At 42.8% G+C, this 556008-nt stretch overlaps 4 protein-coding genes and 1 long non-coding RNA gene across 20 annotated transcripts; 2 read left to right on the forward strand and 3 right to left on the reverse strand.

Moving 5' to 3' along the window:
- Positions 1–465: 465 nt before the first annotated feature.
- DKK1 (dickkopf WNT signaling pathway inhibitor 1) lies at positions 466–2267 on the reverse strand. Its single transcript, XM_040562951.1, is given in 5 exon segments — positions 466–1336; positions 1436–1546; positions 1637–1793; positions 1890–1976; positions 1978–2267. Coding segments are annotated over 5 exon segments (705 nt in total). The 5' UTR covers positions 2077–2267; the 3' UTR covers positions 466–1085.
- Positions 2268–3212: 945 nt separating this feature from the next.
- PRKG1 (protein kinase cGMP-dependent 1) lies at positions 3213–469303 on the reverse strand. 15 transcript variants are annotated; one of them, XM_040562956.1, is made up of 20 exons: positions 439211–439424; positions 435956–435963; positions 415349–415352; positions 412230–412396; positions 310849–310962; positions 210315–210420; positions 171855–171918; positions 139929–140006; positions 135077–135171; positions 93189–93254; positions 81496–81570; positions 39966–40062; positions 25209–25348; positions 19556–19645; positions 16950–17091; positions 14205–14368; positions 12946–13068; positions 12785–12847; positions 11671–11737; positions 3213–7373 (listed from the first exon to the last, which is right to left on the reverse strand). In XM_040562956.1, exons 4-20 carry the CDS (start codon positions 412351–412353, stop codon positions 7275–7277), a joined length of 1707 nt encoding a protein of 568 aa, XP_040418890.1. In that variant the 5' UTR covers positions 412354–412396; positions 415349–415352; positions 435956–435963; positions 439211–439424; the 3' UTR covers positions 3213–7274. The 15 variants fall into 15 exon arrangements, with proteins under 15 accessions (XP_040418890.1, XP_040418887.1, XP_040418886.1 ...); XM_040562953.1 differs by lacking the exons at positions 415349–415352; positions 435956–435963; positions 439211–439424 and adding an exon at positions 468850–469303; XM_040562952.1 differs by lacking the exons at positions 415349–415352; positions 435956–435963; positions 439211–439424 and adding an exon at positions 440461–440855.
- On the forward strand, positions 177401–196273 carry LOC121072839. The gene is made up of 3 exons (XR_005821409.1): positions 177401–177695; positions 177923–178003; positions 196153–196273. It is a non-coding gene; the product is annotated as an uncharacterized LOC121072839 (long non-coding RNA).
- Positions 469304–499675: 30372 nt separating the features above from the next.
- On the forward strand, positions 499676–519977 carry A1CF (APOBEC1 complementation factor). 2 transcript variants are annotated; one of them, XM_040563841.1, is made up of 11 exons: positions 499676–499825; positions 502191–502325; positions 503074–503204; positions 504706–504944; positions 508087–508251; positions 511362–511459; positions 512352–512622; positions 513846–514054; positions 516624–516760; positions 517423–517556; positions 519826–519977. In XM_040563841.1, the coding sequence occupies exons 1-11, from the start codon at positions 499727–499729 to the stop codon at positions 519975–519977; spliced, it is 1770 nt and encodes a 589-aa protein (XP_040419775.1). In that variant the 5' UTR covers positions 499676–499726. The 2 variants fall into 2 exon arrangements, with proteins under 2 accessions (XP_040419775.1, XP_040419776.1); XM_040563842.1 differs by having other exon boundaries at positions 513870–514054.
- A 9417-nt stretch (positions 519978–529394) lies between these two features.
- Positions 529395–552183, reverse strand: LOC121073188 (putative neutral ceramidase C). Its single transcript, XM_040563941.1, has 21 exons — positions 551972–552183; positions 550167–550331; positions 548206–548300; positions 547773–547922; positions 547038–547214; positions 546469–546596; positions 545815–545892; positions 544404–544524; positions 542843–542968; positions 542372–542458; positions 540660–540764; positions 540457–540538; positions 539901–540016; positions 538429–538523; positions 537687–537726; positions 536876–536971; positions 535893–535988; positions 535108–535257; positions 534185–534244; positions 533347–533435; positions 529395–529796 (listed from the first exon to the last, which is right to left on the reverse strand). Exons 2-21 carry the CDS (start codon positions 550318–550320, stop codon positions 529619–529621), a joined length of 2223 nt encoding a protein of 740 aa, XP_040419875.1. The 5' UTR covers positions 550321–550331; positions 551972–552183; the 3' UTR covers positions 529395–529618.
- Positions 552184–556008: the final 3825 nt, after the last annotated feature.

Here is a 556008-nt window from a genome sequence, read left to right on the forward strand (position 1 = left end):
TGGTGTGGTTTAAAGAGCATCAGTGAGGGGTGAGAGAGCTGCAGTTTGGTTCATGTTCCGCAATCCCATGCACCAGCACAGTCCCAGAGGTCCCCAAATCAGCAGTGTTAACGCTCCAGGTGCTAGCATTGGTGCTCAGGCTGCACATAACAGACCAAAGGAATGCAGCAGGCCTGGAGCTCGTGTGCACACAGGGTGCAGTGCCCCTGAAGCCCCTCTTGCACCCCATCTTGGGCACCACTTTGCCACCCAGTCCAGGCCTGGGGAAAAAGCAGTGCCACGCATTGGGGCTGCGCAGGGGAGACTCGGGCACGGCTGCGCATCCCCAGCAGCTCCCTTGGCTGCCACCATCAACAGGATGGTGGCGTTAAGGGCTAGAGGGGTTGGTGAAAATTCACGCTTGCAGCTTTCCCTCCCACCAAACCATCCCCAAAGGAAGACAACTCATAGCCACAGGCTGCGAGGTGAAGCAAAAAAAAAAAGTTTTTATTGTGCCTAGAGCAGAGAGACCGCACAGCTTGGTGCACAGATGGAGATGCTGAGCTCCTGCTCAGCTCGCTGCGGTCGGGGCATGCGCCCCCGGTTGGCGCCAGCGATGCCTCCTTCACTCCCTCCTCGCCCCATGTGAAAACCAGGCAGGAGGCGTCCGCCCCGCTCCCCCCCACCCTCAGGGTTTCTCCCCCCCAGGCTCGGCGTGGGGCCGCCTCTCCCCTCCCGCAGGCAGCTCAGGCGCGCTTTGAAGAACTCGTTTATTGGCTCACAAACAGGCGGTCGCATCCGTCGAACTCAATTTAAGACCCAGTGTGTACAAAGTCACAGTCATGGCTTGAAGAGCACAAGGCAGCACCCTCGGAATAATCGTTAAAAGTCCCGGCGTATGTACAGCTAAGTGCCACCTCGAGTATTCACAACACAGTAACGTACTGCAATTAGTCACTTAAAAGTAGTTCCCTAGAGAAACAACCTTCCGCTCCGGCTGCGGGTGCAGGAGGGGAGCCCCCCACAAGCGGGGCCGGAGTCTGTCCCGTCCGTCTATTCCATCTGTCCGTCCATCCCATCCATCCGTCCCGTCGTGGGGGGGATGCTCAGTGCCGCTGGCAGGTGTGCAGGCGGGAGGCGTCGGGGGGGCCGTGGTCTCGCTGCAGGCGGCACGCCAGCCCCTCGGCGCACTGGCAGCGCTGGAAGATCTCCAGCCCGTGGGCGCCTTTCCGCCGGTGCCTGGTGCACACCTGCCCCTCCCGCAGCACCGGCTTGCAGATCTTGGACCAGAAGTGGCGGGCGCAGCACAGCCCGGCCGCGCAGTCCGACGAGCGCAGGCAGAAGTCCCCCTCCTCACCTGCGGGGCCAAGCGGGGGTCAGGGCGCTGAGTGCCGTCGGGGGGCTCCGGGGCCCCTCGGGACGCCCCCCTCCCCCCGGTGCTCCCCCTTCCTCTTACCTTTGCGGGCGGGCAGCCAGGCGGGCGCGGGCGTCCGTCGGGGCAGCGCCTCGGCGCCGGTCTCGTCCAGCTCGGCGGCGCCGGGAGGGGGCTCGGGGGGCGTGCAGAGCCCTGCGGGAGGCAGCGCGGTCAGCCGCGGGGTTCGCTCCCCCCTCCCCTTCCCCTCCTGCCCGCCGCCCCCCGGACCCCGCCGCCCCTCACCGTTGCTGCAGGCCGTGCCCGGGCAGCACATGGCGTCGCGCAGGCAGCGCTTGCGGCGTCTCCGGCAGGCGAGGCAGAGCGGGGCGCCCCCGCCGCGGGCCGCCCCCCCGCAGAACTCGTCGGGGCCGCAGTCCTCGTCCTCGGCGCACGGGAAGGGCTGCGGGCGGCACAGCGGGCTCAGCGGGGACCCCCCAGTAAGAGCGGGGCTGCCGCCGGTGCGGGGTTCCCCCCCCATCCCCGTCCCGGCTCCTACCTGCCGGGTGGCGGCCGGCGGAGGTTTGTTGCTGCCGTCGAAGGGCGCGGCGGCGGCGGCGGGGGCGGCGCTGGCGGCCGCCCCCCCCCTTGATGGCGTTGGAGCTGAGGGCGCCGCCGGGCGCCGCCGCCCGCCCCGCCGGGGCCGCGCAGCTCAGCGCCGCCAGCAGCGCCACCAGCGCCCGCATCGTCCCGTGCCGTGCCGTCGGTGCCGTGCCGCGCCGCGCCGTGCCGTCGGTGCCGTCCCGTCGGTGCTGCGGCTCCCGCGGCCCCCGAGCAGCGCTACCTGCCCGCCCCGCCGCCGCCTTTATACCCCGGGGGCTGCCTCCTGCGCCCGCCCCTCGGGGAGGCGGCCGCGGCGGCCGCGGATGGGATTTCAAAGGGCCCCGGGGGGCTGTGCCGATTCCCCCCCCCCCCCGCCCCGCCGCCCCGAGCGCTTCGTCATTGGCCGCCGGCCCGGGAGGGGGATTTCGCAACGACGGGGGCAGCTCCGCGCCCCCCCCCGAGCACCCCCCTCAGTTCCCCCCTCAGACCCCACCGCCAGATGCGGCCGCGGCTCCGCTGTCTGCAGCCTCCCCCCCCGCCCCGTCCCGTCCCCATCCCCGTGCCTGGGAGCCGCCGTGGGGAGCGGAGCCCCCCCTCAGCCCCCTCACCCCGCTCCTTTGGTCTCCCAGCCCCGCGCCTGCCCCCCCCCCTCCCCCCCCCCCCCCGGCCCAGCTCCCTTCCTGGCGCCAGCGCAGCTCTGCAGGAAGCTGCAGAGAGCCGGGATGGGGGGAAGAGGAGCCCGCCCCGTCGGGCCCCCCCCCGTGCACTCGCCTGACCCCAGCCCGGAGAAGCGGGGCCGGGGGGGGCGGGGGGGTCGTCTCTGGGCTCCCTTTGATGCGCGGAGATCAAAGGGGGGAGCCCAAGGGGGACCCCTCCGACCCCCCCAGCTCCCTCGCACTCCCCCGTCGGGGCGCCCCGCACCGAGGCGCCCCCTGGCGGCCCCTCCAGCGCCTCTGCGTGGAGGTCGGGGTTAATTGGAGAGGCTTAATTGGCTTGTCGGATCGGGCCGGTACCTGCGTCAGGTACGGCCCCAAAGCCCCAGCACAAGCGAATGTGTCCGTGTCCTGCCCCCCCCCCCCCCCGCCCCCCCGCCAATTTGCCGTCGCATCTCGGCTCCTCGGCAGAAAACCCGGAGGGGGATACGAGCCCAGCAGCGGGCTGTAGGCGTCGTGCAACGTTTTGTTTGGCTCCCCCCTCCTGCGTGTCATCGTAAACCTGAGCAAAAAGTCCGACTGAGCAGCAAAACTCTCCCAACTGAAGAAAGACAGCAACGCGCTGCTCAAAAGTAATTATTTTTATTTCAACTCTATAAAGTATACAACAGGCACTCGGCAATTACAGCTGCAGGGAAAATACAGAGCAAAACAAAAGCAGTTAAGTTCATGAAAAAAAGTTCTTAAATCTACATCAAAAGAGTGCAACTGGTCGACGACCATCGGATGACAGACAATTTTCTGATGAACAAGAAAACTCTTTTATGTAGAATCCATTGTAAGAAGAAAACCGGAGAAATCAGATTACAAAAAATAAAGGACCAGTGTAAAAACAGCGTAAATCGGACTCAGGACGACAGGCAACTCCACACAAAATTTCCCTTTTGCCCGTAGAGCCTGAGGCTGGCCAAGTCCCGGCGTGATGCCCGACGGCTCAGAGAAATGGCATCGCTCCCAGGCCAGCTGTGGGGCAGTGCCGGGGCCTTGCCTCCGTGATGGGCTGCATGGGGGGCTGACGGAAAGCACGGATCCTGCTCGGTCGAGGGGCTCAAACGAGCTACTGCGGTGTTTCTTGGGGGGCACCCGGTCTCGCCTCAGAGACGCGAGTTGCGCACGGTGGCAATTCACCTTTAGCCGCTCATCGCTTTTTGGGGCGGAACATTTGTCGTGGGTTTTATAAAAGACGGTACGCTGGAGCCGGACTGCACTATGGGCTGGATCTGCACAGCTTAGCAAAACAGGAATACCTGTATACAGACTGATAGGATGTCATATATTAATTTGACCCGCACATACATTTATACATTTCACAGAAATGACTCTGTATCTCATTAACAGATACACAGCTCTGGTACATTTAACAGAAATAAGAGAACGACTTCATCATTTCTGTAATTCATCAATATTATATAACAAAGGCTTATAAATTGTTAGCAGAAAGAACTGTAAAACGCAGCAAGCTAAGAAAGGACAACATTTTGAGGTGTGTTTGTCTTCGTCATGCAGCATAACACCAAATTTGTATTTTTTATAGGATGCCATGGATTTAAGGCACTTGCAACAATGCCAGATAGCTAGTCATGTTCTAAACCTATGGGACAGATGAGTAACAGTACAGTCGACATAAAGTTTAATAATACTGACAATTATGACATTAATTCAAGTCTACTTCGATCTAAAAACATTACATTACAAATAAGAAAATGAAGTAATAATGCCATGGAACTCTAAATAAAAAGTTATATGTGTACCACAAAATATCAACACGAAAATACCTATTTACATAAATATTTGCTTGTGGTCCTGTTGTTAAATAAGAGTTTGCTATGGATAATGCAGCACTGTAAGAAGCTACAGATCTTCTGTATCTTATGACACCAATCCTAATACGCTTGTTTTAAATACGGCAGCTGATTTCCCCCTGCGCAAATACACCGTTGTCCAATATATTAAAAAAGGAGACAAAGAAAAGACAGTAAGTGGAAACACAGAGGCAATCAGTTGTTGTGAATATATATATATATATATATATTATGCAACTCAAATATATTACTTATAAATGAAGGAGTCTATAATATACATATGCTAAGTATGTCGTTTAAAGAATGCTTAGTAAAAGTGATGAAAGTTGAGTGAGGTGTTTGATACCGAAACAAATTTATATTCAGTACAGTGCATGCCACACGATGCAGGTCTTGCGGTGCATGGCACAAGGAAAAACGGATAGGAAGAAAGAAAATAACTCATCAGCCCATTTTAAAACATTCTTCCCATAACGTTTCTGGGTTGCCCCCAAGGGGTCGTGATGCTCCTGGCAACCCTTTGCTCGACAGACAGCTGAATCTCAGCTACTCACTGTGACTGTATTGAGACAAACTCCTCTGTATGTACTTCTGTAGAAAGCCAACAAATGCAACAAGGTTTGTCCTCCAAGGTAGCCACAGCATCGAGTGAAAAAACAGGGGGACGTGAATAACAAACTCAGCTTTCATGCAGCAGGCGCATGACTGCTTGTTTGCTCGGATGACTGGTGACTGTTTTAGCCCTAGTGTTCAGCGTTTGCTTTCAGTCCTTTGGATTGAAAACTAAGTATTTGCTCTGCACGAGTGATTCCTGGTAGGCATAGTTACTGTCTTTTCCCTACAGTTTTCAAGGCAAACAAATTTTAATATGATGCTGCATGGGACGGATGAGCAGCGGAAATAACCTGATGTTATTGTGCGGATGATGTTGCATCGCCTTTCTGCATAACTATGGAGAAAATTCAGCAGAATAGACTGGGTTTGAAGGGGTCTGCGGTGACTGAGCTCTTTAGGTTGCTGGCAAGCAGCAGACATTGTTGATGCTGTCAAAGAAGTGGAGGAAACATCTTTTTTGTATGTTCTGTTAAGACTATGGAAGTCACTTCCATTAGGAACACAGAAAAGATTTAGCATTGGAGAAATAATTTTTTACCGTTAAAGCATATGTTTTCTGCACACTATGCAAAAATGGTCAGCAAAAGTTGATCTTTTGACTTCCAGGATATGTAACCGCTCTTGACAACTCTGAGATGAAATGGGGCAGCATTTGCTAATTTGGGGGCAGGGTCTGTTAGAAAGCTGACGTTTCTTGTTGGTATGACAGGATAAACGTTTAGACCTGTGTACAATGCAACGAGTAGGCATACAGGACAGTATTGCCTTCTTACATCTGTATAAACCAGAAGAGACTTCGCTAGAGCAAAGGAAAAGCAGTGGAAGTCAGGGGAAGAAAAGCATACATGCACCAACATCCTTCTCCCTGTCTTTTTTTTCATACAAGCTGACCCAGCTCTGGCCATCCCCATGCCTTAAATGTGGTCACCGGGGTCTTGGTACGCTGGCGATAAGGTAGACCGATAACTCTTACAAAACAAACCCACATGAAATATCAGATTTCCGCTAAATTCCACTGACTTTTCTGTAGAGCTCCTTCCAACTTAGTTTGCTGAGACGTTAGGATTACATTTTTATAGGCAATATTAAAAACAGAGCCAGCAAACTGGCCCTCCATCACATTTTATATTGTTTTAATTAGCTTTGTAATAAACATGGAAGAGATGCAGACACAGAGATGTAAACTCATCTGTTCTAAGAGCATGATGGAGAATGATGCCTCTTGCTACATATTTCTGAAATGGTGGTTGACTGAATAGGTATATTCACAGATGAAGGATGTACGTAGCACCTATAAAGTACATTACGGGTCTTATATTTTCCCTTTGGATTCTAAAAAGGTAAAAGTTAAGCTTAGTTTTATGTCTAATAGCTAATCAGTAAGACCAGTTGGCTGCTGTCGCTTTATTACAGGACCATTATTTGAGCACTATTTTATAGGTAAAATGGGTAATTTTATGATTTCTTTCCATGCTTTTATGTTTTTGTACCAAAGGAAAGGAAAAAAGGAAACGTTGTGTTACGTTATGTTCTCAGCTGTATGAGAGAAGCGACCCATATCTGCCTTAACAGGATCTAGAGCAGTTGTGCTTTTGTTTTACCAGATTAAATAAAAATTCTCCAAAAGAAAGAGGAAAAGTAACATTCATTCTTGTCATGAACACTGCTTGGAAAGAAAACGGACAAATTTTACCACTGCTTTGACATGAACTCTTTGATCAGTACCGTTGCTGTCCTCCTTTGTTCCTACACTGGCCAACAGCAGAAGACCTACCTAGTTTGGAGTGTGGGAGAAGCCCAGATCCTGTACTGTATTTACCTACAGCACTTAATAAATTACTATTGATCCTACTGATAAAGCCAGTACCTTGCAGCTAGAATGAAGTGTGTCTTACACTACGTATCTTTCGACTTTTGTAATTAGAGCGTAGCAAGATCATTGCAGTGATAGAAAACATGTTTCTTTACTGGTGAAAGGCTTTGCGTCAGGACCACCATGTCAACTGCTATATTAAGTTTGAACATAAAACATGAAGAGCACTATTGTCATCTAAGCAATAAGTCCTAATGCCACTGTAGTTACTGTAGCAGCATCAATCAAGGCATCATGGTGACCCCGAGCACGAATCCTCCCCAGTTCTTTCGGTTTCGCTGGCAGCCATGTCCCAGGAAGCTGTCTTCAGCAAGGCAGAAGCAGGTAAGAGAAATACATTAAAAATCTATGTCCCATCCTGAGTTGTCATCAGGGGGTGGTTCATCATTGTCCTCAGGGAAGCTGTCAAAATTGCTTGTGTCTGTTGGAGATGCAACCTGTGGAAAGGACAGAGTGACAAGACGGGGACCATCATCAGAGCTGTTTTTTGGACCTCTACAGACCTCTTGACCTCACAATGATGATCATGCCAGAGCATTCAGTGGGCTTTTTTTTTTTTTTGGTTCTTTTTTTTTCTCTAGTCCCGGGGATATAGCTATGGTGCTGGTCAGAAAATGCTAACTGCAGCAAGCAAGGTGTGACAGTAGAGAAGTTTTGCATTCAACAACTTTTTGCTGAATCCCAGGAGGACTTTCCACAAAATCCCCACTGGTTTCGTACTGTCTCTAATGACCCAGGCCCTCTAGCACTCTGCCTCAAGGGGAATTTTTCCACCCATTGGAATAAAGTTGGCAAAAAAGACTTGAAAAAGCCCCTGTGTTCCAGGAGCACCTTTCTTCCCCAAAGCCGATTTCCAATTTATGGCTTCAGGATCCTGAATCTGAGGTTGTCAGCTGGGCCTCTGGTGCCTTCTAGCTTCCTGACAAGTATTCCTCTGCCTACAGAGCCACCAGACAAACCGATATTCCTAGGATGTTTCTGAATTTCCAATGATCAATTTTGACACAAACGACTTTGTTCTAAGCTACAGTGCAACCAACCATGACCACTTACAAGGAAGCAGAGAGCCTGAGTTTCAGCTAAGGTTTGTGAAGGCCAAGTAGAATTACTTTTTAGGAAATGTCATTTAAAAGCTACTGTAACTAGATGGTTTCTATTTTTTTTTTTTTGCTTCATGAAGATAATTGAAACTTTCTTATAATGAGACGTTGGTACATCCAATGCAATTGAAATAAATGAAACAATACAAAAAGAGACCAGCAGTTCCCTACAGGCCAAAATAATCAGGGTTATACTGAAGGAGTACGTTGAGCTGTAAAGTAGCCAGTGCAGACCGGAGAGGACAGCACTTGCTGTAGCAGTGCTGCGTAGGAAATGCTTGCCATATTTTTTTCCCAACCTACAGTCCAGGAGACATATTTGATGCTGGATAACTGCTCAGCTGCATCAGAATTTACCCGCGGCTGATAATGTCTTGGGGAAGAATCAAACTCCTTGCATACTCAACTCACTGTGAAAAAAACCAAAACACTTTATACTGGATTGGTAATTTTTTTATTTTTTTTGAGTTACCTGTGTCTGCTTACTTTGTTGAGTTGGAGAACCTTCATCTTTAGGGTCCTCAACCTTGGTGGGCTCTGAGTTTGCTTTCCTTCACGGCCCTTGTGCTGGACCCTGTCTCTCTCTTTCTCTCAGCCCACCCCTATGTGAGTTCTCCCTTTGGGAGAAGAACTGAGGGATGTATGCACAAGATAACAGCCACCAAAGCAGAAGAGATGCAGCTGGTGTGGCCATTCACAACTTACGCGCATTACCTGTAGCTTCTTGCAAAAATCCCTCAGCAGTGATGCAGAATGCGTAAGTGGACTGCATGGGGTGAAAGCATCTGTGGAGCTCCCCTGGGTTCCTCTGCAGATGTCTACACTGAGAGCATCTGGCAGAGCTGGCACAGTCATTTGAACTAGGTGAAACTTTATGGGAATTAAGTCCTGTTTTGGGAGATGGGTTCTATTTTGCCTTCATCTGACAAAATAAAAAGGCAGAGTATATCCAAGACAATTGTAGAGTGTTTTTTTTTTCTTAGAAGAAATATGATCTAGAGAGAAAGGCTGCATGAGTTGTCACTCTGCTAACTGACATTATGCGTTGCTAATGCTGTTGGGCATGACTCTCCAGAGCTTCGTGTCACCCGTATGTGGCCTGCGGTCCTTCATGATCAGAGAAATGGGAACAAAAGTCTTTCTCAATGCCCTCTCCAGCCAAGAAGGGATACTCCAGATATATCTCTTGTCCATCCCAGAGGGTAAAGCGCGAACATTGGTATCATCTGCCTGGTCACTTGCCAGCCTAAGAGCTTGTGATGAATTATGGTGAACAGATCTGCATGTCTTTCTCAAAAACAAGAGCCATGATGCAAGACAGCACATCTTTGGAAGAGTCAAGAAGGAGTAACTTTTCAGGACAGCTTCCATCACAGATTTTTAATCTGTGGTATCAAAGCTCAGCTGCTCCCCGAAGCAATGTTCTAGCAGCAGATCTGCCCTAAGATCCTGTGGAGCGAGGGCTAAGGAGTAGGTTTTGATTGTCGCAGTGGTAGTACACAACTGCTGATGAGTGTTAAAGAGCTGTGAAAGGCCTATTTCTGAAAACAAAACAAAAGCTAGTCTCTATGTTTAGCCCTTCTGGCTCCTTTCCAGCTAGGGAGGAGAGGTACAATGACTGAAGGAAAAACTAATTTCTTCCCCTAGAGCTACATAGTTTTGGTCACTTTGCAGATATGGCCATTACTGAGAGTTGGGTCTTCTGCCAAAGCAACTGAGCTCGTTGAGGAAAACAAGGCTGAGCAGGACAGACAGCTTCAGGGTTGAAAAACTGTCAGCGAGGTTCACTAGTTAATGGAGGCACATTTTGTAGAGGATATCAAGAGTATGTCCAGAAAAGATATTCGTCCTAAGAATTCTAGGAAAGAAGAGTTGTGTTGCTTTGGGACTGGGGCAGTGTATGGCTGTCAGCACTGATAAGTTGCCCTGGAAGAATGGTTGAGTCTTCTGAAGAGGGAAGGATGCTCCTGTCTTATTTTGGACAGCCCTGATGGTGGTCAAAGGGATCACCAAAGGGATGGTGGTGTGCTGGCAGCAGATCACTTTTGGGACCATTGCAGACATGTCCCTGGTAGGATGGCACCAGACCCAGGAATATACATCCCAATGATGCCAAGAAAGACCCTTTCCTGATACCGTGTTGGACCTTTGTGAAAAAGCTGAAGAAGTGTGACCTGTGCAAAACAGGCTAGAGAATGGCCTCTGGGCAATGCCAAAAAGAGTAGAAACAATTTCTGGTGGTAGAGCAATGTCATGGAGAAATTCATGCCTGTAGAGAGCAGATATTATTGAAGTCACTGCTGTGGGTTGTTCTATCTGAGGGTTAGACATGCAGGGCTGATACATATATTGGGTAAAAGCAGTATTGCAAATGCTCTTGCTAACTAAAAAATCCACTAAAAAAAACAGAAAAAAATATTTGGGCATTTTCATCTACACTGGCATCCTGCACAGAGCATAGGCAAACCAGGAATTGAAACTGGACATAAAGGAGTAAACTTGATTTCACTGACTTGAAATATGGTGAACAAGTTAACAGTTATTGGAAAATTAATAGCTATTAAAATCAGCTTAACAGAAAAAAAAACCACGCAATTTTGATTTATAAAATATTTACAAGCTGTTTGGTGATCCTGCTTTAGGCAAACATTTACAAAGTCCTGATTTCTCCTGCTGCCTGTCACTGACTTCTGTAGTCCACAGGGCAAAAGGGGGACACAAAACCTCCTTGCTCTTTCATAGCCGTTAAGAAAACTTTGGGATGGCAGATTCAGCCCCCGAGCTGTGCCTGCTGTTGCTGCAGGAGGTACAGGACCACAGACAGACTGAGCAAAGGGGTGCAATTAAATACGATTGCTAATGTCATTCTCTCACTGATCCATTGGGAGAGGCACGGAGAGAAAGGGATTAAATTGAAACAAGGAGGGGAGGCTGCCGAACAGAAGGGGCCAAGGTAATTTCTATCAGCTAATCCTGTTTGGTTTCTCTTTGCAGCAGGCTTTGTGGGTAAAGAGCTCACAAAGACATCAAAGGAAGAGCTTTGCTGCAAAGGAAAATGAGTAGAGCTGTCCCTCCGAGTCTGCTCCCAGTTAAACATAAACTAGTCAGTAACAGGGCTTTTCATGTAAGACACGGATGCAGGAAAAAAGGGTAAAAAGCACAAAAGAAAAGACAGAAGGAAAGGTTAATGCAAAAGAAAGGGAGATGGCATACAAATCCCACTTGCCCATCAAAAACAGGAATAAAGGAGAAAGAAAGAGGACACATCTGAGAAAAGGGGTGAAAGTAGCAGCTCTCTGCTGGAATGTGAAAAGTACATGAAGAAAAAAATGCAGCAGGTGAAAAAGAGAAGAAAACATAATAGTGAGTGATTCTGCCTGGGCAGCAAAGAGCATTTCATCACAGTCATGCCCTAAATGACTTCCACTGGAAGAGAATGCCAGGAGACGAAGTATAGGTGAAAATGTCCTTAAATGGACTTTTATATAGGGTTTTGCTCAATTTTATTCTCTGACCAGCATATTCAGATGAAATAAAGCACATGCTAACTATAGTGTATTAGTGCCTGAAACTCACAAAATTCGTGTTAAAGAGACAATTGCTTGGGAAAGAGAAATGAAGTAGTAAAACTTACACTTGGTATTATAGGAGGTGTCAGTGTCCCTTTTCGTAACCCTTCCCAGTTAAAGCCTTCAAACCATCTAGAAAGGAGAGAATAATAAAGCATGTTGGGAAGTTAGACATATGGCTAAAATATCACAAAATGAAATTTAAATTGCTTAAACAGTGGGTTTTAACTCCTGCAGACATGTTCTTCAAATGGTCTAATTAGCCTTAATTATTTTTCCTGTCATGTTTATATACGCTTTCTTGGCTGAAAATGGATTGTGTGTCACAACCCAGTGGTGATACCATGGCAAGTACAAATTACAAATGCTCAGAAGAAAACTGTTCCTCACTGCAGGTGTCCTGGCATCTGCTCTTTCCTTCCTATATGGCCAGTCCGTGCCATATGAGACCCCTAATGTCCTTGCTTTGTATGAGATTGGATGCTCCAGCCTGCACAGGGATGCTTTCTTCCTGGTTTGGGCACCTCAGGTTTTCTTGGGCTAAGGCAGCTCAGGCAGAAGGGTGAGCCCTGAGCTGAGCTCACCCTCAAAATGTCCCTCCAATGCATTTGTATTGCTTTGGGGATTGGAGCAGAGAAGGACGAGCACAGATGGAAGAGGTAACCTGCCTCTGCGGTGGTCCCTAACTTGTTTTTTTTCCTCTCAAGCAGTGTGGAAACTCTTCAGTAAATTTCTGTAGCAAAACAGAGCTTATGTAACATCACTTAAGAACTCTCTCCCATCGGATCAAAAGGTTTGATGAATTAACATTATGGGTAGAGAGAAAGTTTGCTGGGGGTGGAGGGGAGAGAAATGGAGGAAAACCTTGGAAAATGATTCTGCAAACCAGAGAAATCCAAGCAGGCAGTGGCTGAGTTGGATTGTTTCCAAATGCTCTTCTGCATTCGAGTAATTACAGTGTAATGGTCAACATGCAATGTGTTTTGGTCATAGGCAAGGCTAGAAACGATACCAAAACACAGGAAAAAAACATCCGATGCAAACTCAATTACAATTTAAAGCATACTTGAAGGGAAAGGCCAAAGGAGTTTAAGAAAAGTGAGTCTGGCAGAAAATGGAAGTGTTTGAAATGCATGTTTCTGTGGGTTCAAATGATGGATGGCTGGGGAATACACTTACTTGTGCTTTTGGATATCTTTCACTCCGTTTTTCAAGTTCCCTAATCTTTCTGATGGATTGTCCCTATAAAATGAATAACAAATTAGGTTACTTTCTTAATCCTTCTGAACAACTCATTTCTTTACAAATAAGAGAAAGGTGATTATATTTTATGCATTTACCTGCATAGCTTTTTAATTAAATTAGCAGCATTTTTGGCAATCTTCTTTGGAAATTCAATCATGTCAATTCCCCTTAATATGATATTATAGGTCTTCATGGGGTCTGGGCCTGAGAAAGGGGGACTTCAGAGGGGAGAGAAAAAAAATGTTAAATGTTTGTCTTTAAAATAGCATTAAAGATTGATAAAAACCAAAACAACAACAACAACCACCAAGCAAAACAGAGTACTCTACTGTGAAATGAGGAAAGGTAGGTGACAAATAGGAATGGTTTGCTTTGTATGATCTTAACCAATTCTCAGCCAAGGTGCTTTAATAGTGTCGGAATTTAAGTGATGTTGGCTGGAAGGAAGTACCTAAGAGCAAAGTAATGTTTTCTGGAGCAGCACATGCCAAATCTTGTTTCCATGAAGACCCAAGTCCCAGCAGCCTGGGGAACAAGGGTCCTAGATTTGCTCACTGGCTTATTCTCAATTTGATGTTGTGACATGCTTTCAGTGGGGATTAAGGCTTCCATTGGTTTAACAGAACAGGGACAAGTTCACTGAAGAACAGCAGTATGTGAACAAAGAGCCCCTAAAGGCAGATGCTACAATTTGCTTGCTTTGGGCTGAACTACCAGGCATGTGCTCCTGCAAGGTGGCAAGACGTGAGGTCCCAAAGACAAAACAGGCTTCCACTGTCTTGGGTCCATCCCCAGAGCTGCTATGCAGCTTTAGGTGATGGATCTTTTTCAAGCTCTTTGTATCTTTGGTGGATGAGGTGAGGAAGTGCAAGGAAGCCAAAACTGTCAAAATATGCAGTAATGTATGCATTCAACTTTTGCATCTAAACTAAATAAGGGAAAGGGTGGATATAGGGTCTCAGGCTCTCATAGTGTCAACTCTACCTCCTCCTTTTCAGATGTGCAGCATCCCACTACTGTATCTCCTCGGCTGAATTACAAACCCTTTCCCTGCCATGTTCAGCTCATTCTCAGTTTACAGGAGCCTGGGGACAAAAATGAGGGTGGAGTTCTGGTGACATGTCACAGCATTTCCTAAAAAGCCTGTTCATATCTTGCCATTTGAGAGATCTGCATGGAAACTGTGATTTAAAATGGAAAACTAATTATTAGGTTCAGCAGCACAGTGTTGAGGCTTCACTGTGCCATTACAGCACATGCCTGCTCTGAATCCTTCCCGTCATCTAATCAGTGTGACAATGGCAGAAATATTTGGATCTCTTTTCGGCAGCTGCGCCAGCTCCGATGCCCATACCTGCCAGTCAGGAGTTCATACATTAGGATTCCCAGTGACCAGTAGTCTGCTGAAATGTCGTGACCTTTGTTCAGGATGATCTCGGGGGCTACGTACTCTGGAGTTCCACAAAAAGTCCATGTTTTCTTTCCAAATCCTATTTTCTTTGCGAAGCCAAAATCAACCTGTGAAAGGAGGAGAATAGCATCAGGGCAGAGCAAGAGAGGGAATTTCAGCCATGCACTCAGTTCCTCTTGAAGTGAAGCAATGCAGAAAGAAGATTTCCTTATGGGAATATTATTGCAACAAAAACATCACGGATTGTTCAAGAACCAGACAACTGCAGTGATCTTTTTGCTGATTTACCCTTCATAATGCAAAAAAGAAGATTCTTGTGAGAGAAGAAGAACAAATGCCAACACTGAGCATTTCTTGGAACATGTAACTTCACATCATTTGCAGATCAAGTTGTTTTGTTGTTGTTGTTTTAAAGTCCTAGCTTTTACCTGAGCAAGAGCTATTCAGGCTAAATACAGACCATGGCAGCATCTGCTGAGAAGTTCAGATTTCTATTCCAATCCAAAGAGTGTTGTAATAACAATTTATTTGAAAATGATGCAACATGCTGGTGGGATCACAAGCCTCAATGTACCCTTATAGCAGTGCCCTTGTGGCACACCAGAGCATGCTACAGGCAGTTGTGGAAAATGAGACTACACAGGGAACCAAAGCTATTCTTTGGGACCTGAGCAGAGCTTAGGCTAATAGGCTTAGTGTATTTTTAGCTCTGCCCTCCCCTGCCTCGGTGCTGTGCTTGCCCAGAGCTGTGGTCTGTAGCACACTCTGCTGTCCCTTGATGGCTGTGAAATGCTCCTACACCTTCCTGCACTAGTCAGGGACAAAACATCAGTATTGCCATCCTGAATGGTCACAAACCCACAAGAAGGATCTGTCGTGCTGTGGGATCTGTGATACTTCCTGTGCTACCAAAGATGGGTCCAAGGAGATCAAAATGTCTAAGGAGCTGGGGGCTGGTGATGGGAACAGCAGACCCCGGTCCAGATCCTACTCGGGTGGAGAGAAGGACAGTCTGGCACCTAATCTACCTCCATCATCTGACACCTTGCTGGAACCCTCAGCTTCAGTGAAATGCTGTAGAGGATTTATTCTTCTGTTATTCATTAAACTTAGTATCATGGTGACACATGATGGCTACCACAAGGCTGTAAAGGCCCATAATGGTGATGGTCTGACTTACCACTCCCAAAGACTGACATCCTCTCCCTGACTGACTGACTCCCAGGTTTCCCTTCTCAAAGGCAGGGAAGAGTCCCCCATCCAGGAGGCAGAGATGTTGCCCCATTGTGAGCCTCATGGATGGAATCAGCCCCTCTTGGACACAGCTCTTTTAGGGTTGTGTCATCCCATCCTTCACTGATGGTTCCCCAAGTGCCCAGATCCCCATTAGTTAGAAAGAGGGGTTCCCCAAAAGGGGTGGGACAGCACCTCCTACCAAGGACAGTCTTTCTTTTCTTCTCCCCTCTCCATGGGTTCACAGAGACTTTTTCAGTCTTCAGACTTTCTGAGTGTACTTTATTTGCAGGACACCTCTACATTGATTTTTGATTCAAAAAAACAATATACATGAACAGTTCAATACAGTGAAATCCATCAGCAACGCTTTAATGTGGGGAGTGGAGATCTAACACAGGTGCTCCCATCCTGGTTTGAGGAGGTGGATGTTGTAGAAGGACAGCACTGAGAAGCACCATGACACTCTGGGAAGAGCAGGTTCAGGGAGAGCCTCCAAGAGTCACTTCAGAGGAGTTAGCACAGATCAGTCAGGTTTGTCATCAGTGCTAAAGCACAAGTGGCTTTAGCCACTTAAAAGTGTCTGCTACTACCCAGAACGGCAGTACACAGGACATGGATACAGTTTGATTATGCACATTTTGCCTGATAGATAATGAAAAGAATACAAAGCTGAAGGACAAAGAGCATGCAGGGACTCCTACAGAAATGGTGCTAATGATGCAATATGTGAATTGCTCCAATGAACAAATGTAACCTCTTCCATGAAAAGTTATAGCTTGCAGACATTATAATGCTATCAAAAGTAAAGACAAACCAAATTCCAATCCCCTTGCTAAAGCAAGAAGCTGAATCAGCTAGAGTTCAGCAACAGAGTCTGACGATCCAGAGCAATTAAAAATAATAATTTTGTGCCATGACAAGGTCATGGTTAACATTTCCATTAAGAATGATGCTTTTTTTTTTGCTTATACAAAGGAACTTATTCAGAAACAATAGTTTGCAAAAAAAATTTCACCTGACACCTATAAAGCTCACAAATGCAAGTCCTCTCCATCTCCTAACGATATCTTTTTGTCTTTCAGTAGCTCCAAAACAACTAGATGGATTTCTCCAGATGTTCTTCTCTAAATGCTTCCAGACTGCAGCCCTGAATTTCAAATGTTAGCCAGAATTAGCATTTTCCAGCACAGCTACAGCCTCACTCTGCTGGAGGCTGGGAAAACATCCCAGTGATGAGTGACGATATTCTGGCCCTGATCGTATCTCAACATTTACTGATGGCCACCATCAGAGACTGGACCTTGGGTTGGGTGGACTTTTTTTCTGACCCTCTATGGCTAATTCCATCTTCTCTACCCATAACACTAGTTGTCCAGTACTAGAAGACAGGAATGGCGTCTTTAATTTAAATTTTATTTTTTTTTGGCAAAACCAGACATGGCAGGCACTTACCAGTTTGGCATAACCTCGATGATCCAGAATGAGGTTTTCTGGCTTGAGGTCCCTATAAATTATTCCTTTGGAATGCAAATATGCAAAAGCTTCGACTACGCATGCCGTGTAAAACCTGGTTGTCGAATCCTCAAATGAACCTCTGTGTAAAACAAGAAAGAGAAAGATGATAAAGTGATTTCTAGGTACAGGACTGAGCTGTTTCTACAGGTCATTATCACCATCATGGACATAAAGTAAGGGCTTGATTTTTGCAAGAGGTGAGCTATTCTAGCTGTAGTTAACCTATATTTATTCTACCTAGAGCAATTCTTTATATTTAGAATTTCTTTTTCTTAATAGCCTAAAACCGTATTGTAAGCCGATCCAATCTCTTCCCTTTCTGGACTTCATCTTACTGTTAAAATATCCATACGGTCCAGTAGAATCACCCAGTACCTGGAAAATGACTGCTGCTAAACTGACTTTTTCAGATAAATTTACATGTATTTCTATTTTTTAAGTTAGCTTCTTTGCCTTCAATTGACATTCATATCAAACGTTTAAATCTAAAATACTCTAATTTTTGTTTTATATTTACATCTTTTAGAATTGAAATTTATAAGTAAGTTTCTTCTATGTAAAAGGTGATTTCTTTATTATAATCTTTGACTTTTAGGTGCTGAAAGGATTTTGAACTGTGAAGATCAAGAACTCCCATACTCATGTTCATAACTGCGACAAAAGACAGAAAAAATGCATTTGCTGGGACTTGAAGTGTTAATCGTAAATTCAGCATTAAGTGTGCTTTTTGATCCTCATTTGAGTACAAGTTTGCAAGCAGTTTTCAGAAGCAAAGTATATTCCGCTGCCTGCCTCGAGCTTCTGGCTGGAGCAGATGGAGCTCAGAAGCGCATCTAAGCTAGGTGGCAGCAGAACCACAATTTAAAGCTGAGAGAATTGAAGATGGAATTTTCAGGCTCTGACAAAGATGAAGGATACATTCTAACACCTGCTAACTTTGCTACTCTTCTCCTTTTAATGGTCCGGAGAAGGCATGGTTATGGGAGAAGGAAGAATTATAAAAATTCAGTATGGATAATTAATTAAAAATAATTTCATACATGTTTTTTGATCAATCTTTCCAATGCATTTCTTTCACTTTCCAAATCTAATTAAATCATGTTTCAATTATGATTCTATTGCATATTTATATGTGATTGCTCGCACACTTCCCTGCCCCGCCGTTGTGTTGTGTGTACGAACCATGTACACCCGCACAACCCACATTCCACCTGCCTCCTGCCTACACACACAGAACAAAAACAAAACACTGCAAGGTCAAATCCTCCAAAGACAGGAAATACCAGGACCACATTTGCTTGTGCATTACGATGTGGTATTTAATTACATGCTTTCAGACTATTTTTTCCATGGCACTTCTGTGCCCCAATCACATAATGCTAAGCTATAGGTTCAGTGCATGATCCTGTGTCCCACGTTGATGAATGGCCCTTACTTAATATAGCTGGACCCAACCCCCGCAAAGAATTATTGATTTCCTCCTGAGATTTCCTCTGGTCTTCATTGCTATTATACCTGACTGCTTCATAAGCATTAAGAAATGTTAATAGATATGGTTTTTTATGGTTTATGGCTTATTGCAATGTCTCTGTGACAGATGTGGAGGCTGCTATTCATAGTCGGGGGGGCAGAATTTCATACACTGAAATGAAAAATGCAGGTCTTTCGACAGGATGGGAAATACTGATTTCTCTAAAGTCTTTCAAGGACTTTGCATTTTTTGTTTCTAAATTGCACTTTCCCATGGATTTTATTCGCAAATGTGATATCTGATTAATGCCACTAATTTTTTTAAGTCCACAGTTAAGGCCACGTCAGCAATGCATAAAGGTGCTATGCTGGAAGGACTGTATCTCTCAACCATATCTTGCAAGTCTACAGTGAGAGTGAAATCACCACTGCACCTACTGCAACCCCTGGTTGCACCCTGCAGGGTCACTGTCTGCCTTCATACATGGTGCCCAAAGTCTCTGACACCCTTATGACAGTCCCCCATTTTCCTATCAAGGGTCTGAACCTCCAGACAGGCTCCCAAACATGAGAAACAGTTGCATGGGCACTGAGGATGCAGCTGCAATCTCTGTGATCAGAAAAGGCCAACATTAAAATAAACCATCAACTATTCAGGGGTATGGAGTACTTCTGGTATGAACACAATACCCTTCAGATATGAAGACACTTATCATGAATACAATTTATCACATGATTATCATCATTACCACCACTACTTTCTGTATCTTTTCCAGGTTTGTAGAGATGTCATGAGAAAGTAGCTTGAGCTAAGTCTCCATTTATATAAAGCCTTGTACATGTTGGAAATAACCTAAATCAGTCCTAAGGGTATTCCCAGTTATAATTGGATTCCCTTTGTCTCTAGTCAACTGCATAGGAACAGAAATATTAAATTATTTCCTCATCTTCTGGGGATCTTAAATTAAACATAACATGGTAAGACAGATTTTGCACATGAAAAAGACCCTTGGTTATCTGAAGGCGTGTTAAAAAATATTCAACTTTTATGACAATAACTTTTTAAAACTCACCTGTCCCTGAGAATTGTCCACAGCTCTCCACCTAGACAAGCTTCCATCAGCATGTACAGGTACTTGCTGTCCTTGAATGTCCTGTAGAGCCTAGCATTGGAAAACAAGAAAATAGTATAACATTGACAGTAAAAGTCAAGGTGCCAATTGTTCCCACTTGTCACAGACCGTGTGCTTCATCCCAGGAAGTACCACAAGACTGGGGGGATCTTACAGAGCTAGTGCTGAATTTATGGAGATCATTTCAACCTCTCATCAGTCCTTTGTATCGCATAGGAAATAATTCAGCAGAAAAAGATGGGAATTTGAGTCATAGAATCACAGAATCATTAAGGTCGGAAAAGACCTCCAAGATCATCTGGTCCAACCATCCCCCTACCACCAATGTCACCCACTAAATCATGTCCCTAAGCACCATGTCAAACCTTTCCTTAAACACCCCAAGGGACAGTGACTCCACCACCTCCCTGGGCAACCCGTCCCAATGCCTAATCACTCTCTCTGAGAAGAAATGTCTCCGCATTTCCAACCTGAACCTCCCCTGGTGCAACTTGAGGCCATTCTTTCTAGTCCTATCGCGAGTTACCTGTGAGAAGAGACTGACCCCCAGCTCCCCACACCTCCCTTTCAGGTAGCTGCAGAGAGCAATAAGGTCTCCCCTGAGCCTCCTCTTCTCCAGACCAAACAACCCCAGTGCCCTCAGCCGCTCTTCACAGGACTTGTGTGCCAGGCCCTGCACCAGCTTTGTAGCCCTTCTCTGGACACGCTCCAGGGCCTCGATGTCCTTGTACTGAGGAGCCCAAAACTGAACACAGTACTCGAGGTGGGGCCTCACCAGAGCAGAGTACAGGAGGACGATCACCTCCCTGGTCCTGCTGGCTGCACTAGTCCTGATACAAGCCAGGATGCTGTTGGCCTTCTTGGCCACCTGGACACTCTGCTGGCTCATGTTCAGGCGAGCATCGACCAACACCCCCAGGTCCTTTTCCTCTGCACAGCTTTCCAGCCACCCTGCCCCAAGCCTGTAGTGTTGCATGGGGTTGTTGTGGCCAAAATGCAGGAACCAGCACTTAGCCGTGCTGAACATCATCCCCTTGGCCTCTGCCCATCGACCCATCCTGTCCAGGTCCCTCTGCAGGGCCTTCCTACCCTCTGGCAGATTGACACTTCCCCCCAACTTGGTGTCATCTGCCAACTTACTGAGGGTGCACTCAATTCCCTCATCCAAGTCATCAGTAAAGATATTAAAGAGGATGGGCCCCAATAGTGATCCCTGGGGAACACTGCTTGTGACCAGTTGGCAGCTGGATTTCACTCAATTAATGAAGTGTATCACAGCAAAAGAAGCAATTACAATTGCTCTGAGTACTAAATATAAAGTCTGACACTTCTAATGGCATAACCTGACACTTGGCTTTCCAGATTTGCTTGAAAAATAAGTTTTCCTACCATTTTAATAATGTCTGTATCATCTTATTCTTCATGCTACGGATACAGCTGTAGATCTGCAGTATTCCTTTTTCCATTTCAAGGAAGTGCTGCCCAATTTGTGATTCATTTCAGAACTTAAAAACACTGATTTAGTCAAGTTTAAAGAGAACCTGCTGACATTTAGGTATCTAAATGCACCCTTCCTCTTTATCCCAGGGACTGAATGTGGAGGAAAATTTGGCTAAAGAGATAGATGGGCCAGGATTTATGAACCCATATTCCTTCTCAATGTGATACATTAAACAAATGCAACTATGAAACTACAGAAATAAACATAGGGAATTCAATGTCAGCTACTTCATTTGATTTTAATATTGAACCAATTTTTCCCCCCAAAGCTCTGAGGTGGGCAGCAGTATCTCAAAGACTTGCAGGAAGACAGGCGAAGAGGGGAGGGGAAGAAATTTGCTTGTCAGGGAAAGGAAACCCATCAGGCACCTTAAGACTAGGCCATATGATAGACCAGGGGGTTAAAAAAAAATATTTAAAAAGGCAGGATTTGGTTCATTTTTCAGGCATTCTGTTAAATATTAAGGTAAAGGGCAAAACTTGGGTCTGGTATGCCTCTACATCATGATGCTAGACAGAATTTGTTTCCTGCGTGTGTTTGCATAGCACAGCACACAGCTTAGCAGCAGCTACCTGATATATTTTTAACATGTTTAACAGAAAAAATTCCAGCAACTGCAGCTGTGATGTGGGCAGGACATTGGGTACTTGCTGATTGTCCTGCTGAAGCTAGGAAAGGTTCTGTTACTGCTGTCTGAATCAATCTTACTTTTCCTTGCTTTCACATGCATTAGAGGTCATAAGATTAAAAAAAATAAAAAAAATCACAGAATATGCTCAGTGCTTATCTACCTGTGAAGTATTCTGTAGCTAGAATGTACTGTATGTGGCCACAATGAAATTTAATGGAAAAAAACAAACTTGTGTTTTAGTTTCCCTTACTATAATATTACCTATGTTGACATTTAAAACCTCAGTTATGCATCTCAGAAAAGTTGGATCAAACTAATTGGCCACTTCATATGTTTAAAATTTATGGATTTAAGAAAAAAATATCATATTTCTTGCCAGTTGGACAAAAGAAAATTTATACTACAATACCATCATTTCATCTACATTAAGGTTCACAGAAAACCTACATCTTCAAGAACCCCAAATATGAATAATTAAATATTTTTGATTGCCTGTTAATTTAAATGCTACTGAAATAAAGCACTACTTTCTCTACTTAAGGCAACCCTGCTGGAAGTTTACTTTCCAGAACATCTTATAGGCAACAAATCTGGCCAATCAAATATTGTTTATCAACTTTAACAGAAGTGCAAAGTTTATACATGAGATGTACAGCATGAAGTATGAAAACTACAGTATTTCAGTAGATCAAGCAGTTATAAATTTGAAATGTCACAATATTGGAATTCATTCCTTTCTTCATTTTCTTACTCATCTAAATATTTGCAGATCCGCTGCAGACATCCGTGGCTCAACACTTGCTTGCTCCTTTACCAAATCCACACATAGCATTTTGTTCTGTAAAGTTGTTAGTTTATCTATGAGTAAATTTTATTGAGTGATATTTGGCTTCTTTTTTTTTTTTTTTCTTGGCTTAATGCATTTTAAAAACCTAACTGAAACACTTTTCCAAGATTTTTCGCAAACAGTTTCATGAAGAATTAGGAAAACAATTCTATTCTTCAGGAATTCTGTCTTTCCCATTCTGTTATCCCAGAGGTTGTCCTTGGTTCAAGATCATTTTAAACCTACCTTTAACCTAACATCTCAAAACACAATTAGTCTACCAAAATGGCAACATCTCTGCCTGTAGTACCCAGAAAAAATTTTCTCAGCTACAGGCCTGGCCCAAAAAAGGGTATAACAGGCTACGAATAAATTTAGGACAGAAAGTAGAAGACAACTCCAAATCCCCGTGGAGCTGCAAAAGGAGAAGTGAGAGGGAAAAGCGGGCATGGGGTTTGATAAGCCAGTGAAGATTTTCTATTTTCCAGCAGCTGCAATAAGAAAAGGTTGGGCTTTGTGGTTTAGAAAGTCCCTCCCCAGTGCAGGATGTCTAAGGGGTACTAAAAGTGTTTAGGGGAGGCTTGTTACTGTAAAGGACAGGAAATATTGCATGATATGGAAAGAAAAAAAGGGATTCAGTTTGGCCCTACATCTGAACTGCCTGCTTTGTCAATAGTGGACAGGTCATTTTACATGCGTATGCAAGTAATAGTGTAACATAATTATATAATACCATATAAACATATATAGTGATGTTATAGCTAGAGACAGACACAGAAAAACAAGAATATATGACCAGACATAGCAGCAGCAAATAACTCAGCCTGACTGAAGTCCTCTACACTGGCGTGCTGTGAAGGCTGCACTGAATCAAAAATTGAGTTTTGATGGAAACTGCCAGGCCATAAAGCACTGGAAAAAGTTCTTCCTTCATCCTGTCTTCTTGTCACCTTTTCCATTTTGGGCTCACTTTGGAACAAGAAGAAGACCGGGATCATTTCAAAGTTCATCTTATCACTGTTTCTCAGCATTCAAAGCATTTACCTGCTTTGGCAAAGGGGTCGGACCCGATGATCTCTCAAGGTCCCTTTCAACCCCTACAATCCTGTGTGATTCTGCCCTAGACCTATGACCACTGCATCCTTTTTCCCCACTTGCCTATTGAAAGAACAAAAAACTTAGAAATAAGGAACTTCGGTGTATTTCTTTTATTAGCTATGAATATCAGTGGCTCCATAAGCAAATGTCTGTAGGCTCAGGCTTTTTATTTAGGAGTGGGTATTCTGGAAATGGTGTTAAGATGTCCCTCTGGTCGGCTGGCTCTGCGTTTCACCTTTCTTTACACCAACATACTAAGCCAGCTCAGGCTTCAGAAAATAGATCTATAGGCTGAAATATCCTGCAAGGTATATTTGGCTCTAGCCTAGGTAACGGGGGCATGTTTGTGAATCGAGTATTACAGTGTGAAGGAAATTGCAGCCGGGTACAATGTCAGCGTGCAGTTGTCACCAATGAATCACAGGTGAAGCCTGGGCTCCTGGGGAATCCCAGGGATCAGCCAGGCTTTTGGCCAACACTTGCAGTGGTTCTGCCTGTGAAGGAAATACCCCCTTAGCAGCTGATGGGTTGCCGTCCCTGCCACACACTTGTCCTTCCATTTTGTCACAGTGGTTTGGTTTCTCTCCTGGGTTAGCATGCCGCTCTCCAACACTTTTTGGGAGAGGGGTTGATCTCTTCCAGCAAAAGCCAAGGGCTTCAGCCCATCTCTTTGGGGGTGGGATGAAGCATCCTTGGCTTAGACATGAGGTCTGTCTTTTAGATAGCTCCAGACTGGGGAAATGCATTACCCTGTCAGAGGTCCTGACCGCTCAGCACTCTGATCCTGACCTAAAACATATAAAAGGACTGTTTCTCCTTCCTGCAGACAGATACCCTTAAACTTGAAGCATCAGAAAACTTCAATATTAGGGTCAGAACAAACAAAAATGACTAACACCTGGTTTTGTTCCCTGAAGAATTGCATCTGCTTAAGTTTCTGGAAGCATACAATTTCAGTGCGTTTGCTCAAGATGAGTCAAGGGACAATGAATCAAGTCTACTTAATATACCTTAAATATGCAATGGATACAACCGGTTAGTCGCATAACAGCACATGATCTCCAAAGATGAAACCCTGCCTTCTAGCTTCCTTTTGTGAGATGGAAAATTCAGAAGAAAGAGGAAAATTCCTATTGAGCAGGGGCAACACTAAGTCATCGTGTGTATGTCTACGTGGAGCATCACACGCTGGCATCAGCAAATCTGCCCATGATCTGGGATGGCAATGTGTTTGCTCCAGGAGCCACAAAGCCATGTTAGCATGGCACAGGGACCAAGCAAATCAGTTAAGACATGGATTTAGTTTAGGCTTGGGAAGAAATCCCCGATTCCCTATGGGCAGAATAATTTCATATTTTCCTGGAAAAAAAAGAAAACAAACTTATTCTATATGCTGTATTTGCAGTCACTTGCAGGGAAGCTATGGCTGAAGTGTTTTTTTAATGATGAATGGATAAAACCTATGTGGTTTTATTAAATGCTGAGACTGGCTGTCCTTTGCTCCATCACGGCAGTGTGTGGGACAGAGGGACAGTACCTCACGATGAAGTCCGAGTGAGCGCTCTGCATGATCTGCTTCTCTGAGCGGATGTGCTCCTGCTGTCTCGTATCCACTATGTGACGTTTCTTCAGGATTTTCATCGCAAACGTTTTTGACTCTTCACTTTTCAACTGGACCTTGGGTAAAGTAGGCAAATGCAGTGGTTAGAAGCAAGGCGCATCCCCTCACTAAGCTGTGACAGCCTAACTGCATGGGCTCACCACCTATCCTTCAGAAAAGTTGAAAAACAAATTTCCTTCATGAAAAGCACAATGCACTTGAACAAGAGCTTGGTTGTAGAGCCTGAACATTCCCGCCACATGTTTTCTGCAGTCACACACAGGTCACCTCCTGCACAATCCAACATTTCACCAATGGAAACTCTTCTTTTGCCCCAAATTTATGTTCTCTCCTTACCTCTTCAGCCATCAGCTTCATTTGAATATGAAGCAGATTTTAACCCATTGCTACACCAGGTACTGCTGTTTGCTACAAGGGTATGCCGTTAAATTGAAAAGCCATTTCCAAAACTCATTGTTGAAGGGAAAACCTAACTGTCAGCATTATTTTCAAGTCAGAAAATGCTGCTAGCTAATGTACAACTTCCATAAAGCCTTCTATAACTAGTAACACATGTACCGCCTCTGGCAGGGAAATGCAGTCCTTGGATGTTTTTAAGGGATGAGTGGAGCTGGCTTTTTAACACCACTGCTTTGTCACGTCTTTACTTTTAACCTTAAGCCTCAGCAACCTATTTTTAGCCTGATTTCCCAAGATGAGTTTGAAGGGAGTTGTTTGCTTGCTTGCCAATGTTACTGTGGTGACTTCTGAACCCTGAACCATTCCCAGCTAGCTCTAAGCAACAGGTACAAATCCCAAAGAAAGCTACAACTGAACTATGCTTTCCATCTTGGTCATCCAAGATGACCCTATTAGTCACCACCAAATGAGAAAGCAGCCTAATCACTGGCCTACCAGGCCTCTTAGTTTGCTAAATTCCTTCATCAGCTGCTCACCATAATATTGCCAGTTAAGTGCTTGGGAAAAACATTACGCTTACAGTAAGAAGTGCCACTTGGTGACTTCTATTTTGGTTTTCTTGCAGGAATTTGGCCTCAGCCAGCAGACAACATCTTGTCTGTCATGAGCTTCATCAGGAATTCAGCTTGCCTTTTAAGTTAGGAGACCACATTCATGCAATGGCATTTTATTTAATATAATGTCTATCTTTATATTTTTTTTAATAACAGAAATATGAGATGTGACACCTTCAAAACTTCTCCCAGGCTGTCCCTACAACCATAGCCTTGAACAGTTTCCTCTGTATTTGTGTGGTAATGGTTCAGGTTACAGGGAAAATACAAGGAGGGATGGCATCTACAGCAGCCAGTCTTTGTCAGAAATCAGACTGGTACCCAGATGTACACCAAGGCACCTACAGCTTAAGGAGATCAGATCCAAAAAGCTGATTCTCAGATGGTAAAGAGACACATCACACAGATTCCCAACACAACTAGAAGTGATTAAGAAATATACGCTAATAAAGGAGAATCCACCTTCTATGGCCTAATATTTTCATTATAAATTCTTCATTAATGCTGTTTCAGTGGTTTCATCTACAATGGCCCAAAATGCAGACATTATAGCTCACATCACCACCATAAATCTTGTCTCTGCCTGCTAGAGAACAGAAGCTGCAGAAGTTTGTGATGTGTAATTTGTATGACATGGTTTAGGACTAATGAATTTAATAAAGTCAGGAAAATATGAAGATGGAATGAACTTCCTGATTGCTCTTATGTTTCTCAAAACACCTGTGGACATCTCAATTTTGCCACCATTTTGCTATTGCTTTCAGAGAAGTACCTTCCTGTTCCATGATCTGATTTTAGGTTTACAATCACTGCTTGGTGCAATATTGGTGTGCTCAAGTACATATATTAACATATATGCATGTATGTATATATGTATGCATGTATTTATCTGCCTGTTTTAAAACCACTTGGGGTTTCTGTCATCATATTGGTGGCTTTTCATTTTCCCTGCAGCCACAAGCATTTCCAATCCCACATGAAACTTCTTTTTCCAAAGGCACTATTCCGCATCTCACACTGAGACCCATAATTATTATCTTTGCATGAAGCCTGTGCTCACCATTTAATCTTCATGGAGACAGGGTACAAAGACCTAAACAATCCACATAAAACAAAGAAAAACATTTTTCCTCGTCTCTGAGGTTATTTATTGAGCTCCCTGGTTATTTATTGAACTGGAGCTGCACGATGCTGCTCTGCTACATGTTTTGACCACAGCTCAAAGCAGAATGAAATTCTGCATTTACTCCAGACTGAAAGTGATAAAAATGTGTTTGGTTTGGGGTTAGAGCTTTTTTTTTTTCTTTCTTTTCTTTCATTTTGAATAAATAAATGGCATATGGACTTTAATTCAACTGTTTGAACTAAATTATTTGACATTATCCAATGTAAATCAAACCAGGCTGTTTCAGGGGAATGGGGAGATTAGGGCAGTGACACAGGGGATGAAGCAATGATGAAGGTAAGGAAAAACCTGGGGTGACCAAAATTTACTAAATCTTGCAAAAAAAAAACCAAAACACTAAGCTTTAGTATGATTAAGAAATATACTTCTGGAGAATTTATCCCTCCTCCTTTGGATGGCAATCCAGATTGCTGGACTTCTCATCAGCCTCACCCATCCAGTGAAGTGTAATCAGCTGCCATGCAAATTATTTCAAACAAAAGTCTGTGCAAAGCCATATCACATGTTACAGATCAGATTTGTTTTCTTTTAGTGTGTATTTTTTATTGTTAGGTTGTTCAGAAACAAACAATAAATGAACAAGCGAGCCAAGAAAGTAGATCTGCTAGCAATCTTGAAGACTAGTCGGTCAGTTTGAACAAGAAACCTTTTCGATAAAATGATATTTAGCACTTCTAAACTTAGTCAAAACACAAATCCATATTTCTCTTTCTAACGTTAATCTTTACTAGATGTCAGTGTTAAACATGACAACTGGGCGGAGTCTCAGATCACTGAATTCCAAAATTATAAAGTGAAATAAGAATAAATCCAAATTTGTCCACTTATGCTGTAACATTTTGATAACAGGTATTCTGACTACTTGTCAAATTTTTGTGTTTTTCATTAGAAAAGTTCTCTTTTTTTTTTTTTTTTAATTATTGTTTTTTTCATGGATGCCTGGGCTTTGAGGAAGTAATCTGCTTTCCTATACTTACCTGTACACCTTCAAAAGAAGTACAGGAAAAGAAATTACTATAAGGAAGCAAAAGGCAGCATTTTTATTTGGCATTTGATAATGTTATCACTGCCACAAATGTTTAAATATGGAACAAACAAGCAGCTACAATTAGCTAATGTGAGACTTTGACCTTATGCCACAGGAGAATTTATATAAATTTTCCATTCCCTCTCCTAATGTGCTTCATAATGCAGAGGATTTGCAAGAAGTTGAGAGCATGGGGGGATTAATTTGTATTAAATGTGCTGATGCACTGAAACATACTGCTGAAGTACAAAAATCTAAGGCTTAAATTTTGGATCACTTTTCTTCCTATGTTTTTCTCTGAGCTGGTTGTCCACCTGGACAATGAATCCCGCAAACTTCTCCTTCTCCAACATGCCTTAGTCCTCCCCTTGGTTTGGAGTTTCTGCTGTCACTGCCAAATGATGGACTGTGATGACTATTTTTTTATGATGTAAAGCTGGCCATCTCCAGATCATTTCTACTATTCCTATAAACAGTAATTTTTAACGTTAAGCTCATGGTAGTTTATAGAAAAAAGAACAAGTCTAATTCCAATCTAATTACAAAAGTTGAAAAAAAATCCGAGAGTCACCTGCACTTTTTACTTTAAAATACAGGATTAATGTTGGGATGCTGAGAATGGGCTGCTAAGAACACCCTGTCCTCCAAATATAATGAAAAAAAAAAAGCACATGAAGCCACAAAACCACAAAGATTTTGTCTCTCAGCTCAGAGGGAGGTGGATATGCTGGGCAGGAAGCTCAGCCTTCCAAACAAACCCACCACAAAAATCTCCTAAATGCTTTAGAGGAATGGAAAAGGCAGGCAGTTTGCAAAGGAGCCATCTTTGCTATACAGCCCAGGAGATCAGCTTTGACACAATTTGAAGCAACATCTTAAATTTCAAAGGCCCCAGGACTATTGATTTGGTGGAGACGTGCTGGAGCCTTGGGTTTCAATCATTTTTCTCCAAGAGGATTGACACAGGGTAACCAGCAGCCTCCAACTCTCTCAGTTTTTTGCAAGTAAAAAGCATTTCTAGTCCCTTCCCTCCTTCTTTTCTAATTCCTCTCCTTGCTTTGTCCTTACATAGTCATTGCCCTTTCACCAGTGCAAAATTATCTCTTTTGGAGATGTAGAGCACTGAGAGTAAGAGCAAACAGCATGGCCAGTGTAAATGTCCATGTTCACTGAAAATAATAATGTTGCATATTTTACTGAAAGGCCCACTGGCAGGGAAAAAACTACAAATTAAATCTGTAACACTGAGTACAGTGTTATACTTCCCCTTCTCCCTGCTTTCACAGATATGCTTCAGCCTTCCATTATGCGGCCACCTCGTCATTGTGCTCCAGCACATGGTCCATGTTTGCAGTTCTGCCTCTCGCACGGGCTAAACTGAATTCAAAGCAGGCTGAACAGTAAACCTCCACCAATTGCAGACCACAGGCCCGTACCATCTTTGTTAGTGCAAAAATCCTCCAAAAAGTGAATCCTGATAAACCTATAGGTGCTACTGATCAGGCTCCATCCTGGTTGGGCTCCCTCCTGGTCAGTCTGTGTAAGCTCTTGCCCTCTGTTAGAAATGACACTCTGTGGGAGGGTCTAATCCTTTTCATTTGTGGAACAATAGTACATTTTCTTGTCAAAAGGTAAAAGAAAATCAGTCGGGAGCATGGTGAAATAAAGCCCAAATACCACCCTAAACGGTGATGTACAAAACCAGTGGTAAGAGAAGTAAAATGCTTTACATCAGGTCATTCTGCAGGACTGTTGCCCAGGAAGTGAGCTGCATCCCAGTGACAAAAAATAACAGCAGAAACCTTGTTTATAACTAAGTGAGGCAACTGCAGAAGCAAAATTTAATGGTGGCAGCCACATGCCACCTGGGAAGCACTGTCCACACTGAGTCATCGCCTCATCCCCTCCTCTTTGTCTGTGCTTCAGTATGATGCCCCATACCCAGGTCAGCAGGTACTTTTTTGGCAGCCTGTGTCATGACGACAAAGCCACCCCTGAGTTAACCCAAACAGATGGGTCGCTATCTGCAAATACATTCAACTAAAGTCCTTTAAGAGGACATGAGGAAAAGTCAGGGAAACAGGCTTAATTTTGCTGTTAATAATTTACATTCACAGGACTACATTTAACTTCTCAGCATTCAGAAAATAATGCTGCTTCAGTAAAGAAACTTAAAAAAATCCATTATGAAGTGGGTAAAGATGCCTTGGTGGTGAGTTCAGTAGAAGAGGAAAGCTACAAGATTAGGACAAGATGCAAACACAGGGGAGAAGAGGACAGGAAAAGTAGTGGAGAAGGAGATGAAGAGGGAGAAGGAGAATGACAAGGACAAGAGAAGAAGTCCCTTCTCTCTTCCTCTTCTGAGTCCTTGTTCCTTAGCCCTTAGCTGGCTTCTCCTGTGCTCCCCGTGCTTACAGAAAAATGTCGCAACCACTCCAAAAATGTTGCTTTGCTTTATGATGTACAAACTTCTGCAACTTCCAAAACACACAGTGCGTTCAAAGCCTGGTCTGTTAACACAGCTATCATTCACATACAAATAAACATGGCTTTTACCTTAGTGCTTTTTCAGTTTTTTTTGGGAAAATGGATATTTATAAGACAAAATTGTGCATTTGTTGTGCAATTGTGATTGTGCATTTTCTCTAAGAAGCTGACCCAGATAATATTTTCCTCTACGATACTCTGTGTAGACCCTTAAAGCCATGAAAGACATGAAAGAGCAACAGACCCATGGGCATGGAAGCAGGCCTGGACACATTTTGTATTTATAGTTTATCCTTCCTACATTTTGGCAGCTAAAATAGAGGTTACGATTTGAATGGCATTTGCCACTGAAAAATGCCCAGATTTCTCCTAACGGATGGAACGAGCATATTTGAACATGAATTCTTGCAGCTTCTGGACACTACGCTCACAAAAACTTTGCTCATAAGCTTCAGAGTTTTCTACTAATCTTCAGGGTAGCTGGCCTGGCTCCTAGCTAAATGAGAACACACAGTGAGCAGAGTTTGTGCAAGTAAAAAACATTTATTTTACTCTGGAGATGTGGCTTTTTCCTAAACACTCAGTGATAGTGATCCTTTAGGAGCTGGCCAGAACCTTTTCTTGAAGTCTTGTGTACACTGCTGACAGACAAGTTTCTTGTTGCTAATGTCTCCTGCTGAACACCCACTGTGGGCATGGCGATACCTCTATAACAACAAAGATGGTAGTTTAGACACCTTCCTAAAGGGCTTCTGCTAGCTGACTTATGTGTGCTTTATTTGGAAATAATGAAGAAATCAGGGCTATCATGAAACATGAATATCTTTGTATCACGTTAAATAACAACTAGCTCAATGCAGCGCTTGGGAACTGAAGTGCAAATGCTTTTGCTTGCTGGGTATGCACAGGGTCCTTTATTTTCCACAGCTTCCCAACTAGACGCATTTGAAGCAACAAAAATAGCAGCAGCTGTTGCTGAGCGCAGCACTTGGGCTGCAGACAGGCTAACGAGAAGGCAAGCTGAGATCTCCTAATCCCAACAGCTGAACTGCTGCACGAACAAAGCAGCAGCGTTTCCCCCCAGCAAAAGAGTACAGCATGTTTTTAGTACTAAATATACTTCTGTTCTCCCAGGATGAAACAGACTTCCCCAGAATGGTATTTGTTGCCTTACAACTTGCTTTTTTTGCCAGCATTTGTTTTTATTAGGCAAGGGGGGAGATATCTTGCTCATATTTATTCCTCAAAGTATTTCAGATGTCTCCATTAAGGTTTTAAAGATACTTTGCTCATCTCCTTAAGGCCAGATTCAGCTGCTCTCCTCACCTAAGGCTTAGAGAGAAATTGTAGCTTGCATCTCCAAATCATAATAAGCAAGCTACCCAGTGCTTCTTACTCTATCCTTTCCACCTCGTGCTCAACATCACATGAACAAGTTTTTGATCAAGGCTGTTGGGAGAAGAGGAAGAATGCAGCTTATGGGGCCCACGTGTGAATAGGGTTGGCGATCAGGCTGGATGAGACTGGGTCGAGACTAAAAAAAAAGATCTTAAGAAGAAAAAAAAATGTAGAATAAAAATTATGTTTCTGGGATACACTGTAGGCTGAAATTTTGAAGGCTGAATCCAAGAATAAAATAAATGGGCATTAGAGTGGAAACTGTCTGTGCTGTCCTCATTTTCTTTGAAAAAAGTCTAGATTCATCTGGTTGGGGAAGAACTAAACATCATGTCCTATCATACAGCACAATCAGAGTGCTATGGGACTCCATGGGAAAATACATTGCAGAATTATACTCCATGAGTACACATAAATATGTACTAAAAATTCAAGTTCCTGAGAAAACCTCAGCTATTTAACAATTTAAGTTACTTAATCAAATTCTGACTTTTGCTAAAAATACATAATTCTACGTTTTGATCCCTGTACTGAAAATTGCTATTCAATGCTTGACAGCACGAACAACTAAGTTTTTTATAAGCAAGGACATTGGGAAATGCATTAAAATTCACGCCTTTCTCTAAACCTCAGAAGTAAATATTTTTTTTTCAAAAATGTCTAGAAGGAAAAGGCTAAAAACCAGTGAGGAATGTAAACTGTTTCATGCATAAAATCATTCCAGTAAAAAGTAAATACCAGAAGAAGGGTTATATAGTTAAAATATGTTAAACCGAATGGAAAAACTCACTACTGTGGTTTCCTGAAAATATGAGATGGACATAAAGTCTCAAACCTCCAACCCCAGCCCCACTCCTGAGTTTGGCTTTGTCCATAATACAGCACCTATTTTTACATCTTACTCCTACCTCCAACGTGAGCCCAAGCCTCCAGCTTGACAACTCATATCCTGATCAGGACTCCAACAATATTTGATGTGCTACAAACAGTGTCTCATCTTTCCAAACCATGACAACATCCTTTCCATTAGCAGACAAGTCCCAAGAATATATTTCAATCGACAAAGGAACACCTGCCAAAGATGTATTCAATCACATCGAGAATTAAAAATCAAAGGAAAAATAAAGAAAAAAGCCCTATCTGACAGTATCACTCAAATGTTTCAAATTAAGCATCCTGCATATAGTCAAGAAGGGCAGAAGAAAAAAAAAAAAAAGGCCAAACCTTCATAAGTAGCATTTTGCTCAGCTCCACAGCTGTAGTTTCATTATTGTCTGGATGTGGGATTTACTAAGGTACCTGATCTTCCAATCCTTCACTAAAACCAATTTTCTTGCCTTGACTGTACCCAAAGTACACAATCTTTCAGAAAGATGGAGACCAAAGGATTCTTAACAATTAAAAATAAGAAACATTTCAAAGATTTTTAAGAGAAGACTGATCTTTGTAGTGAAAAGCTTCATAATAGCTGTAACAAAACGATAGCTATGCAACTGGAAATTTCCACTGATAAATGTCTGAGTTATGCATCTGTCACTCTATTGGAAGACAATTACAGGTTTTTTTGCCTTGCCATCTAATTAATTCACTAATGTTTTCATTTACAAAAAAAGGCTAGAGGCTATAATAAATTTGATTGCACTTCATCATCTGTGGCTAGATTTTTCTTAAAACATAAATAAAAATGAAAAATGCCATACTGCTCACTTTAAAAGGTCTTGCATAGTCCCAGTAAAATGTGGCAGAAACTAAGTTTTTATGTGTATGTCCTGATTAATCTCCATATTGTAAAGGAGTTTAGTTTTTAGTGGCCATCATCAAGCTGAAAGGAGGTTACAAGGAGGACTTCAAAGGGGTTTGTCTAGTATATAACACCATTACATACTTTCATTAATGGTTTGGATAATGAAACAGGAAGAATATTATTAACTTTGCACATACTAAAATCGAGATAGAACGGGCTATGAGTGCTTTTGAGAAGAGCAAGGGAATTAAATTTGATTTTTACAAATTGAAATGATGGCTTGAAATAAAAGGGATGCAATTCAGTGACGGCAAAGGCACTTAGCTGCACTTGTCCTGCTCTACCTGACCATGGGAAGGTACAGGTTGGACTAACGTACCTAGTCCGGGGCACTGCTAAAAGAGGGGAGAACCAACTGGGAACTGAGAAAATATAATGACCACCGACGTAGAAAGCATGAATTACATGTCAAGCTCACAAGAAGAACATTTGTTTTTTCTAAAGGGGAGTATTTCAGGTTTATGTGATAATGGTCTTCAAATATATACAACTCTACTGCATGAGAAGGGAAGAAAGTGTCCCCAAGTCCACTTGAAACAAGAACAACAAATGACAGGCTGGGAGGTGTTAAATATCAGGAAAACTTTTCTTGCAGTGAGGAACAGGTAGGCACTGGAATAAGTTGCCTCGGGAGCCTTCTGCCCTGCAGACTTTCAATGACAAATCAGGGAAAAGTGGTCAGAAGTGGTTAAGTGTATTTGATTCTGCTGTGAAGTGTATTTGATTCTGCTGTGGGGCAACGGTGATCGATCTCTTTAGGTCCCTTCCATCTCAAGATATAATGAACATATGGTTGAAATATGTGCTCTAAGTGCCACTGACTTCCGCAAAACTGCCAAACATTGAAACATACGATTAAATATTTTGTCAAGTCAGGGCTAAAAGTTGGGCCTGTCCTTAATCTGCCTGTTCATACTGTTGCTCCCAGGATCCCCAAACCATGTGTTACCAAAGCAGTGCAGAAGGCACAGCTCCCTCCAAGCTCACCTACGTGCACAGGTAGTGTATAAGTCTGTAGGTTTTCACCAGCATATCTGCCCTGAGAAGTGAGAAATATGTAGCTGAAACTAAGCCTCAATGGTGTGGGGTGGATGGGGTGTGGGGGAAACATTATTTTTGCAATTTTATAATAACAGGAGAGATTTAAAATCTCCTTCTCCCTTCTTTGAGTGATTGTTCAAAGTGATAACTGCATGTCAGTATAACCAAGGCATGTGTTCAGGCCTGGACCTGATTTTTAGTCTACCTGTACTCAGCCATCATCTACATGAACTGATTCATAGCAATAATGACTCTAACCTTGTATGTTCAGATACTCTGATACATTTATTTCAGAGCTGTCTAAAATAATCTTGATTTAAATCCGGAACACGTGACCTGGGGCAGATGATTAGAAACATAGGACTTAAATTAAAAGGAAATTAAAGAACAAAGACAAGAGCAATAAGTTCAGGAGAGATGATTTATGAAGGCTGAGAACACCTGACCTACATGTCTGTCCTTTGCAAAGTAGTGCTTTGCAGGACACAAACCCAAGACGATAGATTCATTCACTGTTGTAATGTGTTACTGAGGCACCCGGATCCCAACACAGAAGATGCTCAGCTGACACAGTCCTGACAAGCTGAGCAGCAAAAAATAGTGGATGCATCTGTTAATCTGTGCTATTAAACACAAGAAGTCCAGTCCTATTATTTCCCTTCTCCCACGCTAATGGAGGTGTCCACAAGCCGGATGAGAGGCACAGGAAGAGATGTCCCGGGGCTGCTTGCACCGCCTTGGCAGCTCTCCGAAATGCAGAAGGGTTGCCCTAGGAATGTGGCACCAGCCGGCCCTGGGCAGACTATGGGCTCTCGAACCCACTGTTTGTTTTTTTTTTTAAACACTGAGTGTCACACAGCTCGTGCTGTACGCACACAAATGTCTCTGTTTGCTCTATCATAGGTCACTTGTTTCGATGATCCTGCTACAGAAACTTCACTGTCAGTGTTTAGAAGCAGTGCTACGATGATTCTTTTCCATGGATGGCACATGGAAAAACTCCTTATTGCCTATTTTCATGGCAATTTAATATATTCACAGCTAACTGCAATGCAAACAGTGTGGAAAGACGGGAGACTCGGCAGACTGTGTTTTGACTGACATGCAAGGACGCGATGTGGTTTCTGCCTGACGAGAAATGCCGCTCCTGTTCAGTGACAGAGCTGGTCCCCAGGGCAAGCAGCACGGGACAGCTCAGCTGCTCTGCCCCCTCAACAGCAGCCTGGATAAAAGCTGACTGCAGACAAAGTCCAGCTGGGGATAAAGGAGCAGAACAGCGGCCACAAGGACAAGACACATTGTAAGAGGCATCAGGTAGCCATTAAAAATCTGGGCCAACTACGTACAACAGCAGCGCAAATCTGTTGGAAATTTCTCTTGACATACGGAAAATAAAACTACTTAGAAAAGGTCCCACATGTGCTAACCAGGACTTCTCACCACAGGGGATAAGCTTTCTATTACAGGAACAAAACCAAGACAAAAAGATATTTCCACATGTTATCTCCATACAATTGAAAATTACTTAAATAGCAGGCTCTCTGGCCTGAAGGACATGTACTACCATATAAATTCATTGATGGGATGAACGCTGAAAACAGCCAGCATTCATGGACGTGCCTGGAACAGCGAAGTATATTTACACAAGCCACACCAGAACATTAAAAAATGCATGCAAATGGGAACGTTATTTGCCTTTGGCCAGCAAGACCCAAACTCGGACCCAGACATTCCAGTTTCCAACCAGACACCGCCAGCGGCCCTCTGGAAGGGTATACAGATGCCCTGGGGGGCTTGCCCACAGCAGCTGGGGTTAAGCTATAAAAATCCTCTTCATTGCAATGGACTTTATTTATTTGATCAATTTTACTCTTGGAAAGTGTAAAAATTGCAGTGTTTTTCAGGAACAAATTCCAGCACTGCTGTGCATTAGCAAGATGCAGTAATACATGGAAGGAATAAAAGAGTCAAGTCCTCCGACACATTTTGCATTAGTTCATTTCTGGCTGTAAATCGTAAAACATGTTTTTTGTACAGAAGACAGAAACAAGAGGTAGCAATTCTCGGCTCAGCTTTGATGAAAATATTCTCTTGTTTTAATAACATAATGACCTCATTTTTCCAGTACTCAGCAATGAAATGGCAATTCGTAAAGGTACTTAGTTTTTTAAAGCTGAGAGAGTATTAACATAGTTTGCCTTGGTGATAAAAGAAAAATAATGAAATCATGAGTGCTAAGCTAAACTTTTAAATATTTTTACCCTTCTGTGTGTAATTCAGTATTAATTAAGAACTGCTACAGTCTCTTTAGCAGACATATATGACTATTTAGTGATGTAATACATCTTTATTTCCTACTTAACTAAAAATCTTAGGAATGTAAATCTGAAATATAAGGTTTTCTTGAGACACTTAGCTCTGCTGGCGAGTCTGAAGAGCTAAATGCAAATTGTTATCATGCTCACTTTAGGAGCAGTACCTGAAGAAGTCCTTTGGTATGTTATACCTTCACATTTTCCTGCAATTTTCCTCTCTTCCCCATCTCACTTCTCTTGATTACTGAAACACCTTTCCCAAAGGAAAATGCTTCTAGTCTTGTCCCCTCCTCCTTCATGTGGCAGGATCATTCACCCAGGCACAATGCAGGGAATAACTGTAATCACACCACACAAGCAACTTCAGTGTCACCAACAGGCAACAGGAAATTAATATGGGAAGTGGTTTAAGCTGATGAGAAAGCAGAAGGCTCTTTGTCTGATTCACCAGTGTACTTATAATTTACCCAGAAAATGACCTTAACTAGCATTCCCCTGCTTAGGAGAGCAAGGGCAATGGGAGTTAAACTCATCCTTGAAAAAAACCCTAAACAGTGACCGAAATGTTACTCCCATTACTAGCCTTTTGTAGGCTTTGTAGATGGAACCAGGGCTTCTCGAAGGCTTCTGAGTTTTGGAACTCTGCAAAGATTTAAATATTTCTACCTGATTCTGATTTGATATGTTAAAGTGACAGCATGTTCATTCCTGCTCTTCTTCACACCTGACCAGATGTCATGCTTCTATAATATTTAGTTTTTCTCAACATCTTATAGCTTCCAAATTAACTTTGAACACAGCCAGAAGTAGAGGACTCATGACCATCACCCATAACACACTACAGTTTTTTTTCACATCTGTGCATTTTTAGGGTACCTGAAGCAACCCCCCATGAAGACAAACTCATCCACCTTCCCAGGAACAACGTGAGGTATTCGAAGCTTGAAAATATACCCCCCAAAAACCCTACAACCCCACCCACTCATCCAATCAACCAAAAAAAATCTTAGAAATGAAAATAAACCTAGCAAGCTCCTTCCAAGATTCAAAACAAGCCCCCAAATGGTAGGTCCCTCACTTCAGGTTAGCTCGGGCTGATACCCAGTGATGTTATCAACTTAGGAAGCAAATCTCCTGAACTTTATAATGGTGAAAGACCTTCATAAGTGAGGTTGAGCACCACCCGAATTAAACTCCTGTTCTAAAGTCTCCTCTGCAGAACATGACTGTAGAAGGAGCGGGGAAAGGACATCCTTCCCAGGCTGCACGTGAGCTCCGGTGACTATCTTCCAAAACAACTGTTGCTAATATTAAATAAATAAAAACAAAAACCTAGGAACGGATCAAAGTTCTCATTGATGTCCTCTGTTTTTCACAGTTTTACATAAATCCAAATAGGAAAAGTTAGAAACAAATCATATGGAAGAATGACTTCCACTTTTAATACTGATTTTATCCATTACATCACAAATAATTACCAAACTACTTATTTTGCCAGTTTTCCAGTTCCCAGCAATAAATGGATAATGTAAAAAAGTCATTTGGGGCTCTCATATGGTTACAGAGTAAGGATTTCCTGTAAATTTTGTGGTGGCAGCAGTAAACGTTCACTTTTCTGCTCCTAACTTAGAGGAGTTCCTAACATACTGTACTGGTGTTCAGTATCAGAAACTCCTCCTTGGTCAGCATGTTGATGTAAACTAAGCTCCTTCTTTCTATTACAAGTTTTTGTATTTACATGATATTACAAATGGTCACAAAACAGCTGCTGATCCATGCTCCTCCTGCTCAGGTTTTGTTTTAATAAAGACTACGTAGTTGTAAATCTAAGCAGAGCAAAAAGCAAGCCCTGTTTTTGCTTTTTCACTAAAATTCACAGAATCTTTAGTGAAATACTGTTTTTCTGTGAATTGTTATTATAATTGAATCTACAGTTTCCGTGATAATCAAGTAGATCTACCTCTAGATCTGAATTAGAAACTGCTTAGAGGAGACATCGCACCATTATTCCAGTTTTGGCTAAGTAAGATTTTAAGATTTTTTTGCTCTTTCAATCTTATCACTTACTCATCAGCTGTGCAACTATTCAGGTTCTTGCTAAAAGACAATCAATGTTATAAACAGTATTGCTTCAATGTATGACCATATAGAGAGAAACGACACGCGCTCCTCTGTCCTCAACCTAGTATATATTTTTCAGTTACTGCAAAGTATTTATTCATTCGTTTTTATTTACCCAGAAATGTCATGCAGCTTTCTTCCACCATTAGAAAATATATAATCCTATCACATACTTCTCTTCTGGGAATTCTATTGTAATACTGAAGAAAAATAAAAAGACTCGTAACACAGTAGTGGTTCCCGGACATCATACAAAGTTCAAAGAAGAAAAGGTTACCTACCAGCTCAACTCGTCCAAACCCTCCAACTCCAAGGGTGTCAATGATGTTGAAATCAGACAGTTTCAGGTTAGCGAAGAAGGCAGCTTCGGCTTCATATCTGGATTTTTTTATGCGAAAAAATGGAAATTTCTTAGAGGTGCAAACATGAGTACTGCGCAATACTGTACCCGCATGGCATGAGTGTGGAACAGCGTTTACCTGCTTAATTTCCATCTTATCTCTTAGAGTTTGCTTTTATTCACACTCATTGTTTCACTGGTCCCAATTGTAGCATAACTCCAATTTGCAGTTTTCAAAGTGAGAAAAGCAAACATACCTACTGCATGCCTACAATGCAAATGTCTGGTACTGTAATTCAGCTCCAGCTACCCAACAAACGCTACATTTTGACATTTCTATTGATCTTCTTGTGAAGAGAGGGTGGTTTTTTTGGTCTTTAAGTATTTTTGGAAGATAAAGTCTCTCATACAAGTTTCTCTTATCCACAGGCTGGCAGTAGTTTCTATAAATGTTTATTGAAAGTGGCAAGATCATTAAGGTCCCTGGAGAGAAATCACAGCCAGGTTTTATGAAATCAGATCCGATAAGCTGAGGGCTGGTGTGCAAATGCCTGAAATGAATGACTTCAGTCACATATTAGCATTCCTATAAGGATATCTTCACTTCTTTTCCTTCTATAAACTCAACTTGGAGTAGAAATTCCAGCCCAGGAGGTCCCAAAATCCAGATGCTCCCTCTTTAGCCCATGTGCAACTGGCTTGTAACAGAAGTTCACAAAGCCCTTAACTAGGGATGCATGCAAATCCAACACATGCAAGCCTGCCAAAATAAGCTTCCCATGACTATCCTCATGAATATGATTCCTCTAAAATAGCTCCTTGTCAAGGTTTATGGTATTTTTAGAAAGGCTCGGAAGGGAAATGGATGAACAGGATCCACCCACTCAATAAAGTTTGACATTCAGCTGCTGGAGAAGGCCCTGTGCATGAGCAACCTTTGGCTGTTGGTGACACAGACTTGTATGGGAAAAGAGCGTTGACGAATCATGAAGAGAGGCATGGAGGGTGGAAAGGGGGAACTGGCTTGGAAGCACAGTTTTTGGTATTTAACTTCAGCCATATTATCTTGCAATTAATAGATAGACCATAATCCACTATTTCACCCCAGTTCTTAATTTGAGCATGATAACGGTAGAGTAGAGATAAAATATCATAGTGTTAGCTACAATCATATATACATATCTGCCTATCTTTCTAATGTATCTTATCTGTCATGCCTGTTTCTAATCTAATTCAGTAATGGGATGACATTGATTTACTGACTTACTCCCCTCAAAACAAATTCTTTATTCTATTTAAAACTGAAATGACATTGGAGGAGAAAGAAAAAAAATTGTGGTGAAAGAGAAAAACCAAGAGGTGTCACAAAAGGTGAAAGGTCACATCATAAACCCCTAAATATAATGCAATAAAGTGCAATCTTATATTGGGGATACTGTCAACAAATCAGATAAGCTCTGCTTTATTATTTATACTGTCACCAGATCCTCTCAGTGACCTTGCTCCTGTGACCACAGCAGCCTGACTGCATCCGATTTTGGAAACTAATCAGCACCGAGCCTGCTTTGAACTTGGGATAACCTTGTGTGACACAGCTGCTTATTGATCACTTTATACTAATCATGAAGTGCATATTAAACCTGGAGCTGAAAGGAGCTCTGGTAAGAGAAAGCCATATTTATATGTTCCCTTCTATATCACCAAAGACACATCATTTTAGGGGTGACAGTGCGATGAGATGGGTCTAATTTTCATGATAAATGTATAGACAGCATATGAGTTATCTTCTGTTTTCCTGACCAGTTAAATACCTCTAATGATTTATAATTGCTAGAAAGATGAAATCCAAGCATGAGAAAATTTCCTTTCAGCAGTGAAACAACTGAGGCAAAACTGCTACTCAAAAAGCCCTGCATTAAATTTGCCCAAGGCTTGGGAGACTCCCTTGGTGGAAGGAGGCAGGAAAGAAGATGCCAGCCAGAGGGATCACTTGCTCTCAGAGAGGCAGGGAAATAGCTACCCTGCCTCCGCTGGGCAAGCAGCGAGATTTCTCAGTGCTGAGCAAGGAGGGGACGGGAGATGCCAAACAACAGTGTCTCAGAAGGACCAGGGTCTCCAAAAACATACAGCAAAGTCGGAGGAAAATTGTCCTGAATAATGGTGCAGTCCTACCAAAATGATGCACAGTTCACGTCATGTGACATGGGAGGACAAAACTAAGTCGAAGACGCCCCTGTGCTGGCAAGGCAAGCAGGATGTTTGTCCCAGCCCCTGGAAGATCCACCAATTCTCCTGAAAATGCCTTGGTTTGATGGGAACAAGGATCTTCTGCTCCAGACACAACTTCCTCATCATTTTGTGTGCTGAGTTGCAGAAGCTGAAAGCTCTGCTAATGGCCTTTCAAGTAAAAAAATGTGATAATTTATTATTTTGTTTAAAAAATGTACTTATAGTGTTACTGTTATTGTTTTTTGAAATTCCTCAGTTAATTCTTTCTGACAGATAAGACTGCTTATATGCAGTCAGTACATACAAGAGCAATGAAGCCTATGAAACAAACTAGATGCAGCTTTCTAGGCATCCTAGAAACAAAAGAAATTAAAAAAATATATAGTGAAACAAAAATGTGTAAAATCAAGCATGCAAGCCCTTCACATGCTTACTAACAACAGGCACATCTGAATTCCGTTTTATTCCCAGCTACAAAGGTCTAAGTCCACCTTCAAATCAAATTCCTACAAACTAAGAAACAGCCCTGCAAAGTTAAGAATAAATCTCATCAGTCATTTAAATAAAAATACCCAAGTGCAGATATTTCCAAGGCATCTCATAGATCAGAAATCAGGGTGTAATCCTCACCCTAAAATTAAGAATATGAATTCAGCTTTCGTCTTTTAACTTTGTTAATTTGAGCATGTCTAAACTCTCTAAACAAAAACTACTAGGGTTCTGCAGTTTGTGCCCTAAAAAGTTCTAGGGATAAGCATGTGGGATGTCTTAATTTTATCACCTCCAAAACAAAGGGGAGCCTTTTGATACACTGGGAACATAGTGCAAAGAAATACAGAAGTAATTTAAAAATCATGGTGTGTCAATTGGAATATGTTCAGCTCTGGACCAGGTTTAAGAAATCTGAGATACTGTGGAGGATTCTTGGGATATTCCTTGGCAATATAACAGAGATGGCATGAATGGTAGAGACGGTTTGACAACACTTGTGCAAGCTGATGTGGAAATAACTCAGTACTCTGTGTGAAAAATATCTGTGTGTCAGGTCAGGGCATATTTATTCTGGGTACCACTTTGCAGATGCCACAGTCTCTTCCCATCTGATACTCAGGAGACTAATGAGAAAGGCAGTTATATTCTAAATACGCAGCCATATAGTCGTGCTCTGAAATTTGACAGATTAAAAATATGACTTTTTGACCTCTGCAAGAGTTGGTGATTGAAAATATTTGTATTTTAAGTTCATAATTTAATAGACAAGAGGTGTATTAGGAAGATGTCTCGGGCAAGCTCTGAGGTGTGAACACTGATCAGCATCACATCTGCATTCAGTGATGTTCTGGAGCTATGCAGATGCCAGGCTCAACCTTTCTATACTGAGATTTCTGGGATTTTCTGACCCTAATTGGAATAGACGTTATTCGGAAAGAGCCCTTCATGGGATATTTTGGTACTGGTTCTTTTTAAACCAGATATCAAAGGCCCGAATGCCTGGAAAATCACAGCTGGAAACACACAAAAATAACAAATAGATAAAATTTGTCAAAACATAACAAATCCAAGCAACAAGGAACAACAAAAAGTTTGTGTTTCATAGTGTCCTTGCTAAGTGCCTATTCTGCTTCTTTAATAAAGAGCTTTTAAAACGAAGGCTGCGATTTTCAGAGGAGCTTGGGGGAGGCAACACAGCAACTCCCAGTGCACTAATGGGGCTTTTTTGTTTAATATAAACTGGGTTTTGTAACCTGCCCTATAAAACCAGCTCAACCAGAGCTGACAGTTCACTCCTGTAGCTAACAGGAGAGGTAGCTTCTCCACTTGGGACTTCAGAAAACAATACGGAGGAGGAAATGTTCACATACAGGTCAAACATGAGCGTGCTGCACAATCTCCCAATCTCTCCTCCAAGGTTTATTGCAAATCTGAATGACAGAGATATCTACCGAAATCTCATTCAAACGACTGTCTGTATTGGTCACACGAGTATCGGTGTCCTCCTATGGAAGAGTTGGGGTGTGGGATCACCGTTTCCTTCTCTCCCTCCAAATAAAATAAATACCCTTAAAGAGTCACTATTAAAGGACTTGGTTTTGTATCACCTTCAGCATGGACAGGCGTCACATGCAAGAAAACAGATTTCTCAGGGGGATCATGAATAAATACCATCGTCCACATGTCCTGTTGCTTTGAAAAAGCAGTGCTGGGGCCACAGCCAAAGCATTTGGGCAATGCCTGTTATGCAGAACAGGAGAGGAAAACATGTGGCTTTCTGCACTGCTGGAAATTTCCAACCATTTAAATAAGCAATTGCTTCACAGGACAACTATTACTCCAAAACACATTTCAAGCTTTTTTTTTTCCCCAAACTATAAATACAAAAATTCAGAATAATCTTAACTAGGCAGCTAAAAAGAATAAATGAGAAAATGATGGGAGCAAAGGTTTGTAATTACCCAACTGCTCAGCTTTACTAAACTAGCTCATGATTCCTATCACATGAGCTAAATGTGTTGGGAAACATTAGACATCTGTTACCAAACACTCATCATGATACAAAACTTGGCTTCTCTCCAGCTGCACGCTGCCAACTAGATGTAAATTGTAACCAAATGGGAACCAACCATCAGCTCCCTGATAAGAGCGGACGGAACAATTTGGGCTGGATAAAACCCAGGATTTTGGAGCCTTCCTCAGTGACAGGCACTTGCTCATTTAACAGCTATTTTGGTGGCTTTATATTCAGTTTTGTTGGCTGTCCCAGTCACTATAGCACCCATCGTAAAGGCAATGCACTTCTGCAACAGAAGTGATGAATCTCTGCAAAGACTAGAATAACCTGAGTTGCAATGGTTGGATGGTGATGATCAGATCCTGTCTGCAAGAAAATATGTCCAATGAGCCTAAGACCCACAAGTGGGGTGGGGAAAAAAATATCACAAAAGCAAACTGTATTTTTGTGCCCACTAAATCAGTTTTATCTCATTATATCTCCCTATGATTCTTACAATAAAGCTAATGTCTTTCTAGCATTCTGCTTCAGCTAATGCTACACTTGAAAAATGAGTTTGTGATAAATGAAAGACAAAATTACCTCAAATCTTCGCTGTTGTCATTATTTTTTTCTATAGATCTGAATATACATATTTTAGCCGTGGCAAAATGACCGACCTGGGACTACCTGTGGCACCCAACTGCTGTTTGGCTGACTGGTACCTGAAGTCACAGAGAAACTTCTGGATGGGTTAATGCTAGTAAGAGAGATGCAATCCCAACCATGAATGAAGAGTGGCAGAAGATAATGATCAGATTCGTGTAACAAGGAGGCTTCAAATCTGAAAGCGATGTGAGGGAGAGCAGATGTGGCAAATGGTGCTGCAGCTTCCATGCCTTCCCTTCCGCGCTGGCCAGCCCTCTTCCCCTCCTGTTAAGATTACTCCAGAAAGCTCAGGTTTGGGTATTTCTGAGTGATTTTGGAGAACAGGAGATCTGTGAATGGTTATATGAGTGAAAGTGAAATAAAAAGCGCCTTGTGTCATTTCCATGAGATCCTTACCTTCAACTACGCCCTGTTTGTGTGGGGCTCAGAAGAGTTAGCCACATTCAGGCCACAGACAGAAGCATGGTACAGCGACACTGTATTTTACACAACCAGCAAGATCCAGAGCCTGGAAATGCCTGAAAGCAAATTCTTGAGAGGCATTGAGAGCAAATCTGTATTTCTTCATGGTGTACTGCCACTCATCCTCTCAGAGGTCCCACCCCTGTGCAAAACACTTCTGTTCTAGCTTCTGCTTAACATACTCGTCCATTGGAGTCAGTGCATAATTTGGGTGGGGAGATGTCCCTTGACAAACCATTACTGGAAACCAAACCCAGAAAACAAGTGTACGAACCCAAAACCCTGTTGAGAAGATTGCAATATGCTCTCAGAGCACACTCAGCTCTCCACAGGCTTACACTGGCTGAAAGGAAAATGCTCACCCCAAAACTGCAGTCAGGCAACAAGAGCAGAGAATAAATATTTTCTAAGCACTGTCCCTCTGTGTGGCAATGCCTATGTTTTGTGTTTCTTCCTCCAGGTATCAAATGTCTGTGCTCTCATGACACACAAATGCACATTTTTTACTTTCAAACATCCCTTTCAGATACATGCTGTGATCAGTAAGAACAAAAATATCAAGAAAAAGACCAGCTCTTTACCTATTTTACTGTCAATCACATAACATTACAGAATTCATTTCAAGCTCCATCACATTATTGCAATTTATTAGCTCGTTCACAAATACAGAATTACAAAATCGTACCAGGACATCTCCATGGATAGTGAAAGCAGGAAGACGCTGATCAAAGACACCAAGCTGTTGGATAAAAGTACTGGCACAAGAAGACTGTGATTTGTCCCATCGGCAGTAACATTGCCCATCCAGCCCAGAGCTGTATTAGCCAGGGGCACTGACATGCCATTGCCCTAAATCCAAAAGGGATTTTTTGCCCTTTACCAGAGACACAGGGTTGAGGCAGATTAGTATGTCCATAAATATTTTCTGCATGGTATTTGCTAACCTAATGTTAGCTCATTCCTGGGAGGGATGGGTGTTATCCACAGATCTTGACTTGTTAGAGTAAGGATTTTTTTGCAGATGAGGATTTGCTGCCCTCCATGGAGGAAGAACAAGGAGGAAAACATCACATTGATTTTCTACTCCTTCATTTTTTCTAATTGCTAACAACACTGAAAAAGTTAAAAAGTGTATATCTATCTACCTACAGATACATGTAGAGGTATATCTACCTACTGATGTGTGTAGATAGATGGATACACACCTTTCACTTTTTCAATGTTGTTTGCAATTAGAAAACATGGAAGACTGGCAGACTGAAGATCAATATGATGATTTCCTTCTTGCTCTTCCTCATTGGAGGGCAGCAAATCCTTGTCAGCAAGTCATCTGTAAATAGATATAAGGAGAAAGTATGATAAATGATAACATAGCTTCTCCTTATTTCAGGTCTCCCTCTTCCAGAACGTCTGTCTGAGGTCAGCAGTGCAGTAGCTTTAATTCCTGACTTAGCTGCTACCACTTCCTTCTATGTCTTATACATTCAACTGAAAATCCAAATCAGAGAGATTTCATTTGGATTTTTAAAAAGCAATGTGCTCAGGGAGACTATGCAATTGAAAGCTGCAGCTGCATGGACAATTGCATTGAAAAGAAAGGGTTGTCTTTCTTTTCAAGTTCATGCTGTCAGGGCTGTGAATTTCTCTTTAACCTACCAGCACTTGAACTTACAGTGTACTTGCCTTTAATGACTTTCAAATCAGGAGAAATAGCATACCTCCTGGTTTAGATTTTCTTACAGAAAGCGAATATTTGAGTTGCAGCTAAAACAGACATTAAAGCTATGGCATCTCTAACTTCCTCTGGAAGGGGAAGGAGATCTGAAATTAAAAACATAAAGTTAAAAAACTAACAAAGAAATGATCTTCCCTATTTAAAAGTAAATTACTTTTCAATTAGAACTCCGCAATGTGATCATGGTATTATGCTGTTATATTAAGCTGTGCTCATTGTGAGTTGTTTCAACAGTTAAGCAAATAAGATTTGTTTGAATTATGGGGCTTTGCAGACTTTCTATTGCATGGAGACCAATTTCATTGAGAAATGTAATTGAATGCATTCAAGTACAGTCAGTTAAAACAGTTCATAAAGACTTTCTCATCATCCAGGCTCTTAAAAAGTCTAATACTGTTGAATTCCTAAATGTGACAAAAGGTTGGTAATACCTTATTAAACAAATTATGCCTATTAGGTTCCGTCTAGCACAAGTAAGAGCACTGCAGTGGGACCTTATCTGAACATAGGACATGCAAGGAAGAAAAAAAGCCCCAAAACCCAAATTTCACAGTTTTCCTTATGTTTGCTGTAGGAACTTGTCCTCTTGTAGCTTGGGGAAATGCATCACTCCCTTCAAAATGCATGACTGTTCCCCTGTCTATGCTCACAATCAACTTGATCAGAAAAACCCACACCTCTCTCAGATTTAAGCAGATGCAAGAATCTTGTATGAACGTGAGTGTATTTTGATTGCCTTTATCCTGTTACTACACTAGCACACAATACTAGTCACTCATATGCCAGAAAGAAGTACAAATTTTCGTGTATGAACTGAACATGATTTTTTCCCTTCTTGATGAAACAGTTTGCATGAGCAGAGTTTCTGTATCATTGATTTTCATGATTTTTTTTTTCTGTTAAGCAGAAAAACAAGGCTAACTGGATATTTCTTACTGTGAAATACCTGCTAATAAAAATTCATGGCAAATCACTGATTGCAGTATAAAGCCATGAATTAAAGTGGTTGCATACAGCTAGTGGTTCTCCAAACATTCTTTCCTCACTGCCTGGATCACGGCCATGAGAAATCTGAATGCTCTCTGAATCTGTCTGGGGGCTGCAGACCAGCGAGAAAACTCACGGTGTGTTTTCAGCAGAATAAATCCTTTGCTTTTAGCTGGGATACAAACCACCAGCTCAAAGGGAGGTGATAATCCTGTACAGGTATGAAGTAGAGTTCTTTCAATAGAGCACAAGATTATCAGGTTGGTTTTTAGGGAATTAGGTCCTTGTTTTTCACTGAAACTGAGAGGAAGGTGAAAAAAAAAAAAGAAAAAAAAAGTTTTGGGAATCTGAGTTTTGCAAGTGAAGTAACCAACATGCCCACGTCACTACCAGCCTACCTGCCTGAATGTGCAGAGCCTTTGAACACCTAACGTGCGTAGACAGTGACAAGCAGAGCAGCAATAAGCAAGCAGCATTGCAGTGCCCAAACTGCACCCACCCAACTTACCTGGACTGCTCTGCAAACGCTCTGCTGAACCTAGGCGGTCCCGGGTCCTTGCAACACTACATCAGCCTGGGCCCTACTTCATGACTGTATTAAATATATAGTTCTACTGACACATCACTAAAATGTGCATTTTATTTTCTAGATCCACATGTTCCTCCTTTTTTCTCTAATGAAACAGCCTGATGCTTCTAACAAGACTCTCATTTGGTGTCCCACTTAGGAAAATCCCACTTTCAGCTCTGGTTAAAATAATATTTCCACTTTTGAAATATGCCTAATGCTGAGAATATCCTCAAATAGTTCAAACATGATACATGACAGTATAGACTTACTTACAAAAACAAGACTTTACTCGATTTTAATTAAAAGGGGTGGAGGGAGGATGTGGAATATTCCTTCCTCTGGTGGTGTTTCCTGCTCTGTACAGTATTAAAAGATATTGCGCAAGGAGGGGGACCTTTTTTTTTTTTTCTTCCTTTTTTCTTTTTTTAGCTCTGGATGGTGAAAGCTGATTGAAGAGATGCAAATGTTAGAACCTTCAAATGATTTCAATCAAAATTGGACTTGCTATCATGCAGGTGCTAGCTGGAGACCAAAGAAACAGCCTTGTTGCCAGTGCATCTCTATCTTGGCTTGGCAGTGAGGGACTGAACCCCAAACAGTTGCTGACAGCGCTATTGTCTACAGTAGGATGGATTAACGTTGGGTGGAAATCTCATTGCTGACAGTGGAATAGTGAAATGTGGGTAACCTTTTCCAGCTCCAAGATGCTGCTACCCCAGGCAGCAACAACAACACCTGGAATTTAATGGAAAACAAAATTCCAAGGGAAAGCAAATCATTTTTCATTGCGCCTCGAACACTGCACTCTGACATGCCAAATGAAATTATTGGCATCTCAATTTCATTTGAATGAAATCAAATCAATACAGATTGAAATGTCATTTAAGAATGTTATCCATCAACATTTTTTTTTCCCAAATGAACTCTTGCTGAAATCATGTCTATCTGTACAGCATTTCCTTGCTGACAATTCAACACTTTCATTAAGAAAAATCCCCACCAGTTTTCCTTGTGCAATGGGCATCGTCACAGTTGCTGGGTGGGAGAAATACTGGTTTAATATCTACACATACCCCATTGTCATCACATTTCCATGCAGCGGGTATGCGGTACATTTTTTTTTTTGTTTTATTTATTTATTTATTTGAGTTTTACTGTGTTATAAAGATCTTCAAGTGAAATATTACACCCACTGGACAAAAGGTAGCTATATATGCTTTAGCTCACTGCACTGCACTGCACTGCACTGAGTTTCACTTCCCAGCCACCCCATCCCAACTCTCAAGAAAGCTGCTGCTGGCTTTTTTCCACGGCTGTGCTCATTACAGCAGAAGAGTGGAGTTAGGATCAGATTGCAAAGAAACGTTTATTGTGCTCCAAGACACATACATTGCAAAGAGAAAGCTCTTCTGTCTGGCTGATGAGAATAAACGGAGAGCACAATGCACTTCAGTTGGCTTTCTTTATCTTTGCTATTGCAGCGCCCTGCAGTATTATGCCTTAATGGCCTTCTTGGCACATTTCTCTTCTCACATGCTAATGCTAGTACAAATAAGCAACCTTTTTGAATAAAATATTAGATTTATGTTGTTGGGTTGAAGCACAACATCTAACATCCCTCTGCAGACTGACACAGCTTGAGTCAAATGCAGTTCATTGAGGAATTGCCAGGGACTTTTCACCTACAACATACTAATTCTGAGTTTCTTCTTTCTAAATCATGGTTTAGTACTGAGATAGAATTCAGACTGATATCCTCAAATTCACCAACTAAATCAGCTATAGGTTGGGTGTAATGAGTGGTAGTGAATTATATTCTAGCACTCAAACCCTAGTTTTTACAGTAATACAAGGTAAGTGCAAAACAAACTTCTCATGACTGCATGCTTGCTTGTCCCTGATGATAACTGCCCATTGAATATAGAAGAAGAGAAAGTATTACAGTAAGGAAAGAGACAAGTCACTAACTTCCCTCTAATCTCTTCACAAGTTCTGAATTTAGGTGTTTGTATCTGTGGACAGAAGATGGCATGAAGTTGCTTTTTTTTTTTTTTCACTCTTCTTCTTTATTTTTGAGAAAATACTTTGCGTATCACAGAATCACAGAATCACCTAGGTTGGAAGAGACCTCCAAGATCACCTAGTCCAACCTCTGACCTAACACTAACAAGTCCTCCACTAAACCATATCACTAAGCTCTACATCTGAACGTCTTTTCAAGACCTCCAGGGATGGTGACTCAACCACTTCCCTGGGCAGCCCATTCCAATGCCTAACAACCCTTTCGGTAAAGAAGTTCTTCCTAATATCCAACCTAAACCTCCCCTGGGGCAACTTTAGCCCATTCCCCTCCCTCCCAAAAAAAATGAAGCACTCACACAACCCCTGAGAATCGGCAAGAGCTGTTTATTGCCGGGACATCTTGCAGGCAAGCCTGCGGGATGTCCGTGGTGTTTGGTGGCTCCAAGCTGATGCTTGCGATGGAGCCTGAGCAACGAGCAGGGGGCTCGCCAGGCACTCCTGCGATGCTGTTGGTGCTCTCGGATGGCAGAGCACAAAGACATGCCGCAGTAGTCCCAGGCCTGTTCTGGCAGAGGTGGATACACTTCCATCTGTTCCTCCACATCTGGTGGATCCAGCTCCATGGGCTCCACGGTGTTGGGCAGAAGGCTAAGCCAGTCCTTGCCCGGGACTGCCCAAATGGGATGCCTTCCATCCGGAATGTTCTCAGGCCAGGGTGCCGAACCAGGGGGTCGTCCAGTCCCATGCCTCGGTCCCACGCCACTGTCGGCTTGATTTTCATGCATGGGTCCGACGCTGCCCTCTGGTTTACGGCCATTACTGGGTCCCGCACTGTGCTCCGGACTATGGGCACGCCTCTGCTCCCCGCGGCTGTCTGCCTGATGCTCCCGCCTTCGCCCCACGTCACTGTTGCTCCTATGGTAAGGCCCAGGCCCCCTGGCGCTGGGTGTGTGAGGGGCCGGCCTGTTCCCCGCATCGTTGCGGTCCCAATGGTACCGCCTGTATGTGTCTGTGGGCTGGGCGCCAGAGGTCCCTTGGGCACTGGTGTCTCTTGTGCCACCGGCGCTATCCCTCCGCCCACGACACATCTCCTTCTGCTCAGGTGCATTCCTTCTTGTTGCTTCACCAGACGGCATCGCCGTCCTCGCACACCAAGGAGGCCTGCTGCTCGCCTTGCTCTTCTAGTCTTCCTCCTGCCGCACAGGCTGGCAGTCAGAGGGCCTAGATGCTCAGCGAGTGCTGGGCCAGCTGCAGGGGGCCTGTTTTATAGGGCCCGCAGCAAAGGCGGGGCAGTGGTGGCCACTGTGACCTCAGCAAGCCTCTGCGATGGAGTGGCCCACACGTGGCCAAAGGCGGCTGTGTTGGGAGCGGCCTGGAAGATGCCCTCACGTGGACAACGAGGAGGGTTGGGGGGCTGAGGGCCCCTTTTCTGGGGCTGGCTTCCCCAGGCCATTTGGCTTGCCAGAGAGAAAGGCTGCCCCTTGGCCACAGGGACTGCCCTGCACCTCCCATCCTGTGTCCTGGGTTTATTTTTAACGCTGTTTTTTAGGTAATTTCATTCTATTCTTTATGGAAAAGAACAGAAGGTGCATCTTCAGCCCTAATTCCCATGTGCGCTTTGTGCTCCGAGTGAAGAATTTTTTCCTCACGTCACATCTCCTCTAAATCTCCCCTCCATTTGTTCAAAGCCATTATTCCTGGTTCCATGGCTACACTCCCTGATAGAGGCCCTCTCCAGCTTTCTTCTAGGCCACTTTTATGGGTACAGTTAGGTGGCAAAACAGCAGAACCTAGCAAATTGCAGCCTCATCTACCTTGTTCCACACATTCCATATGAAGTTTTCCAGCTCAGGCTCTAGCCTTTCATCAGTGTAACATAGAATCATTAAGGTTGGAAAAGACCTTCGAGACCATCTGGTCCAACCATCACCCTGCTACTAATGTCACCCTCTAAAGGATGTCCCTACGCACCAGGTCCAACCTTTCCTTGAACACCCCCAGGGACAGTGACGCCACCACTTTCCTGGGCAACCCATTCCAATGCCTGACTGCTCTTTCTGAAAAGAAATGTCTCCTACTTGTTTTAATTGTTGCACAGCAGTGCTTACACTGAGTCAAGGACTTTCCAGCTTCTCACAATGCCCTGCCAGCGAGGAGGTTGGGGGTGCAGCAGGAGCTGGGAGGGGACAGAAGCAGGACAGCTGACCCCAACTGGCCAAAGGGCAAAAAGAGCAAAGGACCAAAGCTATTTTAAGGCAACTTGTCAGAGTCAACGTGGAAGAGCCATGGCCAACTTACAATGTTAGAAAGTGCTTCCTAGGAAAGCGAGATGTGATCTCAAGGAAAATTCAGTCTAATTACAGCTTCACGTTGCTCAAATCACAGTTAATTCTGCTTGTTGCTCTTCTGCTTTACAAAATCTCATGATCTGGTAAGTGTATTGCAAACTGCTAATTTGTTCCCATGGATCCCAAATCTGCTCATCTAACCACGTAAACACTTAATGGCCCTTTTGCCTCCACCCTTAATGTAGGACTATGTTGCTTGCATAAGTAAATGCTCACCATGGCAACAGCAATACTCATTAAAAAGAGTTGATTGTTCTATTCTTTCTCTAGATTATTCTAATGTGGAGAACAAATCAATATACTGATGCTAGACATATTTATATATCCAGCTCACTATGTTTGCTATTTATTGCACATTTGTTAAAGTCCCATGGGTTTCAAACAACAGTGAACTCTATATTTTGCCCAGCGACCTGTATGAACTTGCTTCTTGTTTTCAAATGTCCCTAACTTTCTAGGAAAAAAGTTTCCTAAATGGTTTCCAGGTTGATGACTGCTCAGAAGTAGTCTACTTTGAGCGAACTTGTGTCTTCTCCAAGGGCTGCCCAGAGCCATTTTTGCAATGTTTCCTGTATAACCTCTTCCAAGTTGTCAAGCAGACCCATGTGTGACAGGACCTGGAGACGCTGCTGCAGCAGATGGGTGAACTCTGTTTTTCTTGACAGAGTTCAGTGGCTCCCCCAATGTGCCCACAGATCACCAAAGAAGAGCTGTTCATTGCACTGGGGTCACCAGACCAGACCTCCAAAAGTGTTACTACAAAACCATCATTTGGCAAATGTCAAATGCTGGCACTGCTGAAGTTGTTGCATCCGGAATGTTTCATCCTAATTTACTTTGAAAAAAAGGTGACATATAAGGAGAAGGCGGGGAGGAGGGGAATATTACATAGGATCCTACCGAAAAAGTGGGAGCAGGCAGGAAGCAGATTTTTCCTTACAAAGCAAGTACGTGTGCACACAAAGCAAGATTTTTCACTCTGCTTGTTTTTTTCTGGCAGACAGATGAAACTGTGGGAAGAGATCAGTGAAACTGGGTCCCGTTTAACCAGCTCTGTCCTGATACTATCCTGTGCTTAACCTCTTTTAATTTGACTTATTTGCTAGGACTTTTCATCCATGTTGTATCACTTTCAAAAGCAAAATCCGTGTCTTGGGCCCTGCCAGATACATAGGCAGGCACTGGGGTCCTTCAGGGCAGGTCACTTGTATGCATTGTGCCCTGTGAATCTGGAAAACACCCTGCAACATCACAAGGAGTGTATCCTTGAGCCTCTCTCCTCTTCCAAGACGGTCCATGGCACAGAAATGGGATTGCACTTGCTGCCAGTTCAATCCCTCTCAACACAGAACCCCGTCTGTAAGAGGTCTGCTCATCCTGAAGGACACAAATACCCGCTTTCTTCAAAAAGTGGCATACGTATGTCCTACCACTGAGTGACTGCAATAGGACATGCTGCCACATGTTCACTGTCACCACACTCCAAAACTTGCAATGAAGTATGGATTTGGTCCTAAGAGCATGAGACTCCTGTTATTGGAAGATGGATCTTCCTGTCGAGATGAAACTCCAACACTACTTTACCAGGAAGATAGTGAGAAGCCAGGGAGAAACCCTAGGTTTGAAGAAAAGTAAAAGAGCTGCCACCAGCCACAGGCTGAACTTGTGAATACAGGCGCTCAGTTTGCACAAGTCTAAAAGCCAGTTCCTTTTCTACTTCGTCCCAAAGCAGCCACCTCTGCAAACCGCTTCTTCTCACTGACGTTAACTCTGCAACTCTGCCAGACAAAAAAGGATCAGCCTCCTAGCAGAAGAAGGACTTGTCAACAGGACCCCTGGGGTTGGTCTGAACTGGGAGGTGGCAGAGGGTGAACTGAACGACTAGCCATCAGAAACCCTACCCAGAGCACAAGAATCCGACATGATGAGAAGCAACCAGGCAGACAATGCTCCGGTTGCACCATAGGGACACAGAAGTCAAACACAGGAAAGGAGAGGAGGAAGAAAATGCTCAGGACTCCTGAGCACATCTGCCAGACTACTGACATGCAGCAACAGACTGCTGGGGAGGTAACTTGCAATGGAAAAATGCTGCTATGATGATGCTATTGATGAGAACTGCCCTAAAGAAAAGTGTGGAGCCAGACTCTGTAGTGCAGATTGAAGTGAACAACAGAAGAGTGTAATAACTTCCTCCTAGGAAATAACTTCCTTCCTAGGAAAGAGGAACTTCCTCAAACTTGTGATTTGATGCTGAACAATATGCAAGGTCCAGTTCAAAGTACTACCACTGAAGAGCCTCCCTATAGGGGGAACCATGATGTACTGAGGTTTAACATGGCTGAAGGTCTGAAAAGAGGTTTGAAATAAAAGCACGACTCTTGCACTTAAAAAAAAAAAAAAGGGTAATTCAAAGAGCAGTTAAAAGTTCATTGGGAGAATTAAATCTTAGCAGCAGAACGTAACTGGCTGGAAGCATATAGCAAACATACATCAACAATGGACATATGGAAAGTCAGAAGGAAGCTGGTGTGGCTGAACAGCAGGATAAGATAGTATACTAAAAGCAAGAAGGCATCCTTCAAATATGAAGAGGTTTCATATTTGAAAAGAAAAAAGAAGAAAAAAAAGAAAATGAAGAATCAAACCCTGTCCAGTTAAAAGGAAAAACACCATAAGGAAGGACATTATACATATGTATATATACACATATGAAGTAACAACTTCAAAAGGCTTAAAAACAAATAATACATCCTTCTCAATCACAGCAACAGCAAGAAGCCTGACGGTAGGCTGTAGGGTCTCCAGAGGATCATGCTCTAGAAAGAGCACACTGAGAAGAACAAAGCCATGTGAGGAAACACTCAGTGCACTTTTTACCCCTCAGTTCAGCATGGAAGATCTTGGGGAGATCCTGCTACCGCAATCTTCCTTCCCAGGGGAATCACCAGAGTAACCGCCATCAATTGAAGTGTCAGTAGGGGACCCGAGTCGACTAAATGAATATTAACACATCTCCAGCCCCAGATGGTGTTCACTCAGCACTTCTGAATGAACTCAAGGTGAACTACTAACTGTGGTTTGTAACTAGCTCTGCTTGCTGAGGGATGGAAGCGGCTTTTTGATGTGATCCAGAGTGCTGTACACAACTAAGCCCAACATCTGTACTAACAGAATTAGTTGACACATGGATAAATCTGACTTCTTTGGGGAAGAGCCAACTTGCTTCACAAGTCTACTGGAGTTCTTTGAAGAAGTAGACATGCACATGGGCAGGAGAGAACTGGTCGATATAGTTGGCTTGGATTTCCAGAAGGCATTTGACAAGGTTTGAAAGGCTGTTAGAAAAATTAAGCTGCCATGAGATAAGAGGAAAGGTCTTTGCATTGATTAAAAAAAGGTTAAAAATAGGAAACAGCAGATAGTAGTAAGTGGCTGGTTTTCCTAATGGAAGGAGGCCAAGAGTTCTTCAAATCTCTCCTGTTCAACATCTTTATAGACTATCTGTAAAAGGGAGGAATGAGTAAAACGACAACATTGGTTGAGGATATTGAATCACTAAAGATAGCAAAGAAAAGCACAAGGTGAGAAAATGCAGAAGGACTTAAAGATACCAAGGGACAAAGAAATATATTCACTTGAAATTCTGAAGAAACGTGGTGATGAATGTCAAGAAAAAAAATCCTAATCTTGCACATGCAGCAATGGGCTGATTTGGCCATCTTTATCCCCTCTCCCATCTCAAAAACTATAGAGTACAACTGGGAAAAGTACCAAGAGGTGTAACAGTGTGGATCACAGGATTGATTTCTGTTGCAGGAATAAGACAACTCAGGAGATGAGAAAGCTCTAGAACTTGCACGGCATATATAAAGTGGCTAAGCAGAATCAAGGGGGAAAAATCATTGAGAGCTACTAAATATATAGAACAGCACCCACACGCAGGAAGTTCCTTAGTCCCAAATCATTTGGAGACTAGTGGATTACCCATTAATATCCCAAGCATCTCCTTGGGTCTTTTTCCTAGATGCCTGGTGTTGGGCACAGTCAGAGACAGGATACAGAGTTAGCACCATCTTTTGTCTGACCCAGTGAGGCCATTTGTATATTGGCACTTCCAATGTATCTGTATATAAACAGATGGGAATAGATTGAGAAACTCAGCCCCTTCTTGCAATGTATAAAAGCAATGAAAAAAAAAAAAAAAAAGAGTTGTGTTCCACAGTGCCTGGCGCCTGATCTGGAAGTCTGTTTTTGTTCTACAAGGGGAGAGATGAGCTGTTCAATCTTACAACTTGTCTTGACTAGATAAAAGGAAGTTTTTATCAGATAGTATTTAACATATGGTGGCTCACATGAGGAAAAAACATAGTTTTCTTTTATTCACTGCTGCAAATCCTAAATTCACCACATGAGAAATCTGCCAAGTGCTCTGTCAACATTTCAATATTATCATGTACTAATTAGAGAAAAGAAAAGAAATCCAAACCAAACAAACCACCCCAAACCCCACGTTTTTCTAATGCAGATTATTCCCTGGCTTGAAAAATGATGCAAGCTATCTCATTTTGGGAATATCAGGAAGCTGGAAGGATCTAAACTCCTCAACTCCCAGCAGCTCAACATCTCATTTGACTTTTTTGCAATTGGGGAAAGTATTTCCTAATACACTTCCCAAGTACTCAACTCATTTTAGAGAGGGGCACAAGATGTGCCAGGAGTTGAACATGACTTGCATTGATTGCTGAGTGCTCCCCAAAACACACTTCCAAGCCAGAATCACATACTACAACACTGAAATGTCACTGGTTGCACGTCATCTACTAGGTTCAGTGCCCCAAAACTGGAAAATTCAATTCAGTAGAAGTAATGATGGGTGTATCAGCACACATGGGCAGAAGACCTAAAGAAGACCAAGCGGTTGTTGTTGAGAAATGCTGATGATAATTCAGGGGACAAAGAACCAAAAGCAATGAGTTTCCTGGAAGCTTCTTAACACTCTCATATGGGCTCCCATCCATTTTCCAGCCTTGACAACTTCTGAAAGGCACTTTCCCTTGCTTCCACTGGAGGGCAGAAATATCCCATGTTTCCACAGGCAACCCTTCAGCTCATTGCCACAGACCCATATGCTTAAAAAAACTCTAGCAAGGCCTTGTCTTCAGGAGACTTTCTTTTACACTTACAGACTTCAACTTGTCTTCTATGTTTATCAGCAGCTTATTTTTTTCAAAACAATGTTGTTATTTAAAAAAAAAACACATGACAACTACAATATTCCCAGTTTACCCTAGTGTCTCATATAGCACAGCAATAGCCCCCAGAGCCCCTCTGCTTGCTGTATGTGCAACACTCCAATGTCCCCTAAACTCCCTAAACACCTTTCCCATAGGTAACAAATATATTGGAAGTACGTATGTACGTGCTGAATGGCAGGTTAACATCCCTACCGCTTCCTCAGGAGTCAGTAAAAATATTTTAAAAGGCTTGCAGTGCTGATCTGGAGAGCTATGGCTTGCAGCATCTGTATCTAAATTAGTGAAAACTATAATCAAGAGCAGAATTAGCAGACACAGGAACAAATTTGATATGCTCTCTTCCACAAAGGAAAAAGGGTCACATTAGTGTTACTGAAAGGGTTATGGATAAGGCTGATCTCCTTGACAGAGTTTATTTGGTTTCCGAAAAACATCTCAGAAGGTTCCCCAGGCAAAGGCAATTAAAGACACTAAGCTGCCAGGAGATACAAGGAAAGGTCTCCTCATGGAGAACTAACTGCTTCAGAGCATGGAGGTCAGTCACCTGTGATCCTTCAGGGCACTGTGTTGGAACCTGTGCCATTTGATGGATTTAAAACTGAACTGGATAAAGGTTCAACAGTGGAATGACGTGGTTTTCTGTTGACATTAAGCTACCCAGAGTAGCAGAAAAAACAGGGTGAGCCATGAATAGCTGCAGAAGAACCTTAGGATATTCAGTGACTTGCCAATAAAATGTTAGATGAAATGAAACAGAGATGAACTTATATATATAGAAAAAATAACCCAAACTATACACGTGGTAAGATGGGCTCCGAGATGATTGTCCAGTCCTATGAAAACAATGGTTCAGTCGTCAGGGATGGTCAAAAAGACAAACTGAATGTCAGGGACTACTAGGAAAGGAGCACAGAACAGCATGCCTTTATGCAAACATACAGTACCTGGTACCTCCATGCCCCTCTGTTCCACCCTGGTACAGATACAGCAGCAAGATTTACTTAGCATATGCAAGTATCTAAATGCTTAATACCTGGGCATTAATATCTGAGCAGTATCTGGGTAATGCTGAGCATGGTCTGCTGTAAGGAACCCTTCCCCAAATTAAACTTTTTAAGTTTTACAGACTAATTCTTTCACAATAGAAAATAGAAATGTCAACATTTTCTTGCTGTTTGCTACAATGACCCTGTGTTAGTACATTAAACAAGAAGTAATTCTGCAGGTTAAACTTTTTCCACTCTTTCTCTGCCAGTTACATTTCAATCTGTGGATGGAAAATGTGAGAGAGCAGGACAGTGCCAGCTACATCTCTGCCTTGGCTTTTCTTTTTTGACTTCTGGTTAATTTGCTTAATCTTTCCATATCTGTTTCCTTATTTGTAAATGAAGGCACACTGAGAGACTTATTTACAAAGAGATCATCTGTGGGATGTCTGGGATCAGATCAAAAGCCCATTTTGCACACTACATGCTCTGGAGAACAACTGTGAGGATGCTCAGGGAGAATCACAGAATCACAGAATTGTAGGGGTTGGAAGGGACCTCGAAAGATCATCGGGTCCAACCCCCGTGCCAAAGCAGGTTCCTTAGTGCAGGCTGCCCAGGTAGGCGTCCAGACAGGCCTTGAATGTTTCCAGAGAAGGAGACTCCACAACCTCCCTGGGCAGCTCATTCCAGTGCTCCATCACCCCCACCGTGAAGAAGTTCTCTCGCATGTTGGTGCGGAACTTCCTGTGCTCAATTTTGTGGCCATAACCCCTTATCCTGTCCCCACAAACCACTGAAAAGAGGTTGGCCAAATCCCTCTGTCTCCCACACTTCAGGTATTTAAAAACACTGATAAGATCCCCTCTCAGTCTTCTGTTCTCCAGGCTGAACAGACCCAGGTCTCTCAGCCTTTCTTCATAGGGAAGATGCTCCAGGCCCTGTATCATCTTTGTGGCCCTTCTCTGGACTCTTTCCAGGAGATCTCTGTCTTTTTTGTACTGGGGAGCCCTGAACTGGACACAGTACTCCAGGTGAGGCCTGACCAGGGCAGAGTAGAGGGGGGGATCATTTCCCTTGACCTGCTGGCCACACTCCTTTTAATGCATGCCAGGATCCCACTGGCCCTCTTGGCCACCAGGGCACACTGCTGGCTCATGGTCAACCTGTCGTCCACCAGGACCCCCAGGTCCTTCTCCTCAGAGCTCCTCTCTAGCAGGTCGCCCCCCAGCCTGTACTGATACGTGCGGTTGTTCCTTCCCAGGTGCAGGACTCTACACTTGCTCTTATTAAACCTCATTTGGTTTCTTCCTGCCCATCTCTCCAGCCGGTCCAGGTCTCGCTGAACAGCAGCACAGCCTTCTGGTGTGTCAGCCACTCCTTCCAGCTTTGTGTCATCAGCATACTTGCTGAGGGCAGACACTATTCCCTCATCAAGGTCATCGATGAAGATGTTGAACAAGACCGGACCCAGCACCGACCCCTGGGGAACACCGCTGGTCACAGGTCTCAAGCCAGACTCTGTGCTGCTGATCACCACCCTCTGAGCTTGGCCAGACAGCCAGTTCTCAACCCACCTTACTGTCCACTCCTCTATCCCACATTTTCTCAGCTTTGCTAGCAGGATGTCGTGGGAGACAGTACCAGAAAGCCTTGCTAAAGTCAAGGTAGACGACATCCACTGCTCTCCCCCTATCTACCCAGATGGTGATGCCATCATAAAAGGCAACGAGGTTGGTCGAGCACGACTTCCCCTTGGTAAATCCATGCTGACTACTCCTCATAACATTCTTCTCTTCCAATTGCTTGGAGATGGCATCCGGAACAAGCTGTTCCAACACCTTTCCAGGGACAGAGGTGAGACTGACTGGCCCGTAGTTTCCCAGATCCTCCTTCTTGCCCTTCTTGAAGACTGGAGTGACATTGGCTATCCTCCAGTCTTCAGGCACCTCTCCTGTTCTCCAGGACCTTTCAAAGATGATAGAGAGCAGTTTGGCGATCACCTCTGCCAAATCCCTTAGTACATGTGGATGCATCCCATCGGGGCCCATGGATTTGTGTGCATTCATTCCACTCAGACGCTCCCGAACCGCTCTCTCGTCAACCAGGGGGGAGCCCTCCATTTCCCAGACCCTTTCTTCTCCCTCCAGGGTCGAGGAGTCCCGGAGGGGGAGTCCTTGAAGCAAAGACTGAAGCAAAGAAAGCTTTCAGTATCTCCGCCTTCTCAGAGTCTCCTGTTACCAGGACACCCCCCTCGTTCAGCAAGGGACCCACATTATCCCTAGTCTTCCTTTTACTGTTTACATACTTAAAAAAAAACCTTCTTATTATCTTTTATCTCTTTTGCAAGCCTCATCTCTAGATGGGCTTTAGCCTTCTTCATTGCGTCCCTGCAGGCCCTGACAACACTTCTATACTCCTCCCAAGACGACAGGCCCTTTTTCCACATTTCATAGACCTTCCTCTTCCTTTTGATCTTGTCGATGAGCTCCTTGCTCATCCACGCATGTTTTCTGTCCCCCTTCCCCGATTTCCTACTCTTAGGGATGCACCGATCCTGAGCTTCGAAGAAGTGCTGTTTAAATGTTGCCCAGCTCTCACAAGCAGGGCAAGCACATAGTGCTAGTTCAATGAATACTCTCACAGCCTCAGCTGAGGCTCTATGGTTTCACAGGAGCTACTGTAAATGTGTTACATGAGGAAGTAGCAGAGTTTTGACAGCAAGATGATCCTTGTAATCATCATCCTCATGAGAAGCTCCATAACAAGGGCTTCAGGAGCAGGAAATATAGCTTACCATCCCCTGGCCCCAGTAAGAAGAGGACTGTTCCACCATTTATATTTTTGTAATAAATCCAAGATTTTTCATTAAACTCTTAAGTATCTTTGTGGTACAGAGATGCTTCTTCCAACAGAAAACTAAGCAGTTGCAAAGGAATAATCCTCTCTATTCTGTGATCTGATACAAAGCCTAGATCAAAGAAAGGATTTTTTGCATTGCAAACACTTCTCCAATATCACCCACTTGTCACTCTATACACAAAATCTTTCCAAAGTTGCATTTGTTTCTGCTCTCAAAGAGAAGCATGCACTTTTTTTTTAAATGATTTTTTCTCTCACTCTTTCAGCATCTTTAATGAACAGCAAAGTTCTAACTGCTATTCACTAAGAAGATGGAGAGGCCCAATAACACTTATTTCTTAATGTAGTAAAAATAATACTTAGCTAAAAGGTAAATACTGACTCCTGGGGAAGAATTATACAGCCAAACACTTGGTTTCTGATAAAGACCGTCTTCCTGCATTTCCACTCCAGTAATGGCTATGCTGTCACTTGAAACTCCCCAAAGAGACTTAATGCCTTCTTCTTTTCCTGGAATTAGCAGTGGTGGTTTTGAATTAGCTTCCCTTGCCACGACACAGAATTGATAATGATTTAGAAAAGGGCTGAACTCAGCTACATGCCAAAGAAGCGTAATTGTGAGATTTTACTGTATGGCACTTCAGCGTCAAATGCCACCAACTCCTGATTAATAATGGGCAACCCAGGGAAAGTCAGAAGCCTTTCTAAATGCTACAAGGGAATTAGGAATGTATGCATCCAGCAGGGGGACCAAAAAAAGAGAAGCTTCTTAAACAGACAGCACTGTTTCATCTTACTTACTATGCCACAAAAATACATGTGGGTTTTCTTTTTATTTATTTATTTATTTTTTCTAGTAGAGTGGGTTTCAATCCTTTGTAGCCAAGACCTGCAAGTGCCCTCTTCACAGCAGCTGTGGTATTTCCAGAGCTGCTGGGGCTTCAGACTGGCAAAACCTCTCCACTGGGTTCACAGAGAGAAGAACAAGCCTATTTAGCTAAAAAGCTGTGAAAAAAGGCTTTTGTCCCCTTGTTTTCAACCTGACAGGAATCCACTGGTGTTAACCAAGTGGCTGCAGGCGTGCTGCCCTGTGTTGAGCAGCTACACTGAAATATGCTGCCCTCTGCCTCTGCTGCATATTTTCCTTCCCTGCTATTTGTTTCCTGCTTAGCTGCTCTGATACTCTACCTTACTCCCATTTTTCTCTTGATTTCTCTACCCACAGTGCAGCAGGACCTCCTGTTTTTCCATTAATCTGCAGCACTACGCAGACTGCCCTCCCCAAAAGCAGCGAAATGTCAGCCAGAGATACTCCTTTGTGATAACAGACATTTAGGACCTAAAAATATTGCCTTTCTAACGCTAGGTCTATGCACCTCTCATATTTTTTCAATCTTGGAGGCAAAGGAAGTGGAGGTAGTCACATCTTCTTGAACAGATATGATTCCAAATTAATCTCATTCCTTTGTCCTGTTAGCTTCGTTCTTTATCAATGCTGACACCACTGGGCTACAGCAGCTTCAGCTTGTCCTTTCTGTGACATTTTTAATTTAATCCTTAGTTTTTAAAGCAGTTCCTTCCTACGGTTGAATTGAGAGGTACGAGATTTGTCAAAAATGCCTGCCTTCTTGGGGAGGCTACACAATTTGGAGTGGCTTCCTTCAGCCTGTTTTTGTCTGATTCTGATGTTTTGGATACTCCCTAGGATCAGTAATTGATGTAGGCATCTAGTTAGGACAACTCCAGATATAAGTCGCACGGTGGGAACCAAAAAGGTTAAAGACACCAGAAGAGATGCAGCTCTTTCTGCCTGTGCCCAGGTTTGGGAAGGAGCGAGGAATTCCTGGGCTCTGGTGACCCACACTCCGATGTGTGTAGGAGGCATTAGCAATGAACTGGAGGGATCACGTTTCCCCTGTAAACCAAAAGTTTGAGTGTCCAGTAGCTCAAACGATCAGGTAGCACGCAGCAGGAGATGACTGTGAATTCAAGGTCAGAGGTTTGAGACCATTGCAGCATTCCTTCTTCGGCTCTTCCTACAGGGGCTGGAGCAGAGATCCTGTGGTTATTACAAGGGACTGACCTCAAAGAGGCTGCCTGCCACTAGGAGTCCTGCTCTCATTTCAGGAATTCTCAGAAGGATGAGCCTAAATCTGATGCCTGGTTCCTCAAAGTCTTCTATACAGACAACCTCATTGCATGATTATCTGTTCTTTGCTGCTCACAAAGCTGAGCTATGACACTACAAGTAGCACAGTGGTAGGTTAGGTTTACCAGTCTTGCCAGCTGAAAGTCTTCTACACCTAGCAGTGGAGACCCTCCAAGATCCCCAGGAATACCATACCGCATGGCAGATACCAGCGAGCTACCCTTCCCCAACTTCTTGAGCCCGAAAAGCTCATCACAAGTCAAAAGACCCCTCCGGTCCTGTTAAGTTCACTTGTTGCCCTGGCAGTTTTGAGAAGGGTCAACTTACTTTCCAGAGCCAACCCTGTTTTTTAATTGAATGGACTACATCCTTAGTAAACCTTTATGAAGCGGTCAAAGTCATTCGAACCTGTATTCCACTGGAGAAGTCCAAAGCCTTTCAGTGGAGGTGGAAGAGACCACCTTCTGGAGAGCACTGGGTTCTCCCATGAGTCTCAGTATTCTTCCACCATGGGGATGTGGAAGGACCAGAGAGACAAGGCTGCTCTACATAATTGCTTACCTTAATGAATGTCTACAAAACATAAATCTCCGAAACTACCTCTAGAGCAGAAATAAAGGGAATCTAGTGCTATTTTATTTATTTTCTTCTGTTGGAACAACTGAGAGACACTTAGATATTTCAGAGGGCAGAGCACCACAATAATGAGGACAGAAAAAAAGTAATGCCAAGGAGAAGGGGATAATGAAGTTCTCTCATTGAAAAAATAAAAAAGAGAAAAAAAGTTTGGAACTGCAAAGGAATTTCTTGCCCAACAGATAGCCTATATAAATTCAGGGGTAACACTGAGTGTAAAGAGATAACTGAAAAGAAAGATGAACTTCTTGGCATGGATAAAAAGCTATTTATAGATGCTGTGTTATGAGATGAAATGCTTACCCCTCCCCTTTTGAACACTACATAGAAAGATAATTTTGAATCACTTTACTTCAAAAACAAAGCAAGCAGGAAGCATAGGGAAAAACATTTCAAGGAGCTCTGAAAAAAGACGTTGAGATGCCCCTGGAATCTGTAACATGGGATGATGGAGATAATGCAACAATGTCAACTTCTGATGCAGTTCCTTGCTTTAGTAGATCTTAAATCTTGTTCTTCTGATCGTTAAACCAAGGGAAATAGAAAAGCAACTTGTCCAGGGTTGTTCATGGTACTGTTCAGCAGTACTGAAAACTTCAAGGTTTTTAGCTACTCTATTGCTTCTGAACCAACAGACCCAAACAGTGGTAGCAAGGGAAGCCAAGCAAGTTCATCTAATACAACCTACCCCAAATCAGCAATACCAACCCAAACCGGCTTCAAAGAAGGCAGCAGTGAGAAGAAAAGGTATCTATCAAGAGAAGGGTTATTTCAGTGTGATTGCCACATCAATCCACACAGAAGTTCAGGTTCTGGAAAGAGCCTATAAGAGCAGATGATCTCAAACAGGCCTGCTTGACCTCAGAAATAAGCATTTGTAAGAAAAACAATAGTATAGTGATGATAATACTAAGTATCCCAAAGGGTGTCCTGGCTTCAGCTGATTCTGTGAGGAATATCTCATTATCTGTTGATAGCCAGTTCTAGATACTCAGGAACACAGCTGTGAACATCCATCTCAATGCATATGAACATTAAACCAAACAAATGACGTGTTTCAGGAACTGCTTGTAAGTCTTACCAGTATTAGCCCTACCAAACCCACTGTTTCAAAGACCTTTTCTGTGGATATCTGTATGTGTGTGTATACTCTGTATATGTGCAAAGTTTGGCAAAGCCACTGTGTTTTAAATCCAGACCAGTTGAAAGATGCCATTTTATTTATTTATTTTAAATCATAGCCTTATGCAATCTGTATTCTAAGTATTACATTCATATGCTTCCAAGTCAGTTTGAAACACTAGCATCTCCTAAAGAATTTATATACCCACTGTGCCGCTGCAAGGAATGTCCTTAGGAGGTTTTCCTAATTATTTCCTACTAATTACTTCAGCTAATTATCTCAGCTAATCTATTACCTTGATTCACTGGCAGATACCGAAGCAGTGGATGCTAAATGGTATCGTGATATATGAAGTACAATGTATTTTCCTTTGCATACATTTCCTTTCCATACATTGTACATTATGCCAGGTTTCCAACTCATGAGCTATAAATAATTATACCAAATGGAGAGGTTTTTTTTTGTTGTTTTTTTAAACAGTGGAAGACTAAACTGAAATAGCCATGAAAGAAGGTACTAAAAATTGTTATCTCCTCATCAGAAAACGTAAACCTAACTTTTAAGCACTGGACACAGATTTTCAAACCATAAAAGCATAAAACCACCCAAGCAAAATATTTCAGGAAGGAGGACCTTCTCTCTACTCTACTTCCATGAAGAAACTCAATTACCATCAACTTTCTTGCATTTAACTTGCCCTGATTTTCCTTTCCAAGTTTATTTGGTTCTCTGCTTGTTTGTGCTTGGTGTATAATGCTGGCAATTCCGCACAGAAAAGGAGCTATGGTTCTGAAGACCTCTCTTCATCTCTTTATTCTCTGTTGTTGCACCAGCCCAGGTTCCCATAGAAACTGAGAGTAAAGAGTGAAAGCATAAAATACAAATGAACAGGTTTAAGCTGGCAGTGTTATGTTTTATTAGACATATAAATATGAAAAACAGGCACTGGGTACGAGTGCTGTTGCAACAGAAAAGCCAGATAATGCTCAGCCTATCAAATAAATAGAGGGAATATAAATTTTAAAGACTGGAGTCATTGAGTGCTGACTATTAACAGGCTGATAACTGCTTTCTGAAATCGAATCGTCTTCTAGAGCAGACCATCGTGGCCCTGAAGCACATTCACAGCATTCACTTTGGGAACAAGCAAAATACCTTCTCCTCAACGGCGGGCCTGATCCTCAGTTCTCCAGGTGCTCCAAATAGTAACTGAGTTTCCTACATTTACACTGGAGATTTGAGTTGTGGGAACAGGGCAACAAGCACTAATTTCATGGATGTTTATGACCTTGTAAGGTGGATTTTATCATTTTAAATTAATACCGGTGTATAGATTCAAGTTCCCTGAAAAACTGCTTCTGATTATGCATTGTGTTTTAATTATCTGATATATATCTGCTCCTTTTTTTATAAGAAACTCCAAGAGTCCTGCAAAAGTTCATCCAGGACATAAAAGCCAAAGTACTGATTTTGGCTTCTGTACAACAGAAGATACTAAAACCACTCCTGCTGGCCTTGCAGGGGCTGCAGGCAGAGCACAGTGCAGGGACATGGTGCAGGGACATGGATGCTTCACAGGGTGAGCAGGGACAGGTTTTGCAGAACTGGCTCAAAAATGATGTGCAGCCAAAGGAAACTCCAACTCACCCTGTTCGTTGGGTGATACCAATGGAACACATAGCACAAAGCATAGCCAAAAACCTCACTGTCACCCAGAAGCGACCTCCTAGCTTGCAAATGCTTATGTAAGCTGAGCCGCAGCCGAGTCCTGCTCCTCCAGGCCCGATAGATCCATGTGAAAGGCAGCTCAGGCAGGACACAGCTGCAGCCATCAGCCCGAGTCCAGCCAGTAAAGCCTTCTGCATGCTGCCACCCCGGCTGCATTTACACTTACCAAAAATATTAATGTCTTTGGCAATGATGCCTGGAGAACTGGCTCCAGCCCCTGGTCCCAAACCCATTGTAAAAATGGCTTTCTGAACATAGAACAGTCCAGATGCTTTCTTCATGGTTTTGAAGAGGTGAATGTATTTTGAATGCATTCCTAGATTTTTATTTGAACAGAACTAGCTTCAAAAATCTAGATAAAGGGGCTTATTAAAGATGCAGGACTTCAGGAAAATTAGCAATTTGATAGTCCCTGTGAACTGCCAGTATGATACCAGGATTTTTCATGTAATAAACAAGATATTTGAAAGTGAGAGACAACATTATAAACCAGTTCAAGCTTTGAATAAATTTTAAAACTCAGTGATAATGAGTGTAGGCATTTTTCTAAATATGCTTTCCAGCAAAAACATAAAAATTGCACCTGTATACAAGTATTCCATTAGCATTTCTCTCCTTCAACCAAAATAAATACCTCGGATAAAAGTTTACTTCAATGTCATAAATGCCCAGGTAACCAAGTTTCTTTGACTGACAGCCAAAGGAGGTCAGCATTCAGATTCCTCCAATGCTAAGCTTAGGTTAGAGGGGAACCTAGGTTGCTTTTTTACTATAGCCTTCACTTACAGACTTGAAGGGCCTTTCATCTCAAAATGCCCCCATGGTAGCTGAAAGTTTCCCTCGAGGAATGTCTCTGCCTTGTTCCTGAGCACCCTCCTCTTGCTGTCTCCTAAAGGGCGATGCTCAGCCTGTGCTGAGCACCAGCTCTAGAAGTAATGATACCTTCTTCTAGAAATGTTCATCTTCTAAACACTTCATATACTAAGAACTTGTGGGAAACTAAGAAAACTTTAAAATAGCTCACACGACTATAATTTTTTTTTTCAACCCAAAATGTGACATCCAGAAATCATGAAGTTGAAAGGGGAGCTCACTATTTGTAGCTCCTGTTGATTTCTTGAATGATATGGCCTCTGGCACACCTAGAACTCAGCTTTCTTATGTTAGTCTCCTCAGTTAAATGGCACAGGAGATGCTGCTGCTCAAACAAACATTTGAGACTTTTTTCCCCCACCCATGTTCAAAGCAATACTGCAAAATGCTTGAAGCTATCCAATGAGACTCACTATAAAGGGCCCCTTCACTCAAGTGACACCCTTGTACATGCCCTCATTTGAAACCATCACCAACCTTCAACATTAGGAAAGTGAAGGTACAGGACTATTTGCTTCCAGCCTTTACACCTTCTATTTCTCTCCTGAAAAGTCTGAATATTTTCTCCATTTCCAGGAGCAATAGACAGTAGCTGTTCTGGACAACAAGGTAATGATAAAAGTCTGCTTTAAAGAAAAACAGAACAAAACACATAGAGAAACAAGAGACGATACTCATACTTTTGCTTCTGCATTTAAAAAGTTGACCTAAAGTAAGTTTTTGGTAACTAGAGTTTTATTTTAGTTGACTGGAAGAAAAGCATTTGATGATATTTAACTTTAGAGGGGACTTTGTGAAGTGCTGAGCACAGTCCAGGACCACAGAAGGCTGTTCCTGGCACTCAGTCTTGGAGGATTTTACCCTTGCAAAGGCTGCAACAATAAAAGACAAAAGCAATTCCTGTTTTTTTTTTTTTTTTTTTTTTTTTTTTAAATGTCAGCTTCAATATTTAGCAAGGGTGTTTTTGAAACAGCAGTAATTTCATGCAGGACTTTCTTTCCTGAGATGTGAACTTTGGAGCTTTATCTTCTTGTTTCAACTACCTTTTGCAAGCAGGAGGTAATGCCTTTACTAAGCACATGCTCAATGCTTAACAAACATTTTTATGTCCAAACCTGACCCAGATACAAAATATAACAATTCAATTTTTGCATACGTATTAAAATGGCTTATTTGTAAGCAGTCAGGTTGATAATAGGATCATAAAACATCTTTGAAATTTTGAAAAGATAAACTTAAGACCTTCATTTCCCTAAGTGTATGCAATTGGAAAGCAAGCTAAGAAGCTGGAGAAATTTAAAGAGATGGCTCATTTTTCAAAGCATTCAAGTAGTTAGCTTTTCTGCAAAACCAGCATCTGTTGGGACTGACTGGCAACTTTCCTACATGTTAAAAGAGTAACAGCCAGTTACTGGCTTACTGCCAGGACATTTCTTATTACCAGCTCCTAAAAGAATTTCGAGTTATAAGAATATATTTTGCCATCAAAGATGAATGATATCCTTTTGGCACAGAAAGTCTCTACGTGAAATAAGGAATAGCTATCCATTAAAATCTCAAAGTGTGAGAAATACATCTTCATTAGAAAGCATCTTCTTAAAGCATGAAGGATTAGGCGATGCACCAAGTGCAGCAAATCTCATGATTTAATTTGAGACTACGGTTGGTACAAGGAGCTGCAAGTGCACCTGCAGTTCTGATGGCTGTGGGTGAAGGTACAGCACAGCCATTTGTAGGAGATAATCAACAACCAAGCAAATCTCCTCCCTTGCTCGGGAGCAGAGCTGTGATTGCAATTCCACAAATGCTTTTTGAGCACAATTTGTCGAGATTGTATCAGACTAATCCTTCGTTTTGCTATCAACAAATTACGTTGTTTGATGTGTTCAGTAGAGCGACCTGAAATCACACCTGAAAATGAAGTAACAAAGCCTATCAAATATTAAAAACAGAGTGTAAAAATGCTTGCGTGTGATAGTACACTGAGCAGATAGAGCTAGGAACGCTTAATTCCCATTACTGAAATGAATTTTAAATACAGCTGTGTTCTTGTAAGTTATATCAGAAATTTAATCACAATAGTCCTATTATAAACTTCCAGGTAGTTTTACATTCATGTCCAAAATAATGGGGAAGATCAGACTTTTATCTTCTCTCTCAGGGTTTACAGACACTCAGCTTTCTCACATATTCTAAAACTTCATTTTATCTATATTTTTGATGTTTTACCTTGCTATACATATGAAAAAGCTGTGGGATCATTTAAATCATAAGAACAGTTTTTCCTCTTTTTTTTCTTGAGGAGCTGATTTACAGACTTAGAGCTCAGCACTTCCCAAATCATTTAATGGAGTCAGGCACTGAGAAAATATAGCAAATGCAACAGAGGGCAAATCAATGTAAGTGGAGTGTGGCATAGTCAGGATAAATAAGTGTACTGCCCAGCTGTATGGCTTGGGATGGCCTAAGTGCTGGAAGCAAGCAAACGGAAAGAAAACTAGAAAAATCCATCAGCATTGCTGGAAGCATCCTTCTTTTTTTTTTTTTTTTTGTAAGTAAGCCTCATTTACTTGGTGTTACAGATTAAGTTACTGTAGTAGCAGGTTGTCACCTTCCCATTGCACCAAAAGGAGGGAGTGTGGAGTCGTGTGCGTCCCGCAGCTGTCTGTCGGCAGCGATGAAGGCAGGGACTCATCTCGGCAGCATAAATTGCTCTTCCTCTACAAAGCCTCTTGGCCTGCCCTTGGTTTAAGTGCTTAACATTTGGCAAAATTCAGGTACATCAAAATAAGAGAGTCTTGCAGCTGAGTTTTGGCAGCCTGCAACATAGGCACCACATTGCCAGTATTGCCATGGGCCAGTATTGCTCATAATCATGAGATAAGGATGAGATATGAGTAAAAATCCTGAGTTTAATGTGGACTACATTTAGACTGTAAGCTATCTCTGGAAATTAATTTGAACCTTCAGGAAAACCAATTATGCATACTTTGCAGGGAAAAGGGAAGTAAAAAGAAGAAAAAAAGGTTTGTTTTGGTGTCTCAGCTGCTGGTGGAGTGGAGGCATCAGCAGTAACTTTGGAGTTAAGCCTGTATTGCTTTTTTCACTTACAGGAGGATTAAATTTCTTCCATTTCACAGTTCGGTGATTGAATTTCATCTTTGAATTTGACACAATTACTGTTCAGGGGTCAATTGAATTTGCTATGCAGTTTTTGGGTACCACGCTTACTAACTTTCTCAGGGAAAACAATTCATATTCACTCATCTTTGAAATATGGACCTCCACCCTCTGCTCTTTCCCCTCTCCCTGCTTTTTAAATAACTGCATAGAGCAAATTTTCAAACCTTTATAGCCATTCCCTGCATATCTCTGCCTGAAAAGTTTCTCAGGTACACAGGAAGAACTTCATCTGGCAACACCTTGACCTGCTCTGGCAAGGAAAGTCAGCAGAGGGGAGATGGTGCTCCTCCACGTCTCCCCTGGTGTTGCCCTCCCTGGAGCCCAAACCTCTTCCTCCTAGAGTTCCTCTGGGTGCCAGCACCAACCACATCCTTGCCTTTCAGGTCTCACTGGCACTACGTTTCTCTCTTTTCTGTCCTTTACCAACATTTCCCCCTAAAAGTGAGGTCAGACCAACTCCTGGTGGACCTCATAAGAGTTGGTCAGGTACAGCCAAGGACAACTGCTCTAGCAGGTGCTGGAAAAGCCACAAATAATCCCACAACTATTCCTAACAGTTCCAAAAATCAGTAGGTCTCTACGGAAGAAGCATAAGTGAGTTTTATTTACAATATATTTGACTCTGTTGAAGCACAACATTTACATCCCTCTGATGAAAGTGGGGCAGAAATAGTCCGTCTGCCAGTGCTGTAATACTCACAGACCTATGTAGGTAATGTTGGGGACAGCTCAAAAACATACTGGGCACCAGATGGACAGAAACTGTGCACAAAGGCTTTCATGTTACCGTTGCCACTCCATTCCTCTCGGATGGCAAAGCTTGCCAAAATTTCTGCTTAAAGCTACCAAGACTGTGCTATACAAATGGCAGTGTTAGGATTAGTAAAGTATTCTGAGAGGTTCCAGAATAAAGTACTCAGATAAATGCCAGAAGAAAGGCTAATATTTCTAATACGCAGACCTCCTTTTCCATCAAGTGCTACCAAGTACAACTCAAGCTGCTGTGCACATAGATGCATTCACAGCACTATTTTTCTGTTTCCTCTGGAATGAGACTCATAATCTTCAGAAAGCTTTCTGCTGCATTTTTATTTCATCATCTCTCAGCTAGTATTGGGCTCTAATTTATAAAACAAATGCAGTAAAATATTATCATAGCAGCCTGCTTCAAAAGCACTTTTTTTTGCTAGCGCTTCCATCTGCCATCTGACACAGCCCATTATCATATCGAAAGGTCAAGTTAGCAAGAGAAAAGCGTATAGATTATTACCTAAATAAAAATGACCTGTTTTTAAAAGCTAATCTAATATATCCCTTGTGAGCGACACAGTGCATTACACAGTGCATTTTCTCAAGAGGAAAGCAGCCATAAAGTCTACCCAGCACAGATCTCTGCATGAGTAATGCAAGACTGCAAGTAAATGTCAATTCACCATCAAAAAAAATAAAGTAACCATGTAGCAGTCTCTACTACCTTTACTTAGGACTATCACCTTGGATGTTATCTTGATGTGCTCTTACCTTTTAAAATCATTTCTGAGAACTTATTTTCTAAGTAAACACCTATTCGTTACAGCAATTGGGAATATCTGATAGCTAGACTTGGATACAAACTAACATTGGCTTCAGTATGAAATTACAAATTATTTAAGGCCCAACTCTGCTATACACAAAATTCTCCAGCAGAAAGAAAAAAGTCTCAAATGGCAGAGTCCAAAGAATGCTATTTGAAGTCAGTTACATTCTCGGTGTGGGTTTTTTTTTTTTCCTTTTCTCAAAATAGCACGAGTTATTTTAATTGTTTACACAGCCTAAAAGAAATGACTGTGAGTTCTGCTTTATATAGAATTAGTGATCTTTTTCTCCCTTTTTGCATGCCCCAAAAGCTTCCCCCACCACCACTCTGGCACTGCAGATAGCCAAGGCGAAAGCTAGTTCCCATATGGTCACTAATTCAGAAAACAATCGACACAGAGGGAGACAGAGCCAATTATTATAACCCTCATGCTGTCCAACTTTTGTAATGCTGTAAGCCAGAAAATATTTTCTCTTGCAGAAGAATAACTAATCTAATCATACAATAGTTCACTGACACCGGGGGTCAGTGAATTATTTCAGCAAAAGTTTTTAAAAGCTGTGGCCCAACAGAAAGTTGGATCTTAATTAAATCATTCTCTTTAATTGGTGTCTCCCGATTTGGAACTTCTAACTGGAATTTCACTTTTAGCAGGGGTTAAAAAACCTTCTTGGCTTACCTTTCTAAAAAAAGAGAAGATAAAGAAATAAAAAGAATCCTGTCCTAACACACAGTGTTGTTTATCACTCATAAAACCCACAGACTGGCTCTACTGTCAGTAACACCCTGCACCAAGGGGCTTGCAGACCAGCATCTGCATGCACAGCTTTCCCATCTTACCAGAACAGGAGGCTGCAAGCAGGGTTCTGCCATGGCACTTTTTTTGGAACTGAGTACCATTAGGGCCAACTCCAGCCTCACTACATGCATGCAGAGGATGGCCACAACTTGTATCCTGGTACCCATAAACCTCCGAAGGGCCAATGCCTACACTACAGGAGCACCAGCATGTGTGACCAGATCTCTGCCACCACCTTCAGACGAGCACTGTGATGACAAAAGCAATGAAGAACAGTCTTCATGCCCAAGGTGCATTAAAATGTATTTTGCCCCAGACAAGGAGTCCACTTCTGAAGCAACTGTTGGTGCAACTGAAGCTTACTGTTCCCTCTAACATCAAGAGCATGAGAACTGGGCTCCTTTCAGGTGAGTCCAAAGGAACCAGACCGGAAGTACTCCAAAGGAAAATGCCACTGAAATGCATACAGTCTATACATCAGGTCCTTGCCACCAACATTTTTTTCCCTACAAATCCACTGCTATTAATCTGTGCTATTTACTAATACAGACCTAGCGCAATAAGCACCCAACTCCCAGAGACAATTTCAACTGTAAAAATGGCTCCCAAAGAAAACCTCAAAAAGCAAAAGAAAAGGCTGCATAGGAAGGAGACACAGAGAGCCAGCAGAGGCCCTCCAAGAAATACCACCGAGGAGGAACACAGGATACTTGAAAATACTTTCTCCTTTTAACATGTTGGCAAGAGAGAAATGAGACAGACCAGGGGATACGAGGATTTCATCTGGCAGAGCACAGTACTTGGACACAGCACGGGGAAAGCCCTGAACAGCAGAGGGCACCTGGACTCCAGCTACCAGGCACTGCGAGACACCAGGAGCAGGCTGCCCTCCAGCCAGGCACATAAGCACCTGCCGAGCCAAGAAGTTTTCCTAAACTGGCATCGTAGAAAATACTAGTGCAAAAATGTATTGCTGTACATATTGCCATTTTGGCAGCTGCAAATGAAAGGAAATGAGACAGGGCATCAACCTGCTTTGTTTGCTCAAACTGTAAAACTGTATCTGTATCATTCTCATTAGAATAAAGTCAATTTTACTTTTCAAGCCGGGATGAAAGGGGAATAATATCTAGAAAGTATGAATACAAAATTGGAAAAATATTAACAACAACCCTCTGCACCAAAACTAAGTCAATAAAGTGTTAGGATGCCTTGTTATGAACATATGTAGTGAAAGATGAGGGGTAAAATGACATAAGGGATGACCCCGACCAGTAGAATAAAAGGTTTGGATGGAGCTCTTTATTAAAAAACAGAACAAGTTAAAATGAAGGGTGTTTGGGGTCAGAACTGCTAAGAAAGGAAAAAGAATTGTATACCTACATAAAGGTCCCTGACTCCTCAAGTCCCATGAAAAGGAGACAATTTTGGCTGTGAGTATCAAGATGCATACCCCCAGGGCTGCAACGCAACTAGAATGAAAGAAAGCAAAAAGTGCAATCAAAATAGCCCATGTCTGTGGAGAGCCTGGAGCAATATCATGAAGGCACCAGTGTCTGGACTTAAATAGGGTATTAATTTCAAGCCCCGCTGCCACAGGAGATCAACATCAGCAGATAATTCTGGATGTGACAGGAGAAAAGGAGCACGGGGACCCTGGTCATCAGAGCGGATTCGCTCTGCTTGGCTGGGTGAAGCCAGGACGCTGCCAGCTTCCCCAGCGTGGTGGTGAGGGACACCTTGTTGTTGCCATCTCTGTGCCATGGGCTAGGGCGCTGCCTTCCTACAGCCTTGTCACAGAAAGGTGGGACTAAACTAGTGGGGACCTCATCTGATGACGTTGTTAGTGGTTAAAGGACCGTGCAGTGATTAACCTCAAGAGTTTTTTGGATAGGGAAGACCAGCAGAAGGGATTTCTGTGCCTGGAGCGAGTAGTGTTTGTTGAACCCTCACCTCACTTGGCACCAATAACTGCAGTAGAAACCACCTGCTTCCTCTTGGATTTATGAGAGTTGCAATAGTGGCTCTATCTGGAAGGAATCTACACTTAGATGGGTCTTCTTCTTATTTAGGTGTCTTCGTCATGCCCCAAACACCAACACCACAGGCAGAGTGTGCTGGACCTGGGCCTGACCCTGGGACACGAGTGCTGTTCTTTTGAAAGTCCTGCTTTCTCAGAACACGAACCAAGTTAAAAGTTTGCTTCTTTCCTTCACCTTCGCACTGGCAGGAATGTAACTAATATTCATTAGTTGATGAATTTATTAACTTATCTGAATACATCTGAGGAGTAGAATATTAATTATGTAGTTTCACTGATGATTTCTGACCTAATCGAGAGACTGAGCACAAAGAATGCACTTAAGGAGTAATGCCACTTCCAAGCTTGCAATAAACAGGAAAAAGTCTCTCCAAAATATAAAACTAGGAAGATATTACTTGTAAACAAGTAAATCAAATCTGGTGCTGGAGTAAGCTTATGTTATAAAGATGATCTCTGTAATTGTGAGGATAAAAATGGGTTCTTCCATTTGGATGAAGGCCAGAATTTTTATACTCACCAGAATTTAAGAAAACTCACAAAATGGTATCAAAGACAACTCAGTTCGAGTACATTAGCAACTGAATTCCACTGCCTTCAGCAGCTCAGGTGCAGACTGGCTTTCCTAGACAGGAAGGTCAAAACCCTTGAAGAAAACAACTGTCTCCGAGGTCTGCTTGGCAGGAACTGCTGGGCACCTTCCCACTGGAGCACTGGGACAGCCTTGTGTGGGGCATCCTGGCTGCCTGTGCCGGCCAAGAGCCAGGCGTTCAGGACACAATCCAAAGGTGTCCACGCAGAACAAGGAGACGCCTACATCTGTCATTGCCACTATGCGGATGCCTAAAAGCCGGGGTTGAGAACAGATAAAAGCCTTAGATCCCCACTATGACCTCTCGTTTATTGATGCAGTGAGCCCCTCTGCTCAGCTGAAGTATTTTTTAATGGTGCTATGAATTTTCTTTTCCTTCAAGAACCAAGCAGATACTTTAAATCATGCCCATGGGCAAGAAGTGGTACCTCCATTGTCCACAGCAGTTTGATTGCTAGAACATTTTCCCAGGTCCTAGGAGCAACCTAGCCATATCTCAGGGCTTAGCTGGGAAAACACCAGGTTGCCAAGAGATAAACTCAACAAAAACTTGTTCAGTCCTTTCAGAGCTGGAGGATTTTTGGATGCATGGAAAGCTTTTCTTCCCTGCAACTTCTGCCTAACCATCTCTCAGATGCATCTTGCACTGGGACCATCACCTCTGTGGCAGCAGAATTCTAGTCATGTTCTAACACAGATATTAAACAAACAAACAAACAAACAAACAAAACAAAACAAAACAAAAAACTTAGTGCCACCAATTTTGTACTATTTCTGCAATGAACACCTGCCTACGGCCCAAGTTCTGCTTTAGGAACATGAAACCTCTATTGGATGTGGCCTAAAATTGTGCTTCTGCTGAGCAGGAACCTCTAAATTAATAGGAATTTAATAATCATCTTGATATGGATAGGTGTTTAAGAAAATGTATTTGCTGCCATTCTGCAGCATATTTTGTAGCCATTTTTCATATTTGTTAATTGACAGGAATAAATAAAATATTACACTGTTTGCATTTCAGCCCTGAATGTGACCACCACACCAAGGAAAAGCAGGCTTTGACACACTGTAATGCAGTCTTAGAATGATGTCCTCTGCATTTACTCTGCATGACCATGCCTGACGAATGTCTGACCTCTGTGTGGATCATCTTGGTCCACCTGACACATGGTGAGATAAGGGCACACAGAAAATTCCTCTCCATCCAAAGGCCTTATGTCACCTGTCATGCAAGCACTGAAAATGAGATGCTAGCTATAAGGATGCAAAAGTAGGAATTTCTTTTGTGATTTGAGTACCTGAATGCGCTTTATGTCCCAAGCTCTTCCACTTTGCAAACTGCTCTTCGGAAAAGATAAGCCCTTGAAGGACAATTAGCTGAAGCTAATTAACACAGCTTGAAAAGTAATCCAGGTTAAAATTTCTGCCAAGTAGACTCTTCTCCCAGAGGAGTTTTATCTTGCGAGATACAGAAACAATAACTCTTGAGTGATAGATCTTTCTGAAGCAGCTTACTATACATCTCACTTTACTCTCAACGTAACTTTGTCATTTTTTCCTATTCTTGTTCATCTTTTTGCAGGAATACTCTTGCTTTCAAAGAGCCAAGCAAACATGAATACGGCATTCAACTAATAAATGCCATATATTTTGAAAGCATATTCCTTTTAAAATGTTTCTCAAGACAGACAGCACTGATCCCTTCTGCTTTTTCAAAGACAAAATGTCAATATGTAAAGGTCAATAATGTCATTGTCACCTACAGTCTCAAGTGACAGGATTCAAGCACTGGCTTCTAAGATGGCAGGACAAGCTGCTTTCAAAAGTTGCTATCATCACTTCTTCCTTTTGGGAAACAATTCTTCTATCACCAGCACTCCTTTGCTTTGCCCTTCCATTTGGATGAAATAGCATTGGAAAAGAACAAGCATCAAGAAGATAAAATCTCAAAAATGCTAAGGTCAACACAGGCCCGCTGGTTACCAAAAATGAAGAGTTTATTCAAAATAGGTGCAAAATTAGTCCTCCTGAAGACATGTTGTAAAGTGCACAACAGATCCTGAAAGCCTTCCCCTAAAAGTCACTAAACCAACCTGAAAAACTCTACAATACAATCTGCACACCCAAACATTGCCTGTGATAATAAATTGCTATGTGATACTCTCTATTAATAATACAGCTTAAAATTGTAAATGTGAGAAGACAAATGATGAAATGGGAAATGACAGGTTCTATTTGAAAATTTTGTTTGGTGCTAATGGATTCTGGTATAACCTTAATATAAGCTCCTGTGATAAAAACATCATCTTATTACTAAAAAAAAAAAAAAAAAAAATCCACGGTTTCATTAGCAATGTTTTCTTACTTTTTATTCAGATGGAAATTAAAATATTCCAAATAGTAGCACTAACAATAAAATCTAAAAATATAAAATCACATGCCTGGGATACTTGGGACCAACTCTCTGAAGCTGCTTAGGTTACTTTTTCACCGCCTTGTAAAATGCTTTGTATAAGCTGTTGCTGGCATTAAAATGTCATGTTTTTAGCTGGTACTAATAGATAATTTATATAATAATGTACACTATATTTATCTGTAATACCCAATAGCTATTTATCGACTATTATACTGTCCCATTTGACTTTGTATTCTGTGTTCTAATTACCTACTTTCTGGGAAGGTAAAAGAGGCTGATAACCTCCTGTCTTACTTAATTAAGGGAAGAATTTTAGGGAACTTGAGCATTGGAAAAAAAAATCTTACATGTTTAATTAGGGGCAGGGAAATATTACTCAAAACAAAAATGCAACTCTAGGGTGCCTTCTAGTACCTTAAAACAAATTAAAACAAGATTAAAAATGTATTTCAAGTATCACTCAAAGATGGTAATAAAAGAAAAAAAATCTTAATTTGCAGGTACTTTGGAATATTAGTAAATTTCTTGGGATGCATATTTATTTTTTAAAACAGTTATTTTTAATTGAATAACTATTTAGGTTGTCTCATTTTCTCTCCACTGAAGTGCCAAATACCCTTATTACACACTATTTCAAGCCTCTCTGGTTTGAAGAGAAGTTTCTATATGTAACTTAAGAGCAAGCTTAAATTTATAGTTCTGCAGAACACTGATTAACAGGCACACTTTCTGAGTGTTTGACTTGGAGTAAACACCCAACCCTTTTGTTAATGTGGTTAAAAAAAAGGAAGTAAAAAAAAATGTATTTTTTTTTTATACAGCAACTTCATTTTTTTAAAAAAACTACCTTTGCTTTTGAATCATATTGGTTTATATTCACTATCATTTTCATCAGAATATGTTCTTTTTAATAAGCTTTACTGTTGGTATAGAATAAAGTGTTGACATACCGAAGTCTTTCTACTAAAAAAAATTGTATATCAAGAGTGAATTATCAGTTGGGATTTTTTGAAATACTTTAAAATCACAATACATTAAAGCTCATTTCTGAAACGAATATAGCTAGAACTTTAGACAAATATATTGCTTCACATCAAAATAACTGTAATATTCATTCAAAAATGACAAACTTGATTTCTTACTCTGTCTCAGAACAGGATTTGACTTTGGGAAAACATTTCAGAAAGATCAGAGCTCTCTAAAGAAACAAATCTTATTAAACAGAGCTTTTCAAGACCTGTAATTTCTTACCTCAAACTATTGCATGATGATGATGATGATAATAATAATTATTATTAATAATAATTATCATCGTCAATAAATTGATTGTGATAATATTAATAATTATAATTATTATCATAATTTACTGATGCCATTAATTCACTGATAATATTAATAATTATAATTATTAATAATAATTAATTTTCTTTATTTTCTTAAGGTCTGAGACTTCTTTGGACTCCAATACCGTGATTAAGACAGACATTGGGACCACCTGGCTCTGGGCACCAACCTGAGGAGAGCCATCTCCTTCTGGCCCTCCCATACTCATGGAGAGCACAAGGGAAATCCAGAGTAAGCACCTAATTCTCTACTTTTTAATCTGTTTTACACTATTATGTTGAGAAAATAGTGTGTTTTTTTTTTTTAAGTTACCATGCTTCACTATCAATAAAACCATTGCAGCAAGAAAAATAAGGTTAAGATTTTATGCTGAACACAAGGAGATGGCACTTACTTTGCTTTTGCTTCTGCATCTTCATAGGCTTTGTTGGACACATCATCTAGGCCGCCAATCAGATGTTTGAAGGAGCTGTAAAAACAAAGGTGCATTTTTAAGAGAAAAAGGGTCCAACTGTGAGGAAGCCAAGCAAGCCGACGTGGCTCTTCAGCAGCAACCTGGGGATGTCCCTTGATGCTCCTGGATAATAACCAGGAAGATCCAAAACTTATTTATCCAGCTTTTAGAGACTGAACCCAACCTCTAACAAGTTTCACAGTAAATCTGGCACTGTCATTTTGACTGGTAAGTCCCATGATGGTGAGGTGCCACCACCATTTCCCTGTCTTCCAACCAGAAACCCCTAAAATCCCTCAGTTTTCAAAGTGAAGGATAATCTTTATTTCTGTATCTTAGCTTTCTCACTGCTAAAGAAACAGCAACCAAGAACACAGTAAGGAGAAATAAAAAGAGGGGGAAAAAAAAAAACAGACAAGGAAAAGAAACTGAGGGCAGAAAGACAAGCAAATTATCATGAGCCAAATTGTTTAATGACATTTAAGAGGAGTTTTGGCTTGAATTGGGTTAAACGTTGAGTAAGACGGTGAAATGTTAGGAGTGCCTGATACAATCAGAGCTGAGCTGTCTTCTGTACAAGCCCAGAGTAGCTTGAGAAGTCCCCTAACACCATTCTCTGTCTCAGGGGAGATGCAAAGGGCATAAACAGATTGGAAAAAGAAAATCTTTTTATATCATGAGTGACTCAAACAAATGGACCCAATGACCTTATAATCAACTAACAAGCATCACTCCAGAGAAAAAAGCATTAAAATTGTGACTATTATGCCTATGTTAGTGATACTAAACAGTATCAGAAACCAAATAAGGAATAACAATTTGAATATTTAAATAATATTTGTAATAATTATTTTCAGTTATTAGCAACTGAAAATATTACAGGTGAAAAGTATACTTCCCTCCTACACATTTCTATTATTCCCAGGATGTCTGTCACAAATAGGGTTGTTTTTTGTTTTTTGTTCTTTTAAGAAAGAAAAAGCCATTTGCAAAATGAGGATAGAGATAGATTAATTTGAAAGGATGAACTGCTGCAAATGACAGTCTCTTGACTGATCTCAGCCCTAAGGTCACAGCTTGAAAAATGAGAGCCCTGCAGTTCCTCCCTCTTCTATATGGTCATGACCCTTTTGAGGCGCTGAACAGAGATGAAGAAAACAGAACGGCTATTAAATCAAAAAGTTGAAAAAAAATTAATTGAAAGGTTGAAAAAAATAGAAAAACAACAACATTTAGGGCCATACTTACAAATAACAATAGAATACTTAATGTGGGTCCTCCTTCAATAAAGACTTTTAGGATGAATGAGAATTAATGCTGTTCAGCAGATGAGGAGCATACAGAGAAACTTAGTAATTCAGTTGGTTTGCATTTTTTCCCCTAAAGCACTTGGTTTATGATCACATGACATTATACAGGATAAAGAGCCATGAATGGGCAGATTAAAAACCTATTAGCCAAAAAGCTTTAAACCTCAGTTGCTAGTGAAAATACAGCAATGAAGAGAAATGAAATATTTTCATCCAACTGAGGCATTTGGCTTTAGAAGGTATAGACAGAAAACTTAATATCCTGTGACATCACATTCCCTTTGGCCTTGAGAACGATTAAACAGTTTGGACTGTGCTTTGCTGAACAATGTTAAACACGTTGCAAGTTCTTAAGTGGGTACTTAAGTGTCCTGCTGCCTCAGGAGACATCTGACCTTAAGCGAGGTACCGCAGTGCGTGCACTACTAGCAGAGGATACGACTTCCAGGAGAATTAAATGAGGCTTAATTATTACCTGCTCTTTGCTTACGAGTAGCTGGAAAAAGCCATATTCTACCCATTATTGTAATAAATACGAAGTAAGAGGTAAAAGTCGGGAAATCTATTTCTATTGTTCATATCTAGAGTTACTTGCTATAATGGGTCTTTCCACCATGGCCCTTTGCATAATTACAGCCATCACCGCTCTGGAAATATCCTCTGCCCACACAATTCCCTCATTTTTCCACTTTGTTTAATTTGTAATATTTTAAATTATACAATCTAGGAAATCACTTACGCAGCATGGGGAAGCAACAGGAACTCATTAATAAAGAGAAGAAGGCAAAGACCCCTTTGCTCTTCCATGGAAATTGTGTTAGGAATTTTTTAACAAGGCACGAGCTCAGCAGGCTGTAAGCTTCATTATTAAGATGTGTTAATAACCAGAGGATCTTCTCAATGCAAAATTTTTCCCTCAGCAGTGAAAACATGAAAAATTTAGCTCCACGGTTTGACACATCAAGGTTTGTCTTCCCAGCAATGAGTATGTGCTACGGGATGAAACCAAACCCTTGAAAGATGGCAGTGAAAGCAGAGATGTATATATTAGTGCACCACAAACAGATATTTAGGCAATTGAGCAAGACAGTGTAATACTGTAATCCTCCTGGCACACTACAAGACATGAGCTAAGGCTTAAAATGCAATTTTAAGTAGCAAGGCTAGGGTTGCTTTAATGTGGTTAGGAAAATGTGGTAGGGTTAGACATTCCTTTTTCTTTTTCGGCAATGTGAATAAATCTTTGTATAGTGAAACATTACATAGACAAACAAGAAAAAGTCACAGAAAGGAGCAACAACAGTTTGCCTAAGTTCCTTAATTTTTTATTTAATTATCTTAAGCCAGACTTAGGACTGGGCAGGATGTTTAAGTTCACTGGAGTCACTCTTTTATTGTCTATCTCAGAGCTGTTTGTCTATCACCTTGGTCATAACTTCCCCCAGAATTTCATCAGAGAACTGCTCAGTTTTTCTCTGCATAGCCCTCTCTTTCCATTTCTTTCATTCTCTCCTCATAAGCAATTTTCTCCATGGATAAATCTCACCCCAACTGGGAAAAATAGTAAAGCAGAAGAAATGAAAATCTCCAATGAAAGGAGATTCAGGTCAGCTTGTACGGGGTCAGTCGTGCCAGGATAAACTTTTTTTATGTTATTTTTCTCTGACTTCCATTGCCAAAAGGGTTGTTACAGCAACCTTTCAAGACACCTTATAGCTAGCTATCCCATCACAAACCAAAAAAAGGCTTTCAAATAAGGACACAAAATGTAAAAGACAAGATGAAAATTGGAAAATCCCCCAAATATTTAAAATGTTCTCTTAAAAACAAACAAACAAAAAAACAACAACACAGCAACTACCCAGAAATAGGTATGTACAACTGAAGAAGACAAACAGAAAAACAACATTTAGCACTCAATATCCGCAAATAGCAGGCAATTTTGAAGCACTACTAGCCTCCATCAGGAGCAGCTGTGCCTTGAGTTTTAGTGGCTCAGCTCGTCTCTAATATTTGCATCAGGCAATTTGTACTCCCAGCAACTACAACATTTACACCTGGTAAATCTTCGCGCTATGGGAAAATATTGTTATAAACATAAACAAATTGTATGGAGGAAAAAAATCACATATAAATAAAAGATGAATCTGAATCATCAACTGCAGTGTACATATTCTTACAGTTCAGAAGAACACAAACTCTTTTAAACGCTTTTCTAGGTTCAATAGGTAGATGTGAAAAAAAAAGTTTAAAAAACTGCACAAACTTCTCTCAGAGTGCCAACAATGATCAAAATTTTACGAACATGTTTTGAAAATTTTCTTCCTGTTTTATCTCCATACAAAGTAGCTGCAAGTAAAGCATGCCTGTATGTGTCTATTCAAATTAATTTCCAAAACAGACATTGAAGGTTCTCCCACTTGTGCCCACACAGTTTTTAGCAGAAGATGTCTTAGGCAAAATTTCTGAGCGGTCCAGTCCATCAAATTCCATGTATTGGAATTATTAACTTTTCCACAATCAGTCCATCCTACTTCTACACCAGATCTAATAACCCTTCCACGGAGTGTGAAAATTCACTAAGTCAAACCATGACAGGGCTAGGGCCAAGCTTGAAATACCTTGGGGTCAGCCACATTGTACATCTCCCACTGTTACTTTCTTCCTAGAGGATTAATTACTGCAGTACCACAATGGGAAATACTTAAATAGCAACTGGTTGTTTTATTTTACATAGGCTTTTAGCAAGTCATAAACACAGAAAGTCTATGAATTCTTTAAAAAGAAGCGTTCTTGGAAATAAAAACCAGTAAAAGATATCTGATGATGAAAAACCATTATAAAATATTAATACATTTACCTAGATCATACATTCCGTTAGAAGGAAGCTACTTCTGCAAAAAGCTTCCTAGTTCCCCAAGCAGAGAAAGCTTCTACAAATGGTCAGATGACTTTGCTGCATAGTCTGACAACTACCATGAATTACATGTTAATTTGGAAGTTTTCAAGCTGATTTCCCAATCCCCCTAGTTGGGTCTACGCTTCACTGAGGGCAGGAAAAGCATCTCTGTCACTCCAGATAGGCGGTCTAAATCACCCGGGTTTACCGCTGAGCCTCAGCATGGAGAACATCGCAGCCTAGCCACCATGCAGGTCCCTTAGCAAGGCTGTCATCCCCTTCTGGTCAGCCTTGTCACCTTCCGACCTGTTTCCCCTGTTGGGTTAATGGAACCGTGGAACCTCTTCCTCCATGACAGCATGCATGGACGTGTTGAAACTTGAAAATTTTTCCTACCTATTACAAAGCTTGTTTCTTTGAAATACACCTGAACATGTAGCACTTCCCCTCCTTTTTTTTTTTTTGTATGGCAAGAAGACAACTCAACATTATAGCAAGTAATGGATTTGCTTTCATCTTTCTTGGAAACAAACTAGGGTGGACAAAATTAATAGAGCTCTCAGAGCAGCCTGTACAGAGCTTGTACTAATGCTGCCACCTCGCCTGGAAATCCCATCTTTGAAGCTCACTTCATTTGCTATGGATTTTCTAAATATTGGTAGAATATGGATCTCAAACCAACTAGTCAACTCTCTTCAGCCATTCCCCAAAACAAATTCCCAGATTATAAATTAATTCCCTATAAATCATTTCCTAAATGTGTCACCTTCCTATGATGAAAATTTCTAAGAACTGAAGCCCGCTAGATGGAAGGAACCTTAGGTGTCCTTGTCCAGTTGATTTACCCAAAGAGCCCCTTTCATTTCTCACTGTTCCATTTTTAGCAGAGAACCACAGTAATGGACCAACTTTTTAAACTTTCTCTTTAAACTTAATTGATGACTTTCCAGTATTAGCAGTCATTATTTTTCCCTTTTCTCTGAAAATTTACAGTCATTTCTACTGATACAAGTCCACAAAATCTTTTCACATTTATGCTATTCAGATCTGACCACATCCATTTCCAAACACATCCAGGACTCCCTTCAATACTAGCATTCAACATCTTCTTCAAAGTGATTTTGACCCAAACCAGATAGCCATACTCGACACCTCTTCCCTACAAGGTTCCAGTCTATTGAATCCCCAAGAAATGAGTCCCCTTTATTAATTTTTCTCCAGCTGTGCTTCATGCTGTTTTTCCCCTATCATGTTTCTGTCATCTCTGTGCAAATTTTGGACCTGACACACAACACATACATTTCTGTTTTCAAGGTAAGACCATGATTCCCTCTGCTCAGGAGGCAACAGTTTTCCTTCCCTTGCTCCTCGCACAATTCCTCATTTTGCAACAGATTCCACGCAGAACTTCCCATGACAGATGCAAAGCCTCCCTTCTTTGTACAGTCACAGCCTGGATTTCCTCACAGATTGCAGGTCTTGGCTTTTTTAATGCTTTTTTTCCCCTCATGTAGGTCATATTTCCCCTCTCTTCATGATCACAGAATCACAGAATCACCTAGGTTGGAAGAGACCTCCAAGATCACCTAGTCCAACCTCTGACCTAACACTAACAAGTCCTCCACTAAACCATATCACTAAGCTCTACATCTGAACGTCTTTTCAAGACCTCCAGGGATGGTGACTCAACCACTTCCCTGGGCAGCCCATTCCAATGCCTAACAACCCTTTCAGTAAAGAAGTTCTTCCTAATATCCAACCTAAACCTCCCCTGGGGCAACTTTAGCCCATTCCTCCCCCCCCCCCCCCAAAAAAAAAAGAAGAAGCATTCACACAACCCCTGAGCATCGGCAAGAGCTGTTTATTGCCGGGACATCTTGCAGGCAAGCCTGCAGGACATCCGTGGTGTTTGGTGGCTCCAAGCTAATGCTTGCGATGGAGCCTGAGCAATGAGTAGGGGGCTCGCCGGGCACTCCTGCGATGCTGTTGGTGCTCTCGGATGGCAGAGCACAAAGACATGCTGCAGTAGTCCCAGGCCTGTCCCGGCAGAGGCGGATCCACTTCCATCCGTTCCTCCACATCTGGTGGATCCAGCTCCATGGGCTCCACAGTGTTGGGCAGAAGGCTAAGCCAGTCCTTGCCTGGGACTGCCCAAATGGGATGCCTTCCGTCCGGAATGTTCTCAGGCCAGGGTGCCGAACCAGGGGGTTGTCCAGTCCCACGCCTCGGTCCCACGCCACTGTCGGCTTGATTTTCATGCATGGGTCTGACGCTGCCCTCTCATTTACGGCCATTACTGGGTCCCGCACTGTGCTCCAGACTATGGGCACGCCTCTGCTCCCCGCGGCTGTCTGCCTGATGCTCCCGCCTTCGCCCCACGTCACCGTTGCTCCTATGGTAAGGCCCAGGCCCCCTGGCGCTGGGTGTGTGAGGGGACGGCCTGTTCCCCGCATCGTTGCGGTCCCAATGGTACCGCCTGTATGTGTCCGTGGGCTGGGCGCCAGAGGTCCCTTGGGCACTGGTGTCTCTTGTGCCACCGGCGCTATCCCTCCGCCCACGACACATCTCCTTCTGCTCAGGTGCATTCCTTCTTGGTGCTTCACCGGACTGCATCCCTGTCCTCGCACACCAAGGAGGCCTGCTGCTCGCCTTGCTCTTCTAGTCTTCCTCCTGCCGCACAAGCTGGCAGTCAGAGGGCCTAGATGCTCAGCGAGTGCTGGGCCAGCTGCAGGGGGCCTGTTTTATAGGGCCCGCAGCAAAGGCGGGGCAGTGGTGGCCACTGTGACCTCAGCAAGCCTCTGCGATGGAGTGGCCCACACGTGGCCAAAGGCGGCTGTGTTGGGAGCGGCCTGGAAGATGCCCTCACGTGGACAACGAGGAGGGTTGGGGGGCTGAGGGCCCCTTTTCTGGGGCTGGCTTCCCCGGGCCATTTGGCTTGCCAGAGAGAAAGGCTGCCCCTTGACCACAGGGACTGCCCTGCACCTCCCATCCTGTGTCCTGGGTTTATTTTTGACACTGTTTTTTAGGTAATTTCATTCTATTCTTTACGGAAAAGAACAGAAGCAAGGTGCATCTTCAGCCCTAGAGTTGTTGTCTCTATAGACAAATCTGCAATACACTGATGTCTGAGCTGGTATCTGTAATGGTTCTAGGTATAATTCTATGTACATTTACTTCTCCATGTCTTCAAAATCAACCCAAACTTCAGAATCAGATTCTCATTTTTCCTCCACCATCAACTCTACCATGGCATATACTGTCCTTATAGAGCCTCCAGCTCACACACTGATCTCCAATAACTTCCATTCCCTGAATATATATACTCCATATATACTTCCCCTTTTGCTAATATCTTATTTGCTAATAACTAATGCTATTACATTTTCTTACTTCTTATTGCCTTAAAAGCACGTGCCAAAACTTCCTATTTGCTGCCCTAAGTTTACTGACTCTCATCATTTGTTGGCTTCTTATGTCGAGGCCAAAATGGTATCAATGGATTGAGCTAAAATACTCATTTAACAAAATTACCTCCCACATTCACATTTCCTTTATGCCACACATACTACTTTCAGAAAATACGATGTAGAATCTATGTGAAATAGTTCACTGATATCTAGCTTGAAATAACGAATTTCAAGTTCAGCTTTGACCCTGTATCTTCATTGTTGGCTTCAGATCATTGCTAAAGGACAAGTTCCTTAAGGTTGTTCACAAGCAATTTATATTCACTCACACAGGAGTGAAACGCAGCATAATCTGACATAAAGCTTTAGCGAAGTCAGCTGAAACTTCTGTTACAGCTTGGTTGGAACTGGATGATCAACTTCATCTCACCTCCTGTGTGGTGGAAACTGCTGATGAAGCCAGAGAGCACCAAGGACCAAATCCTGGTCGAAGTCATTATTCTGGTAAAGGAAGGAACTGAAAAAAGCAATTGCAAAACAGACAGAACGTCTGTGTTGTCTGTCAAAATAAAATTTCCTTCACAGAAGCAAATCTGCAGGAATGAATATAGTTTCAGGGCAAGGATGGGTAGGAATGGCTTAAAATCTGTGCGACACATCAAACATTTGCTACACTGCAGGGTCTTTTTATTTGTTAGATTGTGACTGCTCATTTCTACATCAGAAAAGGATGCTGAAAATTCATTGTTTAAAAACATTTCTACACAAACATGCAAGAAATAGCTATACTACTTTTTGGGTGGTTTGGGGGTGTATTTGTGACCATAATGGCCTTATTGTTTCACATGGAAATTAAAAAGAAAGGCAGCACTGACATCGTGAGAGTTTGGTAACTGAAGACCCGTCACAAAGTACCATTTGGCTTTCCTCATGGTCTTTTTAAACCCCCAGAGCTACACTCCTGTAGCATTTTAATACACATTTTTTCAAATTTCAGAAATGATTTTAGGCAACCATTTCATCTTTTTTAAGCTTAAGCAATATCCAATCTCACAGCCAACTCTCCCAGAGCTTACTGGTGGCCTGGCTCACTCCTATGAAGGAAGTTTCCTGCCTTATTATCCTCAAAACCCTCCAGCAACTAGAATTGCCCTACAATTACTCATAATACTGCCAAATGCAGAGATCGGACTTCCATCTCTTGGGAATAACTTGGTGTGATAGCAAGGTGTGACTCTCAAAATTTAACTGTTCACTGGATGGGAGCAAGACAGCCTTATTACAGTGCGGCTCACCAGATCCATTTGACCATTAAGGAAACAATATTATTGCATAACTTGTTCTTGGGAATTGCCAAATCAATTTTGCTGAAATGTTTCATATTTGGATTGATACACAGAGCATGAAAATTGCTGCTTCAGTGGTTACATCTGATTAAGCAAGAGCTTGTCTTGTAATAGAAAATATTAAAAAACCTTAGTGACAAGCATCACTCCTCATTCTGCTCAGAACAGCTTTCGACTGTCAGTACAGCTGGCTTCTGTTTCTATTGCTGCCTTGCATATAGCTCAGTGCTAACCTTTATGTTGACCACCATGGCAAACCAAGTGTTTTAATAACTCAGTGTATCCAGATATACAGAAATGCTATTCTCCTCACTAACTGAACAGTGTCTACACAATTTTCCAAATTTACAGAAGTCTTCTTATTAAATTTTTTCCATTTTAAAATTAGCTTCTACAGTTATCCACATACCCATAAAACAATAATCTAAGAGAAAAGCTATGACAAGAAAGTCAGAACTGGTCAGGACAGAGGACAGCCATCCTTGAACTATAAATAGTGCTATAAATAGCATTACTTTTCTTGCTCTCTATATAGGATTCTTATAAATAGCGTTACTCTGCTACTGATTGCCGAGCATTACTAGAATCTCTGGTACAGATTAACTACAGTTTCATCAGTTAAATATAACTTGTTCTTCCTTACTATTTCAAGGGCATTATATTCAGAGAAAAAGGCCCATTAGACAAGCAAACAAACAGTCTGAAAAACGATCTGGAAGGAATTGCTCGTTCTTTATTTATTTTTAAAATCTTATGGTACAAACCAAAAATGTCCCTCACAGAAGTGTTCAGAAAAAAATGCAGAAATGACTCTTTGCTTTATATTTCTCTGAATTAATGCTTACTAAAATATTCAATTGTGTTGATTCTTCTTGCCCCACAGAATGATAAGGGATATTATGTATTTTAGCTGCCAGGCTACCTTGCACGTATATGCAAAAGAAAGCTACTCAACTGACAGTCCTGAAGTTCACCAGCTGTTTTTGACAGCAACCCCATATATTTTTTTAATTGATCACATATTAACTAACATTAAGGATACCTAGGATTTTTGAAGTATTCTTCCTCAGTTCTGCTACTACAGAATACTGGATTTTTAGAAACGAAGGTCTGGAGAAAGTCTCAAAAGATAACTGAACACAAAACTCCTGTATTAAACCAGGACTGACTGTATTTAGATCACCCCTACACGAGGCAGTAGACATCTCCTATTAATGTCATCAGACTACAAGAATGAATCAGAGGTCACTCCTGACTCAGCAGCCAAACTTTGACTGTGTCTTGTGTCAATTCTATATACCTGACAAGAAGTTCAAGAACAGATCAAGCATTTATATTTACATCGATACTCCTACAGCTGAGACTCCCTAGAGCCAATGGTAGCTCCTACATATTTAATAAATCCAATAGATTTATTTTCTTTCTGAACACTTGCAAACCTCTTGTTTTCCTATGGCAAGGAGCTCCATGAGCCATCCCTGTGTGAAGAGCCATCTCCTTTTGGCCTTTACCTCCCTCCTACAGGTATCTTTGGGTTCTCACTCTGGAGGAGGCAGTGAAAAATCAATCCCATTCCTCCTAAAAATCCCTCTGGTGATTTCACAGATCTGTACTACATTCTCTTTTATCACCTCTTTCCCAAATAAAGTCTCAACCTACTTACCTGCTAACAGAAGCCATTCCCTCCTTTAATTATACTTTTTACCCTCCTCCAAACAATTTTTGGGTCTAACATACCATTTTGAAGGTAGCAAGAACAACATGCAGCATGCAAAATCCAGGCAAATCATAGACGTACTTTTAATTATTTTTTTTTCTTAATGATTCCTAACAACAGATTTTTATTTTATTTTACTTAGGTCACAGCTGAACTCCGAGCTGATCTTTTTTTTTTTTTGTGGCACTGTCCATTACAAAATCAGTCTTCCCTATGCAGTAATAAGACACACAGCTAACACTCACTTTCCAGTGTGAGGCGTCTCCATATCTTGTGATGTCCATTCCTGTGCCTCACCACCCTCACAACTGGAAAACCATACCAGGAGTCACACTAGATTTTCAAGGTAATGCTATTTTTTTTTTATCCCACTTCCAGCAGTCATAGGAAGCTGTCTACTTTGCAGCGCTGTTTACTGGACTGCAGGCATTTTTTGTCTAGATTAAAAATCACTAATTCTTCCAAGTTTTCCATGTAAAATAGGAAAGACATTATTTTGCTCTTCTGATCTACCACCTCTGAAGCTACAGAGCTTCAAGCAGAGCTGGGTCCTTTGGACAGGGAGTCTCCAACCCCACATGGAAAAGAATAACAACATGTTTCTCTAACATTTGCCAGAGGATTTATTTCTTTCATGACATTTTGCTAATGCGAACTCAATCTGTGTACCACCATAACGCCCGGATCTGTTTCCACAGTAATACTCTTTCCCCATTTATTTCTATTTTGTCTTTCTGCACATCTTAATTTTCTGCATTTGTCATCACTGAATTTTATCTTATTGATTTAGGTGGATGTTCTCTCTGCTTCATCAAGGACACATGTAATACAATGTATTTCTCAAAATTAAATGACAACTCTACAGAAAATTTTCTAGGGCTCTAGTTAAAAAAAATGTAAATGGTGTAAACTGGAGATACACAACGCCACAAGACAGTAAAATTATGTACTTACTCTCTGTCTATGACCAGACAAGTTACTGCTTCAGCTGCGATGACATTGGCAGTTCTGACATCCTCCCTGAAAGAAAAACACATTATATTTACAAATATATTTCATTCTTAAAGCACTTCAAGAATAAAATTCTGGGTTTCACAACTTTTTCAATATATTGATTTGGACAGATGTTCATCATCTGTACAGGCCTCAAGTATGTGAGAGCTAAAAACCACACATGGGAAGAAAACCAGAAATAGGTTCCCCTTGTAAATAGGACATCAAACCATTTATTGGCCCATGCTTTTTTCCTAGGCAAAATCTTTTATCTTATGGTGTATGTAAATGGTTATTATCAAAATATCAGCCATTTGCATAGATTTATTTGCGAACGTTTAGACTTCTGCTATGTCCTTCTTCCCCAAAACCTACATTTTATCTACCCGGGCCACGGTCCAGAGGGAAATATCTCAACACTGAAATGCGAAGCATGCAGTCAAGTAGGACATTAGAGCAGGCTACAGGACTCACCAGGCATTTGCCCTCTGAGCACAGAGGTTGGGACTAAACTTATCAAAGGGGGTCAGATTAGAAAGGGGCTATTGAAAGGTCTCAGCATAAATCTCCTCTCTCAACCATTTTCCAGGTAGCTTCAGCACTAGCTCAGCAAAGCCATTTAAAGGCACTGCCATGGCTGCTGCTTTTCACCAGCTTCTCAGAAACATCGTGCTTAGAAATGGGTTCTGTGCACCTCTCTTCTGCATCTTCATTATCAATTATTTTGTGTTTTCCCTCCTCCTGCCACACACAGCTTGGCCATGGTCAGCCCCAACTAAAAAATATGAAGTTATTTCATTTTAATCAGACCAGTTTAGTGCTTCATCATGGTTTAAATGTCATTGCACTTTTTTGTGTTAGCAAACCAAATCCACAAGACTCAGAGTCACTGCTTTATTCAAAACCACTCAAAATTTTACCATCTATGAACTGTAAATGGATTACAGGCAAAATAGATCCAGTTCTTTTAAACTCATCTAATTCATTTAGACTGGAAAACCACTGCTCCTTTCCACTGAAGTAGAAAATGAGAATTAAAAATGCTGTTGGAAATAGCTGTTCCCCTGTTTAAAGACTGGAGGTATTAAAGCAGTAACATGGTGAAAAGAAGTTTGGTACATGCACACTCACACAGGAAAAGGCACTCTCTCTTTAATTGTTAATTAAACTTACTTTAAGTACTTTCAAGCTATCTTTAATTTACTATCCTTAAACTATCTTCAAAGCATAGCAAGCAGAAATACAATTGAAGTAAACATTAATGCTCAATCCTACATCCAAATACTTTCTTTGAGCTTATTTTCAATTAGAGTACATTAATACTAATTTACCCATGCCAATAAACAAAATTATAGTAATTTAAAACAAGTAGAAAAAAGTAGCCTAACAGTGTGATACAAATATTTCTATTAACTTCTAAAAATTTGGTAAACATAGAAAGGATAAGGTATTATAATATTTAATATTCCATTAAGTTGCTGTAGCCAACTTTTGCACATATATTATTACTTTACTAAAAAAGTATGCAAGGTTTTTGGTTGTCATTAATTCCAGTTAAAACTTAACATACTTGTCTTACTATGCAGGATGCCTTTCTGTCACAAAGAGCTTACCATTATAGAATTATTTTCAGATTATAGACAAGTAAAATACAGGTGTTACTGCTTCAGTTCAAATGTTTTAAATAAACTTTAATGTTAAAGATTAAAATACACAAATAACTGTTATGGTTTCCACTATCTTGTACTTAATGCATGTGTTTAAGCAGCATGAAATTAGTGTAGAACGAAGGCTCTTTCCCAAAGGACATTTTATTTAGCTCAAACATGAGCCACAGGGATGGTAAGGGTTTCTATTACGCAGAAAGTCACACCATTCTGAGGCTTCCTTATGTTCAGCACACACAGAATTAACTGATAAGTCACGGAAAATACCATTTTTTTTATGAATTATGTGGTGCAAAACCACCTCCCCATAAGTTTGCATGTCCAAAACAGCCCTAAAATGCCCACCTCCACAGCACTTCTCATGGAAAAAATGAAACTGTAACAAAGAAATGTGGGGAGAAAGCATTAATCCAAAGGGGATGCTCTGAGGTGCTCCCTCTGTGCAGTCACTGGGGAGCTGGCTACCAAACCCAACGCTGCCACCACTGAAGGACCCTGGTCCTGCACACAGAAGCTTTCTGCTCCTGCCACCGGGGCACGCCTGTCCCAGCGGAAAGGCAGAGGTGCCACCTGCACAACACCAAACTGAGCAAAAGGACCATCAGACCGACTGCCACCAGCCAACTTGGATTTCTGAGGGTCCAGCACCGCTCATGGCAGCGGCTACACGTCACTGCCGCAGTGCAGGCTCCCTCTTATCACCTGCTCCGGAGAAAATCGATTTCACAAAACCGAGGCGGGTCAGGAAAGTGCTGGGTCCCATGATTTTCTGCTTTGCTGAGCAGCCTTATGTTTCCCCAGTCTAAATCGATTTTACGTGGTTTTATAAACCTTGCGAGCTCCCATATTAGGGGGGTTTACTCATCATGCAGGATTAAAAATCTAATCATCTTCTTAGAAACAGAAGGATGAAGCAGAAGGAAAGTCAACGTATTTTCAACTCTACATGAACATTAATCTTTTACATGCATCAGCTGTGAAATACAAGACAGTTTTAAACACTGCCTACTCTTACTGTTACTCTTACCCTTACAAATTACAAACATTCCTAGAGACATGCAACTCCTCTATGAATTAACCTCAACGACCTTTGCAGCAAAACAAATGGTCAGAACACATTTAAAGGTTATATTGCAAAAGGTGGCCGCCAGCTGCAGCAGATGGCATTATATGCAACAAGTAATTATTTGAAGTGAATGGCATTAAATGCAACAAGCAATTATTAGAAAGCATTGCTTGCGAGCACTGACTCAGATATTTTCTCAGCTTCATCACAGGAGTACTCATCACTGCTCCCAGAGAAAAAGCGCTCTTCATCAGAGCAATTGCCTTCACTCTCTGAATAATCCATTGCTGATGTTTGCCTTCACCATTTTCTCCCAGGAAAACGCCTGCTTTCTTCCAGCCAGTTACTATATTTTATCTTCCGGGTGAGCTCTGATATTTTAAAGCCCCTCCAGCTTCAAGCTTCTCGACTTGGAAAAAGGTCGCAGCTGCTCAGGGGGTTTCTAGTGTGCATTGTTGGGAAATTCAAGCTGAGCGTATTCGGGAGCAACCACAAAGAGGTGCAGGCAGCGCACAGGCAGGCACAGATCCCAACAGCGCTACCAAAAGCCCTGGCAGGATACTCTGTACCACCCCGCTTCAGTAGGCACTCCTTAACCCCACAGTGGGATTAGGTGGTAATCGAGCACATCGTGCACCACAGCAGATCATGCAACACAGCAAATCTTGTGCTTATTTTTGTTGAGGCTAACCAGTTTCATAAAAATTAAAAATCTTTTTCCCCCCAAAGATCAAAGGAATCCTCCCTCCTGCCTTCTGAAATTGTAAAAGGGGGAAAAAATACAAGTGCATTATTTAGAAGAAGAAATACGTACACGTATTCCCTGGTTATAATTTGTCACCATGTGTATCTCCAGAAGATTCAACAGCTTTGATTCTGATAAGCCTTCAGCAACTTAAGAGCTATGATGTTGTTTCCAGGAAAGCCTTCTGATAAGAACGTGTTGATACACTGCATTTATAAAGCTGTGTTGGAAAATACAAATACGGAAAACAAGGGAGCTTTGATCAGAGACTACATATGAGGCCCTATGACAGCCTCTGTTATCTGGTTCTACCTACTTTGATCATAAAAATTGAACTTAGATTTTAAAATCTTTGAGATGATTGCTATCTTTTGCTTCCTACGTCCTACATCAGAGTCCTGTCCCAACTCTCATACCTCCTGCCACACACCACCACTCAAGAATGCCAATACAATCCTTGAAATGAATGGAAACTACATTTTAGAGGGTTTAATTCAGCAGTATGTTATTACATTGGCTTGAACCTTGCAGTTCCAAGCTTAGGAATCCCTGCTCTTCGCTATTTCCAGAAGATGGACATGATGCTGCAAGCAGAGCCCCCTGCCTGCCCAGCTTTGGGACCAACCCCCCCAGACGCAGCCGCCCCGCACAGAAGAGGATTTGTTAGGAGGCGCGAGCACGCTGACACTGGAAGTATCAAGTTTACAGCTGAGCCTCTTCTGCTCTTCCCCTGACTGGCATTTTGTCAGTCAATATTAATTTCAAGGTAAAACAGAGGAGAGACATTTTAAGGTGTGTGGGTAGGCAAAGCCCTCTCCTTAAAGGACAGAGCTAGGGCTTGCTTTTCAGAAGATCACCAAATTTGGGTACTTTTCAGAATACCCAGTGAGGGCAGTTTTTACCTCCAATGTGAAAGTTAGGGTGTAATCAGAAAATACACAACAAAATAATACGGGGACATTAGAGATGCTGGTTTATGAGCTTATTACTCTTAAATTCAAGTTGTTAATCAGTTTCTGCCATAATATTTTTTTCCTTTCACCTACTTCAGACATGTCTTGTCCTAAAACCTTAAATCAAGCTTATTAAAAATACCATAACAAGGTCAAGCGTGCCTTGTGGGGAAGCGGCAAAGTGCATTTAAGAGCTTGAATATGAGCAAACTGGGGACCTGAGAATAGCTTCCCTGAAGCAAATTTTTAAAAACCACCAGGGAAGACCTAATTTTTTCTTTCATCTTTTCTTTGAAAGCCCTCTTTAACACCACTTTCAAACTCATTTCAGTGATCTGAAGACTCTTTCCAGAAGTCCCGCAGGACTTGAGCTCCCTACCGCAGACCTCTCCCGGTCACCAGCAGCTTCCCAAGGGAACCACGCAGGGCCAGATGCTGAGCCATCAATGCTTGGTGGGCAGCTAAGGTCCTTTAGTTACTTTGCCGAATAAAAATGGGATGCTGTTGTTAGTTTTAGAGAAAAATTAAAAATAATTACATTTGCACATATTGCTATAGCCAATAGCTTTTCGGCAGTCTACGAGCCCATTTAGATCGACAGTCCATGGTTCTTCCTAGGAAATACAGCCTGAGCAAGAGCAATGTCACCCTTAGGTGGTTCCATCTAAAGGATTAAGGCTAACCTTGGAAATGAGGTGATAACTTCACAAACATTAGCAGCAAAAAGGCAGGTTGATTTTACAGTACCCTCCGTTGTTACAGTTTATGCCACTCTGCACCCTCTTTCCTATTTTTTCTCGGTAGCCACCTCTGAAACAAAGTCATTGCAGCTCTACAGAACTGTGATACGGCGCATCACAACTAATGGTATAAGCCATGGTCTTAATTAGTTACATGGATTTATTGCCTGATCCCAAATCAGAAAAAGGCTCCTTGTAGACTGGGGTTTGGTTTCCCAACACTTCGGCTTTCTGAGGATGTGGCAGACATTTGCCATTGGTTTGGACAATAAAAATATTTTACTGGAACCAATAAATGTAATGTGACCTATTAAACATCTAAAACTTGTAGTGTCAGATATTTTCACAAATACCTAAAAAAGAAAGCAGATCCTTGTAAGAAAACCTTGGCATGATTTTTCCCCCTTAATGGCTATGTCTATACAAAACACTTGCCTTACATTTACAAGCATAAATCAGATAGTAACCAAATAAAGAAACTCCACTACAAAACCTAATAAAACATACAGCCTGAAAAAGCTTCACTTGAAAAGAGTTATGCTATGAAAATCCCCATTTTTGCAACAAGAAAAGGCATTAAAGCCTCGCCTTTTATAAAAGGAATGAAATACAATAGCCAAGAGGATTTGCTTCAAGGTACCAAAGTTTGAAGGCATGTATCAAGGCATATGCACGCCACCATACATACAGTACACATTTTTGTGTAATTTAGATTATATATCTACTGAGAAAAGAAAGCACTTCTTACAGATCAACGTCTCAGTTCAGCCAACGTAGTTTAAGAATACTATTTACGGGTCTTTTATTTCATAGAAGTTATTGAATAAAAGCTCCCCAAATAGGCTAGAGAACGTACCAGCCCTTTTTAATAATTTGTTTTGTTAACTTGCCTTGGATTCCTGTTTCTAAAACCTATTTATTCTCCCAGTGGCTCCCACAGAAAAGAGAGAGTCCTTTCTGGTAACTTATTCTGATATTTACAGATTTGAGGACTCAGTGACGGTGAACAGGTTACTCAAGACTCTGCTGGCCCCAAAAATTCTGTTCTGTCTTTACTGCACTGACACTTCCAAAAGCACATAAAACTCCTCATAATGGCTGCTGTGATTATACCAAGTTGTAACTCAAAACTGTCCCAACAACTAACAATGTGCTGGAATAATTTCAGGATGGTGTGCGAGGTCTGACAATTATTTTCTGGCTCATATTAATGGTGGATGTTATTTCATGAGAATTAAAATGCTTGAAGGACCTGTCCTTCTTTTTACCTTCATGAATGATATAAAAATCAAGTCCAGTTTACATAAAATGCCATTTATTTTGGTATTAAAGCAAATGTTATCATTATAAGAAATAATCTGATTTTTGTAATCACATTTGTTTGGAGAAGCAGCTACTGTACAAAAACTGCACTGCACTGAACTGTTCCCCTGACTGCTGTGCCACTACCTACACTCCAGCCTTGAGCAAGCCATTTCACTACCCTATACCTGATTACTATATGAAAATGAGAAAAATTAATTTATTTTGTGAACACTTGGTTCTACAGGCAGAAGAAACTTTTGGAGACATGGCTGCTCTTACTGGAATTACAGATCTGGTATACTAAAGCTGCTAAATATAGCAAGTGTTACATTATCATTACCTTTGCCCATATGAATAGCTACAATGCAGATAAATATAGCCAAAAATAGTATTAATTAAAGCAGAGGCACTATGAAAGGCACCACCCATGTGAAACACCTTCCTTTCCAGCCTGCCTGATTACCTTGGGAGGGAAAGCTGGTAGGTGTCTTCTAATCATCACCACCTGCCTTAAACTGCAATTACTTCCTGCATCCTCTGCAATATAATTTGCACGAGGTAGTTCAATAGTTGCAATTAATTCAAGCTAGTTCCTAGGAAGCTCATCAATACCATGCTGTACCTAACTGCCTCCCATCAGTGAGCCCTGCGATCCCAGGGCTCTGAAGCAGAGCTGATGTGGATCTTGCATTGCTGAGCTTCTTCAGCCCCAAGGAAGCTGCTCCTGCCACTTGGAAAACAAATGAGAAAATGCAGAGGGCAAGTATTAACGACACAGAGATCTTCTGCAGCATTTTTAAAAGTTGGTTTGAAATTGGCCCCTGCTAGACTCCTTTGCATTTATATACACTATTTAAAGCTGCCAACAATTCAGGAAACCAAGAAGGGATTTTGTCAGCTGCAAACTATTCCAAGAAGAGAAGGGTATGCGTGCCTCGTGATCTGAAAGCAGAAAAAAAAGTTCTCGCTACCATTTGATTACCAAGAAGCTGGCATAAATCTAGCAGTACCTACTATTTTGACAGTCAGCATGAGCATTTTCCCCTTGCTGAGAGGCATAATCAGGTTCTTCTGCTAACTTCTCTCTGCAAAGTAATCTTCGCTGCAACAATATGAAAAAGTTAGGAATCGCATGGGTCACAGCATTAAAAACGAGTTATCGTTTTCAGTATATTCTCACTGTATTTAATCTATAATTGATAATTGCTAAGTACTCAGGAAATAATCTATGACCTCTGCCATGACTAATTTAACATACGTGCACTTTTCCTGAGCAGTAAGTTACTATTTTGTCATTATTGCTGAAAACAGCTACATTAAAATTAAATCAAACTGTGATCTGAGAGTTAAAGCACTGAGTTGTATCTATTACACATTAACAAAATCGACTCTGAGCTTACGTAATGTCATTTAAAAACATGTAAGAGCTTTGCATGATCACAATTAAACCTCAGGAGCAGCTAAGGTATATGATAATATTTCCAAGCGTTTTTTACAAGTGGGTAAACCAATGAACCACAGCCTAAACGAGGCGCATTAGATTATAGAGCCAGCGATTAGCCTCAGCAGTAACAAAACCGGCAGCTGGCTTCTCTTCAGGAATTGACCATGCTGCATCATTTTGGCCTAACGTACTTACAGGGTTGGCATGTTCATAAAACCACGGGCTTGTCATTGCTGCAGAGGCAGGGATCATATTATCCTTAACTGTGCCGCTTGGACAACGGGCCAGCATCACTATTTGTTTGCCGTCCTTCCAGCTCAAGCCCCACGTTAACACAGGATATTCTTCAATAAAATTACCGGGGAAAAACTGCATCTAAACTCCTCCTTACAGGTGGAGGTCTTTAAATAGCTGTGTTTTTTTTTTTTCTTTTTTTTTTCTCCCTTCAATGACTTCTCCCTCCTATGACTGTTACATTCCTTTTCTTGCTCAGCTTCTTTGTACATTCAGAGCACTGGGATAAATGCTCTTTGTCATGCTGGTGCAATAAGTGATGTTATTTGTATATTGAAACCATGTCTCAGAGCAAGGATACCTGGCCTGTCTTCAGTAAATAAGGGACTCCTTCAGTTGAGAATATATTTTAAAAGATTTATTGTGAATTCACTTTTTTTTTTTTTTTTTTGAAACGGACTATACCAGTAGATACCAGTGGAACCATACCAGAGGATCTGGGTACCTCTGCCCCGGTGACTGTGCCCATTTTGCCTTCATCCCAATGCTACTGCAGGTCCACCCACCTCTTCTTCACTTCTGCAGGCCAAATTCACTGCATCCACTGTCACCCCACAGATCCTTTGACTTTCTTCCACAGTACCCGACTGTTCTCACTGATGTCAAATTTATATTCACAAAGTACAGTTTCCCATTGCCCTGCATACACCAAAGGTCTTTTAATGGCCCTAAGCAGCCTCACCTGGAACCTCCACCCCACAACTTACCCCCATGGTCCAGGAGCCCCATTGCAGCTTAGCCTGGGACCCTCAGCTGTAGGTACAGCTGTCTCACCTCATCTCTGGCCCTATTTCTAGGCTAGACCTTGGATTTACAACGTAGATAGCTTGTGTCCAGCCCCATCTCTCCATGCCTGATGCTGTAACCTTGTTTGCAGCCCTGCCTCTGTCTCTTCTCCTGCTGCTGCTGGCAGCAACCCGGGTGGACCCTGGACCTCAGCCATCTCCTCCCTGTGTCCGGGAGTGTGGGAGCACCCTGATGCCAGCACCCAGCTCAGCATTTACTTCCACTCCGAAGGAGCTTGGCTAATTACAGCAAACCCTTTCTCCTATTTGCTGCAGGGAGTGTCACACCAGTAAGGGGAACAAAAGCACCATGGGCAATAGCAGAAAGGCTCCAAATGCTTCATCTTGAACTAGAACAAGAAAATTAATATCCCGAATGCCAACAGTTAACGATGCGAAGGACCACACTGGCGCCTGCTGATGTGAGTGCATCGGATGCGGCCAAGCAGGAAGGGAGCTCGGAGACACTCGCTGCTGCTTTTTCTTCAGGAGCCTTTTCACGTCTCATTAAGCAATGTTTCACAGATAGCTTCCAGACTAGCTAGCAGGGCTCCTGCGAGAAATCAGTATCCTCCAAAAACTTCTCAAAGCTTCCCACTGATGCAATTAGCTCTTTTGAGACCCTACCAGTCTGCGCTTCCCATGCAGCTTGCGCTTTCATGTTAGCTCTGCTCAGTGTTGCAACACGGGGAGACCTGAGCCAACCTTCAGCAGGCTGCAGCAGGTGCTGGCTGCACGCAGAGCAGTTACAGGGACTGTCAGCCTGCAGAGTTAGAGGGACTCCGTCAGCCCACTGTGCTGCACACTGCCAGGCTCTGCTCCCCTGTGGCAGCATAACTCCCGCAGAGCCAGATCGAGCAGCCCCTGCTGCATCCCAGGCTGCAGCACTGACGAGCAGGTGGGGCTGTGGTTTGGTCTGCCTACTCAATTCCTTGTTCTGTTGTTATTTTATGATGGTAATAGCATAGGAGGGAAAATTATGGGCAAAGTTTATCATCAGTAAAGACACGAAGCCGTTCATTTCCTCCAGTCTTATTTCCTCACTTGTGCGCACGCAGTGATAGAGCAGATATTATAGTTTGCCCAAGAGTGCAGCTCTGTGATCACTTTAAACCGATCTACGATAAATCAAATGTTTTGCAGGCTTAGTTTTCGCTTAGGTCAGTGTGACTTGCTCCATAGCCACTAGTGCTAGAGGAGGGGAGCAGTGGCCAGGAAGGAACAGGGAAGCTTGGGGTCAGCCGCTTTGGCACCAAGACTGTACTGCGCTCACTTCAGGTGACCGCATAGCCTCATCCGAAACCACCTGTGCTGGCCTACATGCAGCCGAGCCTTCAGCCCCATCTTGTCCGTCAAAACTGTCAAGTTGGGACTGGAAATCCACCCTTCTTTCAGATGCTCCCTGCTGATTTCATCTTTTAAGCAACCACTGACTAATTGCAAAACCTGCCAAGCTTTGCAAAGGCTGCATTTCTAATATTACATAGCACAGTACAACTGCTTATGGCATGCATCAACCACAGCAAAAAGCAAGTGACACACTTTGCCTGTGAAAGACATTGTCACAAAATAAAATTTCTTATTTTTCACCTGTTAGAAAGCATTCATTGAACAAATAATTCTACTAGTAACAAAAAGGAAGAGATGGTATGCTTTGAAAAGTGTTGCTCATGAAAGCTTGAATATGCCATTAATATTCTTATTAAAACTCCATTAATATACTTATTAAAACACAAAACAAACATCAAAAAAAAACAAAGCCAGTTACGTAGTTTCTGGAGGGCAGCATAGTAGAGTCTTAGAAAACAAAGTGAAAAATCTGAAAAATCGATTTGCTGCAGCCTGAAAAGAAACCAAAAACTTTGAACAAGCCAAACGAGATTTCACGCTCCACCTACACCCAGCCTAGGTGAGCAGAGGGAGATTTGTTTCAAGGCAGTATTTACAATTTTCTTTTAGTAACAACGACAACAGAGGAATCACAACTTAAAACAAATATAACCCCTAAGTCGCTGATACACTAGGCAGTCCCATCTGATTTATAACCATGACTTTTTCACAGATTAAAAGTCACTCCAGAATTTAGTCAGTGGAAAGATGTGCTGTCTCCTTGCATGGTGATACAGAGCATTTCATTGCTCTTCGAAGCGAGGCAGCTGTGCAGCACCCATCTTCATTTGCATGACATTTTACATTTATGTAGTTAATGCTAATTACTGCGGAGGTGGATGTATTTATTTTTCTAAATCTATTTCAGTAGGAAATGATCAGCCATGTCTGAAAGCTGAATTGCACTAGAAGTACACATGGTGCTTTGTAGCTGGTAACGACTGTCTCCACTTGTCCGAGTGAATTCAGGTTCAAATCCTCTAAAACCAGAGGACATGACAACTAAGCACTCACCAATGCCCATAAAAAATAATGGTTTTGACTTCCTTACATCTTGTATTAAGAATAATGGTTTTGGCTTTCTTACATCTTGTATTAGTCCAGGTGTGGCTGCCTTTGCATTCAGGAGATATCCTGTCTCCAGCTGTGTTGTTTTATTCTTTTTCCACGTGTGTAGAAAGCTGTATTGTAACAACATCTACTTCGTAAGTTAACTTACATTCTAGTTTTCATAGTTGCTTAGTTAAAGTGGGAGAAATTGGACCACTGCCTTCGATTATTTTACTTTATCATTCATTTTCATGTAAAAGGTTTTGTATAGCATATCATGATTTATTTATTTTTTGTATCTTACAGTCTTCTAGCAGAAATGTTCCACGATTTTCTAGGATAAAACATTTAATTTAACTTTGGGTTCACTTTCTCTCTCTTCACTGTATTAAGGCATGGTAATGCAATGGTTCTTTGCTGTCAAGAAAAGCAGATATATGCATTTTTATTGACTCCATTAGTATATAGAACCGGATCTCAAACTGAGACTCAGTTGCTTTTGATTTCTGGGTCTGTGGAGCTGGGACTGAACAGAGACTTCCAGCAGAGCTGATTTCCCTGAATTCTGGAGCTGGAATGCAACAGTACCATCTCCTTGGGACCCTCACTTCTGGCTCTGGGACATCCCCTGGATCTGGTGGGAATTTCCTGAATGTCATGGAAGCTCAGTTATTTTAATGGACAGCAAAGTCAACATTCCTGCCATTTCAGATATGTCATATAGTACCGTTCACAAACTTCCAAATTTAAATCAAAATCAGTTTTGCCAGTATAGCCATTGAACATGCTTTCAGAACTCATTTCTCTCATGGTCAGGTGCTTTTTTCTGTTTCTCAGTCTAAATTTACTCAGATCAAGCTTAAACATAATTGGACCAAAATACAGTTTGCAAGTAAAAACAAGTATTTTGTTGATATATTCACACAGAAAGCCCAAAAAGCTTCTCAGATTTTATTTCGCTGACCTAAATGAATCTAGGTGTCCTATGTCTTTGTCTTAGGTTCCCTTAGTCTCTGGCCCTTCTCTGTACCTATACCAGTGTGAGTTCATTTTCCATGAGCTTATGTGTCCTCAGTGGTTTGGAATACTCTAGATTAGATCTCACTGGGGTTTTGTACAACAGTACAACATCGTCCTTTCCCCTCTGAATAAACCTCTTCTGATGTCACCTAGAACAGTACTTGCCATTTCACTGCTTCATCAAACTGGTGGCTCACATGCAATTTTTGCAGTCAAGACTGGGATTCAATCCCTTTCTCCATGCCCATAAGTTCTTGAGTTGTAGTCAAACTCGTGTATGCTAGTCTTTAAGCACATCGACTCTTCAGACATACATGACCCAGTTCATTCAGTACGACACCTTGATCTTTGCCGTCTGTGAACGGTGCCTCCTGAATTAAGAGTATCAGCCTAATGCCGACATTGTTAAATGACGGTAATTAAGCAGAATTAGTTGTAAGACCTTGCTTAATGAACTCTACTGGATCCTACTCCAGCATGGTGAGGACTCTTCATACTACCTGGTTCATACTCATTCTACAGTTCTTTCACTAATCTCCATCTCATCCTGTTTAATTTCTGCATCTGCTGCCGCATAAAACCCTGTATTCATACCCAGATGGATTATATCTGCTGTGGTTCCCTTGTCCTGCACTTTCACCTTGGCCTGCAGGCAGAGCCTGGCCAGCTGTGACAACCACCTCAAGTCTACTGTCTACACTAAATTTAGTAAATAAATAAATAAATAGATAAATTACAAATTGACAAAAACAAACCAAAACCTCATAGTTAATAGGTCCAATTCCACTTCAATCACAAGATTGTTTCATGAAGAAAAAAGTTGGCTTTGCTTTGAGGAGCAGATTGGACCAGTTTAACTCCAGATCTGAGCTGTTCTATGCTTCTGTGATAAAAGCAAAACATACAGTATTTTGGAAAACATTGACTTAAGCATTATATCAAACTTCTGGTTTATAGTTTAATTAGATCAGAAAAAATAAAATTTCTAATAATTAATTGAATTCCACCAGTAACACTGTTGAAAATAAAGCCTAATCTTGGGGAAAAACAACAACAACAACAACAACAAAAAACCTACCAACCAACCAACCAACAAAACCCTAATCTTCAGCCAATGAAGATTATTGCTCTTAAGCAATGCCATGCACATAGGATGTGACATAGCCCTACCACAAGATTATGTGGATCTCATTTTCAATAAATTATTTCCTTAGTAAATCCCAATAAAAACAAGGAGTCACAGGGCAAGCATCTCAAATACTTTTGATTCTCCATAAGCCTGCTCTATATACCAGCTGTAAAAATAGTATCAAAATAAACTGTAATACATTCTTATAAAAGGATTAATCCTTCATATTTATTATTTGAGAATATCACAACCACTATAAGTATACTATGCTGATAAAAATGCCTTTTTCTTAACAACTTTAAATTAAGTTTTACAACTGATGCTTCTAAGAGAGTTATAAATAGTGGCTGTGAACAGCTCTTCTCTGCCATTGTGAAAATCCTACCCAAGTAACTAAACTGATGTGAAAAGAAACAAATTAGTTTCTGGCCCCGGTGGGGGTGCCATTTATTTGACCTACAGGAAATTATGTTGCTGGGAGTAAGATAAAAGTGTTAAGAGAGCAATTAGGGTTGTCGCCTATCATATTCCCAGGAGGAAAGTGATGGATCCTCATTCCTGGCCTCCTGTCCTAGATGACATCTTGGTGATGAATATTGCTATTGCTTTAACGGGCAACGAAAGCAGCTGGAGCTCCTTCCCTCCATACCCCGACACAGAGGCAGAACCCTGCAGTGGCTCCCTCCATGCCTTTTTTCTGACATTTTCCACCAAAACAGGTTGAGGGACTCCGACAACTTGCATAAAATACATTTGACAGCTTAGGCATTTTATCATGGTGACGGTCTCGTGCCTCGACAGCACTTTGTTATACCAGCTCTTCTCAACACGGTGGTGGGACAAACTGCGGAGCTGCTCTTGTTCTGGATGAACATATACCACCCTGATAAGATGGATTTTATTGCTTCAGGGGCTAGTTTTATATGACATACACTGAAGAACACCTGAGTATCAAGGTGGAAGATTCAGCAGCGAGTGCCAGGGAATGCACAATAAAAATCTAAGCAATTACCCTATGTCTTACAGCCATAGTTTAAAACCATTATACTCTTTCAAGATACTTTTCACTTTTTTTGTAATTTAGATCAGACATGCAGGTATTTAAAAGCAAATTGTGATGAATTCCAACATCATGTCTGAAGACTAGAACATTTAATATGGGAAATACTAGAACTACTTGCATCAGTGAGTATGAGCAGGTGCAAATTTATGCTCCCCTTCCTTCCCACCTCCAGCACGCAGAGGCACTGCCTTGCAGGACTGCTGCTTCTCAGCCCCTCCATCCACAGACTATTTCTTGGACGGTCTCCACCTGCATCTGGGGCAAAATCCTCTGCATGCCACAGTCCCATGCAACAGCCCTAACACATTATATGGCTTTAAATAAACCAAGTGAAGACTTCCCCCTTCAGGTGGGGCAGACTTGCCCCAGTATATACAGCATTTGTAATTCAAATCTGAACCTGAAAGGACAGATGGGTCTGAAATGAAGCCATAAGACTTGGAGAGCTGAGGGACTTGTCCACGGATGCAACCAAGGCGAGTCCAAGCTCCTCCTCTGATGTGGTAAAGTGCCTCTATGGATCAGTGTTAAACCATCTCCAGTGCTAAAATGGGACACCTCTTATTTAAATTTGATTACAAATGCAAAGTTTTAAAAATAGGGTTCGATGAAGAAGAAACGTGAGTCTAAGCTTAAATAAAACGATTGAGAACATCAAAGCAGGTTAGAATCTCACCATTTTAAATTCTTTTAACACTAACCTGCATTTTACTTCAATATATATGAAGAAAACCGTACCTATCCAGAGCTGGAAAGGGATAAAGTTCAAGCAGTATCAGGTTTTATGCCCAAATTCTATCTGAAGCAAACTGCTGGGGGTTTGCTTATGGTTTGTTGTCATATCTAGTTGCATAAATCCCACTGTTTCAGTAATAGCAGCTACAGAACAAGAAAAAGAAATCTTTTCTATAAGTATTCAGTAACAGAAGGATTACCTAGGCTTTCTTCACTACAATCATTATTTAGCTCAAATGCCAGTAAACCACTGCTGAGCAGAGCAGAATTTTAAATAGGCTACGCTTGTAATTTATGGGTATCATTTTTCCTAACTCTCATAGAACTTTACAAAACAACTAGGACAAGGATTACATAGTACTTTTTTACTACATTGAAGCCTACGTCGTCTCCTATAACCTATAAATGCAAACCCTGCACTAAATCATTTTTTATTCTATTTTATTTTTAATTTTTGAATCTACCTCCAACTTTCGTTTTACCTGCAGCAATGAGAGGCGTGGCAAGCCTAGAAACCTTACTTATAGAAGTGAAGTCAATGGTGAAATTATATAGAATACTTTTGAATACAGTAATCTAAGACTCATTCAGGGCCTGCAGAAGTAATCTGGAAGCCCAGAGTTACATTTCTTTACACATATTCTTACTACTGTATTAATACATACTAATATATTAATATTCAATATGGATTTTGCTTGGCAGTACTAGTGCCACTAGGTGTTCTCGAGATATCAGAGTCTCCATGGGAATGCAATTTCTGCTCAATTAGTTTTCTGAAGATGTGAAATTCTGATTCATTCCTTGCAAACCTGATCTGAATCCCTTGGTATCCTTTTAACACACTCATTAAAGTCACATGTTAGCTAAATGCATAGGAAAGCTAAGTATTAGCAGCATTCTGCTAAAGATGCAAGACAACGTACCACATATTCTGATAAATAGCACTTATCAAGACTCACAAATAACAGCTAACAAAAGCCACGCAAACAAAATTTCCTTTGCCCTTTCTAATGACTGCATCTGGGCTGGTCAATTAGATACGAGTCAGTCGCAACGTAGAAACCAAAGTCTCATTTTTCAAAAAGCAGGTAGCATCACAGAATGTAGCAGATGAACTTGGGAAGCCTGCCTATAAACCCACAAGAAGTGCTATCCTCTCATCAGCTGTTCACCCAGGTGTTAACACTTGAAAGCGCAAAACATCAATTACTAAACCACAGGAGCATGCAGCCAGGCTGAGATGTTTTGAAAAAAAAAAAAAAAAAAAACACCTCTCTTTATTAATTTTAATCAGCTTTTCTTACTGCTTCAGGGAAACAGAGGGATTATTGGCAGCATTGGGGCATACAGAATACTTGAGAGTCAAGTACTTGTAGGCTATTATCTGATGCAGGCTCTGCTCTGCCTTTTTAGCAGAGAAACTCATACAGAGCCTCTACATTCTGCTGTCCCTTGGGGAATCCATCTGGTTAGGAAGGGAAATCCAATAAAGGCAGAACAGCTGCGAGAATGCATTTAGGAGATACACTACAGATAGCTGAAATCATTCATTGTACAGTCTTTTAAGGGTGAAGAGGAAAAAGAGATAAATATCTCCTTTATCCTGTGCTACTGACTCGTGTGTGGAACATTATCTGGTTTAAAACATTGTAATTGCACCGATTTCGTCACAGCTGGATTCGCTGACATCTCGCCGAGCATCCCACGGTACACGCCAATGACGATCACTTTGCTAATTCAATCTGAAGTGTCGATTGAACACAGTGTGTGAGGAGGTGCAGGTGGCCAAGGGACCATAGCATGTCTTCTTCAGGAAGTCCAACCAAATCATTCCAGCAGTCTTAAAAGCCTACCTGAGGACCACACGAAGGCACATGGCAAAACTTCCTTTCCAACTCCAGTCTTTTTGCAACCATAGCTTTTGGGATGAAGCTATGGTAATTCAGTTGTAGCCGAAGATGGAGATATCATTTCTTTGGCAACAGTGCCCTTGGCATTAAGTTGGTTGATTCCTTCCCAAGCCTCCTCCTTTCCTATCCTCTGTCTTCAGGATTTGTATCAACTGCTTGAATTTTTAAGTAGACTTCCTTTATCAGGACTGCATGAGTCTGTGCTGCATTCAGCACAGCTTCTGCAACAAAGTTTACTTGCACATTTACAATTACCAAGTCTTAAAAGTTCCACAAATGACACTTGTAGGGTGTTTTATGTGTGCAGACATGATTGAAGAGTCCCTTAACCTGCTGCTGTATCGCAGCAGTTATAAAGACTTCTCCCATTTGCGCTTGCATTGTTTATTTATTTTTTATTTTTTTAACCCTCTTTCCACTCTTTGTCTTTTTTTTTTAATCCCCTTTTCAATCTTCATTGGCTTTACTTCCATTTCATTGCAGTTTTTCTCTGCTCTTCTGCTACTGCATAGAGCCACTGCGGGGAAAACACAACTTCTTGCAGTTATCTCCCAGACCCCCAAAATCCTTCTGTTCTGGCAGGGGGACTGAACTAGGATGACTTTTCAAGGTCCCTTCCAATCCCTAACGTTCTGTGATTATCGATTTCTCCCACTGCAAAGCAAGCAGGACAGAGGCCACAGTGCTCACCCATTGCACTCACAGCACTGACAGCCAAAACACAAGGGACATGAGGGGTACTACAGGGGAGCCAGTCTCAGATTTATGTGCATGTTTGGGGCTGAACCCTTTTTTCTTGTGTGATCCATATTGCTCATACAACACTGTTCAGCCTTGCAGCTGGCAGAGAGTAAGGCAAAGATGCAGTTCCACAAATCAACCACATCTTGGTAGTTAATAAGCAGGAAGCTAATACCTACTTATTTGCCACATCTACTTAATGACTTAAACCAGTTATTCCTGTAATTTACTCCGAATCAGTCATGAAGCAGTGTCTCACTAGCAAGTCATTAATAATGGTGCCTATGTGAAACAACTCAGAAGTTTGCTTTGAAAGAAAAGCTGCCCTTCAGGTACCCTACCACATGCATTACACTGCTATTCTAAACAACCAACAAGAGTGTTTTTAAGGTATATTAAATGCTAATTATCACATTCAAGGACAATTATATTTGGGGCGAATCAGAAGAGTTCTACAAACTGGAGCCGTGCACACCTGCTTTGCACAAGGTTCCCCTCTACCATCATTGATCAGATAAGGTAAATCTAGACAAAGTCAAAAGACGAAGAAACTTGCTCGTATAAAGAGGAAACCAGTTACCAGTGTACAGGTTTCCTCAACATATGTGTGTTGCAGTTGTACAGAGCAGGTGTCAAATTTTAGTAAGTTTTGAAGAATATAAGCTGCATAAGTATAAGCTGTTGAGTTACAAGTATTGAGTTATATAAGTTGAACAGTATAAGCTGTGTAAGTATATAACAATATAAGCTAAGAAGACTTTCTACATATCTGCACATGCATATTATTGTTGCTTTTCTAATTCTTCTAACATTTTAAATTTGAAAAAATGGTCTTTGGAAGTATTTTTAAAGGGAAATAAAAAGTAGCAAACCACAAAATTTTGAAAAGGTTGCTTGCAGAAAAGTAATTTGCAGAATAGCAGCAACAGAATTTGGCATACAGAGCCACAAGAGATGGTGTGTGACCCATTTTCTTCATGAAGCACTCTACAGCTGCACTTCAGCATGTTATTTAATAAGTCACTAGAGATAAATACAAACAGGGAATAGAAAAAAAAAATCACACTCTTTCAAATAATTACCTCACGTTGGGATATACTGACATTTTAACCTTGTTAAAGAATCAAAGATTTTGGTGGGAACAAAGTCTTGTTATTAGTGAACCAATTAATTTTCAAAACATATTAATGAGCAGAATTTCATCCAGTTAAATAGCATGAATAAAATCTGATATCAAAGTCTAGCTAATGAAAACAGATGCTCTTCTGATTAACTTGTACTGAATTAAACAATCAGATTAAGAACTTGGGGGTTCTGTTTAGTTTTAGCTTAAGCTATATAACTCAAGGAAGTCTGGTGAAATATTTTATTTGAATAAAATTAGAAGAATTTGTTCCATGTCTGTTTCTTTACAGCTTATTCAGACCAAACTGTCACCAGAACAGACCAACCGCTTAAAAATACAGGACCTACTGAAGCAGAAAAGAGGCAGAAGTCTTGCACCTCTCTCATTCTGGCTTCAACACCAGTAGGAAATGCAAAAAATAGCTTTCAATTTTTCAAATGAAAATTGGAAAAGCAATGCAAAAGCTACTTATCTCATTCTCTGCAACCAAAAGATGACTGGGACAGTCACTTGGACTGCAACCTACAGACAAGCAGCACAATACCTCTACAGATCAAAACTGAAAGCACCAGTGACCGTCTCTGTATGTTCTCCTTGACCTGGGGAAGAAAACACGTTGCTTTGTGATCTGCATATGTAATGAAAGCTCGTTTCCAATGAATCCGTATTTTGTTCTAGGAATGAGTGTAGGAATCTAATTGTAATTTATTTTTTTTTTCCTTTCAAAATTGTACAAAGCTATCATGAAGGCTTAAAACCCAGCACTGCATAGAGAAATGAAGACAAGGAAAAGACAAGGAAGGGACAACCACATTGGATAAGCAGCATTTCCTCAGACTTGGAGAAAACTCAGATCCTTCAGCCTTGTCTGTGCATGTATGCACCATGCATACGTCCTGAGTGAAGCCCACATGCAGGCTCACATTATTCTGGAAGGTGAGAAACCTATGTTCATGACCTATCTTTTGTTAGTCCCTACAGCCTCCAGACACAGTCAGTGAGGGGACTAATTTCAGAAGAGATGGCCTAACCTGCAAAGCGTTATTGCCTGAAAGGTCCTGATCCACTGCAGACAGTGTCATATAAAGGCCATAAACCACAACAGATTAAGACAGAAGGGAACACTTGCAAAGAATCAGGGCAGTAATTGGCAAAAGCCTGCAATGCTACTAGTGAACAAATTTTACTAAAGATTATCCAAGCCTAGAATCAAACCTGCCATCTTTATTCTAAGCTGCATGCTCATTAATAACGTGCCTCCTATTAGCTGTGCTGCTCATTCTGATTTTGTGGTTGGAGTACTACAAGAGACCATGGCTCCTGTTGCCCTCTGAACACCAGAAATCCTATTATTCTCATAATTTCACAAAGCTTATCATATGTTCATAATATGGGAATGAGATTAAATTTATGTTGATGACCATGATAAATTCCAGCATAGCGGATGACTTCATGTGTAAAATGATCCAATAAACCATGCCTACGGAGATGAATACTTACCATCTGTTGGGATAGTTTTAACACCTCACACTATGAAGTTAGATCTGCTGTTTGTGAAAAATAACCTCCAAGACATGAGTGCTTTTTTATTCTTGCTAAATCTGAAATGTACAGGTTTGCCTATGTGTCACAGCAGTGCTGTGCAGAAAACCCAGCTGACTTTGAACATCCTAAATGAGTCAAGGGACCGTAAAATTTCACTCCGCTGGCCCAGGGCTCTTAAGGACACAAATCCAGCCCCCTGGATTCCCATACGGCTGCTAGCACATACGTTGACTAATTCCCTGAACATGGTGGTTTTCTCTTTTTGGAAGAGCAATGTTTTTCGAATAAACATGACTGCTTTCCCCTTGTGTTTTAGAAACGAGAGGGAACTTAATCATATATATTCAAATACTCTTTTTGGTTAGAAAAGCGAAGGACAAAAGCTAATATTGGAAAGCGTGGCATTAAAGTGCACATAATTTGAAACGCTACAGACAGTTGAGCATACAAATACTGCCAACAGCACTGTCACCAAAATCGCTGGAACTTCACACACAAACTTAGAACTTCTTCAGCTGCTGAATAAAAGGGGGTGTCAGCAACAGAACATGGTAAAATAGCTGGGTCTAGGGGTCTGAACTAAAGCCTGCTTTCTGTGGTTGACTCATCTCCCTTGGGTACTGACAATATCACAGAACGGGTTGGGTTGGAATAGACCATAAAGATCATCTAATTCCAACCCCTGCCATGGGCAGGGTCCCCTGCCCCCAGCGCAGGCTGCCCCCAGCCCCATCCAGCCTGGCCTTGGGCACTGCCAGGGGTGGGGCACCCACAGCTCCTTGGGGCAGCCTGGGACAGGGCCTCACCACTCTCAGAGGGAAGAATTTCTTCCTCCTATCTCATCTAGCCCTACCCTCTTTTAGTTTAAAGCCATTCCCCCTTGTCCTATCCCTACACCCCCTGACACACAGTCCCTCCCCAGCTTTCCTGCAGCCCCCTTTAGGCACGGGCAGGCCGCTGTGAGGTCTCCTGGGGCCTTCTCTTCTCCGGACCGAACACCCCCAGCTCCCTCAGCCTGGCTTCAGGGCAGAGGGGCTCCAGCCCTTTGACCATCCTTGTGCACCCCTCTGGACTTGTTCTAATACATCCATGTCCTTGTGCTGGGGCCCCAAAGCTGAACACAGGCTCCAGGTGGAGTCTCACAGGAGCAGAGCAGAGAGGGTAGGGACAGTCCCCTCCCTCGCCCTGCTGCCCACACTGCTGTTGGTGCAGCCCAGGATGCGGTTGGCTTTCTGGGCTGCAAGCGCTCATTGCCAGCTTGTGTCCAGCTTCTCGACAACCACCAACCCCAGGTCCTTCTCCTCAGAGCTGCTCTCCATCCATTTTCCACCCAGCCTGGATTTGGGCTTGGGATGTTATCTTGAGGTCAATATTATGGCCTTGGAGAGAAAATGAAGAAACACAAATTGGGAACTGTTCTAATGCTTTTCTTGAATGCTGGGAGGAACAGTTATGGTGTCTCACCACTAAATAAAAGCTCCTGACAATTAAAATACTTTCTTTCCACACTTCCACTATCCTTAATCTGGCATCTCTATATGGGAAATTATCTTCTACTTCCATAAAAGGAAGAAAAAAAAAGAGCAAAAAGAGGGCTATAAGGTCAACTAAAGTACTTCAGTTTTAAAAGCATAAAACATTTTATAAATTAGCTTGCATTCCTCTGAGATGCCCTGGCTTAGAAAGGCAGTATCTTTATCTGTAAAAAGAGACTTTGCTCAAGGACACATTCTGGGGTTAGTTTAAAACCTAAATCTTTTTGTAATATTTTTGTAGCATCAGAGCAATAAGCCAACAGCACAAAAGCCTCAGACTTTCCCAGTGATCAAAATACTTTCAACTCCCTTAGGAAGAGGGATCTCTCAAAAAATGCCAAGTTATTTACATCTTTCTCAGAGTCTACAGGATCCTACCTAGAAAGGCCACAGGATGCAACATTTAAGATTCAAACATATAATGTGATGCATATTGATCAACTCCTTGGCTCTCGTGGGCTCTCCTGAAACCCATGCAGATTAGATATATTCCCCTTTTCATTACAATAAAAGACTGGGCTCAGTAGCTTTTTGAAGCAAATAGCTACAATAATCCCTGTTAAATGCCAGCCTGTTTGTTTAAATTAGATCTGTTGGTATTCTTTCCCAGGCAGTTTTTTGAAGGCAGAAGCTACAGGTTGCCATTTAGAAAGTGCAGATTGGACTTGCTGAAGAATTTCAGAAAAACTTCATTCAGAGAGTTGTACAGTTCTGCAATAGATTAGCTGGTGACTGACTCTCCATCCTTGGGGGTTTTCAAGATTAGGCTCAAAAAGGCAATGATGAATTTGATCTAGCACTTGCAACAGCCCCACCTGAAACAGGTGGCCAGATCAGAGACCTTCCTTTCAGCCAACATTCATATGTTTGTTTGTTTGGTTTGTTTGTTTGTTTAGTTGGTTGTTTTTACTCTATCTCTAGGTACCAGTTCCTGTATGCAACTTCTTCTTTTCCCCAATAAATTCAACTACTTAAGAGCCAAGTAATACAATGGTTACTCTCTGGATTAAAATGAACTTTTACTTTGGCACTAACAACTTTCAAAAAACATGGTGCGAACTCCAGGTTACCTAAACAACAGGAACCAGATGCCTTTTTATGCCAGCCTCCCGGTTTTCCTTAAGGCAGATATATTCAGACAAATCTTGAAGACAGTACTAAGAGAATTTTAGATGAGGACTGTAGATGCAAGATAGGAAAGAATATCACAGCTAGAGTCATCTTTACTTTAAAAGCACTACATTAACCTATGGTAATATAAGATATTGGAAATACCCAGATTCAAAACAAAGTAATATTGAGTTTCGAATCCATTCCATTTCTTTTTGAAAAGTCTCAGCCATTACCGGAGGAAATTTCAAAATGTCCAGGGGTCAAGATATTAAAATCACAGGGAAGCCTTCACCAGCAGATAGAACATATTACCTCGCAGTGACCTGCAGGTGATGGAACGAAGATCTACTCCACAGCTTTTGCATAAAAGCTTGTGCATACTTTCTGCAAAATCCTTTTTGGCTATTTATGGACTGATGCACAGACTATACTCTTTTTAACCTCCAAATACATCCATCAAGCTTTGCCTTGCTTAATTACTGTCTTTTCAGCGCAGAGAGAAGATGCTCTTGACCACTTCGCAATTAAGTGTGTAGAGGAGGTGGCTCTAGGAGCTGTATGTCTTCAGTCTGTCAGCTCCTTGGCAAAGAATTGTATATGTTTATTTCTTTCTGACTTAATTTCAGTTGTTTTTTAACCTGTGTCACATGTGACCCTATCTAGTCAAGTGTAGAAGATGAAAAATAATTTTGAAAATTACTATGGAGGACCAAAAGAAGTTCATCTCCATACCTGACATCACCATCCCTATTGCAGCATGTTGCAAAAGTCATTCAGGCACTGCAGAAGAAATATTCAAGAATTAAAAATATGGGTATCCTCACAGTAGTGCCTTTTGCTGAATTTTAGCTAGATTATTATTGGGCTTTTGCTGATGGTACTGATTCTTCACTCAGAGTTGACTTGGGCCGGTGACAACACTGAAGTTACCTAAGAGAATAGATAACTTAATTTGGAAGAAATACTAATACTCATCATCCCTCTTTCTGTATTTAACACTTAGCCCCTCTTGCCAAGTTTATATCCTTATCAGTGGCTTATGGTCTCTGTTTGAAAGCAAAAAAAAAAAAAAGAAAAAAAAAGTCAGACTTATGTTATCGCACAGTTCCAGACAAATTCTTTGTGAAGTTCCCAAACCTCTTTTACCTTAAATTACACTATAGAATGGGAAAATAAAATAGCACCTAGGATAAATGATGATTAACCTCTTTTAATAGTCATTATCATCTTTATAAGATCATGGCAAAAAATATTTGAAAGTGTTCCAACTTCTTCCCAGTTCTATAATTGAAAACATTTTTTCCACTTAATTGTAACATGATTGAGGAAATAATGAAATTTAGCAAGTGCCTTAAAGATAGGCATTTTATAGCTTTAGACTTAACAAATCAAGAACTTGATTTTAAAAAGCCCAGAGGCTGAGGAAAAGAAAAAAAAAGAATTTTACAGTAATATAAAAATTATATGAATTTAAATCTCTGCCAGCCCCTTTAGCTGCCACAGGGAAATTGCTTCATTAGGGAAGTTCTGCCATATAAACGTTTAACATTTGCTTCAGCCTGAACAAACCTAGACAAAAAAATGAAACAGATGTTGACCACAGCCTCAGTACCTCATCGATGTGGAGGAGAGTTGAGGTGAGGGCAAAATACTGGGGACAGCCGCATCCCCACCCGGCCAGTAGAGCTGAACAGCAGGAAGCTCTCATATACCTCCCTAGCTCTCCACAACGCTTCAAGGACCAGTTTTATTCCAGTCTTCTCTCTCACTGCTTTTTGTAGCAATTTTGTATAGGAACAGGAATCATGAAGGTATCTTGATGGGTTAGAAGAGACCAGGTGAGAATTTTTGCATTCACAACAGCAAAGGAGTAGTGCAGAGCTGTGGTGGGAGGTGGGACAGCAAGCAAGGAGAATTGCATCTTTTCCATTTTCTTTTAGAAAAGAGAAGAGCAGTGAGATATTGGGCAGAGAAAGGAGACACAAGCTTGACGAACGACTGTCAAGGAATGAAAAGACAGCTGTAGGACTGTTGTTTACTTAGAGAGATGGCAGAACGGGGAAGACAATCATAATTAAGGAAATCAGCCTGGCTGCAGGATTTGTGCCAGGGTAGTTTGGCAGCACAAGAGCAAATGGGTTTGCGGATAAAGACCTTGTGCTTAGAGGGCAAATAGAGAGAGGAGTCTTGGAGCCTTAAACCTGAAGAGCATCACCTGCTGCAGGGCTGAGGGGACAGGGCTGTGGGTATGAAAGGAGAAATCCTGGTGATCACAAATCGGGGCGGACAGGCTCACAGCCAGCCAGAAGACTACTAACGGAGCTGATCCAGTAATGATGCTTTAATAGGGCAAATAACTCAGTACTGGAAAAGGCAGCATGGTCCAGTCCGTCATGAAAAGGTCCAGAAACAAAGGGTTAATCTCAATGCTGAGGCTGGGCTCCTTTTTCACTTTTATTGACTGGGCAGCCTGACACACTGAAGAAAGCTAAGGCTTCCATAGCCACTGAAGTTCTCTCTTTAGAAACAAAAACAGGTCTATTTTATTTGAACAGATTACTTGTATCCACTTGTTAAATTATTTGGCATAGCACAGAAGGATTATTCCTGAGACAAGCATTAACATTTCTAAAATACTGTGTAAAGACTGAGGTCCACAGAAGTGCACACTATCCCCTTAAATTTCCTTTACTGTCATCAAATATTTCCTTAAAAGTCATTAACTAAGAACACGATTCCTAAATTCTTACTTCAATCAAAACGACACAACCAGCATCTGAAGAGGCATGCATAAGCTGAAGATAGGTTGGAATTTTAACTTCTTTTGTACCTGAACTACTTTGAATATCACAAAAAAGCAATTGCTTTTGCCACTCTCAATTTTCAGGTGTAATATCATTTTCCTTCTTCACACTTCATTGGAGCACGCATTAAGGCAGCCTTCAGTGCACAGGGTATTTTTCCCCATCTGGGTAGATACCCCTTGGGAACAACAACAACAAAAAGGTAAGATAAAAAACATCGTTTATCAGGCCACTATGGAGTGCCACAATAATAAAACATCCTTTAAGTCCTGTTTGCAAGGCTTTGCAGCATCCTAGCTATGAAGGTTAGGGGAGAGCTTGGCAGCACAGCTCCCATTCCAGCCATGGAGTCAGACCAGTTCATGCACTGTCCCACACAACTGGCACACTTACAGTTCATTCCTGGGTTAAATTCAACTTTAAAATGGAAACCCCAAACCCTAGGTGAAGTTTTTAAGGGTCATTGGTTCATCCTAGCAAAATATTAGTAGGTCATTGATGACCTACAATAAGGACCATTTCTAAATAATGCTGCAGATAACGTGAATCTTTTGTGTTAAGTAGCTAGATACCTTAGGCAGATATTTACATCAACGCTGTATATAAATAATAAACTCTTAATAGGAAAAACATTTCTAAAAACCCACTTTCTACTATTTATTATGAAAGCCAAACATAAAGGTAACACGAGCTTTGCACATGAAGTCCCAATGCTGTAATAGGAGCACCATAGCATCTTTCAAAAGCTATGCTCAGATTTCATGTTTGCCTAAAATAAAACCTGACTTTGTTCAGGGATAACACAATCTGTTTATTTTTAAATGTTAAGGATGATATCTGCAGTTGGTGTCCATGATCCCACTAGCTATACCGGTTCCAGCTTCCCTTGTGGAGCCTGGCACTGAACTGGGACAAGCCAAAACCGATGTATTTGCTTTAATGTGATGAATACTTCAAAGCTTAACTGTATAACTCACAGTAACAGCCAAGGACACTTGCTTCATGTTTGGAGGCTGCAACTGAAAACAGAGCTGGTAGAGCTCGATTTTGCATCACCAACGTGAACAGTCTCACTGCAGTCTTGAATGGGGAAAAGATCTATTCCAAGACTTAAAAACAATGCTAGTGACAGGAATTAATTTCAAAGCAGTGGTCTGGTAGACAGATAACTGTCAGGAAATAGAAATATATATGATCTAAGAATAGTATACGGTCTAGAAAACTCCTTGTACATACGGAAGGAGAAAAGCAAACCTTAAGAAACCAGGTCCAGCAGTCTTGCAGCCATCACCCAACCTCGACATGCATCTGCTCTGACAATAAAGCTATTTTCAGAGATGGTGGGCACCGCAACTCACCTCTTGGCCCCTTTGGAGAGATTTCAAAGCTGCCAGCCCAGGTAACATTTCCTGTGATGGGCTCATGCCTGCATTAGGAATGCATTTGAAATCACTGGTTTACGGGACATACTTCCCATCGCTAGTACAGCCAGCACTTGTGGGCCATATCCAGTGGTTAGACCCACTCAGACTGAAAAGCTCTCCTCTCCATAACACAGCTGTGAAAAGCTAAAAGCCAGCTTTTAACTGAAAAAGGTGGATGTAATGAACAGAGGCTCATCCCCATGTTGCTATCAAGCTCATATTACATGTTCAGCGATTCTTTGCCGATGGCAAGGCAGATATGTTTTTCAGGGTGACGTACCATGAGCTACAAAGGTAATTAGTCTACTCAGAAATCGTTAAATGCATCCGCAGAAATGATTCTTTCTTCAGTTTATTAGCTAGATGGGTCCACACGATCTGAATGGTTTTTCTGCCACAGGACACAATACCTACAGAATTCCACACTGGGTTTTCCACAGCTGTGTTCAGCTGTTTACCCACCACCCTCCCCTACAATGAGCCATGCTAGGCGCTCTCTTCAACAGCAAATATCTCCAGCACATAAAACTGTAAATGTCTAATGCGCTCTGGGAAAAGGAGCTGCTTCTTTCACAAAGACAAGCCACAAACGAAAGAGGATTTCTTATTGCATGGCTTGATAAATATTTTTGTGTATTACAGCAGAGTGAGTAAGCCTTCACAGCCCACTCAAATATTTGCTTTGGTCCCCACTTCTTGGGAAGATTTGGTTTGCGTTTGTGCTTTCCGAGTTCGCCAACTCTCCTGCTTGCTTGCAGTCGCTTCCCGTCCCATAGGCATCTGTGTCTGCCTAGCGCCTTTGCAGCCTGAGTGCCTCTGGGGATGCATTAGTGGTGCCACCGGCTGGCAGGCAGTTGCTGAAAAATAAACAGGTTCAGCAGCCTGAGGAATAATAGCAGGGCCATGGGTGGGGATGCAGAAGGATATAAATACAGCTAAACACCAGGAGGAAACAGCTTTGTTTGCTTCATTAAGTTTTACATGAGAAGTGCCAGGGCAAGCTCAGGTCTGGACAGCGATTAAATTCCCCTGCTCCCAGGGCAAACGGGAGATCATCCCTGCTGGAGGGCATGTGGTCCCAAACCTTGCTCTGTGTTCTCATCCAGGAAAAAGAAGCAAAGAGACTGGCTTGTGAAAAGTTCAATTATTTGCAGAAATGCTCAGGCAACTGCTCATGGGATGAGCTGTAACTTTGTGTGAGGGCATCCGATTCTCCTGTCTAGACTTCAGCAATACAACTGTCAAGTCTTTAGGGAACAAACGATGCTATATCTCTATAGCTCTGCCAGAGAGAGAGGTTTTAGCTCATCACCTCAGACAAAACAAGGAAACAAACCCCCCAAAATCCACAATTGCATACTCCAGGCTCAAGCAGATTCTTAAACTGCATGCCATGAAAGAGGGCATTGCTCTTTTGATGTCTTATTACCAATTTCAATGAGCATTACTTGAAAAGGGTGATCTTAAAATGGTCTTTTAATATAGTAGAGTTCCTAACAAAATAGAATTAAATAGGCATTCATGCAGACAAATAGCCAGCTCCAGTCTCATAAATATTTCATCCTTAATTTTGAGCGTGTCCATGGCAGTTAACTACGTTACATAACGGTTGGACGGACGTAACATGAAATCTGGAGAATAGATGTTCATCACTAGGCTTCCTACTGGTAGTACTTACATGCAGCCACTCAGAGAGTTGTTTTTTTTTTTTTTTTTTTTTTAATCCCAAAGGAAATAAAGCTGACCTCCATTAGGCTGCTGAAAGTGGGGGGACCCTGTGTGGCCCAGCTGTCTGCATGTCATGGATAGACGGCAGCTCCGGAGGGGACAGACCACAGATGAGTTCTGGCACAGGATTAATCACTCCTTGGAAGGGCCACTGCATCCCTGTAAATTATAGGAACGTCTACCGACTATTGACCCCTAAGCAAAACGTTGGTGGCATGTGCAGCACGTTGAAAACATCTATAAATTGAAATGGACACAGATTATTTCATGGTGTTGCAGGGCTATGCAATCCATCTGACTTTACTTAAGTGCTAATCTAGTTTTAGTGTTCCTACATTTTATTTCTCTTCTTAACTCACAGCCAAGTGTTTTGCTGTTAGCAAACCCAAGGTCATTTGCATTCCTAGTTCGTTGTATGTAGGAGATAACCTGTAGCCAGTATCCGATGCTGAAAAATGTCAGGGCTGTGATCCTGACCTGCCAGAGAGTTCAGAAAGGGAACTGGTTGTTCAAGGATGACACACACACTACAGAAAAGTCATTTTAAAAATAGCAAGTCTGTAATGGTGTAGATTTGCTTTCCCCACAATGCTGAGCAACCTGGGTAACATAAGTTACATTGAAAAGTGATTGTTGTTCATAATTTTAAATATGCAAATAAGATTAAGAAAATAATTATATGCACTACATACAAACTTGCACCAACTTGCTCTTACACAGGTGGGGGCTTAAAATTACTGTACTGTATATGTATAGTATATGTATGTATATTATATATAGTATATTTAGCCATATTTACTATATGGCTAAATCTGGATCATGTTAGAATCACCAGTTTAAATGGCCAGTATTTGAATTATTTGACATTCAGAATGGAAGTCATGAAAATACATTACTCTACAGTTTAGAGGTAGAATTATTTTAATATGCTACAACAAGGAACATTCTATTATTTTGCATCACAAGGCTTAAATATTAAATATCACATATCCTGATGATGCCTTATAATGATCACAAAATGACTAGACACAGCATCCCAATATCAGGCTATTATGCATCCTTGCAGAAAGACAGCCAATTTTCTATGCATGACAATTTTATAAATGACAGTTATTTTAAAGGGAGTTACAAGCCTGACACAAAAGGCCAAATCTGGCCCCATTACAAAGAGAAGAGAAACCACATTGCGTTGTGCTGTACCTGAGCTTGTCCATAAATTAAGCCCCTTTCACTGTAAAGCAGCCATCGCAGGAAGAGGCAAAATCAGGCATTGTTTTGTGAATGCCATTGGGCGCGCTGATGCTCAAAGATGTACGTTTAAAGATGTGCAAGGCTGCTTAAATGATTCAGGAGCTGGACAAAGACAAAATATGCAGCATGAAAGCTTTGCTCTTTTTTCCCCCCTGTGATTACATATTGTGGTAAAGCTGCCCTGAGGGTTGGCTAACATGAATTAACTTGTCTGCATCGCAGGCAGGTGCACAGAGCAGCCGACAGGCTGAGAGTTCATGCACAGCTCACCCTGCAGTTACTCCGACTTGTGCTTCTGCATCCCCAGCAGAGATGTATCTATTTATTTTAAGGGACCTGGGAGAGAATTATAAAGCTGTGCTGCATTGTTCAGTTTCACTTAATGCTTATAAATCTGAACAGAGCTAGCAGGAGTATTTTGGTGGAAATATTTTCCCAACAAAACATGATTTCCTCTGGAGGTCTTCTACAGGCATTTTTAATTCCCTCCCTATTAACACGTTTGTTTGCAATTATGGCTTTTTTCCCCCAACTAGAAACATCTGTCATAAACCAGCATTTCGGCATTTTGACAAATGCATGACCATTTTGACATTTTAGGATAAAATGTTCTGACTTCAAATACCAACACTTTAAAAACAATAATAAAAAAATTACCACAATTTGTTGTGGGACAGAAATTAGCGCTTTTCTCTCTTTTGCATAGCACAGGTACTGTTTGCAAAAAACACACTAGTGCCATAAGCCAAGGGGAAGAGCTTGGAGGACTCAGTCAGCACTAGAAGAAGCCTTCCATCCTTCCAGGCTACTTCAAATTCTCTAAACAAGAAAAGTAAATTGCAGTCTCAGGTTCATGCTCTTTTAATAAGCAAGAATCACCAGATCTGATCCCTGCAATCATTTCTATCACTAACCAGTATCACTCTTCAAGAGGACACACCCCCAAACAGTGCTGTTTTAGAACTTTAATAAGAACGTGTATTTTATATATGAATGGTGCTCTAGCAGCTTAGATATCTAACAAAAAGTAACAACACAATACCTCTATGGTATTTCCTGTGCATTACCTATTTCAGCAACAGGGTTTTTATTCATACTCTGAAATAATGCTAAGTTATAAAGGCATCAGAAGAAAATTCAAGAACAGGCACCGCAGTAAGTGTAAGCAAATACATTCATAACAATAAAACCCTTGTAATTCTGCTTTCCTCCATCTGGCAAAATCTTGCTGCCCAATGTTATATATATTTTAACCTCAGCAGGAAGAAGAGTGTATTTGCTCCGTAGGACCGTATTCTCAAAGGAAAACAAATACACAGTTTCAGTTCCCAGGGTATGATTCAGTTGTAAAAAAGCCAGAACTATTAATAATCTGTGCTCTTATAAACTAATGATTGTTATCTTTAAGACTCAGAACAACCTGATTATTAACTTCATTTGAGTCATGACTCTGGCTCTGAGCATGACTTCCCTTGTAGAAATTGAAGCAACTTTATTTATATATTTTACGTTAAAAGAAGAGTAGTAAAACAGGCATTTTGAATTTATAGCCAATTATCTCCTAATGGCTATTTTTTCCAAAAGAATATTCCTGTTTGATAGACTAAATAAAAAGCCAGATATTTGTTTTCTTTCTCTTAGACAATGCAAAAAAAACCAACCAACCAACAAAAAACAAAACAACAAAAAAAAAGCACAGATTTTATGTTCAGGGCTTCTACTGATATGATTGTCTTTATTCCTTCAGTTACGGATGTATTTTCATGATTATGTATTTTATGTAAACAGGCTTCTGCAATGCAAAGTAGCTACTCAAAACGCAGCACAAGGCAGGCAATTGATAAGGCACAAAAGACTCCAATTCTGGTGTTCACTGATCTTGCTTAAGTATATAATCATTTGTTTTTCCTTCTTAATGCACTGTTTACTGTCGTTCAACTGAAATGGTTTTTGTTCAGCATTATTACAAAATAAAGCTGCAACTGATTTCCAAGTCAATTGCCCTGAAATTCTAGAAATGTGAAAGCAAGATATTTGACAATGGAAAATCAAGCAGCTGAAACCCCCCCGATTCATAATCTCATCGCTTAAATCCAACCCTACTCAAGCTTTTTAAGTGATCATTTAAGCAAAGACATTGAAAAAGCCTGTACGGGTATGATTTTTAGCTAATTACTTTGCTTTTTCTGCTTGAAAGTGTGGATGTATGAGCACAAACAGTGGTCTGCAGAACATCTCTTGCTGCCATGCACAGCTTTAGCAAGTATCACACAACCAGGAAGGAGATGTCTGAAATCTGGACAAGTAGCTATGTACTTCAAAACATCTTCTCTGATACAGCTAGGAGAAGACATAGACAGACCATCATTGCTCTCGAGATAGTTTTGTTTGGGAAAAGTATTTGGCATAGGAAGTCAGGTAAGAGACACATTTAGATAACACGATAGAAGTCATCTTAAAACCAAAGAGTACAAAATGTGGTACCAAAAATTGTATGTACTACTCTCCTTCTTCTAACTCACATGAATTAAAACCAAAGAGTACAAAATGTGGTACCAAAAATTGTATGTACTACTCTCCTTCTTCTAACTCACATGAATTAGATGATTTTGTAATTCCTCTCCTTGCTGTATTGCTTTGGTCCTAAAGAAAGCCTTTGTCTATGCAAGCCTGGGAGAGTAACTCTTGGACACCTAGCCACTGGAAGCAAATCTAAAAAGCTGCACAGCTTTCAGGCAGAAATGAGAAAGGCCACCATTACCTGCTTCACTAAGGAGTTAGCAGCTTTCTGTATCACTAGAACATGAATTAGTAAGAAGAAACAAACAAACAAAAAACACAAACAAAACCCCCACAAATTATTGACTGAATAGGTGTTTGTAAAAATGCAGAACAATACTGCAGATACCTCTAGTTCCAAAGAACTTAATATAAAAATTGTACTTCTTGTTAAAGTGGGAGTGAGGTCCAGAGATCTTAGTAACTTGTTTAAGATGCTAGAAAATGTAAACATAGTACAGAAAAACTATTTGTCTTAATACTAAATGACAGACTGTTGAGCTCTCTGCAAATCAAGAAGCCAACTGCACATCTAAGAACTGGGAGGCATCTCATGAGAGGAGCAGATGGCCTGTTCAAAAAAAGAGCCCCTCTGCAAATGGCATTTCTTCTCATCTTGCATACTTAAACTGTGGATCTAGTTGCCACAGAAGGCCGCGGATTTTAAAAATACTTGCATGAGTTTGAAAGTAAATTGAAAATCCATCAAGGACTATAGATTAAAGCCACCAGCTCTGGTTCAGAACATTCTTGCAGGTTTTGGCTACTCTTACAGATAGGCCTAGATGGACCTTTGGTTTCACCCTGGTGTAATCAACTCTATATTCCTATTTAAGACAGCAAAAATCAATAATATCAATTAATTCCTGTTTGAAAAGCATAATGCAGCCTTCATCTCTGTAGCCACAACACACCGCTCGCAGGCAGGGTGCCGTTAAAGCCAATACATCTTGTCCCTGCTTCCCTTTATCCCTTCATTTCTCAATATGCTACTTGTCGAAGATGACATGGATTTAAAAGGAACACACTTATTTTTGCCAGGTGACAAAGCAAGGCTACGTTTTTGTAGCCGTGAGTTCAAGCCTGTGTAACAACAACCGGCGCAAACCTGCCTGCTCTCTTTAAAGGCTTTGGATGAATCCCTTAATTGGGAGCCTCGTCCCTGCCGGACCTTCCACGAGCATTATGAGCTCCTGGCAACCAGCTGAAGACACTGGCAGCACGCTCCTGCGCAAGCCAGCATAATACTGGCTGGCATTTTATGAAGAATGCAAAGTGTGAAGCATCTGTATCTGTAGAAAGCAGAGAGACTACTACATCAGCAACCAATACTTGCTTGCAATAAAGTAATTAAACAGATTGCAGAGGCCCTGATGAAGATTTCATAATTTACTTTGCAACAGCAGTTATCTTTTTGGGTATCAATCAATGAAATAACTTCATCTGTGCCAGAGCAATTCCCTGCCTGAGGACCTTGAAACCAGGACACCCGAACACCAGCAGCCAGCCTGGAAATGGCACGGCGACATTTTAATAGCGTTTAATTAACGTCGTGGTGTGCACTTAGGAGATCAATCAGACCACCCAGCCACCTCTCCAGACTCGAGCAGAGGCCAGATGCCTGCAGGACAAACGTGAGCCCCACAGGGAAGCATATGGTGATGTTTTTGAGGTGTCCCTTTGCCTCCTCACTTCCAGCTGTCTGGGCTTTCAAGCTCTTGCCCTCCAAAACCTCCAGTGGGGTTTCATTTCAGGGTTTGGCCAGCAGCTTTCTGAATCCTTTAAAAGCTTCTGGCATTCCCTGTGCTGCAAGGTGATGGGTTAAACTGCTTGGTGTCGTACTGCCTGAAACAGGACTCCCCTCTGATTGTTTTCAAGCCATTATCTGAGCGCTTTATTCAACACCCCCAATTTCCTCTGCCATCAAAACCCATCAGTCATCGCTCCCCTCTATCTGCTCCCAGGCCTCCCATGGCATTATGGGCACGGATCTATCTTATTAGGGGAAGACGACAGGAAATAAGGCCATAATGGCTGAAATACGTTTTAAGATTGCCCAACGCTTGTAATGAATGTAAAAAGCAGCTGATGTAATGGATGAAATAACTTCCTGCTGGTCCTTAGAGACTCTATGTCGGATCCACAATCAGTGAACTATGCGCACAGCATTGCAGGGGCTGGATGTGAGAAGGGCTGTGAAATGCCTGGGATTAAAAGAAAGTCTCGTTATTTATCAATAAAGGTGATAAACTGTGCTTCCCAACTTGCTACTTCTGATAAGTTGACAGAGTTTCAGTTCTGTTGCCCTACAATACACACAGCCTCCTTTTATGCAAGCAGCCACCTCTGGGAGCTTATATAGATCATATGGAGAGGGGTAAAGAAAACTGATTTAGCTGTAAACACTAAAAACCAAGAACTCAGAAAGCAGGACAGCACAGAGCTGGTACACAGCAGATCAAATGCCTCCGGAAAAACCAAAAAGATTGGTACTTCCCCTTGGAGAAGCAGAAATTAAACTGTTGTCCTGTAACACCAACCTACAATGAGACTTCTCTCTGCCACCTACAAACTTGCACGATCGCTGAGGAATGCCACAGACATTTCTAGTCTCCATTCCCTGCTCCTTTTCTGAGAAAATTCAAGGCCATGAGGCTAATAGGTCAGCGGATAGTAAGATTTTAGTAGAAGCAAACGTGAGCAACGTGTCCAACCAAGATGAAACACGACTCTTGTGTTCCACTGGGAAGTTCAGTCAAGGACGTTGAAACGGTTTTTCTAAACACAACTGGTCAGGCACAGTGAGGGCTGAGAGCAATGACAGGGCATTTAGTAAATTAGAACTTGTTAGATATGTCCCAACAGGTGATTTGTAGCAAGGAGAAGTTTGTGCATGTCAAATGAAGGGGTAAAATAAGAAACATTTGACAGCAAAGGATTATGAAATATACTGTTTACTGTGAGAGTGAGGATTGGTTTTTGAACGGGAGCATCCATTTTACCATAAATAAATAAATAAAAATTATAAAATGTAACAAAACTAAAAATAATAAAAAAATAAAAGACACTCCAGCCTATACTTTTCAGGCAAAGACTGGTTCTGTCTCTTTGAACAAACTGAGCAAGGAATGCCCACCGGAGGGAATCCTTGACAAGCAATCAAGTACTTGGGTTGTGTAAATTGCAGTTGCTAATTCTGACCATAGGCTACTTTTAAACATCACTGTGCACAGTGCCTGCATCAGTAAAGGAGCAGGGCTCACGTATGAGCAGTGGCTCAGCCCCGGTGCCTGCCCAGACACAGGTGGGGCTCCATCCTCCTGCCGCAGAAAGCTCAGGATTTAGGACCTCACTTAGCCTTGGTGCACAAACATGCACAGAAGGTCGCAGGCAGGTTGAAGAGGCGCTATGTCTGTACCTGCACTCACAGTCTGCTGCTGCCACGAAGGCACGAGGATGATGAGTACTGCTTTCCCTTCTGAGATGGGAACCAGCGGGGAGGGAGTGGATGTTGTCTTTAGGATATGGATCCCCTTTTTTCTCACAGTGGCAACTTTGCACTAACCACAGTTTATGAGGAGCACCAGGCAAATCAGCCTTGCAAGCTAAGGACGGCAAAAAATTACCAGGCTCTACTCAGGACCTTGCCTTGCCTGTAGTTACACTTGCCACAATTTTGTGTAAGTCCCCATAGTTATTTCCTGATGGGCTCTGGCATTCACCATAAAAGACTGCCAAGGTTGCTGTGAATTGCATGGGACACTGAGTGTGGGGTCTTGCAATACAGAAAAGAGTATTTGAAGTAGACAGCATACAACATCCAAATTAGCTATTTTCTAACTGCTGAGAATCAGTCTTATTCCCTTATCACTTGAACCAAGTAAATAAATCCTTGTAGTCCTTTAAAAGCTATTCATGAGCAAAAGGGGAAAAGTGTTTCCGGAAAAACAGAAAAGAAACAGGTAAGAAGATAGAAAGTGAAGAAAGAAGATAGCAGGGTGGCAAGGCAGTCACTTAAACAGGCTTCCAGGCTTTGGCATTTAAGTTGTTGATTAAAACCAAATTATTGTGTTCTTATCTGGAAAAGGATTAGCGTAAAGGTCAGTTGAGCAGTAGCAATGGTATAACTACACAGGAAAAACTTAGCGTTAGTGCAGGGAGAAGACCAGGAACATTAGTGGAACCCCAGCACCCCTTGCAGTGTTTATACAGATTTAATAAAAATGATTTATTTGTAGGCTTGTTTGTAAACCCAGTCACAGCAAGAGAAAACAGCAATATTTTCAAAAAATAAATGAATCAGTTGCACTGTCAATACTCTAATGCCCTACTAATGTCTCATTCTCTTCTTAACTGCCAGCTACTAGACGTTTCAACAAGTTTTTGGGATTATATTTAGTTCCTGTATTAATTTAGGGAAAAGTAAAGGTCCAAGATTGCCAACTGATTTAAAGATGCATTAATATCTCCATGTCCACTACTGCTTTGTCCCTCACACCATCTTGATTCTTCCTGTCATAGTTTCTTCCACATGCACATAAAAAATAAACTAGTGCAAGCTGCTGTGACAGATTTTAATGGGAAATATGGTATAAAGTTTTTGGCTGGTCAGCAAGGAAATTTTCTTTTGGCACTACTATACACACAGATCATATGTTGTTTCACATATCATGTGAATTGCCAGCACACAAAACATACCACAGAGATTTTGGGGACAGTAGTTTCTAACAGTAGGACTGTAATTAAACAGGAGCCTTCAAGAGCTGGAGACACAAATGGGAAACAGCACAAATTCTCTTGAAAGGAAGATGTGCTGTTATGTCCTGAGAGACTGGTATTTCTGTACTCATTTTCCAACCATCATCAAGGTAACAAAAAATTCATATATCTGTTACAGCGAAGGAGCTCAAATGTCACTACAATTTGTCACCATGGCAGAGCACCTTGTCCATGACCTGAAGACCGGCATTCCTTCTTCACCCTATGCACCACCAGCATTAAAATAATAAAATAAAAAAAAAATCTACACTTTATTCTTTACAAACAAGGAAGAAGAGAGGACACCCTTTGGCTGGGGCTGTCTCAGCTGGGAGCTTCTTCTCCAGGTCTCATTCACAACCTCCAGTGACTGCCAGAGGCAGGAAGACTTTCCAAATTCTCACCACTTTTCAATACAGTATGCCTTCACATAATTAAAACCAGTTGCCAAGGCACTCTCATCTCCTCCAACAGGCTGTCACCCTGCTACGGAGGTGCATGTGGTCAAGTGGTTCACTTTGGCTTAACTGAAGTCGCAAAAACCTCTCTACAAGGCAAATGCACGTTTGAGGGGCTTTATAAATCCACATGATTGAAGATGATAAACTCTACGTGAAAAACAAATCATTTCATTACTTTCAAAGATACGTCACAAGGACAAACGAGCAAACTAAGCTAATTTCAAAATTCAGCTTTGTTTTAATAAACCTCTTTTGCCTAACAAGCATCTGCCTCAGCCACATTGAGCTGGCTATCTCTTGTGGTAACCACATTAAAAACAAACCTTTCAAAAACAACAGACTAGAAATACAGCAGAAAAGCACTGAAACAAGCTGCCATTTTCATCTCAGAATTTGAAAAACATCTCTGATAGAAGTGTTTAATATATTTGTGTAAGTTTAAAATCAAAACATGGCCTCTATCCCTCCTGTTACTTTTTTCAGTACTATGTGATTTCAGCATTTTTATTAATGTCAATGTAAGTATATGTTTATATATATGGTGAGCCCCATCTCAGCTTCAGCCAGGCACACTCACCCAAATTCTTCTGTTCTTGCCACCAGAGGCTTCAGGCCACAGTCTTTCGAGGTCCCCTCCTATAAAAGCCAAAGCGCTCACCAGAAAATCCCAGCTGTTGGACCTCAGAGTTGGATGCACTTGTCTCTAGCACTACTCAAAGTGTTATGAACCAAAGTGTTAGTATTTCTTTCAAAATCCCTCTTCTGTTCACCAAGACGGGCTCCCACACTGCCTCTCCAAAACATCAACCGCCTGTCATGTGCCATCACTATTTTGTCCTCTGGCCTGCAGCTCCTCCTGGATACCCAAATCAGGTGAAACCCCCGGCAGCCCAAATCACAGCTCTATTCAAATATACTATGTAATGTAATAGTACAGAAGCAATGGCTCAAACTGCTCCTTTTTTGGGTTGGCCAATGGGAAACCATTTCTGAAGGAGAAAGAGCCTTTTCATATGATCCCCCATATTTGCTTCTCTGTCCTCTTTTCTTCTTCCATCATTCTCCCTATGACTGTCCCCTGCAGACTAAGACGTTTTCCATCGATGCAGCACGACATGCTCTTGCTCAAGAATTCAGCTGCGACATCATCAAAGCAGCACAATTATTAGCCAGTTTTAGTAAAACATACATTAGCCACAAAGTTGCATCGAGTTTTTCTCCATTGCCTATTTGAATGAATTCTGTTATTTCCCTGTTGATATAAATAATTATCTTAAATGGCACTACGTTTTTTTTTCCAATTAAGAAAACATCCCAAAAAGTAACTAATTGCAAGTATACGTAAATGATGTGTTATTATACTGTAAATTATACATCTGCAATCTCAGATTCAATTAGCAATTAGCCAGGAAGGTAAGAGAGCAGTGTAATAGTTGGGAGCCATGAGTATTACTGTAAGATGATGTGGCTGATAATTTTGTGACTTGTTTTGTTCCTGCTGGCGTGGAATGGGATACTGTGGAGTAAAGTCTGCCATCTGGTGCAAGTGAGAAAAACAGAATAATGTATATCATCAGCAGGTTTTTATGTCAGTATAAACATTTCTATCAGAGACTAGAAGATATTTGTTATCCATCCTCCTACAGTGCAGCGATATGCAGAATCAGCACTGCAGCTATTACTTTATACTGGCCAGAAAGAAATGTCTTGAAGCTGTTACCATATCCTACACATATGAAATCATAACACCTGACCAAATAGCATGTAATGAAGCTGTTGCTGAACAGATTCCAGCAAAATTTTGAAAACTGAACCAAAGAAGAAGTGAAGAAAATATACTTAAGTTTCTTGAGTTTATCCTGAACTCTCAATCTTAACTGTATTTTACACATGCGGCAGAAGGCTTACGAAGTTGCTGAACAGTGATGTCTACACAGTCCTGAAAGTTACTAATTTACAAGTAATTTACTGAGTTGCTGGGTGCTTTACATCACAATGTTTTCACACCATTCATTTTAAATCGAGCTACAGAATTACTGAACTTACTAGCAAACTGGATGTACAGTACTTGAGATATGCTGTCTCCATATCAAAACCTATAACAAAATTAAGTTTTCCTTCCAAATTGAGAATATACTATCAATTATTAAGTTTCAGTTTAGTCTCAAAAGATAAACTTATTATGTATTGAATATTTAAATACATGCAGACAAGTATTCCTTGTAAATTATCTAATTTCAGACTGTGCCAGTCAGCCAAAAAAATTAATTTGAAATGCTGAGAAATTCTCACAGTTGTGTTGCATGTTACTAGAAATATTCAGGGAGGCAAGCTATGAAAATCCTTTTATTTGCCATATCTGGTCTTCAAAAGATGGTTTGTTTGGCACACTATTGCCTGTTCTCACTATTGGATTGACTGTCTCAAGATATTTGGTTCTTCTTTTAACATACCAGCACTGAGAGTCAAGTTTCTGTGAGACTCTTGACAAACAAAAATAAGTGTTTCTAGCTTATATATTTGTGGGTGAAATTTTAAAAATATAGTTCATCTCCACCTTAGCATTAAGAAAGTAACCAAAATAAGGACATTTATTTGATAAGCATATTATTTTAAAATTAATGTATAGATTTTCAGAGGCATGACAAGTTTTGTATGGGACAGGTAGTCCTGGCTGCCAGAAGGAACGGAAAAATTGGGCATCAAACATTCTGGCTTCCTTTTGGAAGAAGAGAGATTTATGAGGGAGCAAACACATGATACATTATCACAGCATCAATGAGAAGACCAATAGCTTTCATGCAGAGCTAAGTACTCAGAGTGGGATGAAGTGTTTGTCCATTAAGATTAACGGGTGCCCCACATTCCTGCATAAAGCACGCAATTTCCTATTCCCATTCTTATTCTTCCCATAGAAATAAAGTATATTTTTATAATCTATTGAATATGGATTTTTAGTTGCTATTCTTTTAGTTGCCCCAAGTCATCCCCAAAGGAAATTGCTTATGTAAAAGAGGTCACTCTCATACAATTACCACCTCCATCAACATCATATATACACAACAACACAATTTAAAAACCAGCTCCACTGCCCTGACTTCAGCTGTCTATCCCATGCAGAAGACCATGATGATCTCCTTTTGCCATACCTGAGAAATATGCCCGAGTTGCAAAACATCAAACATTTCAGATCTTCAAACATATGACAGTGCCAAGATATAATATATATATATTATAATATATATGACAGTGCCAAGATATTTTCTTATGTCTACAAACAAGGGAAAATCTACATTTGGTCACTCCATTGCAGAACAAGTCCTATTTCCCCATTAAGGAACAGCCGCATTGCAACATGCAACACTAAGTGACAAAGCACAACTCCAAAAGCATAAAACCACTTCCAATGTAATTCTTGCCTATTTCCAAATTGTAAGAGCCCTCTGAGGATCACAGAAGTCCTCGAAAAATTATCTCAGCATAAAAGCTACATCATAAGGAGCACTTACCCTTGAAGTGCTTTTTCTCCAAACCAATCTCCTTTCCCTAAAGTACGGAGAAAGACCGGATCTTCACTGGGGGAGTCTTCACGAGTAACGTTCACCTGTTGAAAAGCCAAAACCCCCAGAATTTAGAAAACCTTTAATTAATGAATACAGCCCATTTGTTCAGAAAGGGATTAGTCATCTCCCAGATCTCTCAAGAAGGGTTCCAGTCCATATCCCCTCTGCAAACCATATAAGTCACCAGTACTGCACTTTTCCCTCAGCCATCAGCAACCAGTTACTAATTCTCCATAAACTAATCTCAAGCCATCCAAGAAAATGAATTATTCATTATATACAAATGAGTTATTTTCCACCAAAAAGCTTACTACTCTTGGAAAAATATAATACTTGTGTTTTTCGAAGGCTCTAAACATGGAGTTGGCTGCACAAGCACAGTCAGTGCCCATATGGAGTCAACAGCTCAAATAGGTTCCAAATATTTTATGTGTATAAGACAGACACATGGCACAGGCTTTTGTTAGCTTTGTTCCACATGATTTCTTGCATTGCTAAGTTCACTTAAGGGAGAGGAAAAAAAGAAAATCTACATTTACTCATAATTTAAATGAAACCTTTTGGATCATTATAGGCTGAAGGATGGCTCCTTTCATTTTCATTATGTCCTGAATTCGTTGAGGAGGTAATTCTAGCCAGAGCAAAAATAAAGTATTTTCATCACAGTTTGAAGAAAAAATAAAAGCAAGATGGTATTTTGATTTTTGCAATAAAAGAGAAAAGCAATTACTGCTGATGGAATGGAGACTTCTACATGGAATGTAAAACAATAGGAGGTATAACCTAGTGTAAGCCCAAGTTTAAGATGGAAACACTGCAACAACAGGTAGATGACTACACATCTCTGAGTGATGATGTCCCATCTCTGGGGATCCTTTTCATTTTCTGAAAAGATTTCAGAAGGAAAATAGTAATTGATCATCTGAACACCCTTCTACTTTGTATTATCTTTGTAAGTGGCTCTGGTTCCCCAAGCCAGTATGGGATATAAATGCCAGCAGCCGTGTAATGACAAAGCCCTGGGACACACTGCTGGGAGCTGAGGACAGCATGACATAGTCTGCTCATTACCAAGACTTTACGAAAGATGAGTGCTATTGATGTAATGGCCCTCTATGAGAAATATTTTCTGCTTTTCAGCTAGCCCTTATCAGAGGCAACTCATACTTCTTACAGTATGCAAAAGTGGGTGAAATACTGCCCCCCGCAATCAGAGAATGGTGGGGACCACCTCTCCTAACATTAACCATCTATCAATCTGGTTGTCCAGGCTCCGTCCCTTGCCAGTGGAAAGCGACAGGAATTTCCAAAGCCAGAGCTGTCCAAAATTTAAGTGGAATGAGCAACCCTCTGGAGGGTTTACAAGGGAAAATCCCTCATCTCTCTTCTGCATTTCAGGCTCTCTGTTTGGTATAATCAGAGCTTTTGCATATGCAAATTCACAAAGCCCAAATCTAGGACAACAGACACTTCCTTTCTGATTTAGAGACATTTCAGTTTAATTTTACTATTAAGTTTACAGTTCTGCCCTGCACTTTCTCTGGTTTCTTGCGCGGATGGTAAAACAGTGGGTTTGAGTCATTAGTGAGCACTGTGTCTCCAACACACGATGTTAAACATCTGCAGTGACTCATCAAGCATCAGATGAGGGTAGGAAAAGTGTAACAGACGAGCCAGGAAGATTTGTAGCTGATGAAAAACAAACTTGGACAAACAAAGGGAACTTTAACGCATATTTAAGCTCTTTCTCCATGACCTCCACTGATCCTCAGAAATGAATGCTAAGGGATTACGGGAGTAATTTTGACACAGCTCAGAGCGATGACACATCTGAACAGCCCAGCACCAGTGAAGAACCTGCATGATATGGTATTAAATTGGTGCCATACCATTGCTTTTAAGGGGGAAATGGTGCACGACGGCACAGCATGACACATGCAGTGTCTTGGTAAAAGGAGGACACTGAATGGGCACAGAGCAGCAGCAAGTAGCAACCAAAAGGGATCAAACTTTCCATCTGATGTGTTAGTCAACAGATTTCCGCTCACAGGTTGTTTTGAACAGATTTTGATTTCTATTCACCTGGAATGGAGGAAATACGTTAACAAATAGCAGTGAATTGTAAGGCCACGTTCACCATTTTTGCAGCATTAAAAGCACCTTCGCTGCTGCTGCATTCACTGTCCCAATTCTGCAAGAAGCTGTCTGTTGACCACAGGCAGACTCAGATAAGGGAATGTATATGGGGTAAATTGGTAGCCACATGCCCCCAAACAATTAAGTGACTAAGATCCAACTAAGAGGAGCTGGATCAAGTAGCATATGGAATTGAGGGAGAAAAAGGGGAAAAGGGTTTTGCCACTAAGAGAACTATCCACAAAGCACAGAGTGAAAGAAAAAAACAAAGCAATAATCTTTTAAAGCATTTCTGAGAGAAGTGCTGAGCTCAGAAATTTAAAAATCTCGCTTCTCTTGACTGTCACTGCAGAAGCTCTGACAAAAGGCAGGACAGAGTTTTTAAAAGTAGCTTTCACTGCTCATACACAATGCTGCTGACTGCAGAAAGTACACGTGAGGTCCTAAGTACATGAGCTGGAAGCAGGATTTCTTCTGTTTTACTAAGCCACCTGGGCCAGGTTTCAGCATGGGGCATGGGACATTATGTGCCCTGCTTCAGAAAGTCCCAGGCAGCATACACTGATATGTTTATTCCATATCTCATTGCTATTTATTCCATGTTTCACTGCTAAGGCTCTATTTCTGCTAGCCTGGGACATATCCTTAGCGTGGGGTAGTTCTGATATCACTGTACAGCTATGTCCCAACACAGGCATTAAAATTAAACACCCTCCCACTCCGTCCTTCATCAGTCACAGATATCTCTTCTGCAATTCAGTGAGGTTGCAAGAGAAAACTGGGCAGAATTTAATCGTCCCAGTGAAAATTCCTGTCAAGCCACCAAGATCCAGCTGAGGATCTGGGAATTCCTCAACAAGCCCGTGTGCATTGTTTTGTTTGAACTCCCTTTTTCTGGCCATCAGCTGCCACAGTAAGATAAAGGTGCAAAGGCCATGGAGATAATGCCAAGGAGCTTCTCAGGAGGGATTACAGAGCTCTGGAGGAATGGTCAAGGACATGGGGGGCAGGTGGTTCTCTCCTCCGTCCTGTTGGCTTGAGGAGCGGATGAACCATGCAGGTCAACAACTGTTTGTCCAGCAGCTGTCAACAGCAGGGATTTGGTTTCTACAACCATGGGACTCTGATGATTGAGGAGTGCTAGGAAGGGATGGAGCCACAAGACCAAGTGGGTCAAAAGCACCCTCACCAACAGGCTGGTCAACGTGGCAAGTGGGCTTTTAAAACTTGGTGAGGAAGGGAGGTGCATCCTCCCATGAAAACAGTCTGAATAGAAAGGATTTGAAGTGCACATCATGGTTGTCCATATTCTAGAAAAAGATGAAATCCTACTTCTGAGTGGAGCAAATCAAAAGAGCACAAGGCAATACCGTCAAATTCCTACCTCTACTGTCAATGATTGGCTTCATTTCAGAAACCTGTCCATTATTACCTTTTTCATCTGAAAAAGACACTTTTTTCTTCTGATAAAGACTGCCTCCCAGCAATAGAGAGTGGAAGATGATGGTGAAAATCTAGTTTGAGTATCCGAGAGCTGACAGCTCAGGATTCAACCCAGCTGTGTACAACACCCACATTCCTCCTGTGTGGATGCCATGTTTATTTGTGGTTTTTTTTGCTAACTTTAATTATGCATGGACTACATTATCTGCCTTGGTGCAAATATCAAATCCATGAACCAGGAGGCTTGGGTTGGCTTAATTTCAAGCACATTTGTCTATCTGTGTTTACTTTTCATGGATCACATCTGATCTGCAGTGGGAAACCACCATGTATTCCCTTGAATGTCAATATCCTGCTACATGGAAAGAAGCCAAATGTTTCTCAAGTGTAATAGTATTAGGCCAGCTAAAACAAACCAAAAAAGAAAAAAAAAGTCAAATGGAATGAAAAAAAATGGATCCATAAAATCCCACCAGGATTTTACAGGAAAAGACGTCAAAAAGCATATTTTCCCCTGTGAGCAGTAGAGCAGAAACTTAGACCATTTTTCTTCCCCAAAGAGAAATCTGAGACTTCTCTGAGTTCCTATTATTTAATTTGGAAAAGCTACAAAGTGATAGTCATGGGAATGAAGTCTGGAAATCAGCCTTTTAAGAGGGATACTTGGTAAAGACTAGTTGAGTATTGCAGGGTATCCTATAAAAAAAATTTGGCTACAAGGATGCTGGGGTAAAGAAGCATGCAGGGACTCAGAGTAAGTGTCTGCAATTAAATAAAAAGGCAAAAATGAAAAGAAAGCTCTGACACAGCTTAGAAAACTGCGATTTAGTCAGAAGGAAAAAGCAGGGAGATGCATGTAGCGTGCAGGAACACCTTGGGATGGCACAGGACTACCCAATGCAGATAACCCATCAAAGGAGAAAGGACAGAGCTTTTTTGGTCATGTACCGAGAGACTTAACTGTCTTCAAGCCCCAGAATGTTCACTGTGAGCACACGTGTAAAACAGCATAAGATCTACTTTTTTTTTTTCTTTTTTTTTTTTCCCTTCAGGCCACTCTTCCCTACTGATACAATGCCAAGAAGTTTAATTAAATGTCAAGTGTTGTAACATTTGTGCCCTGGGGAGGGGAGAGAGAAAGCACTGGCTGGCACTGAATTTCGAGTGCATATCATTACCATCGCCACCATCACATTTCCTTAGAAGAGTGTCAACTTACCTTTCCTTTGCTGATTATAAAGAAAGTGTCCCCTCGAGCACCTTGTCGGATAATATACTCTCCACTTTCATAGTGTGTCTGCAAAAAAAAAATTAAAAAATAAATAAAAAATATGACCAAACATAATCAGATAATGTTATTCAGTTGATAATTTGGCAGTTTTGCAAGATAGTGCTTAGGGAAACATAACCCTGGTCCAATTTTATCCAAGTCTGACACTGGTTGTGATTTAAGAATTGTCCTATGTCAAGGAATATAATAATTAAAAAGAAACCATTTCTGGCTTGCCCATTTTTCTTATTAGTGTGCTAGTGCCAGCTTTTGCCCAGATGAATTATCCTCACAGCCTAAATCCACTTATACTAAGTAAACCTGACACAGGCATTTTTGACAGAGAATACAGTACATGAACTGAACTGCAATAGTATATTTGTTGTAAAAATAGTTCCCTACCTAAACCACCAAAAAGCCTGGTATTTTTTCAGCACTGCCAGCAAGGGTTTTATTGAATAAATAATATTTGCTCTCCCCCTGTTATTATAGTAGTTTAATCTGTCTTTTTTGTCTTATTTTATGGAATATTTATTGCTAAATTTCTGTCATACCTTGTCAGAGCTCGCATCTAAACTTAATAGGATAGCTTCATCCCTTGTATTACCCCATCAAAATCAATATGCATTTATACTTCACCAAAAAATAAGCCAATATGTTCTAAATAAAGACTCCACACAAATATTTAACCCTCCCACCCCCAAACTAGCAGATTCTTCCGAGGTGCTCTGCACCCCGTGAATTCAACAAACATCCTTTCAACAGCAAGCAGAGGCGAGCGAAAGACCAAGCATCCTCCCCAAACCTCCTGCTGGTAAAACAAAAGCTGTTGTTTTAATCAAGCCTCTGCAGAGAACACAGACATGGCTGCAGGCGTCAGGTCTCCCATGTCCCAGCACTGATTTGTGACAAAGCCTGCCCCAGAATGCCACACATGCCGAGCCCTGGTGTGGATGTTGTTTGAAAGCTACAATGTGCACAGAGCTCCAGAAAAGACCACCAGATCTTTTAATCCTAAAGTATGTATAAACAACAGCAAGCATGGATTTGAGCTAAGAAAGAGGAATTAATCAGAATCCAAGGATTTGGTTAAAGATTTAGATTTCTTTTTTTTTTTCTTCTTTTTTTTTCCCCAAAGGTACTTTAATTGACCTGTATTTATCCACCTTCTTGGTGCCACTTAAAGGCTGACAGCAGACTCCAACAAGAAACTAAACACATCAAGGCACATGGTGAAGTAGCTATTGCATCCGAGAAAAACAACTCTTTGCTTTAGGAGCACTGGACATATGGCAGTACTAATGAAAAATAACTGTTCTAAGAAAATAAGTTTAAGTGAACTATAACATGCAATTAATTAGGCTAGTTGTTAAAAATACATATACTTGGGCCGTGGGTGCATATGAAATGCACAATACTAAATACACAATACTGAAAGAAATTATGGGTAAAGAAAGACAATGTCAAAGGAGGATGTTAGTAATCAATATCCTTAGACTCTCCAAAAGACTTGTAGATGAAAAAAGGCCACTATCTGAATCACAAATGCTGAGTAACATCATGTCAGTCTTCAGAAATGGTGTGGGAAGGCTGACAGGTAGGTTGCCCTGGGAGAAAAGGCTCCCTATGAAAGCCTGGGAGGAGACGTGGGCCTCTGTGGACACAAATCCAGTTCTGTTTCTTCCGTGGGGGGTTTCTGCAGAGTGCATTTTGAAGATGCACATTTCTGACCACCTGGGTTGAGACTCCTTGGAAGGGTCTGATTTTATAAGGTATTGAGATCACGTCCTCTTAAGTTGCATCTCATACGCACCCAAAATTCTATAATCATTGCTAACGCTCAAAAATACTGGTCAAAAAACTTCCAGTTTTACTATTGGCAACCTATATCCATTAGGCAGATTAAACTGCTTCTGCTCACACTACTTTTGTTCAATTTTACCTTGACCTACTTTTTAAAATTATTTTTATTTTTATTTTTATTTTACTATTATTATTTTTATTTTTATTTTACTATTTTTTTTTATTTTACTATTTTTTATTATATGATGCTGCTTTATAGCCTACTCTCAGCTTCTGGCCATTTAACACACCAACATGACAAAGCCCTCTTCCTCAGGCCAGCCCGGTGTCTTGGTCTCAATCAGCAGGATGAGCTGTACCAGCTGCTTAGCGCTGACAGCCGCAGTCCTGCAGCCATCTCCGGATCCTCACGAGTCCTCCCAACCCTCCCATTCAGGCTTCCACAAAGGGAGTGGAAAGAGAATAAAGTTAGAGCCTGGAAGGACCCAAAGCTGTCTCTGGCTTTAGCATCTCTTGCCTACCATATATATATATATATATATTTTTTTTTTTCCCCTGGGCTGTAGACTCATTCAAATTAAATACTGCAAGCCCTTCTCCCCACAATTCAAATCATATTCCTCCAGCCCTTTGATCAGTTTCCAGTCAGGCAGGGCTTTCCATTCGCTTGACCCTCCCATGCCCTTCCTTTGGTCCACATCTTCATCTTTACATATTCCAAGCCTATCTCTCTCATGGCTAAATCCACCGTGCTCTTTTTGCTCGAATCATCCAGTCTCCAACAGTGCTCTGACTTGTCCTCTTAAATCCTCCTTCTCTAACACAAACCCACTCATCCGCGTGCTTTACCCTTCTAACCAAATTATTTCTGTGCGTTTAGACTGAAAGCACTATGTGAAGTAAGCAAAGCACGTCAGTGCTCACTTATGACACATGCAAACAGAAGTAATTACAAGCCTCTTGCTTTTAGCTAGCCACATTAAAGGTACCAACATGGTCTCAGGTACATATGGTACCACTATACATCCTCTGAAGAACGCATTTTGGCAAGTATGCTCTACAAATCCATAGCATAGCTGATTCATGTTTTAGGAACACAAACTCCAATTCACATACAGAAAACGAGTTCAAGAACAATGGGAGAACAGCAGGAATTCTGACAGCTTGACACTGGTGTGGTGGCACATACAAAGTAATAACATTTAAGTTAAAATCACAAAAAGGGAAGTCAATAAATGCTCCTTTACCAGCCTTAGACTGAGCCCATCGCTATTTCTGGACCTGCCTCTGCAAGATTAAATGTAATGGCTGAGATCCAGCAAGCTGCTAAAAGCCAGGCTCTACTGAAGGGGATCCTTCTGATGGAGATAACCATCAGTCGACATCTTAAACTCTAGCTCCAATATCCAGTATACAACTGGTTAAAGAATTTCTAAATTGCTTTTAAAATAGGCAATGAATATTTCTAACCACCTTTGCAATCAGCAAATAAGTAAACAGAAATGCACCTAGTGAAACACCCCGTATTTAGGTTTAGAGCTCAATTTTTTTGATTGACTTTTCCCCCAGGAGAAGGGACCCTGGACTGAGCCAAGAGCTCTGCCCTGAATACTGTATTTTCAAAGGCAATAAACAGTGCAGTGATGAAAGCTAACTTACTGTCTTTTTCAGTGAAACCTAAGTGTCACGTAGGTTTTTGAGTATACTTCTAAAGACACAGAAGCTGCTCTATTCTAGTGTTTTTTTCTTTTCAGCAGAGAAACAGAGCTGAAGGTCCAGCATGTAGATGGAATGGAAAAAGTCCAAAGAGAAGCAGGCAGGCTGCAGAAACACAGCTTGACAAAGCCAAGACAACCAGGTAGAAAAGCTAATAGTTTCAAGGTCTTGTGTGTAGGTGAATAAAAGGGTTCTAAGTCATTGAGGTCCCAGCTTGGCATCAAAATCTGTGCGAGTCAGCGCTCAAGAAACAGCAAGGACAAAGCAGAGAAATTACTGTTGGGAACAGTCGCCTACCAGCAAGCCACAAACGTGTACTTTATAAGCTCTGGCGAATGGGGATAAAGACTCACTTCAATGAATTATAAATGCTGCAAAACCTGGAGCATTTGTCATGCTAACCAGGCTGTTGTTTTACAAAATAACACCAGGCCCTTGAGGTATTTCACAACGGGGCAAGAGCTGCTTTATCCCTCTTGAACAAGAGGTGGCAACCGCCTGATCAAACCCTTCAATGCAGAAAGCCCCGAAACATGGCTAATCCTGCTGTAAAGCCTCTGCACTGAGGGAATACCATGGTGCCAAGTGAAGGGACGGAGCTGAGGCTAATCCCCACATGGCGTGGAGGTGCCTGCAGCAAACATCGAGTGCTGGGACGCACATGGAGATGCCAGCACTGAATTTCTCCCCAAGGGAGAAGGATCCGCTCCACTCACATGAAGAAGCCTCCAGCCTTCCTCAGACTTCATTTTCTATGTAATCAAACCTTTCCCAGTCTACACCAGTAAGGGGGGACAACGTTCTCCTCCGCAAAGCACAGAGGTCCGTGGGGAGCCTGCTCTGCAGAGTGCCAGCCAAATGAACGGCCCAAGCACGCGTGCCTGCATCGGGGACCAGTTCTGTGCTCTAACAGATGGCTTCTTCCTCAGAAAAGAAGTGATAAAACATTTGTGCCTTGGGGTTTCTGCTTTTTGGGAAGCGCAACACATCCATACTTCAAGATTAAAGGTTTCCGTAAGAAAACAGAAAGCTCAGATTCTTCGTTAATGCTTACAGCTTTGATTTTACTTTCTGTCCCATACTTCATGTAATTCTTATGAACATTTAAATACTCTTGTTCTTCAGTGATGAGAGAGGAGCTATGGACACAGGGCTTCCATGTTTTCAGGGTTCTTGAGTCTAGCAGAACTTGGAGCTCAAAGCCACTGGATTATATATACAGAAACAGTGCGTGAGGAAAGGAAAAAGCTAAGCTAAAAAAAGAGAAAGCTCTTATTAGCTTTCTCAGGGAACAAAGAACTGGTCCTAAACAAAAACATTTTAATAGGAAATAAACCTGAAATACATATAAGCAAGAGAAATAGTCATGTACATACTACATACGCTCATTTTTCCACTGAATTTACTTCATGTGTACCTAGGCAGGCCTGGCAGGAGCTGGACAAAGAGAAAACAGGACTAGAGAGCCAGCCCAATGAGCGTTTCGAAGTCACAGGAGCATTTCTCGACTGCCCTCAGCCAGCGCAGTGTCAGCGGAGCCCTGCCAGCATTTCAGAGCAGCCCACTTTTGAACCTCTCAACCTTTATTACCCTTTTTTTTCCTTGGCAATTCTGCATAATACCAAATTGTTAATTCCTGAATCCTTGCTCGGATAACGGTCAGCTTCTCGTCTCTTGTATAATATCAAAAGCTTTCAGGATCAGGAACATGATGACCCCTCATCCCTTTTTAAAAACAAATAACAACAACAACAAAAAAACTGGGAATTCATCAAAAATCTGTGATTAATACAAGAGATATTTTTTAGACCTTAAGAAGCTAAACTGGCTAAACTGAGTTTTTTTTTCTTATTTAGTTGGTTTGTTATAACTAACACAGAAAGCCTCTGTAACAAGGAGACCTGTGCAATCATCTGTTTGTCTGTACATTTGTTTCCTCACCAAAAACTAACACAGACTTTTCTCCTCTCATAGTTCAAAGGGATCATTGAATTCATCTAAATAATATCAGAAAGGGTAAGATCTCACCTGCAGGAGCCATAGCCTGTCTGGGCAACCCTTTACCTTCACGCTCTTGTGTCACAGAGCACCAGGTAGCACTAGGCAGGCTGGAAAGCACAGGTTTAAACAGCACTTTTCCTGCATTAGACACCCAATTTGTGACTTCTGAGCCAAATGAAAGAGCAGTTTTAAAAGGGTTTTGGGCTAGCCCATGCATCGGTGACTGCAGTTTCACTCTTATGAGGTTTAACTAGGAAGATACAGCTAAATAAACGGAGTTGGCTCTACTTACACCTATAAGTGGTAGGCTTCAGCTACCAGCAAGACTGACTGAACATTTAAGGTGTATTACAAGCAATGCAGACAGTGCAGACAGAGCAGCTGACTTGTATTTATCTTGATTTTAGGAACAGCAAGAATTTTATCATCTGAATCAGGATTGAGTAGTGAACACCAATCCTTAAGCTCTCCATTACCATCAATGCTACCAGCACTCCCACTACTCCTGGGATTAATATTTACAGCAAAATCCTCAGCGCATCTGGGATACTAAATTTACACTATCAGAATGCAACCACAAACATCAGATTTCTCAAAAAATTGTTCCTCAAAGATACGTGAAAGCTACTTGGTGCCTCCAAGTGAGATGCAGGTACAGTGAATACCCCACGTACACTGAACACATTGAAGTCTAGGTCAACAGTCAGAGTTTCACATCAACTCTTGCGGTAATTCCACACTGCCATTTCTCCAAAGAAAGAGAGAAGATGGAAATAAATGTTATTAAATAAATAAAGAAATATATCCCTAAACAAGGACAGTTTCTATGCAACAACACTACATATCAGAGACAGACCTTAATCCATGTCATGCAGTACTCTGTGTCTAAATGGCCTTCATGTCCGTTAGGTTAAAATCAACCTCAGCATCCAAAGAAGTTTGAATATTTTGTAAGATATCTTTTCCAACCTAAATTAACACAAGTTCTGGAAGCCATCCTTTTCTTTAAAGTCTCCTTTGTGTGGCCGACCAGCAAAGCAGATCCCCAGTTTGCCTGGTAATCACAGCTTTTATAAAAATCTTTTTTTTTTTTTTTTTTTTTTTACCTTTTTTCTGCTGTCAGTTTGCCTTAAAGCCTAGCAGAAATCCCAGCACCAAGGGGACAAATATTTAATTAGTGGGCTTCATCAGGTGAGACACTGGTCAGCCCCTCCGATGTCCTCTATGTACCCCAAAGAACTCATATGTGAGCGGAACAGCCCGCGGTCGAGGCAGGCTGTGCTGGGAAAAAGGAAACATCCTGCCTCACGAAGCCCTCCATCCCTTGCAGAATACCTGCAGCCCAGCCCTGACTGGGGAAACACCCCTATAATTAAACCTCTCTTGAGAAGCAAATGGACTTTTCTGAGACCAGCCTTGAACACTGACAAAACTAGGAACAGCAAGGTATTAGTCCCATAACTGCCTTTTTGTTTTCTCCTAGTGTCACTGAGCTCTCTGTGTGTGAAACCACAAGTCCTCACCGAGCAAAACCTCCACTGAAACAAGACCGAAGGGGAAGAGCTTGTCTGACCAGCTACAAAAAGCTCTCAGCAATCACCCAATGCCACCCCTCTCAGAAAAGTTATTTGTGCACTTAATTTCCTTTGCTAGCTGCTAAGCAAATGTAGCATCAAACACTGCATTTCTTTCTCCTTGTTTTTGTCCTTCTTTCTAATATAGTATCATGGCTGGAACAAGACGAGGAAGTCTGAAATATGAATTTCTGCACCTTGTCCTTTCCAGAGGGGTTTCTATCACAGCGCTGCATTGTGCATGGAAACGACTCACAGCTCATAAACTCAAAATGTTGCACTAATCGTAGGGAAAAAAATCACCTTTCTTACTTCCCAGATCTTGTCACCCTCAGCGCAGAGAAAGCCCGGGCTTTGCAACTTCAGACAGCTGGGGGAAGGCTTTGGTCCACCAGCCTTATTTTGGCAACCACCAACTTCATTCAAAGCTTCTGTTCCTGACCACCACCAAAACCTATGGAGCTTTTAAAGACTGCCAAGTATTGACACAGGCTGTGAGGAGAAACCTCGACACTAGAGACCAACCCAATAGTTAAGCTTCAGAAAACCTCATTTTTCTCCAACTGGATGCCTTTGACTTCTGTGTTTACACTGAGAACATTTGAAAGAGGTGGAAAATAGATTTAATGTTTGGAATGCTACGTAACCCACGTCGGCTGTGGCGCGGAGATGCCAAAATCCTCTAAAAGGTCACGTAAGGGGAACAGAAACACAAAGGTAGCTTTAAGACGACGAGCTTCACCCTCTGCAGCCAAACGCTCTATTAACAAGCCACAGGTTTGCACTGCATAAACCAGTGAGGATAACACAGGCTTGATGACAGTTCTGAATGTACAATCCATCTCCCCCAGGGTGTATTTTTTAAATACTTCTAAATATGTTATTTTGCTGGCTGTTCAAAAAATATTCACAGAACCTCAGCAAAACTCCAAACATAAGCAGCTTTCAGAATACTTTTGTTTCTGTTCTGGACTTTCTGCTTTAATTTTTTTTCCAAGTCTAAAATGACCACAGCAACACTAGCAAAATAAAATTTTAAAAAGTTTATTTGCTAGAAAACGTGGCAAAACCAATTTCAGGGTAATATTGGTCTGCTGTATTGAATTCTTTAGGAATCATAAAACTTTTTTTTTCCTGCCTTTAGTATGAGTCCCACTCTCACGAAACATCTAAAAACGCTGCTCCCTGAGGGAGCTGAAGGGCAAAATTGTCCTTCTGTAGTCCTCTGCTTGCTGAGCCTGAGAATCCCGGCGCAGCCAGTGGGCCTGGTTTCTGACACTCCCTCCAAACAACAGCTTAGCACAATATTACGTCTAACAAATGAAGAATTAAAATATGGAAAGGGCATATGGCTGATGGGAATCGAGGGTTGTTAACTCATGCCTTTTAATTCAACTTCATCACGGAGCATGGGGCTGGAAAAGCAGACGAGGGAGGCAAACACCCCAGAGGGTGCTGCTTGCTCATGCCAACTCTGCCTGCCCTCACCTGTCAGGGACAAGGGGCACAGACCGACCTGCAGTGGCACATCCCAGCAGAGATTAGGATGTTATTAGCACGCTTCTGCCTTCCCAAACGGTTGTGAACTTCAGCAGGAAACCTGCCGATGAAACTGCAGCAGCCTGTGTTTGCAGTCTCCCTTACTGATTCAGCTGGCTCTAACTGAGCTGCACTATCCTCCAGGAAATTTTCCTCTCTCTCAAAAAAGCACTACAAACTTACTTTTCCTTCTTAAAGAAATCAAACCAGCTTCTTGAATTCAAATCAGGAATCTGTGTGCGTGTGTATGTAAGTTGAAACTGCTTTGTAATAATCGCAGGAGACTGTCACCTTGGTAAAAGCCTTGTGGTAGACTTTTTATTTGTGCCGCACTGATTCGCTGTGACTTTGCAATGGACTCTGTCAGTGATGAGAAAATGTGCTCCTCGGCACATTTTGCACAGCCTGGGCATCTTCATCAGTAGTGGTGTCCCCTGCAGCTTACATTTTGCTTCTGATTCCCCTCCGTCAACTCCCCGATCAACAACAGGTGTAGTGCACCGAATGGGACTATTGGTGTGTGGACGTCCGGGTCCAGCATACTGGAATAATACAAATCGCTGCACACGGTTGGTTTGTCTGTCCTCTTCTGCAGTTGTCTTAGCATCCTCCTGAGATAGGAGGTAAGAACCTGGTAACAACTCATTTCATTTCCAGAAAAAGGCAAAAGGCAAATGCTGCAAAATAACGAGCTGCAATCCAAAACAAATAGCAGCTGATATGCCAAGAGAAACCTTTTCCTTAGACTGAGAAATAGGTTGGTGGCTCACCTCCTAATACCAAGATATAAATTCATGATTTGAGAACAACATACTGATTTCTCCAGATGAAAGGAATATAGCATGGAGTACGGCAGCAGTCCAAGAGGCACACTCAACAATTGTTTTGTTAAAGCAAACAAGTACAGCCTACAATGATTCCACTGGGTACAAAACAAAATGAATAAAACATCAGTCCTACAACAGTCCTCTGCTGCTCCTGAAATGTAAAGATGTGATAAATGTTCTTAATTTGAAGTTCTTTGGTTAAAAGATTGTTTTAATTTCCTGTTTCTCTTGGAGTTTGGCACTACTGTTCTGTAAATTTGAATTTCACCATGTTACATGGAGAGCTAGCAGGGAGGGGACCATGCCACACAGGGATGGAGCTGGGGCTGGTATCCTCCTTTGCTTCCTTTTCTCCGGCATTCCCCCATTTCCACTGTCCCACAGACATGCAAGACATCCAGGAACTGAGCTGGAGACAGCCCTCTCCCATACTACCTGCCAGGCAGTACCCATCAACATTGTTGTGGGCGAGGCAAGGTAGGTAGTAGAAATAAGGCAATAAAAATGTAAATTGCACAGGTTAGACAGAAACTCAGGCAACTCGACATACTTGGTTTAGAGCAAAAGATAATTTTCAAACTGCAATTTCTAACTCTGATCAGAGCGCTGACTTTCTTGGCTGAAACTGCCAGCCCTGAAACACAAGTTGAGTTTTTACCATGAATTCAAAACTTTTGCATTGTCCTGTAAATATGACTTTACAGTTGTGGTCATTTAGGAGCTTGCTAAGCTTCTCACATGAAAAGAAGAAGTCCTTGCTCTTTCCAGGACCCAGGGTGCACAGCTGATCAATTCTGTTTCCATTTACACAACAGAAGTCAGACTTACAACACCAGAACAGCCAGCCTTAACAGCTCTATTCATGGTAATGAATAACAGGTAAAGAGAACCACTCGTAATTTGTGTGCCATATGTACTTGAGATTTATTTGGTCTCTCACTGAAAAAAAACATGCCTCATTGAAAAAGTCCCCTAAATGAAGCAATACTAAGGAAAATGGGTATGAAGAAGGGTTAAACTTCAGTGGTATCATCTTCTTCAACCAGCCGGCTACGTAGGCTCCCTCTTTCCTGCTCCTTCAAATCAGCAGAGTCCTCTGGTAAAAGGAGGGTCCTCTGTCTCCCCCCCTGTAACTGTAAGATTCGCTGAACTCTGCGTACTGCAACCTTCTGCTCTGCCTTGACTATAAACATTTCTTGGGCGAAGGCAAGTCCTGCTGTCACTGTCAAGTTTCTTTCCCAGCCCACCATCAAAACAAATGGTCTTGAGCAACCTGGAGCGTGTTTAGGGACTCTTTTAATGCCCGTTGTATCGGCTGAACAGCAGATGCTGTCTTGAGCAGACGAAGATTTGTTGAGCTTCAAAGATCGTACACAGCCACCTCTAAGGCTAAAGGATGTCACAAAGTATCAGCTATCGGGACGTCTACAGATGGCAAGCCGGGATGATGTGGGCTCTGGGAGTCCATTAGGGTTTGTATCGATGCCCTGAGACTGAGTTTTGATTCCTAAATTCACTGTGCACTTTTAAGGGAAAAAGTGGAGGAAAGAGCATCTCAAAAATGCATTATTTAGTTAAATGAATTATCGCTAAATAAATTTCCTGCCTTAATTTGCTCTAAAAGTAGACACAAAGCATTAGAAACCACATTTTAATTCTTGTTCCATCCACGTTGTCACTGTAATGCAGTCTGACAACCAATGTTGGAGAGCCATCAGGTTTCCTAAGCCTGGGAGGCAAACGCCTCTCGGCTCCTGAGGCGCTGAGGCAAACATCTGTTTCTGTGTTTCTGCCCAGAAAACACATTAAGGCACAAACTGCTGTCACCTGCTGGTGCAGGAGCCACCACTGTCCTGACCCCGGAGCCTGACCCTGTCCCTGCTGCCCCCTGAGGTCACCGACAGCCTCCACGAGTAGGAGCAGACAGGGCACCGAGTCAAGAGATGCCCAAGCTGCTGCCTGCAGCCCAACACCTTTTTATAGAGGACATGTCTAGGAGTACAGTAGAAGCCCAGAAACGCTCCTTTCTGGAGGTATAGCATCTACCTGCCTACATACATAGCAAGGACTGATGTGGAAATAAAAGATGAGAAAGAGGAGACGAAGTAGGTGGCAGCGGGCCAAAAGGAGGATTGGAAACTGTGATGCTCTTGGAGAAAGACCACATGTAAAGATGCTCAAAGGATGAGAAAGGAAGGACGAGGGATCAGAGAAGGAAGCTCAGCCCTGCCACCACACGGGTATTTGGTACCGCAGGAGGCCACCAGAAGAGATCAACTGCAGAAGTGCTGCCAGTGGGGGACAGCTTCATTTCCTCAAGTGCAGAGAAACAGGAAAAGAGAAATAAAAGTACATTAACAGTCAGGACGATCTTCTGAGAAGAAACAGGAATTTCAGAAGGAGGAGAAATGGAGGAAAGAGAGGATGCCGAATAGGCTGGAAAGTTCAAAGAGATGCAGATGGGGATGAAGAGGGAAAAAGGTCAAGAGAAATGCCAAAGGAGAGAACTCAAGGCAAGGTAGCTCAGGGATTAAGAGAACACACAGGTGGTACATGTGGGCGAGAGCAGCACGTGGGGACAGGTGAAGACAACTGGGAGAGAAGCCTTATAAAAGAGGCTTGCTCCAGAAAACACGAGAGGAGCTGATACAGACAATATGATTTATTCCCAAGAGAAATGACGGTGATAATGAAAGACAGCAAACCAGCTGCGTGAAAGTTGCTAGTGATGTTAGGCCACAGATCCGTCACTGAACTGGGATAGAAAAACCAATACTTCGCCTGTTGGCTGTAACAACCAATTCGCAGATAATGAACGGGAAATGCAGGGAATTAACTGCGTGAGAAGTAATCAGAGAAAGGATACCTAGGCAACAGAGTGGAATTAATCAGTTACTCTGACTAAAAATCAGTGAACAGTTAAATCAAGTCAAATTTAAGTTAAAAATATTATATAGCAAGTCAATTGCATGGGTTGATACCGACTCCAGAGGGAATAAAAAAATTAAACTGCCCATTGGAAATCGTAAGCTTTAACATGACGAGAAGAGTACTTCAATGCCTATGACAGGTCACACACATTTAATTTTGTATTCCACTTTTGTAGAATTCAAATCTCTATTTGAACAACTCATGTCCCATAACACTTGCACCACAAACCTGTCGCCACAGCCCAAAGTGCTTCCCAGCGCTGAGACGGCAGCGCCCTCCTGCTTCCCTGGTGGCAAGGGAGGGAGCTTTGCTCTGCTTTTAAACACCGAGACCAAAAGGTCCCCCTCGCCCGTATGACAGCATGTTGACCCTGTCAGCTTTGTTTTGAGGAAATGCAGCCAGCAACCAACTGCTCTTACAATGCTGTGTCACTGCACCGCAATGTTTCTCCAAAATTGCAAGCAACTTTTTATAAGGATATGGGGTTTTAATTAAATTTAAATTAAATGCAAGAAAAGTAGCCCCTCTTCTCCTCCTCCTTTCTTGAGTAGCTCTGTTTCTATCCTCTCACTGAAAGAATGTCTATGGAACCATAATTTTCCTCCACAAATCTCCAAATCAGTTCCACAACCATTAAAATAGCAATGAATTCCTTGCAAAAATGAAATTGGAAGAAAACTATGCAAGTCAACATATTTCATATCTTTTTCTTCATTTGCAACCATTTTTTTAATGCTTATTCAGACAAGTTATTTGTATTGTCATGAGGATCGAAACTAATTTTCTGATCTGTCATGAGGAATAAAAGAGCATAGCAATTGAATATACTCAGCCACTTTTGAAGTAACCTCCAATGAAGCACGTTTTCTTTTTGTAATCTGAAGCAAAGAAGAGAGTCTACTTTCCATATCCAAATGTGCCTCTTTAAATTGTCCTCAGGAACTGAATTTATTGACAGCAAAATCATGAAAAGCATTTGATTTTTACTGAAACAGGCAATTTTGCCCATCGAGTTCACCAGTTTCTCCTAGTTTGGCAGATTCTTTAGGGTTTTTGGTATGTGACAATCAGCTCTGACTTAATGTGCGAGCCCTACAGCACCAAATTAAGTACTACCTAGTGCAGATTTTGCTCCCTTCTTTACCTCTGTGGATTTTGTCTGTTGATAGAAAATATTATCCTTTTACCTAGATTTCTCTCATTAACTGTACAAAGAGAAGACTGCAGTTTTATCAGCCTGCACACATACAAATTTCAGGCTCCACTCCCAATTTGCCAACAATTGCTCTGGATTACAATGAATTTTAGAAGTGAATTACATTGGCGTAAGCAAGATAAAGCACCTAAAATATACTCATTAAAACAATGATGGGTAAACTTTCACTCTGAATGTGCACTGAAACATGAAAAACAGAATGCTCTATTATTTTATATAGGAAAAAACAACTTTTATCAATGGAAAGAGAACAATATAAATAATTCCAAAAGTGACAAGGCTTAGGCTTAGACAAGGAAGGCTTAGGTAATTCTAGCCAGGTCATTTTGAATTTTGCTACAAAGCTGTTATGCAAAAAGTTTTACCAGACCTTTCCACTGCCTATGATTTATTCCAGACATTTGTCCAACTAGTAATGAAACATGAAACTAAAGTCACATTAATAATTCAAAACACGATAAAAACTTTAGATTACCAAAAGATAAAGCATACAAAGAATTAACCCTACAATAGCAACATCTTCATCTGGGTCTCATGTAATGACTAGTCATATTATTATTTGACTGAATACATCTATTGTGTGCTTTAAAGCATTTTTTGGAGTATATCTTACTAATAGTCCTAAAAGAAAAGCAGAACAGCACTGGGAAATATAATCTAGGTCAGATTTTTGGCACAAGACACAGCACTGCTAGTGGAGAGCTGACTATTTCCTCACCAGGCAGGGACAGCACACTGATCCAGAGACTACTTCACTAGATTTTGAACTCCAAAGCATGACAAACTGTTATCTTTTGTGGCTTTCTCTGCCAGGAATTTGGAAAATTATGACTTGGGACTATCGCAACAGAGACAGGATTGTCCATCATGATGCTTAATAAACCCCACACCTCCACAGCCAAGGAAAACCTCCACCCCAGTCCAAGATCACAGCCTAAGAGTGCGTGCTGGTAAAACCAGGCTCATTGTTCATGTTTCCCAGTCCCACACAGCAGGCAGGGACGGGAAGAGCAGAGTACATCTGTTCCACCGACACCCTGATTTAGGACATCAGCATTTTCCTCTGCAGCACTACCATAAATTTTCCCAGCAATGAGCTATTTTTGTACTCATCTTCCCTCTGAATTACCAATACAGTGAGTTATTTTTGTTTTTTATATTATTTCTGAGATACTCAGGACTCTTATTTTTCAGCATGAACTGTTAACTTTGATTGGAGGAAGGGTATCTGAAGGACACGGGTCTCCAGCAAAAGTTCCCTTCATGCATTTTTTCCATGCCCTTCAGATGATGAACCAAAGGCAGACTAAATGGCCATTCCCAAGGAGCCCGCAGCTGAGCAGGGAGTTGACTTTCAGCCTTTCCCATTTGTATCTGTGCCTTCCCAACGTACACCTGGCTTTTTACAGGGACTTCCCCCCTTTTGGGGGATGCCCGGACAGGGGGAGAGCTGTGCTGGGATCAGGTGACCTCCTGACGCCGCAGCTGTCCATTTGGACCCAACTGTGGGAAATCCAAGTATGAAAGCTGAAGCAGCCCGTCTGTGTTACGGCCCCCAAGCATATGGAGTCATGACAGTCGCTAATATTTCATTTCTAATGCTAGGCATCTGTTATCAAAGCTGCACGGTGCAGCTGAAGAGTCAAATGACCTGAACAAGGGGATCAAAGTGCTCTTTAGTGCATACAGCAGGAGCCTTTGGGGAGATGCTAACCCGACCCAGCGTGCTCTGACCCACCACCTCCCATCTGGCATGTAAGCCTGAGGACGATGAGCACTTACACTCTGCGAAGGTGGCTTTCCTTATTGTCTTCAACGTGTCCCTGAGGTTTGAATACAAGTAATCTGCTGTAAAAGTCATTTTCAGAAAAACAGCCAACCTCATCTTCCTGCCACACTGGCAAGTTAGGTCCAAGTATTTGTAGTATTTCCTCTTGACAGAAAGCAATGAAGGAACACCCTCGCTCACATTTGGTGTCACGAGGAAAACCTGTAAATGCCACCCAGTGTTCTTGGTGTACATTTATGGAAAGACCAGGCTTTGCCTTCACCTTTCCAAACCCGTCAGCAGCAAGGGAGAAAAAGCAACTGAGGAGAGGGGAGCACAGGATTGAATTATGCCCGTCCCAATGCCTTCAGCCACATCACCCTTTGGATGTGGCCACACAAGCAATTCAGGCTGCCTAAGGAGTGTTTAGGTTGCTTACAATTGTACCAGAGTACCCAAACCCTGACCTTTCTCCACGGTTAAGATCAAATTAAATACTGTCTTTTCAGCAACAGGTAAGTGGAAACATCACGCAACCAACAATGAGAGCAGATCTCTTATGGGGACCAGCTTAAGGCTTAAATTTCACAACTTCTGGTAGTTTCTTGTGACAATGCTTTGAGATGACAAGTCTCATTCCTGTTCTACTGTTACAGGATCCAAACCAATACACCCCAAAACTTGTGTATGACACTCAAGTACAGTCCTGTGTTCCTATTTCCATAATCCCCAAAGATTCCAAATGAAAGGTTAAAACTCTCAGCTGTGCTCAACTCTCTGAAAGCTTTACGGATTAAGAACACATTTTTTGAGTTTCAGACCTTTTCAGGGTCAGTATGAACCATTCGCATCAGCTCATCCTCAGAAACACACAAAACCAAAATCAAACCCCTTTTCATCTAACCCAACAACCCGTTACTGAACCAAAAAACTTCTCCTCCAGCAGAAAGACGTCCCATTTCCTTTGAAAGGCTGCATGGGAGGATGATTTAGCCATTACCGAGCAATCTGTTCCAGTGGATGATAAACTCACTGTTAAGAGGAAAATCTGTTTTATTGACTTTTGCTTACTTCAACATCCAGGTTCTGTACTTGCTAGCAATTTTCTAGAGGAACAGGCTACCCAGTAACAGTTCGGGGTGAGCTGAACAGCTTTTCTAACTCAGGGAAGACTCTGAGTTTGCTGTATCAGGACTGCTATTGCAAGCGGATGAAGACACACCCAAGGGTCCCTGTGGTGCCCAAAGGGGTTGCTCAGGGAGCGCTGACACTGTACATGCATTTCAGTTTTCCTCCTGGCTACTCCAGCACTCCTGCCCTCTATGCTGGAGGGTGAGAGAGGGCTTTGGTGAGCAAGGGCTGGCGTGCAGAGCTTAGGAGATGGCTTTGTTGGAGAGCAGAGCAAGAATGATTCAATTTGCAGGCAGCCCTGTGGCACCCAGCACTGGCTGTGGCACTCTCTCCCCTCGCAAGCCCCAGCTCTGACCCCTGAGGAGGCAGGGAGTGTCACTTTGGGAAGCTTTGCTAGAAATTCTCTATTAAGAAGGACAGAAACAAGTTTTATTATTTACATTTTTAATACATCTCAAATGCTGTTTTGCTGCATTCTGCACAGTATGGAAATAAGGCCATTTAAATTTTACCACATCAGTAACTCCATTTCTAATGCCTTTCTCCCTTCCTCCAGCAGCTTACTCTTGTGGTTATCTATTAAGATATCCAATGCCTACTATTTCATGGATTAAGGACGAAATGGATTTCTGCTATCATAAAGACACTTTTCAATTACTATTATTACAACTGTGAGATACTGCAAATACCGCACCGATAGCGGGAAATAAGAAGTTAGTTCAAATATAACCCTGAGACCTTAATTGCATGCTTAATAATATACAGGCACAAAAATGAATGCTACTCAAAAGAGCACCGCTTCCCAGGGAAAATAAACTCCCTGAAAAAGAAACACCTGCCAGCTGGGGTGCACTTTGAGAAGCCACCACAGTCTATGGAAAGGAGGAATGTCCCCATGGTAATGTTTGCTCTTTTGCTTAGCACTAAGTGGTGATCCAACGAACAGCTCCATCGCTGGAGGCTCTGCAGCTGGTCCCAGCTCGATATCCCAGCGCAGAGCAGGGAGTCATGGTTCAAAGTCCAGCCCAGAACCATGCCTTTGGTGGTCGTAGGTGTCTCCATGGCCACGTTTACTGTCCTCTGGATTTTCCTAGTTAATGCCTGGCATGACTTGCTCAAGACTACAGCCTGCAAGCCAGCCTTGTTCAAAATGCCAGTAGGTGTCACTGTGGGCAATGGTATAGAAGCCAGGGGGGAAATGTTTGAATCAAGGGGAAAACACCCATCAAGTTAATTAAAGTTTAATATAATTGCTAATTATATTTTTCTGCTATTATAGATAAAGTGCATACAACACACTTTCTACAGATAACAGGAACTTTATTAGAAACAACTTACTTTTTCTGCTTCGTACCATTTGAGGGTGGAGATTGGAAATCATGTAACATTTGCAAATCAGTATACAGTTGGATTTGTTTCTTAGGTTCCTGAAAACAAAAATGAAGCAAGTCTGGCAAGCTCATTGCCACCAAAATGAGCCTACGTGTATATATGTATGTAACTAGTGATATGGGGGGTGAAGTAGGGACTTCTGGAAACTGCTATTAGGATATACTCACAGAAGGTCATTTCACCAGACCAGAAATGGGGACATGCACTCTCCCTGCAGGCTTCCCATCACAGCAAGCTGAAGCCGCCCAGCCTGCTTCTCCCTGCGCCTGCACAAAGCCACGGCACTGAGCAAGCACCTCATCAACGTGGAGACTGCTATGTGCATCTTTAGGTGGCTGAGAGTGCTCGGGCTGTTAGAGCAGCTGCTATTAGACTCCGATACCAGCCCCACAGGTGCTCCTTGCAAACCAAGGGGCTGATGCCTCCAAGGGGCTGATGCAGGAGGCAACCGAGACTGTTACAGGTGTTTGTGTGCTTTTTTTTTTCTCATGTTATTCCTTAAGATGTGTAGTGTAATACATCAAAGCTGAGGGTAATGCTTGTGTAATTCATCAAAGCTCTATATATAGTGTTAAGAGAATCAGTAGTGAAAGCACTATTTCATTAAAAGGGGAGAATGTGCTGTATGAAGCTGTACTCTGCCCATCAAGCTGGAGCGAGATGATGCTATACCTTGCTGCTGATAATAACATCACTGTGAACCAGTTCACTTTTAGAAGAGTACTATTCACCAAATGCCTGTTTAGCAACTGGAAAGAAAACACATCAAGTGCAGGAGCGTAAGGAAACTGAATGAAGCTGCTTGGCACGAGAAGTGAAGGTCAGACACCAACCCATTGGCCCTGACCCATTTGCAGGTAAAAAGCAAAATATAAAATGCCTAGAAAAACAGAGTCCATATGCACTCTGCCTATATGAAACAAAATGCTAAATATCAACCCTGCTGTTGCAATTCTGTTTTTTGAAGTGCTCCTTTCCACCAAAAATACAGTTTCTGGCTTTTTGGCTGATGCAAAGCACGCACAGTCTAAAGACATTGGCAGGATAGTGTCTGCTCTCAAGTACATAACCCTATCAGTCTTACAATGACTATGGCAGGTAGCTAGAATTTTCTCCTTTCTTTCAAGCTTACTTCATGACAGTAAGTAGATAATGTTTACCCATTCCTTCCAATCTCTTCACACAAACAAATCCACTGTGGGTTTCGATAGCCAGGCACGCTGCAATGCTTCTTACAAACTGCAGTAACCTAACAGATATGGGAAAATGAAGCACATGGTTGGATCACACAGGAAACATTTACTTGATCTTATGAGTTTCATTGTGACCTCCCTGTTGTCCCACACGCTATGAAAAATTCAAATCCATTGGCATGCCTAAAGTCTGCAAATCTGCTCATGCAAATGATAAGGTTCACTTAAATCTGTTTTTCATATCTATGAAATGCTGGAAATCATCTAAGATTAACAACGATTCTTTTTCTGTTTTTCTTTTATGGCTGTGATGGACAGGCTAAAGAATCCATTTACAGATAATACAAAAATATTCCAGATAGGCCAGAGCTGGTTTTAATGCAACCTGTCAAAGAGCAACCATGTATGCCCATGAAGCTGCATAACCCTGATGTGGTGATGCCAAGTGTAGCAGCTTTATAAATGAGCAACTTATCAGGGAGTTATCACAAAGAGGATTTAATCTCCACTCAGTCCATTGTTACCAAAAAAACCCCACACCACCTGAAATTTGAAGCAGCATTTCACTGATTTCTTTTCTGATCTCCTGGAAACTGTTCCATGATTTTACCATTGCCATGTGCCCTGATGGCAACCACATCCCAGCTGAAGTGGTTTTTTTCTACCCACTGACCTAGGTGAGAGGGAGGGATGCTTAATGCAGGGGGACAGTGTAAAAACCAGGAAAGGATGACACTTCTCCAGGGGCAGCTGGAAGCAATGCTCCTTTGCACAAGGAAGGCACAAAAAAAATGCAATAAAACATGTCACTTGAAAATTCAGACTGAAAATGGGAGTCCCCATTTGTTTTCAGGTTCTTGCCATTCCTATGATGCAATTTCACAACTCTATCATCTCTATTGACCTCTGCAGGCATTCAAGGAGTAAGACATTTAGAGATTTTTAAGGCTGTGCTTGGGGTGCCTCTGCCAGAGCTGCACCCTCAGGAGGGGAAGCAGCACAACCTTGGGTTATTATTTCTACGGAAGGAAAGAAATATGTGAATGGCTCCAATCTGGTGCTATTTTGGAGAATCCACATGTTTCCATTGCCGCTTTCATCCCCCACCTCCCAGCCAGACCTCTCCACTTTCCCTCTGGAGACCTCCAGCACTGGCTTTTCTGCCTTCACTGCTGGATGCTGTTCAATAGCCAAGAGAGCTAACATTTGATGCTAATGAGCGATCTATAGCTTCTCTAGGTGGGAGGCACATCCCAGCAGTTCTGCTATTTGCTGTTCTTGATCTGTTTAAATACTCAACTCCCTGCAAAGGCAGTAACACTAGTGCAGAAACTGCTCTGCAACAGCCCAGCAAGCCACTGTGCTGTATGAACAGTTAATGAAATCTCTTTTAAAAATCCTGCCCTTCTGAATGTCTTTCGGGATTCTTGCATAGATTTACAGTTGCTTTACATATGCACGTATCCACACGTGTTGGTGGGCCATAGGAGATGTAGTTCTCCAGCCAGGGCACCTCAGAAACTTTCACCTGACTTCAGCACATTTTATAATTTTCACTGGGGGGAAATAAAAAATAAAAATAAATAATTAAAAAAAAAACAATAACAACAACACAAAACAGATCCTGTGTTTGTGGCTTATGAAATAAGCCCAGAGAAAAGTGCAGCAGTACTTCTGACAGCAAATTAAGAAATAATAAATCCCTGCTGTCTGTGGAGTAATCCAGCTCCCCACGGAAAGCCTCCAGAAAAGATTCCTCCCAAGCAGTTGGGATTTTCAGTGTAAACGCAAGCTGTTTCTTGAGAGATTTTAAAATTAATTTCATAAAAAACAGTTTAAAGAGATAGCGTATTTCCTCAATTGTAAAGGAGGTTTGGCAGATGCCCTCTGTGGCTGCAAGGTTTGCATTGCTCACTGACTGTATCCACCACAAACACTCAGCAGGTCACAGAATCATTAAGGTCGGAAAAGACCTCCAAGATCATCTGGTCCAACCATCCCCCTACCACCAATGTCACCCACTAAACCATGTCCCTAAGCACCATGTCCAACCTTTCCTTAAACACCCTCAGGGACGGTGACTCCACCACCTCCCTGGGCAACCCATCCCAATGCCTAATCACTCTCTCTGAGAAGAAATGTCTCCTCATTTCCAGCCTGAACCTCCCCTGGTGCAACTTGAGGCCATTCCCTCTAGTCCTATCACTAGTTACCTGTGAGAAGAGGCCGACCCCCAGCTCTCCACAGCTTCCTTTCAGGTAGCTGCAGAGAGCAATGAGGTCTCCCCTGAGCCTCCTCTTCTCCAGACCAAACACCCCCAGTTCCCTCAGCTGCTCCTCACAGGACTTGTGTGCCAGGCCCTGCACCAGCTTCGTAGCCCTTCTCTGGACACATTCCAGGGCCTTGATGGCCTTCTTATACTGAGGAGCCCAAAGCTGAACACAGTACTCGAGGTGCAGCCTCACCAGAGCAGAGTACGTGGGGTCCCATCATGAGAAGAACTGAAGCTGTTAAACACGTAGAGCAGATGCAAGGCAGGGCTGCCTGCAAACAAAGACACTTGTCCTGAGCATTTTCAGGTCAGAAGTCATTTCCAAAGCAGTGAAGTGGCCTCACACATGTTTGCTATAGGGGTTTATTGGTGAAAATGGGGCTTCAATGGTAGTTACCAGACATTTTGCAGAGAAAGAGCAAGGTGACCACCACCATGCTGACCCACATGGTCAGCAGCAGAAACCACAGAAATGACAAGGGTCTGCAAAACTGCAAGGGAAGTGGCTAACTTTTTAATAGCTAGGGATGGATTTAGCTGAGACCATGGTAGGGAACAGAGTGCCTCAGGGACAAGAGAGTACTCGCGCTAAGCTGGAGGCAGAGCCCTGAACACGTCCATGTCTGGTGGTGAGCTGATGCTCATGAGAGCTCGCAGCCCCCTTGCAGCCCCGCTGGCAGACCTGCCACCTGCGCAGACCTGAGAGCCCTCAGCGGTGAACAGAGGGGGATGTACAAGCTGTAGAGAATTTTAAAAATCGCCCTTACCACGTTTTGCCAAGGCTTGCCAAGGTGGAAACATGAAGCTATTTCTAAAGAAAACATTCCTACAATAAACAGAAAAAGTGTGATGTATTTTGGAGATACAGAGAGAAGTTACTTACTTTCAGAACTAAAGAATCACCCTAGTTGTACAAGGAAATATTCACTCCCAGGAACTGAAGTGTTTCTTCACAGACTGTGATTTTAGTTTTTCCATTGGTGCCATTTAGTCCCTGCACTTCACATCGAGCAGAGGCCATGATTACGCCACCCACTTCAGCCTGCTGAAGCTGAAAGGAGAGGGAGGTCCTGTCCCATCCTCTGCTTGCCTGTGACACTTAAACCACTAGTTCTCACTGATGGTAAGAGGTCACATCACAGCACAACTAACACAAGCTGAATTAGAAAAACTGGCATTCAGAGAGGCTTCTCTGCACAAAGCCTCCTGTTTGTATCAAAGTCTCAGGATTTTGCCTGATAAGTCCAGACAAGTCTAAGCTGAGGTCTGCAGGGTGCCAAGCTAAGAAGCTCTTGCATAGGTGATGTGTTTTGTTTCTTTCAAGGTACATAATACACAACCCATTCAAAGTCTTGGCCCTATGGATGCAGAATTTTTACATTCATTATGATTACAATATGTAAATTTTGCAAAGGACAGAGATGCTAGCATCTCCTCATGGGTTTATGAATGAAACTATCTTTATGCTAAAGCCTACATAGATAACCACAGAAAGTTTTGCCCAGTTACAACCCTCGATGCTATTTTTCTAAAGAAGTCCATGTACTCTGTTGGTATAGATGGCCCCAGTGTTTCCTGGTGCTGACAGTGTTACACACTTCTAGAAAAGCAATACAATTGAGAAAAAGGAGCCAATCAGTCAGGGACTCGATTACAATTTCCCAGCACCTTTATTTTAACCAGCAGTACTCTATTTTCCTCAACCACAGTCATATGAACCAGATAAATATTTAGTCCTCTTTATCTTGGGTATTCACACGAGTTTCCATTTCATGACACGTGCTGCTCCCTCCCCTCCGATTTTCCATCCCTGTTATTCATGCAAGACACTATTTGGTTGATATTTGTTAACACAGGATCAGCACTATCTGGCCCAAAGGCAGCTTTCCATTCGATTCCCACCAAACAAGAGAAATGCAGTGGGATGTGCCTGAGGTGGCAGATCTGGCACAAGGAGAGAAAAAATAGTGCCCTGTATCAGTGTCACCTCATTTAGCCCTTCTGGGTTTCATTTCCACTAGGAAGAGTGGCCATGGAAACCGTCAAAATAAGTCACATGCGTTTTTTTTATCAGGATGATAGATTAATGGCTTATTCAGTTTGTTTGTAAAATTTTATTTTAACAGACAACTTGTTCTGTATGGCTTCAATTTGCTTTCACATGGAAGAGCAGTCTTAAATACAAATAAAAGCTTATGCTCTAGTTAGACTGAGCCATTCAGCTGATAAAGCTTTGAGTGTTTTTAAGAACTCATTTGTTACTCGCCCTCACCAGTCTTGATCTGAGACCACTTTCAGGCTGGAGGGTTTTACTGGGTTGGGTGGAAAGGGCATGGCCATAAAACTACCCTGCCTCACCCTCAGACCTTCAGAGATGTTTCTCTGAATTGTGTTTGGGAAATACAGGAAGGGGCCAGGTGGCATCAGTTCAAGGATTTTCCTTGCTCAGTATCCTCTCCCCAGCAGCAACCACAAGTCTGTGGTTTGAGAAGAGTAAAAGCAGGGCAAATATTTAAGGAACTTCTCCCATATGGTCTCAGCACCTAACTGCTTATGCACAGAGGGTCTCCAGTTGGCAGTCTCCAGGTCTCTTCTTCAACCCACAGAACTTTTCTCCACCTGCATCACTCTAGGTTTTGCAGATAATCTCAACTGCTGCATGAAGGAACGCCTCCTTCATTTCTACCGCTGCAGAACAACTCAGCAATCAGGATGGTAATTATAACATCCACATGGATGATGAGGTTCCCAACATATCTGTGGGGACAGGAATATTTAAACAACTCCTTTCCTCCACTGTGATAACTAAGCATGAGCTTATTTATAATTGCCTTTAAATGGTCAGTGCCCACAACAGACTGCAGAAAACCAGAAGAAAAAAAAAAAAGCTTAAGCTTTTTAATCAAAATGAAACCTTTTATTTCAATGCAAGTATTCTAACAATTTTTAAAGTAAGCTTTACTGTACAGACATGTCATTACATAGAGAAAAACATGATTATTTTTCTGTTTCTCCCTAGTATCTTTAAAAATTATATTTAGGTAATTCATCTGCATTTTGTACTGCGATAATAAAGATGATCTATTTTCCAGTTAGATTAGCACTCTATTTTTATTTTTTTTTAATGCTGAAAGAAAATGTTTCTAGTTCTTTAAACAGCCACAATTTGCAGAGGAAGATACAGCGTACATACACTAAATATACACACATTTTGCTGATCAAAACATGCTGCTAGGCATCAGCTCCATAAGTGTCAGTCAAAGGCCCTATTCAGGAGCAAATATTCCATAGGCTGAAAGGCCAGAAAAAGTTTGTCACGTACATAAAAGAAAGATGCTATTCTACTCCATTACTCTGGACATTGCAACTGACTATTTTGTTGTACTCCTGCACATAATTTTTGCCAAATACATTTTATTTTCTAGTTTTTATTTTTTTTTCAGTAGACTCAAAATGCTTGTTTTCTGGAGCAGTTGTGCAAACAAAGCTACATGTTCTTGAATCTCATTTGAAAAGTTAACAAACACAAATCTAGTATCAGAAACTGAAATTTGAATCAATCATGACTGAATCTGTTTTGTTTCCCCCACAAGCAGGGCTTCAACTGTATCCCATAACTCTTTTGGTAAATACACTTCAATAGAGTGCGAGCTTTAATTAGAAAAGATAAAGAAATCTTTCCTAACAGAAACTTTTTACTCTTCCTTGTTTATTTCTAATTCCCCTTAAATCTAGTTTGTGTCTTTAAATTAGAGCACTATTTATCTGCTGCCGATTACCTAGGCATAACCTACTGTCATGCCCTCCATTTGGAAAACTGCTGGCTCCTGCAGGATGGACGAGGATTACATTGACCTGAGGACAATTCTCAGTCCTATTTATTAGAAGTACTAGTCATATTGAAAACTGATTAATTTTGTGTATTTCTCCTATTCTGTTCACTGTTGCCATGTGATTCTGCATAAAAGAAGTGCACACAGCCTCCGTTAATTAAATGTAGGCATCATAAGAATTTCTGATCTGTATTAATTTCACAAAGTGGAGAAAGAAGGATGGTTGGCATCTTTAGTGTGGAGACCACCAAAACATGGCAAGTCTGAGCAAGCCAGCTTTTGAAGCTGAACTAGGCACTGAAACTTTCTCCAACATCACCACTTTTCTTCAGGCCCTGCAGTGGAAGCAGCCAGCACCACTAGCTACAGAAATAAATTTTGTTTTTCTTTTATCATTCATGCTTTACTCGGTTCATTCATTCTTTTAATTGGGAAAAAGAAAAAAAAAAGAGTGGCAAGGAATTCTCATCAAATAAATTTACAGCGGCATTAATTAAATGGCTGAAGACAGTTGCTGCAATCCATGCTTTCAGCACTTTCAGATCACCCTCCCAAAACGTGCTCTGCAGGCAATCAGCGAGCTGCAGGAACACGGAGCTCAGGCTCAGCATAATCTGCCTGCGGTATTTAATACATTTCTCTACGCTTCTAATGCTCAAATAGTTTGGCAGCTTCTTTTGTCCATGACCATACATGCTTCGGGATCAATGAGAAGCTAAATCACAGCCTCCTTGGTTTAGAGAAAGTACATTACTGGCACTTGGGACTCCATAACACATCAAATTAAGATTCTGAAATATCAACATTTCTAGTGAAAGTTTCCAAAATGCACACTGGGAGACACGGGGAACCGCAGTCCCAGGGCCATAACACACTCGTAAGCCAAACTGGGCAGCAACAGCACAGAAAACCCGAGCCTTGTGAATGGAGTGTTGGCATCCTTGACTTGGGGGAAGCTGGGTATATTTCAGAGTACATACTACTGCAATACTTTATCTATGGCATAGTTATCTATTGCTCTAGATACATAATACATAGGAAAAATCAATTTTATGTAGTTTAGGTATGACATTACACCCAAAATAACACAGCAGTTTGGTAACCAAATGAGAACGGCACTTGTTGCTTTCTGTTGATCACCCCGCTCAGATTCATACCAATCATCTGATGGGGATTAGCATGCTAAATCTGAAACAGCAAAGGAACATCAAGTACACAGGATTAAGAAAGCTCCAGTCAGAAACACCAGTGAAACCTTATTTCAGCCCCTTTATGTGCGTTTTTAACTACAAAACTTTAAAGTCATAAGATAATTTCTCCAGGCTCTATGCACTCCTGGCCCTTTCCCCTACCTTGAAAGCCATATGTGACTCAACAGAGCCAAGACAGATATTCAGGCAGATAACAAGGCCATCCCTGACATACAGGCAAAGCAATCTCACTCTTTGAAATAGGATTAGTGGTTTAACTTAGGAAAAAAATTAGAAAAATCACCTGCAGGCCGGCAGCTGCAATGAATAATTTTAGATCAAATGGATAAGTCATCAAAATCATAAGCTACTGGAAACGGTTTCAAAAGAGACACGGTCAAGCAACCTTAATTATAAGTATTGTTAGCTGTAATACTGATTTTAGATACAAGTCTTTCAAGGATATAAGCTTTACATTTGAATGACACAGAGGATATACTTGAAAGAGGAAACAGGCTACAAGAAAGATTTCATTTCCATCTTGAGGTTGGTTCACATTTTTTTTGCCCCAAGGCAGATGGCAGAGCCCAGATTTTCTGACTGCCCATGCCCACTTCGAGCTCATCCTTATCCTTGGCCTAATGGGAACAAAGACACCGGACCAACTTTTCTTCCCCCAGCCCGACATGTCACAGACACCTTCTCCAGGTCAGCTGTCCTTCTCCCTGCCGGCAAGTTCCCTTTTCTCAGTATCCACTCTCCGTCCACTTTGCAGAGAGCCTATACGTTTACCACGAGGAATAACGTACCACGAGATTATACCAGAGTCTGGGTGTTCTGGGATTTGGTGCTTTCTTCTTTCCCCCTCTTCTCTAAAATCATAAATTAACTTTTCTCTCTCGCGCTGATAGTGCAATAGTTCCTTGCATTCTGATCCACTTCTTACAGACTCACAGCCCTCCATTCTTAAGAATTTTATTTAATGAATGGAGCTAATCTGTAAATAAATATAAAAGCAACTTTGGTACCTTCCAAATAACCACTGGGTACAGCACTGGATGCATACCGTCCACGTAACAGTATCAGTGCCGTGACACACAGGGCTTTTTCAAATGCCTTGTCCTTACAGGTAGGAGTTTCTCTGCTCCCACTAGAAAAAGAGGTGAGAGGTATGACACCTGAAGATGGGGAAGGAGCTCTTCCCTCTCCTCCCACATTTCCCACAAAACACACCCAGGCAGCTACATCTCCACAGCGCCTTGGAGTTCGAAGGCTGGGGGACAGGACAGGACCCAACACAGCAGCTCACTCGCATTAAGTTCATTCTATGGCTGTTTGAACACATTTTAGTTTCCTAAAATTGTTAACTTACTCCTTTCTGTTATAGGCTGCCTGCAGAATGCTAAGGCAACATATTCTTAGGAAGGAACTGTTTACTTACAAAAATATGTTCATTTTCTCCCCAGTATATAACTGATACATATTCATCAGTGCCTGATGAAATAAAGACTTCCTCTGAACTCCAAGAAGAATCAGTATGTCTCTATTCAGAAAAGAACCATAAATTGTTTCAAAGCCTTCAAAAAGTGAGGAAATAAAGATGAGGCTTTTGCCTGTTCAAAGAGATTTTGGATTTATAACAGATTTAATCACCTACCATAAATATTTCAATTTGCAAACAAGTTTCCCTCTACCATCCAATAAAACTATAGTTTTTATTCACGAAACTTCTGAATAATGTGCAAGAAGGCACTTTTAAAAACTGTATTCCAAAGGTGACTTGTGTTCAACCAGGGCAAGGATATTTATGCAACTGATTCAGGTATTTATACATCTGAGAAACACAGCACTCATGGGTAATGCACAAGCTGCATCGAAGCAACTGTTCTTTTCTAACTACACTAATACACCAATATTTAAACAAACATGACAATTTTCCTTACAAAATGAACAGTGAAACTACTTTGCCATCAGTTCAACGTTGTTAGGTAGCAGGGCTGTGAGTATGCGATACCAGAGGAAAATGTTATGGAGGAACAGATTTTTTTATTTATTTTAATATGAAGGAGCAACCCAGGGAATGATGGTTAAGGCACTGGAGATAGGTCACAAAGTTTTTTTTTCAACAGAACTAAAATATGAAAAAGGAGGCACTAAGGAAGAAACGTAAGGAAAACATAGGGGATAATACTAAAAGCATCAGTATTAAACTTTTCCTGTACACTAGGGCTACATGTTACCTCTCACATCCTGGTAAACAGCAAAGACAGTTAAGCCCTTCCAAAAAAGTTGTTTCTCATGCAGAATTACTGACAAATTCGTGTCCTTCATGCCCTGCACAGTACGAACACTATTAACCCTTGCTTCCTCACTTCTCCCAAACAGCTTCCCCTGCCAGTAGCTCAGTTAGAGGCTGAGCTGACCCCAAACAAGCGCACTTGTGTTGACTCAACACCCCAGTAACTTATATCTTTCTTCTCTACCTACCCAGTAATTTGGATCAATCTCCTAGGAACTTTGCATCACTAATGCTTCCTCCCACGCATCAAACTTGTTTTAGGCAAGCAATTACAAGTGATTTGAGGGGACTGTCCTAAAGGCAGAAGACAGAGTGATTGCATAAACCACCTCCTTAAGACTACCACAGCCCTAATAAAATAAGTATCCAGTCTTGAGCTGCAAAAATATATTAGTCGTTGACTCGTGCATTATGTTTGGCAAGCACAAGGATAAACTACGCAATAAAATCACAGGCCAGGCAGAGCTGTTCCAACAGAGATGGCATTAAAACCAAACTAAATCAACCTCTGCACTGAAAGAGCAGCTCTGCTTTCCACAGTGAAACACACTGCAGTGGTTACAGGATATTTTGAGAATTGTTAATTATGTAACATATAGCTGACCATTAACAAGCATCAGTGTCATGTGAAGGGATATTAATATAATGAAGAGTGGAATGGAAGGAGACAGAGGCAGGCTTTGGGCACTCGCAGCAGTGTGCCAGGGTCTAGTTGTGACACCCAGATCCTCCTCAGGGCTGTAGGTGTAACCTAAAGCCACGGTCAGACGCATGCCAACTGTGGCCATCTGGATCCAGAGAAACTGCCAGCCCCAGAACAAGGCCTGGAAGTACGGTCAATTATGGCCTTAGAAGCCTATTTCACATGAATAAAAACAAAAACAAACAAAAAAACCACACAAAATATGGGTAGCTTGGGTTTGGATCTGCTGAAGTTGAGCTCCATAAACCTGCTTTGAATCTCACACAGTATAAATCACGAGCAATCACAGCGATGTGAGTGATCATCCACAAGTTAGAACCCACTGCAAGAGAAAAGGAAATTCCCTAGTGTTCTGTTAATTCTCATTCAAGTTATCTTTGCGAAGAAACTTGTTTTAGTATTTCCATCAATTCCAGAAATGAAATTATGTTATCAAATATTGACCTTTTTTCCTACCATCTTTTTAATGCCATTCCCTGGTTTGATTTTGATAATGGCCAATTAAAACAGCTTATTTTTTTTTTTTTTTGCGCTTCTGGGTTTTAGTTAACACTTTTTAGAAATTATTTAAAGAATGTAGGACAGAAGTATTGCATTATTCACAGAAGTGTATCAAAAGAAAAACTGCATGAAATTTTGACATTAAGAAAGATTTTTCCCTGCCTCAAACTGTGCCAAATGAGTCACTTTTATTCAACCAGCAACACAAAGGATAAAATAAAGTTATTGCTGCCTAGTTTCAATATGTTGGGTACTGCTAAACAAGATGCACATTGTGACAGTACGGTGATTTTATAGTTTATGTAAAATATGATGTTAAATCAAAGAAAAAACACAGAGTAACGAGGACAAATCCAAGTCAGAAACTGGAATTAATTTGTTTTGGGAGCCATATCCAGCAGTCACCCAGTACAGAGTGGGAATGATCTTACAGTGTAGTTGTAGCAGCCACCCTAAGTTTAGCTGTCCTCCTGCAGCTGCTGGTAAGAAATAAAGACCCTACAAAAGTAGCAAAGCTATGCTCTCGTAGCATTGTAGTAGCATGATTTTATCACTATACAGCTTGCCTCTTCTCCATTTTTCTAGTCACTTCTTGACTTTAGCTTCTTTTTGATACTAGTTCTCTCAAAAAACACAAGGAAAAGAAGATTGCAGACAATTACCTTGGTAGCATTGCAAGTTTAAAATCAACAAGAGTGGTGTTAAGACAACCTACAGATGATTACTGCTTTCATGCCTAATTTCTTCATTGATATTTGTTCTGATCTGCCTCCCCCCCCCAACGTCCATTCTCCCTTGAAGCTTTTTCTTAACTCTTGACAAGGCGCTTTATGTTGGTTACTTGATGCAGGCAAATTAAACTACCTGTTTCTGGTTAGGCATGTGGTTTGGAGACAGGCAAATTTAATTCATAGCATACTGAGTTAATACAGCTCTCTAAATCTGAAGACTTCTCTGGCAGTAAAGGAAATAAAGCTTATCTATGAATATGCAATTACTCTGCATGACAGACGTGTGAATTTATCTGTATACAAAGTAGTCAAAGAAATAACAAAGTCATATCAATGCTCTGAAAATCAACTTAAACGTCAGCAGCTTCATTTCTTAAAATCAGTGGCAGAGGCGGTACTTACTACAGAGAAACATTTTCTTATAAGCAGTTATTAGGACTGTCTCTTGATGGCAAGGCATGTATTTTAATAAGAAAAACAAAAAAAAACAAAACAAAACAAAAACTAACAAGGAATGAAATAAAATACTTCTGTACACAAATTTCCTGCAGTTAAATCACAAAGGGCTACATTTTGAAAGGCTTTAACAGTTTCTGTAGTATTTAATAACATGCAATTCTTCAGGTGCAGAATATAACACCACGTGAATAAACTATGCGGACAAACTGCCTGCAACGCAACTCATATTTTGTATCCATTTTACACACTTGCTTACAGGGCAAGGTTTTTTTGTTTGGCTTTTTTTTTTTTTTTTAATTAAAAGCCTGAAACTAATGAAATAATAGTTACAGCCAGGTAGGCAAGGCACAACTGTGGACAATCAAATATCTTGACATATTTTATATTTACCCATCTCTGCTGTAATTCCCCTGAGAGTAGCTTTTCCATAACATCTACTTTAGGGCATGATATGGCCCTCTAACATAAGTTCCCCGTTACATTTGAAAGGAACTGCCATTTCCACGTACCCCCTTCTACACCACTGACCCAGGACAGAAGGTTTCCCCTCTGCACAACACAGGAACTACTTCTTCGATCCCCAGTTGGACAGAAATCCAATTAAAGATATGTAAGCCCTGTTCAGAAATGGATTCATTTTTCACACAACTCTTCTCATCGTCCTGACATGCTGGAGCAGTCAACCATAATTGGGAGCAAAATTGTGAAGCTGTTCTTTCGGAAAAGAGCCTTGATATTGCTACCAGAAGGCTCACAAACTCTGAACTCATTAGCTCTCAAAATTAAAAGCACTTACCTCTTCAAGGACATCTGCAAGCTTACTAAGTATCTCCTCAGGAAGGCTCTGGAATGTGGGAACGCTGCAATACAAGAGAAACTTCCATTAATGGATACTGCTGTGTATTTCTTAAACCCAGCTGTAGTTCTTACATAACTTTCACACATATTTAGCCCTCATCACTTGGGGCTGAACAAGTGTTGACCAGAAAACCAGCATATATAATGGCAAACCAATCTTTGCCTTCCAGCCAAGAGGTATTTTAAAGTGTTCACTTATTACAATGGGAGACCACTTGCAGTAAACATCTGGAGAACCACTTGTAAATCTAGTAATCAACTATGAATAAATTAAGGATTTACTGGAATTAATCTGTGCTGCAAACCTGTTCAGTCACATATATGACTGTACTAAATTTTCCTGCTTGAGCTCCATTACACCAGAAATACAAAAAACAAACAAACAACAACAAGAGATCATTTCTAACCAACGATACATAAAAGATTGAGTGAAACTACATACAGACATAAACGCAGGGTAAGGGTAAGGGAATTGTAACAAACCGGAATCGAACAGCTGTTATAATTATCAAAGACCTCATGGGAGAGTTTTACATCCAAGGCTTGTTTGTTTTCTTTTGCCAAAATGCCAACTTTTCCACTTTTTTTTTTTTGGTAGTATTTCCCTTGCCAAAGATCTCCCACACATGCACGGACTTGCTGGTCAAGATGGGAGTGGTGCACCTATAGTCCACAGAATTTTAATTCTGTCTGGGGGAAGATGAGGGATATGAAGCTGTCTCCAAATCTCCTGCAAGTACCCTGACCTTATCTGAGGTCAGGGTGCACCTCCACGACCTTACAGTCTCGACCCAGAGGTCCCTGCCAGCCTCAGCTACTCTGCGACACCTTGCTCTCTCATTTGCCGTTTTTCATAGAAGCTTGATGTTCACCAGCATTCCCATGTGATGCCAAACAAAACACATGAGCACAATGTATGTTTCAGAGGCAGGAAGGCAGTGCTGTACCTGCTTTAATTAAAAACGCTTGTCATCGGCAGCCTAATTAGCAATGCATCTACATGAGCTATTAGCTCAAACATACCACCGAGCTGATACAGCTCTTTTGAGCCTGTTTCCAAGAACAGCTCGCTCAGGATTTGCTTTATCATGCTCCATTACAAGGCATAAACATAATCTTATGCTGCTAATATTAAATTTAGATCCCCAGTGTGTTGCTCTAGTTTCAGGAACGCTGATGATCAGGTGCAAAGCTAGGAGGGAGCTGGCTGCTGGGGGGAGTTTCCTGCAGAGAGGCAAATATAACCCTAAATAAATCAGATTTTGCCTTTCATGCAAGTTTTCACGTTATTTTTGATCACATGCAAGTTATTTGCCATGATTTGTAGAGCTAAAACCCCAAACCCACTAGGTTTTTTGCAACCCAGAACTTGCTGGAGAACAGGTCCTGTCATTTGACTGTGGGGCAATTAGACCACTTAAGTTTCAGGAGCCTGGAACAGTTTCTGAATACACAATTTGATGACTGGTAGTGCACCCGGAAAAAACCCAGCCAAAAAAAAACAAAGGGAGGACTGAAGACCTCGCAGAGGGCATGCTAGCAAATAGTATTGTGCTTGAGGCCAAGCTTTCCTGTTACATGAAGTGCCCAGTGAACTTAATTTGTGAGCACAGTTTAAGCAGAATTTGCTTTTATTAACTTAAATATATGCTACTCTGTAATGGAATTAAGAAGGACTTCTAAACCTTCTATTTCTTTAAAAAAAAAATGCAACTTTAACTGAACATGTAAATTAGTAACAGGACAGAACCAGCCAGCTACGTGCAGAAAACTGTGATTGTTCTGGCTCTCAGCTTTTTTCTTCTTAGGAAGCACTCCTTTTCAATGGAAATACCTGGCTCCACAATGCAACATGAACACAAAACAAACAAAAAGGAGTTATATGTTGTCTGGGCCTGAGCATAAGATGAAAGCTCATGACACCAACACTTGCGTTCCGACAAGAGGAATTAACTAGTGGGAGAAGGTAACTCTCCCAGACACCTAGGCAAGTTCTGCTGTGGCTGCACCACAACACTCCTGAAAGGGTGGACAATTCACTGCAGTATTTTTATTTATTGTTTTGCAAATTATGTCCTGTGAGTCTGTGCAACCCATAGGAGGGTAGCAGAACACATTCATTATAGCCCAAGCACATGAGAAACATGGGAACAGCAGGTAACCTCTGAATGAATTGAAATTTTATTATTGAAAACTTGTGATATTAAATAAACAAGTAAAATTGCCTAGGAGAAACGCTTATAACTTAAAAACAGCAATAGAGAAAGTCAACTTGTTGACACAACAAGCTCCAACTAAGGCACATCACAGATGTAGTATCCTTCTCAACAGCTAGAGGTAGCAGTACAGCCAAATTGTACTGGGGTTTCATCATAAGAAGTCTTACAAGACTGCCCATCACTTCAATACCTAAATAAATAAATAAATAAATAAATAAACAAATAGAGCTGCCTACCCCCAAAACAAATAAACAAAAACAGAAAGACCACCTGTACTGAACAAATGTCTTTTGAAAAAGCACAGGGAAAACATTCATCGACCTGTTAAAAAAAGTGTTATAAATTTCTGCAAACAGAACTGATGATAACAATGATAAAAACAAGATTTGAAAACACACTCAAGTGTGTAACAGTACTGAACACTTGGCTTGATTCTCCAGTTCAAATATATGTAAACACACACACACACACATCCCCTCCATAACAAGATTAAACAGAGTCTTAAAATAGATCCTTACTTGCCTGTCCTATGAAGATTTGCATATGAAGATCAATATTTTGGAGACTATTTCCATGCAGGTAACTGCACTCACATGAAAATGGAGCCTCAACTCTAAAGGGAGAGCTTTGTGGAAAGCATCTGAGCAGCAAATTGCTGCGAGTTGGAAAACATACACTGGGAAGACAAACAGGAGCAGAAGGAACCAAAGAAAGAAATCTTTGAAGATTTTGCAGCAGTACAGGTAAGAACAGTTAGATTCTGTTTTCTACTATTTTGTGAAACTGAAATCTGAAAACACGCAAACCAGATAATTTAGCATTTCAATTCAGATGTATTCATTATTTACAATGGAAGAAGTCATAGCAAACAAGGCTCTATCTCATCATGAAATCATTTACCCTGTGCACAAGTCTTAAAAAAAAACAGGACTACATAAACGCAGACTTTCTCTGACAAGTTCTTTTCTCCCCAGTCCTTAAAAACCTTAGGTAATGAAGGCTTCAAAACATCCATGTAATCCATTCTAGATCATAACAATTGCTACAGCTAGAAAAAACATTTTGGTATCTAATGCTCATATCTCTCAGCACAGGGCACTTCATCTTACCTGCAATCCACATGAAGCAGTTTATTCTACTTCTCTCCATAACCACCACCCACATAGACAAGGAACTTCACCTTTTGTACACTAACACCTTATTTAACCTTTCCTTCCAAGTTGTGTTTCCCACAAGTCTGATGATCCAGTCCTGGGGACTTCCTCCAGCTGTCTCTTATTCCAAACACTGAGCAGCAATTGCTCTACCTGCACTGAATACTTTATTGTGCAACTGACTGGAAAGGGAAAATCTGCATTCAGACCCACCCAGGCAGAAGTGTGAATGAACACCCCTTCTTGTTCATCGTGGGTGAATACCTTGATTGGTCACTCCTAGGACAGAGAGAGGGTGACCAGGGTTTTCTCTGCTGCCTGATCCTTTAAACATATTTTGTGAAAAAATGGTGATTAATTGCAGAAGAAGCTCCAGCTCTACTATAAATCCTCCTGTGAAACAAACAGCTGACTGGTGATCAACACTGCAACACTTAATGCCTGTAACACTGATCAGTTTAAAAAAAAAAAAAACGCACAGAAACCCCACCTATGTACTGTGATTAATGGCATAAGGCTCTATATGGAACAGAGAGGCTTTCACAACTGAAATTCTACTCACCTGTAGTCTCCCCCTGCTCCTCTAAGTCTTTTATTGTGATATGGGTGCTCAACGATATTTCTACTATTTATGCCTGTTTTATATGACCTGTCTGCAAAAGTACAGTCCAAAACCCACCTGAAGAGTGACCTCCAGGCCATCCTACAAAGCTGCTTAATAGCACACGATGAGGAAAAACAGATCCCTAACCAGCGTTTTCCGCCTGGTTAGTGGCTTCATGGTTCAAGTCTGCATAAGAAAATTGAATTTTACAGCAAATGGCAATAAACGTCATGTTTTTAAATCAATCGACAAACACCACAATGCTTTATCACTTCCTGTTCCAAACCTTGTTAGATTTTTCCTTTGACCACGAAACACAGAATTGAACTAGCTGCACCTGTGGAGGAGCTGCTTAGGCTGGCAAGAAGATGTGGCTTTTTGTTGGCTATATCCCACGCTATGGAAGTATTTTGTACTATTTTTGCTATTGTACTATGTTTGCTACTGTGTACTTGATGACCATCCATACACCTTGTGAGGGCACTGTGGGGAATTGCTTGCTGTCAGTAGGAACTGCAGAGCAGCTTTTCCTGCTGGCTCTGGAAGCTAACGTTTTCACAGGGAGCTCAACATGTTAAACAGAGGATGCCAAAATAGGGAAAAACAGCTGTGCAAAAGTGTCCATGTGGTTATTGTGCAAGGTGGTTATTTTCTTCCACTACTTTAAAATCTATTCCCATCCTGGTAAGCAAGTTGCAAGCTGAGTTTCAGATCATGAACAAAACCATCTCGCTGGGGCATTCGAGGATGCCACGTGGATTATTGGGTGTCGGAAGTGCCTGGTGATGTCTGAGCACTGTGATCACCTGGTGACTGGATGGTGTATCAGCCTCTTGGAGAAAATACAACACTTTGGATGAGGCGGTAGTAAAGGAAGTCTCCTTTGAAAAGTGAGAACTGTTAGCGTGTGCCTGGACTCCATACAGCTGTGAAATGCTTTTGTGATACAGGCCAAGGCACCGAGTGATACAGTAGCATATTCATTATGTATCTGCAAACTGTTGCATCGAGATAAAATTTCTCTTTCCCATCGGAAAAGAATTACTATTTGGAGGATAAACTATTTCTTTACATGTAATACCGATCACATGGAATGGAAAAGAAGAGGCAGAAAATAAGTTCAGAAAAGGTGTATTTACTTCTCTAGAAACTCAGTATTTACCTATTATAAACGTAATTGGTAAGTCAAGGGTAGCTTTCCTGAAGCAATTTCCTGCACATTTTGCTTAGCTTAAAGAATATTAGAGGAAAAAAAAGAAAGGGAAATGGAGAACGACATTCACTCACACTTGCATTAATTACACTTACACGTCTGGCCTTGAAATTGGTGCAAGTAACACAACTTCTAGAAAGACTGAATACATTTGTTCTACAATTGCTGCAGATGACCTATCTGCTGTACTCAAGCTACAAAGGCATTAAAATCATTTACGATTGTTCATCTCTGAGTGAAAATATTATAGCTACAGTCTTAAAGCCCTGCCACTCTTAACATTGAGCTTATTCTGGTAAATAAACTCCTTAGGGCATTTGTAGTAAGCATTTTCTCTCAGAGAATTACCCGGTGATGGGAGCAGTGACGGGGTAACGGGACTGTAAGTGGAAAGCGCTGACACAAAATGGCTGCTCAGCCCTGTCAGGAGAAAATGGCCGCTAGCCTGGGAAATGCAGGCCTGGGAAGCAGAGGCATCCTTGGCATGCGGCTGGACACCTGAGAACCAGAGATGGCCCGAAGATATTACCAATCAAGACAAAGCAAGAAACCGAGAAACAGCTTATCACCTGAAGAAGTGGGAATTGAGGTAGGAAACAGATTATTTTTTTTCAAGAAAATAAAGGAAAATAAGAAACACCATCCTGTACTGGATTTCTCACCTATTGGTTATCTGAAGTGACACTGTTCTATGCTCTTGTATGTCTCAATAATATAATAAGAGCCATATTTTTACTCAAAATGGAGCTTGTCTGTCTGAGAAACTTCTCATGCAGCATGTGTTCTTTATTCTCTACTATTTTTTTTCCTTTTCAGACAGGCTTCTATGGAATGTCATGTTAATTTTGTGACGCTGTGTATCAAATCCTAAACTCTGCAACATGCTTCAACTTCCAGGTGAGTTTCCATCTGTCACTTTGGTCCCCTTTCTGGGCCCATTCCTAAGGTGGTCTATCTCTCAGCTGAGTTTCTAGGACCCTTTCAAGTTTGGTCCTTTCTGAGATCGGTTTCTTAATTAGACCTGTTTGAGGTCAGTATGACCTAGACCCTTCTTTTGAGATCAGTTTGATGCATTTGGTATTGATCATTTTATGAATATGTATATATGTACATAGTCTGTCGTAAGTATAGTACTGATAAGCATAGCCTACTGTAAGTATAGTCTTGATAAATATGACCTATCATAAATACATTTGCTGTTACAGTATTGACAAGTTTGTAATCCATAAGTATTTTCACTGCCATAGTATTACTGATGTTTGTTGAACCTGTAATACCAATCTGTATTTATTGCTATATTACTGATTTTTAGTACCTCTGAATACCTTTCTACTACTTCTAACTTCTGCTACAATTAAATAGTGTTACACATGGGTTGGGTAACCCCCTCCTTTTTGGATTATGCCATCTAGTTACATTCTATGAGCACATAAAAATGGGAGAGATGCAGAAAGCAAATGAACTGATTTTTTTTCTTCCTTCTGAGCTGAAGTAAAGCAAGTGTGAAGGGCTGCATTTTCTTTTAAATCTCATGATGAAAGGATATAATAACGATGGTAATGGATGAAGTTGTCCACTGACATCATAAGGACAAAACATATTTCCCCATGGGAAATGCATGTGGGGCACACAAAAGGATCAGAAAAGGATGTGGTTGTAGACTCTGTTTTGGTCCACACACTGTTTATGTTCAGTAGGCTGCTCAGGTATTCTGGAGTATTTTTTTTTCCATGCTTCTGTCAATCACTGTCTTTCCCTGACAGGGGTTCATTATCAGAGACAGCCCTCCTACTTCATTTTACAGTCACTGGGGAGATTGCGCAATTGAAAGAAAAAAAAAATGTTTCTGTCATGATGGGAGAAAAGGAGCAAAATTAGCAGGTATATAAACCCATTCACCCATTTTAGATACATTTACTCAAGATTATTAATCTTGTAAAGGACAGTTGCTCAGAAAGAGCTACAAACGCTCAATAGTAACAACTTTGATAATATTGATAATTCTAAGCATGCACATTTTTGGTCACCCAATTAAAGACAGGATTCACATCGCCAGTAGTGCTGCTGCCATGCCAGCCCTTGCTGGAGGAAAACTAATACCTCACATTAGAGCAAGTCCATAGGAGGGCCACAAAAATGATCAAGAGGCTGGAGGACCTCTCCTCAAAGACAGGCTGAGGGAGTTGGGTTTGTTCAGCCTGGAGAAGAAAAGATTCCAGGGAGACCTTACAGAGGCCATTCAACACATAAAGGGGGACTACAGGAAAGCTGGGGAGGGATTCTTTGTCAGGGAGCGTAGTGATAGGACAAGGAGTAATAGCTTTAAACTGAAAGAGGGTAGATTTAGATTAGGTATTAGGAAGAAATTCTTTCCTATGAGGGTGGTGAGGCACTAGAACAGGTTACACAGAGAAGCTGTGGATACCCCGTCCCTGGAAGTGTTCAAGGACAGGCTGAACGGGACTTTGAGCAACCTGATCTAGTGGGAGGTGTCCCTGCCTATGGCAGGGGGGCTGGAACTAGATGACCTTTAAGGTCCCTTCCAACCCAAGCCATTCTATGGTATTACCTTTTAGGAATGCCATGTGTTTTGTTTTTTTATTTCTGCTGTTGCAGTTGGTATTTCTTCATATTTCCAAATCAAATTATACCTGTGGTCCTAAAGGAAAGATTCTGTATCTTCCAACTCACTCATCTTTTCCGAAATTATTAGATAGGCTATTAAAAAATAATACACATCACAATACGCCTCACACTCTCATACATCGAGTTTTTTATTTCTGTGATCCTGCATTCGCAATATAGCAAAAATTAAGTTCTCCATGGCTAGCAATGCCTAGTAATTATTACCTATTCAGAACAGTTCACTGCCAATGAGTTTTTCTCCAGCTTTTTTCCCTTTCTGTTGGAGATATTGTGGGAAATGAACCCTCATACTTCAGCCTCCATGGAAAATCCTGAATTGGTGAATCTAGCCTGATTTATTCTTACGAATTTCAACTGAAACAACAAATTCATCACTGTGGCAATGGAATAAAGTCAAATGGCATCACAAAAACCATCATCTCATACAAGATGCAAATACTTGAAAATGAAAGATGTTTTCAACTCACTCTTGCACTATCTCAAATAGATCCTTAAACATTGAGTACTATTTTGAAGACAACAGTGCACTGTAGAGTTTGAAGAAGTGAAAAGTCTTATTTGCATTCATAGTCCATTTTGTCACATTTCTCCAAATTGGATATTTACAACATCTTCAAAAACAATTTAAGCCAGGCATTTTGTGTCTAACAGATGTCTACTGCACTTGACAGCAAATTGTCATAATAATATCTCTTTCAAGAAGACACTGACAATACTGTTTCCAAAGCACAGACTCTGTTTTGCAATGTTTGCTGCTGTTACGCTGTTCTAATGCTGTTTCCTGCCTACCTTCTTTAACCAGCAGTATTAAATGGACATATTAAAAAGATTATTAGTTTTCTGCCTTCAAAATTACATAAATACAAGAAAAAAAATATCCTGTAAATGTTTTTAAGATCATCAGAATCACAAGCATTTTTCATTCTCCCATGCAACTTCTTTCAGTGTCCACCAAACCAAAGGGACCTGAATTTACTGTCACAGACCCAGCTCTCTGGGGAAAAGTTACGCCCTGATGCAGCCGTTGACTGAATCTGCGTGATCTGGCTGGATGGCCGGGCCCAAAGAGTTGTGGTGAATGGAGTCAAATCCAGTTGGAGGCCGGTTACTAGTGGAGTCCCCCAGGGCTCAGTGCTGGGGCCGGTCCTCTTTAATATCTTTATCGATGACCTGGACGAGGGGATCGAGTGCACCCTCAGTAAGTTTGCAGATGACACCAAGTTAGGTGCGTGTGTCGATCTGCCCGAGGGAAGGAAGGCTCTGCAGGAGGATCTGGATAGGCTGGACCGATGGGCTGAGGTCAACTGTATGAAGTTCAACAAGGCCAAGTGCCGGGTCCTGCACCTGGGGCGCAACAACCCCGAGCAGCGCTACAGGCTGGGAGATGAGTGGTTGGAAAGCTGCCTGGCCGAGAAGGACCTGGGAATACTGGTTGATAGGCAGCTGAATATGAGCCAGCAGTGTGCTCAGGTGGCCAAGAAGGCCAACAGCATCCTGGCTCGTATAAGAAGCAGCGTGGCCAGCAGGTCTAGGGAGGTGATTGTCCCCCTGTACTCGGCTCTGGTGAGGCCGCACCTCGAGTACTGTGTTCAGTTTTGGGCCCCTCGCTACAAGAAGGACATGGAGGTGCTCGAGAGAGTCCAGAGAAGGGCGACAAGGCTGGTGTGGGGTCTGGAGAACAAGTCTTACGAGGAGCGGCTGAGGGAGCTGGGGTTGTTTAGCCTGGAGAAGAGGAGGCTCAGGGGAGACCTCATCGCTCTCTATAGGTACCTTAAAGGAGGCTGTAGAGAGGTGGGGGTTGGTCTATTCTCCCACGTGCCTGGTGACAGGACGAGGGGGAATGGGCTCAAGTTGCGCCAGGGGAGGTTTAGGTTGGATATTAGGAAGAACTTCTTTACTGAAAGGGTTGTTAGGCATTGGAATGGGCTGCCCAGGGAAGTGGTTGAGTCGCCATCCCTGGAGGTCTTTAAAAGACGTTTAGATGTAGTCCTTAGTGATATGGTTTAGTGGAGGTTTTGGTAGTGTTAGGACAGAGGTTGGACTAGATGATCTTGGAGGTCTCTTCCAACCTAGACGATTCTGTGATTCTGTGATTCTACCCTGGCACCTGGAGCACCTCCTCCCCTCCTCCTTCACTGACCTTGGCATCTGCAGGCATGTTTCTCTCACACTTTATCACTCCTGTCTCCGATCTGCTGTTGCACAGCATTTTTTCCTTTCTTCAATCTGTTCTCCCAGAGGCACAACCAGCATTGCTCACGGCTCAGCTCTGGCCGGCAGCAGTTCCCTTTTGCAGCCAGCTGGAGCTGGTTCTTCTCTAATACAGGACAGCTGCTGGGCTCTGCTCACAGAGGCCGCCCCTGCTAACAAAACCTTGCCACATAAGCTCACCCTGTGTTTGGCAGTGTCATTTGCTAGACACAGTAAAAACCAGCAGAACTGAATTCAGGGGCAATCTTGAACTTCTCTGCCCAGATCAATGCATTTTAGATGGCTCACACAGAAAAAAGACCAAACAAAAACACTTTTGATCAGTAGATCATCACTGAGAATACTCTTCCAGGAAGTGACTTATTTAACTCCTCCACAGAGAAATAAACTACAAAAAAAGGAATCAGAATCCAGAAAGAGCTCATTCCTCTTCATGGTACAGATCTCAAACAACCAGATTTGCATGAAAATTTGAGAATAGCAACATGTCAATTCATCTCAGACTGTTTGATTTCAGACATTCTTACAGACAAGCAGTGTTGGTGCAAACCCCAGGTGTATCAGCAAGTACTTCAAGACATCCAGGATATACTAGCCAGCTTAATTCAGTGTCTCTAAACACATCAAAGGGCAAAAAGCCCACTTCTTCCTAATGTCTAACCTGCACAACCACAGAGCAGCATTGAATAATTACTACTCAGTTGGAGACAGAAGAGGAACACTGACTTCAAGATTTGCCCAAGGCAAAAATATACTGCCAGCATATCCCTTCCTATTTTAAGAAAAGTCATTCTCTCGGCAGCGTGCTCATTTGCCGATCACAGCAGTAAGAATGGCACACGCATTATTTATTTGGGGGTGTAATTTGGGACATTTATCCTTTGTGAACTTCTGAAGGCTAACAGATGGTGGGTCGTCTTAATTCTTTATTTCCAATGACTTTTCTTCATACCAGTGGAACAGCTGCTGCTGTTGCTCTTCATCTTTTTGTTAAACTCCTGTTATCTTTGAATGCCTTTATAGATGTTGCAGAGACCTTTGACAGAGTAGAGTTTGAAATGTATAATACTACCACAAGTTTTAGGAGGCTCAGCACACCAAATACCTTTAAAATGTCTCTAAAGCTGTAAATGATATACCTCCCTTTCTCTAGTATAAGTTTCAGTCCTGTTATTGAATTAAAGTAAACAGAAGAATAATTTAATCTTTGAGTTTATGTTGCTGATTTTTTTCTCCCATCAGTAAAATCCTTGCATCTCAGGAGTAAAAAATTTGCTATGAACAGTAAACCTCAATACTTTTTTTTTTCCACTGAAAATGGAATGCAGCTGAAAACAAATTAAATGTTGAGCATTTTCAAGTTGCTGGGATTGTATTGAAGAAATGATCAAATAAGATTGACAGATTCAAAATAAGGTCTGAAAATTCAGTTGTTTAAGAAAACAATCTTGAGAATATTGCAAACAGTCAAACAATATAATGGGAAACAAAAAAACAAAAACAAACAAACAAAAATGCCGGGAAGATTATTTCAACTGTTAAATAGAACCCTACTCAGCTGCTGCCAAATAGTTGTTACTTATTGCTTCCTCTGTATTTGCTCAAAGATCAGCTGTAGGGGCTGTAACCCTAAAACTGGCTCCCAATTTTTTATTATAACATACCTCTGTTAAGACCAGGTGCAACCCTATACTCAGGCTCGTCCGAAAAGGTCTGTTGGGAGCACAATGTCAAGCTGACTCAAACTGGATCCAAAAGACATCTTGGGTTTGGATGAAAAGCAGGGTGAGCACAGATCCAGCCACGTGGGTGTATCTGCAATGCACTCCAGTTACAAACTGGTTTGGAGAATGGGAGAAACTTCTTGGCAGGCAGTGACACGGACTGACCATGGTTCAGTTGACCCTTGTAATGGCCATTCGTACCGGTGGGCAAACTCTTGGGAAATTTAATGGATGTTATTAAGCCAACACATGTTGGATATGTTCAGCTGCACTGTAGCTTTCTGAAAGCTCCATTTATCTTTCTCCACTTGAATGACAACAGATGTGTAACTTTGCTCTATCCAGTGCATCTCATTTTTCCATTTTTTTCCACTGCAACATGAAAGCTTCACTAACTTCTATCAACTTGTTGAAATAATTGCTATTCAACATATTACAAAATATCAGCACACTACATAAATGCCTCTTTATCCCCAATATGAATGTCAGAGCGAACACTACTATACTAACCTGATCTCCTTCTATGATAAGACAAACAGCTTAATAGATGAGGGAAAGGCTGTGAATGTTTCCTTGGATTTTAATAAAGCATTTCACACTGTTTCCCACAGTATTCTCCTGGAAAAACTGGCTGCTTAGGGCATGCACAAATGTACAATTCATTGGATGAAGAACTGGCTGGATGGCTGGGCTCAAAGGATTGTCATGAGTGGGCTTAAATCTGGGTGGTGGCCAGTCACAAGTGGTGTTCCCCAGGTCTCCGTATTGGGGCCAGCTTTGTTTAATATTTTCATCAACCATCTGGATGAGGTGATCAAGTGCACCCTCAGTAAGTCTGCAGATGACACCAACTTGTGTGAGGGTGTTGATCTGCTTGAGGCTAGGAAGGCTCTGCAGAGGGATCTGGATATGCTGCATCAATGGGCTGCATCCAGTTGTATGGCATACAACAAGGCTAAGTGCCAGGTGCTGTGCTTGGGTCCTAACACCCCCATGCAGTGCTACAGGTCTGGAGAAGAGTGGCTGGAAAGCTGCCCAGAGGAAAAGGACCTGAGGGTGTTGGTCCACAGGGGCTGTACATGAGCCAGCAGTGTGCCCAGGTGGCCAAGAAGGCCAGTGGCATCCTGGCTTGTATCAGAAATAGCATGGCTAGCAGGACTGGGGAAGTGATTGTCCCTTGTACATGGCACTGGTGAGTCTGCACCTCGAGTACTGCGCTCAGATTTGTGCCCTCACTACAAGAGGGATATTGAGTTGCTTGAGCGTGTGCAGAGAAGACCAACAAAGCTGGTGAAGGGACTAGAAAACAAGACTTAAAAGGAGCGGCTGAGGGAACTGGGGTTGTTCAGTCTGGAAAAGAGGAGGCTGAGGGGAGACCTCATCATTCTCTACAACTACCTCAAAGGAGACTGTAGCATGTTGGTCTCTTATCTCAGGTAATAAGTAATAGGATGTGAGGAAATGGCCTCAAGTTGTGCCAGAGGAGGTTTAGATTTGATATTTGGAAGACCTTCTTCACTGAGTGGGTTACCAAGAATTGAAATGGGTTGCCCAGGGAAGAGGTGAAGTTGCCATCTCTGGAGGTATTTAAGAGATGTGTGGACAGGGCACTAAGGGACACTGTTTAGTGACAGGACTCAGTAAGACAGGCTGATGGTCGGACTTGATGATCTTGAAAGTATTTTCCAACCTAGATGATTTTATGATTCTATTTCAATCTTTCTGAGTTGATAGGGACTGAGATCATTGATAAGCAATGATCTTTTGACTATGATCAAATGTCTAAAGCTTTTCCATTTGTCATGTTTTGAAAGAGTGATAAAAACAGTACCGAAACTCAAGTGTTTGGGAATTTTTAGTGGGTATTCCTTCAGATAACGTCGTTAATAGATAGAGATCTAATACATGGGAAAGGTGGGACACGACTTAAAGACTTCTGTTGTACACAGAAAGAAGTCAGAATGGAAACATGATGCTGAAAATAGCCCAAAAGTTATGTTAGTGAATCAGAGGGGACAGACCTAAAAGGTAAGAAGTTGGCATACTCATTTTTAGTGTTGAAACCCTGTAACACAGGATGTGCTGTGCTGCCCCTTTTTGCCCATGGCAGCATCCAGGGAGCCTGGCTATGAGCAGAGCCTGTCCTAATGAACTAGTGAATCTAGGACTCTATCAAAAATATTTTTTAAATATAATTTATGCCAGTCAGCTTTTTGGTTGTTTTTTGTTTGTTTGTTTTCGGTCATGGTTTTTTGTTTGGTTGTCGTGATAAGATTATGGCTCTGGGTGAAAAAGGCAAATTTACTGATTTACTATACTTCGATTTATTCAAGGCCATGTGGCATCTTGATTAAAAGTAGCATTATATATTTCTAGAAGGAAACACTTTAATTAAAATCTGACTCACTGACAGGTATCAAAAGATAGTTAAAATAAGTGAGCAATGGCTGTTGAAAGCAATTCCCATAAATCCATTTCTCATTCATTGTCATTTCTATTTTATTGATGATCATTCCTCAAGTTTGCAGATGAGGCGATTTACTCCCCTCAGGTGATTAACATCTACCAAAGAACCCATTAATAGCCTAAGTATTCAGTAACTCATTTTTGGAACAGGCATGCAGATCACAGCCACAGCATCAGAGGAAGCACGTAGGCATTGAGTTAAAACAACATAGCCAGCTCCTCCTAAATAACCTCCTCCAAAAAAAAAAAAAGCTCTATTATCATTGGTTGAAGTAATAGTACCTGAGCAAAGAGTGATAATCTTGAAACTATATGCAAGTTGGACCAGTCCAGAAACACTGTGTCCTGTTCCCATATAGCATAACACGGTAAAATACTGGGAAGAGTTCAAAAGAGATTACAATAATTAGCCAAAGCACAGGGGAGATGGGGAACTTTATCATTGGATATGAGTCGTTTTTTACATGGGAGTAAGATCAGACATTGAAGACAGACACTTAGGAAAGCCAAAGAAAGCCCTGTTAGAATTACATTTGGCCAGGGACATCAAGGGCAACAAGAAAGGCTTCTATAGGTTGATAAAGATTTCATTGGTGATAAAAGGAAGACTAGGAAAATTGTGGGCCCTCCCCAGAAGGAAACAGGAGACCTGGTTTCCTGGGATATGGAAAAGGCTGAGGTACTCAATGACTTTTTTTTCCTCAGTCTCCACAGGCAAGAGCTCCAGCCACATGGCCCAGGCCCCAGAAGTCAGGGACTGGAAGAATGAAGAACCACCCACTGTAGGAAAAGATCAGGTTTGAGACCATCTAAGGAACCTGAAAGCACACAAGTCCATAGGACCTGATGAGATGCATCCATGGGTCCTGTGGGACCTGGTGGATGTAGTTACTAAGCCTCTCTCCATCATATTTGAGAAGCAGTCCAGTGAGTTTCCACTGACTGGAAGAGGGGAAACATCAGCCCCATTTTTAAAAAGGGAAAGAAGGAAGACCTGGGGAACTACAGGCCAGTCAGTCTCACCTCTGTGGTAAGATCATGGAGCAGATCCTTCTGGAAACTCTGCTAAGGCACATGGAAAATAAGGAGGTGACTGGTGACAGCCAGCATAGCTTCACTACGAGCAGATCGTGCCCAACAGATTTGGTGGTCTTCTACAACGGGGTTACAGAATTGGTGAATAGGAGAAGAGCAACTGACACCATCTACCTGGACTCATGCGGAACATTTAACACTGTCCCACGTGATATCCTTGTTTCTAAATTAGAGAGCCATGGATCTGATCGATGGACCATGCGGTGGGTAAGGAATTGGCTGGATAGTTGCACTCAAAGATTTGCAATCGACAGCTCGATGTCCAGGTGGAGACCAGTGACGAGTGGTGTTCCTCAGGGGTGAGCATTGGGACCGACGCTGTTTAACATCTTTGTGACATGGACAGTGGGATGGAGTGCACCCTCAGCACATTTGCTGATGGCACCAAGCTGTGTGGTGTGGTCGACACGTTGAAGGGAAGGGATGGGATACCATTTGGAGGGACTTGGGTCTCTGCAAACATCATGAGGTTCAACAAGGCCAAATGCAAGGTCCTGCAACTGGGTCAGAGCAATCCCAAGCACAAACACAGGCTGGGCAGAGAATGGATGGAGAGCAGCTCTGAGGAGAAGGACCTGGGGGTGTTGGTTGATAAGAAGCTAAACAAGAGCCAGCAGCGTGCGCTTGCAGCCCAGAAAGCCAACCGTACCCTGGGCTGCACCGACAGCAGTGTGGGTGGCAGGGTGAGGGAGGGGATTGTCCCCCTCTGCTCTGCTCTCATGAGACCCCCCCTGGAGCCCTGCACCCAGCTCTGGGGCCCCAAAGAAGGACATGGAAATACTAGAATGAGTCCAGAGGAGGACCACAAAGATGATCAAGGAGCTGCAGCACCTCTCCTACAAGGACAGGCTGAGAGAGCTGGGGTTGTTCAGCGTGGAGAAGAGAAGGCTCCAGGGAGACCTGACAAGCGACCTTCCAGTACCTACAGGGTGCTACAGGAAAGCTGTGGAGCGACACTTTGTCAGGGGTTGTAGGAATACGACAAGGGGGAAATGGCTTTAAACTAAAAGAAGGTAGATTTAGATAAGACATTAAGAAGAAATCCTTCACTATAAGGGTGGTGAGGCACTGGAACAGGCTGCCCAGAGAACCTGTGCATGCCCAAGGCCAGGCTGGATGGGGCTTGGGGCAGCCTTGACTTGTGGGAGAGGTCCCTGTGCATGGTGGGGGGGTTGGAATTAGATGATCTTTAAGGTCCCTCCCAACCCAAACCATTCTGTAATTCTGTAAGATTTATGGGATCTTGCAGATGAAGAAAGGCAAGATCCAGTGGAATTACAAATCAGAGCAGCATTATTTGGGATAGTGTTGTCTTCATTTGGGAGGCTATAAAACAAGGTTCAAGTTATGTATTTTTCTTAAATAAAGACTTCCTTTTTCCTTTGTCTAAGAAAAAATTGGTGGCGTACATCTGTTTGTGGAGGTTGTAATTTATCTTACTGGTTAAGGAGACTCTCACTTTTTTGCTGTCCCTCTGGCATCCAAAACCCTGTGAAGACAGCCTCAAAACACTGTGACACAGCCTGTTAATCCATGGGACAGAAGGTTTTTGGGAGCCACTTGCTTTCTGAAGCTCTGTGCCTGCTGAAACTGCAAATTCAGCAAATGTAAAGGGAAAGAAAACTTCACCTACTCTTCTGAAGAGGGGTTTGGACCAGATGACCTCAGGAGCTCTTCTAATACAAACTGTTTTATTAATCTATGCTCCAAAAATGATTTTTTGTTTTGTATTTACTTATTCCTGATAAGGGTTTACACATTATTTAGTTGTTTTGAATATCACCCTTTTTTTTTCCACTGATATCTTTTATTTTCCCACCCTTGCATAAAACATTAAAAAACCTGTGTGTTTGTGCACACACATATTGCAATTTGATTTGAAAGTTATCAAAGCTTTGCAGTTTGGGTTTTCTTGTTAAAAACGGTATCTTAATGATTTGTATTGTGCATTGGCCAGCTGGTCCTGCTTGGCTTCCTTGCTAGCAGCTTAATAGAATGTTAATTCACTGGAGGTCAGATGTAATTTTCTAAATATTTAAGAAGTTAAGTTCTAAATATTTAAGAAGTTTTACTGCCCCTTTGAGGGCATTTTAACCTAAGCTTTATTTTTCTTTATCTAAAGTTCAATTCAACAACATAATTCCTATAGGCATGTTCTGTGAGGTCATTGTCATTGTATATAATTCCTTGTTTTCTCTACAATTCAAAATACATTTTTCTAATCACACTGTGAACTGCTGGGACACACTGTGAGTTTCTCTTCTCTTGAGCTGTAGAAACTCTTTCATCATTTTGCAGAAATAACTATACTGGTTTATCAGTGTCTATATGAAGTTTAAATTATTCTGCCCAGTATGCATTACCTTTATTTTTTGAAGTCACAAGTAATATTATACTCAAATCCCACAGTTTAAATCACTCTGGTAATTACCTACCTCTTTAGTTTTTGATAATCAGAGTTGTATTTATTGGCAAGTCGCTTGTGTGATATTTCCAGAGACAGTATATAATCGAATTTAGAATGTATTCCTGATGCTCATAAAAGCAATAAAACTGTCACCTTCTGTCTGCACATTAAAAATGTATCCCATGAAAGTAGAGGACAAATGCATAAAATGATTATTACAATTTGCTAATGTGCAAAGGATACAGGAAAATGAGACCAGTCTCAGGCTGGACATAAAAACATTTAACAGCTCTGCACTCAAATGGCAATATTTACTGAACTTTTCTAAAATCACCAAAGAAAATATGCTCCATTAGAAACTTGACTAAGTCCGATTTACTTTATTTCAAAAATGTAATTCCTATCAATATTAGTAAGAATGCAGAACCTATATAAAATTAGAATTAGTTCCCTGAAATAAAAACCAAAAAAGATACAATTTCCTGTTAGATAGTCATATCTAGACAAGTCAAATTATTTATGTTGACTATTTTCTCATAAATGTATATAGACACAAAGGGGAGAGACTATTAGCATTTTAAAACTTTCCCACTCAGAACAGAACCTCAACATATATTTAAGGTTCAGCAACTCATCCCTGAGCTGCTATATATTTCTCTTCTAAAATGATGTCCATATACACCTTCTACTCTTTTTCTTTTCCTTCCTGTTTCCTATCTCTGTTTAGCTTTTTCTTCACAACTGAATTTATATTAAGATCAAAAGATTCAAGCTAGTTTATAGAAATAACATTCAGAAAAAAAATATATATATTTGTTGACTTGAGCACTCTTCGGTGCATAACCTCACACTACTGTGTCTTGTATCACAATGATTTGTTTTCTCTCTTAATTTTTATCTGTCTTTAGATAAAGAAGCAACGGTAGTCTGCTCAGCTCTCACTTTTTGCCTGCTCAGCACAAAGTAACAGTAACAGGCAATTAAGTGCACCGCAAGTCATTAACTCCACTCGAGATTCCTAGGATGCCTCTTAAAATGAGGAACAGAAATTAAAATACATCTTTGGATTATTTTTTGTAAGAGTGAAATATTACATATGTCCAGAATTCCAACACACTGCCTTCCAGTGCCAGAATTGACTAGTTTTGGTTATCGCAACCAGGAGGTCAAGCCCCAGTTGTTCCATTCTGTTTTATTTCGGAGCCTGGCCGAGAGACACTAATCAGCAGCACCAGGAAAGTATGTATGAGCTGATGAGTTTTCCTCCTTTGCTGCCCTAATTCAAATGCAAACGCCTCCAGGAATACAGACGCTGTTTGGTATTGAGAATTTTATGTGCTCCATGTTGTTGTGGTGCTGATAGCTTGTTATTCCTAAGATACTTTGTAGAGTTATTTAAACACACAGAGTTGGAAATGATTTAACCTAGCAGAATTATTTTAGTTCACGCTCCAGCAGCAGGCAGGTTTGCCGGAGGTGGTTTGCATCCCCAGCCTGACATTGCTTTGCACCTTCTTCTCACCCTAATTCTGAGTAATTATTTTCTGACCAAATGCATGCTAATAGGGGATTTTATCTTTAAATATCAGCATCAAGATGCAGCTGATACTTTTTAAATTGGGAAGAAAACCACCCCTAGGAGCAGGAACCTTCTCTCCAGATCCTCAGAAAAAGTACACACATCAAACAAAACCCGCAATTTCAAAACCAAAACCAAACCATCACTTTGATTAAAACTCATCAACAATTGCTCAGGAAAGCCAAGTACTTGCTCCTCCACAAGAAATACATATTAAAACACAGTAATGAAATTTTGGCCATTCAAAAACCATTCTTAAGTGCTGCCACGCTTTACCATGTGGTTTTGATTGGAAGACCTCAGATGAGTAGGCTGTTCTCAGCCTTCCCTGAGGAAACTGCTCTGTGTGGATGGAAAAACATCTTAATTAACAGCCAAAAAAACAACTCATGGAAGTGAGAGATTCCTGAAATCAAGACTAAGCATCAGTAAACATTTGCACTGGCTTTTTTTTTTGTTTGTTTGTTTTTTTCTGGAGTGTCTCTTCTCCAGGGGAGATTAAGAATCAGCCACCCCAAGTATCTGATACCACCATGGTTATGACATTATTGCGAGAAGCAGGTTTAGGTCAGCCCAAGAATGAGAAAAGAACCTCATCTTGATCTCTTAGATACAAATCAATACTTTTTGGCTCAAAGAAGACTGAAGAGTAGAACTCCACGTTACTCTGAAACTCCTACATTTATCCCTTGTGTCACTTTCACTGGGAGCTCCCAGATAGGAACCACATTCTTTGTTTTGTTCAAATCAACACGAACTTAACAGTTACAGATCAACAAAGGGGAAAATATAGTTCATTAAAAGCCTTTTTTTTCTGTAAACCAAACCAACCAACCAACCAACCAACCAAACAAAAAACCTCTACCCAGGCATTCCCAGCCTTAAACATGTAAGTAATAAGAGCAAAGTCATTAGAAAAGTTGTTGCATCACTTAGGGAATATTTTCATACATATTATGACACAAAAGAGACATCATAAACTAGGGGCAAGGAAGGCAAAATAATCAATTTACTAAACCTGTAATCTGTGGGATTCAGTGATCAAAAAATTAGCTTTACTCAGCAGGATATCACATGAAACAAAAGCTTCTGAATGAGATCTACTCTTATAAATGCCAATGGCTACTTTCTCTAACAATTTATTTTCTGGTAATTATACTTGCCTATCTGTAGATCAATACTTTCCATATCTTCATACTTCAGCTTGCTAAATGATTCTGAAAGGAAACTACTATTCGTATGTATAAGGCAGATTGCCAAGTCTCTCGACAATTACAAATAATAAATGAGATACACATCTAAACAGCTATTTCTAATCACATTAAAGGCTTTGTACTTAATCTTTCTTGTACTTTGCAAATACAAAACACAACAATTACCAGGTAAAAAATATGCACTGTACTCAGAGACGTGAATAAAGACGTACTTTGAGAGCTGCAAACACACTGCCTTTGTTAGCCTTCAAGCATACCACAATAAAGACAAGAACTTAACCTCTCCAATGGGTTTTCCTTCCTGGAAAAGCATCTTCACATTTGAATTCACAAATAACCTTTCTATTTTCACATTATCACAACATACTGCCTCCATCACAACAGACTATCTCAAATGATTTCTTTAACTACCAATACTCAAACATGCATCGACACAGTGTTTCTCTTGCAACTATGAATAGTTATGGCATTACACTTTTGTCCCCCAAGGCAGCAGCACTTCAGCACCCACTACTTTTTCATCTACTTGATTTCCGAACTGATACTCCTTCAACTGTTTTTGTACAATGGTGGATAGTCTACATCCAAGACGGCAGACACTGCACACCTGCATGCTGCACTGTCTTTCCAAACAAGCAATATTCTAGGATCATAAGCTAAAAATACCTCACATACTCAGAATAGTGTGGGCTCAGGCTAAAACAATAGCAGAGGCACGAGTACCACCTTCTCAGCATTCCCTTTGGGTGAGTTCCTACCCTGTAAAGGCTACTGATTTATGCTCCTGACATCACAAACATTTTTTATTATTTTTTTTTTTTGCTTCTGAAGATAAATGTCCAAAGTCATACAATAGGTTATTCAAACAGAAGAATGAAAATCTCATCTTGTTCCAAGTTACAGGACAGAGAGCTGAAAAGCACACTGAGGACAGATGCAACGTTTGGAAGCATGTAAGTCATAAAGAGATACAGCAAATATCCCTGGTGGCTGGCCAGGTAGCAGGGCAAGCTTTATGAGCCACCGCCATTTATCATACTCTGCCACCCGTGTCCAGAACATGCTGCTCATCTTATACTGCTTTCACTCAGCTCTTTGGGTGAAACTCGGGAATTACAGCACAGGCCAGATATCCTATTGCTCATCAGACCGGTATTTCCAAAAGCAATATTACCTGTGAGTACCAAAACAGCATAAGAACATACTCAGAAAAATAGCTAAATCCCATGCCCGTGTTAGTGTTTTAACATGATCAGGAAGAAGAAAAACTAAGGCAGTCAGGAACAACACAGTTAAATTCAAAGATAGAAATATTTAATTCAAGAAAAATCTGGCATACTCCCTTTGCTCCTAGATCCATCAGTGGTCATTGGTGGTTCTGAGGGAGTTTGTCTGGGTATCAAAAGAAGGAGCAGAACAAGCAAAACAAAAGAAAGGGTAGAAGTTCCCTAAGCCCTCTTCCTGACTTAAGATGTATGTCAAATATTTGTTGAAGTCAATTTTCTTCTTTTACCTGCCAAACAAGTTTGCCAAGCTGTAGGCGTAACTCATGAACAAGAGAAATAACTACAGTATTGCAATATATAGGACATAAAAATGGATAAATACAAACAGGTTGCATTAGTATAACACAAAAAGCATCCTTCATACTGAACGCTTTACAGAGGTACAATCTAAATAAAGAAAGGATCTATTTTCCTTATGAATCACTGTTATTTTCCCACGAATATAATGCAATATTATCACAATATTTCACTCACACCTCTAATTGCACCCAAATACCAAACCAGCAGCTTTTTCTATGCTGAGGCTTCAACTCCAGCGCAGCATGCTTTCATGTCTCTAGCAGAAGCTACAACATCTTTTTCTAATGTCAAATCCAAAATTAGATGTGATATTTCTTGCCAAAGACTATCAAAGGGTGGCCTTCCTGCACGCTTCCTAACAGACAACCCAAAGGAGGGCTGAAGTTTAATGAGCTATTCTTTTGGAAGCATGCCCAGTTCTTTACTTAATTTGGCCTTTAAACTCTAATACAGTTCAGCGTACATTACGTGCTCCTGAGTTATGCACTGCGACAAGATGAATTCAAAGACCCTTGTCCATATTTTTAATCTTAATACTGTTTATTTTGTATTCAGCAACATGGTTTATTTGCAGTCAGCAACTGTCTCACCCAGATTATTAAAAAAGACTAAAATCGCCCCTTCAGAAGGATGTATTCCAATTCATGCACTTTATTTTCCCATATGTATGGTTCCAATTTGCAGAGGAAGTAATACTTCACTGTATTTCAAAGCTCCAAAGAGCCAGTGAATGCTATTTCATTTTTGCTTGAACAAACATATACTTCCGACATGTATTAATCCCCAAAGGATTTCTAATCAGCAAAACATGATTACGTGATCTTTCAAACGAGCACATCTTAAGGGTTTTGTATTTATTAAGAGTTAATTGAAGTTACAGCTAATCAGACTCTTGAAGAAATCTTTGTTCTTGTTGAAATACACTTTTAGCAAAGGTTTACCAAATGGCCCAGGAAAAAAAAAGGGAAAAAAAAGAAAAAAAAAAAAAAAAAAGATTTCAGGGACAAGTGGCACATCAATTTCTACTTTTAGTCTGTTTCTCATCCACAGCTGGGCTAGCTGGGCAATGTTATAATTGTCAGCCATCCATAAGGAAAGATTAAATGAAAGCTAAACCCTTTGATATGCAAGTTTGCTTACTAAACCATATGTGTTTTTTTTTTTGCACCATGGCTCTCTTCAAAAGTATCAGCCAGCCTTTTCCAGCAGAGAGAAAAAGCACTTCTTCATGATCTGTTATTTAAGTAACTGTTATCAAAATGCCTCCACTTGTGAATCTGTATTGGATCTTTCTGACTTACAGAAAATAAATGTCAATTAGATAATGTCAAGAAATAACACCTTTCTTCAACTTCTGCCATGGCGTTTTTTTACTCACCCCATTAGAGGAAGCTTGCTTTCTCAATTGTGGCTGGTAGGCAAAGGTGTCACTTCTATCTCATGACCATTTATTTCTTAAAGGAAGAACTGTCAACACCTAAGCACCGTATTACTCTACTGGGCATAACTCCTGCAGCATTATCCCAATTTTTCCTGTATTCTGCAGCCATGGCACGTTAACTTCCAATGCTTTGAGCCAGGCTGTGAATCTTTCAGACCAGGCAACCTGTTCTAAATCTGTTTCTAAAGCATCTTTTATAACAGAGTCCAAAGCAGGTTTTTAACCACTACCACGTTATTAAGTACTACTACGAGCAGTGCCAGGAGAGAGCAGCAAGGAGAGAGGCTGTTCTCATTAAGTGCACAGCCTTCTGCAAAACACTGGGTGTTTGCACTGCAAAGACAGTTGCTAAATACTGAGCAACTTCACAGCAAATTTGAACTTCGAAGAATACTTCCAAGAAAGCAGACTCCAAGTTAATGAACTGCTAACTACTTACAGACCCCAGAATTCCTGCCTGAACCTTTCCAACCAAATTACAATACCTTCAGAAGTATCTTCCCTCAAGCCTGAGGCACAATTTTGAAGGTTTGGGAATGGTTTAAGCATGGACCTGAATTCAGAAAACAGCTGTAAGGGACGCAGAGTGAGAGACAGTGATCAAACGTTAAATATTTACTATTTGCTCTGTGAAGTTTGAACTTTACTGAATACTCATGTATTCATTTCTCTCCCAGCTTCTCAACTATTCCTGGCTGTATCTTGACGCTTACGACTCGATGCCGTACCAGACTCTGTTAGTGGCAATTCACATTTGTCAAAGCAATGTAACAAGTCTCGTAATAAAATTGCCATGCATTTCTCTCATGCAAAATGTGTTTTTGGAAGTTGCACACCAAGGTCCTCCCTGTAGATTCATTGAAAACACTCTGCAAATTCTGGGAATAGATGAAAGGATTTTCCTATGGTAGCTAAATACAGAGTTTGAAGCCTCAAACCACTTTCTTGCACAGACTGCTACAGTTTCAAGAGTTTTATCATGGCTGTTCAATTTAGATAATAAAAATAAAAGGATAAAAATGAAGTATATGGAAGCTCTGTTGCCATCGTGACCTCCTTGAGTGCATCAGTTAGACACTGACATCTCCTATTGTGTCACGTGTTTTTTTACATTGGAGCTGGATCTCAGAATAGCAAGACACCCAGCAACCTTACACTCCTAAGTCAGAACGGTTGGAAGTAGCTCCAGTTTGACATTTCCATTAACTGCAGTGGTGTCACCACTGCTGGAAGGAGAAAATCCCCATAAACCCTTCAGCTGAGCGCTCACTCATACATAAACCACAACCCTGAGTGCACAGAAATGTAGAAAAGAACTTGAATATGATCTCAAAGTATACTCAGAGTATTAGAAAAGTAACTGCTGTTTATTGTGACTTCAGTGCCCTTCAGGTCATTGTGAAAATAAGTCTGTTGAGCACCTAGTATAGCCTTCTCCACTAGCAATTAAGAAGTTGCCGTGGTAATGAAGCTGATCCTGCCTGATCTATTTTTCTTACACATGGTGGTCATCATGTGAAACACTACCTCTTGCACTGGTATTTAGTCTCTGTGAGATGAACCTTTAGATGAAAAGATCAGGTTGTTAACTTCTTTGGCATAAGCAACTCCCTGTTAAATCCAGACCCGACCCATGAGATTCCTCCTGAAATCTTTACACGGAGTATCCTCAAACACACAACTTTCCCAAGCACTGGACAAACCTTTTGATTTTGACACAATAGACAAATTTCTCAAGGTCTCTCTCAAATGAAGGTCCATTTTTTTGGCTTGGCACAAACAGCCCCTATCCCCTAATTCATCCTTTGATGGACATCTGATGAAGATGACTGTCCCATCATCCAGGTTGCCAGTGGAGACGTGGAGTACTTGCCCCACTATCATCCCCTAATGTACTTTGCTTTTCACCAACACCAGCTGAACACCAAAGCCATTGATTACCTCCCTTTGAGACCGACAGCCCTGCCAAATTTCAACCCATCAAACCATCGTGCATCTAGCCCATATGTCCTCAGCTTCCAAATGACAATACTGCAGACAACGATGCCCAAAGCCTTTCTAAACTCAAAATGAATTACATCCACCACTCTCCCATCATCCTTGTAGCCTCTCATTTAATCATGCAGGAATTGATCACCGAGAGCGCTGAAGTTTCTTTCATTATTTCTGAAATATTCTGTCAACAAATTATGCAGCCCTAAAGCTGTATTTTTCATCAAATAAATAGTTAGCCAAAATGTTCTGTTTGTCATTGTGCATTTGCAGACAAACATTTTTCATTAGGATCATAAGACAGTTTGGATATACAGTTTTCAAACACAAAGTTTGAGATACCCTTCTAAAAATTTGTTGGCATGCAAAACTTCCCACCAAGTGTGGAAAAAAGACACTTCCTTTACTATCTTCTCTCCCAAATATTCAACATATTTTAAACATTTCAATTTGCAGGAATACAAGCATGATTTCTTTGGAGCCTGTTAGTAATTCTCTAACAGGTTTGTTTTCATTGGAGACCTCAGTTGGTTTTCCAATTACCAACCCAAGGCGATTAACAATTTTGCAAGGAGAAAAATTACTGGCACATGCCAGAACAGAGGCTTTGTGAAGGGCTGGTGGTTGAAGATATGCATAGAAACGGAGAGTGCTCCAATGCACTCTTATCCCTTTTATTGGGATAAGAAAGGTAGAAGTCGATTTTACAACAACAGCTCAGTATCCAGCAAGTGACCAGTAATTTCCCTTGGTAATTAGTTATTTCTGCAGCACTAGAAGCCATTTTGTGGATAGTCCTTTTAATGACTTGCTGTGCAGTCCCAAATCGAGAGAACAGAAAATAAGTGGAAGCCAAAAATGTTATTTGGAGTGTACTTGAATGCTACATACTAGAATTCAGCGGCAAAAGGATTTCCAGACAAATATAACCCAAAGGCATGATTGTCCCTGGCCAGACACAATAGTTACATACAAGCACTGGTAAGAGCATTTCTCTGCCATGGACTTGTATGGTTAATAAAACACCATCAGTGAAGAACACTGAGATTCATTTAAGGTTACAGGTCCACTGCCTATTTAACTGTCATTTTGAACCACAAAAGAAGAAATAATGAAGAATTGACACTGATTTCTGGAAGCCGCATTGCATGCAGAATAGCTAATCATAGAAAATCTAGGGTGTTACAGCCCATTGTTTTAGGCTGCAAGTTGATAAGACTGTTCAGGCCCACACAAGCATGTATGTCTAAAGATACATTGCCTCTCGCTGCAAATGAGAGCAAAATATTAATCCAACCTCCCCGCCCCCAAAGTAAAATTGTAAATTTTTTATCACAACTATCAATGTAATCAAAAATCTGCAAAATAATCTACGGTATTTGAAAAATGTATTTAGTCATGTCTTCTAAAAAGACAATGAGCTGAGAGCTTCCACAGGTGGTCAAATACACTGAGGTAAAATTTCTTCTTAGACAAGCAGAAAAGTAGATACATAAGCTAAACTTCTGCCTGTATGTTCCTGTCGAGAAGTGCTCAGGTTACTCATTCATTCGAAACAGTAACAATAATAGTAATAATAATCCTTTCACATAGGCCCTGATACCTATTAATATCTGACTATTAGAGGGGCAAAAAGAAGTGAAGTTTGTTGTCATGCAGCAAAGTGAATATACCTTTCTGAGCCCTTCACAGCAGTCAGACACAAAAAGACCTCCCCAGTCTGCTGTGTTGCTGCTTTCACTTTGATTTCCAACCTATTGATTTATTAATTGACACTGATCACTTAGGAGCTGAAGGGTTTTGACCCTTTGGAGAGTAGTTCTGGATACTTATCCAATTTATCCATCCAGGTCAAACCACTGGTGAGACGTGTTGTGTGGGCACACAGTCAAAATGACAAACAAGGAACATCTGTGGCCATAAAAGAGAGATCAATGCACAAGGGTGTCTTCCATTGCTATTTCCTGCACTGTCAGTAAGCTATAGAAGTAGTTTTACACATTGAGGAGTAAGACCTTTATCCTGGCAAAATGCAATGGTCATTTGCACAGAGTTTTCTGGGATTAATCCTAAATTTTAAAACTGATATCAATGAGTCATTCTAAGCGAGCATGAGTCATTCTAAGTGAGTATCAGTGAATTACAAATTGATTAGTAAACCATGAAAGCCAGATAATAAACCGTGTACTCTAATTTCTGGTACAGCACAGGACATAGGACGTTTTTGAGCTAATTGCTTTAAAGCAGAATGCAATTTTTAGAGAAATATAAAAACTTAATTTTGAAATAAATAATAAAATTCATCATAATCTCTTTCACCTTGTTTCAATATCTAAGAATTACCTTTGTTATAACACAAGGCTTATTGTTACCGTAGCTCAACCTCTGTCCTCTTTTCTTGCCTTTTCTATGAGCCTTTTATTAAGGTTCCCTGCATGGATTCCTACACACCATGAACATTTTACTACGTTGTCTTCTCTCTGTTAGACTAGATGTCTTCATCTTCTTGTGTCCCTCAGTATAAAGCATCTTTTCCATCCCCCTAATTATTTCCATGACTCTTCTCTCAACTTATCCTTTATGGACATCTGAGTTGGGCAAGTTCTTCAAACCTCCAAACCTTCAAACCCTCCAAACCTTACGTTAGTTTTCAGTTGTTTCATACCAGGTCAAATTCCTCACAGGCATACGATGACATTACGTCAATGCTTCTATACTCATCATCCAGATTTGTTTCCACAGTAAAAGACCTCAAAAAATATTCCCAAGGTTAACTTCCTACAAGCCCACCATTTCTCACAGTCCTATCATCCTCTTTTAGGATCTGAATTCCATTTCAGTTGTTAAGTATTTTGTCCAAGATGACCATCACCCCATTCAATCAACACTGGCCCTACATAAGCTGTCTTCCACTTCTAGAAACTCTGAGCTGTTGCAAGATTCATTAAAATCAGTGTTAATGAGCAAAAAACTCCCACCAACTAATTCAAAAAATTTGTTGATGCATGCAACCAAACTGGCCAAATATCAGGGACATCTTTTAGTTTTCAGTCAGAGACAGCCTATTCCCATCTCTCTATGGCTATGCAAAACCTCTCCATTTAATCCATCCACTACAAGTCACAACTACTGTTCATACTGCTCATTTTTAAACAAGGCATAAATGCGAAGCATAAACTATACTCTGAAAAATCTCCAACATGTAGTACCTTTTGCAACTCGTCACAATTCATCTGTCTTTAAAGCTAAGCATCACTGTTCTGCCCTCTGCTGCCACAACTAGGGTGTGAATGACTAACCTGGACATTTTAAATAGTTAACAGATCAAAGATGCGAAGATTATCACCATATAGCATTTGCAAAACAACAACCTGACACATCTTGCTTGGTAATTCTAGGCTGCCTCCTCATCTTTTCACGTGTAAGGGACGCCTCAGTGAAGCTACCCAAGGCTATCCAGCCTGTGGCTATGTGCTGCAGATCTTTCTGGAGCTCATGCTACCTTTGCAGAGTCTCATTTTAAGTGACATTATGTGTTCAGAATAAAATAACCTTAAATATAGTAATTTCATCTACTTTAATATTTGCAGAACCCCAAATCTCAAGATGTCTACTCTTCACTACATTTTAGCAAGCAATGGAAAACAATCCTGGTATACACAGCCACAAACATAATATTGCAACACAAAATGTTAATTTGGAAAGGATGAATTACATCAAACAAACTCTAACACCTTGATAAATCTCCAGTTACACTGAATGTTCTGTATTAAGCTGTGAAGAGCTGGGTATCTTAGTTGCTGCAGAAAACACAAACGTTTAAGTCATTTCTCAGTCCAGTTTGTTCTGGAGCTCTGTCCTTCGAATCCTGACAGCAGCTAATAGTTAGACAGCAAGATAGAATTGTTTTTGACCTGACACAAAATTACTGACAGGAGTTTTCTTTCTCCAGTCAGGATGTCAGATGTAACCATCCCTGATGGCTCTGAAGCACCACTGCAACCATACAAGACCAGATTCTGGTCCTACTTGTATCAACAGGAAACCAGACTAATACCTGGTTTGCCAGTAAATTACCTCTGGCTGACTGATCTGCACCCAAGATCAGACTCTGCATGCACTGAAAGGTAAAACATGATTCTCATCATGGGAAGAAAAAGTAACCGATGACAAAAGAAAGAATGAAAGACAGCATTCACCGTAAAAAATAAATAAAAAGTTATTTTGTTTTTTTAAAATTAAAAATAATAATAATAATTAAAAAAACAGTGCCATTCTTTTAAAAGGCTAATGTAAGAAGGCAGAGATTTAAAACAAAATACGATCTGGTGTCTATTGAGACCATAACCACATCTTTGAATGTTTTTTAGCTTACTGATACAGTCACTTCTACAGGGTAAAAAAGCGTGTATGTGGTAGAACAGAGACAGGATCTTGGTATGTTTTCCTTTGAAATATAAAGACGGTGTGTCATATAGCACAACAAGCCTACCAGCAAATTAGATTTTACCTCCCCTAGAAAACTCTGAGTTGAATGAATGAAGAACCAGTAAAGTCAGGCACTTCAAAATCCTCACCATCTGTGGCTGCCCGCTCTGCACCCCCTGGTCCAGGTCACAGGTTGTTTCCCACAAGAGAAATCAATCCATCATTTCAGCAAAGCCCTAAGTTGCCCCACAGATGGACATCAGGAGCAAAGTAACTGCCTGTCACCTGCCTTCAGTAAATTATTTACTGCTGAATTGCAGATCAGACCTTAAGACTGCCACAGCTGGAAGCAGGTGTAATGGGGAAAAGCCCTTTCCTTTATTACACTCTAGCTAAGCTGTAACAAGCACCTGCGGAAATAGGGAAGAAAAAAAAAAAAAAAAAAAAAGCAAGCCTGAAGCGTGAACGCTCTGACTGAAGGTAAACATATGCAAAACAGCACAGGAGCTAATCAATCCATGCTAATGGCATTCCTAGCAGTAGATGTTGAATCCACAATCAGGCACTGGAGTAAACACACAGATATGTTGGTGTACAAACACTCTGGTTTTGTCAATCAGCAGCAGAAGCAAGAGGGGAATCAGCACACATCATTGATACCTGGTTCCCCCCCCTTTGATGTGCAAAGTATTAGGACATTAAAATGAGATATAGATTTATTCTCATTTGTATTAATCCACATTTCAAATACCCTGGACACCAAGGCCAATGTTGTCTTTAGGGTGGTCTGGGGTCTGCTGTCTTCAGTCCCCTTAATGTACTTGGTCAGGTTATTGCAGCTGCATGGATCGATATAAATCAGTAAAACAGCAATTATTCCTTCACCTTCTTCATGCTTTCAATCAACAGGAGCATTATACTTCTGCCTTCTACCCAGTTCTCCTCCCTTGTTCTTGTGGTGCATTGGCCTCCAGTAGAGATTTTCCTTAGATTAAAAACATACTTAGTCAATACTCACCTTGCATTACTTAATAAAGTGCCTGCCCCTGACACTTCACATACATTAATAGCATTCACGTGGGAATACAGAGGCAAGGTTAAAAGCAGTCATTACAAAACTATTTCAAAAACTCCTAACCTGTCTTTCTCACCACTGAATGATCAGAAAGAATATTTTTCATGTTGAAAATCGACAGCTTGATACTGCAGCACATCGTTTCAGTTCTGCTTCAGCCAGCACCTGCCTGTGCACCATGGCGCAGTGAAAACCAACCCCTTGCACTCAGCCACTTGCAAACATAAACTTCCCTCAAGATATCCTCAAGTGTCCTGAGCCAAAACCAAATTTAAAGCAACGAGGTGAAAGCAAACAGACCAGACAGACAAGATTTTGTGCGATTTCCAGATCCAAAACACAGCTCTTTTTTTTCACATGGGGCTCCTGAAATTCTACGCAACCCATAGGGGGTCTGTCTGTGGTCTGTCCCCATGAATATAGGAGGTGTGCAGGACTCCCTGAGAGCTCCTGTGGGCACAGCACATCTCGCCCTTGCTCCGAGCCTCTCACATAAAAACAGCCCTGAGCCCTTCCCGTGCCTGCCCAAGGAAATACAACAGCCTTTTCCTTCTTTTTACCTTTAGGCCCTCCCTGCCTTGCTTCCCGACATCTTACTTATTCTCCACTTCCCATCCCGGAGGATGCCTCGGTCCTCCCTGGCTGCGGTGCTCGCTTAATGCTCTGCGCTGCAGCACCTGTCCTGTCCCATCCCATCCCATCCCATCCCATCCCGTCCCATCCCACCCGGTCCCGTCCCATCCCATCCCATCCCATCCTGTCCCATCCCACCCGGTCCCGTCCCATCCCATCCCATCCCATCCCGTCCCCCACCAGTGCTCCCTCTGGCTTTTGCAGGCAGGGGCTCAGCAAACCCCACAGCCCAGGAGCAGGACCCCGCACCGATCCACAGCAGCCTATGAATTACAGCCTCGGACGCAGCTGTTTTTGTACTCTCTTACTTTTAGTAAGAAGTCCGAGCTAAAATGCAAATCTAGTCCAGCTTTCTACAATGTCTTTGCACCAATGCTGGCTGTAACACAATACTTATCTAAACAAAATGCAGAAGACTGAGGTTTCAGTCTTGAAAACTTTCTTAAGTCACCTTAGTCCTTCCCACTAAAACCCCAGGTATAACTCAGTGTAGCTCCTCATGGCATCATGAGTTTAACACAACTTTCACTGGCTAAGCTGTATTTCCATCTCACCCTAAAATAAATAAATAAATAAATAAACCACTGAAAGGCATATTATATTCTTTGATTTGTTGCAAACAAGGCTGAATTCATTCTTCATTTTGATGATCACTGAGGAATCCTATAACTCCACTAAAACTTCTGCACTAAACAAACTCAACCTTGAGTTGTTTTTCTGCTTGCATAAATAGTCCCTCTTGCCTATCGTTTTGCTCACATCGAACACATGAAAAAAGGCAATTTTAACCCTCACTGCATTCTCAGAGTGGCTACAGAGCTCAGCCAAGAGCGTATTAGGTGGAGGTCTGCTCTGAAAGAGCACCCATCACTTCCAGGTGCTCTCTTCAAGGCCAGACCCTTGCTCCCATGATGCAGAAAGAATCCAGCTGCCTACATTTTCCAGCTAAAATCACCACTGTGCTCTCATGTAGATCAGCCACTCGATCTTCCCTCTCTTAGCAGACCTGTGGGTTTTAGGGAGCATAAGGCAATACAAGAAACAGTGCATCTTAAGAAAGAAAGGAAGATACAACTTGATAGCTCTGCAAATCAGAGTAAAATTGCGGGTGGCATGCGATTCACTTCGCTTGAGTTATGCTAACAGGAAAGAGAAAATGTCACATGAAGACCTCGGAAGTGAGAAAAGATTCAGAGCTTTCCACAGAGAGGCGTCAGAAAGCCAGCTCGGATGCAAACCTGCCAAATTACATATGAATTACCTCACTCTGTTTTTACTCCTTCCTGGGCATCTTACTATGGTCAGTTTGGGGCACGGAACAGGAAGAGGAAGGTGAGCAGATATTCAAGTCCTATCATTTCACCAACGGCTCTCAGGAGGCGCTGTTTGTATGTTTCCAGCCTTCCTGGCTCCATACAGGAGATCACAACTTGGACATAAGCCTTCCTGTGACCAGTGACTTTTCACTTGTTTGATAGCACAGTTCACGAACACATGACTGAGCCGGTGTCAGTCAGCCTGGACAGCAACAGGGCACCACCAGGTGGGATAACTCTGCTTTCTGGGCTGCCTCTGAGGTCAGAGGGAACCCGGCCATGACATAACAGTTCAGCTCGTTCCTCCAAGGAATACTCCTTGGACTGTCTTGGAAAATGTGGGCACCCTAGCAGACCTTATGGAGGTGAGCACCACTCAAAGTGACGTGCTTGGTCTTCAAAGTCCTGAGCTGCACACCCATCCCAGGGGGTGGGCCTCTCCATTTTGGCCTTAAACACCATCTTGGGATGGAAAGGACGCTGGTCTTAGATGGGCTTCTGGTTTGAAGCCATACATCTGTTCTTCCATAAACCTTTGTATTAGGAATACATGCATTAATTTACCTTCTAGAAATAACTTCCCTTTTCCTCTTTCTCTGCTATCCCCTCTGTTTACTTCATCTATGTTCCAGACCTCCACAAAAGCTGTCTTTGTTAGGCCAACGCCTACTTTTCAGATTTTGTAATCTGGAACTATCTCAATGTACATATTTCACCAACTCACCACTGATTTCCAACTCTCTTTTTTAAAAGCTTCTCCTCTGTTTTCCTCTCTCTTTTAATTTCACTCCCACTTCTATCCAGAATAATTTCACCCTAAGATGCACTTTGGGAAACATTTTGCATGAAACTGCAGGCAATCTGTCAAAGACACAGTCATTTAATAAAGCTACACATGTTTTTCTATTTGCTTTCCTCTCAGTGATAAATGACTTGCATGAAATGCAAAACCTTCTCTAAAATCATCACTAAACACACTGACCAATTTTGGCATTTCAGTATGTTGCAACAATTAACTACGTGTTTATACACATGAAATTTACCAGCCTAATACTCCAGGCAGATAAGCCATGAGGACTATAAAATTAGAAAGGTTCCTTTTCTTAGATGTAATCAGCTCTGTTCTGCCATGCTTGGCCAGATCAAAACTTCCTACTTAAGCCAATTTGGCCCTGGATATAACTGTAAACAACACTTGAGATCAAACCAAAACACTAAAACAAAATGTTAAAAGCTGAAGAGTGGGATTTTTTTCATCAGGACTACAGTAAAGTTAAAATTTAAGGCTTGGGCTAACAAGATACTTTGATTTTCTCTTCTCATTACTGAATTTTTATTTATAAGATTCAAGGTTGTGTGTGTGTATGCACTTAACTGCCTTTAAGTTTCCGCTTCTAAAGTTAGATCCTTCCTCTGAGGCTACACAGAGTATTCATCACTTGTTCTCCTCATCCGTTCCAGGGTCTTGGATGAATCAGAGTTTACATGGTGGAACGGAACATGAGGCACTTTTTTATGGAAAATTTAGAAAGTCATAAAAAATACATAATTTACTCTTACTAGGCATTCTGGCCTTTTTGAAGAGTGGATATTTGTGCCCCTCCTTAAAACTTTTATGATTTAGCAGGAAATGATTACACCTGCTACAGTGAAAATCTTTTCCCCATCTTATTTCCTAAACAAATTTATTTTATAAATCGTTGTTTCTGTAACTGAAATATTCTTATCTTGCTTAAATTGAATTATTTTCATTACAGGCTTGAGAAGAAAATCATTGTAACCTAGCATGAATGAACATTGCAGTGAGATGTACGGTTGATTTAGCATAGCTGTAACCTGCATTGCAGGACAATGCTTTTTCTTGCTTGTATAAGGGCAGATATATTCAATAATATACAGTAAGCACTAAGTTGGGTAAAGATTAAAGATTAAATGTTCAGCATTTCCATCCATAAGGAGTTACTAACTCTACAGAAGTTTTTTAGATTATATTTATATTTTAACTCTTCACCATTACCTGCACATTAGCTGCACTTTGAACTAGCTGAATCTAGCATTGATTTAGCTACATAATGAGCCATAGCTGTGCTTCAAAGTATATCAGTGCTACGATTTGGTATTCAGCATATACACAGGGATCAAAAAATAGCCTGGATTTTCCATTCATTATTTGAAGCAGGTGCTGCTATGGAATTTGGCCATCTTATGATCACTTTCAAGGATCATCCATTGACTTTATAAGCAACAGAAAGGGAAACAGAGACTGGTTCCTCATAAATACTATGAACACCGAGATGTTCTGTTGCTCCTAGCTTCAGTGTACTGCATTGATTTATATAAATCAAAAGAGTCATCTTGACTTTTATAAGACCATGAGAACTATGTACTACTACTCCTTGGAGCAAACAAGAAGACAGCCTTCTGGCACAGTATCTTTACTGGGATTTTTTTTAACTAGGAAATGTACTTTTTATGGGCTTCCTACAGCATTCAGAAGAAAGGACTAGTACACATTCTCTGGAGATAAAAGGGTGACATTAGGAACGTAATAGCTGACTCATTTCAACAGTATGCTCCTTCTAAGTAAAAACACAGCAAGACCACAAATACCGACCAACGAGCTAATATTTTGTACAATGACTATATGGAGCCCTCGTGACACTTGGGCTCAGACTGCACCTATTGTCAGCAAGATGAATGAGAAGATATGAATGCTCTTATTTCACCCCAAAAGTTGCATTTCTACTGTATTTTGTTCATAGGTAAAAACATTCTATTAAAGAGAATGACTGTTACATTATTGTGACTAAGAAAAGATTATAAAGGGCAACTTTTTTAGAGCATTGAGAGCAAAGAATAATGCCTTCTAACCACACTGACATTTTTGTGAACAGGTTTCATTTACATCTTTGTTTCTGTTCCGTTAAATTTCTTAATGAGCATTTTCATTCACTTATTAATATTGGAAAGGAAAAAATAACAAATAAGGTCAACAATTGACATACTCCTTGTTTTCAAGATTTAGTGTATTTTTTTTCCTTCAACACTGAGAAGGGGAGCATACTTAAAAATGAGCAGTTAATACCTCATTGAAATAAAAAAAATTGATTTATGTTGAGCTTGAGATAGCTGTTGATGCACAGAGCAAAACTAGACAATATCATTTGATAATGACCTCCATGCAACTGTCTGCCCCATGCTGCACTTGTTGCACATGAAAAATATTTTCCAAAACTGAAACAGCAAGATTTAAAGAAAAAATACTTGCTTTTAGTCTTTCTAATGAGCATTAAAATGCTCTCAACACACTGTAATAGGCTGTGACCAAGAAGCTCTGATACAGTGAGAAAACTCTTGTGTTTCTTACTCACACTGTTTGCTTTAAAATTAAAGCTGGGCAGGCTCTGTGCAACCTGCATCCAAATTAATCTTGACAATCTTCTAGAAAATCTCTATTAAAGCTCAAAGCTTAAGAGCTTAATATGTGCATAGCTTCTGCTTTGGAAGAGAGCCAGAGGCTCTAACCCCCAGAACTGATCTTATATTCATTTTTTGGTTTCATTCACCAGCACGCAAAAAAGGCCAATGCTTGTTAACATTTTAATTCATGATTTTATAAATGCTTTCAACACAGCAACAGGTTTTGTTTTCTCTCATGAGCTTGCTTGTGAATAACCACAAACGGACACCTGGAAAAAGCTAGACTTTGATGACTGCACTTGCATGTAATCTCTGAGCAGCAGAACATCTCCATGGAGCTCCAGGTCCTCTCTAGGGCAACATCTTGTCCTCATCAGAGGCCATGCTGCCTGGCCAATTATTTTAGCTTTATTACTTCATTGTTATTATTACTAACCTTTTATTATTTTTAAATCATCTGTGAAGCCTTGCCTGCAGATCTGTGGTCTGTGACTGTGGTCACCCTCCCAGGTCCCTGCAGGACAGCCCAATTATGTGACTCCCAGTTAGAAGTGTCACGTGGGTTTCTTTAGCATCTATATGTTATTTTTACTACCTCCCTTTTCCTCCAGTGGTAACTGAAGAAAAACTAATTTTAGGTTGAATGAATACATGCTGCTCCTAGAGTTTATGTTATTGAAAGCCCGAGTGAACGTACTGTGCATGTTCTTCTATTTTCATAAGTCTTATGTTTGAAAATACATTAAAAGTTCACAAACAGAAGTAAATAAAGCTAAAAATCAAGTGTGCCCATGGTAGGTAGATTTGTTATCTGTCATTTGACATAGCTGCATGGAATTAGTGTTAAAAACATTCCTTTACAGGGGGTGCATCATTACTCAGTTTGCAAACTGTAAAATCTTCTAGGTCTTAGAAGAGCAAATTTCTCTGAAAAACTCTGTTTGGGGAAAAATTAAGCAGCTTATTTTGGAAATTACACAATCAGTTTTAAAATGTTTCCCTGTGTTGAAAATTAGCTGAATCCAAAATAGAAAAGAGAGAAATCAAGCACAGCCTACTGCTGGAGAGGGGTAGGGGAAAAGGAGCCCAAATCTGAAGGGTTTTGTGCCCGTCCCCATCCACAAGCACAAGAAATCACTTCTCTGGTATGCTACCCCTCATCACTTCTGCACAGAGAGGTCCTCAGCACGGGAGGGAAATGATTCAGCTGGGAACGTTTTGATCTGGGACAAACCCATTGCAGTAATGACTTAGTAACGATGAGATTATGATGGGATTACTTTCAACATCACTGACTTGGGCAATTTTTTTCTCTAGGATTCGGTGATGTTATGCTCTTATTTGCTATTACTTTGCTGACATGAAGCATAGCCAGTTCTTCACTGCTATGGCAGACCTGAATTATTGGGATATTAGCCATTGCTTTGGTAAGGAGGATTTGTCATAGTTTGGGATGGCGGCACTAACTGAATGACGCTCGTGAGACAGGCCAAATTTAAGGAGTGAAAGACTTTATGCCTTTCTTGCTACTCATCTAACCCGTATTTTACAGAAACCTGCAGCTTTTGCTTCACTAGGAACTTGCCTTTTGCCTCTGGAAGTACAAAAATACACTTTGAATGGACTTGCTTCTACAACATTTTGCAAACCAGATGTTTCCCTGGGGAGGTTTTTATTTTGATGGGTATTTTCTGTAATAATGTAAGCTGTGAATGACTCATAGCAAAGCTTTTTCTTTTACAAGAAGGCTGCGTGACTCTGCAAATGAATGACTTGCAATGGGAATGAAACTAAAGAGCAGCACAACTCCTCTTGGTGATCGCCCTCCCTTTGGCTGAAGGATACTGCTTACAGATGGTTAAACAGCAAATAAAAAGAGATGAAAAGAACATAAATCAAATACTGCATTCACAAAAAGTCAAAGATGAGGACGGCAATTTCACTGTATTTCTTATAAAGTAAACAAGTGTCATACCTTTTTAAAAATTCCATATACTCAGTATGCTTGATGAGGCCTGTCCTCATCATTATTGTTTGAAAACATTGCCGATCAATAGCCCAAAGTTTCACATTTACGAGAGCTGGAAAAAAAACAAGACAAGGGGAAAAATGTGATTAGCAAAATTTCAAAATTTGAAAACCTGTTGTGAACTGCAGAGGAAACAAATTAATTCATGGGAAAGCATGAAAATGGGTACATACTTCAAATCAGTAACATAAAACTCATCCACTGGACAATGGACTACAATGCACTGAAATGATGCAAAATATGTATCTAACTTAATCCTCACTTTTATCTGTACAGCACATGGACTTTGGAAAGGTTGCCTAAAACCAATAGTATCATTGAAATGGGGAGAAGTCAGTGCAGGCTGAAAGCCGCAAGAAATAAGGGTCTGGATTCATCATTACCTGGGACACATCATTTTCTATGCATGGCTAATAACAACGAGTGATCTGGGGAAATTTGTAGTGCATTATCATGTTTCAGAGGCAGAAAAATTCATTATGTTTCATCCTACCCTCATTGTACATGACAAATTTCTCACTGACCTTGAGAGGTTTTCATGAGAATCCTGTTATATCCTAATAATTGAATGTGTACTGATTTTGGAGGTTTGAATATTTTTTTTCCAACTTTGGTAGTCATATCTCTGATAAGTTCCAAGACTTCAATGTCATGCGTGATATACTACACTATATATTTCAGAAGCAAGAGTCCCCTTGTAAAACCAAATATTAAAATTAGCATGGCATTAACATTGCAATACGTTCAAGAAAAACAGTATCATGTGAACTGGATGTACAGAACACAAAATAGTTCAAATTTTCATCTCGGAAGCAGTTTAGACATTTATGCTAACTATAAATGTTTTAATACAGTGTTTCTAATAGAGTTACTCCTTAGAGAAACAGTTCAAGTAAACAAAACTACTCTGAAGACCTCTGCACTTGTATTTTTTTCAAGGAGTAATTGCAATAAATTTCATCCTCATATCCCATTTCACTACAGGGAAAAGAAATAAGCAAAAAGCATTTCAACAAAATATTTAAAAATATTCTTATGAATAAAATCCAAGAGACCACTTTGCTTTTATTTGTTATTCCTTTAGTTCACAAATACTCTAGTTAATGAGTTTTTCTCCATAACATTAACAGGAAGTAAAACCTTAAAAGTGTAAATTCCAATTTTTCTTCTAAAATTGCATTGCAGAACTAAGTGAATGTATTAGAACACTGGAAACCTGCTTTTTGAGTCTAATTTTCAAGACAGAGGTTCCTTTCTGAGAAATGATTTTAATTTTATAATTACATTAATTGGAAAGAATGATCTGTAGCTATAGTATGAGTTATTTCTGTAAATATATATATATAGTCTTTCACTCTCTTCAGAATGGAAGAGCCAAGTAATATGAATGGGATCTCAATTTTTCAGGTTTTTTTTTCCTCTCTTGTACAAAATTGGCATTTAAACTGTTTTTAGATGAGCTCTGTTCTAGAGGAAGAAATAAATGTTATTCAACAGAGTGGCAGGGGATACTGAAAAGGACAGGCTATCGCTGTATTTGCTGGTGATGATGGGGGCTGACATCAAGTCACTAAAAACTCTGCCAATCTCAGTAAATTCACTGAGAGCAGGAAAATATAGGTATAAAATATATAAGTAAGTGCTTTCTATCAGATGTGAAGAAATGTAACTAGCCTGGCCATTTCAGTTTTTTTGTCTGTTTTGTTTTGTTTTGTTATTTTTAATCCAGTATAATGCATGATTGTCACATAAAGCAGAACGGCAACTTGGTTGGTCATGAATGGTAAAAACACTGATAACTGAGTATTTAAAGGAATAGATTAGTGATTGTGACAAAAATGAATGAAATACAGTTTATATTTTGGACTAAAATATCCAACGGCATCACAGTGCCCTACCATGAACAAGTACTATAAACATGTCTTAGTAGTTCATCAGAAATAGGTATTTCTTCATGTGCTGACATTCTTTAGTGAGAAATTAGACATTTTGCCTACACTGTTTTCATACAATCTTCATAGCAAAGGCATAACTGTTAAGCTGACACCACTAGCTGAGTAAGCTCAGAAGACAGCAAATACCAGAATTTTCATCTTTCTATTGCCTCCTGTAATTCTGAAAGGCAGGTCATCCTTCCTACAAATAACTCTGCCTGATGCTGCTTCACAACATATTCACGTTAACATATCCATCATATTATGCAAACAAATAACTCTGAAAAATGGGATTTTCATTGCAGTACCAATTCTGACCAGCTGGTCTGTAACAGATGCGTTCGATTGGCACCTGGGAGCAAGTTCCTGTTGGTGTCCATCACACAATTCCAGAGCGAGTACCACCTGCAAAGCCTCCAAAAGGCAGAGCTTCCCCTCCTCGGCAGAGATCAGCTGGTCAAACACGTTTATAAGAGGTACAGTATTACTGCCTTAAATCTGTGACTGACGGTCATCAGCTAACTCTTCTTTCTATTTCATACATTTCGAGAATGATGAACACACGTGGTATATTTTCCTCCCCACAATAGATTCAGATGTAGCTGCAAAGATACCACCTATCTCTGAGGCCCACACTGGTACCAAGGAACCAGATAAGCAGCCAACGCTCACTTATTCCCCTCTGATCCACAGGCACTTTATGAAGCACTACATCTTTTTTGATATCAATCTCCAAAGACCACAAAGTCACTGCTGCGCGGCATGTGCTGTGCACACTCGTACTCAGTCTTTTAATGCAGTTAGGTAAATGGCAAATGTAATTTAGTACCTCTCAAGCAAAACAAGGACCCATTTATTTCTGTTAGAAATTGTTCTGTAAGACAAATCTCTGCAGCTGGCAGGGCTCATGGCAGCACAGGACCAGAGGTTTATTTAATGAGTCTAGAAAAAGTCACGTCCCTCATACCTCAACTTAAATATACATATATATTTGTATGTATATAACTGTATACATATAACTATGCATATTTACACACACACATACTTTTATATAACCCGTTACTACATATACAGGTGCGTACTAGCTCCCTAACAAGGGCCATGCAGCTCAGGTAAAGGTAAGTGCAGACAATGCACTTCTGTACCACTAATTACAATCATTGCTGGTGCTTTATGTTCACATTTCTCGTGCCTGATGATAAACAGATGTTTTAATAATGGCTAATCACAGTAGAGCTTCAAATGTCAGTAAGACCCTTATAATCAGGTGTGAGCATCATCTCCTATTATGCTTAAAATCCTCTGTAAATGTGTTAGAGGGTTACTGCACGAGCAGTACGAGTTCTGTAAAATTTGTGGATATTAACAACTTCAAAGAGAGAGATTTAGGAGTGCCCCGTGATGAAAGTTATGTACATGGGATGTATACCATGAAGTCAATTCCAAAGTGAGTAACTGAGTTATAAAAGATAATGAGAAAGGTGATGCAGGGATTTCTGTAACCATCCCTCTGCAAAGAGCACATTTTGTACACTGGCAGGAAAATTTTCTGTGAAGAGTGATTTCAGGAAAGTATCTTAGTCTCTGACTGTAAGAATAAAAAACATAAGGGAACGTGATAAATAACACACTGAAAACAGATGTGTGTACATTTATCTGTAACAGGGGCTTCGTAAGCCTACTCAATAATATAAAATATTATACTGCAATCAGAGGAGCTAAATGGAGTTACACTACAATTAAAGTTTATTGGTTCTTTCATATTTTTTCATACTAAAATGTTATAGCTGGGGTTTAGTTTTATCTTTATAACTGCACATAATGCAATCACTGATCATCCTAGAAGCCACTAAGAGTTCAGCTGGCACCAAAAGAAAGTAACAAAGCTGCAATATGCATGTTCACAACCTTGAGTATATTGTAAAATAAATATTGTGACAAATGTGAAGAGGCAAGGATGAAAACAGGGATGCCCAGAACAAGGAGATGAGCTCTTTGATTCCCAGAGCACGCTTGAAATGTGAGGAAGCCGGTATTTGTTTTCCATGATATCGTTGATCAGGAGTGCTGACATAAGTATTGCTGGGACCTCTAAATTATTGACTACATGGTATCATCACTGCATTTTTAGGAGCCACAATTCTATAAATGAGGGTATTAGATGATGCCTAGCAGTCTGCAGTAATTTCTGAATATTTTAATTGCATGTTAGAGATGAGCAATCCCATCAAAAGGACAATACAGTGCAAGCTCCTAACAAAGGCTCTAGATAATTAGAAAAACACAGTACAAGAACAGAATTCTTAAATTAACCTCAGCAAAGGCACAACTTCTTAAGCTTTCTGTCAAGATTTCCTTTGAGAAACAGCTCATGTTGAATCTGAAACTCCAGGTGAAGGCATTGCATTGCAAGGAGTGAAACCAAGCCCTGGTTTGTACTGTTGCAAAATGCTTTTGGATAAACAGGAATGAACAGTGAGTGCCACAGCAAATTTTTTGAAATTTCGCAGGTCAAAACAGGACAAGGAAAAAAAATCAATATTCAAGTTTACATTTAAAGTGGTCAACATGGTGAGTACTTGTTATTTCAATTGAGACTCCCCAGCACAGCCAAGAGCTGGGGCACCTCCTGGTGCCCTGGCTGTGCTGGCTTTGCTAGCTGGCTTTTTGGCTGGGAAGTCTCTGCAGCAGGCCGGAGCAGAAAGCAAGGCAACATAATGCCATTTTCTCTGCTTGGAAAGTGCGCTGTGTTTTCTGAGTTACTCTCCACGCCTCCAGAAGTACATATACTCCATTACCAAGCAGGAGCCTGAAGGATTCAGCAGCTTGGATGCTCTTGGATTGTCTCCCTCCAGCAAGGCAGAGAAAGGTTTCAGAGCAAGGCACCTCATTAGGACATTTTTGTGCAATCTGATATTTTAAGACATGAAATTCATTGGAAAGAGGTAGCATGCTAGAATCCAGAGGAGCCCAAATGTTACCAGCAGCCACCGAGGACAAACCAAAGCCAACTTTTAGGCTGTAGCCAGCATTGGGCTGACCCTGTAGAGCTGCCCACCAGCCGATGTGATTTCACCACCGTGACGCCTCGGGCAGTGCCAGCAGAGAGATGCACTCCGAAAGATGTTTGATGTTGGTATTTCTCCTTCCAAAACTGCAGCACCTTGTTTTAAATGGCAACTTCTGTCTATCTGGTCTTCAATCTACATACTGGTAGTAGTTACATGATATTATTGTGGTATCAGAATGGGTAGAATACCTACCTCCATAAACATTAAAGAAACAATTCAGACTTTCTTTAGATAAAGTACTAACAAACAGGGATGATGCATTACTGATCCCTTCTGTGGCATCATTTTCTTGCTTTACAGAGTGTTCCTTAAGCTGCTTGTTTCCCCAGTCTGCAGAAGGAAAGAGTTTCCTTCTCCATTCGTTTATTCTTGCGGACCCAGCAGGTGAAAATCATGAACTTCAGGCTCAGACATGAGCTACTCCTTTTCTCACTGCATCATGTGCAAAGGCAGTGACATGGGTGTGTGTGTGTGTGTGTGTGTGTGTGTGACAGGAGAGTTTAATTGAAAAAATATTTACAAAACAGTAACAAATATTCTTGATGTTATACATGCTATACGATTATTTATATCATATGTTAATACATGTGGGAAGTCCTTCTGGTGCAGCTGCTAAGATGCACCAGAACATAAATCAACATGTCGGGGAGCACTGTTGGAAAACAATCTTCCCAACAGAGACTTTAAATGGGCTGTTTTTCTGCAAAGCGAGGTCCATCACACACTGCCAATTAAACTGTGGCCAGTGGAGCAAACCTTTATCCATATGACATTTAAATATGTTTTAAAGCGTTAAAATCACAGCTACATCAAGTACACTGCACAGATAGGTGCATTATTTCAAAATGGAGTGAGATACTCAAAGCCCTGCAATCTTTTAGCATTTTCCCAAATTTTTACATGCTCCCTTGAAGCCTTCCAAAGTTTTTCAGGATCACTGAGCAAATCGTCCTTGGCTAAAGCATGTGCTGACTGCATAATGGGACCATGGACATTTTATTGCCTGGCACCATAGGCAGAATTCATCACCTCACGTTTACTTTTAGGCTGTTGTATTCAAATTGCTGTTTCTTTGCCCAGGAAAGCCTCAGGCAAAGAAATAGGGTCTTTCTGCCAGCAATGATAAGTAAAATTTCTTAACATAACCATCCTCTTACTTCTGTTCAGTTTTGTGGGATTATTGTGAAAATTAAGCTTCAGCAAGAACAGTCATTTCCAGTTACTTGTATTTTGTAGCATGCATCTTATAAAATAATGATGAAAAGCACATGTACATTTAACTAAACAGAAGGAGCATATTGAATTATTCTACCCCTCCAGACACATCATGAATCATGAATGAAGCCCCAGCAGACTCCATTTCGGGATATGGCACAGAGCAACACAGAGGGGATGTATTTAACAGCTGGAGCAATAACAAATTTCTCTACCCTCAGACATTCGTGCTTCAAGTTTCTAGCAACGATGGCACCGGTACAATGATGAGTTCATCCCAATCCTGTCTGCTTTCTCAACAGGTCCCTTCACTGAACTCCACAGTGGTATTTTGCCACCCCATACTGCGCAAACAGAGTAATTTTATATTTGGACAATGAAAGATGCAGCATTCAGGCAAAGATAAACATTTTAATGCTTTTTCTCCTAGTGCAGTTTATATCCATGTGCCCATAAAATGGGGCAGTTTAAAAAAAAAGTCAAATATCAGTGTTTAATAATAAAAAATAAAAGCATATCCACAGAAGCAGCAGTTGATACTTTTTTTTTTTTTTTGCATCCTCTGGCAAGACCTATGGCTTTTCGTGGCACATAGAGCAGGACAGGTATTAAGGAGAATGTGAAGAAAAAGACAATAAACACCCCATGAGCCTAAAATTAATCCTAACGGTGGCACACAGGATGATTTTGGATGCCCTGAGCATCGAAAACAAAGCATTAAAATGCACAGAGGGACACTCGGTGCTGGTGTTTCGGCAGCACTTCATGCCATGCACTGAATTTTTGGGGTTTGTTCTCAGGCTGGCAGCAGGATACCCCTGCAGCATCCTTCTCAAGGCGCTGGGCTGCAAACGGGGTTTTCTTTGCATGCACGGTGGAAATCCAGCGTTGCGGTGTTCTTGTGCAGTAAAGTTTGCATCTGCTCCATCCACGTCTTTGTGAACTGCCCATTTGGGAACAGCCTTTAAAGCAGAGTATGCAAAAACACGCCCTTTTATGAGTGCCCGAAATTACTGGCATATTCCTGTGAGCTGGAGTAGGTAGAGACAGATTTCATCTTTACTTTGATGCTTCACATTTTTTTCTGCTGTCTGCCTCTCTGAGCTTGACTAACTCGAATTTCGACGTTAAAAGCGCATACATTGCATGTATCACAAAACCACGGTGCACTGAAGCTCCTGGGCTCTACTGCTCATGTGGAGAATTGGGGACAAGTGCTGTTCACAGGAAACAAGTGCTTTAGTACTTCAGCTCTTTTCAGGACATAGATAGAATTAACTTCTTATTTGGATTTGCATGATGTTTTGCTAAACAGAGCCCATCCTCTGCCACGTGAGGGATGCCCTGATTTGGAGTCAGATGCAGGCAGCGATGGTTGCGTGGTACTCATTTTCTAGGGTCCCACTCCAGGGCCAGGGCACTGGTACAAGGGCAATCTTGCTTTCAGTGCATAACAACCACTGAGCTCTCAGCAGCAGCCTTATGGTTTTGGAGCCTTTGCAAGTGCTCCTCCTTGTTTCCAGCCTGTCTCGCAATCATGAGAGAAAAAACCTCTCTTTTGTTTCTTTTTAAATGAAGGATGATTGCAGGGTGGCAGCAGCTGAGGCACGAGGAAAAGCACTAATGACTATAAAATGTGATAAAGCGGAGAGATGCAAATACTGGACATCATTCTCTCACTCATGCTGGCTGGGATATGAAATCCAGAGGTTTCTCCCACTTTTCCCCATGCCCTACCTACCCCTGCCTTTCCTCCTCAGCACCAGGCCCCTTCTCAGAGCACCACGCTGAGGAAGGAAGGTACAGAAATTTTCAACACAACTTCACTCTTAAACAAGGGATGTTCTTGCACGTATACCGTGGATCTTTTTTAGAGTTAGGTTTGACCACTGCATAAGCACCAGTCTTGGTGGAGACTAATAATATGTTCAGATTATGTGAGGAGGAAACAAAGCAGGAAGGATATGACTCAATATAAGTTTTCCAGAGAGTTTTGCTCTCACTACAATAAACCGTGAAGACCCAGGATATCCCAAGAACTGTATGTATCTTGCATAGGAAAAAGCACTGGATATTTTTCACAGGAATGCCTAGTTAAGATCAGATATAACTAAGAAAAGAGAACAATGGAAATGGTTAGTAACAACAACAACGAAAAAGCACGACTCCATCCCTCCACAACCGATCCCTCCTGGGACTTCTCCAAGTCTAAAGGAGAGGATTCAGTAGGCTCTAAAGAAAACATATCATGCAAAAGATTTTTTGCAAGCTAACAGAAAGAACACACAGAATGTACAAAGGCTCCTAGCAGCACACTTTCAGAAAATCCTACTGAATTATATTAAATCACACCCAGAGCTGCTTTCTCTGGTAGACTGTCACCTTGTGTCTAACTCTTCCTGTTTCTTACTGCCTGCTTTCTAGTTTTTCTCTTTTTCAACAGAATAAGGCTTTTTGCACTATCAAAAAGTAAGCGAGTCAAACGTCACAGATCATAACATGAGCTGTGAAGACATCCGGGCTCAGGGGAAGAGCTTGTCCTGCCCCGGCTGCCGTGGTGCCTGCCCCAGGTGGGTCGTACCTCAGCCCCGGTGGTGGGTTGAGCCCACCTGCATGAATCCTGCTTCGTGGCACCAGGGATTACAGATAAGATGGCAGCTTGAGCATGACCAACTCTACTGTCCCTAGAGGTCTTCAAAACACACGTAGATGTAGAGCTCAGGGGCATGGTTTAACGGAGGACTTGGCAGGGATGGGATAAAGGTTGGAGCAGACGATCCTAGAGGTCTTTTCCAACCTGAATGATTCTGTGATTCTATGGCTCATGTAAGCCCTGAGGCCCTCGTAAAGCTTGAGCCACACATGTTGACTTCAGTGAGAGGATTTCACCCCAGTACTCTGTCCTACGGCTTACAGTCTGCACTACGCTTATATGGGGGATCTGACAACACCCTGTCAGCCAGCGCTAGGCCCAATAACCCATACCACGTACTGTGTAGGACCCTGGGAACTTTTCTTTCCACAATCACAGAATTGTAGGGGGTTGGAAGGGACCTCTGGAGATCATTGAGTCCAACTCCCCTGCTAAAAGCAGGTTCCCTACAGTAGTTTGGGCAGGAAAGTGTCCAGGCAGGTTTTGAATATCTCCAGGGAAGGAGACTCCACAACCTCCCTGGGCAGCTCATTCCAGTGCTCTCTGACTCTCACTGTAAAGAAGTTTTTATGCATGTGGAAATTCCTGTGTTCCAGGTTTTGGCCACAGCCCCTTGTTCTATCACTGCACACCACTGAAAAGAGGTTGGCCCTGTCCAATTGCCTCACACACTCCAGATATTTATAAACATTAATCAGATCACCTCTCAGTCTTCGCTTCTCCAGGCTGAACAGACCCAGGTCTCTCAGCCTTTCCTCGTATGGGAGATGCGCCAGGCCCTTAATCATTTTTGTGGCCCTCCTCTGGACTCCCTCTAGAAGATCCCTCTCTTTTTTGAACTGGGGAGCCCTGAACTGGACACAATACTCCAGATGTGGCCTCACCAGGGCAGAGTAGAGGGGGAGGATCACCTCCCTTGACATGCTGGCCACACTCTTTTTAATGCACCCCAGTATACCATTGGCCTTTTTGGCCACCAGGGCACGCTGCCGGCTCATGGTCAACCTGTCGTCCACCAGGACCCCTAGGTCCTCCACAGAGCTCCTCTCCAGCAGGTCAGCCCCTAACCTGTACTGATGCATGCAGTTATTCTTCCCCAGGTGCAAGACTCCACGCTTGCTGTTGTTGAACCTCATTGGGTTCCTTTCTGCCCAACTCTCCGGCCTGTCCATCCTTCTGGTGTGTCAGCCTTTCCTCCCAGCTTTGTATCATCAACAAAATTGCTGAGGGTGGACTCTACTCCTTTGTCCAGATCACTGATGAAGATGTTGAACAAGACCAGACCCAGCATGGACCCCTGGGGGACACCGCTTGCTACAGGCCTCCAACGAGACTCAACGCTGCTGATTGCAACTCTCTGAGCTCTGCCAGTCAGCCAGTTCTCAATCCATCTCACTGTCCACTCATCTCCCACACACTTTCTAAGCTTTGTTACAAGGATGTTGTGGGAGACAGTGTTAAAAGCCTTGCTGAAGTCAAGGTACACAACACCCACTGCTCTCACCTCATCTAGCCAGCCAGTGATGACATCATAGAAGGCTACCAGGTTCGTCAAGCACGATTTACCCTTGGTGAACCCACGTTGACAACTCCTGATAAACTTCTTCTCTTCCAATTGCTTGGAGATGGCTTCCAGAACAAGTTGTTCTATCACCTTTCCAAGGACGGAGGTGAGGCTGACTGGCCTGTACTTGCCTGAATCCTCCTCCTTCACCTTTCTGAAGACTGGTGTGCCATTGGCTATCCTCCAGTCATCCGGCACCTCTCTCATTCTCCAAGAGCTTTCAAAGATAATAGAGAGTGGTTCAGCAATCACATCTGCCAGCTCTCTCAGCACATGTGGGTGCATTCCGTCGGGGCCCATGGACTTGTGTGTGTTGATTTTGGCTAGACACTCTCTGATCAGATCTTCCTCAACAAAAGGGAAGTATTCCTTTCCCCAGACTCTCCCTCTTACTTCCGGGGTCTGGGATTATTGAGGGGCAGTCTTAGCAAGTAAATACTGAAGCAAAGAAGGCGTTCAGTATCTCCGCTTTCTCAGTGTCCCATTTTAAGGGCACCCACCTCATTCAGTAGTAGACCCACATTTTTCCAAGTCTTCCTTATACTATTGACATACTTTTAAAAAGTCTTTCTTGTTATCCTTGACCTCCTTTGCCAGATTTAATTCCAAATGGGTTTTAGCCTTCCTTGTCACATCCCTGCAGGTCCTGATAGAATACCTGTATTCCTCCCAAGTGGCCAGGCCCTTTTTTCACATTTCATAGACTTTCTTCTTGCCTTTGAGTTTATCCATTATCCAGAAGAGTGAACTGAGTAATCCAACCTTCTGCACTACCTCCTTTACCCCATTTTTCAAAGGAAACTGCTTGAAATCTCATGAGTTACTCAGGAAACCCCATGTAAGGCATTTCCATTCACTGAATCATAGGATATCCTGAGATGGAAGGGAACCACAAGGATCATCAAGTCCAACTCCTGAATACCCATGGTGTTTGCCTGAGGGTATACACCTGAGTGTATATATATATGTTGGATTTTCTCTAACCTAATTCCAAGGCTTCCTATTACTTCCCCAAATATGTGAAGACCTCTTTTGGAGGCTCATAACTTCCTGGCCTTAACAAGACAAACATTAATTAAGCATTATGAAAGTCTTTCATTGTGTCAGGGTTTTTTCTCCTTTGAATTTCAAAGCATGTCCACATAATTTGTATTACAAAAAATGGTAATTAGATGTCATTTGCTGTCTTTAAGCTAACCGCTATTTTACATAACCTTTACTATGTCATTTTATTCATCCCTGCTGTATAAATACAGTTCTGCTCTTTTTACATTTCTATGATATGGACATTTTTCAAGGCTTTTAATTAAACTCACCTTCTTGACAAAGAGCTCATGAACTACTTAAGAAATTGTATTTATTACAGTATTGAACATCCATATAAAAGACGAAAGCTGAAAGAGTTCCTTAAAGTAGTTCATAAAGAATGCATTCAGAACAATTTGAAAGACATAAAAATCGCTTCAAGTACTATTTTAAGTTTGATGGCAATTGGTATCTGTTGGATGAGTTAATGGAAAACCAACAAGGGTCTAATGCAGGCCAGAAGCTTAACATTCAGTTGCTCAAACATCTAATTTCATGCTACAAATACTGATAACTGCATGTTGCATTTGAACTCCTGAAGAGGGGCTGAAACGAAACGTCTCCAATTATTTGTGAAAAGGAGAAAACAAACCAAGCCCCTCGAAGTTCTGTACTGCAGATACGGAATTGCTCTGCTTCTAGTGAGCAGAATGGGGTAGAAGACCTGTATGTGGCTTTGTGCTATAGGCAGAGAAGGGGGTCCTGAAAGAAAAAGGAAATCTCAGGCTGCAATATCTGTGGCTCCTGGGACCTCTTCATTGGGAACATCAACCTTAGGGACAAATTTATAATGACCATATAAATATGTCCTGCAGTTTAAGTTGTTCCATTTCTTAAGGTCTTCAAGTCTGGACAAATATGCCTTTGATGGTACTTCTGCTGAGAGTGTCTTTTTCATACCAAACAGTTGAAAAATAGACGCATTTTGGTGTTCAGCATGAAAAATCGTCTTGGGAAATGGCTTGGCTAGTTGGTAAAAACATAAACAAGGAGCAGGCATGAAAATGAGAACCAGTAGGACAGAACTTGGGGTTAATTTTTGAGATGACCTGCACAAGTTTAGAGCTAGTTTGATTATTCATTGGGGGTAAGAGATCAAATGAATGATTAAAGACAGCACTCTGTATCCTAAAGAGGGTGTATACACTCAGAAATTGTAATGGAGCTGAGTATTTTAAAAATGACTGGAAAACAAACAGATTTTACAGTCCGTTTGAAAGAAAATGCTGCTTTAAGGATACGTGGCTACCAGAAAGGAGTTGCTTGTTAAAGTAACAAAAAAGTGCACATGTAATGCCTTTTCTAAAAAGAAAGCTGATGCACATCGTAAGTATTAATTATGCCTCACAGCATTTATAAAAGCTATAAAGCATTATCTATTGATATCCCTGGAAAAGAAAAGAGGAAAGCATCTCTGCTGCTACTAGTCAGATGCTTTGCTGGGACTTCAGGTCTCCTGAATTCACTTTAAGGAACACATACCCATCTTTTCACCACAAGAACATACATTAACTCTTTTGTTGCTCCGTTATTACCCACAGTAGAGCTAACACAAGAGCCAGGTGCAGTTTCCTTCTTCCTTTCTCCCTCAGAGTAATCACCAGACCTCGAGCAGAGTCATGGAAAAATGGGAAAGGGATGGTTTTAATTTGTAATGTCCCAGCAAGCTGCAAAGCAACAAGGTCCTTTCTTCTGTCCATACTCTCTGAGCACTACAATGCACACAGACCTCAATAGTGAGTGACTGAAAATGAGCAGGAGTTACAGGTTTATCAGGTGTTTTTTTTTCCTAAAAGAAACAATGTACAGGTCTAGGGAATACATCTTCCACTCTTTCAATTTTTATTTTTATTTTTTTAAAGGAAGGCAGTTTTTTTTCAAAGAGCTGTTCACATATACGAAAATTAATGACACTTTCTAAAAACTATCAAACCATTATCTTACTGCTTTTTTTTGTTCAGCTCTAGGTGCTATTTGGCTATTTAGCTCCAAAAGGTAGCTCGTACAGCCAACTTCTCATAAAGATCAGCACGAAGCCATGTGGAAATCCATTTACGCAGCCAGACACTTGCACTTACAATTCTGCACCGCGGGACGCTTTAGTTCATGAATAAAACCAACAGGAATGAGAGAAGTGCCATATATGACTTCACTATGTATAACTAATTGACTGGGGACACCTTTCAGGCGAGATGCTTCTATTGATTGAAAAGCCTAATTAAAGCAGCAGAAGTTTATGAAATTAGAGTAGAGGATAGATTAGCGTTTTTTCCTTCGTGTAACAAGTAGCAAAATATCCCCGTGCTACCCTTCTCAGCCCTGCTATGCATAAAATGTCTTTACAGCGCCAGCATATAGAGTTTGCTGCAGGAACTAATGGGATCCCCAGGGTCTCCTTCAAGTTACCCATCTCCCCCCTTCTAACGCAGCCACTCCTGAAGAGCCATGACCGCCCAATGTTTGGCTGCAGTTTCCAAAAGGAGGATGACAACGCTGGTTTTTAGAGCTGCTTCACCACTGCGTGCTTTACGGAAGGGGCTTTGTTGTAAGTTTTTACGTTTCTATGCACGTGACTGTTTAAGCTTGTGTCTAGGATTTGTGTTTTTGCTAAAGATCATGGCTGCTCACTGGGGCTTTTGATACAACTTAAAATTTACTCTGAAATAATTGCACAAAAATTATAAATACAAAGCAAAAGCAAAAATGCGGCTTTTCATATGAAAGCAAAGGAATATAAAGAATTTCTCCTTTACTTGATGTTATTAGTAGAACAAATTAAACCGATAGCAATCTTCTGCTAAGCAAAAGGACACACAAACATAGATGAATTTTGGGCTGTTGCATGTAGAAGAGTTGCATAATATTAAGCAAAGCAATGGAAGACATTATTCTGTGCATAGTGTAAAATCAATGACAGCTGAGCCCTGTAATTCACTAGGCAGCAATGGCCCTGGTAGGCCACCCTCAAATGGAAATATTCACAGCGCAGATCCTGGCACATTCCTGACTAACAGAAAGGTAGAGCCACAGCAGAAGCCCTGTGTGCTTTTTTTCCCCATTCCAATTAAAATTCAACCATCAGACACACAAACTTCAGGCAGCACAAACGACCAGCAACTTGCCCAAGTACAACAGCATCAGGAGGGAAGACTTTTGTTGCCTCACACTGTTTTCACCTATGTATTTTCAGCAAAACGCTGCGTATAATTCTGAAACGTAATACAGTACAAATCAGTGTTGTCTGCAAGTACTGCTAGACTTTGAGATACAAGTTTGAGTAACAGTGTTTTGAGAAACCCAGGGAAGTTGAACCGCACCTTTGGCAGCACACTGGGGATATCAAGCAACTGGAAACCTTGACGAGACGGAAACAACTTCTGAGTGATCAAAGCAGAGATGGTTTGCTAACTGAATGTTATAATAAGGAAATATTTTTAAAAATGTGGAGGTATTTCCCAACAGACACATTTCCATCAGAATGGCAAAATAACCCATCCCTGACCATCCCCTGCCGTCTCAGATAAAGGAGGGTTAAAAGCTTTTGCTTTGCTGCATCGAAATATGTCTCTGCCCTCAAGAAAAGCTTCATTTTGGGGGGCTACATCCATCAAACAATCTCAAAACTCAAGCAAGACCCTGTCCGAACAAGATGTAGGTATCTGAGATGGCAGGATATATCTGAGGAACCTTCAAGGAAAAGGGCAGAAGACACAAAGCCAGGCACTCATGGTGTGATATGACACCAACAGGTGCAAAAGGGTAATGACGAGCACTGGGTCATGTTGTTTAAAAGTCACTGAACTATTTGACAAGATTATAGTGCTTTAATTCTTCATCTGGGGTTTAAGCTATGACTCAAATGCTCATCTCCTCTTTCTTTACATCTTTTCTGCACTTCCAGTTGCTACAGCGTCGTTCTCCCCCTCATTAATTCTGACACATTCAAGTTGTTGAGTGCTGAGCCATGAAAAGAGCACACTAACTACAGTGTTTGGCTGGGAAAAGAGACACAGCAATGCTACAAGCTAATGCAAACCATGGATAATACCCACAGACCAATAAAACAGTCAGAGTTGTGTGAGAACCTTCCTGCCTAGCAAGAAAAGGGACTGTGCTTTGAGAGACACACATGTAAGGTAGATAATTTAGCCTGTCTCTTAAGTTTTTTTCCCCAAATCTTAATTAATAGATGATTACTGAGGACTTAACATGTATGCTTGCCCCAGTCCTTGTCTTTACTTTAGGGATCTGCTGCTGGTGGGACCTGGATAACACAGGGCACCTGGGACAGTCCGCTTCCCCTCCCCTGTTGTGCCAGTGGAAAGGCACCAGAAGCAAGAGCTGTGATCAGCTAAATGAGGGAGAAAATACTGGGGTGCTACAGCTTTTGCTTCCCCCCCCAATCACATTTCATAGCCTGAAATACTAAGCTTTTAGTAGCTCCATTAATTCATCAGCAAATGCTGGCACTTGCTGTTGCAATGCCCATAGAATGAGAAACACAAGTGCAACTTCAGCCCTGCTGGAAAGGCAGAGAAAGTCCCATTTCTGGTTAGCTGGTCCCAGCTCCTGACCAGCTTTACCTCTAGGGAGCAGAGAATCCAGCAGAAGTGACACGTATACGCAGCCATTTAAAGAAGTCTAAACTAAGAGGGGACATTCTTGTTGCAAGCCAGATACAGCTGCTGACATGTGTTGCTGTTCCTAACAAGAGTCAGAAAACGCCCTTGCTTGACCTGCTTCAGCATTTGTCTGTTTTGATGACGCATTTAGCTTAACAAGTTTTAACAAGCACTCATGTTCAGGAGTCTCTGTTACATTTTATTCAGTGCCAGAGTTAATATTTTGGGATATAGTTCGTAAACAAATCATTGCCTCCTCAACAAACACACGTAATTCCAGCCAAAGCCATGGCAGGGATCACAAGCTCACCCTTCCTTGAGAAGGGAATGTTTTGTGGAAGAATTATAGTCCAGCCCTGAGCCTCCACACTTTTATTCCCCAAAGCATCCCACATTAGAACAAGACCATAGCATCTGATGCCTCTTAATCAGATTTAAAATGTCTTTCCAGGGAATTACTTCCTCCCCATACTCTAACTTACAAGCAACTGTGCAGAGAACTCATCACATTCTATTGCTGCTCCTACTTGGTCTTACGACATTTTAGGTTTATTCACCCCAAGACTATTCTCTGTTTTGACATAGCAGCGTAACCAGCAGGGTACACATTCCCCCTGCGCTCCCCAGCACATCCAGCTGCTCAGAGATGATGGGGAGAAGTCTCCAGCACCTCTTCTCCTCCTCCTCCTGCTCCTCAGCAAAGTGGCATTTGGAGTGCAACCCGAGGTGGGGAAATTCGACGCAGGCTGATGAGCCTCGTCCTGTTGGTGTGCAGCTTGAAATCCAAACAGGTCAAAAGGGATCAAAGAAGAGCACCATGTGCTGGCTGCTTGCTGGCTTGTGTGAAATGAGATGGTAGCTTCAATCCAGCTGTGTGAAGATAACGCTGCAAGCAATTAGCAACCCGCTTCCCCTCCAGTGCTTTATTCCTTTCAGCAATGTGCTAAACACAGCAAAAAAAACATGGATTAAATCATTAAAAATAGCCTGCACGAGTGCATGATCCTTCTGGGGAAGGGCGCGGCTTTTTGCTACGCAGGCGTCATGCAATTTAATAAGAGATCCGCTCTGTTCTGGCTACATAGGAGCAGAAGATTTGGCATCCAGTCATAATTTAGCCCATTTGCTTTGCTTTTTCAGTCTCTGATCTCCAAAGAGGGACTTTTGTTGTTTCTGCAGTTGGAAAAGAGCAGGCAACTACAGCCTGAATAAACCAGCAGTCAAACAGCAGTACCATCCAATACAAAAAGCACAGGCAGGGAACTGGAAAAGGGCAATCTTAAAAGATCACTTATGAAACAGAAGGACTAAGCATTATACCTTTTGAAAAACAGGTTTTGTTATTCATTCAATGAGAAGGCAGGAGGAGATGGTATGACATCGCCTTAAAGCAAACAAACAAAAAAAACACATGAACTTCCAAAAACATTGCCATCCCGTTATTTTCCTCAGCACAGACAGCAACGCATGGTCTCTCCACAGCGTTTCACCCCACACCAGAAGCGACACCTTCTCCACCCACCCAGGTGAAATCTACCTGATCCCCCCTCCCTTACTGTGGGGGAAATCCTCTCCTTGCAGGCTTAGCCTGCAGCACACCACAGGGCTACCCGCTGGCTGAACATGGGATTTGCCTGGACTTTGACAGGGTCTCAGCATCCCCATGCCAGCTGGGAATTCAGACAGGTCTCCCCACACAGTCCCTTGCCATCCCTGAGCTATGGGGAACCCTCCAGCCTGCCTGGAGGAGAGGACCCCAACTCCTTGCTCAAATTCTTTGGGACAGCATATGGACAAATTATTAGTGTTTGTCCTGAACCTTCAAATCTTGGTCCTCCAAGCATCTGATCTAGGCAGCGAGAACATTCTGCACAGTCAGAGGTAGATGTTTGCTTCCTTTGATGACAGTGGACTTAAAGTGATTCATGAGAAGCTATTTTCTAAGCCGTTAAATACGTATACGAAGAGAAAATAAGGCTGTGCATTCCATTGGATAAGCTTGTGGGGTTTCAATACATGCTGCAAGGGATAGTTTGGAAAAAGAAAGTTTCCAATATGTTTATTGAAGTCTGTAAGGGGCATACATCTAAAATAGCAGTTGATTAATACATACATCAAATAAAATCTCTTGCTGATTTGCAGAAGCATCATTCCATCATTACAGATCACTTTGACTTCGATGAAAAACACTGCTAACTTAAAACCAGCAGTTGTAGCAGGCATCTCAGTTGTACTGAAGCACTTGAGCTATCAGAAATCATGTTTGAAAACTGAATATTGAAGAACCTTTTTTCTTCCTATAAAGACATTTATTAATTATTTTACAATTTCTCCAGTCCCCAGCCAGCAGCAGTTTTTAATAACTCACGTATCACTTGACGGTGCCTCCCAAAGGCAAGCAGTAATTGAGGTTAAAAAGCACTGAAGGCTGCCTCCTCTGTAAAGTTTGCTCATCTGCTTTGGAGCTAAATACATGTCATTGCTGCTGTTCAGAATTTCAAGTGTTGGTTGTTGTTTTTTCTTAGTTTTGGGAGCCACTAACGAGCACAGCTCTTAAGAGAGGAAGACACAAGAGAGCAGGCCAGCGAGCACAGGAGCCAGTGCAGGTTACCTGCAGCTGGTACGGTGAGGTGCAAAGGAGTAAGGGCAGGAGAGAAGGTGGCCACCAAGCAGAAACCAGGCATGGATCCACCTCTGGACACCTGAAGGCAAACTCAGGGCAGTTCCTGGCTGTACTCCAAAATTTTGTTACCATATGATTGTGCTAACTGTGCTATCTGTGCTAACATTACACGGTTCCTACTGCTACTTGTTCAGCTGCCTGCGGTAGCTGCGTTTGACGTACCTTCACAGCCTGTATTTTTTTCCAGATTCAGGGAATTGTGATGCATTTGCTGCCCAGGATTTTGATTCTGCGAAATGCTGGGGGCTCTGGAGACAATCCAGGGAAGCATGTAAGTGCAGATAAACACTAAGAGAATGAGTAGCTGGACCTCCTGCCCTCCGCAGGATGATTTATGCGCTTACATCTCGCTGCCATTCCATTTATTCAATTAGCTTGGTCTAATCCCACCACTGAAATTACTGCAAACTGACTGAATTAGGCCCCTTCAATCAGAAAGAAATTGTTTTCTATAAGTATAGAAGCTCTACAATGAAGACAGAAATCAGAGATGAGACAGTGAGGACTACAGCAGCGACTTTAATGCTGCCCAAATTCTCCAGTTCTTCCTTGGCATGCCTTAGCCAGCTGAACAAGGTATGTGCCTCATTAGCCTCTGTCATTTTGGCCAGGGAGAATGTAATCCTTAACATTTATTTCTATCTATTTGAATTTTTACAAAGTACGTATTTTTGCGTTCTTCTGAGATGAACCTGCGGCGTATTAAACGTGGTTGTACTGCGTGTATTCAAATGGGGAATCAGAACAGGCTTATTTGAGCAGAGCACTAATAGAAATTAAAAACAACTACTTAAAGCTCTCAAATCTCAGTAAATAACTGTAAAAGCCTTCAACTCCTTTCTGTCTTGATTTTTTCCCCCCCAGTTTTGCTTTCATGATCTTTGGGGGGGGTGGAATGGTTCAAGGCATTATTTAAGTGATGGGAAGCAAAGCATAGAACTGCAACAAGCACTCAATGCACCCTCAGTAATTCCTACGCTAGGAAAAAAAGACAAACATTCTTCTCCCCAAGCCTTGCAGCGTGCCAAATTTCTGCATTTTTACTGTTCTAAAGCTATAAAAAATAACTCCCGAGAAGAGAGATTGCATTTGTGTTCCTACTCCAGACATCTCCCTCTGTGACCTTCCAACCAGCAGATCTGCTTCCCAGAGATCAGAAACAGTGGCCATCAGTTTATGATGCTCAAAAGATAAGATTTCATTGGAAAGTTTTCCAAAACAAAGAACAAGGAAAGCTTACAGCAGTGGAAAGCCATTCCTCTGATGTTATTGAAACAGTTTTGGTACACACTGAAAGTCTCCTCCTTAAAGAAGGCCCTTGACTTGGTTGAAAAACAGTTCTTGGGCCAGTGCAAAAGGTCTGCTTTCTAAAGTTTCTGCTGCAATGTCACAGGATCCTCAAATTCAGCATTACTGTGAAAGTGCAAAATCAGAACTACTGCTAGAGCGTGTTTAACCCCAAAAGAGAAAAGTTACATAGAAATGAGGAAACTTGTTAAAAGGAAATGGAAGAGGGCAGCCAAAAGGGAAAAGAAACATTCAAGGTGGCATAAGAATTGTGTCTCTGCGCCTATGAGAGTTTTGGAAGAAGTATATACCAGCTGTCCCCAAAATGACTTGAAATAAAGCAGTAAAGAACTAAAACGGATAAACAACAAAGTGCAGAAAGATATCAGAAGTAAAAAAAAAAATATATAACCTTGGAAAACGGTGATTGCACCTGAATGAGGGAAAGAAGGAGAAGAGCATGAGCTCTAACAAGAACAGTGCCAAACCACAGCGTAGTACCCAACAGAGGCTGAGAAGCACCTGGCCAAAGGCTGCCCATAAAGCCTTCTGCAGGCAGGGAGCTTCCCCAAGCACCTGAGGGACGTGGAGAGCCAAGTTTTGAAACGAGCACTTGAGGCAGACAAAGTTAGAGCACAGAGGCTGGGTTGAGAGCGCTCAGCAGTGAGGAGCTACAGGCGTTCCCCAGCTGGCTGACTACAAATGGGAGATGTAAGAGAAGCTTTCTCAAATTAAAGCATCAGTAGGAAAGATTTACAGCAAATAGATCCGATGAAGGGTAATAAATTGTCTAGATCAACTCATGCTGCCTTTAACATACACGAACACAAGTTGTTCAGATTGCCAACCTAATCATTTTAGCACATAGCCCATGGTTTAGGTCAGATTTTGCAATAAAGGAAACCAGGGTGGCAAATGTGCTGCAGCTTTTTAAGGGACTCCCAGGGGCTTCAAGCAAACTGCACACCGCTGAGTCCGATTGCTGGTACCAGTCAAGTCAGTACAAATTCAACATGGTGTCAATATGAACAGGTAAGTTGTGCAAGTGGCCTCTTCGCAAAGGCTCTAACAGAAGCTCAGCTGTTGCAGGGTAAAAGGGAATACCCTCTGCTGCATGAGGGCTACAAGGCACAGAGCACGCGCCAAGCCCACAGGGACCTGCGTTGGACTCACGCTGCGATCTGATAAAGAAGGGCAAGGGGAGAGTGAAGGAAAGGGGATAAAGTTTGAGGACTGTGCAACAGCTTCCTGGGGGTAAAAGCTGGTGTGGTCAGGGAGAACATAACCCAAACACAAAATTGGGCTTAGACGCAGTGCTACGAGATGCCAAATAATGCATGAGGGGAAAGCTGCCCATACCAACCGACTACCAACATCCTCCAGTAAAAAAGGCAAAAAAAATAGAATGTAAGCACAAACTGAAAATAAATACGTGACAGCAGTTCAAATAGCCTGCCCTCAACTCACAAAAGTGGAAGCGTCTAAGGTTTTACACAGTTAAATGCCTAAACTAGACAAGACCCTGATAAACAATCAGATAAGAACCCATACACAACTTCAGTCATTTTCTGCAAGCTGCACAAGGATAAACTGCATGCAAATGTATAGGAACTGCCTTTTTTTTTTTTCATTTTATATATTTAGAAGTACAAAGACACTGCCTGCCTTTCCCCACTCCCCTGGTGGTTGCAACTGGAAAACATCCTTTGGAAACTGATTTTCATTTGTAGGATCCGGTACAGCACTGAGATTGAGTTACTGGGGTCTCTGTCATTGTGCCTTAAATTACACTAATACCAAAGCTCAGAAAAAGCAACCAGCAGCACATTTACTATGTGGTTTTGAATCACTGCAGCACATGCAGTTGACCCATGCCCATCACCTCAGCTTGACTACGCTCTCTCATCAGGAAAGGCTTCTTTGGTTTCCACATGTGTGTTACTGGTTCTGCCTTGTGCTGTGTACTGGAAATCAAACTGATGAGCAGCACCAAACCAAACAGCTTCAGCACACTGGATCTGCAACAAGCATCAGTCTTCCCAGAGGAAGAAATCAGGCACGTCTGGCCAGTTTTACATAAATACATACTGATTGGCATTGCAAATATGCCCAGCCTTTAATCCTTCATCAGCTGGATCTTGCAGAAATGTTCCCATTATTTCACCCTGCATCAGTATCAGTGACATTGTAGATTTGCCCATTTATAGATGTTTTAGCCCATATTCAGCCTACATTGGTGCAGAATTGCAAGATTAATCTCACATGAGCATCAGGGGTTAAACCCAGCACCAGGACTGCTGGCAGCACGTCTGCCTCACAGATTTTCATACCCAGCAGGCAGGTTTGAACATTAAATTATCTGTAACTTCTCCAGATTCCCATAAAGCAAGTTCAGCAGTGAGATTTAAAAAAAGGTTAAGGTGCTGGTTCTGCTGAAGCCTGTTTGGAAAATATTTAGATGATGGGCTATTTCTGAGATGAGAGCAAGGTATGATTATCTGCCAGAATCACGTTTTCCTTCCAAAATTTGCAGCTTTTTTGGTAATAGTAGTGATAACATCTTTGACAGGCAAAGACCTCCTGCAAAGGAGGGGCACACGGACAGTCATATACACAGCTATAGGAGGGGTAGAGCTGCTTTTTAGCAACTGACCCACACGTGGCATGAAACTGCTCCCTTACTACCACTATTCTCGTAAGTATCTTGGAAATCTCTTCAAGCCCAAGCAAAGCTTTTGGATTTCAACACTAACATCACTTTTGCGGTGCTTCCAGCTGCAAATACACAACCCCTGTGACTGTTGGCAGGGGTGCTGCTCCCAGGCAATCGTACCCACGTTCAGATGAGTTTGGCATCAAGCAATTTGTGACTCCGTGTTCTACAGCTGCCAGTAACTTCATTTAACAGGATTTTTATAGGAATCCTTTTGGAAAATTACTGAAACCGTGGACCACCTAGACATTCAAGACCTGTTCTCAGGGGGTTATTCTTACCTAATCGTAACTGATCCTCTCCTAGGATTATACTCGTCAATGGGAAGTCAAAAAGTTATCCATGTCATATATAGCATATACATGCCTAAACTGCATAATCATCAAAATATAACTTTATAAGAAGACTCACGATACGCACCAAGAAGTGGAAGCACAGCTCCAACCATTAACACAGGACTCTTTGAAAGAAAGAACTCACACTTTCTCAGTACAAATACGCTCACAATTTTGATTCAAATAACTCCACATTAAGACTTATAGCACCTTTCTTTACACTCCTTTTCCTCCACTTCTGCATTTACTTAATTTTGATTTTTTTTTAGTTACACCTGGTTCATTAGACACATATCTGACCTAACATACTCTAATTCTTAAATTTTGCTTTTAAAAGTACCGACCCATAACAAAGCAGAACTTACATGTATCCCAAAGATGATTCCTGGCCTCTCACAGCTCAGGACAGCAAAGCCATTATCAGATCCTTTGAAACACGACTTCTGCTGCTTACAAGGGTGGCTGCTCATTACATGCAGACACCTGCCAGCTGTTAGGTATTATCCCAATTAACGAGTATTTCATTATTCCCAGCTGTACCAACACCCAAAAACCATCAGCTAAGCTCCAGCCTATGCCACTTGCTGCACCAAAGCTGATTCTTTCCAGAAAAGAAAAAAATGGGGCTGGAAATACCAGGGCTTGCATTTAGCAAGCTGTTACAACCCCAGCATCTATGTAGATGAGGAGAGGACATCTAAAACTGTGTTCTGGCTCCTGTAGGACACTGCTGCTCAATCCTGCAGTTGTAGCAAAGCACTGAAAGCATCAACCAGGTCTAAACAGAAAGAAAATGCAGGTTTCATCAAGTTAACCAGGGCAGACATTTCAATCTTGTTCCTGTAGCCCAGTCCAAAGCCATGCGGAAGGAGGCTCATACGTTTGGGAGACTTTCAAGAGCTGATTTCATTTAGATTGGTTTCTGACATCTGGAAACAAACAAACAAAAAAGATTCTTTCTATTTACCCAGGAAAGCTGTAGTCCAGAGTCTGCAGCCTTGGCCTCTGAAATCAATGCAGAGACAACAAGTTGAACCAGAGTTATGGATGGCGACTTTGGCAGATTGAGACTGCTGTCAGAGCCCTTACCCTTGCGACGAAGGCAGGAACATCACAGAGAGCATCTTCCCTCTCTGCGTGCAGAGAAAACCCAGGAGCACAACCATGGGCAGCAGGGGCTACGCCAAAGGTCCATCTTGTCAGCTGCGGGTGGTTTTTTGAGCCTGACCCCACTAGCTACTTCATTCACACCCCTCAAATTCCTGTAGTGGAGGAAAAAGTGGACAACTCCTCCGTCCTTGGGGTCTTCATGTGGCTCGTCATCGTCCAGACCTCTCTTGTATCTGCTCTGTTGTCTCTTTTATGGATGAAAGAACAGTAGGCCATTGGATATTTCATGTGTTAGATGCCTTCATTACCCTTTTCAATCTTCTTTCAACCTTCCCTGGTTTGACGAGAGATTCTTTGAGACGGGGCAGCCACAAGCCTATGCAGTATTCAACATGGAGGCAAGCCATGGGTTTACAGGAGCTTGGACAGACTTTCCCTCTCTCATTTCTTTTTTGTCACTACTTCCCTCCTAGAGCTCAGTTTGGCTTTTTTTTTTTTTTTTTGAGAAAGAGAGACTGCTAGGCTGACATTTTCAAAGAACAATATATTGCAGACACAAGGCCTCATTCTTAAATTATAAACCTCAGCCCAGACGCCATCAGCTTACACAGAGAAACAGGACTGCTACTCTTGCTGTGCAGCTTTCCATTTATCTGCACTCAATGTCCTTTTTAACACCATCAAATGTTTTCATAAGATGCCCCCAACATTCCTCACAACCAAAACACTACATTTTGATTTTAAAATGGTTCGAGCAGTCTGGATTATCCACAGCAACAGCAAATTTGCAGAGGATGAGGAAGGCAGGGAAGTTCTCTGCATGCTGCCCAGATGCTCCACACGACTGCAAAGACATTTTGGGCATTACAAACCTCGGTCAAACCCCAAATCTGTTGTTATTGTTTTAGCCGCTGTTTTTTGCTGCTTATTTAGCCACAGATCGGCTGAATGCTGTGACCACATATGAGATTATGAGCCAGTGTGCCAGTGGCGAAAAAATACAGCGTATTGTAGCATCCCCCTGAATACTGAAGGCAACAGTTAATCTCTTTTGATGGGACACTTCCATCTGGAGCTGCCAAGCTTTCAGTGGAGCATATTCCTGTTAACGCACTTACTCCAGTGGTCTGCCAGCAGGTTTTTTTTTTTGGATGGTTGTATTGTTAAAATGCCCAGTGTATACGCTAAGCTACTGCCAGCGGAGGTTTGTTGGTTTCTTTAGCTATAATAATCCTCAGCAGTTTTTGTGCTGCTGATCAGCTGTGTTAGCTTAAAGATGAAGAGACACAGAATTGCCTCTGCATTTTGCAGTGAGACCACCACCTGCAGCACAGAGCCAAAATACTTGTCTAAAAATACCCTCTTCTTTCCAAGAGCAGAGGCACAAATGAGACCAGGACAATGTATGAGTGTTGAGTGAAATGCTATTTCTCATGATATCTGAGATTTGTTTCTAGGCATTTGTCATCCTAGAGAGAGACTTTTTTTTTTCTACTACATAGCATAAAAACAGCATACATTTAGATAATGTTTTGTGATAAGTTGCCATTTTAAGTCATTCCCACACCATCAATATGCCCAGACTATTAAATTTGGGGAATAGGAAAAAAAAGGATAAAAGGGAGCATGGCGAAGGACACATATTTGATGGGCCTGCCATGTATTTTATAATGGGATAATCGCTACTCAAACGTTTTGTGATAAAAAGTAAATAGCTACTGATGGTTTTATATTAACCCCACATTAATATTTAATTATAGGTTTTATACTTTACTATATAATTGAGCAGCTATTTGGTTTTCACTGTATTTTATTACAATCCTACCACTTTTCAAAGCAAATAAGCTTTTTCTATGTCTAAAGCCCTTCTTACATCCCATCTCTGCAGAAACATTAACATCTGTAGACATGCTGCAGAAAGGCTCCCCGAGTTTGCTGTTGTATTATATCACAGAGCTTCGCTACTTTTTTATTGTCTGTTACAGAATGTAAGAATTTCAGGCAGGATTTCTACCTAGTGCATTAGATAAATCATGCCGTGGTAGACGTATCTGTTGACAGTCGGTGGATGTCAGCCCATTTGCTGTTCCGTGTTTCTTTTCTTTAAGAGCTGAGCTGCACAGAACTCACAAGGATCAACAACAAGAACACACTGCTGAACACAAAATGCAAACAGTTTCTTGGTTACATCTGGAAATGGGGAAACTCTGGTGTCGTTTCTCTTGTCTTAAGGCTCACGCAATACTTTGGGAGAAAGAGCGAGTGCCCTGGATGATGCCAAACAAAACATGGAAGGGAAGATGGGCATCTCCTCCCGTGATTTACCAGGTATTGCTGCTGCCTTTCTGCTTTGCTGAAACTCAGGAATAACTTTGGTTTCTGATAGCACTACACAGCAATCATCCTTGCTTTTCAACAAGATAAAATACAGTTATTGAAAGGAAAAACCTGCTAAGAGAACCAGTAAATTCTTGCAAATCTGTAAAAACAGAAGCTGCCAACTGCAGAATATGATTGTAATCAGAGCATGAGAAAAGCAGATGTCCTGGAGTTACAATGACAACACACATCACAGTTTTAAAAGCTTGAATACTGTTCTACTTCACATTAGCTCAGCCCACTTGATCCACCCTGAATAACCACGAACAGCCTTCCCGTATCTCACAGGGCTTGGTGTGGTTTTTAATTTATTGCTTTTTATAAAAGAGGTTGGTCCTGTGATGGTCTTCTGCGTCTCTCAGACAAGAACATGCTGCATCCCCAGCGTGCATGGGATCGAGATGGTGGAAGTACCCCCAGCTGCTGCTCCACCATGGATACTACGACCTGGTAACTGGAGGCCAGGCTTGACACTGGGACAGCCTCTAGTTATAATTCATGACAGAAGGCTACTTCTCTCCACCACAGTTATCTTCAGAGGATAAACTGCCTTGGGCAGCTTTCCGCAGTCACTGCTGTGTCACCCACCAATATACAGGGCTGAACATCATTGCCACAAAACTTTGTGTGCAGGCTCATCTCAACTTAGCATGCACTTTTATTATTCTCAGTGGTTGCCCACTGTCAAAACAAGCGCTGGAAATTCAAGCGCTCATATATTCATGCTCAAAATTTGAGAAGGGCAATAAAATCTCTCCCGTAACGCAATGCCCCTGGGCAGCCCGTGTGCTTGCAGTAAACAGTGTGAATCAACCCGAGTTGCTACCTGTCAGATTGCTGAGAAAATTACTCATCAAGGTGCCAAATGCTCTCCAGAGGAATGCCTTTAGTCTGTTTTCATCTTCAGCTCAAAGAGCAAGCGTTGCGTGCACCTGCAAACTGCTGAAGCTCTTGCCTGAACTTTAACTTTTTCTAAACTAAATTCACATACCCTTTCTCTGGGAATCCATGGGGAAATACTCAAAACCATATACTGAAGAAACTGTGTTCTTAAATTGGCAGTACTTTATGATCCACCCATAAAATAACAATTATCAGACAGGCACATCAACCTCCTGGATAGTGATGGAGTACACACTTGGATTTCGGTCTCCTTGGAAGCCACAGCACATCCAGACAACAGAAAAAATGAAACTCTCATCTTTCTAGGTTCTATTTTTAGCAAAACATACCAAGTTATCTGAGGAATGAAACAAAATATATGAAATTACCCTTAACACATTGTTTGGTTTCACAGGCTGGACTAGTTCATAAAGAAACAAGCTACAAACAAAGAACACATCTAAATTTAAAAACACAGAAGTGCTAGAAAATGTATTTCCAATTTAACAAGCTTCATATTCCTGTTCTGGCCAACTTTGCTACATACTACAGAGAATAGCTTTGGCTGCTCTTATGCAGCTGCAATGATATGGCAAAACAGTGCAAGGTATCTTACAATGATTGCCTTTCAACACACAAATAACATCTTAACTATTGATAGAAAGAAACAAACAAAAAAAACAACTTAAAACTGGATGATTTCACCTCTTGAAAATAAATAGTTTTGTGCTTTCATCATATTTTCTGCCACTGAGCCAAGCAATGGTCCCTTTGAGGGCTGGAACTTAATTCCACGATAAGCAGCAGAAATGGGAGAAAAGTTAAAAAAAAAAATCTGAATTAAGGAGATATATTTACACAGTTTTGCACTTCTGACTGCCAGTCTCTGTATTTTATCATCACCATCAAAGGCTCCCAACCCACAATTACTACTGGCTAATGCTGAGCTATTTTGTACAGACGGGAAATCAGAAGCCCTGCTCCCATGGAGGCTTGGTGACAAGTTACAAAGCTTTTGAACGGGTGGTGTCTGGCTGCCCAGGTAGAAGTGCTGAGATAGGTAGATCTATACGTGCTTTGTGGATAAGGGCAAAGCATTTGTCTTATGGAGAAAAGGTTTTAGTCTCCAAGCATCAGTTCTTCCCAATTCAGATCCTTCAATGACAGCAGAGATGTTTAAAAAACAACAACCAAATAAGAAATTACAAATAAAAGGAAAAGCACAGACTATATATGAGCTCTAGAAACAGTGTGCAATCCCAGGTTAGGTTTAGTTTTAAACTAATTTCCAGAGAAAGTTAGGATCACAGTTTAGGTGCTAAGGGTGCTGAACTCCAGCACAACCTTCTCACAGACAAAAGGCAGAATTATTATTAATCTGCGTATTTGTGCCAGGTTTCTGACATCTCTGGGTGAAACATCATGAAAGCCAGAAAGGGAAAACAATTAACTGCTAAATGGTAAAAACTGGTTCATTGGACATCCACGCTCCAGCAGGATGGGTCACAAACACATGGGCAGCCCTGAGATTAAAAGCTTAGCACGAGTTCAAATGAAATAACCTGCCTAGTATGCTAAGGATATCAACAGAATAGGGTCTGGTTTGTATGTTAATGTACGGAATATCTATTTAAATGGGCTTTAACATGTATCTGTGTTTAATAGATCGATACATTTGTGTAGTGCATGTGATGGAACAAGTCAGACTGTGAACTGAAAGTGACGAAGGAAAGCAAAGGAGAATGAGGAGAATTGCCTAGATTTCAGGTCTAGCAATTATTTTCCCCCTAGAAAGAAACAGTAATCACCATCTTTTGCAGTTTGCTAAGAATATAGAAATTTGGGTGAACCTTCATGCTAGAGTGCAATTAGATGAACCTCAGACACTGTCACAGCTTTTGTACTTGCATCGTGTTTCCACCACCACTTTGCCTAACTCATTGCACAGCTCAGTACTGCACCTAACTGGGCCAAAGAGCTACATCCTCTCCATTTCAAGAATTTTTAAATCATTCTACGCTATTCTGAATATCAGTAATGGCAATATTTTATATTACAAACTAGCTGAGCAACATTAGACCAACAAACATGCTGAGCAACATTTTTGACCGAGTATGCAGGCTGCGAACAAACTCTACCCAAGTGAAGTAATTTAGCCTGAAAAGAAAACAGAAACACCTTCAAGTGATGCATAAGGAATATTAAGCATTAAGTTGTTGTATGTTGAAACAAATACCATTAAAAATGCCACCTATACCACTCTGGGATGCCAAAGCTTTCATCAATATCATTTCATGAATACTGTTGTGCCTTAATCCTATTTCTTATACACTGGTCATTTCTATGTATGCATCAGTTTGTTTCCTCTCACATCTCTGTTCGAATAAATTCTTGTATTACGGACCTCCACTGCTAAAAATCCAAGCAAGAAAAACCTTAAATCTCCCATTAACAGCAGGGAAAGAGAATTTTGGGTTGCAAAAACAGAACCAAGCTGGAAACTGTTGTTCTGCTGGTTCCCTGCACGGAAGCGCGTGGGCTGGTGTTTTTCTTTGAAAAGGCAGAGAAATGCTCACTTGAAGCTGAACTGATTAAATTCCTCACTTCAGGTGTATTCAAAAACAAATCTGAGAATTAATAAATACATGTAAAATACTTCAGAAAAGCTTCCCTTAGTACTCATGTTAAATAAGCATATCTAGGTAAAGCCAGCACCACTGCTCCTAGCTCAGACCTAAGCAAAGCTCTAAAAGCATCCCATTGCAAGTACTTAAAACTTCCAGGAAAACTCTTATAAAAAACTGGCAATAAAACGGAAGAAAATCTCAACACTTTTCAACATCTTCAGGCAAGCTCTCTGCCAGCTCACATCATACGGGACATGCAGAACTTTCACACCCCACAAACCCTCTAACCAGGGAAGATTTTTACACAATACGATGAAAAAGAGAAAAAAAAATAATGTCTTCTTTCTGGCTCTTCAGCCCCCAAAGTGCACTCTGTATTGCACTGGACCCATCTGGCGTTAATACATCCTCTTTCTTCAACCAGAAATAGCTTCTCCCGCTTGCCACCAAAGCAGCAAATGCCTTCCAAGTACACGACAGTTGCCAAAGGATGTTGCTGTCTGAAGACAAACCGTGGCAATGCCGACCAGGATAACTCTCTTGCTCAGACAGTGAGGCTGCTCACATTCAGATAGCTCCTCAAGGATCTGCAGAGCTTACTCAAATATTTTACAAATAGACAGGGAGAGCAGCTTTGACAAAAAAACAATTATGGATAGGCAATTCTGCTGATGAGAAAATCACTGATTTTGGCCATGAAAACAGCACACAGGGCATGTTAAGCAGATTAAGAGAGCTGGACTTTTAAAACATGTTCTGATGGCTAAAATTATCCTCTAAAATGCACAGGGGTTGGTTTGCTTTCTGATTATCACTGCAAGTATGGTTTAAAGATATATATGCAGGAAGATAGCTTTTAACTATGAAGTCCTTAGACTTCATATAGTTAACAACAAAAATTAAACAATCAAAGACTGTATGTTTAACAGTGCCTAAGAGTCTTCTGGAGAATTATACCTTAAGAAGACAGCAATTTGCTTCTTCATATACTGTCTTTATTCCTAAATGTTCAATGTCAGTCATATAAAACTGTATTGTGGTCACAATGCTTTCTTCACGGCATTTTTGCCTGTACACTGCCTGCAGGACACAGCCTTTAGTATTATATTCATCAACTTTATTCATGCCTTAGAAACTTAGTTCATATATTTACTCCCTATCCCCCAGTTCTTTAGCCAGGCTATGCACACAGGAGACACTGAACAAAGTTTAGGCATGCTTGATACAATACATGTTGTCCTTAGAGCCTCTGCAAGTTGAAAATTCAAGCTAAGAGTAACAAAATTTGCATGCAGTTAAATATTCCTGTTTTCTTGATATTTCAGAGCAGCTCAGAAGCACCATGTGCTGGAGGCAGAGCCCTGCTGGGATGCCTGCGGTGTTGTGCAGAAAACAATTCCCCAACACCAAACCCATGCACAGGGCTGTGGATAGTTTCCCATGAGTGTTCATGCTGTGCTATGCCAACCCTACCCTCTAAAATTCAATTTTAGGACAGAACTGAAAATAAATGCAACTGTTTTATCCAAAATCCTTGCAGCTTCTTCTTCCTATAAAGAGAATGACATGTGTCAATTCTACTTGGTCTCACTCTTCCGCAATCCTCACATTTCCAATTTTTAGCCAATCTTTAAGTATCTTTGGGAAAAAAAAAAAAAAAGAAAGCCAGAGAAAGTATGAAAGGTATATAACTTTTTGCAAATTGGACCCTGCTGCATTTGCTGCTTCTTCTCTTGGAGTAAGATTTTAAGGCCTCCATTTATCCTTTCAAGCTGTCCTCACTTTGTATTACAGTGTAAGATGTTATGAATGTTAAGCAAAAGTATTTTAGAAAAGAAAAAAAAAATTCAGTGGTTATCATATCCCATCCTGTCAAAAGAGCAGTAAATTAACATAATTATTACCTAAGTTCAATTATATTCAGCTGAGGCCAGAATGGCAATGACACTGTCAAGTGTAGAAATTCATCTATGACAGTGAAATGCATTTATATTTTTAACCTGCAATTCTTGTACTGAAGGCAAGGAGTCCTTCCTTGAAAACAAGTCATTTTGTCAAGAGATGGTGACACGAACGTATCATTGCTAGAGAGCTTGACTCACTGCAGTTTACCTATAACAGAAAAGAGTCGGTCCACCATTTCCTTTCCTAAAATACAGGAAACGACAGCTTTCTGCTTGCCAGAAATAATACTTGGAATTCCTATAAGTCCCCAGTACAACTCCCTATTTCGCACTCTCAGCTCTCACATTCACTGTTTGAGGGCACATTTACAAGAAGCATCTCCGAAGAGATTGCCCTGCCACCACTAAAATCTTTGACTACGGACGGAATACGATGGAAATCTAGAGCTCTCATTAGTAATGTTCTTAGGAATAAAACTGCCAGGTTAGAAATTGGCAGTCTGATTTAATAATGTCTAATCCAGGATTAAATACAGAGTACAATGACAGTTCTTTCTGTCTCAGGATGCATGTGACATTGGAGAGGAAGTATGAGGTGTGGGGATAATTGCTTTGCCAGCCCATGGTGACGATGATGCATGTGCATAGCTTACCCCTAACCTTAGCAGAGGTTTTTGTGAAACAAAGGCTTTACGCTGGTGAATGGGATGTGAAAGCTAATGTACTCAGTTTGTCACATCAAGATTATTAATTGTTGTTATTATTATTATTTTGCTAGCCTAGCCTTGTAAGCAAGTAGGGCTTACTTGCCAACTCTGCTTCCCAATCTGTCTGTCCATCTGGATGGCTGTCCATCACACCCCAGCCCCAGTATCACAGCCTCAAGAACACCAATTAATGCTTCCTAATGCCAGCTTAGCTTAAGGTACTAGTCTCAAAGATGCCAAGTTCTCAGAAATGTCCTTAAAATCAGCAGAGCTGGATCACTCATGGTGCAGCTCACAGGCTGTCCTGTGGATGTCCTTCTGCCAACCAGTCCCACCCATGCCTGGCTGCTGGGGAGGCAAGTGGCATGGTGAAACATGGATTTACAGCTAGTATCTAAAGAAGGACACAGTTCAACAGCAAAATCCTGTGTTAGAGCTGAGTTGAACATGTACCTGTTTGCTTGAAGGGCACTCAGACTCGCTAGCATCTTGTTACTGGCTCGGCGATGCATTTCTTGCACGGAGCATCCAGACTTGGGGCAAGCCCGAGCGCCCTTCCAGCAACGCATCTTCCTGCTCCTTGGCTTCCTTGCAGTTGTTACATAGATATGGCATATGTTTCCTACAGCACAGGTAGGGCAAAAAATACACATACATTCCTAAATTATTCGAAAAATGGTCAAAAGAGGTAAATCTAAATGAATGTCATCAAAACAGCCGACAGCATTTTATGGGGCCAAGCAGTGAGACAGCTTTTCTGTACTGTTTCCATAGCACAGGCGGCCTACAGCACACCAGGATCTGCCCAAGACACAAAATACAGCAGTACTGACTATGGTACATGTTTTCTGTATCTGTTTTTTTCCTTTCTGAGCTGGTAATTGCTGTGTGGATGGGCTATGGCTATCAAACCCAGGCTGCTCAGCTGACTTCTTCCAATGTCTGAGCGAGCTGAATGCCTGAGGGTTGGAAAATTATTCTGTGAATGCTTATGACAAGTCCAGAGCAACAATAAAGACACTGCGGTTCATATGATAAGAAAAAGAAAAGGGAAAAAAGGCATTAACTCCGAACCTCAGGCATTCATCTCATCAGAGAAGGGCTGAAAAGCCAGCCTGACCTCACTGGTAAAATGCAGAATAACCACAGGAGACAGCTGATCGCATCGTACTGCTCAGAGGAGCAGTACCAAACCCAGCCAAGCACAGGCTCGGGATGGAATGGGGCTGTGGGGCGTCCGTGCAGGTGTGGGGAGGTCTCCAGTCCCAACCCAGCCCCAGACTGCTCAACATCAAACCCTTCCCCCATGCCGTCTACATCCACCTGAAAACCGGCTTGGGACCCAATACTCCCTGGCTAGAAAGCTCTCAGCACTACAGCCAGTGAAAGTCATCTCAGAATTATTACTTTTTTAGGGTGTTGCTTTTTTGTGGGTTTGTGGGGCTGGGCTTTGCTCCTTTGCTGGTTTTCTTTCGGCTGGTTGCTATCAAGCATAAATGTAAAATGAGCCTTAGCCAGAATCAGATTTTTGGCTGCAATACCAGACACTGACCGTATCCTGGGAAGGAAAGAGCCTGCTTCTTAGGGAAACTCTGGTGCTTTGTTTTGCCTTTTTTTTTAATTTTTTTTCCTGAGAGCTACTCAAAATGTTTTGTATTTGTTTTCTTTGAATTTATAAAAGGATAACCAAAGTGAGAGCTGGTTCTTGTCTAACAATAATCTGGACAAAAAAAAAAATTTGAACTTAAACTTTAAAAAATATAACATCTTTTTATGTATTTCAGTGGCATACTGAAACAGATAAAAACTTAATTGCACTTTTTTTTTTCAATTTAAGTACCGCAGGACATAAAAGTGATGGCTTCATTCCATTCCCTTGAAATATTGCAGGGAAAACCTGAAACACAATGTTGAAATTTGAAATTGAAACATTTATGGTTCTCCAAGTATTATTTCCCCATGGATACTAGAAATATCTAAATCTATTAAATCCTACATTAAATCTGGACAAAAAGGACAAATGGCCATGCACTGCTTCAGATACAGATAAATCAATACAGAGACTTATCACGTATCAAAACAAATACTTTCTGTATACAGATATATATATCTACATGTAGAGATATATAGATATCTATGGATATAACGTATACCTATTTAATGTGGCTCATTAGCTGCCAAGACTGTATTATTTGTGTCCATAAGGCTAGTGGCTCTGTTTTCTGGATTAGTATTTATGGAGCTGAGCAACAATGTCAACATTTCCATGAGTGAATCAAAGCAAGACCCAGTGCTGATGGATGGATGAGGAAAGAGATTTTGATAGCCAACGTCATAAAGTCACGTAAGAATAACAACTGCCCTCAGACTGAAGGGTTGTCAGACAGCAGCATGTCTCGTCTCCCTTTAGGTTGTCAGTGTGTGAGGAAGGAAAATTAAATATATATATATAGACTGCTGGTTATGAAGACGCTAGAAGTGCAACTATCTAAAATGAAAAAAACACTCGTACAAATTCACCTGTAGGCTCTCTGCTCAGCAGTTGAATTTACTATTTTTTATTAAACTGATTTAAATTAAAATATGCAAATCCTATTAGAAGTACATAAGACGTGGAGTCTAAGGCCATATCACTACTTTTAGTTAGGGTCGTATACGACAACCTGATCTGGGAGTCAATCAAAATCACTCTGTTACTGAAGGAACTCAAATTTCTTATTCTTCACCAGGAATTCAGTCTATTTTTGGACTTATATCAAACTCTGTCAGTTGTAGTCTACTCTGAAATCTGAAAAGCCTACCGTACATGACGCCAGAACAGGAAAGAAATCCCAGTGGTTTGTCACACACCAGCACTTCATCTGCAAGGCTTCCTACCTACTGAATTACATCTATTATGCGCACAAGCAACCATCAAACTGGTAAAGTTTGTCCAAGCCTTCAAATCAACTTCCAAGACATGGCTGAATAAATAGGAAAGCCTGTAAGAAGACATTAAAATCCATCTAATTGACTTAGGCACCTAAGTCCCATTTTGCAATGCTCATTACAAAGGAAGAAGCCAAGGTCCCATTGATTTTTTAAATGGTGCTTTGGTTCCTAGATGTCTGGTGCTTCTGAAATGGGAGCTAAGCACTTTAGCTGATTCCCCATTTTTAAGCATTTATGCATAGTACAGACTGCATTACTATATTATTTTCCCTTTCTCAATAATGGAAAAGAAGTTACAAACCACTGAAACCACAGGGAAACAACCACAAGACATGACAGTGCTTTGTAGAGACAACTCAACTCTAGTTGGACCAATTAACATGGATTTTGACATAGGTTTCATTTCCAAATATGCCAGGACACCATCAGTCATCCTCATATTACCATTCATCCCAAACTGCTTATGCTGGTGTTTCACAGTCATCAGTAAAACATCCCTTCACTTGGTTTTCTGGGCGGTCAGTGGTACACAGCATCTGTTTAACACCCTCCATTTATTATTACTCAAATGTTGCTGATACACGTATTGCTCACGGGTATATTCTGAAGGTCTGTGTCTCCTTACCTCCTCAGCTCACCTCTCCTGGACAACCAGTATCCCCCTCCACCAGCTTTCGAGGAATACAACTTCTCACTTCCAGACTCAGTAGTGCTAATTAAGTCAAACTGTTGATTACACACAGTCTTCCAGTATCTTGTTTATTCCTCATTATCAGCATACAGATATCCAAGATACCCATTCACTAGCAACTTTTTGAGGTTTTTCTTATTTTTTCGCAAAATAAAAAGCACATCTCCTGAAACAGTTTTAAACTGAAAAAGAAATACATCAGTGTGCACATACGCAGAAAACACTCCCTACCATTATAAAGCAATCCAAACTTCTCTATTCATCAAAAACAAGCTTATCACGTAGTGGTCTTATCTGCAGCTGAAGAAGTTTTATGCTGACAGTCTAAAAAGCAATTTCCTGTATTTTACTATAATACGCTTGTAAAGGAAAAAAAGATTTTAAAGTTTTTTTTAGACACTCGGAATCTTTCTCTGATAACTCAAATAGAAAACTTTGGAAAAAGTGATCATAGCAACGGTACAATCCTATGATATTTTAAACATCTCTAATGCTTTCTGAAGTCCGTCAAGGTAGAGGATGCTCAGCTTCAACCCTAATCAAAGAATCACAGAATCACAGAATGGTTGAGGTTGGAAGGGACCTCCAGAGATCGTCTAGTCCAATCCCCCTGCTCAAGCAGGGTCACCTAGAGCATGTTACACAGCATTGCATCCGGGAGGGTTTTGAATATCTCCAAAGAAGGAGACTCCACAACCTCTCCGGGCAGCCTGTTCCAGTGCTCTGTCACCCAAACTATAAAGAAGTTCTTCCTCATATGGCGATGAAACCTCCTGTGGTTCAATTTATACCCATTACCCCTTGTCCTACCACTGGTCACCACTGAGAAGAGTTTGGCCCTATCCTGTTCATATTGTCCCCTCAGTTATTCATAGAGGTTGATACCCCCAGGTCCCTTTCTGCAGAGCTGCTCTGCAGCAGGTCAGCCCCCAGCCTGTACTGTGTACCCCTGCAGTGCACCCACATTTCCCTTAGTCTTCCTTTTGCTGCTGATGTATTTGAAGAAGCCCTTCTTGTTGTCTCATATGTCTCTTGCTAAGTTTAATTCTAACCAGGCCTTGGCCTTCCTCATTGCATCCCTGCAATGAACTCAGCCACTGTCAGCCTGGAGTTCTTTAAGTTAGGATAAGTTATTACATGAGTCTTACTATGTCAGTGTGTTTATATATATGACTATATATATGTGTACATAATATATATGTATATATTTATATATATGTATTTATATATACATACACACACACAAATCACAAACCTTCCCAGACTGGCAAGATTTACCTCATACCCAACAGTGTGACAGACTTTTCAATGACAGAAATGTTATCAGGAGCAAAAATAAAGTAATTTTTCAGAGAAACACAGAAGGTTTCAGTATATTGTACCATGAATAGTTAATAGCATAAATATTATTTATTGGGCATGTGTACAGGATTCATTTTGTGATTAAAAATGCTAGTACTCAGTTCTCTTCTACATGAAAAAGTTACAGCTCTCAAGAGGGAACCCTAAACTTCTCATTAGATACCAGAGCTGATTTTCAGCTTTATATAATTTCAGATAAAGAAGCCCACGAGATACAGAGATTTAAAATGGGAACTAATTTCGGCAAATATTTAACTGACAGGAATTAGGCAATAATTAACAAACAAATTAAAGTATTCTAAAAAATTCTGCGTTTGCTGAGCACAGAGTACCATTTACACTATAGTTCAGCCTTTGGGAGCTCATCTCTCCTTCCAAAAACATATACTCATTCTCTCATTGCAGTAAGGTAATAAGCACAAAATTAATTTACAGTAAAACAAAATTTACTCAGAGAAGTTTGAAGAAATTACAAACCAAAATCAGTGCTGTTGTACAAAGCACAATCTGAAACCCAGAGCTATTTTAACACCCAGTAGGTCTCAGTCTTAAGAAATTTATTGCACAGACTCTACATGGTGCAGTGCTTCTGCTCTCAAAACAGTTTTGTGTCCAAATACATCTCTCCCCATGGAAAAGGCCTTTGCTGCCTGTAATATAACAAGCAATCCTGCACTCCTGGCCATGGGACTTACACACAGGTGGTTGCAGGCTGATGCTCTGTCCCTGCCCAAGCACAAGAGCCACTGCAAAAGTCCTCGCTGCCAATTTTAATGGGGTCTAAATGATGACATCAACGTGCTGTGACTAAAATTCTATCTGTACCAGAGATGATGATTTTGCTCTTATTTATTGAAAAGTAATTAGCAATGTTTGCCCATCAAGACACTATATCGCTTCGTTTTAGAGAGTTTAAATTAGCTTCTATTAAAATTGTTTCATAAGAGCTATGAAATTGGTTGGTAGGGCACTGGATTAAGTCAGAAACATCAAACAAACAGAAAGTAAATAATCTTTTTCCTGCTGGATGGAAGGCCCCATGCTGGTAATGTGCACAGTATGTTTCCCAATTATATTACTGGTGCCTGGTATGTAACACGCACCAATTTTAATCATGGGAATAGATACCTGACACTTTGAACCTCAACTGAAAGATTCCCACACCTAAGAAATGATGACTTCAAGTATCATTAGACTTGATTTAGCAATTATTAAAGGTGATTTGTGGCCAAGTTTTTGAACTACAGATCCAATTCTTTTCCTGCTTGAGTATATTTCCACAGAGGAGTGAGGTCAGGACAATACCACGGGCAGCAAGGATGCAGCATATATAGCATATATGCAGCATATATCCATTGTACCTGATGAATCTTAGGATGGCAAAAGGAAAACAAAACCACACACCTACATATATGAAGTGAAGGACCTCCAGAATACTGGATGAAGGTACACCTCCATTTAAACCAGAGCAATTTTATATTCTTGAATGGCTGGCATTACAGACAAGCATGTTCTCAGATCTGAGTTCAAAACTGTATTGTATTCCAACAGTGACACTTACCATGCTTGATTATACTGGGCTTTTGTGTTGTTTTTGTTTGTTTGTTTGTTTTAATAAAGATTTGGCACTGGGGAAAGAGAGGAGGAGAGGTGGCTGGCTATAGGGACTAGTAACACAAAGAGGATTTCGATTTCAGGCATCTCTATCTTCCATGATGCAAGACCAAAGTGAGGATATTACTTCTACAAAAGGCAACCAACTGGCAGAAATCATCTTGCTGGATCATAGGCTGGAGAATGGCTAACGCTGTTAAAAGCATGTAAGACTATGCAAAGTAGGCGACATACAGGAGAAGATGTAAGTTTAACTTGGTGATCAGCATCACAACAAAAATACCTTTTTCTTACTACGCATTCTCCTCTGGTATCCCAACAACTGCTTACTTTTCAGTCTTAAAATATGCATGTTATAATGAGCTTTACTAATAATTGGTACACTACATTTTCTCTCCACTCCTTTCTAAATAAATTCTCATTTCACATGTATAGAAATAGAATTAAATGATATATTTGCAAAGCAACTCATCTGACTTCTTAATTTCACTAGTTTATCATTTCTTACAGTTCATAAACTCTTTTGTAGTCGAGTTATTCTCAATTAACACTTGCAGAAGTAAGAGGGTAGATGCTGTTAGAAAAATCCCTATTTTGGGAAAAAAATAGAAAATCCCTTTGATGCCAACAGGTGAGATAAATTGATGCATGTCTGAGGGACAGTTTTGCTGGAAGGATGCTTTGTAACAGGGACTAAATCCAACTGAGGACTTCAGTTACCCCTTGGGATTCATCTTACTCAATTATGTGGCATTGTTTGCAGTACTAAGGGCTGCTGCACCCAAGCTAAGCTATTAAACTGGCGGAACCAAGGTTTCCACAAGCATCACTCACTGGAATTAAATATATATTTTATATATATGCATGGTGAAATATTGGCATTTTGACAAACTCCCCAAAGGAAAGCAGTTCAAGGCTTATATCCATGAAAAAAACATTCCTGTTCTATGACTTGTGGTTTTTCTGCTAAGGCAAACCTACAAAATTCAGCAATTTAGCTTCCTCTTCTAAGACCAGTAACAGAGCAAAACCAACAAAAATAAAAAAAAAAAAAAGAAAAAAAATGAAAAAAAAAGAAAAAAAAGAAAAAAGGAAAAGGGAAAGGGAAAGGGAAACTGGAAAAAAGAAAGAAAAATATGGGTCTCTACTTTGGAAGGGATGGCAGGATCTGACACTCTTCTTGGCCTGCAATGAATGTTGCACAGTCACATGTGCTCATGCATTACGTACAGCTCACTGGGTTAAAGAGTGAATAAATGCTTTAATTTTGAATTTTCCCTATTTTATTAGCTTAAATGGGAATGGTAACCTAATTGCACCACAGAGTCCTTTAAATCAGTCCACATGCTCTGCCTGCTTGCGCTGCACCTATTCGCTCCAGTCAGCCCTTTCAAACCTCAGAAGCTGCCTGCCCCGTCCTGGTGTATTTTCCAAGCCAAAGACAATCACAAGGATTGAAACAAATATGGGTTCTGTCACATCATCGCTTCATGACTTCTAAGAAATTACAGAATAAGAGAGGGTCCAGCCTCATGCTCTGGAGTTTAAAGTGAAAGCAGCCATGATATTACCTCCAGATGGTAGAAAATGACTTTTTAGACATAACCAAAGAACCTTTAATCTCTGGGACTGACCAAAGCTACATTAACAGTAACTAAAGAAAAGAAGAAAAAAAAAAAAAAAAAGTGAAGAAAAAAAAGATCTGCAACTAGCAAATTTTGCATCTTGCTTCTGAAATTGGACTGTAATGTACCACACCCTTGACTACGAACTCTCTGAGAGACAACTTCTGAAGACAATATGTACAGTGCTTAATTCAAATCTTATTTCTTATCATGACATAGACTATCCTTAATTGGAAGACACCCACAAGGATTACCAAGTCCAGGTCCTGGCTCCACACAGCATCACCCAAAATCAGACCAAATGTCTGAGAGCAGTGTCCAGACGCTCCTTGACCTCTGGCAGCTCGGTGCCGTGTGCCCAGTCCCTGGGCAGCCTGTCCCAGTGCCCGACCACCTCTGGGTGCAGAACCTTTCCCTAACACCCAGCCTGACCCTCCCCTGTCCCAGCTCCGTGCCGTTCCCTCGGGTCCTGTCGCTGTCCCCAGAGAACAGAGCTCAGCGCCTGCCCCTCTGCTCCCCGTGAGGGAGCTGCAGGCCTCCATGAGGCCTCCCCTCATCTCCTCTGCTCTGGGCTGAGCACACCAAGGGCCCTCAGCTGCTCCTCACACACCTTGCCCTCTGGACCCTTCACCATCCTCACAGCCTCCTCTGGGGGCTCTCTAGTAGCTTTATGCCCCTCCAGTACTGCGGCACCCCAACCCGCACGCAGTGCTCGAGGCGAGGCCGCAGCAGGCCGAGGAGAGCGGGATGATCCCTTCCCTTGGCCGGCCAGCAGCACCGGGCCTGAGGCACCCCAGGCATGGTCGGCCCTGTGGGCTGCCGGGGCGCTGGTGGATCGTGTTTGGCTTCTCATCCACCGGCACCCCCAGATCCCTCTCTGTGGGGCTGCTCTCCGGCCTCTCGTCACCCCAGTCTGTACGTACAGCCAGGGCTGCCACATCCCTGGTGCAGAATCCACCACTCGCTCTTGTTAAATTTCATATTCTTGGTGATTGCCCAGGCCTCTAGTTTGTTAAGATCTTTTGGCAAGGCCTTTCTACCCTCAAGGAAGTGTCAGCAGCTTCTTCCAGTGTAGTGTCATCCTCAAACTTACCTTCGAGTCCTGCACCCAAGTCATTTATGAAAACATTAAAGAGAACTGGCCCTAAAATAATTTATTAAAGAAAACAAGGAATGCCAAAAAAAAATAATTAGAAAAATAAAAATAAAAAACAAAATACTCATTCTTGTTTTGAAAGAGATTTATGCTTCATGGCCAACTAAATCAGGAAATAGTCTTTTTTTATTTATTTGTTTTGTTTTCCCCAAAAACTGTCTCAATGAATTTTTACAGCTTATAAAATACCTTCTTTTTCATTCTCCATCACCCTTTCCTCTGGTGTTGTGTATAAATTTCAATTCTGTTTATATAAGAATTTTTTAATGAATGTATTCGGAGTATGCAAAGTTGTTTCCCTCATTCTTTTCTGATTACCTATTCACTCCAATACTTTATGTCTCACTCACCCTAATGCAAAACAGTAGGTCATACTGAACTGTATAATCCTGTAAGAATAACTTCAAAAATCATCCATGCAAAATGGTCACGATTCACATTTTCCTGACTCAAGATACAGATTTTGGCCATCACCGTCTCCTCTGTGTGACTTGTATAAATAATTAATTAAGAGAGCTTTGCATATTGATTCCCAGGTCATATGTAAACATAAAAAAAAACTACCTTTCATTCCACAGTAAATCTGCTCTCATTGAAGCAATGTCCATCCCATGTCTTGTGATATTGCACCGACAGCACATGTCAAAAGGAGTCTAAACTAATCCGCTTCCAGTCTGTCTGTGCTACTACTAAATATCCCCATTTTCTTATCCTTCTGCTTTTAGGATATCAAACGAACTTGACATTTCTTAATCTGAGCCTGTTTTCCAGGTCAACAATTCAATTTTGTAAGGCTTTGGCTTAGTTTTCTGAGATTAGCATCTCACCCACTGATCTGTCTCCACCTGTTTTTTGAGTCAGCAGTTCCCAAAGTATTTTGTAGTGTTGTGCAAACAGCAGATACTGAGTCAGGTTCAAACTTTCCCTGGGTTCTTATGATAGAAGTTGGATGTGGTTTGACCCACCCAAACCCTGCCTCCTCCTAACATAAAACGTGAAGCAAACAGACCACTTAACGGGTGGCTACAAAGAGGATGGCAGCTCTCTCTATGCAAGGAGACACATGGAGATGACAAGGGACAAGGGGTACAAGCTGCATTGGAAGTTTCATCTTGGTGTTAAGAAATTAGTATTTTACAGTGAGAACAATTGATACCTGGAACAACCTCCCCAGGGGCATGATGGAGTCCCCATCACTGGAGGTTTTGAAGATACAATTGGAGATGTTTATGGGTCATCTAGGCTTCCTCTTCCCATGAAAGATTGGACCTGGTGACCTTTTGGGATCCTTTCCAACCTTGGCTGTTATGCAATTCCATGAGGTTCGCCTCATGAGTTGAGTGAGAAGGACACGCAATTTTTAGGGCATGAAAATGATCCATAAGGTTTCCTCATCCTGAGCCAATGCAGAGGATTGGTCTCACTTATGGCTCAGTTCTGCCATTCACTTAACACTGTTCCCCTGTTCCCCAGCCCCTGGAGAGCACAAAGGAATTCAAAGCCTTGTCTTTAGGGCACTTCTTCTGAAAATTCATTAGAGGAAGGTCCATTCTGCATTGCCACTTTTGTGGACTTTCCCCAAAGAAGGCACAAACGAGCCATGGGAACATGACAGCCCACCACCAAACCCACAGCAGCAGGACTCTATTCATGGTTGCATGAAGCTCGTTAGAGTCGTATTTGGACTTCAGTGATCTTTTGATCATGCACATTAGTTTTATATATAAAATTCCTGCTCTTCAGGTGTATCATTCCTCCTTTTTTAAAAAAATGTGGACTTTATCTCCCTAGTCTTATGATGAATAAAATTGTACACCCTTTCATGAGTCAGCTCAGCCAAAGGGAATCCTGGAAAACAATGGGATGCCCCAAACACAGCCACAGTCACTGAATCCACAAACTTCAGGTCTTTTGAGAAAAAGGTCAACATTATCTGGAAGCAGAATTTGAGAATTTAGGTTTTTAATTTAGGATTAGTCAGAAGTTTGGTTTTTTTGTTTGTTTTGCTTTCAATTTAAATCAAAAGACAGTGTTGATTGAAATAAGTCTTAACAGAGCAAAACAAAATCCTGTTTGTTGGCAGGAAATGTTATCTGTTACAGGATACATCCTGATGACTTTGAGTGCTATTTGGCACCTTCCCCCGTAAGATCAATACTTTAACATAAAGGTCCTAGACCCATTAGGAAGGGGCAGCAGCTGAGGACTCGGTCCAATCCTTCTTGACACAGCAGCTCTGATCATCACCTTATTAAGCAACATCAGATATAATTTGTTCCACAGGTTCACGTAGCTTCTCATAAGAAAAATTACAGTGAAGTGAATTACCGGAGAAGAGTATTGTGTAAGTGATACTTGTTAAGTTTCCCCTTCTCCTCAAGATGCCTTTTATTGCACCTGGTTTTCAGATAAGCTGTCCTAAAGGATGATTCCAGCATATACTGCTATTTAATGAATTCTGTTATTAACAAAGATCAACAAAGATCTCCAGGAAACTAAGCAAGCCCATTAAGAAATGTAGAAAAAAATAACTAAAACATGTGGTTCTCCAACTTGTATACTAAAAGAACACCTCACAGTCCACACAAAGCTTCTGCTCCCCATCAGAGAGTATTTAGGGTCAAGAAGACTAAAATCAGTGAGATGCTCAAAAGCTGGAGTTCCTGGGAATTTCTGGTTTCTAACAATCAGTAGGAAAATCTATACCATACTGTTTGAACAGTTTTATACCATACCAATGTAACAAACTAATTAACAGAGAGAAGATCTGAAAAAAGTCACTGTTGCGCTGTTTTTTACAGGAAGCTACTTCAGTGAATGATAATATTTTTATATTCAACAGTAGCCTGAAGTATTTTCTGTCTTATAAAAACAAGTTAGACGTGCGGCCACTGAAATTACTGGATCCCCTGCCTCAGAGGTTTGATTTCTTATAGCTGCACTGAGATATTCTGCTCCTTCTTTCATCGTAAAAGCAGCTGGCCCTGCTGAGGGAACATGCTCATTTTAGGCTGCCATAGTGACCCTTCCTAGACAAAACCGTGCTGCTGGGGTCAACATGCCTTGAAGGTATACTTGCTAAAGGGAAATTGCCTGGGAATAATCCTGACCATTTTTATTTTCAAACCTACACAGTTTATGGTTTTTGTCAGCAAATTTTGCTGGAATTCCATTTTACAGTGCTAATTTACAAGTAATTACTTGGCTGAGGCTTTATCCAGCACATTATTTCATTACAACGTTGATTGTTTTAGACAAATATGCATTAATCCACTTTGATTATGAAAGCATATCTGGAGATTTTCTTTCCTTATGTGATGATGACAATGCTAAGAAGACAAGAGAACTCTCTGGTGTCGATGTCTGAAAAGATGAAATACAAGAAAATATGTATTTAACCTATTATTTCTGAGCAAAAATGACTCCCAAAAGGCCTGGATATAGCTACTGATGAAAAATAAACAAATAAATAAATAAATTATACACTGGGATTTTTTAAAATATGTATTTATACAGATAGACAAAGATGTGCATAAGAACCAAGATAAGAAAATATAGCCCAGGCATATTTTATCATTCCAACGCATCAAATGAATGTAAATACATGTGCTACTGAAGAGTAAATCCACAATAGTGAGAATCAGCAGATTTTCATTCTGCGCATTTGTATATGCAACTCTAAGATAGTATCTGCCCACATGACTTCTATTTGACATCTAAAGAGCTCCGTTAAAACCCTTTCAAAGACAACACTGCTGATCAGCTTGCAAAGAAGCAAGAGAGGCATGGAAACAGAGATGCCACGTTACTAATACTTAGTTAGCTGCGGATGTAAAAGACATTGAAGTGATTATGCTAATACAACCATATGCATGCTGTATGCAAACTCCATCATGGACTGAAATCCCTGTCGTGGCTTTTGTGTCCCTGCAGAGGCTCTGCAGAGCAGCATCCCCCAGGACAGTGCAGTACCAGGCAGGCAGGAGGTGGCGGGGATGGCCATGGGTCTGGGACACCATGGTTTGGGAGTTAAATAAAACACAAAAACAGTGAAAGGCATCAAAATTAAAGACAATTACTAACTGCTTGGCAAGACTGTAGTTAGTGAGAGTTTAGAAACTTTCTGCAGTAACCTAACTTGTTTCATCAAAATTCCACGCTGAAAATAACAAATTTCTAGAGATTCAGCATTAGTCACAAGCCTTCCTGTAAAGCTTACAAATACACAGAGCCTGGAAAAGACTAAAGGTAAATATACAAATTTTACTAAAAGTAAAATTTGCTGTGTTTGAGCTAATGGTGCTTTCAAATGGTTGCTCTGTTACCTTCATTCTTAATTTTCAGTTCTCGATCGAATACATATTTTCCTATCCAAAAGCACTTGAATTAATCTGGAACTTCAGGATGACATGGAATGAAATCACTCATTAAAATCCCAAAACAATATGCATATAATTAGCATACAGAAGTACACACAATCTCTCCTACGGAAAAAAAAAATATCATTTTGTCTTCATGATTTTTGCAGCAACGTATCTGCCTGCTTGCTAACAATGTATCTAAAACCATAAATAAATCAAAAGCTTGACTACCACACAACACAAGCTGTATTTACTGGCAGTTTCCTCCTGCTTTAAGAAAAGCCAGTGTTGCCCAGCATATCTACAGCATGCCTTGGTGTTCTTACAGGCGCTGCAGCTTCATCTTTGATGGCTTTTTGGCAGCTCCAAGAGGTCCACAGAGCCCTGTGGCTGTGGGCAGAAAGCAGATGATGTCCTGGGCCATGGTGCAGCTCAAGTTCAGGGGTGCTAGAAGAAAGGGTGCAAGGGGATCCATCATTTATACCACTCCAGGAGTGAGCAAGTGTGACAAGTACTTAAAAGTATACTTTCATATTACCCTTATGCCCTTTGGACAGCATTAATTCATTCTACCTTCAAAAAAAATAATTCTCCCCTTATTGCTCTCTCTGCACACCTGAATCATTGAAGCCCACACTGTTGTTTAACAACCCTTGCTTGTGTGAGACAGGTTCCCGACAGCCACCAGACCACAGAGCCATCTGGGACATCACTTCGCTCAAGGACTGAATTGCAGAGGGTTCAGTGTTCCCAATTTGAAGAGGATTTCCCAGTTACACCACTCCTCTGATGCTAGTATTTGCTACCTAGATACATGCTGATGAAAAGCTCTGATTTTTCAGCTGAAAAGTCTGAAGGAAAACATTTAATACAATATATTCCAAAGCAGAAAGCATTCTGCTGGAGATAAATTATAGAATAACGCATGTTTTGACATTGCTCATCTGCATCCTAACACCATTCATGTACTGAGATATAAAATGTTGGGATACACTACTGGATATTAATGTGCTTGGAGCTCTTAAGGCATTTTTGCCTTGTATTTGGGGGAAATGCCATGATGTGGAGGCCAACAGCAAGACTCCGTGAGAAACATGCAAGCAGATACTCACTTCTTCTTCTGCACCACGTTAAACCAATTGTGTCCAACAAATCCTTTCTGCTGCAATAAACCTACCAGGGCTACTCTTCCCAGCAAAATGTCATTTAAATTCCAGCCCAGTGACGGTTGGGATCCCTTCATCCGTCCTATCACGCCAATTTAGTCCTGCAGTCAGCATGGTCAGGCTGGGCTCAGGAAAGCCTGGGGACTGATTTGAAGCGGCACTTTTGCAGGGAAAAGAAAAGGATGCATTAGGAGAGAGGATTTTTTAAAGGACAGCAAAAGCTCCAGGATATAGATGGAAGAAGCAGCTTGTATTTGGGATTCAGCACAGCCACAAGTGGCTTATCTGCACCTTCTTCTTCACATATATGTCAGGAAAGGAAGCTCTGCTAGGCTTTTTGATAACTACTGAAAGATTTCTATGATGGTTTTTATTGTGCTTGGGAAAGACCTTTCCACCCCCTTTACTGTCCACTTCCAAACACTGAGATAGATGGCCAATTGGTGATGGCAAAGTAAACACTGCAGCAATGCCCCTAATAGTGAGCCTAGGAAATAACTGGTACCAAAATCCTTATCCACAGGCTATTGGTTTAACTGTGGTCTGAATCTTCATGACAAGCTACCAGGGCAAAAAGAGGACTTCACAAAGCGGGGATACGTATCCTGCTTGGTAATAATGGGACCCCTTTAGGTCCTCCCCAGGAAATCCTCACCTTTCACCAAATACATATATAATACTTGAGGTTCTAGCTCAAATTAAAAGGATAAAAGAAAGAGAAGAGGAAGAGGAGGAGGAGGAGGAGGAGGAGGAAGAAGAGGAAGAGACCTTACACATTACAGAGTCCCTAACTAACACAGGGATTGTAAGGAAAATCAATTTAAGGGTAAATCACTGTAAAGCAGCTTAAGTCTGGGCTGTGCACAACCCCTGTACATCCTCGCAGAACTTGTAGTATTTGCTATACACAACCGTAACATCCAGCATCCGGGAGCAGATCACTCCTTTAGACGGAGATCTCATGAAAAACCCTCACTCTGAACATTTTTGTATTTGGAAGATGATACGGTTGACAGAACTGGATTCAATTGATCGAGGCAGAAAAAGCTAATAGGGCTGGCTGAGAGGTTGGACTAATGAAGCTTTCCTTGGGGTTAAAGTAATGCTCTGGCATATCTAAAAGCTACAGAGAAAGCACTTCGCTTTTAGTCTCTCAACCCTAAAGTGCATCAGGGCAGGCTCACAGCTTTTATAATTCAGGAGCAGTTGTCAACAGGCTTTCAAGACTCTCTTGGAGGCCAGGAGATTGATTAGCATGGGAACGATGTGGCCAAATCCAATTTATTTGGGAGGGCTGGGGAGAAGGGGAATGGAAGAAAATCATAAAGAAGACAACAGCAATTACTTTCTATATATACAAGATGGAATTTGTTATCTTTTTGCCTCCTTTTTTGTTCTTCTTATGCTACTCAAGAAAAAAAAATATATTAATATTAGATCAGAAATATGGGGTGTTATCACAGTTTCTGGAATAGTTAAGGAAAGTTCCTTCACAAGAGTTTGAGTACTGTGCAATATCACAGTAATACCAGTGTTTAGAGATGGGTAAGAAGTTTTTATTTTTTCACAGTAAATTCTAATACTGAAAAAATTAAAGACAAAAAGTTGAATTTTGAACCTTACTCGGGAAATATTTTGTACCCATTAAAAGCTGTTCAAATTTGCCTTCATTTTAAACTTTTATTATTTTTATTTTATAATTAATATAATACACAAAGCGATTTTCTAATGAAATATCTATTGTTAAAAGATAAACAGCTTGAGGTCAAATGGAATATTTTGACCCTTTCCTGTTGATTTTTTTTTCTTTAACCAAAGCAAAATGTAATTAAAATCAACATATCCCTGTACAGCAGTTTTGGCATAATATAATATTTTAAAAAAAGCAACAACCTTCTAATGAGCATTAAATGTCACTCTAACAGTTGATATAAAAGCACCAAAGTAGATGGTACTGAATTATTAAACGTAATATGGGTTATTTTTCAAGCATTATGACTCCAGAATCACCAGGGAGTTGCAACTTACTGTAACTGGAAAATCTGACATCTGAAATTATTTTAAATAATTAATGACACCTTGCAATACTTTACATTTGAGGTTTGTATTGTTTCTATCCAAATAAATCATTGTGAAAAAAAAAAATGAACATCTGCTGAAACCCTGCTACCAGAAACTAGATGTTGACAAGCATCTGTTTCCATCAGCCCAGGAAGGACCTGAATCTTTCTATCACAAATTCACAGCGTGAACTAATCCCGACCTTCCGGACTGGGGCAGGTGAGATTCCCCACCTCCCTATAACAGGGATGGGCAACCCTCTCGAAGGATGCTGCCACATTACGCAGCTGCATTTAACTCATGTCTTTAATCAGCATTTCCAATGAAATTTCTTCTAAAGCTTTGTGCGCTTTTGATCTCAGACTTAACAGCATGAGGAAGTATCTATTTGCCTGCATCCTTTCTTTATAAACCAATCTTAATTAAAGGTACTACATTTGCTGTTCTTTGATTACAGGGTGCAGTCTGTGATGAGAAATAGATGTACTTAAAATTTCACGTATGAGTTCTCAAAAACTTCTACAGTAGAGGCATCACGTCTCATATAAATGCACTGAAATAATTGTTTGGTTTAGTTCGGTTCTGTTCTATCCTATCCTATCTACTCTCTTCTATTTCCAGCAATTTCCTTTGGAAGGGGTAACCAAGAAAAACTTTTGACAGCTCCTGTTTTTGCTGCATAGCTCTTGACATTGACAATGAATTTGCTGATCTTTAATCATGTGCAAACTAGGAAATCATGTTTTTACTACAACTAACATGCCAGCAGCTAATGCAAAATAGGTTGATTTGCATTCCACATCCACCAGAAAATTCACATTGCCCGTCTTCTTGGCTCAGTGGCATTCTTATTGCTATTTTTGCTGCATTATTTTATTCTGCTGCAAAGAATAAACCCAGCGTTTGTTGTGTTCAGTTCTCAGGAGGCCTCTGACCAGTAATTTCCCAGACAGCAGAATGATCTCCTTGCCTGTGCTGAATTTCCTTTCCACTAAGCCACCCCAGTAACAGAATATATACAGCAGGGACTCATATAAAGTTAGTTTTGCTTCTGGGTGGACCTGGAGACATATATCCTCAGTCTCCATTAGCAAAGTCTCTTTTTCTTTCCCACTAGAAAAAATTTATTTCCCAGTAATAAATTGGAAAAAAGAAAAGCCTATATCCAGGTAGGACTTCTGTAAGTATTTCCATCAGAGTGCCATTCAGTATTACTGATCCTTAAAATGAAAAATAAATGAACGTGTCGCTGCCCCTAGCCCCACCTCTCTGCAGCTCATTGTTTCCTACGGCACAGGAGGAAATGTTTTTCTTGAAAATGAAGTATTTCATTGCATTCTTTGTAATCACACCATTAATATGGTCTGGTCCCTGCTTTCCCAACACCAGCTAGTGTCCTTGAACGAGGGAACAGTATTCCTAGTAAAATTTACCCTTATTTGGTAAAAGATTCTGGATGGATCCTGCCTTACCCAAGCTCTGAGACCTGAGCCATTCAGTTTTTGGGAACCCCATAAAACACTGCTTTGCATCCCAGTCCCAGAGCTCACCTCACCCATGGGTGCCAGCTGTGAGAAGCCAGCACCACCTGCACGCCCTGAGGTTACCAGAAAGTGGCGCGTTACGATAAACTTCAAAATACCATATTGCAGAATATATTGAATATATTCACTATGCAATCCAGGACTTCCAGCTGAATTTATTTTTTATGTTATTAAAAAAAAGTATTTTAATGAAAAGCAAAATTAAAGCCACATCTATCTTAAAATTTCATTGGTACTATTTGCATTACCAATTTCTGGTCAATACGAATGTGATCTCTGCTCTGGATGGGAGGAAATAAGCCTTATGTACCTTTTTTCTATCTGAACTGACATGAATCGTACATGGCCTAAGCTGTTTTTCACTCCACAGGCTGAGCACATGCTTTGCCCCCCCTACTGCCATCCCGCTGCCTCCTCCAGCTGCACAGGCAGTGCAGGCAGCTCTGCGCCGGGGTGGGGAACAGAAAAGCTCCACCACCAGAAAGGGGAACCGCATGGGTTTTGCTTGGCCCTTGTTTACATACGTGCCTACACAGTCGTGTTAAATGCAGTTTGTTTCTTTTAAAATAGACGGAAGATGAGAAATAAGGCTTCGGCTCCGAGTGCAGCTTAGACAGTCGTAAAGCATCCCGTACAGCGCAACAGCACGTCCTCGTCCAAAATGCTCTGCCATTCCCCGGAACCTGCAGCGGGCCAGGAAGCTGTGCTGGGCTGGCTTTTCTTTCCAAACCCACACCTCTTGGGGGCTTTAATTATATACACAAACCATTTATGCTGGATTTTTAACATATGCCCATTAAAAATGCTATCAAAAGTCCCATAGACACACGCATGACTACCTTGTGTGGCTCCATCCCTACAGAAGATGTTAGAGGTGGGTGTAAGTGCAATTAGGACAAATCGCAGTGAAAAGTTATTGCAATGAACTCATGGCTTCCCCCACGGAAATATTCTTTAAACCACCTGGGAACCAGACGGACTGCAGTTTAACAAAAATCCACGTATATTGGTAAGATGTTTTACCATCAAAAAATGTAGCAGTATTTACGTGGGAAAGTCTGCGCATCGTGTAATTTGTTGTAAACTGCTCCCATGGTTGGCTGGAGAAGAAAAACTAAAAACAGAAAGCCTAAAATAATTTGCACCATGCAGTAAATCTCTGAAACGGGCTCCGCAACATAACTGCAATATAGCTAAAGATAACTTTATGGAGCCAACAGCCAAAAAAAAACAACAACAAAAAAAAACTGAGCCTGTAATACATCCAGCTGCAAATACAGCAAACTCTGCTATTTTCATGTATAATTTATAGCAGAAAATGTTATCTGAAAGTCAGCATCGGAGAGGGAGAGGAGATAGGAAAGCGCTGGTTTGCACACCTCACTGCTCCTTGCTTGATGGAGCACGAGAGGCAGCAGGGATATTGGGCAATGGCAGGGCTTGGACTTCAGAAATTTATTTTTGGGACAAATTTTTGTTTGTTTTTAGGCAATTCTCACACTGTCTCAGCTCTCCGTGAGCTCCAATCACTGCTTTAATAAAAAATAACAATATACTACGTTACTGGGAAATAACATGGAAAAAAAAAAGGACAAGAAGAGGGAGGAGGCTGAGGCAGTTAAGTCTGGGTAAGAAGCACCAACTGTAAGCACTCAACTAACGAGTGCAGCATTTTTAAATTTTTTGCTGGCCTCATCCATCACAACAAAGCTATTCATATATATACAGTTTTATGCATTTATTTTTATATAGATATAAAGGACGTTATGGAATAGCTCTGTGTTCTGTGAAACTCATTTCTGCAGTAATTCATTTTACCTGCTGGTTTTATACGCAAAATGAGAAGGTTTCAAGAAGCAGCCGAAACCCCAGAATAAGCCACGCCACCTACACAAGCCACTCAGAGGAGAAGCCACCTGGCCCCAATGCCAGGTGCCAGTCCGGTGGGCACCCTCCAGCACCACAGCAGCCCGAACTCTGAACTTCTCCACTTTTTAAAGTAGAGACAACCCATACAGCCACCTCGTCTAGACACAAACAATTCCCCACAGGAAAACCTGTGTCTTTAAAATACAGTATTTACCAACCTGGCATTTTACTGGGTTAGAGACAGAACTAGATAAAACGCTCCCAAATTTCTATTTGTGGATTTGAATTCAATCAAATGGCACTGAACACCTCTATGAACAAAGTTCTTTCTCATCCAAGACCCCAAGGAAGTTTTCTTGTTCCTGGTAATTACTAAAAGTCTTATTGAACACACAAAAGAGGACAGGGAGATGAATGGGTTTGTTCCTACAGACCCCAGCACAGCAGCTCAGTGTTAACCACGTCCTGTCGCGGACTTAATTCCTTTGAGTATTTCACACACCAAAAAACGCAGGTTGCTTCTACAAGTATAGGCTGAAAAGCAGAAGTACCAGTTGCTGAAAATAAAGATGCATGCTGTTGTTACAGCAACTAAACTTTTTAACAACATTAAGGGAGTGATAGCTTATCAAGAGCTGCATCTCGTTGTTATGGCAACAAAAATGTTCAAAGCGACTGCTTTTAAAGATTTCTCGCTTCTCCTTCGCATTTCTAAACACACCGCAATACAATAATACACTCTCATCAAAAGGACAGAGTATTTTGCTTTTCACCAAACAAGCGACGATTTGCAGCGATTTAATGAAGCAAGTATTTTTGGTGTTCGTTTGCGGACTACAACCGTGCCTTGCAAGGGAAGGCTATGCTCCTTGTGCCAACTTCAAACTACTGCCGCAAGAGTTGTAACTAAACTTCATACAGAGTTTGTAAAAAGTTCGATGCTGGAAGCAACCTTTTTGATGAAGAACATGGTTCTAACAAGTATTTTGCTTTACAAAATGCAGCCTTAATCCAAGAGGCACTGCATATTTTGTATAATACCACTCGTGTGCACTCAGTGTTCAGAAACAGCAGGCTTTGACAGTTTTTGAATCAGAAAATAAGTAAATAAGTAATATTTTTAATAGCCAGGTGTAATGATCAAGGAACATACATTTGCTAGGTATTCAATCCATTTGTTGAGTTATAAATGCTGATGACAACAGTACTACAACATCACACATAAATCTTAACATAGTATAACTACACAAACATAATTTAATACTGGCAAAAGCAAACCATATTCCAACACACAGCAATAACATTGTAGAGACATGGAATATACCACCAGTATTTATGGTAAAATTAGGGCAGCGAATACATTTCGTTCAGCTGAGCTGATGTAGATGATCTTTGCAACATACCTTTCTCCTTCCCACAAATTCACCAGCTGAAGATGAATCTGTATTAAAAATAGTCTTAAATAGAAATGTTTTGAGACTGTGGAGCATATTGACACATGTTTAAATGCATGGCCTCTTCTGAACAATAAACCAGGCAGCATACATCACCCAAGGCAGAAAACTCTGGCATTAAAACTGTAACGTGAGGGCTCCACATGGGCACCCCGTTGGGTTCGTGGTCATTTGAAATGATCATTTAATGGGAACTGCTACATGTTTCCCCCTTCTTTATCAAACTGCATTAAAAACCAACACAACCCCCACACCCAACCACCCCTCAACCTTGAAAAGGTCGCAGTTTGGTGCTGGCTAATACCTCAGAGATACTAAACTCATTCATGGTTTTGGTACCATAAAAGAAAGAAAAAAAATCCCTCTGTCCTCCTTTCATCACTGCTGGCCACACAGTTTTGGGGGAAGCAAGAATGGCACAGACTTTAGCATTTATCAAGGTCTAAAAAATCACTATTCTTTTGTTCAAGTAAAGTTATATTGTATCGGAATACAGCCTGCACTATACTTACACTGGTTTACTAATACATTTCAAAAGCAGACACTGTCCTTGTCCAAAGGCAAAAACCACTGTTACTGAACTTGTCCTTCATTTGATCTCCTCTTATCCCCTGAACAGGTCTCTTTTTTTGGTATATCAGAAGAAATATGATTGTGGCAGCCTTAATTTTCTGTTATTTCAAGAAATCTAAATGAGATCAGCAGCTACCTGAATCCCACCTTGTCCTCGGTGACTCTGCCTGACTATGCGTTGAACCTATAATGTTAATCGTTACAGAAGCACATGCTGTAATCCAGCCTGCAAATCACAAGCGCTGCCTTTACAGCAGATAAGAAGTGACCGAAACGTGCCACAAAGAATGGCCACAAAGATGGAGAGGTTCCTATTCCTCCATTCTTCCCAGGGAATGGTATGAAAAGTACGTGTTCGGAGAAAGAAAGAAAACTGGATGTCATCCGCTACGGCAGAGAAGCACAAAATAATCATTGTCTTGACATTGTTCTGCAATATTTTTATTGCTGCTTTGAGTTACGGTGACAAGTTAATCGATGCAATGTCATGCTGTTGGCCGTGATTATTTTCTGTTTTGCTGCAAGTCTCTTCGATGACTAATTGGCTGCTCAGCCATTCAAGGTTGAACAACAACGATGCAAACATTCATGTGACTGCACATATTATCATAGTCAATGTTATTTTTAATTACACGGAAGCAGCAAACGCCACCTATCATTAATGGCGATGACATCCATTTATACTGTAGAGTGTGCTTTGCAAGCTGTTGCTCTGTAAGGGAATATGCTTCAATGTTGATTTTAAAAAGTGATTAATAACAATTCTTTCCATTTCTTTGTATGATACTGAGTCATTAAAAGGCTGCCTTCGCCTTCACTGCATTTTGGTATTATAGATATTAAGCTGTCACAAGCATCACGCCTGGAGAACAGTAAAATGAGCAACTACAGAAATAAACATTATGCCGTTAAATAAACTGGAAGAAAATTCTAAATCCTTCTAGCAAATGATATGACTTGAGAAGTTTTGTGAAAACTTATTAAAGAGTGTAGATATTTATTCTTACAATTAAGAAAAGAAGTCACAAGAGGTTGCATCCTGTGTCTCAACCACCAGGCTCGTATGGAGACGATTTTTGGCTCTTGGAGAAAACCTCTCCTTCCAACTACCCTATAGGAATTGCTGTAAATATTACTTTTTTCCCAGGCTGCCTCTATTGTCTAAGAACAGTAATCATGATTAGGAAGCATCTTGTTGCAGACCTTGGCTGTTTTCCAGTTGAGGGTTCTGCATGCCCTTGATATAGAGAAAAACTGCAGTAGTGCTCTCATGATACTGAGAGTTTATAACAACAATAATTTTACCAGTAATACAGACTTTGCAGCCTGAAAATCCAAAGAAAATGAGAGAAGGCACAAGAAGCAATTCACTGGCCTGCCATGACGTGGGCTTCTTTTGCCCATCAAAACCTGGTAACTGAGCTCCTAAATAAGTCTCCAAAGTGCTCCAAGGAAAGCGCATGGATATGTGATGCAATTATGGAAGTTTTGCCACATTTGACAATATGACCCTGAACAGCATTAAAGTTCATTAGAAAACTTGTGAACGTAAAAGGGCACCAGAGCTGGATAACCAACAAGTGTATTTACAACTTATTTACCAATTCTGGATGAAAAGGAATAAAGCACAACAGCAGAACACGTTAGAGAGAGACAATTCTGATGCAGGTGACTGTTTTGGAAAGAAAGGACAAGAAGCAGAGCTGCCACAGTAAAGAGCTAAGTAAAATCAGGAGGCTTCAATAAAGACTCTTTGAGCTATGCAAATAAAAATAAAAATAGCAGGGTAGCAGGTTGCAGTTAAGGAGAATGCTGTGGCTTCAGAAGATGTTCAGAGAAAACTTTTGTTCGCCCTCTGTTGTCATGTTTTATCCAGAAATCTGAAGAAAACCTCAATCATTTGGAAAATTACTTTGTTTTTTAAGAAAAATATTGCCCTCAGATAATGAATTCCCAGTCTCTTTTTAGTCCACATTCTGGTTGTATTCCAACCGCAGAGCAGAACCTGAAGTGAACATTAGATATAGGCAGAGGAAGAAAAAGCCGTTCCTTACACCTTGCCAAGCTCAGAATTTAGGTGGTGGAAAATGAGAAAAAGAAAGAAAGAAAAAAAAAAAAGCTTCCTTTCTCTTTGTTATTCTAATGCTTAGAGACCAGTTAAGATTTTTGAAAACTGAAGGATTTTCCAAACCTTCACACAGACAGCACACACATTTCTGTTCATCTCCCTGCAACCAGCGGGACCTCCCACATTGCCCCACCTTGGTGCACAAATGGATGTCAAAGCCAAATTCAACCTATTCTTTCCAAAGCAGAAGGCACTGCAGCCTCTGAAGATGCCACAGAGCTGGCTAGGGATTATTTAGCAAAATGTTTTCCCCTGCATTATCTGCAAGCCAAAAAGTAAATTTTGCATTCCGATCGCTATTTCAAAATCCATTTCCCCCTGAACTTTTGATTCCACAAAAGGGTTTTTCTATAGATAGTATCCACTGCACAAAGCAGCTATTGTGCAAGCCCAAAGAGATGCTTGAGTCAGCATGGTGATTGTATGCCACCGCATCCCAACTCGTTATTTTTAACCAAGCAGCTGACGAGCTACAAGGAGAAGCTTGGGTTTTACTGGCTGGACATTGAGATGGATGGAGAGGAAGGCATGAGCTGCCCTGGCATCCAGCTCCACGCCTCAGCCCATCCTGGCCTCCTGATGACGTGGCTTTTCAGCGGTTTGTGAAGATGCAAATGAAGCATTCCTGTTACTTCTCTAAAAGTATTGCAAAGCTGATAAAATAGACATATATTTGGGGGGAAGGTTGCAGGAGAGCTTACACAGTACCTGCAGAAAGCACCCACCTGAGTTACAGGGCAAACAGGAGCCCATCCATGGCTGTGGGTTACCTGAAGATGTAAGACTTGTCACATTTTACGCAGGCAAGGAAAAGTATTTTTCTAGAATTTATTTTACTGGCAAATTTTATTCTGGGAAACCGCATGCTGAGTTTTTTCTACACATCAGAGGACCAGCTATTTAACCTAATGGTTACCAAGCATCACATCATTATTCTGGCTTATTGCTGGCTTCACAATGAACTTGAGATGAGCAGAACACCTATATAATTATGTTCGTGTACTATTTGGGGACAGATGAGCTCTAAAAAGTCACAGGGTCACACAAATATATGGGCCTACAGCATATTCAGGTGGTCCCAAACCTTTCAGCACAGCAGTGGTCTGCGCCTTGGGCATCTATTGCATACAGAAAGCTTTGCTGCTGTCTGGATCTGTGTCCTACAGAAGTCCTTTTGTTTTCTCTCTTCATTACTTTGATTAAAACAGAAATATTAACACATTTTAAACACATAGGAGCGCTGCAGGCATTACCAGTGGTAGTAATGCACTTGATGAAGCAGAAAAGCATCATGCAAATGAAAAACATTATTAATGCACTGTTAGGAAAACTTGTTAGAATCAAGCATTTAAAAAAAAAACTGTCAATTTTTCCTCATGCTCCAAACTATTCAAAGCTCCATTTTACTGCAACTGTTCTGAAAGCATTTCTAGAACTGTTAAAATATAAGGGAAATACTGCAAGACAGCACATTCTACCATTTCAGCCCCAGTTTTGGTGCACGGGGTGTCAGCCAACCTGATGCCACTGATACAGGGTCAGTGCCAAACGGGTAGGCTCCTTGATTAATAGCAGTCATTCTGTACAACACCCATCTCCATCCCCATATCAGCGCTCTCAGAAAGAGGTGAGTGGAGAACTCTACCTATCACCGTAAGCAGGGAAAACCAAAATTTCTTCCCCCCTCGCATTATTCACAGCAGGCTATGGGCTGCAGCACGAGCCCGGCCACGGCAGTGCTCACCCATCAATCGCCGTGCCATCCACAGCCGCTTCTTACGAATTCAATACATCCCCTTCCCTCTGCCTGGGACCTGAGGCCACATCCATGGGTGTGGTATTTGGTATTTGAGCTGTTGCAAATGTTACAATCAAATGCATCTTTTGCCAAGTGAGATAAACATAATGAATTTGCTACATCTTTTTAGTCTGCTATAAATTTAACTTGACGCAAGCGGTCACTGCTTCTTTATCAAAATTGTCTCAATTTTTCAAGGCTGGATGTCTCTGCTCATTCATATACTGTGTGAAAATATACAACGTCATTATTCAGTGATTTTTTTGCCGTCACTGCTGTCAGAAACAACCCTACTGCTTAGCTGCAGGCTGTTGTGGGGATAACAGGGAAACTTGTTTCTCGCTTATTTCACTTCTGCCCTGAAAGGATGCATTTCCCCATGGGTAACAGGATTCACAGGCTTCTCTTTTGCTTAATCCTTGCTTTCTTCTCTGAAAAATAAAAATACTGACCTCATGTATAGCGCAGATTACAACAGAGGATTTAGAGCAGCCGGACCCATCTCTCAAAAGCAGGGATGGTGTGGCCTGATAAGGCACTCCAAGTTTTATATCCAAAACCCACAAGGTTAAAAACTTGTGCTTGCCAAAAAGAGAAAGAAAAGAGTAATAGGAAATCCAGGTTACAGGGAGAAAGAACGATAGTCTAATGTATCCAGCAGTATTATTATAAACTTGTATTTGCAATTCAGCATTTATCTCAAATTATTTTTATACCGCACTATGCTATTAGCTAATTAAGAAGTATTACCAATAAATCAGCCGAAGATGTTCTATATATCACGTAACTGCAAATGCTGTGCACCTGCAGCATAACCTCGCAGCGTTATGGCACCTTTCCACGGTGTCACTTTACAGGGGTGGGAACCACTCGCTCTGTAAAACTCCATCACAATTATATATCCCGTTGTTTCATATCCACACACCAAATAAAGAAGTAATGGTATCGCATGGATCATTTGCTCCACTGCTTGTTAAAACACTTGGAATAGCAAGATTTAGGACAGGGAATAGGAGTTCTGGCATCAGCTGCTGGCCTTTGTACTGCTTCCTGGCATAAAGGAAAATGAGCGGGCAAACCCTTCGAAACGTTCTGTTTCTTCCACCTCCAAAACATTCTTTTTTCCAGTGGAACTAGTGGCAGTTTTGTTCCTTGAGACATACATGCTGACATTTACAACTAATATCCATTATTGTATCATAAAACAGAGCTTCAAAGTTAAGCCATATTATTTGTAACTCCATCAACAAAAGGATCATGAATTTTCAAACACGCATTCACACACATAACACTGCTTTAATAAATAAATCAGTATATTTCACGTCTCTCTATTAAAAACTGCACTGAGTTCTCAGAAATGGTATGTTTTACTAATCCCATGGGGATCCTAAAGCAGTAAAGAAGAAATGAATTTTGGTAATACCACAGGAAAATTAAAAGTCCCACTGGCACATACAGGCTACTTTTTCCTATAAATGGTAAATAATCCTTGGTATTTCAGAGTGAATACAGTTCTACTGTTGACTAATCTAAATAATAATTTAATCCTCACTTGGTATCATTGGTAGTCAGAAAGCGTAAATAATTTATCAAGCAATCTTCTGAAATTAAAGCCTTCCAAGATCTACTAATTAGCTGCCTTGCTACAGCTTTCCCAGAAAGCCAGCATTAAAACACGAAGGAAGGGTGCCCACCCTTCTCCTCCATAAACAGGTAAGCCACTCACAGGAGAAGCCACAACAGGCACTGGGACTTTAACAATACCTATTTTTAAATGGATTTACAAGCTTTTTTCCTGAAGGCTACCAGCCTCTAAGGCAGAGGTTAAACGTGAAATACTGTCTTCCAGGAAATAGTATGTTGAAACGGTGTTAATGACTTGACAGAGCATCCATTTATAAGCTAGAAGAATTTTTCATCTTGTTTTCTAATGCTTCCATAGCTCACGGCTAATCAGGATCAGATGAATTAATTCAGAGATGGAAGGTCTTTGGAGGCTTAGGTGATACAAGAAGTTTTGGCGACTTCACAAACAGCATTTTTTCTTTGGCTACGTAGTTAAACTCGGCATCTTGTTAGCAGGATTGGTGCTACATGATAGCCCAGGAGAAAGCTGAGCTTTAACAAAATCTGATTGTTAAACTTCCAAGGTGGGACCTCCATAAGCCAGGGGAATTCTCTGCATGTAGGAATTTAACCAATTATCTATCATGGATCAAATTTAAAGCTCTTTCTACAGTCCCTATTTGGATGTAGTACTCAGCTGGGGTCAATATTTATTTCTTATTCCAAAATCCTTTTGTTAATTTACTATGCTCTGTTAAACAGACATTATTCTTCATTCTAGGTTCAGCAGAAAAAGAAATCCAAAACACCCTGTTTCAGAGCTGCAGACTTCCCAAAGAGTTAAACAAGACCGTCTGCCAAGTCTCTTCTTCCAAATGCAGAACTTTTGAGCATCACTAAACTGTCCCCACAAAGGTCTCATGAGCTGTTGCAACGTTTGTATATTTATTCCATATTCATCTTAATTTCAAACAGCTTCTTTTACCTGAAGCCAGTCTGAATTCTGCAAACAAGTTCATTCACTAAAATTAGGAATTGGTGGGGAGACACTGACAGATCACTAACTATGTGCTGGATAACATTATCAGACCTGACTTCACCTCACACTACCTCATTTCCATTCCAGAAATTAACTTTCATGCCTGTTGCGTGTCCCTCTTTTCTTCTGCTAAATATTAACACACACATCAAAGCAGGGTGAGATTCTAAAACAGGGTTAGCCGACGGCACAGACTTAACAACCAGTGGGCACCTTGAATTCACAGAAAAAAGGAAGGAAATCCTTCATTAGCTTAGAAAATCATCACATTAATGAATGTTTGGTTTTCTTTTTTAGAAATAACCAATAAAGATTTGATGCTGATGACAATTTGAGATGGTTTTCTAAAGATACTAGATGTATTCTAGCCAATGCTTACAAAAATAGTCTTTCTCAAGTGATTTGGGAGTCTTACTGTCCTGAAGAAGCAAGTACAAGTAATGTCCCAATGTAGAGTTGCGCCTTTTTAAAGCTTTATGTAAATACAAATTAATATTGCTCATATACTACCACAAAGACACTTTAAGGATAAAGTCGTATAGGCCCAAATGCAACAGCACAGTTGCTGAGAGGTTCTGATAGCAGCAATCAAGCCATCTGCTGACAGGTGCCCCACAGCCAGTGTCCATCCACATTGGTGTCTGCTGGACAAATTTGAAGGGCATGCTTTCCTAGCTGGTACGACTTGCTTGGAGGACACAGCTGACAAAGGTGAACTGTGAGAACTGAAGAAATTCACACGCAAGATTCCAGCAAAACACAGAGCTCTTGAGCAGATACGTCTGGAGACTTGTTAGGTTTGATAGGTTAAAAATTTGCCTTGGGATTTTGCAACGGGGCCCTACCTGAAGTGAGTGCCCCTACACATAACCTTCTCTCCCTCCCTTTGCCAAGACAGGAATATTGAATTGACTTTTAAAATTACTTAAAAACAGAACAACAAAACCCCCTAAATACAGGAAATCAGAGACTTACCAATATTTTACCCAAAAATTTTTTTTTTACCCAAATCATACTGCTGCTTCAGTACTTTGAGGAAGTCAACCTTTACAGACAACAGCTAAGAAGTTCAAAAACTCCAAAATAAACATTAGTAGAAAATAATTATAAGCTAATTGCCTGCCAGGCTTTTTGTATTCTTATTTTTCGGAAGGCATGAGTTTGAAGAGATTATTTCTCGGTCAAGATAAACGTGGCGAGTGTTTGCTGGTACGTCAGCATTTTCAGCATCTCTGCTTTGCAAGGAAGCTTTCTGAGTGCTCATGGCCAGACATGGCTCTACCAGGCATATGGACATCCCAGGCTGCTCAGCAGGGATAAACGAGCACGGCAGACAGCTTTCCTGCATCCCTCCTGTTGGACAGCTCATCTGACGCCTCCAGGTCTCCCTGGTGGAAGATCTCATGGACTGACTTCACCGTCAGAAGGGGAAGAGACTCAGATAAGCTTGTCAATGCTACAAAGATGGGGGTTTGCAATGCTGGCTCCTAAGGATATGTGGGATTTTGTTGATATAACTAGAGAACAGGGAGGGTTTGGACTTGGGGAAACCAGGAAGCCATTTTACATGGATCGCACCACCGACGAACAGTCACACCAACGCAGTTTTCTCTACCAGTACAAAACCACCTACTTGCATCATACAGAAAAAAAGGGGCTGCTAAGGTTTATAGCAAATGTGTGGGTTAAAAATTTACTCCTTTAGACATAGCATGTTTACAAACAATTTCTTCAACAAAATCCTATTATTTACAGATTTTGGAAACTGCTAAAAATATACTCACACAATGCTGTTCTGTATTTTTTTGGTAACAGAATGGTAACCAAATCTGTTAGATAATTAACTCTGAGGAATCAGCCACAGCTGGCTACAATGCCTAAGAGAAATATTTTGTCTTGCAATAAGATTTACCATGTGAATAAGAAATAGATAAAATCCTTGTATTAGGTGGAAATAATAGTGATAGAACTTCACCTGATGTTATGTACAACAGCAGCGTGATTAGTACAACATCATTTGGCAGGAATTTTTTTCTCCTTTTCCGTATTCAGATGACAACTTACATCCTTGTCTGATTGTGAAGATGAGAAATAAACAGCAACAACAAGAATTGCAATATATTGGCATGCAGTATCTTGACCGTCAACATCAATGCCTAGAAACAACCACTGATACTCCAGTTCTGGGCTTTCTGAAGTTTCTGGGTTTGGGTCTGTGAAACGCAGGAAATTAATGAAGTGCCACCACTAGGGTTTCACCAGGATTTTAATTTTTGGCCCTGTTTTACAACAGCTATTGCTGTTGGGAGAGACTCACACACAGGCAAGCCTAATGATACATTCCCTAAACCTATTATTTAGCATAGGTTTCAAATGAAAGCAGCAAAAAGACCCCTGCATCTGCTGGTAATTTACTATCACTAGGGGTGGCATCAAAAAAAAAAACAAAAAAAAACATTCATAGAGGGATATTGGGATGAAGACAAAGGGAGGGTTGTCTTGTTGCTTGGAATGTACAGTGAGGTTAATTCTACCTTTTAAACCTAAACATATGGTTGGACATTAAAACATGTTTTTGAATGATTAATTTTGTGAATTATTCTGAAGGCAATTGTGCTAAGCTATTTTTCTTCTTTTGTTGTCCCTTTGAAAAGCTTTCCAGCTTGGACTCAGACACTGAATCAACAGAAATCCCAACTGATAAAGTTGCAGGACAAAGCTGCCTGAAGCATTACACCTGGTTATGATAAGCACATCTACTTAAGGCTGGTACTCATAAAAAAGCATGTTTTCAGCCTTTCCTCTGTTATTTTGTTGGTGGTTTGTTTGTTTTTTCCCCTTATCACGAAGAATAAATTGCTACTTCCATTTAGGCGGAAGTACAAATCATGTTGTCATTATACCAGCACATATCACAACGCTGAAGATGGTGACAACTACAAATTTTTATGCTACAGTGAAGCATCAAGGCACTTAGCAGGGTCCCTGGGAACTAAAAATCATCTCAATCCTCCATTCTGTCTTTGCAATAAGTAATTACATGGGCAACTGTGATCAGACTATAAAAATCTGCTCAATAAAAAAAGCTTATTAAATAGGGAATTTGTGATACAGCAGGTATCACACCTACACATCGTTTCAGTTTACTGCCCAGTCTGCTAGACACTCTTCTGTCCAAACAAAAGAACTTCTAAAAAGTCCACATCCTGTAACTATGCCTCTGAACACCAAACTCAACAGATCAGACTTCCAATATTCTCCACACACCTTGCAGAAATGCCTGCGTCCTCCTTTTTGTGCACAAGCACAGATGGGAGTGATTTACGATGCTCCCCAGCTCATCAATTCATAACTTTTCGTCTCTGAGTCTTGCACAGAAGAGCAAGCAAAGAGTTCGCAACACCATCCTATCCTTAACAGCAGGCTTTGGCAGCAGAGTCACAAGATTGTAACTTTATTGTAGATTGCAGTAACAGAAGAACCAGAGATGAAGGCTGAGATACCTGCTGTTAGTGGAATAATAACAACAAATACAGTACATGACCGGAGAACTAACTAGCTTTGTGCATACACCTTTTCTTATTTTAATGTTTGCTCAAGTGTGAAAAGGCAGTGATGATAGCAGAATTATTAATACTTACAATACCCACTATTCTTACAGGTAATCCCTTTTATTATCCTCACAAGCCATTTATGTATGGCCACATGCATTTCAAAGCAGTAGTAATCAGAGAACAAAAGGGGTGCTTCAAAAATAATTCTAATAGCTTGTGGGCTCCAATCCTAAAAAACACTTAATAGATTTAAAAAACAAACAAAAAAACAACGTCAAAGGCATACTTTGCCCCATTTACAGAAAACTACCTTTTTCCCACTGGATCGAATCAAATAGCTACAAGTTACTGCCTGATGCGTATGTGAAAATGGAGCTCCACACATTCTGCAGCTTTCAGGAACAGCCCTTAACAGCCCAGGTTGATTTTCCAGCCTCTTTCCCATGTCTACTGGAAAATTAAGCGTGAATGGTACTGGAAATGGCTTTATTATGGTTGACCAGCACCATTTTGGTACACTGCCTCCTCTGCAGTAGGGAGGAAGGGGCTGGGACCATCCTCCAGGAGCTGGCACACCCCGCGCGCACAGAGGCTGCGGCCTCCCTGGGAGACTTGACTCTCTGTGCCTCTCTCTGGTCACTAGAAACATTTTTATTCTCTTTCACAACCTCATTGCCACTTCTTCATGGAGGAGGTCTTCCAGCAATGCGCGTCTCAATAGTGACTCCTGGGACTGATCCAGGACTTGTGGAGGTCAACAGGAAACTTCACCTTCGACGTGAACTAAAGACAATCTCCCAGAAAGGCGCCTGCCACATTTCCTCCCCTTGCAACCTGTGCTCCAGAGCCATCATCCTGTCACCAGCAACAGAGAATGAAGATGAAAAATGAATTTTTCAGAGAAGCAGCTACAGACTTACCTAATGGTTGTGGTGCGGCCCACATCAACGCCAGGAGCAACAGAGCTTCCGCCACACGGCTCATGACCTTGCCTGACAGAAGTTGGATGAATTTGTTTTATACAAAGATAATGCTATTCCCCGTTAAGTATTTTTGAGGTGGTTAGAGTGAATATACCAAGATGACAGAAAATAAGAAAAGCAGACTTCACAGCTTTTCCCTGTGTTAAAAATGCTGTGCTCTCCATCATAGCAGGTCACTGCCTCTACTTTTGTTAGGAAGATTTTAGCCAACAGGACTCCCATAAGTTAATAACAATAAAAAAATCCTTTGCCATCCCATACTCTAGAAATGAAATACTGTAAATGCCTTTGTTCACTCACACTTCATCACAACGACTTGACATCTTCAAGAGGCGAGCTTCCTTTCTCAGATATTCCCTGACCTCTCCCTCCAAAAGTCTGACCAAATTACAGCAGTAAGCTTTGAAAACCAGGGATGTGCTCCTGTGCAGGCTTAGAAGTTTGACATCTGAAAAATGAGACAATTTTACCTGCACTGACTGGAAGAAAGAAAGATTTCCCATAACAAATATAGCTGGGAAATGTGCAGGGTGGACCAGGAGTGGCTGCTACCTGTGGAACAGGCTTACCCGTACGTGCTAGAGCCTACACACAAAAAGTCAAACAGGTTTCTAAGTCTCTCGTTTCTTTGCCCTCAGGAAGCTTTAAAGACTCCCTGTAAATGTGTCTTCTCCTTCTGCTATTTGCAACAACACAGTACGTCAGCCACCATTCATTCAGAAGCCTGACAGATCACTTGCTAATGAAGCTAATTTGATGCCATATGATGGCATTTCTGTTCTGATTTTGGTTTGATGTTTTATGAAACTTGTGTAATGACAGAAAACCTACATTAAGATGCAAAGTGCTGCAAAGTCAGAGTCCCATTTTAAGGGAAAATGTAAATGCATCATTAATTCCTTGGTGAATATGCATCATGATACTATAATTAATTACATGACTGCAAATTACTTTTCTCTCATGTATCCTGCCTTATTCCAGAGGCCCAAACAAAACCAGCACAGATAATTTAAGTCCTATGTCCCAAGCCAGTAGCCAAAGGCACAAAAATGGGTGTTCTCTAACTCCTGAGGTCTCTGTTTTGCGATTCAAATTGCATTTTTTTACCCCAAATTTCTATTTGTAATACAGAATTTTTGTTAGCCACTTGACATTCTGGATATTGCATATTTGCCTTAACACAATGACTAGAGGATGAGCATGCCTCTGTGTCTCTGAGTATGGCCCAACAAGCAGAAAAGGTCAGGAAGATGCAATCCAGGCATCAACATCAACATGAACAAGCAGTGCAGGATCCAGAATGCAGGAAACAATTTATTGTACTTCATTTTATTTTCAATAGGAATTGCATTTATTCTCTTTATTAAAGACAGTCTTTTTTGCCCCAAGAAAATGTGACGTATGCACAGACTTACTAATGACTCCAGCCCGGCAGACTTGCCTGTGGCTGTTATAACACCATGTGCGTGCCCAGGTGAAAAGTATTTTCAAGACACACAAAAACAAATAAACAAACAAAAACACAAAGGGTATTATGAGGAGGAGAGAGGTGGAAGTATATCTTCTAGAAACCACGAAGAAAATGGTACTAAGTATCCTTTCAGACGCAATTGTTCTCCTTTATCAGTAATTAGATTAGCTGCAGTGTCCAGCATCGCTTTTTGGAAAACAAGAGGATGGCAGGGCTTACTGAGACAAATTTACTTTAACGCTATTAATATAAGCCCACATTTTACTAAAGCTAGGAAACATGGAAATTAAAGTCACCAAAGTACTGTGCAAACATTAACAAATTAACTCATCTTTATCAAAACCAAACAACACACAAAGGAGGGGCTTTGAGCACACCGTTCAGAGCCAGGAAAAGAGCTTAGGAGTCTTATATTCAGTCCAAAAGATCATCCTGCCACTCTGTAAGAAATCATCCTTTTGAAAGCTGTTCACAACCAAAATAAAACCACACAAAATTTTCCTGCCAGCTGACAAATGTCTTTACAAGGCTTGGGACCTCGAATACATAAATCAAGAGATTTGCTGAAGGCTACTACACATCTGGCTACATCCTGCACAGTGTTTGGGAAGAATATGTCCAGGTCCACAGTTTGGCACCAAAATTGATAAGAGAACAAAGCAGTATTGATTCGGTCATAGATTGATACTCTGAATTTCTCAAAGCCAAAGACTTGGGAGATGAACTCACATCTGGAGCCACAGAAGCTGTCCAGGGAGATGCCTTTGCACTGATGGGTGTGAGCGATGCTTATCCCCCCCATACGCACAGGGTGGACACAGGGCTAGGAAGGTAGGAGTCTGCACTGCACCGTTTTGGTTTCAAGTTATAGCAATATATGTTTTCACACCAACCTCTGAAGCTGATCAGTGGCTGGAGCACTACCAGAGGTATTCACTGCTGGACCACAGGCACTGACAATGCCTAATTGGGAACACACATCCCAAATGAGAGAGGTGGCTTCTCCAGGAGATGATTTACAGCACTTCTAGCTGTCTCCACCTCTCCAGCAGCTGCAGAGATGCTGAAGTTGCATATCCCCTACCTCATCTACAATTACTCTGCATTGCTTAATTGCTGTCAGAGATAAAATATTTCTGTAATATGGAAAGCTACACTAAAAGGTAGTGCGGTGGCTACAATGCAATGTGTTTGTTCCTTTTACCAATGAATAATCCCCTATGCAAAAAAAATCTGGAGATGTCGAAAATAGCTCTTAGTGCAGTGCAAAGTAAAAGGACATCAGGATTTAACCTAAGTCTATGGCACCAAGTCGTGATCCCTTCAGTAAAACTAATGCTACAAAGTGCGATCCTACTCTAACTACAACCAACACTTATGGAAGCAGAAGCTGATGCCAACAGCTTAGAATCTCACTTGGCCTGCTAAGACAAAGATGGCAAAATAATCCATGGAAACTGCAAACCATATGGAGTAAAAGGAAAAAAACATGATTTCACACCTGAAGAAATGAGTTAATTGCTGCAACTGAGCAATACCCAGCTCTCCAAAGATGATTTTGTTCTGCTTCGTATTGCCTCAAAAACAGCTACTGCCCTATGGGGGTCTTCAAATGCATTTCCACTTGCAATTGTACAACTCTTACTAGCTTTAGTTCTGTGGCTTGGGAAATTTGGTAGGAAAAACAGAGCTTAAGAATTACATCAAAATCATCGCACAGTATGGACGCAGTCACTGTGCGTTAACACCCCTTCTACTTTATGTATCTGAAGAGCATTTTCATGCCCCTCTCTGTACCTCTCATGCTTTCCACATTAAACCTCTGAAATCTCCAGAACTGGCTTACACCTTTCTTAAAATATGGTACGCAAAATTGGGCCTTCCCCTCAGCAGAAGAAGGGAATCTTCCATGTGCTCTGCAGGCATCTTTATGAAAAATGAACAGCACCAAAAGACATTAAACTAGTAACTGATTACTATGGATTTTTATTATTTTTTTTAAGCTAATGTACTTTCTATTGTGGACAATTTGTTTTGTGTAACGAACTTGCCTTGCAAACAGAAAAGGTTCCAGTGTCCTGTTCTAAAAGGCAAACATTAACTGAACATTAATTTCTAATTGACAGTATGTACTCTGGCTTTTGTCAATGTTTTATTAGATCTGGGAAATGAAAATGCTGATCACACTTTTCATAAAGAAACCATTAATTTATTATTTTTTTTTACCCCTCCTAGTCTCTGCTACAGATTCAGTAGGTGAGCTTTAACAAATCACCTACTTCTTACATTTCACGCAGATCAGGACTATGTCTTTCTCATCACAAAGTTATTTGATAACTTCTATCCACTTTGGGATTTTTAGCCTTTTTGAAGAAAACCCCAGTAGGAAATTGCATAATTAAAATCAAATTACTTAGACATTTTTACCCAGGTTCCCTCCACCCATTTTCAAGTGTTCTTCTGAAGTCTCTAAATTGACTCTAAAGTCAATTTTTCTAGAATTGGTTCTTTATTTTCTCACCTATATTGATCTTTATCAAGACTGCAAGCAACTGCTTGATGTTACTCAGCCCCGGAGCTGTTTGGAAGTGCTCAGAAATGGGGCATTTTTTCATAAGGAAGTTATAACCAGTCAAAATTTGACAGAAAAAGCAGTAATGGTTATGAATTATGTAGGGATGCAGAACAGGGTTGGTCTCCATGTCATGTTAGAAAATTTACCCTGTACAAGCAAAGGCTCTTTCACTCATACAGTATATTCATCATAGATCTTACCTACAATGTGAGATAGCTCATCCCATCATGCAGAGAGTAAGATTGCTAACCTAGTGCATTTCCATTTAACCCATTTGCTGTTGTTTTTTTTTTCCCCTTAAAGTGTTGCTCTTAGAGTTGGTATCGGAATAGGGTTCTCATGCTCTGTTTCGGAAGAAAAAAACCAAGTATTTCTACTCTATTCCACATGCTCTGAGTTACAGTGGAAAGCATAAAAGCATGAACCTTAAAAGCAAAACAAAGTTTGGCTTCATAAAACTGAAGGCCGGCTTCCCACCTATTTGTCGCCCCGCGACTGATGGGCTGCTTGCCTGCGTAGCACTGAGGCTGCCTTTCTAACCATAGAAAGCCTGATTCCATGAAATCTCTGATGCGTAGGAATGAGAATGATGCCCCCCAAAGCTCTTCTTAACCTCTGGGTTGTTCCTATCAATGCTACATGTGGATTCTCAAGTGTCTAATACAGGATGATGCCCATGACCTCTCTGATGTGGTGCCGAGGGGATCCTAGTCTTCTCCTGCCTTTCCAAAGCTTGGAAGACTTTCACCCTGTTGGGATCCATCAATCTCTCTGCCTTTCTGGTTCTGTTATCCAGAGACTTCAAAACCAATGTCCAGACTGATGGTGGACAGGTAGGCTGAGCCAGGCAATAGTGGGCAATGCCATGGTTTTTACATCTCAAACATCTTTTCTGGAGCATTTCAATCACCAGTAATGTCACGAAGGACCCTTATGCAATCTACTGTCACTAAGAATTAGAAAGGGGGTGGTAAGTGCAAAATACAAAATTCCCTTTCAGAACACATCCAGGAATCTTCCTCCTACACTCCAACAACACCTGCCCAGATCTGGGTTGAGAGCAGACACCCATGCCCACAGCAGACTCTCACTCCAGACCTACTGCCCTTCAGCGCCTACCAGGACATCCCATTTACATCCTCAGATGTTAAACTGGATGCAAAATAAATGGGGACTTAACTACAGCCTTTTCCCACATATGCTCATAAATAAAATTTTTACTTTTATTGTTCCTTTGGTTTATTTAGGCTTCCTAAGATGTGGATTTACTCCCCACTGTTCTTTTTGCAAAACTAATAAGAACAGAAAAGCAATATACAGTGCCAATAGGGCAGTGAGGAGCACTAAAAGCAAAATTACTGAAATTAATCAAAAAATAAGCAATCTGGCATTATTACTCAAGTGTGTGGAAGTGGTTATAATTCAATAATCTTATTAAGACACACACACAAAGAAAAACAAAAACAGAAAAGCCAAGCTGCACGACATGCAAGCAGTAAACACTTAAGGTTTTGAAGCAGTAAATGTGTAGGGGCTGGGGTTTTTGGTAAGCATCACCCTGTTGAGCCCTGCAGACCTCAAAGAGGCAAAGCTCCTGATAACTGCAGTGTAGCAGCGCAGGAGGGCATTGCCCGATACCCCTGAGTGAAGACAAAGACACTGAATCAACAGCAGGCTTCTCCATTCCCATCCTCCTTTATCTATTAATCTTCAAATCGAAAACAACTAATAATACTCTCAGAGTGAGAATTCACAGAGGGATATTGCCATTGTGCCTATCACCAACAAAAAGGATGCAGGCTCCCCTCCTGCCTGGTTTCCATCCAGCGTAATTGCCTGATCCCAGTCAAATGGTAGCATGGGTCTGCATGTACTGACCTCATCTGTGCAAAATTCAGAGCATTTCCATGCACATATTAAATATAAGGTTCCAAATACTATTCACTGTTGAGATACAAATGCTGCCTTACAGGGTGAGAGAAGGTGTGTTATCTCCTATCAGATTTGCTCAGGGGCACTGGACAAATATTTAATTAAATGCTGGGGATATAGGGGATATATTTAATTAACACTCTGTTCCTGATTAGGATTGGAGATGATGTGAAGGCAGTCAATAGTCCAAGAGAAAAGTCACCAAAGATCCTGCTAAAGAAGTGGCTTGATCAATAATCCTGGCGCCAGGGGAGAGCCCCGAGCAACGTCAGTCAGCAGGCGGTTTGTCAGTGCTGCCTCTTGGGGTGCAGGCCCTCCCTCCACTTCATCAGCCCCTATAGCCCTCACAACTGCTACTGCTATTTAAGCAGTTGCAAATACATAATTAATTTAGTTTTACCTTGAGGGGGGTGATTTCAGGATAACGTGCAAGGCATGCTGTGCTTGTAGATGTGGTTAGCCTCAACACTGGTGGCACCAAGAGCTACGAGATAACCCTACAGCTGGGGAGAGGTTCTCCAGGACATCCAAACTTCCAGGAAATGTTGCTTGTTCCAGGCAGGAGTCCACAAAGTTTTGTGTGATACATACCATCTTCCAACAACTGACCCAAGGACTCACACAGAGGTATGTATATTCTTGTAGCTCTGTTTTCTTAAGACAAAGTGATAGCTTGCAGCAGATAAAGGCTGCTTGGTTTTGTATCTGCTATGATATCACATCGTATTAAGCAAACAAACCAAAAAAATGGGTTACACATTAGTTGGGTCTATCTTGCACAAATAAATGTGCATTAAATGACAACATTTTGCAGATTTCTGCTGAGCACTGAAGGGATGCAGCATGCGATGTCACATACCTAGTGACCATCACTGTGCCACATGCCTGAGCCCCGTGTCACAGAGCGTAACGCCTAAAGCAGGCAGGAGGCTCTCACAAACAGGATGAGGGCTGAATCACCAAAGGTGCAAAAAAAAAAAAAATGCACAGGAAGAAAACCTCATCATGCATCAAAAGCATGCGCATAGCATTTGTGTGTCATTTGATAGCACGATGAATAGTTCCTGTGGCCATCAACTCCTAGAAAACCAAAAGCAGCCTGGAAAACCTCTCTTTTAACTTAAACTTTTAACTTTAAAAGAAAAAAAAAAAGTCAATTTTCAGATTACTCATCAAAAGTTTTGAACTGCTAACCGCACAAACATTTCAGCGATCTAGACACTTCTATTAAAACCTGATTTCACTAACTCTGTAAGAACATGAAGGCCAGCTGAGCTTTCTCACTATATTCCTCCCCTCCTTCAAAAGCAAAATGAAGAAAGTGTGCTGTTTAAAGACTGCAATTATAAAAATACCTATTTAAAATGCTTCCTGAGGATATCCAAACCAGAGCAAATAAATATCAAGTACAAGAGCATACTGCTAGCTTGTTTTTAAAGCTGTATGAATGTCTTTAACCCTTCAGCCTCTAATAAAGTCCCATGAGATCCCTGCTTCTAAGTCTCACAACGGCTCTGGCATCCCAAGGATTTTAGCAATTGTTTTATAAAAATGAGCTAATATTGGGGGAAAAAAATCAGACAAAGCCATTTGGAAATGTATTAAGAGAGTTGACATCCTTCTTCAATTATCAGATATGCAAGGCATTTCCTTGCAGAGCACTCTCACCCATTTAACCTACATGCACCTTGATACAGGGAAATAATTATCCACTTAGCTTACTCATTTCTAATTAGCTTCAAAGAGTGCAATTACTGTAACCAGGAGTTAGGAGAAGAGGCAAGGCCAGGACAGGTAGACCAGAATGGCTGTGCAGGAGAAAGAGCAACAACTGGAGCAGGAACAGGGGAGGAAATACCATGCTCAGCATTTTTTTGAATTACCACCAATTCTTTTAAAAAAATAAATAAAAATAAAAATAAATAAAGAAACATTCGTTCTACGGGAAAAGTGGGTTCTTTAAAAATGAGGTATCTGACAACTGTATTTCAAGAAACATCTCTTTTTTTTTTTTTTCAGACTATCCCACCAATAAAGTTTTCTAGGCTTTTGAAACTAGAGCCCTCCTTTCTTCCAGAAAGATGAAATTATTTCCAGCCTCTTGCAGCCTCAGAATTTGGTGCTAATCTGCTAAAACAGCAATTTTTCATGCATCCATTGCTCAGATTTTTTTGCTGCCAGAGAAGGGACAAAACCCTGGGTCCAGGGAACAGATCTTGCCCAAAGGGCTGTGCCTCATCCATACAGCCAAGAACTAGATAACCCAAAGAGTGTGGGGGAAAATGATAGCAGACAGTAAATGTTCTAGAAATTCAAAAGCCATCTGGAAATAAATTAAGAATTTATCAGAATAAAATGTTCACTGTGGAGGCATTTGTAACAGCATCTGTAATGCTACTTGCGTAAGCTCCTGTCTTTCCATTAGCTTGGGTAATGTACAATTCATGAGTCGTACTGGCACCTCATTATCCAATTAAAATTACTCATTTTTAACACAGAAATAATGTAGGAAAGGGAATTATTAGGTTAGCAATTAATTCTGGCTACTCATATATGAAATGGCTTTGCAATTAATTTGGGGAGTTCTGCATGTTTTAAGCTCCTCAGCCTAATTACGACAAGCTGCATCACTGGGTCTTACACTTCTCCTTTCCAATTAATTTGTTAATGTAAGCACAAGAGGAATCACCCCTAGAAAATAAGAGGCACTGCCATAAGTAACAAGAGAGATTTTTTTAAGAAAACAAACCCAAACCAACACGCGGGAAGATGGCTTTCCTCCTGCTCTGGTAGCACACCTGCTATTGCCCTACTGAAGGAGCAACACATTATATCTGATCAGTTAATTAAGTGGTTTGATTTAATAATAACGCAATCATTCGACTTAAGAACCATCCAGCAAACAATTTCCGAGGTATTAACCTCTAGAAATTGCATTTTAAGATCAAGGCTGTATTGTTTTTAAAAATGCAGCATGAAATCCTTATGAATCACAGCACTTGGAAGGAAAGGCATTTATTATTGGAGAAAAACATCTACAGCCACGGCTGTCTACTTTACTTTCCTTCTTTTTGTCTGACTCCTTACAGCTGTCTATTTAAGCCCCTTTCCCTCTCCTTTGCCCATTACCAGACCTCATCATCTGCAGGTTACGTTACTCGTAATGTCACCTATAATTCAGCCAACGCTTAAGCAGCTCCAAAAAAGACATTTTTGGCAATTATGAACTTCTGACATTGTTGCCCAGGAAGACAAGACCAAGGAGGCACACTAAAATGCTCCAGATGGGTCTGCAGAGGAGTTGGGAACAGGGCTGCAGCAGATGTAGGCACCGCAGCAAGCTCTGGTGAAAAAAGGCAGGCTGGATGCTTCCACAGCACTGCCAAACACCCCTGAGCGCTACGACAAACTGGAAGTCACATACATTTTGCTTGGAAGCACTTTGAAAACCAAGCAGAAGAGATTTTGAAGGGCTAAAGCGCAATGTTTCGCTCACTGGGGGGACGTTCTGCTGATGGGACGTCTAGCTGTCACCACAGCACTGTGCGACTCACAGCTGAGCTGCTTTAAGCAACGAGGCACCGTCCTGAAGGACCTCGGGGTCTGGGCCACCAGCCTGCCGGTCTCTGGCTTGTTTGTGATGGACTGTGCCCATGGCTGTTTTGCTCTGAGTAGCCTTTTCCCAGAAGCCGTGCCATGAATCATCTCTCGTGTCCCACGGCATTCAGTACAATTAGTCACTGCAAGCTTTTCCTGATAACAGACAAACTGACGTTAACTTCATGGAAATAATCTCAGCGGTTTTTGATTTCTCCTTTTCACAGTCCAAACATACCACTTACCATTAATTTTCCCTCTCCAAGCACTCACGTCTTGTCTTCCGTATTAGAAACGTGTGAAAAGCATGAATTTAGTTAAAAGCTATCTCTAATCCTTTTTTTTGTTTCATAGTTCTCGGGCTATCTAAAATACAGTACAACTTCGACGCCAAGAAGGCTGGTACCATATTCACTGCCATGCAGGCCACCTAATCAAAGCAATCTGTCATCAGAAAGGGAATATCCAACTGTAGAGCTGCCCCTCTGCACAGACATGCTGGACATCTTCCATAATGAATGCTATTTCAGCACTAAGGGGGGAAAAATCAGTCTTTTTGCAATACCACTTGGCACACAGATAGTATCGTCATTTCTTTTTTCCTTCAGCTATCACTCCCAGCTCTACACTGGGATTCGGATTAGGCACAAAGCACCAACTGACCAGTATTTCCCCTCCTTGATAAGCCGACCCAAGGGTGCGAAAGCACGCATTAGCAGGCTTGCTTCTCCCAGCAGCACCGCATTTCTGAGACGTTTCGTATTACAGCTTTGACTACTCAACAAAATCACACTGAAAACAACCCAAGAGATAATTAAATCAAGTCAAAGGTGAAACAGCTACGGCTTACAGGCTGCAGATGAGAGAGAAGGCTTTACAATAAGGAGCAAAATACCCACCACCCCCGCTACTCTTTACGTATACATGGAAAAGTGAAACTCGCGGGGATTTCAGGTGCAGAAACACATCAGGAAAGGTGAGGATATTTGAGCAATGCTCCCTTCCCCATTTATCGCAAACCACCGGCTGCAGAACAGAGAGAGGCTGCAGGGCCGCTGTGCCATGATCTGCTCGCTTCTGATGTAGGAATGTTTTGTGGGCTAAAGGAAAATGGCATGTCAGCCAGCTGAGGATTTCACTCCACAGCAGCCATCAGCTCGCGATGGAAAAGGCTGATGTTAAGACCCAGTGTGTGTCATTGTAGAAGTTGCTACTGACAGTTATATTTAGAAAAACGTAACCTGATAGCAGTCAGGTACTGCTGATATTTCTGACATCTGTTGTCTATCTCGTGCTTTCAGAGCCTGCTTGGTGATGTAAAGCAAAATTGCTTTTGCATTCATTTTGCATTTGTGATCACAGCTGTCAAACGCATGATGTATGAGCACTTTCTTTTTTCAGAGAGGCAACCAATTAATGTTATTACACCCGTTGAGAAGTTTGGAGATGGAGTTACAAAGCATTTAATGATCAAAGAGAATAGTGAATAACATAAATAGAGACGTCCTCCTGCTCCCACTACCCTAATCAAACGCCTTCTAATAAAATATTCTCCAGCCCCCTCCCTTCGAATTATGCTCATTTTCATCTGGAAAAGCACAAAATTGCATTTATCGTAAGCAGTGGGTGACAGGGAGAGGAGTCACTTCCATGCAAGCAGCACTGAAAAAATCTTCCCAACAAAAAGAAAAGAGATGGGGCCTTTCTCATGAGATTCTTCCATCCCACCGTTTCCGTATTTCCTTTTTTTCTTTAACATTGTGGTTGTAATAGTGTCACTGTACAAATGAGTACAAAACCGCATGGCAGGTAAAAGCCTGCACCCCTTGAGGCCCCTGTGGGCAGCTGAACGAGAACATTTTAACTGACCCCAACGGGCTCCTCTGCAGTATTGATGCTGTTTTCCAGGTGCCTGTGTATATGTGTACCCTGCTTGGAGCAAAGCATCTTTGGAAGGGGGTCTGGAGCTGAAGGTCCCTCTGCTGCGACGAGTTACGAGACTGACTGGGTTGACCAAGAACAGGGCTCCACTCTTTCACTATATGCATTCGCGCTACGGAAATCATACAAATGAAAGCATTTCTTTAATTACATTTCATCTGCAAGTTCAATGACAGAATTCATTGTCTTCTCAAATACCATTTCTCTTACAGAAGCTCATGGCTGCAAATAAAAACATAATCTAAGCTCTGTGCTGCGAAACTTGCTTAGTATTACTCTTCAACGTAACTACCAGAATGTCACAGAGGTAGTAAAACAGTGGTGTATTTAGTTTGCTCAGCGCGTTATGCAATTTTTCTTTTGGAATAATTAGATTTATTTATTTCTTTAAATTAAACCACACTTACAGGGGAAAAAAAAAAAAGAAAGTGAAGTTTTCTTTGAGGTAATACTCTCATGGCAAAGCTGCCTTTCTGTTTTAAAGCAAAAACCTATGACACTGACTCATCCATGCTTGTCCCTGGCACTTTAGTGAATGGCATCAAGGAGATATTTGCCCCAAAATATACGTAATCGGTTCTCCTATTGCACTTCTTTCATTTAAAAAATGATCATATTCTATGTATAGGAAATATCTTACTCATCTACTTCACGGAAAATAAGTAAGAAAGCAAAGATCCATCCCCACCACCACCTTCCACCAAGATACAAGGTCATTTTTGTTTTCCAAAAAAAAGTAGCACGACTGAACAGCCAACTTACAAAGTCAAATTCTGAGAAGCTGGGAAATCCCCATACTGTGGTTTTTCTACAGCAGCACATCTCCCTTTACAGGCAGATGGAGCAGAACCTTTAGCTTCAGAATCACGAGAGATTTCCATTCCCTGAGCATTGCACGTAACCACTCGGACGAGAATGCCCGTCCCAGGAGGTCACACCTGCACCCTGAAGGCTGAAAGGGGAGAGCAAACTTGGAGTGTTTTTTTCAATTGGTATTAACTAAAACAAGGATTTATTTGGCTTTCCACTCGCTCGTTCATCTTCTCTACGACATAAACCACAGATTACTTTTGCTATGTGATATGTAAGATATAAAAAGAAACGCATGTGCCTGCATTGAGACTGCTTTAGGCCTTCCCGCGGATTAGTTTTTGGTAATCATCGCAGTAAAAGGGATTATACAAGGTTTCCTTTTTTGTTACTCAAAACTCCAGGATGATTTTGCATGATAACATGCTTCATATAATAAATAAGATTTCTGAAGTCTCATAATGAATGTGGATAGCCAGGCAGTACTGAAGCTGAATTTATTTCCGAATATTCAGCTTGAGTGACTTTAGTAACTGTTCTTGGTAAAACCACCTTGTGCAACACAACCAAACCAACACAACAAAAGTCGCAATGCCCCAAAGGCAGAAAGCTCTCCTCCTCGCCCAGCTTCCTTCCCTCAGCGAGAAGGCTGCCTGCTTTAGGATAAGCATGGTCAGAGCTGCCCATGAGCTAAGAGCATGTCTGCTCCTTAATCCTCTTCTTCTTCAGCACAGAACACACGAGAAAGCTTTGTAGCCAGTGCTGCCTGTCTGCAATGGAAATGCTTTGGGCAATGCAAAAATCTCCTGACCAGAGGCTTGTTGCCTATCCAAAGCCTGTTATAGCTGGAAACAAATTTTTGAGGAATTCTCCTCGTTACATTGATTTTTCTTTATTTTTGTCTGCCTTGGCTGTAGATTATATACGGTAATATAAGACAGTGATGGTTGCTGTAATGAATCTGTCCGGGTTTCATTTTCATTATATATGAAACAAAAAGAGTGTACAGATTTTTAGAAGTGGCAAAATTTTATTAGTAATATTCATATTTGCTTCTTTTTTTTTTTTCCCAAAGGAAACTTTCTGCACTTTTTTCTGTTGTTTCAGAGACACTGCATACACCTTCCAAGTTCTAAACAGCCCTAAATAGGGATGGGACATCAAAAACATTCCATATATGCTTTATCTTCCCAAGCTGCCTACAGGCACCAAACCAAAACAAAAACATCATATTTTAAAAGTATTCTGCTTTGTATAACCACATTTATTTGAGCTATTTAGAAACAGTTCCCTTGGGTGAGCAATATTTTAAAGCTCATGTTAACTGAAGAATATTCTCAGTCTAATTATAAAAACTAATTAAAAAGCAATACGAGCAAAAGAAGACACTAACATGAAGTTTTATCTGTGGGTTGAGAAGTTAAGTTAAATTCAATTACCTTTTTCTGAGTAGCACAGATTAACCGAGGGATCAGCACAACTAATGAACTGCTTAATGAGCAGGATTAAGAACACTGAAGTCCAGAATGACAGCATCCGTGACAAGAAAGAAGTCAGGTGAGCTAAGGACACTGGAAGGTACTAAATAAGAGTATAAACTTTTTCCTATTTTCACAGTGGCTTTGTATTCACAGCCTGAAGCGATCACATCCAGGTGGACGAAGCACGCTGGGCTTTTGCCACAGGCGAGGCACGGATCTATCAGCTCTTTCATGGTCTCCAGGTCTATTCCAGGTCTATTCCATGATCTGCCATGGCTTGGATTAGCATGGATCATTGACACACATAGGCCTCACTAGGGCATGATCAGGATCGGGCCCAGTGGCTGTTTCTCCACTGCCAGGCCTGCGGTGTCCCTTTGGTCGCAGTGGGTGGCCAGGCACTGAAGAGCTGCAACGCCCAGCTGGGACACAAAACCAACACTGACTGCAGAAGAATTCTGCTCTCTATCATCTCTGTTGATGTTAACGTTACTGCAACGTCCCACTGGAGATATTTATCTGTGGCTGATAATTGGCATTTCCACATGTGCCAGTAAATGCACTGGGAATCATGCAGGCAGGGGCCGACCCTGAGTCCACCCCTCTCACTGCAAGAATACACTGGGGGGACGTCGATCTCCAAAGAGTTTTAGGGTCACACTCCTAGCCAGGATTAGAGTTTCTTGTCTGCTACGTGCTAAGAAGGCACACGGTGCTTTGTAGTAACACCCTTGCCCTGCTTACTCCTTAGCTCCTTGGTCTCTTGGGAAGCAGTCGTGCTACGTGACCACAGGTCCAGGCAGCCCAGTTACCATTCTTGCCTTCGCATACACGTACCCCTAGCAGGAGGACAGGTAAAACTAACAATGAGAGTCAAGAAAATAACCACATTTCCACATACGTTTCCTTTGTAGCTTTGAAATCTGAACAAAACTTGGTAACATCAACCTCCTCGTCTTTTTAAGTGCCTATTCTTCTTAAAAAGATGGGATCCCCATCACATCAAGTCACCTTCATAAGCACTTGCTTTATGCCATTTCCTTGCTGATGTAGTCACAGTAGATTAAAGTATTTCCCACCTTACTGCAGTGTCATATACAGCTGCAGCTTGCCACAGCACCCAGGCACACCAGCCAGCTGCATGAACTGAACTTCCCACCATGTGGAAAATCAACCGCCAGCCTTCAGATCATCCAGCAAACAAAGAAGCTGCTAAAATGAACTGTAAAATACATAAGTAAATAAAGACAAGCAATCTCTCATAGTCAACAACATCTGTTGTAACAGTATCATGAGCTTCCAAGTTGGCCGTATCTCACTGGTTGCATTTTACAGCTAATATGTTAGCAACATAAAATCATCAAAATCACTCTGGGGTCTAAAAGTCAGTCTGGGTTCTTGCTCCTTTATGCATCACTGTCAGCAGCCTATTCTGCACAGAGCAGAAGTTGCTAAAAATACCTAGCTAGCCATCCCAAAACGAGCCACCCCAATAGTTTCAAAAGATACTAAACAAAACTCTGAAAACTTGTACAAGCCATCAAAATCAGCACACAGATTTGCATGTACGCACAGAAAGCTGACCTGTTTAGAAGGCAGGTTCCCAACCATAGCATACTGAAAGCATGGAGAAAATTCATTCTCCCATTAATGGAATCATGCACATGATCATCCCTGCTCCTGCCTATGCTCTCGCATCCTCATTCTCTCAGCCTGTTTTCTCACAATACGCCATTTAAATTTCTGCAAATATATGATAAAGGCAGGTTTGCAAAATGGTAACCATTCGTGCCAGCACTTTAACACATTTTCTTTTGGATTGTTAGGATACATTTTAGAAAGAGAAAGCAAGTTATCCAATGCATGTGCATACTGAAATTAAACTAAAGGATGTTTTCATTCATTTTGTTTTATGGAAAGGAATCATTTAAATAGAATAACTTAGCCTGGAAGGGAACTCCATTGGTCTGTGGTCCAAGGCCCACCAGAGCAAGTCAATGTCACTCGGTTTTAGTATCTCTAGGGACAGGGAGCCCATCACCTTTCTAAGCCCAAGCACAGCACTACTCTTAATCATATATATATGATATATATATATATATATACCCCGGCACCCTGAAATGTGCCTCGTCCTCCAACTGGTGCCAAGCACATACAGACAGCTGTCGTGGCAGCACCCTGCAGCACTTCACCACTGAAACCTTCCTTCTTCATGGCTTTATTTGCTTTCCCTGCTGCTTCTGCTCCTCTATGTTCTTCCTTGACCTTATCAGTTTTGGGATCAGATCGTGTCACTTGCCATTTCTAACTCTTCATTTCAGGCTTTTATCAGGCATTACTCTGCTCCCTGTGCATGTAGGTCCTGTATCAAAATAACTCTTACTGGGAAGTTTAATTATAGAAATTCAATGTATGGTACTTGAGCACATTTCCTTGTTAAATTGTTATTATGTGCTAACATTTAATTCAAAATAAATTATAGCAACTCATATATTAATATAGCAACTCATATATTACTCATTTTGAACTTGTGTAGTAATCACCAGTAAATGCTGTTGCAGCATAGGAACTTGGTGTACCAATAAAATAACACTATGAAAATTGTGAATCAATTAGTATGTGCCATCGTGTAAACAAATCCTGGTCTATATTCTGATTATTTAAATATTTTAAATATACTGCATTCATGCAATGCAGTAATTGGCTGTGTTATGTTTTGAATTATGAAAACAAAATTGCTTTTGTGGAGCTGTTTCAAGCAGCTATTCAAAACAATTACAGAAATCAGTGAAAACAGCTTTTAGTAACAAAACTTAATGGAAAACATGGCTTTAACCAAACACATTGTAAAATCTTCACTATGCTATTTTGTGCAAGCCTTTTAGAGTTTACAGTTCCTTTCTCAATGTTTTAGTGCATTTCTTAATCGAAACATTTACAGATGAGCATGTGCAAATAAAAGTTTAAAGACAAGAAGAAAATATTTCTGTGGGAAATTACGTCAACTTAGAAAGCAGACTGTGCAGTGAGATAAATGCTTGAGGTTTCAAATGCGATTGTTAGCTCATCGTTTGGCGAAATACAGGATCTATAAGATCTGACCCACATTTTCCCATATTAGAGCATGCCAGGTTAGGCGACAGTGCAAATGAATCCAATTAACCCTTAGTGAGTTAGTGCCAGAAATCTCTGGTGAGTGGCAGAGAAGTGGGAGGAGACGAGACAGCAGCTGGCCATCCCCAGCATCTCACCCCAACCTGACAGCACTTCGGAAGCAGAGGAGAGGAAATATTCATGTGCCAGCAGGACGCACAGATCAGAGCAGTATGTGACCAGCTCCATCCGACATGTTACAGGCCAAAGCACATGCTGGTGTGTGCAAGAGCCTGTGGCAAGCTTTAGATCTCTTCCACGGCCTGCCCGCACAGTCATGCTCACCAGATATTTTAAAATGCTTTTTCCCCCTACATGCACCCCTCCTGTTCACAATGTAAACTTTATGTAGGTTTGGAAGCTGTAGTAAGAAAAAATCACGAGAAACATTATTTAAGACTACATGCAAAACTAAAATGTATTCACCAATTACCCATTGGTTTTGAAATGATTAATTGCACGCACATTATGATCGGCTTTTAATGCCACTCAGAATAATTTTCAAGAGAGCTGACAGACTCTAAACACGCCTTTCCCAATGGATTTCTGTCTGCAGCTTCAGCTGGAAATCATGCCCTTGTTCTCCATGGCATGAACATTCAGAAAGCAGCCAGGACTAAATCTGGTAGCGTCTAAATGTAAGAAAGAAAGATGAATCCATCCCATGCCATTTTGCTCGGCGCTGCAGTTGAGAATTGTAGCACAGGTATAGCTACAGGCAGTCAGCAAGTGCAGATGTGCTTTTTTCCCAGCTTGGGGTATCTTTGCTTTTCCATTAACAGGCGTGTCTTAGAATATGAAAGTACTGGTGTTCGTAGCAAGCTGTAGTCAGACTACGGAGCTTTTGCTAAACTAACTGCAATATAATTTGTGAGTACAAATGTCTTACAGCCTCCTGGACTCGGAAGTCTGAATTTATAGCAGTGTTTCACATAATATTTCTCCACACAGAGGGAAAAACTAATTACTACCTTACTTTAACTTATAATTGTCATAAAATTAATGCACTTAGAGCAGCAGTGAACTTAGCCCAAGATGCAGTCCTAATTATCATGTTAGCCTTTAAGTAGTAACAATCTCTGCAGTGGTTAATAAAGGTTAATGTCTCTACTGTTGGAGAAATACTACATGGATCTGGATAAATACTTGGTGGAAAATAAGTTGTAGAAGCTGAGAAATAACTCCCCATTAAAACAAAATTCTCAACCAAAAGGTTTTCCTCAGGAGGGTTCAGAGAGGCTGACTCTTCATCTCTTTATGTCCTGGATATAATATCCAAAATTTTAGGAAATGTTGAGCCAGGAATGTACTCACTCGTAAACAGCTCAGCTCTGGATGGACCAGATCTGTACACAGAGACAGGTTTAGGGAAAGAAGGACGCTGTGCCTAAAGGTCAACTTCCGAGCAGCCCCATGAAAATGCAGAGACCTTCTCTATTCTGCTGGTTGCTCCCCCAGATGTCCTGCTAGAGATGGTTGCTAGGAAAAGGAAGGGTGTACAGATCTGCAGTATTTGTATCCCTTATTTCCTAAGGAAAAGTAACAGCTGCCTGGTTTTATTCGACTCACATCAGTCGAAGCCAGACAACAGTTTGCAGAAGGCTGTAGAAAGGCGTACCTCCTCAAATAACTCTGTGTGTCAGATTTTCATTTCGAGCACTGGAGAGCTATAGCACTGCATTACAATAAGAATTACAATAGTAATTAAATGACATTTACATTGTTCCACTTCTAAACACGCTGAGCTCGTTAATCGCCCGTACAAATCTGTCGCAGTGAATTAACTACAGCACAGAGAAAAGAAGCGATATGGAAAAGGAGTATTTCTTTCCACAAGGAATTATTTCCCAACTGATTTCTGCTCTTATGCCATTCAAGGATAAATTGAGATTAGAGAAAGTTGGTAACACTTTATCAGACTAAAAGCAAGCAAGGACTATTTTTAAACATGGTTTCATAACATTATTATTCATCTTTCAGAACCTAGCATGTACACACAGAGAAAAGATTAAATTTCCAAAATAAGCTGGAAAAAGAAGAGCCTTTCCTCCGAACCTCCCACCCCCCAAAAAAATCTCAGCGACTGGGGAGCAGGCTGTGCTCTCAGGCTCTATCTACTCTGTTGGCACAGCCCAGAGCTGAACCAGATTCACCAGTTTTACCCTTAAATTCAGGACACTCTTTCCTGCCTTCGAACTGTGCATCTATACAGCAACTCAAGGATATTCAGAAAACCCTTCAGCCGTTTCACAGACTTCAAAACATAAAGAATAAGCCACAGCCATTTTCTGTTGTCTCAAAAGCACTTAAAGCACAGCGCAGCACCGTGATGTACATGTTAATGCGATGTACAGACATCAGGGTGCCTGGGGTCAGCAGGGTGGGAAGGTGGAATGAGCTCAGTAACACTCAGCACCAACAGAGGGAGGATGGGATAAATATTTTCTGATGTCAAGTCTTTAAAGCATGCATATAAACAACATCAAGGGGCAATGCAGCCATGGGTTTTATTGCTATGACACTTGGTTTTGTAAGTATTTAGCAGGCATCCCAGTCACAGAGACCCACTCTTTTCTCCAGCCCCGCCAGAGGAGAGCCTGAGTCGGCTCCTGTGAGGTCCAGCAGCTTGTTCTGGACGAGCACTGACGGGGATCCTGCGAGCAAACACGTCCACACAGGGCCAGCTAGAGAAACACACGCATTCACCCATGTCTTTCCATTCAAAAGCCGGAAAGAAACAACAGCAGAGTGATGCCCGGAGTCTCCCTGACCTTGATAACACTGCCTGTTGCAATAGATGCACTGATGCAGCCTTTTATTTGCCAGAATAGAGCGGAGATCACAGTAACAAGGAAGCAGGAGTTGAACAACAGCTCTTGAATGCACCCTTCATCATCATCTTCTATTTCAAAGGGAAGGGAGAAGGATTTCTTTCAAACCACAGGAACGCCTACTGTAGCAGCAGCCAAACCCAGCAGGTCAGTGCATTTACCACCCTTTCATAGCACATAGGTGTTAGTAAGTCTTTCTAGGCATTACAATGTTTGCCAAGTAACAATTAAAAATGGGACAATGCTTAAGTAAATATCAAAAATCCTTTGTGATTAATTTGAAGCAAATATTTGCACAGTGAAGAATGGCGGAAAATTTCCAGATCAAGCTTGAAGAATAATACTATTTGACTGCCCTGCAATATTCGGTTCAAAATACTTCATTTTAAAATTGTCTTTTAGAAGCCTCCATTCAACAGACTGTATACATTTCCCTCTAATGAATAAAATGGACGTGCAAACACTATTGGACAGGTGTAACTACCCAATCACAATGTGACTGGATTACACATTATTACTAGTAAAATTCGCTAATGCCTCAGTATGGACAGCCTCCAGGAGAGGTTAATGGCAGATTAAAAGCCCTTCAATGGGCAGATTAAAAAAAGCAACCTCCAATGGCAGATGAAAACCCCTTTCTCTCGTCATCTCAAAGATGACACCAGCTAATGAAGGATTTGACAGTAACTAAATTATGATGGGAAACGTGCTACAACTGTGTAGGGGCACGGCGTTCCTCTGCTTCCCACCTTCTCCCTGCACAAAAACCCATTAAGTCCTACCCAAACACTGCAGCACAGAATAAAGAGGATTTATGCACTTTTAACGTTTTTCCACTGCTACCCAGAGCAGTGCCGTCTGCATTCCTCCTCTCCCACGCTTCCCATTCCCACGCACTGCCCCCGACTCCTGCCAGTAAAACTGTTTATGCAGCTGCACTGAAAAGTGGTCATTTAGGTTAAAAATAGCCCAAACCTCTTTTGGGGGGTTTCTTTTGGATGTGTGGAGGGAGTTAATATTTAACCCGAATTACTGCCCAGTGCTGTTTCTGTCCCGCTGGCCACAGAGGTGTGCACCTGAGCACTGGGAGGCACCAAGAGCTGACAGCTGTGTATTTGGGGAGATTCTGGTTGGTTTGGTCGAAAAGCTTCTTCCTCAGGAGGGTGGTGGGGCCCTGGGATGGGGCACCAGGGAGATCTCCATCCTTTGGGGTTTCACGACCATTTCAAGCCGCTGAGGTCCCTTCCAACCAACTTGCGCACATCCTAGACCAAGGTGTCTGCACATCGTGAAACCACTTTAGGTTCTCCAAAAGAGCCTTCACACCCAACGCATGGCAGCCTTCACCTGCTTCACTCATTCAGCTAAATTTTCCTCAATTCCCCTTCCAGATGCTCCTTTTCACTGTCTCACGTGAGGGAACCATTATCTGTAGTGTAAACGATGTGTGGCCTCCACCCCAGGAGCACGCAGTATCTGCAGCACATCTCGGCATCTGGCACAGCAGCAAATTCCTCCCCGCTGCCGGGAATGGATAATGCTCCGTCATCTCTTCCTTTAAGTTTAACCAGCTTCCTGCATGGCACTTGTACAACTGGAAAGTCAGGACTGCCCGTCATAGAGGGCACAAAACACGCAACATCCCCATGGGAATGCTTTCTATTTTAGCCAACACAATTTTTAATACAGGAGCATCGACCTTGAAGCGTGCCACGGGCAGTGTCAGAAACGATAGCGGCTGCAGACCAAATCGACAAGTGCCTGTGTCATCAGAAAAAGGGGGAAAAAAAAATGAAGTTCCCTTTACGATCACCTACAAGCCAAGCTAATGGTTTGTAATGGTGCGATGATGCCTCCTCAAAGCAAGCATTTAAGACGCAATGAGAATGGGGCCATAAGTTGCTGCTGTGCAAGTCACTTAGAACAAGGGATTAGAGAAAACTTTTTTAGATTGATCACTTGAGTACCCTTATCCTTTCAAAAAACCTTCAAGTCCCGATTTGTTATCCAGTGTTTTCACACCAGGCCCTTTTCTGGGTGCCCGTGACTCGCCCCAGCTATGGATCTGGCCAGGCCATTGATGCGTTTCCACGGCTGGTGGCATTTCCCAAGCCTGTGGCTGCCTGTGTGCATCTATGTCCTATATACATATACTGATCGGTGTGCTCATCCATGAGAAATAACACACACAGACAGCGTGAGATCAGGCAAAATTTGCTCCCTACTTCAAGGGCTGAGCAAAGCCAGTGAGGCTTGAAAGCGCCTGAGCGGGCACGGAGGGATAGCTGCGAGCGGAGCAACGCTCCCTGACTTTCGATTACCATTGGGAGAGGCAGCGAAAGGCGAAACGAGACTCCTCCCTGGCCTGAAGCACCGAAGGAAGTTCAGCACAGCTATCCATATAGCTAACTGAACAGCAAGCCAGGGAACAGATGAGCGGTTACCCCAGGGCGAGGAGCTCCCATTCCAGCCCTTTTCTGGCTGCACGACCTGGGACGGTCCCCAGCAAAAGCTGCTGTGGGCCAGTGGCACAATGCGCCCGCCCTGAGGAGGTTTGCTGCCCAAGGACAATGCTCTCATCAGCCAGGGCCCAGGGAAGAAAACCCAAGTTTAAAAGGCTGGGTGTTGAGCTGGGTGTTGGGCAAATTGAACAAACCATGACTCCCACCTTCTACTGCAGCTACAGAGGAAGCAGGCAGAGTGACACAAGAGCTGAGAGAAAACCCAAGAAATGGAGACAATTCGACTGCCTTCTCAAAGATGGCAAGGATTTCTCCGTGTTTAGATGGCTGCATTTAGTCTTCAATGCCATCTGGACTGCTCAGATGGCTTCAGATGGCTCCGAGTTCAACTCAGTTCCCATAAAAACAACAATTCAGGGTGTCCATTCCTTGTTACATGAAAATAAAAGACACAACTTTATCATGGCACTTGAACTACCAGAGAACTACCAAAACATGATTCAGTTTCCTCACACGTTCCTTCTTCCTCCTGATAAATAAATAATATACTATTCACATCTCATTTTCCTCTCCTGTGCACTGGGCAGACGCTGAGGAGAGCAGACCTTCACCAGAGACCTATCAAACACTCATTACTTTTGAGCTCAGAACAGCAGGGTTTTGCAAATACCTTAGGAGGAGTAAATACACTTGTAAGGGTCTGTTGTCTGGATGTTTTTTACTGCAGTCTAAAGGAAATGAAGTGTTCCTGGTCCGATTACACTCAGAGAAAAGATGCAGTTCATGAAATGTAATGAATTTTTCAGTCCTGCAATACTGAGAATTTGGTTGCTTTCTTAATTAAAAAGTTTATCTGCCATTTTGTTGATCTATTGGGTATTCAACTGCTCTTAAACACTGGCACTTAAATAATACTAAATCCATCTTTGCCAGCAACCTTTAGAGCGGATAAGTGCAAGTAAATTACAGCCTTCTTCATAGCATGACAAACTGGAGTAAATATTGGTCACTAAAACTGCATCTAAGGTATCACAGCACACAGGAAGCTTACGATTTTTTTCCCCCCAGCTTAGCCCAGTTGCCACTAGTAAATGGATTTATGGTTAGAAGATTTATATAATAGAGACAATTTCAGTTGTTTTGTCACAGAGTATCTGCAGATGAGAAAGGACAGCAAGTTCGACGAGACAATACGCAGACCTGAAAAATGCAGTAGCAGTTTTCAGATCCTATGCAGGTTTATTTTTCTTCAGGAACTATAACTGATGTGTCGCATTAATCGCTATTTTAAATTGACATATCACTGCATTTGTACATAGCTATGGTAGATGAAGGCTTACTAACATACAATTCTGGTTGCCCTTAACAGCTTTTTCTCAACTTTAAACATCTTCCCAACACGTGGACCAAAAAATCCCACTTCAAACAGCGTCCATGAAACAGAGAAACAGAACAGTTTGGCTGTACAAGTGCAAAGGCAGTCACAGCAACACAAATGTATCAAGAATAAAGAAGTGGTGCTGGACATTAAGTAATCAACGTATTTTTGTATTAACACAGACATTGTCTGCAAACATCCACAGCTAGAGGGCTGCTGCTTGCTCCCTTTGACTTGCATTCATCCCAGATAGCAGATGAGGGAGACAGAGCCCTCACACATCAAGTCCCATCCATGCCCTGAAAACCTTTCCAGGACCTTTGTGCCCATAAAAGATGTCACCAGGGCCATCAGAGAAAGGTCTGCTCGAAAAAACAGCCTCAGTGCTGGCTATGCGTTTGCTTTAGAGACCGCTTCCTGGCAATGGGCCCCACAATAATATACAGCAGCATCAGTCTCATCAAGCTGAACAGCATTTTAAACCAAGACAAGTTGAATGTTCATGCATTGCCATTAAAAGGGTGCAGAGAATACAGCCCTCATAAGCAAGGTGCTAGCCTGAAGCCCATACCATGGCAGTCAGATCCCTGATGGAGTTGATCACAAGATTCCAGCAGATAACCCACACCTGTCATTTATTCAATGCACCATCAGATGCTGTCTCCATAAATACCTTCTACCTTATATCCACTGCAGGGAGGTAGAAAGTTTTTCTCCTGGTTCTCTTGATTTGATAAACTAGTGCGTCACTACCACCAGCCAGCTGATAATTTAGCAAAGCTTTAAAGGAAGAAGAAAAGAAAAAAGATTTGCAGCTGTTCCTACCTGTTCCTTAGTGCTGTTTCAAGAATTCAATTTTGTGTGGCTTATGTTCCCTGAATAGAAAGTTGCAAACAATTTGTATGCTGCTGGCTCAATCGATTATTTTGGGAAATGCTGAGAAGTTGGGCTGTAATGTCAGCCCCCAAAATGAGCATCCTATTGTATAGAAGGACACCAACCTGGCTCCAAAAATTCACAATTCCTGGAGGTAAATCAGCAATCACAGATGGTGAATTGCAACAAAAATCTACAAGCAAAGCCAGCAGTGTAGTAGATAGACATGTTTCCTCCCGTCTCTATTTTGTTTTTCCATGTATTAACTACAACCTCAAACACTATGTAATACAGCACATGGCAGAGCCATCTGCTGCGCCAACACCTCTTACTCTGAAAACACCCAGGCAATGAAGATGAAAGTGCAGACCACTTCCAGAAAGAGCCACCTACTTCCCACCAGCAACTTTCGGCAGCTTTGTCAGTCACAACAAACTCCACAATCCCTCCTGTTTTCCCACGGGAGCCACTTTCCATCCCCTCATGGGCTGTCTGCTTCTCTCCTGCGTGTCCCTGGCTCCCAGGGCTGCCCGCCGACCTGACAGGAAGGTGCCTTCCTCCAGCACCGTGCTGTTACAGGGAGCCCTGCTTTACTCTGTGCTATGCAACAGCTGAAAAGGAACGCAAAAATAAGGAAAAATAGCTAGCATTATATTTGGGAGTATGTAAGAGAAGAATACTTGCAGTTTCAGTGTTTGCACGCATTTTTTTCATTGCAGGGTCTAAATTTTGGCTTTGGACAGGCGCCAAGCAGGAGTGCTGCTCGCTGTCTCTAGGCTGAACTGGACAAGCCACTCGTTGTGAAGCCATACAAGACAACAAGCAGTGCCAATCTGTCAACAAACGCATCCTTATGTGCTGTTTAAATGCCTGTAGAGATCTATCGGTGACCTTTAACCATGTGGAGAATAAGCATACTGCTCGTGTCGTGCGGCATGCTAATCCTGCCCTGCCCAGGCAGGGGAACGTGCTCAGCGCAGGGATGGAGCACCACGGCTCGAGACCCAGAAGCACATCTAGCAAGAGAGCAGGATGAGGGGAGGGAAGACAAACTTCTTCCTGCTAAACAGCTGTCCAGAGAGGCGTGAAAGAAGGCTTCAAGCTCATTTCAGGATAATTGTTTACGGAGTCAAACCACTTGCCTGCGGACACACAGGGAGAAGAGGAGTGTTCACAGCCAGAAGATGAGGGTATCACTTGCCTTATGCCAGTCCTAGAAGCACTTGCATATTCTACCTACAGTTTATTAATCTAAATTAATTAAAAATCAAAAAGGACAGCTTCCATATTGTTATTTGCAACTTTTCTCATGTAAATTATGCTAACAGCCCACACTGAAGTAGTCTGTTGCTAGAGTATCTCCTCAGCTGTTCACATGGACAACATGTGGAAGCTGTAGATTCTTCTGTAGTTATTTTATTTTAGACTCAGAAACCTTACAGAAGCTAACAATTTACCATAAGTTCTTCGGGTGCAAATACAGAAGACTAAGTAAGGGAGAAAGAGTTCAAATTTAAAAGATACCAAAACATAGCAGATACAAATACTTATTGTAGATCTCATATTTGTCAGAGCAAAAAAAAGGTCTTTCAATACTGGAAAAATTAAAAAAATCCTTCCAATTCACTTGCAGTGAACAATGGAAACAGTTTTATTGAAAGTGATGGACTTTTAATGGAGGGAAGCACAAATCCTCCAGTACAGAAAGGTGTACTCAAATCTTTAAAATTAATCCACTGTAAATCAGAAAGAAACACTAAATTATGGAGGCTAAAAGTATCTTTAAAACTATGTTTTCACAGATATCAAGAAAGGTAGCACGGAGTAATTTCCTCTTATCAAGCATCTCCTAAAGTGGTTTTAGAGAACAAAAGGGAGGGCTTGCTTTGGTTCTGAAACACAAATTGTTCATTTCTGTGTCTGTCTTAGTACCAAGCAGCTCATTCTTCTACAATTAGTGCCAGAAAACAGTCTGGAATAAGAAACTTTTGTATATTGGTGCGTCAAAACCAGACTCTGTGCAGTCTGTTGTGTTTCAGTCTGAGAAAAGACCATGTATTGTTGAGCTCATAAATTAATATGAACTGCAAATACTATTATTGCATTCCGTTGTTTATCAAACTCTGCTCAAAGCAAAGGCTTACTATCATTAGAGAAGTTCAGTCATCCCATTTATCAGAACTGCTCTAGCCTGATTTCATGCATCAGTAATGTTTTCGGAGACATGAATAAAAGGGGATGGAGAGGAAGCTCTTGTGAAGTAATTATTTTACAGCTGCTGCCAGCTACTTCTTCAAGGATTGCATGGAGAAAGTCATAATCTACTTATAGATGTGTTTAACTGTGTTTGTTTCTCAGATTATCCAACTCTGTAATTAAAACAACATGAAAAATACCAACAAAATAATTTTCAGGAGTATTTAAAAACAACTCAACTGCTTCTTTTCCCCTGAACGATGATCATCCTTCCACATCAGGCACAACGAATATTGTTTTTTCATGAGCACTGGCAAATACTACTACGTAGTTTTTAAACCTGGACTTACAGTGAATCTTTTTCCTGTAATAAGATGATTTCATGCTATTGAATTTTACATAGTTTTATACATCTGATGGAGAGGAAAGTGATTCTCTGCAACATGTCAGGCACAGGATACGATGCCAGACTGTGAAACTAAGTTGGGGCACGTGGATACAGCTGGTCAGCACCTTTTGAGCATCCGCAGTCCTCCCAAGGCATCGCCCAGGGATGAGTGGCATGGCTTAGGATCTCGAGGGGAATGGTGGCTTCTGTAGGGCAGCAGGACACCTGTCCGTGCACCCCTGCACACCTCCCTCCGCCATGTAGCCTTCAAACTGCACTGAGTTTCTAAGTCTCAACATGCTGCAGGAGCTGCTCTCAGCAGCACTTTTGGTGAAAGCACTTCAAGAGTGTTCCTGGTGAGAAGAGCTTTATAAGCCTTTAGTTCTCCAGCTACTCAATAAAGCCAGCATTCAATTTTCTCCGTGCTCCATTGCGCAAACCTAGCCACAACGAGTTTGCAAGTCCCATTCCTCAGGGTGTCTCCTAAGTTAAACTGCCTGTGAGCTTTCCAGGCACTGCTTTATATTAGCTTTCCTAAAGCCTACAAGTAGGTGCTGAAGAGTGAACTGAAACTAAAACCTTCAGTCTATTCTACAGTTAACTAGGAAATTACCAAAATAAGAAAACAGCGATTCATTCAGGCACTTAGGATGCTGCTGCACTTGTTTCCTGCCCTCCTTGCAGGACAGTGCCATGTACATACCACCTGAAACTCTGTACTGAAGAAGGCTGCAGAAATTTTGTTTCATACGCTGCCTATACAAGCAATCAACCATGCTTCAGCATCCTCTTCCACTCCTGCCTCCAAGACAGATTGTAATGTCTTCACTGAGCAGAACGCCTCAACTGGCTGAAAAAGTCCTCACTCCTTTGGTCTCTCTGATCTAATGAGCTCTGCGAGCAAAGACAACGACTCACATCAGTGCCTCTCCTCCAAAGTACCTGCAGGTGATCTAATAAAGGTAATGGCAGAATTAAAGCTAGAAAAAGGACCGCGAGGAAAAAGCTGGGTACCGGGCAAGCACTGCGACAAAGCTAACACAGAATAAGTTTAATGGGGAAAAAAAAGGTAAATAAACAATTCAGTTTAAAAAAGGAGAGAGAGAGAGAGGGAGAGAGAGAGAGAAAGAGAGAGAGACGACAACAACAAAACTGACAAATGAACAATTCCAGTCAAATGAGCCACAGGAAAGGATGTAAGGAAAAGAAAAAACTACCGTGCATAACTTTCCATCCCAAAAAGACTTGGAAAATGCCAAAGATGCCAACAGCAGGCAAATTAAAGAAACCGTAATGTTAATGCCAAAAAAAAAGAAGTTTCTTCTAATTAAAGGCACTAATTAAAAAACTCAAACAGAAAATACAGATTTTCTCAAGTACAAAGGCAGCACACACACACCCCCCAGAAGAAGAGCAAGAAGCGAGCAAGCACTAGGGACTTCTTGTTTATAGCAGCAGCTGAAACCAAAGGAGGGAAAGTCTGCAGCGCAAATCGCCAGAGGCAGTGGCAGTGCCCTGCAAGGCAGCCAAGCCACATCGCAGCAGCACCCGTCTCGTCCACCTTTGCCCAGGTTGCAGCTGCTCCACGTGCAGGCACTGAAGCACAGTATCCTGGGCATCAAGACGTGGATCGAGTAAAACACGAAGGAGAAAGCATTTCTTTAGAGTGAAATAAAATATTGTCAGAACTTGCACTTTCCTTGCAAATCAGTTATTTTTTTTATTTCAGTCTTGTGATTCTTAGGAACTGGATAAATGGGGCTTTGCTTTCCTTCAGACCTTGTAGGGCAGAAACACTGAAATGGGGAAAAATAACAAAGAATTAAACTTTTCAAATGTTGGGTCATGGTGTTTAAAGTCAGAAGAAGAAACTGATTTCCCTCCTGTGTTATTTGCAGGGTTGGAAACTGTAAGGTATGGCAGAAAGCATCTATTTCCCAGACAGGGTTGTTAGCTTTCTATACCAAAGACTTTTCAGTGGTGAAAGCCTGAGTCAAAAAGATGTTTCAATGGATACTGCTGTTCAAACTCCTGAAGTGATAAGGATCAAAACTTCCTGCCAAAAATCCTGAAATAATCATCGAAAGTCACTATTTACATAGTTGTGGGAAGAAAGAAAAGGCCACATGCAGAAACGGAAGGAACAAAGTACATGCAACCCAGTTCTGCGAGCTCATGAGCTCTTCTAAAGGCAGGCTGCTCCGTGACCCCATCGTCTCCAGTTTGCACAACCTGGGAGAGAGACCAGACAGCTTTTAACCAAGCGGCTGAACATCTAAAATTAACCTTTGCCTTCCAACATCCTTGTTTTGAGAAGATCAGAGCAAACTTTACACGGGCTCCTCTGACTGTTGGAGGAGAATATCTGAACATCCTTTCGAAGGCTTTTAATGAGTCTCTGCAGTTTTAATTGGCAACTGGCACACTGTTGCCTGAGTTTTCCTTGCAAATTATCACCATTACCAAGCTCCTTTTAAGTCAGAGTATTTTCTGGGGCTGCAGCTAGCAAGCAAGCCAGCATTTCCATAGGACTCCATTGAAAACACAGTGGTGGAGAACTCAAACTCATCCGAGCTTGGCGACAAAATTTACAAACTCCTTCAGCAATCACGCTGCATGGCAGTGAGCTTTGCGCAATTAGCACTGCTGATAAGCAGAAAAGGCTCGAGCAACTCTTGTTTGAGGACACACTGCTGGTGTTACCAGACCAAAAAAAAAAAAAAAAAAGATTTACATAATTTACAGTTTATCAACTTTAGCTTGCGCTTTCTTTTTTTGCCCAAGTTGTTTCCCTAAAAACATGGGCTGGTGCCAAGCTGCATACAACTCCACTGAAACCGGCTGTCCTGCAGCGAGCTGGCTTTGTGAGGGGTTCGTTTTGATATTTTTTCAGGGGGAGAACTGAAATTCAGATGCTAAAGCCACCTCCCAAATAAATATTATACCCTTAGGTGCAGGAATCCACTCCTTTCATAAAATCAGGGTTCCCCCAAAACTGCCTGCCAAAACAGCGTGCAATTCTATTCATCAGATTTTTCAGAGTGAAAACGACTGCAGAGGATTAGTATCTTGGAAGAATTTCCACTTACTGCACAGATCTTTTGTGTAATCCAATGAAGAATTAACAAATTTTGTATACAGCCCCACCTGTTGGGTTGAATTTTCTGCCTTTTTGTTTCTTTCTGACTTATCAGGCAGCCCCTTCTACCATCCGTGTTACTAATGAACAAAATCGAATTTAAATTCTAATAAAGCTTTTTGCTTCTTTCAGGCTCATGGGATAACACGCCTGGAGATGCTGTTTGCTTGGCAACAAGCAAGATAAAATCCTTCTTTTCTTAGGTCTCTTGGCAAACAGGAAAGACTCCTAATTAAAGGGAATTGCAATTGAGCTGGGTGGCTGCAGGACAGCCAAAGTGTATGGTCACCAGAGCCTCCCCCCGTCCTGTCCTGTCACACCACTGAAAACTCGGTGACACCTCTACTGTTTTGCTTCCTCAAAGAGGTGATGATAGCAATTTGAGATATATAGGTAAACAGGCACACTTGGAGGATGCTACTCTCTCAGGGGACTAGACACATCATTTTAGCATGCCATCCTTAATAATGAGTGGGATTTCCTTTCTCTTATTCTAATGGACTGAATAAAATTATTCGTTGGCATTAGGGACGAAAGTCTGATTCTGCTTTAAATTGCAAGTAGCCTCAAGTTTTGCATGTAGGCAATGGATAATGAACACAGATCCAGGAGAAACGTAGCTGCTGATTTGGATTTCGCTGCATACGTGAGGGAAGCAGATTTGCGAACAGCAGCACTCTGGAAAGCCATGACAATGACACACTTGGAGCGTCAGCCTGAACAGTCTCCAGAAAAAAAAAATCGTAATAATCTTTCTCTAATATCTGGAAATGAAAAGCAAAAGCTTCAGAACAACTGAGAAAATGTGCTCTGAAGCACCTTGTCAAAAGGCCCTGGTGCTCTTAGACCCCAACCTGCTTTTACCGAAGACTGTAGTAACAACTGAGAAAATACTGTCAGAATTATCTTAGGGCAGCCTTTCAAAAGACCCGGGTTGTCTCATTAAAGAGGTCATAATGAACCAGAAGGAGTCAGATCAGCATAATTATAACTTAACGTCTTCTGAAGCGTTTTCAGAAGGCGAAGGACTTCCTGTAGGGATTTATCCCTTTAAGGCTGCAAGCTCCTACAGAGTGAGCAGCAGCTGAGGAGCCCGTGCAGACTACTGCAGTGAGTAATGACACTAAAAACTTTATTATTTACCAAGCCCAAGCACGAGCACACACACAAACGAGTTGCAGCACGAGATGTCAGCACGGCTGACACATCATTACAGCCCAAAGGCACTGCTGAGCTTCACACGCCCATAACGCGTCCCTCATTCAAGTCTTTGCTGCAACTTCATTTTTTAAGAAGAAATACTTAATGCCCTTGTAATGAAGTACTGGCAGGCACATCAAAAAGCACTTCTGACACCAGAGGTAATGGAAATCTATCTGCTGAAAATTGGGAAGCCCTGACTTAAAGTGTTTCTGTAAATGAAAGTTGTATGATGCCCCTTGACACATCTTCCCCATCGCCAGCATCACTGTTGACTGGGTGTCTGTTTTCATTACAATCATCAATTGTTCATTTCTCCTGAAATAAACCTTGTAATGATCGAAGTTATCATCAGACTTAATGGAATATTTGCTAGCATTCGCCTTTCTAGAGGCTTATGACATTTATTTATCATTTAGCCAAAAGAACAAACAGATGTTTGAAGCCGTTTATTAGCAGCATCAGCAACAATTTAAGTCAATAATGTGCCCTAAACTGATCCCCACGCCTCAGAGACCTGGCTCTGTTCGGTTAGGTCTAGCTGAAACAGTTCCCAAAAGCCGAGTTGTAACCTTGCGTGCCACTGCACCTGAAAGGACAAAGCTGATTACAACCACGACTGCTACCTACTTGTGCAATAATGAGAGAGAAACTACCTAAAAACCATTTGCTGGCATCAGAAAGGAGATTACAAAAGCCCGCCAGCTACTGGCGGAAGAAGGTGTGTAATTACCATAATTTTACGATGCTAATGGGAAAGGAGCAGAGTAAAACAACAAATGCAGGCACCTCCTTCTCGATGGAAGATCTCTCCAAGGGTGGTTATAGTAGCAGCCTTACTACTGCCCCCAGTTGAACAATGAAAAAAAGAGGGATTTAGTAAAAGTAAGCACCAAAAGGCAATCTGGAAGTCTGCTCAGGAGAGGGACATGCAGAACATTACAGAGCCAGTAACAGTAAAGCTGGCAGTAAAAACAGCCGCCAGTATTATATCCTATTAGACTGACTTGTACGAACATGTTGAGAAGGGGCACTGCGCAAAAAATGGTGTGACTGCACAATGGTGTAGTGCTCGTGGTACCAGAGGATCCAGTCCCTTTCAGTTCTGTTCTTCTAAGGGGAAATAAATGAGGATCCACTCCTGTCCCTTCCTAGGGGTCGATCATCTACCCTGTTTCTCTCTGCTCTTTCCAACTTCCTGTATTACCACAAAAACCTGCAGCTTGGCTGAATTCATCACAATCACCAACCCTCCAAACCTTAACTTGGACAGCAATACAGCCTATACAACTACATGGAGAACACACTGACGGGACAGGAGGCACGGGGAAATAGGGTGGATCAACACCTGCTTCCCATTCACACCCATGGTACGTGGCAGGAGACCAAGCATCGCATTGGGGAGCAGCCCAGCACAAGGCCCGAATCATTCCCAGGGTCACCGGGGCCTGGGGCTCGGCACAACCCGTGCATTAAGCACATTTGCTCCATCATTTGGGATTACGGATTACTGCAAGGCATAAACCGTGCTGCCAATGAACTGACTAAGGGTTAGCCAAGCATCTACCTGCAATAAACAGTACTTGCAAAAAGGCACGGCTTACACAGGCAAAAACAAGAGTACATCAGACAGATTCTTAAGGATTAAGGATAACATCCCGTTATCTTTTCTTGTTTTGACACTTCTGTCCATTGCTCCTCTTCTTTCTCCTTTCGAAGTAAAAATTACACATTTTTGAAAGACTCTCTTCTGAACAGGAACTCACATGCCTCATTGTTTTCATACCGTTTTTTTTGTCTCTGTATTACTCACATGATCTATCCCACCGGTATCCTAACTCTTCCCCTACAGAACTATATTCCATCTCTCATAAAACCCCACTGCTTAAGATTTCATCTTGAGCTCTTATCCCCAAGATCAAAAATTCTTAACTATAATAAATGAAAACAAATTTATGGCATGCATAGTAATGCGATTTTCCTCTATTTATTGTGCAACCCAAGCTTTGCCCAGAACACTCATAAAAGAAACCAGATTACAAGAGAAGAGCCACAGACTTAGAGCAAGGGATCAGTGCCACCCGGGTGTTTTTGTTTTTTTTCCAATTCTGTCTGCTTAATCAGTTTAGGGGGAAAACAATGACTTGTCCTGAAAAAATACATAAACTTTACTTCCAGTTTCCCTTGAATACTTACACTTACAGGGGTAAGAAGTGCTCTTAAAAGCAACAGTCATATCCTGAGATTGGGCTGCATCCTACTCTGCACCATACACCATCACAGTGCAGGGAAACCTTTTACCCACAGCCTGTTTCTGTCCATCCACAAGGTTTGAAATAAGAGTGTACGTGTAGGAGAACAGGAGTGCAGCAGCAGGACCGAAAAAACTCAGTCATGCTTCTGCCCTCTTAGAAACTCATACAAGTTTCCAAGATCTGTGACCATGTGGTAGGACAGCTCCTATCCTGTACCTTGTCCTGATCCTCACTGTAGGCATCACTGCCATATGGACAGCGGGGGTACTGGCTGCAGACTCCTCTGCATACGGCAGCATCAACCACTGCATTAACACAGGAGGTGCCCTACAGGAACAAACCTCAGTGAAAGAACCCGGTGAAGCGTTTCTTTTCTATCTTCTTCCCGCTCACAGTGGCTAAATGCAATGCTGTAATCCATGCCACAGAGAGCTTAATTAAGATAGCTGAACATTGAAAAGAGGTTGCAGCTCCAAAGGGAAGATGAGAAGCCTGCTTCCCAAGGAAATACCAAGTCATTCAACATCAAAGTTCAAAAATGATCTTACTTTTGACAGTTGCTGTCCGGGTGCAATTGTAGAGAATGGCTAACTCCCCAAATACCTTGCCAGGTCCCATGGTGCACAGCTTCACGCCTTCTTTTGTCACTTCAACCTTCCCATCTGCGAGGGGACAAACAAGAAAAGCACTTTAAATAGGAAATTTCCTTCAGACTTGTTTTAAAACTTATTCAATTATACTGTGAATACAAATACAAGACTCATACAACTTGAAAACAAATTAAACTCACATATAAACTCACAAAAGCTGTAAAAAACCTTGCACATATAAGCTTTCAACACTTGAGTTTTCTTAGTGGAGTGTCTGTCAGACAATACTTTGCAGTATACTAAGCTCATTGTGAACTTTGCTTCATATATTACACTTTCAGGTGAAATTTTCTCCATTTCTTGTATTAAAAAAGGAAAGAATTTAGGTCTGTAACACCACACTTGAAAACCATGGAGCAATTTTGCTCATTTTCACCAAGAAACTAATCCCCAAGAACACTCATCCATGAATAACGCAGCTATTATCTAAAGGAAAATTACTATGACCCATGGCCATTATTTAATTCGCATCCTACTGAACCTTTCCTTTTCAAACATTTCACCTCAGAATAGCAAGTCTGTTTCATCTGCTCACCAATACCACGCAGAGGGGAGACGTGCGAGGGGGATTTAAAAGCAGAGGTTGAAGGGGAAGAAAGCAGCTCAGGGCCAATTTGTGGTTTTCAAAGGACATTTGAGGAAGAAGCGCCAGGAGAAGGGAACGCCATGAAAACAGCCCTGCCATCACCTTTGTGCGTGCATGGGCGATGGGACGACGAGCAAGCAGAGCACACGCATGGGTTATCACGCCTATGAGCGGCATCTAGGCTGTAACAAAACAGTGCAAGACAGAAAAATGAGAATTCCTGTACAAAGCCTCTCCTCTCCCCAAACTGGGAAGAAGGTCGTTAAGGGATCCTGCCAGCTCTCACTGCTACAGCAGCCCCTAGCACATCACTGAGCGGCATGCAAGGGGTCTGTACTCAGCAAGTGGGGAGCTCAGAGCCCTCTGGGTGCAGCGGAGCACCTGTATTTATACGGTAGAGACCAAAGGTGGCCAGGAACACCTGCGAAAACATATTGCTCCAGTTTGCTATGGGGCTGCGTGGCTCTGTCTCCAGCCAAGGGAATCTGGAGGTACTCATCACAGTAAAGAAACAACTTCTATATAATTTATATGCTCTAAAAGACAATCCTGGCAGCCCTCATACCTGTTTGTAAATCTATGACCCCATGCTCTCAGTGCCCCTTGAAGCCAGCACAGCGATTCCAGCCGAGCCATGCTGCTTGGCCAAAACAATGCCCCGAGGAGAAAAAGCAAACCTGGGGGACTCGTAAAATAAGTTTATACACAATAACCCTACTAAACACAGAAAAAGAAAACTCAAATTGAACAGAAAACTTTATACTTTTCCATAGCAGAATAAAGAAAGTTGGTAATGTAATATAGAGGTGAATGGAGGAGGCATTTTTGGAGGAGTGGGGTCTTATGTTGCCTGATGCCATAGATCCCGTGGCTTTGCTGATTAAAATAATAGAAAAAATACCTTGAGTTTATGAAACTGTTACCGTTTCACAAGTGACTCACAGCCAGAACTTAAGAAAACAGATTTAGGAAAACTTTGGGCAGGTCAAATGCATCCATGCATGTTTTGAGGCCACCCGGATCCTGCTGTCCCCCAGGCCTGTGTATGTTTATATTTATATTAATATAAACACGTGCACATATATATGTATATATATGCATATATACACAATACTGTATACGTATGTATTTTTACACCCAAATTTCAGTCTTCAAACCACTGCAGAAACCACCGGAACGTTATAGTTGCACTATTTTTAGCACATTAAACATTTCAAGTTAAATGCATAGTAATCCGGAAAAAAAAAGAGTCAGCCGTGAGAAAACTAACTGCATAAACAAAACACATCCCATACATCAGTCCTACACTCCAGAGGATTCGTGAAGATGACATTAAAATGAGAGAAACACAGACTGCATTACACTGGGAACAACTATTAACCATTCCATGTAGCTAATGCTTGAGGACAAAATTCACCAAAATGACATAATAGCCGAGACATCTTGAGGAGTCCAGGATCAGGCTGTAAGGAGAAATTCTAACCCCACATTGTAGCCAAGACAGAAAAGCTTACACAATCCATAAGATGGCAATGGTAAAGGAACACAAAGATCCCTCGCATTGATTATTAACACTGGACATTGATAACACACAACTTGTACCCTAAAAAGCTCCACAAAGAACACACTCGCCAATATTTGCACAATAGAAGTGATTAGAGAAACATGACAATGTGTAGTATAATACCTAGTGGTTAATAAATAACCCTAGGAATTACATTTTGTGGCTGTTGATTTACTTTTAGCTCCAAATAGACTCATATTCCATTCCTAGTATAGGCTAACTTCCTTCTAAAAGTCATTTACTATTTGTTATAATTCATTACAAATGTTAAGATTTTTTTGTTCATAGTAAGCATCAATCTAAGATGAAGCACAAAAACAGATATTTAACTCTAGGATGAACAAAGGCAACCTTTAGCGGTGCTTCACACACTCTTAAATGATTTTGGACAATTAACTTTTTTTAACAGACCTGAGCTTCTGCAGAGCTAAAATGGGGATTTTTCTGCCAAAAGCTCCACTATAAATGCCTGCAAATGGAAGGGGTTTCCCTCACTTTTAGCTCATGGAGTCGTTTTCATAGAAAAGACAGGCAAATCTGAGCAGTAAAGCAGAAGTAATTACAGTACTCGAAAGCATTTTGAGATCTGTCTCACTGCTCAAGGTGTCACCTGTTGCTCCCCAGAGCAAGCTGTGCTGATGAGCCATCTTCGGACGAAATTCCCACAGACCATTTATTTTCCTATAAAGACTTAAAAACAAGAACTGCGTGGTTCACTCACGTTGGTGCACGATTACAAGTCAAGCTGAGCAGAAAAACAGAAGCTTCTTGAAACCCCTGGGAGGAAATGCTCAAATTCAGTGAGGTTTCGGTCCAACGGCAACCCCCAAAAGCTACTGGCACTAAGCAGAAGATGATAGTTCAAATTTCCCATGACCCAAGGTGATGTTGGGTTTGGATATCAGTCAAAAAAAAAAAAGCAACCAGCATTTCTTTTGATGAATTCAATACAGATTTCTACATGAGAACTGCTCATCTTCAGAGGCATTCAACAATAAACCCCCAAAAGTGTTTGTTGGTTTGTCTTAAGAAACAAGGATTTAGATGCTCGTTTAAAATTTGCATTTAGACTAGTTTTATTCACCATAAGAGTATTTAAAGCAAAGATTGCAGAGAGGATACACAACACCATGGGGTGCATTTTCCAATACAAAGCCTGGTTCCTCCTGAAGTATGACATGATGTAACGCAGAGGTCTCGTTTTTCAAAGCAAAATTAAAGCTTGCTGTTTGAATACGAATTTCTGCAGTCATTTCAAAGCTTTTGCTACCAGCTCTGCTAATTAAATGCCATTTTGATTTCAACGCCTGCTTCTTATTTGTGAGCTTAAATGCAACATTGGTGACGTGAGGCTGTGCTTAGGGCTGTGCCCAGCCTCTGAGCCATCGGCCATGGCCAAATGCTGTCCCCAGGAGAGCACGGGCAAGAAGCCCTGCAGAAACAAAATACGCACACATGTGTGTGCGGTTCTTTTCAAAGTGCATAAGAGAAAGGTTGAGGAGGACAGTAGCCCGCAGAAGGTTGGAATTGAAAAGCGAAGGTATTCGATCTTTGACACAGCTGCAAGCAAACGTGGCTGCTTCTCCTTCCGTCTGCTGTAGGAACAAACGTGCTGTTTAATTACAATTTATTGCACTGGAGAAAGTATCCCGTTCTCCTGCTGTGTAATTAAGCAATCTGGAACATTAAGCACCTAACAATAAACTCGCCAGACCATGAGCCAAATTCACCTCCCATGGAAATAAAGGGTCTGACACAGCTATAAAGAGAAGGAATTTCACCCTTTTGCTTGTCCTTGCTGGTAGCCTATGCAGGGCACTTTCGACGTAGGAAATAAATTGCTTGCTTTGACGTATCAGCCAGATAGAGAAGCCAAAAGAAATGCAACGCAATACTGATCGGTTAATGGAGATAAAAATAAACGCACAGCTTCCTTTGACATCACTGTAAAGCAAATACTAAATAATGCAGGTGATGCTTTACTTGAGGCAAGAAGAAAACACTGGAAAACAATGCATTTCTGCCAAGTATTGAGCACTATTGAATGACAATATTTAATTTACAACTGAGCTGATTTTGCAGAGAGTTGGCATCCAAACTACACGTTTTTCTGTCAACCATAAGAAGCTATTCTGTATCGGTGGAGGACAACACAAGTATTTTCCATGTGGACAGAGCCTAAAATAAAATTAAAACCTCTGTCTTAGCTTTCATTAAAGACTTAACACGAGTAAAGGATGGCAGCTGGATTTTGGTGACCATACCCTGGGTTCCCCCCAAATCCCTATTCCTTACCACTCCCATATGGTCAAAATATGGACCCCAAAGGGTGCCACCAATTTGGGTATCCCACAACAAACATGACAAGGTGGCCAGCATGAGGACACACAACCCAACGAGAGCTCTAGAAGCCACCAGCCTGCTCCCAACAAGAAGAACTGCCAGAAATCACATTAACAGTGAGTAATTCAAAATATTTTGCTTTTGGCAGATGCTCAGAAGTCGCAGTTACACAGGAGGCTCCTTTGCTTCTTCTTCAGGCTCTTATATTTCAGTCTTGTCCCACCTTTGACAGAACCAGTTTTTATGCCTGTAATTTTGTACCCTTGTTCCTTGGATTTGAAGACCAGCAGCCTCTCTCTTTTATCCTCTATTTTTTCCCCAGAGATAGTCTAGGATAATTAAAGCCAAAGCCTTACCCTTACTCCTTTGCACATTTTTTTATGTGAACGCCTTCCACCTGGGTGTAAAATGCTCACACTGCCCAACACTTTGCCCTCCTTCCTCCCATTTTGTCACTTGTCATCCAGAAAGCACAACTTCTCTTAGCAGCTTGTGAAGCAGCTGGGGCAGCAGAGGATTATTTGGAGTGGGTGCAGCTAAATGATCCCATTCTCACTGCCTCCTAGAATATTCCTGCAACTTCCTACAGAATTAGGACATCGAAAAGTCGTGGCCCCTGAAGGACAAGCAACCAAAGCTGCGGGCACCGCTGCCCTCGCTCCCCCGGCCCCCTCTGACTCTGGGCCAGAGCAGTGCTTTCGTAAATTAAACTCAGAGTCCTAATTGCATTGTAATCGCAAATTTAACTGCGGAGCGATTAAAACTCTAATTGCTAAGTGGCTAGTTTACATCAGACGCGGGCTGATGAAGATTTGTTAATGTTTTTGTTTGTTTCAAAACACAGACCAAAAACAGTCTTCGTTATTCGGGGGGGGGGGGGGGGGGGGGGGGTGTGCTGACACCGCTGCATGTCTTAACCGCGGTGGTTGTAAAGCACTGCATTTCCCAATGACAAACACTAACCTTAACATAAATCCATCACTTTTTTCTTAAAGCCCTGCTCCCCAGCCCCCCCCCCGGCATCACTGCCCCACAGAACAAAAGGCACAGGTCCCACTGCACACAGCTTGCACCTCCGGGCTGCCTCTAAGCAAACGCTGCAAACATTTCCTCAGATATAGGCTGCACATGGAAAATGCACATCACGTCCCCAGGACATGAAGCGACACGGGGGTCTTTGAAAGCATGGAAAAGTAAAATACAGACAGATGGAGCAGGTAGGAAAAGCAGGCTCGATTTTGACCAAACATGCCAACACCCCAAGCGTTCCCTGTGCAACGATGAGCAGGGCCCATGGGCTGGTTTTGTTTTGATGAGGACATTTGGTTCTTTGTCGCATTGGGTCCATCCAATTAAACACTAAATAACATCTTTGGCTCAACTGCATCCACGTTCCTCAAACAGATTGAACTATAAACCAAATTGCACTAATGCGACTCCCTCAATTAGTAAGATAATTTTTTCTCCCAATAATTAAATGGTCATTTCTCTTTCCGGGTGCAGAGGAAAACCGATTAAGCTGACTTGAGGAATTTGTCACCCTGCGTGTAATTCATCTAATGGGCAAATTTCTCGTGCTATATGTTATTGGCTCTCCCTGCCTCTGTCTCTGCACTCCTCTATTTCTCCTCCTGGGTATAAAGAGTTGTTGTTTGGAAGACCTAATGCTTTGCTTTATTTTCAATCGCCTATCTTAGCAATGCCTTTAAGACATGGATAAGAGTTATCAGTTCTATCGGTTTTTAATTTATTGGTCTCTTTTTAGAACCTAGACCCTCAAAAAAAAAAAAAAAAAGAGGCAAATCCTCCTGGGAGGACCCTATTTTTCCCCCGTAGGTACATGCAAATTTAAAAATACGAACATATTAGATTGCAGAAGTCAGGAAAATAATGACACAGACTCTAGCACGAGCTCACCAGCAGGTACATATGCATTATGGTACAGATTTCGTCAGGCAAGTCAAAAAGAAGAGGGGTGTGTGGGGGATTCCCACCTGATTCAATGCAGAATTCCTGAATCACTGTACAGTATTTTGCTTCATCCATGCTGTTCCACACAGCTTTATTTATTGGAGGCTGTTCAAGCTCTGCTCTGAAGGCAGAATAGTAATTATTTCTGGTTAGTTTTCTTTAGGAATTATCACCGTGGATCTGTAGATTTTCCTGAACAATAGTGAAAATATTTCAAAAACCGAGCCTGAGATGAGGCAGGAGTTATCCCATTACAGAGAAACATTTGCCACTCCGGAGTGCCCAACAGGCAAGACTCAATTTAGAATTTAATTTAATTTATTCTAACAATACTTACCACCACCCACTTCGTATATTCAAAGCCCAACTCTGCTGACTTGGAGTGGTGTTCAATGCAATGCAATGCAATGTGCAATGGCAACATTGCAAACTGCAGCGAGACTGTTTGAAATACGTAGAAAAATGTAATTTTTCCTTAGATGCCTCCCTGGAAAACACTAAACGATTTCTGATGACATTCCTCAGGACGATTTCATTTTGAACTGCCATCTGCAGCAGCAGTTTGAAGCTCAGCTTCTTCGAGTTTTGCAGACGATGGAAAGCGATGACAATGCTCAGCACCTGGCCAGCGTTGAGCCTAACAGCCCTGCGGATTCTGGTCTGCAACACCCTTACGACAAGCCGTATCTCCTTCTGTTTGATAGATAAAATCTAACAGGGAGATAAAATCTAACGGGGAGAATGCAAATGAAGCAAGACATGATGAATTAGATTCCCTGACCTGGTGCCAGCAGTCAAAGCGTGCCTTCAGTCAGCTGTTTCAGCCGGGAGAGCTTCCTTCACTGGGTGCAACCTCAGAGGCCCAGAGCAGCAAGTAGCAGCAGCCCACCTTGGATTTAACTCCAGGCTTACTCTAGAGAAAGGATCACCGGAGATAAGAGCAGATCTGCATCCCGGTTTCCACCTTGACTGCAGAAATGGTTTTGAGAAATGGGGAATGGAAATAAAGGAGGTGATCACCAAAATCTGTGAACAGTGGCCTAGGGGCAGAGAGGAGCTTGGAAGATTGTGAGTGTCTGAAAAAAAGGATACAGAAACTTCCTCTGGGCTGCAGGCAGGAATTAAAACCTAGATGAGAGGAAGGCGGAAAAGCAAAGCCAAACACGAAGAGCACACAGCATCCCCAGCAGAGCTGGGAACAGGTACGCAGAGCAAGGAGAGACATTAAAGTGTGGCAGGACAGAGGGAAAATAAGCCAAATAAATGCAGATGGGGTTGGTGAGTGCTTGGGAGTGGAACTGCCAAGCTGCCCTGTGGGTCAGCGCCGCCTGGCTGCTAACGGATCTTCCCAGAAGAAATGCTCCCCCTGTGCAAGATGGGATTCTCAACCATTTCCTTTGTGACCTTCCCAAGTAAACTGTGAAGCCAAAGCAGACTGAATGGGTATCTGCCACTTCCAGCCGTGCGGCTTGTGTCTGGAAGGATCTACAACACGGGTTTTTTGTTCAGCTTTTTTTTTGTTTGTTTTCCTGTTGGTATCATTTTAATTATAAGCATGACAAAACACGTTAATGTCAGAGGCCCCAGTCCCAAGTGGAGATGTACATCCTCAAATACCATACAAAACGGTTAAAAATATATACCTATGTAGATATACATCTTCTCTTATCAAGTTTAAATTCCAGGATCCTTATTAGTGGAATACATACACGTGGGTGGATGGATAGCTCCAGAAGTCCCTTCCAACCTCAGCTATTCTGTGACTCCATAAATTACTTCTGACAGTTTTAGTCTAAAGGTGTACATGTACAATTTTGCAACTCGCATAGGCAAGCACTGTATAGTGAATTTGTTTGCAATGAGGCTGTAAGACAAACTCTATAGGAAAGTGAAATAAAGCTGCTAGGGAAGCTTCTCTCAAAATAGGGTGTGAGTTGGCTGAAAAGGATAACAAGGATTTGAGGAGAAATTTAGCTGTTGGGCAGAAAAAGTAAAAAATAAAGTTATAAAGTCAAATCAAATTTTATCCTCTGTGCAACATTCTGTACAGCATTATTCAGGTGTTTAAAAAAAAGGGAAAAAAAAGCAAGGAAGATTTGAGAAGTACAGCTGGGAAATGTTTACTGGGAATGGATTTGTGACGGTAACTGCAGAGAAGTACCAAGGAAGCGCACACCAGAGCCGCACAGGTGCCTTTTGAAGACTCGAGCCTCGTCATCTGGACCCACATCATTAGCAGGCACTTTCTGTCCATGACAGCTCTGCTGAAGGCATGAATGAATTTCTTGTCTACACTGCACTGATCCTAGTTTCCTCCCTCAGCTGGAGGGCCTACTGAAAAATTAGCAAGCGACCGATCATGGAATCATTACAGTTGGAAAGACCTCCAAGATCATCTGGTCCAACCATCCCCCTACCACCAATATCACCCACTAAGCCACGTCCCTGGGCACCACATCCAGCCTTTCCTCAAACACCCACGGCCACTGGCTGCTCCATGCTTAGGCTTCTGATTTCTGGGGAACCCAAGCAGGGAAGGCACGGAGATGCGTGCGGGTCATCTGGGGCTTCGTCCTCAGTCACAGGGCTACTTCTGGAAGCTACCTGTGGGATAAGGCGATCGGCAAAGAGAATGGAAGAGTTTTGTATTTATCATCAGATAAACCGTTGAATACTTTTCAGGGAACGCTGGGAGATGGGGTGAGGGCTGGCCCCACAGCCAGCCCCACTCTCCCGACGGTACAAAAAACCCAACAGAGCCGCAGCCAAGGCACTTGGCGCTCATCTCCAGGGTTTCCATAACAACAATTTTGTTACTGACATATTTTAATGCTGAGAAATCCTGGTTTCTTTCTTCCAAGCCTTCTAAGACACTCACTTAACTTCATCTGTCTTAAAACACTGAAATGTTTTCTGTTGAATACACTGAGAAAAGGCTTATTTTGTTCACCTGCTGTTGGATTATGCTATCCAAGTTCATTTTCAAGTTACAACACTCCTCCCTTGCTCTTTAGAGCTCTGGCTTTCATTTCCTGGCTTTACAAAATATTTTGGAAGTACTTCAAAATGCTATCCAAAAATAAAAAAAATAAAAAGGTGTCCTGGTTTCAGTTAGGACAGAGTTAATTTTCCTCCTAGTAGCTGGCAGGGTGCTATGTTTTGGATTAGGATGAGAAGAGCGCTGATAACATGCTGATGTTTTAATTGTTGTAGAGCAGTGCTACACCAAGCCAAGGACTTTTCAGCCTCTCTCTGTCCTGCTAGCGAGCAGGCTAGGGATGCAGCAGGAGCTGGGAGGGGACGGACCCAGGACAGCTGACCCAAACTGGCCAAAGGGGTATTCCATACCATCTGACGTCATGCTGAACAATATATAGGGGTGGCTAGCTGGGGTGGGGGGGGGGCCGGCTGCTCGGGGATAGGCTGGGCATCGGTCAACGGGTGGTGAGCAATTGCATTGTGCATCACTTATTTCGTACACATTATTACTATTAATACTATTATTATTATTATTATTGTTGTTATTCTTTTCCCTGTCTTAATAAACTGTCTTTATCTCAACTCACAGACTTCACTTTCCCGTTTCTCTCCCCCATCCCGGAGAGGGAGGGGGGAGGGTGAGCGAACGGCTGTGTGGTGGTTGACTGCCAGCTGGGCTAAACCACAACAAAAGGTTAAAGCTATAAACCCATAAAACATTGGAACTGACCAGTCAATTTTAATTTATTCTTTTAATTAAAATGAAAACCCTATTTGGTATGTGTTGTGATAAGTGATAGCGGGACAAGCAATCACTGCAATCTCTCATTAAACACAACAGAACAAAACCAAAGGCTGAGATCCTTCTGAGCAGCAAAAGCATCACTCCCTTTCTACCCGTGATAACCATGTGCTTGAAATGCAATGATAAAAGAACAGATGCATTAAAAAAAATGAGAGGCTATTCATACAGAAGTTGGAAATCCAGAAAAAGAAGAAAAGGCTAAAATTGATAAAGATTTACACACCAATAGTATTTTACACTATCATATATGTGTCTACCCGCATATAAATACACTGTGAATATGGTTTGGAACATATAATGCAGTTGACTGCCAACCACATATAGCTCTAAATGGAAAGCACTCTTTGCCAAATAAAAATTACTCAAGGGAAATCCTGGATGAGAAGCTCTTCTGGCCCAAAGAGGCTGGCCATAGCCTCAAAAAGTGAACAATTTTTTATTTTTTTTTTTGGAAAACAAATCATTCTCCATTTACCCAAAATACTTCTCCACCAAGTGAGGTTCTGCTAGATTCCCAAACACCTCCAGCACAGACTGAAGAACCTTAACCAGTTACCTGAAGCTTCCAAGCTCGAAAACCAGACAAGCAGCACTTCTGGTTCAGTTTTCTTTGGAGCCAGCCCCCAGCCCTTCCCAGCAGCCAGACACATGCCCAGCCTCGGAAAAGCAAGGCGTTGCTTTGCAGAAGTTAACGAGGCAGCAGGCTCGTCCCACCGCACCCCTGCTACACCTCCGGTTGGTATGAGATCACTTTGCAGGGAGAAATAAGATGACTTTCCACTCATCTAAGTCAGGAACATCTGCTGAAGACAAAGCCACCGGATCCTCTAACCGCAGCAAGGTTAGCAGGAGGAGGAAGCTTCCCTTCCAGCATCCACACTGCAGCCACACAGGGAGGTGAACACCACTTTTTAGCCTGTTATTTAGTCTACTTTGCCCTGAATAGGCTCCTAACTCTGATTTGAGACCTTAAAAGCATCGTGTGCATGAAGGAAGGGCAGTTTGTGACTTTTTCTGCTAGAGAGAGAGGGGAAAATAGCATCACTGGCTCTGCACAAATCTTATGAAAAATGTCAAGCATGTCAAAAACCATCCGAAACAACCAAGAAGAGAACCAAAAATACAGAAAGAGTGTCAGAAGCAACCAAATTGCCGACTCCTCAGAGACTGTCCCCCATCTGGAGGATTCAGATGTCAAAACAAACTTGTGCAGGACGTGCACTAACAACTTCCATTCGTTTAATAGCTTTTGCTCTCCTCTTTGCCCAGCACCATGTCCAAAATTCAATCTCCCTTCGTACCGCAAAAGAACATAACACTTGACAGCTCTCCAGAGCTCTTCAGCTGATGCGACCAGCTCCATCCTCCCGACTCCTGGAGAACCAGCTCGAAGCTGGAGCCGCGCTTCCTCGAAGGCCACACACCAATGCCTGGCCCCAGGCAGCGCCTGGTACCTCTGCTGCGACCAAGGGGCTCTTCTGGAGGACACTGAGCAGTCAGCAATTTGGAAAAAATACAGGGGGTATGAGCTGTGACAGGATGTTTGGCTTAAGGAATAAAATGCAGGAGGAAAGTAAGAGACTGAATATAGAAAAAACAGTCGGTAGCCTGAGACAAAGAAAAGGGGAATTTATCACCCGGGATCTTTACCAAATCACATGTATCATTGGAGAATCGGGGTGGCATGCCTGAGGCAAACAACCTGGGCTGCATCTAAATGAGAAGTCTCATTCTTCCTCCGCTCCTCACGTGCAGCTGTATGTTCGCAATACATAGAATTTGTTCATACAGCAGCAAAGGTGTTTGTAGGCTCGAGCCAGAGCAGCACGAGTCCAAAAAGGCACAGAAACAGGGCACTGCCACCTTGAACTTAGCTTTTGTCAAGTGGCACCTCTAAAGAAATACCTAGCCTCTTGTTTTCAAAATAAGACTGAAATTAGATAAGACAGACTTTTAATACAAGAAGGGCCAGTCTGCTTGTCTGGTTTCTTGGGAAAGCCCAACAGACCGGCCCTCTTTCAGCAGGCCAGATGTAAGTGCTTGAAAACCCTTCTTTCAGTCTTTCTTTCACCAGCATTTTTCTTCACCCTCCTTTTGGTCTAGAAGAATCCAGGACTGCAAAACCCCCACCAGATAAGCATCAAAGGTGCCCTCTGAAACGCACCTCTGCGCTCACCACAGATGTAGCTCTGTTCACGAGGTGGCTGAGGATTTCTGAACCGCACCAAGAAACTAGAAGAAGCATGCATGTTAAAAAAAAAAAACGTACACCACATTTTGCAAAAATAAGCTTAGGACACAGGGTAGCAGCATTTCTGGGAAAAGATATCCTACACGATGTAGATCAGACTAAGCAGGGGCTGCTCATGCAGTGCAAACATGACGATAACGTACCTTCTCCTCCACAGACAGCCGACCAGAAAGGGCTGTGAGGACGCCAGAGACATTTCATAAATAGCGAGTACCACCTCCTTGAAATGTCAAGGTGAGAATAATGATTTATTCTCATGAGGCTTGCTGGGTGATCACTGCTAGAGAAAATGATTGCTTTGCGGTACGAGCTCTTGTTTAAAATCAAAGGTGACAAATGGGAAAATTACAAGATGAGAAACACCTTGTAGTATAGAGAGACATGATTTCTCAGTCAAATGTATTTGAAGTCTCTTCTGGAAACAGGAGCAAATCAGTTTTGGAGTTTTAATTAGTTTTGCATACATAAAGCATACACTGAACTTTCAAGTAGCAAGCTTCAGTTCACTTACTACAGCCACAATCTGCACCTAGTCCAGGTTAATCCAAAGGCTACTCTTTAAAAATCTGAAATGTAAGACTTTTATTAGATGTTACTTCAGGTTTGCAAATCAGCACGTTGACTCAGCTCGGTCAGATGTGATTTATTACTGCCTGCAGACATCAGAGAGAAGCAAGAATCACTGCACCAACATTAACTCACAAGGTGATATAGACTGGCAAATCCCATTTTGCTTGTGTTCTGTTGCCATCCTCTTGACTGTGGAAGAAAAAAATATGTGTATCTGATACTGCTCTCTTGGGCATGCAGTTTCAGAAAACAGAGCAGAGCATCTGATGATCTGCCTACACACCACTTTTCAGCTCATGGTCAGCAGCTTCATGCTACACAGGGCGATGAAGCAAGTTTTCCTTATCAAGCCAGAAGGAAGGTCGGGCATTCCTACCTCAATAAGGGCCACACAGAATGAGCATAATGGACTAATGTTGAAGCCAGACAGATCTAGTGCTAATGCACAGGCCAACAAGATCAGACCAGCAGTTTTGATATGGGAGGCTTGGCCCGTTTGAGACCACTTCCACACGGCAAATGCTTACTTTCATGCCCACTCCCCAAAGGAACACCCTGCTGATGCTGATGTATATTTAACTATGCTGCAGCCCAAAGCTTGATGCTAAACTCTGGCAGTTCACTGCTCTTTCTCTACTGCCACAAGGATGGTAGCTATAATCCTGTTTTACTGCTTACAATTGTTCCTGCCTAAAAGCTTCCTGGCTCCCAGGTACCTACCTGCCTTCAGTGCTTCCCCTCCATCACAATGAGAAGCCACAGGCTTAGCTGGAGTATTTCACAGCTCACTGCAGCAACGTCCCCAAGAGTCATCCTCTGCTTCACCAAAATGCTAAATAACGCCCCTCTCGTTTCCCCACGCAGATTTCTAGGGTGGGAGCAGGGGCACGGAGAAGCCCCTTCCTTGGGGTCCTGGAGAGAAACCCAGCGGCGATGCCAGCACCAAATCCATTGCTCCCACCGGTGGGGACAAAAAGGCTGCAGACTGTTCTCCCCAGCATGGATGCAAACACTCACCCCTAAGCTTTTCTTCCTTCTCCCACTTGAAACATCACTAAATGCATTTGTTGGAAGGCATCACACAAAACAGAGCACCCTTCCCATGCGGCCGTTTGAAATGGCACTTTAAAGCAGTGATACTCCTTCAGAGAGCAGCGCACAGGTATCTTCAGAAACCCTTTCTACCCTCCCCAGCAAGCAAAGCAGCAGCTTTTATCTGCCCAGGTTTCAGCACACGGCAGCACATCAGCTCTGCCCCATCGGTTTGCCAGGGCCGGAGAGCGCCTCAGCCCCTCGTGCCACAGGGTCTGCGTGCATAGCAGCAAGGATGTGATAGGCAGAGCCCAGAGCGTGCTTTGGAGAGATTCAGACCACTGGGGAGAGTCGAGCCCTAATTCATGCATAATGCACACAAGTGCTGAGAGCTCTGGGTGAATACACAGGACGGCATAAATCAGAGAAGCTCACACCAGACTGAGGATTAAACTTGCAGAAGGCAGCATTAGTTAAGGAAGAGGATGCACGAAAGAGCTGGAAAGGTTATGGACCAGGGGTTCTGAGAAGAAGCAGAAGAAACACAGAACCGCCCACAAATCTCATTTTCTTCCTGCTTTTGCTCTGTGCGTGCAGAGGGAGATGAGAGGAGGAGGAGAAAAAGCCAAAGTGGGTCCCATCACTGGACTTTGACACAGATTTCACTCCGAGGGAGGTTATTTACTCTCATTCACAGGAACGCTATTGTATTTTCAAGGACTAACTCCCATTTATTTCCCAAGAGGATATATTAATTTCCCTTCCATTGAGCGGTTTGAATAAAGCTTTTCTACAACTTCTCTAAGTGACTGCCTTCCTCCTACAACCCATAATTGCCCTGACACTTCTCCAGGTTTTTAATAATGAGTATATCGTGTTATATTGAACACTAGTGGATGGAAAACTGTATCTTGCACAACACTCCAGAGCCATGAATACAGAGGATGATTATGGGTTTCTCTAGCATGTTATATTTGTCATCAATATGGTGTAAAACTATCTTACAGAGAAGCACAGTGAGAGTACTCCAAACTCACCTGTGGGATGAAGCTGTGTTCCCTAAAATCACAATTCAATTTGTTACGCTCTGGATGTGTAAGCCCTCTCCACCCTATGATCTCATGATTGAATGAATGCCTCCTCCTCTAATATAATTTCCCCTTTTGAAAGGGAAAATGATTCCACAGTCCTTAAATGGTTGACCCATCCTTGAGCTTCAGCCTTTGCAAACTAGGTTGTGTTAAAAATAAAATTTAAAAGAAAAAAAATACCTTATAAAGCTGCCTCTCAGCAACTCTGGTTGAGATCATCTGCCGGGTAAAATGGCTTACAGTGAGTAGCAGATAGACACCCTACTCCCCTCCTGCAACACAGACCAGCAAGGCCTCGTGCCTCATGCAGATGCCCCTGCCTCCTGCAGCCAAGGGAGCCCTCTGTGCCCTGCACCCAGGAGAAACGCGTACTGCTTGACTCAGCAATCTCCAAGCACAAAGAGCAGAGCAAAAGCAAATGGCAGCACCAAACTGGAAACAAAGCTCGGTGATGACCGTGAGACTGCGCACAGATGCCTCCCTCCACAGCTGAGGAGCCCTCACATCGAGCATAGGACAGAAAAAAGTCACCAATGTCAAAAACCTGGGATGCTAGACGTACCTCCACCTCTACAGCACGGCACTTTAAACAAGGTGACCTGGAAGGGCAGGCTGAGATGCACCAGGCAGGTTTCTGATGTTTTCCAAGGGGAAACCACCACAATGGCTCTGCATCCGTGCAGGATACAAGCCTAAACGGCCCCTAATCATGCTGGCTGGCTGTAAATAAGGATGGATTGAGGCCAAGCGAATTGCAGGGAGGTAGTTCATTGCACTGCCAGCTGAAACACGGGGTCTGAAACCGAATGAGCAGTGTCACGCTGAGCCATTAATAAGGAGAGAGCTGACTGACAAAAGCAGAACCACTTTCAGCTACTCCTAAAGAGCTCCCCTCTGTTCTCCCTCCTGTCTTCCCCGCTGCCAACAGCAACACAGCCACAGCCAGGAAATCTGTGGGGCAAGCGGCCCAGATGTTTAGGAGGGATTGACACCTTTTAAAGCTATTTAACCTCACCTTTAAGCTGCTGCATTTAGCTGTGCTGGGAGCGACCTGAAGGTCCAGCAGCTACCTGAGCCTCAAATGCTTCCTTGGAGGAACCTGGCTGCCTGCCTCCTGCTGAAGAAGCTGTAATGCCACCCAGGCTGAAGGAGCTGTCTGCCTAATTATTCCTCAGCGTGTAATCCATCTTTGTGATTAGGATTAATGGAAGGACCGCCTGGAGAACACCCTCACAAGGTGCAGATGCCTTCATCATCCCTCCCAGACCTGTGCTGCAAGGAAAACACTCCTCTAATGACATCGGCCCCAGGCAGAAAGCTGTAGTTTTCCCGTCCTCTTCCCTTATGCCAAAGCCTGAGGATCTGTTGATGACGGCTGTGGCTATGGAGAAATAACACCCCGTGAATGCACCCGAGGTCTGGGATTAACTTTTTAAAATGTTAAAAAGTTACCTTTTTAAAGGTAACCTTAAAACCTTAGCCAGTCCAGAAGGCAAATGATTTGCTCACGTTCCCTGCCTGCCGTCCCCATCTTTTCCTCTCCATGACCACCAGGCCTTCCTTCTGCCAGCACTTTGTTGGCCATGTCTTATGTTCCTATCCGTCTCTGTTCATTTAACTGACAGAGGTGCCCTCGGGAGGAGAACAGAGCAAACGTGACCAGTGGAAATGGCACGCCTGTATTTCATTACACGAGATATCAGCCCGGTACAGTTATGAACTTCCCAACAGAACGCAGGACTCTGTCTGTGCCTCCTCCCACAGAAGCAACTTGTTTATTTTGGAAACTTCAGGGTGGGAGAAAAGGAGTCATCAAATCCCATGTCCACTTGCCAAGCCAAGGGACAGTATGTACCAGTGCAGCCATGCTCAGAGCCAGTGTCCAGCGAGCCCCGGCTCCCGGCAAGCTGTGCTGGATGGGACAGTTATCAGAAATACAACGCAAAACACCAGCTCACGGGTCCAGTGAGCACAAATAGGATGATGAATGGGTTCCTGTAGTTCAGAGGGGAAAAAATAGGATGAAGATTCCCCTTTCTATCTTCCTCATTTGGTTACCTTCGGGTCACAACGAAATGCATCTGTCTGTCTCTATCCTCCTCTTCCCACTCTCCAGAAGCACAATTTGGGAGGCAGAAATGATGGGAGCAATTTTACTGTGAACTAAGGGATCCTCTTCCTCCCCTCGGGAGATCTGAGGCTCTGTATTTAATTTGCTCTGTTCTCCATTTTGCATTTTAAGTGTTTGATGTGCCTAAAGCATTGGAGAGGTGAAACTGGAAAAAGCTGGGGTACGCAGCAAAATACAGCAAGTCTTAGGAAACATAGAAATTGAAAACTGTCTCTGAATCTGATACATATTCTAATGATAAATTACACTGCTTTGCAGATAAGTAACTTTGAACAACTATAATTACTTCACACTACAATTATCTCTTTTTATTTGAAAACCATTTGCTTAGTCCATATACCAAATTTCAGGTTTTCCCTTAGAGATTTCAAGCGTGCTAATAAAAGGCAAAACCTTTACACATTCATTGCAAGCTTACATGAATGTCATTGTTGTTCTTATTATTTACATTTTCTTTACTTGGACAATTGTGTTTATCCGCAATAGGAACCTGAAAAAATAGAGGCATATGGCATGTGTTTTAGTTTCATGCTCCAGCTTCATACCCTGTTTCTCAGACAGGGGAAAGAGGAAAAGCCTCCCCTCGTTGCACTGCTAAAAGGATTTCAGTGGGACAGGCTGCATTGTTCCCACCGTCAGTTGTCATTTATTCTGTACAACTACATCCATTAATAGTGACACACATTTACATTCAATTCAACTTTAGGGAAGAATAGCCAAAAGCTACAAGAGCAAAAGACAATGCAAGTTGTCCAAAAGGTTTAGTAGCAAAATGAAGTTTGTGTTAAAATTTGAAAACTGTTGTGTACCAAGTACCAAACATTGGATTATTTTGGTACAAATTCTCCTCCCATTTGCTCTTTTTCAGAACAACTTTGTAGTCAAAGGAAGTCATGGAAGATTAACTGCTCTTACTTCATCGACTCTTATCTTCCTCCCGCACACTTTCAAAAAAAGTGCTGCACTCCCATTCAGAACATAATTAAAACTATATTACAAAAGGAGAGCTACGAACTCATGATCAGCATCAAGAACATATACCCCATTCATGGTGAAAAATTGCAGTATTTTCAGATTAGTAATCACGGGTTGCAGTTTGTTTGTTTTAACTTCTCCTGGAAGCTTAGTTCTTGATCATAGAACTGCTCAGCAAATCAAAACCATGGTTTAACAGGAACTGCAAATAAGACACTGCTATTCTACCCTCCAGACATTATTGCAAGGAGTTTCCTTGCTTGAAGACGTACGAGAGAACACAGGCTGGCTCCACGCAGCCTCTTACACAGCTGTACCTTCTCATACAATGCAATTCTGTGAGCAAAAACTTTGGCTCATCCCAAATTCTCATTATGTTTCAAACTATCTCCAGATGCATCATCAGTACCACACCTTGAACATGCAACAGCAAAAAACAAGACCAATTTCCCTCTCCAGGATCAACTCTGTCCATTCGGTCACAAGGAGCAGCTACCACCTTTCTACTGAGGCCAAATCTGTGGAGAAACATACCCAGCAGCATTTGGAGCTCTAGATCCCTTCTATAGCTCCAGGGTCAGCAGTGATGCTCTCTGGCATCCCAGGCCTGGAATGGGGTCACCCAGGGTCACTATGTCCCAACCACTATCACATCTCATCTCATCCTCTTCAAGCCCTCAACAAGTGCTATCTTGAGACTGAACTTTTCCATCTAGCTGGCAGCTCTTCCTGAACTGCCCTGCTCTGGACGCTGATCTGTTCGAGCATCCACTTCAAACTGATGGTCAGTCTTTGACTTATTTAGCGTTTATTTTTTCTTAGCCTTCACATAACAGCAATCACATCAAGTCCTAGTTTTTAAGGTTAATAATGCCAGACTCTTTCAAACTCCCATCCAAAGCCAGGCTCTCTATCTCCTCTGTTATCCTAAAACCAGCTGGAGGCAGAGGTGAATTAAGGAAAGCAGGGAAGAGCACGTCTCCATGGGTACCTGCTTTCCCAGATGACAAAATCACATACAGGGCAGCAGGTTAATGCAGCGCTTTATAAAAGCCTGCTCTGAGGTAGCCTCTTATTAGCATTGGTGTAATGTAATCATTAGTGCTATTCCCTAATTTGATGTGGCTTAACTGACCTTCAAATGTTCCTGATTAAGGCCTTCTGAAGCAGGTTCAACATCTGAGGAGGTGGTCTCACCACCGTGACTGACACCAGTGGCACTGGGAGCCACGAAGCATTGGCAGGACAGCTGCAATTGCTGTAGCACTGAATCTCGACATGGCTCAGACCCTCCTGCCATCTCTTTGACCCCTGCCCAGGGACAAGGCTTAGAGGCTGATGCAGTAATTCAGCTGCCTAATGTTTACTCTTGTTTGCCTTTACCTTCCACTGCTGCTCACATATAGCTGTGGAAAATTTCAGGTCCTCATTTTCCATGAGGAAGCGTCTTGAACAGCTGCAGGCCTACAAAGCCTTCCAGCTGCAGAGCTCTTCCTCTGCTTTAGTGAGAAAGAACTAAAAATTTCCAGACACGCAACTCTTAGTACTGAAATGCAAGGATGAAAATGCTGTGTCCATAACAGGCCTGAAACCTCTATGAATGCAGCAGAGAGATGATACCACAAGATGAGAACAGGGTTTTTGGAAATAACCTGCCACAGATTTCAGGTCTGCAAAATTCTAGCCATAGAGAGAAAAGTCAGCCGCAATGAACATTTTCTACAACAGTTTTCTTAAAGTTGAGAATGAAATCCTATGGAAATATGAGGAGCAATCCAAGCCAGAAACAGTTGTGTTGCACAGAACGAATGTCAGAATACTGGGAGATATACCCACTTCATCTGATGGTGGCTCACGCTCATATTTTGCGGCTTTGATTTACAGAGAGCAGCAGGTAGTTGCATTTTGACCAATCACTAATTCTATGTAATTGCTCTTGCTGATAGCAAACAAACAAACATATAAAAAAAAGTCAAAATATACCATCACTCAACATCTAAATGTCAGATTAAACACCAATTAAGAGCCCATCTTTTCCAATTTCCCAATGCAGGTTCTTAACACACATCAGAAGCTGCACAGTATGAAAGCATGGAGTCGGTCTTCCATCATTACATATGAAACAAGAAATTCAAGCCTTAAATTTTTATTTTTTTCTTAAGGTATTTTGGTTTATATTTTGATTTGAAATAATCAAATTACGTTGGATATGTCAGAGTGAAGCAGACTAACTACTGACCCAAGCACGTTATTACTTCACAGTTAGCCTGGATGAATAACTGGGAGCCCGAGTGGCACAGGGAATCACTCGGGTGTACGGGTGTCAGAGGTGACATGGCAACAAGGGTCCCATTGCTGGGCGAGATCAACTGAAAACAATTCTGCAAGCTGAGAGAGGTTTTCCTCCTAAGAAGTTCGTGTTGTTGCTAAATAAAACTGCTTGCTCTACATAAAGAGCACTTATGCTGGCAGAAAGCAATAAACTTTGTAGCTAGAGATGTTTTTCCCTGGCAAATACTATTTCTGCTTGCCAATCAAGTGTATTTTAGTCAACATGCAAGCTAAAAGATATTTTTCATTTCTGTTGTCTTCTCATTTGGAGAATTTTCCAAAGACCAATTTGGAGAAACTGTTAGGTAAATATTTGGTGTACAGAGCATATGTTATAATAGATACAAATAAAAGTATACATTAAAGAAGAACTGACATCAATAGCTGCTTAGCTACTTTGCTGCCTGAAGTGGTATTTCATCAACTGTAGTGTCAAACTGCCTGCAGTCATCTTTAATGGTGAAAGGTTTTTGGTGCCACTGCAGAGTGCAGAAAGGTGCAGACACCACTGCAGAGCACCACAGCTGGTTTCCTCACTAAGCCTGGCTATTTTTACCAAGCTTCTTACGAACTACGACAAGCAAGTTCTGATAATCAAACCTCAGTATTCCCATTTGTGCTTAATTTTGTACAGCAGACCAGGCAGCGATATCATACGCATGCCAACTTCCCGACGAATTGCCCTACATAGCAGGACTGTCTTCCGTAAGTCACAAATAGTCACTGCCACATTTAAAATTATGGATTAAATACTCTGAAAACCTTAGCACAGGTATCCTCCCCAAAGCAACAGGGAACTGAACACACCTAAGCCTTGGCCAAACCTCCAGGAGCAGCTCAGACAGGAACTTTTTGATGTTCACAAAGCTCACAGTAAAACCCCGCACAAGCAAAGCAGGTGGCCCAGGTTGCCCTACCTCTATTTAACTAAATTCCTTGCCTAGGCAAATGGCGCTTACCTTGGTTCTCCTCCGTACAACCACGATAGGCATTTGTGAGAAATGGAATGGAAGGCAATGTGTTGTGAGCCCACATTGAATTTGAGCCTTACTTCAGTGTCTGAGACATCTCCTGCTTTTCAGTGAGGCCTCATCTTTCCTGCCGCGAGGACTCCACTGGCCCCAGGGCAGCTGCACTTCGGAGGTGCTCCAGAAGCTGATTCCTGTGCAAGCACGACCAGGAAAAATAGGAATAGATCTGGACAAAACCTTGGCAGGCTGTTTGGTGTATCACTGAGAGGCATGTTCTGAAGTTGAAAATAAAATGCTGGAACAACATTGTTCTTGTTTTGGTAACGCTGCATTTCAATCACTTGCAATCCCACTGGAGAGCCCTACCAGCACCCTGATGCCTGCACCAAACACCATGGCACAGCCCTCCCAGATGCCTGAAGCCACGTTGTGTGAGCAGGAAAAGCTATCTCACAACGAAACACAGTGCAAGGGAGAACAGATCCAAGGTCTCCAGATTCTTCTGTCCTCTCCATCGTAGCATCCACATCAATCTCATGACTGCTTTGGTTTCACAGGGAAGTTCTCATTAGTCTTTTTAAAAAACTTGTGATAAAATAAAGCAAGGTTACCTACTGAAGGGCAGGCAGTACTGGCATGATAGCCACCTGCTAAATGGAACCCCCAGATTTCATTAACAGCCACACCAGGAGCTGGAATTTCAGAGAATATGTAGGACTCCAGCAAAGCCACGCTCACGATTTTCTCCATTTGCACCCTCCAGTTCATAATTTTGTTTTTCTCTTCAAAGGACAAGAACAGAGTGGGCACGGATTGTGTTTGCTGGATTTCAACATCGATTCATGCAGCATGCAGCTGAGAGACCAGCAGCAGATGTCCACGTTCTTGTTGCTCAGACCCAAAACCAGGAGTCTGGACGTGAGCACTAATGAAAGAATACATCTTTCATCTTCCTGAAGAAATGTGTGACTATTGTAACTGCCTCAGGCCAGCTAAGCCTACTGAGATGATCACTGCACCATGCAAGAGTATTTTCACATGCCTCCTTGCATTTCTGCGCTAATGAAACCAATGGGCAATCAGGTAGGGATGCACCCTCAAATCAAGTTCTGACATTTCTTCTTCTGGCTAGTGACAAAGAGCCCCACCAAAAGAAGAGGCAGTATCTGTCAGGAAAATCTAGCCAGCTTTTCTTTTCCATAAAGTTATTTCTCACTCTTCAATGCATTCAATAAATTTATTAGTAAGCTCAAGTTATTTGATTGGAACTGCTCATTCAACTGATCCCAGCACAGGGCAATTGCAGGCGCGAACCTGAGAGCCTGAGAAGTTGGTCTGCCCCCTCTTACATTGGCCCAAGAGTTTTCCTTTTAAGAGGAGGTATTTGAAACTGGGTCTCCTCATCTTTTGATGGTTTCTGCAGACAGGAGCAGGTGGACACAGTGCTCCCACAAGCCAGCTGGCTGCTAGAAGCACAGCATGACAAAGGACACATCTACCACGTAAGAAGTCTGGAAAACTTGTCCAAGGTTAGTGATTCTCCTCTCCTTGTTTGCATTTTTGCAGGGCTGGCAAGCCAGAGGGAAACAACAGATGGGATTGAGCCTCTGCGCCAGCCACCAGGATGGGCTCACAGGTGGGAAAAGCTTGTCTTGTTCAACCAGGTCTTCCTACAAACTACTGCTGTCGTTGCTGAACTTACGCCTTCCAGTCTTCCTCTGCAGTGTGTTGTTTCCATACTGCCACCGAGATGTTTTTTTTACTGGTCCCATTCCAACCACCCACATCGAACAGCTCTGGTGGATCCTGCAGAAGCGGTGGCAAACAAGGGTGGTCGCCTGTGTTGAAAGCCTACTGATGCCCTACATCTTGTCCAAGGGAAGATGAAGTAAGTAAAGAAATTTAAAACAAAAAGCAAAGAAACAGAGGAGTGTATGTCCTCAGAGATAAAATGGGTGATAGCACATCCAGAGATTGATGAGACTTGTAAAGAGAGAAAGCTCAGTGTATGAGGCAGGTGCCATAAATAAAGGGACAGATAAAAGTTTACTCTGACAGTAAAACACTACCAGAAATGAATACCATTTTGTAGCTCCATGGACCGTGGCTCCTCAGGGAATCAGTCCATGGAAGGTGACCAAGAGAAGCAAGCCTGCTGTTGGCAGGCGAAGGTCATAATAAGAGGTCTAATAGAAAATCTTAGGTCTCTAATAGAAAATCTTAGGTGCCTGCAAATCACAAAAGCCGAAAGCCACAACTGCTGAAGCCTTACTCCGTGTCTGTGCTGCATGTGCCTGCCAAAACCAGCGAGATTTACTGTCAGGAAACTTGTATTTGCTGGTGCCTTGTACGGGATTCCAACAGAAGGGCAGCGGTGTCTGGGGATGGAGGAGGTGTCACTCAAAATAACCACCTCGGCCTCAACCTCGGCCACAGCAGCCTGCTCAATATTTGGACAGGACTCACAAAGTAAGACTGGCTATAACCCTAGCAGGAAGGAGCCCATTTCTTTTTTCTTTTTTTTTTTCCTGGTAGTCCAGGCGAGGCATTTTTAGAGCACTACAGAGGATACATGCAGGCTGAAGCCAAGCCCCCGCATACAAAGGTACGGAATAAAATGCTAATTAAGGGACCTAAATGAAGAGAGGAGAAGAGAAAGAAAACATGCTCACCCCTGTCTAGACTGGGTTTGCTCTCAGAAAAAAGTCATGCAGAACATGGATTATTTTATGGAGTAAGGAAGAGCAGGTCACTGCAAACTGGAATGGCCCGGGATGACGAGGACTAGGCTTGGTGGGTGCCCTTCTCCTCCTGCGAGACTAAATGGGTCAGAGGGGGGTGCCTGGCTTACACTGGGAGGAGAATCTGCCCCAGAAGCCAAAAGGGAGATCAAGGGCTTCATTTCTAGGTATGCCGCCGTAGAAATTAGCAATAAAGCCAACTTGTGGGGGACAATTAGATCATTCAGAGTAACTCTTCCTCCTTTCTTTGCTCTTTGAAGAGAAGTGAAAATAGAAATGCTAAGCTTCCAAATGGATTTCACTTGATGGATATATTGATGTGTTGATCAAACAGAATAATTATTTTTTTTTGTAATAAAAGACACTTTGGCTCAGCACATCATTAACAATTCCCTGATTTTTATTTATTTCTCTTCATCTTCAACAAACATTCTTACTGTTGGTGGCAGTGATGACCACTATTTTTCTAAAATATCCAAACAGAAGATATAAGGAGGTAATCTTTTGCTAAAATTAAAGCAACCTAAGCAGAAGAATAAATACACATGACGATGCTGTCCCCAAAAAGGCAGCTGGATGTGGTCTACAAACCACAGACAAAACCTCCCTGCTAGAGACAGCACGAACCCATCTGCACTGACTTAACGTGAGCTGTGAACGCAGCAGCTTGATGGTTTGCACAGCTGTATCTGCTGACCTCAGGCTTCGCTCACGCAGTCCTTCACCTATGTGCTTCAAAGCCACAGCCGCCACCGCACACTTCAAACAGGTCTAACAGGGGACTCCACAATAACGAGCTCATACGGCCACTTCGTGCTTCAGGACACACACTGCTCCAGTGACAAGATGATGCTTTCATAGGTGTTTAAGTTTGAAATCTGTCTCTTTGAAGACTAAGTACCAACCTGCCATGCTGCACTTAAAACCAGTGTTAACACTGCAGTGCCCGTGGAGACATGTGCCTTAGAAAGCAAAGGAAGACCCAGTAAGGTAAAAATGGCTGTTCTTTTGCTGCTGATAAATGTGTCCACCACTGTGTCGCTCCTGTGTCTAAGAGGGGGCACTGGCAGCCTGACACTCCACCTAAAAGCTGTCAGCAATGCCTAGAGCATCACAAAAAAGGGACTCCAACCTCAAAACATAACAAAGGAAAAAAGTTATAGAAGTCTTCAAATTAACTGAATATTACTCATTCTTTCAGACAGAAGTCAGCCTCACCGTCTGCTTTTATTACTGCAGTACAAACACAGGCTTCTTCAGATGCTGCCATTACACAGAGATTCTTATAACCCAGGCATCTGCAAAACCACAAGTCTTAAAACCAATAGATTCAGCTACAGCTGAAAAAAGCAACAGCTTTTAGCTTCTTTCCTGTACAGCTATGGCTGGCAATATATTAAACATCTTAAGTTGACTATATCAAATGAAATGTTTTAAGTGATGCTCAGTATGTTTTAATGACCTTCTGACTTCAAGCAGGGCACATTAGAAAGACCAGTTTTACCCAAACTGCAGATGGGCTTCACACAGAGAATAAGGTCACAGACCACAGAGAGACTACAAATTCAGAACAGAAAAAAAATAGAAAAGATGTTTTCTACACCAGAGCCTAGGAAAACAGACTCAGGAAATAAACCAAAGACTAACCCTGATTCCTGCAGGCACCCCAACAAAAGCAAAGCCACGGTACACCTGCACGGTGCGTGCTTCTGCAACTGTACCCAACATGGGCTCCAACAGGCTCAGATGCTGTACGCAGAGTTATGTCGAGCTGATGGCCAAGAATGAGCCAGCTACAGCAGAGAGGTTAACCTAGAGAAAAGCAGCAACAGCAATGGAGATGCAACTGTCTTCTCTTCAATATCCCAAGCTTGAGCCAAGATCACCTTAGAAAGGTACTCGTCATTTTGACAAGCAGTTGGAAGCACCTGCATCAATAAGCCATTTCTATCCATCACGTCTATTTGTCTGATCTGGTACTACAACACTTTTACTTAGTGTTACATATACTACAGGTGCTGCATTCAATCTACTTACAGCTTATGCAGAAAAAAAAGAAAAGAAAAGTTACGGAGAAATAGGTGAACTTCCTTTAGGACATATGGAATAAGTTATCAAAGGATTCCTCGTTAAATGTATGCATCTGATATTCACAGGATTTTATTGCATGTGCAACTCCCACTTACTGCTTTGAATTTAATTTGAGCTTGAACCAATTCTCTCATCTAAAACCTTTTATTTTTTGCAAGGCTCTGAGTATGAGAGCGTTCAGATTCAAGCCCAAATCCCCAAAGTTGAGTTGCCCCTGCAAATTTTTGACTGGATGCAAAAAAATTAGTGGTTTTACAGATCCTGATTTGCCTACCTTGCCACCTTCTCAGCTTAAATACAAAAGAGTCAAACCAAGACCCCACGACAATATGTAAGCAAGGTGGCAGCAACCGAGTATACTACGGGCATGTGGCATGCACAGACCCCTCCCCCTGTCTTGATCCCATCCCTTTACAAGGATGCTGTAGAGCAAAGAGAAATCTCAAAACTTGGAATGTTTGGACGAAATTGGAGAGTTCAGACTTAGATGGCACTACTTGACTCCTGATGGGTGATTTGTCATAGACAACAGAGCACGTTCCAGCATACAAAGCCCATCCTCTTTCCTTGCAGAGAAGGAGGAGACTGTCCCTTTTACCTGCTTCCATGCCACAACAGTGGAGGAGCCACTACAGAAGAGGGATAACAGAGAAGGAGCAGGAGAAGCAATTTAAACATCTTTACAACTTTCAATTTTCACCCCCCCATGCCACTTCTCTCCCGCACTCTATTGTAAGGTTAATTGCCTGCCGAATGGCCACTGTGAAGACTTACAGAGCAGAAATAATTTACCTAGGAATTGATGTTCGTGTTCTTCAGCTGGCACCGGAGTCCTTTGCATTTACAGAAAGCATTCTCAAAACACAATAGCAACCCATCAGCTTCCCGAAAATAAGTATGCCAATCCCTGCTATTAATCCACGCCAAATTTTTCCATGATGTAAGCAAGCAAAGGTCTTGTGCCTGGATGTCGGTGCTGGGTTTGGTGGATCCTGATGGCAGCTTTCCAAAGGAAAGCCCATCCCACCGTGTGCTGGATAGTGCAACTGAATCCAAAGCCCAGAGAAGCTGGTTGAAAATGCCAATGAATCCTTAAAGTGAAATTGGAAATTAGAAACTTGCACTAAGCAAATAAAATAGCTAGTACTCGCATTCCCCTCCTCGCTCCACAGAAAATGGCTTTCATGTTGGCTCTTGAGTTCCTCCAGTCATTTCTCTTCCTGCATGTCCCAAATCAAACGCCTGCAACTTAAGCTTGTGCTAAGGCTAATTTACCAGCAAGTGAGGCTGAACAAAATGCCAGATCCCTATGAGAGCTCTCCTTCACGGAGAATCCTGCAAGGGCCCCATGCTGCCCACCACAGCTCTCCTCGGCTGGCTCTGTAGGGAAAGCTAATGAAACCCAAGAGCCCCTGTGGGGGCATGTGATTGCTGAGAACAAGAAAGGACTAAAACCTGCAACTGGGTGGTAATCCCGAGCTGTGATGCCTCTACCAGCACCAAGGGATGCCCAGATGCTAGTGCCCAGCACTGCCGTTCCCAGAGGTACAAGGAAGGCAAGCAGGTCCTGCTCAACATGGACAAATGCAATATGAGTATTTTTAGCACATACATACACATTATTCCATGCTCTTATTTGAAAAGGAGAAGAAAAATTCGTAAGAATTAGGCTTGCCCTCCAATTTGCATCCTCTTCTGGAAATAAAACAACTTCCTCTGCTTGTGAGTGGACACGGGCTGAAGGAAACCAGAAGGTTTAACTGGGGGTTAGATGGGAAATTTGGGGAAAACTACGATAGCAGACACATTCATTTCCTTGTGACAGCAGGCTCAAAAAGTAACAGAGAACTTAATCCTAATACTGATAATAGACCATCTACTACCAAACCATGGAAAATAGCCTTACTTACTGTTTACAGCAGAAATTGTAAAAGAAATTCTAAAAATGAGGAGACAGGAATAACAGTTTTCCAAAAATACTTTCTACTCTTAATACCAGGATATGATTTGACTGACAAAAAAAAATAATGAAACTACTGTCAAGGAGGCTACTTAAATTGCTTGATTGCCTGTTTAAAGGCAAATCAAACCCTGCTGCCTGAAGTCTCCCTCGCTGCCTTCCCTAATGCTAAGCATCATCTTGAGCAGATTTTGTTGGATCTCTCCTTGAGGAAAATCAGAAAAAAAAAAAAAAAAAAAAAAAAACTTTGTTGGCAGAGGTCCTTACGATCCACCTCTGGGACCTCTCCTGGAGTATGCCTTGCCCCAGCTGGATCTGAGTGAGCCTCTTCTTGCCCTGTGACAAAGGCAGACTGCTGGAGAGATTAGGCTTAATTTGCTCGAGGCAGAAATGCTACCTTCAAAAGCAAGGGAGTTATTTCCCACATCCACTGCTACCATAGAAATAAAATCCAAAAGTGAGCATGAAAACAAGAGCTGGCTCTTCCTTACCTATAAGGCTAACGTAACAAGACCCTGCTGGAGGAAACAGGAGGTGACACCGCTGGGGCCACGGCTGACATCCCAAAACTCATACGGTCACCTTGCTGCAGCGACAGCAGAAGACTAAGGGAGAAAGGAGAAATGTCTCCTCACAAACCGTGGGCATGGCGGCTGCGCTCCTTTGTGAGACTGCTCACACCATAAGCAGCTGACAGAGGTTTGCGTTAGCCACTTTACAAGAGCCATGCTCCGAAGAGGCAACTGCCAGATGTTCTACCTCCAGCTTCTAGCGGTCAGAACTGTTTTTTCCCATACCTTAAACAGACTCACACACGTGCATGCTCCCCATGCTGAGTGAAACCAGCTCAGCAGTTCCCAAACTCGCCTGGGAGGACTGGAGCAGGTGCACACTCGCCGCGCCCCTCGCTCCGGCCGGAGGAGATTTCCAAAGGGATGTGGGTGCGTCAGCGGAGCCCGCCTGCCTGCCCAACCACTCACATCAGCATCCTCACCTGCATCCCAGTCACTGAGCTACTTCCAGCCTTCCGCGGAGGGGCATTTTGCAGTTTCTTGCTGGTTTGTGTGTCAGTTGCCTGGGAAACAGCAGAAGGGAGGAACTGCATCAGCTCTGGAGCGCTGGCCGGAGTTTGCTATACAGAAAAAAGGTGCCCAGGCACCAGAAGATGGTTGCACACACGTGTGCATGCATGCATGAGATGGACGATGCCACCTCTGCTGCTGGAGCGGGGCTGGCCCCACATGCTGCCCCATCGGCACTTCTCTGCCCCATACTGCAGGGCCGGCCAGTGGTGATAAAACATTTTAGGGCAAGGCTTAATGAGCAATCAGGCTCTGCAGTCGTTCTCTCACCTGGCTGATGTCTTGCTGCAAGGTGCTCGGCATCAGGCTGCCCATGTGTACACAATACAGCATGCTCTGAATTGTTTATGACTTAATATATGTGATTAATAACAATAAAAGGTTTTTTTTTCTTCATTAGTGCATTTTCCCCCTCTTTTTTATGAGAAGCTCTAATCAGAGCAAAACATAGTGACAGATGGCAGACACTGAAGCCCAGAGGTGAAGAACACACTGCACCGGCAATGAAATTCATGAGACTCATTTACTGGAGCTGTTATACTCCAGAGAGTAGGCAAGTTTGGGATGTCTCCTGAGGACGGAGGAATCCTATTTCATATTAGCATCAAAACAGGTGAGGAAGAACTCAAGAAAGACTCTTTTTCACTAGGAACCATGTCCTCCCCTGTGCCCTTTTGCCAAATCGTTTTCTATGCAGTTTTACTAGCTGCTAAAGCAAACAAAAACATTATTCACCGCAGCTCAGTTCTCTTTTTCCCCAGATATCTATAAGCTTTACAGTGCAACCCAAAGTGTATGTCTCAACACTTGGCTTACCCAGTTCCTTAAAAGGCTGTGATTCAATAAAGCCCCAAATTGGGTTATAGTAATTTACCGAGGGACAGCAGAGTAAAGGGGAAAAATAAGGAAAGAAAAGTGTATCAGTCACCTCTGAGCAGAAAATGGGAGAAGATACTAAAACCTGGCAGGTTCTTCCTTATCTGATTTATCACACGCTGGTTACAAACTGTTTACAAAAGGAAATGTAGTGGTTGAAATTGGCACAAAAAGTAGTGTCCCAGCAGGTCACGTCAAAAATTGCTTGACTGCTAAAACCAGAGCAACCAAAACACTCGCTGTAAGTTAATATTCTATATGCATGAAAAACAAAACGAAACATTAAATTTTCAAGCCTGCATATTGTCACATTTTAAAGTATATCAAAACCATATCTCGATTCAGAAAGGATCCCTCTTCTAGCAACCAGCAAGCTGTCCAGCAGCAATTTAAGGCAACTTCAATGCTGAAAAGATGTTTCCCATTGGTGGATGTTAATAATGGTTTAAAATGCAATTAAGGTGTAGGAACGGGCTGCTATTAAGTTAAACATGGGCTAAAACAATACATCACAGCAGGAGTTACCAGCTGACTGTCCCTCTGTGCAGAAAAACTGCCACAGAAAAGCATTTCAGAAGTTTAATGAAAGAGAAAACTGTCATCAAGTGTGTTGAAAGACAGCACTTCATAGAATTACTTATTCTGAGTGTTAGATACCTACTTTTTCAATTCTCCAGATGCTCACATAAAAGCTTGGCATCACCTAAGCCACCTCTTCCCTTTTCAGATCTCTTCTAGGACACTCCCTTTAATTTATTCCATCAGCTCATCGGACAGCTGTACCTGTCCTTGTGGCTCCCTGGGGATACATAGGGCCTTCACAAGCTTTCTGTAGATTACCCAGCACATAAAGAAACATCTTCCTTCCTCCTTGAAAGGTATGCAATAACTTCTACAACCCTAACCTAGCATTTCGCCCAGTGCTTTCCCCAGGGGCTCGCGAAGGAGCTTCCAACAACCCCGTCAGGTCCTTCTGTGCAAGGTGGTGCTCTCATTGTGTATGGGGTACGTGCGAGGGTAAAACATTCCCATAATTATCAGGCATTGCTCCTGGCATAGCAGTGCTGAAAGGAGCCTCCAGCTTTGCTGTGTTGACGCCGCAGGCAGCAGTCCCCTGCCCTTCCTCCCACCACACCTCAGACACACCTGGCTGCCCGTGGCTGCCAGCTCCAGCTACAGCCTCATCACCTTAAGTCAATGAAATCAGAGACTAAGTCATGCAAGCCACACAATTTACAGGGCACTCCCGTACCTGTAAGGGACAGACATTTAACCAGTGTGAATCCCATGAGAACAGTACTGCAGTACTGCATACAGTTTCGTACAGATACTTGTGATGTGCCAGGCTTCTTCCAAAATCTCCGTATCACTGTTGGAAATGACTCCAAGTGCAAAGGACTTTGACTTGCTAGACACGTACGCTACAGAAGGTGAAATGAAGGCCTATCGTATTTTTTCAACTGCATCGGGGAGTTTTCACCTGTCTCCAGACACTGTTTCACTGCAATGCCTAACTCTTAGCAGCCAGAGGAAGCAAACACTCCAGGCTTCATCAAAAAGCATTGTAATTACTCTTTCTTAGTTCTGATCTAAAATGAAATTAATTGTGATGGAGGGCATCCATTTGCTCTTTGAAGAAGGAAAAGAAAAGTCACATTGGGGGAAGAACTTGACTACAATACCACTGGGTTTGGCTGGCGAGTGTCAGTCCCAAGCTTTGATGTTCCCTGCACACAGCGACAAGACACCTTCCTTAGGAAGCAAAGGGAACAAGTGATAGATATCACACAAACAACAGAAAATGATTCTCTTTGATAACACAACTTCTAAAAGAACAAGAATGTGAGACCTTGGAGCTCCTCCATGACGCTCACACTGTGCAGCACGTGCCACCTGCACCAAAGACTGCATTTGGTCTGAGACAGTCTCGTCAGTGCGGGCCTGAGGGGGATAACAACTCATTTGTCCTGCCCCATCCACAAAAAATGGGATTCTTATAGAGGCAAAGAGTGACAGAAAAGGAGAAAAGAACAATGACACTTGCAATGCATCTCCCAGAGCATATGTGCCACTAAAAATTCATTTTTTCCCCTTATATCTCTCCTGACATCCTCCAGCAGTGCTGGCAAGGCATTAAATCAGCCATGATGAAGGTTTGGGAAATGAAGATATCCAAACCCATCCTCTTGATAAGAAATAGGCAGTCTCTTCTCCTTGCTTTTAGACTATATTTTAGATAAATAGACAGTGGGAAGCCTGGACGTTACCATAAAAAAATCCGGCTAACATCAACACCTGCGACAACCTGCCTTTTGCATCAAGCGCTGCTCAAAAGGAGAAGTGGAGAAGCAAAGCCAGATTCCCTAGTGCTGCTGAGCCTCACGTAACTTAAGCCCTAGCTTTTTCTGCTGAAATCAGTTTGCTATGATGTGTTTTGTTAACGTGAAAAATAACCCAGACAGCCCAGTAGGATGTTTTATGGCAGAGAGCACTGGCATTTCCCACCACTGGTACAACTTGCGTGTACACCAGCCACTACGCAGCAAACGCAACAGGCACAACTCGTCACATGAGCCAAGGAGATGGCGCTGTCCCAGCACCCCATGCTTTGCAGGGCATGGCATTTGTAAATCAGCAAACTGTTTTTGTCCCTTTGAGTTTGGCCCTGCAGCAGCTGGGCACCAGCAGCACTGCTGGGAAGAGCTGCTCGCAGGATTAGAGGAGAGCCTCACTAAAGGTCCCCTGCCAGTTTTTGAAATATAGATGGTGTTAACTCACATTTCTTGGCTGGTTCGGAACTGGTAATTGCTAAAGCTGTTCAGCATTTCCTACTCCATTTGTGCTTTTAGGGACTAAATACGGTCACCAGCAGCAGACACTGTCTGTAGAAATATCCTCATCAGCCACAGGTGCCCAAGGAAGTGTGAGAAAGTCTTCCACGCACATTAAAACTCACCCCATTTCCTCCTGAAGATATGTGCAGGAAAAAAAGCCCTCCCCAAGCAGCACTGCTAATTAAAACCCACATAACTGAAGTTGCAGACTGCAGACACTCACCTTGGCTCCCAAACATCCACGCACAGGCATAATGCGCTTCCCTGCGGCTAGAAAGGCTGGAACAACTGAATTACCCCAAAACGCAGCTTTGGAAAGAAGATCCAGAAGAGCTAGATGTATTTTAAAGACCTATTTACTCAGTCATCTTAACGATGGACCTACCAGAGCAGCTCCAATACAGACCATGATGCCATTTTAGAGGATGCAGCTGTATCACCAGGTGCCCCCTATTGCATTTCAGATGAGCACGTTTGTTAAATAAAAACTTCTCCACCAAATTTCTACTCCTCTTCTCAACACCACACTGTACCAACCAAAAGCCTTTCAGCGCTGCCAAGAAGTTGACCATCACTATCACAGGGCAAACAAACCCAAAGTGACACATTTTTTATGAAGAATAGAAGAGAAGGAAGGGAAAATCTTTCCCGAAGGGAAGCTTCACTGTCTGAAGGCTTTTTAAACAAATGAAGCAAAATAGTTAAAAATGCCTGCTTTCTTGAGCAGGACTCTGCTGTGCTTCAAGCTAGAATTCCACATTGAATGTTTTTCACATGCTGCTATTATTTCTGTTCTCATATACAAAAAAAAAAAAAAAAAAGTTATTTTCCTGATACTGAACATTTGGAAAACTCTAAAAATACTATTTTGCCTTGCCGGGACATCGTATTTCAGGCTGTGAAGCAATTTAAAGACTGCCTGCAACAACTCCGTCTAAACCATTGCCTTGAGATGTCTTTATATGTCTTCTGCTATTCTCCTGCATGTTAACTTAAGACAGCTTATAAAACAAATAAACCAACCCCCTTACAGTATCCGTGGCTGCTACAGAGGCCACTCTGGGATCGCAACCTTCTGTCCATGCATCTCCCAGGCACTTTACAACCCAATCCCCAACATTTACAGCTTAGGAGTCCCGACCACATTTACTCTATCACTGCTGCCTGGTTTGCACCGAGTGCCTGGGAGCAGACCCCTGGATTTAATTGCTCGGGGCCAGCCACCTGAAGCCAGGGGAGGGCCATGAGGAGCAGGGAGCGCTGCACGCCTTGGATGACCTTACGTGTGGATATGAAGCCCATGGTGCTGAAGTGCACCTACGAGGCAGAGCTAGAGCAGGAGCTGTGGCGGTGGCGAAGCTCTGCAGCGATTGCTTGGTGCAGCTGAGAAGGCACAAGAGTTTTTCATCCGTGCTCCTTTCAGAGGGCTTTGCATGACTTACCTCCACAGCACCCACGTATGGTATAATTCTTGCAAGGCTGCATCACATTAGGTTACCAGTCACGTCCAATCTCAGCTATTGTACCAGAAAACTATCGGCACAGCCAGCAAAGCAAGCTGACGCTGTTGGGACAGAGATGCTCAAACCTCGCTCTCACCAGCAGCACAGCTTCCTCGCCTTTGCTGGGGAGACCCTGCCACATCCAGAAACCACGAGTCTTCATGCAAATGCAAAGTGTTTTCTAGCATCAGGCGGCCTCTCATGGATGGGGAATAAAGGAAAGAAGCACGAACACGATATCCCCACTTATACAAGACATTCACGCTCCACGTCAAACCCAGGACAACGCTGCAGAGGCTGTATACAAACCAACCTGCTGCCAACACTGCCATTTTCCTGCCCCAGACCACACTTGCTCCTTTTGAAGAGCAGATGGAAAAAATCCATTTCCAATTAAACTGATCATTGCATTCACTTTAAAAGCAACTCAAAATAGCATCATTAGCTTCTCAAATAAAGATACCTTGAAATAACAAGCCCGCTGTGTACCTCTTGCCAGAAACAATAATTTTTCTTCTTTAACTAATTACTTATTTAAGTCCAGACCTTCTTCCACCTACACTGAAACACTCACATAACTGTGAAAGCTTTCCAGGAGGTGTGGGTTGTTGTTTTTTTTAGAAACTGGCTTGTATAAGCTTTGTTGCTTTGTTATGCATATCCTTAAATGAGCTTGATAATAAAAACAAATAGAACTAAAGGGCGGTTCTGAAATTTGCTTTATCTTGCAGTAACATGGTCAGGTTTTTCTTCAGGTTCTCCAAGAGGCTGCCAAAAGCCTTCGTGAGCAAAGGTGGGGGCCAGCAGCCAGAAACACATCTCAATGCCACAGCTGCTGCAGGACTTTGCAGCCGAACCCCTTCCATGTCCCCGGGTGCTGCAGCAATTGCCTGCAACGAAAATCAGCAGGACCTCCTGCAGATGGATGTCCCTGTGGCATGAACCCAAAACACCCCAGTCCTCTCTGGGAGAAGTTTCTTACTTTTCTCACGGCCAAGGAAGTAAAAAGTTGCTCCAGCAATTCCTGTCTGCAGAATTGGATAAACAGTTTGCATCGACAATTGCCAAATATGCAGGAAGAGAAAACTATCTGATTTCTTTTCCTTATGTGTATCGAGATGGAAACGCATCAGTAGGAACCAGCAGCAAAAGCCTTCAGTGCTCTTGCATGGACAAGGCGAAGCTGTGGCCAGCCAGTAAGACGGGCACGCCAGCTCCTAGCGCATTCCAGACGTGGATATTAATGAGATGCTCACCTTGGGGAGCTGAGCTCACCGAGCTGTACCACGAAGAACCTTCATTGATCTCTCCTGTCTGAAAAGCAAACTGACACCAAACTCCCGGCTCGCTGTGGACAGACTTTTAGCTGCAATGAGAGTAACTTGAGCGGACATCACAGCGTTTGGTGCGCGACAAGAGGCATTTCCAAGGGAAGACACCAGTTAAACTCTTATGTGCTCGGGTGCTCCATGAAGATGCCGACCAAAAGCTACATGTTTTAGTGTATTTTCAGGAGCCGGTGGGATGAAAAATGCCTCTCTCTGTATTTGACCAGCTGAAGACAAGCCGTGGTAGGAGCCAACATCTAATTTTCAGTTCTGCTCCCTGAGTGTAAGCCAGCGTTGGACCCTAACCTCAAACACAGCAGTGTAACTGAGTAATGCCATGACTCAGGGGCTCCAAACAGGTGCAGGACCAGCACCAGATTGTCCTCAGTAGCTTTACCTTTGAGAGGTAATTTAAAATTACTATTTTGCAATAAGCTAACACTTTATATGCTCCCTAGCAGAAGAAAGAAAGTAGTTCACAAGGAACATACTTGGACTAAAATTAACAGCAGTGCTTTGGTCGTATCAAACAATCTGGAAACAGTTGCTGTGTGTTACTACCTACAAAGCTGCAAACTTTTTTTTTTTTTTTTTTAAATGTCAAGTGCTTGCATGAATGCTTCCAGAAGGAAATCAGGAGGAATGGGGTGAATATAGGTGGAAGTGGAAGGTTTGGGAAAGCACAGCAAAACACAAAATGCTTCAAAACGATAGCTAAGAATCAGATTTGGGGCAAAAGCCTTTTGTGCTTCCTCAAATGATTTAAGAAAATGCACAGACAAGAGTATCTGTATTTTATGCCTGTTTCCATCAAAAAGCTGTTACAGAATAGCCAGAAAGAGTAATGTCAGAAAAACACAGTGCTGATCCAAATTGTGCCCACAGAATTACGGGCTGTTAAAAATAAATCACAGTCACCTTACTAGTTGAGCAAAATGATCTTTGTAAATGAAGGTAGGAAAGACGTGTTTCAAAGCCATGTAACAGTAATGGGTAAAAACAGCGAAGGCCGTTAAACAGCAAAATGAAGGGGGGAAACCATAATTAGAACCAAATCATGATTCGGCTCTCAGCGAAGATTGAGAGTTCCAATTAATTCTTAAAAAAAAAAAAAAGAACAAGTGAAACTGCAGGATCTGTTGCTTGCACAAGATTTCACCTCTTCTGCTAAGGTGCAAATTCATGTTTTTGTTTTTGTTTTGTTTTTTATTTTTTTGCAGATGGCAACAATAAACTGGCAACAGACACTGTCCCGTAATGCTCCACCAAACGCCAGCTTTGAATGGCATGGAGATGAAGAACAGTTTTGTTTAAAAAGAAATATTAGAACAAGAACATTTGGGCTTCCTGCTCCACCGCTATGCTTTATTAAGAAACCCCGCTGCTGTCCCAATTCAGAGAGCTCGGCTTCGCCCCAGGTCTGACACTTGTTGGATTCAGCACTACTCTGAAACTGCACCCTGCCCAGCCGTGCTGGGAGGCAAGGGAACACTGATGTTTTGTTTTCCTGGAGCCCTTAGGGGGACACGGCAATCCCCTCCAGACAGGACACAGCGCGTTTCTCCTCTACCCCCCGGATCACCTGCTAAATGCAAACAGCAGCTCAAGTAGAGGGCACCGTGCTGCACCAAGATGTGTAATGGCAGCGAATTACCCAGAGGAATAACAGTGATGCTCAACAGAGATGAAACCTACAGTAACAGGCAAAAGGAGCCGTCACGAATTCACTCCTGTCTCTCTCTCTTCTCAGAGTATTCAGATATATTGGTCCTCATAGGGTCCAGCCACAAAGCCCCTAGGAAGATTCAGTTGCCAAGCTCCAGCCACGAGAAACGAAAGGAAGGGGGGCTTTGGTACCCGTTATTTACACAACTAGAAAGGAACATGTTCTCTTTCGCGGTCACGTGCATCCATTGCTCCAAAGTAATGCTCTCATTTTCTCCCTGAGAAGCTGGCTGCATCAGTTATTCACACAGTCAGGGTTCATCGGGACGTTATGATTAGTTTCATTTGGAAACTTTTATGTTACATCCTAAAACACACCACAAAAAGCTCTACCAAACAGTTCCTATCAAATTCCAGCTCCCACGCTTCAACTTGGGGATCCACAAGCCAGCTTTTTCCGTCGGGCACCGCTTAAAGGAACATTCAGACCCATCAATGCACACCACTCAGTCACTTCTGCAAACAGAGCTTAATGAATGCTGTTAACAAATAAAAAACGAAGAAAGCAACTGGTAAGGGAATGGGGCTCCTTGGGTTCCAAGTGGTGCGTGGACGTAATGATTAACCTTAATGACTCTATGACTTCTACTGAGACATATCATTGCCATTAAATGTACACAATCCTCCCCCAAAACAACAACTGGCATACAGCCAGCTCAGCTTCATCTTGACATCATTTTATTAAATATCAAAATCTTCATGCAACATCACACCTCCCTTACCTGAAACACACTTAGATGTTTTCAGCAATAGCCAAGACCCAGCTAAATCCCCCAAATTCAAGATTTCTCCCCCAGAACAGTATTTTAATGTTCTAGAAAGGCAGACCCAAGTCTTCATGCAGAGTTGAGTGGGGAAAAAAAATGTAATTTGCTGAAAAAAAATCTAGGAGAAATTGAATTCCAGATCAAAAGAAAAAAGTGAAAGCTTTAATTTTCATCAGGAAAATGAAGTAGAAGCCTTTATTTCAATGATAAGGTCAGTATGAAAAAGTACTTTAATTTGATAATTTCAATTCATGCTATTTTAAATACAGAATGCTTAATAGCCTACTAAAATTATAACAAATGTTTGAGGTTTGTTTCTGGATATACTATGCTATGGAAGCAAAGTGACTCAAAGCAAAGAATCCAAAATGTGATGCTCTCTACCTTCTATAAAGAGAACATTTCGACAATAACAAAACAATACAAGCTCTTACTTTACATCACTTGGACTTCTCCTGTTGCAAACATAATTAAGTGTGCAACCTATGTTCTTGTGAAAATTGTACTGATTGGTCCAAATTATTTATTGTATGCTAGGTTGATGCCCTTGAAATAACTGCAACAACAGCTTTATCAAGCTTCATGTAACAAGAAAACTTTCCATCTGCGCCTGATGAGTTGCACAGAGAAAAACATGACAGTTTTTATAGCCAAGAAATGCTCGGTGTCCCAGCATGGCAGCACTATGTGACCTTGACTGGGACTTGCTCACACCAACACCTACAGCCAACGGCAGCAGGGATTACATGCAAAACCCATCAGATACTGACAGCAGATTATATTGCTAATGAGAGCAGTTTTGACTCATTTACCAAAACACAGCAGGCAATACTGCACCCTGTTAGAGGAAAAGAAAAGTTGTCCCAGGAACGACACTTGGAGTGCAGCCGAAACCAACACTCCCTTCTCCCTGTGATGGCAGGAAGAAAGTAACTGCTCAGAGAGAGTTTGGAAAATGAGATCTCACCAAAAATCCATCCTTTCTGTTAGCAACATATTGACCTTGTTACCATGTTTGGATTTTACCTCTTTTTTAACTCATAGAGCAGCACTGATTTAAGAATGAATCACTGGGAAATCTTCAAAGGGCCGCAACGATCTACTACAAATTTACACTCTGCTTTAATCACAAGTGCCAGAGTGCTTCCTAGTGATGTTTTCAAATTATTCTGGGTGAAAACAGAGGGGGATCAAAGTGAACAAACAACAAAATCTCCCCCAAAACCACAGTTTTCCAGAGGCTGCATTTGCTGATCACATTACGTCCTTGCTGGGTACAGCAAGCAGCCCCTGCTTGCTGCATCAGAGGAGAAAAACACCTCATCAGGAGCTTTAACTGCTAGAGTTAAAAACCATCTGACCTATTAGAAGTTGACTTACTGTGCTTTTAAAATACCTAAACGCATTTTGGGAGCATGACATGCGAGCTACTGGTGATGGAGAGAGCACAGCTGCACATGGGCAGAGCAGGCACAAGGTTTCTGCAAGACTTGGGGGGTGCCCACCACAAATCCTACTGCTTCCTGGTAGTCACTTGGTACTGAAAGAAAAAAAAAAAGCAATCAAACCTGTCAAAAAGTAGTAAACTGACACTGCAGGGCTGATGCTTTTCAATACAAACATGTCACTGAATCATCACGGTGGCCTCCGCGAGAGCGCATACAAAACATCAGGGCAGCAGGAGAAATACGGCCACAAGAAGCTACTGATAACCACCCACAGATCCTGTTGGTGTCTTCTTCCCTCTGGACACGAGTTGGATCAGCTTGCCCCACAGTATCTAATTAGTATTTCTGGCCTTCTGATTAATTGTTACTGTTTTGTCCAGCTTATGCTCACGAGAATAAGAAAGTTCATTCCACTGATTTAATTAGAGAGACAATGTTGGAAGCACATCAAATTTCTCAACTTTGCCTAGTTAGGTTACAATTACACAGTTAGAAATAAGATGGGTATTTCTGATCTTCAAGTATTTGTTGCAAAACATTTACTAGAAAAGCTTTTTACAGCTTTCATTGTGTATCTGTTGAATCAAATGCATGCATTACTCTGAATTAAAACCTACAACACACCAAAAGCTGCGATCACTTGCAATTCTCTTCACATTTTTGTACTATTTTGACACTGAATTTGCTAAGACGCAAGTAAAATGTATTTCCTAATTCGAAACTATTAAATAAAAGACATTTCTCTATATCAGAAAACTTGCCGGGAACATTCCTAAAGATACAAAAGGACCCTATAGTAACATCTCTTTTTGTTTGCTGGTTGTTTTTTATAGGAATGGAGAGGATTTGATCTTGCAACAATTGATGTACTGTAGCTAAATTTTGGATTGAATTCTTACCAAGATCTGTTTTCTTCTTAGTTCTTTGTCTACAAGTGCAGGGAAAGAAATCCAGACAGTAAAAAAAAAAAAAAAAAAAGTGTTACTCATTTGCAGGCAAAAAGAAAAGAAGACAAAGGTTTAGCTACCACAGTTTTTCAAGAGAACAGATGAAAAGAAGAAAAATCTTTGCACCGACACTTCAGGAAATCAGCTCTGTAAAATAAAAGGATCTGAGCTGACTGGGTTTGTTTTTTCCAGGCTACACAGCACCTATGACAAAAGCTCCTGCAGAAATAAGGGGATGATCCATTTATCTGAAAGGAACAGAAAATGCCATATGCTACCATCTCCAGATGATTACACGAAGAGCATTTTCCTTTGTCAAGAGGATCAAATAACTATATGGTTGCATTAGATAGTTAATGCATAAATAACTACAATAATTTTGTACAGCAGTTAACTTGAAAAGCTGCGCCTGCACTTACGTGGCTATAGTATGGATGGATGGATGATTTTATACAAGTATATAGCCAAAATGCTGCTGAAGAATATACTGCACAGACGCTGCTGATTCAGCCCATTAATAAAGTATATATTCCTGATTCATTTGTAACCCAACCTGTCATTTCTTTTTATGACTACCATATCTGAATTCACTTTTAGCCTACTTCTTTTAAAAATACATTCCAACGCCTGTCTGGCACATATATTTGAAGTTTACAAGAACATATTTTAAATAAAGAAATCTGAACATTGAGAATAGAAATAATCTATCAAATGAAATGTGAATGGAGGCGGCAAGAAAAATAGCCCACAAACCTTAACATCAAAACCACTTCATTTGAGGGGTCGGCTCTCCTGCTTTTCACTCCATTTGCTTTGCTTTGCTAAACATCAATCTTAGACAAGTAAAAAAGCAACACTCGAGAAGCAGGTTGCAGTGGTATCAGCACAATCCTCACACGATAGAAATGAGGACAATTCCTAGGATTTCAGGGGCCCGTGGTGAACGGGCGGACATCTGCTCTGCGTGCCCTGGGCAAAAGCAATGTTTCCTGCTGCTCGGGCCGTGGGCTTAGTCTGAATTGCCATTGCTGGCCCTAGACATGTCACCTCTTCAGTTTTCAGAAAGGCAAAGCCAGAACTACAAAACTATTTTGCAGCACGAGAAGTGAATTCTCCTCACGCTCCTCTTAGGGTTTATTTTTCTTAACCTTCAGACAGAAGCTAAGGACGTAATATTCCTGTCTAAAATACTTAAAAACAGGAGCAAAGCAGCAGAAATGGAAAAATATTTGTCAGTGCTGGATCTAGGAGGTCAGAAAGAGTGACATAATGACAGATTGCTGCCACTCTTGCTACCCACATGCTCATGAAAAAGGAAGACAGGGTAAAAGCTGTGACTTTTGTTACAGAAAATGCACTTTGCACAACAAACAACAGAAATTTATGTTTCATAGCTTGTTTTATATTGAATTCCTGTTCCCAAAAGCATGCAACCTCAGTATATCCCTGTAACCACAGGGGATGGTGAAAGGCAGGAGGGAAGGAGATGGGACATTCTGGCCAGCCTTTGAAATTACACCAACTTTTTAGGGAACAGGGAAATGCCATAAAAGGTAGACACCAAAAGAGAGGTTTACAGCCACAAGGTTATATCCCCAGGCATGAGGAACATGCGATATCCTAGTAAGTAACGGGGATGTCCAAACCATCTGGAGGACTCTTGCACATCTGATGCAAACCCTGTCTCAGAGAGATGGTACGCTTTCTCAGGGAGTCACACTGGACAAAACCAAGCTATGTTCTACTTTAAAGGTGATTTTCCAAAACCTGCCCACTCACCCAGCTAATTAACCCAAATGGAGACAAACCAGTGGAAACCAGCAGAGTAAAAAAGGTTTTCTCCCCATGCTTTTTTGCTGACACGAATAAAACAGTGCAAAACTCTTTAGAGAATGGCTTCTGAGGGATCAACAAATACCAGCTGCTAATGAAGCGTGTCGCTTCAGCTGTCTCATTGCCTTATGTTCAAGGACCAGAATGACTGCAAACAACTCCTGCGTGCAGGCTGAGAGGAGCGTTATCGACAGAGGCAGGACACACACACGGAGCTGACAGCAGCTTCCTTCAGCATAGGCACAACAGCACTAAGATACTACTAAAACCAAAGCAGAGATGAAAGAAACATAGGTACATTTATGCAGATTATGCATCGTCTGCAATAGCCTTTCTTTTTGGCAGTAAGGACAGAGCAAAGCTTGCTGTTGTTGATTCCCTTGGATTTAAAGGAACAAGTAGGCAGGTCCAGAAGGGGATGGCAAATCCAGGGAGGAAGTCAGAGGGCAGGCAGTAAATACTACAGAAAAGAAGAGCAGGTGAGCCCTGGACAGGAGGAGAGCACGGTCTTGCTACAGCCTCACCCCAACAGCTCAGAGGAAAGAGAACGCTCCCCCTTCACCCAGACCCTTCTCCTTCCACCAAGAAAAGCAACCTGTTCTTGCACGATGTACTTTGGTTTCTGCTCTCCTCTAGGGTGAAAAGGGAAGAAAAACAGGTTTTCCTCATAACCTGGGAAAAATTAATACAGATTTATATTTGACCTCCATGTCTAGTCCCTCGTAGTTTCCCCTTCCTTAAGCACCCTAAGAGCTGAGACGCCTTCAGCTGCAAACCCATCCTGAACTAGAAATCCAGATGGTTTCAAAAACCCTGGTGGGAAGAAGGCTCCTAGGACCTCTGAGATGTGCACAAGACGCCAGCTAGGGCCAGAAACCCCTGAGCACCTCGGAAACGCGATGCCTGCAGAGCCTGCATCAGCCAGTCACTGACAGCAAACACAGCACCCAGACCTTGAGCAAACTAGTTTGCAAGCTCCCATCTCCACCTGCTTTTCAAAAAGTCATGTTTCTCATGGTATTTTGTCAGTCGTTCAAATGGACAAAAGGAATACTGTAACGAGGAAGGCAAACTCTGCCCTTCCACACAGAGCTGGTGCGAACACAACCTCCACTTACTGTTCATGAGCCACAGAAGGCTCTTTGCTTGCGAGGCCACCAAAGACATGAAGATACTGCTTTTTTTAAACATTTCTTTTAAAAGCACCACATGACAATGTGTGCCAAGCTGCAAAAATGATTACTAGTTCTTATTATAAAGACCAACCTTTTCCTGGAGGGTTTTTTGTTTGGTTGTTTATTTCTAAGTAACCACAAAGCTACTGTTTCTACTCTAAGCCAAAAGAATTGGTGTCAGAATAAGATCAACATTTCTGAAGGCTTTCTCTGGATCTCCCAAGGATAAACACTTCACCTAGTTCATATAAGGAGCTTAATTTTTCTGTTTTTTAATCTGCCTCAAACATACAGCACTGTGATACTGCTTGGCACAGTGCAGACAAACAGAATTGCTAAAGTGATATATTTCTGTGCAAATACTTGATTACTGTACGGGTAGGGAATTTGATTTCTTTCTCTCTGTGGATGCACTCTATATTTAGATGCCGTTCTATGGCTTCTTTGGTTTATTTGATTTCCTTGGTGAACAAATGTATTCAATGCAGGTGGAAGTAAACATCCCCAAAACCAAGCCCTGCTGCTCATCTGCCAGCTCTGAATAACCCCCATGCCTGGGGGTTATTTGCCCACAGACTTCCCCTGGGAGAAGGGGACAGGGGTGGGGGGGACTCTGCTGGAAAATCAATGGGAAAGCATCAGCAAAAACAAACTTCACAAAATCACGTTTGCTCACCCCAAAATTAGGCAGGCAGTCTCCCAGAGTGGGAATGTTTCAAGCAGACAGCGCTATCTGGAACGTGGAACATGTTTTACACAGCTTCTTCGTTTCCCTAAAGCCATTTGAAGCGGTTCCGCAGCGGCGCAGCTGATGAAAATGCATGCCGTGTCACGCTGCACGCCGGAGCCTGCCCAGCGGGTGCTCCCAGCACGCAGGGCTGGAGAGAGGCAGCACCGCCGGGACGCAGGAGGTTGGCAAGAGCCGAGGAACCGCCGCTGGGTTTCTCCAGGGAGCCCTCATCAGGTTTCTGCCAAGAGCAGGTGTCTGTGAGCACGCACACATACCTCAGCTTCCTAACACATACTGAAGTAGCTCTGTCCTCACTTCCAAGCCTTAGAAACCCTGTTTTCCTTGGAACATCCCAAATTTTTACATGGTGACATGACACTGGAAAAGAGCATATGTTCTCCAGAAAGATGGGACTTTCTGCAGAAATCAGCATGATTTAAGGACTGGGGGGGGATGCTCACCTTCCACATATCACAGCCCAAAGCACTACACCAAATTCTATCAGTGAACAAAACACATCAGCAACTCGAGAATTTCAGCAAGAAAGGAACTGACAACGATTTTAAGCTGAATTAGTGTACCTGTGCACACCAACACTGTAGTGTGCAGCTTGCATATGCATGTAAATCAGCCACCAGCAAAGACGCAGCTCTGCACCTTGCAGAGGCCAAAGTAAGAAATGCGTATTTTTGGGAAAAGTGAGAGAAGCACTAGAAATGAGGCCTGACATCCCCACCCTGTCTGCGTGGAGGCAGGCGGGTGGGTGGGAAGTGCCAGAAGGTGACAAATGACAGTCCCACCGGGTAGCCACAAGGTGCTCAGTGCTTCCTGGGCACAGGCGAAGCCTTTCTGCTGCTTGCAGTTACTGTGTGAGCACCTCACACTCGACTGCTGGCTTCCCAGCTGCGAGTCTTCCCAGTGCTCAAGTGCCTGAGCTCTTACACGCAGTATCTGAAGTGACGGTGGGCAGCAGCGCCGTCTGGAAGGGCGAGGAAGCAATAGCATCACACAATGACAGCAGGACAAGAGGAGGAGCAACAGCTCGCTCCTCTTTGAAGATGAGGCCACACAAACCAAAAAGCCAAAATAAATGTTCTATGAATACCACTCACTAATTATTGCCCAATGGATATTTCTTCCCCACACATCAGCCCACACACAGGCTCAAAAAAATTAATAAGATTCCTGGACAAGAGAAAAACCAAGTCTTTTAGACAAGGGTTTCCTTCTCCCCACCACTGGACGGACACAGACTTTCCGTGACAATACAGGAGAGCCATTTCCACTCCCCCAGCAAAGCAGGAAGAAGGAATGAGTTTCTACTCAAATAAGAGCACTGAAGAACTTCTTTGGGGCACATGTATATATATGTGTGTGCATATACATGTATGTCGATGCGCTGGAAGAGCAGCACACCTGGCTTTGCAACCCATCTCCTCCAATGCTGGAGGAGGAATGAAGATCGGACCTTGCTAACCTCTGTGCCTCCATTCAAGCTGCAGCCATCAGATGAGCTTTATGCTACAGCTGTGTGTAAGCATCTGCAAGGTTTGTGGCCGAGGTGCCGTAAAGCTCCTCTGTCGCTGGCGCAGCTCTCTGTGCTACAGAGCAGTTCCCAGCAGGGCTCCAGACCAAATACAATGCAAGTGAAAGGGCAAAAAAGAGCAGCTCAGTGATGCAACGGAGCTCTTTTCTAGCATACTCTTACCACACTGCAGAAGTACACCGATCTTGGGGATTTAAACCCTTTAAACCCACTAGCTCCCAGAAAGCACATCCAAAAATACACATCTGAACCCCACGTCACCTCCGGAGGTAATTCCTTGGGCTTGCCGAATAACTGAAGCACAGCGACTGGCCATGGTGGGAAGCAGCAGTGCAGCAGGGCTTACTGCTGGATTTCATCCAAACCGAGAGTTTCTACGGGAAGGTGGAGGTCTTGCATCTTAGAACGCTGGCCAATGCATTTCATTTTAGCTTGTTTTGGAAAAGAACACTTCAATCCTTATCCAACAGTTTAGGAAAATTGCATAAAATATGTACACAATTTTAAAGTCTACAGTGCCTCAAAAATCGCTGAACTCCATTTTTTTCCCTAAAAAATAACTTTCTTGAAAATTTTTGATCTTGTTCTGGTTTGCAATGAAGCAGAGTACAAAACCGCAATGTCTCCTACAAAACACAACACCGTGTCTCGCACGGGCCTTTGGGCAATGAAAGCTGAAGACAGAGGAGGGGATAAACATAACAGCATGCTGGTAAATCTTATTCTGACTCATTTGTTGAGTCTTCAATGAAGCAAACCCAAAAGATGTGCTCCAAGGTACAAGTATCCCTATTTATAAAATCTCATGTAATGGGGGAAACCTGGATATTGCTGCTGGAAAAAGGGACTGGTTCTGCTCCACATCCCTGTGGTTTTCTGCTAGGCCTTCATTGCATGATCTCATTTCAGGATTATTATTGTTATTATTTTGCTTAACATGATGAAAGTGGTTAGGTCCTTCTGAAAAACAAACCAGCTGGGAAAAATACCCTTAAATGGTTATTTCCAAAATAAGGTTTGTAGGTAGATTGGAACTGAAGCTAAAGGCACGTAACACCCCTAAAATAAGCGTTCAGCATGTGTCAAGCACATTGTGTGAAAAATTCTCAACACATACAACCTTCAGCGCTGAAAGCAAGCATGCAATTTTCTATGCCACTGTTTTTCTCCTTCCCTAAAGCAAATTACTGTTACTAGGCAGTAACATTATCTTTTATCATCTTGCCATTTACTGTTTCCTTATTAGCATTCAAGCCCATAAGAATATGATGAAATTTTCAACAGTGCAATGTTCTTTGGTCAAACTTCTGCATAGTCAAGGCCAAAACACCAATAGACTTAAATTTCTCCCCCATGCTCCGGTCCCAGACTAGCAGAACTGCTCCATTATTTTCATTATGTAAAACCATTAAATAGTCTACACTGATCACTAAGTGCTTTAACTGCACTGCAGAACCAAAATTCCAATATAATTTGCCCAGATGTCAAAGTATCCTCATAATGTATTCCAGCACAAAAATGCAGGTCGCCGCAGCTTGGTGACCTTCAACCATCCGAGCCGGTGCCTAAAAGCAAAGTGCTCCACGTTAAAAATGAAGCATAAGGAAGGACAAGGATGCTGAGGCTTTATGTGTAGCCGAGACACTTGCAGCCAAAGACACCTGGAAGTGAAACCACATGGGAGGTTCCCACGCAACGGCAGAGAAATTCTCCACGCCGCATCATTGAAGTGAACGCTACCGTTTAATTTACACGCTCACGTTCAGGAAGGTGAGAGGTGTCACTGTGGGGTGGGGGACAGGCGGCAAAGGGGCAGCGGGCTGCACTACAGCTTTATGACCCAGAGGGGCCAGGCAGTTTGACACAAGCACACCCCGACTCTGGCAGAGTGAGGACAATAAAGTTTCCTGGCCACCGAGCAGGAGTTGGTTTGCTGCCCCAAAATACTTCATCAGGAGTCCAAGAGCTACTGACCACTTTCAAGCACAAACAGAAGGACTGAATGGAAAGGAAAAAACAGTGTTGAGGACAAAGGGGAAAGAAGTAGGGAGGAGTGTAGATTAGATGAGAAAGAAAACCAGAGGAGAAATAATAATAAAAGAAAAAAAAAGCTGAAAGAGGAGATTTTGTTGCTTTTTAAACAAAGACAGTGATTAATTAGAGGAGAGACAAGACTCTTGTGGGACATCAGAAAAGGGAGAAAGGTGTAACGCACTGGAAGGACTGAAACAGAGGAAAAAGCAGTGAGTGAAAATGCCAGGTCCTTTCAAGATACTGCCATGAATTCAGCAACAGGGAGTAAACATTACTGGGAATATAAAACATTTTCTTCTTCATCGCACAGGGCCAAGGAGTGAAGCAGATCGGGACGCGAGTGATGCTTGGATTACTCTAACATATTCAAGAGCACATAAAATGCCAACGCACCAAATCTATTTGAGAGGGGAAAAGCATAAGGCACAGGAGGGCAACAATTTCAAGCAGAGGTATTTATGAAATCTTCACACAACACAACACCGCTCCATCACAATCGCTGGTATGAAACAGAGCTGATTCCCCTCGCTGCTGTTTAGTTTCACCATGGTCTGAAGAAGCGTGCACGGGGCATAAATCTCATCCTGGCACAAACAGACGGCAGAGCTGCGATGGCTTCGGCTGAGCCGGTGGTACAGTGCTGCAGAGAGGGAAGAGGGACTCGGCAGCCGAGCTGAGCCCCTCTGCGGCTGGGGAGGGAGGCTCGGCTCCCCTTCTCCTCTGCCATGCTCTGTCCCCCAAATCTAAAACCTCGGCAGCCCTCCACACTGCAGCAGAAGGGCCATCTTTGAGACCTGGCTGCCACATGGTTTCACCGAAGCAGAAGGCCATCAGGAAGGCGGAGGGCCCCCGTCCCAAGCCATGGCCCCCCTAGGAGCAGCATGGAGAGATGGGGCAACCACGGAGAGATGGGGCAGCCACCGCGTTTCTTAAACATGACAGCATCCAAATGTAAGGTGGACAAAACTGAGGATTTTCAACACAACTGCAACTTCATTGCCAGCCACTTGGCTCTAAGAGATCATGAGGAACACGAAGATTTGGGGCGCCAAATGGACAGATGCCATCGACAACTAAGACCTTCAAGAATTCATCCATCATCGGTACCTGAAGAAATCCCCTGAGGTGGAGGGATCAGAGGCATCAGTCACCCCACGGCAGTGTGGCCAGGAACAGCAGCACGGGGAAGACGTAAATCTTGGCATACCTTCTGGCTTTGTGAGGGTATGCTTGGCTCTTCTGTGACACCCGAGGGGCGTCCCAAGAAGATGTGTGGCCTTTTTCTCACTTTCTCACTGTAGTTAAAGCAGCACAGATCATTAGTGAGACAAAGACAGGGCTGACTTCCTTCAAAAAAAATTAAACAAAAAGACCCCACAACCATTATTAGCTGTACCAGCTGGATCTTATCTATTTTTTTTTTTGCAACTAAAAAGCTGAGGAGCTGCTCTCCTTGAACAGCACACAAATCAGTCTCCATTGTTTAAGCTGGCAATAGCTCAGTCTTTCTGAGATTCACCACCAAAAAAAGTTTTCTGAATATGAGTGCTCTTACAAGCTGAATGAAATTTTCCACTAAATTAAATTAATTCAACAAATCATAGAAATCAGACCTTCCTCCTGCTAAACGGTTACCTTTCATTCTTGTTACAATTCTCTTCTGTACTATAACGCAATTATGTATGGCAATTAACCTGACATTTTCTTAGCAATATCCTTTAAAAAAAAAAAAACTACCTGAATGTAAAAAGGCTTCTAGGTGGCTCTGCAGTATGTTCATGACTGTTGTACCCTGTGTCTTCTTTCAGATACAACACGATGACTTGAAACACTATTTAAAAAGACAGAACTCTACAGATCACAACAGCCTTTTCTACTGCCTCTCTTTTAACATCGTAAGCATGTTAAATACTAGCAAGCACTTCTTACTGCTTTAATACCTGTGCGGCAGGGCAGGCAAAGCAGAACCAGTGTTATATGGTAGCCAAAACTTTTTTCTTCTGAAAGAAGTCAGTTTTGCGAGCAACATTTGAAAAAGTAGAAGCTGCCTCGGTCGGAGTTTTAAGTGTCCAGCGAGCATTTGACCACGACCTGCCATGAAAATCTAATCTGCGTGCTGGGATGCTGAGCACCATCCCCCAACCCCAGTCAAACCCCTCTCACCCCCACAAGCACCGAGCCGTCGGGGTGATGTGAAAGCAAAGCTGGTTGTCTCCGCAGGCAAAACGCTGCAGCACAAAACCCCCTTCTGGGGGCTCTTGTGTGCCTGCATTTTGCGGTGAACCTCCGTGGCTGCTGCTGGGGATGCTGAAGCAGAATCAGAGCTGCAGTCAGGTGGGCAAAACAGCAAAGTGAGGAGCAGGTATGCTGTTCTTTGTGTTAATCAGCTGGTAGCATCGAAACCTGGGGCACCTCTGCTTGATGACCTCTAAACAGCCACGTGCAGTATTTGCCTGCAGGGTACAGGAGCCTGCAAGCTGGGAGTAGCCAAGTCAGACGTTTTCTTAGAGCAGTCGTACTAGGACTGTGCTCACCACTGTCCCCAGTAATTAGTGTGTGCAGGGCTGGATTCCTGCAGTGCAGCCTGTGGAAATACAGGACCTGAGCCAGCAGCAGCAAAATGGATTTAATTTAATGAACTAAACCGTTGCAGCAACTGTCTTTACTGCCAAACTTGGGAACCAACGCCAGGCGCTGAGCATCACCAACTCCTCCCATATGTGCAGAAGACCAGCAGGCACAACCTGTGCTACAAAGCCCTGCCCCTCGAAGCTGCAAGCAAGGCATTTCAAGTCCAAAAAAATACCAAAACCAAATCACACTCCCTTGCATCTATCCCACATGCATTTTAGAGCTTGCAGATGAACAACCAACAGCCTACAGAGCTATAGCATCAGAGAAAAAAGGACACGCTGACACTTTAGGTCATGCAAAGCATATGTTTTTTAAAGAGGAAATTCCAAAACAGTTGCTAATTTGGGTAATAGGGTACAGCTTTGCAGTTTGCAAATGGCTATTTCATTGCTATAGCACATAAAACTCACGCAATGCACTGAGATCTTAAGAAAACAACTTGTTTTGCATTAGTCTTCTGCACATTTATAATGTTATTAAGGCGCTGGTACATAAAACAGTAGTTTTCAGCAAAACAAGAACAATGCAGAAATCCATTGCAAAAGCATCAGTAACCACGTATAAATCTTGCTGCTTGTTATTAAATGTAAAAGGACTGAAGCCAGAGCACAGTGCCTGAGAAAAGCCATCCCTTTGCATGCTGAACTCACGCAGGGACCTGTGATTGTGCTCACGAGGCTCCCTGTCCTGGCACTCAAAGCCCTGGTGCTTGGGCAAAGCTGCTGTAAATCACATTTCTGCGGCTTTGGCAGGTGCTGAAGCAGCTGGCGGGCTGCCTCCTCCTGCCCCACTCTTTCCCAGCTTCAACGTAGGGGAAAGAGCACGCTGAAAAGAAGGTTATCTGCAAAGTTACCTGCAGCAATGCCAGAACTCCTTTGCTTTGGGGCAAAAGCTAATTTAGAGCCTACCGTTGTGGGTCAATGGTTAGGTCTGCCTGTTTTTGTTATTTTGTGCTGAATGACACCAAATTAAGTGGCTGAGCATCCCGTCACAGCTCTTTGCAAAGGATCCCGTGTTCATTACTCAACAGGACCGAGCTCTGCCCCCTGCCCACCCCTCTGTTTTCTTTCTATCACTGATGACCGCTGTTGAGCAGGGACCCCGTGGGCACACTGGACCCCAGGGAGACTGCAGGTAGTCCCAGCCTTGGGGATGCTCGAAACACAACGGGGTCGGGCACAAGCTGAACTCCTGTGAACGTCAGCCCAGCCATGAGCAGAGGTCTCTGGACTTGAGGGTTCCTGAGGTCCCCCCCGCCCGAGCTGAGTTATTCCATGGCAGTGTTGTGCCATGCCAAATCCACGGCTCTAATGATCTCAGAAGCCGTGACGGTGCCGCTGCTTCCCTCGCGCAGAGCCCCGGAGTTATCAGCACAGACTCAGCTCTGAGTGTTTCTGTTTGCATTTCTACTTCTAAACAACTGGAGGTTCACATGAACTTTGCATGTATTTCCTCTCTTAAATTCCTTGTGGTTGGATGCTTAAATCTCCTAATAGCTTCAAAAATCAGCTTTACTCTAAAAACACAGAGCAAACCGCCCCACTGAGAGAGTAAAACTTTACAATTGGCCAAGTCACTGCCAAACTCTCTGAATTCAGTACTGAATAACAGAAAGGAATGCCAATTAAAAGGGAAAAAGAGTAAGAACAGAAAGAGGATGAAAAAGAACAAGAGCAGGACAATATATCCCTGAAAATGCACCTTGGGGTTGCTCTCAAATGCCACCATGCTGCGGCATTGGTGTATCTGACCCACCTGTGAAACTCCACCACTTTGATCGAGGCAAGGACAGCACCCCAGTGCAAGCCTGCACATCTGTGCTTTGCAATGCACAGGCATTTTCACACACAGCTTCCACAGCCCTGTGCTTGAAAGGCCAGCAATATTTCGGGGAAGGCTGTGCAACAGTCCCACAACGCTCACGAGATGCACCGAATTAGGCATGGTCTTGCCAGCAGCCAAAACACACTCAAAAAACACTCAAAACACTAAAAATGGTGAGCCTCATTCTGCAGATGAGCTTTAGCAGATGTGACACGAGGAACATGCCCAGGGAGTTCACTTTGCTAAATACTAGCTCTATTTCAGCCATTATCTTCAATACTGCCCATACCTGGCAGCACCCTTCTTTGCACTGCCTCAGGGTCGAGGTATCTTCACAAATGCTCCTGTGCAAGGGAAACATATCCAAAGGAAAGGCTGCATAACATCTTGACTTATCCTGCTTTTCTCAGCTGGCAACAAGAGAGAGATGCTTTGTTTCACCCGCCAAAGTGCTTTTGGCTTTGCTCATTCCTGCCCGTAACAGCAGCAAAGATTTAAGGATGGGTTTTGGCACACCCAAACTTCTTGTAGTAAAAGTGAAGCATCTTGATAGATTATCTGAGCTGGAAATACAGGGTAAAAATAAACAATTGCTAGCAGTCAAGCAGGCCATGGATATTTTTTTAATAAATTGTTTTTCTGAAACTCCAGACACAAACGCCTCAATCTCTGGAAATAATATTAATTGTTTTAATTGCTAGAAATGTTTGTGTGTTGTTTGTTGTTGTTCTTTTTTCCCTAAATGAATAGTTTAATACATCTTAAAACTGGATTACATGCTAATTATAACAACATGAGATATTGTAAACCGTGTCCTTAACAATACAGGCCCTTATACCAAAAGAGATGCTGTTACACATTCTTGCACATGATTAAAAGCTTACTAATTAGTGTTTCTTAATAATTAAAACACATTAAACAGAAAACTAATTTAATTACAGTCCAACTACTGGTAATCATCACAAATGCACATAAATCACTCCTTAATGAAAGGCATCAGGACTTGCACTTTTAATGCATGGTAGGTAAGAAGGTGTATATGTTATCCACAGAGCTCTGGTCTCAGCTTCTAGTATCTGGTCTCAGTTTTGATAGTTTTTTCTTAAGTTCTGAACCTTGATGCATGCCAGACGTGTATCAGAGACTGTTAGAATAACAAAAGTCCCTTTTGTTAAAATTGATTTGGCTGAGAATCAGTTGAAAGGCAACTGCATCGCAATAAACTATTTCCTGCAGAGGATGTGAGCAGCTCTGAGAAACACGGACCACGATTCCCCGCTATCCCCATTACAGAGCCTACGTGTGCTCTGTATTCCCACAGAGATGCTAATGTTGGCACAACTAACTATTCCTGTCGTCGTCTGCTCTGCATGGCATGCGTTGTACTGCAGGAGCTTATTGTGCTCCACCCAACGGCAGCACCAGTCAGTGGGCATCATGCTCCGACCTGATGCTTGGTGCTGCCGGCGACCTGGCGTCTTCAGACGTGTGTGACAGCTACAAAAGTAATGGTCATCCCACCGTATCAAACTGGAAAACAACGTGTCGACACGCAACGAACTGAAACCTATGTCCGCACAGACTGCTCTCTTTCAGATGCAAATAGCCAGCACGATGCCATCAGCCCGTGCAGTCACGCGCCAGAGAAAGACACGTGCTCTCCCTCACGACAGCTCTGCCAAGGACTGGCGGCCAGCACACATTCGGCTCTGCATTTGTTAAAAAAGCACTGAAGCCAAAGCCAATGAACGTTTTGAGGAAGCCTGCAAGCCCCCACGCCTGCTCAGGTGCGGACACCAGCAGTACCACCACACTGCTCTCTGGCCTTGCACTAAGGCTTGCAAGCGTGGACACAAAGCCTTAAGAGAGTTGCTTTAGTGAGCTGCAGAAGTGCTGGCATGTGGCAAAATGGGAAGCCGTTGTGCAATCTGATACAAAAAAAAAAAGACAAGAAAAGCTCCTTTTTTCTCAGCAGCTACCTGCTCTGTTTTCATTCGCACCTTTCGTGCAGCACTTGGATATTTCTTATATACGCTTACGTGAAAACCTCTCTGGTTTTCCTCCAGGAGCAAATCAGTGATGGATCTGTAAAGGTCAACCTAAAGCTTCTTCCTTCAAGAAACAACACACGCACCCATACAAGCAAACAGTAAAAAATCCTATTACTCAACTTAAAAAACCTACACTAATTCTCTGCTTGGTGTAACCAGACACAGCTTTTAAAGAACACAAACCAACAAGCATAAAACCCACCAAGCTCCACAGACAAAATTTTGGGGAGACCTCCTGCTCACGTCAAAAGCGAGGCTCACCCAACAAGTGCTTTCATATCTCGCAAGATAAACCGAACTTAATAGCACATGTTGGTTCAGGACACCAAAAAAGAAAAAAAAAAAACAAGACTGGAGTCATCAATCCACAGTTATTCTGGGACCACAGAGCAAAGGACATCAGTGTGGAATGAAAGCTGTGCTGCATCTGCTCTGCTCTTCCAATTAACACTTGTGTTTGTGATGCTCCTAAGAGCCATCCACAAACTAAACCATAGAAACATGGGGAAGACGCGGTGCCCCATAACCCTAATGTCAGCCAGCACATGGCGGTATCTTTGACCATCTTGTACTTAAGAAGAATAAAGCAGGGCAAAGAGTGAACTTACTATTTGCTGCTCTCATTGTATTTTTAAAGATTAGAAGCCAAAGTGGCCACAATTTCACCATCTGTAGGCAGCTCTGGAGTGAGATTTCTTACCCAGCTCTTTATCATCCTGGGTTTTAACAAAGCTTTTAGAGGAAGGGAAATATGCATGTAATTGGCTTATGAGGTCTCTGCGGGGTTAAACAGAAGATGGGGAAAAACAGAAAGTCATGCATTAGTGTGAAAGTCATTTTCATGCCCTGCTTTCTCAGCTGTGGAGTATTTCTTTTGGAAAATAGTCACTTACAAGTAAAGTCTAGGGGATTTTTTTCCCCTTACAACAATAACTATTTCCTGTGAACTAGTGTTTGGAAAATCTCAACAGGTTTAGAGGTTCAGTTCTGTACAGATAAGCACCCAAGAGTTCAAGTGTGTATCAAGGCTTCTTTGATCTGCAAACCAGACTGGAAATCCTAGGAGAAAAAGCACTCTTGCAAGATTTCCTGTATTCCTACATTTTTGCCAAGGTGGAAATAGCTTATTCCCTTTTCACAGCAGTTCGGTGTTTTTGCTTCCAGCTTAGCTGCAAATGAGAGACACGGACAATTTAGAGGAAACAATTCAATGAAGAGATCAGCTTCCACATACCCCATACACAGGAAAATCTCCCGGGGGAACCAAGGCTTGCGTGAGCATCTTGGAGTTAAAAACAGGCGTTGGCTTATTAAAAATGTGAGTTTGAGGGCATTAAACAATGTGGCTATTGACTGCCTTAGAATACTCCATCTTACAGAAAAAGCTGGCAAAGAACAGGATTTAGCCTCACAAGATACAGGATCTGACAGCACAGTTATTTTCTCAGCCCAAGCAAAGGGCCCTGCTCTTGCAGAAGCACACAACTGCGGATGGAAGTGGAGAAGTAACTAAATGTTTCACATCAAGCCCAAAGTACCCTCAGGTCCTTCAAATCTGGATGCTAACCTGGAGCCTGCACTTCTTTGTCACTGCCAGTGCTGGTTAAAGCCAAGGTTTTGTGTTGCTCTCCTTTCCTGTACCTTGCAGAAAAAGTCTGAAAATGAGAGAAATCTCTGAAGATCACTTCGAAGCTCAAGTAGCACTGCCAGGCTCCTACCACCCGATCCCAATGCGTGCTCCCTTAATGAAGCGCTCCCACAAACGAGCAATGGCACAAAAGGACCCACTCATTCTCCTTGTTGCAGCCACCAAGCCTCTGAAACATAGTAAAAGGGAAAAAAGAGGATCCAAACACCAGGCCATGTTTCACTAATGCCATCCATGGTCTTTCCCGAAGGCCAGAAATATGTTTTGAGTTGTGGGACTGCCTGCAATATTGTACCTGTAGTTCTGGGGTTTTGTTGGTGGTGTTTTTTTTTAATGTGGAAAGAAGGGTGACGGAAGGCAATCTAGTTATCTCTGCAGACAGGGGGATGAGCTCCGGATGAGCAATGAGCATCTCTGGATGGCTGGGGGCATCAGGCGCCGGCTGCACTCGCGCACCGCCTTACTGATGTGCTCGGGCACAGCCCAGGTTCCTCAAGCGCCTTTTGCTGAACAAGCAAGGGCGATGGAAGGTGTGGGGCTCAGGCCCCGCTTTCCTCTTTCATTTGCACTCAGAGGACTCAGTAACCATCTGATATATCGCGAGTGAGGAAACCCAAACCTAACCCTGACAGAAAACAACTCTCCCAGGCTACGTGGCGTCCTGGAGGAGTCCATTGTGACAACACAAAGTCTAGTTTCGGGTATATATAGGTTTTCTTTTTTAAAAATGTCCTGTAGTCACACATCCATACTTACTGCATGGGATACAGGAGCAGACCCAGCTGGTGGGGCTACTGGGTGTCCTCCAGCCCTCACCAAGATGCGCACCAGGTACCCAAACCTCTTCTCTGATGTTTCCCAGGAAAGTATTTGTCCCTGCTGCTTTTCTGCAGCGAAAAGAGAGAGCACTGCCCTTCTTCTAGGCATCCCAGGGCTGAGGTTCCTGCTTGGTTAGGAAGGCATTTATGGCACGGATGCTGAGATGCATCTCACGTAAAGGGCCTTTTGCTGCAGTGCCACCCAACAAAGTTCACTCAACATGTTAAACAACTAGAAATGCATGCTTCGAGGAAACACTGGGAGAAAACAATTACAGTCTTCGTCGTGACTTCCTCCAAACCAAAATGCTTGCCTCCATGTCACTCACGAAGCAGCCATCTCTCTGGGAATGTTCGGTCCTACTAAATCAGTGATGCCCTCGTTTATCTGCTGGTGCAAATCGCAGCAGAAGCCTACGAGTATGTCGCTGTTCAGGGAAATCACAGCATTACGGCACAGCTGAATCAATGAAAGTATTTTCCCTACAGCTTCATCTGGCAGCCCCTCTATTAAAAGGGTTACAAACAGCCTTGGGAATTGAGCATTTTAGAGATCTCCTGGAGACCCCAAATTCTGAAGGATTTTTTAGTAGAAAAAGTGATTTCACTGAGATGTATGAACACTGTTCCCTCAAAAGATCAGTGGAAGGAGAGTGCTATCTCCCTCCCTACATTTCAAGCTCTTATTGCAAATCTCCTTATTCACAGATGAAAGCTTCTGTTGTCCCAAACTCCCTTAGACTTGAAGCAGTTCAGTAAGCCTAGAAATCTTCTTGGAAAGGCAAATGGTTTAATTATAAATGAGCAGAGAGCTACAGCAATAACCTCCAGGAGCACACAGAACCCATACAAAACTCATCGGTGGGGCCCACGAAACCAGACAGGACAGATCTTCTCCCACCTGAGGATTCACATCCTCCACCACAATCAGTGAGACAAATCATCAAAATAAACAGTTCTGCATTTCCCTTTGTACAAAGGAGGGCTTTTTCATGTCTTGGGATTTAACACCTGTGTCCAGTCATTGGATGATGATGTTTGGGACTGAGATCTTGGGGCAAAGAGACGCAGTGCAAAACCCAGTCCTTGGAGAACACCCACAACCCAGAAGCCTGTGGGGAAGAGATGGATAGCTGCTCTGCCTCAAGCAAGGCACGATGCCTTTGTGTTAAATAGGGGCCCTACACTCAGAATATGCACTTATTCAAAACTTAATTGTTTTTTGCAAGTCCAGGGATTTTTGAATTCCTGGCTATTTTTGTAGGTTTGGTTTGGCTTGGCCAAGTTTTTAAGAAAAATGTGGAAACTCTGTAGGTTTACAGGTGGAAATATTGCAAATAACTGCAAAGAAGCTGCAAGGAGAATAAATATGCCCAGCTGGTTCACTTATTTAAATACTGTTTATATAACTGGTATATATTTTGAGCAAATACAGTAAGATGATTAGGTTTAGCACTTGCACTTTCTTTGCTGGCAATCACTCTACATCTGTTCATCAAAACTTGCAAGGTTACAACTGTCAAGAGGGGCAGACGCCTTTTGTTTCATTAGCCTGAAAATGGCTATTCGACATATCAGTATAAAATTTCAGTTACGAAGGCCACTGACTTATCTACACAATGGGAAAAGTCTAGCAGTGATGCGAGATCCCTGTCTCTTTATGGCCTTTATGCGTTCACATTGGCACAGACCTCCTGAAAATAGGAAGGAGAAAAAAGGGAAGGCCCAAAGATTTCCAGCAGTATGTACGGAGGGCATTTCTTTGTCCCTAAGCGAGAGGGATGTATTTTCAAGTCAGGGCTGATGGCAGCAGTACAAAACAGAGTTTGCAGTCCAGGAATGCAGCAAAATGCTCACAACAAAACATCTTCCCAGCAAATGTTGCTTTCCCAACAAATCCCCCCAAACAGTCAAAACAACAGGTAAACTGGAGAATGGGATACCCATTAGGCCTTCTGTTGCGGTCAGAGCACCTTACTGTTTTTACCCTTAGTTCAGTACACACAGCTCAGAAACAGACCCAAGAACCCGTCTCATCTGCTCGTCCAGACAAGGGCGACTTGCTAATCCGTTAACGTAAACTCCTTATTCTTACATACTAAGCAGGATCTCTGCTAGGATTAAATGGCATGTTTTGAAGGAAAAAACTCAATGCTTGACAAAAATTCACTTTGCCTTTCAAGACTAACTTCTTTCAAGATTAACTTCTCCCATCTCAGAAAGCACATGGCGAGGGCAGAAGGCCGCAGTGGAGGCACTGGCTCACCCTGCTTGGAGTATGGCTGTCTCAATCTCCCTTTTCTCCACCTGTGGTTTCCTAAATCCACGTGTAGATTGGTATCAAGTGTAAGGCCCATATCAAACAGCCCTTTTGTTCCAACTCAGCATGGCATGTCCCCTCCAACCAACACTATCAAATCCCCGCTTCTGCCCCTACAACCTGCAGCCTACAAGCAGCAGTGGAAGCGATTCGGGTCTCAAGCGACCAGAAGGGCCGCATGGTGGCTCCCATCAAAGCCAGAGCTCCTCACCCTGCCTGAGGGCTGTCACGAGCAAAGCCATGCCACGCAGGCACTGCTGCAGGAGGCTATGCAAAAGTCCTCTGAAGTCTCGCATTTGGACCCTGACAGACAGGAGTGCTGCTGGAAAAAAACAGAAGCCTAATAAACCATTCAAAAAGTTGGCTTTAATAGGTTAAACAGATGCCAGCCTTGCCTAAAAATGCAAATGAAACACGTCTCCAAATTTCACAGAGAGCTGCATCAACTCTATTGAAGGAGTTAGATGTCAAGTCAACTTTCTTTATTAGCTACCACTACACGTCTGCTCCCCAAACGTGGCTGGAGCATGGCTGATACTGCAGAAACAAAGGGAGAACAAAACACCAGTATTTATAAACTGAAAAATGTGCTTGGCCCGCAACGAGGGCATCGCTGTGTTAAATATTGCAGCCCATCAGGATTTTACAATCCAGTGGGGTCACACTGTCTGCAATACTACAAAAACATAGTTAATCTTCTGGGAGCTGATGAACATGGAATATAAAGTGCCTCTGTATGTTTTCAATTCAAAAATAAGCAGAGTTGGAACATTTTAAATCACTCTGGCCACAGCATCCACTGTTTAAATCTTTCTAAGCTAGAAGCTGATCTGTACCTCTCGCAAAAGAGAGAGGATTTTCTCTTGCATAAAACCATCTTGGGCCAAATCCCGCCTCAACTGTGGCGATGCAGGCTGAGGAAAATCAGCACTGACACATCAGGCTAACTCGAGGTGCCACATGGCTGCAGCACATGAGTACGTCCCCAGTTCTCACGTACATACGAGGGAACAGAAGTTACTCAACAGCTCCCAGGAAGGTTATTAGGAAGCTCTAAAGCCTCACAGAAAAGTGTGGAAAACGCTCCTCTGCAGACAGAAAGGAGTATCTTAGAGAATAACATCACAAAGCAAAGTCCTTCCCCACCATGCACTCTCCTGCATACCACGGGAGGCACGCGAGCATACAGGGGAACCTCCACGTCCAAAAGCCCTGACCCACCACAAAGCAGAGAGCTGACACCAGTTATGCTTTCAGCAAAAAGCTACAACTGAACAAAAAATGGACTTTAAGCAGGCGGCCCGTGCTCCCAGCACTGTGCCAACAGGGACATCACAAACACACAGATTTTTAAAGCACGAGACCCACTCGGCAGCTGTCAGTAGCCCCATCAGTCAGAGAGGAGGATCCAGAGTAATTTGGAGAAAGCCTCAGGGGAAAAAAAACCAGCAAAACGACGTCCAAAGAGAGGTGAGAAAGGCTGGAAACCATCGCCACAGGCTGAAACCATCCCACGTTTGCCTCGCCATCAGCTCAACACAGACAGCTGATGGCAGACAGCAGCATTACAGACTGCTAATCCCCAACTGAAACCCAGCTGCTGGCATTGCGAGAAAAAACATCCAAAAACTAATAATAATAGTTAAAAAAGAAAAAAAGAACCACACAGGTCTTTCTGTCTTTTATTCAGAAGGTATCCAGATAAAACCACAGAAATGATAAGACAGTCTCTTTAACTACACAAACCCTACCAAAAAGCTATGCCTTGCTTGTATTTAATCAAACACAGTATCATAAATATGAATTTCATTTAGCTGCTTCAAAAACAAAATCTGAAGTTAATCGCTATGGACAATAACCTCTGCCATCTACAAAATTAAGGAATTGACCCACCAAATGTCCAGAAAAGCAGCTAATTGCTTAAAATACATAGACTGCTGTTCAGAAGCAGCTTGAATTTTTTCCATCTGCAGTGAAAACCATCTGTTCTGCATGGTAGATTTCATGGCTTTTCAGGTCCATTTCTAAATTGAAATGGATGTTTTAATGATGAAAAATGGGGAGAAGTGATGAATACTTCATTAAAGCACATTATTTCCCTGTCAAACTCCTATTCTCCTGGCTGTAAGCAAAAATAATGTCTGAGCAGAGTTAACGTCTTGGGTTATCAGAACTGCAGATGCCTCTTGGTATTTGATTGAGCAAATAAGCTATTTCATAACTGGCAAATGAAAACAATTCAATAAATCAGAATTTCTTTTTCTTCTAATGAAAAACAGAGTTTTCAAACTCTTTAAATTACTGGCATGTAATGCAAAAGACACTGAAGAGATGACATTTCTACCTGTTTTCAGTGCAACATTCTTACAGCCATCAAGGCATGTCTTCACGTCTTAAGACATTACGAACATCAGCAGGTATAGACTCACTCAGCAGTCCCTTTTGCAAACTGTATTTAATTATTTTAATGATGAGAGGATATAATTTCCTACCAACATAAGCACATGATGAGGAACCAGCAAACTGCAGAAAACATTCACATCTATCACAAATCAACACACACTGTTTTTCTATAACATTTCTCAATATATTTGCCAATTACCACATTTTTGGACTGAAGCAAGTGTTTGCTCAAGCATAGAGAAATGATAACATAAATATCCAAACAGGGCTTTCTTTTGTGCCTAGACAATTTATTAAACCAACAGGACATTTCAGTATGGCATGAAATTGGAAGGAGTAAGCTAGAAGAGAGTGATTGTATTAGAATTTGGAATAAAATACCAAGCCCCTTCAAAACTACCAAGCATCAGAAACAAACGCGATGCTCTCTGGGCACTCTGCTATCCCACCGGCCTGGGTTAGCAAGGCTCTGCTTCTGCCAGCACCTGGCCAAGGCATCCAGCACGTCACCTTCTGAAAATGCCCAAGAGGAGACTTCTTGAACACATCAAGGATCGCTACTGCACCTTTGATAACCAGCTCCCTTTCCAGACATCTAAAAAATCAATAGGCATTTATGAAAACCCCAAATCCAGTAGCGTTTGCAAATGAGATCGTGGTCTGGCTGACAGTGTAGGGGGAGCTGCATAAAGGTCTGACGGTGCTTAGGTTATTTAACAAAACAAGGCAAGATGCTGTAATATACAAAGGTACTCAATTGAAAAAAACATGTAGTTGAATTACATTGTAGCAGTAAATACGGTGTTTGATTTAATTGAGAAAATTTCAGCTTGTCAACAGGAAAAGAGAGATTAAGCAGGAAGAATCTTCCTGGATTTCTCTGTATTCAACCAAACAGGATATCAGGAAGAAAATAATGACAGAGAGATTTTGGGCAATCGACACATAGTGAAACAGATTTAAAGTAATAATATTTTGCTTGCTTGGTGCCTGTTTCTTTTTCATAATTAATTTTACACTGAAGTTTTAAGATTGCATTAGCAGCCTCAAAATCATCATTACAAAACAGCTAGCTTATCTCTCTTGTACCCTTTCCCAACAAGTCAATCGCTGGTGGAAGACTTTCCATTGCTACCTAGGTGCTGAATTGGGATTTTAATTAGTCACTGCATTTTTTCTGTTTGTTTCTACAGCATAAGACACAGGGACTTTAACCACATTCTCCCTCTTCATACCCCATGATCAAGTTAGAGAAAACCTGACAATGTCATCTGTGCCCCTGGAGAGCAAAAAAACCCCACTGAGCACATTTATTTAAAAAATACCATTTCATACATCCTCAAAGGGGAGGTTATGAGTGGATTACATCAAAAATATTGAAAACCTTTTCATCATAATCGAAAATATTATTGCAAGGCTGTAGGTCATTGCCAAAGGCAATGAACAATATGTGATCTGATTTCCATGAGTTGAGCTGACTGGCGCCTTTAAAACCAGTTTTGGCATCGATATAAAACATATTTCTGTTGGTTTAAGGAAGTAGGAGCAACAATGTAAATTTAACTTTTGAACCAGATATAAAAGGACTTTGGGTGAAACATCTGCCCATCATTAATACTGCTCTGCAGCAGCAAACCAACAGCTAGTCCTCCAGGTGACCCCAGGGTGTGTATATTATTCACAGCATAGCAGTCATTTCATAGAGTAACTGCTGTGTTTAACTTGGATCCAGACCTTAAAATATTCTAACACGGTCTAAAAGTATGGTTTGGAGCCAAATGGGATACAAGGATTTTCAGTTTGCGTTTATTTTCCTTTCGGTGAGTAGACTCCATATATAGTCCTCCTAAACTGAGACTTTGTCCATATGTAATAGAAGAAAGAAGGCAACATTCAGAAATACACGTCCTACCAACTAGCTTTACGAAATGAAAAGCACAGAAGAATTTGAGAAGATAAATGTGAAGGTATGAGTGCAATAAATTCTAGCCTTTCTTCCAAAAAACAGAAAAACGAAGTGAAATGAAGAATAAAATATCGTCTATAAAACAGCTTGCGGAAGCTGCATTTTTTTTAAGTGCAGAAATCTTATGCCTGGCAATACAAAGGCGTTTTATTCAACCTACTCTATCACTTTAAATAGCTTTATGCTCCAATACTCCAGCTAGAGCTGAGTTTGAAACGGAGACGTCATCCACAACTCTTCTCGATTCACTCTGCAGACAGACTATTCTCCTCCGGACAAGCCAGGAAAGGCCTCCATGTAAAATCCACGGAGGGAAGGATACCTGAGGCTCACTGTCCTTAGTGTTAATTAAAGCTGTCATTAGACTTCAACCTAGAAAATGAAGATATTTAAGTTCTAGCAATAGATCGGCCGTATTTGCTACAACAGCAACCGGTGGAAGGACAGCCTCGGGTAGCCAGGTTCTGCTTGCAAGCTGTAAAACGAGCCCCGTGTCCAGCACGTAGAAGTTCAGGTGCTTCCAGTGACTGTTGCTCTAAGCCCTGCGCTCCTTTCGCCTGAGGATGGCTTTAATTCACTTTAATTATACTAAACTGGGGTGCAAATTTTAGGAGCAGATCTTTTCTGCTTCCGTCACTTCTGGAAGACGCAGACATGCATTTATTAGCAGTACAAAGGCCACTAAGATTTTTTTTCTCTACCAGGAATAATAACAGATAGAAAATACGACGACTGGGGAGAGATGTCAGGGGACAAGCAACGCCCACGGCCAGTCCCTGGAGAGAAAAGTCACTAATGATAAAAAAAAGAATCAAACAGCTTTTTGATCACAGTGCTAAAGATGCTCTTTTCAAATATACAAGGAGAAAACCACCACCAGAAGTGCCTGAATACATCACAGCCTACGGGGTTCACCGCCCTGCTCTAGCACCTTACTTTTTTTTGCATAAGCAGGAAAACCATGAAGTCCAGCACCTATTGCTGCTCATAGTACCTTTCTGGAGAGGAGAGGATCGATTCTTGCTGCAGGATTTCTATTATTCTCTGTTTTTCGGCAGCAGTGCTGTGCAACGTGGCTCTCCTGCTTTTTTCTGTCTCTAAAATTGCACTTTATTGTTTTCTAGACTGGAGTTCCAGTGATTGGTTTTGTCTCAGAATGAGGCTTTCTGGCTACAAAACCTGGAGAAGAAAAGGGATCTTTTCTATTAGCGATTATGTTTAACTGCACATTTTTAAGTTTTTTGTTGTTTGTGTTTTTTTTCAATATTTCAGGCAGTATTCAGCAAAAGAATTTATTATTTTTTAAATCTTATTCTCAGAGGTTTGCACAAAACCATCTTTTTTTTTCTGTAAAATGAATGCTTACAAGAAGACCAACAAGAAACATTCATAAACACCTTTCCCAAAGACCAACAAAAAATTAGCACTGAAATTTGTAACCTTTGGGTAAATGAGGACATACCATACAGAAAAATACTTGTTTCCCAGGGGGGCACTGGATGCATCTTTGTGCAGGTTTTTGAGACTCTGAATCTCTGTAGGCTTCCACAGCAAGACAATTTTAGTGCAGAACACAGCAGGCCAGGCATGCTTTCCAAAAATGCCAAATTGAGATTATATAAAATGGGTGCAAAGACTGAAAAAGAAGAAAGGTCTTGATCAAATAGTTTATGGCATTTCAGACTGTGAATGCAAATGAAATAGTATCAGTGACCTTAAAAATGAACCAACGCAAGGGGTCCTTGGAGGCATGGAGTCAGAATAGATGGCTTTTTTCTCTGAGGCTGAGATAATGCTTGGACTGGAGCTTTTTAATGCATTGTTCTCAGTAAATCCAGTCCAGGGACAAAACTCACGGAGAATATTTGATTTCTGGCATGAAAACTACTGAGTTGAAGTAGAATATCGTTCTGCAGTAAGTTACATTTTCAAGGCTTCAGAATGCAATTTTCTGGAGATTTGCACTCCCTTACTAATCACTGTCATGGATGGCAAGTAAAAAATAAAGGAGGTCATTCTGAAGGGTGCTTTATTTTTCTTTCTTATGTAATAGGCATGTTTTGTTTCGATTTTTCCCATAGGAAACGGCCGATATTAGCAGTACTCAAACTTCACAAGAAATGTCAACAGATGAGACATGGAAAGAACTTCACCCCTGCTAAAAGTAATTTTTTCCTGCATCACATGAACACGTTCCCAAGAAAATTTGCAATCTAAAACGTCCACATATACTTTTCATCCTGTTACCCAGTATCGATAGAGCTCCCCAACATGCTGCCTTACAAGTGATGCGTCCTTAGCTGCACCACTGTACCTGCCTCGTGAAGACGACCAAAATTGCAATATTTGGGGCAGGAAGCAGAGAATGCAGACCTTCACCTGCCAGTAATTTTCCCAGGACAGCAGATCTAGCCCAGGGCTTTTGCTCACCTCCTTCCATGCTTGTCTCATGGGGAAAACTGTTCACTTGTCCAAAACTTTTGCAGGAGGTGATGGTTGACAAGAGCTTGCTCTTCTCAAGGATGAAGATCTCCTTCTCTTGGGAACAGCTTCAGTGTACTGCTGGTTCTATAAAAATAGTGCTTTTGGAAGCCAGACGTTTCCCTGTGTCTCACAGACCAAGACAGCCTGGAACTGGATCACTAGCCCGTCACTGCGCAGGAGGAACACCAACCACGCCCTGAATCCGAACTGACACTAAAAAAAAAAAAAAATCAATGGCTGGTTGGTGGGTCCCTGGGGAAAAAACGCAGAGAGCGGCTCCCAGGATAATTTGGTAGAGACCATTTCTCTGTAAGACCATTTCTATTCCTAAGAACTACCCAAAAAAGATAGCTCTCTCAGCCAAAGCTATAGTCTCCTTCAATCTAAGGAAGAAATATAAAATAACACATAATGGTTTTTTAAAGCTTTTGAGGACAAAAAGCTATAAAGAAGGTATAGGGACATGGGATTCTTGATGGACCACACACCCAAAAAGGGACGAAGTCCCACCGCAAGGCTTTTTACAGTCCACAAGACGCTGGTGCCGGATGCCCTACAGCAACGCCCAGTCGCACAGCCAGTACCGTGCTGGTGGACCTCACCTGCTGCTGCCTGCTCCTGCCTCGCTTCAGGAGGAGCGAAGCCACAGCAGCCGCGACTCTGAGCCTGGGATGCTGCTAGGACGGAGAGCCCGCAGCCGCCCCAGCCACCAGCGCTTTGGCTACACCTGCAGCAAGAGCCCAGGCAGCAGGGGCTGGAAGTGAGGTGCAGCAGCTTATGCAGCTTACCTCGCTCCTACTTGGCTAATCCTCAAAAATTTAGTGACTGGATAAGTGCTAGCAATGGATGGGAGAAATAATTTTTTTTTCTTTTTCTCCTGCACAGAATTGGCAGATCGCTGACCCTGGCAGCGTCAGAAGTCCCAGCCTCCGCTGAGGCTACCTCAGTTTTGCACAACGGACATCTCATAGCAAGCATACAGGAGAAATCCATTGTTTCTCATCGTTTATCTACAGCTCAGACCAGTCTTAACTCACCAGGTATTACACACCGCTCTTAGTTCTGTCAAGTGACATATAAAAGAAAATTCTTACCAGGAAATATGTATGCAGGATCTCATTTTTTTATTTTTATTTTTTTTGAAATCTCTGTATTAGTATGGACTTTTGTGAGCCAAGCTCTACATGCCCTTCATTGCCACCCAAAGCTTACTCACCCATTACCCATTGCCACCCAGTTTACCCCCTCTCCTATGCCCTGCGGAGCAGCAGCACTGGGATTTGCGCGGATTGCCTCTACCCATCCATCCTCCATCATGCTGAAAGAGCAAACAAACAGTGCGTCACGCTCACCTCCCGCACTCATCCTTCACTGCTGCAGACAGCAGCATCAGGCACATTGTTACAGCTGTCTCATATGCAATTACTTCTCATTCTCTCCGAAAACAGAAGCCTTCTCCCATCAGCTGCTCTGCTGCGCTACCTACGAACGTGCACCTCCGAATACTTATGGACACGGGAACTGGGCTTTGCCAATAAAACAGTTTAAAGATATACTCTAAGAAATGCTTTGGGTGAAAACCCTGTTGTTTTACCTTCTGAAGACTGGGCACAGCTTTCCTTTCACACATATGGCTGCTACACGCTCTCCTTGGAAAGCTTTCCCATGCTTTTGAGACTTCAGTTGTTGCCCTGTTTCTGTATCGATTTGAATGCCAAGTAAATAGTACTCAATCAAAATTACTCGTCAGGGTTTGGCAGCTGGCACAGCAGTTCACATAAGCACGTAGGAGTATAACTAGATGACAGCTACACAGTTGCTTTCCAGCACAGAAGCAGCAAAAATAATACTCACACAAAGGGTAAGAGAGTCGGGCAGGTTTTCAGTGCCAGCCCCGAGCTCATGCCAGTTAAGGCAAACAACCATTTAATTTTCTTGTAGAGAGGGAGATGACTGACTTTTCATCCTAGGTGGCCCTGAGAAAATCACCAGAAAAAAAAAAAAACATGTAAATAGTAAGCCAAGATGGGCTTTAACATGCTGGATGGCCCGTACTCACAAGCACAGCAGATGCGAAGCAGACTTACTCACATCACCAGAACCCAAACCAGAATGCCATCCCTAATGCCTGGGTGCAAGCAGTGCCCCAGCCATGCTGCTGCCTGCCACGTCCTGTTCCCGAATTAACAGTGTATTCATCTACTTCTGCTTTAAAGATGAATTTATTACACAAAAGGACTCTATGACCCCACTGCTAAGCACACTGGAAGATGAAGCTCAAGCGCTTCCCTCAACCACCTTCCCAAATTTCTAATGGCAAGGAGGCTTGGACAATTTTAGCTGAAATTAAGGTCATGTAAAATTTACACATGAGCTCAGGCAATGTCAGCAATTACCAGAATGACCTCAAGGCTCAGAGAGAAATCAAGAGCAGAGAGAAGCTTGTTTTTCTGCAATAATTTAGTAGCAGATGGTGACTTTTGTTTAGACCTTCTGAAGAAAAGTAGCCTTGAAACAGGCAATTTATCAGTTTAATTAACATGATATTGAGAGGAATATTAAATGTCTAAAGCAGGGACAATTCCCTCATACAATCAAAACTTGAGAAATTTGTTTAGGGTCCTTTTTGGAACATGAATCTGAAACTCCTGATGCCTCATTCCTTGTGTCTTCCAATTTCATTGTGCAGTGAAACCAGTTCAGCTCCACTTCTCAATTATGGCCTTTGCTTGTAAAATGCTCCAAGTTTTACAGCTCTCAGAAGGGGCTGAGACTGCTCAGCATTTTACCTGAGCTTTGTTGCCCGTGGATGAAATAAATATCCAGAAGCTCTTCCCTTCGTAACGTATCCTCACACACACCCTAAAGCAGACTTGTTGAACGCATGGGCATGCTCTGAGCCTGCAACTGCACAGACGTGGCCCAGAAATCTCAAAAGTTTAAACCAGAAGTAAGGAAGGAAGTAAAATGGGTCAAGATCTAAGAAGCAACTGCATATTAAGCACTCAGCAAAGGGTCAGAAGTCAACAGCTTCACATTTGTAAGAGCACACAGGACAACTTGTGGCCAAGCATTCAAGATGATGCAGACCTCCCTACAATTCAGAGAAAACCCTGCCGTGCGTGCTGCACTTCCCTGGACTGAAAACACCGCTCTCCTCAAATAGCTTGGAGTAGTAGAAGCGTAGCACAGCCTCCCCTCTGCCTGAAGAAAACACGTACGTCGGCTGTTCTTCTGCGTAAGGATCAGAACAATGTGTTTACATGAGGGTGACATTTCACAAACTGTGTCTCCATTACCCTCCCACTTACTGCTTTGACAAAGACAGCATCAAGCCCGGACTGACGCATGTTAGCAGAAATAAAAATGCTCTGTTTCAGCTAGTACATGGAGACAGACCAAGAGGATTTCAATTACAGACAGAAAATACACAACTCTAAACTGTACATCCAAGGTAAAATTCAAATGACTCCTTTATATGAGCTGAGCCATAGCTGAGATTTCTTAAAAGCTTTCTCATACACCTAAACCAGTACTCTTCGTGTTGACCTCCATCAGCACAGATGTTAAGCCAGAAAGCACATGAAATTATCATATGAGCAAACAACCACTGCCACATAAACAAAGGTGAAATCCATTCTTCCCCCACTCACCACTGAATGGAAACTACCCAGAAACATTAAACATCACAGAGAAAGGTTGGTCCTAAAAGAGTGGAAAGGAAAATGATGAGATATTTGCTCATTTAATTTGAATTATGTGTTTTTTACTGTACTTTTTTTTTTTATTATATCAGTGATACTTACATTGTTTTCTCTTCTCATATACTGTTTGACATGGACATCCCAACAGTACCTTTGGTTCCAAGACTTTCAGACTCGGGGAGATGCATCTTCTGGGAGACTTGGCACAACAGCACCCGTGTTAAATTGTTGGGCACGGCACTTATTTAAAACAGAGCATTTTAAAAGGGCACCAACATCCGCTCTATGTACCTGTGCAAACGCTGCTGTAACAACATTGAGCTGCTCATATCCATGGTGCTTCCTCACCAATTTTTGTAGGTCCACTTCTTTTTAAATATGTGGCCTTGTTTTTATTGTTCTGCAGGGCTATAAAGAAAAATGTTCACGCCAAATCTCCCTGATCACAAATGCAGAAAGGAAGCGTATGACTGAAGGAATTAGTTACTCCCAGTGTCTTCAGCTACAAAAGCACGTGTGGCATATCTCGGCAAAACTTAAAACTGTATCAGATCTGCAGCAAAAATATATTGATTTCTGTCACAAGCTGCCAACCCTCCTTAATCATGTCCTGCTGAGTGAAAACCTATTCATTGCCATGAACATAAATTCGCTCCGAAATGGTAGAAACGTTTCAGGTTAATCTTTTTGACAAAGTATTCGATTCAGTGAAATAATTTTCTCCATGCAGCCTGGATTCTCAACTAGTATAAATTTGAGAGGCTCGGCTGGAGCCAGTGAAGTTATGCTGATTTATATCAGCTGTTGCTCTAGCCAAAAATTTCTCTCCATTTCAGTGAAAATGCATTAGTCAAAATCCTCAGGGAACCCTGGGACATATTTTCACATGTTAAGCCGATGATGTGCTTGGAGAGGCTTCCAAAATTATTTTAGAAGACAAGCTGAAAAATGCATGGTCATGTTATCCTTTAAAATGGTGCAGTGAGGGGCCAAGCTGACCTTTACTTAAGAGTATTTTAAGGACGAGAGTCACTTGGGGAATACTTAAATGTCTTTGGATAAACATATTTAGCTGGAAATTAGACCAAAACAAGGACACCGCATTAAAAACTGGATGTGTGCTTCAGCATATTGTATTCACAGTACGTTTTCTTTAGAAAAGAGGAGAGAAATGAGAATTTTGGTCTTGAAATTTTCTTTGACCCTCTTATAATTGAGCATTATGTGCAGTACAGCATCACGGCACCAGAGCTCATCATGTTTAATAAGCACTGCTCTTACCTTCTATTAAACACTACTCCTAATTTCACCAGGCTCAGAAAGTCATTTTTAACATCATTCAATGCTAAAACTGATAACATCACCAAGATGCATGCATTGGTCCTGAGCTAAGCTTTCTTCTGCTTACCATTTTCAAAGTGTTTCACTATAACGTTTAAGGGGTTTTCGTTACTATTGTTATCGTTTTTAACAATGGTTTGTTATCACTGAAAACACAAAGTTCAGCAACACGCAACTAAGAAAAGTTTTTCTGCAATCCTTCAAACAGCCTGGGATGATCCAAAGCAGACACACTGTGAATGTACCATTCGCATGAGGGCTGCAAAGCAGCAGGTTTGTATGCATTTTGTAGAGAAAGCAAGTGCCAGAGCTTTTCAATTTGCAGAGTTCATACACTTTATCAGCTTTGGGATTTAAAGGTAATTCTTTGCAGTTAAAACAAAAAACAAAAAAACAAAAACCAAAAAACTGATCAGCTGGGTATTTTAGCCCAGCTGCAAAGTTCTTCCTGAAAGGGATCACTTAATAATAAAATAAAAAATTCAAAGCACAGACTTCTTTTCAATACAAGTTGAAAGTAAAGTTTTAGAAAGCAGCACTCCAGCAACACTGAGGCATGCTGAAAACACCCAAACCTGACAACATCACCACCTGATGTTGAGCTGCACTGGCTCGTGCGTGGGATGCGAGATCAACTGGTTTCACCCAGAAAAGCCCAGATTTGCCATCACTGATACACAGGCGTGTGCTGGACACCCAGAGCGAGGCACAGCTCTTACCATGGAGTCGCTACCACCCACACTGCAGCCACATCACAGGACAAAACTGAAATACCGTGAGGCCTATGTGATACTGGAGACACTATGTGAGTGGCATGTTTGTAAGAGATGGTCGGCTCTGTAACAGCAGCAGTCTTCTCACAGCGCCAAATAAAAATACCACGATTCCTTCTTCTTCTTGGCCTCCTATGATACAGCAGAAAAAAACAACTTTTTTTTTTTTTAATGCAACACTGTTTTCGAGATTATTATAGACATTAAATAGACTCATAAGTGCCTTTTGTAATCACTCATATTAACACAGGCTACAAATATATGCAGCTGCAAAAAACACTGTCACAAAGGAAGAAGTAAGCTTAAAGCCTGGGGCAGAATCTGTTTTTCCCCCCAAAATAACATCTTGGCAGCTTTTTATTATTTCATGACTACAGTTTAGTTTACTTTAGAAGACAACACTCAGAAACATGCATTTCACGGATTTCCTAGTGCAGAGCAGTAGAGAAAAAATGAGGATTTTAATATTTATTCCTAGAAATGCTGCATGAGCTAAAAGCAAACAACTCTTCCAACTACAGAGGTGATCGTTTTTCTGGCAGCACAACATACTGCTCCTCGCGCAGGGGAAAAAAAAAAATAACCCCACAATACAATGCTGACATCCTCTTCTGTACGGCTGCCTTGCTCCCGGGTTAGAAAGCACACACAATTTCCAGGTCTCGCATTCAAAGCTTTGCCCACACAGAAAAAGATTAACACAACTCCAAGACACCAGAAATATGAAGGAAATTCCAAAGCAAACCACTTGCAAACCTCATAATTCTTGTGCAATTTAATACTCAGAGGTACGCAGAAAGGAAATAAAACAGAAACCTCCATTTGGAGCAATCCAGCTACAATCAGAACCTTAACTGCCACAATTATTTAGTGTATTTCAAATTCCTCCAGTGCTTTTTTCAAGCAGTAAGTAGATCAAACCCCGGGATTTTTTAATAGAAAAGCTGGATCTTTTTTCTGTGATTATTTTACCGGTGAGCAGTTTATTATAAGGACTAATCGGAGGGAACAGAAGCCTGGCCCCAGGTGCCCCCCTCCTCAGATGCACCTGGCAGCAAATCCTTCCTGCCTGCTCCAACAGGTCCCAGGGCACTGGGGAGCACCAGCACGGCAGGCACCTTGCTTGCTTGGTCCAGGAGCCAGGCTTTGCCTGCCCAGCCTTTCTGCTTGAAAGACATCTCCCCATCCAATTCATGGGTAACAGCAGTCTTTCCTGCACGTCCTTCTCTCAAGCCTTCTTTGCCCCCGACCCGCCTCTGCCTTTTGCTCCTTTGCTGCAGTCCACATCACCAGCCTTGCAGAACTGCTGAAGAAAGCGGCTGCTTAAAGGTTTGCTTTCTTCTTAGCTTCTCCTTCCATCACCTGCAATTTGAGGCTTCTACCCACACAAACCACGTCTGGATGTTACCTTGGCCAACCCTCAAAAAAGACCCAGGCAAGAAAACTGTGGGGGCAAACAGAAGACAAAAATGGATAGAAAATACCATAGGAAGCCACAGGGTCATAAGAAAACTGAAAAAAAAAAAAAAAAAAAAAAGTACCCATGCAAGGAGGATGCTGAAATATTTGCTTCCAAGACTACTGGATAATGTTTTTGTTCCCCTGTTGCTCTGATGAATAAGAATATGAGTTAATTTGGAATAGTTAATAATTTATTGTTACGAAACATTATGGCTCCCGCATGGTCACTGTTATTGCAATAATTGCTAGGGAACCTGCAACATCTTGCAGGGGCCTCCTCTGTTTTATTCAGTTCAAAAAGAAAACAGAAGCATCTGCCAATTCACGCCAAACTTCATCCTCCTCATATTATCGCTGCAACCATATCCTCCACTACTGGCTGCTCTACTCCTTTCAATAAAAGTTATCAGGTGCAAGGCTGCTATAAAAATGAGCTCTCTGCAAGAAAACCCTGGTGCAACCAGCATCTCTCAGGCAGTTCATGTACCGGCACACTGACTGTCCTTGACTCCTCCAGGAGCAACCACCCTTATTGCCAAGAGAAGAGCGTGCCATGTGCTAACAAATAAATCCGAGGTACCGCAAGTGTAAGCACGAGCCTCAGTATCTCACCCCAGATATCACACAGCCATCCATCTGACTGCCTTTCCCACCCCAACAAAGGACCAAAAGCCCCTCTCTGCAGGTTTGGGCGTTGGGTGCTGATGGCACTCTGTGAAAGGCTTTTCTCAGCTCAAAAGTGAGAGGAAAGAGGAACGCAGCAAACACTGGAAGGCCGTGAACCCCTTCTCTGCGGCCCCCCAGCCAAACAAAAACAAGCCGCAGGAGATTCGTCTGTCTCTGGCTTTTCCCCTCCAGGAGTCCCAACTCGAGCTCTTTCTGTTCCAGGGGAAAAAAGAAACAAACAAAAAAGCATTAAGAAGTTTAGCACAGTTTCTTGCAAGGTCTTGAACATTAACCCCCATGGACAACTATTGCTCTTTCGCTTCTCTCAGGGTGAAGACAAGGAGTTGGCTGCATTTCAGTACTAGTGGGAATAGTTCATCTCTCCTTAAAACAGAGATGGTACCACTATCACTCTGCAGGTTTGCAGCAAACTTACTACAAACACAACCCTCACCCTGTTGCTTCCTGACCCCAGCTAAAAGTTCGAAGGACATGAAGTAACAGTTAGGGTTGGGGTGAGCTTTTTCCTTTTTTTTTTTTTTTTCTTTTTTTAATATATTTTGTTTCTTTAAGCTGCAAATCAGATTATCAGCTTTTTCAGCAGAAAAAGAGCAATTAGATTCAAAAAAGTGTAGCCAGCAGAGAATATGCATACAAAGTAACTCTGGAGTGTAAACAAAGCTGGTTTAAACCATTCCACTTTATTCTTTTGCATTTGTTTGCAGAGATTACGTTCAACTCTTTACTTTTTTATCACATTTGATAACACTAATTTTGTATAAACAGTCCTGATTTCAAGTGCAAACAGTGCTTAATTAGATGAGCTGCGAAATGATTTTAGGTCCCGCAGAAAACAAGCATGCGTTCATTTCAGACAGAAAACTGTTCTCAGGGCAAAGGGCATTCACTTCACTCCTGGGGGGAAAAAATATCCTGAAGATGAACAAGAAGGCAACTATCATTGGTTACGGATCAAGGTTCTCTTAAATTCTCAACGACGAGGTGAATGCAGAGGGAAAAACAGGGGGAAATCTGTCCTTCCACGCGGCCCCCGCGCAGGCTGGGAAGTTGCCCCTTGTCCCAGCAGGGTCCCAGCAGGGTCCCAGGGTGATACTGGATGAACACAGCCGGGACAGCGCATGCTCCATCCACACTGCACGCAAGCGTGCCTTTCAAATAGTTCAGAGCCTGTAAAAATCTCATCCTTTCTTTCGGGAAACAACAACAACAAAAAAAAAGTTCTGATGTGAAATTAATTTTAAAGAAGAAAACAGCAACAACAAATAGCAGTGGGAAAAACAGAACCTGAGGACCTAAAAACTTTCAAAAAAAAGAAAAAACTCCAAGTCAGGATACACGCCTCTGTCTCTCCGTTGTCACCCTTCCCTATGGCAAACAGAACTGCCCTACGTGATGAGATGGAGCCAAGGAAGGGAGGAAGCGGCGTCACCTCCAGCGTTGCTCTGCCACTGCAGTTAGGTATCTGCAATCACACTGCCCTGGTAATTAGCAGGTGCTGCTGTGCATTACTACTAAGCGCTGCCTCAGCAGAACCAAAGGGAAGGAGAAGACATAGCCTCTGAAAACCTGAACTTAAAAAAGATGATAATGCGCATCAATAACTCCTCCAGCTTCCACAGAAGATGGACTCACCCGGGAGGTTATTTAATCAATAACCGCAGCTACTTAAGGACGTCGAAGAACAGCAAGTTGTTTTGAATACGGAAAAACAATCAAAGAAGTAATGGGAGCATTTAGGGAGACATATCAATAAAGCTAACTTGCCAAACAGCCACTCTGGTCATTTGAGACCACATTACCACCACTTAACCAGCCTGAACTGCCGGCTGCTGTGCTGAGTTGTTCCTGTAGCACTGCACTGCCTTCCCGTAAATCCACAGAAGTACACAACTGGCAAAGCCTGGGCACAAGCACAGCATTTTTGCAACAACAGGAGCCTGGTTTGTCCCCGTGGCCTGTTCATCGTTCAGTACCAACGCCCGGCACCTCACTCCCTAGTTAAGCATGCACCTCGGGTAGGTTTCCGAAATAAATACCCACTCTGTCAGCTCCTGACCACAGCTCTGAAGGGCTGCAGTGGTCCGTAACACATGCTTGTGCTCAGCACTACAAAATCTTCCCTTTGCCCTCCTCCTCCAGGTCCGACAACATCACTATTGGAAAAAAAGGTTTGTGTCACTCAGAGCCTCTAAAACATCCTGGAGGAACAGAGGCTGTTTGACTCGGACCTTTATGCAACGCAGCACCCTGGCTTCAGCACAGCAGGCAAATATGCAGACAGAAAAGTGACCTTTGCCCTGAAATTTGTAATCCATCTTATGTCCTCCCAGCTGTCCTCAGTACTAGCCATTACCTTCTGCCTTGTACTGTCATTCCGGGACTCTTGAGTTATTTGAAGAGTACAAATGAAAGCGCACAAACGTAGCTAACCTTCTCTTCTAAAAGTTTTCAGAAATGCAGCATTCATATGGGCAAAAATAGCCATCAAGTTTTCATCTTTTATTCATTTGACCATCTCTAACTGCAAAAGAACTGAAAATTAAAGTTTGGTCAGACCTAGGAAAGCAATTCAAATGCAAATATCAGCAGCTCGGTGCAAAGACAAAGAAATTCAACACATGGACACCTAATTAAAACAAAAAACGATTAACAGAGGTGTCAGAGTAGACAAATAACTGAGCAACTTGGCTCAGAACATTATGTCAGAAACTTAATGCATTTGCTTTATAATATAATCGGGAACTAAATACTGAAAACAAAACTTCATCAGATGCCTGGTGTGGAGGTGAAGCTCAAGGCTCATGCCATGCAATCTCTCTCTCTCTGGAGTTTATCTAAGTTAGAAAACTCTGCCTGTGCACCTCTACAGAGATTTTCCGTGCACCTCTACACAAACTCTCTCTCACCGGGAACACTTTAGACATTTAGTGAGGCAAGATGTCATTTTTCTCAAACAAAATAAGTCTGAATTGGTGAGATTTACATCAGAATAATGCCTCTGCATTGCAGGAGCTCTCCATCTGGTTGGTTTTCTGCTCTCCCCTGCTTAGGGGTTATCACTGCCATTGCCAGGCTTCCTTTAGAGTGAAAATGTAATTTTGGACTAGCGGCTCCGTCTCTCGTCACAATGCCTCGTTCATCCCCCTGAAGCCTGATGAGGTCATTGTCTCGAGTGCTCCCAGAAGTGAAGGCGGCATCAATTTCCAGCCACCGCTGCCGCACTTGCATGCTAACACGAGACGGTGGCTCGCTGCTTCAGGGGACTGCGCCCGCTTGTGTCCGAGAGAGCCATGGGGATGGGAAGCAGGAAGGGCTCCTGGAGTGCTTCATCCTCAAAAGCTCGGAAACTTGGAGGTTTCACAGCTATTATGTGAGATATAAAATGACTTCATGCAGGAGGTGTTATGCACAGTACTGTGAAGGTCGTCCAAAATCCTCACTTGTCCTTCAGTTTGTCAGATACACTTGGCACCAACATCCCCAAATGACTCCAGGTGACAAAGTATTTCCTGGCTCCATCAAGACCTCTGATAACCCAGAGAAGTTGCAGGAAGGTTAAAATAAAAGGTGGTGTAATCCAGGAGACAGCAGAGCTCCTTGCTTCACTCTTGCACACAGACCTAAGTTTCACTCGTAGTGAAGCAAACACTTTTCAGCTGACTGACCTACCAACCCAATATATCTCCTCTGCTATTAAAAAACGGTGTTTTGAAAGCCTTGGCTATTTAAGAGTGACACAGAAGAGAGAAGATAACTACTTCATTATGCAAACATCCACTCAGCTTCCTCCATCTCTACCTAGGAACCCACAAATGAAAGGGATCTCCAAAATGCCACCCAGCCATTTGCCAGCACAAAGCCCCAGGGCTGCAGACAGCTCACCATCCTCCCTCCTTGCAGGAAAACCCAATATATTTCAGTTAATATGCATGACAAAAGCCCATATTTTCTGAGAAGAAAAAAAATGGATGCGAGCATCTTCAAAAGATAAAAAAGAAACACAATAAACAGACTAATAATGCCTGTGTACTTTATCCCCACCACACACAAGCAAAGCACAAATTTCCTGCTAGATCATATGCAATATACAAAACCACTTAGAAACATGAACTCATAAACATATGGTTACAGCTTGCCACAAGATTTTTTTTCTTGAAAGGGCACAAGCCGAGCAATTTTGAGCATCTTCTGAAAGGATGAAATTGCTGCCAACTCAAATCTGAATCAGCTATTAAACACCTCTACAAATTACCTTGATGTCTGAAGAAAATAAAACAGTCAAATGCTAGCCAGAAACGTTAGAGAATGTGGGATGAATCACAGCATGACGTTGCTGTTGTGGTTGAAAAGACACAGTCATGATTAGGTGACGTTACCAGACGTTGGGTAACAATCACCCACCAATATGTATTTTTTGGTAGCTGCTTTTGAGAGCCTCTCAGGTCCAAGGATCGTGTGCAAGTGTGATTTATTTTTGGCCAAGAAAGCAACATTCTCACCTCATCAGCTACTTTATCTTCCCATTAAGTAGAAAATTCCTCTTAAATCCTCATTTCTTTTTCTTTAAGGACCCTCCAAAAGAGTAAACAGAAGTTACAGAAAAGGTCAGAGACACGTTTTCTTCCACACACATGAAAGACGGAGATGTTTTTAATCCTTCCGATTAAAGAAAGCCAATCTCCTGTATCACTTTCAAATAGCTGGAAGCAGACGCCTTTCTGCACCTGACTTTCCCCTCTCTAACGTGGTTGCTTCCTGACACATTCAGAAGTATGAAGTGGATAATGAATGACAGAAAGAAAAGTGCTGTCAAACTAAGAAATAGGGACCCAAGGGGCAGATGTCATTTATCTGATGTGGGGATGGAAGACTGGGTCAGAAGTAACAGGCTGCTTGGTCACCTCACTTCTTGAAACGGCAGTTATAATATATATTGGTACACATATAATTAATATTGGCAGCTGGGGGACGGTTGGACCTGATGATCTTGGAGGCCTTTTCCAACCTTAATGATTCTATGGAGATATGTATTACTATATCCCAAACGTGAGGCAGATGTTGTCAGCTACTCACCTGCCATAGACCAGGGGGATCTGCATCTCCTGGGCAGCTACACCCCATGGAGACGTGGCAGATGGAAACCCACACTCTGTGAGGCAGGAGGGGATTGGGAAGGAGGGATGGAGAAGTGCATTAAACAGTGCTGGTGCCTTGGCTGCTCGCAGACAAGCACACGCTGTCCTTTACACCGATGAAGGGGCTGCACTGCTTCTTACCACCTTTCAGCCATGTCTCCAAGTTACAGAGGCACAGGAGGTGCCCTCGAGGACCCCTCAACCCAAGGTGGCCCACCACAGCCACAGGAGGGATGAGAGGGTCACTGAGGCAGGAGCACCTGCCCACATCTCAGGCTAACTGCCCGCCAGCAAGGGAAGGAGATTTCCTGCAAAGGGACATGGAAAGGCTGCCCGGTCCCACCAGGTCTTGCCCACTGCCCAGTCCTTGGTCCCATTCACCTGCAAATCGAGCACCAAGAGTGCTACGGCAGCCCTGCAACCAGAGCAAACGAGGCTAAGTACTGAAACGAGGTGACTGGGGGTGAATGGCGAGCCTGAGGTGTGTTCTGCACGGCGTCCACGCGAGTCCCGCCGTGCACAGACCTCACCGTTTCGGGGCGGCCGGTCCCTGCAGTGCCTGTGCTGGAGCAGAGCAGATCTGTGCTGTCAGATGGGTGTACCAGCACCCAAATGTACTACAAACAAGGCTTGGCACATGGTTTATCACACATAAAAGGAAGCCAAGATAATGGAGTGCAAGTCCACAGGAGAAAATGTTATTTCTCTCTGAGCAAAGGGAACTTAGAAGTACAATAAAATATTCAGCCACTTGGTGCTTCCATAGGGTTTGGTTAATAATGCATACCAAAACAAATTGGATGATTTTCACCTGCATTACTGATGAAAAGGTTTTGAAATTGCCTACTACGCATTCGCTCCGGATTCTTCACAAAGGGTGCCATTGACTAGTCTGCAGATCACTCAGAACTGATGCTTTGAATACTTATAACCTGAGCATATTAATTCAGCTGTGTGCATGAGGCCAGCTTGCTTCTAAAAATAAATAAATGCCTTTTCCCAACCAAGATAAGCGGGTTTTGTTTTGTTCCTTTTATGATTAAATACAATTCCCTGGGATCACCGGAAAAGTGCTGTATGTTCTGGGCACGTAGGTCAGGGCCTGGAGCTAGAGCACATGAAGCCATGGGCTCGTGGCACCTCGCTGTCCCACTGCATCACCTCGCTCTCAGCCCTGGACACTCAGTTCTGATGCCTCCGCCAAGGCACTGATGCTGAGCTCCACTCCTTTATCCTGCCTACTGCGTACTCACCTGCGCCTTTTGGGGCATGGTTTTTGTATTTCCTATTCATCCCGAGGCTGATGCTAACACTGGGCATCTGCACGATCCGGAGAGAACCCCATTCCCCAAGGTTCTCTGCTTCTTCAAGCTACACCAGCCAATCTAACAAGAAATTTCTCTTCCTACAAGCCTTACACGCTTTTTTTGACTAAAACAGGTACAGTGACTATTACCAAAACCATTCTGTCATTCAGTTAGAGTATTCAATAAGACCTTTCTGCCTGTCTTCCCCATTTTTCCCAATTGCTTTATCTGTTTACGCATCTTGTTTTTTCCCATTCATTCAGGGGACGCATCCCACATGGGATTATACCCTTTCTCCAGGCTCCTGCAGAGCAAGAAATGATATGTTTTGAAAGACAAACTTACACTACCTTTTTCTGAAGCCCATATCATCTTCCCCCTCTCCCTCTAAGCCTCAGCCGTATTGGCTGTGAATCAAAATCATTTTCGAGGTTATTAACCTGCACTGGAGAGCTGATGGGAGAATTTTGCACATCTTATAAAATGGATTCCTCTGGTTCACGTAGCAGCATAAATAGTTATCCACTGGCACGATTAATACACTGAGCGTACCTGCAATTGTTTCAGCTCTGCTCCCGTTCTAGGTTATGGGGTTCCTTTTACTTAGGTTGTTCTTTAAATTAAGACAGTTTGAGATTGCCTTGAAATGCAAATTCTTAATGCAGCTTAGCAACAACAGCTAAAGGAAGAACCATTACAACTACAGAAGGCAGAAAATAGGAATAAATTTAAAAAAAAAAATCACCTGTAAGTTTTTTGTTAAAACTTGTTAACAACATTATCTGGCTGTTCTCTGCTGTACAAATTATGCTTTACTTTGGTAAACACCACTGGGCAAAGGCAGGAAAGCTGGGAAGGACGTGACAGTGGAAGATGCTGTTTCAGTGCAGTGTCGTGGATCCTGAAGTCCTTTTCATCTCTCTCCAGCTGGATTCGAAATGACAGTAGTTTAGGACATTGCATTTTTTGAGGCTCTGGATACAGAGGAGATGTATTGCCAGGGTTAGAAGACAAGGCAAGGCAAGGCATCCTCACCAAGAGCAGAGCTAGTGGTGGGGGGGTAAGGCTGGAAAAGATGCGCCAGGAACCCTGCAACACATATGCAGATATTCAAGTACCTCAGTTCAGGCACTCACATTTGAAAACTGTGCTCCAAAGTTTACTGCCAAGGTCCAGCAATACCCACATCTTCTGGGGTGAGGAAAACTGAGCGCCTGCATCAGTAGTACAGCAGGTAAAAATCATAAGCAGGGTACCCTGCCTCCACCACATGCACTGGGAGCGGGAGCCCAGAGGCTCCATCCACAAATGCACTAACATGAAGGATGCTAAGAAAGCACCAAGTCCAAGGTCAAGTTGAGCACTGATATTGCTCTGTACATAAATCAGCATCTTTCACAAAATAACCTATTTGATCAGCTAAAAGAACAAAAAGTTAAATTCTACATTCAATACTTTGGTTGCTGTATGAGAAAAGTCCTTTACAAGGTCATACTGAAAGTTTCCATCACACCAGTACAGTTGGAGTCCAACATGACATCAAGAAAAATCATGCCGTAAGGACTGCATGGCAAACTTACGGGTAACTATTGTCAGGGAATCATGCAGGAAAGCCAAGAAAAAGGAAAAAAGATAGGGATATCCTCAAAGACGGAGGCTAGATAGCAAAGTAAAAAGTGTTGATACTGCTCCAACATAACAAACATGGCTGAATTGAAGTGATCTGGAGTCGGGCTTTTTTTTTATGATGAAAAGATGGATGAATTGCAAGGAAACTCCAAACTGCACTGATCTGACCGCACAGAAAAGCAGCACAGCATTACTATCCATACAGCAATGCCTCTCCATTCTGACGAAAGCGAGGGGCTTCGGGACAGCAGGTTGGCGCATTTCACAAGTACTGTGCAAGTCAAATGAAAATCCTCATGCACATGTGTGGCCTTCATAATGACTCCATTATGAAGGACTGTCATCTGGACAGTCCCTCCAGCTAAACTTCTCAGAGTATGTCTGTTTCCTGGGGATGGTGTGTAAGACAATATGTGAGTACTTCTCGTTCAGAACATGGCCCTTAAATTTGAAAAGACAAAGTTTCAATCCCAACCAAATTCCATACTACTGATTTATTTTTTGGAAAAAAGAATGCCATGAACAATTTCTGTCCAATAGCATAGTACAAGTTTTATTTTATGTAATTAAGATGGACAGAAAACTGCTTTAATATGTACCATGCATCACAGGCATTATAATAGGCACCAAACTTCAGAAGTTAGAGGTAAATTTTTTAGCTATGGATGAGCCTGTGCATCTTGTCTATTAAATGAGACACAGACACCTTTAGATTCCCCGTTTGCACTGAAGAGCATTCCTAAATCTCTTCTGATCTCCCACCATTGTGCAGCACCTACAAGGCACACTATTGCACAGCAATTCCACTGAAGTGACTGGTCCAGCAATAGCAACCACTTGCACAGGGAGTTTCTTAAGTCAAGACGCCAACATTGTCTCAGGGAGATTTGTGTTTCTAGTACCATTTTAGCTCTCAAAATACTCCTAATACTCTTCTTCCTTAGAATTTGTTCAATCATAAAGAATAAACACCTGCTGTAGGAACCGTGGTAGAATTGTCAATGGGATGATCCATGGGGTTCATCACTTCTCATGGCCAACTGCAAAGCCGGCTTGAGCAGCGTGCTCTGGGGAGAACCGACGGTTGCAGCTTGCCCCAATCCACTTTTTTCCCTCAGAGAGGTGAGGGAGCAGCGAGTGCAGTTGGTGTGCATGCTCCACAGGCACAGCGAGCTAGGGTGTACCACACTTAGCTGACACCTCCCGGGATCTCTGGTGTGCACACAGAAAGCCCAGTCATATGGCAAGGGAGCTATCACTCTAGGACCAGCCTGGTGCAAGAGGCCACTAAGTGCTCTCTTGGCTTGATGCACTGTCTGTATTTTGATGCATTTCTATACAGGGACGATCCCTCATTTCTCAGCTCTTTCCTCTTTTTGTTTTATTGCATCATTAGTCATCCACGGAGATGTGGCAACCAAGGGGCGGAAATGCTCTTGATGCAATGTGAGAACACCATCAGTAGAATTAGGTCTCCAGGCTCCATGCTAAAGGGTTTAGCCTTCTCCAATATGTACTAGAGGAAAAAGCACTTTCCTTCTCTGTTCAGATGACTTAAGGCTTTCGCAGACAAGTGCTCCTCCTGGAAGTCCTTCTCCACAGCAGAACAAGCAATGAGAAAGTTGAAGTATGTCACTTAAATGATCATGCTCTTTTGTTAACAACCCAAGAATCAAAGTTTTTACGTTCTCAACAAGGCAGTAAGTTTAAGCCTTGTTTACTCCCTACCAGTAAAGAAGAAAGGAGAAAACAGTCTTTTCATGATGGGAAGTACTGGAGAGGAGCTGGGTTGCCCACTCCTGCAGGCAGCACCAAGATACACCATGTGAAGTCAGCATCCCAATAAAGCTTTATGTAAAAGTCACCATCTTCTACACAACGGGGGAAGGGGGGGGGGGGGGGGGTGGGCGGGGGGGAGTGCAAACTCGCCTATTCACAGGCATGTGTCAGGCATTCAAAAAACAGCAATTTAATTTTGCTTGACCTGTAAGGCAGGTAAGAGTCATGGTCTTCTGGCAGGCAACACTCCCTTCACTAGGGTGAGACAACTGCCAATTAAACTACTGAAAGCAACACATGTTGGCAAGGAACAATTTTAGAAAGTCAGCTCAGTCCTCTTGTCCTCATTCTAGTCTGTTTGACTTCAGGACATGGAGAACTTCAACATCGCCAAGAAAACCAGGGCGTTTTCATAGTTCTCAGCCCTGATTGTGTGACAGAATGATGTCAGAAATCAAAGCAATCTGGAGAGAGCCAGCAGTAATATTTTAGCACGTTAGCAATCATCTGCTATCAGATTGATAACTTTTTTCCTCATTACACTCTGCTATTAAGCTTAGATATTGAGCAGTTCAGTTTGTACCTGCTCCCAGCCTGTTCTGGTCAAGTTTATTTTGTAATCATTAGGCTTAATAAGGTTGATGAAGGGGGAAATCGGGGAAAAATGTTGGTAAAACACTTCTTTCAAAAGAAATATAATAGCTATTAATCCATGCCAAGAGCAGATCACCCTTCTGGTATCCTAGAATGAATTAGCCTTCTGGCTCTGTAACATTGCCTTCTTCAGAAGGCTACACATGAAAATTTTCAAGAGCCCAGGAAGGACATCCATAGATGAGCAATGATCCCTACTCAAAAGACATCATCAGCAGTATATTCTAAATACCATGCACATAGGAAAGACAGTAAAACAAACATTAGAGAAGGAAATAATTAGGCCAAATTAGTAAAACGGCAATTTTCCACATCACATACATATTTGAAATGGAAAAGTGTTTCTCCATTTCATAAAACATCACCTATATGAAATTTGTGTGTGGAGTCTGACCGAGGTTTTCTCAAGTGCAAAGCCCCCACAACTGCCAAGCTTCTCAGCAAGCTTGCACATCTCTCCCTGGGCCTGCCCAGCAGCCAGCACACACGTTTCCCTCCCTCTACAACACTTTGAGCCTTTACTGTACCCTCCTGAGACAGGATCAGCACTGAAAAGAGCACTTAATGTGCTCTTTTCTAAGACCCTACACCATGCCAGAGCGATGCTTTCTGGTTTACTCAACTCCTTTCTCAGTTAAACCAAACATGCTACTTGCCTTTTTTTTTTTTTTTGCTGGACCAAGCAACAGCCAACTTAAATCCTGCATCAGCATCAAGCTTCCCCATTTCCATTGCCCAATGATGCCAGGCACTCTGTGTATGACACTCCTCATAGGTATAAACACCTAATTTACACAAAGGGGTGCTCAGGAAAGCAAACATCCCATTCTGCCTCAGCCTCAACACTCATGAAGTGTTGTACTGAGAAGCGTGGGCATTCCCAGATCTAGTCTTGAGAGCTCGTATCTAGTAAACATGCTCAGTTTACACATCCCAAAACTATTTTCTTAACTGCCAAATTAAGCAAAACTCAATCTGGGCTCTTACAAAAACAAAAAAGGAGGCTCTGAGGCTGCAGAAGTCAGGGCGGAGCAGAGCTTGCTCTCCGCTCGCAGCACGTAAGGGAGCAGAGAGGCCCCGCTGGCCCATGGCCGTGAAGCAAGTGGGTGACCCACGAAAAGGTAAGGTAAAACCGTATCCCGGAGCTCACTGCTATTAGCCAGAGCATATAACTCCTCCAACAGCACAGGATGTCAGGAGTCAACACTTTCAGCGTTCACATGTATTAGTTATGAATTTCAGAAGTGTCAAGTGAGCTACAGTTGTGCCTTTTTTAGCCTGCCCTGGTTTATGTAATGAAATTTTCCCTCCTGTGATCATTTTTAAATCACTACCACAGCTTTGAATAGCTGATTTTTTTTTCCTTCTTGATTTTATTTGCAGAAGTGAGGGGTTTCTGTTGAGAAAACATTAATATTAATCTACAAAGCTGCTCATTAATTGACAGCAGAACTGAAATATGCTCCATTTAACACTCCGTAACAGCAAAAATAGAAGCATGGTGACCCCACGACTGAAACCCAACTGCAAGTACCCCCCACAAGCTTATCTGAGAAGAAACTATGAAATAAGGAGGCGGCACCGGCAAACAGGCTTCATTCTTCCTCTGCCATTCAGACAAAGTAACACTTCTCCATACGCTGACATTTGTCGCTGTAGATGCTGCAGCTTCTGAGGGGGGAAGGAGGGTAATTTAGAAATAGTCGTTTGCTAATCGAGTAACAGTGTGGGTCTAATTCAATTCACTGCAGCGCACCTTGGAACAGTTCTGTTCTCAGACTGCCAGATTGAATTTGCAATTTTTTTTCCTAGACGTGACTTCATACGAGAAATGTAAATACTGCGTACTTTTTTCTTCCTCTTAAAAACCCTTTGTACTAATGAGATTGTTTTGGTGGACTTAAAATGGCACATTCAGAGTTTTCTGCTTTCTGAATAACAGTCTCCCAACCTTTATTAATAGCTTCAGGATGTTATTCTTGGGAAAGACTTCCTGCACTTCCCTATGGCATTTTGAAAATCCCAGTTACTCCACAAGGGGCCATCTAAACAGGTCAGCAAGGCGAAGTCCCCCACACAGGGATGGAAACAAGACTCTGTTCTCTACTTACTTTTCTACTCACCCTAAAGGTGCATTTCTTCAGGTTTAGGAAAATATGCAGGGTTTATGGGAGAGTCTCAAGGCTAAGGCATGTTGCATTTACTGAGGAGCACGTTTGCAAGGTCAGCAGTGAGCTCCCTCTCACTAACAGCTCTGTAAAATGATGTTATGGGGAATAACATCCTGAATAACCACAGTCCAATCTAACCAAGTCTCTGGCAGGACTGTAAGAAAAGCTAACACTGATGCTGTGACAACCATGATGCTGAAACAGAATACAGACATCTGTGGCAAACTTCTACATATGAGGATTCTTTCTGCTCCTTATGGAGCTCTTCAAAATCACTAATTTGTAATATTAGAGTGAATACTTAACTGATTTCTATTTTCAGATCAGAACAATTCTTAACTCAGATATTCCACAGTTTGACAGCTGATCTGCATAATATTGTGAATACAGCACATAACAAATCTCACGACAGTGAAATAAGCCTTCAGTACATCTCTTTTCTGCATGATGCGATACAATGCAAGATTTATGGAAAAGGCCTCCTGAATGCCAATTGTAAGTCATATGTATTGGAAAATTAAAACTATATCTTTAGGACACATCATCCTTGTCACTTCCTCAGGGCTAATAAAAGCCCAGCAAGAATTTTTAACCCATTACCTGTTCAGACATTCGTCGCCTAGGTTATTTATCTCATTGTTTAACTTAGTAAAGCCCTCTCCTTCTCTTACCGACTCAGCCTGACTAGTGTTTAAAAAATCATCTTGGAATGTCCCCACATAAATACACTGTTCTACTGTACATTTATTCCTATTAGCTTTTGCTTACTATGAGCATTTTTTTTTTATTTTTGTCCTTTGACATAAAACTTTCAAGATTGGTGGCAAACTTTCAGCTCAGAAAATGAGCAGGTATCTTGCAAGATCTAGCAAAAACCCCTCTGGTGACAAGGATGGCCGCCTGTGGAGGAAAGCAAGTCAACGGGACGACATGCCTCCTGCTACAGTGGAGGTCATGGTCCTGGTCATCCTGCTGCAAGCCACGGGGCTCTGATCCACAGACAAGGAATAGGGGCACTACGCTTTCCCCCACAGCAGGAACAGGGGCTGCTGAGGTGTACTCTGAGGCCCCGAGTTCTCCAGAATTGTGAGGGGGGGAAAAAAAAAAAAAACTCTGGGACTATGTATTTGGCTCTTTAATTCCCTGGCCTCCTTCCCAACAGGTTTACAGCAAGAAACGTCCGCCTTGCTTGTTCAAACAGTTAAATAAGACATTTATTTTGCAAAAGTAAGATGGAAAATTGAGATTACCAATAAAATTCAAAGGGCAAAGCAGCAAGAAAACCTGCTGGGACATCTCAGCCCTCTCCAGCTTTCCCAACCATCACCAAAAGCAGCTAAGGAAACAAAAATGCTTGAATTCCCCAACAGTCACGATCTGTTCAATAACAGAGCACAAGACTAGGAAATAAATTACCCTCTGAGCAGCAGTTATGAGCAAGGTTAGTCCTGCAGTGTTAAATATTTCCAACTAAGCAGGGTCTTGAAAAAGGCTTGTTTTTTCCAAGAAGGAAAACAATGTACTGCAGATAGCTGACAACTGATAACAAGCAGGAGCTGCTGAAGAAAAGCAGAAAATAAACTTCCTCTCTTTTCATTCATCATGCAGCTCTTGAGGTCCAGTTGTTCCCTCCAGATGAACATTACCAAGAACACCACCTCCCTCTCTTATCTTGTACTGACTGGGAATAAACACATTCCTTGGTGAAAAAAGATCTTCCACGGATTTAGTTCAGTCCAAATTTCAACACAGGAAACCAGTGTTTAAAGGAGATCTCTGGAAATTGTTGTCATTTTAGGGCACATTGACCACCCAGCTGTAACAAAGGTCTATGCTCGAACCTAAGAGTTTTACAGCCTCTGGGTTGCGTCTCCCCCATGGATTACTACAAACTGGAAAACCACCAGGCTTAGGGACAGAAACCAGCCCACGGTCCATAAGAATATTTTCCCAGGGATGTCTGCACCAAAATTCACAAGTTTTACACCACTTTGCAGCAGCAAAGTTAGCAGAGTTTTGCCACAGGCTGTTATTTCCCACTGAAGCTCTTTTATCAGTATTAGAATTTGGCTTTATTTCTCCAATGACAGCAACTGCCACAAGAGGACCTGGGCAAGAACACAACGTTTTGAGCTCAAAACCCTGCAAAGGTTCATTTACATAAGGTTTCACCCAGCTGTGCACAAAGTCCTCTCAGAAGCTCCTATCCCTCTCCATCCTCCCAAGGACAATGACAGAACCAGAAAGGAGGCAAAGGCTGGTAAAGAGCAAGAAGCAGCACAACGTATGATTAGCTTGAAGAAACCTGTAACGCTATACATCATTAGCAGAAAAGAACTTCAAGTTTCCTCCTACTTCAAGATAAGAGTTTGTATCAATTCAGCGGTGATAAACAGTCCCTTGTGAATCTCTACAGGAAGGATGTGGCTGCATAACTACAACAGGATTATTGCTTTTCAAGATCTGCATCATCTCAAACCTCAGTTTCTGCTTTTATTTTTAATATGAGAAAGCCTACCCAGTGTTATTTCATGTTCTAGTTGCTTCACGAAATAGCTGTTTTCAGTCAGAACTGAGAGGTTATAAAAATATTCAGCAAAAGGATAGCAAAATATCTTGTTTTTATTAGTTTTTCAATCTTAAATTCCTACGTATTCAGATTGCATTTAATTATCATCTCCGCCTAGATGTGCTATGAATAGCAGCTGCTGGGATACATTGTAATTTCCATTATTTTAGAATACACTGCAAACATAAATCTTTTAGATACAGAGACATCAGATCAGTTTCCCATGAACAAAATCCTCCATTTTTGGCAAGACTCATCTGCAAGTGCTACACAGAAGTTTGAGACCAGGACCAATGTATTAAACAGAAAGAAAAATAAGAAAACTTTGCTGAAGGACATCAAAATCTCCCCACTTCCCTGACCTTATTCCCATTCATTCCACTCTTTCTCTGATTTTGCTATCTCAAACTTCTGGTCTGCAGACAGACTTGGCCAAACAGAGCCATGGGAGATGTTCCCACTGCGAAGAGGAGGGAGATGAAGTCTCACCTGTGTTTCCCCTGTGTGTTCAACCAGGGCAAAGCACTCAAGGAGCACGTATGTATTTTGAAATCTTGCCTCTGTGATTCAGGACCGCTGTTGGGTTTCCCCATTTCACCCACTGCTGCGTGGGACAGCTACGACCAAGCTACCACTCGAATCGCACCCAGAACCCGCATGGTGCAGGTCTCACCCACCAGGACGGTGCAAGCACCTTCATCCGCTCCATCTCGACTGATCCGTAACAGCACGCTGTCTCACTCAACTATGAGAGACACTGGATTTCTACAGACCAGAAGCCTGCTTCTTTCCCCATTGTCCTGTTTTTATTCCCTCATTTTCCACTTCAGATTACTTTAAAAAATATTAATAATCTTACAAGTAGAGATGACCTGACTTTCCAGTTTAAGCAAGAAGCAGGAAGCCTCTCTCTCCTTCCCCAGACTGTTTATTTTGAGCTTTCTGTGTAGAAGCTAGAGCATTAGGAAAGGGCACAGGGCTCTAACAGTTCTTGTTTTTTGTAGATCAGCTTTCAAAGTAAACAAGCAATCCAAAACAAATCAAGCCTAAATCAAGCCTAACAAAAGAGAACATTTTGCCTCTAATGTTCCTTTAATAATAGTTTGGATTGCTAACACCGGAGCCTTTCTATCTGCATACATAGTCTAAATTATATAGCCATAGATTTTAATGGGCAGAAACAAAGGTCAAAATCCAGGCACTTTCATGTATACTATTATGATGAAAAGTCCTTTTATTTTACATTGCAGTTGTGGGAGTTTCAGTAAAAGGGAATCATGGAACAGTGGGGGAGACAAAGACATTTGTGCCTCCCTTTTCAGCTGCTATTAATAAAATGAATGAGACTTTATCTAACCAATTTATTTGGTAAATAAAACCCTCCTTCAGGACAAAAGCAGTCTTTGCATAACTGCTGAGAAATAGAAAAATAAATAACTCATCAACAACTATGATCTTCTGTGAGGAGAATATACATTCAATTATGTTTCCTCTACACCGAGAACCCTTTTTTAAGAGGTTACACCTATGCATTTTCTTCCCTGAAATGGGGAAAATGAATGTTTAACTGCCCGCAGACAAACCAGGCTGTTTGAATGCATTTACAGAACAATATATCTATTTGATAAACTCCAAATACTCCTCCCTAGAAATGAAGACTGCAGCTTCTGCTGAATTTGCTCCAGCCTTGTTCAATAATACACTGCAAAGAGACTGAGAACAAGAGTCATAAATGCGAATATGAGCAGATCCCAAAGAAAGCTGGACTTTGATTTTCAAAATGAAAATATTTTCAGGTCATCTTGACACTAAAATTATTAAAGCATTGCTTAAGAACCTGCCAGGCAGTTCTCTCCGCTGAATATAACGGGGAAGCTCACACCAACAGCATGACTTGAATGAGGACAGAGATCTGAGACTCAGCTGTTCAGGTGTTTGACAGCATTCACACAAAGACTTTAATTACTGTACAGTTCCCCCTTTTCCACTGACCAGAATTTTGCAATACCTTGAGAAACCTGAAGTGGTTTTACTATTATCACATAGATAGCTACAAAGGAAGCATTTGATAGGTCTGAAGTCATTAGCTCCCAGCTTTGATCGCATTTTCTCCTCCCGTGGTACCAAATACTGGCTTAAACAAACCACAGGTTAGGTTTTGATGACTGAAAAGGAATTATTTAATCAAATAATACCCTTAGAATTTAAGTGCAACATTGTGCAATCACTCAACATAAATTATATAGGGTTTAGGGTTTTGTTTGTTTGTTTGCTCTTTATAAAGAGGTCAGTACATAACCTGTAGCTCACCTGTGTTGATTTATTTGCTCACCTCATGAAGCACCTTAGTTGAGCAGTGCAGCAGGCTGCAGGACGGTGGTCACAGACAGCACTGCGTTACTCCTGCCTAAACTGTATTTCTGTTTTGCAAGCTCGTATGCTAATACCTGTGAGATTTATTCAGACCTTCTTTCCTAAATCCTGGCTCAGGTGACAATGAGTGTTCCCACTGCCCTAATAAAACATTATAATATTTCCTTCTATAAACCCTGGTTTGCTTCGATTCAGCAAGTCTATTAGTTTCATATGAGTTCCTAAAAAAAATATATATATATATATATATATATGTATATATATATATACACACACAAATATACATACACACATACCAATTTGCTGTTTTGTTGGAGTTCTCTTCTGGAGAAAGGGTAAATGAGAGCATCTCCAGTGACCCACTGGAGCAATATTCCAGTACTATGTTTATAGACCCCTATCGTTCTTACTGTGCAGTCGTTTAAGTGCAAAGAGTTAGATCTGTAGCTTTAAACATAATTACTTTATACTCAACAAATATCAAACTACATCTAATCACGAACACAATCACTGCCTATAAAACACTGCCACTGTGACAATCACAATTTCATATCCTAGTTGATCTCATGAACATTTCATGATATAAGTGCAAGAAATATTTACTTCTCCCTGTCTGAGTAAATAGCTACATTTAGGTAAGTTAATTATTAAGACACTGTAGAATTAAAGTGACGAGATGATAAAGCTGGAACACTTGCATTTATATTGTACTACATATGAAAACAACAGAGCACAAACACCCCATTTCTCTCAGAGACAGGCAATACAGAAGGCTCTCAAACACCACACAGTAAACGAACACAGCAGCTCAACATTCATATATCCTATCCCAGAAGACTGCTAGAAACAAGTTTTAAGTTGAAAAAATAGAGGAACAAGCATCCATAATGGTGCTCATGTAGGCTGGGCCTCAAGAGTGCAAAACCAAGCCATCTCAATGCAACAGCCACACAAAGTGCACACTTTGCCTACTTATGGCAAAAGACTCGGTAAGAAATCCTCCTTGTGGATTTTTTAACCAGTAAATAATCACAGTTTTTACTTCAGGGGGTGGAGGGGAAGGAAAAAAACTAATCAAATTTTATCCTGAATTGTAGTAACTCCAAATGGAAGCAGTTGGAACAATGCTCAATTTCTGAAAGCAATAGTTTGAGAAATCCTGGAAAATTAACAAACAGGTTTCTGTTCCACCTTCACACTGACAGACACTTATAATTCACAGGAACCTATGAAGACACGTGAAGCCCCCTGTGAAGTGCTGAGCCAGATTTAGCTGGAGTTGCAGACTGCTGCAGCTAACATGCAGGCACTTCTCTATTTGATGTATACCTTATGGAGACTTCTCGAGTGCTCCACGTTTTCACACCGCATCCACAAAAAGCATGCGAAGTCACATGGCAACCTTCTTATTGTTCTTAAGCTGCCAGTTCCTAAATACTCTCCTGGGGTATTAACACCACTGAAGAGATGACAGCGAAATGCTCTGAGTACTCCCAAGCAGATCAGGACACAGCTGATACTAGCACGCACATCGAGCTGTCTTTTGGGACCACACGCCCCAGACAGGGGCACGATGGTATTGTGATGGCAAGTGACACAAGTACAGTTACTGGAGAGTGCCAAAAACAGCAAAATCGTTCTGTTGAGCAGGGCTCAACGTAACGTTACCAAGTTTTTTGCAAGTACTCAGGCAGGCCACAAAACAGTCTCAAAAGCATCAAATGACTGCTAGAAAAAAACCTCACCATCAAAAGAGGTGGGATAAGCTCCATGGAAATCCTCAAGTGAAATACCCACCAAAAGGTGAGTATGTAATGAAAGCAAAGCAACCAGAAGCATTTTAGGATCTCACTCTTCACTCCTATGTCCTACAGACTCTTCTCCAAGACTCTGAGTTACAGGAGATGCAGCACCAGATGTGAACACACATAATGAATGACAGCAAATTTGAGGAACACAGCTGGCAACCTCCCTTGCTCCTTGGTCCCATATGTAAATTCCTATTGCTGGGAGCTCTACAAATAATTTCTTAGCATTATCTACATTGCCCAAGGGATGGTCTTCAAGTCTTATAGACATGCTGGCACCACGAAAGGCCAGTTTCCAACTGGAAGCTACTGAGATGTCTTACACAGCTACAATGACACATGGTATTTCTGCCTCCAACAAGTCTTAACGAAGCTTGCTCTGCAATAGGCTAACCTCAAGAGCAAAGGCATCAGTCCTAGAGAACCTCTTAAGCTCAGTAAGCCTTACGAAAAGGTCCTGCCCTGATATCTAGTGGTCTCAGCGCTGGACATGGGGATGTAGACAGGAATGAGTAACGACGGAAAGAAAATTTCCCAGAGGAGACAGCCACAAAACCACTTACTTCCATGAAAAAACAAAGACATGAATGGGAAACCCATGAAGGCTGCAGGACTCCAGTAAGGAACAGTATCTCAGACTGCAGGAAAAACATGCGCAACTCCAGCATGATGAAAAAAAGAAAAAAGAAAAAAAAGCAGAAGACATTAAACAGATGAGTGAAGAAGAAACTAATGCCACAGTACATTTTTACAAAACCAGTGGGAAGTACGGTGAAAGGTAGCTTCTTCAGAGGCTACTGATTTGTTGGCATGCTGTGCAGAAAATCCCACTTTGCCACAAATGTCTAACTGACTCCTTCCTACGCAGAGGCCCTTATGGACACTGAATAAATGCTCTCCAGTCTCAAGAGCCACGTAACATCTGTGCTTTGAGATGCTATTTTTTATGTTTGCTTGGGCAGATCCAACCCTCTCAAAAAGAGGTTTAGAGACTCAGGTAGAGCACAAAACACTCACACTGAAAGGCAGCGTAACTTTTTAAAGTAGAACTGCCTCGATTGTGTTAGGAAAACCCCCGATTACAGTGGATGCACCCATTATCACCTTCCCAAGCATCTTCAGGACATGCTGAAAGGTGGCAACATAGATTGGAATACCCAGCTACGTTACCAGGAGTACATCTGGAAAAAGCACTGAAAACTGTCTGGGTCCTCCAACAAAAAAGCTGCCACTTCATGGTTCCACAAATGATATGAAGGGCCACCAACCCTGAGAAAGTCTGTCTAGTGAGGACACTGTTCGGGCGCACACGGCAGCCAGGCAGGTCACCACCTGCGTGGACTCAGCTCGGCCTCTCCGCGCATCACTGCGGCGTGCAGCACTGGTGCGAGATGCCCCAGCAGACACAGAGCTCTGCCCATGCAGAGCTCTGCCAAAAAAAAAATTGGGAGCAAAGGCATTTAGTCCACTTCAATCCAGCATGGGCCTCTGTTCTCCATCTCTCTCTGGTTTAGAAGAAACAGCCCTACCAAATGCTTTCTGAGAAGAGAAGGAACTGACTCAGAAGACTCTAGGGCTAGAAGAGCAATTATGTCCTATTAAATCAGATTCTTATTGAGACTAGTCCAAAAGAGACAACAAAGGGGTCAGAGAGAGGTGACACAAAGACAGACTGAATGCAGTATTTGTGCACGATCGCATTTAGTAGCCAAGAGTCTGCAGTGATCACTCTCCCATTAAAAACAAACAAACAAAAAAAAAAACGTAACTGCATAATTGCCAAAAGCAAATAGGAGAGAAGGGTGATATACTCCATCCAGCACACCTTCAGAAATGAGACCAAGGATAAGCACGCTGACCAACAGATTAATGTTAAGCCTTATGGTACCACAAAACTTGGGCAAAAGCTGTGATAACCCGCAGGCAGCAGCAAGTTGATGTCTTGAGGAAGACAGATAGTATCTACATGCCTTCTCTGGTTTTTGATTCAGCAACAAAAATCCCAACAGACTGAGGAGTTGCTTTGAGATCCCAAGAATCTCATCTGAGACCAGACAGCTCTGCTGCCTCTGATGGCAGATCTAGGGCCTCTTGCATTTCTCTCTGTAGTTCAAATGGCTGCAGAGACTGTATTTATCTTCCTCTGTGTTCCCTGAGCTTGACTTGCTTGCAAATCCTGCACTTTCTAGGAACGCGCTCCTTCCCACGATGTCGCCAGCTCCCCAAACCCCACGTCCCCATGGGAAAGCACAATTAGATGTTTCATTGCTTTGGAGAAGCTATGAAGAAAAAAGCGCGAAACCAAGTCTCCCGAAGGAGAATCTCCTTGACTGAAGATTAAAGTAAAATGAAATTTAGTGGGTTTTCCTCTCAAATGTCTCTCTAAAAGATGGGCTGGGGAAAGCATAGGCTGCTTCCCATCATGATCTCTCAGAAAACTGCTTCTTCCGTTCTCATCCCCACAGCATCAGGAGCCCAATGGGTGTTGGTAGGGTTGCAACCTCAGTACCAACTTGCAGGACAAGCAGTCAGGGAGGATGTTACAGCCCCCACTGCCGATACAAAACGATAAGCCACAAAATAGTTCATTCAAGTATTTTAAATCCCCTCCACACAACTCACTCTGTTACTTCTTCCAACATTTCATAGGAATAGCAACAAGCATGAAAGAAGGGCTCTGTAAACCTATTAATATAGTTTTAAAAAAATCAGAACAAAAAATTAGAACTGTTTATAGTGGCATGACTGTTATCCACATGAGAGCCTAAAACTTCTACATTGTCACCTGATTCATCTACAGCTCTGCCAATATATTTTCCTTTCATAATGCAGCCATCAAACATGACATCCTGCAGTTGACAGGTTCAGACAGAGAGGGAGCACAAGAGGAAACATTTGGTTTCAGATGTGGGATATCACATTTATCCTCATTAGTGTGAGGTAACACCCACACATAACTCAAGGCTGTCAACACGGTACAGATCTGGATGCATCTCTCAGAAAGAGACCTTTCCAGGTTTTCACATTTTTAAGTGCTTTCAGAAAGTTTTAGAAATGTAATGCCCAAAAAAGGCTTTAAGACAACCAATCCAAACCTGCAAAACGAGAGCCTTTTCCCCTTAAAGAAAACTGGAGACAATGGCCTAATCCTAGAGACAGAATATGACTGACCAACAGAGATAAAATTGAGGTTTCTTTCAGAGCAAAAAAAATAATAATAAGACAAAAGTCTGTTCAACGTCTGCTCATATTAGTATGCATGAGCAGCATACTTACTAACAAGAAAGGCAGTATTTTTGGTTAGCTTGTTTTATTGTCAAAATTGCTTTACTTGCAGTCAGAGTGCCAGCAGACTAGTTCAGATGCATAAGCCACAGCATCACTCATCCCTCTCTTCAATACCAGCTTCAAACATCCTGAAGGCATGCTTCTGCTGTAGGTGGTCAGAGCACGCATGCTAATTTTTTTCCATCAGTTTCCGTCCACAATAAATACTTATATCACAATTAATTTTCACCTTCAAAGCACAGTTATAAGAGAAGTTTTTGGTTGTTGCATGAGAAGCAGTGATCCTCGGGCTTTCATGCTCAGGACACCATGTGGCACTGTGCAGCAGGGTTGTCCTAGAGAGTGACCCAGGAGGGCTCTCCAACAAGCACAGCTCTTGCTTGGTAGCTCCTAACAGCTGTACTTCATGAAAGCCCATGAAAAAGTCCACCAGAAAACCAGGTAATCTTCCACTTAAATCCTGCCTGTATTTCAATGACTTTTTTTAACAACAACAACAAACAAAAGCCTTTACAAAAAACTTTTCTGAATCAAGAAACACAGAGCCAGTCCAAAAGGCCAGACACGTGGCCAGAAGAGGGAAGTCTACTAGACCTACTTTTACAGACGTGACTGAGAATATTACTAGTCTCATCCTCTCAACGTGGTAGCTAACTGCACATCTAGCTTAGCCGTGCCCAACTGAAGAGCTATTCTATACAAACACCCTGTAAAGCCAGCTCCTGATCAGTGCACATTTAGGCTTGAGGGCGTTTAGATTAAGAGCTCCTTAATCTAGTGGATGTTTCCCTCCTGTTGGGCCTGAAGAACAAAAGGTGATCCAGCTGAAGCACGGTACACACGAGAGCCATACTCCTACCTCTCACACTGGACAACAGCATGCTGGAGATGGCGAGAACATTTTCCCTTTCAACCTTATGCTGCTTTCCCTCTGATAGTATTTCACATCAGTAACCTCTGTCAAACTTCACTGTATTGGCCCACTCGTCATTTGTAGGGTCTGATCAGTTCATACCAGTGCTGCTCTGGCTCCTGATGATAAAAAGAAACACCAGGAGGGCAGGACACCAGATGCAAGGTAAAAATAATAGGACAAAGAACACAAGGAGTCAAACCTGTTAGCACGGGTACTGCTGGGCAAATGCATGAATGAAAGCGACTGTGCGTGCAAACCTAGTATCGGGCAGCAGCGAATTACCTTTCTGATAGAACCAAAGAGAACATGGGAAAGCAGAGTCAAGACTTCTCCTGACACTTCGCTGAGGTACAGTGCTACAGCCATTTCCACCCAAAAAAAATAGCAAGTCTGGACTTACTTTCAGAAATCGTAATCAAGCCACAGTAAAGAAAGAAGAGTTTGGGTTTTAACACTCATCATTATTCAGCCTTTTAAGATTCCCTGAGCTCAGCAAGTGTCACGGAGGTAAGTATTCTAACATCCAGGTTAAAGAACCAAAACACTCAAGGATCATAATCATAAAGGTCTCACCAAGACTAGAAGAATCTTCAGGTCTAATAAGCCTTATAAGGATAAGCAGAAACTTAAAATGGAGACTATGGCTGCTTTACAGTGATAAAAGAGAATGCAGAAAGTAACAGTGAAAGTGATGGATGTTTTCAAATCCGTCTTACTTAAATTATGATTTACAATTAGTCTAAGAAAACATCACCAACGTATCTCAGACTTCTGGTAAGAGGCTCTATCTAAATGTTAAATCATAAATTAGAATCTTGCCTGATAGTACTGGTTATCAAATTATCTTCATGAGTAATTTTTATTCATATTCATCACACTTATAAGCCCAAGCAAGGAAGGAAAGAGGAATACATGGAAGAAACATTTGCAGTGTTTATACAATTTTTGAGAAAATAAAATGTCTCACTAATATTCATAAAGACAGGTTTTTCCTGCAGAACTCTATAAAGAATAAAATTGTAGTTGGTTGTAGTTTTTCGTTTGTTTAATAATTGAAGAGATAGAGTGATAAGCCAAAATGAGCAAATGAGCCTGCTGTCATAACCATAATCCAGCCCATTTGACAACATCATCTCCCATTTCCATTACTTCATCATCACTCATTGCATTACGTCTAACCGAAGACTATAAACTCTTCATAATTTTGTTTGTAAAGCATTATGCATATTTACATAGCTATCTAAATAATCTTAAATTAAATTACAAGACTGAACAAATACTGGGGGAGAGCCAAGTCATGCCCTCATACACAGAGAGCTGCCTGAAGAGCAAGGGTAAGCTAAAGAGCCCAAATGACACGATGTTGTCTTCCACATACAGTTGTTTTAGAAGACAAGAATCAAGGGACAGAGTTTGAAGCAACAGTTAGAAACATTTCTTAAATTCAGGGAAGTCACAGTAATAGCACACCATCAGATACATCAAATAAAGGTCATCTGAGTACCCTATGTTCAACACTCCAAGCCATGGTGGGAAGAGGTCTGCTCACAAAGCCCCAAAAATCCTCTGCAAAGGATGCAAGGACACTCAGCTGAAGATGAGTATGCGCTCATTGCAAAGGCGCTCTGTTGTTATAGGGCTTATCCAAGGGACAACGCCGAACATAACATCCAAAAGCAGTCACGCAGCAGAAACACTACAAGCATGCCTCTGACGTGATGGCATTTTGGCAAACAAACGCAGAACTGTCTGATAAGAAACTCTGCACTACAAAAACACTTTACCATAGAAAAAAATAATAATATTCAGGTATTGTTTTAAAGCAGTATGTTCTCAGTGGTAGGACAGATCCTGCACCTCATCAAAATAGTTTCTGTATTTAAATGGAGTAGGACCGAAAAACCTACATCTTTCCACATAATGCTAGGGTGGGAACATATTGTTTGCTTTGGCATCTCCCACTAACTACTTCCTAATGCAAAATACCATTTGAGTGTGCAGAATATATAAATATTAAAAGCTAATGAAATTAAAGCTGTGCCCTGAGAAACGATTTAACCTTAAAAGGGCAGAACCTAAAAGCTGTTTTCTGAAACTAGTAAAGAGCATTTGCAACTATACAACATTAAGACTTTGGCAAGAAACCATGTTTAAAGAATGGCTTACTGCCTTGAAAATATTTCTGTTTAAAAGAACAATTTAAGAAATTTATTTGCACATGTACAAATATATATAAACACGCAAGTTATACATAATCTGGAGTTTTCTCATATTCACTCAAAAGACACAGGCAAGCAGGAAACCTCTGTTCCCCTTGTGTATTATCTGGTCAAAATGCTTGCAAGTGTGTCAGACGGCTCTGGTAAGCAGCACAAAGAGATTTTGTAAGCATCTATTCATGTGTATTGTACCAAAACAAACCAACAACTTATTTGTTGTGTTAGTTGAATTAAAACAGCAATGTTTGCTTCACAACACTATCAGATACTAGAATAGGGATGCAACAGTAGATGGGCATGAGGCTCGATCAAGCTTAGTAACTCCTACAGATGAGCATAAACTTCCTGTGAAAATATACATAAAATATGCCCAATTCAGCATACAAATTTAGAGAACTTGGAAAGAATAAGACAGAATGCTAATAGCTGATATTTTGGAAAAGCAGAGTGCTGTCAACACCCATCCAGCTAAAAGATTTTCAGAAACCCGATGGCTCCCAAGAACAACAGAACACCACTGCTGCTCTCATGTGCCACCAGGAAGACAGAACCCTGCCACGACACGTACTGTGACAAATCAGACATGCTAAACTGCAGACGATACACTTATTTTGTGCACAAGGCAGAAAAATACTACTTTCTATTATGAAACACATTGCTTCTGCAGAGATTCCACATGTTTTGACACTATTTAAAAGCTCGTTCACACAATACCCTATAAGGTAGCAAGCTACTACCACATTCTACTTGTTTTACCATGATTTCCCATTTTCATAACACCATTATTTCTGTTATGTCCGTAATTTATACAGCAAAGAACTGATATTGCCTCAAAGCCAAAGAACTATGTTTAGTGGAGGCTTATTCCAACAGATCTCAGTGCTGGGTTAAGAGCTTTAACCCTCTTTCTTTATATAGGGAAGCACACAATTCTGGTATGGAATTTTCCAGGCAAAAGTAGTCCACACAATTCTTCAACAGCCATATTTAGACAACGTTTTTAACCTCTTTCTTCAAAATGATTTTTCCCATGAAATACAGCTTTCATCTGCATACGTTGCATAAAAGAAAAAGAACTGTTAGCATTTTAAACCATACCTTCCATGACATACACCAGGGAACCCACATCTCCCTCCTTGATGATGCAGCTGTCTTTGCCATACTCCACGGGATACATACAATCCACAATCTCCTGGATCTGCGACAGTTCCAAATTCTTCATGAAGTCATTGTCAAGGATTGCTTCCTTTATTAGCTCCTTGGACCTGTAGGGAAAAAAAAAAAAAAAAAGGCAAGGTTTATCCATTTGTCCACCCACTAAGCTCAATAATAGCACATGAAGTTTAGCACAACCACATCCTGCCCCAATGACCATTTCGTTGGAAAAAAAATCCAATTTTTTTTCCTTCAAAATCTGATGAAATCCATTTGCAGAGAAGTTAAAAAAGAAAAAAAAAGTTATCTTGTAACTAGTTTTGTAAATAATTTTAGATAGTTTTGAAATGAAAATAGATCCCATGCAATTGCAAGATCCCCTTTTAGCTTTGAGTTTAGCTACATCTATAACACAAAGAATAACAGAGCTACTTGAAATATCTTCCATATACAAAACTGAAAGGCTATACAAACAAGAAGTTCAAGGATTTATTACGTAGTTTATTATATTTCTATTAAATGACACAAACTGGAGAATACAAGAGTGTGATACTGCAGTGATCCCCTGAGTATTAATCAAAGACCAAAGACGATCACATTTAACAGAGGAGGCACCACTGTTACGAGAATAACATCACCAATTCATTTCTTGGAAGACTAACTGGGAAATTTAAAAGTTACATTAGCATGCCCAAAATTATACGTGCAGTTCTGACTTGGCATGCAATGGAGTTAAGAGTCCGAAGTTCTAAACTGTGACGAACTTATAAGGATACAGGTTCTTCTGAAAACACAAATTTCATCATCTAAATTTCTGTGGGAGACTGTCCAGATGGGTACGTAGTAGAACCCACGTTCTCTTCAGTCACAGAAGGGTTTGGGCCAAAGGGACCTTAACAATCACCAAATCCCAGCCCTGCCACGGGCAGGGACACCTCCCGCCAGCCCAAGCTGCTGAAGGGCCACCGTGAGCATAATGCTATGACAGGAAATGAGCAACAAAACCACTGAAGTGTTTTTCCTGATTTTCCTGAGATTCAGTCTCAACAACTACACTGTTTGCCATGCCATCGGTCACACCCAGGTGGAGCCTCCAAGCCTCCCTTCAGGCTGTAACTATTGCATTATGGCATTTCGTAAAGGCCCCTACAGCAGCTTGTGCAAATGAACAAGTGGGGATGCTAAACCTAGATCCAGACAAAACTAGAGCCCCTCAAAGCACCTACGGGTGGGCACCGGCTCCTCAGTGCTTCATTTCTGAACTGTTTGCTAATGTGGACATAGCCCAGCTGCCTGCAGAGCTTAGGCATTATGATGAGTTTTGTGGTTTTAAACTATGAGTATGATACAAGTCTTTCAAGGACAGGATCCATTAGAGGATCACAGCTTCCTGGAAAAGAACCGGACTGGGCTTTCAGAAGCCCAAACCAGTCAGTAGGCCTTGCAGCCATTCTGCCCCTGTCATGGTGCTTTTCAAGTACACCTCAAGGCTATATAGAGCACAGGTTTAATCCTTCAGCATTTAAGATGCTTTCTGTGCGTTTGACAGCTTTGGAGTTATTTCAACAAAAGGTACGACTAGGCATCAAAGGCCACCAGCACTGACCCCCTGCCACATGGGATGTGAAGCAGGCTGGCCTTCACGTACTGTCTGCAGGAAGGCACGGGCTCGGACTGCTGCAGAAACCTGACTCTCTCCAGAAATTTAGTTTAACCTCACATACTATCACTCTAATTCCTTGTGCAGGCCAATCGAAACCACAAAAAGAACAGCTATGTCTGTGCTGTTTTTGCTTTCAGCAACAAAGAAGCCGGCAATCCGTAAGGCTGACTAGATGACAGATACCCACTTTCCTCGCTCGCTCCTTCTGTGCTACGGCACAGCTACGCTTTCTGTGCTGTGCCTTGACTAAGTACTGCTCTTCTGGTCTTAGCCACCCCCACAGGGCCCCGAAACCCTTATAACAAAGGCACTAATTATTAGCATTACTCAAACAGCATGCTGAAGAAGAAAGCATAATAAAAGCTTTCACATTACTTATATCAACCAGCATTACAATTTCAGCCATTTCTTTCATTCCAAGGCTCAAAATGAGGCTTTCTGCCTGATAAAATAAAGCCAGCCTTTCAAGCAGAGTGTTTCTAAGAATGCCCATGAGAGACCGTAAGGAACTGAGGCATGGTGAGTGTCAGACCGCCCCTGTAGTTTGGGGGCCCGCAGCAAGAAAGTGATGCTTTTCTTACAGGAATCAAGCACTGCGAAGGATTTGAAAGGATCTGGGAAACTTGGTCTAAATTATAGCAAAGGAGCACCACAGAGGCTAAGAAAATCGACTACAAGTCCATTCTAGGGAGAAGCAGTGGAACATACACGAGATGAACCAGCTTGGGGATTTTGTGAGCCCAACAATATTCTGATTAAATCCTAGGGGTACATCTGAACCAACAGCTACATGGCTTCAAAAGCCTCTACCCTTCAACAGAGAAATATTGAAGAAATTAAAGTTCAGAGGCCCACCAAGTCATTCAAACGCTCTTAACAACAAAAATACACAGGCATTAGAAGGAAAAGCACACCGGCCACATTAGCAGAGGTTTCATCCCTGCCACATCTCGGCATCTTGGAATTCAGTATCTCCATAGAGCAGCCTGCATACATACTCAGTCACACGTAAGTACAACCAAAACACGTATTATTATTTAAGGATGATTAGTTAAAATGAGACTTCCAATACAGTCAACCTAGTATGGGAGAAAAACACCTCCTGACGGCCACAAGCAGTGCTTGAAGGAGCAGGCACCTCATGAACCAAACTCCAAGTTTTCCAGCGCATTCACATCAAACCAAACTACGCTTCGTAGTTTGTAAGCCGCAAACCTTTTCATCTGCAAATATTCCATCCGTCCCCACAAAAAAGCAAAGCTTAGCTTGACGTATTTGAAAATTAGTTGATACTAAGAATACATTGTCATAGCTACAATAAGATTTACTCTATTGTTCCCTGCAAGAGAATATTCGTCAGTCTAATAATTTAAAAAATTATTCATGCAATGTAGATTACCATTCTGCATATTCGCACATGCCAGGCCTTCAGCAACTTACACATTATTTTATTACACAGTTTTCTTTCAATGTAATTCACAGATGAAATTTCAGGTAAATAGATTTTTTTATTTTTGTTTTTATATGAAATGAAACTAAAAGCATATAGATTAGCTTACAGTTCACAACTGATCCATAACTAATAATTTTCTGAACCGCATCATTCCTTAATCATAACTGTTAGTATTTGAAGACTGCATCTATACAGATGTGTTAATACCCAAGACTACCTATTGGTACACAAAAAGATATTAAAAACGGTCAAAAATACACTGCTTCAAGTAAGTGGTTTAAATAAGATGCAGCAGTTTCATTACGTTTCCTTTTGAAGAGCATTTAGTCTGCATTTTCTGATTAAAACTTCTAATAGAAGGAAGCTGCAAACAAAAAAGTCCACAATATTTATAATGGAATAGACATTTTCCAAGTGACCCTGCTTTAGGAACGGGACATTTTCACGAATATTTACTTGGTGCTGAATTGAATGGCTCCTAATGTAGAGGGTCATTCAGAGCAGACAGTAGTAGCTGTCATCTTTTACGCTCCAGAGGTAGGAATCTGGCACTATGTGATTACTATTTTTATGAAAAAATAATGACCAAAAGCATCAGGGACCAGATGAACAGTTAAAAAAAAATAAAATAAAAGGGCACAATCCTCTGGGGCACATCCTTTCCCAAATGAGTTTAAGCCCACCACAGTAACTAATAAGGCAACAGTAGGAACAAGCTAATTGCATCCTAACTGCAGAAGTCATGCAAAAAGCACCTTAAGAAGTTTGCTAAAAACATACATACTATGCACCAAGTGGCCTGCCTGGTTGCGAACACCCCTCAGAAGAAAAGCACATAAAGGTGCACAATTCGCATGCTGCCAGCCCCATATGGGGACTACCCCAGCGACCTCAGCGACACACCACCAGCTCCCCCAGCAAGGCCAACTAGCACCTCGGGAGCAGCAAAATGCCTGCAAAACATGCATCCATGGTTTCTGTCCCAGCAGATGGGCTGGGACTTTATTGCAGTGGCCGTCAGATGCAGAATCCAGCCCAGCGTTTTGCTCAAAACCCTACTGCTCACCTGTCAGCTACACAAGCTAACACGAAGGCAGAAGATAAAAACTTTGCTTTGTAGCAGATGCAACAAAACAATCTGAAATGTTACACAGCCCTAGGTAAGAAGCAAAGTTAATGCTACAGTAATTTGCAGCATACACAGCAATATACCAAACCCTGTATTACAGCCCCTTGTTACTCTGTCAGTAATTTACATTTTACAAAGAGCAAAATTAAAAGTCATCTCAGTCTCTCAACACACAGCAAAAATACACATTCTCTAGGCTAGATTTGTACTTTCAAGCATGTAAAATAAATATTAGAACAAAAAGTTAAACTTTGTCCCAAAAGGTCTTATTTCAACATTGGAAAAAACTGCTCGCTGAGTTTAGGGAAAGGAAGAATTTAAGGGCAGATGGGAAGGCTACTGCAATATACACCTAGGGAAGCTTACAGAAATTCAAAGCCTTCTTTGACATGTACGGCATGGGTACAGACAGCATCAGTTTACAACAGAGTCAGGATGAACCTCAGGCTCAAATGGAGAACAGAGGAGCATCAAGAAAAACAAGAAATCAAGAGTTCAGTTAAACAACACTAACAAAGAAGATTTGGAAGCAGATTTGAATGTTACTGTGTTCATGAGTATAACAGCACAGCTATGTACCAAAACCATTTTAAACCATCAGGCTGATGCAAACAAGAAAAATGAAAAGCAGTGTAGTAGGCAAACAGGCTGGAAGATGTCTCCAAAAGAAAAAAAAAAAATACATTTTGTACTGACTTACCACTCTAGAAGAAAAAAAAAACTCTAAGAATCTTTCCTTAGCTGTTCCTCCCTCTGAACTTTAAGAGAACTTTTTGTTAGGAACTTTTATGCCAATACTGATGTGGGGGTAAAAAGGTAACTGTTTTTGTAGAGCCTCCCCCATCAAGAGTCTGCAAACTACTAAAAATGACCCAAAGCACCATATTTAGGAGAGAAACAACTATAAGCATTTGACCAGAGGCAGCTCACCTGCAGGGCTGAATGTTAAAGCAGTAGAAGTGCAGCTCCCTACAAGATGATGACTTGGTATTTACACTGATAGTGTAAAGCTTGCTCAGCACTACTAGGATCAATACTATCTTTCTTGTTCTGTTCCTTCATTGCTGTAACAACATGTGCTAAATAAACAGAACAGATGTACATCATTTATATCTAACCAACAACTAAAATATATTAAGCCTATCTGTAGGTATTTATACCCAGTATCTACTTTTGGGAACTTCCCTATCAATACCTTCCCACTGAGTTCAGCTCATTTCAATAGGTATGAAACATGGAAAACACTGACTGCCTCTCAACCAGAATATGACGAGCAACACAAGAGCCCAGGCAATTCCTACAACAATTGTCTGTTTAAAATCCACACCGTGAAATGTTTGAAAGTGTTTACTTCTACAAAATGTGGCTATGGAAAAAAAACACTTCTTTCCAAAAAGAAAAAACACAGCCAAGCATTAGGCCTGCTCCAGCTTTCCAGAAGCTATTCAGTGGGATACAAATACAGTGCAAAAAGTGTTCAACAAAATTCTTAGGAATTTTTCTTTTGCTTATGCCTGGACATACCTCCATTTCATACAGGGGGATCCATTCTAACTGACACAAGAAGCAAAGACTGCAAACTTCTCACTGATTTGGGAAAGCTCTTTGCTCAAAGCCCACATTCACAATGCATTTATTTAACCGATTCTAAGCCCTTGTGTATGTAAGAAAAGCACATACGATCATGCACTGCCCTGGAAGAAGACCTCAATATCCTTCTCTTTAAGCACCAACAGAAGACAACCTCTGACAGAAGGATGTATGGTTAATCCCCAAGGACAGCAACTTCAGAACAGCCAAGTTAAGTCATTTGCATGAGATGTTTTAAAAATTATCTTCAGAGATGCTCCTTTCAGCACAAAAAAGCCCACACCTTCCAAAAAACAGTAATGTACAGACACAAAAGCCCTGCCATAAAACTGCTGCTGCTTGCTATACAATCATTCAATCCACCAAGCGGCCTGTATATCCTGCACAGCCATGTACTTATCTGGAATCTTTATTGCCTTGCTTCTGGTTATGAATACAGTTGCATGGCCAGTTATACAAACGGAGGTCTAAAAATAACAGCCTAAAAATCATAAAGGCTTCAGTGATAACAAAATGACTGTCAACAAAGACAGCAATTAAAATCTCTTCCTTCCACTGTTATTTATTGTAGGTATCTCCTCGGTTCCTGCCGAAGAAAGAGGCAGAAAATAGAACTCAGATTATTATTTGATCCCTCAACCACCAACTTCAACTCTGCCGGAAGGTAGTTTTGAAATAAAAGTGTTTATGTTGTAATAAAAATTATTTTTGACAAGTCGATTACAGAAAGGTGGAGGCCTCCCTCAGCAACCGCCCTGGGAGATTCTGCATTAAAGGCTGGCAGCACAGTAACAAACACTTGCAGGACAGGGCAGCATACACTTTTTGCATGACAGCAAGGCACTAGAAACAACCGCTTTCTGGAGTACATAATACTGGATAATGTCTTTAAACAATAAAGCCTGCAAACGAATAAATGGATCCTCTTTTAAGACTCGCGCACACTCCATATTAGAAGAGCACTACAGAAAAGACCTTTTGGTAAAAATCTCAGTCTTGCTTGTACTGTAATGCCATTAATAACTAATAACTCTACATTAGCTGTTTGTTTTGGCTATGGATAAAGACCACTTCAAATGTTTCTTAAAGGGAAATTTAAATATAACTCCAGAGAGCTATTTTTGACTAACTGGAAATAGAGTAGGACTCAAGTCCAGGACTGAAGAACATGGAGACGTTTTACTATACTCCTGATTTTTTCATAGCACTTGCCTTTCCCACAACATACAGCCCCCAGCACGGCTTCAAGTTGCAAGAAAAAATTTCTGAGCGGGATCTTAAACATCTTCAGCTGAGACCGCTACTGCACAGTTGGATGGAAAAATATGTTCTTCAGAGGAATACACTAAAAAAAAATTTAACTGACATTTTGATTAAAGAGACTAGCAACAGGGAAAGCAACTGTGCCCTGATCTAAATCTTTTAAAAAAGGAAAATAAACCCCACATTTACAGTGTGCTTGTATTTAAATACGACTTATAGTTGCAGAATAGAGGAGCTCTGTCAAGAACGTGTCGATCAGACAGCTCCAGTTAGGATCTCTAAATATATCAGTAAAACATGCAGATCATTTACACTGTTGCTCATTATATCATATTTTGGCATTTGATATTTAAGAAGCAAAATAATTTAAGGAAAAGAATGCTAAACTCTCCTTTCACCTACACTGAAAAGTGTTGTTTGGATAAAAATACGGTAGGCAAGTGATATAGTTTGGGTTTTTTTTGGGGGGGTTAACTGCAGTATTTTAACATCTCACCCCACATATCTTAATTTACCACCCTTTTCTAGGCTAGTATTTTGCATCCTACAAAAGAACAGCTTTAGATACTGGAAACACTGGCACTCTCAGTAAGGGAAAGTCATCTCTTACCAACCACAATTTGCCTACTTCTGAAATGGCTGACACTTCTCAGGAACTCCCACACGGGTTTCGCTTTGAGAAACCATTACCAGTACCTCCAAATAGGACTGAGTGGCTACTTCGTTAGGTGAAGGAAATGGTGTGAGCTGTGGGCAGCTAAGCTGGAAAAACATGGAAACACGTAGCAAGGGCATGGTGAAGAGGAATGGGATGTCTCTCAGATGGTTACACGCCTGGCCAGAAAATAGTGGTCTTTTGAGGGGCGTTATTCTCACACATCCCGCAGTTTTGGTGCTCACATCCAGCGTGACTGTGCCGGAGACTTTTCACACCAACAGAAATAGCAGAGAAAACATATGTAGCCATATGTCGCAACGCCAAGGGATGAAGCAACAATCCAAACTCCTCCGGGAGGCTTCAGCTGGCAAGACTGAGCTGTGGAGATCCAGACAACACATCTTGAAGGTCACGACAGTGTATCGTGAAAAGAACCACCTACTTACTTTAAGGGCAAGAGTTTCTCCATCTATCAAGCAATTACACACGTACATTTCCACTCGTGGCAGCTCCAAGCAGTGAGCTCTGGCTGGAGGCAGGTATCAGGAGTCTAGCTAAATGGCAACTAAAACAGTTCCCTAAAGTTTATTAGCATATTTGGAGGTCTGCATGGCTTCATAGTGATAGATGAACATGTAGACAGAGAACTGCATTTAGATGCCCTGGAGAAGAAAGTCACTGATAGCTGCTACAGAGATGGACTTCACCCTGGTGGAATAAGCAGGAAACCTGCCAAGTGGATGATAACCTAATTTAAATAGATGCAGAAATCCAATTAGAGATCCTCTGAGCAGAGACAGCTCATTCTCGTCTCTTGGATTAGAGGCTACAAACATGTTGCAAGCTTTTCTAAATGTGCTGTTGTCCAGGCAAAATGAATGTGCTCTGCAAAAGCACTTTGCTCCTCCTCAGCAGAAGAACAACAACAGGGAAAGCTATCACGACAGTGTAAATGTATAGCTGCTTCCAATGTAAGTTTAGTACGGGGCTTCACAAGGAATGTGATTTATGGAAAAAAGTGACGGAGATTTAACATCAGTTACTGATTCACCTAACACTTCTGATGGATGCTACTGTCACTAGGAAAGTTCCTTCAGCCCGTCTGCTTTTCTGCTGCCTGGCAAAGTCCCCAGTTTAAATGCTATAGGTGCTCAAGAGCAGAACACAGACAAGCATTTGGAGTCTCAGTCCTTAAATAAATAACGTTCGGGATTTTAGGGAGAAGCACTTCTTTCTTTAAGGGTCAGCAAAAGGACTGACGTTAGCAGCCATGCTTTGGGATGTAAATATTTGGAAGATGTATGGGATTATCTGCACAGCACTCTCGCCCCAGCCGAGCGCCAAGGAGCAGGCTGCGGGGACGAACAGGCGAGCGCTGCCGATGCATCTGCTTCCAGAGAGGTCACCTGGGGATACAGCAATCGTGGGAGCCGTGGGAGCACCATCGTGCAGGCTCTGTCTAGCCTCCTAATAAACCCGATTACAGCTGGGCAAGCACCTTTTGGCAGACAGCATGAACTCTACGGAACCCGGTCAACAACTTTGTAACGTTTAAATGGAGAAAGAACAGCAGCAGGAAACTCAAACAGCATCCACGGAAAACCAGTAACGCTGGGGCTCACGGCAGAGATCCAGAGAAATCGCCCCAATTCCCACGTATACTGTATCAAGACAAACTCAAGGGATACCTGCAACCTATTCTGCCCCATCCAGCCAAGTGTAAACGCAAGTCAGAAAAGTTTAAATAACTGCTTTGAAGAGTAACAGTGGGAAATATGACATCGGAAGGATACCGAGTTCAAGCGGAAGGCAAGGAAAAGATTAAGTGATTTTAAAGACTCTAGGAAATACCCCTTCTTTGATCAAAATAACTGCCCTCCAGGGGCTTTGAATGTTTCCAGGAATTTCAGCCTGAAAGCACACCATCAGGAGAAACATCCTATTTCTTGCAAAGAGGAGGATATTTTTGCAAAAGCAGCGTAGTAGTAACCTCACATTTTATGGCATCGCTTGCCTTCAGGGAACACTAACAGGAATGGACCTGTATGAAAATAAAAGGAGGATGCAGCACCATAAACGCGCACTGCCAAGGTAGAGCCGAGGAACAGCATGCTCACCTGGGAAATCATCCCTCTGAGCAAGTTTTGGAGATTGCCCCTGCAAGCAATTGCAACCTATTGGTGTTCCAGCCTAACAGCAAAGCAAGCCATAATCCAGCACAAGAAACACTGAGGTATTCCCAAGAGAAAGCTCTGCTCTTTACAAGCAGGGCTATTTCAACCAGAAACAAGAGCACCGCTTGTTTCTTGAGTATAGGCTGCAGCGTGCATTAAGCAGATTGCCATTCTACCTCCTTCAGCAAGCCAAGAGAAAGCAATTCCTTTAATAAGACAGGAAAGCTCAAGATCCATTCTGCTGAGATGTGAGTGATGGGAGACATATGTATTTGCCATCACAGGACGGGCTCTGCAGACAGCAAACAAGGCTCTGTTCTCAAAGGCAGGGTGCACGACACGCAACTGCAGCTCATCACTGTCGCATCAGGGGATGGGGGGAATTCCCTGTCAAGCACTGCAAAAGGACCGAGTGAACACGAGATGGGACGATGGCAATACAAGCGCAATGGAAGAGACAACAGACACTGATTTGGTGGTAGGTAAATCCACGAATGCATACAGCATCAAGGATTTGAAAGTGCAAACAATCGTGTTAGAGAAAATACCAAGGGTTTACCTGAATACTACTGAGAGGAAAATAAGAGTTTCAAAAGCTTTAAGAAGGATTGTATCTTTGATCTTCAAGCCTCTGGGATGGTCCTCTTATGCACCCCCAAGTGACAGAGCCTGAAAAACCAACCCACCCCTACAAATGATGCCCTGGCTCTCGGATTTGTTAAACTAGGTGAAATCCAAAGGAAGACATCACTTGGCCGTCAGCATCCCACACTTCAGCACTGCTGCAAAAACGCTAACGGTAACTCAGTCATGTATGTTTCTCCCAAAATACTTACAACGTCACACACAGTAGATGGATGGGTTTGTTGTGTACCGACTTAAGAGCACCAGTGCAGCATACGCTATAGCTGTGGGCAGCTATCAACGCCCCTGCTCCCCGTAACCTACGATGAAGTAGTGCCACCAGCCTGCTGCCCAGGTCCTTCAGAGACAGCCACCTGGAAGGCTGTAAACAGGGCTCCTCAGGAGGAGAAACGGCCCTGAAGGCTGGGAACAGACAGAAAGCACGTAAGCCACAACAGAGCACTGAACTAAGTTACACTTACCTGCAGCATATGAACAGAAAAGTAAGTTTGCTCACAGACCTAACGTACTTCATGTTTATTTTCTTTTCCTTGCGTTGCTATCCTGTATTTACCTTCCACTTTCCCAACACCCTTATGTCTTATCACCTTCCCACACCACCTTCAAAATCAGAAATGCCTGCTTCAAACATGACAGCTTCGGATCATCTTTCTCCTTCCTTTAAGTACCTTACTTGACATTCCTAGGGCATCACACCATGGTTTCCTTTTCTCTTTCCCTCTACCACTCAGATCCTCCGCCAGGTTTGATGAAACTGCAGCCTGCAACAGGAGACAAGCAGGCAGCTGAGCCTCAGGCCAGGAGGCAAAGGTCTGAAGGAAGACACGGCCAGCCTGGAAACAGAGCCGAACGGAGACAGGGGCCCCAAGGCTTTCAACTGGAAAAGCACGGAGGAAGCAACCGAGGTACTCGCATTAGATTTGGAGGGAAAAGGGGGAAAATGCACACAAAAATGTGGGAGAGTAAATCGGTGTGTCACTGAGATGGGAACGGCAGTCCTCCCTACACCGCACGCGCGGTTCTCTAGGGAACCAGCCGGTTTCCTCTGTCCCAAATGTCTGACAGGGTTAGGGATGCAGTTTTGTTCACTCTGAAAAGCACCTCTACAATTATCCCACATTCTCAGTTTGTTCCACAGTCCACAGGCTGCGTTTTGGAAATATTTACATGAAGGGATACACAGAGAGAGCTAACAAGAGATGGAGAAGATATGCATGCCAAGGAGCTGAGTTATTTTGGTGTAGGAAACAGGAACTACTGCAGAGAGCTGAAACAATTTAAAATCCAATTTAACCCTGACAGGCCTAAAGAATGTTTCTTAAATGACATTAAGTGCATTTTAAAGACATCCAGACAGTTCTTTGCCCCAAAGTCAAAAGCAGATACAAGCTCTTGGCATATATGTTAATACACCACAAATTCAAGAGCAGAATGGGGCTAGGAAGGTGAGCCCAAGCGTATGTTAAACCAAAGAGCCATGAAAGCAACTGACACTGAGACTCTTGGAAAAAAAAAAAACTCCCCTGTAGCAAGTTTATGGAACAAAAGCACCCAAACCTTTGAAGCGAGTGAGCAAATAGCAGAACTTTCAATTGTTGGGTGTTTTTGTTGTTGTTTTTTCCAATCTAAATTCAGCCTATTAACTCTTCTCTGCCAGCAAACAGCAACAGCAGCCAGAGCTGAAAGACAACTCCGTGACAGCAGCGAGGCACAGCAGTCCATCTCTGCGCGCCTCATTGTTTGCTTGCCTAGAGACCCGCACTTCTATGCCTGCCTTTACAGCAGGTTTGAAACTTTTTTTTTTTTTTTTTAATCAACTTCAGCTTATTTGCCCTAAACCATACACTGTGCAGGTCACCCACTGGTCATGCAAGATTCACCTGTTCTAAATGAAATTCCTCTGGTCATCTAACAAAACTATTTTTTTTCTAGTTAGCTGTGGTACACATACAGTTCTTTGGAAATGCGCTTTAATTTTACCTGTGTGTCTATGAGGCAGATTCACTCCAGAAATGAAAACTCTTGGCATTTCTCCATTATGAAACACTGAGAACAGATATCCACCTCTTGCAATTGAGGTAACTGATCAGTTTTGCCTGCTTGTCTCAATTTTCACCCCCTATTACAATAATAAAGTTACCAGTTATGTACTCATCTTTAATCCTGGCATCCCTTAAAACAAAAGCTCTCTAAAATATTAGGTGCAATGTTCCTAAGGTGATGCTAAACTCATCATTAAAGACTTGGCTTACCGCATTTTTCCTTCTCTACAGCACATGATTTTAGCAGTTGTGGCAGTAACATTTCAAATCACAACATTTCTTTCCTCCCGTGCTGTAACTCATCAATATTTTTGCTAAAAATCAAAGGTAGAGACCTTAGGAACACAACAGTCAGTTTTCATCTGCCAGTTTTACGTATATGTCTCCACAGTTTCTTGGCAGTGATCTGAGAGAGCTGATATATACTGTGCTTTTCCATCCAAATCCTATTTGGACAAACTGCCTTTCAGGTCAAGGAATAAAATCCAGCAATTCCTATATATGGTGAATAATAAATCTGCATGCTACTTTCTGGGCTTTTATTGCAATAGGGACACAATGCTGTTCTATTTATAAAGGTCAAGTAAACTGCATGCAGTCTGCAGAGCTCTAATATTTCTGTATTATTAGAACAGAATATTTAGACAGCCCCTTTCAGAGAGGAAAAAAATCTCAATAATATTTTTGTCCCTCCAATCTCAGCTGAGGTATGCACACAATTTTGTGTACACTGAGTAGAACATGACAATGAATGTTTATTTGTTCTTCATTTGAATTACGACAACTGTTATTTTTGAAACACTCTATAACATTTTAACAGGTTGTTTGGATAAGCCACAGCTATAAATCCTGCTCAGTTGTCAAGCAAGGAAAAAGCTCTGTATTACCTTGTGGGCAAGAAAATAAACTGCCCAGGTGGCAAAGAGGGGGGGGGGTAGGCTAGAAGGGGATTAAACGGTGCTTAATACGCTTAACCTGGGTGCCTGGAACAAAATAGTTGCCTTCAGCCATCCTCCTAGAAAGGAACGATGCCCACGCTTTCACACAAATTGTCGAGGAGGTCACACAATGACTAGACAACACACAAAGCCAACACTATTTTCCTCAAATCTTCCTCAGCTTTGTTAGAAGCAGCGAAGGTTTTCTAATCCTTAAATCACGATTTCAAATTAAACAGTACTTACAATCATAGTGATGATTGTGGTGCAGTAAAATGCAGAGGCCTATGCACACGACCACTTTAATTGCACAGCTAATAGCACCCACGGAGATGCTAGGACTGCAAACAGCCCTTCCGGACTCCAAGAAAGGCAGCAAATGAATGATCAAACAATGAAATCCTATCTATCTAAACCAATCTCTATAACAGCATTTACAGCTAAATGCTGAAACTTGCTGTGAACCCAGAAAACATACGAAATTCCTCACCTGACCCTGGTTTTTGAATTTCTGATGACATTTCGTCTTTAATGTTCTGCTACCATGGCCTCCAAGGCCCGGCGAATGCTGAGGGCTGTGCTGTGCTATTGAGCCAACATCGAAGAACACGAGTACAACCAAACACGCAGCTGAGGAAGATATCTCCCCAAGTTTCAGTTCTACAGCTGTCATCTTTCTCCCCCAAGCAGTTCAGAGAAATCTATAGAGTGAAGAGAGGTCAAGGTGAACGAAAAGTGCCAGACAGAATTATGACTTCCAGGTGCTCTAATTTCATGGTTTGGACAGGTATGCCCAGCACACCCAGCTGGAAGTTAAGCAGCAGAAATCCCAAGTGAGCAGCTGTACCTTCCAAGAATTAAGCTGGGCTCCGCATAGCTTTTAGACTAGAGGAAAAAAAAAATCCAAAGAGTCTAGCCTGAATTTTAACTACTCAGAACCGCCAGGTGTTCAGACCCCTGGGATATCTCCAGTAGCAATAAGCCGTATTTTACAGATTTCTGTGTAATGTATTCTCAGGTGAATACCAAAAGAAAACCCTAAATAAATCACTCATTAACCTACATCTGTATTAAGTTTTGTTATTTAGGTGGAAACTTGGGGAAAGTTTCTCCTCCTGTGACAACCAATGCCTATTAAATGAGAGCACTGGAATTTTAAGTGACCTGTTTTTGCTAAAAACTTTGCCTTGTAGTTTGCTATTTAATTAGCTATGAAACCTAACTTCTAATCACCAATTGTTCATGCTTATGAAGGAATTAGAGTTAACATTCTCTGGGATAAAAAAATTAAGACTTTGCAAATGATGGTTAATCAGCAAGGATAGCCAGACAGACCAAAGCCTACAAAACGAGTACACCTGAGAAGGAAAAAAAAATAAAGTAATAAACTAACTTTATGCTGTAGTCAGGCCACCTTTGAGGTTGCAAGAAGCATTTCTTGCATGCACATGAAATCCTTCTCTTCTAACATTGAAACAACAATCTGAAGACTCCCTCTCCTCATCTGCTCTGGCAAGACTACACTATTTGCTTCTTTCAGTAAAATAACACGCATAGAAAAATAAAGGGCTAAGCACACAATCAGTACGAACAGTAGTGCCATAAGAAGAGCCCACTGCAGGGGAAGAAGTTACAGGTGGCATCAAAAACATCAACTATAAGTGAAAATGCTTTATTTATTTGTTTATTTTTCTTTAGGCATATGCTGCTTATTATGGATCAATAAGGTTTTGGTCACCGAGTAGAGTTTTGGGGGCTTGGGGATTTTTTTTTAAAAGCATTACCTGTACTGTAACTAGAAGAGCCTGTGGATGAGAGAGCGCAAGTCTGGACACAGGGGCTGTACGCCCAAAAGCCTGCCTTTTTTTATTTTCAGCTGTAACAGATGTCCTTTCCCTATCACTCAGAATTACTCTTTTTGCAGCAAACAGAAGCCACGAACAGCCAAGACATTTGCAGACAGTATAAAAAGCGGTTTTGGGGGTGTGAGGGGGAGGGTCAAAGGCAGAAATCTGTTTATTTGGCACCTAAATATAGCCCAGTTAACTCAGCAAACATTTTTTCTCTACTACATGCTATTTTGTCTATATTTAGAGGCTGTAAGGAACCAGCTGTAGCATCACCATTTTATTACATTCTCTGATGGGGAATCCGCTTTTGTTCCCCAGAACAAATCTCCACCGCAAGCAACCATGACCACTCACCTGAGTCTTGGGTATAAAAATTCAGTTTTCAGCTGAAGCCCCAGCAGTAGGATGGGCTCTTAACCTCAACCTTACATGAAGGAGCTCTGCTCAGATATGCCTGGCTGTGAACCAAGCCTCTAATAATCAAAGTGGACACATCGCAAAGCTACTATTCGAGATCAGCCACACGTCGATTAGGTATTTCATTCAACAAGACACAGGTGCCAGTAAAAGACAGGTTTCAACGGCCTGCATTCAGAATAGAGGCTGCTTCTAAGAAAAGCCTTTTTAGATGGTAAACAAAACTAGGTTTCAGTGTTTTGAGATGCTTGTTTAAAAAGCATTATAGCCCTCCAGATATTTTTTCTTTAATACGATCACATACCTGCGCACCTGCAGCATGTGGAGGCAAACCTTTTTTGCAATGAAAGTTATTGTACATTAGGGTTAGGGCTACACAGAATGTTTTTTTCCCCTAATCACTTAAATCTTGCCTGCTGAGGGTTTATCATATGGACAAATCTCTGTCAGTGCAGCATCTGATCTATCTCTTTAGATGAGTATCAAAGGCACAAACAGACAACCGATTTCACTTCTCAGAAACACTCACGGGTACTTTTTGTAAAGCGTAGGCAATAGGCAACAAAGGATAGCTTTTTACTCCAAAAAATATATATTCTACAATTTTTCTCCAATGCTTTCACGCTAATTTGCTGAGGCAGCTGTCCTTTATGTACAGCAGAAAAGTGCACTTGAGTCTACAAAGCAATCCAGAGAAAATGATATCAGGGCATTCAACGGCCATGTCTGAGCAATCCCAGGATCACCAACACAAGCAGATAAAAAACAAACATTCAGGTCCTCCAGAAACGTGCAAAGTGCAAGAAAGGTTTCAACCAAGCAGACGATGTCAGTGCAAAGAAGAAGGCTTGCCCAGTAGCGTGAGCAGGACTGACCACACTGCTCATCTCCCTGCGGTGGACCTGAAGCACCAGCGTGTGACGTCTCACACCTACCTTCCAGGCCCTACACAAACAGGGTACCAGTTCATGATGCTTTACATTTTGTTGGATGGTCATATATTTTGCAACCATTTAACAATGCTGCCACAATGCCCTGGTAGATTATTTGACCGTATTTAAATAGCTTCTTTCCTCAGTGTGGTCCTACAGACAAAATTTTGGCTCAAAGGCCACTATGTCCAGTGAGTTTAATCAAATCATTGGATTCCCAATTATAACACACATCACAGACTGCATCAAGATTTTTTTTTTAAACTTTATCCACTGCAAAAGTAAAAAGTGGATACAGGTTCACTTTAAACCTGCACCAGAAGGAGTCCCCTATAGCTCAATACCAATGACAGAGAAAAGAACCACCATGCTCCAGAGGTTAGGTCCCCACCTGAAATTTGAGTGATGTGGGCTCACGTGCCTCGCCCTGCCCAACTTCAAACAAGCCCCCGAAGCGTCCAGCTTCACTATGTTGTTGGGACAGCCTCATACCCTGTGGAAGCTTTTCTATTTGTACCTGCACCTACCACAACTATGCCTCAAGACAGGTTTATGCATCCCGAGTGAGGCTCTAAACACCAGGCTACTGGCGACCTATCTGAGCTCCTTTTGGCTTTCAAAAACTAAAAATAAAATAAAAAAATTACCTGCTGTATCTATGCAAGACTAATGGACTAAGAGCATGAAATCCAAAAGCTGCAGTTTGTTTATGCTGTCCCTTTTGGGCTTGCTTTGCCTCCCTAAATAACAGTAACAGTTGTACAATGTCTGAAGGAAAATAAGTTATGGATTTAAGCGGGAAATGATAATTAGTTCCTAGTCATGGACAACACATGCTGGTGAAGTACCTACCACAACGGCTGAGAAACTAGCACCCACAAAGCAGAAGGCAGAGCAGCTGCTTTAGGCACGATGGGAGCAGAGGCCACGTCTGCAACCATACAGAGCCCAACGTCACTCTCCCCAGTGCCTAACACCCAGCCACCAGCAGCGGCACACAACAGTCCCTCGTTCGCAGTTACTGGATAAGGCACACTGGTATTCAGGCTCGCTGCATCTGCAGAAAACGCTCCTTGATGGTGCACGCCCTCCTGCAGGCGCATTAATAAATCTAGCAAATAAATGGAGGGAAATAAGACTGATAGTTAGCGTTCCCTTGGGACCCCTCTAATGAAAGACCACTGGGTCGCAATACAATATCCATCCCACAACAGATCACTGTGCTGCTGCCAAAAAAAGGCCGCATGAGCTCTTCCTGCCAAGGCAAGCTGCAGCTCTAAGACACCCTGTCAGAGTCAGTTAAGCAACAAAATAAGAGAGCTGCACCACCTGTGTCCCTTCTCCAAGCAGAAGTGCTCTGAAAGTTCAATTATCTTCCTGCAGCAACAAGTCTAACTTCAAATGGCAACTCAAAGGCTGCGTCTTCCTTTCAAAAACTGCAAGGAATGCTCTGAAGCAAGATACCTTCAAGTAAGCATAGAGTATCTGCCTTATTTAAGCTCTCCCAACGTACTCATTATCATAGTATCTGAGCACATTTGTGTCTGGGTATACAGCTAATAGAGAAAAGCCATCATCTCTCCATGCTTCATTTCTCTCGTGTGCCTCGCAGATCTGCACTTCTACTGGGAAAACAGAAAGCAATCAAGTGTCTGATGAGCAGGAGATGTTTTCTCCCCTTCGTGCAATTGCTCTGTTAACAGGATTTAAAAGTGCAAAGATGTGTAAGGAAAAAGCGCATGTACACACACACCCCAGTTCAGCATGTTCTCAAACACCCAGCGTGTTTCAGCCGCACCATCAGAGCGCTCGGCCCTGAGGTAGGTATGGCATGAAGGCAGGCCCACCCCACTCCCAGCTGAGGCTCGTCCCACTAACTAGGCCATCCGTACACGCCCCACCAGCGAGACCTGAGGATTCAGCCCACGGGCACGACTGCAGGATCGAGGACCAGCAGAATGGCATTCTGCCACCGCCTCACAGCGCTGCGATGTTTTGTCGATGGCACCTCGAAGCCATTACCGCTGACGGCCCCGACACAAAGCAAAGTGCTGCTCTCGCTGTGTGTCCCTTTCAGTGCTAGTTCCTTTGGCCAGGGGATGCTGAAGGGAAGCATTATCTGGCTTTCATCTGAGCCGAGCGAGGGCCAGGCAACCCACTTGACAGAACTGCTGTTTCCCCTAACGGGAGGCCGCGGGACATCACATCTGATCGATCACAAGTCAGTGGATCCTGTGCAAACTGGCCTGCTAGAAAAGCTGGCCTGTCAGGAAAATCAAGCTTCCTGCGCTACCTCACGCTGCAGCCACTGGAAGCTTGCTGCCTCCTGATGTATAGAGGAAACGAGGGAGGTTTCTTTGGGAGATGTAAAGTCTTGACCCTAACAGATGGGGCAGCTTTGTAGAATGAAGGGCTTTGTGGCTGAGGGAGAAGATGGGCAACCATCTGTAGGAAGAGAGAAAAACCTTGGGGAAAAGGAGGAGCAGGAACAGGAACAAATGGTCCAGTGAAGTAACTAAGGGCCAAGAAGAAAAGGGAAGAGAGACCCTTTCCTGAGAGGAACAGTCTGCTCTGCCACAGCAGGCAGGAATGCCAGACCTGTGAGGGCTCAGGAACACAGAGCCAAGGTACATGTTGTGAAGGGCACAGGGAGGACATCCAGCGCATGCAGGAACCTCAGCAGAAACTTGGAAGCGGAGATGGAGGGAACACATGCAACAAATTCAGCCCACAGACCGCAGTTTGCAATCCCACCCTGCCGATCTGTATCCAACCGCAGGTCACTCCTGAAAGCTGGAAGGATGTTCTGTTTCCTTTACCCTCCTCAGCCCCCTTTACAACTCCTGAAGGCCCAGTTTTTCCATCCGCCCTTCTTATGGCAGGAGGAGAGAAAAGAAACCCTACTGCCTTGTCTGTCTCTTCAGCAAGTCCTTGCTGCTGCCTGCCCCGCACCTCTGCAGCCTCCCAGGCAGGTATCAAACTGTCCGGCGAGCTGCTGTCATCACAGGACTGGTCTCTGTGACAGCTGTGTTGAACAACACTGCTCAAGATCATGTGTCACTTATCAAGTGTCAGAAGTATATTTCACTCATTCATTAAAAAAAAAAAATCAAACTACAAACATAGTAGTTGCCAAAAACGCACATCTCCTGTACGTGATCAGATTTAGCTAACTTTACCAACTTTGCTTGTAACCCATTGCAGGATTTTACCAATTTAAAACACATTGAAACTTCAAGGCAAACATCTGTATGCATTTGTGCATGTATTTCCAACTCAGAAAGGACAATCTCCCATTTTAACTAAAGAAATTTCTCAGGCTTCTAAGAGACATGATTTTCAAAGCCTATCAATAGCAACTAAGACAACTGAGATTGTTTTAAACAAGTACAAACTTACAGCTGCATGGCATTATTTGCATCACATTTGGTTTACCTACACTTTCATTAGCTGCTTGCCTATTATCACCTCAATGTGCTGTTTCAGTCATGAAGTGATTGATTTCTTCTACTCATTAGAAACTTCACACACCAGGGAAGTTATTTTCTTCATATGGATTCATTTGCCTGTGGATTACAAGAACACAAATTCCCCTCACCCAGCGGACCTTTGCAGAAACTTGCATCCAGTAGGCAGTTTAAATAGCAATAAGCACTGACAGATCCAGATCGCAGGGACCAACTTACACTGGTGGCAGGGATGTGATGAAAATCTAAAGCCGTGGCTCCATGTCACCAGGTATTTACTCTTTTGCTCCTGAGTCTGAATTACACACTATGGCCATTCAGCTTCAGAAGCGAACAGCGCTCAAACAGTCCCGGAGCACTAGTGATACTTGGAAAAAATCCATATACACCACCATTATCAAGACTGAATGGTTTTATACTCTAATAAAAGTTCATCTTGTGCTAATGCACTACACCTATACGCATGGTAAGTATATACATGCACACACACAACTGTCATTACATCCATTTCTTGGAACCGACGATAGCAACGCTCAGGCATGTACAAGAGTACAGCTCCTTTCCAGCTGAGCCAGACAGCTATGTTATGATTTCTCCTGTTCGTCCCAACTACCCACCACCTCACAGAATATGACATGAACCAAAACGAGCTGGCCTACGCAGATAGTTTTCAGATCCACTTCCAGCCTACATCGCAGAGCTGGTCCACGGCTCTCCTGACACCATTTGTGTGTTGGACAGGAGACACCTCCAGCAAATATGCCCACAAACCAAATCAAAAAGGAGGGTTTGGAGAACAGAATGCAGCTCCCAACAGGGAAACACTGCAGTAGGACTGGAGGCTTTATTTCAGCGATATGCTACTCCAAAAATGCCACTAACAAACAAGCACTAAATACAGTCCAAATAACCCCAACTCTACTTTGCAACGTTAAAGTCTAGGAGCCCATTTTCTACTTCGAAACCATGCACCAGTGTTCAAGTTTGGCTGTATGTGCTCAGGCACTAGTTTCCAAGGAAACCAGAGACTGCATGAACATTGCAAAATGCAAGTCCTGTGCTCACTGTTCCACAAGTACGCTGTAGGTATCTCCATGACACAAACCCTCCCAGGTAGGTGCTCTACCAGTGTTTCAAAGAGACCTTCATACAATTTCAGACTTTTGGATGTCAGTGTACACAGGACATACCAAAGCAATGCTAATACATGCAACCAAGCCACTTTCTATAGACACACAGAAAAGGAGAAAGGAATTATTTGATAAAGGAGTTGTTTTAGGCTCCAGTGTAGCAAATACTTCTGTTATTTTTTTTCCTGCTCTATTAGACCTTCAAAACAAAATAAGCCGCGCAAAATGTGAATGGTGTGGACTTCTCTGCCTGCACATACCCCCTGGAAATGTCAAAACAGCAACTGAAAAACATCTGCACAGGTATTTATCCTTTAGCCAGCTACAAATGCATTTTGGCACCACAAAAAGCCAGAAGACAAGAAATATCAGCAGCACAGGCAGCTAGGGGTGTCATTTAAGGCAGTAAATCAAAGCAGTCTCCCAGGACCCTTACCTTAAGAGAAGGTTCACGTTCATTGACTTCTGAAATTTTAGCATCCCACAGTATCTATTCCAAGCAGCATAAGCAAAGAAACCATTACATATCAAGTTGCTGTAGGGTTTGGTTTTTTGGGTTTTGTTTTGTGTTTGTTTTTTAAACTCTGCAACGGAGCATCTCCCCCCTTGACTCACACTCTGCTTCAGGTCCTCAGTGAGAGGGTGTTTAGCAAAGGCATGAAGTCCTTTCCCCTTCCAGCAAGTCTGCAGGACAGGTCGCTGCTGGCGGACAACTAGTCTAAAGCCTTGCACTACCACATACATTTTTGCTCACTATCAGCACACTGATCTGGTGGGTTTTCTGACTCATTTCTGATACGTAGGATGCATATTGTATTTAGCAACACGGGATGCAAAAGCTCAGGACAACTTTCACAGCAAGTCTGAAGAGATGGCATTCGTGCCCAAGGCCAGGGATCTTATTTTCTGCTGATGTACTTTAAAACTACCCATCAACAGCATTCACCCAATAATACAGAGAAGAGGAAAAAAAACAATTCTCTAGAAAGTGAATTTATGGAGATATATTAGAAATTAAAAATATGTTAATGACAGCCCTTTGTTAAGAGCGATTAGCTTGCTTAAAACTACTATACTTGCTGAATAGTTTTGTTTTGCAGTCACCAAAAAAAAATCAATATAGTTTCTAAACAAAAGTCATTTTGCTTAAAAACTTTGTGTTTTACACTATGCTGCTAAAAGAAATATCCAAAAGCTGCAGAGATTCAGAGGATTTTGTGTTGCTTGTTGCTACTAAGCAAAATTAAAAATAATCGAAATTACATCGAAGTTTACTCTTGCCATCACTACTCAAAACAATAATCAGACACAAAATGACAAAACAGACGGTTTTAATACCTTTGTCCAACAAATTACTTTTGACCTTCCTTTGAATAAAAACATCTCTGGTCATTACAGTTTACAGTTGGCATAAAAATTACCTGCCTAAACAAGCGTACTTCAGAGATGACCCAGACAGTACTTGGATATAGAAAAATCTTTGTCCTCCGCATAACTAAATACAATACAGTTATTCCTTACCACTGCTAGTAACCAAAGTCTCAGAAGGCTGAATCATACGAAGAGCAAACCTATCAGCAATCTCAAGCTGCCACTTCACAACACATTAAGTGGCACAGACTTCGAGGCATGAGTCACGCGCGTGCCCCTGTGCAGAGGAAAGCCCCATCCACCAGCACCACGGTACTTCGCTACTGCCAAACCAGACCTGTCAAAACAGAGCGAAATAATGTTTGACTGACTTCCATTCTCCTCTGTCCTCGCCGTGCTGCATGCAAAGCTCCTGTCAGGGAGCATATAATCCTTCACAATGGAAACCCATCCCTGCGGAGCGAGAGATATGGGTTTCTGAGCTCTCAGACCTGCTGCGTGAGCACGCTGGGTGCCTGGGAGTCTGTGCAAGCTGCCTCGGCTGATCACACAAGTGAGGGAACAGCGGGCACCTCGTCCCTTCCACAGGTCTCCTACCTGCGCAGAGGTGCTTCCCCATCGCCTCAAAAGCCTCTAAGTCCTGCATACCAGTGAAGTCCTAACCCTAAGGTCCCAAAGCCCAAAGTCCCCCGAAACCACAAACACCCACTGACTTCGGTGGATGTCAGAGCTCAGTCAGGAATTAGCAGGTATTTCCAGGCACGTAAATTCTTCTTTAGGACAACATTAACACTCAGACTGAATCAACATTACGTCACATAGCAACCCCAGCAGTTAATTACACTCAGACCATAAATGAATTCCAACTGGTCACATCACATGGAATTATATTTTGATACTGGGGAAAAAAAAAATATAATAAGGTTGCATCACCGTCGCCTGTTTACATCCATCGCTGCTGACTGCTTTTGATATTCTGTGCTGCGTGACACCAAAACCTGAATGCAGCACGACTGTAGAGGCCACCAATCCTTGCCTGATTTCATAGCTCCTGCACTACTTTTCAGGAAGCAATCACTCCGGGAAGGTTGTCTCAGCTCCTGATCACAGGTCCTTCATCAATCTCTGTTTCGAGTGGTTAAATTGTGTTGCAACCATCCTCTAAATTATTGTTGAAACGGGAATGTGTGCGTTTTAACAAAAGGCGCTGTTGTTATTTTTAGAACTAGTTTAAGAGTTGTTATTAACGGACGGCTCCTAGGTACCGCAGCATAGATATCATTTATAAATATCAGCAGATAATTTTATGCAAACATTCTAAATATGAAGCGCTTTTCAAATATTTCTGCTTTTTTATTATTACTATTATGATCACTTAAAAATATGCCCCTGGCCCATACAAGATGTGCTCATTTGCCTTCAAAGCATCGCTTTAGCTGTTGAAGGGATTTTGTTAAATCTCTTGTATGTATGTTGTACTTTCCCTAAGGCTATGCAACCAAATATGGGTTTTGGTTTTTCTGAAACCCAGAACTCTTTAACACCACGCACAGACTGCTCCTCCCCTCCAAAATGAATCTGAGATTTTGGCAGATTTCCCAATTTTACATTCGAAGCATTCCCAAGTCTGTTAACTCATAAAAACAAGTCTTTTTCCATCTTACTCAACAGTTTCTATAAATGACACAGCACTTTGCCTCATCTCAGCGAAGGCAATGACAGAGCACACGCCACCTCTGACAAGAGAAGACCGGGCCCTATAAATCCTTCATGCTCATTAGCTCTCTGCTTTGGTTTCCATTCTGCTCGTACAATTTTCTTCCTTCTGGAAAACAAAATATGCTGATTACACAGTCTTCCATCAAAAAGAAACCATACAGGTGGGGCCGATCACAAAAGGAAACATCATTTTAAAGTAATAGTCCTGCGTGTTTTCCCATTGTAAGTGCAAAATAAGGAAAGCAAAGAAACAAATGCTACAGCTTCCTAACTGAAAAAGCTGTTCTTCGGTCTGCAGCTTTGTAAAATGTTAATTGAAATAACTGTTGGTACAAACTTGGTCTCACAGTACTCTTTTAAAGCTGACAAGCTGTTAGCAGTCAGAATATATCCTGCAAGAGGTCAAAGGTGTGGAAAAACAAACAGAACAGCAATTCTAGGAGATGAAGAGGAGATAAGGATATGTCATAGCATTTTTCAGCCAGGGAAAAGCATCCAGCATTCTCAACAGTCTTTACCAACTAACTCCAGTCACTTCTTGAAACCTTTGGGGTGAAGAAAAAAAAAAACACTTTAGACAACCTTAATCTAGTTACTTCAATACAAAGACTGATAAAGATGCAAATGTCTGACTTATCTCACTGGTCTCATAACTGAGAAGAAACTGGCAGGATGTGTCCCTCTACATATTTTAGCTATACACTCCTCACATGAACTCCCATTTCACGTTAGTAAGATTAAAAAAAATAATAATAATAAAGGCAAAATAAGCGCAATACTGCAACAGGGACTAAAACTGAATGCTCTGACACAGATTTTTTTAAAAAGCTATGTGTATCTTAACCAGTGGTTTTTCTGCATGCAAGGTAAGGCCTTGCAGGAATTTTCATGCTATTTTTCTCTAAGAGGCAGTTAAATTTACTTTCACGCTTAAAAGCCATTCAGAGTTTAATTATTTTACAACCAACAATCTTCCATGTGGCATCAAAACAGCTTCCACAGATGTTTCACCACAGACAGACAGACAAGTAACACAAGCCATCATGCTTTCATGATCAGCAATCATTTTTAACAGGCTTTCACTGACCCTATAACATCCAGGTGCCTTAGGTGCTCCACCAGATCAGGAGGGCATACCCAGCACCACTTAGCTGAAAAGAAAAGAAAAAAAAAAAAAAAAGGAAAAAAGCTGCAAATACAGGCAACCAAACAACTGAAATTTTTCCTTGTCCTCTTGGCACTCCTACTTTGCCCAATGCTGGAAAACGGGAAGATACCAAAGGCTGGATCCCATCACCTCAAAAGTTGTTGAAATTCAGCATCAATTGGGAAAAAAAGTCAACCCTGCCTTTTATGTTTTAATTGTGGTTGGCTTCTAGCTCCTTTCCACCCTAACCTCCAGTACCGCCATAAACCGTTGTTCTGAACATCAAAGTATCGTAAAGATTGTGTTCTGCTTGTTTAATCAAGACAAGGACTTCTCAACCACATGTGAGTGGACTGTGCAAGTCACATGTAGAAAAACGTAAGAAAAATCACAATTTAAGTATTAATGATACCAATAAATTAAAGCAGTTGTGCTTCCTCACCCAGTTTCCCAGACATAGACACCAAAATGAGAGCAGCTCATCTGGATTTTAATGGTAAGAACTCCAGGCAAAGCGGAATACACAGCTCTTGCTTCTGCTTTCTTTTACATAGGGATTTCTTCCTTTCTACTCGGATGCTCAAATTAAAAATGCTCAACAGTGCCATACCTTATGGATTTAGTAAGCGCCCGAAATGACCACCTATCTCCAGGAGACCGCATTGCCTCAGCAGGCATCAGTCCTCTGGCGTGAGGCTTTAAGAGCTGACCACAAAACACGACCGTTCAGGCAGAACTGCGAATACTAGAGCAGAGCACGGTCCCGAAGCCGCAAACAGTGATCTTTCCCACCTCACCGATTAAGGTGTGAAGCAGTAACTCAACCTGGAGTATCCTAAATGGCATCAGAGTATTGACCGTGGAAGGTCAATATTAAATACTGGTTCAGGCAGGTAGCATGCACTACACTCCAAGGGTGGCTACAGGAAGGCATTTATGGAACGAGAAACTAAAATTCAAGCCAAAAAATGTTAATTCAAAGCTTTGACAGGCTTCCTATGTATTTCACTGCACGGATCAGAGACTGAAGATTTGCTCTACTCAAAGTTGGAGCTCTTTCACAAGCTCTAGGCGACTCAGTATGCAGCTCTATCGGTTAAAACACGAGAACCACCACTTCTGGCATGCAGCAGCAGGGCAGCAGCACAGCCGCGCGGGTTTCTCCACACCAAACCCTCTGGGAGCAAAGCCTTGACCCGCCACTGCCCTCAGCTCCCCACCACCATTTTGTGCTCGGACACCAAGGGGCAAGCACGCATACACCCGTGAGAGAAAAATAAGTGTTTCTGTCAGCGACAGGCTGACGTACAGTGGAAGTTACAGCCCAGTCCCTCACGGCAGCCTTATCATTAGCTGTTTTGGTGTGCTGTATGCTAACTGAAGGTACCACAGGTGTGCGCGCAGTGCCGGGGAGCACCAGCCCTCGGTCCCTCGCCTCTCCTCAGCTGCCTTATGCTACCGAAGAGCTCGGGCTGCCAGGCGGCCGGGCACCGGGGCAGGGGGACGCCGAGCCTGGCTGAGGCGTTCGGGGGGCTTTCTGCGACCACCACAGCGTCGCCCCGCCGCCGTTTTGGATCCCGATCCGCAGCCGTTCGCCTTAAAAGGGCAAAATATCTGTGGACAACCGACGCCAGGGAGGGAGGGCGGGGAAGGGGGAGCCTGCCCCCGCCACACGGCGGCTCCTCGGGGCCGGGCCCGGCCGAGGGTCCCGGCTATGGCGGCCGCCTCCTGGGGCGGTTGCCGGGAGACGGCGGGGCCCCGCCATGGCGGCGGACAGGGCAGGGCCCAGGCGGCGCGGCCCCGGCCCCGGCCCCGGCCCCGCTCTGCACCGCGGGCGGGTCCCGGCGGCGAGCGGCCGCCGCCTCCGGCAGCCGCGGCGAGGGCGATGGGGAGCACCTGGGCGCCTCGCCCTCGGCACCTGCGCGGGTGCGGGGCGCTTTCTGGGTGGGTTTTGTGTGCTTTATTATTAAATATATATTATTTTTTTATAGAAGGCTCCGCTGCCTTTTTGCAGGAGGGATGCGGCTGCCAGCCGGGTCAGCGCCGCCGCCACGTGCGGCGGCGACCTGCGTCCCGAAGCTGGGGGGGAGGAGAGGGGAAAAAAAAAAAAGAAAAAAAAAAAAACGATACTGATGGAAAAAAACAACTACGGGGATGTTTTGGCTGCGACCCGGCGCTCCCGTGCCCGCTCGGTTCCGCGGGAAGATGTCAGCCGCCGGCCGGGCGGGTGCAGCCCCGGCGCCCCTCGTCCCCTTCTCCCCTCGGCAGCGCCGCGGTTCAGGGGCCGGGGGGCTGAGGCGATGCGGCCCCGCGGGGGCTCCGCTCCCTCCACGAAGCCGCCGCGATCCGCGCAGCCTGCGGCGAGGCAGGACGGCGGCCACCCGCCCCATCCCCATCCCTGCCGCTCTCCCTGCCCGCAGCCCCGCCGCCGGCTCCCCCCCTTCCCGCGGCAGCTTCGCCCCCTCGCCGCCCACAGCCCCCGGCCGGCCCCGCTCCCAGCGGCCGAGCGCGGAAACTCCGCCGGCGGCCCGCGCCCGGAGCTCGCAACTTTCCCGGAGCTGCGGGCGGCCGGTCAGCCGTGCTTACTGCGGGCTCTTGGGGTAGAAGGGGAGGGTGACGTGGCTCAGGTCCTGGATGTCGAAGGCGGTGGGCTCGGCCGAGATCGCCTGCCGCTTGGTCCGCTGCTCGCCCTGCAAGGTGCCGGCGCTCTGCTGCTGCGCCTGCTGCGTGGCGGGCCGGATCACCGAGCGGTACTTGTCCAGCTCGTTTTGCAGCTTCTGGATCAGTTCGTCCTTCTGGTCCAACTCCAGCTCCAGCTCGTCGATGAGCGCATCCCGCTGTCGCAGCTCCTCGATCTTCTCCTGCAGCGCGTACTGTAAATCCCGCAAAGTGCCCATGCTCCCGCCGCCGCCGCGCTCGCCCCTCGCCTGCCGCCCGGCAACTTTCCCCCGGGGCCGCCCGCCGCCGCCTCCCCGCCCCCGGCCCGGCTCCCCCCCCCACCCCGGCCCCGCTCCGGCCCCCGGGGCCCCGCCGCCGCCGCCGGCCCCCGCGGCCCCGGAGCCGGCTGCGCGAGGGGCGCTCCCGATCCACCGGCGCCAGGCGAGGCAGGAGAGCGGGCGGGAGGCTCGCACACGCCCGCACACACGCGGCGGGCAGGAGGGGGCGGGCGGCCGGGGCCGAGCGCGCCGCGGAGCTCCCGCCGCCTGCCGGGGCCGGGGGCAGCGCCCGGGGCCGCGGGGGGTCCCCCGGGACGCCCCCGCCGAGGGGAGGCCGCTCCCGGCGGGCCCAGCCCCGGGGCGGCAGCGGCGCGGCCCCCCCCGTGCCTGCCGGGCTCGGCGCCGGGCACTTTGGGGGGCTGGTGGTGGTGCGGGGGGTGTGAAGGAGCGGGCAGGTTTTGGTGGCTGCTCCGAGTGGAGGCACGCACCAGCGCCTGCCTCGGTCTCGGCCAGCTGCGAAAGCCCAGAATTTAACGCCACTGCTGGGCCGCGCTGGCAGAGCCTGGAGGCAGAGCGTGTGGGTCTCAGAGCACTTCAAAAAACACAGACGCACTTAAAACATGGGAACCGGGATCTCTGCACAGCCCCACAAAATCCAGTTGCTACCACACCAAACCCATATGGGTGTAGCCGGTGCACGAGGGCTTTCTGCCTGCCGAGGCACCGTTGCACACTGGTTCTACCTCTGCCATGCAGTTCATGGGGCTGCAGCACAAAAATAACGAAATAAAATAAACGAGCCACATCGGCCGAGCCCACTGTGCCAAATGGCTTGCGTGCCCCAAGCACAGAAGGGACAGTGCCATAGACTGTGACAGCACCTTAGAAGGAGGGAGCTGTGGGCAAGCAAATGGACGGTTTGGGGTTTCCCGGTAAGATTGAAGGGTCAGGGGTAAAAAAAGAAAACCCACAGCCCGGCTAGATGTGAGCACTGAGCCACTGGCATGGATGTTTTCAGGGCAGCACCTGCAGCTGCTTCAGCTCCTTCTCCTGGAGTTTCGGCTGGGGAGGAGAGCTGGGAGATGCAACCGTGGATGGGTTTTTGAGGTGGGTGCTACCTACTACATGTTTGTATCTGCTGCTGGCAGTGTCCAGGCCTCCCAGCAGGGCATGGGAGAGGAATAAGAGAGATCCAGACAGTGCTTATGGGGTTGGTTTGTTTTGTTTTAGTGTTGCATGCTGGTGCTTGGCCGAGTCCAAAGTCCCAGCTTTCACCCTGCAGATGGTCTTTATAAAATTAAACAAAAATAAAAAAGAACGGACAAGGAATTACAACTACTCCCTGTTCAACACTGCTGTTTGAAAGGGCCTGGATTCTGCTCATAAATCTGGTGTGAGGCTCTGCAGGTTTGTCGACGTACTTGGTACCTTCTGCATTTTTCAAGATGTGCGTGTGGAAAAAAATAGGGTTATGTAAAATGCTTCAGCTCTCATTCTACTTGCCATATATGCACCAGACACAAAAGCAAAGTTCCCTGATTGTTTTCATGGGTTGCCACCGCGCTTTAAGTTCAGACAGCGTGTTTTTTTTGTGTGCGTGTGTAGCTCTTCCATTTCAACCTTCCATAATTCACTGGGAGCAAAAATACCAAATACCTTCTGAACATTTCCATTTTAAAGATGGACGGTGTTAAATGGATGCACATGTGCTGCCTACAAACTAGAAATCAACGATAAAAAAAAATAATAGCATCGAGCCAACATGCTTAAAGTTTTATTGTTTTCCTCCCTACAGAAGCAATGCAGACTGGTGGACGAGGGAGACGCGATACAGTTAGCTGAAGCCCACCAGGATTCAAGAGAACAGCAGCCCTGGGGGAAATTTGTGCATAATTTCTCGATGACAAGCAGTAAAGCCACATTACTCAGTTCCTATTAGAGGTGCACAGCCTGCGACTGAGGCAACATTACAGAGATAAGAAAGGATCTGGAGAAAAACATGAGAAATTATGGGAAAAAAACTGGCAAGGAATTTGTCAAGTATATGTAAAGGGAATATTTATTTACAGGTGGAAGGTAGGTTTTCAGAAGACCTACAGGAGAGATTGTATGGCTCGGCTTTAGGTCTGTGACTATAACCAGCAGCTGTAAATCCATGGCCAGTCTTCCCCAGCTGACGGATGAGGCCAAAGCAACCCAAAGGGTTTCGCAAGCTGCCAGCCGAGGTGTGCCACCTGAAGGCAGCAGCCAGCTGCCTACTTTCGGCTGCTTGCTGCTCTCCCCAGGAACCCATCAGGTAAGTGCTACTGCCCCGCTCCAATAAAAATAAATCCTCCCGTCCTGCTCCTCTCGACTTAATGTTCCCAACAAAAAAAAATCTCAGACTCCCAAAGCAGCTGCTTTGTCTTCTTGATCCCGTGAATGGAAAGAAATGGCTCTAAGGAGAAGAATGGCAGGAATGCACCAACAGGCTCCGTTTCGGGAGGACAGGGTGAGGCTGCTTGCGGTTTGTTAAGGGAGCCTGTGGCAACCACCATCCCAAAGCCTGCTCCTGACGCAGCCGCTGCAGTGCTGTGCCTCACCTCGCACATGAATGCGGGAAGCCAAAAAACAGCATCTGCAGGCGGCGTTCTCCCCGTCCCGAAACATCGCGCCGGGCCCACCGGTGGGAATCACAGGCAAAACGTGCAAGACGTGGCCACGTCTTCTGTGCCCCTCACCAAATGGGCTCCGATGTGCTCACAACGCTGCCTCTCTGCACAGCTCCCGGGTTTTAATAGCTTTGCTTCTAAACCTTTCAAGGATCATCTGTCACCAAATGCACCCACTCAGCTGCCATCTTCCAAGCTAAAAACATATTTGAAAGCTCTCGATTCTGCAAACACCTCCCAGGGCTCGCCAATCAAAGCTCAGGTACCAAGCGCGATCGCTGACAGGCAAATGTCACCTTGCTGCCGCCAGCCGGGGCAGCGCGCAAGGAGAAGCTGGAGATGTATCGCTGAGAACATGCATAAACATTTTCCTCCTCCTAGCAGCGTTTTTGTTTTCTCCTGCCTAATCCACTCCAACCCATTCCTTACTCCTTTCCCAAAATATCAGCTCCCCTGTCTGTAGTGGAGGGTGAGGAGAGAGATGGCGAGACATGGGGAGTCCAAGGGCTCTGGACACAGCTCCCTGCCACTCACATTTTTGAACACACTCCTTTTTTGCCTTCCCTCCTCACCAGGGGACAGTTGGCCATTCTTTTTGCCTTTTGCCCCAAACAGAGTGTCTTCAGCACCTCCTTCTGGGGCTGTGGTACCCTGGAGGTTTGCAAGGGAGAGCTGGACAATAATTCACCCCTGAACGATGAGGATGAGGCTGGACCTATTGCCTCAAAGCAGCCTCGCCAAAACCAAGGAGCCCTTGTGTTCCTCCCCACTGCAGCAACGGGGATACCCAGAGCCAGCACTCTTGCAGTGAGCGCTGTCTCTTAAACCCCATTGAGTACTAAGTGCTGGAAGCGCATCGACATCTCAACCAGATTATCTCAAGGTTTTTCCTTTAGCATGTAGATTTTTTCTACTATCAGCAAGAAGCACTGAGAAGTAGCTCTTGTGAAGAGCGTGCAACTGCTCCAGCCTTCTCTAGGAAATCCTCCCAGTGTAAGGATCATTTGGAGCAGATAAAGTGCATGACAGAAAATACTCCCAAGGTCTATTAACAATACAAAAAGTGCACACTGCAGAGACCAGAAAAAATAATAGCACACTGTACTGTAATTGGTAATATGTTTAGCTTTTTATATCACATTAGGGGCATACTTAATAACACAAAAATGAATGCTTGTGTCATGCAAGGCAAAAGGATGAGCCATGATGAGTGTATAACAGCACAGGATTACCTGTGCAACACGGAGGAGCAGTTTCAGCTCTTCCTCCCCTTGCATGCAAACGCGTGCCAGAATCTTGCTTTTTCCTCCCATTGGAGCAACCACAAGAGGTTCTTCCGGCTTCCTCCCCTCAGCTAAGTTCCCTGTCCACGCCTGCCTGCCTCTGTGTCCACAGGAACCACAGACCCTCTGCCCTCCAGAAAACATCCAACATGCTTTGGCTTAAAGATGTCTTTCTGAGCCACAACAGACAGAAAGCTGGATTTTCAACGGCTTGCCCCATCAGATGACCACAGTGGTGGCAGAAGGAGTTCAGTGCCACCTCGTAGCAAGGGCCACCAGAGGCTCCTTCTCACGTGAAGCCTGTGGGGCTGGGCTCTCTCCAGGACAGAGCAGACATTTTCCACGTGCCCGAGACAGGAGCCGCAAGCAGTAGTGGGTGAGGAGAACTGGTCCCTTCAGGACAGCTTTTCCCCCTGCCAGGAAGGGCTGCACCGCCCGGCGAGGCCAGCACAATGCCCCATGGGCTGGATCCAGCCAGGAGCAGCTTCAAAATGATTCAGCTGCCTTAAGAAGTCTCTTCAGGCTTGTGTTAAGCAGCAACTTGTTCCAAAAACTGCCAAAGTAAATACTTAGTGCTGTTTTGCAGTTACCACAATTAGACACTGACTATGCCCCTGCTTTTCTCAGCAGTCCCAGCGCACTGACTATGTAGAGCAAAAGGAGCATTTAGGCAAGGAGAGTCATAGAAATGCAGTTTTCTTTTGCTTGCAGCCTTAAGCTACCAGCAAATGAACCCTGGGACCAATTAAATTAAATGCAAGGAAGCAGATCTAGTCTTGGAGCCACGATATACATGATATAAAGGAGGTGAAGTTTGTAGAAAACATCAACTCAGTTGACATAATTGGAAAAACAGACTGATTCTGTTTTCACACACGCATCTGTGAGACTGGGGGAAGCTGCAGCCTTTGAAGGAAGATGGGAGCAGAGCATCAGATCTGATGCCACTGATTTGGGACAGCCCACACTCAGCGGCCATTTTATCTTCGCTTTTCCCCCGCGTGCAATCTCGCTGTCACAGCAAAGGGGCAGGAGTGCTCGGTGACTCATCCCTCGCCCAGCCCATGCACCGAGCAGCGCGGGGTCACCGCCAAAGGACAGAAATAACTGTTGGATCACACAACAGGGACAGCATCCTGAAGCCCTACACGTCACTCGGTCACCAAACGGTCAATGTGGAGGCTACCAAAAGTTTCCCAAGCCTCACTTTTCAGAGGCAAGAGCCTTACAGAGCCGCTGACCCAGCCAGAAACCCTACAGCTGCCCAACATATGCCCCGTGCCACCTTCATGTTAAGTTGCTTCAGAATGGCACTTAGGCAGAAAACAAATCTGACTGATCCAAGCAACCAGGTGCTCAGTGGGGCATCACACATCTGGAGTCGGATCCTGTCTTCCTGCATTCATTCCTCTGCTCCTACTGACCTTATCAGTGTGAGATCATATCTTTGTTTCTCTTTGTATAGACCGTGTTGGGCTCTGACTGGCAACAACAGCTTCTCATGGCACATTTGGGAGTAGGATTTTTGGAACTGGCATTCAGTGGTGTGCTGGTAAATACTTGGGTTGATCAGCAGTGATGTTTGTCTTGTAAGTCAACCTGCAATGCCTGGTATACTTGTAAAACCCCTCCGCAAAAACTCAGCTAGAGGCATCACCTTTCAGCATCCAGCCACATCTTCCATTGCCACAGACCTCCTTCGCCTTCTCACTGACTTCTCAATCACAGTTCTCTGGCTGCAAGAGGACGAGAGCAGAGTACTTGTGAAGGCACGAACAGCAAGACACTTGCTTACCCCCAAAAAAAAATATTTTAAACTACAGCAGCTCATTTCTATGGCCTAATTTTGAAGCTGCTTGACACTATTTCTTAACTTCCCGGGGCAAACTCCTTGCCTGCCCCAGGCACTGGCAATCCAGGTGCTCCCTCTCATTGCCCTTTTGGACCCGGAGCATTTCTTCTCTCTTTTCACCATAATGCGCCACTTGCCTACCATAATTGCTGTGGTTCTTTGAGCTGATTTATCCTACCTTCAAAACAATTCATTTATATCTGAAATTGGATTATAAATAAACATGGATTACTCTATCACCAGTATGAAAATAACCAGCGCGTTGTTATCATTATCTTATGGTGAACGCATTGTGAACAAGTGCACTGTCTCTTTATATAATCAAATTAATTCCTCTGCTTATTAGAAAGTATTATGTGGATGTTTCAGGTATTTATAACAATAAGCATGAAACATTTTAAATCTGTATTTTATGCAGCTGGACAGACTGGTGTTTCTTAAAGGTAGGCAGGCAACTTAAATTTTTTTAGAAACAGATTCATGCTAGAATTTGTTCTGAAGTCTTTGTCTAACACCACCTCATCCTGGGCATATTTTACTGAAAAACCACTTTTATTCAAATATCTGTTTCTCTCCACAATTCTTAGCTTGCAGAATACATTTCCAAAAAGGCTTTGTAGTCCACGTTGATCCCCTGGTCATTTAAGGCTCCGAATAAATGGCCATATCCCACAGAGGACCCGGCTTGTTAAGATACCAAGGAAACATCCATGAATCATCCAGGCAGAATCTGCAAACAGGGGCTCATGTTGGGTTTCACAAAGGTTTTACAGTGCTCCACTGACTTCCACAGCTATTTCTTATTTATGCTTGGGAAAACTTCATCAGGTTGGGCTCTCTGAGTGTGTAAAAATGTTTATGCTCACAGCTTTCTCTCTGTCACAGTCTGCTCGAACTGATTGCTCTACTCATCAGAGCATTAGAGGCCATCAACGCCTGATTTCCTCCGCACTCCCAACATCTCTCGATTGACTGCCCTGCTGCCTTGGGTGCATCAGGGGATGGGCAGCGCTTTTCTTCTCACCCGCACAGTGCCCGCTTCGGATCACGCTTCAACCCCTGGGCAAGGTGCGGGGCTCCAGCCTTGCTCTCACTGCCTGGACACCACCGTGCAGAAACCACAGCTCCTGCGCTTGCTCTGGGTGAGCCGGGCTGGCAAACCCAGAGCTTCCAGCCCCTATATGTCCCGTGCTTCTGCTCTCTGCAACGAGAGTGCAAATTCACAAACAGTTTGAAAATCCCCCTGCTCCTTTACAGGTAAATACGTGTGGGTTTTTTTTTTTTCCTTTTTTTTTTTCCTCCTCTTTCTCACGTAAAAGACAGGACTGTCAGTAAAACAGCAGTTTTCAGCTCGTGATTTGGGCATGACATAGTGTGAAGCACCGTGCGCCCTCGCCCTGCTCGGTGAGTGTTTGGCCCCGCTCTGTTCCCTTACATGGCCTGCAGCTCTGCCAGGCACAGCATTCTCCACATTCTTCTTTTTCCCCCCCGCTTTTTAAATCTCATTTCTTTTAGGAGGAGAGAGCACAGCAGACAAGGAGTAATGCCGCCCTCTACTGCCCTACTCCCGGCTCCAGGGGTACAGCTACGCTCACACCAGATACCTGGGGAATCATCACCAAACAAGAAAGTCAACCAAATTTAGTGTTGGAGCAAAAATATGCCTGGATTTTTATTTTTTTTTTAAAAAAAAAGGGGGGGGGGGAAGGGAGGGAGAGTGTCTGACACAGAAGTGTCAATGGGAATTGAAAGCTAATATATTGCATTTCTCAGCAAGAAGATAGGATTCACACTAGAAGTTTTTAACAAGTTTGCTACTGCAACTGTAAAGAAATGACCATATGGTATATTAAGGAGCTTATTTATATAAAACAGGACTCTTACATAAACTGTAGCACAGTCTCTCTGTATGTCGCTTACAGGAGTCAAACTCCCAGCCTTCTCTAGCCTGAATATTCAGTTTACCTGAAGGGCAAACCCAAAACTCTTTCAGAGGCATGGTAACTCTGCCTGAGAGCCCTGCAGACCACACCTCACATTTTAGGTGGGTTTGATTTACCACTCCTGTATGCATTCCCCTTAAAGAGGCGCAGAAGATTGATTTGTTGAAAGTTTGGATCAATGATTTGATTCACTAATAGGCCTTATATGTGAGCCTTTAGGAGCTCATCGATTCACACCAATTCCTGGCTCTCAGCTCAAAACCCAATACACATCACCACTAAGATAACATGCAACAATTCTGGGCATGTGCCAAAAATTCAGCATGCATAAACCTAAACATCTCCATCTTTTAGCATTAGCAGAGGAATGTAACTGCAAAACATGACCGATTTGAAAAAGGAAGACATTTCTTTGTTGATATATATCACAATTTTGTATCTAGCCTCATTTCTTAAGATTTTTTAATGATTTGTTTTTCAGAAGTCTGAATCTTTTCATTTTCCCTTTATATTTCCTAGTAAACATAAAACAACTCATGCTAATACCACTACACATACCCCTGCAATTGCTATTAATCCATCACCTAAAGACAAACAAACAAACAAAAAAAAACCTTCCTTCCCAAACTCCTCAGATGTAAAGAGAAAGTTAAACTTTGCAAGGAAATCTTATTTAAAAAACATTAACGTAATTTCCAGACGGAATTGGTATTGACTGGGCAGCAGAAAAGCAAATGCTGAGCAGAGGGGACTAAATTATGGGGAAAGAATCAATACAGGAGCCCAACTAGAATGGAAGATTTAAATAGATGTTTTTTCCCCCTCAAGCTTTTATCTGTTTTATAGGGGACACTCAGAAGACAGGGTAAATAATGTTTTTAAGAGGCAGATCAAAACCAATCAGATTAGGAGATTCAGGGAAATAAATTTATCCTCAGGCCAAAACGGTGCAGAACCCAATTCTTTGGTTGGCCAAGCGAGGTCAGCCCAGATTACAGCCAAGAGTAAGTAACAGCATGTCCCAGCCCAGCTTGTCAACTGAGGCAATACATTTTACTAGTCCAGCTAATGATGCTGAAAGAAAGAGGCATGATATTGAGGCTAAGCCACAAAATATCTTTACAAAATAAGCCACAAGACATCTACCAGGAGATGAAGTTGGATATGTGCACCCTACGTCTGACACACAGCCTGTGACCGAGCACAATTCTGCAACCTGTGCTCTTTCAAAGAAACAAGCAGCCATTGTCAGACCACAAACAGATTTTGCTCCTCGATTCCTACATCCTGAGCTGGATTCGAAATATCTCCGCAGAATCTCCATGAACCCACATACAAAGGGGGAGCAGGAACTGCACCAGTCATCTCTTCACAACACAGCCTCGTCTCAAATAACAATCTTATGCAATCATGAATGGAAAAGAACTCATTTTTCACCTCACCTGCTGCTTCTCCTCTTACTTTTATTAAGAGGCATTACTTGCAATTACCCCAGATATGCTAATAATATCTGCATGCTGATGCATCTTATTGAAAAGTTGCACCAAGACCTTTAGAGCTATAGCAGGTTTTAAGGTTCTCAGTAGAGATCTCATCACCTTGATGAGAGTGAAAACCCAGAGCAGAGTAAGTGCCAAGCCTTTCCAATTTATCTTGGGAAACTGAAAGCATTTCTTCCATTTTTCTCTCACTGGCCCATTTTAGCAGCATTCTTCCAATTCCTGACCATTTCCAGTTCTAAAATCTCAATTAACACTAATTTGTTGAACCCAAAGTTTTGCATTAATGCAGTGTTCTCCCTTTTAAACTACTAAATGACGTCTTCTCTTTACTGGAAAAGTCTTTTACCATATATTTGGGTTTTGCTGCCCACTGAGCAGCATGCAGTTACTTACACATGTTTGCAAAACTAAATCTTTGTACATCATTATTAGGACTTTGCCCATGTTGCTAACGGATTTAGAATAATGCTTTCATTAATACTTTTTCCCCCTACCTGTCTACCTGTTCAGTGATGTATAGGAAAGAAACAGTAAAGTGTGCAGAGGTTGGGACAGGGCATATGGTGGACAATTTCTTCCACTGCGCTGCTAATACTTGGAGATGGCTGCAAGTTCTTGCAGAGAGCAGTGATTAAAGCTTAAAAAGAGAAAGTACCTGTTTCCACCCCACAAAGGAAAAATGGCCAGCTGACCATGTGAACACAAATCCTATCAAACGTGAGAGTGCACCTTGTCTGTTGATGACTCAAACCACATCATTTAACCCATATTTTTTAACTGTAACTGTAGTTTATACCAGTGTGGCTCATTTCTGTTCCTAAAAATGTAAAGCAGCCTAAAACGTGAACAAATTGCAGCTCCTGCTAGCTGCACGCTTTATGGGTTATTTAACATAATTACTCATTCTTATCCTGGTCAGCTTGCTAAATTCATGTACTGTATTTCCAGCATGAATAATTTAGCAGGTATTAATTATTTATACCTCAGCCCCTTCAAAGGAGCTGCTGGGAGCCCACACCAGGCAGCAGGGCCAAGTGCGGCACCGCCTCGTCCGGCCCCAGCCCAGGGCTTACAGGAGGGAAGCGGAAAGGTTGCACTTAGCCACCAAAAAGGGTCGTGCATTAAATCTCCCTGCATCCAGTGCTTGATTTATAGGTGATGCCAGGCAGTTCAAAGGAGCCGGAAAAATTGCATCTCCCTGCCAAGCACCTTTTTTTTTTTTTTTCTTTTTCTTTTATCTAGTCAATACAACGCATTTTAAGGGACAAGGTCGCAAACCAGAAGACATCACCTCCCCCCTAACATGTAACCACCTTCTCTCGCAGAAAACAGTACCTGGCACTCAAAGTGCTGTCTTCCCCTGGGGGAAGACCACACAGCCACGAAACAGTCTTCAGAGCACCCAGGAAAGGGAGTTGTGTTAACAGGGCATGCCCACAGCTTTATCCCCACTTTTCGGCATAAAAGCACGGTTGGGCACTCAGGCACAACATGCAGATTTGTGACTCTCCATGAGGGCTACAGGACCTGAGGCTTGCCTCTGCATTCCTTAACGCATCTCCTGCTGCTGCCTCTCCACCTCCTGGTACCGGGGCAGGGGCCGTGGCACAGTGAAGCAATGCACTACATCATGGGGACACCATGATGTGGAGGGAGTGTCAGCATTGAAGGGCATTTTCTGGCATGCCAGGTAAAGGCATTAAGAGGGCCAAAAGTCCAGAACTGGAAGACAGGCAAATTCAAATAAAAATGAGGCCCCCCGCTCCTCCCGCTGAGCAGATTTAAGTTTTAAAAGCCCCAAACCAGCCAGCTTTTTCCTGCCCAAACATATTAATTCATGAATCTTCCCTCTCGCTCTCGTCTTGGGGTCTTGCTGGCATGGGGAACATCGCTGCCATCCCACGGCTCCTCCATTCACGGCTGTGCTCCTCCCGCCACCGTGGAAAACATTCCTAGGGCTGCTCCTGGGGGTTTGGCAGCTTTGGCCCAGGAATCCTTCCCCAGGGTTCGACTGATAAAAATACCAGTGTCTGAACAGTGCAGCCTTTCAACCTTGCCTGGTCCCCCTGGGCCAATGCAACCTCTGCTTGCATCTGTGGAGCTCCTCGGAGGTCGATGTGGTTACCCAGACGTACCTGAGGGCACTGCCGGCTATGTACTTTACCTTATTCAAACCATCTGCTTAAAGGTTTCTGGTCTGTGAGCCCTTTTATGAGAGCAGAGGGTGGGGATGCAGGTCTGAAAGCACTTCTTATTCCCGGGAAGGCTCGGGGTCTGAGCAGCCCTCAAGCTTTTCCCTCGGCAACGACCTCCCTCTGCTCGCCGGCAACTGAAGCGTTATATTTTTGATCGCTTTTAACCACTTCCCAGCATTAAGCTAAGAGTCATCCTCTGCACAGCACCTCCTTCACCGGGACCCCGAGGGATGACCTGGACGGTACTGAGGTTGCCTTGAGGGGTAACCTGAAGTCCAGGCACGAGCCTGTCACGGCCTTAACCATAACGCACGCTGCATCGTATGGCAGATGGCACCGAAACAATCCACGTGTGTTTACCCTCCGGAAGTGAAGGACTGCTCGGCCACCTCTGCCTGCGTTCCAGACCTGACCCTGGCTCTTCACTGGGCCTGGTCAACAGCATTCAGCCAGCACCAAGAGCATAACCCAACCTGGCAGCCCCTAATGTATGTGATACTCATCCTCAGCACACTATGGATAACACCACTTCACCCCTATGAATGCACACGAACATCGCCGTGTCCCTGCACTTCGAGCTGCCCTGTTCTCCCACAGCTCCCTTCCCTCCTGTAACAGCTTGTGGATGGAGAGGAGATGGCAGAGCTGCCACCTCGCCATCCTCAGCCTCACACCTGGCTTCTTCAGTGCCCTGCCCGCTGTCCTTCCACACCGTGGGACCGAGCCTTTCTTCCTTGAGCTACCAACTGCTCCACCAAGCTCATCTGAGCAACAGAAATTTAGGACCAATGGCAGCATGAGAAGGCAGAACCGTCGCGGCTTTCCCGACCTTTCACTGTGGGGCCAGGAGCGATTTGGGTTTTCAGAGCTCAGCCCGTTTCAAGGTGCTTCCAGCAGCCCCAGGGAAGCATCAATACAGAGAAACACTCCGTAGGCACTTTCTTCCCTCTGCCCCTGTCGGATGCTGTCTGTCTGTCTGCTGTCACTGAGCAGTGCCAGAGCAGCACCTTCAGCTCTCCTTCGGCTGCAAAGCCAGGTCCTTACACAGGGGCACGCTGCTGTTTGAAGGCACAAGTTCCTGCTTTAGCCACTGTTTTCAGCTCAGACAATGGCATTCTTAGAACTAGAGTTATGCTTGCGAAGTGCTTCAAAGTCCCAAACACTGTCCCTTTGCCACACATTGCTTCTGGTCACTGGGATTTTTTATTTTTTATTTTTTTTTGGATCTACAGTTTCTTGAGGCTACCAGCTGCAGACCTCCCAGCCCATGAACAACGTCCATGTGAACACATGCCATCCAGTTACCTGCTCAAAAACAGGGATACTTCTACCCGCCAGCACAGTGTGCTGGCACTGGCAAGGAAAAAGAGCTTGTTTAAATCAGAGCTGCTGAACACAGCTACAACAGATCTAAACCTCTTCGCCATGAGCTCCCAGCTCTTTTTCGGTCTCAGCTGCCACCTTCTTGTCTTGCTGCTCGAACAAAGCCAGCTCCACTGGAGCCTGTGGTACAATCTCTGCCAGTGATTCGTCTTATTTTGGAGGTTCTGGTAATGTGAGTCCCGAACCCACCTGCACCACATCTCACTTCCAGCCTGCATTTTCATGTGGTGCTCTTAAGTGAGAAGTATACTGAGAAAGAAAAATCTGTGTTTAACCTCCTGTATTGGTTAAAGATCAATAAACTGTCATTTACTTTAGTGTGCCAGGACCTACTTTATAAACTGATAAACACAGTAATTACTATCTGCTGAATATATCTTTAAGCTTATACAAGTGAAAGCTGTACCTGTACAGGCAAAAAATGAGAGACCACCTACAGGTTTTAAAGATCATCTGAGAATAGGATGACATTTCACTTCTTCAGGAACACTTGACTGTAGTGAAAGCAGTGCCTAAGCAGGTGAAATTGGGTCATAATTATCCCATTAGCATTGTGTGGGTCTGAAGGCTACTCCAAGGTAATGCCCGGAAAATGTTTCCTACACACTGGGAAATCATTACCTCTGTGGTTTCATTAGCGGAGTATGAGGCTCAGGCAGCTTCTGAGGCAAACAGACACTCGAGCAGCAGAAACAGGCTGAAACCACGACTTGACTGTTCCCCCACACCCAGTGTTCAGAGCTGCCTTTTGCCAGTGCAAGCAGGGAGGGGAAGGGTCATGATGTGACTGCAGGAGAAGAGAGGACCAGGAGACATCCCATGAGGCCAAAGCCACTCTCTTGTTCTTAATGTGGCAACTGCAAACAGCATAACCTAAAGAGCTACATAGGCCAGAGACACATCTATGTGCTGACATACATAGAATATATATATATGTATGGGGGTAGTGTGTAAGAGTGCGTGTGTGTGTGTATGTATGTGTATATATATATATATATATATACACATACATACACACACACACATACTGCCTGTAGCCCCATTTCTAGAACAACAAAGTCCACCTACTGCAAGAGAGCTGTGCCAATCCTGATGGTCTCCACATGGAAGACCACCTGTGCCTATGGCACCAGACACCTTAGACAAAGAAGAAAATTGTTAAAATAAAATGAGAGAGAAAGGAGAGCTTTTGCAGAACAAAATTGAAAAGTTAGAGTGGCTTTGCCAAGACACCATGGGCCAGAGAGAATAGCCTCCTGCCCACCTAAGCACAGCCTGGTTATAAACACTGGAATTGCACAAATTCCATTTAATTCACACAATTGAAGGGGGGCAGGAAAAGTCAGGATGTTAAACTCTGCGGTCATGGCATGGCTTCCTTAAGAAGGCAAAATACCGTTATTTGGCAAGTCCCTGGAAAATCCCTGGAAAACAAAATGATCTTACAGGTCAGCGTCTTAACAGACAAAACACAGAGGGGGACATAGTCTGTGGACAGCCAGATCACCGCAAAATGGAGTGGATCAGGTCTTAATACGCTGGAATTTAAATTTTTTTTTTGGGGGGGGGTGGGGGGGGTGGGGACGGGGTGCAGACCTCGAGGTCTTCTTTACTGATGGTGTTTCAAAACTTGCTGAAGATCAAGAAACACTCTGGATGGCTGGAGGAAAGCAAGCACTCCACAAATATTTTTAGACAGCAAATAGAATTGCACAGATAATTGTTTTGGCTCGACATTGATCCTGAACACCCTTCAGGATATGCGATTCTCCATTTAACTGAGGAAGAAATTAAAGCAATATAATGTATATGGCTGTACGGAAAATAGATCTTATGAAGCCAACTAGAGGGTTTTGTTAAACTGCCTGCAAATTGGGTTGAAAAAGCATTCACAGCAATGTAACATAATTAAGACAGACGTAAACAGACTTACAAACGCAAACTCGTTGAGCATGTCTTAGCTGCCAGTGGCTTTTATCCCAGCAGAGGGGAGGTTAAAAGCAATGAGCCGCCGTCCAGAAAGCGTGAGAACGGGCAGCTCGTCCAGCAAGCAGCGGCGTCAGGATTTAACAGCAGCACCATGAAGTTAGACGAATCGAGGCTTAAAACACGGAACAAATGTTTAAGGCAGCGCAATTAGGGCAATTCATCTTTCCAACAAGCTGCAAGGGATCATGGTGCTTTCTCAGCCACTAGCAAACTTTTTAACCACACACAGAGGATTTTTTTTGTTGTTATTATTATTATTATTTAAGACAGAAATGCACTAGGCAGAACAAAATCTCCAAAAAGGCTAATGGCCCATCTCCTGCAAATCAGGCTAGATGATCACAGCCAGCCTCACTGGCCTTATAACATAACCACTTGTGAAAACAGAAGTAATTTTCATTCATTCTGCTGCCATTCGACATCTTTTGGGCACAGTAAAAGGGTTCAAAAGAGAATATAAATGTAATAGTAGAGCCTCTTTCTATAAATCAGGGCTACGCGCTGAATTTACAAATGCTGTCAGTCCAACATCCTGCAGACTTCTCAGTCCGGAAACCCAGACAGAATACAGATGTACGGACTTTATCAGCTCCGTATTATGCCTCACAATGTGAAAATGATTGCATGACGAGTAAATTCAACACCCACGCAAATAACTGCTGCTTCCAGTTCCTAATGAATCACAGGCCCAGGATGGGGTCAGAAGAATATTCATGGTGGGAAAAAGCAGCTCAAATGGACTGTTTCACATGCTTGCCTAGGCAAAAATGATTGCAGAAACACTAGCTGGGGAGATTAATGACATAATTTAAGCAGACAACTAACCGATACGTTCGTGTGATTTTTCTCCCCCTATTTTAACATCTTATTTAGACTTTATTTAAAATCTCTTATAAATCTGATAAAAATCAACTCTTTACTTAGAACCAGGCTGAAGGAGAAGGAGAAAAAACATTTACCCCAAAAGACTCTGATGTTATGCAGTCAGCCAACGTAACATTAAAGGTAGAAATCAGTTTTACCGACACCATTGTACAGGAGTAGCGATAGCAGATTATGGGTCAACCCAGTTAATAAGGTACAAGAGCTAATAATGAGCTGCAGAAGAAGGAGCTGGGCAGCAAACACACAAGTGATTCAACATCTCCTGGATGCAAATAGTCTCTGCAACGAGCTGATTATATTCACTGGGATAGATTTCACCGCACAGACGTAGAAGAGATTAATCAGGCACCAAAATTTCTGTAAGACTGTCCTCCAGTTGACCCCAACACCATTTCCACTTCCCTTTCCCACGCATTTTTCCTCTTCTGCCCCCAAGCACATAGTTTTATAGAGCAAGAAGCTGCTCCAGCAGAAATCCTCATTTCATATCCATAATACCCACACCAGCTTGAGCCATCCTTTCCAGCAATACAGAGGAATGAGCTTCTGCCTGGAGCTGCCACAGTCAATCCCGTTCCAGAAGACGAAATATCCACTTTGGCGTATATTTTTTTTTAAACAATTATTTTAATGCCGTGGAGGGAAGGGACAAATTGCAAAGTTCAGCCCTCTCTGTTCTACCAAGGCTGCTAGGCAGAAAAGCAAGCCTGGCAGAAGATGCAAAACATCAGGGTTTCTGCAGGGGAGACCAATTACCCCGGTCCACGTTTCCAAGAGGCAGTCTGATCCTTCCCAGAACTGGGCATCTGATAATAAAAACTGCAGATCAGAGTAAGGCATGGAAAGCCTGACTGCCAAAACCCTACACTAATGCCCCAGCAACACATTATGCAATGAAAGGGGACGTACAGATTTCGCCAGAGACAGATTTCTTAATGGAGCGTGAAAAAAATCAATGTGGGGGGGAAGGAACCTTTCATGCTGCTTTGATGTTATTTTTTTAGTATTTAGTAGTCCTTTTCTGAAGGACTGAAGTGAGACACAATGCCACCAAGAAGATGGATGGTGTACCATCTACCCGGGCATTCACACACCTTGTGCATTGAAGAAGCAACTCCTCATTGCACCAGGGAGCAAGCTGTGGCAGAGCTTGACTTTACCTTGCCAAAAGCCTTTAAATATTGATAATAAAAAAGAGAGAGATGCACACAGTCCTCAGCCGAGCACAAGGCATTTACAGCCAGCCAGGCACCAATGTGTACTCTGCATCTCATCTCTGCAGAGCCCAAAGAGCAAGCTGGAGGCTTGCTTCTGGGCTCGTATGCGAATAGAGGTAGCCTCACAGCTTTTAAGCGGGTGCCCAAAAACAAGGAGAACAGAACAACAAAAAGGTGTGATGATGAATTTTAAGTCACCCTGCAATCCTACTCTATACTGTCACCAGGAGAAGCTGGCAAAGGAAATGTAAAAAAAAGAAACAAAACAGTGCAAAAATAGCTCCCATGGCCTTAGAGAACTCTACATTTTGGAGCAGTGTCCATAAACTGGCTGAGCACGAGGCTTGGATCAGACACCTTAGGTCTTCCTTCCTGACCCTGCCATCTACCAATGCGCCCATCATGAGCAAGTGATTCACCTTTGCATCTGCACAATGTGTGCAAAGAGACTCACTTCCAAAGGAAAACACCTTCAAACCTACAGTTAAAAATATCCTGTAGCACCTGTGGTGTTTTTCTATAAGGGACTACAAAAATTTTTCCTATAAAAGCTGATCTTGGGATTTTTTCCTCATTGAGGCCAAAATGCTGCCAGAGCTCTCAGAAAGACTTTGTGAAAAGGGCAAACCTAAACCTCACCATGTCCCCAGCCACATACCAGCCTCCAGCTTGCATCCTGTGTCACGTTCCCAGCTCTTCATACCTGCAAGTAAAATGGAAGATTTCATCTGAAATAGAAACTGTGTCTTGCTGCGCTGCACCAACAAATAGCCTTCATTAGCCCTTATAATCTGCACCTCACCCTTTCAACTCCATTGCTGATACTTTTTTTTTTTTAATAATACTTTCCCACTTCCTAAGAGGAACAAGTCTTCCACCAGTCACTGCCCCATGCAAATACCATTACTGATGCTACTTTCCCTTCACATGAGCTCTGTGGCTCTGTCTTCACCCCATCATGCTGGTGGCTCCTTTTGGTGGATCTGGAGCCCCTCCACAACCTGGTAGTGGTTTGGCCCCATGGGAAAACCTGTGGCCACATTCGGGATTGATTTTGAGCCCCAGAGTGGAGATCTAAGTGTTTTTCAACCCTTAGATGCCAAGGAAATGAGCAACATATGTATTTGGGAGTAACTGCACAAAAACAACCAATGCAGAGTAGTTTTGCTGTCCAGTCTATTGTACAATAAAAACAACTCTATTCTCAATGCATTCCTTTTTTTTTTTTTTCTCTTTTGCATAACCCTTGCATGGCAGTGCTATATCTGCCAATGCGAGCTAAACATTTCTCAGTACTAGGAATAACACATATATGCATTTAAGTAAAATAAAAGCCTCACATAGAAAGCTATCAACTCAAAGGAACAAATATGCCTTTTTTTTTTTCTCTGACCCAGTGGTTTTTCTTCAAAAGGCTCTTGCAGGTACCTGAGTTTTCGTTGTTTTCAAAGATAACTTGAATGGTCTGAAAGCAGAAGCAGCAAAAAGGAATCTGAAACTGTGGCCACTTTTGCAGGCAATTTCTCCAGGACATCTTCCATCCTGCCGCTCAGCGCAGTGGAAACATTCACATAAATCACATCTGGTTAAGCACACATAATGTACCTCAGAGTCATAAAGCGTGTTTTCTTCCCCACTTTCACTGAGCCTGATTATTCATTGTTTCTTCTTTTCTACACCAAAATGAATTCTGGTTTGCTGCTGTCTGCTGTGCTCAGGCTTTGTGTCTCTTCAGGTGCCCGAGGTTTGCCTCTTGTCTCCCGTGGGACAAAACATTCATTGCCACCGATTCCGACATTGAACATCAAAATACTAAATCTGTTTTGCAGCCTTAAAACCAAACCAACAAAACCCCTTTTCCACCACATCGCCTCAATTGCGCAGGAAATACACAGCCTGTGTGGAGAACCTCCCCCCTACCCGTGCTGGAAAAATTAATTTCATAACACAAGAGCCACACGTGTTGGGTAAGGTGTCGAGTAGGCATGCAAGTCAAACTCAGCAGAAAGCTGGTGGTTCCTGCTGGCCTGTCTTAGGAGCTCCAGTACAGAGCTGGGAATAAAATCCCTCAGCTGTAGGCTATGGTAGGTGGGATGAAATGTCACATTGCACTGAAGCACTGTCCTGCTGTGAGCACAGCTGCAGCTCCTTGCTGGTAGGTGAATGCCATGAATGCATTTCCACCAGATAAATATTAAGACCCAGGTGAGACACTTGAAACAGGAGACTGTAATCTTGAGCAGATAAATATCCCATTATCCTCTTCTAAACAGTGTTATTTCCATTCTATCAGTGATCAAATCAGCAAACAAACCAGTGCGCGTCAGTAAGCTCTCATGCCATTACTCAACTCCATGTTCTGGTCTTGAAAGGAACTAGAGCTGGGACCTGTGCTAGAAAACTGCCTGTGCCTACAAGATGCGCTTCTCTAGCTAAACCTTGCCCTGTTACATGGGAATAGAAGTCTATTGTTTGTTTTTTGCTTGTTTGTTTTTTTAAAGTACAAGGTTTTTTCTTGGCCTGCCAAGGTAATCTGCTATTTGAGGAATAGGAAAATATTCTCTTTTAAAGGAAAAATTAAAAATCGTCTTTGAATAATTATAGGATGACTGCTACTTTCTTAAACAAAAGACAACAGGAAAAAGGGGGGTTGTCTGCCAGAATAAAATACTCTGTCATTTGATTGCTTCCCAGCTTCCCCTGGATTTCACTTGAATCAGCAGAGCAAGGCTCTCGAGAGCCAAAAAGGAGACCGATTTCAGCTCTGATCCATGGAGCTAGTTCATTGCTTTTCTGACCAGAGACCGAAGGAATGCCAGCACACAGCAGCCACAGAACACCGGCGTAAGGCGTACCGAGCTCAGCACGTGCAGCTGTCTCACTCACCTCAGTCCCAGTTTGGTTTCTCTTACTGCAAGGGTCTCCAAAGAAAAAGGGAGCTGGCACCCGTGGGTGAAGGAGCGCATTGCTCCCATTGCCGAGGGACTGACGGGCAGCAGGAAGCCACGAGGGCAACGAGCATCATCGACGCCCGTGGCATCAGTGACGTGGTGCATCCAGTCTGCATGCTCGCTGAAGGCATTCTGATGATGAATTAGATTTTAAAGGCTTTTGTAGCCTGTGGAGATGCCACTTCTTGCTGCCCTCCAGTGCTCACTAAAAATAAGCAGTGGCACATAAATACTGTGCTGCATGCACCCTCTCGGTCCTTCTCTATGGCATTGGTGGAGCTGCCCTTGATTTAAACACCTAGTGACCATCCCATTGCTCTTTAGGGACCACCTCCGTGTGAGCAGAACAGAAAAGGATTTGCAGAAAGAAGGGGGCAAATCGTTGCGTGGGAAGGCAGCAGAAAATGGGCCAGGGCTGTGCAGAAAGGGATTTCCACGCTCTGTTTTCTTCCCCCATCACAGGGACGTCACGAGCAGAAAGGAGGCATTCGCAGGCTTCGCCTCTGAAGGGCGAGACATGGCTTTAATGTAATGCAAGACAACAAAACACCTTAAATCTTAAAATCCTCACTCTAATCCTCAATGCCATGCTCAGTGCCTTGAGCATGTGCTTCATTCATCTTCCAGGAGCTATGCCATATTATTTATCCGTGGCTTTCTTCCTCCAGTCATCTTCTCAGTCACCACTGCCCTCCAGTGATAAGTGCTGGGAGATGAAAAGCAAAAAAGCCTTGGAGTACCCTTGGAGACACAGCCTTGTTGCTGCCAACACTTCCCTGTGTGTCTGCCAGAATAAAGCAGCTTCCCAGCTATTTTACCAAAAATCCTCCCCGCCATGCCACAGCCTGCGCTGCATCATGGTTGTGACTGCAGCAACAACCCCCACCCAGCTGGGATCTGCTTCCCACAGAACTGAAAAAAATAAAAAATAAAAAGGGGGTGTTTTACACCCCAGCCATAAACGGATTGAATCTGTGGGAGCATACCCAACACACACTTCCAGGCCATGGGATAAAGCTGCCCTCTAATAGCTGCAGAGCTGCTTTGTAAAACAGAGTTAGCCACCCTGTTTGCTCCTTCATGGCTTTTCTCGGCGCCACCTTTCCAAATTGCACCAGATGTAATCCTGCACCTCACGCTCACCATATTCCCACAATATTCCCCCCAGCAAACAGATTTATTTTCTTCTGGATTCCAGAAGTGCCTGTGCTAGTGATCAGTATGCCTCGAAAACATCAGCGTGCATTTCTACAACTGCCCCAAAGCACCTCCCGAAGCTGTGGACTTCAGCAAGAGGGGAGATGTGACATATTTACTCCTTCTGGCTTTTTTTTGATAGGCAAATTCTTTGGTAATCCACAAACACCCCTTCTGGCCTTACTCAAAGCAGCACAAGATCTCTCTCTCTGCACCACAGCCACCTCCAAAACTCCTTCAAAGTACTACAAACAGCCCAGTTGGAAAACACCCTTCAGGATGTCTTTTTTTAAGTTTCTTAAATTTTACCTTCCAGCTACACCCACTGATTCCAGCTACTGAAGTTGCATTTTGGCTTACAGCTACATCAAAGACATCAACCACACACGCAAACTTCAGCATACACATGAAGTCATTTAGAGGGCTTGGCTGTATTTCTTTGAGATCTCAGCACATTACCTGCTCAAGAAATTATCTCCAGTTACAATTCCCAATTTCATATACTGCGGGATATATAATACAGAGCAAGGATGAACAAATACTCATCTGGGGGCACTTCTCTGCATGTGAAACATTAAGGAGTTCGAAGAAATTAAACAGTGACAATATTACAGGCAGACACATAAATAGAAAGAATTACAAGCTTCAGAACCAGATCCCTTATTACAAACAATTGCAAAGCAGGTTTTTTTAAACAGAAATTATACATTTATTGGCCATTTAAAATATCAGCAGTGATTTTATCTTGGAGAATTTTATAGGAATTTCCAACAAAGAGCAAAATGCAAAGGAAAATAACTCAAAATTGCCATCGGGTTGCACTTGCTAGAATCAGTCACAGCCTTGTACTCCATTACCACAAACCATATGTCAAAAAACATACGATAAAGCTTACTTACATCTTCAGCTTCTACTTTGCCACCATCTCTAACCCAAATTGTACATCACTGCATGTCAAGAATGCTTTGATTTTGTGTTCACCTGCTGCTCTACCAGTATGTGTGACCAGTAACATACCTCTGATAAAGCTCACCATATATTACCCTGTAACATATCATTTACTGTTCTGATGTTTAAAGCAACTGAAGAGTTATACCTACTCCGTTACACTGGAAGCAAATACATCAGAGTGCATTGCAAAAAGCACCCCAAATATGATTTTTACCACGCAGCTAGGCTCAACAGGAAAGAAGCCATGGATTCAAGTGGACATTTTAATTTAGCACTGCTCTATCTAAATCAGTTTGTTTGTGCTATGGTGAAACGTTTTCCCTGGACACCACTTTTTGGTGATTTATTCACACCTCTTCCTGGGAAGAGAGGAAGCCAATCCATAACTAAGGCAATCACTTATTGACCACTGATCAGGACTGAAGCTGGAGGAGGTCACGGTGCTACAACAGCCCCAGCCCTGCTGGAGAGGTCCTGCAGGCTGCCCCTGGAGGCTGTGCCCAGGTATTCCCCAGCCTCCCTTGCGCAATTCTGTACAAAGCCTGGGCTTTGCCCAAAACATGAATTTGGCCCAGAATATAATCATTGCTGCTTGCGAGTCCCAGTGGGCAGGCTTGTAGTGCCCCAGCTCCTGCTACACCATGCGCGGTCCTGAGCTCTGCCCCCTTCCTCCAGCTATTTCAGCGTCTCCTCCACACGCACGCGCTTCCTTTGCGACTACAGGGTTGTATTACTAATGCAACAAATATGCTCAAGGAATATCCATGAGCAAAATGTAGGGAAAAAAAGGGAGAAAAAAAAAGACAAGGCCGAAGCAGTCCTCATCCTTTCCAGCCGGGAGGTCATGGCACAGGGGAGAGCTCTCGAAGAAGCCCCTTGCCAAGCTCTGCTAGATATTTTCCAGGAACTGCATCAGCTCTGCAGGCAACTGAGTGCACATCTCAGGAAGGCTTTTTTCCCAAGCTTCTCATTAGTAGAGCTGCAAAGAGGGACACGCAGTGTTATTTTAGTACTTTTCAATCTCATTTCACTTTGATGCACTTCGCTGCCTGGGGGATTTTTGCTGGAGAATTACCTTCCCCATAATGCGGCATAAAGTTCTGACAAAAACTGACACTTGCTGCGACTAAAAAGGAACCAAATAAACAGCTACTGTGGCCAAGTAGTTTATGGTACCACCTGTGCCCACATCTAGGCGCTGCTTTGAGGAAGGTGAATGAGACACGGGGCCCTTTTCCCCTCCACACTTTTGGGGTCCCCTCCAGCCACCGCGCAGAAGCGACGTGGCACGTTTGCTAGAGCCCTTTTCCCTTCCATATCTTTAAAATGAGCTCACATCAGAGATCTGAGAGAGAAGCAGTTTGCCCTAACCTTGCCTGGGAGCACAGCTATGGTTTTAAAGCTCACGTGCAATGACATTTTGGGGGATTCGTAACCAAACCAGGAACACACTCCATAGGGGAAGGCGTGCCGGACGGTCACCCCTCAGCTGCAGGAAAATCTGCCCGAGTGCGGCTTGGTCCCTGGGGAGGCACCAACAGCCTGTGGCTGGAGGCAAGTAAAAATAGGCAGAGGGAAGAATGCATTGCTAGGGGGCCGCCGGGAGCAGCCCTGCGTCGGCAGGGGATGGGCAGTCGCAGCCCCCCTGCCCCTCCGGGCCGCATCCTGCCCGCAGGAACGTGCGGCAGCCTCTGGCAAGGGTGCTAGGACCTGGCGTCGAGGCACTGTGGGCTTTCTTCGACCCAGCTCATGGCACCGAGAGAACATCCTGAAGTACACCCTAGTTAGAACATCCTGCTAGTTTTGCAGGGGAAAGGAGGCACAGCCCAGTCCAGCCGCTTCTCCCATTAAAAATTAAATGGAGGGAAATGGTTTCAATCGATTAGCCACAAACGATTGCTTCTCTTTCCCTCTCTGAAATCTTTCTGCTTCTCCCACCAACCTCAGGCACCTCAGGGACCCGAGAACCTGTGCCACACCTCACTTCACGGCACCTGATAACCTGCTCATCTCTGGACTCCCCTGCACATCTCACCGCTTTGTGCACAGACTGAGCTGCTCCACTCGGATTACCGGAGAGAAGGCTGGTCAAAAAACAGGCTCTGACTCAAGGAGCTCCCTTTGCAGCGTTTTCTGGCTGTTTGCAAATTAAATAACGCTCAGTCAAACTTTCCTCCTTCGTATTTTCCTCGCTTCGGGTCAGCGATGCACTAAGGACACTGAAAGCAACAGGAGCACCTGGACCGTTAATTCTTACTATATACACACTGATATCATTGAATCTAATAAAATTATTTCAGGTTAATCAGATTAATCTAATAAAATCCTTTCCTGTCAACCACCCAGGGCTGAAATACCCGAAGAACGCGCTGCCACAGCACACTCTGGATGAGAGCTGATCGGTGATGGATAAATGAGGGAAAAAGAGGCATTTCTTAGGGTGGCTTAAAGGTTAAGCACACGTGTGGGCTCCTCACCTCTGCTGGGGTGCTGCTGCACAGGTAACGGGGGATTTTTCCCCCTGCCTCCCCATTTTAAGGTCTGGGCCAGCCTGAGCGATGTCAGTGGGTTTAGGAGATCAAGGTGGATTTGTACACGCGAGCATGATCTCCCCACCAGAGGCAAAAGAAGGGCATTAATAATTAATGTCAAAAGCACTGCTGTCCCTGACACCCCACCCCGCCTCTTAATTTTGGATTTTTGCAGACATTGCTCCACAGAAGTAGCAAACCCTGCCTGTTAAACCCAGAGCTGCCCACCTATTCCGGATATTGGATGAGCTGCCGATCCCAGACCGTCCTTCCCCACCCTCGGGCACCTCCGTAACACAGCGGGCCCGTGTTTTTGCCAGCTGCAGCATGCTCCCCCTGCACGCCCCGAGGGACACAGCTCCAGTCGCATTGTCTTTCAGGCGGGGGCTGAGGCAGGATCGATGTCTCCTTGGCGGACGATGAGATCACGTCTAAATTAACCAAACCTGACTTTACCAGCCATGAGATGGGCTGATCCCGCCACAGTCACCACCGAACCCTGGGTGGTGGCAGCTGGGTGACATACAAAGCCAGAAGCACCTGCTCTAACCCTCCATCCGAGGGGTAAAGCCCTTAATGCCGGGGTCGAGCATCACGGGTAAACACACACTCGCAGCAGCGCATTCCCGAGCACCTCAGAAGAAGCAGAGGGCATGAAAACGAGAGGTTCCTGCTGAGATCCCGTCCCGAAAAGACCTCAGCAGGGTGAGGGCTGCTTGGCTGAGACCACGACAGGCCCCAGCACCTCGCGTGAAACGTTGGCCCCCACTGCCATCTTGTGGCAAACGCCTCCCAAAACCAGCTACGACAGGGGGGAACCCCTCAAAAAGTTGAGGGCGAAGTTCGCTGGCATGGCGAGCATGGCCAGACGAGCTGTTGGGAACACGGTGGGGAAATGGATCCCATCCCTAAAGCAATGCTGGCCCTGAACCTGCTGCACTGGGTGCAGACCAGTGTGGAAGAACAGACAGACAGGACTGTCCAGATGGGTACATCTGCTCACACGGCCATGGCCTCCTTTTGGTTGTGGCTCTGGCACACCCACCCGTACCTGCACACAGATTTGTTTGCTGCTTCAAGACACTTAACAGCTTCCGAAGCAGTGCAGCATTGTGTTGGTATGAATATGGCTTGTTGACTCCAACGGGCAGGATTAAGCTGGAATTAGATATCGCACCTCTGAATTTGAGAATGCATTTCAAGTCATCCTCTCAGTAAATTCCACAAAAGACAGGGATTATAGCTCATGTTGATCATTGTGCAGCATGAAACATCTTCAGATGCTGAAAAATGCAGATGAGAACCCCTTGAGGTTTGAAAAGCACCTTGCTGCAGGAATCAGATGGCTTTGAACATCCCCACACACCTATCTGGAAATTCGACCTAGCCAATCACCTCAGGTACACCTCATCATTTACCTTTTGCATCATTTATCATTTACAGTGCCTCTCACTGTGGCAAAGACTTTGCTTAGCAACTCGGCACCACCTCTCAGGAAGCACTTTCCGAGGCATTAGCGAAGTGCCTGGGTCACTGCACCAGCTCGTCCTGCCGCGGCCGGCTGCTGCTGCGCCAGGAAAAACAACGGCACATTGACCCTCCTTGGGCTTCTGCACGTATCTACCAGGTGCAGCATCAGCTACCATCAAGGTGTGGCACAACACAAAACACTTAGCGTGCTTAGGTACACAGGAATAGTAATAATAATAAATATCACTGAACAAATATACATTAGTAAATCATTCACATGTATGTCTCTCCCCTCACCACGCATCTCTTCAAGCAGTAGTAACACATCAAGAAAACTACAGGGAAAAAGTATATTCCAAAAAACATACACGATCAGCACTTTATATGGTTGCAGTGTCCCAAATATTTTGATAAACTCTGGTTTACATCAGAATAGCTCCGTACGCGTGATCATCCACACAGAAGCACTTTCCTTTCTTCCATTACAATCCATACAATTGCGTTCTTGGGAGAAACAACGGCATAAAAACATACTTACAGACAAAATCCATCTTTCAGTACCTTTCTATTTTCGCAGCCCTTTCTTCAGATCTTTGCAAGTCTTTCTGACTTTGGCCCTGCTACACGTTACAGATGGGTTACGAGGCACACAGCGTATTGTCAGATAGGGACAGACTCGATTTTCTGCTTCCAGTTGGGATTTCACTACTTCTAGGAGTTTCTAGCATCCAGTTTTCAACTTCTTGGAAGTTTTAAACATCAGTGTATATTACATACAATCTAGCCATAAATAGAAACAATTACACCACAGATCGATGTTTATTTATGTTCAGAGATTAAAAAGCATTTCAAGGCTGATCCCAGGCCCGGATGAAGAGGTTTCTGTGGGCACTGGTTAGAAATCAACGCGCAGGAGAAAGACGACGGGTCTAAATATCGGATCAGGGGATGATGCTACGGAAGGTGTCTCTGGGTTTTAGAAGAGAGGTGCATCACACACTTCTCGAACCTCTCACGGACCTTGCGGGATGAGCTGTTAGACAGCATTACCAGCTGCTGCGGCTAAAACACAGGCTTGAGACTCTTAGGAGGGCAAGTTCCCCCCCCTACCTACATTAGCCAAAATACCATCAGCAGTTTTTAAGTCAGAGACACCCACAGAGCCATTAGAGAGCCCTGGCACCAGGCTGGCCCATTTATTCTTCAGGTCAGCATCAGGAACTGGAAAGCACCGTTGTTCCCTTGGCAGGGCTGGACTGCAGCACTGCCCCGTGCCCACGACAGCCTTGCAGCCCCCTGGAAAAAGGGTCGATGGAGGGGGGGATGGTGCCCGCACTGACACTGAGCCCACTGGCAGGTATCAGCCTGGTGGGGAGAGGTGCAGGAGGACTGGGTGGGTTGGGGTGCGATGGGGCTCAGGGGTACAGGGTGCAGCAGCACGTCATGGTAATGAGACGGGGAGGAATTGAGTGGACCTTAATTAAAAACCAGGAGCACCCCCAAACCGGCCAGGTTACTGAGCACGATGCTGGGGTGTGGGAGCAGCAGGGGGACGTGTGCTGTCAGCACAGCCCTGCAGGCACACGGGGGGCATAGGATGTGCCGGGGGGTCCCCACCTGCTTTCTCCAGTGGCTCTGGGTGACGGGGAGGAGACGGGAACCGCGGGGAGGTCGTGGGGAGCTGAGGGAGCCCAGAGGGTGGGGGCAGAGACTGAAGCACACGTGCGGCATTCACGGCCCCTGGGAAGGCTGCGGGTCGGGACTTTGGAAAAGCACTGGCAAAGTAAAGGGAAAGAGAGGGTTCCTGCTCCGCCTTGGGCAGGGGGCGCGAAGGGATGCGCTGACCCAGGGAGGGGGGAACAGACAGGGTGAGCGTGTGGTTAGGGAAAAGAAAAAAAGGAAAAACAAAACAAAACAAAATAAATAAATAAATAAAAGCAAAGCCAAAAGTGCCCCTCGTGTATGTCTAAAGGAGAGTTGGTCTCGTTAAGGCAACCGCGGCCCCGGCCCCTTCATCCCCCCAGCACCCCCGCGCCCACCTCTCGGCCTTGGTGAACTTGCGGAACGCCTGGCGGAGGTCGTGGAAGGAGCGGTAGGTCTGCGGCTCGGCCGAGATGCCCTGCGCCCGGGTGGTGCGGGGCCCGATGTGCGGGCTGGGCGCGGGCAGCACCGACTGGCACTTGTGCAGCCGCCGGCGCAGCTCCTGGATCTCGTCGTCCTTCTCGCCCAGCCGCCGCTCCAGCTCCCTGATGCGCTCCTCCTTGAGCAGCAGCAGCGCGGCGAAGTCCCCCTCCAGCTCGCTCATCCTGGGCAGCGCCGCTGCCCCGCGCTAGCGCCGGGCCGCTCGCATGGAGCCGCCGAGCGGGGAAAGTGAGGGGGCGAAGGGAAAAAAAAAAAAGAAAAAAGAAAAAAAGAAAAAAAGCCAAGGAAAGGGGAAAGAGCTTCCGTGCTGCTCCGCGAGGCTGGGAGCCTGGAAATAGCAACAATTACCATGTGATCGGAGGGTGACGCAGCTCCTTGTAACTGGAGCCGAAGACTTGGGACTCGAACGAGAGCACTTCATAAATATTGAATCGCCGCCCGCTAATGAGCCACGTGGAGCCGCCCCGGCCCCGCCCGGCCCCCGCCTCCTCGGCACCCCCTCGCGTCCCTCCCGGACACTCGGCATCCGCCCCCTGGTCCTCCCCATCCCACCCCCCGGGTCCCCCCGCATCCCACCGCCGGCCCCTCCTGCTCACCCCACCCCCTCGGGTACCCCCATCCCTTCCCCGGCTCACCCCACGCCGCTCCCCTCAGCCCCTCCAGTCCCTCCCCACTGCCCCAAGCCCCCCCAGGCACCTGCGTCCCCCCCCCCGCCAGGCACCCCGCATCCCCCCCCACCCCCCCAGGGGCACCCAGACCCCCCCCCACCCCCCCCGGCCGGGTGCCCCCTGTCCCAGCACACGCAGCCCCCGCGCCGGGGGGAGCAGGGCCCCGGCAGCACCCCGGCCCCCGTGCGAGCAGCCTGGGCGCTCACCAGCAGCCTCCGGGGAGGCCGGAATTCGCCCTTCCTGGACTTATTTGGAAGAGCCCATCACGGACATGAATGTTTTAATGCCGGCTGGCAAAGGGCACCAGCGGCTCCTGCGTCGCGTTGTCCTCCCAGTGCGGAGGGAAGGCAGGAGCCGCTCGCTCCTTCCCTCCCAGGGGGAGCCCCCGGGGGTCCCAGCCCAAGCCGGTCAATGGGGCAAACGCGGCCCCCGGCTTTGCCGTGGCCCCTGCAAAGCATCTGAGCCGGGCACGGAGGACGGGGTTGTATCGGAAAAGTCTTAGATGCACGGGGAAAGCAATTAGCGGCCTCTCTTTTAATGAGGTGGAGGCAGTGGGATGTTTTCCCACACTTGGGCCCGTCCCCGCAGCCTCTCGCACGCGGCTGGAGCCCCCCAGAGGCAGAGCTGCTCCCAGGTCCCGTCCGCATCCCAGCAGCATCCCTGGGACGGGCAGGGCTGGGGCGGGGGGGGGAAATTATAAAAAATAAATTGCATGTGGCTTTATTGGAAGGCAAAGAGCGCCATCTCGTGTAGGAAACTACCGCGCAACGCAGGGCAGAGATTTGCAAACGGACGGACCCTCCACGTGCTGCTCCAGAAGGGAAGGGGTGCCAGAAGGGCAGGTGGAGCCCGCACACGCTCGCCGCCCCCCAGACATTTCCCTGTTAAAATCTCGTTTCCTAAAAAAATACCTTCATCTAGGGAAACAGGAGCGCTGTTCTTGCGCTCCTCAAAGGCTTGGCAAAAGCATTTTCTGGCAAGTAACTAGGGAAAGAATCCAGAAAGTGCATACTTTCCCCAAAACACACAGTAATTAGGCAGTCAGATCTCACCACTCAACCAGTGCTTTTCAGGGTTGTTTTTAATGCACTGTTCATTATTCGCATTCAAGGACCGCCTACAAGCCTTGGTCTCCACGCAGAAACAGGAACCTGGATAAATGTTGAAACAACCACAATGTAGAGACGATAACCAAGCAAAGATACCCAATGATAAAAATGATACCCAAAGATAACCAAGGATAACCAAGCAAAGCACTGGTGCTTCATACCACAGCTGCCTACAGTCCTAAGACTTTCGGTTAGAGGTGGAAGTAGATATGTAGAGACCTCCACCAATGAAGATCACTCCCAAGAGCAATCTTGCATTTCTGCCCTACAGCAACCCTAATGCATCAGAAGAACTTTCCCAAAGAGGTTTTTAAAAACCAACCAAACGCTCTGGTTTTTACTGGAAATTGTGCAATTCTGTTTCAAACCCAGTAACAGCACTTTGAGGTTTAAGCTATTTTGCAGCCCTGGGGACCAGCAGGGCAAAGAGAAAATGTCAAGAATGCCATAAATTAAGTGCAATTAGAAATTTACTGTGGATTAGGAGAATCTTGTCACCACCACCCAACTCTGACAGGCTCTCTGGTCTTCACCTCTACGTTACTGGACCCGAATACAGACATTGCTTATGACCGTGTCTCCTTATAGAGTCTTGTTTAGATGGAAGAAACCCTCTGGAGCAGAGGGCAGGACAGAAAAAGCAGGTCCCAGCCTGCCCTCTCACCCACACGATCTCGGTTTCAAACGTTCAAACGGCGCAGCATGTGATCAGTATTAATATCCCACCCGGATTTGGATGCTTTGTCCGTAGCCCTGCATCTGAGCAGCAGCTGGAACTGAAGCGCTGAGCGTGGCCAGACACCTAAATCAGCTTTGGCCCTCCCAAGTCTTCCCAGCATCGCTGCTTCTGCTACGCAATGCCGTGGAAGAGGGTTTACAGAAAGTAGGCATGTAAAATACGCCAGGTATTGAACCAGGAAGGAGCAGCGCCTTCATTTTTCATTCAAACTCCTTCTAACAAAGGGAGATTGCTTTGCAAGAGTGAAGCACGCAGACATTACTCAGACTGCGGCTGTAATTTCCCCACTGCAGGCTGTGCCAGTAACCCCTTAGCGCAACTTTAACAGGGTATCAGAGGTGACGTGGGATTTTATAAGATCAATAGCCTGGCTTTTATTTCACATCCTCCACCCCCTGCACTGCCTCCACTATTTCTCTGGTAAATTCACTTTTGCTAGCAATGAGCCCTGCAGCAACATGCACTGGAGCATTTCCCCCATGCAAAAATAAAATACATATAACAAACAGAAATTGGTGTTTATGATCTATTTAAACACGTATTACCCCTCCCTCCACCCTTAACATCAGCTAAACCTTTGCAGCAGCTTCCTAAGGGATGCAACTGTCCAGATGACATGAGGTATGTCCTCCAGACACATAGAGCAACTTATGTTTATAGAGGGAAAGCATATATAAAGAAAGGAGTTAGAGGAGCCAAAGAAGTTCTTATTTTAGAGGGCAGCAGCTATTTCTTTGCCCTGCTTTACTCACTCAGCCCTGCTCTCCCCTCATCTTCCAGCCTTATTTTGTAAACCACCTCCTGGAAACAGGTGCTGTGCCAAAAGCTGGGTGGTACCAAATCAAGAGCTAATTAAGTTCGGATGCAGCCCAGAGACTGCTTGCCTTCATCTGGGTTTTTCTTCATAACCATTTCCTTATCACATACAAGACAACTTGTTACGGGAGGGTGTTTTAAGGTTACAAGAAGGAGGGATTGATTTTTTCCTGTTTCAGTCTCTGGTATTTCTGTTGCTGCCCGGAGAACAAAGACCAAATGTGGTTTTCATCCCTTGTTTTCTGGGTAATCTAATAAATTGTGTCACCTCCCCAGTGTCTAATTTACTACAAGCTGCAAGGCTTCTTCACCATGCAGTAACTCCTCAAATGGGAAGCCAAAAGCATCCAAACAGCTTCCTTCGCATGGAGAAATGCAAAAACTATGGTTCTATTAAAAAGTTGTCTTCCCCAAATTCCCCAGCAGTTGATGCTGCTACTTCTCACAGCCCATTTTGCTGCCCGACACCTTCCAAAGCGCCGTGGTGTTTGCTTTGTACACCACCCAGCTGCCCAAGGACACGAGTGGCTCCCATGAAGCCTCCACTGATGCCACCCAAACATTTCCACAGGGCTGGATTGATTTTTCCTCCCCTGCTAAAGCCAACCCCTAAAAATGTACAGAAAAATGATGTTGTAGGCATGGAAGCAGCCACAGGCTAGAGGAAGCTATTCATTTCTTCAGCATCCAAGATCTAGGCTCTAAGGTTTCATTAGCTCACGGAGTTACAGGGTTGTCCCACTTCTTCATTAAACACTTTTCCCGCCATGATAAGCTGGAAACATTTCCTTGTATTCCACTCCTGCTTTTTGGTAGGTTTTCTCACTATTGTTTAAGGCTCCACGGGTTTAATTTCTTCTTGTATGAACATCAACTAAAGCACCCATCAGAATGTGATGAGCAGGATGTCATTTTCCATAATGTTAGGACAAATAGGAAGCCAAAAACATTTATTCAGATGCCTCGGCATGACCATTTCTGCTACACGTTTGTATCACCAAGCTCTTGCTGTGCTTGCTCGACAGCATCACAGAGATGAACAGAAAAAAATGCCCAGCAGCAGCAAAGAGCACTTCTCTTTTTAATATTGAGAAGGTAAAACAAAATAAAAATTAAACCACACAAGCAAGACTTGTTGGGGCTACAGAAATCTATCATTCAAATTTAGACACGTTGAACCCTTACACCCGAATTTCTGCTGTTTCTCTGGTACTACCCAGATGAGTTTCCCTCCCTACAATTGCGGCTGTGTCACCACTCCTGTGCTGCACACTAGCTTTTTCAAAATTTTGGATATGCAGAAGAATGAAGAGCTTTGTTGTAACTGAATTTTAAATATATATATATATTATTTTTTTTTTAAATCACTTTCTGGTGGATTTCTCCCTTTGTTTTCTTAAACAGAAGATTGCCATATAACTTCCTTTATCTTTAATAATTTGATTTTACTACAAATTTAGGCACAAGCTTTTCTGAGCTCAGCACCTTTTTCTACAAAGACTTTTTAAAGAGCATAACAATAAAAAAGAATAATTATAAATTGTATAATAAAAATCCCTTAGCCTTTCAAGGAAACATCCTCCAGAGCATTTCAGCTCTTCTGCAAACCTCACCTGGCCTGGTGGCAGATACATCTGAAACATCCCCTGGTTTCTTCAAAGGCAGAAGGAAGAAACTGGATTGGCACGTTTCAGGGAAGCACTTGCAGCAACAAGAGCAAAGCCTGCTGAGGAGCAGTGTCCAGGACATGTGCACAAGAGCACAGCCCTAATGCTGCTTGCTGGCATGTCGTGGCAAAGCCAGAGTCAGCACACACAGGGGGAGCCACCTCATGGGGAGTGAAGGGGAACAACGTCAGGTCTACAGGATTTCAAGCCCAAGAATATACATTTTCCTACCATGAGACCCCTCAGAGCACTTTCTCATTTTTGCAGAAAAAACAGGAATGAGAAAGCCTTTGTGATTTTTTTTTTCAGGGTGAAACAAATGATCCTCGCCAAAAATGATCTGCTATACTTGATGGGGTTATGTTACATTTCCCCAGCATAAGCAATATGGTCTACCAATGGCACTACTGCTGTGAGATGGGGTTCTGACATGGGGAAAATCATAGAAAATGTTTCAGACTGCTAATAGTTACAGATGTCAGGCAGTAAAATCCCGATGGCTCCTTCTTTAGAGACAAAATCATATTAAGAAGAATTAAGTTCTTGATAAAATGACGGCTTCGAGGTTCATGATGGGAAATGACACAACTGACCTGATTCTTCCGACTTCCTGTAATATTTTACCACGTCGAGCACTTACAATGTCCTTCATTTCTCTTGAACTATCCAGGGGGTTCCCAGATGAGCACTCTGAGCCATTTCCCATACATTAATGTTTTATGGGAAGGGCTCTTTGCTTCCCAGGGAAGGCACTTCCCACAGGAGAGGTACTCCCACCTTAGACATGAGCTCCAGAGCAGTGGCAGGTTCACAAAAGGACTGGGTACGTTGCTTTTTAAAAAGCTAACAAGCAGCTACAAACACAAACCTCCCTCACAGCTTTCACACAAAAATGCAGTTCCAGATCTTATGTATTTCCTTCTCTTTTTGTTGCAATGCGGTGCTCTTAAGACCATCAAAATACTCCAAATTACTTTGAATTAAAGAGCCCTTCATTTCCCAACCCCCTGCATGAAAAGATTAACTCTCACTAATCTTTGGCTCCTTTCTGAAACCCTGTTGATACAAACTAGAACTATATTCAAGTTCAGTACTTTTGGGACTCCTCAAAGCAAAACCTCTCTAGTCAAGGAAATAGCAGGTCGTGACATCAATCAGATACTTCCTCACTTGCCACCATGCAGATGACCAAAGATTGCCTGAGGGTCCAACATTTCATCACTCCCACTAGTATATCATGTGAGAAACATGGATGCCCTGAAGGTTTTAGGGTCTTTTCAGGGGTGTTGGTAGAGGCATCTAACCTTGTAATCTCACCAGACTTGGACCTAAGGCCACTCCCAGTGGGAGCAACACCTGTGGTGTTTCAACAGGTCTCCCAGGGCCATGTCCTGGAGGCTCAGGGCCACCCCCAAGGATGCAGAGCCCACAAGCTTTGCAAGCATTTTTTGTGAAGGGAAGAGAGGTGGACAGAATTAAATGAATAAATAAATAAATAAATAAATAGAAATCATATTTACTCTCACATCAGATAGGTCCTGGTCTCTTGACTTTCCCCAAGGAACAACAGCTTCAGGTGGGGTCATGGGCTAGCGATATGGGAGAGGATGTGCCCTTAGCTGGCCAAATCTGCCACTTCCAAATGGCAATGGTGTTGCTGCTATGTTTGACAAACAGCAAGGATTTTCAGTGCCACACAGGGTGAAGTGACCACACTAAGGGCTGCAGAATCAGAGGTGCTTTGTTTTCCCCAGCCCACAGCACTCCGAGCGGAGCGCTGCTCCCAAGTCACCTCCTCCAAAGACTCACTGGGATGCAGACAAGGCACAGCACAGCCCTCAAGTGAACAACTTCATTTTCCACAGTGCCAAGTCCAGGTCTGACATCTCTCAACATGTTGTAGATCATGGGCAATCTCAGAACAAAGCTTCTTCCTCCTTTCTGCTCAGCATGTCATCTGGCGCCCAGTAACGCTGGGCTCTGATGGCAACTTCCAGCTGACAGCCACCTGGCCAGCCACAAATACATTAAGCCACTGAAGGTCTATTTGGAGACCAAAACATTTCTGTAAAATGCTCAGCCTCTCATCTGTGACAAATCTAAAAAGCTTTCTGGTCCTTACAACCATGTTCGAGTGCCGAAATAAAACCAGTGTGCTTAGCGTGACAACTGATGGTTATCTTAGGAAAGTGACACCAGGCTTGACTGGAAAGAGCTGTTCTTCCTGAGCACTGCTCTGAGTTTATATTCGAACAGCTCTGAAAGCTGTCTGCGTTATTGCTGGGAATATTTGTGGAAATCTACTTTGAGGTGTCATCCATCTTTCCCTTTCTGAGGCCTGCTAATCTGTTGCCTTTGAACTAGCACTAGAGATGACAACTCGGGCATAAACAGCAAAAAGAAACTCACTCGAGATGTCAGAAATGACTCTTTAAATTAGGAAGGTGACAGAGCTGTTAGAAAATGACCATTGCCTATTTTGCTAAAAGGGGAACGTTCAGTGGCACTAACACCAAAAGAGAACTGGTCCCCTGCCAACAAATGGGCCTGCACAGAGATCTCAAAGGCAAAGGCTGCATGGGCGGCAAGGACCTCTGAGCGCAGCACTCCAGGTTACCGTCCCAAAAATGACTCTTACCTTGAATTATTCCGACTTCAAAGATGCATCAAGAATTCCTCTTTTGAGGTGGCAACAGGCACAGTCACGGCAGTTTGGCACCTCCCATGTCACCAAGCAATCCCCCAGGCCCTGGCTGGAGGCCCCCTTGGGGCAGGCCTCTCCAGCCCAATCCCACTCAGGGCCACCTCCCCCCCATCCTAGGGATGCTCTTCCAAGGGACCCATCTACCCGTGAGGTTATTTCCAGAGTCCAGAAACAGCCCCCATTCCTCACTTTGCTACCACAGACCACCTTTTGGACAATCTTGTCATCAGTTCCATTCTTTTATTACTCAGCTCTCAACCTGCTTTTCTACGACATCGTATGAATTTCAACTGCTCTGTAGAACATGCCAATAATATTTGACGAGACTGGCTACTGCCTCATGACATCCTTGTCACATGGCATTTTAAGAAGCTTTTATGTCTTTATATGATATTTAGGTGTTTGAGATTAGCTGTTTATTTTCATTCAGCAAAATTCGCACTCTCAGAGAGCATCCCATAATTTCCTATTCTCAGTTTGGATTTCCACATCATTTTTAATAACTATGCAACTTCCCAGCAGAGCTGTCAATGTCAGTCTCAGCCTGTGAGATATTAGTACGCTGAATATCAATTCTCCTTTTTACTTCAGTTTTGCCTTTCTGCAGCTTACCATGTTTGCCTTTAAAGGCTCTGTGCTCTCTAAATGTTTGCCTTTTAAAACCCCAAACAGCTATATGTTCAGCTTCTATACATCTTGCTTTTAGAAGCTACTGATCAAACAGTTTGAAGAATACCCTTAGCTGCCTGCAAACTTTTCTAACACAAGTTTTCATCAAATTTTCCTTAGAAACAGACTTTTTTATGATCAAACACTTTCTGACTGAGAAATAACACTATTCACTGCTCAGCATGTATTCATAAAGTGTATGTGTGGGGGGAGAATAATCTGAAACTAAAACAAAACCATTTGCAAAGGCACTATGAAGTTTACAATCCAGTTCAATCAATGCTGACTTTAGTAACAAAAGTCTAAAGTACTTCAGGTAGACCAGGTCAAATTAATGAAGGTTCAGTTCATTAGGTAGAAGTAGATCAGGAGTACATTATGGTTGGGGAATTGATTTATTTATTTTTGTAAATATCTGCTAGATTTTAAAATGAAAAATGAGGACAATTACTGATGCTATGGATCACTACAGAAGTGTCTTGCAAGGATGTAGTTGTCACAAACCAATGTAGTTTGGTTTTCACCTCAAGCCCAAAGATATATTTACAATCTCTTTTTTCTTCTACTTTCTATTAAAGATGTAAACATGAATTCAGCAAGAAACACCTAGCAGCATAGGAGCATCTGTAGGACCAGCTCAGTGCAGTGAGCAAAACCAACAAAACCAGATGCATTTAATACAAATTCGTATTTTTCCTTTGGTAAATTTGTTCTGCATTTGAGCATTTTATGCACCACCAGCTTCCCATGCTAGAGCCTGAAAACAGCTAGATAAGCACACTTTGCTCCTATGAATCACCTTATTCATCAGCTGAGAGATAATGTTGTTTTTTCAAAGCAAAAGGACAGTGGAGAATTACTATTCAGAGTCAATGTTTACCATCTAGATCAATGTGTTTTCACATATATTTTTAAAAAAATGGAGGTGGTGGAACCCAGGGTGATGAAACATTTCCATCCCTCTCTTCACCAAGATCAGCACCTATTAAGCACAACCTCAGATTGACAGAGCTGACTCCAAACTGACTTCACTTCTTTGCCAGATCTCTATTTATGACCAGACTCTCCCCACTTAAATATATATATATATATTTACATTATAAATTCTATCACATATCAGTTTGAAGTGTAAAACACTATAATCTGGGTGATCCTACACATGAAGATGCGTATGCTGAGTAGCAGTTACATTTTGTATGACCCTTGAAAAAGACACTATGAAATTCCTTCTCCCACTGAAGTTTCCCACTAGCCATAGAGGTAAATGTTTGGCAGAAGGGACTTGTCACCTACATGCAAGATGTCCACTACACTAATTCTGTTTGTACTGTGGTCACACAGGGAAGGGATGTGTTACTACATGGTACTTGTACTAAAGAAGTCTGTGAAGTCCTCAGCCCAGTCAGGATTTTTGAGCTGACGCCTGTAGTATCTTTCTGTAGAAGAAGTTCCAGATCCAAGTCACCTGAAGTACTGCGGCTTCGATGTCTCATGTTTTTCAGAAGTAGCTTACACACACATAAAATTCTTCTGAAGTGTAAAAGCCTCTTGCTCTAGTTAAAAATCAAAATGTATTCACATAGGGACATACACTTAATGCAATCAGTCTTGCCAGCACTTCCGCACTCACATTTTAGTGAGACTTATTGTCCAACATGTTCTCAGGTGTGCTGCACATCAGGAAGCAAACCAGCATCTTTGCAGGGCTTTGTACTACGGCTGACTTGCACTGAATGACTTAAGCCCCACTCAGCTGCATACACCCATGGACTCTGGCTCTAAACCCTCTACCATGACTCCTGATTTGAGATTAACTTGCTCATCAGCATCCCATGTCCAAGCAGTGAGGTCCCATTCATCTTCCATCTGGCTGCCCTGGAGCAAATATCAATAGAAACAACTGTTGGCAGGGCTATTATATTCTGCATGGAGTAGAAAAATATATAGTTTTTTCTTCTTTATAGGAATACACCGTCCTACGTGTGCCCTTTGGATTTAGCTTCTTACAAATGCAGCAGCTCCAGTTGAAATGAGACACTGCTTCAACCCAGGCTTTCCCCCAGCTGATGTGACTGGTGCTGCCTCCTGCAAATATACCTCTGCATCACGCAGCCAGTCCCTTTCGCTCTGCTTTTCTCAGCCTCTGCAAGTTACTGGGGGTCTGTTTTTCCCAGATCTGCTCGACGAATGGAATTGCAAGTTTTGATGAAAACAATAGGCTGAACTAGTCTCACTGAGTCCTTCATATCATCAAATTTCCAAAGCTTATTTCATATTTAAACAATGATCTCCTCACCATCTCTTCTTGGATTGATGACTCCAAAGCTGAGAAGACCTCCAAACTACATCCTTCACTCAAAAATCTCCCCTGTGTACTGCTCGAAAGCTTTCCTGTCTTCCCAGTTTCCCAGCAAACAAGAAACATCCAAGTTTTTCTTTCCAGACAAGCCATATTCTCCCACTCTCTACAGCGGTATCTGAAATCCAGCTTGTTCATCCCCACCCAGTAGTACAGCGCTGAGTGTCTCTCATTCCTCTGCACCAGCAACACTTTAAAAACTTGGGTGAGGAGCTCAGGGGACAAGAAGGCATGATATACAAATTGCTGGATATTGGACAAGAAGGTGGTCAAATCACAGGATCCCAGGATATCTGGTGGCACAGCCGTTCCAAAGCCAGGACATGATACACAGCGCCTGGATGAAGTGTGCACAGCTGATGGTGGACAAGATTGCTGCTCCCTAACTTTCCACCCCCAGCTCTCAAGTTAAATCCTTCCAGAAAACAACAGCCTAAGGCTAAGTGGAAAATATCCCGCCTAAGTCTGGCATATGTACAGGTAGCTAAAAGTGGGTCATTTTAATAGAAAGTAGCTTTACCTACTGCAGCCCAGTATTATCCTCATAAATGGTGATACTTTGCTGTCTTTTCTATTTTTATAGTCAATATAGTGATTTTTTTCAGGATTAAAGTCTGGCTTCATCACTGTAAGACCTGAGAGGACCAGCCCAGTGTTAAATGCAGTATGGCCCAACAGTTCAGTCAGGGATAAGTACTGAAACAGAGTTTAAGTACTGATAAATAGTAGGTAAAGTTACTGAATACGTTGAATATTTTTCCTGTTTTATGATTTGGAACATTCCTGCAGGATCGCTTTTAGAAACCCTAGGGACCTTCTGCAATTTCGAGATAAACACATTGATTTTTGTGCTGTTTTATACAGACCCTTCATAGTTAACAGCATAAAAAGTTTCATCTGATATAAACTGAATGAGCCTGTTTCTTTATTAAAAAAAAAAAAAGTGCTATTTATAGAATAAAATTACTTGTTGATTTCAGAAAAGGTAATAAAAAAGGAAAAGGGTTTGTTGAGTGAAAGAAATGGAGAGCCAGACCCAAGGGGAAATATATTCCCTTTGCAAGGGATGTTGGCTCTGCAAAGCTCAGCGTGCCTACAGGAAAATAAGGTATGGGAGTGGGGGGGTGGGGGAGGTCTAACCTTTGTCTGTACTGCACCCTGGATAACCAAACGGTTTTTCAGGACTTGCAAGGAGGCATGTCTCAGGGACCCCACTAAATTCTTATGAGATTGGTACCATTTGAAAGCTGAACTTGGACCCACAGATCCCAGTAGACCACAATAAGTATACATGCTACTCTTCCATTGAAACTGGAAAGATCTTCAGAAGTTGACACACGTGATGTGAAGAAGATATTATCCTTGACTAAGATTGTTACAATTACTAGCTTCTTAACTGGTCAATTTTTTCCCCCACTACTAGCCGTAAACATTAAATATAATGTTGTAGTAGCAGTAATTTTGAATATTTCGGTACAATTTTTATGCCAGCATCTTTCTCTAAAAGAATGTTACTTTACAGCCTATAGAAAAAAATAATGATAAAACAGAGTAGAGTAGCAAACCAGCAGAGAAAATCTTCAGTTCTTGTAGGGATGGAAAGTGTGCAGCCTATCCCTGCCTATCAGCACCCAGCAATAACACGCAGACAAGCTCACTCTTACTGCCAAGAGGTTATTTCATAGGAAAACGCAGATGAATTTAACAACATAGCAGAAATCCAGGTCAGGCCATCGACATACTACAAGGAAAACAACAAGCAGAAGATATTTACCCCTTTAAGGTGTCATTTGTGACATTTCTCACCTGTAAGAGGTAACAGTGATGTTAAAATAAAAATAAAATAAAAAACAAGTCAGACCCAATCAATGAAAACATAACTCGAAGGTCAATATATAACTCCATTTTTAAACCAAATGCCTGAGGACAGAAATCACACTTCGATCTTGAGAACATGATTAAAATGAGACCACGGCACTTCAGCTCTGACTTCACAACCATTTTCAGCTTGGACTTGATTGCCTGCTTCCAGACCAGAAGCCAGGCTGAGGTTCTTCCTGAACTGGTGATAGTGCAGGTATACCATTCACTTGTCAAAAAAATCGGGTTTCTCCACACCCCAGCAACAGGGTTTCCTGGTTGATGTGCAGGAACACTATTAAATAAATTAAGTTCAGACAACACAACATGCCATGTAGACTTTCTTGACAACCAAAAAGGGGAAGGAGGGAAAAAATGGGAGAAATAAAATACAATCAACCAGTACTGACTAAAATTGATCAGCCTTTTTTCAAAATATTTTCAAAAATAATGCAATGTTTCATCTTCAAATAGTCTCAACATTTGAGTCAGCCCAAAGGAATTTCAGGTTTCTTCAATTCCACAAGGGCAGAAGAAACCTAACAGACACAATTATTCCAGTTGACCAAAAGTACATATTTTTTGGTTAAGCCAGCAAACCAAAAAACAGAGCTTTCCACACAACTGTCCTCAAGTCATAGCCCTGAGGGCAAGGCTTTGCAAGTGGAACTGAGCTAAATTCTTTTGATGATGAGTAAAGCAGAAGAGTGGCTAGTATGCTGCTGGCTGTCTTGGCTCTGAACTAGCACCTTATAAAAACATATGTGCGTCACCCGGAGCAGCGGCAAAGCCTAGCACACTTCGGGATGAAGTCAGCAGAGCTGGCCACAGCCACACTTCAAAGTAAAGTTATTTCACTTACTGTGGCAGAGGGCCATAGCACTTGAGTGCTCAAGACCCTGTTTGGCATTCTCCGGTGACTGCTTTGAAGTCTCAGTCTACCCTTCCTCTTCTTCGAGAAAGAAATCCTTTTGTCCCCCCAGTCTTCATTTTTCTTCAGCTTCATAGAATAAAGTTTCTTCTGTGGAACAGCTATTACAGACGCGTGCACCTAGCCTTCAAGCTAATGTTCATCTATATGACTACATGACAATTACTGTTTTTATGCTAAAAAATATACTGCTGTAACAGAGCATCACCACATGTGTGTTCAATTTCTACCCACAATCCGTTCAAAGAGTTACTCATGCAATCCCATAGCTAACATGGTACCAACCACCAACTTCATCCTTCCTAGCACAGCACCCCTGTTCAAAGACATGATGCTTCAGCGGTAGAAAATCTTTGGCAAGGCTAGAGAAGAAACTAAGCCACTTACAAAAACATGGTTTTAATCAATTTGTGACTGTTTCACTGCAGGATTGACTCATACAGACAAAGAATGGGTGAAAACCTTGAGCTTGTTCAGCAGTCAGCTCCTGCCACCTCCAGAGGTCCCTTTGGAGGCTATCGCTTTTCAACTCCAAAAGTGCATTGTCCTCCAGCAAGAGGAGAGGTCTGCCTAGTTTGGGGTGGAAAGCCAGTGGTGCCCCATCCAACCCCAGCCTCACCACTGTCCCAGCCTTCCCGACTGGTCTTTGCCTCCCACTCTGATCATGTTCTGCTGCTGCCCCAAAATAAAGAAAAGCCTAAAATAGTCCACTTACAGGGTTTCAGTATGCATGGAGAACATTGCATTACTCCTCGCTTAGCAAGGGGCTGTACCAAACAAGTAGTAGCAATAATAGTGTATTGCTGGGAAGGGCAAGTGACTAAATCCACACCCTTGTGACATCCAAGATATTTTGATCACTATATAGAGCAATAGAGCAGCTGAATAAATCCCCATTTAAACTTTTTTTTTTTCTTAATTTATATATAATCTGCCAAAAGATTATAGTCCCACGGAGAATATTTGTTTACGATTCAGAATGTACATGCATTGCTTGGTTGCATGGCATCTGTACATATTTTTCCCCAGATACACAAATTAGTAATTAAAATATCCAGAACATGCCATTTCTCAGCAACACCCAGGGCTATGTATTACCTCAAAACTGTTATTTGTTACTGAGCACTGGAAAGACTTCAGCAATTTCCAGCTTTGAAAAGTTTTGTGACAAGTTTGTCTGCTTTCAAAAGGACAAAAATAGAAATCAGCACATTACATAAATGTTACTAGTGAGGCTGGTATTTTGGTAGCAGAAATCAGACAGCAAATGAAGGGTAAAGAGTACCATCTCCTTTCTGTGTATCCAAGAAAGAGTAACATCTTCTGTGTATTCAACTTCCACTCCACAGCGGTTATGCTTGCAATGGGCAGAAGTAGGTAGAAAACAAGAAATTTCATGACTTGCAAACCTGTGAGGACACCCCTCATCTGTGAGCATCACTGCAGTCCTTCAGCTACACAGAGGGGATATTTTTCATGACAGTTCCAATGGAAAACCAGTCTGGATCTGCCCCCCCCATTGGAAAAATGTCATTTTGCCACAGCTGGAATTGTCTCAAAGTAATGTAACAACTTCAGAGGGGACGTTCTTCAGGACCAAGACAGTGTCTTTGCTCACAACAGAAGTGAATTGGCCAGCAAAGTTTGTAATGTGAGCATCTTTTTAAAAATATATGTTTATTTTCTAGCAAGACCATGCTGACCTGGAGTCCACGACAATGCTATCCACAACAGGAATCTGAAATGATGGCAAGTGCTGGCATGGAAAAAGCAACATGTGCCACCCAAAACCATTGCAAAGGGGAGAACAGGTCTCTAACACTGCCTCATGCAAGTGTTTCTGTAGCCACTTTGCACCCTGTCACTTCAACCTCTTACCAGCTGGATGCTGCAATGGGCAGGAGGAGGTAGTTATCAGGGCCAGAGGAGTTTTAGGAAAAACAGAGTTCAAGAAACCCTTTCTGCTAGGGAGAAGTCAAGATTTGGATTAACAAATACATTGGGTCTAAGGATTCACAAACACCTATTAGACCTTAAAAAATTCACCAACCTCAGATACCCACACAGAAAACAAACAAAACAAAAAAACAGCTTAAATCCCTAGGGCTTTGCCCCACTTGCCAAATGCAGCTGTTAGCAGTAAAAGTGTTGTTTTATGTTTACAGCTAACCAGTCACATCTAGCCTCAATTGCTGTTTCTTGGTCACAGCTTGGGAGTCATAGGAATAGATTCTGTAGCAGTGTTACCAGTTTTTATTTATTTAAAAGCAAAACCATTTCTCTAGGCAAGGAAACATTTGAAGATTTAAACTTGGCCACAGCTGAAAAGAGTTTGTTTAAAAACACCACTTCAGAATGAATGCGTTTCCCCTACATCATCAGGCAGGAGAGCTTCAGGGAGGGTGCTGGCAGACTATCAGCTGGTGGAGTTCATTTTAAATAGCAAAGCAAACTGTGACACCCCTAAGGCTAACAAGGCCTCAGATTCATTTAGAGAAAAAAATAATAATAAATGCTTCAAAGGAAAAAACACACACCTTACCCCTATGCTTAAGTGACACAGTTCGGCCTAAACTCCACAGATTACTCTATTTTTCCATTCTATTATATTAAATATTTACTCTGTTAGTGGTTAGTAGTCACACATCCAAAAATAAACACCACCACCTTGCAACACAGACCCTGCTGTGTGCGGATTTGGCCTAATGCAGCCGACCAGCCCAGCCACCCACCTGAGCTTGGGTGCAGCCCGCCTCCGCAGTGATTTTCCTGGCTGGATCCAAACCCCAGCCCGCAGGGAAGTTCACATTTAGACCAGGTGGAAGGTCCAAGCCTCGCAATTTGGACCTGACCTGCTTTTTGCAGCCTCCCAGGGAAGAAACAAACCATCCTGCTTCCGACCTGGGCTCAAATGAGGTCTCAAACCCAACAAGCCAACTTTCAGGCTCAAGAATACACAGCATCAAAGCCAACTAACTGGATAAGAGACAGCCTGAAAAACCACTGAGGTAAAGAAAAGAAAGAAAAATTGAAGGAGAACAAAATTGAGAAATATTAAAGGAAAAAGGCCAGCACTAATTCTGGCTCTTGGCACTCGAAAGCTGCTAGTCCAGGTGTAGACATCTAAGTCCCCACCATTGAAATGTCTGTATTTTGGGGGGCAATAGGGTCACAGTGTTGCTCATAAAATACTCTGGAGGGAGGAATGGGCACCTTTCTGATTTATGAGAGTAATTTTACCTGTACACAGAGCTTGAGAAGTTAATCACCCATTGCATAGCTCTGTGCTTTCCTGGCAGTATCACTCAGCCCTTACTTAAGTCACTTGCCCTTCAGGCCACAGGACTTTCTTTTACTTCATTCTGCAGCTCTTTTCATAACCTTTCCCTCCTTAGTTCCCAAGGGGATTCAGTACTGGCTGTTGACATACAGCAAGGGACAGACCACTCAGTCCTGGTTTACTCCTGTGACTCCTTTCCTTGAGCAAGAACAGCCAAATTCAACCTTAATTCATTTTTTCCTGCCATGAAGAAAGCTCGTTACAGACAATGAAAAGGTGGCAACAGGATGCTTGTGCAAGGAATAATGTCTGTCCCATTAAGATGGATCACAATTGCACCTCAGGAATCCAGTAACAGATCTGTCAGCAAAGAAGTAGAAATAGGTAGTTTTGCCAGCTGTTTTTTCTTGTGCACAAGGCACATGATGCAGCTTCTCAGGTAGTCCTAGAGAGGAAAAAAACTGAAAGAATGACCTTGGGCTCTTGCAAAATTGCAGTCAGTCCATCCCCAAAACACCATCACAACAGCCACCAGGAAAACTATTGCCCTGTATTCCTGGTGCCACCAGGAAAACTATTTCTCTGTAACACTGCCTGCTTGCTTCTCCATCCTGCTGAGCAATCGGTGGACCAGTGGATGCCTTGGTGCTTGGATTATGCTTACCCTTAATTTGAGGTGCATTATCTTACACATAGCCAAGCAAACAATTTTCCTCCTTCTGCAGAGAAATAGCTGAGCCATGCTCACCCCTCCTGGCACAGCACACAGACAAGAGTAAATGCTCTTTCTGACTGCTTTTGCTCACCCGCCCCGCTCCAACACTTTGACCAGAGTGTTCTTTCCCTGATTTTCTCTGTGAATTACTAAACCAGGGACCTGCAAAATTCATGCCAGGATGCCAAAGACCAGTCATAATTCAATCTTGAATCAGTGTTAACAGGTATGTACGTGTCTCATAAAGCTTTGTACTTGATGGCTTAACAATATCAGAATGACCCAAATCCTTTTCTGCAATACCACAACATAATAAAACATCATATTTTGGTGTGTCACAGAAATGCTTTTCAGGAAAAAAAAAAAAAAGAGTTTTACACATTGGAAACGTACAACGAGTCATGGAAACAACTCCCATTTTAAGAGTGAATTTGGAAATATTCTGCATGCCTACATTCTCCAGGTTGACACAGGAGTTATGGAATGGTCTCTGAAGCAAAGCATATGTGGCTAAAGGAAAAGCCACAGGGAAGAAAGCAGAATCCCAGACTATTTGCTTTTGCCTCCCTGGGTGGCCAAAGATCAGAAGAGGCAGAAGACTCTGCCTAGGCAGGAGAGGTTAGTTCAGACTTACAACTGCCGATCTACTATGCAGAAAAATCTCATTTTCTTCAGTGGTCTCCCAGTAGAGGAAAAGACACCAATCTCCAACAATGACTAAAAATTTTTTTTTCCAATATATAAATATATATGTATATTAAAATTCCACCAAACCTCATTTCTTCCATTTTTCATACTCAGACTTGCCTAGTATTTTATGCAAAATGTCAGCATCTCTCTTATCAATGTCCCTGTATGCCAAGATCAATACCACTTCCTACCTCCTCTTTGTTTCACATATAATCTTACATAATTCACCATTTCCTCTCTCCAAAAAATAAAAGTGTCATTGACCCCATCTTCCTTCCATCTGCACCTAAACCACATGAGAAATTCCTTCACTACCAGATTTCCCTCATCAGGTGGGATTTAGGATGGATGTTAACATAGCCAGCTTCTCAGTGCCCAGGTAATTCTTGCTGCTTTGTGCCTGAAGGGGACATATTCCATCATGCAGACTTACAGAAGGACTGGGAGACAGCTCCAATATTTGGTGACAAAAGTCTCCTGCTGCTCCAACAAGCAGGACACTGTGGCAGTGCCAAGCCTTCATTCAACTGCATATTATTTGTCCCTATAAATGTTTTTTTTTGTTGTTTTTTTTTTTCCCCTTAGGAGGGTTCATAGCCACACGCTTTCCATTCTCCTCCCCGCGACACCCCAACAAGCCATATTTCTTCACTCTGGTTTGTAACATCTGGTAGTGGCCATTTCAAGCTGTTGTGCCACAGGAGTGGTTTCCCCTCATCCAAACCTTTGCTATAACACAAGACCCTGAGGAAGCTACCAGGATGCTGAAGTTGCACCTGTATTAGAGCCCAGGCACTGAGGCCTGTGTGCTATTGAGCAGCTTTATTTCAACCAACGTGTTTCAGGATCTCTCTAGAACTGCAAAAAATCCCCCTCCTCTACCAAAAATAAGTTATACACTGTAGGTGCACATGCAGCTGTGGCAAATGGAGTTTAGGCCTTTTGCAGGGTGTCTTTCCGAAATAAATAGACAAATAACAGTGCAAATCCTGTCCTTTTCATGTCAGTTCTTATTTGTCCTGAAACAAAAAAGGAAACCTTTCTCCTGCACACACATAAGCCACAAAAAGGTGTTCCAAATAGCTGCGTCTAGTCTTTGGGTCTAATTATTTGTTTCATGATCTACGGTTTCAGCTAGATGAGAAGTTAAAATACGTATTCTAAAGACTGAAATGTAAACAGTTAACCTTAATAATTTTGGCATATGGAATATTTAAACAAGACCTAACAACATCAGATTACCTACTGATTGAGATTTGTACAGCAAATACATTTACTACTTTTCATTTATGTTTTATGTAAACTGTTACTATTAGAACATCTTATTACTTCATACTGAACTTAAAGATGAAATAAGAGCTGGTTGGGAAATCAAAGGTTAGAAAAAAAAACATTTTCATACCAAATAATTTTATCATCACCTTACTCCAGAGGGGACATGGAAAAATAACTGAGAAGTAAGTCAGATTTGAATTGTACCTACTCCCCCATGATATGGAAATGTTCACTCAGGTCTTCATTTTCATTCTCTCAGCTCTTCTACTTTGCCTGTGAAACACATATTCAGGAGCTCTCTTTTCTAATAAAGATTTTCTTCCATTTTCCTGAGATTTATTATCATTAAAAATCAACTAGCCAACTTCTTTGTTTTAGTATGAAGGACAAATTTTATGTTGAATTTTTTTAAAAAAAAAAAGATTTAATTTTTTTAAAGCCTAATATAGCATAAACTTTAAAACATATGTCTTTAAAGGTTTGCCTCCTTATCTTCCTATATAGGTGGAGGACCTTGTTTTATTTTAAAAAATGTAACTTTTTATAACTTCTTTGGTATATTACATATATGATAAACACATCTTTTTCCAACACCAAGTAGAGGTCATCCTAATAGTGTCAAGAGACTGCAGGAATGGAAGGAAAAAGAGTCAGGAAGCAAGTTGGGAACTTTTAGTATAACTAAAAATAGCTGAAAGTAACTTTCAATTAAATTTCCAAGAATTTGGATCTAGTGGTATTGTTTGCTAAAAGGAAAAACATGCCAGCAGGTGCAGAAGAAAATAATCATTCCTTAAAAAAAAAAAAAAAAAGAGAGAGAGATTAAAACATCTTCATAACCAATGTTGCCATCAGCTCCTGTTTCAAAAATCACTCTTTTTTGCATTTACTTTTGACATGGATTTTAGAAACAGATATTGAGCAGGCAAATTAGGAACGAGTGCATTTCATCTGTTCAACAGTATAGTTATCTGCAGTCACAGGTTGGACCCTGCTTCTGCTTTATGATCACTCACACTGGCTTTACACCATGGAGCAAGGAAGGAACTACAAAAGTATTATTGATGCTTTTGTCTTGTGATCCCATCAGTAGCATTCGCACAACACCCACCGGAACGAAGAAGTTGTAACGGCAGCAGGCTCACACACTGCGTTATGAGACGTCGGACTTGGGAGCAGAGGAATAGTAGAACATCTATGGACCAGCATAGTGTCAATATTTAATCAATATCCAAACATTAGCCTTGCACAAACACAGCTCATATCAAAATATCATAAACCAAAAGAGTACTCATGACCACAACTTTATCTTGAAGTCACAGCCGCACACAACTTTTATAACTTATTCTATTTTCTTTGGCAGCGGCATGATCCAACACCCTCCCGGCACCACACGCGCCACTGGCGAATCACTGCTGCACCCCCGTGGCACGATCAAACCCAAAATGTCTCAGCCAGGGCAAAGGGAAAGCAACAGGATGAGAAGACAGAGATTCCCCAGCCAGAGGAAGGGGGGGGTGCAGTAACCCAATCGAGCCAATTTTTAAGAGTTTGGTTTCACCTGATGTCAGCTTTGGAGCTAAGGCCAAGTTTTATACGTATAACACAAATTTATATCCAATAAAAACTCCTTGGTTTGCATCCTAGAACAATACTCCAGTGGGGTATGCTGCAGGCTGCTGAAACGTAGGATCTGTTTTTGAAAACATTTAGGCTTAAATTTAATTGTTCATAATTACAAACTGCGGTAGCATTACATTATACAGATTTATCCTAGGGAAAGGGAGCACAACAATGTTTGTATAGCTTCAATGAGTGGTAATGGTGTTTAACACAGCCTGTAACTTACAGCCTTTAGCAAACACATGCAACCTTCCCTAATACAAGGGAATAACCTACCACATCCACAGCCCACTTGGGAAAATTCAAAATCCTTGCAGCCACGACTCCTTCCATCTTCCATTTCCAGCGGACCATCTCCTGGCAGTGGGCACGCCACTGACTACAGGACCACTGAGCGCAGGTGTCCCCACACCTGGAGCCCAGCATGGTCAGGCTAGCCAGGCTGTGCCCACCAGGGGGACCACGCCAAGGACCCAGGAGGGGTTTTCAGCATTGCCAAGCAAGGGAGGGATGCTGCTATCACAGACTTGTCTACATTATTGCTGAGCAATGATACTCATCGCCATTTGTATAACATGGATGATGTATATGTACGGGTAATTTGTACATAATATACAATAACATATATTACCCTCTAAGCTCTTCCAGGACTTCAAGGGGCACACTGCTTTTGTGGGTACTTGCAGCTACTTGGCAGCCTTCAGCACCAGCCTCTGAGGCTTGAGAAGGCAGAGCTCCTTAACCCACAGGCCATACCCACCACCGACCGATCCAGCCCAGCCGCATAGCCTTGGTTCAAACCCCTGTGAAAACTGGCAGTGAGAGTTGCATGGGCTAAAGAAGATGAAAGAGGGAATGCGGTTGAGATGTGCCCACTCACAGCTCAAGGATTCAGAGGAAAAACCCCACTGTGGAAAGGTAAGGGAAAATCAGGGCACTGGAAACATCACTGAGGTCCCCCTCCCAGGAGGGATAGAGGTGAACCTTCTCCACCTGGTCAATGACCAGCCAGCAAATCATCCTCAGGTGTCTGCTGGGGGCTAAGCACCTTAATACTTAGCCAAGAAGCTTCCAAGTCTCAGCTAACAACATGTATTAGGAGGGCGATGAAGATGGTGAAGGGCCAAGAGGGGAAGACATGAGGAGCGGCTGAGGTCACTTGGCCTGTTCAGCCTGGAGAAGAGGAGGCTGAGGGGGGACCTCATCGCAGTATACAACTTCCTCGCAAGGGGGAGTGGAGAGGCAGGTGACCTATTCTCCGTTATCACCAGTGACAGGACCTGTGGGAACAGTGTTAATCTGAGGCAGGGGAAGTTTAGGCTGGACATCAGGAAGAGGTTCTTCACCGAGAGGGTGGTCGCACACTGGAACAGGCTTCCCAGTGAAGTAGTCACTGCACCAAGCCTGTCTGAATTTAAGAAGCAATTGGACTGTGCACTTAGTCACATGGTCTAAACTTTTGGGCAGACCTGTGCGGTGCCAGGAGTTGGACTCGATGATCCTTATGGGTCCCTTCCAACTCAGGATGTTCTATAATTCTATGATTCTATTAACAAGTCTTAGCTAACTACATGCATTAACTCTGAACTTCTACTTTATAACTCTTAAAATGCGTCCGTCCTTCTTGCAAAACCTCTTTCTGCACTAAGTATAAGCCTCCTGAGCCAAGCCAATTAAGCCACCAAAACTCATGTGGCTTTGTGTCATTGTGGAGCCTGGGAACATCTGCCTTCTGGAGAAAGTCAAGCCTTACGGTTCTGATGGATGTGGACAATATCTTGGCACCTTTACTTTCCAAAACCATGTTCTCCTGAATTCCTACCCACTTCTTCCCTGAGCCTCCCCAGGAGTGCTCAAGGAAATCCCAATGATAAATTAATATCTTCCCTACTTCAAAATTTAAGTGGAGGTTGAGGAGTGACTCCCCAAGAGGTCCTGGGCAGAGCACCCTGCCTCTCCTGAAATCAAAAATATTTTTGATGGCTTCATTATGATGTTAATGGGCAGCTTCTGTTCCCCCTCACAGCCAGCAGGATGGTAATAATTGAAGACTTGCCATTAATCCCTTGCTGGGCAGCCCAGGAGATATCTTGAAGCACTTCCAGGGGAAGCTGGGGTCTGGGTTCACCTTAGGAATTTTGTGGCAGGAAGTAACTAACACAAAGGGGCAATGTCTGCTCAAGTGTCGCTTTTCTTGAGCTGGAAGTGTCTTTACTTATATTCTACCTAGCAAGCTGAGAGAAACCCTCAAACAGGCAACCCACTGCTGGCATGATTACAGAAAAGGAAGCAATTATGTCTTACTGCTCTTGGGGCTTCTCCACTGTGCCTCTCGAGAGGCTTTCCAGGAAGAATAAACACAGATCACGTCTCCTCTTCTGAGCAAAGTCTGCCCCAGGGAGAGGAAGACATAGGGGAAAAGCATCATAGCTGCCGTGCCCACACAACCTGAGGGCCTTCAAGAAAATTAAGTTTAAATCCCACCTCCTTTCTTATCTGAATGGCTGGCTTTGTGTGGTCTCCCTGCACCCATATGTGTTGTCACATTTCCCCCACCCCTGTAGGTCAAACCAGTGGAAGCACAGATGCCTTTTAGCTGAAAATGGGACTCAGTGATCACCTTTTCATCCCACATTCGTCCATTTATTTACACATATAACACCACTTGTTGTTTGCATTCCATCTAATGAGCAGATGGCTTTTCCTCCCCAGCAATGCCGTTGCAGCTACATGTGGCTGCATGAGATTTCTTGCCTTGGACAATCTAGTCATTGGGAGAACACACGGAGACAAAACTGTTCCCAGAGTAGCAATACCAACTCTGTAAAACTACTGTTTGCCTTGTCTGGACGTCAGACTTCTCCTGCCATGCTTTCAGACACAACTGCATATGTTGCACTTTCCAGTCTTGTTCACATATCATCAGACTCACCCGCAGCTGCTCACAGGTAGCATCTTGTGTTGTTATCTCTCTGCCTCTCCCCCAGAGATGTTTTCATGACACCATTTTATTAATGGTCACAAGAAGATGCGTGGCATTTTGTTTTTTTTTTGGAGCTGATTTGGTGCTTCTCTCACTATCGCAACTTAGGGCTGTGGCATTTTCATTGAATAATTTCAAATCATTTCCCTGTAGATCCTGAAGTGCTTGGTGGCACACTGGACTGCAAACTGATGTCACATCTGAAATCTGATGTAATCGGTGGTCAAATCTTACAGGTTTCTTGTGGCAGGTGAGGTAGGATGGCACACCAAAGAGACACAAATTCTTTCAATAGGGGAAAAAAATTATGCTATACCTGCTCATTACTCCCAAGCTCTGCCCAGGATGCCAGGAGAAGCAGCAGCCCCTAAAACCTCTCTGGATTCTGTACTTAGTAGTAGTGGTCAAGACTGGATTGGGTGTTGTTTGTTTGTTTGTTTTTCTTTTAAAAATAAGCTCCAAAATCTACATTTGAACCCCTGAATTCAGCAAAAAGGTGGGTAACAGAGGGCAGACCTTTGCTTGGGAGCAACCTCATTTTGGGGCCATGAAATGGGTCACCACACCAGTGCCTCGATGACAGAGCAGTTGAGTTAAGCATGCCATTGAGTTGAGGAGGGCACTGCTGTCTCCCCACCATGTGGAAAGACCTAATGCTTTTAAAGCTGGACAAACAGCACCACAGCACTTTTCCAAGCGTCAGCAGCACCTGGTTGTAAACACTTCATTTAAAATGCCCTGAAATTCCGCCTGAGTCCGTCTTGAGCGTAGTTCAGTGTTTGTGTAGGAAAAGGCACTCCACGGTGCCCATTTCATTACTGTTAGGGTCTAGAAGGGTTTTAGCAGAGACAAATGTTTAATTGATGCAGCACGATGCCCCAGGGACCACGGTATCTGGACACCTGGAAAGCGCCCATTTCGGAGAGCCTCAGAGTCTCCTGGTCGGCAGAAGAGGCCGCAGTCTCCATGCCATTTGCAGTTTGCAGGGTCTCTGTGTGTAGGCCAATGGTGAGGCCAATTGGACTGCCTCCAGGAAGCCAAAAACACCCGTGGGAGCCAGAGCTGTGTCCTTTCTCCCAGGATCTCTGCTGGGAGCAACAACAGCAATGGAGACGGATTGGCTGGGAGAGCATGGAGAGAATAAATGGTAGCAGTGGGCTGGCCTCCACACCTGCCTCCGAGCCGCGGTCTGACTCGGGCCCTGTGTATTTATTTGCAAAAATCAGCCTGCGTAGGTGCCGTCTGAGCGGCGGTGACCCAGCTATCTGGTCAAAGGCCTGCAGGGAGCCAGGAGATAGGGCAGGTTAACGTTTAACCTGCAGGGACTGTAAACCAGCCCGGGGCCGCTGAACCTTTGGAGTTTGATATGACGATTGGGGAATAACTGGAGTGACACGTCGCAAACTCCCCATAATCAAGGAGACCTCTTCCCGTGCGGTGATCTCCCAAATTGCTCAGGTACGCTGCCGTCCTCGGGCTTGTCCCACTGTGAGACCTGGGGTGTGGGGGTCTCAGATGGCCCCCTGTGAAGTGGGGCTTTCAGCCAGCTCTGCACAGCTGGTGTGGGGAAGGAGAGGCTCAGCCACGCACCTTCCCCTGCCGAGGACCCACCATCAGGTGCATGCCTCAGGCGCTGCCCAAAAATGCTGGGGTGGAACCAGGGGGGTGCCCCAAGCACCCCATGGCTTGGCCCCGCAAGGCTTGCCTTGACATTTTGATAAGCAAGGTGAGCAGATAAGAGCATTCGGCATCATCCCCGCCTGGGCAGCGGCAGCAGGGAGTTTTTTTAAGCGCTTTCCCCGTGCCGATCGTCCACGGTTGCCGAAAACTGAAGCCAGACAAGGCTGGGGGGAGGAGGGATTTTCCCTGCAATAATTCAGTCTTGATTTGTTAAAGTGCAACTTTCCAGGGCTAATCATTAGGGACCGCTTCACTTGGCCTAGCCAACTTCTTATTCTTACTTTTCTTTGCAAAAGGTCAGTCTCTGTTTCAAATGCAATCACTGCTCCTAAAAATCTCAAATTTCCCTAATCTGTTCCAAATAGTTTTCTGCCCAGTCCTTTAGTGCTTCCCTTAAGCTATTTTCCATCAGTGAAACAGGAGGCTTAGGCAGGAGTGAGTGCAAGATTGGCTTCAAAGCATCTGACATCATGATGTTGCAAATAAAACAGGGTGGGGAAGGAGGCTGGGCTCAGAATCAGGTGTCTCTCATCCTTGGAAGGAGTTTCTGGGGTGCACAGCATGCATTTGGTAATGCAGCTGTTTCCAAGAGAGCAGCCACTTTCTAAGAAAAGTGAAATATTAAAAGTGAAATATTTTCTCAAGGCTCACGTGCTGCAAATGCTGCATGTAGGCAGCACTTTTCCATACCTCCAAGGCACACTGTACCTAGGGAAGCTATACCATTTGCTTTTAAATACCTGAAAGTACCCATTTTCTGTGGGACAACCTGGAAAAAACCTCCTCTCTGGAAAGTTAAGGGATTACACCCTCATTGCTCAATTGGACTCTGTCCTGCAGTGTGTCTCACCCAGGCTAAGAGCTGGTGTGTCTCATAGCAGCTCAAGAAACTTAAAGAGCCTGATTTTAGGAAGAATACAAAGAATACTTCATGTTATATGTATATATATGGGAGCTGTAACTCTTTGCGTGGGGTGGCTGCATAGGGGCAGAACAGCCTTCACTGGATGCGCCTGCATGGCTCGGTACATTCAAACAAGAAGGCGCATCGATCCACACAGGATAAACAGGGGTTTGTTATCTCATTCATGGAAACAGTAACCAGGTTTCTCCGAAGGGCTGCGAGCTGGCAGGCTCCAGGCACAAAAGCAGTTGGGAAGTGCAGGGTTCGACCTGGCCTCTGCTTTGGGGCAAGCCCTGGGACCAGCAGGCAGGCTGGTGAGGTCTGCGTGCTTCAGAAAATGGCAAGAAAATGGTGCACAGAAGTGATCACAGGGAGGTGAAGCGGTGCTGCAACAAGCTTGTTTCTCATCAGTATGGGGTTTGCTATGCCAAAAGTGCCTTTCATTGTCTTGGCGTTTTAGAGTTTTAAGAGAAACCTAAATGAACAATAGCATTTGCTGCAGAGAGGGAAAAATCAAATGAAACAATGCTGATTTAATTTTTGTCTTCCCTTCCTATTGAGCCGGAGTTCTGGATTCTGTGCCCATGATAACAAGGCAGTATTGTTAACAATTTGGCCAGAAATGAGCAAGAAATAGGAGATACACCTGGACAGTTTGTAGCTCTGGAGTTCCTAACTTCAATATAAACACCTGTTGAATAAAATGCAACACCTCCTGCCCCCCCCACCCCCACCCCCCGTAATACTTTTTAACATAATAGCCATAATTAGCAGCAAGAAATCTGTGGGTCAACCCCCTGAAAATGATTGAATTCCATAACAATTATTTCCATTAACTATTTTTTTTGTTGTTAAATTATGTTAGAAATACTGCCTTAATTTGCTGCAGGCATTCACAATTCCTGAGAACAGCCATTGAAATGGGAGTTTTCCTCCTGTCAGGGCAGATTTGCTAATTGATTAATGGCTCTGGGAACAAAGAAAGAGAGAAAGTAATCATGTTTCCCTGGTCCCATGACAGCAGCTCTCCTCCTTTACACTTACTGGCGCTGACACCTGCAATAAGGGAAAGGGCTGAAATCCCACCGGTTTAGGAAATTAAATGTCACACCATGGCTTGGGGTCTGTGTGCTGGAAACGGGAACGGACTCTTGGGTGGTGGAGGTGGGAAAGCACCCCCTGCAAAAAGGTTTTTAGGTGTTCTCAGGAGGTGGGAGAGAAGTAGGGAGAGTGGAGGTTCTTGGAAAACTGGGGGCTGGAAAGGCTGCTTAACTGTGCTAGGGTGTTGGGAGTTGTTTTGTAGGGATTTCTTCCTCTTAACGAAAAGAGGTATCATTTCTGTCTCCATCCCAGGGAAATCCACCCGATGGAGGAAAGCTCTCTAACAAGAAGGCTGATACATTAGCTATGAATGAATTTGGAGCACTAATTAGTTGGAGGGCCCTCATTTCTAAGAGCAGCACTATCACAACAGGATGCAGGTGGTGTGCAAGTCCTGCAGGCACAGCGCTGTCCAGCCATGGTCCCAAACCTTAAATCAGGATTGCTTAACTTATCCTCTCTGCTGGAATAAGCAACTGTCTAGACATGCTGGTCTAAAAGAGGCTAAAATTTGCAGGATGCCTTATGAGAAGAGCTTGTCTGGCCTTATCAACTCAGGCAGAAGCCCAAGAGGGATATTGCTCCTGCTGTAAAAGCATCAGCTGGGAGATGTGCTATTCCTGTCCTTCCGCCCTCCCCATGGCTCGCTTTCTCTGCTCAAAAAGATGCCGCTGCCTGGATGGAAATGTTACTGGAAGCTATGCCTGGGTTTGGGATGTGTGTGTGGTACTCCTCCTCAGATGAGAGGCACGGAGATGTACGGCATCTAAGGCACCCCATGCAAATACATTCGAAGCAGCCAGCCAAGCCACCCAGCTCGTCAGGAGAGAGGGGCGGAAAAAATGCTCTTACACTGCCCGTCTATCTAGGTCGCCGCTGGGGATGGGACTGGGAACCTCAGCTGCTATGGAAACCCGCCAGGCTCGGCTGGCTGCTGTCCAGCTGCTTCCCTTCCCGGCACGGAGCGGAGATGTGCAGGCAGCTCCCTGTGCGACGGCAGCCCCAGCAGCCTGCCACCCTCAGTATTACTGAGCAGGTTGCTGCAGCCCTTGTGCCTGCCTCTGCAGCACCGATGTGTCCCACAGAGAGGGACAAAGCCTTTTGCGTGGCCCTTGGCGTGGGGATGGGATGTAGCCTCTTGGCGCTGGTGTTGTTCACACCTTTGCATGGCCTCCTGCGGCTCTTACAAATGATGAAATCCCAACCGGTGAAGCTTGGTGCAAATTCGCACTGATCACAGTACTGTGGTTTGATCACTCAAACCCTTGATGAAATCAGGACACAGCGAAATACAAGGGGCTAAATTAGCAATACGCCAGCACTTTCCTCCATAAGGCATGTAGAGCATGCCTCTGCCTGTGCAAGGGAGGCTGCAGAGCCAATTTGGATTTTAACTGTTTGCTTTGAGTGACCACTGATCGGCTGATTGTGGAGCAAGTGCATACAATATGCCCTGTCAAACCTTTTTCTCCTTTCTTAAGCAGCCTGGAAACCTTGCCCTGTGCCATGCCAAACCCCAGCTATGCAGAAGAAACCATGAGCATCAATGGGGCTTTGCTGCTGCCCTCGGCAGGGGCAAAGATGTGATTGGGTCATGCATCGGGTACCCACCAACCTCCACGCCTCTCCTGCAAAGCCTGGGCTCACTCCATACTTTCCAGGCATTAAAGAAATCCCTCTGATCTGAAGGATACACACACACACACACACACACACAAAGTGCTTAAATATAGACTTGATTCTATGAAAGATAAACCAAAACAATAATCAGGCTCCAGTTGCTGCGGAAAACACTCATTTTGCAATTAGAGATGAGAGAGAGCTATTGCATGGCTCAGTCCATCTCCCAGCCCCCGCACATCGGCAGCAATTGAAACACAGGAGAGCCTGGGAACACAATAAAAAGACATCCTAAACATCCCACAAACCTGCACAACAAATAGCTCCAAAATCTGCTGTTACACAAATGTCTCTATTTCCAAGCCTGCAGAGCTCAGTGTGGCAGAGCCCAAGTGACACAAGGCTCAGACCCTGCAAAAACATGGGCTCACGCCCCATTTTTGGCACTGAGGATAATCCACCTATTTAAATTTAATTATCTGCTTAAGTCTTCCCTTCAGAAGACTTCACTGGCAATCTCGTGCTATGACAGCATCCATGATGACATTGTGAGTCCTCAAGCTCAGCGTTGCATCTGCAGACCCATTTCTACACGTGCCCATGCATTTGATGTTTGTGTAGGCTTGAAGCTCCACATTCAGTAAAAACTGGGCAGGCTGAAATTATAGGCAGGGAGTCCGTCTTAAAAATAGCCCTTTGCCAGCATGTGTGGCCCAATTCAGATTCAGATTTCCGCTTTATGGTGTTTTCAACCAAAAAAGTAAACTTAAAAAAATATTATAATCTTTAATTAGATATGACCTAAAGCTACAGCACTGAATCAAAACATCTGAACCCCGAGGTTGTCGCAGCCCTGAACCTAGATACAGACCTGAAGTTCTCCCATGTTCCTGAGGCCACATCTAGACCTATGTCTCACACCTCTTACAGAGTGCTAGGCAAGGCTCGTGCCAGATTCCCTTCCCAGTACCAACAGGATGCCACAGCACGAAGGACAAGTTGCCTCCTACTTTAAGGCAGATGAGGCACCTTGCATGCTATTCCCTCCTAACACACCTGCACACGTATGCTGCAATATCCCGTGCGTCTCGCTGGAGCACTGGACAAGATCTGATTGTGCATTTGCTGTCATGCAACAGGGAAGAGAGGGATATTTTTGCTTTTTCCATGGTCTGTGGTTGGTTTTATTTATTTATTTATTTTATCTCAAAATGATTGATTTAGGAAGAATGAATGACTCATTTAGGAAGAATGATCCTGTTAGCTTTCTCAGGAGGGTGGACTTTCTCCTCCTAGCTGTATTAATTTATTTAATTTATCTTAAATTTGATTGCAGTGAGCACCCCTAATTAACCTGATTTTTTGCTGATAATCACTCACAATGGAATCAAATCACAAATCCGGGGATGGATTGACCGGCACACAGAAAGAAGCCGCCCTCCGTGCATTAATTCAGCGAACGGGATATAATTTGATCCAGGTAGGAACTCACAGTCACGTCCTTCTGCACACAGTGTCTGGTTTCATCTTGAAGCAGTGCTGCATCGGGGGCTTGTGCAGCGAATCTGCACGTGGCAAGCGCTTGTTGCTTGTTCCTCCCTCTCTGCTTCTCTCCAGTTTACATCCTGCACAAAACTGCATGTAGTAGGCGGTGTCTTTTATGAGGTGGCACAGTATTCCCCCTGCCAATATAAGAAGGGTGAAATAAAACCTGAGCACAGCTATATTCCAGGAATGGTTGGGACAGCTGTCTGAAAGCCATGACTGCAGTGCTGTTGTAGCAAAGAAAACCCACTAAACAAGGTTTCAGAAGAGCTTAAGCCCAGATTTGTCCATAGAAAGTCCCATAAGTGAACACCTTATTTACCCTTTTGAAAGATCTTTGCGTGCAAAAAAAGTACAGGTGCCTTACCTGCCCAAAAGCCACAGGCTTGCTCTCAGTCTGGTCTCCAAGGCCAAAGGGCAGGGCAGGTTAGTGCAGGTGGGGAACAGACAAGTCCTTCAAAACCATCTCAGGAAGTCTTCCCTAGATAGCATGACCAAAACAAATGAATTTTTCAAAAGTGCTGGCTAGCAATATGGCTTACCTTGCATCCTGGAAGAAGTAACTGAAAACTGAATTTCAGGCAGGTGGTTGCCGTGAACTTTGGCTTGCTTTGCATAGCACTAGAGGGCACAACAGCCCAAAGCAAAAAGGGGACTCCTGGGAAAAAGCATTTTCCTGTAGTCCTTAATGTTGTGTGTGCCCCAGGACCAGAACAACATTGGGTTTGTTGCACTTGATGAGCCTTCCTGCTATATTTGACCCAGGAGAAGATAAATAGCTTCTTTGTGTGTTTTATTTGCTATGACTTTCTTTATCCTGATCTTTAGTTTTTCATACTGTCACATCTGGCAATGGCTCATTCCTAAACCACAGATTCCTGCCTCCCTGCCCACCCAGAATCTTCTCCTTATTCCTAACTTTTCCCTTTCCTTCAACCTTACCATTTTCTCTTACTATTATTATTTTTTTCCCTCATTATTTTCTTTTCCACATCTCTTTGGGCTTTTTTTTTTTCCAACCTAACTGTCACTGGAGACAAATGCCTTCTTCTTCAATAGCTGTCAGGCTCACATGCCTTCACAAAGGGGACGATGAAGCTCTCCTTCCCCCCAGAGACAATGCCAAGATGAGTTCATTGAGATGCAGCCTTCAAGCCACAAATGAAGCCACTGCAGACTGAGAGTAGACTTTATTTTTTGCTGTGTCTCCTAGCACACTAGGAGACACTCCCACATATGTTGACAAAATGAGAAGAAAATCTGATTGTCTCTCACTTGGCTTAAAGTAGGATGGTAAAACTCTGCTGGCTCTTTGCTCACCATTATTGATGAAAGTAGCATTTCTGCAGGTCACCAAGGCCTTCTTCCAGCTGACATGCCAGTGAAGATCACAGATGACCACAGCAACACAATATACAATCATCGCTCTAACAAATGGCTCAAGAGATAGAAAATCCCATGCTAGAGATGTGCTCAGTTCAGCCAAACTGGGGACAGAAAAGCAGCCTGAAACATCATGATCTTCTCATTAGATCTGCTGTGAAAGTGTACTCATAAATTCAAACAGCTCCATCATTATGCTGAGGAATGAGCATGGATAATTCAGGGCTGGTTATAGGCTTAGGAAAACTGAAATTGCTTGTGCTATACTCTTATATTCCTACCAGGATCCCTGTTTACTGCAGGCTTAAGTCCTTCAGGCCTTCTTTGTAAATCAGCCATTGCCTAGAATAATCCCAGAGGGAGAAATGGCTACAGAAATGTCAGGAGGCAAAAACAGAAAAATTACCAGAGTCACAGCCCCTCCGGGCACAGGGAATCACTGCAGGACAAGGAGAGCTGGAGAGGGAGAGGGAGAGGGAGGGAGCAAAAGACAGAAGGTGGAAGAAGGGAGGGGAAAGAAAGAAAGGGGTAGAGGGATGGGCATCATCTTTCCCCTACGTTTTCCAAGGAGGCCTTTGACTGTCTGAATCTTGGACAGCTGAGCTGTGGAAATGGCCTCCCCTTCAAGGTGCTGATGCATGTTCCTCAGCAAAACTCAACCAGGTGTAAACCAGAGCCTTCTGCAGTACATCACCAGCATACTAGCTCAGATGCTAAAGCCTTTCGGTACCAATATAGCAGTGGGGCAGCCGGCGCACACCGCCCTCTCTCCCTTGAGCCTGCAAAGAGGTGCTCTTTACAAGGAAGGAGGGTGTTTGCCTCTGGCACTGCTCTAACAGGGTGTGCCCAAAGTGTCATTCCTCACAAAGGGACTGATTTGATCCACTACATCATCATTTTATTTTCCTCCGTGGCAGGAAAATGGGCAGAGGAAATATGGCGGCCCACCTCCAGGCTGGGACGGCCCTCCGCCAGAGAGGGGCTGCGAGATCTTCATTGGAAAACTGCCGCGGGACCTCTTTGAAGATGAACTTATACCACTGTGTGAAAAAGTAAGACTTTATGGCAGGTAGATATTTTGCAGAGATTACGGATGATCAGCTCTACATTTCCATGTTGGACTGGAGGTGATTTGGCCCAGACTGCCCTTGATTTGGTGGCAGCCCCTCCAGCTCCTTCTGTGGTGTTTCCTCACCATGACCAGGGCTGATCTAACACTGGAGCTGGCCCTGCTTAGAGTAGGAGGTTGTACTGAAACATCCAGCTATGCCTCCCTCCCTAAATTAGACTTCAGTCATATAAAATACACTTTCCTCCACCTAGGAAATGGGCACAGCCACCCAATCGCTCATGTACAAGCCTGAGCAAGTGATACCATTCAGACACAAACGGCCATGCAATTCTATTGCTGCACCTCATCCCTCCTCTTTTTTAGTCATTTTTTTTTCTAATTTCTCTACTGTGTGATGCATTAGCCTCAAAACTGGAACATAAACCCCATAAGGGGGAGAGAACCACAACCCTGGGGCTGCTGAGGTCAGTGGCCAAACTCTTGCTCACCTTGCTGAAGAGCTAACTTTGTCCCCCTCCCTCGTCACCTAAGCACTTGCTGCCTGTGTTTATGACTTTTTTCATGAGTTAGAAAGTTGTGTGAAAGCAGAACAGGCTCTGGATGATTATCCTGTAGATGGAGATATCTGAAGAGTTCTGACATGATATAGCCAAGAAAGCACCCAGTCTTATTTAAACACCTCACCTGGCAAACACTTCTTTACGAATGACTTTTCTTTCTATTTGCAGATTGGCAAAATCTATGAAATGAGAATGATGATGGACTTCAATGGCAACAACAGGGGCTACGCCTTTGTGACCTTCTCAAATAAACAGGAGGCAAAGAATGCAATAAAGCAACTCAATAATTATGAAATTAGGTGAGCATGGCATACACCTTCACATCAACTTTAAATCATATAATGTATTAATCTGGATTGTTGTGGACAGCATATTTTTCCCTACAGCCCAGAGGAAGCTTCTTTAGATACCTAAACTTTAGTAGGAAGTCATTTCTTGTCTGCCTGTGCATTTGTTGCTTTATGCTGTAGCACAAAGGCAGTACATAGCACTCAGAGACAAACTCTTTTGCAGGAAATGTCTTCCTTAAAAAAAAAAATAATAAAAATTAAAAATTCTACGAGAACATTGGAAAAAATATTTTGCTTTGGATCAAATCAACTGATGTCTAACCATCGTTGTTTATTTCATGTTCCCTTCTGGGCTGTTTTTTGTTTATGTATTCCTATCCACTGTGTCTCACATGAGCTATACTGCAGATATGTTCTGGGAGACATGAGCAATTACAAAAATGGTGAAATAGGATGAAAACTAATTGGCAAAACAGTGACATTTCCTAATAAGTAGGAACAGAAAAATCCCTCGTGTTTGTGACTAAAAATTGGGAACAAAACACCTAGAAATCAACAACATATGGGTCCATCAATATGGTTTGTTTTGATTTCAACCCCATTGAATTTTTTTTTCCAGTTCAAAGTGGGATGAATAGATGCAATTGCTTAGAAGCATTTTGAGATCAACCATTCTGGAAATTTTAGGGCTTTCTTTTCTTTCTTTCTTTTTCTTTCTTTCTTTTTCATTTTTTTTCTTTTTTTTTTTTTTTATTTTAAAGAAAAATATTGATTGTGAATTGCTTTACTAGCAACCTTAGGGATGAGCAGGTCACAAGGCACATGGGAAGGGTTTGGAAACATGACTTATATCAGAGGCTGGAGCATCTGAAAGATCAGACTTCAGCCACCTCCACCTCCTCTGCCTACTTGCCTTGTCCAAAAGATGCTTCTAAAGAAATTTATGACTTCTCCAGACCTGCAAGAGGTAGTTGGACCACAAAGGTGTGAGCAAAGTGAATGTAAAGACGTTTTTGCCTTGGGGGTCTGCACAGCAATTGGTATCAATAAACCCTGAAATGTAACCACAGCTGTGAGGCTCTCTGGTGATCAGGAAGCTGCAAGTCACTGGTGAATGCAATGAAACCTGGCTTATGCTGATGGCAATGCAAGAATCACAGTGGTGTCCCAGTTGCTCAGCACAGTTGCCTGGTGGCAACTGTTTTTGGAAATAGAAAAAGAGAGAATCCCAAGAGTCAAAAGCAAAATTTGGCTTTGGTTTCTTCTGATCTCATGTACCTTGTTTCAAATGTGCTGCTTTACTTTGATGTCAAATTTAGCAGAGTATTAGCCTTTGGATCTAGCCTCTTGTGTTGAGTGAGACCACTTGAACATCCCAAGAGACACGTGCCGCAGAAGGGGAGACCTTGCATTTGGCCTTGTGTTTTGGGACAAGAAGGGGGATTTTTTTCCCCTTTCTCTGAGAAGTGATCTTGGGTCCTGACAAACCAACAATATCATTTTTCTGCAGGAATGGGCGTCTCCTGGGAGTCTGTGCCAGCGTGGACAACTGCCGCCTGTTCGTAGGGGGGATCCCCAAAACAAAGAAGCGAGAGGAAATTTTAGCAGAGATGAAGAAAGTCACGGATGGAGTCGTGGATGTCATTGTCTACCCAAGTGCAGCTGATAAAACCAAAAACCGGGGTTTTGCTTTTGTGGAATATGAAAGCCACCGGGCAGCAGCCATGGCCAGGCGAAAATTGCTCCCAGGTTAGTACAGATGGTGAGGGTGGTAGGAGAAGCTTCAGTTTAGCAGATGCCTGTGTATGTGTAGCAGCATAGAAGTCTCCAGAGGAAACGTATACTCAAGGGAAGGAACACTGCTGGGTTTTCTCATCTTGGCTGCCAATGATTCACTTCAAGCAAAGAGGGACCCCATTATGCCCATCGGGCTGCCAGACATGCCCTGATGCTGGGGTGTGGGGTGGGTGATTCACTGAAAAGCCTGATTTACCACCATTCTCATTAGCCAGGTGCTTCATTTAAGAGCTTGAAGTTATTAAAATATAGCTAGATGGATCTAGCTGTTGTATCCGTTCAGCTCTGTTGTAATATATATATTATCCCATGGTTATCTTGAGTTATATGTAAAATGCAGCCTCATCTATGACCTCCCGGGGAGCGTCACTTAGGGAAATATCCAAGACCATATCAGACTTGACATTGTACTGGGGATGTTCCTGAAAATGTTTATTTTCCACATGGGAAGAAAACCTCAGATGAGGAATTGCTTTAGAATTTAAACAATATAGAGAATAAGTCTATGTAATTTAGTGCTGGGGGACATCGTGAAGCAAAGAGAAGTTTGATAGGTGATAAGCAAAAGCGACACAACATTAATTGCCTTTGCAGCGATTTCACTGTTTTTCTCATGCTTTCGTATGCTCAGCAGCAGCTCCTGCACTGCTTTGTCAAAGCCAGCTCACTTGCTGTTAAAAGAATCCAATAAACCTTCTGTTCTGACACTTGATCCTCACACATCATGCCCACCAATTTTCTTTCTTTCTTTCTACATGATAGCCCATAAAAAATCTTGTCATTTTGAAACCTTTTCTCTTATTGTCAGAAATGAGTACGATTGCGAGAGTTAATATGTATCTGAGTATGCCTGCTATTGCGGGGTATCTCACACAGACTATTTTTCTTTTTATTCTGTATTTTCTGCATCAGCTTAGCATCTCCCTAATTATAGGAGCACTTTCTGTTAGTCTGTTCTTCAGCATAACTTTCTCATGGTTTCTATATTGAGAAGGATGGAAGGAGCAGGCGCAGGCACCGCCACTGATGGCAGCCTTGAGGGAGCAAAGCACTTGAAATCCTGAGCAAAGACAGTGAGACAGATGGGAATGAGAACATAGTCCTGAACAGCCTTGTGCAATGTGCTAGTGATTTCCAATTTAGGGATATCTTGGTAAACAGGTTGGGAATTTCAAAGACCTGAGCAGGAGTGAGAGTCTTCTGATGTTCCAAACATACGGGAGGAACTTGAAAAAGGTTTCAAGCCAGGACTGAATGCGTCTCCAGCTGATGCATTGGATGAACGTGAAATTGAATATCATTATCAAGTTGCTTCCTTAACTCTGAACCTCACTGCTCTTCAAGGAAGCTCTGTAGAAGAGGCAGAAAAGCTCAAAATGAAGATGCTTTTTATGAAAGCTTTGTCTTGTCTCCTGGTTAAATAGGCAGGTGGAGGAAGACTGGGTTTTAGCAAGCTGGTAGAGCAGGAACCAAGCTTAGCTCCTTGCTATGAATCAGCCAGGTTGTTATTTCCACTATTGAAATGAACACGGCAACTTAGAAAAGAGAGCATGGCCTTTCATTTTAGCTGGCTGCCACTAGCTGCCATCTATTTCTGGTCATCAGACTGGTCAGGGCTGGAAGCTGAACATCAACCACAGTCACAGCTCCACAATTCCCAGCTCATTCACAGGACAGAGAAGCATACCCATTATCCTAGCAGGGAGCAGCCCCTTTACATTTTGGTTTGTTTTTTTTGGTTTTTTTTTCAGCTTTTAACTTCTGTTACAGAAAAACAGGTCTCCAAATTCTAACCCCTTCCCTCTAATTTTCCTCTATTTTGGAGCTCCCATCCTGTCTTAGATGGATTATCCAAGTGGACATGCAAGATGGGATGCCTCCAAAAGTGTTTTGCGGGAGTCTCATTTTCCTTCTTCCAACATAGGTATCCCAGGGCCTCTTCCAGGTTTTAGCATACACCTAGGCCTTGGAGAATCATAAAGATCATATCATAAAGATCAGAGAAGAAATAAGAACAGCACAGACAGGACTAGTTTGAGGGAAGCTTGCAGAAGAGGCAGACATTTTATTTCATTATTTTGGAGGAAATATCCAGCACTAACCATGCTGCAAAGCCAGAAAATGGTCCCTACTGTGCATCCAAAGCACTATCTGCTAGGCTGATTAAAATTGCCAGAGAAAAAACGGGCAACAGACCGAGCACATGGAATTTAGGGCTCTGGATATTGGTGAGTGGCCAGATTTCAGCCACTCTTGAAGAGAAGGGGAAAGGATTTCTTCCTGAAAGATGTGCTGAAAGGACTGGGAAGAAATGCTTATCACAGTGATTCACGCAGATTGGAGGCAAGGCTGTGGCCGTCAGTTTTCATTACACGTTAGATATCATGAACTGGTTAATCAATTACTTAATGGATTAAGTAACTCAATGCAAATGATTACAGAGCTCAGCATGATCACATGGCAAAAACATCGCTTTTAACTACCTCTTTATTTGCTGTTTTTATTCTTTGCCCCTCAGCAGCTTGATCCACTCTATACAGAACCCATATGCTTCTCCACACCCTGTTTATGCCTCATTACTTTTTGTTTCCTTTCTTTCTACTGCTTCTGTTGCAACTTCACCCTGTGTGGACCATGCAACTTCAAATACTTGCACATGGAGACATCCTGATTTTTACTATTTCACTTCATCCTCTGGGACTTCTGGATCCCTTTCCAATTTCCTAGGGAATTAAATATTTGCAGCCAACAGAGATCTTTATAAGAGAAGTATACCCATTACAATATTTCCCTTCAGAGCGCATTCCAGGGAATGCAGATGTTAGTGAATTGTGCCACAAATTCCCTTTTTAATTTCTGGATGCTACATTTCTGCAGGCATCTAAGATGCTAGTGGGAGCCTGCTGAAAGTGTGACCATCTGCTTTTGGAAATGAGTTAACTAAAAGGCAGTGCTTTGAGCACAAAAGGCTTATTTTGGCCCTCTTTGTATAATTGGCCTATTCTATTGTTCATACTGCATATGAAATAAACTCTGAGCAGAAGTTAGAGGAACCTAAGCCTCTCTGACAATGATGATGCCAATCCCTTTAAAGGAAGGATCCAGTTGTGGGGACACCCTATTGCTGTTGACTGGGCAGAACCAGAAGTGGAGGTGGATGAAGACACCATGTCATCAGTAAAAATCCTCTATGTGAGGAACCTCATGCTCTCGACCACCGAAGAGACTATAGAAAAGGAGTTCAACAGCATCAAACAAGGTAGGAACCCACTGACACAGTCCTTAAGTAAGTGCTGCTACTGCAAATGGAAGTATTTCTTCATTCATAAAATGCCAAAGGAAGACAACAAAAGTAGCAGTTTTTCCATGGTAAAATGTTCATGTGTAATGCCGCAAAATTGCCATTAGGCTGAAGGCTCCCACCCAACATGCATAACATGTCATTCCGCTAAGGGCTGATTAATTTACAGCTAACAACACTACTAACCTTTTTAAGGTGATTGGCAACTGGAAGAGATCCAAAATACTGCATGAGGATGCCTGTATCATAAAAACAACTTTGAGTCATTTGAATCTTCTTGAAAAAGAGAGTTGTTAGAACAGCTGGGTGATTTCAGCTTTCTTCATCTACAGAAAGGGATGATGACAGAAATAGGATGGTTTAATACAACTGCTTTTTATCTAATCTACCTAAATGCTGAATTCTTTCTTTTTCATACCAAAAATGATCTTCCATAAATTTATGAATAACCAGTGCTTATCATTTTATGCAGGATATGATGGTATTCTTTCATGGCATATATTACATGCTCTTAGGGTGAGATTTTCAAAAAGCAAATATGTTTGTTGGGAATAAAAATCCTGCTGGCTTTCAAATGAGATTTTACTTCTGAGTTGCTCCGGTTTTAGAAAGTTCCACCCAAAAACAACAGAGTAAAAATAACCCATTTGTGCAACTCTCCAAGCCACATAGTCCATTAGGCATTAGTAACTTATGCTTGGCAATGTGAAATTGCCATTCATCTCGTTCCTACTAACTTCCTTCTATTAATTTTTAAAAATACACTACAGAGCTTCATTTTTCCTTCACTAACTTTTCATTTCTGCTCCATCCTTTTTTTTTTTTTTTAATAGGCTACAATGCAAAGATCTTTATGAGATTTCTTTACGAGTCTTTTCCGTCCTTCTAATGTTACCAGCTAATACTTTAAGTAACCATCAAGCTGTTAGAAATCCCATTTTAACCCCAAGCTAAATATGTATCATCCCACTCTCTTAACTGTTTCCTCCTTTATTTATTCAGTTTTGTTCCTGATCACTGAACTGCTCACACTCCCCAGAAACACATTTATATCCATTTGACACTTCAGTAACAGTCATCTGCTTTGCTCCTAAGCAAAGTTTTCTAGTACAACAGAAGACTTGAATCTTCTTCAGTTCGTCTTTTCAACACTTTCTCATTTTGCTTCTCATGCTGGAAATTGTTTTTGTTTGTTTTTTGTTTGTTTGTTTGTTTTTGTTTTTGTTTTAAGGAGAGCTTTAATTATTGTGGATGAAACCAAGAATGCCTTTTTTAAAGCTGTGCCATACTTTCAAAAAAACATGCCTAGAAGAAGCAAAACCTGAGTTTTGAGGAGAATAAATGCAGTTTAAGTCATAGTGAGATTACAATCAAACAAGTCAGCAAGGAGCTGAAATGATTCACCTCCCACTTTGGTTATCTGCTACGTTTGTTGGGTCACATTTCAATATCACTTGCCTGAAGTGCACATTTGATCCGGGGAATTTAGAAGCTGTTTTGACAATAACGAGCCATCCAATAAAAACGTACCCAGATGAGAGGAGTTACGAGGCAGAGGTCCCCATTACAGAGCAATTACCACATCACCACAAGCTCCACAGACACTACCAGGAATGCTACTTATGCATCCCAAGTTGTAACACAGCACAAGTATCACCCCTTTTAAATCTGTGCCAAATTCAGTGCCGGATGGCTTCTATAGAAATATGCATCACTTCAACAACAAGAAGCTCTGCCCTCCCTCCCTAGAGATCTTGGCAAATATCCTGAGCCCTGGCAAAGTTTCCATTTGGTTAAATGGGCTCCAGACAACGCAGCTGAAGCGGGGTGATGCTGAAAGAGAGCAGCAAGGAGGGGCAGGCCTGTACCTTCCTGCAGCAAGGCGCTCTACCCTGGCAGCAGGAAGGCCACACTCTCCAAAGGTGCTAACAGGGACAATATTCCCCCTGCGGTGTCACATAGCCGCTTGTCCCGCTGGGGTGAGAGCACGCCGCCTAGTCCCACAAGTAGGAACAAGCAAGGTTTTGTCTTGAGTGAGGATCAATAACACAGAGCAATCTCCAGGAGGCAGAAGGGGGATTTTCAAAACACAGAGAGTTCATTAAAGCCTCGACTTGTAAACGAGACATCAGCATATAATGCCCATAATTTTGGGCTTAGAAAATCACCCTCCAATCCCAGAAGGACACAAAAAGCCACTTACCATTTCAGTGTCAGTCTGAAGACATGCAGGCTGCTTGGGTTATAGGCTGAAACAGGCTTCATTAATAGCCCACTGGAACTCCTAATGCCACCCCCTAAACTCCAAAGAAATATTTTTTCTTCTGCAGTTATTTAAGTAAGTGCTTTTTTGCAGCAATAGGATATTTCCCTGTACACCTGTTCAGCTTTAAAAGGAAAGAAACCAGCAGAAAAGTCATCCTGCATCCATTAGCCACATTTCCAAAGGATACTTTTAGGGGTGTTATAGTCTCACTGGCTAGGCTGGTTGACAACACACTTCCCAACTGACAGGACTGGCAAAGATGAACAACTAGAGGAGAAAAGGTAGATACCTAAAGCTTGAGCCTGCAGAGAGCAGGTGCCAGTGTGGTTATTTCAGAGCCAGAATATTTGGGTGCTGCAAAGTTCCCAGCAGCAGAGCATCTGACAAGGGAAAGGGAAGGCTGTAGAGGACAGACACAGAGGAGAAGAACACTGAGTGTGAGAACACCAAGTGTCCTGCTCAGCCATCCAGCTCCTGGAGATCCGTCACAGAAGTGAAACACAAAACCAAAGACAACCTCAGACAGAGCATTTTGGACTGGAGCAAACCACTCCAGTTTAATGGGAACCATACAGGTGCTTGCCTTCAAGTATTTCTAATTTTGCTTGAAATAACACAGACATTGTCTTTAGTTTCTCATGGTATATACATCCTAAGAGGTAAGAAGACACCACTGACTTTCTCTCTTACCCATGGCCAGTTTTTGCTCTTGAAGGGCTCACAACCCAACACAATTGCTCATTCTGATACATATTTTCCAACTAATACCTATTTCCAACTAATAGTCCAATGTTTTCCACAGGTGCAGTAGAAAGAGTAAAGAAAATTAGAGACTATGCCTTTGTGCACTTTAATAAAAGAGAAGATGCAGTTGAAGCTATGAAAGCCTTGAATGGGAAGGTAAAGCTGCTCTGAATGTTGGTTTGTGGGACTTACATGCAGTATATTATATGCAGCTGAAACAAAGCTGCCAGGCTTATTAGCTACAAAGACACCCTGAAGGTGCTAGCCCTTTTTTTCAGTTCTCAGGCTGCTTTTATACTCCTGAATTCATTTTTCAGCAACCCTGATGTTCACAAACTGTTCTTTTTGGCTTCTTTCCCTTTGCATTCATAATAAATGTTTGCCCAGATCAGACTGTAGTTCACCACTCTGAAAAAAGATGGAGCAATACAGAAATGAGGACTAGAAAATGAGGGGTTACGGGTTCCCTTGGCTTGCACTCACATACGTGTTTCATGTCTGCCAACAAAAACACCGGAAGGGAAGCATGTGAATAGTAAACAGGGACAAACAAGGTCAACCCAGAACATCTGCTCCAAATTCAGAAGCAGATTTGCAAGGAGCTTGCTGTATTTGGTACTTCTTGCACTGCAATGTAATTCACAGTGCTGTAATGCAAGAGCTTTTCCCAAAGAGGTGTTAACCCCGTTCCTATTTTTAGTGCTGTTGCTGTTCTCCATAGGAGTACCTATAATCGGGCTGACTTAGATGCTGCTTTGCAGGAAAGTGAGGCCTTTTCAAGGGCTTCACAACTCTGCTAATTCAGTTAATTAGCCTCTGCTGGCTGGTGTCAGGTCTGGATGCTCTCTACACATTGAACCTTCACCTAGCCAGTGCCTTCTTCCACCCGTGGGAGGGAGATTTTGGCTGATTTGGGCGGTTTTCTCCGTTTTCCCGTTCTGTTAGTAAACCACGTGGGGAAGCTGCCTTCTTAGACAGGATAATCCCCATGCATCTCGGAGACTGCCTCACGCTTGTGCTTCTCCCGCACTCTTCCTGCGGTGCGAAGGTGCTGGATGGCTCCCCCATCGAGGTGACGTTAGCCAAGCCCGTCGACAAGGACAGCTACGTCAGATACACCCGAGGCACAGGTGGCAGAGGCACGATGCTGCAGGGAGAGTACACCTATGCCTTTGGACACATGTACGACCCCGCCACCGCCTACCTGGGTGCCCCAGTTTTCTACGCACCCCATGCCTACGCGGCTATCCCCAACCTCCACTTCCCGGCCACCAAGGGGCTCAGCAACAGGAGCATCATCCGGCCCCCATCCATCCGAGGTAACTCCAGTCATGCCAATACTCTGCTCTAACAAAATGACTCCTCCCATGCTTGGGTGGCTGCATCCTCATGCTGAGGGTGTTGGCGTTGCCCAGGCTGCTGGACCCCTTTCAGAAAGGGACAGAAAACAGTTTTTAGGCTCTGTCCTTCCCAAAGACATAGTGACATTCCAGCAGGCTAAGCAGAGTACTAAAAAATAACCATTTTCCTGGAGCAAGCTTTAGACAGCTTCCAGATCACCCTCCTTCCAGGGTAAATAAGCCATGAATCCTCCTGGTTTTGCCCCAGCAGGGAAAACCAAATAAAACAATTTTCCTTCCCTCCATCCTGAGCCAACTCTCATACAGCCAGCAGCACATCTCTGTGCTGTTTTTCCCCTTTCCTTTGAAACCCACAAGGAAAGTTTTACCAGTCCTGATGTTTTCTGACCCAAATGCACAGCATTTCCCAGGGAGGTCACATTGTGCTGAAGCTGAGTGGGGAACCAGAACTGAAACCAAGAAAGCCATTAATTTTGTGCTTTGGGAGATGGACTCGTCTTTTTTTTTTTTTTTTTTAATAATAATCTAATAATAAGAAACCTATGAAAATAGAGAGTGTTTCTGATGGTTGCTGAGGGTCTGCCTTTGACCCCAGCTGTCTGCAACTGGTACTGAATCAAACCCAGCATTCAGGTACCCCCCCGATCAAATATCATTGCAGACAGCATTTGGTACCTGCAGAATTAGGTTAGGGGACTACCAGAAAAATAAATACATGTGTCCATTGGGCTCCTTGAACAAAAATGAAAATGTAATAGGGGCTGAAAATTTGACTTTGGTTCATATAAGGGAGGGGTTGTATAAACACTGAGTTCCTCATGAAACTGTTATTATGCTGGTGGGTGGCAAGTGACATCAGCTGTCCCTTCGCCAACTTCTGACTACAAATCTGGTTAGAAAGGTGTTACAAAATCAAAACCGGCTTGTCTATGAGCTCAATGGAAAGTTACACCTCACCTGTCAGCACGGAGTAGAGGAGATGGAAACTGGGTCAGACAAAAGCAGGGGTACCCCCAGAACTTCACACCTCCAAGTGTGCAAGCCCAGCAACAGGCTATGGGGGGGCTCCTGCCTACCTCCTTCCCAAACTCAGTCAGTGGGGCTAACTTTTCCATTTCAGGGACAATCAGGGTAATTTTTCCGGTGATTTGATTCAGTTTAATGCCTTCTTACATTCCTAGAAATTTACATGAATGTACCTGTAGGGGCTGCGGGAGTTAGAGGACTGGGAGGTCGTGGCTACCTGGCGTACACGGGCCTGGGGCGCGGATACCAGCTCAAAGGAGAAAAGAGGGGAGAGGATAAACTCTACGACCTCTTGCCAGGAATGGAGCTCACACCGATGAACCACGTCACATTAAAGCCCCAAGGGATCAAACTTGCCCCTCAGGTAGGTGTGTGCGAAGTATGGTCAATGTGTTGGCCAGGGTTTGCCTTTGCTCAAAATGCTTTCAGAAAAACAGCCCTTGCTTGAATTTAAACTGGTGATTGATAGCTACATCCATTCATAACTCTTGGAATACATTTAAACAAGAAAACATTGCTAGTTGCGTCCTGCAGTGCCATCCGCCTTGCTGTAGTACAGCACTCTCCTTCAAGGGAGAATTTTCATAAACTTCCATGGGTGGAAGATGAAATCCAGCTATGACTACCCCTCCATAAAAGCACTGTGGAGTAAAGAAATTCTCACCCAAAACAGGCATGATAAGTAAGATGCATCACTTGGGACTTCACCAAGGAACTATTTCACATAAATAGAAAAACAGCAACTTTGCCAGGAAAAAAAAAAAAAGAATCATCTGTTTTGCAAGAGGGCCATGGCATTGCACAGAGCTTTGCTGCCTCGATGTGATTGCTCCAATGCAGTACAAAGAAGTAAAACAATGTGGAGCACATTATCTGGGTGGATCCGTGTGTGGCAGCTTGTGCTGTCTCCCCTGATGCTGACATATGCCACGGTCCTGGCAGGAGATCAGGGTTTGGGTGATGCTGAGAACTGAAATCCTGAACCACAAATGTACATCCTAAACAGAATGGGAAAAGAGGTGTTGATGGACTGCACAGCCCAGCCAAATGCAACAGTTCTGGTTGCACAAGGAGGCTTGGACATGATTGTGCATGCGGGACTGGGATCCAGACAGCTAGCTGACGACAGAGCAGAACAAATTCCTCGAGTTTCAGAGGTCACTCTCCTACAGCAACTTTTTTCCCCTTGAATCATAGAAAGTAATGTTAGAAGTTAATTTCACTCTGATTTCGGAAACGCATCTCTGTCTAGTAAAAAAATTGCCACAGCATTCCTTTTGTTAAATGTCTCCCAAAACATCCTTTTCTCCCCAGAAACCTGGAGTGCTTTTTCTTCCCCTGCAAAGTTTCTCTGTCTCCATGTTACCAGCACACAAGAAGGGTGAAATGGTCCAGGCTGCCTTAGGGCAGGTGCAGTTCAGGGTTTTTGCTCTCCCGACATCTTCACGATGAACCCCCATGGCAAGGTCAATGTGTGGCAGACCATGCAGCAATAATTTTTGGAGCACATCTTCCCTTCAGCTGAGTTCCCTAATTCCCTCACTGCCACTGTCTCATAATAATGCTTCTTACACAGCCATGGCTTGCTTTAGGACAGCCTCGTTAATACCTGTGCCAGCTCGGTCAGCCTCTCCTGCCCACCGCACACTGCAACAGCACCTGTGAAGGATGGACCCCTCCTAACTTCCTTCCTGCTGCCTAGCTGGGGTGCTTGGTGTTCATGAATAGATGTTGCTCATTGAGTATTTAAATGGTGATGTTACATCTCAAAAGCACCGTCCTTACATAGCCTTTGGGACAGCAGGGGACAGCTGTCAGCATGGTCAAGAAATCTGATGAACTAGGGTGTGCGCACTATAGAGTAGCAAACTTTAGAGCTGTAGTTACCAAATGAAAGGCAGCAGTGAAATAAAATAATTTTAAATAAGGTGGACAGCAGAAAGCCTCAGGCTGTGGGTACCCAGGGGTCTCGGCTCCAACCCGGTTCGCAGCAAGACCAACGTCACAGCTACAGCAGATCACTTGGGGACATTCCAAACAGAACGTTTTTGTCTTGTGTTCAACTTCAGGATGCCAAATTGCCTTACTGTGTCACTCAAATGCAAATCGTTATGGCACTGAAAAATACCTGGTGAGACCACAACCGCTGCTCAATAGGAAAAACCCCAAGCCCCAACCATTTCTAAGTAGAGCATCAAACCTGATGGAGTTACTTAGAAAAAAATAAATGGTCCAAGCACCACTGGTGGGGGACACCACACTATATCAAACCCACCTGGGACATTAGATAGCCCCTGGGTTTAAAAAAGAAAGAAAAAGAAAAAGCAAGAGCATTTCCAGACAGTGATTCCCAATTACTGTGGAATAAGCTGTGCTAAGGCCAAGGGCAATGTGGTCCAGCATTTCTCTTTCAAACTAGCAGCAGAAATTGCCTATTGAAGCCTGAATAATTAATTGGGCAGAGAAACAGCCTCTTTTCCTTCCTTCCTTTCGTCTTTTTTAAGACTGGACTTTTTATGTACTGTATCCCACCAAGGGAGGGAGGCACCAGAGCTGTGAAGATGAATGGAACCATAATGCTTTAAGGGGGTTAAAAAGATGTGCACAGATAGAGTTTCTGTGGAGAATTCAGAGAAGGCCATGCCGATAACGGAATGAAACAGCTAATCAGCAAAACAAAGACATCCCATTTAAAGAGGTGATAATTAGCTTCAGGAATTAAATGCATTTTTAAGGTATATAACATTTAGATGAATCTTATATTTCAAGGTGAGCTTTACTGCCCTGTCTGCCATTTATTTTCTCACTAAGACTTGAGGAAGCTGCCCTGAAAACCCTTTGGAGGGGAGGAAGCTGAGCAATGCAGGGGCTGGAGCTGGAGAAAAAGGCTACGTGCAACAATTAACTCAAGCAAATCCCTTCTTCCCTCCTAGATCTTAGAAGAAATCTGCCAGAAAAACAATTGGGGACAGCCTGTTTACCAGCTCCACTCTGCAATTGGCCAAGACCAAAGACAGCTCTTCCTATACAAAATCACCATCCCCGCCCTCGCCAGCCAAAACCCCACCATGTACGTAACTATTCAAGTTTCTCTGGGCTTTAGGATTATTTTTTTAAAGTGGATTTTGTCTAGCATCTCTCTTCAAAATACGACACAGGTCTCTATTTACAGGTTTTTGAGACATTAGAGAGAAAATCATCCATAAATCAAAAAAAAAAAAAAAAAAAGATCAACAGAGATGTCTGCTGTGCTTGGTGCTCTGTGTTCAGTGGTGTAAAAACTACAGAAAGCCAGAAATAAGTAGGCAAAAGGGTGCTTTTTAGTAAGAAAATAAAACATACAATAGTTCACGTAGGAAAAAGAAAAGCAGCTTGTAGGAACATGCTGCTAATTAGGCTCCAGATATGATCCTAAACACTTCTGATTTGAAATATTTTTGTGGTGTATTTTAATGAGAAAGACTGAAGCAGGCTTTCTTTTGGACTGAAAATGGACGACATGCTCTGAAAACATGTAGTGACCGAAATGTGACCCAGGGCTGATGATCTCGGCAAAGAAACCAGACTGCTAAAAGTATTAGTGTTAATGCATCAGCACAGTAAAATGATGTTTCTATTTGATGTATGGGATCATGCCAACTATGGCTGGATTAGAAGGTTTTGCAGTAAAGGCCTAGAGAGAAAAAAAAAAAAAAAAAAAAAAGGCAAGCTAATATGTTGCTGTGTTCACAGACATCCCTTCACACCTCCCAAGCTCAGCGCCTTTATTGATGAAGCCAAAACCTACGCAGCAGAATACACCCTGCAGACACTGGGGGTTCCCACCGAGGGAACAGAGGTGCCTCCTGCTGCACCAGCTTTTCCAGGTATGTGAAGGTCTGTACAGCAAAGGCCTCCTGCAGTATTATTTTTCCTACATGCTTCCTCGTGTGTGTCCAGAACTAACCTGTTTGTGGTCACTGAGGACAGACCTGACTGTGCTCCAGTTCATGGATGCCTCCCTTTAACTGGGAGCCCCCAGTAGGACCCAGGACCCAGATGTGGTCTCCCCAGAGCCAGAGCTGGGATGAGTCCCCTTCCTGCTGTGCCCTGGCCAGTGCCACACAGGACGGGTTCGGTCCTCCTTACCGCAAGGATCCCTCCTCTTGAGCCAACCCCTTGGATTTCATCTGCCAAAGGAATAATGTGAACGTGACAGCCAGGATCCGATCCCAGCTCTCTCCCACCCCTGCTGGAAGACTAATGTTTCCAGTTTGGGAGTTCATTCCCAACAGCTCTTGTAACTACCAAAAGAGCTTGGGAAATCATGGAAAACATAAGCCAGGAGCTGGAATCCAGCTTGCAGGCATTACATTTACTGTGCTCCCCAGCATGATGGTGATTCTGATGTAGTGGGAGCAACTTATGCCAAACTGCACATGAGGAATGCATTAGTCAGTACTACTGAATTGTTTGGAGTGTCTCAAGGATGGATTTAAAAATAAAAATAAAAATCTATCCGGCTTCCTGCCACAGGAGTCCACAAAAGCCACAGAAAAATCAATTTGTCTGGGTTTGTGCGAGCTTCCGCAGTGTGGAAACCAAATGGGCTCTTTATTGAATCCAGTCCCCACTTACTGCTTAATTATAATCTCTCCTTTTTCTTTCATCCACCCTTATTTATTTATCTTGGAAACACAACAAATAGACATACATTAAAATTACTGCCAGCAGCACACACCGGTGCTCGGTCCACACTCACTGAAGTCCAGCACAGCCCAGGCCATGCCCAGGTAGCAGCTCATTTCTCTTATGATGCCGAACATGGTTTAAATGACAGATTTCTCAACTCCTAATCAAAATGTTGCACCTCGCTTTGCTGATGCAAGAAAGACACTTTGAGCGGCCACAACATTCATGTTCCCGTGAATTTCTCATGTTTTCCCCCAAGCTAACATCTTCCATGAGGAAACATACTCTTGGTGATGCCCAGTATCATAGAATCATAGAATCACAGAATCATTAAGGTGGAAAAAGACCTCCAAGATCATCTGGTCCAACCATCCCCCTACCACCAGTGTCACCCACTAAACCATGTGCCTAAGCACATCCAACCTTTCCTTGAACACCCCCAGGGACAGTGACTCCACCACCTCCCTGGGCAATCCATTCCAATTCCTGACCGCTCTTTCTGAGGAGACATTTCTCCTGACTTCCAACCTGAAATATCTCCAGGCCCTGCCCCAATGGGACTCGGATCTGACTGACCTTGAGCCAATCCCACTGCCAGCTGGTTGGTTGGAGAGTTTGGATCCTGGGAGATGTAGTTTGGAAGCAGAGACAGGTTCAGCAGAGCCGATGGGCATCTTGGCTACTCTTCCCACATTTGGGCTTCGTCTTAATTCTTGATCCTTTCATAACAACAACATACTGTGGTCTGTTTGACAAGCTGCTACACTCTCCTTTCAGATGAACCAGTCCCAAATGATGTTTGTTTTCCCAGTGATTCATTTTAAATCAGCAAAGCTAACATTTTCCCATGGAAAATTTTGAAGTGTTGAAACCACATATCCCATTAGAATCTGATGGGAAAAAAATCCAGTTTGCTAAATATTTCCTCCCAATATTGCATAGAGGGAATTCCCTTCCTCTCTAACATGGCTGTCCTGAGTTGCATGCATTTTGACCATAAAGGATGTCACAGCCATGTTTTCTCCCAGCTGTGCAAATGCCTTCTCTATGAAACAAAACATACCCAGATTTTCTCCGCAGTACTTCATTTTCTTGCCCTCCTTTGTCATGTGTGGGAGTCCATGTAAAGAGCACTGTTACCAGCCTCTCATCTCAGAGATATTTGAAGCTTAAGGAAAAATATTCAACAAAGAGGGGATTTTTTCAGGCAATGTGTTTAACAAATAATAGGTGAGAAAATGCATTAATTTTCCAGCTGCAGTTGTCAAATTTGTTACCTTTAACGAGGAGGAAAAACATGCCAGGAGTGATTTATTTAATCTAATCAGATTGTTCCAATCTTCCCATTGACAAATGACATGATTGCCATTGACAATGAAGTCTTCCCATCAAAAAATGTCAGGCAATGGTAGCTTTTGAATGACTTTCCTTTAATCTCCATCTCTTCTCTCTTTTCCCTTGCAGGATACACCATTGCTAATGCTGCCGCAACAGTCACTGCCACTCACCTCAAACAAGCAGTGACAATGGGACAAGATTTGGCGACGTACACCACATATGAAGCCTACCCCGCCTTCGCAGTAGCTGCACGCAGTGATGGTTATGGAGCATTCTAATTCTGTCTTTATTAAATAGTTTCCTTAAATCAAGCACAGGTAGAAAAATTCTCAGTCTGGTAATTCTTACACCCTCATGATTTTAAAATAATCTGTTGCCTAAAGTTAGATTTTAGTTGGAGTTTCATTCTTTTAGTTCTTTAATTTCATATCAGGACATTAGGGAGAAAGGAGAAATGAAAAAAAATAAATGGCTCAAAATCAGATTTTCACACTAGAAAGCAAAATCTCAGCCTCAAAAATAAGTGGTTCTAAGGTGTGTGTATGTGTATTTATATATATTTACATATAGATATGTTTACATATATACATACATACACACACCATTGTGTTTGTGTTTACAAGCAACAACCCATGCTGAAAACAGCAGGAGCTCTCTTCCATTCACCCCAAATTTTTAGCCAGGCAGACCCCAGAATTTCTCCAGACAAGCAGAGAACAGCCAAGGAAAAAAGCCATTGATCAAAAATGTGTCTGCCCAGCCTACTAAGCTAGTCTACATGCTTTTTAGTGCTAATTGTATTTTAAAGCAGGAGGTGAGTATTCAGTAAAGTTTTGCCTCTCACTTTGCTACTTCTCAGCCATACCTACAAGTCACAAAGCCACAAACAATGTCTTTTTTAACACCTCCCATCCAATGGCATACTCAGTGCAATAGTCCAAAACCTTTTGGACTATTAAGGCTGATCAGAAAAGCCCTATATATTCACGCCAATTTTTTTCTTAATTAGACCACAAGAGCTCAGTTATTACCTAGTAACAACAGACACCTCTACAGGAACACAATGATATACAAGTAAACTTTTCAGCAGGATGGAAAGAGCCCTGCCTGGCTAATAACGCTGCTTTACACGGCAAGTGAGGGTGCTGGCTGCTATGACTCTTGCAAAAGTTAATTTATCAGTAGAGAGTTCACTGGGGTAATTCATGTACATCAGTAGTACATGGTACACGTGCCTCTCGTTTTGGAGAGCACCAGCTGCTGGTGGCCAGGGTGTGCATGTGCTCTGGGGATGCTGAGAGTGCCCCTTGGTTTATAGCAGGAGGAAAGTATCCCTTTATTTTAACCATCAGACTGAGGAAGGAGTAACGATGCTCTAGAGATACAGGAGAAAACTGGTCTTATATAACTACAGTGCATGTTTTAGTCCTATAGACTACACATGCTAAGATGACTTGAATCAGCTCAGCCTAGGTCACAAAACCCCATTCTGGTGGTTAACCAGGAGAATTTACAACCTGTAACAAGCTTCTTCCTTGAACTCAGGGGAGCGACCTCCCCACCAGGGTGCAGAACTCATCCAGGCTGGGTTGGTGATGCCCATCAATTCCAACATATATGGCCCCAAATTTGTCATCTGGTCTAGATGATGTAATGTGGCACCACACAAGCTGTTCTGCTGTTTCAAGTGGAACTTTTTCCTGCATCCCTATAGCTGTACCAACCACAATGGTCTGTGACAAGGTGTTGACAAGCAGGAGCCAAGTGTTTTGGATTCTCATACTTCGGCTGACTTGATTTTGCTTAGGAATGGAACAAAAACATATAAGCTGTATAGTTTGTGGTACTATTAGACTATTTCTATTTATAAAGTAGTTCATTAGAGTGATCCAAAAGGTATTATGGTCCTCTGTGATTGCTGTTCAGCACACTCTGATTTGCAGAAAATGACCACCTTATTCACAGAGGTCAAAATAACCAAGAGTGTTATTGGTATTGTGGCTTTATTTTCTTTTCTGTCTATGTGTTTTGTGTTTGAGAAAACTGCCAATGAATAATACGTCTCTCTAAGAAAACATTACTACTGTTGGCAGAAGACATTTCTCACTTTCCATGTTCAGTAACTTTAGTCTTCTTTTTCAGCTATTTATATAAAGTTCAGAAAGATGTCAAAGAAAAGGGCAAGAAACAGTATTAAAAAATGTGTGCATGAAGCACTTATTTTTGTACCCTTAGTACAATATTTGTATAGAGTTTTAACACTATAAAGTGTAGCAAAAATCACACCATCCATTTACTGGAGGACAATCATGTATGTTTAAAGAGAATAAAGTGAAAATGGCATCTAAATCATCCATTACAAGGAAGTTATAACCTGATTTAAATTCTGTGAAGCGAGTCTGTAATTCTAGAATAATCAAAGGGCATTAACTGGACTTTGAAATATCATTAAAACTTTTTAAACCAACCTGAATGCCTCAGTCCTTTCTACCCTAAGTTTTATCTAAAAGGGTCATTCCGTTCATGGTAAATAAGAGGACACTTTGCTCTGTAAGAATCGATCTGAGGTCATACAGACAAGGTCACATGCTGCTTGGCAATGCCGAGTGTTTTCAACATGCACTTTGATGACACTTGGCATTTGCATGCAGCAGAAATTAGGGTTATGCTGCTGCATGTTTACATCAAAAATCAAGGATCCTGCTTCCACACCCAATACTGAGGGTATAAGCCCTCAGCTCTGTTTTTGCACCTTTGGTACCTTTCTCCATAAGGATCCTGATCCCAAGAGATGGGTGAAAAGCTGATAACTTGCTACTGACAGCACATGGCATCCAAAAAAGGTATCCCTACCAAGCCAAATGAGGTTTCCCCAAAATAGTCTGACTTTTTTTTTTACAGACTTACAAAGATGTTGGCCATAAACTGGGCTTTAGCAAGAACTACAGATCTGCCAGCTATATTATTTCACCTCATTAGATTTTCCTTGATGCCCTGCTTTCATTTTCTTTGAAATCAGGGCAATGACAGAATTCACTTTTATGCTTTCAACATTTCCCCTCCTGCTTCTTGGAGAACTGAGAGTCCCTCTTTGCTCTTTATTTGGCTGATCAGTTTTGGAGAGCAAGAATGATTTTCAAGAAATCAAAAACCCACAACCCAAGTTAAAAATTTGTAAAGATGCAGGTTCCGAGTGGATTGAAAAATAAATAAATAAATAAATAAAAATAAAGCCAAAAACCATATCCATCCTCCAAAAATAAATCTAAGACATGATTAAGCCATAAGTGATGAGAAGAATGGTGAGAAATCAGCAGATAGCCACACATTAGTCCTCTTTCAGGACAGGCAACATAAAAACTGCCTGTTCCTTTTCCCTTCTTCTACCCAGCCTTGCCCTGGAAGTCTTCACAGCACAGGTCCTTGGTGTTCTCCAGCTTCATCAGCAGTCTCCACCACACAGGAGGTGAGATGAAGCTGATCATCCAGTTCCAACCAAGCTCTGTCAGAAGTTTCAGCTGACTTCGCTAAAGCTTTATGTCAGATTATGCTGCATTTCACTCCTGTGTGAGTGAATATAAATTGCTCATGAACAATCTGTGAGCTGAACCTTTAGGAACTTGTCCTTTAGCAGTGATCTGAAGCCAACAATAAAGATACAGGGTCAAAGCTGAACTTGAAATTTGTTATTTTAAACTAGAAATCAGTGAACTATTTCACATGGATTCTACAATGTATTTTCTGAAATTAGTATGTGTGGCATAAAGGAAATGTGAATGTGGGAGGTAATTTTGTTAAATGAGTATTTTAGCTCAATCTGTTGATACCATTTTGGCCTAGACATAGGACGCCAACAAATGATGAGAGTCAGTAAACTTAGGGCAGCAAATAGGAAGTTTTGGCACGTGTTTTTAAGGCAATAAGAAGGAAGGAAACGTAATAGCATGTTAAGTTATTAGCAAAAGGGGAAGTATATATGGAGTATATATATTCAGGGAATGGAAGTTATTGGAGATCAGTGTGTGAGCTGGAGGCTCTATAAGGACAGTATATACCATGGTAGAGTTGATGGTGGAGGAAAAATGAGAGTCTGATTCTGAAGTTTGGGTTGATTTTGAAGACATGGAGAAGTAAATGTACACCTAGAACCATTACAGATACCAGCTCAGACATCAGTGTATTGCAGATTTGTCTATAGAGACAACAACTCTAGGGCTGAAGATGCACCTTGCTTCTGTTCTTTTCCGTAAAGAATAGAATGAAATTACCTAAAAAACAGTGTCAAAAATAAACCCAGAGCACAAGATGGAAGGTGCAGAACAGTCCCTGTGGCCGAGGAGCAGCCTTTCTCTCTGGCAAGCCAAATGGCCCAGGGAAGCCAGCCCCAGAAAAGGGGCCCTCAGCCCCCCAACCCTCCTCCTTGTCCACGTGAGGGCATCTTCCAGGCCGCTCCCAACACAGCCGCCTTTGGCCACGCGTGGGCCACTCCATCGCAGAGGCTTGCTGAGGTCACAGTGGCCACCACTGCCCCGCCTTTGCTGCGGGCCCTATAAAACAGCCCCCCTGCAGCTGGCCCAGCACTCGCTGAGCATCTAGGCCCTCTGACTGCCAGCTTGTGCGGCAGGAGGAAGACTAGAAGAGCAAGGCGAGCAGCAGGCCTCCTTGGTGTGCGAGGACAGCGATGCAGTCTGGTGAAGCACCAAGAAGGAATGCACCTGAGCAGAAGGAGATGTGTCGTGGGCGGAGGGATAGCGCCGGCGGCACAAGAGACACCAGTGCCCAAGGGACCTCTGGCGCCCAGCCCACAGACACATACAGGCGGTACCACTGGCACCGCAACGATGCAGGGAACAGGCCGGCCCCTCACACACCCAGCGCCAGGGGGCCTGGGCCTCACCATAGGAGCAACGGTGACGTGGGGCGAAGGCGGGAGCATCAGGCAGACAGCCGCAGGGAGCAGAGGCATGCCCATAGTCCGGAGCACAGTACGGGACCCAGTAATGGCCGTAAACCAGAGGGCAGTGTCAGACCCATGTATGAAAATCAAGCCAACAGTGGCATGGGACCGAGGCGTGGGACTGGACAACCCCCTGGTTCGGCACCCTGGCCTGAGAACATTCCGGACGGAAGGCATCCCGTTTGGGCAGTCTCGGGCAAGGACTGGCTTAGCCTTCTGCCCAACACCGTGGAGCCCATGGAGCTGGATCCACCAGATGTGGAGGAACGGATGGAAGTGGATCCACCTCTGCCAGAACAGGCCTGGGACTACTGCGGCATGTCTTTGTGCTCTGCCATCCAAGAGCACCAACAGCATCGCAGGAGTGCCTGGCAAGCCCCCTACTCGTTGCTCAGGCTCCATCGCAAGCATTAGCTTGGAGCCACCAAACACCACGGACATCCCGCAGGCTTGCCTGCAAGATGTCCCGGCAATAAACAGCTCTTGCCGATTCTCAGGGGTTGTGTGAGTGCTTCTTTTTTTTGGGGGGGGAATGGGCTAAAGTTGTGCCAGGGGAGGTTTAGGTTGGATATTAGGAAGAACTTCTTTTCCAAAAGGGTTGTTAGGCATTGGAATGGGCTGCCCAGGGAAGTGGTTGAGTCACCATCCCTGCAGGTCTTGAAAAGACATTTAGATGTAGAGCTTAGTGATACAGTTTAGTGGAGGTCAGAGGTTGGGCTAGGTGATCTTGGAGGTCTCTTCCAACCTAGTTGATTCTGTGATTCTGTGATTCTTTGATTCTGTGATCTGAGGTGCAACATGAGACCTGAATGTCTCCGGGCATCAGATGATTGCACCATTGGAGCTGGATAGACCCTGAAACACCCCATCTGGAAGGTCTCTCTCATGTCCCTTCCAGAAGCCTGTGGGTTAGAGTCTCCAGGCACTTTCAAGGGGATTTGAGTCTGCATGACTCCCTTTTCCCACCAATCCTGCTAAAGCTCTCATAGACCATCCCATCTGACCTCCACATACCTACCTGGATTTACCCTTTTTGGGAAAAACACTCTGAAGTGATGTCAGGCCAGGGACTAACTGTCACGGAGTCAGCTTGGCTCTGGTGCTGCACGTGGTGCAAAGCAAAGGTGCCTCGGTGGATGCTCCTTTCCCTCAAGGTGTGGAAGTTGTTATTGCCATCAACCCTTGGCAGCTCTCAGCTGCCCCTTGTGAACTGCCTGTGGGTGCTTAGACAACCCCCACCTATGGACCCTCTCCTCTGGGGATGTTTGGGGCAGATTGCTGTCCCCCTGGAGATGCTCTGCTTCCTTAAACACCTCTACACACTCAGAGCCTTGCCCCAGCTCCTTGCAGACGAAAATCTCATATGGAACGTGCAAACACCAGGCAACCATAGGATCAGACAGCCCAAAAGCCTGCATGAAATCCCAGAAATAGCAGAGAGATTCTCCCCTTTCTTCTCAGTGCCTTGGTTCAGATCTTAATTTAGTATCTCTTCTGCAGCACCAAATAGTGTCAGTATTTTGGGAGGGACAAGATACTGTGCAGGAGGACAATTGCAGTATGGTCAAGTTTTGCAATGCAGCCCTGTGAGGCAGCTCAGCAGAGCCAGGATCAGCCTGCAGATGCATGCATCTCCTGGATAGGTTTCTGAAGTTCATATTAATTTATATCCCATGATAAAAAAAGGTGGAGACTTTGCTTGCCTTTTGAGAACATACACAAGGCACAAATGGCTAGACATCGAAGGAGAACAGCTCTATCGAGGGAAGAGCAACTGTGATGAGTAATGCTAAATTTAACAACTGGCAAGTTGCCTAAATTCTTGAAAAATTTTATATGCTTTGGCTGTGTTCAGTGGAAAACTTGTTCTCATGTAAAACTGCACTGGCACCTAGCGGCTGCTGAATTCAATCACAGCACCCTCCTGAGCGGTGTGAAGATAGTCAGGAGGGGCCAATTTTGCTGTACGTGAACAGCAGATGACAGTCACGAAACTGTTAAAGAGCAGACAATGCTCAACAGCATTTCTCACACTGCAGTATTCAGCACTGCTGACGTTTATGGAAACAAAAAAATATGAAGGGTTCCAAAAAACTCCCCAAAAACTTTAAAAAAAAAAAAAAAAAGAAAAAAAAAGTGCCCCCTAGTGACATATAAGTAAATAAATTTGCCACGGGGAAAGGTATGGACCTGCTCTGGGACACAAGTGGGACTCTCCAGATACCCTACTTCTGGCTCTTGACACCTCTTCTCCCATGAGAAACACCAGCTTTCAAAAAACTTTCTTTGAGGTGAAATGCTGAAATTTTAGATGGTAAATCTTACCCGTGAGAATTTTAACTACACAACTTAATTTTGCTTGGATAAACATGCTTTGTACAAGTACTACTAAAAAAATTAACAGTTAGTAAAATACTATAATACAAACAAATTTATCTGAAACAATCAAATAAAATACCTTAGTGCTGCCTGGACTAAGGAAAAAAAAAAAAAAAAAAAAAAGGATTACATGATCCAGCCCTGTTTTAAGGTGCTGCAACGTGTTTTGCAACATGTTTTACTGTGTGTGGTCCTGGAAGAAAATGTGAGCAGAGCGAAGTGGGGAAAAGGTTTGCAAGAAACATTCTGATCATTTTGCAACTTGAGCATCACAGCACTGAGTGCCCCGTGGCATGGCACGGCCCTGGAGCAGGGTCCTGTGCCACTGCCCCCATATCAGGGATGCTAACGCTGCCAGCAGAGGGATTTTGCAGACAGGAGCAGGGCTGATGGACCAGCTGGGCGAGTTATTTGAAAAGGACATTAAGAGCACCTTTGGGGATTTAATTCCCACTCTTCCCTGGCTCAATATTGCAATTGCTTTGAGCTCCTCTGGATGGGAATCTCTGAGACTGATTGCAAATGGTTTAAAATGAATAATTCATTCTCTCCTACTGATTTTAAAGAGAGGCAAAGTTATCTGACTGATGATTCTCTGAAGAATTAAAGAGATCACATACAAAATTAATACATATTGTTGGAGCTTATTAAATATTTACAACTGTTTAGCCATAAGACACTACAAGAATCCTAAATCCAGATCTGTAAACCATACTTTTTTCTTCTCACAGCCCCAAATGTATTATTTCCAGAACTTGGAAGGGACTCAGGAACAGGGGAGTGATCCCTGCTTATTTCACCCCGTGGCAGTGCTGATGGGAGGGACCTCAGGAGGGACCTGCCACCAGCACTGGGCCAAGGTGGTCATGGATTCATCCAACCAGGTCTTGAAACCCATAGGTGAGAAGGTCCTTCGCCTCCCTGGGGACCTTCCTGTCTTAAAAGTTACAGCTGATGGCTTTGGGGACCGTTCTTCTCTTCTTTCAGCGGTACTTTCATTCTTTGGTTTGATGAACCCTCTGTTTCTATTTCCCATAGGTTGGAGGGCACTACGAGCCCTTCTGGTGGCCCACCTGTAGGTGATCACAGCCCACTCCAGGCTTCAGCTACAAGCCCTGGGCAGACCTTCATCCAGTCGGGTCTTGCCCACCTTGAGTCCTTCCAAGTGCTAAAATGAAATGGGCTGAGATCTATTCAGAGCTGCCTTACCCACAGCTTTAATTCTTAAGTTCTGTTCTTGCTGATTTCCATTTGAATCATCTGCAATATAAACTTATTGCAATGAAATCCAGCCCCACTCTGACTGGACATCAGTCACATCCCACTACCACCTGCAGGATCCCCTTCACCAAGAGCTCCTCCCCAAAAATTCCATCCTGCATATGGCCCCAGCATTCTCCCATAGCACCCTCCCATTGAAATCACCTTTGGTACATGTAAGCATCCTTAGTTTTCATGTTTTTGAGGTGTTCCAAGGTGATATATGATGGGGTAAAATGCCATCGGCTGCCCTTAATTGTGGTTGGAGGGAGCATAACACAAGGATACAGGAGAGGCCAGTCAGCTCTGAGGTCAATCTCACCCAGCATCCTGATTCTGGATCACAACCACAGCAAACACATATAACTCTTCTAAGGACTTAACCTCCAACCCATTTGTGATTGCATGGGCCATTGGCGGTTATCTGAGGACATTCAGAGGATTTATGTTCCAAAAAACTTGCCTTTGCATAAACCCATGTGTGGTGGACAGCACTGAGTCCACATGGCACACCAGTCAGTTCAAAAGTGACATTAGTGAAAGTGAAGAACACAGTTCAGCAGGAAATATCTGCAGACTGCTTCAATATTTTATTTTGCAAATGGCTGACCTCCGTAACATGGCTAACCTTACACTAGAACTCTGTGGTAGGGCCCTAAACAGCCTGTGAAGCCGAGATAACTGATTTATGGAAAACCATTCTGTTGCCCCACCTGTTGTGTTTTAACTCAGAGAGTGAATCACCAAAGTGTCCTGAAACAGAATGATTAAACGAAATAATATTCAAACCCTTCTGATAAGTGTCTATCCATTTTTCTACTTACCATCCTAGTAAGCCAGCTTTGTCAATCACTTTGAGCACAACTGAGGAGGCTTTTCTTTCGATATCTTGTGAATTCAGCAGCTCTTCCCAGCTTTATGGACTGGGCTCAATTTTATGGACTATTTTATGGTCTGGATTAGATCCTGTCATGCAATAATTCCCTCTGAAAGCCTATTCACAATCAATAAGCATCTGTTCAATGACTAAAAAAAGACAGTTAACTTTTTATTATAATAAGAATCAACTATAATGAGATCCAGCCAGGTCTGGAAAAGCTTGAATGAAAACATATCGAACTAGTAAGGTTGAATTGCAGGTAAAAGTCAAAATTTTGCAGAAGCCAAGCTCTGCACAGCAAAGGACAATAAGCAGCACACGAGGGACAGCAATGATGTATAGAGTCACATATTCCACAAGAAAACTCACCGGTGTCCATTGGAACATCACAGATACCAAATCTACTGTTCAAAGGAAACAATTCCTTTAATGAACAAGATCACCTACAGACTTGTGATTTCAAATGTTGAGGATATGCCTTCAAATGGATTAATGGGCTTGAGTATTTTCTTATAGTGCCCAAAGTACCGTATCCTGTAGATGCCAGGCTCTGTGCCACTAGGGATGTGCCATTCAATCGTCGCATTGCTCTGACCTAATGATCCCTTGGTCCAGTAAAACCTAGCAGGCAAACCAAAAGCTGCAGTCAGCAAGAAAATACACTTTGCATTTGTTTTAATATTTGAAGAGCTCACACTGGCTAAATGAAGCAGAAGGAAATGAATGCACTACAGCAAAGTATATTTTAAGAGTTTCTTTTAACCTTTGTGCATATATTGAGGCTACACCAGAGCAGCAACTAGCAAGTCAATTCAAAACCCAGTAGGGCTGAAAAATGTCTGGAAATATGGCCACAAGTCAAAGGTCATTTCTGCAGATAAAAAAATATTTCTACCAGTTTTCTTACATCTCCAAATCCATATCATAACCCCATACAACACCACCTTCATGAGCAATATAAACAAGTTTAGTCTTTGCTGCACTGGGGAAACGGTGAGCCAAGAGGTTGAGCGTTTACTGAATGTGACAGGTAAAATCCATCAAAGTGGAGCTCAAGGCTTCTGACATCTGGTTCCATATCAAATTCTTTTCTTTTGCAGACTTGTTGTGCAAAACCTTAATACTACAGACAGCCACACAAAAGATCCCCATGTCTGGTTGTGGGGATTGTTCAGCCAGCCATGATGCAGCACCTCTTGGGGAGATAAAGAAGTTTAACCCTCTCTTTTTCTGATACAGTCAGCATTGGGCATCCCCCAAGTTGTACCTGGGCCAGACATTCAGTGGGTGCTAACAGTACTCTGTAACTTTACACATTTCTGGCTCACAGCAGCAGATGCAACAGAAGAGCTCAGCAACGATTCAGTAAGTTCACACCCCATGGTGGGAAATGGGGAACAATAACATATTATAAAGCATTGTTACTAACACTTAGTCTTTCTAAATAAAAAGGAATGGACCGAGAAATCTTAATGAGAGTTTTCAAGTCCTACTGCGATAGCACCCCCATTTCAAAGCTTTAACCAAAAGAAGCAGATGATCAAAATACATTAATTCTTTGTCAATGATGAGAAACAGAGTTTCACTACAGCAGTCTTAGTGACAATATTGAAATAAGTATTTACAGACATTACTGGGTGGAAAACAGTGATTAATGGGCAAAATTTGGCTTCATCAGTTACGAGCGGAGACCGCAGGCTGACACGTGGTTTGTGTATCAACTTGGTTGCTTTTGTCTGAGGTTTTGGCTGTGGATTGCACTGGCTTTATCACTGCAGAGTGCAATGTTGTGTTGGGAGATGACAGCAAGGCCCCAAGCAGTGGTGGATCTTCATCCTCAGGGTCTGCCCCAGCTTGCTCTTGCCCCAGGTCTCTGCTCTCCACCCTCCACACCTCCTCCAGTCTGATCCTGTCTGTATGTAATGATGGGACCTACAAAGGCTACTGTGATGGACCTATGCTGTCACCCTTCCTCCCCCCCCCCCCATCCCACCCTCCAGGCTCATTGAACCAGGACCACAACTCATATCAGATCCCACCTGGGAAGAGCTTCAGGCAGATGAGCTCCACCACATCTTATTTCTGTTGACTGTTTGTTAAAGGCAGGGCCAAGCAGATTCCTGTCTCTAGCTCAGCCCATCCTCCTGAACAGTCCCATGAAAGTGATCACTGCCCCCGCTGCAGATGTGGGATCTGGCCAAACACTTCTCTATTGTAAACACCAAGACAGCATCCAGCAAAAGTCAAGTCTGCATTGAGTTTGTCCCTGATGCAATGGAGAGTGCAAAACAAAGGGGAGATAACAGCTATCTCCTTCACCAAAAGCTGCTCCTCCTTTAAGTAAACCTTCGTATCTGTCGCTTACCTGAAAATAAGTATTTTACAGATGTATCTATAAACTATTTAACACTTTGCAACACTGAGCTAATGAATAATAATGCATTCCCTTGTGTTACCTTCCTGTTGCAGTGCCATCGAGATCAACAGTATCGTGCATTAATTTCCCCAGTACTAAAAAAAACAGTCTGACTTCATTAACATCTAGTAAAAATGCTTGATGTTTCCTGTTCCCATCACCTTGATTACTGACATTTCAAGTTGAATGTACTGGTACTGTAAAGACTGCCTTGTTTTCATTGTTAACAAACCATTTCCCCTTTCTCATGTTCTTTTATACTTTCCTGCGGCACCAGGAAAGGAGACATTACTATCTGCATTGCTTTGCCTTCTGTTCAGCCCTTTTAGGCCAAACAACTTCTCTTCCTTATCAGCAGAAATATTTAAGCATAATTTGGAGCAAGCAAGATCCAAAGTCTGACCTTTCTCAGCAATTAAAATAAGAAGCCTAGACTTCTCTTTTCAGCATCATGGCAGCACATTCTTAAAGTTTTGCCCTTTTTATGTTTTTTGTCCTTTTGAGAGACATTTTATTAACCTTTTTCAGTGTTCACAGCTGAGATTTTGGGAACTTTGTTGGTTTGGGGGAAGGAGGAGACATCTTTTCAGATGTCTTTCTAGGCAGAGCTACATATCATCTATGCCATGTGCATACCAGTGATAAAATGACTGTGCTGCCTTTATGTAAGTAGGGTGAATGGAAAGGGGAAACAAATGAGAAGGACAACATAACATAGTGTTAGTGTTAAATAGATGCTAAACGCTTAGAAATGCCGAGCTCCAACTGCAGGTAGGATTAAATCTCCCACACTGAGGGAGGCCAGGAATCCATACAGAGCACAGGAGCAGTACATCAGCTCTTGGTTCAGAGAGCCAGCACCATGCTTATTCCTATTACCTTATGAAAGCATGCCAAGGGGAGGCAGTGGATTTAGGCTGGAGGCCTGGCTGCCAAATTAATTTCGAGAGCAACTGTTTGCACTTGTGCCCTACCAAATGCTCTCCATAAATTCAGAGTAAGACTTTCTTGTTTGGGAATGTTGCCTCTGATTTCTGACGTTACTTTTTTGCAGTGGGACATTGCAAGGTTGGAAGATCCCAAGATGAATTATTTCCACTTTCCTACTGGTGTGTGTTCTTACAGATTGGTTGCAGGAACAGATAAGCAAGCAACTGTGTTTATTCAAGCAGGGGAGCAACTTCAGAATGAAAAATTTGGCAAAAGATTCCTTTGGTATCCCTATTTCATATATGGCCTTCTGGTGTAGCTCTGAAAGGTGCTATCATCTTTGCTGCTTAATGGATATTCTTCCTTATGACTGATATCTCTAACCTTGATTTTATTTTCTTATAAACTTTTTAAATTGTTGTCTGTTTCTACTTTACGATGCTCAGCAAAGCCAGCCAGCCTATTCCCATAAAAACCCTACTGCTGGCTGAACCTCTCATTGGTATCTTAGTCATCAGCAGCATACAGGAGATGGATGGATGTAGGCTATGAACAAATTGAGTGATCCTTCTCTAATTCTTGCTCTTCAGTCTACCTCTTCCAAACTTATAAGCCTTCACTGTAGAAGTTATACCAAGGGGAAGGCTAAGTGTTGTGTTCTGGACATGTTAACCAAATGAATGTAGACCTGTCCATTGCCAGAGGGCATTGTCTGAAGGGACAAGACTAACCTAGGGCTGGGAGCTCTGAAATTGAGCAGGTTGGATTAAACTCAAACTACTTTGTTGAGATTGTGAAACAGTGAAATCTGTTAGGGGCACTCACCTGGTGTCCCAGGAGGCATCATTCCGTACCACCTGCCATTTTCCTGAAACGTTGACGTATGTCTCCACCGTCAGGAAGTTGTGTTCCGTCTGGAATAAAAACAAGAGAATGAGCAAGATGCTGAGTGAACAGGCATGTCCCTACTCTTTTGTGTCATTTCAACTGGAGACAGGGCTATGCTTCTGCGTGTTTTACTGGCAAATCCAGTAATTACTGGCAAAAGTGCTTATATTTCACTGGCAAAACTTAAACTTATAAATGAAGCAGAGAAATTGATCATTAAAACAAGAATGAACAGGCAAGTAATTAGCTATCAGCTTCTATCTAAGATGAGTGATGGGATGAACTATGTACTTTTCTATTTTTCTTTGTTTATTAAAACAATGCACTGAGCTGGTAAGATGGAGACTAGAGAACATCCTTGTTCCGACTAAGGGGCATTAGATACTGAGAAAAGTATGTGGGCTAGAGTGCCTTCAACTTCAATAGGGTGAAGACATCATGGATGGTCTGTGGTGACTGATGGTCTGACCATGAGAGCGGATTTTACATTTTATATATCAAATACAACCCAATGTGGTCTCTCACAACCAGACATATGTCCAAGATAAGGACTTTGCTCCAAAAGTATTCTGGTGGTGTGAATTCCAAAAGCACATGCCTATAGGAGAAACTATGTTCTTGTGAACTCCCAAATAGAAAAAAAGCTCTGAATTACATGAAATTACTCCTTTTGAAACCTGAACATCGAAGAGTAAAATGCATACAGCAGAGGCAGTAGCTAAATATTAACTAATCCTTAACATCACCCTTTCCAGCATCGTTGTGTTATATTTACCATGTTCTCTGCAGAATTCCTAGGGTTGGCACTTACAAAAGTTACTTCAGCAACTTCTCCCTGAGGAGGAAATTGAAATTTATATTAAAGGCTAAGCAGCACATTTCACATTAAAAACATCCTTTGAAGACACCTTAAAAGTGTTTTGCCTTTTGTCTTTAAATAATTTCACTTGTTGCAGCAGCAATGGACAATTTATATTGTGAATCCCCATTCCTGCTTGTTGGATTAACACCACAGCACATAAAATTTCTATGCAAAAGAGGGAAGGAAATGAGTAAATGTTTAAGAATACTTTCCTGCCTTCTTCCTACCTTAATGCTGGAGACAGCAATGAGATGAAAGTCCTTGATCTGAACACCTTACTAAATTTTACGGACTGAAAACTGAATCCTTTCTAACATTTTTTTATTTTATTTACATTCCATACCAGAGACATCAAAGGTGACCTGATTTCTGCTTGTAAAGATATCACTGTACAACATTTGCCCATTTCATCATTAAATTATATTTTATGTAGAAACAGAGGGGGAAATATTCTTCATGTTGAATACTATGGTGACTTATTTTCCCCTTCATTCACACATTTTAACCACATTCAGTACAATGACATTGGCATGAAAACTGCCTCCTTTCTGCTGCTTTGATCTGAAGAGTACTGCTGCTTCATAAAATCACTAATGTGTTTGTCTCATAGAAATAAAACTTGGTCACCCACAAGCTTCATGTTCAAGGTGTAAGTTTGCTTCATCGATAAAAGGTAAGGAAGCTGGGAAGCATTTTGAAACGGTTTTTAAAATTCAAGAGGGCTCTCTGACATTGTCCACTACAACCCTCTAGAAAATTCAGACTTTTTAGCAAGATAAGTAAGTATTTAAAGATGATTTTCTAAACAGTTTTTAGCAGATCCTTGAAGCTCTCACCACTCGATACTGTTGTCTCACTTCTTGAAGCACGTCCCCAAATGTCTTATTCACCGGTGTCCTATCGGGAATGACACCAGGCACCAAGGTCAGGCTAGTTATATTGAAAAATGGGGGCTCTGGGCCACTTGGCAAATCCTGAACTGTGTTCTGTGGGAGGGAAGAGGTGCTCATTATACTCAAATACAGATGAACATGACCTCCATCATGAATCACACCCATGCTGTGGCTCTTCATCTAATTAAGTTGGTTCAAGCAGATTTTAAGAGCAGAAGAAATACAGTGAATGTAAAAGCAAGCAAGAGGCCCCTCGTCTTTGCTCCATATGCAGGACCAATCCCCACAAGACACCTGTTGCCCTGTTGCTGATGTTCCCCAACCCCATCAGGCAGAATATCCCACGCCCTCAGAAGGCAGCTCCCACCTGCAGGTTCTGCTCTATCCACATGGTCCTCAGAGGCAATGGTGACATTGTCACATACAGCACAAATACAGCTGTTTTTTATACCTTGGTAGGAAAACAGCAACTTCAGACCATGCAGAAAGGTTGGAGGAGGTAGGTATTTTTTTAAACTTTGAAGCAAAAAGCTCTAGAAATTCTAAAGTAGTATGAGACTCCCATTAAAGGAAATATTTTTATAGCATAAGAGAATTTCTCAAATGGGTTTCTTATGAGAAAAGAGTGTAGCAATCGAACCACCTCACTGAGAAACAAATATAGCCAACACCATTTACAGGATTTAAATGCCTCTAGCAACATATGACATACAGAAAGTTTTGATTACCGTAGCAATAGCCCTTGCAAGTCCTCTGTACAGCTGAAGGTAGGCAGAAAGGGTGTGTGGCCCATAAATAGTTGATGCTGCCTCATATCGTTGAACCTAGGAAAGGACAAAGTTGGAAAAGGAGGGTTTGAAGGGCTCTAGAGCAGATCATGCAGCTCATCCATCTGCGCTAGGACAAGATTAGCACTGTACTGTACCTGCAAGGGTTTATTTAATGATTTATATTTAAGTTATTATCCTTATTTAAGGGGTTGGTTTCCAGCAGAACCTCAGTCCCCTTACTGCTACAGGACAACACAATTCACTTAGCTGACTTAGGTATTTCTGCTGCAACTTCAGGTTATTCTTCTCCCATCCATCACAGGCAGGGAGGCCCCATTGTCACTCTTCCATTTCTTAGTGCTCTTTTGCTCTTTTAAAGGCTTTTTCTCTCCCACTTTTTAGCTTGGACAACCCCACTTCTTCCCACCTCTCCTCCCAGGTAAGTGTTTCTAAACCCTTGGAGTCCATCCAACTGCCCACATCTTCCTTAAAGCATGGCATCTACCCTGCCTTGGAGGGACCCTTAAAGCTGCTTCAAGGGTCTTGTAAGCTCTCTTGTAAGTCTTTTCCACAGACATCTGATGCTGCCATTCATGCTCTTGTCATGACCCTGCAGCTCCAAACCTTTCTTCTGGCAGTTTCATCAGCCTGTGAAGATAATTTCATCCAGGTCATCAGGAGAAAAACTAATCCAGACCCAAGCTCAGAGGAGCTTCCTTCAGTACCTCTGACTATTTCCACATTAAAGCATCCATATATGTTTTCTAGCCATGGTCAGGAAACTGTTTTGGCACTTGCAACATTTCATCTAGTCCAGAATAAACAAGGCCATTTTAGGATTTGTACCACAGATTCTTCAGCTTTTCATGGCAAAGGAAAAGTACACTTGCACAATTTCACATGAATTATCATCCCATATAGTAAAAACTGAACTCAACTACCTGGTATTCCTCATAGGTGGTAATGTAATGGGTGTAGACATTGCACAGCCCTGCAATTACGACATCCATTCCTGCTGTACCATGAGAATCAAATTCCTAAAAAAGGAGATAAATCACTCACCTTGTATCAACCTCTTAATGCACAATTATATTATTATATTATTGTTATTTACCAGGGCAGAATAGGAAGTTACAGTGGGTAGGAGGCTGGATGTTCATGAAAGCAATGCCACCAGTGTAATTTGCATATATTAATATCTAATTTTTGCTTCCCACACGAAAAAGGATAAATGACCTCATGCTCCAGTGAATGCAATAAATTTAAGGATTTTTTTGAAGTCTGATGTCTGTATTCTTGGAAAAAAACCTTGGCAATAAAACTATGTGAGGAAGTCTCAGTGAGCTTCGGGGGCAGCAGGCAGGATTAAGTATTCAGACCAAAGCTAAGAATAAGACATATCCCTCAAGAAAATGGAAAAAATACATTTGCCATTTTTTCCAACAGTTTTCATGCTGCAAAATTCTGGTAGAGATTAAGGAGATATACCACTCTAACACAGAATTAACTTCTGTTGACTTAATGGATTGAAACCCAATCAATTTGCTTCTTTTGGGGAGGATATTAATTTCTGTTGCATGTCAGTAAGTGCATGCAAAATGCATGTTAAGCAACTGTGAGAAGAAGTGCTCTGTAAGAAATGAGCCCCGGGACCCCAGCTGGGAAGGGGGCAAGGGAAAAAACAGAAGGGTCAAGAAATGTGAAGTTCCAGATCTACAGCCTTCTCAAGAAACTTCCTCCTCAGCAACTTACACGTTTAACAGCTTCCCGTAGTCTGCGTCCAGACATGGTCCTAGGGATATTAAGGGAATGGCATCAATACCAAGAAATGCAGGGATCACTTGTTTGACATGCAGCACACCAGAATAGAGGGGAGGCCACCAGAAATTCATTCAGCACATGCAGTGGTTCTCTGGGGTTTGCTAAAGTACCCTCAGGGCTCCTCTCAAAGAACTCAATCAAAACACCTCAAAACACCTCAAAACATTTCACGTATATCATCACAGCCAGTTTGAGGTTGGAAGCACCCCACGGTGGGGTGAGATAGACAAAAGATGATAGAAATAAATCACTATTCTATTCAGATTATCACCATTGTATCATCAGCGATCAGTGCAATTTGTTGTTCCAGCATTCATGGTGTGAAAAAACAAAGTTAACACACTCCTTTCATTTCAGTGAAACTGTACTTTGCAATGAACAGCTAAAATTATCTTGGAAGCTTGATCACACCTCATTCATTTCCATGGCTAGTTTATACCATACAGAAGAAAATGGGAATCCCAAAGTAACCAGAGAAGAACGCATACAAGAATCTAAGTGCAGTGGACATATATATGCAGTGTTCGCACAGCTATTTTGTATCGAGGACAATTTTTATCCTGTCCCCCCTTTTTCTGCATTAGATTATGTACCCACACACAGGAGTGCTGCAGGTATTCTGAATGAAATGCTCTCAGATGCGATACGTAGAACAAGACCAAAAAATACATACGTAAACTCTCCGGGAACCGCAACAATTGCCAACGATCCGATGGTAGCAATCTGAACATCCACAATATCAGGGTGCCATGGATGAGGCCACGTCATCTGAGATGAAAAAAAAAAAGTGTATATGACTTTTATAGGACAATAACAAAAAAGATAGCTGAAGAGTTTTCCTTCCTATAGCGATAAATAGGGAAAATAAAATTATTTTCCGTAATGTAGACAGGGACATGAGAAAGTGCACCTCCTACACCACATGTACAGCAAGCTGCCTGACCGTAACAGACAGAGAAGGAGAGACACATGCAAATGACATGGGTAAGGCAAAAATAAATAAATAAAAAGTGTGGGCGGAGGGGCTGCTTAAAGTAAAGTAGGCAAATAAAATCAGAATAGCACTCAGAAACAGAGTCCTCACCAGTAGAAACCTCCCACCTGTGTGGAGGAAGGACAGTGTTATGACTGGTAAGGCTGATCATCTGAGCAGAATGGCAAAGCTGAGTGAATGAGGGAGCCTGGTGGCAATGGGAAATGATGGTTACCTCCTTCCACGTGATGCTCAGGGAGCCCTGTAAAGGAGCCACCTGCAGCCCAACCCTGGCTTCAAACCACCCCATAGCAGGGACCAAGCCACACCCGGACTCAACACCCTTGCAGCAGCCAGATACAAACTGCACACTACAGGAGCATTTCAGCTTAAAAAAAAAAAAAAAAAAGACTACACAAAATATGAAGGAGTCTACTAAAGGCAATTAAGAACAACAAGAACTTGAGGGTGGCACAGCTCTGGCAAACAAAATGCAGAATCTTGCTACAGCAAGCCAAAAAGATTTTTGAGGAGTGATTTACCAGGGGCATAACACGAATGACAAAAACTCATGAAGCACATCAAAGGAACACATGAAAGCAATGATGAATCGCCTCATCCAGATGGCATCCTCTAAAGTGCTCTAAAGGACCTTGGATATGATCCCACTCCACTATGGTGCATTTGCCTTAATGCCAAAGGAACAGCAGGTAGGAAACGTGGCATCAATTTTCTTTTAAAGTTTTAACTAGGATTTGGGAGAGTTCAGTAAGGACAGTGCTGAGTTTCTCCCTGGAACAGCACAGCCCCCTGGGAAGGGGCTGGGAGTAATGGGGCTCCATCTCTGTGGGCCCCGAGCAAATAGCCCTTCCTGGGGAGTGGGATGTCCCTGGGGGCACGGGACTGGTGGCAGGCAGCCTCCATCCCTGGGGACAGCCCTGGGCCAGCTGGGAGCATTGGTCCTGCCACAATCAGGGTCAGAGCGGAGGCCTCCAGCCCATGGTGTGCCCACCTGAGCTCAGTGCCACTCCACCATGCCCTCAGCATCCCCGCAGCTCTCTCTCGGTCCTTGTTCTTCACCGTGCAGGCTCGCACAGACATTGCTGATAGGGGCTGGGTTTCAGTAGGGCACTACAGCACTTCCCAGAGCACACACCCAGCTCTGCCCTTACCTCTCCAGTGCTAAAGAGAACTGGCTTGGGTTCGTGGCAAGCTTTCGTTTCATTGGATGGCTCTCCCAGGAGCTGGTCACGGATTTGATCCCAAAATGGGTCCCCTTCTACCGAACCTTGAAGGAAAACATCTTTTAAACACTGTTCCTTCAGCTTCCCCAGCAGCTATCAGGCAGAAATATCATATATTGCCCACTCCCTCCTTATGTCAGATAGGCTATTTCTTAGTGGATTCCAACTATCTCCCTTTTCTGGTGTGGTTTCTGCCAGGCTGTAGCCCAGCTGAGCCCCATTTCATCAGCATTAGGGTAATGAGAACAAGTGGGAAAGACTGCCCTGAAGTCTGCTCTTTCTCCTCCCCACTCTCCTCCCCTCCAGAAGCTTTGCAATGGACACAAACTTGATCACACCTTCCTAAAAGCATCCATTTGGAGACTGCGGTTCAACCACCTGTTGATATTCTCTGAAAAGGTCTGAGGGTTTGAATTCACCTGGGGTGTGCCCTGTGCCCTCCTTGTTTGCACAAAGCCGTGTTGACATCCACTCCCCAAATTACCTTGTGTGAAGTTGAAAGCCCCCACTCCATCAATAGTCCCTGCAGCAAAGCTGTATCCCAAGGCTGGTTTACATGTTTTGACCTTAACCAAAAGGGGGAAAAATGAGAGAGATTTTAAAACCAGTTTCCTCCAGTTTGCCAGATCCTGCTATGAGAACATAGCTGCTTTTCCTTCCTTGTGCACCGGGAGCTCCCACTCTTACCGTGTGCGTGGCATTGAGCTCCACCTGGACATCACTCATGTTCACCCACTGGTGAGCTGAGCTGAGGGGTCCTGTGATCTCCTGGGAAGCACTGGCATACAGCTCCTAAGGGACACACAGACAGCAATCAGCAGCCAAGCCAGAAAACCAACGGAAGGCCTCCTGACAAAGCAGAAAGTCTCCAGAGTGTGTGGAAATCCTTGAGGAAGAAAAAATCAGGCACCCCAGTCTTCTGAGCTTCAGCAATATGAATTACTTCTTCACTCGGTTGATGTCTTCCAGTGGCCTCTTGCAGGAGCATATTTCCCAAGCTCTGTTGTTTCCTGTCTCTAAATCCCTCATGCCCCGAGTCCTGCAAGCTTTCCTGTCCCAAGCAAGATGGGGGGGACACTGGTCAGCATTTCTGTGTGCACCTTGCTTTTCACAACTAAAGCATGCACCTATTCCACCTGGATGGCAGGTTCCTTCCTCCCTCTCTCCCTCCCTCCTCCCCTCCTTCCTTCCACCTTTCGTCCTCACCTGTATTACTCATGGCTCAAAGAGAAGGCAAAGCAACTGTTGACTACAGGAGCTGTTAGAGTATCTGCCGTTTTCGTGTCTAAGACCAACCAGAACAAATGTTTTCTATGACAAAGATGCAGTTGAATGCATTAATTGCTTCAGAACTCATGGACTTGACTATTCATGTACTATATGGGTGACATCTCCATCAATCAGCTCTTCAGTGGATGATTTTCCTGACACACATGCCTCAAGCTGGTACACAGCATTGCCAGAAGTTATACAGGTTTAGTAACATCTCCTGTAACTGCAGGAAAGAGCAGAGGACACAGCCCTTGACAACCCTGAGTCTGCAGTGTTAAAAATGACAGCAATGTTTTCCCTTTCCACTTGATACCTATGCCAGGCACTTTGACTGGGACAAGCTTTCGCTTACAAGTCACGATCAGCCTGGAGTGACTTCAGGGCAAGCATCCGAAATGGCAATTAAAATGGAAATAGCCACCATCAAGCCTTCTGCTCTCACTCCTTTACTGGACCTGTTCCAGTTCCTACAAGCTGCTGTCCCTGAAACGGTGCCAAAAAAGGTCCGCCCATTGACAACTCGCAAATTACCCAAATCCATAGAATGGAAACCAGTTAATTCAGGTGACTTTGGGGCCCAAGGACATAGGCTACATAACGGAGCCAAGAGGGTGGACCACAATGAGTAAATGCAAAGTCAAGCATGGCAAGATTAGTATCTTTCCTGGGTTTTTAAGCTAGCAGATTTTAATTCACGTTTGCATTAGTTTGGGAGTGTGATGCCAAATTCAGCCAACAAGTGGTATGTGATGGTGTTGCTGAGCTCTCCTGGGAGGCTTTGCCACCAGTGTTTTTTCCTATCGTGACCCATCATGAGGTGCATTCTTGGGGATGGGCGATTATAAGGGAGAAACATCCATATTACATAGCAGTCAGGAAGAGAGAGATCAAAATCTCAAAAACAACATTTTCAAATTTCCAAGTCCTATAATCACATATCTAAATAAATGTGTATGTTTTCTGAATAATCAGGAAATTTTCCTTAAGTGTATAAACATGAATTTTTAAGTAATTTAAACTTACAAACATTCATAAAAAACAGGTGCAAGAAATTTGCTCAAATGAATGTGTGGTTGTTTTTGTAATAACAGCATTCATATGCATTTGTAAAATGAAACATCACTTACCTTTGCTTTTGAGTAGATATTTTGCCCTATAATTCTTGTACTGTCGAACATATCAGTACCAGGACCCATGGCCATGCACATCGCTGCCTGTTAAGAAATTTATTTCAATACTAGTGATCTGTTTCAATACTAGTGATCTGTTCATATGGAGAACATGTGGCACTGCAAAGTGGATGAGTGCATGAGTGGTTTTCATCATGTGGAGGCTAATAGCTTCTTGTTAGCCATCTAAAATTTGGGAACCAGATTGCAACACTAAGCTTTGCAGTGAGACAAATTTGGATTTGGGCTGAATGTTCAGAAAACAGTGTGAAGACAAGACACAGTAAGTTTCTGAAAAGGGCATCCAGAATAGTCTAAAAGAGGTCTTTTTCATGCAGAATGGTCCATCACAAGGCTCTGTATTTGCAGCTCTAGCCTGAGTTTTCTCCTCCATCATAATTTACTGTAGATTGAGTAATCCATACGTACCCCCCCCACAGGACAGGTGCTCTGTGGGTTGTCACATGATTCCCCTGTGTTTACGCAGAACGGGCCTTTGGTGTTGGGTGACACGTCTCCCAGGTTGGAAGATGCAAAGGCAGCAACAAAAGATCCCTGCAAAATAGAAACATGGTTGGATGGATTTCAGTGACTTGCAGCAATTGCAGACATCCCCTGTGGCTTTCCCTTTGGGCTGCAAACATGCAGCACAACCTCAAGAGAGGTATTAAAGCCAGCTGATTGGGATGCAAGCTGGTAAATATTTCTGAGGTGACTGGGAGGACTGGCACAGGGATTCAGGAGTGTACCACAAGCTAGGGACAGGAAGAGTAAGGGAGAAAAGGCCACAGGGGATGTAATTGCCACCTTCCATCTCAGCAGCAGCTCTTCCCCCACCTCCCCTGTTCTCGCATTCCCGATCACACGCTAATGGCTCATTGTGACACCTTGAGCTGGATTTTTCTTCTGCCAGGCTATCAACATGACAGATTTATGGGGTGAGAGCCAGTGGATCTGACCGCAGAAGTTCACGCCAAGCAGTACTTGAGAAGCAAGGCTGGTTGCACACTGAGCATCAGCTGAACTCAGCTCTCACAACGGATCCTCTCAGTTCTCCCCCTTCTAGAAGCAGCATATGTCAACACCAGCTATTTTAATATCTTATCAGCTCTTCAGCCATTCTCTTGTAAGACTGCTAGACAAAACGTGTCCGGCAAACCGCACAACTGAATATTGGATCCTGCAAACAGTTCCACTCATACTTAGTCTGTGTTCATATCATCTTGCGTTGACTTGCACCCATAACTATGCACTAGAGTCAAGTCTGGTTAAAAGCTTTTAGATAACCCACTATAAACAGAAATGTTTGCAAGCAGAACATCTAAACTTCCTTCAGTTTTTATCCTTGATATGAACTGCACATGTTCCCCTGCCCAGAATATTAAAATGTGAACTGAGCAATGTTTCAAGGTACCTGCTGAAGATGCACACAGGACACCGTCATAACCAACTCATGACTCAAAGTGACTGTGAGATTGGTTCTTGTCCATATTCACATTTCAGGGGAAATAATTCAGGGGAATAAAGGAGCTATGTTTGAACCTGGGGGATGGGAAATCTCCTGGACAAATGAAGACTATGAGACAGAACTGGCTGGAGGCCATGGAAAACAAGTGAGGATGACCACAAGCTTCATCTCATACTGCAGATGCAATGTAGAGGATCTAATATCCCCCACTTGCCTTTCTAGTGATTTCCAGTGTGTCCAATAGTTGAATCATAACAAATTTGATTTGTTCTTAAAATGGGAGTAAATGCTGTCAGTTATTACCTCGAAAAGTCACAAGTACACTTTGTAATTTCTCTTCACCAGAGGAAGAAAGAGTAAATAAATCAGAAAGTGCATCTTTGGCCTCCTTTTGCTGTATTTACCCTGCTGTCCTATTTCAGTGTTCGAAGAAACCCGCTATGGCCCAAAAAAAGCATTGACCATACCCTCTGTGTTGAACTTTCTTCCCCATTATTCTCAATATTCTGAAAACTCTCCCACCTCTCCAGGAAGCATGCCCTTGTTCTTCTCCTGCTCAAACAAGAGAGACGCGTAGCCCACGTTGTCACTGTTCACAAGATGGTTTGTGTTGTTCATGCTGACTGGGTGCACGGCAAACCAGCTAGAGAGAAGATACGTGTAGGAAATGCATTATTTGAAATAAATATTTGCAGTCGGCTTATGGAAATTTCCTCTGGGGAAATAAAAACCCAGATCATCAGTGCCCAGGGCTGGATTAAGAAGGGCAGTGCCCACATCCTCTACCATCATGGCCTGGAAGGCTCATGACTTTGATAACCCAGGTCATGAGGTGACAATAGTTTGGCACCATAATTAACAGGGCCACCAAGAGCTAGTTCTGCCCTGGACCGACTCTCTTCTGACTCCCAAGAATTATATTTTTGGAAGGATTTGGAGGAAAATCCATGGCTTTTCCTTGCACCATCAGCTGTGACACAAGGAGAGAAAAAAATTGAGAGGAAAACCCTCCTGATCCTCTTAGTGCAGTCAGATTCTCACTTGTGATTTCTAAATGGAGAAGTCACGTTGTTGGTTTCAGGACTACCTATTACTTCATTTCCCTGGCCTTGAGCTCTGAACTTCGAGCAGCCGAGCACTGCCACAAAGATGCACTGATAGGATGGGTGTCATAAACACAGCACCTGACACCCAGCAGCGGGAATGGCACATTTTGCATGAAATAATGGGGTGTTAAAGGAAATAACCAAAAGAACAGGAGCCCAAAGTGGTCCCAGAGATTCTGGGGCCAGACCCTGCTCCCAGGGGCACAGCCAAAGCACGGGAGGCACTAGTACAAGATGCAGCATGGGATACGGCCCCAAGGAAACAGCCCTTCTTGTGTGAGCAGGGGGTCTCCGTCCTCGGGGATGGACCCGATGCACTGGGACACAGCCCCATGCAGCCTGGGGTGCAGCTCCCATCGTGGTGCTTCCAGCCAGAGCCTGGTACGGCTGTGCAACCTTCTTCCCCTGTTGTGCAAGATGAGCCTTAAAAGACTGATTTCCAACTGCGTAGGGTTTTCGTCTGCACCTCTGCAAGGGAAAGCCAGCCACGGTCATCTTCCCCAGCCTCCTCTGCAAGCTGCAGCACAGGGTTTGTGGCAGGAGACATGCCCAACACAGAGAGCTGGAGATGGGCTAAGGCTGCTGAAGGTCCCAGAGCAGATGAGGGACACTGACCTGGTTTATGCACTCAGTGACTCTCGGCATAACTTACTCTTCCCTCAGAGGCCCTCTGGTGACTACCTGAGAAAAATGGTCTATGAGAAAGTGCCATACACCTGAAAGTCAGGATGCTTGTGCAAGAAGGAACTACAGAACTAAGCCCAGAACCACAGTGCTGGGGTGCTTTTCTTTATGAGGATTTGGAGAAAAACATCAATGGTCAGTACCTGATGAGGCCCAGGTCATGTCCATTCTCATCTACCATCTTCAGCATCACCATTTCTTTATCCGTGTTGGATGAATACCTGGGACAACGGAGCAGGGAAATCCTGTTATCACCAGAGCAACAGTCACATTCTGTGTTGTTAAAACTCCACTGGGCTTAGCAAGAAAATGAGGAGGATATCAGAGATATTGCTAGGACATGGTGACCTTACAGGACCATCCTAATACAGCTGTGAACCTAAGGGAAGAGGCACGGTCATTGATGACTTCAGGCCCTGCTTCCCTGGGTGGTGGAAAGAGGAGATCCTTCTAAATACAACCTTATGTACTTTAATGCCATCTGACACACATGCTAGCATCTACTAAGGATGTTCTTTCATTGCTGTTAACAAAACACAAGGCCACATCCTTAACTAATGCCTCACATGCTTGGAGGGGGCATCAACAGCTTCCAAGTCCACTTGTACAATTCATTTTTGGGGAAGCAGGTAACCAAGGACCCACGATGGTGACTGTCATTCTGCCATGGACTCGGTTCCACATTTGAACTGTCCTACAAATGACCAGAAACACTGGCTGCAAGACCTCTGGGTCATGGTTCCAACCAAAGGGTCCTCTTCAGGGATCTGTTTCTCTCCCATTTGAGGAGCCTTTACCTGCTTTGTTCAGATGCTGGATTCTGGAGATATGAGTACGGGCTTCGGTTGATCTGACTGTTTTCTACAGTGCCTCTGTTTATAAAAAGCCTTCCTCTTTTCAGGTTCTGATGTGCTATATCAATGCTCTGAAAAACAAAAAGGCAGGGAATATTAATGCATGAATGTAAGCCATATATGAGTTTATTTGGAAAAACTCCCTCCCTGCCTAGCCCCAACACTTTCTTGTGAATCTAGAGGCTTTTCATTTTGTTTTTGTTTTGTTTGTTTGTTTCTTGTTTGGTTGGTTTTTTTTAATAGACCAAAATTCTAGAAAGTTATGATCATGAGAAGTAATATTTCAAAACCAGGCACAACCATCTCTTTCTAAATAAAAACTTGAAGGCTTTTATTTTCTGACCTGATCTCACCGGCAAGCATAAAACCACCTCTGAGTGTATTTTAAGGTTGCAGCACTTTCAGGTGCTACCATGAACATTGCAGCAAGAGCTCTGTTAGTCACAAACGTACCTCCCCTTACTTTTTCTGTGTTTACGGGCCTGTGTGTCAACAGTCCAGATGATGCCTACCTTTACAATGCCCTTCACAATAGCATCGAGGGACGGTTTGATCAGTCCTTTGCTAGTGATCCAGAAAAGCGTGTACTGGAAGTAGCCACCAGGACCCGAGTGCGTGTGGGTGCCACTGAGGATGACGTTGTCCTGTCGGTAGAGCTCACCATACTTGGTCTTCAGTTCCTTGAGCACCTAAGAGGAAAGAAGTGGTCCTAAAAACCCTTTCTTATGCCTGTGGAGATTTGATTCAAGCCTTGAAAAACAAACAAACAAACAAATAAAATCATCTCTCACCTGCCTCCCAGCTCTTTTCTTTCCACCTGATACTCCCATAGCCAGTGACCAAATAAGCAGGTTACAGCTGTTGATTTGACAACAGCCTTAAAATAATAAAATCCTGTAAGGAAAGACCTCTATAGCCAACTTGCAGCCCACCCCATGTCATCCAGGGAGCGCCTACTTCTCAAGGACCTCCCTTCCTCCTCTGTGGTGCAATACATAGGTACCAAGCATCATGTGTATTTTTGGCAATTTTTTCAATACAAAAAGCATGGTCAAAGTCCAGCATCATTTGCTGAGAAATCTTCTTCATCAGAGACACCACACCTCTCAAAGTCCTGCTGCAAGGAAATCCCAAAGCAAATGGCCAAGGTGCTGCTGCATTCTTTATTGTCCGGCAATGACTACAACCTTAGCACTAATACCAGCGGCAGCTCATGCTGTGCAGATTGTTCACTTCCAGCCACGTACCTCCAGCCTCAGTCGCTGAGACACCATTCCTATGTCGATGCTAACAAACACTACTCGCTTGGAGCTGTCGGGCTCTGCCACGATGAAGGCTCGGCTGTAGAGGCGTGTGAGGAGCCCGCCGCCCACCTGGTCAGGATTGGCGTAACCCATCTGGAAGGAAAGAGCTCTGTCAGGCCCACACAGACAAAATACTGAGAGATGGATTCATTTGCATGTATTTTCCTAAGTCAATTTCCAGAAGATCAAAAAAAAATCTTTCAAGACAAAAACTCAGAGCTGCAACTATCTTGCCCTGCAATCATTCATTTAATGTTTTAAGACAACTATTTGTTAAGGCAAGGCCTCTAAGCCAAACGTTCTGAAAAAAAATAATAGAGATGATGAAAAAAAGAACAGTATTTCACTGAATCCATGCTCAATTCCCCATACATACCAGAGGAATTTCTGCTACTGGCCCTGTGCAATCTGCTCGACCTGCACCCAATAAGTAGTCTCCTGAGACACCATTTGATGGTGGGTCGTCATAACCTATAATAAGAATAAATAGTAGATTAGGGGCCACACAAACAAGCAGAACTAGGGGAGGAAGAGTCAACACAACTTTTTCAAAGGGTGTGCATGCCTGGAACCTGCTGCACATCCTTGGAGGACTTAGAAGTCTCTGAACAAGGCGATCTGGCTGATACTGTCTGCTCGGGTTTCCAGCTGTTGGCCAACGTGGCCAGCATTTGCTGATGTTGTTAATGTATTAAGGGTGGAAAATAACGGGCCAGGTGTGAAGAACTGCAGCGCTCACAATATGGGGTCACTGGGCTGTGTAAAATATGCAGTGATTCACAGCAAGGGGAAAACAAGCTTAGCTTCCTTGACTCCAAATCATCTCTCCAAATTCACCATTGTCATGCAGAAAACAGAAGCCAGGGTATAAGGGCTGTTTTCACCCAAAAAAAGTCCATGTCCTGCACTGGTGTCCTGGTCTCAAAAAAAAAGAGGGGGGGGGGGGCACAGCAGCACCAGGGAAAGCAGCTGTGGGCAATGGCCCTGGACCAAACGACAAGGAAAAGGCCCCTCAAAGAAGGCTGAGCCTCATCCCAGCCATCACAAAGCCTTCCACGGGATGCACAGAGCATCTGGACAAAGTCATAGAAGAAAAGCCATTGACGGCTATTAAATAAATAAATACATTCTCTGCGCCTCAGGAAATCCCACAGCCACAAATCACTGGAGGCTGAGATAACACCGTGGGAAAAATATTTTTGTGCACTTAATCTGTGCTCAAAGTCTTCCCTGGCCAGATGGGGCAGCTGGACGCTGGGCAGCGGGAAAAGGGGACGCTTGGTCTTCCCACCATGGCCTTTCCTAGACTGTCACTTAAAACAGAGGAGAAACAAAACACTCTCATCGTCCACAGACTGAACACAGGAGCAGCAGAGAGACAAAGCAGTGTGAATGAAGGGGGGTTCCCATTAAAATTACTGCTGCTCCACCTCCTCCTCAGAGAGATGTAATGCAGAGGAAAGGCACTTGTGCAAAATTCTCACATGTTACAACATAAAACTAGAGGAAAGCATGAACTCCATACAACTCAAGAGCAAAATCAAGGAAGTGGAAGTCCTCATTGCTGACTAATCAGGCAATGCTCTGGGAAAGGGCTCCTACCACATGGAGACACCTAAAGCTTGAAAATGCTTGGGTGTTGTTTTTTTTTTTCTTTTTATTTGGATTGGTTTGGTGTGTTTTTTGTTTTCGTTTTTGTTTTGTACCCCCATGATATTTTCTCTCTCCAGAAGACAAGTGTGGGGTGTATTAGAAGTGGATTGAGGGTTTCTTGGGGCAGCTCATGCCACCCAGCTGCCCCATGCCTGGTGATGGGGTTGGGGGGAATAAGTCAGCTGTGGTAGGATCGTAAGCGCTGCCAAGCTCCTCAGTTTCTCATTCTCTGGATTTAGAAAGAAGCTTCATAACTCATTTTGACTTTTTTTTTTTTAACAACGTATTTCTAAACTTTCCAAAAAGAGCAAACTGCTTCAGGTGGGAATGGATTAATTTGACCTGAACATGTGGCCCTGGAGCATGCCATGCACATCGCCTCATTGTGGAGCAGGCAAAAACAGGGATGATATTCAGGTTCATGCAAAAATTGGTGCCCTCTGCAAAAAAAAAGGGAGCACATTTGTAACGGCTTGAGTCTGCAAATGATTTGGGAATGAGACACCACCATGCTGTTGTTTCATTTTGGGATGACTGTCACTGGTCAGTGGCCCTGAAAAAGGTTCCTGACCCCTGCTGCCACAAGACGAAATCAGACGCTTTTGCATCTCCTCTCCCTCCTCCTGTATCCTCCCTCCATCCCAGCAAGCCCTCCGGATGGCAGACAGCTGCGGTGGGCAGCACCAAAGTAGCTCGACTTGCCATTGCTGGAGCTGTTCTCTTGGGTGAGAAAGTGGAGGACGAGGAGTACCACAGTCACTGCTGTCATCAGCGCCAGGAAAACGATGAGGACCACCTCCAGGCGGGAGAAGGAGCACTTGTGCCTCTTTCCACACATGGCAGGGGGCCCTACGAAAGCAGAGGGGAGCCCGTGAGAGAGGCAGAGGGGTCAGCCCCGAGGTGAGCCACGTGCTGGCCATGGTTTGCGTCCCCCACCCCGTGTGTCCCCCAGGTGGGGCAGAGCAGGCAGTGATAAGGATGGGAAGTGGCGACAGATATCTTTATTTTTTTCCCCATTCTGCTTAAGACAGCAAAATCGTATCTCCTATGTGCAGCAATTGCTCCCTGTCAAGAGGCCCGGTAGGACAGTGCATGCTGCTTTTTTACTGCATCCGCATTTACCAGGACACCTTGCTTGCTCTTTTGAAGAAATCTTTCAAATAAAACCCTAGATCTTTCATCAGATCCTATATTCACCAAGAGAGGTGCTGCAGCCTGAAGCCTCACCACATTTTTGCTGCTCATACTCATTGTGCACAATATCTTCATCATAATAATGGTTAATTTAGGAAACCCAGGGCAAGGCAAATACCCCATTGCATGGGCAAAGGCAGTTTTCTCCAGGATATGAAAAGTGGTGGTTGTGACAGCTTTCCAGAGCTGAGCTCTTTGGATTTCCTTTGTGTATATTGTTACCCCACCTCAGTTTAAAGATTAACAAGAAAAAATATTCAAAATAAGGTTATGGGAAAATGTACTATTTTCTCCTATGTAAAAAGGTGACTTTCAGTTTGTCCTGTTCTGGCATCGGAGATTTGCATCAAGAGCTTCCATCGGGCACTTGTACCAAAGATGTGCCTTTTGCCCTTCTTGGAAACGTCCATACAAGGCAGAAATAAGCCTTTAAAATAGCTTTAGACATTTTCATGCCTCCTTGGGTGTGTTAGTAGATCTGCAGTAATACCACAGATCCCATTTCTTTGCACACCTCTACCTTTTATGGAACCACAAACCTGCCTGGACCACAGGGGACAGGCTTCTTGTTCAGAGCAGTGGGGGTCCCCATCCTCGCCAGTGTCCCCAACTCTCCTGGGCAGCCTGGGGAGCCTCAGTGCCCCCAGCCAGAGGGATTCTGTGTTTTGCTCCTATGACCGTGCCCCAGGGGAGGAGAGGAGGGGGGAAGGAGGGACACGCGATCAGAAAGGGAAGTGGGGCAGAGCCTCTAATTATCCCAGAGGTCAGATCTGCTGGTGGGTCTGGCAAGGGGCTTGGTAAAGATCATGTGTGGAGGACATTCCCCAGAGGTGATGTGCCCTGGAAACAACCAATCTGCAGAAAATAACCACTGAAAAGAGCATTTATGGTCTTGGAAGCACGGCAGCAAGAAATATCACCACCAGCAAGCCAACTGGTCACCCAGACTTCTTGTAGGTGACCTTTCTATCAACTTCTTTTGCCATGGTAAGATAAATCAGCTGTGCTCACTGCTGAATTTCACCCAGCTAATCTTCTAGTGGCAACAAATCTAGTATTATGGGTTTCCTTCCTCCCTTTTTTGACTTTGCTTTTTATTCTGTAAGCTGGAATTGCCAGCTAGCTGCAACTCATCGCAAGCTGCCCAGATGATGGATATTGCAGCGCCATCCCAAAACATGACCACATGATACGCAATTCCGTTTGTTTTTCCACGTGATTACACAGCTGAAGTAATACCAAAAGAAGTAAACATTTGTACTATGAAATCACAACAACATCTCATGCAAACTTACCTTGCAGTGCAGCTTATTAGGGGTTCTCTTTCTATATTCTGGATGCCGTGAGGCTTCAGTACATCCAATTCTGCTTATACCTGATGTCCCTTGCCAGTCCCAGGGGTTAGAGAAACATCTCCTTGCTTGAAATCTGCTTCAAGTTGAAAGGTCCAGCTTGAAAATTATTGCTGTTACAATCCCGTGAGTCAGGCTCTGTGTAAGATAAGGAGCAGATCAATAACATTTATTGCAAAACAGGTGGTTTTTTTCCATGCCTTTTTTTTTTTTTTTTAATAAGTTATGAACTGTGCCTGTATCTTCAAAATAACCTTTCCAGGATTACACAGATCAGCTCTGGTGCATGAGGATTACGGGAACAGTGTTTTTCCTTCTTTTTTTTTTTTTTTTTTCATCACAGCTTGACCAGCCTGCAAGATGGCTGCTGCTCCACATCCTGCTGTGAATCTGAATTCTCATGGGATATCAGTCTCAAGGGTTTCCAAACTTCACTAGAAGAAGAAGAACTTAAATATGGGGACATGCTCTCAGCTTTTAAACGTTTGCTTTTTCTGTCTGTTTTCCTTCTGAGCCCCAGCTTGGTTGCATCATGCATTAATCCACCAGCTGCTAAAACATGCTTTCTTCAAAGAGTTGTGGCTGCGGGAGCCATCATATCCCTGAGACAGTGGCAGCTTGCTCTTGCTTGCAGAGAATTTAAAAGCCCCCTGAGCAATACACCTTTGCTTTCCCCAACTCCCATGAGTTTTCGAGGGAATTTAAGGACAGGACCACATGTGACATCTTCCATTCTACTCAGCCTCCAGCAGGCAAACATTGCAGGAGGTGCTGTTTTCTTCTTCCACCACCGTTTTTTCCATGCCTCCTAATTCCAGAGGTTAATATGCCAGCTAGCACTGAGCACAGGCAGCCTGAGTCATCACTTCAAGGTCACATTCAGTATCTCCCTTTGATTCAGCAATTTTTGGACTGGCTTGTGGGGAGAAGAAAGATTTTCTGATACGTTATCTCCTCGCTGCGATACAAAAGGAACACGCCGCCCTTGCTGTTGGCAGAAAACAGCATGCTTCGCCTCTGTATAGGCTGACAGATATTCCTGGCGAGCTCCGTGCCAAAGTCCTGGACGTGGGTGCCTGGGAGAGAGACACCCAACTGGCTCTGCGCTGGGCCACAACCAAGCCACCACGGTCCACTAAATCCACCCCACAGCCCCCTGGCCTCCATGCATGGTGCCCAAATCCTGGCTCTCACCACCCCAGAGCAGTTCCAGACCTGACAGCCATGTCCTCAGGCAAAGCTGCACAAGCACCTAATCAGGGTGGGAAGTGAGTCACGTGAGCTAACGATCCCATTTTCCTTGGTCTTAATTCTTAATTCTTAATTCTTAATTCTTATCTTAATTCATCTTCTTTCTTCTGGACACACAGCTGTTAGGTAGCTTGGGCCAGTCCACCCTGGTGCAGTGTTCAGGTGTACCCAGCCATGATGCTCCACGCCCAAGGGTTTTGCAAGGTTGCTCCAAGTTGTGCACCAGCCCTGGGGGAGCCACGTTTGTTAAATCCCAGGACAGAAACTAGCTGGGACACCACAGGAGTAGGCTGTGAATTAGCAAGAAGGACAAGAACTCTTCTTGAAGGTGATGTATTTGCTAGATCATCATGAAATGTGAAGAAATTGAGTTCTCAAGGTTTGGATGGTGATGATTTGCCCTGTCATCTCACCCCAGGGAATCCAAAGAGTCAAGAAAAAGACTTCACTGTGGCTCTGCGGCTCCAGGAAGGGCAACTCAGTTGTTGTTGGACGTCAAGGAGGAAAAGGAAGTTTGATAGTACCTCAAAACAGGTTTGGGGGAATATCTCAAACTTTTTCCTTTTAAAAAGACTGCTCAGTGAGGCTATGGGGACCCACAGGTCCCCATCTACCCTACATGGCCTGACCATGCCCCTGGCTCAGAAGTGCAGAACAAAGCAAGTTTTTTGGCACAGAAAAGGGACTGTCTGGACTGCAAAACCCTCAGCTGAAGCGCTAAAAGCTTGGTTAAATCCCCCTGAGCTCCTTCCTTCCTGTGAAACAACAACCCAGCTTCTCCAGAAAAGGTGGATTTCCAAGACGATGGCCAGGAATTTTTTTCTTGAGAAGCAATGGTAGCTGTGGTTGGAAACCAGCCTGCATGGAAACTGTTTCCTGGTCTCCTGCAAGTCATCAAGGGCTGGTACCAAATCAAACCAAACACTTCCCTTACATAAATTCGTAGGAGTCTGCAATCTTTTCCACGAACCATCTGAAAATGAATCCTCCCATCCTGATCCTCCAGTGTTGGCACATGCAGGAAAGGTGATGGAGAAAGAAAATCACAGAGGGAAGGCACACTCAGGACATCAGGGACTTCCCACCCGTCTTTAGCCTTCCGGATGCTCTTCCCATGGAAAACTCCAAACCAAGCAGGTCAAAAAAGAGACTAACTATAGTGCTTATTTGTCCATTCTGCCCCTTTGCTTTCCTTCCTTTTCTTTAATCCTCATTTTCACCCAGAATTATATCACAGGCTTTTCCATGGACCTCGGGGGAGAAGGACGTAAAGCTCCATCTGTGGTGCCTCACTATTGCCTGCTTCTCTCCAAGGAAGTGGCCTAAAATCGACAGCAGAGCAAAAACAAAAGAGCCAGCATGCCTTAGAGATGCCAACATGACATTTCTCTCCAAAACCAGTCCAAAAATGCAGGACGATGCAATGGGACTGCCTTGTGACTGTGCAGAGTTTCTGACCACAGATATGGGATAGCTGCATTTTGCAGTCAGAAGCTTTATCTGAACGTTTTGGGCAGGTGTAATTACAGTGAAAGGTGGAAGGCTGAAGAGCCAGGATTTTGATGGGGGAAAATTGGAACGAAACCTGTCTGGTACCTCTGTTTAGCTCCCGTGTGTTTGTCCCTGCCTCCCCCTCATCCTCGTGCACCTCCACGTGGTGCCACGGTGCAGTTCGGAACAGCTTTAACACTTGCTCTCCTCTGAGAGGCTTCACCCAGACTCAGCTCATTAGCATGCAGTAGATGTCCCTCCAGATCCGTGCAGCTCCTCACTACAACCAACTTTGGCTAACCCGTAGGTGCGCGGTGCCTGGCAGCCAGCCAGGATGCACTTTGTCCCCACCACAAATAGGGCTGTCTTTGCCATGTCGCTCCTAAGCCAAACAAGCTGAAGAAGCTCAATTCGTTAGAAATCCAAGTTAAAATTCTCACTATAAGCTAACGTGAGGATTAAATGTGAGGATAGTGCTGAGGATTAAAACAATGGCCACCTTCACCGAGGAAGCAGAAAGAAACCCGTCTGTAGGACCTCTGCTTTTCCGAGGTGGTTCATCACCATCAGGACAGCAACCTGGCCACTCCACTTCTGCATGCACAACAGAGTTTTGGTTGAGAGACCGGAGACATCTCAGCACGAATGGCCCAAAGCCAAAGCGCGTGCTCATTTGCATTGCAATTAAAACTTCATTTTGTACCGAAAGCTCTAGCCTCACGCTTGGGGTGAAGCACCTGGTGCTTTGTGCCTGTAAAATGCAGCTGCCTAGTGACTCCCCGCCTGCTGGATGAAGTGCGGGGTTTTGAGCATCTTCAAAAGGTTGTCCTGGAGCTTCACACTGATTTTGCTGCCTTTCTATTGATTAACGCATAAAAAAAAGAAGAGCCCAGAAGAGACCCACGAGCTGGCCTAACTCACCGCATGCACACAGCCAGGAAGAGGATAGATCTGCTGCAGAACCGGGCTGAAATTTTGTCTGCCTCTGCCACCATCAAAAAGGCGGATGGGTAATGAATAGGCTGACATTTTCTTTTTCCAAAATAATGCGCTGCGTTGCCCAAGCTTTTCTTCATTAAGCTGGAACATTTTGTGCCACTGTCCCTGAAGCCATAAAGCCTGTCTGGGTTTCTGCAGCCACTGAATCTGGCTGCTTCAATACCGCATTATTCTGGGGGCCAATCCTGGCATCTGGGAAGCCACAGAAGATACCCCACAGCTGTGGGCAATTCTCCAAC

This window comes from Cygnus olor, chromosome 7, assembly GCF_009769625.2.
Source record: "Cygnus olor isolate bCygOlo1 chromosome 7, bCygOlo1.pri.v2, whole genome shotgun sequence".
In the NCBI taxonomy this organism is placed as follows: Eukaryota; Metazoa; Chordata; class Aves; order Anseriformes; family Anatidae; genus Cygnus; species Cygnus olor.

Excerpts from the sequence above, each read along its gene's own strand:
- PRKG1 (XM_040562952.1), bottom strand. The coding sequence starts at position 440,771 with ATGGGCACTTTGCGGGATTTACAGTACGCGCTGCAGGAGAAGATCGAG. Across the intron at positions 171,919-210,314 it reads TATATGGAATTTTTAAAAAG|CGTTCCCACATTCCAGAGCC; the intron begins GTATGACACTTG and ends CTTGTATTGCAG. Across the intron at positions 14,369-16,949 it reads ATCGAGGTTATGCCAAACTG|GTTGATTTTGGCTTCGCAAA; the intron begins GTAAGTGCCTGC and ends CTCCTTTCACAG.
- A1CF (XM_040563841.1), top strand. The coding sequence starts at position 499,727 with ATGGAATCAAATCACAAATCCGGGGATGGATTGACCGGCACACAGAAA. Across the intron at positions 504,945-508,086 it reads CAGGCGAAAATTGCTCCCAG|GAAGGATCCAGTTGTGGGGA; the intron begins GTTAGTACAGAT and ends ATCCCTTTAAAG. Across the intron at positions 511,460-512,351 it reads TGAAAGCCTTGAATGGGAAG|GTGCTGGATGGCTCCCCCAT; the intron begins GTAAAGCTGCTC and ends TGCGGTGCGAAG.
- LOC121073188 (XM_040563941.1), bottom strand. The coding sequence starts at position 550,320 with ATGTGTGGAAAGAGGCACAAGTGCTCCTTCTCCCGCCTGGAGGTGGTC. Across the intron at positions 547,923-548,205 it reads CAGTAGCAGAAATTCCTCTG|ATGGGTTACGCCAATCCTGA; the intron begins GTATGTATGGGG and ends CTTTCCTTCCAG. Across the intron at positions 542,459-542,842 it reads GCACCTGTCCTGTGGGGGGG|GCAGCGATGTGCATGGCCAT; the intron begins GTACGTATGGAT and ends ATTTCTTAACAG.